Source organism: Lissotriton helveticus, chromosome 3_1, assembly GCF_964261635.1.
Source record: "Lissotriton helveticus chromosome 3_1, aLisHel1.1, whole genome shotgun sequence".
In the NCBI taxonomy this organism is placed as follows: Eukaryota; Metazoa; Chordata; class Amphibia; order Caudata; family Salamandridae; genus Lissotriton; species Lissotriton helveticus.
In genome coordinates this window covers 1,049,244,434-1,049,821,149 of record NC_136061.1, presented here as the reverse complement: position 1 = coordinate 1,049,821,149, position 576,716 = coordinate 1,049,244,434, and the positions used below count along the sequence as shown (strand labels likewise).

The window sequence follows — 576,716 nt, the reverse complement described above, 5'->3', positions numbered from 1 at the left end:
AATCCATTCAGCCGTTCGGGCTAAAAGTGAGGCCAACCGCCCTATGGAAATTAACATTGGAAAAACACGTTTTGGGACCCCCCTTTTTTCTCGGCCCCCCCTTGACGAACCCCCCCCAAATTTTCAGGGGCTGCTCAGAAACAAAATGTTCCATTTTCCTGAACATTTCAGCCAATTCCGTCCACAAACGCCAAAGTTATTAGACATAGAATTTTCAAAAATCCCATAGGGAAAAAATCCTAACTGTAGGTCGCCAGTAGGTAATATATATATATATATATATATATATATATATATATATATATATATATATATATATATATATATATATATATATATTTTTTTTTGGCACGCAGGTTCCACCATCCGCCGCTCCACTCGACCACGGGTGCCTCTCTCGCACGGTGGATGCGTTCGTATTTCCCAACGATGAAACCCACAATTCTGGGTTTTTCTCCAATGAGAGCACTCCAAGTCAGTACAGCGTAGGTTCGTCACGTTCTTTTATTCAACAGAAAACCTCCACAAATCAATCCACAAACGCGTTTCGGCGTTGCCGCCTTCGTCAGTGTAGATTGACACTGTTATTTTAGATTGTATTTAAAACATCGACCATTGACGATTCAGGTCACATGTTCTCAGCAAAAATCAACATAAACATAGAGGACGGTACATCAGGTAATTAATTCATTACTTTCACGGCGGCCATCTTAACACGGTAATTAACTCATTTGAATATGTACAATTATTACTGCCATATGTACATTCTCTTTACAATCAGGCACCAATTCATTACAAAGATGATACCCATGCCGTTTGTACCTGGTATATGGTTTTCACAACCCACTCTTGGTGAAAATCATGACGGTGTTCACAATCAAATGGGTCACCAAACATTCGAACCGCAGTTCATTAAAGTGTTGACAATCTAGCCCTGAATGGGCATAACGATACACTTGCAATCATAAAAAATCCTTATTGCAATTATCACTGTGGTTCAATACCAAAATAAGACATGCTCAATAATAATAAAAACTACTCTTCTGGTGACTACAGTTTAGACTTCTCTGTCTATATCAAGGAAACTATGTACAGATCTATTATTCCAGGTTGTTCAGCAAGAAATGTTTTTTTGAGCATGCGTAGAATGTTGAAGCATGAAGAAGAGACGGCGTTAACTTGTCTGGTCATCGAGAGTGAGGAGTCCAGGATGATGCCTAAGTTCCGTGCGTGGTCCGTCGGTATGGGGGCTTTTCCTAGGGCCGTTGGCCACCAAGAGTCGTCCCAGGCGGAAGGGGATGAGCCTAGGATGAGGACTTCCGTTTTGTCCGAGTTCAGTTTTAGACGGCTGTGTTTCATCCACTCGGCTACTTCTTTCATCCCTTCGTGTAGGTTGTTTTTGGCGATGGTTGGGTCTTTGGTGAGTGAAAGGATCAGCTGAGTGTCATCAGCGTAGGAGATGATGTTGAGGTTGTGTTGACGTGCGATGGTTGCGAGGGGGCTCATGTAGACGTTGAAGAGGGTGGGGCTGAGTGATGATCCTTGCGGGACGCCGCAGATGACTTCGGTGGCCTCTGACTTAAAAGGGGGGAGGCGGACTCTCTGAGTTCTTCCAGCGAGGAATGAAATGATCCAGTCCAATGCTTTTCCTTGAATTCCGATGTTTCTGAGGCGTTGTATAAGGGTGCTATGGCAGACTGTGTCGAAGGCCGCGGAGAGGTCAAGGAGGATAAGGGCGACTGTGTCTCCGTTGTCCAGTAGTGTTCGAATGTCATCTGTTGCTGCGATGAGGGCGGTCTCGGTGCTGTGCTTGGCTCGGAAGCCAGACTGTGAGGAGTCGAGTGATTTGTTAGTTTCGAGGAAGGTGGTGAGCTGATTGTTAATGGCTTTCTCAATGACTTTGGCAGGGAATGGGAGGAGCGAGATGGGGCGGTAGTTTTTGAGTTCGTTGGGGTCAGCTGTGGGTTTCTTCAGAAGGGCGCTGAGTTCGGCGTGTTTCCAGCTATCTGGGAATGTGGTGGAGTTTAGGGAGTAGTTGATGACATCTCGGAGATGGGGCGCGATAATGGAGTCTGCTTTGTTGAAGATGTGATGGGGACATGGGTCTGTAGGGGATCCTGAGTGGATGGAATTCATCAGGCGAATGGTCTCTTCTGTGGTGATTGGGTTCCATTCGAGAAGGATATTCGGAGGGGGTGACGGTTCGGAGGTGAGTGGGGTGGATTGGTTTACAGGTGTGTTATCAAAGCTGTTATGGATGTCAGTGATTTTGTTATGAAAGAATGAGGCAAGGGAGTCGCAGAGGGCTTGAGAGGGGGTGATGTCGTTAGAGCTGGCGGTGGGGTTGGTGAATTCTTTGATGATGTTGAAAAGTTCCTTGCTGTTGTGGGCGTTGTTGTCTAGTCGGTCTTTGAGTGCTGATTTCTTGGCTGTCCGTATTAGTTGGTGGTGTTTGCGGGTGGCGTTTTTGAAGGCGGCTTGGGTGATAGCGTTTGGGTCTGTTTTCCAAGTTTTCTCAAGGGAGCGACAGAGCTTCTTGGATTTCTTAAGTTCGTCGTTGAACCAGGGGGCGTTCTTGCTACCTTGCTTGGTTTGATGTTTTTTCAAGGGTGCTAATTTGTCGGCGGTTTGGGTTAACCATTGTGTGAGGTTGATGGCGGCTTGGTTAGGGTTCGTTGAATAGGCAGGGGGTTTTTGAAGAAGCGATGTGGAGATCTGGTCGATGGTGATTTTGTTCCAATTTCTTCGCAGAGTTGGTTGAGGGTGGTTGTGGGTCGAGGTCTTATTGTAGATAAAGTGGATACAGCTGTGGTCCGTCCAGTGGAGGGGTGTGGTATGAGTGAAGGAGATATGCTTGCTGGAAGTGAAGATAGGGTCGAGTGTGTGTCCTGCATAGTGTGTGGGGGTGTTAACAAGTTGTTTGAGTCCGAGATTGGCGAGATTAGAGCGCTAACTAGATAGAAACTAGAGCGCTAACAGTCTTACTTATGACAAAAAATATGGCACACCAGAAGCCATCTTGATTGGAATGAAGTGGTAAGTCTGAAAACATGTAATTTAAAAAGGAACGAAATGAGGGGGTTCATTTTGCCATAGAAAGTATGATTAGTGCTTCAGAAAGAAAAATAAAGGGCACATTTTGAGTGACTTCTCAAATCCTCTTCTATTTCATTAAAAAAATTCTGACATACAGACTGAAACATGCACTTTGAATACCAGCAGCAGACTTCCCTGGTGAGCAGTAGCTTTACTACAGTGATCTAATGAGCAACTAGAGTGCTAACATTCAGAATTTATGGCAAATGTGTGACACATCTGAATGCCTTCTTGATGGAACCAAAGTAAACAAGCATTGAAAATGCAATAGATCTTGCCCTCGTTTAAGTTAAAGCAATTCTGTTTGTAATGAGGTGGCTTTTTAGCTTTGCTTTTATTAGTGTTTTTCAAACTTTCATGTAAATAACATGCATATGTATGCATATATGTATATGTATGCCTGCATTGATATTTGTATTTATATAGATATGCAGATTATATATGTTTATATATGTATGTATATATATATACACATACATATATATAAATGCATATGCATATATATGCATATATATATGTGTATATGTGTGCATGTAGAGAGAGGTAGAGAGGTGGAGGTAGAGAGGTAGAGGTAGAGAGGTAGAGGTAGAGAGGTAGAGACTAGTAGAGAGAGGTAGAGAGGTAGAGAGTAGAGAGTGAGTAATAGAGAGTAGAGAGTGAGTAGTAGAGAGTAGTAGAGAGCAGTAGAGAGAGTAGCAGAGAGTGAGTAGTAGAGAGTAGTAGAGTGAGTAGTAGAGAGTGAGTAGTAGAGAGTAGTAGAGAGTAAGTAGTAGAGTGAGTTGTAGAGAGCAGTTGGAGTGAGTAGTAGAGAGTAGTAGAGAGTGAGTAGTAGAGAGTAGTAGAGAGTGAGTAGTAGAGAGTGAGTAGCAGAGAGAGAGAATAGTAGAGTGAGTAGTAGAGAGTAGTAGAGCGAGAGTAGTAGAAAGTGAGTAGTAAAGTGAGTAGTAGAGAGTGAGTAGTAGAGAGAGAGTAGTAGAGAGTGAGTAGTAGAGAGAGAGAGTAGTAGAGAGTGAGTTGTAGAGAGTAGAGAGTAGTAGAGAGTGAGTAGTAGAGAGTAGTAGATAGTGAGTAGTAGGGAGTGAGTAGTAGAGAGAGTAGTAGAGAGTAGTAGATTAGTAGAGAATGAGTAGTAGAGAGTGAGTATTAGAGAGTAGTGGAGTAGTAGAGAGTAGTGGAGAATATTCCAAAGTGTGGCACAGCACCACTTGCACAACAAGTCCAATCAAATCATATTACTTAGAGTCCTTATTGAAGCGCTGAATCTTGGTGTATATTCAAATGCTTTTTTTTTCCTTAAGTTTATGTACCACAGCCAGCCGACACGTTTCGTTCTGTACAACAGAACTTCTTCAGGGCGTTCTTATTTCCTTCAAGTTATGTCGGTATCCTGTTGTCATATAACTAGATATTTCTTCCAAATGTTAGACGAGACATAAGTACATTCTTATTCAAAGTGACTAGGTATCAATTTTACCCACACAGTTCGGGCAGACTTGAGTAATTTATAGCATCCTCAAAGTCAGTCTTTCAAAAATTCCAAAGTATAGGACCTGATAATCCAAATGTTTCTCATGAAAAGTAATTTTCAATCATTCGGAATATCGCGATTTAAAACAAATGTGGGGCCTGGGGGTCCTTGTGGGACCCCCTGAGCAGGCCTAGGCGGCCAGGGTGCTTCTACCCTGCTCCCTTTGCATGTTTTGCACCTTTGTTTCACTGCTTTCTTGTGCCTTCATTCTACCGAGGCACAAGATGGCTGCCAACACTTCCTGGTTTGGAGTGTTGACAGACAGTGGCAGCCAATCAGCATACCTTCCCGAGAAAGCTGCATGCTCATTGGCTGTCAACACTTCTAACCAGGAAGTGTTGGCATCCATCTTGTGCTCGACAGACAAAGGCAAAAGAAAGCAAAAAAACAAACGTGAAGAACACAAAAAGGGGGCAGGGTAGATACACCCTGACACCCTAGGCCTGCCCAGGTGGTCCCACAAGGACAAAAAAGGACCAATTTTTTTTTTTTTAAAACCTGGTCTGTTTTTACACAATTACCCCACGGGGGACCAAATCGCGGGGGCATAGTGATAAAGAAGTGTGGGGGTCCACAATCCCCCCCACACTTCCCCGGGGACTGCCGCCCCCGGGGCAAAGCAACGCATCCCCTTGGCGCATACTGGAGGCTCCTGGTGGGCTAGTTCGCCCCCAGGGACCCCCAGTATGCAAGGGGAATTAGTTCCCCCTCTGTAAACACGCCCGGGGCCTGCGTTGCAGAGAGATGTAAAAAAGGGTGTGGCCTCATTACACCTCTCTGCAATGCAGCCCCCTAACTTATACTGAAGGCTCCTGGTGGGCTAGTTGGCCCCCAAGGACCCCCAGTATGCAAGGGGAATTAGTTCCTCCTCTGCAAATGCGCCAGGGGTTGCGCTGCAGAGTGTTGTAAAAAGGGGGCGTGCCCTCTGAACACTTGCCTGCAAAAATGTAGTAAATCAGTATAAAAAAAACACAAATTAATACATTTAAAAATTGTCATTTAAAAAAACGTTGAAATGCAATGAAAAAACCATAGGTTTCAGGCCTTATATAGTTAGGAATTAGCATTTAAAAAACGTTGCATATTCAATTAAAAAACCATAGGTTTCAGGCCTTATATAGTTAGGAATTAGCATTTAAAAAACCTTGCAAATTCACTGAAAAAACCATAGGTTTCAGGCATTATATAGTTAGGAATTAGCATTTAAAAAACCTTGCAAATTCACTGAAAAAACCAAAGGTTTCAGGCCTTATATAGTTAGGAATTAGCATTTAAAAAACCTTGCAAATTCACTGAAAAAACCATAGGTTTAAGGCCTTATATAGTTAGGAATTAGCTTTTAAAAAACCTTTGAAATTCACTAAAAAAACTATAAGTTTTAGGGGTGTTATAGTTAGCTGGACATTTCACTCATACAAAACCATTGAAATTGCTCCTATATAGTTAGTTGTACTAACTATATTTCGCGCACCCGCAATCCACTGCTGATGATGTCACATATTACATCATTCATGACATGGTCAGTGACATCACTGATGACATCTCAAATGACATTCAGTGAATATATAGATATATACACATACACATATATATATATTGATATATATATGTATATATATATATATCCACAAACAAAGCGCTCCTTCCGGGAAGGCGGACCCTTGGGAGGTGGTGTGTAACGCTGGCGCAGAAACCAGCAATCAATACAGATTACGTAAGCAAATATTCACGCACTCAGGAAACCAAGTAGATCGATACTAACTTGATTTATTCCTTCATAAATCGATACGTGACTCGTTTCGGCAGTCCTGCTATCTTTATCACACCATGGTATCGATCTGCTTGGTTTCCTGAGTGCGTGAATATTTGCTTACGTAGTCTGGATATATATATATATATATATTTCAACAGAATTCCCCACCTCGAGGGAAACAATGGAGTCGCAATTCAAACAGAGTCCAGAAATCCACTACGGTTGTGTTTCTTTAGATGGTTTATTCATCCATGGGGTCAAAGCAAAATAACCAACGCGTTTCGACAGCGTCCGCTGTCTTGATCACGGTCAGTTTGTGTGGGTGTGCTCACATACTTTAAAGTATTCAAACATTTCCTGAAACCTGGGTCACGCCCCTTAATGGGTGTGTTTAAACAGTCATCATCGATTTCAATATATGAAACAGATTGGCATTATGGGACATGTAGTTGCTTGTAACCAACCACAATTTTAACAATTAAAGCAATTGTTTGTATGACCGATTCCCATAATATTGTGATGTGTGTTTTGCGGAAATACATGAATTTGATGAATTAGAGTGTCATAATTCTGCAAACAAATACCGCCCTCCAGTGGGCCAATTTGTATCAATGTGGCAAATGTGATACATGTGAGCATAAAATGTCCAAAGTGAGGGAATGTGAAGTGAATGGAAATTAATTAATGAAAAATAATAATGTTAAAAATTGAGTGTTATAATAATGTGACATGATAAGAGGAGTATTAAGCAGGAACACACTATTTACACTTAAGTTATACTTTAAAGTTCTTTAGAGATGTATGTACAATTCTTCCGATTGATTAAGACCAAGTGGAGTCATTGTTCTGAATGCCAGTATGTGTCTGGACTCTTTACGTCGTAACAGTTTTTCATTATGGCCCCCCTGTCAGATAAGGCCATGGTTTCCAGTCCCCAAAACCGTAGTTGTTTCCAGTCTCCATCATGGTGGGCCTCCATGTGTTTTGCCACCGCGTTGTTCCTGTACTTGTGAACGGTTGCGCGCACATGTTCTAGAATGCGTTTTTTTAACTCACAAATGGTGCTGCCGATGTATCGCAGTTTGCATGGGCATTCGATCATGTATATGGTGTATTTACTGTTGCAAGTTATGCATTCTCTGACTTTCCAAATCTTTTTGTTTGGCATGGTTAATTCCGTCGTTGGTTTTGCAATGTAACATACTTTGCAGTTATAACATTTGACGAAGCCCCTAGTTTGTAGCCATTGTTTCTTTTTAGTGTTTTTTTTAAAGTGACTATCGACCAGTTGATCCTGTAGATTTTTGGCCCTTCTGTATGTAATTGTCGGATGTTTGCCCATTTTTTGGCCCATGGTTTGATCAAGTTGTAGGATTTTCCAGTTCTTTCTCAGTATTTGATTTATTTGTTTAGATTCCAGACTATAGTCCAAAATTAATCTGATCGGCTCCTCCTCTGTGGTGGTTTTGTCCTGTTTCTTTTTCAGGCATTCTAGTCTTCTTGTCTGATTTGCCCTCTCTCAACAGTGTTGGGAGAGGGCAAATCAGACAACAAGACTAGAATGCCTGAAAAAGAAACAGGACAAAACCACCACAGAGGAGGAGCCGATCAGATTAATTTTGGACTATAGTCTGGAATCTAAACAAATAAATCAAATACTGAGAAAGAACTGGAAAATCCTACAACTTGATCAAACCATGGGCCAAAAAATGGGCAAACATCCGACAATTACTAACAGAAAGTTCCAGAACAATAAAACACTTGTGTTGGGAGAGGGCAAATCAGACAACAAGACTAGAATGCCTGAAAAAGAAACAGGACAAAACCACCACAGAGGAGGAGCCGATCAGATTAATTTTGGACTATAGTCTGGAATCTAAACAAATAAATCAAATACTGAGAAAGAACTGGAAAATCCTACAAATTGATCAAACCATGGGCCAAAAAATGGGCAAACATCCGACAATTACATACAGAAGGGCCAAAAATCTACAGGATCAACGGGTCCATAGTCACTTTCAAAAAAACACTAAAAAGAAACAATGGCTACAAACTAGGGGCTTCGTCAAATGTTATAACTGCAAAGTATGTGACATTGCAAAACCAACGACGGAATTAACCATGCCAAACAAAAAGATTTGGAAAATCAGAGAATGCATAACTTGCAACAGTAAATACACCATATACATGATCGAATGCCCATGCAAACTGCGATACATCGGCAGCACCATTTGTGAGTTAAAAAAACGCATTCTAGAACATGTGCGCGCAACCGTTCACAAGGACAGGAACAACGCGGTGGCAAAACACATGGAGGCCCACCATGATGGAGACTGGAAACAACTACGGTTTTGGGGACTGGAAACCATGGCCTTATCTGACAGGGGGGGGCCATAATGAAAAACTGTTACGACGTAAAGAGTCCAGACACATACTGGCATTCAGAACAATGACTCCACTTGGCCTTAATCAATCGGTAGAATTGTACATACATCTCTAAAGAACTTTAACGTATAACTTAAGTGTAAATAGTGTGTTCCTGCTTATTACTCCTCTTATCATGTCACATTAATATCACTCAATTTTTAACATTATTATTTTTCATTAATTAATTTCCATTCACTTCACATTCCCTCACTTTGGACATTTTATGCTCACATGTATCACATCTGCCACATTGATACAAATTGGCCCACTGGAGGGCGGTATTTGTTTGCAGAATTATGACACTCAAATTCATCAAATTCATGTATTTCCGCAAAACACACATCACGATATTATGGGAATCGGTCATACAAACAATTGCTTTAATTGTTAAAATTGTGGTTGGTTACAAGCAACTACATGTCCCATAATGCCAATCTGTTTCATATATTGAAATCGATGATGACTGTTTAAACACACCCATTAAGGGGCGTGACCCAGGTTTCAGGAAATGTTTGAATACTTTAAAATATGTGAGCACACCCACACAAACTGACCGTGATCAAGACAGCGGACGCTGTCGAAACGCGTTGGTTATTTTGCTTTGACCCCATGGATGAATAAACCATCTAAAGAAACACAACCGTAGTGGATTTCTGGACTCTGTTTGAATTGCGACTCCATTGTTTCCCTCGAGGTGGGGAATTCTGTTGAAATATATAGCAGTTGGGCTCAACTGCAGGAGCGACGCGACCACACACAGCAGCGCCCACACGGGAAAGGAGAGAGCCATATGGTAGAGGATATATATATATTTATATATATGTATATATGTACCCTTATTACTTGCCACAGGCAAATAAATACCAAAGCAACACAATCTAAATAGACAAAATCTACCATTTTTCAAATACACTCAGTCACCGAATGAAAAATAACCTACAATCTGCTTCAGCTGATAATAAGAAACAACCATATTATGTGTCAACCATAGCCCAATCAGTCATTTGTATGTCTCTAACCAAATCTATTAGTCTGTCCTGAATACCTAAAATGGCCGCCCATGCATCACGTGATGCATGAAGCAGGCGTGCCCTACAAGAATTTAGCCCTTAATTTATATCTGTACTATTTAATAATGTGCCTAATACTTCCTGTCCAGTGAACCCAAACTCAGTGGGATCCAACATGCGGCAGTGGAAAGCTTCGGGCCCCTTGGCAGAAGCTCGGGACCTCGGTGTTACCCGAGCATTAGCTGTGCGACTCTGCGATAGCCTACATTTGTCGGGCTGCCCGCGACAATTTGGCAAGGTGCTCCGGTCCTCAGACCTCGCCTGGCCCCAGCCGTGCACATGCTATCCTACTCTGCAACAGGCACATGTGCCTCCTAACGCAGCCCCCAACAGGAGACCAACGGCCTGAATGCCGCTACAGATTCTGCTACAATCAATGGTGATTACTTCACAACCTTATAAACAGTCTATAACCAAATAAATATAATTTAACCACACTTGATGTTTTTATCAAACTGTAACTAACATTTATTACTGAAAACTTCCTATTTATATTCATACACTCCAAATACAATTTATTAAATATAATAATTATTACATGTTCTCAAACCTTATTCAAAAAGAATTTCATCTTTTCTAGTCAAAAAGTTGGTACAATCAACCAATTACCATACATCAGATTACATTGCAAACATATACTTATCTGCATGTAGCGTAGCAAAAAAAGAAGGAAGATGGCTGGGAGTTCAATTGTTTTATTGTTCTGGAACTTTCTGTTAGTGTTATAGGTTTTTTAAAGGGGCTGCTGAGTGCTGGCCACAATGTTAGCCTCCGGTCTTGCCATAAAATCAAACTTTCAGGACCAATTCTATTGCTTCATCAGGCTGCATCATATAGTGGCTCAATACACAAGTAAGTACATCATGCATGAGGCATACCTTGGAGACCCTGAGGTAAACGTCAAAGCGCAGATGCGCCATATTTCTTCATCTGCAATCATTGTTAAAAAACTGTATTTTGTATCTGCCATTTACGTGATAAGTGATGCTCTGTCTGACTAAAACTGAAGCATGTCATCAGCAGAACTACATTTCAGAAATCTAGCAGGACTGATAACTTACATTTCTGCAAACTAATGACTGGAAAATAGCTTTAGGGTCATATTTTCCATTTAACATTTTTTGATGCCTCCTGAATATGCTGAGATGATTGACTACAAACTGGAATAGGAGAAATGAAAGGATTCTATAGATGGAAACAACTTCAGAGTGCCTGCGGTGAGGTGAGATTGGGTGACAGTATGGCAGACTAGGGTCATACATACATCGTCTGAGAGCAAACAAGGGGGGAAATTCGCCACAGCATTTATGAGTACGGAAACTTGTACTACAGGATTTCTCTTGTAGATACTCTTGTATGCCTTTGTGAATTGACTCCAAAGCATACAACTCCCTATTAGTCAAAGTGCAGAGGGCCCAGTCCTTACTGTTTGTACTGACTGTATATGATCATAACCCGAATCTTCCCATTTTATTTCCATTTAAGAGACTTTAGGCCAATTCACAAAGGCATGAAAGTGTACATAAAAAAACGTAAATTACTACAGGGTCCATATTATACATTGTGCCCCGGGGGTGCAACAGGCTTATGCGTCTGCTTTGAGCACCCTTGGGCACAATATTAAAGAAGAGGCCGTTGGCATTTGTGCGTCCCCTTCTGTAATACAGATAGTGCTGGCGCACATGTTGGGTCAACACTTTCATCAGAGGGCGTTCCCTCATTTGCATCGGGGCGTGGCCTAATGCAAATGAAGCAATCACTTTGCTTCTGTGCCCGCGCCATATTACCGACATGGGTGCAGAGTGAACCATGCCTTTAACAGGTGTACTGAAAGTGTGCCATAAAAAGGTGGCACACTTTCAGTGTGCCTCCTGAAGGCAACCCTCTAGGGGGGAGAAACGTGGTCCCATGGAACCCTCAGCCATCCCCCTGCAGGCGGGTACAGTCACCAACTGCACCCGCCTTCAAAGGGATATCTAATCCCCTTTAAAAATGCAGGCAGGTTGCCACCTGCACAGTGAAACACGGGGCAGCTTTTAAACAGCTGCTTCGTATTTCTGTTTAATGCGCTGTCCTGGGGGCAATGAATGTAGCGCATTCATTCTAATAAGGCACACTTCCTTTGTTTGTGCAAGACGCACCTTTTGAAAGGTGTACTGTGGGGCAACCAAGAAAAGTGTGTTGTGTTTGTAATACAGCCCCAGGAGTACTGTTAAGTACTCAACAAGGTCTTTATGGATATCAAAGTAGTCTTTTGACCGGTGAAACCGAATTTGAACAGCCAGGAAGATAAAGACAGTTGGCAGGTACAAAACTGATGCGCAAAATATTATCAGTAAAAGTAAAAATACAATTTTTCCATCTGTGGTGTAATCTTCTTTGATACAGGTACTCGCAGTTTATTTAAATAATGTAATATTAAGTCTAATGATTCATAATAACTATTATTATTAATATTTAGCAGCTATTACCTGGCACATGCTGGCAGACACCAGACACAGTCGATCAATCTATAGATGATTAGAGCTTGGCGTCTTCCATGTTGCCTGGACAGATCTACTGCATTCCACCTACAATCTATTCATCTGAATTGTCTGATGCACACATTGTGATCCATGACACTACAGAGCATAGGAGTGACAATGTCTGGCCGTGTACTATATGAGTGTATAAATGATGGCTGGATCGTTACAGGCCCAGGCAGATCACTGCCTTCAAATTTTCTGTAATTGATCAATGATAAACAAAGACTGGAACTGACTGATTAATTAATGTTGACAATCTGGTGTTCATTGCTCAGCACCTCTCACAATACACAAAATTATGGCCCTGATTAGATGTTCAGAGGTAAATTCAGAGCCCTATACTGACAAGTGTTTGCACAGGGATCTGAATTATGAGATGTGAAATAAGGGTATTTACCGGGTGTGGTGGCTACCGCAACCTACTTCACGCAGCTCGTAATCAGGGCCACGGTGGTAGACATGTGGCCAGTAACCACTGGGCAAACCCATGCTGCAGCACATAACTGAGTTATACAGTGAAATCTGATGGTATGTGTGGCTCTTATTCTCAAACGTTCATGGTGAACATTGGATCACTTCTAAAGGCGCAATGGCTTAATGAACATTTATCAATAAACTTGATTTTAAATGTATTAGTAAATAAGAACACAGAACTATCTCAGGAATATTTCTGAATTTGATGAATATGATTAGACGTATCAACTATTCAATGGCAAAATCAATTGGTCGTCCCTATATCATTTCGTAAACAGTGGAAGTGATAAACAATGCTGGCTTTGAGTTACACACAAGAGTGCTTCTTTTGCTTGATAAGCTTGTGTGAGCTTATCCTGGAAGCTTTATTATTGTACTTATAGGTTTGTTGGCTTAGAACTATGTTTATTGTGTTCAGTCTGGTGAGTTCTGACGTGTTAGTCTTTCTTGGTGCAGGTGCATGTATGTTTTAAGGCTAGTAGTTATTTCTACAGGTTCCCACAACTATATACTCAGCCAAGTATTATTGAATGAATACATCAATTAATAACATTTCTAAAGCACATTGCTACCCCAGAAAGAGGATCATGCCTCTGAGGATGAGCCTAAACATTTAGGGCCAGATGTATCAAGACAATGTGCATTCGCAAACGGTGCGAGTCGGTAGATTTGACCAGTTGTGAATGCAAAATAGGCTTTCCACATGCATGAAATGCATTTACAGTTCAATTTTAGGGATTCACAATTTTTGTGATTCCCTAAAAATTGCAACTCCATATAGGGAATCGCAGGTAGCAATTCGCAAATAGGTAAACGCTAAATCTATGTAAGAAGCATTTGCAAATTGCAAATAATCACACAATGGAGATGTTGCATGTGAAATTAAACACCAACTGATATCAGGTGTAATCAGGTATAACCTATATAAACAGGCCCAGGGTGCATCTATATTTCCCACAATGGCCGCTCTCTATGTTATGACGAGGAGGATGAAGATCCTGGCAGGTTTGCAAAGAAGGAGGAGACAGGAGTGCATTTTTAGAATGTGCATTATCATGTTTGATCAAAACAGAAACTCTTTGATCAATACAGACTAAATACTGCCCTATTTTAGATTTAATTTCTGAACTTTTTATTTATTTTATTTTATTTTATTAAATGCAATTTTATATAGCGCGAACTTTACCCGAAGGTGCCAGAGCGCTTTATATAAGAACCAGTTTCAAAATATAAGGACTTAGGATTATGTGCGTTACATAAAAGATACAGACAGAAAAAATTGCAAATGTACAAGTTGTAAAGTCATACAAGGAAGAGAGTCACTCAAGGAAGCGATACAAATGGATAAACTCTAAGCGTCACATAGGAATGGTAGAGAGTACAGTGGTCTACAGCATGTTCTAGTGATTAGAGTTATCTCTATATACATATACATACAAAAAGTAGATTTTGATGTGAGTAGGGAGGGTGGGAGGGATACAGGGGTATGGAGAAAAGGCAAATCAGAAACATTTGAGGATCGTCAAGGGGGAAACGAGGGAAAAGGGTACAGGCCAAGGAAACAGACAAGATGGCGGGCCCGGGTCAGGAGAAAAAAGCGGCCGAGAGCAGCAGCAAATTGGCGGCCAGGACAAAAGAAAAAAGTAAAGAAGTCCATGAGAGTAACCCAGTGAGCATGACCCAAAGTGCCAGGAGAAGTCCGGGGGGTACATAGTTGAAGCAAATCAAAGTCAGGAAGGGAGAGGAGGTGTGTGGGCTTGGGTCCACTGGATCAACGCCGAAGACCATCAGACGGTCGTGGCTCCAGCATCCCCATACCTGGGAGAAGTTCACTGGGGTCCCCAAAGTCGATGAAGAGGCGAGGCAAAATCCAGGAAGATAGCCTGCATGGGGAGGCATCGGGCTGGCAGGCAGCCAGTGAGGGCACATCAACAAAGACGTCTTGCTGTCCCGGGAGGAGGGGAGAACACGCCTCACAGTCGCCCCACATCATCTGGAGACATATGGAGGAGCCGGAGCAACACCGAAGCTGGATGGGCACAGGAGGAGGGCAAGCTCTTCAGACGATGCTTTGGCAGCAGCTGATCGCGGGCTTGTAAGTCTGTCCAGGGAGTCGTTGGCGCCAAGGTCCCCAAGGCGCTGCCATTTCGGAGTCAGGCAAGCGAGCCGCGGGGCAGAGCAGACTGGAGCGCATCTCTGAGGAGAGCAGCGAGGGCGCACCCGTTCGTCACCGTGGGACCCGGCTCACCTCTAGTGCTGATATAAAATGGGAGGCCAGGCCAAGGTCTTCAGGTGGCATCCTCCGCTTGCACCAAAGGATCCAGTGATCAAGGCCGCCCGGCAGCCACCATTTTGCCTCACGGGTACGGGATCCTTCCGAGGTCGCGCCCGAGACGATCCCGCATCTAATGGAGCAGGGAGGCGCTCTCCAGCGGTGCAGTACACCTTCTGCTGCAGAAAGGGGCTGGATTCAGCCCCCGCGACTATGGGCAACCGTCAAATTAAGCTGCTACTCAGCGCATGAACCAGGAGCCAAGACAGATTACGACCGCTCGGCTCCCGTGCCACACCCACTTCACCCACAACTGCACGCCACACTTGCAGGATCAATGCAATTCCAACCCATGTGCAGGTGTTATGTTCCCGGCACCTCTTAGTCTCAGGAAGCTATCAGGGTGGGATAGCTGCAGCAGGATGGTTTTCCCAAAGTGCACTTTCAACCTTTTTCCATGAATCTATGAATGCAATGCTCACGAAAATCAATGATTAGATCGAATTTCCAAACATAGCATAGGAATTGCAGCTTACTAAATTAAATTTTTACCAGTTAGCACAATTCCCACGACATTGGCTGCATTGATGGGACACATGTTACAATATGTCCATCTGCAAATTAATGCAGCATCAGAAATCATAAAAGTACCCAGTCATTGAACATTCAAGTGATAGCAATGCATCATACATGATAACTGATAAAGTGGCAGATTTCCTGGTAGTACACATGATTTCTTCATATTTCGCCGTAGTGGAATTTACACATGACTTCTTGTGGTGAGTTTGGAGAAGGATATCTACTAGGTAAATCTTCTTATTACTGTTCAGTATATAGTTGAGTTGTATTCCTATTTGTCAGTAAATCATTATTTGAAATTGTCATTGTAGGAGAAATTAATGGGGGAAAAGCATACCGTATATATACCATATTATGCAGATTTCAGAGCGTTAAACACCAAAATGTGCATGTTATTCCCCAGTAACTCATAATAGATGTAATTTATCGCACCCAATAAATAACGCACCCGTGGTATTGTTAGTTAGCAGGGGCCCGATGTAGGTCACCAAATACCGGTCGGTAACGGCCGAATTCGGCCGTTACCAACCGGTATTTGGTGATTGAGATGTAGGAGGCAATATTTTGCACAATCTGTAAATTTACCGAATCGGTAAATTTACCGAATCTGTAAAATACCGAATCGGTAATTTTACTGATTCGGTAAATTCCAGTTGTAGGTAGCACTGTTTACAGTGCTACAGGCCTTCAGAATTCGGTATTTTACCACCCAATCCTATTGGGTGATAAAATACCGAATACAGGTGTACATGCACATCTGTGCATGTACACCTGTGCCATGTGACAGACAGACATGCCCTTAGAGCATGTCTGTGTGCCACATGGCACACATGCCTGTATTTGGGGTGCTAGAGGGTGTCAAAGTGACACCCCTGCACCCTTGCTGCAATCGGTATTTACCGAATCGGTAAATACCGATTCGGTAATGCCCATTGATTCCTATGGGCTTCAATGCCCATAGGAATCAATGGGCATTACCGAATCTGTATTTACAGAATCGGTAAATACCGAATCTCAACGATTCGGTATTTACCGATTCTGAAATACCTACATCCCCCCCTCCATTTTACCACTTCGTAAATACCGAATCGGTATGATTCAGTATTTAAGAAGTGGTAAAATTCAATTACCTACATCGGGCCCCAGATGTGATAAATAGCACCTAAACTTGTGATCAGGCTCTTAGAGTTACATTACGCTAAAGTTTGTTAAATCTTTTCACACGATTAATGGCAATAGTTTCACTGCTAAAATTTAGCTAAATTGGTAGACATATTTTGTCAAGCTTTTGTACATTAGGTCCATTTAAATATCTTTGGGTCTGTGAGGTGCTGCTCTACATTGATTTCTTAGGTCTGGCGTTAGCCAAGGCCTTTTGATTTTACTACTATTTACTTATTTCTTACGGTTTTAGGCCCTCCCTCTTTATTCTTTGCTCTATTGCTGTTGCATTCACCCACTACAGCATACAGCAAAAAGCAGTGAGCTAGCCCACTCCAGCCATTGGCTGACTTCACTGTGAGTGCCAGCATTGTACCCTTTCACAAGGGGCACATCCTCACACAAAGTACATCCAATAAGTGCCAAGAACTTCAGTAACAACATGTGCTTTTCAACACCAAAAATCATTTGTGCTTTCAGCCAATATATTTTTTTAGATTAACAAGGGCCCGTCAGCTTCATGCACAAAGCAGTTTGGCCAAACCCATGACAAATCGAAATATGCATTGACAAAGTCAAAGCATGGTGGCCAATGGCACATATACTGGCTTTGCCATTGCCTGTTTTACTTGAACCAGTGGAGGTCACTAAACCATTGAAGACAAATTCTTAAACCCAAATAGTTTGAGGAACGATGGAGGGCATTTCATCTGGTACAAGCATATGTCTACTAAACACATAGCATGTGCATATTGGCCCCCACAGACCATCAGCCCAGGCAAGTTATTGGCTACCCTGCCAGATAGATGTATGTAATAGGCTAGAATGGCCCTTAATTATCATTAATATTCTGGTCGAAGAGTATCCAGACTCTCAATTTAGGAACAAGAGCACAGGGGAGTGATGAAGGTAAATGAACAGAAGTTCTGGGGTGATCACATGTTTTTGGAAACACCTTACTTGATGATGACAATATTAGCAGTGCTAAATATTGCATTTCCAATGGTACTTTTCTGGGGACCTTGCAGTGACCTAGAGCGGTTTTTGTCCTACATTTTATTTTCGTGTTTTCAACTGCAATCTTTTTTATGTTAAGCACCAATAGCCTTATCAGGTCCTATGCCATCCGAGCTTTCCGAAAAGATCTGCATGTTGCCTTCATAAGAAAGACTGTATCCTGGTCTCACAAAGCAGAAGTTGGGCTAAAGTGGTGGTGTCAGTCTCATTTCATTTCCCCCTCTTTCTTAACACTTTCCAAGTCTCTGACTTGGTGATGCCACAAACTGCGTGCCCTGAATCACAGCTCCCAACCCCTCTACAAAGCCTCCATCTGAATCACTTCTATTTCTACACTTTCTAATGCACCCACAAAGCACTGTAATTGGATTCTTCTTGGAAAAACAAGTGCACTTTCCGCGTAGTAACTCTAAAAGATCTTTGAAGTCGGAGGAGTGTTGGCACACTGCTATTTGAGCAGTGCAAAACAGAGAAAGATAATTATAATAACAGGATATTAGTATTATTTTATTTTTCTATGCGGGATTCCGGGCGGGACTGGACTCTGTGACACCGGAGCAGTGGAGGAGTGTTGTGCACTCCTCTTAAGTGCACATTGGGGATTTGGGGGGCAGCCGACCAGCGGGAGGCTTGCCCCCACTTGGTTTTTGGGGCTGGTAGGAGGGGAGGGGGACCCAGGACCAGGACGGACAAGAAGGGCTGTTGGGCTGTTTTTGGGCTGGGGGTGGGCAGTTGGGCTATGTTTGGGCTGGGGGGTGGTTATAGCAGGAAGACGTGACAGTGACCCAGCAGCCGGAGGAAAGCGTTGGGGCATGTGTTTTTGCCTTGTTTTGGGCCGGGCTCCGTGGTTTGGGTCTCGGTGGCGTCGCGGTAGTTAGCGGTGGCTAGTGTCAGGATTGTTGTGGAGGACGTGGATAAAATGGCAGGTTTGAGCGATCCCCGGGTCCGGGAGGCAATGAGGCTGCTAGGGGAGGCGAACCGCATGGATCTGGTGTGGCCCGACCTCCAGGTAAGGACGTCGCGGCGCGCTGCCAACGGCACCGCGGCAGTGGTATTCGCCTGTGGGCCTCCGCGGTCACGACCGCGGAGGGCCCCGGGAAGTGGGAGGGGCGGGCGGGAGGGGGAGGACGGCGAGGCAAGGCCGCGAGGCGCGGGTCGGCACTGAAGAGTGCAAAGGGGGCTGGAGTACTCCAGGGACGCCCTACCTTGGACTTTGTGGGCGGAGCAGGGGGCGGGGGGGCTGGGGGAGACGGCGGTGCAGTCCAGGACAGGGGTCAGGGGTTCATGAGGTGCGCGGGGGGAGGCGCCAGGAGTGGGGGGTGAAGGCCAGGGAGCAGGCACAGGGAGGGCTTGGGGAGGGGTGCAGGGGTGTTACAGGAGCAGGAGGGTGGGGGGGGGGCAGGTCAGCAGGCAGGGGGTGGGGTCACCCCTATTGATAGAAGAGTTGGACATGGAAGAGGTGGGGGGTGGGGAAGGGAGGGAGGAGGGTGTGGACAGGGGGGAGGGGGGCAAGGGGGTGCGGAGAGTGAGCTGGACTGGGGGTCCTCGTCCGGGGAGGGGTCGAGCGGGGTGGGCCCAAGCATGTCTCCGGGGAGGGGGAGGGGTGGTGGGGAGCAGGAGGGGCCAGGCGCCGAGGGGAGGGGCGGGGGTGCGGAGGTGGCGGGGGGCACTCGGTTGGCGGGTGGGGACGGGGAGGCGACGGGGAGTGGGGGGATGGTTTGGGGGGTAGGGACAGGTTGAGGGTCTGGGGGGTGGGTGGGTGGCACGGGACCGCAGTGGCTGGAATGGGGGAGGGGTGGGGCAGGGGGCCAGGGGGGTGGGGCGGAGCTGGGGGCGCCTTGCGCGGAATGGGGATTATCTGCGCGGTGGGGCCGAGGGGCGCTGCGGGGTTGGGACGGGGCAGCGCGTGGGGAGGGGCAGGAAGGGCCTTTTTTCCCCGGCATGCTAGACTCCACCTTTTTTCATTGGCAGGACATGTTGTCGAGGGGCTCGGGTGAGCAGCATGCGGCTCCGTTCCACCAAGGGGATGGGCCGGCTCTGCCTTGTACAGGCGGTCGCGCTCCAACATGGGACATGGCATGGGACGACGTCGGGCGGCGACAGGAGGAGTCAACGCCAGCCCCCCGAAGGGTCACATCGGCCGCCGGGGGCAGGGGGGTGCATGCAGCTCCTGTTAATTTGTCTGTTGGTTCGAGTGCAGTAGGGGGCGAGTGCGTGGATCTGGTGGATCTGATGCAGGTGTGCAGGGAGGAGGCGGGGTTGAGCCGACTGGAGTCCAGTGGGGACGGCCGGGGGCTACAGGATGTGGGGGATGGTGAGTCTGAAGAGGAGGGGGAGATACGGGAGGGGGGATCTAGTAATGTTGTTGGCAGTGTGTTGCAGGTCCGGCCACAGCAGGACGCGCCCAGGGTGACAGCCACCTCAGCTCCACTGGTTAGGCGGCGGGATCCAGCTCGGATGCCGACCATGACGCCAGGTAAGGTTGGAGACGGAGTGGGGAGTGGTGCGGGCAAGAGGCGCTGTGTGCAGGTGTTGGTGGGGATGGATACTTGGGGGGATGTTGAGGGACGGCTGGTGAAAGGTCGGTATGTGAAAGACACGGGAGTGAGAACGGGTGGCGCAGCACCGGCAAGCGCCGGCAAGTCGTGCGTTTGCGGGACGGAGTCGGGTGGAGCGGTGGCGGGGGCGGCCGTGGCGGGGGGTAAGGAGAGTTGCGTGGTGGCGATGCGGAAGCTTCCATACATGGGGGTAATAAAGCCGCTGGGGGCGCACTTGTCGCTGGCGACGAGGGAGAAGATCTGGAAAGGGGAGTACATTGACATTCTGAAGATGTTGCATAGGGAACTTACTTCGAAGGAGGGGTCCAAGGAGAAAGAGCAGGAGTTGGTGCGGCGCCCCAAGGTCCCATTGACAATCGACAATTGGTCGGCGGCTTTTCTAATATACGCCAGCGTATATTGTGAAAAATTCCCGGATCGGTCCATCGTGCTATTCAAGTACATGGATGTGGTGCGGAGGGCGCAGGTGACATATGGGGGTACGCCTGGTCCCACTATGACGAGGAGTTCCAGGCGCAAATGGCGGCCGACCCGGAGGCAAAGTGGGGGGAGCTGGATTCGGACCTGTATAAGCAGACGATGGGTGGCGCCAAGTTTGGTCGCACCGTCTATACGGCCAGCGGTTTGCCGCTCGCGCCAGCCCCCTTTTCGGCCCACCCCACCCGTGGGGGGTGGGTCAGGGGGAGCCCATAGGTCAGAGCACGATCGGGGCCTGCTGGGACTTCAATAAGGGGGCGTGTGGCCAGCAGGCGGAGACACCTGGTGGTACGCTGCTGGGGTGTCACGGGGCCGCCAGGACAGCAGCCCGCACAAGGCGGAGTGCAGGGCGGGGGGGGCACAGAGCGGGGGAGGGGAGGTGGCCGGGGGGGTCTGGGGCTTTGGAAAAAGGCGTGTACGCCGGTTAGAGTGGTGCAGATGGAGCCATGGCTGGTGGAGTACCCGCGGGCGGACGACGCAGCCGTGTTGCAAAGCGGTTTTCACGATGGTTTTTGCCTGGGCTATGAGGGCCCGCGGATTGCGCGCTGGGCGGACAATCTGAAATTGGTACAGGCTCACATGGCTGGCATTGTGAAGGAGAAGCTGTTCAAGGAGGTCAAGGAGGGCCGTATGGTGGGTCCATTTACGGAGCCGCCGCTGCCGGGGTTGATTATTTCCCCGATAGGGGTGGTGCCCAAAAAGGAGCCGGGGTAATTCCGACTGATTCAACACTTGTCATGGGTGGCGGGTGGGTCAGTCAACGATTTTATCGCGTCGGATTTGGCGTCGGTGTCCTACTCCTCTGTGGATGTGGCACGGAAGCTCATGTCAAGGGTGGGGCGGGACGCGATGATGGCAAAGTGTGACATTAAGTCGGCGTTCCGCTTGCTCCAGGTACACCCGGAGGACCACCAGTTACTGGGGATCCAGTTTGATGGTGGCTTTTTTGTGGACAAGGCGCTGCCGATGGGGTGTTCCATCTCCTGCGTGCTTTTTGAGCGCTTCAGTTCCTTTTTGCAGTGGGCTTTTTCCAGGCGCACAGGCTCTGAGATGGTGACGCACTACCTGGATGACTTCTTCCTGGTGGGGCGACCCGGTGCGACGAACTGCCAGCAGTTGCTGGACAGTATGGTGGGGATGATGGAGGAATTTAGGGTTCCCCTAGCGCCGGCGAAGACACACGGTCCCAGTACGGTGTTGTCCTTTCTCGGTATAGAGCTCGACTCAGCGGCCATGGAAGCACGCCTGCCGGAGGACAAGCGGTCGGTGATGTTGGCGTTGGTGGGCGACATGTTAGGAAAACAGAAGGTGTTGGTTCGGGAGGTGCCACTTCTCCTGGGACATCTTAACTTTGCATGTCGCGTAGTGCGTGCGGGTTGTACCTTCTGTCGGCTGCTCGGGTTGGCGCTGTCGGGCTTGAGGCTGCCCCATCACCACGGAACGGTTCAATGGTGTCCCGATGGCGCCGTCGGAGCATTGGGAGTGGGACGTGACGCTGTACTCCGATGCGGCGGGTGTCGGCGGTTTTGGGACGGGAGATGGTGCGCGGAGCAATGGCCGACACATTGCAGGCAGGGGGGCGGAGCATTGCGTTCCGTTGTTGGTGGCGGTCTCGGTGTGGGCGGCTGAGTTGGCGCACAAGCAGGTGTTGTTCCGGGTGGACAACATGTCGGTGGTACATGTGGTGAACAGGCAGTCGGCTCGGGACCCCCAGGTGTTGAAGCTGATGAGAGTTTTTGTACTGCGCTGTATGGAGAATGACATTATGTTTCATGCGGGCCACGTGCCGGGAGTGGACAATGACATTGCGGATGCCTTGTCTCGTTCACAGTGGCAGAGGTTCCATGGGCTAGCCGCCGGCGGCGGAGACGGCCAAGACGCCGGTCCTGGGGGTGCTCTGGTCAGTGGGAGACACCGGGTCGTTCAGCTGGTGAGTGCATCGGTGGCGGCGTCCACGTGAAAGGCGTATGCACAGGCGTGGGAGAAGTTTCGGTGCTCTGGTGCGGTAAGGCGGGGGATCACTGGGGGCGGGAGGAGCAGGTGGTGCGATTCATGTTGAGCTTGATGGACAGATGATTGTCGCGGGTCACGATCGCAGGCAAGCTGGCGGCGGTGGCGTTCATGGGGAAGTTGTGGTGGGGGTATCCACCGTCGGCGGTGAGTTGGGGACCTGTTTACTGGAAGGGTGGGCGAGGTAGAGGGGAGTGGGCGTGGCTCAGCGTCGGCCGATCACTGGAGGTTTGTTGGTGGATTTGATTGCTGCGATCCCGTCGGTGTGTCGCAACGGAGAGGAGACGGTTTTGTTTTCCACGCTCATGTCCTGGCTGTTTTATGGTGCTTTTCGGGTGTCCGAGCTGGTGGGTGTGAAAGGAGTTGAGGTCTACGGTGGGAGGACGTGGAGATGCGGGCCCGTGAAGTGGCGGTGCGCTTGCGATGCTCGAAGACGGATCAAAGGGGGGTGGGGACGTGGGTGGTGTTGGGACCGGGGGGTCGGGAGGAGGTGTGTCCGGCGATGTGGGGTCGCAGACTGGCAGCGGGTCGACGTGCGACGGATGGTGAGGTCTTCAGTTGGAAAGAAGGCGGTAGGGTGATGGTGGCCCAGGCTTTGTGGGTTCTGCGGCACGCCCTACGGCATATGGGTGAGGACCCGAAGGCACTTGGGACGCATTCCTTTCGGATCGGGGAGGCGACGGAGGCAGCGCGATGTGGGTGGGGGACGGAGGAGATCAAGCAGCTGGGGCGATGGAAGTCCGACTATTACAGGCGTTATGTCAGAATGCGGGGGTAGCAGGGACGGTCTAAAATCTATGTTTCGCCCTCTTACATGTGTGTCTTTGCAGGTGCTGTTGCGGTGCCGGAGGTGGCGCTTCTGAACATTTACATTGTGGGATAAACATTTGTCAAGCGGGCTGAGAGGGCTGAATGGGACAACCAACGGACGCTCAACTTGGAATTGGATGACAGATTGTTTAGGTGTCATTGGCGGGGAAAGGGAGGAATGCGTTGGCATGAGTTGATGCCCTTGCTGAATACTGTGGTCAGGGGGGGTGTGCCCGGATGTGGTAGTTATACATCTGGGTGAAAATGGCCTAGTGCAATGTAAAGGTTTGGCACTGGTTAAACAGATGAAACAGGATTTGTTAGAGATTAAGAGACAATGGTCAGGTTGTCATCTGATTTGGTCGGATTTTATCCCCAGAAGGTGTTGGAGGGGAGCTGAGCGCCCGGGAGCTATTGACAGGACAAGGAGAAAGATCAACAGGGAGATGAAGGATTTCTGTGCCAGGGAGGGGATAGGCAGGATGGAGCATCCTGAACTTTGGTACGGGCGGTGTATTTCTTTCGGGAGGATGGGGTTCATCTCTCACGGTATGGGATGGAGCTATACATAGTGCAGTTGAAGGAGGCACTGGAATGGGCGTTGGGGGTGAGCAGGTACCAGAGGAGGCTGGAGTCCTAGGGGGGTCGAAAGACGCTAATGTGGCTTTCGAGTGGTGCTCCTACTAAAAAGGGGGTAGTTGGGGGTATTGGAAGAGGCCTGGGTTGGTTTTGGTAGGCGGTGGGGGACACTGAGGGTTTTTTCAGTTGTAGGCAGGGGGGTAGGTTGCAGACGGGATGTCATATTGATGTGTATGAGTTTGGAAATGTTGGGGATCCATTTAGGGGTGGTGGGGGGGTTGTTAGGCATTCACTTATTTAGTGAGACATAGTTTTGTGCGGCGCAGGCCAAGGTTGGGGTTAGGCAGGGTGCACCTGATTCCAATAAAGCGGCCTTTATCACATCATTTCTGTGTCTGTGGTCAGTGCCCCCCCTCCTACTGGTGGGCCCCAATCGGGATTTGGGGGGCAGCCGACCAGCGGGAGGCTTGCCCCCACGGGGTATTTGGGGCCGGTAGGAGGGGAGGGGGACCCATACCAGGACGGACAGGAAGGGCTGTTGGGCTGTTTTTGGGCGGGGGGTGGGCAGTTGGGCTATGTTTGGGCTGTCTTTGGGCTGGGGGGTGGTTATAGCAGGAAGACGTATGTCACTGTCCAGCATTTTGTGGGACAGTGACCCAGCAGCTGCAGGAAAGCATTGGGGCACGTGTTTTTGCCCGCCCACCCGCACAGTAAAAAGTGGGGTTTTCAATGGGAGGGGGGTTCACCGGAGGGATTGTAATCTTGGTGGATGTTTTCTTGGATGATGGTGCACAGGTGGTTGAGGGAGTAGGGAACAGCTGTGTTGTCGCTGGATCAGGTGCTGGTGTTCTGCCTTTTTTCATTGGCGCTTCTCCTACTAAAAAGGGGGTAGGTGGGGGTATTGGAAGAGGCCTGGGTTGGTTTTGGTAGGCGGTGGGGGACACTGAGGTTTTTTGCAGTTGTAGGCAGGGGGGTAGGTTGCAGACGGGATGTCATATTGATGTGTATGAATTTGGAAATGTTGGGGATCCATTTAGGGGTGGTGGGGGGGTTGTTAGGCATTCACTTATTTAGTGAGACATAGTTTTGTGTGGCGCAGGCCAAGGTTGGGGTTAGGCAGGGTGCACCTGATTCCAATAAAGCGGTCTTTATCACATAATTCCTGTGTCTGTGGTCAGTGCCCCCCCCTCCTACTGGTGGGCCCCAAGACGATTTGGGCGGCCCTCTAGGGGCGGGAGATGCGTGCGGCGATGCAGCAGAAAAGGTACGTTTATTCATTTATTTAATCCACCCTCCCACCCACCTCCCCCATTCCGAGGCAGCCGCCACTGTTGAAGTACTTGCTCATTGGCTGTCCATCATCCCAGCATTGAGGTGATGTTTGATTTGTCTTTCACTGTCTAGGTTTGGGTGAGGGAATGATGGTGTCCACACCTCTCAGCATCCAGCACCGCTGCCAATAGTCACTCTTTGATTGTATCTGTGGGCCTAATTTAGAGTTTTCTGAACAGGGACATCCACCGCAAACATCACTGAGTGCACTGTGTGGCAAAGCCTTGGTCCACCTGCTTGCTTTTGAGTCAAGAAGACCTTCAGTTTTCTGACTGCAGTACCCCGGCTGGCTCCTCTGTCAGAAATCTTACTCCAACGGCCCTATAGATTAGGGGTTACCGGAGTAAGGGCATGAAACTGACCTCCCTACTTAGAGTGGACGATCTGATGTCCTTTTTTCTGTCCATCACCACCAGGTAAAAACTGTCTGTCTCAAACAGAAAAACAATGACCCTCAAACCCAGGGTGAATGCACCAGGGTGTGGGGCCATTCGTTTTTTCAGAAACAACCGTCTGCTTTGGGCCTAAAAGACAGTACCTTCACAGGAGCCACCAGCCGGTGGTGAACTCAGGATGTGGCAGTCTTCCCGCCCATCAGGTAGGCAGACGTATTGTCTTCAACACTTTACAGCACTCCTCAGGCTTTCCGCTGGGCTCGCGCTATGCAAATGCTACATACATGTAGCACATGCTGCCCCTTGTCTCCCCAGCTCTAACTATTTGCCCAAAAAATGAAATATCCCAAGCGTTCACTCTGCATCTTTATTTTTGTACTTGAGATTTTGTTTGCACAACTCTTCCCACTGTCTACATTTCATCATAGGCAGACTGATAGACTGTTGGAGCCTAGCAGGATTCGAAACTCTACACTTCAGGCTACACAGAAACATACACGTGCAGTAGTCCACTGAGCTACCCTGACAGATGTACAGAAACACGTGGTGCAGGAATCACCCCTGCTACAAATCATGAACGTCCAGGCTTGACTGATGCTCGCATATTTCATTTACCTTTGATGTAGACATCTGAGAGCTATACTTACTATTTTCACACATAACGACCATTATAATCTGCTTGGAGCCTGTAGTCTGGCTTTATCAGGCCTTGACAATACTGCCATAAAAGCTTCCCTGCGGTGAAGCTGGGGAGATAGTATTCATTTGTGAACGCTTCAGGATTCGATGCAGTTCCTGGTGAAAGTTTTACAAAAGTACTTGTACATCCACCTCCGGTGTCCTCCCGGATTAAGCAGATAAGATTTCGGATTCTTTGTTTATCATTTCAGTTCTACAGGTAGAGGTGCCCCAGGGTCGAGGGTGATTATAGCATGTAGACATCTGGGAACATGCAGTGCAGTGAAAATAACTGTGGAAGGCAATTTACCACACTGGCTTGTATTTGTGGCTAAACGCATCATGAATCCCTCTCATTCAAAAAACATTCCTCGTTGTCTGGTTATTATTGGTGTTTTTCTTTTATTTGTAATTGTGGGAGTAATCAATGTATGCAGACTTTCATTGAATAAAATATATGTAGATTAAAAATGTCTCGCATAATATATCTAGAAGTCCCATTGCACGACCACTTCATAATAAATTAGATTGTCTTAGAAATATATAGCCTTCTGTGTATCCTTACTGAATACGACTATCAAATTGATCTCATGTTCTGGTAAGCTTTTTCTGAGTGGCCATGATCTGAATAGCATTTTAATGTTCACACTAACGTATTTTATGCATCTTGACTAGACAGCGTGAGTACTGTATAAATGATAGAGGACTTTCAAAGACTAAAAATAATGTCCTGCGCCCTCATTTTCGAAAAGGGATAATTGGCATTTCTATAAAAAAGGAAAAAAAAAAAAAAGGCAGAAACTTTTCGGAGGGAGCAGGACACAGTAAATATACTTGAGAAGCACATAACTTGCACACATAATTGCAATTCCTCACAGATTGGATTAAAAGGGCTTTAAGTGGGATGAAGAACTGGGGAGGGGGGGTCGCTGAAAGAGGTGGGCCTCTATAATTAACTGTGTGGCTTAAACGTATATAATAAAATTAATGTAGCTGCCACCCTACCCACACATTTGCATAGAATCACAACTGCAACCGGAATAAGTAACCATTATTCTGTGTGCGTTGCAGAGAGGCCAAGGATTGCATGACCACATATTATGAACACCTTTTTGCCCAAGAGACACTGAGAGAAAGACACTGCCTTCAACCACAGCTCAATTGTGCCCGTTATAAACACCTGGATGCAACTCGATTCAAATTATGCACTAGACAAGAGTAATATGCTGTCTGAAAAAAATAACACAACATCCTGGCAAAAAGATTATGTAAAGCATGTGAAATATAAGCAGAAACGACATGGATTTCTTTATCGTTTTTTTACACTCTAAAATCAAAAATCGGTCAGTGTTCTTGCATGAAAGTTAGGGACATGAATATAGGGCACGAAAGGGGGCAGTTTCAATAACGTTTTAAATTACTACCGGGTCTGAGACCCTGAAGGACCTGTCCCACTTAAAGCCCTGATTGTAGGGACTAATATAATGAAGTAAATTCTTTATTGGTGGAACTTTGTATGAAAGATCCATTCTGGTAATCTAGTTTAACTCACAATGAATCAAGACTCCTCTGTCTTTGCAAATCTATTCAGTAATACAAGCATGAACGGACTTGCTAATACCAAATCTACTTGAAAAGTTTTCTATAAAAGATGCATGTACATTGGTGTCAAAATGTACTAAAGCTCGAAGAAATTCAGCTGTGATCTGCTGAACCTCAATATACTTTGCTTTTGTATCCCTCCGTTTTGAATTCAGCCAATACTTTAGCCTTCTTTAGTATTCCAGAACTCAATTTCCCAATTCACAAAGCATTTTAGGTCGAGCCTGGGCAGTGCATGCTATGCTTTGCGAGCCCTGCTGTATTGGAGTATGTACTGAAAGCCCTGCCCACGTTCCTATTTGTCATTGGCTTGTGTCATTGTCCTGCGTAAATGCTGGCTTCTGATTCGTTAATAGGCCTGTTAGACCCTCCTTAGTACCACATTGTCTTAATTTGTAACCTCCCATGAGGAGTGGCCCTTTTACTTCGGTTGTTACACGGTGGTCTTCTTTAGTCTGTAAACACTATTTTCTTTAATGAGTTTCTCTTAATGCAGGAGGGTCTCTCATGCGCAGTTCTGACTATCGGCTTGTTTAACTCGTAGCAAACAGAAAACTCTTCAGGGGCCATGGGAGACAGAAGGGGGCAACTCAGCGATGCATTTAGGGAGGTCAAAGGTGCGTGATGTAAATTTCGCAAGATCAGGCATGTTTGTTTTCTGAAAGAACATCTATGTTGAATATGAAAGCAATAGTTGTTGCATTTGCGAGAGAGGTTAAGCTATTGGCATTGTAAATGACAATGCCTTTTATTTATGTTTTAAAAACCAAATCATATCTAAAAGGCATAGTCAGTTACAATGGCAATAGTTCAAAGTCATGAGTACTTGTGACTTATGTTCGAAAAAGATTAAAACTCTTCGTACAAAAGTTTGACCTAACTCAGACAATGAGGATTTTCATGGCACTGTATGCAGAGATGTCACTTGTGAGTGTGATGTCTCAGGAAAATTCCATATGTCACTCTTGGATTGAATCATATACTTTTCAAGTAGTTAACTTCTGAATCTTGCTATGTTATTTTTTCTCAAAACAATTCGGGAAATCAGATGTACATTTTGGATTCTAATTTTTTATTATTTAGGGAGCATATCCTAGCACATTCCCCTAACTAAACATGTTTTCGATTTAATTTCTATTTGATTTTAATGTTTCATTTTTGTTCATAAACATGTTAATTAATGGAAGATTCTGGTAATCCCATACCCTTTAAATTACCCTTTCCTGCTCTCTTTCAAACTTTACCCTTCAATAATGTTGTATTCTACCCTCATTTAAACTTTAACCTTAAAATGTAATCCGATCCTATCTCCTGTCCTTATTTTTATTTCCAATATTTTTTCTCCCGGCAGCATTACCCTAAACATTTTGTATTACAGTTATAATACAGACATAAACGCGTCACCAAAAAGTATGCAGATGTGTCCACATTCCTAAGGTATTCCTACAAGGTCATTGCAGTGAGGTTATCTTCCAAACAATGTTACTTTTTCGGCTGATCATAAACATTTGTTATGCCTTCCTATTATTATCTGTTTGAACAAAGCATAGTAGTTCAGAAGGTATGCAAATATTCATGTACCTGTATTATTTTTCCAGGTTGGGTGCCGGAGGGGGGCCTTTACATAAAAAAAATGTTTTCTGTGTAAAATCAAATATTATTTTAAATATAAATATAATAAATAAGCAGAAACCACAAAAGGTTTACATATTGTAATTTTCTCTCATATACTTCTGGGAATCAGGTAAGCCTAATCGGATTTGCAACTTTTTAATAACCAGTTTGTATTGTTCTTACCTGTGGCTAATTAATCACAACACCACAAAGCAATAAATCCAGGACCTATATAAGTTCCATGGCAAGTTCCGCTAACTCCCACCATGAGTCGATCCTGTCCTCCACCAGCTAGGTTACCCCCTTCGACAATACTTATATAGGTACTGAAGCAGTGTGAGATGGGATTTGCACTGCGCAAATTGTTGGTGCAAATTCAAGTACAGGCTGCACTGAAGTGGATAGGCCTTTGTCTCAAACTGAGGCTTAACATCGACTCATCAAGAGTACATCAATGACACTGAAGCTCATTTTTGGACCCACAGGGACAACAGAGTTTAGTAGATTTGCAAACCATGAAGGTTTATTAGCAGATTAGCAAAGTTACAAACCGTAATCTTTGAAATTACTCGTAAATAAATAATCCCCTTATGAAAGCATTATTTAGTATAATTCAAAGTGAGTCAAATTAGTAAAAACAAAGGTAAGTTATTTAAAGATTGTTATATGCAAAATGAATAAGATTCGGTTTCTCCTTAAGGTAAATTCCCTAATGCTAAACTGAGGATTCAATAGAGTTTAGGGAAAATTAAGCAGCAGGTGTCAGCAAGTAAAGTCTCTAAAGACAGAACTAAACGAACAGTCAATTGGGGAAAATGGGAAGGGATTTGCTCAAAAGTTTAACTCTGTGAGCAAGGACAAAGGCAAGTAACAAGTCTCTAGAGCATGAAAAGAGGCATTTGCTTACAAGCACAAGAAAGTGGGAATGCATATCTGAACCTAGCAAGCTCAGCAATTCGCAATCAAAACATACAACTTCTCAGCAAACGGTAACACTACCCATGATTCCCAGGAAAAGGCGTCCAATCAGGCTTGAATGTTCTTCGATAAGGAAACTTCGCTTGCCTACTCAGCCACAACACAAAGAAGCTTACAGCTGCATAACCTTCAGGAGATATCTGGCAAAGGATGATACTTTGCAGTCAGCCTGTCCCCAGCACAGGTGTAGCATACTCGTTATTCAACTTTCAGTGAAACTCACAAGGGTAAACAATTCTTACAGAAAGTAAAACAAATCCAATAATTTACTAAATTTGAGCTACTGCAGCTCAGTTCCTGGAATGAGAGAATCACAACAACCAAAATTCACTTTAAATGTTAACATGAGTTGTTTAACCTGAGACCTACATTAACTGTGACTAACTTAACATGAAATCACTTCATCTATAGTTAACTGTAACATGGAAATCACATTTTGCATATATGCATATATAATGTGCATTAGTACATGTGTTAAGCAAAACAAAAACTAGGGACAGAGCATCATCAATTCCTCCCTCAAATGGTTTAGAGAGCCATCCCACAAAATAGTAATTCAAATGCCAGTTCTTGACTTCTGCTGCTCACGTCCTCCTCTAAGTCTTTTAGCTCATCATAGATATGATACTTCAGCTCCACAAGCTGTACTTCTCTCTTTCATTTTCTCTCGTTTACCTGCCGGTTCTCCTCCCTCACAAGTTAATCCCCTTCTTCCAGTTATCATTCTAATCCACACTATACAAAGAACAAGGCATATAGGCAAGATTGCAATAATTAATATGGGGACAAAAAAGTCCCCAGTAAGCCACTGCCAATGCCACCAAGCCATCTACCATTTGCAGAAAAAAAAATCGAATTACCTCCCAGGCACCTGTTGCTTCCAACTCTGTCAATTCTTTTGAAACTCCAGTACCTTTATTTACAAACGTATTAATTGCTTGCTCTAATCAGGCACATACATGCAGCACTGCTGAACAAGTGACATGAGACGACTCCGCCCTCCTTTGTGAGTAAGATATCTAAAGCAAGCCTATTCTAAAGAACTGTTACTCCCAGGGCCACTAATTCTTTATTGATAGCGGTCAATGCACCAACTGTGTTGCTGGTGAAATGGTCAACCAAAGTAGAGAGCTTTCAAAACGTTACTACTACAGATGGATTCATGGTGCCAAAGACGTCACCTACTATTTGTAAAGCACTGCACTTAGCACTCCGATAAGGCATAACTCCCTTATCATCTATATTATCTACATGATACACCTTAGGAAACACTAAAGGTAGATAGCAGCTGCCTACCCAATTTGCCCAATTTGCAGGGGGCTTAAAGTAAGCATTTTTCCCACACACATAATATTCTACCAAACCTTCAAATCTCTATAAGCATTCACTCCAACCCATCATCTGAGGATTTCCAATCTATTCCTTTCCACTCATAAAACAATGTTTCGTCTCGTTGTTGCCAATCTAAACTTAATTTGGGATGTATCTCAGCCTCCCTTCATTTATCTTCTTCCTTTTCCCACTCACTTTAAGGTTCACACTTTCTATAGTATTCAGCTTCCATCCTCCTATGATGAAACTATTCAATACAATTCTTCTCAGATGTATTCATCTTACATGTTGTCCCTTCTTTCTGAGCAAAGGAAATATCAATCTTTGTGGGAGAGCTCAGGAAATGCCATATCGTAGCTTTTAGACCTGACATCCTTGGTGTGGTATTCCCTGAAACGTTTTGCTTTCACTCCACCAGTTAGCAGAATTCGTATTTGTTGGTTTTAAGACTTTGTGAACATTACCACTGATAACCAGTGCTAAAGTGCTTGCGCTCCCTACAACATGGTAAAACTGGACTATTCCTAATTGGCACATTGAATGTACTTGTAAGGCCTTACTAAAGTGGTACCACATGTACCCAGGGCCTGCAAATTAAATTACCAAAGGGCCTGGGGCACTCATTTTGCCACCCACCAAAGCAGACTTTTAAAGCATGTCTCTGGCCTGCTACTGCAGCCTGTAATGCAGGTTTAAGCTACCATTTTAACCTGCCAATATAAACCTTTTGCCAAGTCTAAACCTTCCTTTTTAATACATGTAAGCCACTCATATAATAGGCCCTAAAGGTTGATAGGTCAGGGTGCCTTGTGTTTAAAAAGTAGGGCAAGTGCACTGAGGTTTTACAAGTCTTTTTAGTGAAAAACTGCTAAAATTGTTTTATACTACTTTAGGGTCTATTTCTCCCATTGAGTAACACTGGGTTACCTTATTATATTTAAAACATGATACTTTTTTATTAGGAGCAGACAGGAATATGGCGTTTACACTCAAATAAACTGTCATTTAAAATCCTCTGTAAAGGTAAAGTCGGATTTTATTATATCAAAATTCTGAAAATGTAAATTTTAGAAAGTTGCAATTTTCTTGTTCAAGTATTTTGTGCCTTCTATCAGTGTCCTGGGTCACATTAATGTAAATGGCTCCCCTATTATGATTTTTGCATTCCTCCAAGACAATGACACAAAAAGGGGATAGGTGTGGGTAGGATGGGCTTCCTGCCAGGATGTCTGAGGGTAGAGGTATACTGTAGTGTAGTTCCTATATTCCCAATAGGCTCTGCGCATTGGAATAATATATCCTATAGATTAGACGTAGCACTGAGGTTGACTAGGTCTCTATCGAATATACTAAACTTAATAGTGAGTGCCAGCTAGTCCAGAGGTCACTAGAAACGTTCTCGAATTCACAAGAAGGGATTCGTTTCTGACAACCGCATAAACATGACAACTTTGTTTCCCAAGAATAAGAAATATATCTCTAGCATCGCGGAAATAATAGATAAGTATTTCACGCATGCTTCGTTTCAACAGAGTTGCAGAGAAATAGAGAGATGGGTGTTTTCAATAAAAAGGTTTATTGAACATGCAAGAGAAGTGAACTGCTACAATCGTTAAGCAGACTGCAAAGTATAGTGCATACAGCGAGAATAGTATTATAAAATAATACTGTAAAAGCATTGTATGGTTTCTAAGCCATATAAAAATACATACATAAATAACATTGACTAAAATACTAAACTGGTGCTTCTAAATGCGCCTACCCCAATGTACCTAACCTAAGTCTAGTACGCGGGAAGAAGTAAGTATTGTGTAGCATAGGTTTAGTTGTTTTTGCCAAGAATCTACCAAAGGTTTCTCTAGGTTCGAATCAGCTCCATACCTTGGTTTAGAATGAAGGGTGTCTGGTATCTCTGTCTCAGGACTCGATTTCCCAACACCCCCCGCAAGGAGAGCCCGGAAACACTGGAGCTGGATTCTCGGCAAGAGAAGGGCAGTCTCTTGATCAGTGCGTCAGCTGGAGGGTCGGCTTCCTTCGGCACTTGCTGTAGCGAGCTGCGTCGGGCAAGTAGATAGTCGAACTGCTCCGCACCACCGTAGTTTGCCATAGCAAGTGAATGTATATTTATACCTTGAAGGTGTTTAGGAATGCCATAGATTGACGTAAAGTCGGGCATAATAACGTCAGGAAAGAACCCCTAAGGAATAAGTGTTCTTTGTAAAGTACATGAGTTCTTGGACAAATCAATATTCAAGCAAGGGGAAGTTCCTTAACTGCTTAAGCCTATTTTCCAAGAAATCAGTGTGACGTTTGGTACGGGTGGAAGTAGCCATGCCTTTATTTAGTCTGCATGGGCTATGTCTAAATAGGGGATTGATTTCTATGACTATATAAGGGTAACGTGAATTGTACCTATATAAGGTCATGAATCTGGAGAATTCACTCGGAGCCTAAAACGCCACACAACACCCACACCACTTTATTATGTACAACATTACTAAGTTTTAAACACATTAAACATATCTAAACGATGTGTTAAAACCCACCCAAAATACATAAAGATGCATTGGTACTGTTTGTACACGAAAAGCATTTATGCTGTATGCATTTAAAGCATTGTTTCATTCAAAGCATTAAGATGACATTTGAAAATGCTATCCAAATGAATCATGAAAATACATTTATGAAATGGCTCTTAAATACAGAAGAAAAAGTCGAGACCATTCCATGGCAGATTAAATAAACTGTTTGAACAAGGACAAGGTCAGATATTGTCTCTTGGAAGTTTTTCAAAGAATTCTAGTTCTCTATGAATAGTTCTACTATGAGCAGATTACCTTGTGCCAAAAAATGAAAAAATACAAGTTTGGAAAAACAAAAGCTTGATCATAGAAAAAAAGGAGTTCCAAAGTTAGAAACTTGTTTTGAAAAATGAAGGTCGAATTCAGAGTCTCTCAGAACACTGTGTGCCAATTCAAAAGTCAGTGTTATTGTTTGGAGAAAACATCAAATCTTCTAAGTCTGAAAAGAATTTGTCTACCATTGTAGGTGAAAGTTGGATTACCTCGTTAAGAAGACTAATTGCACAAAGATGCGAAGCATCGCCGTCAGCGTTGGTCACGTTAGCAATGTTCGAATTGGATGGTACCTGTGTGCCGCTTTCCTCTCGTACCTCACCGTCAGCATTTTGCATCTGTGAGATCTCAATGAATGCCGTCATCAGAATTGATAGCCGCTGGGGACACCACTGCGCATGGGCCTTTACCGGGTCCAGCAAAGCATCAACATCCGTTGGCATGACTGATTGGAGTGTGAGACAGATGTTTAAAATGTATTCTTCTCCACATAGCAGGCATCGTAGAACAGGTAAGATGCAATCTTGCCAGATTGGTCTGAATGACATAAACCATGTGGTATGTAATTCTCTTAAACGAGTTAATCCCAAAATGTGGACTATGCGCTCACGACACTTCATCGCCAGAAGAGTGTTCTCCTAGGTGAACTGGGTATCGCTTGTGATTTGGCTTGCCATATCGAAGCAAAAGGAGCAAAAATAGTATCCCCGCTGCAAGTCCCAAGAGGCAGTCCGCCAAACACAGAGTGCACGAAGTTTTGGAAAAATTCCAGGGACTGCTTCAAAAGGTGCTAACAGTCCCGAAAAAATCGTCTTAAATACATGTACAATACCACTTGTATCAGATATGTTTAAGATACGACCTAACATTTCTGAGAAATGTGCAGGTCAGTTTGTAGTTAATAGGGTGTACATCTCTGCAGAAGTCCTTGTGACTTGCAGATCATAGGTTTCTTTGGCCGAGGTCAATGCCACAGTTTTTTGTAAAAGAATGGCTTTCATTCTGCTCAAAGTATCAATTCGTATAGAAGAAATGTTCAGTGAAGGCCATAACGGCGACTCCTGGTCTGCCTTAGTTTTTGGAAACAATACTTGCATACAGCAAGTGACCCTGGCTAACACATTTACGAGATATGCTAAACCTGGCAACATGCCACAGCAGCTGGGATCATTCAACATGATGTAACTTCCATTAGAAAGTTTCCTAAAAATTCGATCAATCACTGCAGCTGGTGAACCTTGCAGGTGGCAGGATAAATTGTTAGAGGAACCATCGCAGGCCCCGTGTAAGTTTATACCCTGACATAGGAGAGAAACGCTTAGTGCGTTTTCACAATTATTGCCACTAAGAAACACTTATTTCCCCCCACTCCAACATCTGTGTGTGTAAGGTAATTCCCAGGATGTCTTGATGTATGTTTTACCCAACCTTTCATATAGGCCTGTTGGTATATGTTTTAAGCAATACTGAAAATGGAAAATTGTAACAGGCAGAGTGATTGTACCGTGTATTATCCATTCAATGGCTGGTTTTTCAGCGACTGTAAATAGCAATCTTTCCAGTTTTTCAATGCTCAGCACCGTATAGTCTGCTCCCCTCTGTGCCAATTTGATTTGTTTATCTGTGAGATTAAATTCAGAAAACAGTGACGTTGTGTTGATTAAACACTAAGGCACATAGCCTGAACAAAGGTTTTGTAACGTCCAGCCTAATAGCATGATAGATCGTAATTGCGGCTGACCATGTTGCAACATGACCAAGTCCTGTTCCATTATGTCTATGGCAGAGGATACTATGCTGTCCAAACAATATATCCTGGATGACAGAATCGTTAACCAATTGTCAACTTCAGAGAGAGATTTCTCTAAATTAATACGATCAATTTCTCGTATTCGTTCTGCAGTCTCTGCTTGCGTAATCTTCCATGCTTCATTATACATGGCATAGATACCGGCATATATAAAACGTTTATGACGCGTTTTTTTAGGTCCTTCTAAGAAGTCCCTCAGGTCAGCACCATCTTTAAATGAAGATAAGTGTTGTTTTACATCCTTCAGTGTAGACTTGTGTAGCCACTCAAGGCACAGTTTCCCTACACTGTATGATGTTACTATCCCTGGATGCTGTCCTTGAACATATCTTGGATCTGACCGAGTGTATGTGAACCCTGGTGTCTTATTCAGGAATCTATCTTGACAGTTGTTTGTGTCTGTGGGCCAGATTAACCATTTTTTCCAATCAGGATTTGTTCTGTTGTGAAGCAAAATAGTATGTATGTCGACCTCCCCCTCTGAAGTGTTACTGCTATCAGGTGTAGGTGTAGGTATGGACGGTTTGTTTAAATCTTTTATCTTGGCTAACCCAAGACAAAATGTCTGCTGAACAGTGTCATTCAAAAACATTATTTGCTCTGGGATGATGCAGGCTCTAAATAAAGCTTCTAATCCCTGCACTTGCCAGTCTTTTTTGCTCCAGACAGTTTTTGTCTCAATGGTGTCTTTCCAAAAGTCAAAACCTAATGTAGACAGCTGAGCATAAAAGGCCGCAGAATAAATTTGCTTTGTATTTGTCAACATACTTCTCATTCCTGTCCTATTAACATTTTTAAAGTAAAATGATTCTGGATTTGAAACAATATACCCTGAAAAGTATGGAAATTTGTCATAAAATGTTTTTGAGCTACCCTTTGGTGACGTTGGACAATGTTCCCATTGGTTATAAGTAAATACATTTCTAGGACTTGCAGATTTGTGCAAGAAATGATGACCATAGTGATTATAACAATACATTTGTTCATAATTTGATGAACCTTCTAAGTATTCATGATTTGTAAACTTTGCAGACATTTCTAAGTCTGACATCATATTATTAACAGTCTCAAAGTCCCAATCATCAGAAAAAGTACTAGATGAAACAAAGTCACTCAAGGAAATCTTGACTTGGTGCGGAATCTTCAACAGCTCTGCTGGACCAAGAATGTCATATTCAGTTCTGTCCCAAGCTATACGACCTGGTATAGGAACGGCTGTGATGTTCACTGATGACAAGTCTCTTTGTTCACAATGAGATGATTTGTGTAGCTTGAGGAGTAAGTTGATGTTCTTACTTGCTCTGTCCTTTTTAACATATCTTCCATTTATCAGCATTCCCAAAGTAAATACAAGAGTCAACCAAAGTAAAAAGTACACCCAACACAATCCAAAGTTCAATCCATGGTGAAACCAGAGAAGTCTTTTCCAGTTGATGAAAAAGTTCTATTGCTTGTTCCCTGAAAGTTCTTTTTACTGTTGTTGTTTCAGGTTCGCTGGGATCCTCGGAAAACGTATCAAAGTTAATGAAATAGCCAGAGGCAGTTCGGTCAATTGTTGGGATTGCATCAGGATTTGGTGAAATTGCTGGAAGCACTTGATCACTTGTTACATTTGTATAGTCAGTTGCTATTTCATTGTAGACATGCGTTTCTTGACTAACTGTTATTTGGGTCTCAAGAGGTACAAGGTCCATGGCTTTGTTGCATAGTCCTTCTTTTCGCACTGCAGACTATTCAAAGGTGATGAGGCTCTCAGTTTGAACCTCTTGGATAGTAGCCAGATTCGGGCGTCTGCTACATTTTTGGAGTCCACTTGGCCTACTACTTATGATCAGCCACATGATGTGGTTTGACCAGGTCGATGAACCCGTACCTGTTCTCCTTTTTACCAGCAAGGGCCAGCAGTAATACGGTTCTTGATCCGTGGATGGCTAGGACAGGTACTGGTTGTCTGTAAGAAGGCCCAAATTCCTTCTTGTCTGCCATCTTTTCTCTGACTAGATCCCCAATCTTTGGAATCCAGACAGGTCTTGCTGGGATGGATGGTTTCTCTTCAGGGGTTGTTGGCTTCAGGAGTACGTTACTTTCTCTGAATCTTATTTCATTGAAGTCCTGCAAAATAGCCAAACGATCTTTGATATCAAAGGGTTTTTGTTCTACCACTGAAGTGTGACAATCGAGGTCCTGCACAATCATTCTAGTTCCAAAGAGGATTTCCAATGGAGTGATATCCCCTAGAGAACTTCTTGGCAGATTGCTAAGACTACATTAGACACTTATTAGATGTTTGACCCACCCGTCACTCGAGCCTAGTTCCCTAGCTGTTATAGATTGCTTTATGTCCCGGTGTTTTCTCTCCACTACCGAATTTCCCTCAGGATGGAATGGACTAGAATACCGCAATGCAACGCCCATATTGGCCATGGCCTCCTTGTAAGCTCGAGAGCTAAACGCAGGACCCTGGTCAGAATGTAGCGTGCCGACTGCGTATGTGCCGAAAAAGACCTTGCAAATCTTTTATAACAGTTCAAGCGTCAGCCGAGCGCTGAGGCCACATCCAAATGAACCTTGAGCATGAATCCACTGTGACCATTATATATTTGTAGTTACCATCCCTCTGTAAGGGACCGCAGTGATCCAGGTAAACGCATGCTAATGGTTTATCTGAAATTAACAAGAGCATCTGCACAGGACGTTTCACAGTAGAGACTTTCATTTTTTGGAAGATTTCACATTCCAAAACATAGTTTCTGGTCTGTTTCCTCATGCGCGGCCACCAGTATCTTTGTTTTAATAATGACACTGTGGCGGAAACACCTGCGTGTGCAGAGGCAAGCCCTTCATGCGCTGTTAAGATAAGTCCTAATCTATGTTCCATGTTTGGAATTACTCTATCCCCCACTCCAGGGATTCAAGCAAAAGGAACATTATTTGCATCAGTTATGTATGAGTATTTGAGTGGAAAGCCTTTTGGTAATGTTTTACCTCTGTCTTTGCTTGAAGCATTGACGGCTTGCATTATTTCGCCATCTATTTTCGTTTTTGAACGAGTGATTGCAGCTACGGAAGCCGTTTTCACAGCTGCCTTCGCGGCTTCATCAGCCAATGAATTCCCTGCAACTATGCGTTGATGACTCAGTGTATGTATCACGTGAGCCTTTTTTAGTTCTTGTCGTAACTGAACTACTTGTTCCCAAAGCAACTTATGCTTGATTGTGCCACCTTTTGCATCTTTGAAAACGTTTTCAACCCAGTTCTGCAAGTATTCATTGTAAGATTGAACACAGTAATACGAATTGCACACTATGAGTGTGGGGAATTCGCGATCAGTATTTTCAAGAACCATCTTGAATGCTTTTAGTTCAGCTGGCTGAGCTGTACAATCTCCTAGAGATTGAGTTTTAGTGAACATTGGTCGGAATTTGCCATTTCGCCAACGACCTTGAATGATCGTGCACGCAGCACTACAAGCTTGTTTACCCCCAATAGCGGGCTGTGCTGATCCGTCTGTATAAATTATACATTCATACAGTTCTAGAAGCAGAATCTCAGTAGGTAGACGACCAGAGGACATTCTTGTTCATATTGTAGAAATTCTTGTGTTTTCAAATAAGGGTCGAAAACTTATTCAACGTCTATTGCAGCAAGAGAATTAACACATTGTATCCATCTCGGATGTAAAGCTTTTGCATTCGGAATGCTCGCTTTTGTCACTGCCTCTAAGGCAGGTACAGGAGTAACAACCATTATGCGCTTACGCTGTGCGAGGGCTCTGTCTTTTGCTACTGCAGTTTGAACAGCTGTCAGAATTTTTTCTGTAGAAGTGAATTTCATTTTAGCCTGTGTGTACAAATGTGATTTGTAAGCTATTGGTACTTTTTCTCCTTCATTAAAGGTTAAGTAAGTGAATCCGCATATTCCTGGGATGATTCGGATCACTAAGTTGCGTACGTTTAAGCGTGTTTGCAAATGTTTTGTTGCCAACATGTCCGTTTGGACTGAACGTAACATTTCTGTGTGTTTTGGGTCCAATTAACTGTTTTGAAATCTGGTTTGATTAATTCGTAGAGAAGTTTAACCCTTTCTGCGTAATTTAGAATTTAAGTTCTTCCGAAATTTAGGAAACCTAGAATCAACTGTACGTTTTTAAGCGTTTTTGGACGTTGGAGCAGCGCACATTTCTCTAGAAAGTTTGCTGCCAGGCTTTTGCCTTCACTTGATAACTCATATTCTAGGAAAAGGATGTTTAAATGGGCAATTCTCCCTTTCTTGAAATGGAATGTATAACCTTTAGAGGCAAATCCCAAAATAATGGTGTTCACTCTGTTCAAGGGCCTATCCAAGTCATCGTCTGTTAGATAAATGTCATCGACATATGATAATGCCTCATCATCATAGATTTGTAGTAACTCTGTTACTCTGGCTGAAAATAACCTTGGACTATTCTTAAATCCCTGGGGGAGATGACAGAATTGACGCTGTGTCCCCATGATTGAGAAAGCGGTCAAATACCTACTTTCATGTGCAATGTTTTGACAGAAGAAACCGTTAGAAATATCTAATGTGGTTTTATATTTTTTACGCACAATGTTATTCATTAGTGCTGCACTGTGTGCATTTTGTACTGCAAAAGTTTGGCAACAAGAGTTTAAATGTCTGTAATCCAAAACTAGACGATATGTATTGTCTGGTTTGGAAACAGGAAACAAAGGATTGTTCATGGACGAGGTGCATGTTTCAATCACCCCTTGGTATTCAAGTTGATCTAATATCTCCTTGACCTGTTTTTTAGCTTCTTGCTTAACTGGTTACTGCCTTTGTGCAGTTGGTTGAGTTTTTAACTGGATTTTATGTTGAGGAGAATCCTCATCCCATCCTACATGATTTTTATATAATGCAGGAGCCTGGGCAACTGCCCATTTCCCGGCATAGGTATTTTTTTAATGAATTGGAATATGGTTGGAGAAAGCTGGCATAATTATGTTTTCGCCATGTGGGCACTCCCTGACAAATTCAGGTGGCCAGTCTTGTTCAGCTAAAAGAATGTCATAACCCTGAGAGAGCTTCTCCCAAAAGAGTGCTCTTATTTTTCAAGATATGTCCCCCTCCATCCAGAGTGTTACTTCATATAACTTATGTGGGACACTAACCCTGGTATCTGCAGTTTCAGTTTGGATGTACTCATTCAAGTCCACTGCCTCCAGATGATCCTTCAAGTTCTTGCGAACTATGGTGACTTCTGCTACACTGTCCAACATCGTTTGAGCCCATTCCCCGTTCTTGAGTTGTGTCCTCAAGATCCTCGGCATGTCTGATTTTTAGACCTGCTAACTTCCTTTTGGTGAATTGAGTTTTCTTATTTTTTGGAACGTGCTGGTCGTCTTTGGACTTCACGCGTTCTTCCTTTTGTTCTGATCGTCCTCTTCTTTCGGATTTCTGTGAGGAAGTCTGAAAGGTACGAGAGGAACGTGTATCAGTATCTTGATATCTATCAGGTTTTCTCAAATTATCCCTATTCCTGAGGTGATACCTCCTTTCAGAGGGCTTCTTTTGAGGAGATCTACCTCGGGATTGAGAACGCTTCTCTTTAGAAGTTTGTTTAGTGTTCTCACTCTTCTTTTTGGGAGGAGTAGGAGTGTTTTTAATAAAGACCTTTTCAGGACTTTCAGTCAGTTGGGGTTTCACTGGTTTGCCACCCAAACTGTCTCTTCCTAGTTCTTCATAGGATTTTTCAATTATTCTGCCCAGTTCATATGGTTGCTCAGTTTCACCAAATTCTCTTACCTTTTGGCGGATCACCACGGATACCGCTTCATCTTTAATATTAGCTAATAATATTGTTGAGACCTGTTTGAAATCTTTCAGTAGTTCCATACCTAGATTTAAAGCAGGCTCTGCCCCGTATTCATTTTGAATCTGTTTCAGGACATCAGGTATTACCGCCATAGATGGAACACCATGTGTTTTGGTGTAGATTGCAGCAAAGACTGGACCCCAAGTGTCGCAGTCCTCCAGGTGTGGTGCGATCCCCATTGGTAAACAGATTGTTAGAATCCTGTGTTTCTCATGAGGGGTAGTATCAGGAAATACTGCATTGATTTGAGTAATTTTTTTAGCTATCCAGAATGGAATTTGTTCCAGTTTTTCGGGTAATTTACCAATGACTGATTGTATAGTCTGTGGTGTAATTGTAATTGTATTGCCCTGGTAAGGGGTGTGTTGCGGAATCCTTATTGCTGTTTCGGTTGTGAGAGTCCGGTTGACATATTGGACCAATTGTCTGTGAATTTTAATGAGCTCTTTTAGTTGAACTAATAGTTCTATATCTCTCATATGTTCGATAGCAGGATGAGCTGTATGGCTGGCTAATACCAGCCATGTTGCTCCTGGTCTACCTAGTGGACCGAGCCTGGTAATGTGATGTGTATGTTTTAGGGCGCCTTTAAACCAGTGGTATGTTAGTGGAATTTCAATATTCTCTAAACGAATGTATTCCTCTGGGGCTTCATCTTCTTTGTAGAAGTGAAACACTTTTGTTCTTGGATTTGCTTCAGGGAAGACTATCCATGAATAGAATACCTCTGTCTGATGATATTCATGTGCCTCTATCACAAAAACTACCCTACCACCTCTTCATGATAGGCCATTTCTTAAAAGTTTCATAGTGATGGCTTTCCTTAAAGTTTCTGAAAGGCTTATAGCATCCGCGTCGGTCTCTTGGAGACCTGTAAAGTTTAAAGCTTGTACGGCATTGCTGCCTGTCGCTTCACCGTTCTCAGTGTCGCTATCCGGCATTTTTGTTTAATGAAAGTTTGCAAAGCAAGTTTCAAGGAAACAAAGATAAGGTGCACAATATTTTGGAACACTGTATCCTTAAACGTTGAAATAAACCAAAAACGAATACATAGGATTTTCGTCCTACTCAGCTATGGCGGATATTTATCCCTTTACCCACTCCAGACGTCTATTGGAGTATTTTACGGGAAAAGGGGTCTCTGAGAAAAGCACGACTGAGTTACTTCTAGCGTTAAATTAGTGCCTTACCAAACATTGGGCGCCATGTAGTGCAGTTCCTATATTCCAATAGGCTCTGCGCATTGGAATAATATATCCTATAGATTAGACGTAGTACTGAGGTCAACCAGGTCTCTATCGAATATACTAAACTTAATAGTGAGTGCAAGCAAGCTCAGAGGTCACTAGAAACTTTCTCGAATTCACAAGAAGGGATTTGTTTCTGACAACCGCATAAACATGTCAACTTTGTTTCCCAAGAATAAGAAATATATCACTAGAGTTGCGTAAACAATGGATAAGTATTTCACTTAGTCAATCGTGCATGCTTAGTTTCAACAGAGTTGCAGGGAAATAGAGAGACGGGCGTTTTTAATAAAAAGGTTTATTGAACAGTCTTCTTTCTCATGCAAGAGAAGTGAACTGCTACAATCGGTAAGCAAACTGCAAAGTATAATGCGTACAGCGAGAATAGTATTATAAAATAATACTGTAAAAGCATTGTATGGTTTCTAAGCCATATAAAAATACATACATAAATAACATTTGACTAAAGTACTCAACTGGTGCTTCTAAATACGCCTACCCCAATGTACCTAACCTAAGTCTAGTACGTGGGAAGAAGTAAGTATTGTGTAGCATAGGTTTAGTTGTTTTTGCCAAGAATCTACCAAAGGTTTCTCGATTTCCCAACAACCCGCAAGGGGAGCTTGGAAACACTGGTGCTGGATTCTCGGCGAGAGAAAGGCAGTCTCTTGATTAGTGCGTCAGCTGGAGGGTAGGCTTCCTTCCGCACTTGCTGTTGCGAGCTGCGTCAGGCAAGTAGATAGTAGAACTGCTCCGCACCACGGTAGTTTGCCATAGCAAGTGGATCTGGGTTCGAGTCTCGGTAACGACGCCAAAACTTCCTGTGATTCTGGGCAAATCACTTAATCTCCCCGTGCCTAAAATTAATGTGTGTCCGTCCCGTAACTGGTGCTCTGTAAAGAGCTCTGATACCTGATTCGGTTCGGGTCTAGCTAGCGCTATATAAAACTCTGCAAAAAAAAAAGGTGTTTAGGAATGCCATAGATTGACGTAAAGTCGGGCATAATAACATCAGGAAAGAACCCCTTGGGAATAGTTGTTCTTTGCAAAGTACACAAGTTCTTGGACAAATCAATATTCAAGCAAGTTTAAGTTCCCTAACTGCTTAAGCCGATTTTCCAAGAAATCATTGTGACGTTTGGTACGGGTGGAAGTAGCCATGCCTGTATTTGGTCTGCATGGGTTATGTCTAAATAAGGGATTGAGTTCTATGCCTATATAAGGGCAATGTGAATTGTACCTTTATAAGGGCATGAATCGGTAGAATTCACTCGGAGCCTAAAACGGCACACAACAATACCTTGCCCCACTTACACTTCAAATGGCTTTCTTTCAGAACACACAAAGGAACCTGACAGTACTCTTTTGTCATCACAGACTTCTTGAAGCTTGACAGGGGAAGGAAATAACATTCCAGAACTAGATGTGGGGGTAATATAGGGAGGTGCTTAACTTTAAAGGCTGGCTCCAGGTTTAAATATCGGACCTCTACAGCCTCTCTTCACTATACTCTTGGAACTGTGGACATTCTAGAAGAAAGACCCAAGGAGGACTACTCGCTCCTGGAGGACCATCCTACTGCTTGAGAACTGCCTTGCTCTCTGAGAAGGAGGATTGGACCTCCCCTTTTTCTCACAGGCTAACCTGAGTGACTTCAAGGGTCAGTTGGCTGACCTCCTGTCTGAGCTACAGGGCACAACATCTCCGGAGGCCCCCTGCAACTGCCCAGCTAACCTGCTGCACTGGACCTGCCTGGACCTGCAACTAGACCTGCCTAAGCCCTACTGGCCTCTGCTGGAGTGAGTTCCTGATCCCAAGAGGTGCCTACCCAGGTCCATAGTTGAGCTTGCCCTAAGATGAAAGGGGAAATCCTGAAGTTTTGGGCTCTTTGCGATCGGGAACGGGTCCATTTGCACTCAGACTCTGCCGCCTGCAACAACAGTCAACACAAAGCTCTAGTAAACCTGACTGCACTACAGAAACCAGCAACAATGACCGGCAATGTGAGATTTGCACTTTGCACTACCTTGACAGCCTGAGGTGACTGCCAACACAATGCTCTAACAATCACCGCCTGTGAGGGCCAACCAGATCTTTGCATTACAGCGACCACAGTCCAGAACGATAGGCCAGCTCTCTGTGCCACTGTGATTACCATCCACGATGCTCTGTCTGCTCCTCGTGGCCTCCTCCACCGCTAACAGAATTTTTCGTGCCAGACTTTGAGATGATAACTTTTTCAGAGGGACTAACATGATTCCTGTATCCAGTCCTCGCTACATCGCAAACGGCCTAAACTTGTGAAGTTCCACCGGTTTAGCATGACCAGAGGACTACGAATGCCGCTTTGTGCTTTTAGGGGCTAATTCTACCTAAAACTTTACAATTGAATATCTCCGGTTCTACTTTTTGGATTTTTGTTGTTCTTGTATCATTTGATTTATCAAAATATACTTTATGTTTCTAAATTGGTTTGTGATTTTTCTTGTGGTGTGTTTATTTCTGTTTGTGTAATATATACATACTTTACATTTTGCCTCTAAGTTAAGCCTGACTATTTTTTGCCAAGGCTCCAAAGAGCTAAGTACCTGCTAATTTAGTGACTTTGGTGGTTCACCCTGACAAAGATTGTGGCTGTGTCCTAAGTAGGGCTTCTACCCCCTCATCCAATAACTCAATTTCTTACAGTGTCCATATACCAAGAATTATAATGGGGATTCAGATGTTTTCACAAAGTCACCTGCTAAAGGGCGGAATAAAAATTCGAAAAAGTAATACTCAAAGCAACCCTGATGATAAAGTAGATTAAGGATTATACTACAAGACAAAGGGTATATGAGGGGTAAGCAACGGTAGGTCACTCCGTCTGCAGTATATGCAGGCTAGTAAATGCAGATATAACAATCTTGTGCATGATTGACATTGGAGTATTCATGCAATAGGTTTAATGCACCATTATTGGTATACTTCCCTTGGTAATATCTCCATATAAAATCTTCATATTAATTCCATACTGATCATCTAAGTGAGTTGCATTAGTCTTAGCTATGGCAGAAGCATGCTAAATAGGAGAATTTAAGCCAACCAATATAGCAATGATGAAATTAACCAAGAAACCTGCCATGATGGTTATTATCACTCTACATTTGCTTAATGAATTCAACACTGTGGTTTCTCTAGACTCAAGATTCAAGGAAAACAAAAATAGAAAAGCAAATCAAATTCTATTTATCGTCTCCTACTTGTGCCAATTGGCAAAATGTTGATTAGTTCAAAGATTGAATATATGTTTGATTATCTTCAGAAGTTATCCCTAATCCTGCACCATTTTCTTCGAAAATGACTACTCTTCTATTGGAGCCTGGGCCCTAAGAAGTTTCACAAGTTTTCAGAAAAGTTCAGTTGGTTTATAACCCTTTACTTGGATTGAATAAAGAAATCCAGCCCTATTTATGGAGGCTTTTCAAGTACTTTTGTTGGTCTCATGTGTTCTCGAGTCAAGCCCACTCTCAGCAAAGCATATCTGTTCAGGAGCAGAGTACTTTCGACCAAGCACTTGTGTTTTGTTTGATCTCCTGATTTCTGGCTGTTCATCCTTACTGTCACTTTGCTCACTTTTCTCTGGTTGTTTATTGATGGTCTCTGGGATGCCCTCCGCTGTCAGAACAGCTTTCTTTTTCTCACCCTTCTTTAACCACCTTTCATTTCTTCGCCCCCTTCTAGCTGCACTGCATGGCCCTTCTTTGGACTGAAAGGTATCATTCACAGTCTCTTCAGCTTGGTTCACTGTGGCCACTTTAGGCTCATTCACCACAGGCTTAGCAATTGCTTGCACACTTTGGCTCTGGGACACTTGGGCACACCCCCCCCTCTGATCATTCAGGTTGCTCCTGGAGTTTGACTCTGCAAATCATTGGTTGTGGTCACCACTTCTTTGACAGCTTGTCTGACTTTTAAGGTGTGAGAAGCACCTACCCAGTTCGGAAGACCACTACACTTCACAGTGTTTTTTCATCGGGATGACTTGAAAAGGGGCACAGCAGTGGGGCACCAGACATGGCTAACTGACATGTTTCTTCACCAGGACCTGTCTAAAGGACTAAAGTCATAGCACTGTTCTTTGCTCGGAAGGTGGGCCACGGCTTCAAACACAACTGAGACTGAACACACTAAATCAGCCAGTCTCTTGCAGTAGTCTAAAACCATATAATTTGTAATATTCTCATTCACAGCTGCAGGCACAGCAGGAATTTTCATGGCTTTCCTCATAAGAACTTAGGGGCATATTACCAAGCATAAGCGATAATTATCGCTAAGCTTGGTTAGAGGCAATAATTTTATCGCCGTGCTTCGCCTATTTTTATCGCTTAGAAACCTTGCAATTATCAAGGTTTATCTCCTAAGCAATAAAAATCGGCCGAAATGCATGAATATTGCTGTACCGAGCTAATGCTCTTAGCCATGTTATCCACCTACCATTGGATAACATGGCTAAGAACTGCTCAGGGCAGGCGTTAGCTTTTGGAGATAATCGCGCTTAGCGCGATTATTTCCAAAAGTAGGTAATAGGAGATAGCGATGTTAGCGACTGTTTCCAGTCGCTGACATCTTGGCACGCCCACTTTGCATGTTACTAGCGATAAATATCGCTAACATGCAAAGTGGGCCCCAAGATTATCGCTATCACCTACTAGCTGTCGCTAACTGGTGTTAGCGACAGCTAGGTAATGGGGCGATAAAATTATCGCCGCTTTAGCGGGAAAAATTCCCGCTAAAACGGCGATAAGGCCCTTGGTAATATGCTCCTTAATGTGAGAAAAGTCCTTTCCTCAGATCGGAAGAGCTTCAAAGACTCATCAGCACAAATGGAAGGGCATCCAGCCACTTAAGGGATGTAAACGCAAACACTTTGGCAAATTGGGACTTCAACATTGCATTAATCTGCTCAACAATACCTGATACTTCGGGCCGCTCTCTACAATAAAGTCTCTGATTCAATCACAGGGCTATACACAGCATGTGTATAATCTTGTTGTTAAATGATTCCCATGATCTGACTCCAAAGAAACCCAGAAGGCTGTACCTATGGACCAACTCCCTCAACAGTTCGGCCACAGTGAGGCTGTCATTTCTCCTATTTGTGCACACTTGTGACGGCGCGTCTGCTATACCCAACCTCACGCTTCCAGACGACTACTTTATGTCGACCCTTAATAGAGATGCGAGAGGTGGAGGCATCGCTGTAATTTACAAAAAGCAATTCTCTTGCTCATTCACCACGGAAGAACTTCCCGGCTGTGAATGTGCCCGCTTCAAAATAACAAACAGCCCTCACTTTGCCCTGTCAGGCCTTTACATCTATCGTCCACCTGGACCCGCCCCGAAATTTATTGAAGCTCTTCTTGAGGAAGCAAACTCCTTAGTGACTAAATCTGCCAATTTTACAATACTAGGTGACCTCAATCTTCATTTCGATCTGCCCAATGACTCCACTATCAAAAATCTTCTTGCTGACTTCTCTGCCTTACAACTTAACTCCCTAATCCAAGCTCCAACGCACTCAGCTGGGCACACTCTTGATCCGGTTTTTACAAACATCCAGGAGGTTAAGACAGGGGTGCCCATCCCGATGGGATGGACAGACCACTATCTCATTAAACTGACTATACATATAGCGTACAAAACCGAACCAACTCGCCGTCTAAAAAGACCATGGCACAAATTATCCACCAGTGACCTTCACGTCACCCTTGGTGAATTCCATTGCGAGGCCAACCAGGACATTAATATGACCTATGGCGCTTTCCGAGACTGGATTACTGGAGGACTCGACGCTCTCATCCCAGCCAAATGGACCAAAGGGCGCAGCTCACCTTCTAATCCATGGTACAACACCACCCTTAAAACCATGCGTAAAGACTGTAAAAAAGCCGAACGTCTCTGGAGAAGGGAATACAACAATGGAGATAAAATCATCTATCTATCCAAACAAAAACGTTATCATAAAGCCATCTGCGCCGCACGCGCCACCTTCTACGCAGACAAAATCATCTCGAGCCCTAACCCTGCCAAAACTGTCTTCAAACTGGTTCAAGAACTGCAGAGCAGCAGATCTCCTTCCCCCAGCGTCTCCTCCGCACAACAGTGTGAGGACCTCGCTACTTTTTTTGTGGAGAAAGTCCAAAATATCTACAGATCCTTCCCTCAGTTCCCCCTCAATTCTATCAGTCTCACTGATTCCATCTCTAATTGTTCCATTTTGACTCACATCCCAGAAATCTCTTATAACAATCTCACCAAACTTTGCAGGAAAGTTAAATCCGGCTCCCCTGCAGACCCCATGAGTCCTACTCAGTTTTTAGACTCACTCAACTTTTTCCTGCCTTCCCTGGCCTCCATACTGAATCTTTCCTTTTCCTCAGCTTGTGTCCCGACAGCCTGGAAACAAGTATGGGTGTCACCTATCATCAAGAAACCCACCCTAGATCCATCGAAACCGGAAAATTTCCGACCCATCTCACTGCTTCCATGGCTGTCCAAACTTGCAGAGGCCCACGCTAACAACGTCCTATCCCAACACATGGAACAAAATAACATCCTGGACCCTTCTCAAAATGGGTTCAGAGCAGGTCATAGCACGGAGTCTGCTCTCCTGGCTACAAACGAACACCTTCGGACGATTTTAGATTCCGGTCAGAGCGCTGCGCTGATTCTTCTCGACCTCAGCGCAGCCTTTGATACGGTATCCCACAACATCCTTCTCAATCGTCTCGAGACAGTAGGGGTCTCCGGCCTCGCTCTAAAAATTTTTGTTCCTTCCTTAAGGACAGATCCTTCCGGGTGTCTGCCTCCCCATTCCTATCTAAACCCCATCCCATTGCACAAGGAGTTCCGCAGGGCTCTGCACTGAGCCCATCCCTTTTTAATCTGTACGTACAGCCACTTGCAGCAGTGGCCAGAGAGTGGGACCTGATGCTGGTGTCATATGCTGACGACACACAGCTGGCCATCACTCTCACGGAAGGCCCTTTCATCTCGGTCTCAAAATTCCGAGACGGTCTTGCTGCTGTTGCACAATGGATGATGGACAACTGCCTGCAGCTTAACGCGGGAAAAACGGAAGTGCTGCTCCTTGGTAAAAACACCAGCCACTGGAATGAGCACTGGTGGCCTTCGTCTCTAGGGACTATTCCACCTCCCAAATCCCTAGTCAAAAATCTAGGAGTCTGGATGGATGCCTCACTCAGCTATCTGACCCACACCAAAAAAGTGGCTGCCACCTGTGTTGGCTTGCTGAGGAGCCTTGGCCCCATACTTGGCTTTTTTGATGCTAAGGTCCGCCAAATCATTATCCAAGCGACAATCCTCTCTCGCTTGGACTACGCAAATGTTTTCCTCCTGGGCGCCAATAAAGGAGAGATAGCACGATTGCAATGCGTGCAAAATTCTGCGGCAAGAGCCGTAGTCGGCCTTCCCCGCAGATGCTCGGCTAGAGCTACTATTCGCAAACTGCACTGGCTACCCGTCGACTCCAGAATTCAGTTCAAAGCCCTCATTATGACCTTCAAAATCCTTAAACTCGGAAGCCCAACTCTGTTACGACCCCTCCTCTCTCCTTACGTACCACGACGTAACTTGCGATCCTCAAACCAACACCTACTGAGCGTTCCCCGCACAAAGCTCTGCCGCATTGGCGGTCGTTCCTTTAGGGTTCTGGGAGCCAAGCTTTGGAACGCCCTGCCCCAAAATATCCGTTCCTTAGAAAGCCTACCCACCTTCCGAAAGGCCATTAAGACTCACCTGTTCCCCCCTCTCTAGGTTTTCCTTTTCTCCCCTTCTTCTTATTCTTAGGCTAGGGTCTGTGGTTTTTTCTCCCGCGCCGGGACGCCTCTTCGCTGGGGCAGCTGTTTTGCGCTTTACCAAAACCTATAACATAACATAACATAACTTCCACCTACTGTGAGAAAATATACATCACTACTAAGGTGTAGAGAAGCTCATTGCACACAGGCATCCCAACCAAATCTAGTTGGTGCTATTGATGGGACCACCTGATCCCCCTATATGACTCATTGTTACTACGGTCCTTCTGTCCACAGTTAACTGGTGACACATTGGTGACATAGGTTCTCAGACATTATATGGAAAAAGGTATTAAACCAGTGCATCCTAAACAAGCTCAAAATTGCATCTCTCCCTATATGAGTTGGGCCATAAAAATGTGTGGCTACATGGGACATAATAGCATCCAGCAAGACTGGTCTCCCATCTGTTGAAACCCAAATCTCATCCTGATTCGTCACACCCCCTGCTCTGCCCCACCCATTCTGTTCACTTTCTAGGACTTCATCCTGTAGACATTTGAACTTTTCCCATGCATCAGCAAGTCAACAAGATGCTCCTATAAACATCATTTTGTGATTCATTAGAACAGTTTCCATTCAGTGTGCAAGACCCACAAGTGCAATATATGGCGTCAAGTGTTACAAATTCACATCTACTCTTGCGTGCAGCACATTTTACTACAGCTATTGCAAAGAATCAAAAAGATCCATAACATTATTTCCATTTTTAGTAGTGAAGCCTGAGGAAGTCATGAGACCCATCTGGGATCACAACTGTCAGAAATCACGGAGTACACCAAACCTGTATTGACTACGAGTGTAAATGGTGACTCTCAAATGGTTCGAGACACAACCGGCTCGAGTAGGAGCAATCAGTTCAGCCACATTTGCTGAAAGTACATGGCCCAAATAGGAGGCTTCCTCTACACCTTCTATGGTGCAGACGGCATAGGCAGCTATCAGAACTCCTCGTCTATCTCTTAAACAAGGGCATACAGAAACATCGCACAGTCAGGCTCTTTTGGAGGGACGTCTTAGATAGTGGATCTTGACTTGGTACTCAATTCTGTAGCATCCAGACAGTCATGGTCAATCCTACTGTCATACTCATCATTCACAGGTAAAGGAAACAGTGAGATAAAGTTGAGGCATGCTGTCCAGGTAGATTATATCCACTCAAATTAAATGAGTTGTTAATTAATCTATGAAATAACATTTTAAATAAGACCCACAGACACATTGTTCTTCTTGCACAGAGTTGAGACAGGAGCACGCACGCAGAGTGATGTTGTCCACAGTGAGAATAACCTGCTTGTTGTATGTAAACCTACTATTTGTCATGTGTTGAATTTGAGTGCATGTGAGCAAGATCTCAATAGCATGGGGAACCATAACTGTAAGAGGGTAGCCCATAACTATAAACCCACAATGCTGAATGCTGACACCAACTGCGGTCACCATCTTTAGTCAACTGGGCAATTCTGTGGTTACTGAGCCAGAAGTGGCAGAAAAATAAGTGACTGGGTGTTTAGAATTGTCAAGGGTCTGTGTAAGCACCGATTGGGAGTGCCCATGCTTAGAGTTATAAATAAAGCCCTTTGCATAGTCAGATATTCCTAGAGCCAGTGTGCAGCATAGACTTTCTCTCAGCTCGAGGACTCGTTCATTGTTTGTCCCCTGGTAGTGGATCAGACACATCTTTGCGTGTCAGACTCTGTATTGACTTTGCCTCTGAGGAAAAGTTGTGATTCCACTGGTGACAGTAGTCCACCATTCCCAGATATAGTGACGTCTCTTTGCATTGTGAGAAGATTCATTTTCAGTATGATAGAGATTTTCTCAAGACACCTTTCTAGCTACTTTTGGAATATGGTATCCTATATACAGGGCTTCCTTCTGACAATATTACAATTTGGTGGTGGAAACTTTATGTCCATCCTCAGCTAAATGATTCAACAGGCCAGTGGTGTCTTATGTGCAAGCATCTTTTATTTTCAACTCCACCAGTAGGTGGTCGATGTACTAAACCAGGATTTAGTTCCACTGCAACTGTCAGGTCTTCAGATTCTTTTTTAGTATTTGATTGAAGTACGAGTGGCTTTTGGTATACCCTTGTGGAATTGGCTGTCCTTAAGAAACAGAAAGTGATCAGGTCAATGATCATGAATCACTTAGATCGCAGGTTATTTCAAAAAGTATCACAGCAGGATTTGGTACCACAGGACAACATGGGATTGCAATATTATTGACCTTTCGGAGGTCCTGCACTATTCTCCATCTTTTATTTGGTTTCTGAAAACCCATTATTAGAGAATTACAGGGGCTCCCTGGTATCCCCTTTAAGATACCTTGCTCTAGCATAGACTCAATTACGGCAGTAAGTCCAGCCATCACCTCTGGTGAGAGGTTTTATTGGGACATTTGAGGGTACTCTGTATTCTGTTTAATTGTTATTCTCAGAGGTTCAAGCATTTTATAGAAGATTTTTCTATGGAATTTTAGCATCATATCAATATATTTAATTGCTCTATTTTTATCTGTAGTGTATTGCAATTTTGTATTTAAAATGCCTTTTTATGCTATATCAGTATAGTAAAATAAAGAATATTGATTGATTGATTTTTATTGTCAAAGGTTCAACATCATTGACCAGGCCAATATCTTTGCCAGTATAATCCCTGACTTCCCCCTTCTCTGATTCCTTCAAGTCAGGGGGTAGATTTTTTCTTTTGTCAAAACCCGTAATATTCCAATGGCTGACTTTTGTGTGCTCAGTTTAAAGACTATATCTTCAGTGTGTGTCTGATGCTTAACACCATCCATTATACACTAGATCACACAAGTTAATTTGCAGAGAAGATTCCATGCCCAATGGATTAATTGCAGTACAAAAGGGGGTGGTGATGGACGAAGTATCTGAATCAATCAAACACTCACACCCAGTCAAAATATCTGGGTTTAATCCATCACCGTTCTTTAGCCCACTCTGCCACCCCAGTTCAGACACGGCTATATGCAATTCAGTCTGACCCTGTGCCTCATGGGAACAGACCAGCCCGAACTGCCAAGCCATGTCTTCCCTGGACCGGAAACAAGCTTCCGAGGACCGGTTTCTGGCTTTCCAGCCGTCTTCAGCCCGGCTTGCTTGAATCCAGTGGCAAAGTGAGCAAGGGACTCACGTCTGAGCATACCCTGCCACACATATGGCGGCCAAAAGCAGTACAAAAGGGGGTGGTGATGGACGGAGTATCTGAATCAATCAAACACTCACACCCAGTCAAAATATCTGGGTTTAATCCATCACCGTTCTTTAGCCCACTCTGCCACCCCAGTTCAGACACGGCTATATGCAAATCAGTCTGACCCTGTGCCTCATGGGAACAGTCCAGCCCGAACTGCCAAGCCATGTCTTCCCTGGACCGGAAACAAGCTTCCGAGGACCGGTTTCTGGCATTCCAGCCGTCTTCAGCCAGTGGATTAATTGGGCTCGAATTACATACTACACACTGATGGTTCTTTTCAAGGAGACCTATCTTCTGAGAGACTTTAGCTGAAACAGGATTCAAAATGTTCTTGTTTGAAATGCCTACAACTTGGACTTGTTTTCCTGAAATGGGTAGGTTTGGGACCATTGCTGTTCCCACAGTAGAGTAGGTAGCACTGGTGTCAATCAAAAACAACATGGGGTGGCCATTGGGCTCTCCATCTACATATGGGATAATCGTGTTAACCTCAAAGATTGTACCAAGCATGCAATCTTCCTCCCCTCTCAGGCACTCTTCTTTGTAATTGATCAGAACTTGGGTCTCTGAATCTATAGAAGATTAGAAACTGTTGTAAACTGTCAGAACATTTGAAGGGGTTTTGCTGAAACCTTGGGCCATTCAAATTGTGTTGCATTAATTGGACCTGTTTTTTTTTTTTTACACATAAACAAGGGAACCCAGAAGGTATAGTATAGGGACCTTGGGCAGTAGCATATTTTATAAAACAGTGGTCCCTATTTTAGAAACGAAATAGTCTGTGAGGACAGACAAAACAATTTTCATACACTTGATAGGTGAAATGACTTTTGTCCAGCCGGACAAGAATTTTTATTTTTATTTGATTTGGAACGATAATTATGAAAATGGAAGAACCATTTAGTATCAAGTGGGCACAGCCGTGACCCATACAATACAAGACAAGACAACAAAACAATAGTGGCCAAGAGGGCAAAGCAAAAATTGCATCTGTATACTATTAATCAGTTGTTACAGATTTTAAATTTCATTATAACACTCCACTGCAAATGATAATATTTCAGTCATATATTGCATTTGGGGGTTCAGAGGTCGACGACGTTTCGATGCCGTATTTTAATCTAGGGCATCATCATCAGGACAGGAAATGACAGTTGTTGTCTTAACCATTATATTTAAACTAAGCCTTTAGTCACAGTACTGTACATAAAACATTTACATTTATAAATGGGAAGAAAAGGGAAAAAGAAATATAAAGAGTATTTTGTCAGTTTTAGGCATGTTAAATTACTATACAAATCTCATAACCATTGTGAGGGTTTTGTGAGGATAAAAAGGGACGGCGGGTGCACTGTGAAAACGCTAATAGCATGCAACATGGTTTGGTGGAAAGTGATGGTCCAGGCTTGTTGAAAGTTATATTTCTCTCATAGCGAGAGTGCTTATGCCAATTCTTATAAGGTCGTCAACCAAGACTCCAATGGCCTGCTTTTTGAACAAATCGCTTTTAATCATGCCTTGAGGATGTAAAACAAAACAACGGCGATTGATTTGCATGCTGTGGCTTATTATCATACTACGGGCGTGTGAAAACGCGTGGGCAGATTGAGCGGCGCTTGCGAAGCATGCTTCGGGTGGGCAGGTTACCTAGGTGGAGGCTTAATGTGGCCGTATTCCGTGACGAGGTCGGTCAAACTGTGTTTTTGGAATCTCTGAAGAGAAAAACAATTTTTGGTTTGAGCTTGGTGAGCATAACGTTTTTTAGCCGCAGTGAAAGAAGCATGAGAATATTTACCGGGTAGCAAGGCACACTGTTGACCCTGCCAGGATAGGGAGGAGAGCCCAATGGCTCGAATAAAGGTCTGCTCAATGGCGTCTAGAAGGAAAATAATAGCAATATGGAATCAATAAAATTAGAGCGTCTGGGTTCCTGACACTAGCGTAGGGGATGGGGATGAAGAGGAGACACTTACTTGTTCACCTTTCAGACCGAGCAGCAATGGCAATCAATCGGTGAGTGACTGGCCTGCACTGAAGGCTAATAAGCCAAATGGTCCGTGGAAATGGAGAAGGGACTACCCATAGTGCAGAGGTGTATCGAGTGCTGGTAACCATGGTGGCCATTTTGTAATGGCTAAAGTGGTGAATCTTAGTGCAGGTGCTCGTGGTGACATTTCAAAGGAAGGCGCAAGTGATACCATTGGGGCACAAATTGCAGATCAGCGATCATAAATTAAAACATTAGTACTGGATTGAGAGCGACGCGTAATCTTCAGATCATAAAATAAAACTATGTAATTAACCATTACAATAAAGAAGTCCAGTCTTCCTGACGGTTGAGCCCATTTCTAATGCTATCACATTTCAAAATCCTACGAAGTTCCTCTTTGTTGAGCAAATTTGCAATGTCTGCCCCTCTAGGGGGTGGTTTAATGATTGTCACTACTGTCCAGAGAATGTCCTTTTCAGTGTGGCCCATTTCGGCAAAATGTTCAACCAAGGGTGCATTTGGTGTTTGACATCGGATCCTGCTGCGGTGTTGTCCTATTCTCAGTTTCACCTTTTGGCTTGTTTGGCCTATATAGATAAGCATGCAGGGGCATAAGATAGCATACACCAGATTGGTAGAATTACAGTTTGAAAAACATTTCCGTGCATATTTTATGGTCTTATATTAAAAAAACTGGCCTTCAATTGTAAAATCACAGCAGACACAGTTCCCACATTTTTTGTGTCCTGTAAGTGGGGGAAGGTTCCATGCATCATTTAGAGTTGTTTTCAATTGTTGGTGAGGAAGAGCTGCCCTCACCAAATGATCTTTAATATTTTTTGCCCTTTTAAAGGCGAACATGGGGCGCTCTATTGTTAATGTGCCGGCATTCAGCACCGACCAATGTTTAAGCACACTCTTTCTGATTTGATTAGACATTGGCGAGAAAGTGGTGACGCAAATTAATTTTTCTTCGTCTGTTTTTTGTCTGGGCTCTAGGAGGGTTTCTCTTGGGCAGTACCAGGCTCTTTTCAAGGAACGGCGCACTAGTTTGCGCGGGTAGCCTCTGCTTCTAAGTTTGTTACTGAGTATCTTTGCCTCAGTAAAGTAGTCTTCCTTAAAATAACAGTTGCGTCTAATGCGCAGAAACTGCGAGAATGGTAAGGAGTCTTGCAGCGCTCCTGGGTGATTACTGTTGTAGTCTAGCAAAGTATTGCGCTCAGTGGGCTTGCGATGCAATGAGGACGTGAGACGGCCCTCAGAATGTTTAATTACTAAGTCCAGAAAGGGGATTGATTCTTTGTTGGAGGACAAGGTGTACTTCAGACCACCACTGTTGTTATTTAGCCAATGTTGAAAGCCAACAAGGTTGTCGGCGGATTCATTCCACACTAAATAAATGTCGTCGATATACCTTTTCCAAAGGCTAATGCCATTCAGAAAAGGGTTCGATGTGTCCAGAATGCTGCTGGTCTCGAGATGGTCCATGTACAGTATGGCCAGGTTTGGGGCAAAAATAGCTCCCATGGAGGTACCCCTAACCTGGCCATAGAACTGTCCGTCAAAAAGGAAAAAGTTTTTGGTTAGACAAATTTCCAACAGTTGGAGAATAAATATAGATGGAACATTGTGGGGGCGCATACGTTTTTCAAGAACCTTTTCAATCACACGTAGAGACTCAAATTGCGGGATGTTAGTGTATAATGATTCCACATCCAGCGTGCACATAGTGCTGGATGTGGGATCAAACGGGTAATCTTCTATAAGATTTATCATTACCATACTGTCCCTGATATAACAGATTGTATCTGGGACAAATGGTTTAATGAAAAAATCTATATAGTGCCCGAGTGGCTCAAGCACTGAGCCACAGCCCAAAACAATGGGGCGACCCGGGGGTGATATGGGATTCTTATGGATCTTGGGTAAGCAGTATATAACAGGTGTCCTCGGAGATTTTGTATTAAGAAACTCATACTCTTTTTTTGACAGGAAGCCTAATTCACAGGCTTCTGTAGTTACTTTGTTAATCAGTTCCTGAATTTCACTGGTGGGGTTGCGAGGCAGTTTGCAATAGTGTTCCCTGTTATTAAGTTGGCGTAGGATTTCACTTTTGTAGATTTCAATGTCCTGAATTACAATTCCGCCCCCTTTGTCCGCGGGTTTTATCACCAAGGACTGATTAGTTTTGAGGGTGGTTATAGCTTTTCTCTCCTCTAGGGAGATATTGTAAGGCATGAAGGACCTTTTTGTTTCTAGAGTAGTTAGGTCTTTGAGGACAAGTCTTTCGAAAGTTAATATCTCCGGTGGAATCATACCGGCTGACGGACTGAATTTAGATGGTGGCTTGAAAGGAGTATTGGGAGATTTAGGTAAGGCAGGATTGAGAATGAAAAAACTTTTTAACCTAATTTTTCTGAAAAACCTTAGAAGTTCGGTTTGTATGTCCTGAAAATTTGGACGTACTGTTGGGACAAATGAAAGTCCTTTACTCAGCAGTGAGACTTCATTGCTTGATAAGTTATGATCTGTGAGATTGAAAATAGGGAGGAGACCACTTTCTAGTATATTAGTATTGTTACTGGAGGTTTGATCAAGAGTCGTTACCACCGGTAGTGCTGGCGGCGTGTGAATCGCTCTCCGTGGGGGTTCGATGGTTTGGACCATGGTTGTTGTTGTTTGCCCCTGCCTCTTGGTTGGCCACGTCCTCCTTCTAAAAAATTCCGGTTAGAAGGTCCCGGGCTGTCGCTTTGATCGGACTGTCCCGAGGAGTCAGCAGAACTATCAGTGAATCCTACGTGTTGCTGTCTTTTATTGTACCTGCCCTAAGGTCTCTGGTTTGGGGGACCGTTGTACGGACGATTAGTATAGAAATCTTTAGCTAAGTATGGGTAAGCTCTTTCTTCACTGAAATTCTTTATGTCTTTCTTAACTTTGATTGTTTTTTTATTTAACTCTATTTTATGGAAGTCTTCAATAGTTTTGTTGATTTGTTCGAGGAGTTTATTGGATTCAGAGCTGGTATTGGCGTCTTTTATCTGTTTTTCTAGGTCGGTTATTTCAATATTTAGTGTTTGGAGTTCTTCGGTAGCAATATCAACACCTAGCACCATCCAATGCCTATAGCAAGTGGTGCTAATATAGCTAAAGCCGTTTAGGTATTTAGGGTTGTTGGTGAAGACCCCTGGTACGTTACGTACCTGTAAACCTAAGGGGATGGTATTAGATCTAAGGTAGTCTGTAAGTAATCTGATCATTAAGGTTAGCCGTCCCTTTTTATCCTCACAAAACCCTCACAATGGTTATGAGATTTGTATAGTAATTTAACATGCCTAAAACTGACAAAATACTCTTTATATTTCTTTTTCCCTTTTCTTCCCATTTATAAATGTAAATGTTTTATGTACAGTATTGTGACTAAAGGCTTAGTTTAAATATAATGGTTAAGACAACAACTGTCATTTCCTGTCCTGATGATGATGCCCTAGATTAAAATACGGCATCGAAACGTCGTCGACCTCTGAACCCCCAAATGCAATATATGACTGAAATATTATCATTTGCAGTGGAGTGTTATAATGAAATTTAAAATCTGTAACAACTGATTAATAGTATACAGATGCAATTTTTGCTTTGCCCTCTTGGCCACTATTGTTTTGTTGTCTTGTCTTGTCTTGTATTGTATGGGTCACGGCTGTGCCCACTTGATACTAAATGGTTCTTCCATTTTCATAATTATCGTTCCAAATCAAATAAAAATAAAAATTCTTGTCCGGCTGGACAAAAGTCATTTCACCTATCAAGTGTATGAAAATTGTTTTGTCTGTCCTCACAGACTATTTCGTTTCTAAAATAGGGACCTCTGTTTTATAAAATATATTAATTGGACCTGGGGCGTGTTAGGGTTCTGAGGTCTTTGTAGTTGCACATTTTGAACCAGAAACACATTCAAATGTGGCATTTTACTCAAATTTCATTACATTTGGATGTGTCCACCATTTCCATTTCCAATGGCCACCTGGTTATAATAATGAGACAGAGTAGTCTTTTTCAACATGACTATGTCCATCCCTGAATTCGGGTCAGCTGTTATACCTCGCCCTCTACCCTGTGGGACACCATTCACATTTTGCATCCTATGGCCATCTCCCTGATGTCCAACTCCCTGCTTTCCAGTACCATTCTGAAACTCTTTCTGTGCTGATTTATTTTGAGCCAACGTAAAATCATCCTTGAGTCTCTTCTGTCTCACATACAAATCCATACTTTGTATATCGCAGAATTTCATCATACAGCTTCGACTGCCAACAAATCATTTTCAGTTTCTTACTTTTTTGGATCAACAAGAAGATCAGCAGGCTCAGAAGGGATGTGAATCTTGATAAAATACAAACACCCAATTATAAAGTAAGTAAGTACATAGAAATATTAAAATCATCAAAGCAATTCGCCTGGGCCTCTGCTTACCAAACTCCTAGATGGAATATGGTGTTCTAAGCCCCACACCAGTCAGGATTTAACTGTCGAACACCAGCTCACCAAGGAGAGGTGGTATTTTCAGATGGAGCATAAATAAACAGAACAAGGAGCAAACAACAATAATGCTGCCTAACACCGCTAACATGAGAAATCTGAAACAAAAAGATAACAAGCAAAGTGAGGGAAGTAGAAAACAAACTAGCCAGAATGGGAAGCCATACAACAAAACTGAAAGTTGTCAGACAGCATTTGCATGCATACATAAGGCTTAAATACTCCTGATGCCTAGTTTGCCCCATAAATAGACCCCAAAGTGAGAACACAAACGGGTTAGCAATAGTTCTTCTATCTAATTTTCATTGCCTTGTCTTCCACCGCTTCCAACCAACATTGTAACCAAATCTACTGTTATGTGCAAGTGTAACTGAGACATGTGGTCTGCTCTGTCTTTTTGCTCAAGCTTTCTCATCACTTTTCACTTGTCAGTATGTTGCTGATTCATCATTCAATTTGATAAAACATCTCCAAGTATAACCTTCTTCATACCAGGGCTGAAGGGGGCCCTTAGCTAATCCTTCATCTCTTTTTTCCATGTTTTCTGCTATCACCTTAATTCAATTGTTATTCCACATCAATCGGCTTACTTGGTTTTCCAAATGTTCCTAGAAGTGTTGGATTTGCTCCTCCATTTCTTTCATGAATCCCAAATTCTCTGCTTCATCATCTAAAGTCACTCCCATTTCTCATACCATGTGTACCATAACCAGGAGGTTTTTTTAATATAATAGCAAGGGATCTAAGATTTAATCATGCTCATTTACAATTTCTGCCCTGAGAGCCTGAGATCTCTTGTCATTGGAGCTTTGTCTTTATCTAACTGCCTCTTCCTTGAACATGTCACCAGGCCCTTGGAATCTGAGGTCCTTGACTCATCCTGATTTCTAGTGGTCTTGGTAGGTCCTTCATGGGACACAGACTGTTATAGTTTGTTCTTTGTTTTTCTTCCCTTTGCTTGATGGTGACATTGGCCAAGATTCAAGAGCAAAAGATCCCAACGTCTTCAAGTCATTGAGACATGCATTGGCTGTCTCTTGTTATTCCATCTCATGGCAAATAAAGTGTCTCTTGTTGTTAAGGGAAAGGAAGTAGTCAGAAGCTGCCAAGAAGAGGTGGAGGAGTTTAAGCAGAGCCTGCTTAGAAGCCAGTGAAGAGGAGATTTGATGTTCTAAGTCTAACAAAATAATGTACTTTTTTAATAGGGCTTTTGGATATATTGCTCTGAGTACAGGGTATGCATCAGAGAGTAAGGATTCTGCAGAGGAAGACGTACAAGGCTGGCAACAATAAACTGTTTTTTGCCAGAGATAATTTGTCAAAACCTTTAGTGCGACACACACAGGTAAGAAACAATTACTAAAACGTCTGCTGATGATCTGACACTCTGCTGCAGTGCACTACTAGAGGGAGTGACTTGTGTGGTTCCTTTGCTTTTAATCTAATTAGTTATGCATAGTTGGCACAGAATGCAATTATTACACGCAGTACAGTGCAAGGGTCGGACTGGGTCAAAAATTGGCCTGGGCACCTCATTAAAAGAAACAGATAACTAAAAAAGTGGCCCACATTTACAAATCAGGCCAGTTTTGGACTTGTAAAGACAACCGGTATGGATATTTTACAAGATATGGGTGACTGCATGCAATGTTGGTGGTAATATCAGGGAAATAAAAAGAGAAAACATGTGCAATTGCCCATAAAAGCGGCCTGCAAACTGCTAAAAAATTGGCCCATACACATTGACCTGTCAGATAGGCCAGTTAGACACATGTACAGTGCCAATAATCTCCGCCTGACTTTCTATTGATGTTTGTTATGCTTATGCTTTACTGTACCCTGTCCATTTACTGTATGTCTCTGGCCTTTCCATCCGTTTTCATTGTTTCTAAATAGTTGCGGTAGTCTGCAGACAGCATTATGCTGAATTCCTCTTTCTTTGTGGCTCAGGTTTCAGTGTTGTCAAGACTTGTTAGCTCCACTTCTTAACCACTTCCAAAATAGGAACATTCGTCAGCAACAACTTCAAGAATTTTCGAAGCTGGGCTCACTCATTCAAGACTGAAATAAAGAATGACTACAACATGTTTCATTCCAGACAAAAAGAAAATTATAGAGGAAAGGTGTTTTTAATACTAACTGATAAAAACTAGAGGATTGATGCGGCAAAGCCAAAAATAGTTGACAAAAAGCAGGATGTCACATAATGAAGTGCAAGGTCCACAGTATCAGAGACTGATATAACCTGCCTTTATGAAGAAATGCTTTGTGTCATTGTCAGGCCTCAGCTTTCCTTTGCCATGGTTTTGTTTGAAAACCCCTCTACATTGTCCGGTACTCTTTGTATTGGATTACCTCAAATCACATATTTGAGAAATTGGGTTGTTGATTTGGGGGAGGGGATTTGGCCCTTCTCAAGCAACAGCCACATTCCTTGTCAGGGTGAACCACAAAAGTCACTAAATTAACCTGGGCTTAACCCTCCAGTTGTTTGGCACAAAAGCAGTCAGACTTAACCTAGATGCAATGAGTAAAGCATTTATGTAGCACTCAAACAGTAATAAAGTGAAAACACAACAGAAGAAATATCCAATACTAACTAGAGTAAAATATAATAAATTATTTGACACCAAAATAACAAAAATCCAATCAGTATAACCGGAGAAATGTGGTTTTCAAGATTTAAGTTAAGTATAGCTTCTAAAAGCACAAAGCGCCACTCGCGGTTACCTGGTTGTTCGAGACTGGGTGAAAGTCACAATCTCAGGCCAACCACGATGGAGCGTGGGCCATATACAAGAACCAGGTTAGTTCCACTGAAAGAGTTACCTTCTAAAGTCTCGCACAAAGAGCCCAGTTTGCGATGGAGGAGACTACGAGGAGTAGGGAGAGAGCGTCGTGGGTGATCCTCGCTGTAGCACGAAGTGCAGATCTTGCATTGCCGTCATTGCTGGTGGTTGGTGTGGTGCGAGGAGTCGGGTTCACCGGAGCTTTGTGTTTGCAGTCGATAGGATGGCAAGATCTTGCCGTGAATGGACCCGTGTGTGGTCACGAAGAACCCAAAACCACAGAATGTCTTCCTTTCTTCAAGGAGGAACTCAACTAATGCCACACCAAGAGTCCAGGACCCGAGGGGCACCTTTTGGGGACCAGGAACTCACTCCAACAGAGGTCTCAGGCTGTTCGGGCTGCAGGGCCAGGCAGAAGGTCAGCTGGGCAGATGTAGAAGGACTCTGTAGCTTGTTATGTCCCTGTAGCTCAGAAAAGGAGGTCAGTCAGTTGACTTTTGGAGTCACTTCAGCGTGGGATGAAGGGTACAGTTCCAGGCTTCCTTCTCAGCAAGCAGGGTAGGCCTCAAGGAGCAGGGCAGCAGGACGTCCTTCTTCTGTAGTAGCCACAGATCCAGGAGTGTACTAAAGAGTGGATTTGAGAGTCCCCTTTTAATTCCTGGTGCCTACTTTGAAGTGGGAGAAGCTTCTAGAATTTTCCCCCTGAAGAGTTGTCTGGAATTTCTTGCCTCCCTGCCCATGACCCAGTCTGTCTAAAGGCACAAAAGGCTACTGTGAAGTCTTTTGTGTATGACCTGTACCAGTGCCGTTGATGTGCAAGTGTGGAAGGTGACAACTCCACTCTCCATTAAGCCAGGGTGGCCCATCCTACCAGCACGCAGATCCTCTACTGTGATGCCATCTGAGAGGAATACGCATCGGCCAACTGCCAACTTTACCAGGTCATGTGACCCAGGAAACAGACTGCAGGAACCAAATGCCTAGGACAAGGAAATGGCAACTTTCTAAAAGGGGCATTTTAAGAATTGTGACTTAAAATCAGACTTTACCAGCAAAGAGGATTCTATTTATTTCTTTTCTTTTTTGTGCTTTTCCTTAGCAAGGTAAAGAGGATTTTAAATTACAATTCCTCAGACAACAAACACAACTTTGCTATCTGCTCCAAATCAAAAGTAATTATTTATTAAATGCAATAGGGTAACCTAAAGTTATCCTACTGGAGAGTTAAGCCTTGCAGTAGTGAAAAATGAGTTTAGGATATTTTTACTACCAGGACATATAAAACTAAAAATTACATGTCCAACCTTTTTAATACAATGCACCCTTTGGCTACGGGCTGTTTAGGGACTACCCTATAGGTGACTTAGATGTATTAAATAGAAAGGGATAGTCCTGGCAAAGGTTATTTTGCCAGGTTGAAATGGCAGGCCTAACCCATTTAAAAAGGCTAGTTAAGTGGGTGGCACAATAAGTGCTGCAGGCCCCCTAGTGACATTTAATTTACAGGTCCTCAGTACAGATACTATCACTTTAGTAGGGACTTACAAGTCAATTAAATGTGCCAATTGGGGGTAAGCCAACTTTACCATGTTTAAAGGAGAGAACAAAAGCACTGTAGCATGGGTTTCAGTGGTAAAGTGCACAGAGTCCTAAAGCCAACAAGCATGGGGTTAGAAAACAGGAGGATTGAAGGCAATAGGTTTAGGGTGACCCTGCAAAGTGGGCCAAGTCAAGAACATAGGACACCAAAGTCAATTGAGGGAGTAACAACCTTAATTTTTGCCAGAATGGTCTACTGTACCTGAAGCTCGTCTCCTTGTATTGTTTTGTATTGAATTGTACCTCATTTGTGTATTGTTTTATACCCTGCTGTGGGGTGCGAAAGCAAAATCTCCTACTGGTAGTATCCTGCCTTGTGGAAGTGCTTTATTTTGAGGCTATTGGACTTGCTGTGACTACTGTAGTCTGTATTGAATGAAAAGTGATTGCAAATGTATCCACACATCCCTGTGAAGCATATTTGTGTTAGGCAAGCCCCCATGTTAATCTTTTGGGTCTGGGAGATAAGAAGATGAGGGCAGGGAGAGGACAGCGATCTGCCTGGATGCCTGCCCTTCTCTCCTCATGGGCTTTCCGCCAGTCCAAAATCTAGCTTCTCTTCTCTCATTCATTCCCAGCTTCTGGTAAGATGATCATGGGACGAGTATGTACTACCCTCCTTGGACATGTCAATTACAAATATATGACACTCTCCTATCATTTTCTATATGTACCTGATCTCCATGTTCGGCATGCTCACATGTTTTGGCATTTCCTTCCAGTTATACTAAAGCAACAACCAAAGGCTTCCATTAGGTTTATGGTATACAAGATCATTTTCCCTGTCCACGCTGAGGTTTGGATGTCTTTGAAATGTTGTTCGTAAGCAGTGGCATTACACTCAATGGTTAAAAGCTAACACTGTCATGCCAACCTCAAGGAACATGATTCAATTCTCATGCTCTTTGCCTGTCATCTCCCTTCTTCAGCCACCCAGCAGCTGTCAGTTAGAATTCCTTTACAGTCTACTTGGGTAATGAGCTAAGTATGCCCATACAAGGGAATGCAGCCAATAGAGGACCCTTTTTCCAAAAGGTGAAAGCTGCGAAAAACTCTTTCATACGTTACCTCATAGCTATATACGAAAGCTGTTGGCACAGTGGGTAATGGCAAACTTAGCTACACCACTGCTTTTTCTGCTGGTCTCTCAAGATGACTGCTAAATAAACTTCTCAAAGTACACAACACTGCAACATGCTGAATGACTGGATTGATGAAAAGAGACTGTGACTCCCCAGTCCATCAGCATCTGCACTGGATCTAAAAGAAGACCAAAACAAAATTCCCTCGGGTTTAAGCATGGCAGGTCTTTTGTACAATCCCAGAGGACATCTAAGTGTCCATTCCATTCCACATTATATTGCACCTGGGCAGTGTCTTCTTCACAGCTCCTTGTTAACAGGATTCTACTTCTGTGATCAGAAAAATTCTTTCTCTAGTTACCTTTGCTGCTGAGTTCAACCACACTGTAAGACACTTCTACCTCTGGTTCTTGGGGAGGGTCCTCTCCGTGTAGTCTACGCTTCAGGTTGGTCCAGCAGTGGCAGATTTAACCCCCTCTTCATCCTGATTCTCTTGTGGATCATCTGTCCGAAGTGGACTCGATGAGAAATCCCACACGTGGGTCACCCATGGTCAAAGCAGCATGCCCACACCATCCTCAATTCTACGTATTCATTGACTCAAAACAGAATCCACTCATAAAGAAATACTGTGTAATGGATTTTTATCATCCACAAATTCATACTGAATTGGATACGTCACCCAAGATGATCCATCTTTTCTATAGGTCACAAGATCACCTTGAGCGATGTATCCAATTTAATGCAAATTTGTAAAGTATATATTAAGTAAGTGTATCTGTACATCATCTCCTTCTAGGCATGATGAATTGTTTGTGGAACAACCCACATAATGAAACGTGTTGGCTGGACATTTTCAATTGAGACAAAAATATTATGTGAAATACTGAAGAACTTGTTCTGAGTTTGGAGACAATTTTAAGGGAAAATATGTGGATAATAAATTTGAAAGTTTATTGGTGTGTTGACTTCAGTTTGGATATCAGACACACATGCTGGCTCTGCTTAAAGGCTCTTCGGGTAGCAGGCTCCCTATAAGGGAAGGGTTGCATAGTACGATAGTCTTTGCTACCCAAGTTTGTTCTCTTAGTGTTTTTTTAGTTCTTTGTAGCACAATTGTGTTGTCACATCCCTACACACTACAGGTACTTTTAAAAAGAACAAAGTAAATTAAAAGAATGAAGCACTAGCTTAATGCCCTGATCATTTCACCTACTATAAAGCACTACTTTAGGTGCCAACAAAATATTATTTTTCTTCCTGAAAATTAGGGGAAGCTGCATACAATGTGAGTACTTTATGAATGGCTAAGTGTCAGGAGATGATCAATCAAAGTCCCCGATGCTAGCCAGGTCAGCAAGAAGGAAAAAAGACCTGCTAGTTGATTGTCACACAGAAAGACCTAAAACAACAGAAGGCTAAGAGAAAGAGTTGAGCTGGGATGAAAGAAGTCTGGGGCTGAGAAGGAGGGGGTGGTAGTACAACCTGAGTGAAAGAATCAGTCAGCAATACCCTCCCAGTCAACAGGATAGGGCAAGTACTTCCAGTTGACAAGTAGCAGCAGTGGGTGTCTCACTAGCTGATGTGTTGTAAAGATCCCACTCTATTCAGTTCGTTCACCATTAGCATTTTCTGCACCTTTGTTATTTACTCCTTCCAACTTTGTGTTTCCTATATGTAGGTGTTGAGGCTCTGTTTGTATCACTAAGGCATCTGGTGATTCCACCATGTCACACACTGACCTGCCTCTATTGCTCCCGAATTTGGTAAAGGTCTCCTTGTCCTGCCTGGGTTTTGTTAACTGTCACTATCTGGAACATAGTGGTAAGTTCTTGCACTGCTTGAGATAAGTGCTTTGTGATTTTCCTCATAATCCAATGATTATTCTCGGATTCCTCAAAAATTCCACCCTTCTACTGCGGGTTGTTACATTGATGACTTGTAAAGAATTGCCCTCTATTATTAATCCAGCAGACGAAGATGTGCAGCTGTATTTTGTCTTCTTTCTCTCTCGAATCTTTTGCCCCATGTTCTCCCTGCTAAATTCCTAAGAGTTCAATTGCCTGCCCTCATAGAGAGGAGTTTGGTGGAATGTCATCAGAACCTGCCTAATGCTTGGCTGAGTCCTGACCCTAATGCTAGTGCTATGTGTGAAATAAATATCTTGCAACATCACTCTTTGAGGTACCCATCAATCTGAATCTAGTCTGTCGTTTCTAAGCAGTTAGCGGAATAAAGCACACACTTGTATGATATGACTTACCTTTTAGAGGAAATAGATACTCAGGCCCAATGCAATGGACGTCCTTTTAAACATTGCCCCATTAACTTCGAGATACTGTGAGTACACTACCAAGTCCAGTCTTCGTTGAGGCGCCTACGTCTATTGTAAATACCTTTGCAAATACAGCTTAATGCACTTCTTTTATCCTTCTCACTCAGAGTATCTGAATTTTATTTGGGTTTCTTGGGAATGTATACTCCCTCATACAATATTATACATCCATAGCCAACACACATTTTGAGGCTCAAAAACTGACACTTCCTTGTGGCCCAAAAATCATGTTTCTCTAAATAATGATTATGATTAACTCATAGCACCACTTTCTGTATACCTTTTGATTACAGAGTATGGAATTGCCTTGTTAACTCGCAAGCTGTGCTGCCCTGGTACTTCTAACACCTACTCCCAGCCAGGCCACAACTCTAAAAAGAACTGTCATGTCGTGTTTAAGACACTGGCTTCCTATAATTCCCAATCAGGACTAGCAAAAGCATCTAGATACAGTTTACCATATCCTTTTCAGGTTGTAAAACATGCAGTGTGTTAACTCAGAGAAGAGTCTACACACTGGAGGCTGGGAACATACAGAGGCAAGATGGCATCGGCGTGGACAGTCGCTGACTGAGCGCTCTCTGCTCTCCTGGACCCCTGCGTGAGAGACCGAGAAACCGAGCGAGAATGGGGAGATAAACCTGCCGGTCTGATCGTTATGAGATAACTCATAACTTGTGGAAAGGAAAAAATAATCTATTGAAAGGGACTGCAAAAGGATCTGCGGAAAAGACTGTAGCTGACCCAGCTAACCCTAGGCCTTTTTTATTATGGATTCTCAGTCGCGCATCCGTGCAGATACCTTCGGATACCGCTGACACTCTCGGATAACGCCAGCTGGTGTTCTTTACAAGGGTGGTCTGTGAGAAAGCTTCGCTGGAGAGAAACCTGCGGAATTTCAAAAGAAGCTCAAAGGACACAGATGGCTGCCCTTTACCCCCCGCCCCTGCCCTAACTCCGTTTCGTGTTTTGGAGCTATCAATCGCCGACTCGGCGATCAGCCTGCTGGATCCTGGTGCTGAGGTGAAAGGCAGAAGGTGAGGAGCGGGGCGCATTGTGTGGTGGCAATATTATTTGACTGTCAATGTTTCTCAGGGCAGGGCAGCATAAGTAGTATAAGCTGAGTAATCGGAAAAAAGGGATCTCTACCAACGGCCCATTAACCAGCGGGACGCCTTCAATCGTGTGTAGTTAATCGGCATTAATCGGCATTCAGAGACTCTAACCTTCAGCTTCAAAGAGCGCTGAGATTAAAGAGCGCTGAAAAGAAAAATAAGAAAATAAGAGAAAGCCGAGGGAGGGTGTCCTGCTGAGGTCGCCACTTTTGATCTGTTACATACACAATTTACACGCAGGAGCTAAACAATAAGGTGTAGCTGTGGGTGATAGACATTAAATTGTTGTAGCGCTAATTACAATGCAACAACCCTTTTTTTTTGCTTTCAGCTTTGCTCTGCCAGTTCTATCAGGGGTGCAAGGAGGCTTTTGTACCCGTTCTGAATTTGTCACCAATCATCTGTCACCTGTGCTAAAGATTGCGTAGGACATTTTTGACATTTTGGAGGGGAGGGGGGGGAAACCTGGATTTTTCTTAAAAAAAAAAAAAAAAGCCCAACACACTACAAAGCGAGAGGGGCCTCGGCGGAAAACCCAAGAGCGCTACCCTCGGTGCCTAAATATCCCTACACGACAGCAGTTGGCGGAGGGAGAGATAAAAATCTCTATATCGTGCTCCTTGAATATCGCAACTAAACTTAAGGTGTCCCTCAAGTGCTTTCAATCTGACAGGCACCAGTTGCAAATAAAACGAAATCTTGAAAGTAATATCATTAGACTCATTCCTCTGTGCCAATTGAAACACAATCGAAATGCACAAGAACGCGCATCACATTGAGTCTTTTGAGTGTAGTAGAAGAATTGACAAAACTGGCTAACTCAGGGCGTGGACTAGTCGCATTGCAACCAGCTCAAATACCCCATACAATATCAATTGAGCAGAACAAAAAAAACGAATCTAACAAGCAGATTATAGGGAAAGAAGAAACAGTGAAAATGCAGGAAATGGGCACAGAAAAAGTGGAGAGTATTCAGTGTGATCAGATGGAATCACGTGATCTAATTGCAGTGCCTGATCTACCCGATCCACCTATGCCACCTATGCTCCGATCAAACACCCTGGGTGTCATGAGTACCCAATGTATTGAAGAATCTGAACCTGACGAGCAGGTACATGAGGCACATGAGGCACAAGAATCAGATAATGCCCAATTACTAAAGCCATTACAGCCATTGCAGCAACGACGAGAGACTAGAGGAGCTAAAGCAAGGGAAGCAAAAAATAAGGATCAAGGACAAGCCAAAGGAAAAGATAGAGAAAAAGATAACGAAAAGGAGAAGGACAGAGGAAATAAAAAGGGTCCAGAAAAAGAGAAAAATAAAGACAAAGACAAGGACAAAGATGTCATCCAGAGCTGCAGTGAGCAACAGGGAGACTATGATAAATCTAAAAAGGAGAAGAAGAGTGATAAATATACAGTTAAAGGTAATGGCATAGAAATAGAGAAAAGGAAAGATAAAGTCAAGGAGAGAAACAAGAAGAAGGATAAGGAGAGGGAGAAAGACATTGAAGCCACTGAAGAGCTGGAATTAATGGCAAAAAAAGCAAAACGGTTACAAACCATCAAGGATTTGAAAGCAAATGCAAAAGCAACCTCTACGGGACAACCAACTACTTCGCAGCCTAGTGTATTAAACATCTTTAGCCCACTGCCCAAAGCTGGGGCAAATAAAGGGCCAAGTCAAGGGCTAGTGGTTCTGGATTCAATGATAAAGAACGGGACAACCCAAAAACTTGCTCAGGGGATGAACCCTCATGTAACATCGAATCCTCCAACGGACAAACTGCCTTCGCCAGAAACTGATTCACACTCAGATGAATCTGAAGCAGATATATACGAAACTGGCATATCAACTTCTAGTGAGGCAAGCAATGTAAACAAGGAACAAGACCAAGAAGTATCAACCCAGGAAATATCAGGTTGTTCAGGCACAAGGAACATAAGCAATCTTGGGCAAGGAAATACACCAAGGGGGAAAAAACTAGAGAAAAGAAGAATAAGGAATAAAAGATTAAATAAAAGTACCTATGAAGAAACAACCGATCAAGGAAGTAACCCAGAATCCATCAATCCCCGAAAAATCCCAAAACCCAAAAATTAATTAAAGGGGGAAAAAATACTGGCTCAAGAAAGCGAGGAGGATCCAACTGGGGACATCTCTCAATATGATGAAGAAATAGGAGAAGTGGCCGAGCCATCACTAAAAGATATATTAAGCTCAATAAAAAGACTGCATAAAGATGTTAAAATGGAAACCCAAAAGCAGCATTCAGCCATACAACTATTGCAAGGCGCTGTAAATAAGGTGGGAAGTACATGTATAGAGATATCTGAAAGAATGGTGTCAGTTGAATCACGAACTAACCATCTTGAGAACGATGTTACTTATCTTCAAAAGCAGGACAAAAAAAACAAGAAGGAATCATACAGGATCTACTGATAAAGGTCGAGGAACAAGAGAATAGATCAAGACGAAACAATCTGCGCTTCCTGGGGCTCGCAGAAGGCGTTGAAGTAAACGACCCCAGGGGGTATGTAATTAAACTTCTTGAATCAGCTCTCCCTGAACTTCAAACCTGGGAACTAGAGAGAGAAGTACAACGCGCTCATCGGTTCCCCCTCACTCAGTCTAAGAAACCACAGAATCAACCTAAATTTCCAAGGGCAATGCTGGTGTTCTTTGGAAACTTTCTACTTCGTGATACCATCTACGACTTAGCTCGTCCCACGAGTAAGAGAGAATATAACGGCTCCACATTCTTTGTGAGACCAGATTTTGCCCACGCTACCGTTGAAAGGAGGTGGAGGCTGAGACAGCTATTTTCTCCCTTTGAGCAAATTGGCGCTAAAGTTTTTTTACAGAACCCTGCCCGACTGAAAGTAATTTTTAGGGGAGCAACTCGCAGTTTCACCAGCGAAATACAGGCCAAAAATTACCTTAAAGAAATTTCAGAGACTGCAAAAGATAATACCGGAAAATGACCAAGAACTAAATTTTCTCTTAGGATGTGGACTGGATAATAAGTTTCAATTCTTCTCAATATTGGGTATAGAACCTTTTTTTTAATTTTTATTTTTTTTTCCTCATAGACTCTCTCCCAATCTAACCATAATATTCACGCGGGGCTGGGGGGGGGAGCGCACTGAGGCGTACTGGTCAATGGACGCCCACACCTGGATCCGGCTGGACCCAGGATGCCTCAAGGGGAGAGGGGAGGGGGACGGGCACAGGACAGAATACAGGGAAAAGGACTGGGACATATCAAAACAAGGAAATTACACAAAAGGAACTCAGGATACATGTAAGGGAAAGAAGGACTGCATATAAGTTTAAAGAGTTAATTTTGGCTAGACTAATCAGCTGGATCTGGCAAAAACTAGTTGAAAACCTAAAGGCAAAGACAATGGCACTAGCAGCAAAGATGGTATCGAGGGTAGAAAATACATTTTATCTCTTTGGTTTAAAAGGCTCAGGAATAATAAAGATTAAGGATGAGCTCAAAAGTTAAGGTGTTAACAATGAATGTATGTGGGCTGAATGATAGGCTGAAAAGGCAAAAGGTAGCTCTATTAATTAAAAACACCCAGGCAGAATTTATGTTTACAAGAGACACACATAGAAGGCAATAAGCCTTTCTTGTTGGAACAATTGGGGCTGCGCGTGCTGGTATATTCAAAACATGGGGCAAAGGTCAGGGGAGTGGCCATACTAACTAAACTACCTAACGTTAGCACTAGGAAGAAATTAGAAGATCCTTGCGGCAGGTGGGCCCTGATTGAGTGTCTGATTGGAGAAGACTGGATTACTTTAGGGTCCGTCTATGGGTCAACGGAGTATGACCCTGAAGTATTCGAGTTCCTAGATATAGAACTGGCTACCTGGGCACCAAGAGTGATCCTCGCAGGAGACTTCAACATCGACGGGGCATCAGGTTTGGGACTGAATAATAGAGGCCTATACCAAGGAAGGAAAAAGAGGATGTGTAGAGCAATCCGAAGTATGGCCAGTAACAACGCCTTTATAGATGTCTGGGAAGAGCTTAAAGCGGGCGAGGACGGCTTCACTTACTACTCGGCCCCCCCATAGGAAGTGCGTCCGTCTGGATTACTTCTTCAACTCCAGGTTACCCTCAAATACCCTCACGATAGTGAGGCTACCCCGTATTCTGTCTGATCACAACCCTCTATTATTGACAATAACGGGCAGTGGGCTTAAAAGACAGGTTAAATCATGGACATTTGAAAGAGAACTCCTGACGGATATAGACTACATTACACACATGCACGTTTGGATAAAGAGCTTCTGGGATATCAATAGAGGGAGTACTAATCCAGGAAATGATTGGGATACCTTTAAAGCCCGGGTGCGAGGTGAAACACTGAGCTTTAGTCTAGCCAATTAGAAAAAGGAGAAAGCCAAGGTATATCGGGTAAACAGCGACCTGTTGAAAGCAGAGCAGAGACTTGAACAGGCTATTACTGAGGGGCGGGAGCTGGAACAATATTTAATGAAGACCATGATGGCTAAAGCAGAAGCAGAAGAGAGTATAGCAATAAAATCAGCTAAGATGTACAATGCTAAGAGAGAGCAATGCTATGAATATAGTGAAAGGGTAGGGCGGACATTTGCAACACGCACGAGACAGAGGATGGCAAAAGGGGAAATTAAAGAGATAAGAGACAGCGGGGGTAATATGGTTTCAGATAGGGAAGGTATCCTCGAGGTCTTTAGGGAGTTCTATTGCAAGCTTTATGAGGAGGAGCAGGACAGGGATCCTGCCGATATTCAGAGGTACCTGCAAGACCTACCAATTGAAACCCTACAGGAGATAGATAGGGACTCTCTCGAGACCTGCTTAGAGGCAGAAGAAATTAAGGAGGCTATGCTCAGTTTGCCTTCTGGCAAGGCTGCCGGGCCGGATTTGATACCCGGGGAATTCTACAAAGTGTTTTTTGCATCAATTATCTCAGAGCTAGTTAAGACACTTAGAGAGGCACAGTTGGGGCATTCTATACCAGCCAGCTGGGCAGGGGCAGATATTGTTGTAATCCTTAAAAAAGGGAAACCCCCCGCAGAGCCCGGATCATACCGCCCGATTACACTGATTAATGCTGACCTAAAAATCTTCTCTAAAACATTAGCGAACAGACTTGCTAGGGTAACAGAGCAATTAGTAAGCATTAATCAGCATGGCTTTATTCCACATAGAGGAACTACACTCCATGTTAGAAAAATGATCACGCTATTTGATGTAAAAGGGGCGGAGGAGAAACCTATGGCAGCTATGTTACTAGATGCCGAAAAGGCCTTCGACCGCGTGGCATGGGAATTTCTGTGGGCAGTGCTAAGGAAAGGGAGAATTGGAGAAGGATTTATAAAATCGATACAATCATTGTATGTAGGACCAACGGCGTGTGTAAGGGTGAACTACCCCATTTATAATTACACGGGGCACACGACAGGGGTGCCCATGCTCACCCCTGCTCTTTGCACTTTACATAGACCCACTAATTAAGAAACTGGAGCTAAATGATGGAATTAGGCCGCTAGATACTAAGATGGGACTAATTAAGGTTCTAGCATACGCAGATGATATCGCGATTATCACACCCTCACCAGCAGAGGCCATCAGTAAAATAGAACAGGAGGCGGAGCAATTCGGGCAGGTCGCGGGGTATGCACTAAATAAAACTAAGACACAAATTATAAAGAACACATACGCAACATGCACAGATTCACGGGTGGTGGCTGAGGGGGTTTACTTAGGAATAACTATCACTGCTGACCTGGGTAATTTAGTGGACTTAAATACTTCCCCTATCATCGCGAAAGCGAAGACGGATTTGGATAGGATACATAACTTGCATATGTCCATAGTTGGCAGGGTAAACTATATCAAAATGAATCTCCTCCCGAAATTTCTATATATTTTTAGAACTATACCTCTATTTTTTAACCCACTTTTGTTTAGTAGAATAGAGCTCATAATAAACCGGGTTATTTGGTCACAGAGTAAAACAAGAAGGGCACTAACATTTATGGCATTACCAAGAGAGAGGGGGGGGGTGGGCACTACCGGATCTGAGACTTTATTACTGGGCAGCAGTGCTGCAGCAAATAACGGGCATCATTGGTGCAGCCGAGATGGAAGGAGAATTCTATACCGGCTCGTTAGAGATATACGGTTTGATTTTAGGTGAGGAGGCACAGAATGTATTCCTGAGATACACTGAACCGAGCTACTTTAAGAGGACCAGATTCAAGACCCTGGAGGCAGCTTATAAGGTGTGGAAGGCGTTTAAAAAGAGCTTTGGACTGGGTAGATACCATGCATATACTAGGTTAGGGAACAACCCCACATTACCCCCAGAGATTTTTGCTGATACTGTTTTCAAGGAATGGGGACGGTTAGGAGTGAAAAGAATGGGGGATTTGATAGGCCCGCTAGGAGTGCGCCAATTCTCAGAGATACAGAGAAAATTTGGGCTCAGTACAAGGACGTTTTTTAAATATTTACAGATAAGAAGCTTATTGGCTGGAAAGAGAGGAGGACCTCTAGGATTTGGAGACAATACAATATTACAAGTAATAGAAGGGGGACACGGCTGTATGATAAAAAGGTTCTATGCTGAACTTATAGCACACAGGGGAGATGACCTGGGTAAATTTTAAGCAAAATGGATTGATGCGCTAGGGATTACGGAGGGGATCTTTGAGAAGTCATTGCAGATGGGACAGGGGGTTCTCCGCTCTTCTTCATTGCAAGCCCAGCACTATAAGACCTTGTACAAGCTATACTACACCCCAGCCAGAATTGCACAGTGGGGGGGCACACAAGGGATAACATGCCTAAGATTTGATAGCCAGGAGGGAGACATAGTCCACATGTTCGGCGAATGCCCCAACCTGGTCCCTCTGATAAAAGAAATCGAAGGGTTTTTAGATCGATCGCTGAATTGTAAGTCAACGATGACATCCGAAGTAATATTAATGGGACTGGACGGGACTGGAGAGCAATCACAGTTTGAGAACTTTTTGTTTGTAGCCATGGCAGTATTTCGTCTATGCATAGCTTCAGCATGGCGAGATAAGCACCCCCCCACTATGCAGCAATGGTTGGCCAGGCTTTTACATATATACAACATGGAAAAAGCGTTATACGCCAGAAAAGGGAAGAAGGGCAGATCCCTCGGTCTGCAGATCTGGAAACCAATAACAGATTGGAAGAATAGGGTGGCAGGAAACATAGAATTTCCATAGGGCCTCAAGTCGGGTGTGTAATGAAAATCAGGAATACTAATCAAGCTGTAGCCATGGGGTTATGTTTAGTTGTTTGCCCTACTTGTTTTTTTCTTTTCTTCTTTCCAGCTGTTTTGATTGATGTTCTAGCTTACCCAGTATAATTTGAAAGGCAGAGTTCTTGTAACCTGAGATATAGAAATGTTGTGGAAAAAATCAAAATTTGATTGTATTTTTTTTGTTGCATTTTTCATGTCCTGTGCTGGGGCGGAAGGGGGGAGGAGTTAGGGGAATAAACGTTGTAAAAAAATTTCGTATAAAAATATTTTTTTTTTTAAAAAGGAGGCTGTGAACATACTCTCTATAAGGGTTTACAGTTACCCTAATATTACCCCATGTGAGAGTAAGCTTTTACAGTTTGAAGAACTCTGCAGTGGTGGCTGGCACAGGTAGGAGTGGTAGGGCGGTCGGGCGGGGCGTCTTGGGGGGGGCTGAAAGTCAACAGATAACAGGTTATTCAAAATTAAATAAAAAATAAATAAAACCAATTACCTTGGGCTCAAATCCGGCGAGCGCAAGGTATGTGGTTTTATTTATTTATTTAATTAATTTTAACTAACCCTTTGTCTGTCAACTGCCACCCCGCCCCCTCCCACCACTCTTACCTGTGACGGCTGCTACTGGAATTCTGATCCTGTATTACACACAGCTTACCTCGCGAATTGGCTGGTTTGCTTGAACTTCTCCAGCTGCCTCCTGGCTGCAGCCACACCACTCAGTTCTGCCCTTCCAGGAGCCTCCTCAAAGTTCCAAACTCAATCACAGAGTGAAGGGCAGCTTGTTCCAAGTGAAAAGATAGCTGCACCTTGATTTCTGTCACCTGATGTAACCACACCCATCACTGATGAAACCTTTTATAGATACTTGGCATGGTGGCAATCTGATACCATCTCTTTTTACATGTTTGCCTTGAAGAAAACCTTTCCCTAGGAGCATGTGTCTGCAGACAGTTGTTAGTTTCTGAGTTTCTGTAGAAGTTGAGAGTTATTGCTAGCCCTCAAGCTGATAACTGAGTGAGTGTGCCCCAGGGAATGGAGGGACATGTGTCTATGGCAACAGAGAGGAGGGCACCCGATGTGTACCTCTTTAGAGTCTGCTGTGAGTAACAGTGCATGCTAGTAGCTGGCTGGGTCGCTGCCATCATGAAGTATCTCCGTGTTTTTGAAGTGAGGATGTTTGGCCCTTTGTGTACTAAGAACATGAGGGCATGGAATGGTGAAGCTACCCTAGTGTATGGTGACCAAAGTTCCATTACAGAGGGCGATGCCCACAACATGCCCCTTTCCTGTGGGATTTATTACAAGTCGCAAAATGCACATTCTGAGTTGGTAAGACATTTACGATATGCAATGTGCCTTTTATACACTGCAAACTGTATTTTTGCTCCCACAAACCTCTGAATTTGCAAATTGCAGGCTTTGTGATGACAAAAATGTTTTATACATCATGCCCTTCATTCCCAATGTTTTAAAGTTGAGATTGCTGTACACTGGAGATAAAATTACCACTGCTCCTAGGGTAAGTTTCTGACTGACTGGGCAGCACTTACACCCCTCTGTGCTTCCCTCCATTCCTGTGAGTTCTCCTTTGTTTCTGCTTTTGACGCGGTTGTGGAGCAACTGGTCCGTAAGGACCACTTACACTGACTGCAAGTCAGAAGACTCTATGTGTGCCCAGAGATTAAGGTGACCCTCCATTGGCCTTCAAAATTCTAGACTTGAGAGGGTAAACCAGGAAATCCAGCAGCAGGCTATGGAGGATCCTAACATCATTGTGATATGTGATGCTTACTGCATCTTCTTCTGAAATGAGTTCAGAGGCTCAGCAGACAGGGCCCCTTTCCCATTATTTATTTTCTCTCTGACTTACCATGTTCTTGAACATCAGGGGCCCTATTATGTACAGGGCTCACTTTCCTGTTTGGGGCCTGACACACCTTAACACATGGGTGCACCAAGTGCAAAAAGGGAAAGTGTGCCTATTACATAGAATGTGGTGCCCCAGGGCAGCAGCGAACTCACTCTGCCCTGGTAAAGCGCATTCATGTGAAAAACGGAGCGGCTGCTTTAAAGTCGCTCCATGTTTTCACAGTGCAGGCGCCATACGCCTACACTTTTAAAGGGGATTAGAGATCCCCTTGCAGGCGGGTACAGTTATTGACTGCACCCACCTGCAAGGGGATGTCTAGGGAGGGTCCATGGGACCCCCTTTCCCCCTCCAGAGGGCTGCTCTCAGGGGGCACACTCACAGTGTGCCACCTTGTGGGTGGCGTACTGTCAGTGTACCTCCTGACAGCTTCTTTGCCTCTTCACCCGCTTCTGTAATAGGCCGTGGGCACAGAGGCAAAGGGATTCTCTTATTTGCTTGGGGCACGCCCCCATGCAAATGACGGAACGCCCCCTGAAGTTAGTGCTTTATGTGCGCCTGCGCTATCGGTATCCCAGAAGGGGCCACACAAGCGTCTGCTGCCCCTTCTGTAATGCCAAAGAACCCCGGGGCATGCACATCGGGCACAAACGCCTGTTGCACCTCCCCGGGCACTTCTTTATGTAATACGGCCCCGGGTGCATTGGTTTTGCATTAGCAATTGTGAACATTGCAATATGGGCTCATGGGAGATAGTTTGTAATCAATAAACAAGACAAGAGTGTTCCAAGGTAGTAACGAACCACCATTTAGGAGCAAATAAACGCCTTCACTTAAGGTGTTAAGGAAAGCCCTCACTCACCACCTAGTGATGACATGCTTCATCATCGGGCCCCACAAAAAAGACCTAGCGTCTCTTTTGTGTGCTTCAACGCCAGATCTACTGCGGAGCGGGTTGGTGGGTTAAGGCAGTGTTGTGCAAAGAAAATTAAGTGAGTGGTGAGAGGTTAAAAAGGAGTCAGTAATGTATCAAAAATGACTTTATTATGACGATCACTAAGGACTTAAAGATAAAATTATGTGTAGGAAATTCGTCCACAATTAATTAAGTGGTAGTTTCCTAAAATCAGTCAACATGTTTCAGCCACGAAACTGTATGAATTTACCTGGCATTCATCAGGACTCGGTGTGAAATAAAACCCTGGCGGTATGGACTCTCTAAGGCCCACGCTTACCTAGGCGCGTGAAAGTGAAAAATACAGAGTGAAAAAAGTGCAAACAAAATTAGGAAGAAAAATTGTCTTCCTAATTACTCCTGGTTTAGGAGGCTTCCGAACTTTCGGTTTCTACACTTTTAAGGTGTAAAGGATTCACACCATGGGTCACAGGAGGGGGGTGGGAACGTAATTGGCACACCGCCCTTGACGCTCGGCACCTGTTGTATACCTGCAGCGACCCTCCACTGGACCCCGAAGATGTTGACTGATTTTAGGAAACTACCACTTAATTATTTGTGGACGAATTAGGTGGTGAGTGAGGGCTTTCCTTAACGCCTTAAGTGAAGGCGTTTATTTGCTCCTAAATGGTGGTTCGTTACTACCTTGGAACACTCTTGTCTTGTTTATTGATTTATACTGGGGTGTAAGAGTGTCCCACTAGTCTCCCTGCCTCTCTTCTTGTTTTGAGATAGTTTGTAATCACCAGCTCAGAGCAAATATCAGGATACTCAAGGGAAAGAACTGGTGTAGAGATGTCTCATGTTTAAAAGAGGTCGCCAATAAAATATTGTAACCCACTAAAACATGAAACAATAACATAAGAAAGTGTGACATTAAGAAGTGTGACAATAATTTGAAATTCAGTCCGTGCCTTATTGGTGGATACTGATTCTCTGTTAACAGCGAGCAGTGAGTTGAACCAGAATTAAATACCCTAACAACCAAGGGAGTAGTTTGATATGACATTTAAAAATCTCCAGGTTGTGTCCATAATATTTAGAGTGGAGAAGGGGTAAACTCTGTAGTATATGATTTTCATGCGTCTATGGCATATTAATATCGAGTAGCATTATTAAAGGAACAATGAGGATTGATGAGCTGTAATCAACAATGCTTAATTATTATAATACTTTTTGGTTCTTTTAATCACCACAGCTATATGGTATTTCTTAACTGTCTTGTTACTGGGTGTGTATCTGTACCTACCTGCCTTTCCTTTAAGTGTCTTCAAGACAGCACGTAAAACTTTTAGATGCATAGATAATTATGTTGAATAATATTTCTCAGGTAAATTTACTGAAATTAGCAATTAAAGGAAAAATGTTGCTTCGAGGACATACTATTGTCTTCCAAAATAATGGTGACGCACAAATAGAGCAGCAAAAATATTGAGGTACTAAATATTGGGTTTACATACTTACAATGTAAACTACAAAAATTTAATCTACAAAATATCGTGGAGATAAAGATCCAAATTATATGGGTAAGTGCATATATTTACAAATATTTAAAAGTATAATGAAAAATCATTAATGTCATTCTATATATATTCATACATACATATATAAATATATAGATAGCTAGATATACATATATATATATATATAGTAAAATAATTTGAAAATAAAGTAACAATAGGTCATATTTTTAAGCATAATGCTTAAAATATATTTTAAAAAAGAAATAAATATATAACTAAATACAAATAATTTTCTGCGAAACTAAAAAATATTCATAATTAAAACACTTTAAAAACAAAATGAATGTAATTAGCATTCATAAAAAATGAAAACTATTTAAAATGATAAAATACACTTAAATGATTAAAATAACATTTAAAAACACATTATTACAATTAGTAAATAAAGCATAAGCTTTAAATGACATTCGAAATGTATTGTAAAACAAAATCAGAAAGATATATTTTATCAACAAAAAGATAACAACAGAAGAAAAAATGTAAAACATCAACAAAGCAAAAATACAACAATTAATAAAAATAGATACATCTCCAACAAAAAGTTAAAATATCTTCTAAAATCGCTAGAGGTAGAGCTCTCAAATGCCGCGGCTATCCTCCCGACCCAACATATGCCGACAAACGCGGCCCCTATGACAACAGAGAGTATTAAGGCAAAAAATAAAGCGAACTGGGACACTTTTGAATTATATGACCAGGTCGAGATCGCCAAAACACTTTCGGAAATCAGACCGAACAACCACTATCATGACCCTTTACCGGCAAAGTGTGTAAGAGAAATCAGCCACATCCTGGTCCCAATCTGGACCAAAATAATAAACGCGTCACTTGCACAAGGGATCCTCCCAGACTGCCTAAAATCAGGACAAGTAGTGCCAATAATAAAAAAAACGACAGCAGACACAACAGATCCGAATAACTATCGTCCAGTAACCAACATCCCTTTATTGGCCAAACTTATTGAGAAATGCGTGCAGAGCCAATTGAATCAACACATCACCAAGTTCTCCTTACTAGACGAATGCCAATCAGGTTTCAGAGCAGGGCATAGCACGGAAACAGCGATCCTGCACATTGTCGATGACGCGCTACAAGCCCTAGACCAAAAGCAAGCTTGCCTACTGATTCTTTTAGACCTATCAGCTGCATTTGACACGGTAAATCATGAAGCATTACTGTCCAGACTACAGGACAGGATGGGATTGTCCGGAAATGTGCTGAAATGGTTCAATTCTTTCCTAAGCAACAGAACACAACGATTCCTGGTTAACCAAGCAATCTCACCCTCATGTCCTAATACAATTGGGGTCCCGCAAGGCTCAACGCTATCCCCAGATCTATTCAACCTATATGTCGAACCTCTTACAGACATTCTACGGAAATCACAGATTTCCTACCACATGTATGCAGACGACACGCAAATATACCTGAAGATTGCCAATCTTGAGGACATTGACATAATGAATGAGACACTAAAGATGGCTCTGGAATGGTTAACCTCTAATCATCTGAAACTAAATGCCCATTAAAACAGAATTCTTGCTAATTTCACCACCAAGGAGCAACTCTGAAATAAAGGAATGGACTAAACTGCTGACGGCACTAAACTGCACCCCAACGCCAGTCAACTCAGCTAAATCACTAGGAATTACGTTAGATGAAAATCTCGACATGAAAGCCCACATTAATTCAATGGCGAAAAGTGCCCGCTTCCACCTGAGTTACTTAAGAAAATTAAAACCATTCATCTCGGAAGCAGATTTAAAATGGCTATTCAATCTCTAGTTATATCAAGGATCGAATATGGTTGCTCCACATTAGCCGGCCTACCAAAAACATCCACAGCACCACTAAAAGCCTGTCTCAACGCAGCGGCAAGACTCATCACTGGGTCTAGGAAATTTGATCATATATCTCCTCACTTGAAAGCACTAAATTGGCTACCTTATGAGGCTAGAATTCAAATGAAGATAGCATGCATTACCCACAAAGCGGTGCACTATAACACACCAAGATATCTAGCCAAGAAAATCAAGCTATCGGGAGGAAACAGACCAACCAGAAGTGCCAAGGAGCTATTGTTGCGGCCAGCCATCTTCCGAAAGAAAAAGTCTTATGACCGATCTTTCTCTGGAGCTGCCCCTAGAGTCTGGAACTCTCTCCCTCCAAGTATCAGGAAGATTCAAAATACTGTTCAATTCAAACGGGAATTGAAAAGCCATATGTTGAAGAAATACCTTGATTAGGGAAGCGAACGGAACTCTAGGACGAATATTCCTATTCAGATGAAGGGCGGCCATCTTCATGATCAATATCATTGATAAGTGACTGACTCCACCCACAAGCCTGAACTGAACTTTGTCCTCACTGCCATCACCTTACTAGATGAACCGATAACTGTTCCATAGCAGAAAACTATATAACCTCTACCTCTTCTTTTTATCGATATAGATAGGGATATAAGCTAAGACTTATCCACCTTTTATTGCTAATTGCACATGCGTTTGGAATATATATATTTATGCACCCCCTCATAGCCATAAGTTCTTCTACCTCATATCTGTTTTGTTTCATAATTGTTATTGTACTGCCAATTTGTAACCGACCTCAATGTTAAGCGCTCTGATACCCTTGGGTCTTGTTCGCGCTATATAAAACACTATAATAAATAAATAAATAAATGCTACATCCAAAGTAACAAACATAACAAAATAAAAATAAACATCAAACAAAATTAAGCTTCAGGGAAACAAAAATGAAATTAAAAACATATACAAATTAAACCAAAAACTAAAAAGAGTTTGTCACTCAGCGGGGGGCAAGATGGCCGCCGAAGCGCTGTAGGAGTAAGTCGCACTCCGACCCCTCTCCGACCTAAGACTAGTCCCAGGCAGAAGATGGACTTGTGAAAAGCAGGATGCAATTTATCTTTTGTTGGACAAAGGGCCAGCAAGGAGGAGACAACAGATCGAATTCGAAGAAGTGCAACAGTGTGTTTTGCAGTCTCGCGCACATTTTTCGAAAAGTGAAGACACTGTCTGCTTCGCTGTTTAAAGCATTTCAGGAGGAGATGGCGTTCCGAGGAAAAGACAAACAGCAGCAGCCCATACCCAGCGGGTTAAATAAAGACGCATGCCAGAAAGAAGCCGGGAGATCGGGCACCATCCCGAAAACTAAAATGCCACCTCCTGCTAAGCGCTCGACTCCCACTGTATCTACAGCGACCAAAGCCCAACAGCGCAAGCTGGAGAGAGCCAGTGAGAAGGAGAAAGAGCTCAAGCAGGGCAAAGACACACGAAGCGGCAGCAGTAATCAATCGGCGCGGGACCTCTCAGATAAGAAGAAGAGTGAGAAAGACCCCACTTACCGGCAGCCTTCCGTATCAGAAGTCTTCAGTGTCAAAACAGCTCTGGGGTCAGGATCTGTCATGGAAAATCCGCCGAGCACGGCAACCCGGCCGTCCGATAGATCAGGCAGCAACGTCCTCGAGGACGTATCTGGAAGCGTCGCCAGGCAACCGGTATACACAGAACTCACGCTTCCTGCGGAGCTCCCGATCGCGAGTATGACGGACAGCGCTGGGCGAGAGCTGGAACAGGGGTGTCAAGACGAGTGGAGTGATGCCGAGAGAAAGGTGAGAGAGGCTGCTGGCGGGGCAGAGGTACTGAATGCTGGTCAAATGCTAGACGCCCTCAGAGAGGTGGAGGCAGAGATGATCGAGGAGCAAGCCCAACTACAAGGAGATAAAGCTACAAAGAGGGGGGGTGGAGCGAGCCCTAGACCACAGAAAGAACAGGCAGAGGCGGACTTCACGGAGGGAGCCGAGGGGGACAGGTTCTTCTCGGTCCCTGAAGAGTCTGAATCAACGATAGCAAGCAGCGACGAGGAGAGAGACACTTCAGATTTGAGCTTGAGTTCTGGAGACAGTGGCGGCTCCAGGGGTAGAGGTACTCAAAAAAGGCGCAAGATGGCATTCAGAAGGACAGGTTCCCCCCTAAGTACATATAAGAACACACATAAGAAACTGCTATGGGACTATTCTGCTACCTCTAAGATGTATAAAGAGGATGGTCAAGAAGTTCAAAGTGAAGGAGGTAAATTGGATATAATGTTTGCCACACTAAAACAGATGCAAACAGAAGCTAGAGCTGAAAGCCGGAGAGCTAGGCACGATACCAAAAAAATCCAAGCGTCAATCAGGAAAATAAATAAAAAATTTGAGGAAGTTGAGGAGAAGAGAGAACTGGTAGACTAGAGGATGAAGTTACAGACTGGCAGACATCTCGAGAGGAGCAGACAAAGATCGTGGAGGATTTACAATGGAAGGTGGAGGATTTGGAAAACCGCCAGAGGCGTAACAACGCCAGACTCCTTGGCATTGAGGAAGGTGTGGAGGGGCAAGACCCCAGAGGTTTCGTTATCAAGCTGCTAAAAGGGGCCTTCCCGGAGGTGCCACGGCATTGGGAGCAAGAAGTACAGAGAGCCCATAGGTTCCCGCTCACAGTAAAGAAAAGGCGAGAAGGGGGTACGGACGCACTTCCAAGGGCCATGTTAGTATTCTTTGGAATTATTTTAGCAAGACAAGAACTGATGGAGAAAGCTAGACCTGACTCTAGGAAGACTGTTGAAGGAATAACATTTTTCGCTAGACCAGACTTCTGTCATGTAACAGTTGAGAGGCGATGGAGACTCAGACAATTGATTGCAGCATTTCAGGGTCAAGGGGCAGAGGCTTACTTAATGTTCCCGGCAAAACTAAAAGTCATCTCCGCAGGCCGAACAAGAATGTTCTTCTCAGAGATTAAAGCAGGGGAATTCTTGGCAGAATTAACAGAACAAGGGGGAGCTAGGAAGAAGTAAAAAGGAAATTACAAAGAGAGAAAAAAGAGAAGGTTCATGGGAGAAATAATCAGCTTAATGAGCCTGGTAGTTAGGAATAACAATGAGTGGAGGAGTGTTGAGGGGAGGAGAGGGGGGCGACACTACAACGCTCAGTGGTCACGCATAGGTCAGGAGTGACCTATTTGTCGCAGGGGGGGGTGGGTCAGCAGAATGGGAGGGGGGGGAAGGAAAGGGGGGGTGGGGGGGGCAATGGCACTGGTGATGGTTGGTGTAGCAATACAGTACAGATTTGTAAAATATAGAAGGGAGAGAGAAAATGGGTGGATAACATTTGAAGAGATGGTAAAAGTAAAAAATGAGTAATGGCAGTCAGGATAATCACGATTAACATTTGTGGTCTAAATAACGGAGAGAAAAGACAAAAACTAACTGCACTGCTACGATTCTGGAGAATTGACATAATTTGTCTACAGGAAACGCATGTAGCTGCCAAAGACAAGTTTATGCTGGATCAAATGGGATTTGAGGTTCTTGCTTATACAGGACAGGAAGGGAGAAGTAAGGGAGTGGCAGTCTTGGCTAGGAAAGGCATTGTAAAAATTACAAAGAAAAAGGAGGACCGGGATGGGAGATGGGTGATACTAGATATGGAAACTATGGCAGGAAGATTTACACTTACTTCAGTGTATGGGTCAAATGATGATGAACCTGAATTAATTGAGTTTATGGATGGAGAATTAGCATTGTGGCCAGAACCTGTGATATGCTGTGGGGATTTTAACATTAATGGTTTGAATGGTCTAACTGATAAGGGTGGGGGAAGATACCGAGGGAGGAAAAAAAAGACATACAAAGCTGTACAAAATCTTGTCCGACATAATGCGCTGGTGGACATGTGGGCGGAAAAAAACCCAATAGGTACAGGAAGTACTTTCTACTCAGCCCCACATAAAACAATTGCCAGACTGGATTACTTCTTTATATCTAGCTCACTTGTAGGAGGAGCCATAATAGAACGACTTCCCAGAATAGTGTCAGACCATAATCCGCTGGTCCTAAATATGTCAGTGCCTAAAAGTAAGGACAGGTCAATGACCACATGGACATTTGAACGGGGGTTGCTGAAGGAGAAGGAATACATTACAAGAATGCAAGATTGGATAACACAATTCTGGGACATGAATAGGTATTCGGCTTCAGCGGATATGGTATGGGATAGTTTTAAAGCAGGAGTGAGGGAGGAGACACTAAGTTATACACTATTAAGAAGAAAGAGGGAAAAGGAGAAGATGGAAGAGGAGATCAGAGCTCTGGTGGAACTAGAAGAGGGCCTAGTGGATGCAGTAGGTAGACAAGAACCTATTGAGCAGATTCTGCTGGCTTTGGAAGTACAGAAGGCAGAAGCAGGCACTACATTGGCGCAGAAAACAGCAGGGAATTATCTAGCAAAAAAAGAAAAATGCTATGAATTTAATGAGAGGGTGGGACACCTCCTGGCAATTAGGACCAGGCAAACACTAGCAGCAGGGGAGATAAAAGAAATCAAGGATAGCACAGGGACAACTGTTAATAAGGTAGAGGAGGTACAGGAGGTGTTTAGAAGGTTTTACGAGGTCTTATACGAACAAGACACAAATAACGCAAATCTAGAGACAGAAACTATGGAATATTTGTCACAAGTATCACAGGTAGGGTTAAGCATAGAGGAGAGGGATAAGTTAGATGGGCAGCTAACTGTCCAGGAGGTAAGGGATGCGGCATTCAGTCTCTCCTCTGGCAAAGCAACAGGACAAGACCAGATACCTGCAGAGTTCTACAAGACCTTTTGGGATGTGTTAGCTAAGGACATGTGGGCAATCTGTTGTTTGGCACAGGGGGGAAGAATAGTCCCACAATCTTGGGCCGGCGCGGATATCATAGTGATACTCAAAAAAGACAAACCTCCAACGGAACCGGGCTCATATAGGCCAATAACGCTGCTAAATGCGGATGCAAAGATATTTTCTAAATCACTAGCTAACAGGCTGAGCAAGGTTATAGAGGGGGTGGTATCTCCAGCGCAACATGGCTTTATACCTGGCAAAGGGACTACCCAACATACTAGGCAGATGATTACCATCTTAGATGCAGCGGAGGCTGCAGGAGACCCTGTCGCGGCTATTTTTTTGGATGCCGAGAAGGCTTTTGACAGGGTCTCCTGGGCTTATCTATGGAAAGCCATGAAATGGGCAGGTATAGGCAAAGGTTATATAACAGCAATCCAGGCACTCTATAAACAACCCTTAGCCAGGATAAGAATTAATAAATCATACTCAAAGGCTGTACAGATTAGACGAGGGACTAGGCAGGGTTGCCCGTCTCACCTTTATTATGTGCCTTATATCTGGACCCGTTTCTAAGAAGGCTCACACATAATAACAGGATCCCCCCAGTTATACTGCACGAGAAGGATTACAAACTATTCGCTTACGCAGATGACGTGGCTATTACAACACCAGCACCGGAGGGGGCTCTGATTGAAATAGAACAGGAGGCAAGGAAGTTCGGCGAGGTCTCAGGGTATCTAATAAATAGAGGAAAGACACAAGTAGTACGGAATAGATATACAACATTTGAAGACACAAGAGTAGTTTCAGAAGCAATGTACTTGGGAGTCAGGGTGACCGCGGACTTAGAGAAACTAGTAGAGATTAACATGGAACCACTGCTAGGGAAGGTTAAAAGAAATATGGAAAGAGTCAATAATCTACATTTGACACTAATGGGCCGTATCAATTTTATTAAAATGGTCACTTTCCCAAAATTTTTATATTTTTTTAGAGCAATTCCCTTATATTTTGATGGCACATGGTTTAATAGAATAGAAACAACAGTGAATAGATTAATCTGGGCACAGGGGAAGACACGTCGGGCGTATCGATTTTTGACACTATCAAGAGAGAAGGGAGGTTGGGGGGCACCGGATTTTAGATTTTATTATTGGGCGGCAGCTCTCCAATATTCTAAGGGGTTATTAGGAGGAAGTGACCAACAGGGTGAGAGAGCATGCCCAGCGAATGTTTACGAAGCAATTTTGGGAAAGGCGGCAGAGAACGCCTTAGTAACAACAGTGGATTTTGCCTATTTTAAACATACGAGGTTTAAGACTCTGAGCGCGGTATATAAAATATGGAGGGCAATTAAAAAAAAGTTAGGATTGGGAAGGTATAATAGATACCTGAGGCTGTACACGAATAACGAGCTACCTGCAGAGATCTTTAGGGATGCAGTCATGAAAGAGTGGGACGGCAGGGGGATCAAGAAATTAGGAGACTTATTGGATGTAAAAGGAGGGTTCTTATTGTTCCAAGATATCCAATACAAATTTAAAATATCTGGGAATAGTTTCTTTAAATATTTACAAGTGAGGAGCTACTTTCATACAAAACGGGGGGGACAGCAGGACTGACAAACTGTAGGATAATGGACTACTAGGGGAGCAGTCTACAGTGTTCGATTAGACAATTGTACGCAGAACTACAGGAATATAAAACAGATTATAGAGCGAAATATGGCAATAAATGGATGGAACAAATAAGGGCTCATCCTGAAGCTCTTCAAGCCTCATTAGACCTAGGCCGATCTGTCCTGTGCTCAGCAACGCTACAAACCCAACACTACAAAACAGTTTATTCGCTATATCATACACCCGCTAGAATTGCCCAGTGGGGGGGAAGTACTGGAATAACGTGTCCACGTTGCAACTCAACAAGCGCCAATATTACTCATATGTTTTCACAATGTCCACAACTTTACACTCTAAAATTGGCAATAGAGGAATTTTTGGAGAGATCTCTGGGGTTAAAGTCTAAATTAACAGATGAGCTGATAATATTAGGTATTAGTATAGGAGATAATAATGTATATCCAGAATTTATGTTTATGGTTACAGCAGTTTTTAGGATCATTATTGCAAAAGACTGGATGGATAAATCGGCACCGACATTCCAGACATGGATAGCAAGGCTACTCTCCACATATAATCTGGAGAAAGCTATCTATGATAGGAAAGGCAGAAGGGCAAGGGCATTGGGTGGTAGGATTTGGTTACCCATTGAGCAATGGAAGAATAGGAAGAATTAAAAGTACATGAGGTCTGTTTTTTTTTTTTTTTTCTTTTTTTCTTTTCTCTGTGTTTTCGTTCTTCTTTCTCCCTGAAGATTGTCGATGTATAACTTTGTAAAATCAAATCTGTACTGGAAAAAAAAAATTGTATTGGACTCATCAGAAAAATTGTGGGGAAAATTGAATAAAAATATTTAACAAAAAAAAAAACAAATTAAACCAAAAACATATATAAAATAAAATTAACTTTCCTAATTCACCCCCAATTTTTTTTTTAATGTTACATGTTGAAAAATTGAATTTACTACTCCCTCTTCAACCTAAAAAACAGCTGGGAAACTATTGCACTTCAGAAGGATAAACTGTACTATTACCATTCTAACCTAAGTGTTGGACTTATGGAGTGTCAATCAGATCAACTATTCCCACTCCACCCTAAGCAACAGTAGGGAAAGCGTTGTACTTTGGAGGGGTTCGATTTATTATTCCCACTTCAACCTGATTAACAGTAGGGAAAGCATTGGACCTTGGAGGGATCAGATTTATGATTCTTATTCCAGCCTATTTAACAGTAGGTAAAATTCTGGATTTTGGGGAGGGGGTGGTCAGATATACTATTCCAACTCCAACCTAAACAACTGTGGAAAAAATGTTGAAACAATAAATAAAAATTATTATAAAATATATTTAAATAAGAATACCAGTATAAATTAATAAAAAATGTCTTAAAATCAAAAATAAAATTTAAATTTTAAAAAGCAATTTCCATAAACAACTAATCACTCTACACAAGTACATTAAACAATATCTAAAAAGTTACTTATTACAAATATTTCCAATAAAATGACTTCAATCCCTTACTCTACTTCAATCCCTGCAGTTCACAATGAAAGGTGAAATGATACAAAACAATTATATAAACCACACAGAAAATTCAAGAACATAATAAATTACAATAAAAACACTTACCGCCCTACTTTTTTGTAAAACAGATTTTAATGGTTTGCATCTTCTTCCAACAGTTATCTCTAATACATTAATCTTCTCTTCGAGTACTTGTCATAGACACAACAGTTGTTATAATCCCACCCCACAATGCCCACCCACCACCATCTGTCATGTCCCTCGTCTACATAACACATGTCGGAGTTATAATGAAAAGGAAATCATCGCAGAGTGATCCTTTCTGGAGATCCATCAAATTGTTCTTCCGGTGGTGTCCTATCGGATCATCAAACTTAACAATCTTTGCTTGAGGAAAGTCAGCCATCTAAAAAGAAGTCATCTCCAGGGAGTGTCTGATGATGCACCTGGAGACGGAGGTTCTAGGTTTGTAACACAGTCTACCAGCACTTCACAGGCCCTGGCCATATCTACTGATCTTGGGCCACATCTAGTTTCTCAGAGCAGAACTTCCCCTTCATAGCCCTCCCACTGTTCCAGTTCTCTCCATCATACCACCACCCAGGCTCCCCCTGAGGTCTTCCAATTCCTTTTAATTTACAGTTTTGCAAGAATAAAAGCTAGGTTCTGAAACATACTTGTGCCTTTGGTTTTAGCAATGGGTGGAAACGAGCTTAATAATCAGTTTTCTGGAGTGCATGGGCCTCCTTCTGAATGACCTCAGCAACTACCCTAGTGACTTTCTCCCAGTAGGTAGAAAGCATGGGACTATACTAGAACATGTGTATAAATTCCACTCCCTCTCCACATCTTGGACACTTCGCATCAGTGGTATTTAAATATCTATTGATTTGGCTGGGGGAGAGGTGTGCCCTATGTATAACATAGAAATATTAAACCAGGTGTTTCTTGATATTTTAGGTACTCTCTCCTAGATACCTGCCCAATCCTCTTTGGGTATGGGATTCCCCATAGAGGCAGCACCGCATCTCCCCTTATCATCCTATAAAGGCAGGTTATGGCTTTAAGGGTCCCTGATGATGCAAGCATATAATGACAGCTCTTGTGGTGTAAAGATTCAGACATGCCAGCACCCCAGTGTTTATGTATTGCCACTGTCAAGGCACCATGAAGCAGAAACTGTCCCTAATTGTGAAAAATACATAAAGTATGTATTTTAATATCTTTCCATGCATGCTCCTCCACGAACCCAACAAACTGCCAATAGTTAAGTAATGTAAAATAAACTGAACAACAACACATTAACAATATTACCAAAATAATATAACAAATTCTAAAAAATTACAAAATTAAACATTAGAATAACATAAAACATACAAAATCGTAAAGCGTTACGAAATATTAACACAATTGATTTTAATTACAATTATAATTAAAAAAACGAGGTTAAAGATTAGAACAAGATATTTTACCTGCAATGTTCTTAACCACAATATTCTTGCCAGCAAAATATTTTTTGACGCTGATTACATCTGGCGATATTTGTGAACCAATATTAACATTGTGCACCATATTGTTGCAAGCTGATCGGCCCCATTCCTCATATACAATGAGTGAATATGTTGTAGAAACAGACATCTCAAATCTCCCATGAGGCCACTTGACCATGGAGTAAAGGGGACAGCAGTACCTGCTCATAACAAACTTGTGCTAAGATCACCATCAAGTACACAATTGACACTACCAAGTAGATTTAGGAACTGTAGACTAATCAATACATAACACGACTTTAAGTGAGCTTGAAATTCATCCACCAAAGAGTACTGGTGTCATCATTAAACCACAGGAAAATAATGAGGCATGTCACATTAAAATAATGGTTCCTTTAATAAACCATCATCTCAAATGTACCCAGTCCATTCAATTGGACAATTGGTTATTCTGACTGAACAAAAAAAGGTGAATTTGTTTAAGAACAAATCAAACAATTGGCAGGATCCAGTGATCTGGATAGAATTCTGCCTGTCCTCTCAGAGAAGTCCTCCAGTGGAAGTGATAGCTGTGCCAGCTATGCCTTGAAATTATTAAGCTATCACAAACGTTGCTGTATGAGAAGGAGTCATTGAAAGAACTTTAAAACAAAACTTGATGTTATGTGTATTTCTGAAAAGAAAAACAACTAGACACGAAATGCCCCAAGAAGGAAAAAATGTCATATGAGTGGGAAAAACGGAGAAATTATTAAATCAATATGAGGGCAGAGCAACGATGTACCTGCTCAACCCAAAGCCTGGTACTAACTGATAAGCAGAGTCACCAACGAAAACCGTGAAAATGTTGGACGTGAAGGCTAAATATATTCTGGTGGCATGCATGATAACACACTCATACATATTCATTATTGCATTACACAGTGAAAGAAAATGGGCACTGAAAGCCAGTGTATGTATCAGACCTGGAGGTAAAATTGCGGATCTGATGCATAACAAAGTTAACAAATGCATGAAGTTACCAAGTCCATGGGGAGCAGGCACAACTGTTACTATTTGAATAAAGTAGAACAAAGGTACCGAACAGTATTGTAAAAGATGAAAGCATGAACACTTATAGGCACTTGTTTTGGGACTGATGGATAGCTAAAGAAAGACGGATAGAGATAAAAGTTAGGATGAATCTGGTTACACGACCTCTAAATCCACCAACTCTGAGAGTACCATTCTTCATTAAGTGGAGAGTCTACAGAATGGGGATGAGTCACAACGTTCTAGATTGCTAAATGTGTAACGGTAAAATGATTGCTCTGTGTCATGGAAAAACAATGCCAGCCTGAAGGTGGAGCCAGGGCAGAATGATGTCATTATACAAGCTCCTCTGAAGTGATGTTGTATATAATGAACAACGATGAAACTCTTCAAAAAAATCTGGTAAACTTACATGGAAAACTATTATATTAATACACAAAACCAACTAATTTGCATCTGATTTAGCTTTGCATTGCTGATTTGTCCCAATGGGACCCTGATTCCTCATGTGGTCCCCCGTTCGCATCTCCCTTCAATGCAAATAGTGTTGGGTTTAAGTAAGTAATGGTAGGGTGAATAGGTGCCAAATTTAGAGCTTTGACTTTTCCTATCTAATTAGGCCTATGTGTTTGTGCTGGTGTATCTGTAAATAAATATGTAGACAAACGATGTATAAATAGATACTTCATAATCATTTTAATAGATGTTATAAGCAGTGGCGGTTGGCATGGCTCGCAGGTGGGGAAGCAGGTGCAGGGGCGGATGCAGGGGGTTGCGATTGCGGGAGGGAGGGAGGGAGGGAGAAAATTTAAAAAATCACTTACCTTGCCTCCGCTTGGTCCCATGTCTCCACTCCTGCTTTCCTGCCTCTGACTTTAGGAACTGGATGCAGGCAGGCAGGCTCTCTCCCCAAAGTCAATCACAATGCTGCAATACAGTGTTGTGATTGGTCTCAGCACGGTGACATAGTGCTCAGCCAGGGGCTGGAGGGGTGGGAAATTTCTCCATGTAGGCTGTAATGCAGCCTGATGGAGAAATGGGAAAGTGTGCATAACTGGTTTGGATGGCCCAAGAGGGCCGACCAAACAGTCATTAATCACTTACGAGTGGGCAAACCACTCATATCTGCTGCAGAGAAGCCCGACCACCCGCCCGCCTGCAAAGCAGCACAAACATAAAATGTTAATAACTAAACGTTATTCTCATTTTATGATTTTGCGTCTCACACTGCTAGAAAGCAGTGGGCCGATGCTCCTCCACCATAGCGGAGGAGCCACCACTGGTTATAAGTGTAGTCTTTTTTAAAATTAGGGCCTATGAATACGTTTGCAAACATTCCAATTCATCCGCAAACTAGGATTTGCACCCTAAACAGGAGTTCAATCATTGTCAGCAAACATGCATTGCCAAGACTTTTCCTGAACGCATTTCACCAATGAAAACCTGGTAAAATTCATCCTTGGAGAAGAGTTTTGAATTGATGAAAGTATGTGTAAATGAGTGTGCAAACAGCGATTTCTATGATTATCCTGCACCCCCTGAGTATATATCACAAGTTCAACTGATCCCTCTTACAGGCTAGAACTAACATTCCTGAAATCCATGGCCAGTCAGGGCCTGCAATACTGTTTACAGGTGAGGAGGCTATGATTGCCCACACAGAGGTTTCTCTGGGCAAGCTTCTTTTCAGAAAATTCAACTTTGAATTGATCAAAACAGGTCCAGGTTCTTGAGCAAGGAACGGACCGAATACATTCACAATTCCGCACGAAAAGGGCAGGGTTATAATCGACCGGGCGGAAAAGGGTTTATTATGGTGGCAGTGTCTGCTAGACACTGCCATCCATATTACCATGCGCAATTTGTTTGCGGGAGGCCGTTGCGGGTCCCCAGGGTATTGGGGGGTGCACATGGGGGGTACTTATGGTACCCCCCTGCATAGTCATGGACATGGCGGCAGGCCGGGACCACCGCACCACTGGCGGACGGTCCCAGCACCTCTAGGGTGGCGGGCGGACTTTCGTCCGCCCGCCATCCTAATGGGCCCTCAAGTGTCTTGGCGCACACCAGGCCTAAAAATGTTGGCTGCATCCACCGTCTGTGCCCTCATTGGACACTGCACAAAGAGGCTTATTTACCACTCAGATACTTGAAAATGAGCTAAACTTTATGATCACTAAGGACAAAATTTCCGTTTGTGCTATAAAAGTGGGGTCTTTTCTATCGACCTTAGTTAAAGCATAAGCTGGATCCAGAAGCAGTCACCTGGACATATAAAGGGTTCGCTAAACAGCTCTGCAGTTAATATATTGATATCTCCAGTATAGCGGCGGCACTTGAACAAAATGGAATCAGAGATCATGAATTTGCTTGTGGGCAATGCCTGTGGAGCAACGGAAAACAGGTACAGAGGCCGAGCCAGTGGAAGTAAGTTCCCAGTGTCCAAAGACATCAGAATTGTGTTGCCTTTGCAACTGAGCTAGAAGAAAAGTCGGGGAGACCATGATAAATCATTTCCCCTGTAATGCAAATAGAAGATGTTTTATGAGGGAAAGACAAATTAGGCAAGTTCCCGTGTTTAAATAAAAAAAATGTTGGGCAAAATGCCAACCTGCTCATTAGAATTCCCATGTTTTTGACTTGCTTCACCAATGTCGGACTGACAATGAGTGAGTCCACTGGTCAGATCCCCATGGGTTGGGCATCACATTTAGCACCATCAAACAAAATCTCAGTTTTTGAGCTGTATCTCTGCCATTACGTATGTCTAGTACTTGTGTCCTGGTGTATCCTGCCCCCAGTTGAATGACTGACTCCATGGTCCTTTATGAAAGTCGGGACATTTCATGATCTACAGCAACACGCAATTGTCATTTTGCATTGCATAGTTTTACAATATTGTTTATGTTTTATGGGACTTCTTTGCAGATGTGTACATTTTGCACAGCACTAAACTGGGATGCGCGTTATTCAATCACACTCAAGCAGCCAGCTACACGGAGGAATTCCCTTAACAAAGGTAAAAAATGCACATTTTTTGGAAGTGACTAAAGCGAGGAAAACCTATCTTTTCCGCGGCCTGGAGGCTTTTTCCAAGAGTCGTGTCTGGGTCTGGCCTTTCCAGGCCCCCGGAGAAGCAGATGGCGGCTGGTAAAACCCCTCTCAGGTACATGGTAGAGGCCTGCCACTCACCCCTCCCCGCGAGTATCTATCATCATCAATATACCAAGCGTGGCGAAGCCCTGGTGTCCCCGGGCGCGCTCAATGAAAAACCAGAGGGGCGGAAGGAAATAGGACGCCATTATGCATTCTTCTCATACTTTAAACACTCATAATAATAGCAGCCTCCTTTTCACCCAAGATGTATCATGGGCTTTATGTGTCCAATTACCCCCAAATCACCCAAATCTGTAACCTAGTAAGAGCTCATTCTGATTACTTCCACGTGTTCAGATAGAAAATTACATAAAACAAGAGTCTTTAAATCTATGCACATGTACTAATGTTTTAGTAAGTGCACGGCTCCGTTTCCCCTCATCATATACACTCAGGAAAATATGTAGTAGTATGCAGATGAAATGCCTTCAGTGTATGAGAAATACACCGTGTATACTATAGTGGGTTGGGGGATAAGTGATGAGAATTGATTTATTTCCACTTATCCACTCAACCCTCTTTGCTAGTATTTGAATGCATTCCCCTTCTCTCTCCTACTTTCCACATGTTCACATCTTCATCCACCCATCTCTCTCGTCCTATTGTGCACTTCAGGTCTCAATGCGCCCTGAAGCGGCCGTAGTATGTCATGTTGGAACTGTGCACTGTACTGAGACTAAATAAATGCCACACAAAAGTGAATTTACTAAACCCCAGAGTACATGCAGGCAAGATTAACCCAAGCCTGTGGATATACTGAACTGAAACTCAATCTATGCATTTCATTGTCTCATTAATACGGAGATTTTAATGTAAATGTTATTGCTACTGATGACGTCATTTGAGACAGATGGTAGCACTGTTTTGTTAATATTGTATCTTGAAAGCAAAGAGTGATGGGTCGGACTCTGCCACTGTGCAGCTTGTTCTCAATCAAAAGTTTCAATGAAGAATATGGATAGATTTCTTATTTTTTTTAAACCTATATTGTTACTAAGTGGCAGAAGGTTAAATTGTATACAATGTTTATATAACGCTTTCTACTCCTGACCAGGCAGGCACTACAGTGCTCTGTGGATAAGTAGGACGCTATTCTGTGGAGCCCCAAGTTAGATTGTAGTGTGAGCTATAAGTGTTGCAGTTAGTCGAATATTATGCAGCATTATAGAGATGATGTGCTGATTAGTGGCATGCAATGGAACTACAGTTTGCTTAGTACACAACGATAATAGCATTTTGAATGTTCAATGGTAGAACATTCCAAGGACAATATGCATTTGGAGGTGGAGAATCCATTACCTATAAAGGGAAGGAGAAACACGTATTTAGACTAAGGTAAGCTGCTCAACAAGTAAAAGGGGCATGTACAAGAAATTTGCAGACCCCCCAAAAAGGTATTGTGTAGATATATCATACATGCCAACAGGCAGTTACAGGCGGAGACTCCCAATTGTTAAAGCCAAAAATGGCTTTAGTTTTGCTGTTTCATGCATTAAATTCAGGGCGTAGCCACGAGGGCGAGTCAGGCATTTGAGGGCCAGACCAGCCCATATTAATCTTTGCTCCGCTGCCCAAATGCCCAAGGCCGCTAACACAGTATATTATCTTCAATCAATCAATCAATCAATCAATCAGTTATTTGTAAAGCGCGCTACATACCCATGACGGTCCCAAGGCGCAGGGGGAGGGGTTGCTGCTACTGCTCGAAGAGCTAGATCTTGGGAAGTCTTCTGAAGACGAGTAGGTCTTGGGTCTGCCGTAGGTGGGTGGGAAGGGTGTTCCAGGTTTTGGCGGTGAGGTGGGAGAAGGATCTGCCACCGGAGGTCGTTCGTTGAATGCGGGGGACAGCGGCAAGGGCGAGGCTGGCGGAGCGGAGCTGGCGGGTGGGGGTGTAGAAGCTGAGTCTGCTGTTCGGGTAGGCTGGTCCGGCATTGTGGTGTGCTTTGTGTGCGTGGGTGAGGAGCTTGAAGGTGATCCTCTTGTCTACGGTGAGCCAATGTAGGTCTCTCAGGTGGGGGGTGATGTGGCTGCAGCGGGGGATGTTCAGAATCAGTCGAGTGGAAGCGCTTTGGATGTGTTGTAATCAACCCCGGTGCTTGGCTGGGATTCCTGCGTAGAGTGCGTTGCCGTAGTCCAGTCTGTTGGTGACGAGGGCCTGTGTCACCGTTTTTCTTGTTTCGGTCGGGATCCACTTGTAGATCCTGCGGAGCAGGAGGAGGGTGTTGTAGCAGGAGGAGGAGACGGCGCTGACCTGCTTTGACATGGAGAGGGAAGAGTCGAGGACGAATCCGAGGTTGCGTGTGTGGTCGGTGGGTGTCGGTGCTGCTCCGAGCGTGGTCGGCCACCAGGAGTTGTCCCAGGCTGAGGGGGTGGGTCCGAGGATGAGGATCTCAGTCTTGTACGAGTTCAGCTTCAGGCGGCTGCTCTTCATCCAGTCGGCGACGGCCTTCATTCCCTCGTGGAGGTTGGTTTTGGTGGTGTGCGGGTCCTTGGTGAGGGAGCGGATGAGCTGGGTGTCCTCGGCGTAGGAGATTATGCTGATGTTGTGCCGGCAGACCACTTGTGCGAGGGGTGCCATGTAGACGTTGAACAGGGTTAGGCTGAGGGATGAGCCCTGGGGGAAGCCGCAGATGATGTCGGTGGCATCGGAGTGGAAGGGTGGGAGGCGGACGCTCTGGGTTCTGCCGGAGAGGAAGGACGTGGTCCAGGCGAGGGTCTTCTCTTGTATTCCAGCTTCTTGGAGGTGTGTTTTTAGGGTACGGTGGCAGACCGTGTCGAAGGCTGCTGACAGGTCCAGGAGTATGAGTGCTGATGTTTCGCGGTTGTCTAGTTGGCACCTGATTGTCCTCTGTGGCGGCGATGAGGGCTGTCTCGGTGCTGTGGTTTCATCTGAAACCGGACTGGGACGGGTCTAGGATGTTGTTGTCTTCGAGGTGGCGGGCCAACTGTGCGTTGACGATTTTCTCAATGACCTTTGCCGGGAACGGGAGCAGGGAGATGGGCCGGAAATTCTTGAGGTACTTGGGGTCCGCCTTGGGCTTCTTGAGGAGGGCGTTGATCTCGGCATGCTTCCAGCTTTCTCGGAATGTAGCTGTCTTGAAGGAGATGTTGATGACCTTCTATAGTTGGGGTGCGATGGTTGCGTCTGCTTTGTTGAATACGTGGTGTGGGCACGGGTCTGACGGTGATCCTGAGTGGATGGAGTTCATGACGTTGCGAGTCTCGTCATCGTTGATGTTGGACCAGGAGGTCAGACGGATAGCGCGGGTGGGGTTCGCAGGTGGGGTGGAGTCAGGCGTAGTCGGGCGGTCGTAGTGCTGAAGCTGTTGTGGATGTTGGTGATCTTGCAGTTTATCTAAACTCAGTTTATCTAAACAAATTGCATTCACGATTGAATTCATGCAGTCTTTTCATCCAAAAAATATAATGGAGTTCAGAAGGTGAATGAGGAATAAAAATACCTTTTTATCTTGTTACATTTGCTGCTGTTAAAAGAGAGAGGTTAAATGTGAGGCTATGTATTGTCACAAATCGTTACTTATTCTCTTAATGTAGAAATGCTGTTTCCTTTCTTTTCTCAGACTACAAAGTGAGAGGATTTTGTAAAGTAAACTATGTGACAATCTCGCTTTGGTGCAGGCAAAGCCACTGAAATTATATGGCAGCGGAAGGGCCAAATTATGAGGGAAAGGTGATTAGGTTATGCAGCAAGAAAACACAAATCATGTGGTTCAAAGCGTAAACTTTTGCAACAGCATTACTTCATTATTTTGCCACTTCTTCACGTTAGTACTGTCTGAGCAAATGTTCACTTCATTAGTACTAGGGGCATATCCACATACAGCTATAAGTAACTGAAAGGTGATAAATAAACCTTTGTGAAGGACCTTCCATTGTGCAGCAGTATGCATTGCAGCGTTTTTTATACCTTTTGATCAGTTTTGAGCAATAAACAAAAAGAATGTCGTTAAATTCTGCAGATTATGCAACAGATAATGGATTATGTGGTAAATGCTTCAAATTCATAATTATGCCGACAATATAGCAGCTACAAAATCAGATAATTCCAGTGGCCCTGTGTACCGGGAGTGTGAAAAGAAAGACTAGTGTGATGTCAATTTGTTTCGAATCGCTCAGAAAATCGCTTGGAGCCAGACCACAAATACTGCTCTCATCTACTCGCTCTGTTGGAGCTTCACCAGCGAGGAATCTACAGCTTGCCGCTCCCGCTGCGCGGGAGCCGCTGCGTGCAGTTTTGCCCCACCTGACTAAAATCAACCATCTGTTCGGCTGCCGCGGTGCTGAGAGGCTGCAGGGGTGTAGCGCTGCAGGGACTCACTGTTCCAGGAGTCCCTGCGAGACCTGACGCCATCCGGTCTGCGCCCCCTGCCTGCCCCGCCCACGGCCGCCCTCACAAGTATAAACACAGTGCAAGGTCCGTCTCGCGGGACGCCGGGCGAAGCCCGGGCAAAGGGCGGGCCGTCTGTGGCCGTCCGGGGACGTACAAGGACGGGACGGGCCACCCTATTAATATTTACACCCACTCATGTCAGGTACTGGGGAACTGTGTGACAATTAACAAATCTGACCGCCATAGCGGTAAGTGTAATAACAAGGTCCCTGTGACTGATACAAAAGGTCAGGGTGATTTGCACTGATGCATATATATTAAACGCATAAAATTCACTGGAGGACGCACTATTGTTTATATTTATCAGGCCTATTCCAGGAAAGCCTAATGGGATTCAAGAAATTAAGATCTCGTACTATATTTATGAAGCGAATGGGCACTGAAGAAGCAGTCAGGAAATCCTCTGCCAAAGCAGTGAAACAAGGCCGGTTAACCGGGACTCCAGCAATTAGTAATTACTTTTCTGCCTTATCATTAAACAGGGAACTATCTACCTATCTCCCGGAAATGGAAAAAAACTCGTATCCTATCGAAAATAAGGATGAAAAAATGCTTCACTCTTTGAACCATCAATCCACTGACAATTTAAGTGTATTCGCTCTGGAACCTAACCAAAGGATAAATTGCTCATTACAGGAATTACAATCCCTGGAGTGTGATCCGATCCACTTAACATCTTCAACTCCAATAAAACGGCTAGAGAGTCCAGATCGTACTGATGTAACTCACGGTTCCAACCAAAAGTCAGTGGACCGTATACCTGAAATACAGTTAAACTTTGATAAACCTTCAAACAGTACTGAGAAAAAACTACCAGATCTAGACCTTGCACTTGACTCCTCACTGGACCCGTTTTTTCCTAAACATGTCAACAACACAAACTCTGAAAATCCAATGTCAAAGGCTCTTTTTTCATTACAGGAAATTTTGGAATCAGTCCTTTCTTTTCTGGGACACATCCTGGAAAATTCGGATCAAACCTTAGACGTACAAATTGGTATATTAAAGTTCTTAGTGGAGGAGAAAAAGAAAAAAGAATTAGCCGAAGCAGTGAATAAACAACAAAACTCTGACACGATGCAACCGCAAAAGAATAACATAACTAAAATTAATGAAAGCATCCAGATACAAACAAAATGTGATGCTAGTACTCAAACATCAAAAACAGAAAAAATTGGAAAACAAACAAAGGAAAATCTGGATACCCGGAAAGATATAACTATATTCTCCCTAAAGAAACTCTTTAAAGAAGATCCTCCAAAAAACGTAAAACAGTATGCTATTTTTTCTAACTCCACTAAAAAAATGGATCGGCATAAATCCGTTCTCGATAAAGAAGAGCAGGAAAATAGCATTAAACACAATCCTGACGCTGAAAAAGGCGAGACAAACCATCTAATAACAGAAATTCAAGATGAAGGGAAGAAAAAAAGGAGAAAAAAGCCAATAAGAAGAATTCATAAAAAGAAAACTCGTAAGCTCAAGTTTCAAAAACCTACTACACCTCGAAAAATCTATGAGAGGCAAGATGAAATTCCTATTACAATTCCTAAAATGGACAAAAAAGAGGAAACCAGTGACAGAAATAACTCACGTAATGTTCAAATCCTGAATCCAAGAGCTAACGAATATCTACCGTCCACATTATTCTCTGAAACAGGGTACAGAAATAAAAGGATAGGAGAAGATGATGATAAGAAATACCCAAGCGGGGACACAAAAGAGTCTAATCTTTTACAATTCGAAGAACTCTTTCCTACTGATAATGTACCACTCAATCGTGGAAGGATAATAAATCTTCTCCAACAAATACTACCTCTGTAATCCTTGACCAGCAAAGAAATAGATCTGGTGATCTTTCCCAAAAAAGAAAATAATAAAATAGCGACGGTATCTTTTTGGTCATCAGTCCTACCCGGGATTATTCTTAGAGAAAAGGAGATACTTCACAAATGTGGTTACGATGTAATTGCAATATTTGATCTGGAAGAGAATAAACCTAACAGAAGGTCCAGCGGTCCTCTTCGGCCAAACCTGAGCAGGCACAAAAACACTCTAGTATCAGAAAACCTAAGGTCGATTCATACAGGGAAGGACTTCCTGAAAATCCTTGTGAACAATGGTGACAGGGTAGTCTGGTGCAAAGACTTGGAAGTGGAAGAGTCTGATAAAACTATACAATCTTGGGCCTGGGTATCAGAGACATTAAACAGCAATAAAATCACTAACGGCCAAAAACCTACTGTTTAACAAAGGCTTGAAGATTACCTCGTGGAATATGGCTGGGAAATCTAAAAACAAGATGACTGAAGCGACTATAAATCAACCAGATATCTTGATATTACAAGAAACGTGGGCAACTAAATCTTTCCACCATAAAGGTTACTACGTTTATGATATTCCGGCAAAAGCAACGAACCGAGGCCACGCAAAGGGTGGCTTGGCAATTTTACTCAGGGATGAATATTTATGGGACCAAAGGATTGTTGAGACTAATTCCGATAATCTTCAATGCATTAAAGTAACACTAAAAACACACATCTCGGCCCCACCAACGGCTATTCTGCTTTTCAATGTCTATGCCCCACCTGGCTCAAACCAAGACGCACTATTTGATGATATAATGGATAGAATATCTCAGTTAATAGAAGATCGATCATACTTGTCATATCTAATCATGGGCGATCTTAACGGAACAATTTCCAACTGTGAAATTAGAAAGTGGATAAATCTATATAAAGAAGAGTCTCTAGAAATATCCTCTCCAAAATTTCCCAAAGGAATTAACTCGGATAAAAGAGGTAAACTACTTTTATCATTTCTTCCAAATCTAAATGGAATGATATTGAATGGCAATATAAAGGGAGATATACCGGCTTCGTACACCAGACGAGGAAATGGAACCTTTTCAATCATCGATTACATAATAAGTGGCATGGAACTACATGAGACAATTGTGTATCTGCATTCTAACTTCATAGAAGAGAGCGACCACGCATTACTACATATATCCACTCAATGGATGGCTAATTACTCCTCTACAAGCCAGATCACATTTCACAATAGCACTATTCTGATAAATGTCGATCAGAGGCGAATATTTTGGACTTCGTCAGCTTTGGCCAATATAACCGCTCTGATTACAAACACTCAACTGTTAACAAAAATAAACTCAGAAGACCCTATAATAAACTTTGAATGCATTATCAATAAACTCAAACGCGCTCTTCTAGACAAATTACAACGGGACTCATCAATAAATAATAACAAGAATAATAAAAATAAAAATAAAAATCTGAATACACCAACTGCTAAAATACTCAATAAACTTGTACGTGCACAATACTTGAGCTATTCGCCATCAACTGAGGCAGAAATAAATAAACTAAAAAACCAACTAAGAAGAGAGAAGCACAGTCTCAAAAGAACGCTGCAAGACAAAAACTGGGTCGACATCCAAATAGCTGCCAAAAAATACAATCAGAGAGAATATTGGTCTCTAATCGCTAAAATAACTGGAACGAAAAAGAAAGTTCAAACTATACCAGTCTCTCCCTATGACTGGGAAATTTACCTGAATGAACTTTATAAAGCAAATCCAATCAAGCAAGACGAAAAGGACGCCGATAGCACCATGGGGAAAAATAATTCCCAGATCACACTTACCTCAGCATTCTCTATAGCAATGCATATTCGTAAAGCGAAAAGTACTGGTGCTTCCGGCCCTGACCAAATACCCATCATGGTCTTGCAAGCAGACCCCAACGAGTGGAGTAAGATGCTATAGCCCCTTTTTAACTATATCTTCACAACTAGGAAAATACCAAAGTCATGGCAAGGGAGCACCATTATTCCTATTCATAAAAAGGGGAACAAAAACATCGCCGGAGATTACCGACAAATAGCACTGATGGATGCTACAGGGAAAATTTTTGCCGCAGAGGTATTAGATCGATTAAAAGACTGGGCCTTCTCGTCAGGCTTAATTCCCATGTTTCAAGCTGGTTTTAGACCGAACTATTCTGTCATTGACAACATTTCCACACTGCAAACCATCTTTGATAAATATATAGTGCGGAAATCCCAGATTGTATATGCAGCATTCATTGATTACTCTACTGCCTTCGATCGTGTCGATAGACCAACTCTATGGAAAAAACTAAGGAGTCTAGGAATACCAGAACAACTGCTGCAGATCATAATCAATCTCCATACTAACACATGGTGTAAAGTACAAATGGGGTGTGAAAAAGGTCTGACTAGAACAATTAAAACTGCAAATGGACTCAAACAAGGGTGCCTTTTAGCTCCAATATTATTCTCTCTATATCTTAGCGACTTACCACATCAACTACAACAAGGCTCAAGTCTGCCTCCAAAGATTGCTGCACAAAGTATACATGCCCTACTTTATGCCGACGACATTGTGTTGCTGGACCTCACGCCATTTGGATTACAAAAGCTCCTAGATATCCTCCATAAATACTCAAAGGACAATTTCCTAATTCCCAACATATCTAAGACAAAAGTAGTTTCTTTCTCTGGCAAAAAACAAAGTGCTAAGTACTGTTGGAGGCTCGGCGGAGAAAAGGTTGAAGAAGTTGACGATTATACCTACCTTCGCAGGATATTTTCAAAGAATTTAAAAAACACAAAGCAAATAAATAACCTAAAAAGGAAGTCAGAACTACATGCTGGAGCCCTCTCAAGACTATACTCTGTTAGAGGGAACAGGCACTTCTCTTCACTGCTAAAAATATACAGAGTAAAAATCCCCCCAGTTTTATCTTACGCAACGGAGCACATCCCTATAAAACAATGGGCATATATGGACGAAAAAGAAGGGAAAATCCTGAAAAAAATCTTGAAGGTCTCACAATCTACACCTGTCCAAGCTCTAAGATTAGAACTTTCACTTACAAGTTCCTATGCAGTAGCCGTTGCTAATGTCATTAGATGGGCGTATAATCTTCTTCATGCAAAAAAAGAATCATTACGCTCTTTGCAAAAAGTTGAGACTTTCGAATTAGATGCCTCAAAACATACATTCTATCAGAATATGACTACGGTATTTCAAATTGCTAAACTCAGTCCGGATGTTTTGCTTACCTGGTCAACCCTGCAATTGAAACATTTTTTTAAATGCTTTACTCCTAAACTGAGTTTTGAACTTGACTACGCTCATTGCATCAAATTATCTACCTATAAACTCTTTGCTGAATCATTGGAGTACAAGCAGGGACAGCCATACATAATGTTTTCCCTCACACATGGCGCAAGGAGGGCAATCACAATGTTGCGATTAGGGATCCTACCAGTGTTAACGTTTACATCAAGATGGTCACCTGGAGGATCCGCACTTTGTACTCTATGCCAAGGGGGTGACCAGAACATTGAGCATCTCATGTTTGTATGCCCTAGCACTAAAGTAGTAAAAGCTCGGACAAGATATCTAGATCCTATATACCGCAAATCTAGAATTTCAACAGTAAAAGATCTAATACTGGTGTGTAAGCATCCACCAAATGAACTTGTATGTTATAACTTCTATACATTTTTAAAATCGTTTTTAACACTGTATTAATTTGTAATGAATTATTTTTGTAAATTGTTTTACATAATATTTGTGGTCCTCAGTTGAGTACCGAAACAAATAAAAAACTTTTGACTTGACTTGACTTGACTTACGCAAAGCATGTAAATACCTGTAAATTATTTGTACAAATACCACAACATGCATCAACAGTTATGAAAGCACAATAAAAACACATTTTGTTTTGTAATTCTCAAGTTTGATTGAAACAAAGATTTTAATAGGATCAAAGCAAATCTTGGTGATGCAAAAATGATAAATATTGTATAGTATTGGGGTTTTTCATTATATTTACCCAACCCCTCACTGAGCATACCTTTTGGCTGTGCCCAGAAGGGAGTTGGAGAAAGCCCTGGACCAGGGCCTGGCCTAACCCCCACAAGCCGCCGAACCTTAGCTAAGGCCAGGTGCAGCGCTGAGGAGGTCGCAGGCCCACTAACGCATGGGTAGCCATCCTCTCACCACACATTGTGTGGGGTTTGGGCACAGGGCATGCTTTTTTTCCCAGTCTTGCGGTACTCCCAAAAGTGGGGGGCATGTGAGCCCTACGAGAATACAGCAGGAGGCCTAGCTCCTTTTGTTATACTTTGACCAAGTGTGGGGGTTCTCACAAGGTCGGGGGCAAGGTACCCTTACCATGCCCTCTATATCTTATTTTATATTTGTTTTCAGGACAGGGGTAAGAGTACTCAAGTCCTGTAATGGTAGGAGCAACAATTCTCTCAATGTTGCAGCCAATCTATAAGATCTCTAGATACTGCATGTCTGAAAACGCCCTCTCAGCCAATCAGAGCGTTCCATTTTTTTATTTGCCATCCTACAGGACTCCAGCGGGACCAACCATTCAGACATCTCTAGGTATTGAAGCATTTGTGTATCACTTACTACCCCGATGTGTAGCACTGAAGCGCAGATGTACATGGGCAACACGCTAAGCCATACAGGGTGGTGTGTGGTTGGAAGGGTGGTGTCTTTGTTTTGTGATCCTATATGAGAAGTGTTTCCATGCTCTGAGTGATGACTAGGGGTGGGCGTAGTTCGCGAAGTAGCGCTACGTGTAGCTACGCAAAGTGCACTTCACACTACGCGAGCTACTGCATAGTAGCATGTTCGCACTGTGCAAGATGTCGTTTTCAATGATTGCACAGTGTGGACAAGCATCCGGCACTGTGCAATCATTGAAAACGGCATCTTGCACAGTGCGAGCTGTACTTTTCTGCTGCTCGAGTAGATTTTTACTCGAGCTGCAGCTTTCTCAACGCGGACTGGTAGTTTCTCATCGCGAGCGGTCGCGAGCATGCGCGACCACTCGCAATGAGAAACCTGACCTCCCCGCATTGAGAATCTTGCCGGGAGGTTTATTTTCCATGCTCGCGATCGGCCTCTTGATGTTGCTGATCGCGAACAAGGAAAAAGTCTTGTGAGGATGTCATTTTGCTTGCTCGCGGTCGCCAACTTGGCGTTGAGGACCACGAGCAAGAAAAAAATTACCGCTGCACTATGCTACGCATGTTTGCACTGTGCTACATGCAGTTCGCGTAGCGTAGTGCTTTGCCCAGGGTTAGTGATGACCACTGAGATGTGGTTATCATGTTATGGGATGCAGCGTGTAGCAGTGTGGTGGATGATATTGTGTGAGAGACACGTGTTGTTTATAGTTTTGCGGTGTGATGTCAGCTTTGAACGGCTTCGCAGGTCGTTTTACTTTATTTATTCTAATTATAGTCTGTTTACCTAGTTTCTTCATTCGATTGTGCAATCAGAAATTTTGTGTGTAGTTGTGGGCCTAAACCGGCATGGCTCTATGAAGAGGGAAGTGGAAATATCTTTTGGGCTGTGCATTGCTACTATCATCTCACATCTGAGTGTCATTGTGAAATATGAAGAAGCTGCCATAGCATATAGATATTGTGACCTGCAATCATGGCTAGAATAAAGCCCTCATTAACCTACAGTATGTGGCAGATCTCTTCACTTATGCCTTGCCTGTTCAATTAATAATGGCTGGTTTATTGGCTGCACAGTACTGGTGATAAACAATCCTCAAAGCACAAATGTCTAATGAGAAGATAAGAGGTGTAAGTTACAGTTGGCTGCTGACCGCTGAGTGTTATGGTATTAGTATTAGAATTGTTATATATGACATTTCATACCTATATAATACCCTTGTGAACCATAGGTCAGCCTTTCTTAACTGACCCACCAATCAAAAATAGTTTGCTGGCTCGGTTGTTTACAATTGCTGGATTGTAAACTGAAGATTGTGCTTTTAGGGCTCTTTTGCTGGAATGTGTGGTGGAGTAGTTGTCTTTGAAATAGCCATGTTTTGATTGTCTTCTGAAGTGTATGCCACTGGATGCTTTGAATGCTGGCTAGTAGAGAGTTACAGAGCTCGGTGGCTTGTACTGAGAAAACAGTGCCTCCTACAGATTTCTTTTGGTAAGGTAGTATGATGAAGTAGTGCAAGCCAAAATCGCAGTGTCCTGTTTTGTTTGAACTGCTTGAATTTAGCTTGTAGGTATAGACACTCTCCGGACAATGTAAAGTGCCATCACCATTCTTGATATAGGTTGCCAGGGGAGTGATTGCAAGATTGGAGTTATGTTCTCTCAGGTGAATGTGGAGAAGAATTCTTGCAGGAGCATTTTGGACAAGCTGTATTTTGTATATGATGAATGCAGGAACACCAAGATTTATCCAACCATGGAAATTACGAGTGTGAGGATGGCTTACAGTTTATGTTTTTATTGAAGGTAAGGTAGGATTCACTGTAGTGTTTTCATTATATAAAAAGTATTATGTTTGGTGTAGTTAATGTGTGGTATCAAACATAAGTCTGAATCCATAATTACCACCATCGGTTTCTGACTTTTCTTGATATTGTTGGAGTTGCCTCATGTTCCTTATGCTATACAGTGGTAGACTGGTATTCTTGCAATTGTCCACAGGTCATGATATCTGTCTTTGTGGTATTTAAATTTAGATCGTTATTCGTCGTCCATGTGTTTATGTCCCAAAGGCAGTCATCAAGTCTTAAATTGTAGAGGTCTTCCAGATCATCCATTTTTTAAAATTATTTGGGTGTCATCTGCATAGGTCTGACCCAAATCATTTGTGACATGTGAGGTTGAATGATTTAATCAGGTTTGTTAAGGGGGTTAGGTAAAAATAATAGAGGGGATGTGATGGACTGCCATGAAGAAACACTGCCAACTTTCACCATGGGTACGCATCTTAAGTTGCCTTTCCTTTAACACAGTAACCTTTTACACGATTTTGCATGCATGACATTGCTGGATTTGTTTCTCTGAATTTATTTTGCTTACGTATTCCACTTCGCGAGATCATTATAATGGCTCTTTGAACACCACATACAAAACCACGGCACACATTGGGCAAATTACATCCTATTTTTAATCTCTGGGGTAACACGGCTGTCTGTACACCAAAAGAATGCTGGAATGCCTGAGAACTCACAAGGATGCTTTTCATTATAAATAAACAAGCATTTCTGGGTTTAGGCAGAAGAGCAATTTGCTGTCATTGGCGAGGTCTCTACTTACTGAAGCTTCAGTCCAGTACCTTGCTGGTATCTCTGCGAAGGGTGTCCTGCTTATGACCACAAAGGGGACTTACATTCTTTCCTTTCAGGTAACAGGGTTTGGATCATCCAGTACAGGGATTCTTCGCCAGAACACACATGCACGCCCAAGACACTTAGGTTAAGCGATGCATAGTAGGAGTACGACAGATTTCTATATTGTTTTATATGCCTGCCTATGTACATTGTCTTAGCATGATGGTGGAAGTTTTTATTCTGTTCATTGTCTTAGTACTTCTAATAACTTTAAATTGCTAATGTCTATTGATCATTGCAGTACATATATTTTATAAAACAATCATGATGGTTCAGTAAACATTGAAAACATCACACTGTCTATTACTTGTATATTTCTCTGAGAAGAAGAGAGCGCGAGTGACTGAGCAAAAGGGTTCTAGATCTGTTACCGCGATCCCTGGGTGATCAGGGTTGTCATGTTCAGTCATTTCCAGAACCATTTTCTACCCAGCTATGTCTAGGGCTACTTATAGTGGCACTGTGTGCTACACAGCCTATAGGATAACATATCCTGAGGGGGTGCATGGAATCAATCTAGCACCATCCCAATAGTTATGCTGTCCACAAACCTGAGGTCCCTACCGTAGGGTGGAAACTACACAACAGGACCACTGAGGGACGTCACAGTGTTTTGTGTGGGAAGCTAATGTGAGAGGTGGTAACAACACTAGTTCGAGTCATAGCTGAGAAGCCAATAATTTAATGGCCATTAGTTGAACTCCCTTCTAACCTTTCACCTATGGTATGTCAAACAAAAATTTGCTGTGTGAAAAGATTGTACAACTGTAAAAGACATTGAGTGATATTGTTCTTAAGCCTGCAACATTCATGATGTTTACTATTCCTGATACATAAGTGGTTGTCACAACCTAGGCCAACAAGCCATTCAGCAGCATTGTCCAATCAAGAAAGACTTACATTTGACTGACATGTTATAGCCTACACTGGCCCATGGCGAAATATAATTGGTGAGGTAATGCATTTGTTCTAGAGATCTTTATTTTGTATGCAGGAGCCAGATAGGTTGTTAGGTTAAAGTGCCAGCTAAAGAGGGCTGCAAATACTCTAAGTAGCAGTAGTGTGAATCTGAAATGACCAACACAGCCTTCCATTTCACAAAGGGCTGCTATAAAAGACTATCTGTCTTTCTTTCAAAACTGGTTTAATATATAGATAAGAAAAAACACAAAAGAGGAAGGGTTTTTAACTGAACTTGTCCTAGTCCCCTATATATTACAACACTCAACAAAGAAGGAACAGTTCTGTACTTAGAATTACTGCTTCATAGAAACATCAAGATTACAGGGAAAATAAATCTTTTTATTAAAAGAACCCTCACCCACCAACCTAGTTGGTGGCATGCTTCATCATTGGGTTCCCACCTGGGACACCTAGTGCCTCCAAGTTTTCAAAGAAAGATAGATAGTCTTCTACAGAACTGTTCCTTCTTTGTTAATATATAGATAACCCTGCCACAGTCAACACGCTGAGGATTCATTTCCTTAAACCAAATATTGTTTGAACCCTTAATTAGGACATCTGAGGCTGAAAGCTTTTGCATTGTGACCTCACTAGACATCGCTGCAGAACATCAACTAACATATTCAGATTTTTATATATTGCAGTATAAGATATGCGTAGTATGAATCTGCTTTTTGAAATGTATTGACTCTTGGCTATGTTTTAATGTTATTTATGAGGAAACAACTAGGACGGACCTGTCTAACAGTTTGTCCGACACTGCAGTGTCCAGCACCGCAAGGTTTTGTTATACGAACCCTCACACACCAACCTAATTGGTGTCATGCTTCATCATCGGATTCTCAGCTGAGTAGCCGAATGCTACTTAGCTGTGCTGTGACACCTGATTACAGTGGAGCTGGAGTTTTTTTGAGTGAGAGTGTGATGAAGTGGTGTATTAAAAATACCTCTGGGTCTCTACCTGATAATTACTTTATTCCAGAGTCTCTTTTAGTTATCCACTCGTTTTTTATTATACCCTGGACCACTGGGAATAAAGTGATTGTATCACAGAGAAGAATCCATGATGCAAACCGTGAAGACATCACTCACAGCTTTAGAGGCAATGCTGCATCCTGCCCATCAATGGCTCCTCTAACTGGAGGGCTGTATGTCTATACAATGCGGTGTTTACACCGCACTACCATTACAACGCTGGTTTTACAACGCAAGTCGTTACCACGACTTGCGCTGTAGGGTGCTGGACTTAGGAATAGTCAAATTTACCATTCCAACACCAGCCTACGTACAGTAGGGAAGGTGTTGGAATAGTAAATCTACTATTCCTTAGCCTAGAGCGCCCTCAAGCGCAAGTCGTGGTAACGACTTGCGTTGTAAAACCAGCGTTGTAATGGTAGTGGGGTGTAAACACCGCGTCGTAATGGATGTTCCCCATCCTTGACCATGCCTACCTGTCTTGCTGGTCGATGTCTAACGAAAGACTTCTTTTGAACAACATCTTTCGCACAACCAGCCTAGAACTATGAGGGGTTTATGCCAAATTCAGAGCATACTTCAAGTTTTGACTGGTTGCTTTTCGTCAAATGTAAGTGAACTATTCATCTTTTGTAACAACCATATAATGAAATTTAATGTGGGGCCTTTCTAGATTCTTCTGCAAAATGACATCTACGTTCTATTTATTTTTCACCATTGTTGTATCCCCATATGTTTAAAATACCCTGTTCGCCAGTAATCTCCTAAAATGTTCTTGATGGATATTCTCCAAGCTCCCTGTAAAGTTATTTTAAATTAGTGGCGAGTTAAATTAAAACTTCACTTATGAAGTTGGGCATAATCATGAACCTTCACACTTCATGAGGAAGATGATGTTTGCTAACTTTACGTGAAGTAAGGTTTATCCTTTTGGACCGCCAAGGTGTGATGATCTACTGATGCAGAATATCCCAGGTAGGACTTCTTCCAGCAAAAACATTTTTTGGTGTGGAGGCTGGACATATCCCAGACAGGACATAATCCAACAAGAAATGTTGAGTGCGAAGGCTGCACATCCCCCACCTGAGGCCGAGGTTTGGGAGGGAGGGCTCTGAGCTGAGGCTTATGGTTTGTTTTTAAAAAGGACTTCATAAGCTTTGCATTTCACAAAGATTGAGTAGTTTAGAAAATACAAAAACTGTTACTATTTTACATTGATAGGATTTCAAGTTGGATTGTGGAAAGTTGATTGAGAAAATGGTTGACTGGTTGACTGGGATGTGAGCCCTGGTCAAGCAGCAACCACAATCCTTGTCAGGGTGGGGCATAAGCAGCCCCAAATTAACCTTTGCTCAGCCCCTGGTAGCTTGGCACCGAGCAACCAGTCTTAACTTAAAGGCAATGTGTAAAGTATTTGTGCAACACTTCAAACAATAATAAAGTGAAAGTACCACACAAAAAGGATCCCACACCAAGTTAGAAATACAGAGTACAATTTAATATATAAAACAAGACCACAATGACAATTCAATAAAAGCACAAGACACCAACCACGGCTAGCTGGTCATGCTGGACCGGTTCCCGATGGAACACTGGTCGGTCCCACTGAAGATTGACCTTTTCAAGTTTTGCGCAAAGAGTCCTTCTTGCATAGGAGAGGGCCGGGCGGAGCAAGGAGAGCATCTCGGGAGGCTGTTGGAGAGGAGCGAAAAGCAGAACGGGTATCGAGGATGGACGGACTGGAGCTTCACCTTGGGAGTCAGTCTGGGAGGTAAATGCTGCAGTGTGAAGAGATAGGATTGCAATAGCTTGCACTGATTCTTAGTGCAAACTGGCTCATTCGAGGTCGTGAAGACCCCAAAAGTTTATTTGTGAGCCACACCAAAGGTCCAGGACCTGAGAGGCACCACTTGAGGGTCAGGAACATGCTGCAGTTGGATTGAGGAGCTATTTGGGAAGCCTTTTATGTGCGTGAGGCTCAGATCAGGAGGCTAGTAGAATAGATCTTGGGGTCACTCTGGGTTCAAGATGAAGTTGCAGGTCCAGTTCTTCTTCCCCAGGCAAGAATGCAACAAGCAACAGAGCAGGGCAGTAGTTCCTTTAGAGAAGTCAAGCAGAGTGGCAGTCCGTGTAGAGCAGAGCAGAGCTTCTTGCTGGCAGAGTATCCACAGGTCAAGAAGTGTACTGAAGAATTTGTGTCTCAGTATCCCTTTTTATACCCCATTGTCCTGGTTCTGGAAGGTGGGAGACGTTTCCAGACAGTGGCTTTGAAGTGCATGGAGGTTCATGCCTCCCCTGCCCCCCAGCTCCAAGCTGACTGCAGTGACAGTGCAGAGTTGTTAGGCCCTTTGTGTGAAGGCAGAGCACATGCTATTCAGTTGTAAGTGGGGCTGAGTTCAGCTACACCCCCATCCTGCCAGCAGATAGCCCATTTAAGTGCACCTAACCCCTCTATTATGTAGCTGTCTGGGAGGAATTTGCAAAGTCCGTCAGTTACTCCCAGTTATGGGACCCAGACTAGGCTATAGGCTCAAAAGGGATAAGGCAGAAAAATGCCAACTTTCTAAAAGACAAATATTTTTTGCTCTCCCCCATCTCGGAAACAGCTCCCCTAAAAGCACCACTGGTGGTCCCAAATGGGATTGGTACTCAAAAGTTGGTTGGTTTGTGAATCACATTTGTAGCTCCAGTACAGTTAATTAAATCATGAAAGTTGCATCAATGAAGCTTGTAGATTTTATTGTGAATTATCAACTGCTCTATGCTTTGTAAAATTATTCATAGCATTCCATGGATAAACTAATTGTATTGATACATACCTATGCATTGCAGGCCATGACCTTCTTCTGGAGTTCTAAATTCAAGAAAACCAGAAATAGACTGAATGTAATACATTGCTAATCAAATACAGGATCTCTGAAATTTCACATATAGCAACAAGGAAGTTTATCAAACAGTCATATAAATAATCTTATGATGCACATTGTTATGTACATTCATGTCACTGTTGTATTTAAAAGGGGACATTGGTACATCATTACAACATGAGGGCAATAGCATGTTTTTGGCATAAATGTAATCATGAACGTGAATATAAATCATACATTTGATGGAATCATCTGGTGGAAATATGTGTGCGACCTAAAACTGTCCATTTAAACTGTTTAGGCGATTTATCTGGGCCTGACTGATGGAATGAACAACATATACACAAGCGTAAAAAGACAATTAATCGCTGTGAAGACACAGATAAAATCTCTTGCAAAAAGACGTGTGTAAACCTGTGTGTGAAACTGTGTACCAGGATAATGTATTGTGGTAAAAAAACATTTATACTGAATGCACACATGAATCTATTGGCCTGCACCCTGTGCTTATTTCTGGTGAAAATGTAGGCTGTGATTGAATTTGCAAGTCTGACAAATATATTTATGTTTAATCAGTAATGAAAAACAGTGTGTGAGCATTTGAAGTGAAAGATAGCGGTAAATCGCATTCCGGGAGGATACATGTGTTTATTAATAAAACCATGCGGCTAACAGTCTCTGCATCTATGCAGTATATATTTGTTAATTGATAAAATCAGCTAGTACAGCAGTAATGGTTCACCGACTCAAAATTAGAAAACTTAAATGTGCTGTAAAAAACAGTTTATCCATAAAATACTCTGCTAATCTGTGCTGATGTGTCTCACAGCTCATTGAAAAAACACTTGGCTGAAAGGCTTGTCTGAGCATATGTTGAATGCACAATGGAACTTGATGGGTTAATGCAAGCTCCCATAAACGCATCAACTGTGTTTGGGTGGCCCCCTAAACTTCTAGTGACAGTTGTACCAAATAAGACTATATAGACATCATTAAAGCTAATATTAACTAATGTAAATGAATCTTCTGCCTGGGGCAAAATGCAGGCATCTAGACGATACGTCACATGAGGATGAAACAATTCCTAAATAGTACCTGTGATAATCATGAGTTACTCAGCTGACGGCCTATGCAGGCATGTATTAAACTGGTTCCCGTAAAAATGCAGGTTATAATCGGGTAATCCTGATAAACTTCTGGGGCCCTCTTGTGTATAGGGTTTCATTTCCCTGTTTGTGCCCAGCGCAACTTAAAACAGGTATGCCCGGTGCAAACAGGGAAAGTGTGCCCTATTACATAAAATGCCCTGCCGCCAGGGAAGCCATGGATATTCAGGTGAAAAAGAGTCTTTGAAGCAGCTACTCCGTGTTTCACTCTGCAGGCGGCAACCCATTTGCACTTTTAAATGGAATTAGACATCCTGCAAGGGGATGTCTTGGGGGTCTCTAGCACCCCATTTCCCTTTCCAGAGGGCTGCTATCAGGGGGCACACTGACAGTGTGCCACCTTTTAGGTGGCGCACTATCAGTGCACCCCTGACAGCTTCTTTGCCTCAGCACCCATGTCTATAATACGGCACGGGTGCAGAGGCAACTGGACCCCCTCATTTGCATGGGGCCAAGCACCCATGCAAATGACAGAACATCCTCTTGAGAAGCGCTGCTGCTGTATGTGCGCCAGCACTTTCAGTCTTAAAGAAAGGGCCACACAAGCTTTTGCAGCCCTTTCTGTAATACCAAAGTAGCATTTATATAATTACTATCAAAAACCTGACTTTACCATTAAATAGGGCTCTTCGCCGCAATTCCAAAGACACCAAACATGAAACCTATTCCAGATCCCAATTGGAAATTATAACCTATTAAATATAATAAGGAATCCCCAATGTTATCTTATGGGAGGGGTAGGTTTTACAGGAATAAAAAAGTAATTTAGGAGTGTTTCACTACTAGGGCATGTAAAAGTTAAATGTACATGTCCAACCTTTTAATTACAGAGCACCCTGCCCTATAAGATTCCTAGTAATTAACAACAAGGGGTGGTGATGGACAGAGTCTCTGAATTAAGCAGAAAACTCTCACCCAGTCAAGAGATCAGGGCTAGATCCAACACCGTTTTTTAGCTCACTGCATCATCCCAGTTTCAGAACCTGGCTGTATGCAAATTAGTCTGTTCCTGTCCCAGTGCATGATGGGCACAGGGCAAACCAAACTACAAAGCCAATTCTTACACTGGAAAGGAAACAAGCTACCGGGGACCGGTTTCTGGCATTTCAGCCTCTTCGGCCCAGCTTGCTTGAATCCTGATGGTGCAGTGAGCAAGGGACTCATGTCTGAGCATACCCTTCCACGCTTAGGGTGGACAAAATAATTAACAACAAGGGGTGGTGATGGACAGAGTCTCTGAATTAAGCAGAAAACTCTCACCCAGTCAAGAGATCAGGGCTAGATCCAACACCGTTTTTTAGCTCACTGCATCATCCCAGTTTCAGAACCTGGCTGTATGCAAATTAGTCTGTTCCTGTCCCAGTGCATGATGGGCACAGGGCAAACCAAACTACAAAGCCAATTCTTACACTGGAAAGGAAACAAGCTACCGGGGACCGGTTTCTGGCATTTCAGCCTCTTCGGCCCGGCTTGCTTGAATCCTGATGGTGCAGTGAGCAAGGGACTCATGTCTGAGCATACCCTTCCACGCTTAGGGTGGACAAAATAATTAACAACAAGGGGTGGTGATGGACAGAGTCTCTGAATTAAGCAGAAAACTCTCACCCAGTCAAGAGATCAGGGCTAGATCCAACACCGTTTTTTAGCTCACTGCATCATCCCAGTTTCAGAACCTGGCTGTATGCAAATTAGTCTGTTCCTGTCCCAGTGCATGATGGGCACAGGGCAAACCAAACTACAAAGCCAATTCTTACACTGGAAAGGAAACAAGCTACCGGGGACCGGTTTCTGGCATTTCAGCCTCTTCGGCCCGGCTTGCTTGAATCCTGATGGTGCAGTGAGCAAGGGACTCATGTCTGAGCATACCCTTCCACGCTTAGGGTGGACAAAATAATTAACAACAAGGGGTGGTGAGGGACAGAGTCTCTGAATTAAGCAGAAAACTCTCACCCAGTCAAGAGATCAGGGCTAGATCCAACAGCGTTTTTTAGCTCACTGCATCATCCCAGTTTCAGAACCTGGCTGTATGCAAATTAGTCTGTTCCTGTCCCAGTGCATGATGGGCACAGGGCAAACCAAACTACAAAGCCAATTCTTACACTGGAAAGGAAACAAGCTACCGGGGACCGGTTTCTGGCATTTCAGCCTCTTCGGCCCGGCTTGCTTGAATCCTGATGGTGCAGTGAGCAAGGGACTCATGTCTGAGCATACCCTTCCACGCTTAGGGTGGACAAAATAATTAACAACAAGGGGTGGTGATGGACAGAGTCTCTGAATTAAGCAGAAAACTCTCACCCAGTCAAGAGATCAGGGCTAGATCCAACACCGTTTTTTAGCTCACTGCATCATCCCAGTTTCAGAACCTGGCTGTATGCAAATTAGTCTGTTCCTGTCCCAGTGCATGATGGGCACAGGGCAAACCAAACTACAAAGCCAATTCTTACACTGGAAAGGAAACAAGCTACCGGGGACCGGTTTCTGGCATTTCAGCCTCTTCGGCCCGGCTTGCTTGAATCCTGATGGTGCAGTGAGCAAGGGACTCATGTCTGAGCATACCCTTCCACGCTTAGGGTGGACAAAATAATTAACAACAAGGGGTGGTGATGGACAGAGTCTCTGAATTAAGCAGAAAACTCTCACCCAGTCAAGAGATCAGGGCTAGATCCAACACCGTTTTTTAGCTCACTGCATCATCCCAGTTTCAGAACCTGGCTGTATGCAAATTAGTCTGTTCCTGTCCCAGTGCATGATGGGCACAGGGCAAACCAAACTACAAAGCCAATTCTTACACTGGAAAGGAAACAAGCTACCGGGGACCGGTTTCTGGCATTTCAGCCTCTTCGGCCCGGCTTGCTTGAATCCTGATGGTGCAGTGAGCAAGGGACTCATGTCTGAGCATACCCTTCCACGCTTAGGGTGGACAAAATAATTAACAACAAGGGGTGGTGATGGACAGAGTCTCTGAATTAAGCAGAAAACTCTCACCCAGTCAAGAGATCAGGGCTAGATCCAACAGCGTTTTTTAGCTCACTGCATCATCCCAGTTTCAGAACCTGGCTGTATGCAAATTAGTCTGTTCCTGTCCCAGTGCATGATGGGCACAGGGCAAACCAAACTACAAAGCCAATTCTTACACTGGAAAGGAAACAAGCTACCGGGGACCGGTTTCTGGCATTTCAGCCGCTTCGGCCCGGCTTGCTTGAATCCTGATGGTGCAGTGAGCAAGGGACTCATGTCTGAGCATACCCTTCCACGCTTAGGGTGGACAAAATAATTAACAACAAGGGGTGGTGATGGACAGAGTCTCTGAATTAAGCAGAAAACTCTCACCCAGTCAAGAGATCAGGGCTAGATCCAACACCGTTTTTTAGCTCACTGCATCATCCCAGTTTCAGAACCTGGCTGTATGCAAATTAGTCTGTTCCTGTCCCAGTGCATGATGGGCACAGGGCAAACCAAACTACAAAGCCAATTCTTACACTGGAAAGGAAACAAGCTACCGGGGACCGGTTTCTGGCATTTCAGCCTCTTCGGCCCGGCTTGCTTGAATCCTGATGGTGCAGTGAGCAAGGGACTCATGTCTGAGCATACCCTTCCACGCTTAGGGTGGACAAAATAATTAACAACAAGGGGTGGTGATGGACAGAGTCTCTGAATTAAGCAGAAAACTCTCACCCAGTCAAGAGATCAGGGCTAGATCCAACACCGTTTTTTAGCTCACTGCATCATCCCAGTTTCAGAACCTGGCTGTATGCAAATTAGTCTGTTCCTGTCCCAGTGCATGATGGGCACAGGGCAAACCAAACTACAAAGCCAATTCTTACACTGGAAAGGAAACAAGCTACCGGGGACCGGTTTCTGGCATTTCAGCCTCTTCGGCCCGGCTTGCTTGAATCCTGATGGTGCAGTGAGCAAGGGACTCATGTCTGAGCATACCCTTCCACGCTTAGGGTGGACAAAATAATTAACAACAAGGGGTGGTGATGGACAGAGTCTCTGAATTAAGCAGAAAACTCTCACCCAGTCAAGAGATCAGGGCTAGATCCAACACCGTTTTTTAGCTCACTGCATCATCCCAGTTTCAGAACCTGGCTGTATGCAAATTAGTCTGTTCCTGTCCCAGTGCATGATGGGCACAGGGCAAACCAAACTACAAAGCCAATTCTTACACTGGAAAGGAAACAAGCTACCGGGGACCGGTTTCTGGCATTTCAGCCTCTTCGGCCCGGCTTGCTTGAATCCTGATGGTGCAGTGAGCAAGGGACTCATGTCTGAGCATACCCTTCCACGCTTAGGGTGGACAAAATAATTAACAACAAGGGGTGGTGATGGACAGAGTCTCTGAATTAAGCAGAAAACTCTCACACAGTCAAGAGATCAGGGCTAGATCCAACACCGTTTTTTAGCTCACTGCATCATCCCAGTTTCAGAACCTGGCTGTATGCAAATTAGTCTGTTCCTGTCCCAGTGCATGATGGGCACAGGGCAAACCAAACTACAAAGCCAATTCTTACACTGGAAAGGAAACAAGCTACCGGGGACCGGTTTCTGGCATTTCAGCCTCTTCGGCCCGGCTTGCTTGAATCCTGATGGTGCAGTGAGCAAGGGACTCATGTCTGAGCATACCCTTCCACGCTTAGGGTGGACAAAATAATTAACAACAAGGGGTGGTGATGGACAGAGTCTCTGAATTAAGCAGAAAACTCTCACCCAGTCAAGAGATCAGGGCTAGATCCAACACCGTTTTTTAGCTCACTGCATCATCCCAGTTTCAGAACCTGGCTGTATGCAAATTAGTCTGTTCCTGTCCCAGTGCATGATGGGCACAGGGCAAACCAAACTACAAAGCCAATTCTTACACTGGAAAGGAAACAAGCTACCGGGGACCGGTTTCTGGCATTTCAGCCTCTTCGGCCCGGCTTGCTTGAATCCTGATGGTGCAGTGAGCAAGGGACTCATGTATAAGATTCCTAGGGCCTACCTTAGGGGTGACATATATGATAAAAGGAGAGTTTAAGGCTGGGCAAGGGGTTTAAAAAGCCAAGTGGAGAAGGCAGTTTGCAGTGTCAGAACAGGGGCCATTGTTCCCTTAAGGGTACCCACGCACACACCTGTTCTATCCCAAACGATCAGTGTCCTGTGTGAAGTCCGCACACACTTTCACTGCACATCATCCATCATCCCTAGGCTAGTGAAGCACTTGGGAATCTTATCAGCACAACCCTACCAAAAGCAGATTTCTAAATGCGCCCCTCAGGATACAGTCCTTTAAGGATACCCACACAAGAGACACTTCAAAAATGCTGAACGTCTCAGAACACTTACTTGCTTATGCTTAGACTGTGAAATCTGCCACCATGGGGGCCTTGATCGGACATTCGCCGCAGAAAGAAGGGACAATAGCTGGCATGGAAAAACTGCATGCAAGTACTTGTATATGTGTGCATAGTTTACGTGTTTGTGTGTCTGTGTGCACTTTAATATGCATTGGTAAGTATGTGACATGTGTGTTTGTATCCTTGAGTACATGTATATGACTGCACGTGTGTGTGGTATGTCTGCATGTAAGCACATGTATTTTAGCATATGTCTGTATTTGAGAACGTATGTGCATCTGCATGCGTTTTTTCCTGTGTGTGCAAAAGCAGCCTATAAAAATTCCTTGAGAGCAGTGGCAAAGATATAGGGCAGATGAGTAGACCACCGCGGAAGAGGAAAACACGAGCGGCAGGTAAGCTTTGCTCTTCCTTGGCAGACTGTGGGTTGAAAGAGGGTGACAAGTTGAGCAGCAAATGGTTCCTGTACTTGCCACTTGCTGCATTCCTTGTTAAGAAAATTAGGAGCATGGCTGCAGGGCTTGTAAAGAAGATTGTGTAGCTAATTTAATTCGTGATCATTTGTTACGGGGGCTGGTTTTGTAGCAGTACGGCAGTTCTGAAAGCACCTGCTGCAGAGTTCCTTGTATATTTCATATTTTTAGGCAATAATAAAAGTGTCAAGATAACTCTGGTGATTAATGTGCCTGCTAGAGAGAGATTGGAGTCTTGTCTAGTGACAGTTTTAACTCAACTAAGGTAGCACAGAGGGTTAATATGCCTGCTGCAAAGGATGAACACCATGCAGATCACAGAACAGTATTATATGTGCATAGCTTAGTGGGTTACTGCATTTGTCACAGAGACCCTTTTGTTACTGTGCAGTTCACAAGCTACGATCCTAATCTAGCACAGTGAACTATGAAGTGTCATCAAAAAGCAGCATGCACACTCTACAAGGTACTTACAAGTACCTTACACATGCCAGTTGGGTATGAGCCAATGTAACCTTGTTTTAGGGAAAGAGACAAGCACTTTCGCACTGGTTAGCAGTGGTAAAGTGCAGCGTTCTAAGGCCAAAAATAGAGGAGGGTAAAAGGTTTGGGGAGACCCTGCAGAGAGGGCCAGGTCCAAAAGTGCTTTAAAATGAACCTTAAATAAATTCACATATTCCTTTACATAGAATCCCACTGTGTGCACCCTGAATATCGAAACCAGAATATTGATGGCACAAAATATCAAGGACAGAATATCGAATCCAAAATATCAACAGGTAAGTATAGATTTTCTAAACTTTACTCCACACGTATGTGCCTATGCATAAAAAAATATATATATATCTATATTTTCAAGGTATGGAGATGTGGAGTTAGGAATAATAAATCTATACTTGCCTATAAGCACTACACTTTCGATATTCTGTCCTCGATATCCTTGTACCACGACATTCGGGGGGGGGTCAAAATTTAGTAGTACAACTAGTATTTGGGGAAAAATGCACCTATGCACACCACTTTAATGTTTGGTAATAAATGAGGGCTATGTCCTCCTAAAAATATACTTCTGGCTATGGGCCTGTTAGAATTGCCTCTGTTTCAATGTTAGTCAATGGGGAAAATACATTCCCTTGATTTTGTTTGTTACTATCTCCCTCTTTTCCTCTTCTAGATCTCTTGTGGCAGAGGGTACTCCTGCTATGCATTTTGATAGGGTAGGTTGTATGAGAAAGGTGTATAAGTAGAATGTGGTAAATAAATAAATAATACCCTATTTTTGAATGCATAAATGAATAACAGGTAGCTCAATAAATAAGAGTCAAAATTCGAGGTACTAGGAGTTTTGCAGGTTTATTACAGCATAAAGGACAGGAACAGGACAACCTGCATAGGAATAGGATGGCAGGGCCCAGCAGCGCTGCTGGTGTCAGGATCGGGACAAGGGGAACGGATGACTTTTTTAATAACAGTGCATGAGCATATATACATAACGCAAACTCATAGCATTACAGTGCAATAGGCGTAGCAGTGGGTGGAGCAGAAGGTATGACGCGTAGCAGTCGCGAAAGATAAGGGGGAAAAGAGGTGTAACAGGGCGTATACATAGACATGTGATGCAAACGTAACAGAATATGTCATGAATGGGGCGGAAACCATGGAGGGGGCTACCTGAGGAGCCGGGACCTCTAACCTGATGGTGCGCGCAAACTTGCAATGACGTGTTACTGGGAGAAGCTGGGGGCTATGAACTCTGTGCTAGGAGCAGAGACTGAAGTCTGGAGAGTCAGGGCGACATGTACCTAAGCAGTATCTAGTATCTGATGTTTAGAGAACATGTTGATATAAACTAGAAGTCAGGAGGGGAAAGGCTAACTTGATTCTAAGACTGGACCATGCATTATTCTACATGTAGTGCGTGATGAAGAATACTAAATGACCATTAAATACAGTATTTCTCTTACATGGAGCCGAGAAGGCTAGACAATGACGGAAACTATTGATGCAGTTCAGTAGCTTAGGAATGCAGAGAAGGAGGACTGAACTGATAACTGGAATCATAACATACTTTTGGCAGACTCAGAGGCAGAGCCAGCTGAACCGGGCACTGCGAGGCAGGAAGTAAGTGAAGGGTCGAGGATACAGGTGGGGGCTGGATCGCTCCTCAGCGAGGCTTCAGGAGACAGGAACTGAATCTGGTGTCCGGGCCCTCTTTGAGGCCTAGAGACGGGGACTTTACAATGAAATAACGTGCACACTGGGAAACGTGGCAACGTAGCTTTACATAGGCCTGATATTCGTAGTATTCACGAGGACTGGAAACTAGCATACTAGAGGTGGACACAACTATAATTGCGTCAGGAATCGAACATGGGGAGTACATATGCATATTTAATCATGCACACATAACATATGATGGATGACACGTAGGGACACAGAACATGGCAAAATTTACTTTTCCACATTCCCTCCTTGTCACTACGTTTCCATCAGGAAACATCAATATTCATGATACCATCTATCATTTCATACAGTATCATTTGCTCGTCTCGAATTATCCTGGAACGGGATTTAGAACGGGGCTTGGGACTAGGAATACAAGAGGTAGCACAAATGCCGCAAATCGCAGGGCCACATTGTATACAGAGACAGCAGCTGAATATGATCGCTACTGCAATACCTAGAAAGGACAAGACTTTCCATCCCCAGGCGGAAATTATATTCCAGAACCATGTCCAGGTGCCTGGATCTTGGTGTATCAGATGGGCAATTTTATGGAGTCTGGTTATAGCTGAATAAACAGACGGCGCGTTATTTGGAATGAAAATGCAGCAACTAGATCCGATGACTCTACAGGCCCCGCCCCTATCGGCCAGTATGACGTCAAGGACGAGACGATTCTGTAAAACGACAAATCTCATAGCAGATTGCTCTTCAGTTAAATTACCTAGAGCAGAGGCAGTCTCATTTACTACAGCTTCGAGGGTTCTGGTTAACCTACGGATTAGCTTACTATTCTGGATAGGTCCTATAAAGAAAAAGAAACCTCTATTGAAATCTGTATACTGTTCTAGAGCAGTTTCAGTATAATCGACAATTGGGGACTCCCTTCTATGTCTAATGTGTACTAGATGTGCATTCCTGTGATAATCAGATGGGGCTAGAAAAACAGGTGGCAGTAGGAAGGCAATGTAACAGGTTCCCTCCCAATCGAGGGGCAGACGAACATATGCAGTTTGACCACAAATAAAATAAGAATGACGTGAAGCTTTGAAAATGGATTTCCCACTGTCACTATACTTGACAATGGTAGTACAATCACTATGTCCTACATGTGTGGAACCATTATTTCGGACACATAATTCGCCTTTAACTGGTAGTACTGAAATAGCAGGTAAGTCTGGAGTAGTATCAGACTGAACATTCAGGACCATGAAATTCGACGAATAATTACCTAAATTATACACTTCATTTTCTAGATCTAAACCTGTTCTGTGGGGGAGACCTTGCTTGTCTGGAAAACATGTACTGTTAAGAAAAGACATATCTGTTGAGGATGATGTTAACGTGGACCATGCTCCACACGAACCATTATGTGAAAATGGATAAGGAAAAAGTGGCAGAACTCCATTCGGGGTCTGGAAAGGGGGGAGTCGACCACACACCCAACAATTAGTGGCATTGCTGGTCTGGTGTGAGTAATGTAACATGCGGATAAATGAGTTATTTCGCATAGCGAGTCGATAAGAGAGTTCATGAGGAGGCAGATCACTAAACATATGCTCTACTGTAGCATTAGCAGACTTATTTACATGAAGAACTGGGAAATACAGGAAAAATGCATAACTGGTGCAGGAAATCATAATGCTGAGAAATAAAATGAAACTTAGAAAAACGATACATTGGATTGAGTTTTGACTGACTCTCTCACTATGGGGGTCTATTTTATACATGTCAGAAACAGTCTAACCGTTTCACCTAGGGGAGGACTTAGACAATCAAACTGACTGACTTATTTTACTAGACCGGAGTTTGAGTTTATACTCCTGTTGCGGAGTTTTCTCTAACAGGGGAGGGGTTGTAGCAATGTCTTTTGCGGGACAGTCCTTGAGAACAATATTTTGGCAATCCTTCAAATCCTGGGAAATGTTCTTTAAGACGGGTTTCAGTCCATTAAATTGTTTTATATGAGAAAGGTGCACCCAGCCTTTGCGTCCTTCCAACTTCACGGCTGTACGGGTGGTGAGGAGGACCTGTCGGGGCTCTTTCCAACGAGGCTCCAGCGGACTTGTTCTGTCAAAATTGCGGACCATCACCATGGATCCTGGAACGATTTCATGCGGTGCCACCTCGGTATTGTCTGGAAATGCAGCGGCAACCTGTGAACGACATGAGTTGAGGGCAGACATCAAGGAAGCTAGGTAATCTGTCAGCATATTACTTGAAACATCGGTAATACTTCGGGGTCTAGGAGTACCCCACATGTTAGGGGGGCGGCCGAAAACGACCTCGTACGGGGACAGACCTGATCTGGAATGTGCGACCATGCGCATATAAAATAAAGCGACTGGCAGAGCTACTAGCCAGTCCACACCTTTCTCTTTGCATACTTTGGCGATTCGGATTTTCAGAGTCTGATTATGTCTCTCTACGAGACCGGCTGCTTCAGGATGGCGTACACAATGGAACTTCCACTGGTACCCTAACAGAAGGGAAACATGCTTCATGAGTTCAGATGAGAATGGCTGGCCGTTGTCAGAATATACGACTCTAGGGAGTCCATAACGAGGGAAGAACTCACGAACCAACTGCTTGGCAGTGGTCGCGGCTGTGTAATCTGGGACTGGATATGCTTCTGTCCACCTGGACAAAGCGCATACAACTACAAGGACATACTTGAAACCTCGACATCGCTCCATCTGAATATAATCCATCTGGAGGACTTCAAAAGGGTGGTCAGGAGGTTGGAATCCACCTTGTTCCACCGGGACACTTTTACCTGGATTAAACTGACAACATATCATACAGGTACGGACTTTCTGCTTGGCTGCAGCTCGTAAATGCTTGTTGAACCAAATGTTCTGGATACTGTCTAACATGGCTTTTTCTCCTAGATGTGCTGGACTATGTGCGGTATTGATAATGACTTGAACCATAGAGTCGGGGAGAAACCATGTGGCTCTACCCTTCGTTAACCATCCTTGATCTGTCTGGACCCCTCCTTGTTCGGACCATTTCTTGATTTCTTCGGGAGTAGCATGTAACTGTATGTCTATGACATCTTGTGTAGGGTCCTTAACTGTCATACATGTAGTCGGATCTGGAGTATGTGTCATGTTAACTGGAATGTCTGGAGTCTGTGCTGTAAGCTTGGCTGTGCGATCTGCTAGATCATTACCTTGGGAAATAATGTCAGTAACTTTCGCATGTGCTTTGCACTTCATGATAGCAATAGATGTCGGTAAGTGTATGGCATCTAACAGAGCTTGAATAAGGAGACCATGCTGAATCTTGGTTCCATGAGAAGTCATGAAACCTCTCTCCTGCCAGAGCACTCCGAAGTCGTGTACAACTCCAAATGCGTAGCGTGAATCTGTGTAAACATTAACTTTCAAGTTCTTGGCGTGTATGCAGGCTTGGGTCAGAGCAACTAGCTCTGCTGCTTGAGCAGACAGGGTGTCAATGCGGTGGGTCTCAATAACTTCAGTGTCAGTAGTCACTGCATACGCGGCGACTAGTTCTCCTGTACTTGTTCTCATACATGAACCATCCACATAAAGTGTCAGGTCGGGATCTGGTAACGGAATATCTGTCAGATCTTGTCTTGGCTTTGTCGTAATGTTAACTACTTCCACACAGTCATGTGTGGCAGAATTCGGAGTAACTGACGGTAACAGTGTAGCAGGATTTAAAACGTTGCAGCGTCTGATTTCTATGTGTGGCTGGAACAGTGTCAATTCATAACCAGTTAAACGTGCAATTGTCAAGTGCTGAGTCTGTGTTCGGTTTAAAAGAACTTCCACGGAATGTGGAACTTGTACTGTCAAGGTATGTCCTAAGACTATGGAATCACTTTGTCTGATAGCTAGGGCTGCGGCTGCAACTGACTTGAGGCACGCAGGCAGAGCCTGGGCTACAGGATCTAATGTGCTCGAAAAATAAGCACAGGGCTTGTATTGTCCTGCTTGATCTTGTGTGAGAACAGATAATGCTGTACCTTCACGTTCTGTGACGAAAAGTGTAAAAGGCTTACTGTAGTTCGGTGTCGCTAGAACTGGAGCTTGGCATAGGGCTTTCTTTAACTCATTGAAATTAAGTGTATGTTCAGATGTCCAAGGGAGAACAGTCGATACGGCTGCCTCCTGTGTCGTTAACTGTATCAGTGGTTTGGCTAGAAATGCATACTGAGGAATCCATTGTCTGCAATAAGAAGTAAGGCCGATAAAAGCACGTACCTCCTTCTGGGTCTTGGGCTGAGGAAGACTCGCTATTAACTGGATACGGTCTGGTGTCAACTGCCTACCCCTCTTGGACAGTAAGTGTCCTAAGTATACCACTTGCTGGACACAGAATTGAAGCTTAGAAGGGGACACCTTGTGCCCCATCTCGGCCAGGAAATACAAGACTGTAAGGGATGCTCGCTCGCAAGCACGTTCAGAACGGGCTGTGATCAGTAGATCATCGACATACTGGAGCAGGGCAGTGTCAGTTGGCATGTGAATGTTGTCTAGTTGTCTTTTAAGTGCTTGACTGTAAATACTAGGACTTTCTGTGAAACCTTGAGGAGCTCGTGTAAACATATAGCTCCTTCCATTTAAACAAAATCCGAAAAGGAACTGGCTGTCTGGATGAATAGGAACACTAAAAAACGCGTTCTTGAGGTCAATTACAGTAAAGAACGTGGCTTCGAAATCAATGGCTGTCAATAGGGAAGAGATATCTGGGACAACTGGGTACTGAGGAACAATACATTTATTAAGTTCTCGTAGGTCAATCACTAATCGATATACTGGGGGTGCATTAGGATCAGTACGTTTCATAACTGGAATGATCGGAGAATTACATACATTGGAGTCAGTTTCTACAACCACTCCTTGAGCCATGAGCTCGTCAATAATTTTGGATAAGGCTGCTACAGCCTCAGGTGGCAATCTGTACTGCCTGATTCGTGGTAACACTACACCTGGCTTGAGAGTCACACGATAGGGTGTGATTTGCATATAACCAACATCAGTTGGACCTTGTGCCCATAGATGCTGCGGGACATTAGACAGTCTTGAATCAAAATCTCGTAATACATAGTGACCCTTAAAGTCACGTAGGAACAATCGTATTCCCTCTGGGGAACAGCATATAACTGCACCTAACTCTTTCAGTGTTTTAATGCCTAATAGATTTTCTGGACATGACTTAGTAAGTAACAGATCAGTAGTACGGGACAATGGACCTACTTCTAGAGTAACTGGCTTTGATATCTCATTTACGATAGGCTTTCCTGAAAATCCAAGGGAAACATTTCTTGAGCCTGAGAGCGGAGCCCCTGGAACTTCGGCGTGACTGATGGTGGTCCTACTTGCCCCTGTATCAATCAGAAACTTTCTGTCTTTCCCTAATACTTGACTGTGAACATAGGGACCTTCTTGATCTACAGGTATCTCGATGAGAGGCAAGCCTACCTCCCTCTCTAGGCTGTTTCATGAATACTGCTGGTACTCTGGATACTCAGACTGTGCATACTGGTACATCTGCTGTGTAACGTGCTGTGTTGCAGCGATGGGCTGCGGTGCTGTAACTGTCTGTGGTGCATTCTGTGGCTGAGGAATCTGTGAAACTTGTTCTTGTCTAGGCGGACGTGGTCTTTCTTTAGTCTTACCGGTAGCTATGTTGTGTTTCAGAACTGCACACTCATTTATAAAATGACCTGGTTGTTTACAATAATTGCAGTTCCCTTTAACGGGAGCTGCAGGATGACTGGCTTGATTTGGACCCCTCTTCTGACTGTCTTGAGGAACAGATTGTGCAACTAGTACTTTCATTTTCGTGTCTTTCATACGTTTTCTCTCGTGTTCTTGCTCTTCCCTGATTCTATTCTGGTGGTATTGGAGCATTTGTAACATCTGGGACGGGGTATTAGCTTGCCAGGTACTTTCGACTTTCAAAACTCGATTTTTAATTGATGGACTTGAATTCTCGACTAATTTAGTAACAAAAAGGTGAGGGTATGACTCACTACTTGTCTTGAGGCCACTGTTGATGCTGAAACATTTTTCAAATCTAGAATAAAAATCACTAATATCTTCGTCTTGTTTCTGTTTACAGGCTGAGATTGCATCCCAGTCTTCTTTTCTAGTTGTCAATAATCTGGGTAAAACTTGTATTAATAATTCCGGTAATTCTTTACATTTATCTCCAAGACCGGTACCTGGTACTCGTACCTTGTCTTCAGCTTCTAGAACTGCCCAATCGATCTTTTTCTCTCCCACCTCCCATTCTTTTTCCTTGAGCTTTTCATACACCCCTGCGGGCAGCAGAACTTTTAACATTTTAATTATATCCGGATACGTGTATTCTCCCATACGGAGCATGTCTTTTAATTCTCTATGGAACCCTGCTGGATCTTTTGTCATGACAGGGAATTAATTTCTTCATCTCAAGAAGTTCCATCTTTGTGATCGGAGTGTATACAAACACTCGTTGCATTTCGCCACCCGTTCCTCTAACTGGGTGGACTTCTCGTAACGGATTCTGTCTGTCTATGTAAAATGGTTTACTTTCTGGGGGTGAGACATGAACAAAATGCGGGTTCAGAAACGTTCTATATTTGTGGCGCTGTTCTAGAATGACACTAATTAAATCGGTACCTAGACCTCTCCATCTATACTGGAGTAACTCGTTCAGGATATCGTGTAACGGGCCTGGATCAGAATGTTGACCCTCATACAGAGTAATGAGGTGCTGGATCATATACATACCCACCAGTCGTTGTTCGGCTGGGGGCAGTTTCAGAAACATTTGTGCCACTATTTCGTCTGGAAAAGTGGTAGAATCAGTAATCCATCGGACTGCTGATCGGGCTATTTCTTGTTCATGCATAGTACTTAACTCACTGTAACCGATTCGTGATTTCAGAATGTGATCGGTAGCTTGAAACACTTGTTCTAGAGAACCTTGTTCTGATGCTGGATGATGGAAAATAGACTTGTGTTCTAGGCGTAAGTGGCGATCTGGAAATCTAGGTTTTCCTACATACGCTATTCTGTCGGGATTCTCGTCTTCTACCTCTTCAGTATCAGAGTTACTTTCTTTCTCGCTTACTTGTGCCGCCTTACGCTGTTCGTGTAACTTTATTATTTCTCTACGGATTTTCTTGTACATACTCTCCATAGCACCGACGGTCTTGTGCTTACCCTCGGCTGTATTATCACTCCACCTTGTCAGGGTTCTCATTTCGGCTTGATCTTTAGACGGGTAATCTTGTTCTCTTATTAGACAATTGATCAGAAACTTTAATATCATGAGCTGGATCTCGGCTTTCCTTTGAGACATGGCCTCGCTAATACTTTCTGGATCATCCCCTGTACGGATGAAACGATATATTCTGTCTAGATCTTCTTTCATATTCGGTAAGGTGACTAGATATTCGGCTACCTTTCTTACGCGGAATGAATATAGAACCATATTATCCTCGCCTGGGACTGGATCATAGCAGCATTCGGCAAGGGATTTTCTTATTTCTGCTACAGTCTGATGTCTGGGCGTACGCTGTGACGCTTGTGCATGTAATTCGGCTGTCGTTAAACGATTACGTGGCGGCGGGGTTTGAGGAGGACCTCCTCCTGCGGCCCCTAAACTAGAGTCGTCTACTGAGGCTCTTCGTCCTGGCAGAGTTGGAAATGGAAATGTAGGCTGGACTTGTATGGCAGGCTGGACCGGGGGTACCGTAACAGGTACTCCGGTGTCTGGAGGAGCGGGAAGTGCCTGATTTACGGGGACTGGCGGAGCGCGAACAGGATTTGCATATTCTGGGACTGTGTCGTCCAAATAGGACGAAATAAAAATATCAGCTGCAGTCTGTTTGTGACGTAGCTTGGTCGGAACTAATGGTGGCGGGAAATTACTGGATGCCTCTGGGGTCGCTTTTGGCAAGCCCTCGGCAAGAAGAGGATACATACCCCTAATAAGGGCATGCCTCTGTCTGTCTGACTGTTCGGCTTTGACTTGTTCACCTATCTCGATTAATTCTTTTTCTTGTGCTCGTTCTAAGGATTCTCTACTTAATTCTGACTTTCTGATTTCTTTTTCGGTTCTTTTATGAGATTCTTTGCGCCATAACTCAATGGCATCTTTCTGTGACTGTCTGGCTTTCTTTTTCCATAATGCTTCTTCTACTCTCATGATGCACTCGGCATCCCATGTACCCGATACGGGCCATCTATACTTTTCTTCTAACTGTTTGGTATACTCTACCCATAAATCTAGATATAATATGGCACTTATGCCATGCTTCTGATACATAAAATGACCTGGACTGTCCCTAGGCGGAACTGGAACTGCTGCTTCCAGCAGACCCTTTCTAGTTTTTAACTGACGCAACTTCGAAAAGAGTGGCATGACTGGACTGTAATCTAGACACAATACAATACACAATGAACACGATACTTATTCCCCATTCATACCACGACATTAAAATACATGAAAAACATTTAGAAATAACAGTTCGAACAGAATACTACCTGGAATACGGAACACAGAATACATGAATTTTCTCGAGAACAGAACTGACTAGAACAGGAACTAGATGCACTGCTGAAACAGTACGAAACTTACCGGTCTCATAAAGAGACACGTCAGGACCCGCATCCACAGAAGTGGACACTTCGTTTGTGGGTCTGTGTACCACCAACCCACAGACCAGAGTCAATTAGATTGACCCTGTCTAGATACCACCCCAGTAACGGTACTCACCGGGCAGCAAAAACGGAAGGCCTCGGACTGGACTGGACTGCTACGACGACGGACGACGAACTTCGGACTTCAGTTACGGGTGGGCCTCCGGATACCTCGGACCTTGGACTCTTGGCTTGGGCTCTGGTCGGGACTCGCCGCGTTCCTCCACCGTCTCGTTTGGATGCTGGACCGCCTCCTCCGTCTCCTCCGTGGGCCTGAGGGATACTTGAAGCAGAAATATCTGCCGGTGCGCAGAAGAGTTCCGTCACGACTGCAGAGGGTCAGGGGGTCGGCGTGGCTTCACCGACGCGTGGGGAAAGGGCAAGTCCCTATTCGGGCGCCATTATGTGGTAAATAAATAAATAATACCCTATTTTTGAATGCATAAATGAATAACAGGTAGCTCAATAAATAAGAGTCAAAATTCGAGGTAGTAGGAGTTTTGCAGGTTTATTACAGCATAAAGGACAGGAACAGGACAACCTGCATAGGAATAGGATGGCTGGTGTCAGGATCGGGACAAGGGGAACGGATGACTTTTTTAATAACAGTGCATGAGCATATATACATAACGCAAACTCATAGCATTACAGTGCAATAGGCGTAGCAGTGGGTGGAGCAGAAGGTATGACGCGTAGCAGTCGCGAAAGATAAGGGGGAAAAGAGGTGTAACAGGGCGTATACATAGACATGTGATGCAAACGTAACAGAATATGTCATGAATGGGGCGGAAACCATGGAGGGGGCTACCTGAGGAGCCGGGACCTCTAACCTGATGGTGCGCGCAAACTTGCAATGACGTGTTACTGGGAGAAGCTGGGGGCTATGAACTCTGTGCTAGGAGCAGAGACTGAAGTCTGGAGAGTCAGGGCGACATGTACCTAAGCAGTATCTAGTATCTGATGTTTAGAGAACATGTTGATATAAACTAGAAGTCAGGAGGGGAAAGGCTAACTTGATTCTAAGACTGGACCATGCATTATTCTACATGTAGTGCGTGATGAAGAATACTAAATGACCATTAAATACAGTATTTCTCTTACATGGAGCCGAGAAGGCTAGACAATGACGGAAACTATTGATGCAGTTCAGTAGCTTAGGAATGCAGAGAAGGAGGACTGAACTGATAACTGGAATCATAACATACTTTTGGCAGACTCAGAGGCAGAGCCAGCTGAACCGGGCACTGCGAGGCAGGAAGTAAGTGAAGGGTCGAGGATACAGGTGGGGGCTGGATCGCTCCTCAGCGAGGCTTCAGGAGACAGGAACTGAATCTGGTGTCCGGGCCCTCTTTGAGGCCTAGAGACGGGGACTTTACAATGAAATAACGTGCACACTGGGAAACGTGGCAACGTAGCTTTACATAGGCCTGATATTCGTAGTATTCACGAGGACTGGAAACTAGCATACTAGAGGTGGACACAACTATAATTGCGTCAGGAATCGAACATGGGGAGTACATATGCATATTTAATCATGCACACATAACATATGATGGATGACACGTAGGGACACAGAACATGGCAAAATTTACTTTTCCACAAGAATTATACAATTACATAATAAAGTTATAATTGTTGTACTGTTTTTTCTTTACCATTCTTGTAATGCTGGTTACAATGATATTTCAAAAAATGTTTGAAAAGCCAATTACTATCTTCTTTGTGTTTAGCTTGGGCATGCAAAAGAAAACAACGATTAGATCTGTTACCTCAATTTTCTTGGGGGATATGAGTGGTCATCTATGAGGTTGCAGATACCATCTGGTACACTGGTATGGTTAGGGGTTCAGATGGGGCACTGCGAACTAGCTAGGAAACAAAATCGCCGACATACACAACAGCTTTGAAAACCAGTCCGGAGACCAGTCCGCTCCACCCACCTCCGAACTAAAACCCCCCTCCAACAACCTTTGGCGCCTGGAACCCAATCACCACTGAAGACACCATCCGCCTGATGAACTCCATCCACTCAGGATCGCCAACCGACCCATGTCCCCACCACATCTTCAATAAAGCAGACTCCATCATCGCACCCCATCTCCGAGATGTCATCAACTGCTCCCTCAACTCCGCCACCTTCCCGGAAAGCTGGAAATATGCCGAACTTAGCGCCCTTCTGAAGAAACCCACAGCAGACCCCACTGAACTTAAGAACTACCGCCCCATCTCGCTCCTCCCATTCCCTGCCAAAGTCATTGAGAAAGCCGTCAACAGTCAGCTCGCCGCCTTTCTCGAATCCAACAAATCCCTCGACCCCTCACAGTCAGGCTTCCGAGCCAAACACAGCACCGAAACCGCCCTCATCGCATCAACAGACGACATTCGAACACTACTGGACAACGGAGAAACAGCTGCCCTCATCCTACTTGACCTCTCCACAGGCTTCGACACAGTCTGTCATAGCACCCTCATACATCGTCTCAACAACGTAGGAATACAAGAGAAAGCATTGGACTGGATCATCTCGTTCCTCGCCGGAAGAACCCAGAGTGTCCGCCTTCCCCCTTTTAGATCAGAGGCCACCGAAGTCATCTGCGGCGTACCACAAGGATCATCACTCAGTCCCACCCTCTTCAACGTATACACGAGTCCCCTTGCATCCATCGCCCGCCAACACAACCTCAACATCATCTCCTACGCAGACGACACCCAGCTGATCTTCTCCCTCACCAAAGACCCAAACACCGCCAAAACCAACCTACACGAAGGGATGAAAGAAGTAGCCGAGTGGATGAAGAACAGCCGTTTAAAACTGAACTCGGACAAAACGGAAGTCCTCACCTTAGGATCATCCCCCTCCGCCTGGGATGACTCATGGTGGCCACCGGCCCTGGGAACATCATCATGCTTCAACATCCTACGTATGCTCAAAAAAACCTTCCGCTGGATCCCCATCGAAACAAGAAAGACGGTCACCCACCACTGGTCACAAGCCGACTGGACTACGGAAACACCCTTTACGCCGGAACCACAGCTAAACTACAGAAAAAACTCCAACGCATCCAAAACGCCTCAGCCAGACTCATACTAGACATCCCCCGCCAAGATCACATTTCCGGTCACCTGAAAGACCTCCACTGGCTCCCCGTCAACAAGAGAATAACATTCCGTCTCCTCACCCACGCACACAAAGCCCTCTACGACCTAGGACCCGAATGCCTCAACACGCGCCTGTCCTTTTACACCCCCACCCGACAACTACGATCGTCCAATCAAGCCCTCGCCGCAATTCCGCGCATCCACAGATCAACCATGGGGGGTAGATCCTTCTCCTTCTTAGCGGCCACAACTTGGAATTCTCTCCCCGCCCACCTCCGCCTTACACAGAACCACCTCTCCTTCAGAAAACAACTAAAAACGTGGATATTCGATAAGTAAAGTACCCCTCCCTCCCTCAAGCGCCTTGAGACCCTCTGGGTGAGTAGTGCGCTATACAAATTTCCGAACGTGAACTTGAACTATTCTGAGGATATGGGTGGATTCTGTCCCTATATTCTGACGTTTATGTTGTCCGGATACGCAGTCCTACTTAATTCGAAGGAACCGTATGACATAGAGATCTCCACCACCAGCTGGACATCACCACTACCAGGGTGAACAACTCCAAATGAAACTGAATAGGAAAATAGCCTACACCTGTGATGCACCTGAGACCCATCCATACAGCAAGCATATAAATACAAACCTCACCCTAAGTTCCAACTTGTTCCCCTCCGACTGTCTTACAACCAGGACTCTACACTCCATGATGCAGCCCGTGCCACTAAAGTGGATGATGAACTTCAATGAGGAGTAGACTGGTCTTTTAGCAAATTTTATGGCAAATCATTACAGGCAACTACATTGCCTGTCTCTATACAACCTCAATGGGGTGGGGAAGGCAGCCATGTGGCAAGAAGTCACATACGCAGTTAATACTTTGGGGGAAGTTGCACACAATGTTGAAGACAATAAAATAAATGGCCGCATAAAAGTAGGTGGGGGAAAAGGAAGTTCTCTAATATTCAGATGGCAAGGACAATTCCTGAAGTTGTACCTGAATCTCGCCTCTGCTCTCCCCCCACCCCCCAATGAGGTGCATGTCTTCTCTACAATTCTCTGTGGCCTGCTTAATGGCCTGTTTCCACTAACCCCAAGATTAGGCCAAGAAAAAATTCTACACCTCTCTATTCCAACTAGATCTCCTACTATTTTGTGTTATCCACACGCTACATAGATAGGCACTTATCAAACACGGATGTATGACATTACAACGCATGCTTTTACATCGCATGCCTTTACAACGCTGTTTTTACAACGCATGCCTTTACAACGCATATTGCTTTGGGGCGCTGGATAGTGAATAGTTTAATTTACGATTCCAACTCCAGTCCCCGTGGAGAGTTGGGAAGGTGTTGGATAGTAAATTAAACCTATTCCCTATCCTAGAGCGCCCCCCAGCGCAATGCGTTGTATTGGTTTGCGTTGTAAAAGTTGTGTCGTAAAGGCACTGCGTGGTAAAAGTTGCGTTGTAAAAGATGTTCCCCATCAAACACACATCTCTCATACACAGGCACCAAAACCCCAAATCTCAAGATTGAGTACTGTTTATAATAATCTGAACACATTCTTAATTTCCCTTATAAAGTCTCCATTATAAGTAATTAGTTTGTCACAGCAGGGGCAAAAGTAGTTCCGTTCCTGGGAGAGTGACACATGGGCCTGTCTCTAAACAAGTCCATAGAGCAAACAGACGTATGCTATTATGCTATACATCAGTACAAAAGTATGTTCAATTTGTATTTACCAGTAGCTGTAAAATAACAATGCAGATAATTTCTTGGATTATATTAAGCTGCATCCTTTTATTCAACTGCAACTTAGATTATTAGGTAATAGAGATAATACATTGACTTACATTTCTTAGCTTACTGTACTTTTAAGGTGCTCCCATCAATCACCTTCCATCTCATCTACTTCTGCTCCTAGTGCAGTATCACCATGTGCACTTGCCAAAGACAGCAGACACATGGTAGAAAGTTGTAAGTCTACTTCCTGCTCTTTGGTTTCGGTTTAAACATAGTTCCCTCTATGTATGTGTTAGGATGTGTATTTCTCCTATCAAGGTAATGCAACGTGGACAACAAGGTCATCATAAATTAATAATAGATCTACTGGACAAACTGACAGGCTACGTGTCCATATATCATGATCAACATATGCAACCATATTGTTCCTCACTTCATGTGAAGAGATATGCTGATGCCTTCTGTCATACATCTGTATAACCAATCACGCCCTCGCTTAACTCAAATATTGAATGTTATTCTTTATCACTGTACCTAACTCGCTGACATGCCACTGCAGTGTCAGCCCAATAATATCAATTTAATCCTACTTGTTAACATGCAGGAGAGAAAAATTTGGTGTTGATGTTCTGTGTATCCAACATGTCACTGTACCTTCATAATACTAGTATTTGGATGTCTCATTAATCTGTACATCCATCCCTTTTCAGTTGTAGTGAGACATCAGCCTCACCTGCTCACCCTGCAACCAATATCACATATGGCATTGGGGGACATCATGGCAGCAGCAACTCAGCCTTCAACTATTTATCCATCAAGTAAGTTTATAAACAATCTATTTACACTACAGTATGGTATAATTAACAATTTCTCAGAATCATTTCAATTTTTTTTCCATTATATACCATTTGACCTTTTGATATTTCAAAGTATGGTTCTTGCCTCATGTACATTTATATGTATTGAGATCATTTGTGTCAACTATCATTATTCTTTTTGTTTCATATTCATATGGTTCAACTTTTATATCACTCTTCGCTGCATCAGATGGATCACGAGAGGCATTACCCCTACTCTTATCAAAGACACTAGTGAAGCAGCCGTTGTTTCAAGGGGTCCATCTAGAAAACAAGCATCCTGGGCAGTAGCATGTGATGTTCCAATGCATAAATTCCATGTATGGATAAATCATTATCTTCTTATTTTTAAGTATGCCATCATGTGCCAAAATTGAAGTGTGACTTTTGTTAAAAAATCTAGTGTGAAAAAAGTCTGGTGAAATATTTTTCAACACATTATTGTATAAAATGTTCCCTCTTCATCTTGCAGGTTCCGGGGACCCTGATCCTGACAATGATGTTGCACCATCCACAGCAGAGAATGTTAGACAATCCCAGGAGAAACCCCTACCCTCCTCCAAGCAGCTTTCATGACGGCCACCTCTACAGAGAAAAGGAGGAGGATGAGGAGGACATTGTTGTTCCCACACAGAAACCCTCATCAAAGATCACCTCTTGGCCGGCCAGTAGTCTCTCTCTAAGGGCTCTCCTGAGGATTCTTAGTCCCCAGCCACCAGCTATGCAGCCACGGATGCTTGTCCTGGTTATGCAGGATGTCCCTCCACCTATCCCTCAACCTAGGGATACCTAAACTGAATCCCCAGCATACTTTTTTCAGGTAGGTGCAACTCTGGTCATTTCTCAATCATTTGAGTGAGAAGACACCCCTGATGAGGAAGACTCTCTCCCAATCCAGCGTTACAGCCTTCACATGCCAACCCTCTTTGTGATGACAAAAGGAGAAGAAGGACAGAGCTGAATTGATGTACAGTGCATCGTTTAGAAATTCAAATGTATTCAAGGAATCTATAGTCCTGCATTGGTGTATCATATTTATGTGTTATATTTATTTTTCAATGCGTGGATTCTATAGTCAGAATCACAGAATCTGGGGGACAGCCAACACGTGTTTCGCCCCTTACTTGGTGGCAGGTCTGGTGCTTTCTCAAGGCTGATAGTTATATTGATGTATGAGGTGGATAAAATATTTATCAAATTATATCATGAGGAACGCAAATGTAATGGAATAACACAATACAATGTTTCAAACCCTGGGTGCCACTTTGATGCATTCGGATGTATGTTATTAATACGATGTACTATTATTATTATTATTATTCATTTTTGTAAAGCGCGTAGTCACCAAGAGGTATCCCAGCGCTGGTAGACCCTGTCTCCTAAGTGCGAAAGGACGGGGGGGGAAATAAGAAAAGGGGGGGAGATAAGAAGGGGCAGAACAGTCAGGAATGTGGCAAAAGTGACTCATTGGGGAAAAAGATAAGTTTTAAGCAACTTCCTAAAGCGGAGATATTGCGGTTCTAGTCGCAGGTCATGGGGAAGCAGGTTCCAGAGACGTGCAGTGTGGACCGCGAAACGTCTTCCTCCAGAGCGGGCTTTCTTGTGCCTGGGGGTCGTGATAAGGTTTTCCGTGACCGAACGGAGGGGTCTTGTGGGTTTGTAGGGTATAATGAATTTCCTGAGGACAAGGGGGCCTTGATTTCGTAGTAATTTGTGAGCCAGGCATAGAGCCTTAAATTTGACCCGCTCCCTTATCGGTAGCCAATGGAGGAGTTTTAGGGCCGGTTTAGCCGAAGCTCTGGCAGGGGTGTTTGTGAGAATCCGCGCCGCCATGTTCTGGATTCTCTGGAGCTTGTTCAGCGTTGCTTCGGGGGCGCCCAGATAGATCACATTGCTGTAATCCAGCCTTGAGAGTATTAGCCCTTGGATAAGCAGTTTTTGGGATTTAAGCGGTAGTAGGGGCAGGACTTTCCTCAGTGATTTCAGAAGCCCGAAGCAGATCCCTGCTACTGTCTTTGCTTGTGTAGTGAACGTGAGGTTTTTGTCAAGCCACACACCAAGACTTTTTACTTCATCTTTTGGAGCAGGGGGGGGGGGCCATACAGGCTGGCCAGATGTTGGAGGAGAGTGTGAGTCCTTTCGGGCCAAGGAGCAGAACCTCAGTTTTTGTCCCGTTTAATTTCAGGGCCGAGCTGTTCATCCAGCCGTGGACCTGCGTGAGGCAGTTGAGTAAGTCAGCTGAGTGTTGTCTAGGGTGGGATAGCGACACCACTAATTGAGTGTCGTCCGCGTAGCTTACTACGCTCACTCCGAACGGGGTGATAACCTCCTCCAATGTGGACATGTAGATATTGAATAATGTTGGGCTCAGGGAGGAGCCCTGAGGCACCCCACATTGGAGGGGAATTTCGGAGGAGCGAGCGTTTTTCTCCCAGATCTGATAGTTCCGTTGGGTCAGAAAAGATGATAGCCAGGAGAGTGCCAGGCCATCTACACCAACTCTCTTGAGTCTTCTGATGAGAAGTTGGTGGTTAACGGTATCAAAGGCCGCACTTAGGTCGAGGAGGATCACTGCCACTGACCCCCTTCGTCCAGTAGTGTTCTGGCCTCCTCCACCGCCGCCAGGAGGGCGATGTCGGTGCCCTGCCTCGGGCGGAAGCCCGTCTGGGAACTGTTTAGTTTGTTATTGTCCTCCAGGAACTGGGAAAGTTTCCTGTTAACCAGCTTTTCAACAATCTTGCTGATTCCTGGGAGTAGGGAGATGGGCCTATAGTTGGCTAGATTTTCGGGGTCGAGGGAAGGTTTTTTTAATAGAGCTTTTACGACCGCTGTCTTCCAGCTCGGTGGTACAACAGCCTGTTGGAATGAGGCGTTGATCAACTGGGTCAGAGAGGGAATAACCGTGGGGGCTACCTCCTTGAGGATCCAAAGTGGGGCGGGGTCCCTGGGGGATCCGCTCTTTATGGTTTGTAGCGTGCTGCCTACTTCTTCGACCGTGACTTGGCCCCAAGAGGAAAGGCAGCTGGGTATTGAGGAGTGTGGGAGGTCATTTTCTTCGCAATGATCGGCAGTGGGGATTGTATCCAGTATTTTTTGGATTTTTTCATGGAAAAAGTTGGCCAGTTGTTGGCATTTTTCCTGGTCGGCTCTGGGGTCTGTGGAGTGTCTCGGTCCCGGATCTGGGGTTTTGAGGAGTTCTTTAAGGATAACGTAAGATTCCTTGCTTGAGCTTGCCGCTTTCTCTATTCTTTCCTGGAAAAAGGAGCTTTTGGTTTTCCGAATCATGGTTTTATACCTCGAGAGAGAATTCATATAGGCCTCTTTGTTTGGTAGCGTTTTATTTTTCCTCCAAGAACGCTCCGTTCTCTTACATTCTTGGCGCAGTGCTTTGAGCTCTGGGGTGTACCATGATGTAGGCGATACTCTTTTGGGGTGTTTAAAAGAAGTAGTTTTGGGGAGGAGGGTATTGAGAGAGGAAGTGATCCATTCGTTGAACTGCGTGTCAGCCGTGGCAGGATCAGTGGAAAGCTCGGGGCGGGACTCTGCAAGGGTAGTGGCCCATTCCCTAGGTAAGAGTTTCTTCCACCTCCTATCAGAGACCTGGATCTTAGTAGTTTGAACGGTGGTGGTGGGTATTTCCCAGAAAATAGGTACCAGAAGATGGTCTGTCCATGGAAGGGTCTGGGGTGGCCTGGTGGTAATGGTGGCTACATTGGTAAGGACGGGGTCCAGTAGGTGTCCCCTGTCATGGGTGGGCTCGCTGTTGACCAGTCGAATGTTGAGTGTCAGTAGGTCTTGAAGGAGGTCCGAGGCTATTCGATCGGTAGGGTCCATAAAGTGAAAGTTCAGGTCCCCTACGATCAGAAAGTTGGAAACTGAGGATGCTAGTTGTGAGGCGGATTCAATAGCAGCATTGAGGAAGTTCCCAGGGACTCCTGGGGGGCGGTATATCAGAAGCCCTGACAGGGAGTTGGTGGGTGAGGTTTGGATGGCGAATTGACAGCTTTCGCAGTCCTCGATGTTAGCGTTGGAGATTCTACAGGTCAGTTGTTCCCTGAATATTATGGCTACCCCTCCTCCCCTGCCTTTGGGTCTGTGTAGGGCTTGGCAGAGGTACCCTGGGGGGAGGGCCGTGACAATGTCTGAGTCGGAACTATCAGATAGCCATGTTTCCGTTAGAAATAATAGATCGAGGTTATGGTCTTGGATCATTAAATGCGTTTCAAGCGCATGTTTGGAGAGGGAGCGGCAGTTAAGAAGTCCCATCCGTAGTCCGAGGTCTGCTGAGCCCATGGGGGTAGGGTTGCAGCGCTTGCAATTAAAGAAGGGCTTACCGTCGGTGTGAGTATGGTAGCAGGCCAGGGTTTCCTTAGGTTGGAGCGCGCGGAGCATGTCTCCGGTGTACTCCCGCCGCTTATGGGGGACATCCGGCAGAGTCTCTGGGCCTGGGTCCGGCTGGGCCCGGGCGGGCCCAGACGGGCTTGCCTTTGGCGCGCCTTCGGCGCGCTGACGGCGCGCCCGCTGCGCCCGTCCGCTGCGCTGCCTGAATTGACACATAATTTATGGTAGGGGGCTGAGCGATGGAGGGGTGGGCGTGGCCACTGGAGGTGGGCGTGACCGTTTGCTCCTCGCGGCCGGTGATGGCGGCGAGCGAGCGGAGTTCTGTCCTGACGGTGCCAAGATCGACCGTCTGGAGGACGCAAGGTCAGTGCTGGGGGGGAGTGCGCTGTGCAATTTTAAAAACAAGTTATCACAATTTTTTTTAAAAGTTTCAGATAGAAATCATGCAAGGGTTCACTCCCGGCTTTCCGCCTCAGGAGACTCGAGATCAATGCGGCTCTAGTGTTCAGAGCGGGCTATTTGTAGTCTAGTGAGGGGTGGGCGTGGCCACTGGAGGTGGGCGTGACCGTTTGCTCCTCGCGGCCGGTGATGGCGGCGAGCGAGCGGAGTTCTGTCCTGACGGTGCCAAGATCGACCGTCTGGAGGACGCAAGGTCAGTGCTGGGGGGGAGTGCGCTGTGCAATTTTAAAAACAAGTTATCACAATTTTTTAAAAAGTTTCAGATAGAAATCATGCAAGGGTTCACTCCCGGCTTTCCGCCTCAGGAGACTCGAGATCAATGCGGCTCTAGTGTTCAGAGCGGGCTATTTGTAGTCTAGTGAGGGGTGGGCGTGGCCACTGGAGGTGGGCGTGACCGTTTGCTCCTCGCGGCTGGTGATGGCGGCGAGCGAGCGGAGTTCTGTCCTGACGGTGCCAAGATCGACCGTCTGAAGGACGTAAGGTCAGTGCTGGGGGGGAGTGCGCTGTGCAATTTTAAAAACAAGTTATCACAATTTTTTTTAAAAGTTTCAGATAGAAATCATGCAAGGGTTCACTCCCGGCTTTCCGCCTCAGGAGACTCGAGATCAATCCAATGCCAATATCCTCATACTTATGCATTTGCTAACATCATGCTGTTCTACTTGTCTATGACCCTATTGTTGGGTGACTACACATGCACTTGTATAAAAACTTGTGTCAAAATATGATGCACTCATCCAGGAATATAGATTCCTTGAATAAGTTTGAAATCCTAAAGGACGCACTATATATCAATTTAGCTCTGTCCTTCAATTCCTTGTGAACCATATGTTTCTAGGTTGGGGGTTTCCCATTTTCTAAGGACGTCTGAACGCCCTAATTTCACCCATTGATCAACGACAGGTGCACTTTCTGATTGGCTGAGGCGAGGTCCCAGCCAAGCAGAACGTACCACTCCCGTCAGGGGTGGGTGATTGCACTCACTGTATAACCTGCGCTCACCTTTGGGTAGCTTGGCACTAAGCAGTCAGGCTTATTATAGAGGCAATGTTTTTTTAAAATTTTATTTATTTACGAAGTTTTGTATAGCGCTAGCCTGACCGGAGGTTATCGGAGCGCTTCACAGCAATTGCATAGCAAGACATGCGAGAGCATAACATATTGCAATAAAGCGAGAAAAAGAGAGCAGAACAAATAGCAAAACAGTGAGACAGTCTGGGTGGGAGTCGTAGTAAAGGGGATGTTGAGTGGGTCCATTACAAGGACTTGTTATCCCACAGCCGGGAGAGGTAAAGTGTCATTTTCAGCACTCCGATTGATCCTATCTGATCGCTGGAGATCGATCGAGGAAACGGATTTTGAGCTGACTTTTGAATTTAGCGAAGGAGGGAATAGTTCTGATGTGGGGGAGATAGAGTTCCATATTTTGGGCGCATTGCCAGCGAAGGATCTGGCCGCATTTTTGTGTTTTCGAGGTTTTAGCAGGATAAGCAGTAAGGTATTGTAGCTTCTGAGGTTCCTGTTCTGACCTGCTTTTTTTAGCTTAGACGCCAGATATTGAAGTTTGTCTGTGTGGAGGGCTTTGTGGGTGAGGCAGGCCGTTCTGAAGTTCGCCCGCATTTCTATGGGTAGCCACTTGAGTTCTTTGAGGGCAGGAGAGATGTGGTCAAATTTCTTTAATCCCGTTACCATTCTGGCAGCCATATTGAGGGTTGTTTTTAGCGGAGCAAGGTGTGTTTTCGCAATTCCAGAGAGGACTGCGTTTCCATAGTCCAGTCTTGACAGCACCAATGCTTGAATGGCTTGTTTGAGCTCGTTGGGTGGAATGAAAGGTTTTATTTTGTTTAGTAGCTTCGGATTAAGGAAGGCGCTCTTAGCCAAAATCTTAATGTGTTTGGTCATGTCCAGTTTTGAGTCTCGCGTGATGCCTAATGATTTGACAGAATCAGCCAGGGAGAGGTTCCCGTTGAGCGCATCGATCTCCTTTAGCCACTCAACCACTTGAGGGTTCTCTTCTTTGTTCGAGATGAGGAGTAGTTCTGTTTTGTCCGGGTTCAGTTTTAAATGGTTGCTTGATAGCCAACGTTGAGCATCTCTTAGTGTGTAAAGCATTGGCACAGCGCTCTCATACAATAAATACACTGTGTGTCACAAAAGAGACTTCACACATGTTGTATGTAAATAAAGTTTGTATTCAACACAACAGGAACATCATGTATTTCTGAGCATAAATCACATTTGGGAATGTCACTAGCAATACTAGGCCCAACCGTGTTAAAATAACATCAGCAATATGTACACTTGGGAAAGATCCTACCTTATGCCCAGCATCCTTATGCGGTGTGAAACATTGTCATAACGAGGTCATTATTATAATTCAATACTACACTGTTAAAGGGTGCACCCCAGATCACAAAGATATTAGAAATGTCTACACACAGGTAATTACAACACATTTGAATGGTACCATGGGCCAAGGCCGCAAGGGTAAAAACCAATGTCAAACGTAGTATCCTTTTGGCAGGGAATCAATTTGTAAAGCAACACCAATGTGCAGTGTAATTAAAATCAGGCAGTCACTCCCACACTCTCACTAACCACCGATACCCGGTGCCACGGATCTCAGGCTGATTGCGGCCGCAGTCACACTTAGACACGGTAACAGGGAAGAAGGTGGGGCTAGGTAGCAGGGCTTATTAGGTATGTGGACCAGAAGCGGGCTGAGGACGATAGTCGTTCAATCAAAGGGTTCCACGCTGTGTCTTCAAGCACAAGCTCACTTCTGCGAAGCACGGGGGTCACACAGTCTCTTGACCCCGCTTCTGATCGCTCTTCGAAGCAATCCTAAGCCCAGTCAATCAATTTACCACCCAGGCCCAATCCGGGCAAACACTGCCCGGTAACACGAAGCTGTTGGGATGGATGAGGGGAGGGCAGTTGGTCCTCCGCACGGAGGGCACAAAAGGAACAATCAATGATTGGTGGATGAAGCAGGGGAGCTTTTTGGAAGAAGGAGGCACTCCGTCAAACACACTTTGATCAAAGTAGCACCCAGGCAATCCGGGCACCACCCTTGAAATGAGGCATCCCATCTGGTGAGCATTGATACGAGTCGCACCAGACATTTCCAGTCACACACAATGAAGAGTTGCAAACTCAGTACCTCCCTGGAAATGAGGCACAGTGATCTGAGTTCCAGCAGACAATTCCGGTCACACACAAAGAAGAGTTGCAAATTTTGAACCTCTCTGGAAATGAGGCACAATGTCTGGTGGGCGTTGATGCGTGTCACACCAGACAATTTCAGTCACGCACAACGAAAAGTTGAAAAATCAGTACCTCCCTGGAAATAAAGCACATTTTCTGGTGAGATTGCATATGGGTCGAACCAGAAAATTCTGGTCATACACAACAAAGATTTGCAAATTCAGCACCTCCCAGGAAATGAGGCATAATGTCTGGTGCACGATAATATTGGTCGCACCAGACAATTCCAGTCACACACACAGGAGCAAGTTCAGCAGTCCTGCACAAGGTAGAATGAGTCACTAGTATGGGCAGGCCCTCACCTCTGAGGGACACTGCAAGCAATGAGCATGCAGTAAGAATGTCGCACGAGAGGGATGGGGCACAATCGACGAAGCGGGCCATGCAGGGTTCGGCAACCAGTGAGGTAGGTCTTTGATGTCCCTGAAACCTCCACAAAAGAACAGGGGGTAAGCCAACAAACCCATGGAGAGCACACTTCAGGATGCCACATAGCGGCAGGAAGTCAGCCCAGGCAAGCCACTATTCAGGAAGGGTGTACGGTCCAATGGACGTAATGCTCCTTGCGCACAACAGATTCCTCTGGCAGTGTGCACCACTCAGTTCCAGTATCTCCGGTCCCACATCCCCACAAGTGTCTCTCAACCCTGCTGAAGCATGGCACCAGTAGTTATACTGTAGTGTGCCTTTGAAGTTGGGGATGGTTCAGAGGGTTTCCCTTTGAAACACAGATGTCTTCCATGAATTTCAGTCCTGTCTGCCGTGGGACCGTGGAATGCAGATCTTAATCTTTAGTGGGGCCATGATCTGGCTTCTCAGAGGCCAAATGTCAAAACCTCTTCCTCCAATCTATCCAGCCAGGCCCTCAAACGGTAGCAGTCTGTCTTTCCAGTTGCATGCTCAATGTTTATAGCTGTCTCTACGGAATGCACAGATGTGTTCCCCACTTCTAGTGAGGACTGGAGTCAAACTACAAGGCACACAAAGAGCTTTACAGCAGAGAAATGCCCACTTTCTAAAAGTGCAGTACCAACAAATGATAGACGGAATGCTGAATAAATCAAACATTCACCACCAGTCAAGAGATCTGGAGCTGAGGAGCAGGGTCAAGACTCATTTACATATGACTGGGTCCAATCTAGGGTGGCATAGTTAGCAAAAGAACAATGGATTTAACCCAGAACTCTTAACTGGGGGTGCATGTTTGATTTATTCTGCATTTTGTCCATGATTTGTTGCCCATTTTTCACCCTAAGTGGGATGGGGATGCCCAGACAGGGGTCCTTTGCTCGCTGTGCTACTGGATTCAAGCTAGCCTGGCTGATGAGTGTGATACCCCGAAACAGGTCCCAGGATGCATGTTTTCCAGTCCAGGGAGGGCCCGGTTTGGCAGTTCGAGCTAGACTCTACCCATGAGGAGCAGGGTCAAGACTGGTCTGCATATGGCTGGGTCCAAACTGGGGTGGCATAGTGAGCAAAAAAACTAATGAATTTAACCAAAATCTCTTGACTGGGGGTGAATATTTAATGTATTCAGCATTCTGTCCATCATTTTTGCCACAGCAGTTTACGCCCTATGTGGGATGGGTATGCCCAGACATGGGTCCCTTGCACGCTGTGCCATTGAATTCAAGTTAGCCTGGCTGATGAGGGGTGATTCCCCAAATCCGGTCCCAGGATGCTTTCTTGCAGTCCAGGGAGGACCCAGCTAGGCAGTTCGGGCTGGACTGTTCCCGTGAGGAGCAGGGTCAAGACTGATTTGCATATGGCTGGGTCCAAACTGGGGTGGCGTAGTGAGCAAAAGAACAATGGATTTAACCCAGATCTCTTGACTGGGGGGGACTGTTTAATTTATTCAGAATTCCATCCATCATTTGTTGCTGCAGAATTTTACGCCCTAGGTGGGTTGGGTATTTCCATATGTGGGTCCCTTGCTCGGTGTGCATCTGGATTCAAGCTAGCCTGGCTGATGAGGGGTGATACCCTAAAACTGGTCCCAGGACTCTTGTTTCCGGTCCAGGGAAGACCCAGCTTGGCAGTTCAGGCTGGACTGTTACCATTTGGAGCAGGGTCATGACTGATTTGCATACGGTCCAAACTCGTGTGGCATAGTGAGCAAAAGAACGAAGAATTTAGCCCAACACTCTTTACTGGGGGTGAATATTTGATTTATTCAGCATTCCATCCATCATTTTTTTCTGCAGCATTATTCGCCCTAATTGGGATAGGTTTGCCCAGACGTGGGTCCCTTGCTCGCTGTGCCACTGGATTCAAGCTATCCTGGCTGATGAGGGGTGATACCCTAAAACCAGTCCCAGGATGCTTGCTTCTGGTCCATGGAGGACCCGGCTTGGCAGTGCCGGCTGGGCAGTTCCCATGAGGAGCAGGGTCAAGATTGATTTGCATATGGCTGGGTCCAATCTGAGGTAGTGTAGTGAGCAAAAGAATGATGGATTTAACCCAGATCTCTTGACTGGGGTAAATGTTTGATTTATAGAGCATTCTGTCCATCATTTGTTGCCTCAGCACTTTCTAGGAGTGACATTTCTAAGCTAATAATGACAACTCCCTTTAGACCACAGGAGAGGTTTTGTCACGGTGAACCCAATGACAGTAAACACTATGAGACTGCTCCACCGTAAGCCACTATTGCAACTGTAAGTAATTTCAACCATTCCCCCATGTTAACCTATGGAAAGAGCAAACCTCATAGGTAGTGAAACCACACATGGGTATTCTTCACTTGCCACATGCGTACCTGCTGTGCCTTTCACCTACCACTTGCTTCACCCCTTAAGACTTACCCCAGGGTTGCCCTAGTGGTAGTGAAAGGTCCCCTCAAAATTGGTCAGTGGTTTAGAAAGGCCAACCTGAGTATAAGTGCAATAGCGCACACACAGGCCTGCAATGGCAGGCTTGACACTTGTTTAAAAACATCAGGTTAGCACCACTTCCTAAAGTGTGTAGGAAGGGCACGCGATCTTTCGCACTGCATTTACAGTGGGACAGTGCCAAGAGCCCTACGGCCACTAAAAGAGAATCAGCAAAATCCTGGTGTTGTACCATGGGAAGAGCCGACCTCCTAGGTAGAGAAAACCCACATGGGGGTTCTTCATTACCTGAGCAGGGAACACCCATGTGTACCAACCCTGCCTTTTGCCTACCACTTGGTCCATTCCTCAGGGCTTACCCTAGGGGTGCTCTAGTGGTAGTGGTAGGCCCACTCAGGGTTGGTCAATGAGTAAGAAATACCAACCTGAGCATAGGCGCAACTCCGCACCCACAGGCCTACAATGGCAGACATGATACATGTTTGAAAGGCTATTGTGGTGGGTGACATTAGCCTGTGCAGTACCTGTCCTGGGTATGTGGTGTACCTTTTTACAGAATTCTCACAGGCACAACAACTAACCAATCAAGTAAGCACCACTTTCCAGCATGGGTAGGAAGGGCACACACGCTTTCACATTGTATTACAGTGGAAAAACACCCAGTGTCCTAAGGCCATGAAAAGAGATTCAGCAAAAACCAGGAGAAAAAAAGCTAAAGGTTTTAGGGAAATCCCCTAAGAAGGGCCATGTCCAACAACAGGCATCTCCTGGGAGAACCACACCTGCTCTCTCTATGTACTTAGTACGAGTTCCAGGTACCTACGCCTCATCCTTGGGGGTTACAATTATCGTTAGGAAGTACATTGAGAAGACCTGCACATTCAACCTATGGCAAGCAGCCAAGAAAGAAGAGCAACCCACATAGATGAGATTTTCGCTGCAAACCTGAATCCCAAATCACACATGGCAAACGTGCACTCATCCTCTGCCCATAGCACCTTCCAAGCATTAGAAAAGGCACTTAAAAAAGAAACGTCCAAATCGTGGGAGTCGGAATCACTAAGGAAGTATCTTGAAACAGACAGAATCCCACTGGAATTATGCATACTGATTTTTCCACCCATTTATACAACTAATCCCAAACACATCCAAAGATAGGAATGCAACCTTAAGGGGGCCATTAAAAATATGTGCAAATAACTCATTGACATCTTGGATGAAGAATATGATAAATCCAGACAAGAAGTGGATGATCTTACCAAGCATACTGAGGAAGACAATTGGGGTGTTATCACCAAAAAGAACTACGAGATTCTAAATAACATATTGATGAATTCAAAGAGGATATATTCAAAAGGAAAAACTGTAAATTCCATCAAATTGAGTATCAATTAGGAAGGGTATATACATTTGCCAAACAATACGACTCAGCACCCAAAACCACGACAAGAACCAAACATCTCATACACCAACTGGAACAGATTTCTAGCTCTGACATCCGTCTAGGACCAAATGCATCACTATGCACGGTTAATTTTTTAGAGGAGGTTCAGTGACAGCGGTTAGCTATACAGACACCAAATGTCCAAAATACAAAAATCCCCCTAGACTCTCTGCCAAACAGAAAAGCCACCCTACCAACACCAGGGGAGACAACATGAGCAAGAAGAAGGGAATTGGAGAAAGCCCCCTCAATGTCAACAGCCTAGTCGTTAACCTGTCAAACACTACTCTATCACAAACTGAAATAAACAGCCCTGGACATAACGAAAACACAAATTGATCTATTGAAATTCAAATTTAAATATTTCTTCTATGATAAATCTCAAAGACCCCCTATACATTCAAGAACCGACCTGACCTCCATACCCCTGCAAGATCTTGACGATATAAATATTCTGACTAATCTATCAGAAATTGGAACCAATTATATCTCTCTTATGGACATAGCAGCAGATCTAGGCATTGATACTAGTGCCATAAAAACCATGACCATGAGGACTAAATCCATAATTTGCCTCCAACTAACACCTGAAAACAGCATAGATACATTCCAACACGTAGTCTCTCTTGATAAGTTTCAAGAATACAAGAAGTATACAAGAAAAGCAAGATTCCTGCCACATAACATTCCCCCACATGAACGTACAGCTATAAGGTCACTGAAACAATGCCAGGATGTTATTAACAAAGAGGCAGATAATGGGGGGAAAGTGGTCATACTTCACATTGATGATTACCTCCTTGAAGCCACACGTCAACATTCAGATACAGTTATCAGGTCCTCGACCATGATCCAACTACTGAAATGCAAGCACAGATCAAGGCACTTCTAGCTGTCTGGCACACACAGGACCTTCTGAATGATGATGAGAAGAACTACTTGTACATCAAACATCCTACCATGCCAACATTCTACCTACTACCAACAATTCATACAAAATGAATCTCACCACTGGGAAGACCAATCATTGGAGAAATGTACTCAGTCTGCTCCAGAATGGACGAATACATCGTTAAACACCTACAGCAGTTTATGAAAGATCTCCCATTCTATATCCTGGACACAATGATATCCTAATAAAACTACAGAACAGGATTTCATCCTAGTTACCATTGACATCGTCAGTCTATATACAGTGATCAAACACACAGATGGCATCGAAGCAATCCAACGTGCACTCTGGAGAATCCCAGCTAACTTCTTGGAATCTAACCGGATTATACTGGACATGCTCACCTTCTGTCTAACACAGAACATTTTCAGCTTCAACAAAAAATACTTTGGCCAGCACAAATTTCCTACCACTCAACATTCCACTCAGCCTCCCAAGTAAAATTATACCTCACTTGTGTGGGTTGTGTAGGTGCTGGTTGGGCTAGGGCCCAAATTCCACAGCAAGGCACATTGCAAAAAAAGGGTACGTTTTTTGTGGAAAAATGTGATGTGTCCACGTTGTGTTTTGGAGCGTTTCCTGTTGCAGCCTCTAGGCCGACCCACACAAGTGAGATACCATTTTTATCGAAAGACTTGTGGGAATGCTAGGTGGGTGGAAGTTTGTTGTTCACTGCAGATTCCAGAACTTCCCATTACAGAAAGGTGAGACAAATGTGAATTTTTGACCAAATTTTGAGGTTTGCAAAGGATTCTCGGTAACAGAACCTGGTGAGAGTCACAGGAGGAAGTCGCCTCATACTGCATTTCAGAACTGTATACTTGTCTGGGATCCATTATTGGTTTCACACCCCTTTCTACAACTAACTGGAAATAGGTTAAAATCAAAAATTAAATAGGAAAAATAGGCCCAGTAAAATGCCAAAACTGTTTAGAAAAGTTTGGCATTCTGACAAAAGTCTGCCTGTTCCTGAAAGCTGGGAAGATTGTGATTTAAGCATCACAAACCCTTTGTTGATGCCATTTGCAGGGAAAAAAACAGACACAGCACTTTTTCCCATTTTTCCCAAATAAAACGTTGCATATTCTGGTTAATTTCTCATTCCCCTCAAGGGGAATCCTCAAACCGTGGGTACCTTTAGAATCCTCAGGAATTTGTTCCTTTTTTTAATGTAATATTTACTTATCTGTAACTGTATACTAGAGCTGATGTGTATATTTCTGATGTGATACTATGATATATGGTACTTGTCTGGTACAGGTTTCCCCCTGATTTTAATTTGTACTTTTTATCTTCTGTTTTTTATCAATAAATCGATTTATATTTTTGTAACTTTGTCAGTCAATGTAATTTCGTGGGAGTCGTATGGTAAATTTTTCTCAAGTGTGATGAGGTATGAATGGTGAGCCTAGATTAACTAGGTGTGTAAGACAGAGATGATTGGTCAATAACAAGTTGTTACAAAATCCAAAGGATACTTCCCTATTTCTACTGTATAGTGTCCTAATCCTTTTGGTTTTAAGGGGCTCCTCTTTGTTTCTATTGGTGTTGTAAGAAAAGACACAAATTTGGCATGGGTACCTTATGTGGACAAAAAGTTACAGGGCCTAGACGTACATACCCAAATAGTCAAAAAAAGGCTTAACACTGTTTATTTTTTGGGGGGGGGGCAGCCTAGCAGCTAATGGGTTAACGTTTGTACGTTTGTTATTTACATGCAAAATTATGAAACTACTTCTATTTTGTATACTTACATATGTGTTCTGTTTAGATGTTTCTTGCTGTTTTGCAGCATTGTTGTTGGTGGTGTTCTAATGGGGAGCAGGTGCTTTCTTTTCTGTTGAATGAAAAAAATATCAGCTTCATTTTAAATGTTAATTTGTTGGTAGTTTGTAGAGGCTGAGGTCGTTAGGTCTATTTTTACTCACTATTTGGGTGAGTTTATATGTTTTATTAATTTATGTATACTTACTTTAGTATATCTTTTTGCTGGTTTGTAATCATTGTGTTTTTTTCTGGCAGTTTATCACTTTTCCAAGTCGTAGTATTCTTTTTTAGGAAGCACAAGTAAAGGGTTAGAAGTTGAAGAGTATTTTTTAAATTATTTTCTATTTAAAATTTTTAATGCATGAATGCATTTACAACGAATTTCGTTGTAAATGTATGCGTGGTAAAAGCATATAAAATGTAATGCCATGCGTTATAATGGCATTGCGGAGTCATGGTACTTTCGTAATGAAAGTATGCGGAGTGATGGTATGCGGAAAGAAAGTTGCAGAATAATGGGTGTTTACCCTCCCCCGGTAAGTACATTGGTTGCACAGTGGCTCACATCTCCAGCAACATACTCATATTTTTTCACCACCCATTTGAAAAATGCACAGGTCTCTCTCATTGATGGCCAGCACCAACATACACTTTTAGACACACCTCCCGCCACAAGTTCTAGAATTGCGAACTTTAGAGCTGGGGAGCTCCTTTCGAATCTCGGCATCAGCTCAACATCCTTGATTCCAGGCAAATCGCTTTCTCTCCCCGTGCCTACCACAAATGAATGTGTTCTTCTGTAATGTAAATTGTGCTCATGCCATGTTGTCGAGTTCGCGCGATATAATATGGCAAGGAAAAATAAAGTAAGGAAACTCGAGTTCACACACTACTGAACGCGCACTCTTAAGTGCATCAGCAGTGCACTGTGAATCGCAGCGTTTCACAGGCCTGTCACAGATAAGAAATGCTATCAAAACGAAAGCCTACAAAACAATATACTACTGGCCGGCAGCAATTCATACCCGGACAACGTCCAGACGGGCTGCTAGTAGCATTATAAAAGGCTCTTACCCATTGGCGTGCAATTAGGCCTGGAAAAGGACGGCCACCAATTCTAGGAGCATCCCCCTTGCTGTTTCCTAAACTATCAGGAAGGTTTCAAACATACAGTGAAAAAAGGAGTGGAGCAAACAAGCAACCCTGTTCCAAACCATTCTTGGTTGGAATTATGGAGGACAGGCCCCGATCCTCACCCAGTAGAACCTGACACCAACTGGAAGAATGAAGAGCAATAACTAATGTAAGAAACATTTTCGGGATACCTAACTTCATCGATTTCTTCGATAATGTTGGGTGATCTACCCTATCGAAACCTGTGAAGAAGGCTATGAATGCAGCATATACATTAAGCCCATAAATAGGAGGGACTTTTCTACTATAAGCTTCAGCATGAAAAATTATCAAGCATACAATGTTTCTTCCTAAAGCCTGGTTGTTCAGTAGGAAGAATCAATTCATCTTCAACCCACTGAGTAAGGCAATAAGGTGTTCCAAGATGCTCTTCGAAAATATTTTCCCTACCACATAAAGCAGGGCAATTTGGCGGTAATTAAAGGGAGGTTTCTAGGGCCATTTTTGTGTAGTGGTATTAGGATACTTGCAGACCAGGAAGGAGGGGTTGCTCCATGTTGATGGCAATAAGCAACAAGTATTTGCAATGTAATAGGTTTCGCATTAATAAACGTAGGGCTATTGGCATTGCAAATGCTAATGTTTGTTTATATTTTTGGGGTAAAAAAAATCGCAACAGTAGCATAAGAATTAAAGCATATTCCACAATGCAAGGAAAGGATACAGTATAACAGGCGGTTATAAGGTGTCACTGTGTAGTTGTAAAGGGACCTCTATTAACCACATAGGATACTGCACCCTTAATGCAATTATAAAGAGAAACATTTCAGCTGAGCATACGTTTCCATTTGTTTTTTATTTGAAGTGAGATTTTGCTAGCTTGCATTTTAAATAAGCGCCATTTAAATAAACAACAATGGTGCATTTGTTAAACGCAAGCTAACAAAAATCTCACTTCTAATACAAATAAATGGAAACCTATGCTGAGCTGCAATATTTCTCTTTATAATTGCATTAAGAGGGCAGTACCTTTTGTGGCTAATAAAGGGCCTTTACAACTCCACAGGGACACCTAGTAACAGCCTGTGGTACTGGATCCTTTCCTTGCTGAGTGGAATTTTTTGTATTACTTATGCTACTGCCTCCTCTCTGCCGTTCTTAAAAGAAGCAGGGGTTCTGATTAGAGAAAGGGCAATCATTGGAATAATTGGTGTTTATTAGGCACAATGATAGGCGAGCAAAATGCACACACAAAAACACATATAAAATGGGATCAGGCAAGGGCCAGCACAACCAGACACTCAGCTGACCTCAATGTGTTTCTCAACTCATTTTTTGCGCACGCAGTCAATTAACAATTTATTTGGAGGAAATGATAAAATGTACATCTTCTTCAACAGTCCTTTCATCAGCACAGCTTTTGCATAAAACACATTTTCGTCTCTGCTTTTTGTGAGGGTAAAGCTGTTCGGAATTTTTCTTCCTGCCCGCCTGTGTCAATAGCAAGGAGCCATATTCAAAGGCATTAATTTTTTTTGCTAGAAAGGAGCCCGGAATTATGATAAATTTCCTGAATCGTTAATTTATCCCCCACTGAAGATAAAAGAGAAACCATCCACAAAGGAAAGGTGCTTGCAGAGAAACCATCTACAAAGGAAATGGGCTGGCTCTTATTGCCAGCCACCTACTGTAAATACATCTCCAGTCTAAAGTACCTTCCAAGCATGAAAAACGCTGCACTTTCTGTTCAAACCCTTCCGAAATATTGCTCATTCCACAGATAAAAAGTAGGCGATATAAAGGCAAAACACTACTATTTATCAAAATCACCCTTGTGACTGTTTTTTAAGATCCGTTTTTACATTTACAGATCGAAGCATGTACAGAATGCCTATATTCCCGGCAACCATTGAAGTACAATGTTCAAGCAAAACATGTAGATAGCAGTGTGAAATGTGGCAAAATATTTAACTTGTCAGATAGCCTAGGACGTAGCCTCTGCCGTGTGGGGGGACATTCTTCTGTACATAAAGAGGAGCTTCAATAAAGATAAAAAAGTTCTCTGAAACAGGAAATAATAAGGCAAGCAAAAGTACACTGTATACTATACCGGTGCTCCTGAGCCTTAGAAGGAAGTGAGCTCTCTGCTGTGGGAGCGAGACAGGAGGGAGGATAGAAGAACGACGCTGGAATGGACCAATCCCGGGAATAACGTGATTTTACCCATTACAGCAGGTCTTGCAGACAGCACATGCGCACTAATGTTCAACATAAAAAGCGGTGCGAGGAATGTGGTCCATCGAGAAGCCTCTTAATAAGGGTAATGGCGATCTCATCGGGCCCCATTGCCCCAGAAGATCTCATTCCCACAATCATAACCTCAATTTCTTTCATAGTAGGAGCACTGCATACTGAAGAAGAAGAGCACAAGTCAGGCGAAGGAATAGGTTACAAGCCTGCACCAGCATTACATGAATATAATTTGCCGAGGTAAACCCTCCATTCCACTTCCTTTATTGGAATTGGGAGGGATTATATTCTTGAACCTCAAAAGTTAGAGATAATCTCCTAAAATATATTAACATGACTAAATCAGCTTCTTTTAACTGAAATCAATTATGGTCGTCCATCTCTTTCTTGTGGGACAATTTCAATCTCTGTCTTCTTCTTTTCAGGAGATTGATTAATTTTCTTTGTTCTGCAGAGAAGAAAACAAATTACCTCCTCACTGATTTATTTATCTTCCTATTTAAGGGAATGACAGGGTTTAAATATGGTCTCCTTAATGAAACTGGTAGGGTCCTACAATGTTCATACTTGAGTAGTGGGTCGGCACACCATGTACCCCCTGCATGCATTCCAATGTACAGGGGAAACAGGAGGCCCTGGAAGGACCCCTTTGCTTCCTCATTGCCAGCCTTTTTTATGGCAGGCTCACCACCATGAAAAGGCTGGCAGTGGGGAAACTCAGAATATGCTTGGAAGTGCCGCAGCGGCATTGCTAGGCATATTGCTGCCCCAGACCACCGCACCACCGCCAGGGATCGTGGTTCCTTGGAGGTTGCATTAACTTTGAATTGGAAGGGTGCACAGCTATTATATTTCCTTTTCAGTACGTTTTTAGTTCATATTTTTTAGGTTCTCCGCAGGTGGCGTCATAACCCCTCAGACGCCCTATTGATCAAACATATGAGTGATTCCAGTGGTTCACTGGAACCATCCCTGATGGAACTCAAAATTCTCCTCCCTAATCACAAGAGGATTCCAACGCAATTTTATCGTTCGTAAATAAATTTCAAATATTTATTTTTTGGTATTTTCAAAGTTCATCTTATTGTTTCATTGTGTTTTCAACATATAAGGCATTATCAATATTGCTTCATATCCAATGCATTTCGGGCATTCGTATTGCCCTTCATCAGGGAATGATACTGTTAACAAAAAAAACGTAAAGACATGATCATACTTCACTATTATACATCACTATATCACATTAGTAATGTTTCTGGTTCAGTAAATGGTATGTACATAGTAACAACCAAACTATCTGGTCTAATGTCTAAAGAGGAACTCACGAAAACCTTGGAGGAAATACAAACCCAAATGGACAAACACACCAGGGATATCAATGAGAGAAAAATCCGGAAATATAAGAGGGATATCGTCTTGGAGAAGTATATACCTGGGCAGAGGTATACGCTCGCAAACAAGCAAGTAAACCATACACATCCAATACGGAAACTTCCTCATCAGACAGTGACACTACACAAAGAGCTAGACGAGCACCTCAACTAACCAAACAAACGGAACGACCAACCACCAGTGGACCCCAACCAGTAATAAGACCTGATACTGAACAAGCTGAGCAACCGACCGTCAACATACAAGCAGAGTCAAATCCTTTTTTAGAACAAGGCCAATCTCAAAAAGGCGACCCAGGCGAGGACAGACCAAAAGAAAAAGAGAAGGAAAAAGAACCACCAACCACGAGGAGCACAACAGGAATGAACAAAGACAAGAAGAAGAAACCACAGAACAACTAGTTATAAACATCAGCAATTACCCACTGAATACACATGAGAAACATCTGTTACAAAAGGGAGCATCCTTTGAGCCAACTTCCAATACAGACAATTTAGAGCTGGAAGTCAGTTTTTTCAAACTAATGAGAAAAGTACGCCTACGTCATTTCTTTGATAATGTCTTACCAAAACCTACAACACAGGAAACAGACCAATTACAGGGACTAAGACCACCAAGTTCCTTCCAGGCACCCATCAGTCATAAAACTTTAGATATTTTCGAGAAAATGGTTAAGCAGGATCTCTCAAATATAAAACATCACCAACGTGGCAAACGGAACATCACACAAAAGGACTTAGATACCATGAGGAAACTGTCAACCAGAGAAGAGATTATCTGCACCAAAGCTGATAAAGGAGGTGCCATAGTTATAATGAACCGTACTATGTACGAAGAAAAAGTGTATGAACACATCATGGATACTAACACATACATGAGACTAGACAGTAATCCAAATATGGAATTCATGCAAAATCTCAATACAATCATTGAGAAAGCATACGAAATGGGTACCATTAATGACAAAACAAAAAAGTTCCTCATTAAAGAAAATCCAAAAAGTCCAACGTTACGAATGATACCTAAGATTCACAAAAACTTAACCAACCCTCCTTTACGATCCATTGTATCTACTCGGGGTAGCCTGCATGAACCAATAGGACAACTACTGGATAAATATTTACAACCATCAGTCAAAGGCATGAAGACATAAATAAAGGACACAACCGACTTTCTCTTGAAATTGGAAGCAATTAACATAGAACCGAATGAACAACTGGTTCTATGTACGGCAGATGTACATTCCCTATACACGGTTATACCGCACTCTCTAGGCATTGAGGCCATCGAAAAAGCCCTAATGAACACAGATTTGGATGTTGCTTTTCAGACATTTTCGATGGAATTAATGATCTTCTCATTATACCAAAGTTACTTCAGGTATAAGGATACATGGTACCAGCAACTCGTGGGCACTGCCATGGGCAATTCGGCAGCACCAGTATATGCGCATTTATTTATGAAGGACTACGAAGAGACACATATACTATCCAAAACCAAATGGCGAGACAACCTTAAACTGTTTATAAGGTACATTGACGACATATTCATTGTTTGGAAAAGTTCAAAGGAAGATTTACAAACAGCTCTGACTGAATTCAATAACGTGGATGAAAGAATACAATTATCATGGGAAATATCTAACACAACAGTGACATTCTTGGATGTCAGAGTCAATTTTACCAATGAAGGATTTGAAACGGATCTTTTTGTTAAAAGCACTGACAGGAACAACATGTTGCACTATACTAGCTTTCACGAACAAAATCTCAAGAGATACCTTCCGTTTTCACAAATGGCAAGAGTCAAAAGGATCACATCAGATCACACCAAGAGTGAACAGAGGATCCAAGAAATTGGTACAAAATTCAGAAAAAGAGGTTACCCTGAACAAACTATAGAGGAATCCAGAATCAAGATAACTCAAGTGGACCGAAAAAAACTCTTACAACCAAGCAACAGAAAAGAGCAAACTAGAATAGTAGCAGTATCGAAATTTTCTACGTCAAGTAACAAATAAAAACAAATAATATTAAAACATTGGCGTATGTTAACCTTGGAACCAGACTTTAACAACATTTTTAAACAGCCTCCAATGTTTGCTTTCACCAGAGCAAAAAACATGGGTGAAATGATTCAACCTCAAATAAAAACAACAGAAATTTTCAAGGGCACCAAAGCATGTCTAAACTATGGTAATTGCAACAGTATTATAAAGGGAAGTAAAATCAACCACCCCATGAGGGGCCAGGAAATTAAACTCAGAGTGAATGCAACGTGCGACACGTCAAATGTCATATATGCATTGAAATGCCCATGTGGGAAACTTTACGTTGGAAAGACAGAACGTCGCATTAAAACCAGACTCACAGAACATAAATCCAACATTCGACTAAAAAACACTAAATCTTCAGTGGCTATGCATTTCGTGGAAGAAAAGCATAATTTTTCGCAACTCAAATTCATGATTTTGGAATGTGTAATAAAAACAGAAGGAAGAGACAATACTAAACACCTCTTACAGAGATAGTCTTTCTTCAGTTACAGCTCACCACGTGATCGGGATACACCTTTAAACTAACAAACACAATGGCGAACACTTTTCGGAGTGGCGTCCTTAAACCGGAGACACATGCTAAGAGGCTGCTGTGAGGCCGCTGATCTATAAATACAAGGTTAGTGAACGATAGGCGAACATCGCAGCAGACAGTTGCACTAATGCTGATTTATACGCGAATCCACGCGTGTTGATACCTCGATCTTTCCATATCATTTTTTACAGCACACAACGATTAGAATCAAAAGCAGGCATGTGAGTCTCAGATTCAATACCATTTTTGTTTTTATTCATAATGGATAATACCTGATATACATACCATTTACTGAACAAGAAACATTACTAATGTGATATAGTGATGTATAATAGTGAAGTATGATCATGTCTTTACGTTTTTTTTGTTAACAGTATCATTCCCTGATGAAGGGCAATACGAATGCCCGAAATGCATTGGATATGAAGCAATATTGATATTGCCTTATATGTTGAAAACACAATGAAGCAATAAGATGAACTTTGAAAATACCAAAAAATTAATATTTGAAATGTATTTAAGAACAATAAAATTGCGTTGGAATCCTCTTGTGATTAGGGAGGAGAATTTTGAGTTCCCTCAGGGATGGTTCCAGTGAACCACTGGAATCACTCATATCCTTGGAGGTTGCGGCAGTCCCAAAATAATCTAACTGCAGTACTTGTAATACGGCGGGTGAACCACTGTTGTGGAATTTCTCGATCTACACCACACCTCTACCATGGGTTTGGCGGTCCATCGTCAGGCCCTATGTAGTTGCTACAGGCACCAATAAGGCCCGATATGCACTCTTCATCCCTTCCATTGCAGTTTTCTAAGTTAAGTCGGTGTCTGGGTGTGATGCATCTGTGCCTTAGTCATCGAACACCAATCATCATCATTGGCACATGATGTTGCCATGCTTGCCAACAATTCAGGCTTGAGTGCCCCATCTGTGCAATCAGGCATTGGAGGTGAGGTTTGAGTATATCAAAGATATTTTTCTATGACACCGTGAATGGCAATATGTGCATTGTTGTAACAATGTTCTGCAGCTGTGCTAGGCAGCATAAAGGAAGTCAGGAGAGCGTAGGAGAAAAAAACACATCATGATACCCCAGTGCTACAAAGAGTCACATGTTGACAATTATACAATGATTATGCTGTTAATACGGAAACAAAGTGAGTCATACAAAGACGTTAAAGTGAAAAGAGCTTCTTCTAATGCAATCTAATGCACCTAACACTCGTGGAAAGTGTTCAGCCTGAAAAAAACATGCAATCACTCCTGTATGGTTTATGGGGTATAGCTTTAGTAATGTGCTCACTCCAGGATGGCTTTAAATACTTGGTACAAGCATCGTGACTGGCTGTGCTACTGGGAAGCGGCAAGGATCCTGTTTCCAAAAATGAAGGGCACAGGCACTCACAAATGGCGGCCAAGATCCAAAAGGTGGGCGATTCCAACTTCTTTTCCTGCTCACCATTTCATGGGCTGCTTCGTCTGGGAAATGGAAGCTTCCAACTACCTCCTCATATAACATTCCATATAGAGGGGCTCTTCAAAACGATTTCCACTTCCTCCTACTATTAACATCTTCCTCCTCAAGGAAGGCCCTCCTGGACCCTGAATGTGGCTAAACCTGGCATCTTTGTTAGGTCTGAACGTAGTGTGATCAGTTGAAAACTGATAACATCCCTTAGGGCACTCTCTTTGGCTGTGAAATCCTCCTCTGTAGTTCAAAAAACAAACTTGGATGGATCTGAGAAATTTATTGTCCTTATGTTAAGTATAATCACATTATTTTCAAAAGGTCAATAAAGTTTTTGTTGAAAATACATTTTTGAATCCATTTCATACGTAATTAAATCCGCTCCAATGCATTTCGGGTCATACCCTTCGTCGGGGAGCATCTAACAAAAAACGACATATGTTGTTCTAAATATATTACCACATATAAGAACATTAACTTTGATTCTTAACAAACAATATGAACATGAACCCTCAAAGCGGAACTTAATGAGCGTTTTTTATACTATAAACAATTTATCCATGTTCAAAGTTGTAAATAATAAATAAATCATGTTCAAAGGGTCACACAGTCCATGAGTATAACTAGGTCTGTAAAAACAATTCAAGCTGTTAAAGTAACTGATGAAAGGGTACTAACACATTGTAAATCACGTAGTGCGTGAAGTTAAAAAACGCTGTGCATTGAGTTAAGAAACACGCTGTAAAGCGTTTAAATAGCGGTAATGTGCAAGGTTAATTATCATGCATTTGAGACGGCTCGTCACAATCAGCGGCGAGCGGTCCTGTAAGCTAACGGTTACTTACTCGCAAATTCAATCAGCTAACAGCATGGTCGGCGTGTTCTATAGCTCATAGGAGTTTAGATCGCTAGCGGTCTTCCCTGTCGGGTTTCAATGACGAAACCAGGAAGTGATACAGTCACATGGGCGTTTGGTCATACTCAAAGAAATAGGACTATGGTTAATCGCGCGAGTGTAATTCAAACAAAGACATGATATATATATACAAAAATCACATTTTCCAATGATGAACCTACGTTATAACATGATAATAATAACGTACAAATAAAAGTAAAATTGAAAATTAAAACTTATGTCATGTGGTATTCAAATTAAGGGCCAATCGGAATGTCAGAATAGAGCTGCCCATAACATATGGGTTAAAGTGATTCATAAGTAGCATGCGAACTCAATGCGTTCATTGAGTCCATATGGTTTAATTGAGTTCAATCTGTAAATCCAATAATTTTCCCGTTGTAACAATGTCCTGTTGTTGTCTCTTCCTTCTATTTTGTCAACGGTTTCTAACACCATAAATTTTAGTTGCGAGATGTTATGGTTCTTTTCTAAAAAGTGACTTGCTACTGATGATTTAAGGTTTTTGGTTCTGATGTTGGATTTATGTTCGTTGAGACGAGTCTTAAGTTTACGTTCAGTTTTCCCAACGTATACCATGCCGCAGGGGCATTTCAATAGATATATGAGATTGTTGGTATCACAAGTTGCTGTTACTCTCAATGGTATATCATGTCCTTTCATTGGATGTGTTACCTTTGTTCCTGGAATGATATTATGGCAATTGTTGCAATTGTTACAAGGTCTTGTTCCTCTCGAAGCGACTTGATTTGGCTTGGGTTGTTTTAAGATTTCCCCTAGGTTTCTTCCTCTTGTATATGCAAATAAAGGCTGTGACTTGAACATATCTTGAAAATCTGGTTCCACTTGTAACATTGGCCAATGTTTTAGTATAATGGTTTTGAACATCAAGCTTACATTGGAATATTTTGATACAATGGCCATCCGGTCGTTATCAGTTTTGACTCTATGTTGTTTTAACAACTCCATACTTTGAATTTCATGTACCTGATTCTTCGCTGTGTTCAATATTTGCTCTGAGTAGCCTCTTTCCCTGAAATGATCGACCATTTCCTCAATCCTGTTATTAGCTACATCTGGATCAGATGTGATGCGTTTCACTCTGAGTAACTGTGATTTAGGCAAATGTCTTTTTAAAGGTGGTTGGTGGAAACTTGTATAATGCAATAAATTATTGCGGCCTGTAGGTTTTCGAAAAATGTCAGTTATAATTTGATTATTCTTCAAGGTGATTTGTGTATCCAAAAAAGTAATAGTTTGAGAATCTATTGTCCAGGTAAATTGGATTCGTTGGTTGACTGAGTTTAAGTTGATTAAGGCTTGTTCCAAACTTTCTTTGGTGTCCTTCCAAAGGAAGCACAGATCATCAATGTAACGTACATACATTTTCAGGTGATTGTTCCAAACTGGGTTGGTCCAGATGTTGTCATGTTCAAATTCACCCATGAAGGTGTTAGCGTATATTGGAGCTGCGCTATTTCCCATACTGGTACCTACGAGTTGCAAGAGCCAATCATCATCATGTCTGAAGTAGCTATGGTACAAGATAAACAAGGTTAGTTCCATCAGGAACAATTTCATTGATTCTTCCACTTCCACTTCCAATTTCAATATTGCTTATTCCATGGCTTCAATGCCAGCCTGATGAGGAATTGAGGTGTATAACGAGCTAACGTCTGCCGTACACAACCATAATTGTTCGTTAGGTTCAATTTTGATATCTTGTAGCTTACACAGAAAGTCTGTGGTGTCTCGAATGTAACTGGTAAGAGATTGTACCATAGGTTGTAAGTGTGGGTCCAAATATTGACCTATAGGCTGATGAATGCTTCGCAAGTAGACACTATCGGTCGTATTGGAGGATCCATAAGATTTTTGTGTATCTTAGGAACTGCATATATCGTGGGGCTTCTCGGGTTGGTCTTGATTAGAAAATTTCTTGTTTTCTGGTTGATGGCACCTAGAGTTAGTGCTTTATCCACAATATTCTTCAAGATGGTCATATATTGTGTCTTAGGATTTCCTGGTAATCGCATGTAGGTCAGTTCATCAGATAGATGGTCTCTGAGTTTCTGTTGATACATACTTGAGTTCATAATGACAAGGGCTCCGCCCTTGTCTGCTTTAGTACAAATGATGTCTTTGTTGTTAGCTATATTTTGCAATCTATCCCGATCCTTTTGAGTCATGTTTTTGAAGGTACTTCTTTTAAAATTGATAGATTGTATATCTTTTTTCACCAATTGTTCAAACAGATCAATACTTTTGTGACTCACTGGTGCTTGAAAAGAACTGGAGGTTTTTAGACCCATCAGTGGGTCTGGTTCCCTTATTCCTTGTGGTGGTGAGATATTGGTAAAGAAGTGACGTAACCTTAATTTTCTGGTAAGTTTGAATGTGCTAATTTCCAATTCCAGCAAATCTGACTTCGTTGTGGGCACAAATGATGTGCCCTTCTGTAGTAATTTCATTTCGTGTTCGGAAAATGTATAATTGGAAATGTTTATGACTAGGTTACAGTTGGTTTTTTCTTGTTGTCTTTCTTTAGTTGTGTAACACTCCTTGTCTGTGGTGGTCCTTTTTGTTTGACTCCTCCTGGATCGTCTGGTACTACGACCTGGTCTAAAAAATCAGTGTTCAATGAACCTGTAGATGTACTTGGAGTTTGTGCATTTTTCTCCATTGGTCGTGATACTTGTGTTCTATTGGATAATTGTAATCCATGTCTCCTTTGTTGGTTTGTTTCGCTGTCAGAGGATGATGTTTCTGTGTTTTGGATGTATGGGCGGTTTCTTCTTTTTTGTGCGTACACCTCCGCCCAGGTGTAAACTTCACCCAATTTATAATCCAGAGTGTCACGTCGGAATTTCCTTGTTTTACGGTCATTGATGTCATTAGTATGTTTTTCTAATTGGATTTTCATATCTGCAATAAACGTGTCCAATTCTTCTGTTGTCATATTTTTACTGAGTTCCTCTGTTGTATCTGATATTTCTTTTTCCAGCTCAATGAGTATATTCGACAGTTCCTCGATGATAAGTAGGATTAAGTCCAGGCTACATTTATTCAGTATAGCGTACCAACGGTCTTGAAAAGTCTTAGAATTTTTACATAACGATGGTTTGAGTGCGATTCGTAGGCCTCGGGGAATGCGCTGTGACCTATGATATTTCACTAAAGTATTAGCATGCAACTTTTGGTTGATTTTACGTTTCGACAAATATAGTAATTGTTTAATGCTCTGTTCTTTATTCCTGGCCGTGGGTGTCTTTGATATGTCGTCTTGAATTAAGGCATATATTCTATCTGCTTCCTCCTTTGCAAATGCAAAAGTTTCTGCTCTTGCTTCCGTGGTGCGTGCTATATCTTCATATTCCATTCTTTAATTGAATTCTATTTGGGTGCCACAGGTCTTATAGGTGAGATAAATGTTGATATACTGCAAAGGTTTTTGTTGGCCTGTGCACAACCTTAGTTGAATCAAATTCAGAGAAATTTTATACAAATTTGAATGGGTGCTCCTATGGTGTCGCCCTCCACCCTTGGGCGAGGAGTGTAACAATCTGAACGTAGTGTGATCAGTTGAAAACGGATAACATCCCTTAGGGCACTCTCTTTGGCGGTGAAATCCTCCTCTGTAGTTCAAAAACCAAACTTGGATGGATTTGAGAAATTTATTGTCCTTACGTTAAGTATAATCACATTATTTTCAAAGGTCAATAAAGTTTTTGTTGAAAATACATTTTTGAATCCATTTCATACGTAATTAAATCCGCTCCAATGCATTTCGGGTCATACCCTTCGTCGGGGAGCATCTAAACAAAAAACGACATTTGTTGTTCTAAATATATTACCACATATAAGAACATTAACTTTGATTCTTAACAAACAATATGAACATGAACCCTCAAAGCGGAACTTAATGAGCGCTTTTTATACCATAAACAATGTATCCATGTTCAAAGTTGTAAGTAATAAATAAATCATGTTCAAAGGGTCACACAGTCCATGAGTATAACTAGGTCTGTAAAAACAATTTATGCTGTTAAAGTAACTGATGAAAGGGTACTAACACATTGTAAATCACGTAGTGCGTGAAGTTAAAAAACGCTGTGCATTGAGTTAAGAAACACGCTGTAAAGCGTTTAAATAGCGGTAATGTGCAAGGTTAATTATCATGCATTTGAGACGGCTCGTCACAATCAGCGGCGAGCGGTCCTGTAAGCTAACGGTTACTTACTCGCGAATTCAATCAGCTAACAGCATGGTCGGCGTGTTCTATAGCTCGTAGGAGTTTAGATCGCTAGCGGTCTTCCCTGTCGGGTTTCAATGACGAAACCAGGAAGTGATACAGTCACGTGGGCGTTTGGTCATACTCAAAGAAATAGGACTATGGTTAATCGCGCGAGTGTAATTCAAACAATGACATGATATATATATACAAAAATCACATTTTCCAATGATGAACCTACGTTATAACATGATAATAATAACGTACAAATAAAAGTAAAATTGAAAATTAAAACTTATGTCATGTGGTATTCAAATTAAGGGCCAATCGGAATGTCAGAATAGAGCTGCCCATAACATATGGGTTAAAGTGACTCATAAGCTTCCACTACCTCTTCATATAACATTCCATATAGAGGGGCTCTTCAAAACGATTTCCACTTCCTCCTACTATTAACATCTTCCTCCTCAAGGAAGGCCCTCCTGGACCCTGAATGTGGCTAAACCTGGCATCTTTGTTTGGTCCACATTCTATGGCTTTCTTGTCAGTAACACCTCAGTGACTCAAAGCAACTTTCAATTTTACAATGGATTGTGCACTCCTTGGTCCTATCTCTGTTGCATTAAAGACCTAAAGTGAGTCCATGTTTTTTAAATAATTGAACCCTTTTCACTCACAAAGTTCTATTTTAGGCAGCTTAGCAAACGGCCACAATTCTGGGTTACATTTGAATTTCATTGGCAATGTAGTAATGAAAACATTTGTTTAATGTAGATAAATGTGAATAATTATTAAGTTTCATAGTGTATCTTGCAAAGCTTAAGCTCATATGTTGGTGCCCGAACCATTACTCATCATCCAGAACATAGAGTGCATGTATGTCAGTTCTGACTACAGCTAGCATGTATTTTAATCTATGCAACGCCTATGTTCTTCTGACATGACATGTTGATATCCATACACTGCTCAGTTTCCACCATGCCTGCCGTGCTACATACCACGATCCAATTAACGCTGGTCACGTAAAACTTAAGACTTCATGAGATATCAAATTACTTACCTCTGCCATGCTCTATTGATGCAGCTGAATGTGAAATTACAAGTTGTATTATTTTTCCTATGTGGTAGAAGTTGCTCCAGAACAAATGTAATCTTACAATTGAAATAAGACTAGTTATACTTACCATATATAAGTAGCACGAGTATTATGAATACATTACGAATGTATGATGTTAAAACGCATACATTTACAATGCATGCCTTTACAACGCAGTTTTTACAACGCAACATCCTTTTCAACGCACTTCCTTACATCGCATGACACTACATTGCATTTTTAGAAACTACCTTTACAACGCATTCCATTACATCGCATTATACCTTCACAACGCATACCATTACATTGCATTTAAGTATTGGATAGTGTAGGGGTAACAATTACTTTTCTAACTCCAGGGGGTGCAACAGTAGGGTAAGTGTTGGATAGTGTAAGGGTAAAAATTACTATTCTAACTCCAGGGGGTGCAACAGTAGGGTAAGTGTTGGATAGTGTAAGGGTAAAAATGACTATTCTAACTCCAAGGGGCACAACAGTAGGGTAAGTGTTGGATAGTGTAGGGGTAAAAATTACTATTCTAACTCCAGGGGGTGCAACAGTAGCGTAAGTTTTGGATATTGTGTGGGTACTACGCGTTTAAATGCTATGTGTTGTAAAGGTATGCGTTGTAATGCCTGCGTTGTAGCGACATGCGAAGTAGTGTCATGCGGTGTAGTGTCATGCGTTGTAATGCATGCGTTGAAGTGACATGCGTTGTAAAGGATGTTGCGATGTAATGACTGCGTTGTAAGTGTAGTGCGATGTAAATTATGTTTCCCTACATTAATGTTTTTTTTTTTTTACAATATAGATAAATATATTGAAACCTAACCCGTGTATTAAGGGTAGCATTGCCAATATATAATTCATTTATTTTACCATTAGAAAGCTCGTGTTAATATCTATGTTAAGATGACATATAAGTAAGAAATTACCTAGGCCTTTTATGTAAACAACTATTTTAATTTTGAATATACAAAACATGTCGGTAAATTTCTTTGCTTTAAACGTAACATGAATATAATATTGTTATTTCACAGTAAACACGAATATGTTGAAATAGTAGTATAGAATCTCTGTTGAGGCATTTTATGTCACAGGTATATTGTTTCCCTGTGCAGTCACCGCGCCCTGGTTTGGTATGTCCGATTTTCTTTCACATTCCTTCCTGAACAAAGGGACAGCACTCCCCTTCTCTTCCACCTCAGAGGTGACAGTGTAACTAGATACCTGGATTTCAGTGTGTATTTCAGATCCCCCCCCCACCCCTCAGTACTGTCTCCCTCCCCACCACTGTGGTTCTATCCTCCTGCTTCACTTGGGTATGCATGTACCAGGAGGTACTATGACGTGTGCTGACCTCTGGGCTGCAAACATCCTTTCATATAGATATGTGAGTGATTCCACACTAGGGCAACTACGCCGGAATGTTGACCAACCTCCTCATGCTTATGTGTTTGTATGATTTATACGCAGGATTTTACTGCCTATAAATTCTGAAGCACCCATTGCTGTTAATATGACTTCTATATTGCCTTGCATGGCACTGACTTGTCTACAGATGCCCTGGCTGTTCCCTAATGTGTGAGTGGATGTTGGCAGCCTCCAAAAGGAGTGCCCATGCACTATGTGGAACACTCCATTCTCAGACTCAACATGTTTGGTACTGGAAATATTGAATAGCTCATGTGCTATATTTTGTGATGAGAGATGGAACCCCCCTTCTTCTTCACTGATTCCGCTCTGACTGCCTAGCTGAGCTCTCTTGCATTAGGAGTGTACTGGTTCCCCTGTGTCTGTCCTACTCTGGAGGTCTGTTGACTGTAAAAAGATGTTCCCATCGATGTTTCTTCTTCAGTGACCTAACCGTATAAATAGCTGGAAAAACATATTGTAATTGTAATTGCATTTATATAGCACTTACTACCCCTGTCGAGGCATCAAAGTGCTTTTTCGGCGAGTAGCACGCTATTCCGGAACCCATAAAGGATTAGTGGCGAATTAGTGTAGGGAAATATTAATTTAATTTGACCGGTGGACAGGTTAGTATTTTATTTCGATTGAAAAGGATAGGGATAGAGGAGGGGTGGGTTTGCATATACATAGCTCTTGCTACCCCATATGATGTGTTGAAGTGTTTTTCGGCGGGTAGCAGGCTACTCCGGAGCCCAAACAGGATTAGTGGTGAAATCAGCATAGTGGAACATGAAATTAATTTGAGGTGTGGACATGCAAGTTTGTTATTTGTGTTGAAAAAGGATAGTGGAGGGATAGAAAAGGGAAGGGTTTGAGTTTAAATAGCGCTTGCTACCCATAATGAGGTGTTGAAGCGCTTTCGGCGGATAGCCATCTACTCCGGAACCCAAAAAGGATTAGTGATGAATTAGTATAGGGAAATGAAAGATTAATTTGAGCGGTGGACATGTTAGTCTGTTATATGGATTGAAAAAGGATTGCAGAGGGATAGAAGAGGGAAGCGTTTGCATTTATAAAGTGCTTGCTACCCCGACGAGGTGTCAACACACTTTTTGGCAGGTAGCAAGCTACTCTGGAACCCAATCAGGATTAGTGGGGAATTATTATAGGGAAATATGAAATTAATATGAGTGGTGGACATGTTAGTCTGTTATTTGGATTGAAAAGGATAGTGGAGGGATAGAAGAGGGAAGGATTTAGATTTTTTTTTAGCTAATAGCAGTAGGTTTGGGATGAGTAAAGGGGAGGTGGAGGGGGAAGAGTCAGAGGGGAGGATTTAGAAATGTTTTTTTGGGAGATCTGAATGGTAAAAGAGTTAGGAGGTGATGCAAGGAGGGATAGAGGAGGGAAAAGTCTAGAAAGGGTTATTTTGGGTGTCATAGTAGTAGAATGGGGTTTGAGATGAGTGAGAGAGAGAAGTAGAGGATATATTGAGAGAGGTATAGGGTGAAAAATAGGTAAGTCTAGAAAGGGCTATTTTGAGGATCATAGTAGTAGAATTGGATTTGGGGTGAGTGAGATAGTGGAGATAGAGGGTGAGAAATAGGGTAGTGCAGTGCTTCATTTGTACCGGTGCTTTCCAGTGCTCAGCACGGCACTTATTTTACCGGGCCAGGTCTATACAATGTTTCTCTGAGTCCTGGCCCAGTAATTATTAAAAATAAATTCCTGCTTTCCTTAAGTGGCTGCCTGGTATGTCCTCCGAAGTCCGACCCTGGTCCAGGCATATCAAAAGAGCGTCGGCATCACGTTAGTGATGTCACGTCGCGCCTGATTTTCACGGAACACATTGGTTTATTTCCGGCCGTTGGAGAGTGGCTGAGGGCGGGCTGTTGGCTGAGTTGGAGGCGGCAAGGCAGGTTGGAAGTGTGCAGGACTGCCAATAAATGTTTTACTTTATTACAAAGTCCAGCAGAAGTGAATGTGTACGAGCTTCCGCTATCAATACAGGCATCATTTTAATTGATATATTTTACTTGCTTCAAAAAAAGCGCCTCTCCAAAAATAAGTACCCGGCATTAAGGCACGTTCCTTTACTCTCCTGTCTCCCGTGCTGACTGAGGGCCTGCGCTTCAGATTTATTACCTTATAAAATCTGGACGACGGGGCGTGGCTTGGACGCCACAGCAAGATGGCGGACCCGGCGTGAGCTCCGCAAGTCGGTGGGGCTCTCCTTCAGATTCCTGCCGTTTCTGCACCGCGTTTTGCACTATAAAGGACGGATACCGCAACCGGAACATGCGGTGAGCCGATAGGCAGCATTTCCATCTACTGTACATCGCTGGAGCGATAGTTCCCGTCTTTGACGCGGTCTCCTCAGAACGGGTGCGGCCTCGTCCTGTGGTAAGCCTTTTACCGCCTGCACAACTTCGATGGAAATAATAATGCTGTACTCCACATGGCTTCATATGTCCTTCTAGCAACGTTATTTTCTTAACCCTCACTATTCTTTTTATGCCCTTGCTTTCCTGAACAGTGCATTTTACCGCTACTCCTCTGGCGTTTCTTTGATTTTCACGCCCTTTTCTCTCAACGCCTCCTGTTTGTACCTGCAGTCTTTCCAGACTCTTTTTCCTCTATTTTATTGCCTCCTGCTCCCTTCTGCATTGCCTACCGCTGACCATGCTCATTGCAACTTCCTTCTGCTGTGCCTCTTGAATTGAAGGATTTCCCTCTCATCTGCTGGATTATGCTGGATAATTTTCGTCACCTTATCTTTTGATGCCAACTCCTCTTCGATTGGGAATGTGTGCGGCCGCTTTTCTTTTAAGCCGCTGAGCACATGTTTTCCTTCTTTTGCGCAGTGCAACCCTATTGAGTATTGCTACACGTTGGGTTCTTTTGTGTTGCTACACCTTCTTCTCTACTTTTGGTGTATTTTCTCCACCATTTACAATGGCTAATGACTCTCACTCATTTCGCTCCTCTGTCACCGGTACCAAGCCAAAGAGACAGAAAAATGCTCCTCCTTCCCCTATCCACGCTTCTCCTAACCCAGTCTTGGACTCAATCCTGGATGAAGTCCGTGGTCTTCAACCTTTTATGTCTTCAACTAACGAGAAATTGAAGCAAATGGAGGAGAGATGGATAACTATAGAAGGCAAGGTGCTGGAACTCGAACAGCGTGTCAGTAATATTCAAGATGTCTCTACTAAAATACCGATGCTTGAGCAGGAAATTCACAGGCTGAAACTGCACACGGAGGACCTTGAAAATAGAAATCGTAGAAATAACCTACGCCTTTATGGCCTGCCGGAAAATGTCGAGAGGCCTAATATGGTTGTGTTTCTACAAAAATTTCTGCCAGAGCTCTTAGGTCTTTCGCCCTCCTCTCCTCCTCTAAACATTCAAAGAGCACACCGATTGGGTCGACCCGCTACTAATTCTACTAGACCTAGAGGCATCATCATGTTATTCCTGGAATTCACAGAACTAATGTCTGTCCTGAAAGCTGCTAAGCTTAAACGTCATCTTATTTGGTCGGGACATACCATCTACATCTCACAGGATGTTTCCAATGCAACAAATGCTCGCCGTAAGGAGTTCCTAGAGTTACGCCCTCAAATGAGGCATCTTCACCTTCAGTATGGCATCCTACATCCTACATCCGTGCCTATGCAAGATTACTCATGATGGGCGCTCACGTACTTTTGATGATCCTGTCAAACTAAAGTTATTCTTACAAAGCTTTCCTTCCACAGGAATGGATACAAGTGTTTAAGTGTTTTCTTTTTCTTTCTCTCCCTCTCTTACTTGTTTCTCACCCCTACTTAGACATCTTCCTGGTATTCCATTAACCATTCCTTCTTTTCAATCTTCTTGTTTGCTGTCTTCCTTCTAATTTCAACCTTTTCTCCTGGCTTATTCCTACTTGAGTTGCTCTTTTTTTTCCTTTTGTGTATGTTATATATTTCTTTTTTTTCTCTTTCTCTCTTTCTCTATGCCAGAGGTCTGCCTTGCCTTTCGTTGCTCCGTCTTCTTTGTTTTTTCGGTATTTTACAGATCTGGCTTTATTGCCCTGATCTGTTTCTTCCCTTATCCTTTCCTACTTTCTCCATGCTCTTTTCTTCTTCTTTCTTTGCTTCTTACTTCATTCTCTCTTCATTCTCTCTTCTTGGTCATTCTGTTTCTCTCTTTCTTCTTCATTCATACTGATACTTTTATCGGAGTTCAAATGGTATGCTTATGTAGTTTCTCTTGCTGATTTACCCTTTTGTAACATTTTTGTTTGCTGTGTTTTACTTTGTAGTCTCCTTTCTGAAGTGTCTTCCCTTCATCTGTTTTGCATCCCTCCAATCCTCCATTATGTGTAATCTTGTCTCGTGGAATGTTCGTGGTCTTGGAAACCCTGTCAAACGTCAAAAGGTATTGTCCCATTTATCTAAACTTCAATTGCAAATTGTGTTTCTTCAAGAGACTCATTGTTCTGATGTGGAGTCGTTAAAGTTAAAGCGACATTGGGTGGGTCAAATAGTTTTTTCCCCTGCTTCTAATAAGAAAGGTGGTGTTGCTATATTATTCCATAAAGCTTTATCAGTTCACATTATTTCTACTGAACCTGATGACGATGGACGATGGGTGATGGCTAAGATTGTAATCCAGAACAAGACGTTGGTTCTATTGAATGTTTATGGCCCTGTCCGCCCAGATCCCAAATTTTGGTCAGATATTAAAATTCTTCTATCCTCTATCGATTGCCCTAATATTGTTGTGGCCGGGGATTTTAACCAATGGTTGGATCCTTACTCCGAAAGGCTGTCCACATGTAAATTCCAACCTCACAAAACTCATAAATCATTCCAATCGGCCATTGCCTCTCATCCATTTTATGATGTATGGAAAACTTGTAATCCCGATTCTTTTGAATATACTTTTTTATCCAATATACATCATACCAGATCTAGAATTGACTACATTTTAGTTAGTAAATCCCTACTCCCCTCAATTCAGAAATCGGAAATTGGCTCCATTTTTATATCAGAACACGCATCAAAAATGTTAGGGGTACGCTGATAGGTATCAGGGCTCGTATGAATAAAGAATTAAATTAAGGGGTACGCTGATAGGTATCAGGGCTCGTATGAATAAAGAATTAAATTCTGAACTAGACTCTTTAGAGAAAACAATCAAGCAGCTAGAGTTACAGCACTCCCTTGATCTGAATAATAAAGCTACCATCGACCGTTTAACTAATCTGAAATACAAATACAACGCCACCCTTAGTAAAAGGGCAGGAGTATGGATTAATAAATTCAAGGCCTTAAGGCTATGTGCGGGTAACAAACCAGGGAAACTCCTCGCTTCCTATCTTAAACACAAAAGGGAGCAATTCCATATAGCATCTATTAGGGACCAATCCAATACCACCAAAACCAAACAGAGGGACATTCTCCACACATTCCAGTCCTTTTACGAGGATCTTTACAAGAATAACAACCAATTCAACATGGAAGAATGTAACAATGATCTAAACTCAATCCAACTCCCACGCTTATCCGACCCTGACAAAGCAAAACTTGGGGCACCATTGACCATATCAGAAATTTCGAACGCCGTTAAAACATTGAAAAACAATAAATCTCCGGGGCCTGATGGCTTCACGGCCAATTTTTATAAGACCTTTGAGGAACAACTTAACCCACGTCTCCTCAAATTGTTCCAATCCTTTTCAACATCAAAAAAAACCACCCCCACAATGAGTGAAGCAACAATAATAGTGATACCTAAGGAGGGTAAGGACCCTTTACTCCCTAAGAACTATAGGCCGATATCCCTCATAAACCTGGACTGCAAGATCTATGCGAAAGCCTTAGCAGGCAGACTAAACGCCGTTCTACCATCCTTAATAAATAACTCACAGGTGGGGTTCCTGAAACACCGCCTTTCTAACGACAACACGAGACTCCTTTGCCATGTTCTGGAGAAGTCAAAAATATCGAATGCCCCCGCAGTAGCAATCACCCTGGACGCGGAGAAGGCGTTTGATAGGGTGTCGTGGCCCTTCCTCCGTCAATGCATGCACATATTCAACATGGGTAACACTTTTATCGACATGGCCATGTCATTGTATGCCTCCCCTTCGGCAAGAATTGCCATTAACAGTTCGCTTTCAGAACCATTCCATCTTGAACAAGGAACCAGACAGGGTTGTCCCTTATCCCCCGCTCTATTCCTTCTAGCACTGGAACCTCTCCTCCACGACATACAACAGAATGCAGATATTAGTGGCATCACCTTCGGAGATAAAAGTATTAAAATTGCTGCTTACGCAGACGATATCCTGATAGTCACTGAGAATCCTGAAACCTCTATAGCCGCACTGATGAACTCAATAGAATCCTACGCTAAGCAGTCAGGCTATAAACTGAATTGCGATAAATCTGAGGTAAAAAATGTATTCACTAATAAGGAATCTTTAGGTACATCAGGATTAGTCTGGCAAAACAATCACATTAAATACCTAGGTATAGAATTTGGAAGTTCCATATTAGAGACCCTCCAACACAATGAAAAACTCACTCAACTAGACGGATGGTCGCCCCGATTCATCACTTGGTGGGCAGACTAGAGACCATCAAGATGATGATTGCACCACTAGTAAATTACCTGATTACCATGCTCCCCTTGATGCTATCCCAAGACTTTCATAATAAGTTGGACAAAATAAATAAACAATTTCATTTGGAAAGGGAAAAAAGCACGTATCAGCCTGCAAAAACTGAGATTAGATAAATCCATCGGTGGAGTCAATCTCCCAGATTTTAAGAGATATCAAATTGCCTTTTAGCGAAACAGGGATCCTATTGGCTGTCCCCCCCAGTGGACTATACACCGGTGTGGCTGGACATCGAAAAAGCGCTCCTGGATGGCATGCCCTCCATCTCAATCTTATCAATGAATGCGAATCAACTCCTGTGCTCTAAACCCATATTCACTAACACCAAAATAGCTTTACTAAGAATAGATAAACTGCTAGAATCATCGATAAGAAAATCTAGGTGGGAGGTGATTTGGAAAAAACCCTCAATCACTTACAAAAGTAAACCATTATTCAACCCAACCTGGATTGAGAAAGGAATTATTTTCCCCCACCAACTCTATGATAATGGCTACCCTCTGCCCTTTACAAAAATCCAATCGAACTTTGGGATAGATAGTTCCGACTTTTACATACTCCTTAACATCAAAACTGCTCTTACAAAGGCGGGATTGACACCCAAACAACCGGCTCTTCCATCATTCCTCTCCTCCCTAAATAAAATCGGCCACCAGGTCTCTAGGCTGTACAAATTGTTGAGCCCACTTTCATCCATGCTAAATACCAAAACAACACAGTTCTGGTCGTCAATCGCCTCCTTCTCCATCTCAGAGCTGGAGTGGTCCGCGGCGTGGAAATCTTGCACGAGCCATAAAATTAGCCCTACATTATCACAAGCCAAATTCTGGCTCATGCATAAAGTCTTCTGGACACCGTCCCGCCTATACGCACACAAACTCAGCCCTGACGCATTTTGCTGGAACTGCAAGAGGGCTGAAGGAGACCTGGACCACCTCATCCTCCAATGCGACTGCGTCGCAACGTTCTGGGATAAGGTATTTGACTTCATCCACAAAGTATTTAATATATCACCTGCCAAAGAACTCCCCTATCTTGTTTTCGGATTTACAAAGGAGACCCAAATCCCAGAAATTGACAGGGCCCTCCTAGACCTCCTCCTCACGGCGGCCGTGAAAGTCATTCTAAACAACTGGAAAAACACAAAAAAGGCAAGCTTTGCCTGTTGGCTAAACTGGGTGATTAACCTACGAGGGGCTGATAACATCTCTTTACAAAACACACCAGGACGCCCTTCGCAAAGGAAACTTTGGAACTCACTGGATATATACTTCAAAACCCATAAACCTCCATGATTACCCATACCCTGTACTGCTTTGCCGTATCGTGGTGTCTCATCTTACTTCTCACATCTATCTTATATCGTGTATTTTCCCCCTTTCCACTTACACCTATCCTTTGCTCTCTCTCTCTATTCTGCTCTTCTTCCTCCTATCTACTTCATTTCCTTTCATTCCCTATTGAATTCTGTCATCTCAGGTGGCCGGCATAGAAAGGCTTCACGGCTGATTGCCACAATTCCATAGAGACCGTCTCCATCGCCATGAACACCACCGAGGGACCTATAGCCTTTCTATGCGGATATTCCCGCTATATCCTCTTTGAATACTGTATAATGACACGTACTGATTATATGTACATTGCTACTTCTGATTTGTATGCTACTAATCCCTGAAATTTCCAATAAATACAATTTTGAAATTAAAAAAAAAATGTACCACCTTCATTAATGAATTTTTTGCTTTTAACATTCCCTCGGATACTTCTATTTCTAATACTTGGGATGCTTTCAAGGCTGCCTTATGTAGTTTTGTCATATCCTTTGTCTCAAATAAGAAAAGAGTTGCTAAAGCTAAATATGAGGCTCAATTGCAAACCATTAAACAACTGGAACACACTTATTTTACCTCTAAAGATCCCACTGCCCTTAATGCCCTAATTGCTGCAAAAACAGAACTTAATAAACTGGCTACCATTGAAGCCTGCAACGTTTTGCTTAAAATAAAATCTAAGTATCACGGGGGTCAAAACAAAGCAGGCAAGATGTTGGCTAATTACCTGAAAATTAAATCTGATTGCAAAACCATTGGTCCAATACTTAATGAATCCACCAATAAAATAGTGTCAACTGATGAAGATATTGCGGAGGTGTTCCATGACTATTATCGATCCCTTTACTCAGATGACACTTTTCCCTCTACTCAGTACCTTGATTCTTTTTTCTCAGGTCTTCCCTCCCCTCCTTCCCTCCCTGATGAATTTGATACCTTGGAGCAAGACATTACCCTTCAAGAAGGTATTAATGCCATTCATGCTTTGAAAAGATCTAAAGCTCCTGGACCTGACTGCCTTCCTGTTGAATTTTATTCTGCTTTTTACTCGATTTTTGCCCCTAAACTTTTACAGCTCTTCAACTCCTTTATTGCCAAAGCCTCTGGGTCCTTCATGGACGCGTTAATCATTATTATCCCCAAACCAGATAAGGACCACTCTTATTGTAAACATTTCCGCCCTATATCCTTAATTAACTATGATTGCAACTTTTTTGCCAAGATCCTCGCCTCCCGCCTTGACAATATTATTCCCCTTTTAATTAAAACGGACCAGGTTTGCTTTGTAAAGGGTAGGCTAGCATCGGACAATGCACGTATGTTTGCTAACATTATTTCCCTTAGTAAGAAATGTAACAACCACCTTGCTGCTCTTCCTTTGGATGCAGAAAAAGCATTTGATTGAATTAATTGGCAATTTATGTTTCAGACCCTCCAATGGTTTGGTTTTGGGCCCTCTTTTATTTCCTATGTTAAATTATTATATTCCCGTCCCTGTGCCAGTATTTTTGTCAATAATCAATTTTCCAGATACTTCTCTTTATCTCGTGGTACAAGGCAAGGTTGCCCCCTCTCTCCCTTACTATTTATCCTATGTCTTGAACCCTTCCTGGAACGTATCCGCAATAATCCCATGATTACTGGATTTAAAATTTCCTCTGTTGACACAAAAAGTTCTGCATATGCAGATGATATCTTAGTATACACGTCCAATCCTGTTGATTCTTTGCCACATTTTATGAATGAAGTCCGACTTTATTCCTCTATCTCTGGCTATAAACTCAATTTATCCAAAACTGAGGTTCTGCCCTTAAACTCTGTTTGCTCCCAATTTATGTTCAGTGATACTGAATGTACCTGGTGCCCTTCCAAAATGAGATATTTGGGTATTTGGTTTTCTTCAACCCTCACTGACACTCTCAAATTTACTTTTAATAATTTGGTTCAGAAACTACAAGCCCTTCTCCTCCTGTGGTCCCCACTTTTTCTTTCCTGGTGGGGCAGGCTGGACACTATAAAAATGATGATTACTCCTCATGTGTTGTATACAGTCTCTATGCTTCCCATTAAAATTCCCAATGTGTATTTTTCCCGCATAAATTCTATATGTATAAAATTCCTTTGGAATAATAAACATCCTCGCATTGCTTTGCCTAAACTTACTCGTCCTAAATCTGAAGGTGGTGTTAGATTCCCTCATTTTAAAGTTTACCATTCTGCTTTTTTACTTAAACAATCGTTTTCACTAGCTTATGATTTTTTAAACATGCCAGTTCCCAAATGGGTTCTTTTTGAGCGTTCACTTTTGAAGGATTTTCCTTTCAAACATGTTGCTTTTATGTCCAACTGTTCCTGTTTATCCCAATACCCTATTTTGAAATATTCACAGACTCTCATCTCCAATACCTTCTCTAAAGATGTAAACCCCTTGCATTGTTTTTTATCTTCCATTATTTGGTACAATAAATTTCTCAAATATAAGGGTAAATCTTTTTACTACAAGTACTAGAAGGAAAAGAATGTATGTTTTGTTTATCAATTCCTCCATAATTTTGATATTCTTCCCTTCCAAGATTTGCACCTCCGTTACCAACTACCTGACGCTCTTTTTGGTGAATACACTATAATTGCTACAGCTATTCAATCCCACTTAGCTACTTTCTCACTTCCCACTGACTTTCCCTGCTTTACCCCCTTGACCCCTTTATATCCTTTATTCTCTACCCACAGACCTAAGGTGGCTCTTATTTATACTATATTGCTATCTCCTACTCAAATTCGTCCTAAATCTACTATTGAAGTTATTTGGGAAAATGATTTATCTGTTTCTTTTTCTATTGCTACGTGGGAGAAACTTTGGTCCAAGTTATTTAAAGTTCCTGCAGCTGCACGTGTAATTCAATCTTTATATTTTGTCTATTATAGAGTGGTTATTACTCCTGTTAGCATTTGTAAATTTTCTCCTAATTCCTCTCCCCTATGTTGGTCTTGTTCTAGTGCATCAGGAACATTAATTCATTTATTATATGATTGTGCCGCTGTTTCTTCCTTTTGGAATTCAGTTTGGAAAGTTTGCATGTCAATTTTTAAGTTCAACACTGCTATATCATTTATACATGTCTTTTTAGGATCCTTATCACCTGATATAGATATAGCATCATCTGAATCTAAACTGTTTGACCTTTTTATTGCTCTAGCTTTTAAGGTTATTCTATCGTCATGGAAAGATAATTCTAAATTATCATTATCCATGTGGTGGAATTTTATTTGTGATGAACATAGGATTGCCACTGTTTCTTCTTCCTCCATCCCTCAAAAAATAAAATCTGATCTTTTCTGGCTCCCCTTTGTTTCCTATCTTTCCTCTACTACTCTAACTAACTGAGACTTATCCGCTTTTTTCTTCTCTCTTCTCTCTTCCCTTTTTTTCTTTTTTTTTTTCTTTTTTTTTTCTTCTTTCTTTCTCTTCTTTCTTCCTTTTTCTCTCTCTCCCTTTTCCTGTCCCATTCCCTGCCCATCCCTTTTGATATATTTACTAGTTTACTCCTATGCCTGCTTATATTTCTTTATTCATGTTCATAATGTTTACATTTCATGGCATGTACTCTGTTTTTCTTTGTAAAAATCTTCAATAAAACTTTATTAAACAAAAAAAAAAAATCTGGACGACGGTTGCCAGAGGCTGCTTTGCTTGAGTTTCGTTATGGTTTGGATTTGCTGGCATTTGGCAGGATTCCATGGAAAGGAAATACTTCTTAGATTTATTTTGCCTTTCAGAAATTAAAAAAGAGCGCATAGCATGCAATTCTAATAGCACTGACCTAGAGCTGTCTGTAATGGTGCATACGAAGTGCTCATGGTGGCTCACTACTAACTATGGTGTGCACGTACTGTTCTGCACTCATTAGTCCAAGTCAGTTTTTGTTGGTCGGTGCCTAAAATGTTTTTTGGGTGGCTTACAAATGTTGTAAACTTATTTCTAATGTGACAAAAAACAACCTAGGCAACTAAAGATATGGAGGACAATGATTAATGTGAAGGGACACAAGCTGGCAATTATTCTGAAAGTACAATTTTATTCTCCAATTTAAAAACACAATAAACAGTGACAAAGAACAAATGTAAAAATATGTTAAGCAAGAAATTGTAATACAATGAAAATTTCATAAATCTGACATAGTGCATAAAATTAATTTATACAATGACTAATACATAATAAAAAACAAAAAGAGACAAAATATAATCAAATATTAAGAAAAGAGTGGCCTAATGGTTCTCTACGCGCGTTTCGGCGACCAGCGCCTTCTTCTGGAGTTGCCACGTGATATTCTAAAAATAAAAAAAGTTATACAAAAAATACAATTATTTACAACTAATGATATGACAAATTAAAAGCAACTGTACTTATCATCAACAATACAGCCATAGTGTGAACCCTTTCATTTTACTAAATAACTAAATAACATAGTGCATTTAGTAGACCTATTTTGCCTTTGTTCATTTCCCTACTCATTCAGTTCCTTTCGGTGGAATAATGGTTAGTTATAAGGGTATTTACTATTCTCTATTATACATGCAAGGTGGTTACAGGAAGTTAACAGCCTAATTCTGTATTTCCTAAGACATATCAGTCATTACGGTTAGAACAGATAAATAAATACTTACACGTAATTGTGCACTGCGATTAATACGGTGCGGCTGATGTGACGTATCGTATTGTTGTCTTTATAAAACTTCAAGGCAGTCTTTGATAAAGCTTAGAAGAGATTTCAAAAATTATAATTAATTCTCTTCAAATGGGCACATATTTCTTTTTAGAGGCTTTAGAAAGTCACACCTTACCATGATTATTTATTTAAAACTATAGATTAGAGAATTGGACCCATCAGGCTCATATTTTAACTTGCCTATTGGAGAGATTAAAGATAGACAAGGCATATATCTATGTCAATACGTATTAGGGGTATAGTCAACCTAACTTACCCTCAATTTATGCGTCAAAGTACATTTATTTTTTCTTTTTCCAAAAGGATGTAGTTGGTGGCGTTTTAATGACGCTGAGTGATGGCTCCCGAATGTAGTTTAGATCAAATATAGTATATTGAAGGACCTCCCTACCTAAAAGAGGGGATATTAGAGATAACTATGAGACAAACCTGTATTTGAGACAGGAATGCATTAAGGTCATGCAATATTTCAAAGTTGGACTTACTCGACATTCGACGACAGGGCTCCTTCACTCATTTGGAGAGATATGCAGACATGCAGACTGGCGTCTTGGTTTATATTCAATAAAATATTTTAAAAGATCTCCCTGCCTAGGAAAATAACAGACAAATTTTCGAGTTAAGATATACTGTTACGTTCTGGCGGTCAATTCACTATGAGGCCAAACAGGGAAGAATCAGGCGAGTCCATTATAACTTACCCAGCAAAAGCCAGCAGAGCTCCTTAAATCCTTTAAAAAGATGCGACAAATTCGCGTTTTGTTCAGAGCGATGGATGACTCTTGGCAAGTGCACACATTGGTGACTGATTTTATATCTATAAGAGAGATTCCTGCCTGTAAACAAATATACATATAAGATAGGACTTATTTTTATTCCCTATTGATGTTTTAAGTTAAGGGGCAAGGCGGGTCAAATTTGACTTACCCAGTGATAAGGAGCAGGCTCTTTTATTCACTCGCACTGCAAGGATTCGCGTTTTGATAGGATGACGTATCGTCAATAGTAAATGTTTTAAAAGATCTCCCTGCCTATAGGGAAACACACAGAGGATGGTTTTAGGAAAAAAGAGGATATATTTTTATATTCTTTTAGAGTTAAGCTAGTCAATGGCCAGGGACGATCTGTCAAGACTTACCCGAGGATAAACGGCAGGGCTCCTTGATTCCCTCGAGATACTGCGCAGGTTACGTCCTGTGTCTCGACCGGTGGAGATGGTAGATGAGGTTTCTCCGTGGGTCTCTCGCTTTTATATTGGTATTTTTAATTCAAATCACCTTCAGCTGGAGGGATGTTTGTTTTGCGAGAGGGAGAAGTGGGACTACCATTGCTAAAAGGCTAGAGATAGATGACGGACTAGCTAATTTCTGTTATTTTAGAGCGATCCATGGCATCCATTACTAAAAGGTGCACGGATCTCGACTGAAGATAATTAATGTACTGACTAGCTTATATTGTGTGTCCCAATCTTTCGCAATAATGCGCTATTGACTAAATTTATGCCAAATCGGCTGATCCCTGCTAGAAAATGCAGTAGGACTGATATAAGGGGAATTGAAAAATGGTATTATTTGACACACGAGAGAGAAGTGGGACTACCGTCACTGAAAGGCTAAAGATAGAGGACGGACTAGCTCACTTCTATTGTTTCGATTGATCCATGGCGTCCATTACTAAGAGGTGCAAGGATCGCGACTGAACATAATTAATGGACTAGCTAACTTTTGTTGTGGATCCTGATCTTTCGTGGCACTATTATCTGAGTTTATACCCCATGGATTGGTCCGTGGTATAAAATGGAGAGGGACTAATAAAAAGAGAATGGTATTGTTTAACACAAAGTTGTTGGTGTGTTTACAATTGTTGGTCAAAGATATATATTTCTAGTGATTCAGATTTCATTTCCAATTTAGGATTGAACTCTGAAGCAACTAGAAGGCCAAAAAGGGGGAGGAGGGGGAAAAAAAACAGCCATTGCACAGACATAATTGTTTCTATTTATATACAAAAAGTGTCTGTTCTGTCTACAATATTTGCCCCTTTCGTTTAGTTGAAATGAGCAACAATCTAATTGTCAAAACTTTCATTTCTGGCAAGCGAACTAGACTTTCCTGATGGTGACAATAAAGATGGGTGGTCAATGTATTAATGAATGGCATGTTCCCATGGGATTTCACTGTTCAATCCCTGACTGAAACAGTTAAAAACAAAAATCCAAAAGACTTCTCTCTTTTTCCTGATTGCAGTGCCGCCATTGGAATCCGGGGTATGTATCTTCTCTAAGATTCTCCACTTGAAGTCTTCTACACTATGCATTGTATTACAATTTCTTGCTTAACATATTTTTACATTTGTTCTTTGTCACTGTTTATTGTGTTTTTAAATTGGAGAATAAAATTGTACTTTCAGAATAATTGCCAGCTTGTGTCCCTTCACATTAATCATTGTCCTCCATATCTTTAGTTGCCTAGGTTGTTTTTTGTCACATGAGATTTTTACCCTGACCTAGGAACTACATTATCTATGTCTTCAGGGGGTCCTTGTTAAATATACGTTGTTTTTTCCCACAGCTTGTCTGTGCAGGGCTATTCCTTAGAAGGATTGATATTTATTTAAATACTGCTTGTTCATTTCCTTATTCACTTTTCTTCCTTGATTCCTTACCCTGCCATACCATTAAGATGGCCCTTCAAAAAACGTTTGGTTTCACTGATGAAGAATATGAACTACTAGTAGGGACATCATCTTCATTTACTCATACCTCTAGGGACTCAAATCCCAATAATAATGATTTGAAAAATCTACTAGAGTTAAAGAAAAAATTAAAAAGGATTGAAGCCCACGGTGAATTCATGTTAGCCTATTTACGGCTTGGCATCATCCCGATGGGCCTGAGAGTAAGAAACATTCCTGGCCTCTTTGTCCATCATAAAGCTTTCCTAGATAAATGGAGCAGGATTGCTAGTAGATGTTCTAGGGATCTAATGATGTTAATTGTCGAAACATCAAAAGAAATAGCGGCAGAAGTTAGGTCTGAAATTGAAGACTTAGAAGACAAAATCAAGAAAATAGGGGACGTAGAAGAGTCTATAAAAAAGATAGAAGACTGTAACAAAGAACTAGAATCATTTTCCAGTTATCTGGAGAAAAGAAAAAATGATAAACTATTAAAAGACAAACGTTACGCCACTATCGAAAATACATACCCCTATTTAAAACTGGATTTTTATAAGCAAAACCATTACGCAACAGAAGCAGGTGAACATCCTCCACAGCAACGTGTAAATACATTCTCTGAAACCTCAGACTCTGATAACGAAACCAATTCTGATTATTATGAATCAGATCCTAACTACAACCAAAATCAGAATAGAGGCATCAGAAGACAGCCTTTTTTAGGGAATCGAGGGAGAGGCCGGGGCCGTCCCAGAGTGCATTTCCAAAGTCAGCCGAGAGGGAATTATCAACCTCAACACCACCACCAACAGGAACAATCGCAATTTGTGCGAGAAACAAGGAGCAGACAGTATTGGAAACCAGGAATGTGATTCCAATTTTCAATTTGGCACATTTTGAACTAGATGAACACAGCACAAAATTACTGTCGAAAGGACTCTCTTATGTCCCACATTCTACACTCAATCTTTTTGAGTTGTACAGTGATATTATCTCCTTTTTCCGCAAAATTCGACTTAAAAAGTTTTTTGCTTTGAACGATACTGAGGAGGAAGTAAACTCTATCATTAAACCCCTCGGCTTACCATCCACTTTCAGTCCCTCCCTTGAACAATTGGGACCTGAAGTTGCAACGTTTGAGTTGGTGGTTTTAAAGAAACTAGATCAAGCCTTAAAATTCATCCCTAAACCAATTTATAATCTAGGAAGAGAAGAACATGAGGCCCTAATATCTTTTTCAACAAATAAAGCCCTTACAATCAAAGGATGCGATAAGGGAGGAGGCATTGTCATTTTAGACACTTCTCAATATGAGAATAACATGCTCCTGATGCTTAATGATCCTACCTTCTATGCACCCGTCAGAACACACTCAACAATAAACTTATCTAAAAAAATCATGTCACTGACTAAATCAGCACTAGAGAATGGATTCATTACCACAAAAGAGTTTGACTTTTTAAACCACAATCAAGGGAAAATAGCATGTGTATACGGTCTCCCTAAGATACACAAAAATGTTCTAAATCCGCCCTATCGTCCTATTGTCTCAACTATAGGTACAGCAACTGAACCCTTATCCAAGTTTGTTGATAACTATTTACGTCCATATATACCAAAAATTAAATCCTACATAAGAGACACTGGAGACATGATACAGAAAACAGAAGGACTCAGCTTCAATTCAAACACTGACCTGTTAGTAACTATGGATGTTGAGTCCTTATATAGTAATATCCCGCTGGCGGAAGCAATGAAAACGACAGGATGGTTCATTGATCTCCATGACATACCTTGTCCCAAAACTTTTTTATTGGATTGCCTAGAAATAGTTCTAACGGAAAATATATTTCAATTTGGAAATAACATCTATCGCCAAACAAAGGGGGTAAGCATGGGGGCTTCGGTAGCCCCTTCAATAGCAAATATATTTATGGCAGCATTCGAAAAGGAATTCATCCAAAACGAAGTGGCCCCCTTCTTCGAATCTATCTCCCATTGGTCCAGATATATTGACGACATCTTTTTTGTCTGGACCGATGGGAGAGAGACCCTGGATGAGTTTATTTTATGGATCAATGCGGCAAATCCCAATCTAAAATTTACTTCACACATCAGTAATGAAAAAGTGGAGTTCCTAGATATTGAGATATTGAACAATGCAGGAATTCTAATAACTGACCTACATGTAAAACCGACAGCCAGAAATACGTTGCTCCATTACCAGAGTTTCCATCCATCAACACAGAAAGACAGTATCCCGTTCTCCCAGTTCTTAAGGGTCAGACGTAATTGTACGAATCTGGCAGATTTTGACCGACAAGCTATGATAATGAGATCAAAATTCATAGAAAGAGGGTACCCTCACCGACTAGTGAGGCACTCCTACAAAAGAGCTCGGTTCTACGACCGTGATTGTCTGTTAAGAACGAAGTCAACGCAACAAAAGGACCAAATAGTGTGTATAACCAAACACTCGACGGTCAATGCGAAAGTGAAGCACGTAATCAATTCCAACTGGCATATTTTAAACAGCATCTGCCCAAATGAACAGAAATTGGCCAAACCCCTTTTTGCCCATAAAAGAAATAAAAATATCAAAGAATATATAGTCCATTCTCGTTTCAAATCTACCCTAGTTGAAGAGAATTGGACACAACGATCAATTCTAAACAACAATCCTGTGAGAGGAACCTTTCCTTGCTCCTCATGCACATCCTGTAATAATATCCTAAGAGGAGAGGAATTCACCCACAATGGCCATACAACAAAAGCCAAAGAAATGTGGAATTGCAGAACAACCAATGTGATATACTTTCTGCAATGTCCTTGCCTCTTAGGATATGTAGGGGAAACGTCACGGATGATTCAAACCCGTCTTAATGAGCATCGTTCCGCCATAAGAACAAAAAGGACTACTTCACCGATGGTGAAACATTTCCTAGAAAAAGGACATAGTGTAGAAGACTTCAAGTGGAGAATCTTAGAGAAGATACATACCCCGGATTCCAATGGCGGCACTGCAATCAGGAAAAAGAGAGAAGTCTTTTGGATTTTTGTTTTTAACTGTTTCAGTCAGGGATTGAACAGTGAAATCCCATGGGAACATGCCATTCATTAATACATTGACCACCCATCTTTATTGTCACCATCAGGAAAGTCTAGTTCGCTTGCCAGAAATGAAAGTTTTGACAATTAGATTGTTGCTCATTTCAACTAAACGAAAGGGGCAAATATTGTAGACAGAACAGACACTTTTTGTATATAAATAGAAACAATTATGTCTGTGCAATGGCTGTTTTTTTTCCCCCTCCTCCCCCTTTTTGGCCTTCTAGTTGCTTCAGAGTTCAATCCTAAATTGGAAATGAAATCTGAATCACTAGAAATATATATCTTTGACCAACAATTGTAAACACACCAACAACTTTGTGTTAAACAATACCATTCTCTTTTTATTAGTCCCTCTCCATTTTATACCACGGACCAATCCATGGGGTATAAACTCAGATAATAGTGCCACGAAAGATCAGGATCCACAACAAAAGTTAGCTAGTCCATTAATTATGTTCAGTCGCGATCCTTGCACCTCTTAGTAATGGACGCCATGGATCAATCGAAACAATAGAAGTGAGCTAGTCCGTCCTCTATCTTTAGCCTTTCAGTGACGGTAGTCCCACTTCTCTCTCGTGTGTCAAATAATACCATTTTTCAATTCCCCTTATATCAGTCCTACTGCATTTTCTAGCAGGGATCAGCCGATTTGGCATAAATTTAGTCAATAGCGCATTATTGCGAAAGATTGGGACACACAATATAAGCTAGTCAGTACATTAATTATCTTCAGTCGAGATCCGTGCACCTTTTAGTAATGGATGCCATGGATCGCTCTAAAATAACAGAAATTAGCTAGTCCGTCATCTATCTCTAGCCTTTTAGCAATGGTAGTCCCACTTCTCCCTCTCGCAAAACAAACATCCCTCCAGCTGAAGGTGATTTGAATTAAAAATACCAATATAAAAGCGAGAGACCCACGGAGAAACCTCATCTACCATCTCCACCGGTCGAGACACAGGACGTAACCTGCGCAGTATCTCGAGGGAATCAAGGAGCCCTGCCGTTTATCCTCGGGTAAGTCTTGACAGATCGTCCCTGGCCACTGACTAGCTTAACTCTAAAAGAATATAAAAATATATCCTCTTTTTTCCTAAAACCATCCTCTGTGTGTTTCCCTATAGGCAGGGAGATCTTTTAAAACATTTACTATTGACGATACGTCATCCTATCAAAACGCGAATCCTTGCAGTGCGAGTGAATAAAAGAGCCTGCTCCTTATCACTGGGTAAGTCAAATTTGACCCGCCTTGCCCCTTAACTTAAAACATCAATAGGGAATAAAAATAAGTCCTATCTTATATGTATATTTGTTTACAGGCAGGAATCTCTCTTATAGATATAAAATCAGTCACCAATGTGTGCACTTGCCAAGAGTCATCCATCGCTCTGAACAAAACGCGAATTTGTCGCATCTTTTTAAAGGATTTAAGGAGCTCTGCTGGCTTTTGCTGGGTAAGTTATAATGGACTCGCCTGATTCTTCCCTGTTTGGCCTCATAGTGAATTGACCGCCAGAACGTAACAGTATATCTTAACTCGAAAATTTGTCTGTTATTTTCCTAGGCAGGGAGATCTTTTAAAATATTTTATTGAATATAAACCAAGACGCCAGTCTGCATGTCTGCATATCTCTCCAAATGAGTGAAGGAGCCCTGTCGTCGAATGTCGAGTAAGTCCAACTTTGAAATATTGCATGACCTTAATGCATTCCTGTCTCAAATACAGGTTTGTCTCATAGTTATCTCTAATATCCCCTCTTTTAGGTAGGGAGGTCCTTCAATATACTATATTTGATCTAAACTACATTCGGGAGCCATCACTCAGCGTCATTAAAACGCCACCAACTACATCCTTTTGGAAAAAGAAAAAATAAATGTACTTTGACGCATAAATTGAGGGTAAGTTAGGTTGACTATACCCCTAATACGTATTGACATAGATATATGCCTTGTCTATCTTTAATCTCTCCAATAGGCAAGTTAAAATATGAGCCTGATGGGTCCAATTCTCTAATCTATAGTTTTAAATAAATAATCATGGTAAGGTGTGACTTTCTAAAGCCTCTAAAAAGAAATATGTGCCCATTTGAAGAGAATTAATTATAATTTTTGAAATCTCTTCTAAGCTTTATCGAAGACTGCCTTGAAGTTTTATAAAGACAACAATACGATACGTCACATCAGCCGCACCGTATTAATCGCAGTGCACAATTACGTGTAAGTATTTATTTATCTGTTCTAACCGTAATGACTGATATGTCTTAGGAAATACAGAATTAGGCTGTTAACTTCCTGTAACCACCTTGCATGTATAATAGAGAATAGTAAATACCCTTATAACTAACCATTATTCCACCGAAAGGAACTGAATGAGTAGGGAAATGAACAAAGGCAAAATAGGTCTACTAAATGCACTATGTTATTTAGTTATTTAGTAAAATGAAAGGGTTCACACTATGGCTGTATTGTTGATGATAAGTACAGTTGCTTTTAATTTGTCATATCATTAGTTGTAAATAATTGTATTTTTTGTATAACTTTTTTTATTTTTAGAATATCACGTGGCAACTCCAGAAGAAGGCGCTGGTCGCCGAAACGCGCGTAGAGAACCATTAGGCCACTCTTTTCTTAATATTTGATTATATTTAGTCTCTTTTTGTTTTTTATTATGTATTAGTCATTGTATAAATTAATTTTATGCACTATGTCAGATTTATGAAATTTTCATTGTATTACAATTTCTTGCTTAACATATTTTTACATTTGTTCTTTGTCACTGTTTATTGTGTTTTTAAATTGGAGAATAAAATTGTACTTTCAGAATAATTGCCAGCTTGTGTCCCTTCACATTAATCATTGTCCTCCATATCTTTAGTTGCCTAGGTTGTTTTTTGTCACATGAGATTTTTACCCTGACCTAGGAACTACATTATCTATGTCTTCAGGGGTCCTTGTTAAATATACGTTGTGTAAACTTATTTCTATGCCTTTAGGCTATGTTTATCCAAACAAAGATGATCGAATGCACACCATTCTAATTCCTTTATTCTGTGCTACTTAAAACTAATTTGACTCTTGCGTGCAGCTTGGGCTTGCGTGCTCTGCCCCTGTAACACGCATGTATGATATCAACAAAACTGGAATGTTTGTATACTGTAATTATAGCTGCCTCGTCGATCGTTTGTCCACAGAAAAGTTTAAGCAGAATAAACAACATTATGTTGCATGTAAGGTGATTTGGTAACATCACTTCCACAAATGGTAATTCACGTTTAGAGTTATGGACTAACAGACTGTCATTGCTGATCACCGTTGCCTGTATAAAAATGCTTTTTCATCAACAAATGATCAGTGCTATGTAGACATCTAAAATGAAAAATGTTATGTTATATAACAAAAAAAATTGGAAATCGTAGCTAATAGAAAGTTGTTGGAAGAGTGGGCCATAGGATTTGATGGGGCTGGAAATTTTGAATACACAGGTTCTTGAATGTATAGTTAGAAGCCAGGGGTTAATTAGTAGGTGTAGGTAGGTTCACAAAGGGGTAGGATGTAGTGATTTATGGGACTTGTATTTTACTTGAGAGCACGTGGACCTGAACGGGAAGGAAGAAGCATTTGGTTAATCAGCAGGGTAATAGTAGGGTGCGGTCATGCCAAGTGAGCCATCAGCACACCAATTGGTGGGGCCTCATCATCTGGGTTTTGTAACCGCGAATGGTGTCCATAAAACAACACCTCAATTAATTCAATGAGGGTTGTAAAGTTTGGATCATCAGACGCAAAAGACATAAACCATCACACAGATGATGGGTGTTATAAAGAGCTGATAGGAAAAAATTGCAGTGCCCAAACAATAATGTGAAAAAGTTAAAAATACCTGTCGTGATGACTAAAGAGCAATTTTATTAGGGGTGACCATCAGGACGGTATGTTTAAAAGCAGAGTGGGTATAGTATTTTGAAAAGAATATTACTAACCATCAAGAATGTACAGTGGTCAACATGTTTCAGCCCTTACGGGCTTTCGTCAGGACCTATGGAGTTCACTACTGCAATTATGTGAAAAAATGAAAGAAGACCTACCAATGGTATGGTCGCTTCAATCCCAGCGCTCTCCTGTGTAATCAGAAAACATGGAAAAGAGAAAACAAAAATACAAGACAGTTTGTACCCAGTGTTCTCTTAAATTTTATACGGAATCTCAGTATGAACAGGCTGATTTGACAATCACTGTCAATATTGGATTGGAATCATGCATTGGTTACTCACCCATAAATGTAGGGAGGAACAGCCTCACCTCTCCTGGCACTCGCTCAGGAAGAAAGAGGCCACGCTCTGAATAAACAAGAAAAACATTTTGCAATTCGCCATATTTAAATGCGATATATACCTTTTTGTGTGGAGCTGACAGCCAGAAACTACCAGCAAACATGGCAGGGAAAAGCTGCACATAGGGAAATGAAAAGTGACTCCTCACTAAACCCCTATGAAAAAATGACAAGCCCTGTAGCCAGATTCTTTATATATGAGAAGTCCTTGTGAAACAAGGGACTAGTACAAAGGAGCAGGACTTTACAGTGAAAGATGTGCATTACTATACTGGAAAAACCAGGAGCCAATTAAACAAATTCATTGAGACAACACAAAACAACTCACTGAAAGAATGGAGGAGCGCAGAGTTGCTCAAGGCATCTATCTTTGGGAATCCGGACAAGTCTATTTCTACACAGCTGGTAATGTTATTTAGAAAAAACTTGTATATTTTTCAAAACTATAGGTTATTAAAAAGAAACCATTATTATCAAGCTACTGATGTTAACATAAAAGCAATGAAGCACACTCGCAGCGCTCACCCACCTGTCCGTCGTTACCTCGGTCGTGTAACTGAGCCGAGGGGAAGGTGGTGAGGCTGCCTGAGCGTGCGTGTGAAAAGAGACTAAAGCGGACCTGAATGGCAGCTGTCTGCCGAGGTGCTGCATTCTGATTGGACAAAGCAGAAAACCTTCTACCAATGGAAAAACGGCAACGCGAGGACTGTGTGCCTTGCAGGTTTGCCGTTTCAGAAAATGTCAGCGCTGCCTTGATTGGTAGTCTGGGCCGGATGCCTATAGTTTTGAAAAATATACAAGTTTTTTCTAAATAACATTACCAGCTGTGTAGAAATAGAAATAGACTTGTCCGGATTAGTATATAGTATAGTAATGCACATCTTTCACTGTAAAGTCCTGCTCCTTTGTACTAGTCCCTTGTTTCACAAGGACTTCTCATATATAAAGAATCTGGCTACAGGGCTTGTCATTTTTTCATAGGGGTTTAGTGAGGAGTCACTTTTCATTTCCCTATGTGCAGCTTTTCCCTGCCATGTTTGCTGGTAGTTTCTGGCTGTCAGCTCCACACAAAAAGGTATATATCGCATTTAAATATGGCGAATTGCAAAATGTTTTTCTTGTTTATTCAGAGCGTGGCCTCTTTCTTCCTGAGCGAGTGCCAGGAGAGGTGAGGCTGTTCCTCCCTACATTTATGGGTGAGTAACCAATGCATGATTCCAATCCAATATTGACAGTGATTGTCAAATCAGCCTGTTCATACTGAGATTCCGTATAAAATTTAAGAGAACACTGGGTACAAACTGTCTTGTATTTTTGTTTTCTCTTTTCCATGTTTTCTGATTACACAGGAGAGCGCTGGGATTGAAGCGACCATACCATTGGTAGGTCTTCTTTCATTTTTTCACATAATTGCAGTAGTGAACTCCATAGGTCCTGACGAAAGCCCGTAAGGGCTGAAACATGTTGACCACTGTACATTCTTGATGGTTAGTAATATTCTTTTCAAAATACTATACCCACTCTGCTTTTAAACATACCGTCCTGATGGTCACCCCTAATAAAATTGCTCTTTAGTCATCACGACAGGTATTTTTAACTTTTTCACATTATTGTTTGGGCACTGCAATTTTTTCCTATCAGCTCTTTATAACACCCATCATCTGTGTGATGGTTTATGTCTTTTGCGTCTGATGATCCAAACTTTACAACCCTCATTGAATTAATTGAGGTGTTGTTTTATGGACACCATTCGCGGTTACAAAACCCAGATGATGAGGCCCCACCAATTGGTGTGCTGATGGGTTTCTTCACTCACGATCTGTGACTGTTTGGATAGCTCTCTTGTGTTCCTCATAGATAATCATTTGGTATCTACTACTCTGAATTTTCCATAATAAGGTTTTCCTATTATGACAGTGCATTAGACCTACCGTATCTTCCGTGTTTTTTGATAATTGAGTTGGGGGACAAGATACTAGTAGGTCTTTAATATTTTTCCCCTAGGACCCTCCTCACTTTTCTGTTTGTTTTGTTTTTTATGCCAAGTGAGCTACAAAGGGGAGGATCACATGATAGATGCAAATTGAGCACTTTCAACCAGAAGATGTGGAAAGCAGTTGGAGTTGATGCACTGTGAAATGGAGAATGCAGGTACACAAGAAAGCTCAGTTCATTTTGGTTGTGGCTGTCTGTTATTACTATAGAGTCTGTTTTTAATCAGTTGATTGTGAACACAATGGATGTGATCTCACTGCTCAAGTACTCAGTCATGGTGCATGAGTACATGGATGTAGAAGATAGAAGGACGGCACTCTTTGGAAGAGTTTCTAAATATGTTTTTATGGGCACATTTTGGATGAGTATAAACATGTTCCTAGGTGGGGATAATGAAAGGGTGTCTTGGACAGCACAGCTGTGCATTGATGAGACACGCCAAGAATGATACAGCCTTGCCACCCCTCAATTATACATATTGAATTATTCTATATTTAATAAAGCAGTGGTGTACTCTTTTCTTGCTCTTCCCCCAGTATCTTCCTCCCATTCACCCCTTACCCGTTCCCTTCTCTCCATTCTTCTTTCACTTTCTGCCCTACATACAAGTTTCCTCTTAATCGCCACCTCCCCTCATTAACGACTTTTCATTTTTCACCTTCTCATCTTTTCCTTCCACTTTCTTTTCATACACTCCCCGCTGTCTGCTCTTCTTCCCTTTTCCTTCCTTCTTTTTTTCATTCTCATCATGTTCCACTCCAGTCTTGTACTTCCTATCTCTGCTTTCCTCACTTCTCTTCACATTCTTTGTTTACCGTATATATTTTTGCCTTCACACCTCTCCTCCTTCCTCATCCTCCCTTTTATGTTTTTCCTTCTTTCTCATTTCTTTATATCCACTCCAGGAATCTGTGTTTGTTCTCAGGGTTATAAATTTAAATCTTGGTGCGGCAACTCAGTCTTTCATATATCTGAGGTCGATAAAATGTGTGCCAGTGAGCTGGATAACAAGATTTTATATTCAGTGTTAAGGCCCATTTTGGTGAATATGTTGTATGTTAAAGACACCAATGTATTTCAATCTTTTGTTTTTCAATTTCTATGCAATATTACACTGTTATTATCCTCTCTCCTTGACCCAGTACCTTTCATACTCTTATTCATTCCCTTTATCTCCTTTCTTTCCTTCGTCTAATCTTATTCTTTTCCCTTTTTCTTCCTCAGCACCTCCAGCCATGCCTCCTATACCCTTTTGCTTCCTTACACCCTCATTCCATTCTTGCTTCCTTACATCCTATTACATTCTTGCTTCCTTACACCCTATTCCATTCTTACTTCCTTATACCCTCATTCATTCCCCATACTTCCTCCCTGGATGCATTTAATCCTTCTTCCTCCATTCTTTCCTTACTCTTTTTCCTGCTCCATCCTTCACCTCTTCTTTAAATTCTTCCTTTCTCAACCATTCCTTATGTTTATCTTGCTCCTTTCCTTTCTTCTTTCTTTTCATCCATCACACATAATTTACTTCCTTTCTCCCTCTATTCCTTCATTTCCTCCTTTCTCATTCTTTTCTTATTCTCTCCTTCTTTCATCCATTGCTCATATATATCATCACTCCAGTACTCCCCTTCCTGCCTGCATTTGCTGCTGCCTTCTTCAATGTATTCCTTCCTTCACCCTTCCTTTCTTTTAAACAGCACAGTAGAAGCACATTCTCTTTAATTTGCAAAGGTACCTCTAAATCCTCTAATGGCCGGTCCTGAAGCTGCATTTTGAGATTTACACACATTCTCCAATTTTAGTTCACTTTTAAGTTGTTGTCATAGACTTCCCATATGTTACATTATGTTAAGTTATATTTGAGTTGTAGAAAAACTAATCACCCAAGAGGGTACCCAGTCACTTGGGCAGGTGTTTTGGTCCCCGAGGTGCTTATGTGAAGAGCCAGGTCTTCAGCTTCTTGCTGAACTCAAGATGTGAGGAGGGGGCTATGGTGTGTTGTAGCTTTTGGATGTGGGTGGAACCGATAAAGGAAGTGGGTGGAGCCTCTGGTGGAAGTGGGTGGAGCCGGTAAAGTGGGTGTGGCCTCCTACAAATATTTGCGCACCTGCACTTAATATTTTACAAATTAAGCACTGGGGTAGTGCATTGGAAAGAGTAGTAGAATGAAGTTTGAAATGAATCAGAGGTAGAGGAGATATTGCGAAAGGGTGAGATATAGGGTAGTGTATTAGAGATGCTGAATTGGAAGCAAGGTGATAAATATAAAGATACATAAGCCCATTGAAGGTATATATGTTTAAGGAAGGTAATATATGTAGATTTAAGTTGTTTTTAATAAACTCAGAGCTAATGAATATCTATAAATTTAAAAACATATTTGTTAAACACATTTATTAAAAAAAATACACATTTGCAGGTACACATCTATAGTCCAAATAAATACTTATATACAGAGGGATATGATGTATATTTATGTTTGAGTATGCTGGTTATGTTGGGAACAGCCAACTCTTGAGTAGTCTTCTGAAGATAACGTGGTTATCCGTGGATCTTATGTTTGGGGGTAAAGAGTCCACTGCTGTCCAGTGTGTGTACTCTGATTCTGAGAGTATGGCACAAAAGTGTACCCACGGCCAGTAAGTTAACCCATGTTTTCTTTGAGCTTGATATTCCTGCTGTATTTTTTACTCTGGCACTGTGTTTCTGTTTTATGTATTTCTTCTAATATAAATTTTTGATGCATTTACAATGTACTGCATTGCAACGGTTTATAATAATCAAGCAATAAAGATTACTTACTTGCGTGATTTTGTTGCTGTAGTTTTGACTCTGTACACTGGAATACTACAGTCCAGGCAAAAAGGGATATTTCCCATGAACTGCCTCCAGGAGGAAGAGCGTGGACCCTGCCCAGGTCCCCATCTCCTGAGCTAACAATGCCAGCATGGGAACCTGAGCTAACAATGCCTGCATTATCTCTCCCTGACTGTAAGTCATGAAGGAGGCAGCATAGGAGGTGGATGTAATAGCAAAATTAGATGCAGAGTATATATGTTTAGCTACTACTTCCGTTTTTTCCCGCTGACAACTACAAGAGTAGCATCCTCTGACATAATGGACCCTAGAGGGGAGGGTCCTGCCATCAAAGAATCTACCTTCACCACTGAAAGATATTGCTCCTGAAATTGCACTTAAAGATATTGATCGGATAGAAAGTGAGGATACAGTAGCTGATCTACATCTTTCCATTGTTTAATTAATTATTCTTAATCGCACTAAGCAAAGGAAGGTAATCAGACAGGCACATAGGAGAATTGCTGGTCTGGACCCCTACCTCACAGCTCAGCTGAAGAAGAAGAGTAAGATTCTCCCACCACCAACACCCAGAATACAACATCTCCCCACAACATAGAGCAGAAAAGAGGAAATGTTGCTAACCTTCCTTCTGAACCGTGCCCAACAAACTGTTAATACGGCGCTGAAAGAAAAAAGACGGGGGAGGACCAGATGGGGGTTACTACGGAGCTAGACCACTAAAGACCCTTTGCTCTTTTTAAAATCTCTAGAAAAACAGGTATAGAATCCAAAGCAAGTAGTAGTGAAAACACGGGCAGACCGGAGTGGGCAGCAGACAATTAAATCATATTTAACACAAAATATATCTATTACCTAAGAAGGCAGGCAGGCCTACCCCAGATGAGACAAAAGGAACAGGACGCCTTGCTGCAAAAATCCCTTTTTTTATGTCTTCAGCAGGTGTGGATTCTGAGTTAGGGACCTCATGCAACTTTCCTAACCGTGATATGCAACAAAATGTAGTCAGGCTCCTTTCTTTTCTATTTTTTCTATTCCAAGTCTTACCCTTCCCAATGACCAGAACCTTGAGTGGAGAAGGGGAGATGTTTTTATCCTTTCCCTGAATCTTGACCAGACAAACATGCACCATGCAGCAGAAAGACAAGAGAGTGGGACGGCAGGGAGTGATCAACTATGGAGCAAGACAGCTAAAATAAAACCTAGTTCTCCTTTAAAGTCTGTAGAAAAAAATGATGGAACACCAATTAGATGTACCCCACTACATCAGCTAAAGCTCAGCCAAACTGGGAAGCAGGTAATTAAATAATACTTTATGTGCAATGTATCACTTACCAAAAGAGACAAATATTCCTGTGCCGGATAAGACGAAAAGAACAGCATCCTGGTCACTTTTTTATGTCTTGAGAACGAGGTGGATCCTGAGTTAGGGCCTAATGCAAAATGTACTTTAAAATATGAGAGAGTAAACGATGTCTACATGGACCACAAGGTAATGAGGGCAATAGTAAGATCGACTGCTGTGACTTTCTCTAGCACTTGCATTAACAGTTTAGTAAGGATCAGGCTCTGTTTTGCCTATTTCCTGACTACATTTATTTGCTTACTTAATTATGAAATACCTAGTAGAAACAATAGAACTTGATCTGAGAATTTTACATGGGGGTGTCTCCTAAACCATATTAGAACTTTGGAATATGGAGCACTCCATTGAATACAATGGAGTGTTCCGGGCATCTACGAGTAGGTAGAAGCCCGCAGAGCAACATCCCAATGTTGTTTTTGTTCACAGCTGCTGCCCTGAGCAAAGACCTTTCTGAGCCAGAGGGGATTTAAACCCCCTCTTGCTCCGAGAGGCCTTTGTTTTTCGTAATTAGAACATTATGCCCTCTAGGGGCAGAATGTTCTAATAGCCTTAGAACCCTCCTAGAAGGATCTACTGGACATTAAAGGCCCACTCCTTTGTTTTTTTTCAGTTTAATAAAGTTTTTATTTTGTTTAAGAAAAATAGTACAGCAAAATATAACAGCATGACATAGAACAGAACCAATATGAGATAATCATGAAGGAAAAGTGGAGATGAAAAAAGGTTCAGATAAAATATGAAATGGAAGAAAATAGTAGAGAGAAAGAAAGATAAGAAAAGAAAAGAGAAAAAGAGGAAGAGAGAGAAAAAGGAGGGAAAGGTTAGGGAGGGGGATAAGAGGATAAGAAGGTAGAGAAAGATAGCCAGGTAAGATCAGATTTAATTTTTAAGGCGACAGAGGAAGAAGAAGCAATTGCAATTCTGTGCTCATCACATACAAAATTCCACCATGTATGCACAGACAATTTAGAGTTATCCTTCCAGCAGGACAAAATTACTTTGAAAGCAGTTGCAATGAGAAGATCAAACAATTTAGCGTTATACGAATGTAAGTCCAAAACATCAGATAGGGAACCAAAAAAAATATGCAATGATGAGAATGGTTCAGAAAAATGAAAAATACGCATGCAATAATTCCAAACTGAGCTCCAAAAAATAAAAACAGAGGGGCAATCAAACAAAAGATGTTTGAGTGTGCCTGGGTGAGAAGAACATGACCAACAAAGGGGGGATGAAGAAGGGGAGAATTTTGTTATGCTTACGGGGGTAATAAGAGCTCTATGGTAAAGAAAAAAAAGTGACTGAGTAATACGGGCTGAAATCGAAGTCTTAAACAGTTTAGACCATAAGCGATCCCAAACATCAACAGATAACGAGAAAGATAAATCAGTTTCCCAAACAGTTTCAGTAATGGTTTTAGGCCTAAGGCCAACCTTATCTAATAACAGTTTATAAATTAGAGCAGCTTTAGGGATTTGGTGAGAAAACATAGGATATAGAGGAGTGGAAGGAGTAAAGGAAGGAAGAAGATCAAAAGTAGGAAAGGTAGATAAGTGAGATAGAATGGCAGAAGAAATAATGTCAAATTCTTTGCGAAAATGTGCAGGTAAATCAAACATAGTTTGCATTACATCAAATGAAATAATGGATGAATCAGAGAAAAATTGGTATACAAACATAATATCCTTTTCTTTCCAATACTTGAAATAGAAAGATTTACCCTTGTACTTAAGATATTTGTTATACCATACGCTAGAAGAAAGAAAAGTTTGTAAGGGGGACAAGTCTTTCGAGAATACATTGTGCAGTAGAGTATGGGAGTATTTCAGTACAGGGTGTGTAGACAAAAATGAACCATTTGACATGAAAAGAGATTGTTGGAAGGTAAAATCTTTTAACAAGGACCTTTCAACAATAATCCATCGGGGTAGGGGGGTATCAGTAAAATCGAACGCCAAAGAGAAGGCTTGTTTTATTAAAAAGGCAGAATGGTATGATTGGAAATCAGGAAAGCGAACCCCACCTTCAGATTTTGGGCGTATAAGTTTATGTAAGGCAATACGAGGTCTTTTATTATTCCACAGAAATTTGGAGCAGATGGAGTTCAGCCGATTGAAATACAATTTAGGGATTTTCACAGGAAGCATGGATATAGTGTATAAAATATGTGGGGAAATCATCATTTTGATGGTGTCTAAACGACCCCACCATGAAAGGAAAAGAGGAGACCACAACTGAAGGAGCGATTGAATTTTTTGAGTAAGGGAGGTAAAGGTCAGTTTGAGTGTGTCACTTAAGGTAGAGGAAAACCAAATACCCAAGTATTTGATCTTGGAGGGACACCATGCAAAATCAGTTGATGCAAACATATATTGGTAACAAGATGAGTTGAGGGGTAGGACCTCCGTTTTAGAAAGATTAAGTTTATAACCAGAAACAGAGGAGTATAAGCGGACTTCTTCTAAAAATGGAGGAAGGGAAGAGACAGGGTTAGCCATGTAGACCAGGACATCATCAGCATATGCTGAAATTTTTGTCTCAATCGATGACTGTTTGAACCCTTGAATTAGGGGGTTAGAGCGGATTTTGATGAGGAAGGGCTCAAGACAAAGAATAAAAAGTAAAGGGGAAAGAGGACAGCCTTGTCTCGTTCCTCTGGGTAAGGGGAAACATTTTGAGAATTGATTATTAACAAAAACACTAGCACGGGGAGCAGAATAAAGTAATGTAACTAAGGAAATGAAGTGGGAACCAAATCCAAACCATTGTAATGCTTTAAACATGAATTTCCAATTAATTCGATCAAACGCTTTCTCAGCGTCAAGGGATAGGGCAGCTAGAGGGGCTTTGAATTGTTTACTGTGGGAGATAATATTGGCAAAAACACGAGCATTATCAGCTGCAAGTCTACCTTTTACAAAGCCAACTTGATAGAGGAATAAGGGATTCGAGGCGGGCCGCTAAAATTTTGGCAAAAATTTTACAATCGTAGTTAATAAGGGAGATGGGACGATAGTTTTTACACAGGGAGTGGTCTTTGTCAGGTTTGGGGATTATGATTATAAGGGCGTCCAAAAATGAGCCAGAAGCTTTAGCATTTGCAATAAAGAAGTTAAATAGTTGTAAAAGATGGGGGACAAAAATAGAATGCATGTTGGCATAAAATTCAATAGGGAGACCATCTGGACCAGGGGCTTTCGCTTTCTTGAGGGAAGTAATTGCCTTGAGAATTTCCTGAGGGGTAATTTCAGATTCTAGTTGATGAAATTCGGTAGGAAGAGATGGGGAGGGGGGAGGTCTTTGAAGAAGCGGGAAAGGTCATCATCATCAGGGTGCGTATCATCAGTATACAGGAGTTTATAGTAGTTATGAAATACTTGTGCAATATCCTCATCAGAAGAAACCGTTGTGTTGGTTACTTCATTGAGAATAGTGCCAATTGATTTTCGCTCAGATTTGATTTTGAGATAGTTTGCTAGCATTTTTCCCGCTTTATTCTGACCCCCATGAAATTTAGATTTAACCTTCAAGAGGGTGTTGCAAGCTTCAACTGTGGCAATTTGATTGAGTTCAGATTTGGCTTTGATAAGTTGGAGGAGAGCGTCAGGGTTCTTGGACGAAAAGTAAGAGTGTTCTAGGGTCTTAATGTTGGAGATTTGAGCGGTGTATTTGTCACGGTTGAGTTTCTTTTTCCTAGATACATAAGAAATCGTGAAACCACGTAAAGCAGCTTTAAAAGCATCCCAATTATTTGAAACTGACGTTTCTTGGGGTAAATTGAGGAAGAAGTATTCAGAAATGAAACCTTTAACTTGAGACATAAATACAGAATCAGATAGAAGGAAAGTGTTAAATTTCCATCGATTGAAAGAGGAGGAGGTTTGGGCCAGGTCAAAAGTGGCATAAACAGGTGCATGGTCCGAGAGAAAAATAGAACCAATTTCGGACTTCTGAATCGCAGGGAGAAGGGATTTGCTGACTAGAATATAATCAATCCTGGACCTGGTGTGGTGAACATTAGAGTAGAATGTATATTCGAGTGAATTTGGATTACAAGTTTTCCACACATCAAAAAGGGGACGAGAAGCAATGGCTGATTGGAAGGATTTATGTGTCTTATCAGGCTGGAATTTGGAGGAAGATAGTCTATCTGAAAAGGGATCTAGCCATTGATTAAGGTCACCAGCTACGACAATGTTAGGACAGTCAATGGAGGAGATGAGGATTTTGACATCAGTCCAAAATTTAGGGTCTGGACGGACAGGACCATAGATATTGAGGAGCACCATAGTTTTGTTTTGTATAGTCACTTTTGACATAACCCAACGACCTTCATCATCCGATTGAGAAGATAGAATTTGAACATCCAAACCTTTACGAAATAATATAGCTACACCACCTTTTTTATCAATAGCAGGAGAAAATACAACTTGGCCCACCCATGCCCTCTTAAGTTTCAACGATTCGACATCTGTACAATGAGTTTCTTGGAGAAAAGCAATCTGAGCATTTAACTTGGATAAGTGGGACAATACCTTTTGACGTTTAACAGGGTTGCCGAGACCACGAACATTCCACGTTACAAAGTTACACATGATGGAAGGCTAGGGAGGAGGGTAACAACTGGGTCCAATACACTGCAGGTAAGGAACTACAAGGAGAGACAATGGAGACAAACATGTTAGAAATGAGAGTCAAATACGAAATATAAAGAAAGGCAATACAAATCGGGTAAATATAGATAGACAATAGGTGCGGAAGCATCACATTCATGAGGAAAAGAGAAGAGGAGCAATGAAGAGTACTGGAGTTAGCAATAAGAAAGGAAATAAGTGATACAAAGAAGAGAACGGAACATAAATGAGCAAGGAATAAACATGAATGGCCTGTGAAAAGAAGAGGAAAAAGAAAGGAAAGAAAAAGAAGGAAATAGATAAGAAACAGATCAAGGCAAAGATGCCAGATCTGAGAGAAAAGAGAATATCTAGATAGTAGGAGCATGGAGACGCCAACGCGGGCGCCTACCCTACAGAGCGAGGAAAACGCGGGAAGATAGATAAGATAGAATCAACAAGAGTAAATTCGTAGCAAGTATTGACAAGAAAGAGACCGGGACAAGGCCACAACAGTAGTCAAGACAAAAGAGAAGTGAATGCATAAAATAGAAAAGAAATATTTTCAGTCATTAGTGTCCATCGTGGAAGTAGAGACGGTTTGGAGATACTCTCGAAGCTTCCGTGGATCATCAAAGGTACGAGAACGACCATTGTGGGTTATTTTGCAGAGGCAAGGATGTAAGATTCCATATTGAATGCTCAATTCCCTCATACGTGGACGCAGATTGAGGAACTCCTTGCGACGCGCATTCGTAGCATTCGATAAATCCTGGGCTATGAAGATGGTGTGGCCCGACCAAATGAGGCGACGTTTTGTTCTTGCAGCTTGAAGAACAGTCATCAATTCAGTGAATTCAAGAAAAAGCAGGATAATACCTCTAGGTTTGGCCGGGTTAGACGTTGGACGACCCAGACGATGAGCACGCTGTATGTTCAGAGGGGTAGATTCTGGTTGGAGTTCCAAAAGTTCATAGAGGAATTTGCGGATGAAGGCCACCATGTCGCCCTGCCCAAAGGACTCCGGAACACCATAAATACGGAGGTTATTCCTCCTGTTACGATTTTCAAGGTCCTCTGTGTGAAGTTTCAACTGCTGTATCTCCTTTTCAAGAATAGGAATTTTCGTAGAGACATCCTGGACGTCACTGATGCGTTGTTCAAGTTGCAAGACTTTGTTTTCCATGACGACCCATCTTTCTTCTATCTGCTTAAGCTTCTCATTAGTTGCCACCATGAAAGGTTGTAAGCCACGAACCTCTTCTAGAATAGAATCCAGCACGGGGTTCTGAGATGTGCGAATTGGAGATGGAGGGTCATTCTTAAGGCGTTTCGGTGTGGTACCGGTGACAGATGATCTCGCATGGCCTGCGTTCTGAGACATGATGCCAACAGAGGTGCAAACTATGAGGACCGCAGGGAAGGAAGGCACACCGCAATAGTCAAAATGTTGAGACCCTATATGTAGAGGTACAGGAAGTACTGGAAGAGGTCATATAAGAGGTAACACGGAGCAACGAAGAAGCAGTAGCTCAAACCCACATGACAGGCGTCGAAATATAGTAAAAATTAATTCAATGCGCAGCCAAAAAACCATCCAGGAATATGGTATCAGAGAAACAGCAAGGCGTCCATGAAATATGGGACCCAATGGAATTATTAAATGTTCCACGCAAATTAACAGCAGAGGAGAGGAAGGTATGGAGCACAGCGCAGGGAGCACCACAAAATGGCCGCCGAGAAGAATTAGTAGTAGAATTAGCAGTGCTGAGGTGAACTTTGGCGCCAAAAGTCAGGAAAATGTACTAGTAGCATGCTGTGCATAATTTGGCACATACCTTGTCAGAACATGAGCAATGTTGCAGAAGATTGGTTGTTATGGCGGTAGAAATGCCATAAAACGGGACGCGAGCGCGACGGCACAAAATGGCGGCCGCCCGCGTCCCGTAGTAGCCAGAGAAGATGCAGCGGTGAAAAGTGATGAAAGCGGCAGTTACGAGCGCCGCTGCTGCTCGCAGTACACGGGGACCATGTTCCGCCGTATAGAAATGCCGTTTGCCGGTCTCCGTTTGCAGGGAAAATACGGAGAAAGCAGTCGGGAATCCCGCGTCGTCACAGAGCTCAGCAGGGCAGCGCCATCACACGCCGGCGCGTAAGCCACACCCCCCCCACTCCTTTGTTAAAGGCCCACGTCTTCGGTGCGGGCCTTTAACGCTGGAGTGAGCCTTTAATGGCTGGTAGAGCCCGCTAGGTCAGACTTTAATGCTATAATATGTCGATAAACAAGTCCAAATGTTAAATTCCTCTATATTGCATATTTTTCACCCTAAACTAAATGCATCAATAACCACCTACGGTCCAACCACTACAAGTCTAATTTCTAAATTTCAGCCGCAGAAATGAGTTTCAAATTATCGACCATCTTTCTTCCCCAGTTTCCTATTCAGATTACTAACAAGTTAAAGGTAAAAAGTGGACTGCAGCATATATTGTGCCACCACTAAAGTGACAATACAAAGTATGCCTCCAGGCATGTCCCAGCAGTCTGATATGCAGTTTTAAAACTGTGAATTCAACCTGTCAAAATAAACCTCTTGCTAGGCCTAAACCTTCCTTTCATGTTTTACATGTCCTAGAAGTGAAAAACATGCCAAGTTGTTATCCACCGTGGCAAGTCTGGCTCCTCGTAGGAAAATACTGGGTTACATTATAACACCCTATAATGCTTAACTTAAGTTTGGGGGTAGCTAGAAAAATGATGTATGGACTAATTTGAATAGTAATTTAAAATGCAACTGTCAAGGTTAATTTTATGGTATTATGTTGAAAATGACACTTTTGGAAGGTTGACATTTTCTGTCTGAGGCAAATGTGGCTTTCTGCCAGTGTTCTTGTCACCCTGGAGCTGAGCAGCTCACTGATTAGGTGTTAAGAAGACAGTGGGAGAGTGGTTGACCTTCCCCTTACAGGATGGCCATCTGGGCTGTGCACAGGAACTGAATCTTTACTTCCAAGGAGCCTGTCCTTAACAGGCAGATGAAGCTAACACCTGGGACTGCTTCCTTTATTGTTCTGCTAGCCAGCCATGCACCAATCTCAATGGCAAAGGATCTGCTGCCAGAACTGGTTTTGAGTGACCACGGAGGCGGGGTTTATTATTTTCCTAACTAAACCTCTAGGGTAGGCACAAGATCTCTGAACAGTAGAAGAAAGGTTTTGCCGTGTTGGATTTAGGTGGAGAGAGGCACTCTGGGATTGTTTGCTGTGGGGCACACAGAAACAGCTACAACCGTGTTTGAGGTTACTGCTGGGAACTTTTACCCTATTGGTTGGGGGCTAGGAGTCATCCCAACCACAAGATAGTGCCACACATAAATGTGGCATTCCTAACTACCTTCTTCAGAACACTGCTGGACCTGTGGAAGATGGAAGGACTGTGCCTGCTGTTGTGACCTATGAGGGCTGGACCTGCTACCACTTGTAACCAGGACAAAGAAGTGGACTTCAAAGATAAGTTGGCTGACCTGTCAAGCTACTTTGCCAGAAAACCTGCCAGAAGCCCACTTTCCTCAAGAGCCAAGCTGGCCAGTTCTAACCGGACCTCCCTGGAACCCTGCTGGTGTGTTCTGTTAGAAAGAGTTCTGACCCCCAAGTGCTGTTGCTGAAGTCCTGGAACCCTTGGGTGGTGTTTGAATGTACTCCTCCTGCCTAAACTTCAAACGATGTGACTTACAAACTTTTTGCTAACTTTCTGACTGGAGAACAAAGGGAGGCGAGAATCGCCATCAAGCCGATGCCATCGACATCGAATTGCCGATCGGATCCAAATTGCTGATCTGCCCTGCTGATCTGACTTCCAGATAAGTTTCTTAGTCTGAACGTAGAGGACTTCACTGAGAGAAATGCCGAATGGAAGTCAATTGATGTGAAGACCTTCCTGGGCACAAACTTCGGACTTCACCCACTTTCCCATCTTTGTTGACAACCGCGACAGGACTCTGCTATTCAGCAACCCACCATTCTCAAACTCCGACCAGGATCTAGCTTACCCCACCGATAATTTGTCAACAACAACCATTTCTCCAGAATAATTTCTACATTCGAGTGTAAATCTTTGACTGGGACCTATATGGCCTTGTATGCGACCTGTGCTCCATTGCGGTCGTCCACAAATCTTACCCATGTCCCTAACTATTATGACAAGTTGCTCCCAGTTAGGGATTCGTGATTTTTGGCGCTAAGGAGACGGTGGCAGTGTCTCCAACCCGCTTGCCGGTTTGCCTCGCTTCTCAAGATTTAAAAAAAACGATTGTGAGACTGATGGTACTTTTATAAGGAAATTGTATTGCAACTTTTAAACTGTGTATAATTTTTTTTAATTGAACCGCATTCCCCGCACTCACTTTGCAGCAACACCTGCCTCCAGCCACGCTCGTGTGCCCCACAGTTGTTCATAGCGCTGGTTGCCGCCTCCCACCTCCCATGGTAGAAAGGGGGTGGTAGGCATTAGACGCACTTCCGGTCCCACTAGGAGCGGTTAGCGCTCTAGTGGTTCCACACAGGGCTATATAGGCAGAGCGCCGGAGGAGCTCGCTGCGGGAAGGAGACGGTGGCAGTGTCTCCAACCCGCTTGCCGGTTTGCCTCGCTTCTCAAGATTTAAAAAAAAACGATCGTGAGACTGATGGTACTTTTATAAGGAAATTGTATTGCAACTTTTAAACTGTGTATAATTTTTTTAAATTGAACCGCATTCCCCGCACTCACTTTGCAGCAACACCTGCCTCCAGCCACGCTCGTGTGCCCCACAGTTGTTCATAGCGCTGGTTGCCGCCTCCCACCTCCCATGGTAGAAAGGGGGTGGTAGGCATTAGACGCACTTCCGGTCCCACTAGGAGCGGTTAGCGCTCTAGTGGTTCCACACAGGGCTATATAGGCAGAGCGCCGGAGGAGCTCGCTGCGGGAAGGAGACGGTGGCAGTGTCTCCAACCCGCTTGCCAGTTTGCCTCGCTTCTCAAGATTTTAAAAAAACGATTGTGAGACTGATGGTACTTTTATAAGGAAATTGTATTGCAACTTTTAAACTGTGTATAATTTTTTTTAATTGAACCGCATTCCCCGCACTCACTTTGCAGCAACACCTGCCTCCAGCCACGCTCGTGTGCCCCACAGTTGTTCATAGCGCTGGTTGCCGCCTCCCACCTCCCATGGTAGAAAGGGGGTGGTAGGCATTAGACGCACTTCCGGTCCCACTAGGAGCGGTTAGCGCTCTAGTGGTTCCACACAGGGCTATATAGGCAGAGCGCCGGAGGAGCTCGCTGCGGGAAGGAGACGGTGGCAGTGTCTCCAACCCGCTTGCCGGTTTGCCTCGCTTCTCAAGATTTAAAAAAAACGATCGTGAGACTGATGGTACTTTTATAAGGAAATTGTATTGCAACTTTTAAACTGTGTATAATTGTTTTAAATTGAACCGCATTCCCCGCACTCACTTTGCAGCAACACCTGCCTCCAGCCATGCTCGTGTGCCCCACAGTTTTTCATAGCGCTGGTTGCCGCCTCCCACCTCCCATGGTAGAAAGGGGGTGGTAGGCATTAGACGCACTTCCGGTCCCACTAGGAGAGGTTAGCGCTCTAGTGGTTCCACATAGGGCTATATAGGCAGAGCGCCGGAGGAGCTCGCTGCGGGAAGGAGACGGTGGCAGTGTCTCCAACCCGCTTGCCGGTTTGCCTCGCTTCTCAAGATTTTAAAAAAACGATTGTGAGACTGGTGGTACTTTTATAAGGAAATTGTATTGCAACTTTTAAACTGTGTATAATTTTTTTAAATTGAACCGCATTCCCCGCACTCACTTTGCAGCAACACCTGCCTCCAGCCACGCTTGTGTGCCCCACAGTTGTTCATAGCGCTGGTTGCCGCCTCCCACCTCCCATGGTAGAAAGGGGGTGGTAGGCATTAGACGCACTTCCGGTCCCACTAGGAGCGGTTAGCGCTCTAGTGGTTCCACACAGGGCTATATAGGCAGAGCGCCGGAGGAGCTCGCTGCGGGAAGGAGACGGTGGCAGTGTCTCCAACCCGCTTGCCGGTTTGCCTCGCTTCTCAAGATTTAAAAAAAACGATTGTGAGACTGATGGTACTTTTATAAGGAAATTGTATTGCAACTTTTAAACTGTGTATAATTTTTTTTAATTGAACCGCATTCCCCGCACTCACTTTGCAGCAACACCTGCCTCCAGCCACGCTCGTGTGCCCCACAGTTGTTCATAGCGCTGGTTGCCGCCTCCCACCTCCCATGGTAGAAAGGGGGTGGTAGGCATTAGACGCACTTCCGGTCCCACTAGGAGCGGTTAGCGCTCTAGTGGTTCCACACAGGGCTATATAGGCAGAGCGCCGGAGGAGCTCGCTGCGGGAAGGAGACGGTGGCAGTGTCTCCAACCCGCTTGCCGGTTTGCCTCGCTTCTCAAGATTTAAAAAAAAACGATCGTGAGACTGATGGTACTTTTATAAGGAAATTGTATTGCAACTTTTAAACTGTGTATAATTTTTTTAAATTGAACCGCATTCCCCGCACTCACTTTGCAGCAACACCTGCCTCCAGCCACGCTTGTGTGCCCCACAGTTTTTCATAGCGCTGGTTGCCGCCTCCCACCTCCCATGGTAGAAAGGGGTTGGTAGGCATTAGACGCACTTCCGGTCCCACTAGGAGAGGTTAGCGCTCTAGTGGTTCCACACAGGGCTATATAGGCAGAGCGCCGGAGGAGCTCGCTGCGGGAAGGAGACGGTGGCAGTGTCTCCAACCCGCTTGCTGGTTTGCCTCGCTTCTCAAGATTTTAAAAAAAAACGATCGTGAGACTGATGGTACTTTTATAAGGAAATTGTATTGCAACTTTTAAACTGTGTATAATTTTTTTAAATTGAACCGCATTCCCCGCACTCACTTTGCAGCAACACCTGCCTCCAGCCACGCTTGTGTGCCCCACAGTTGTTCATAGCGCTGGTTGCCGCCTCCCACCTCCCATGGTAGAAAGGGGGTGGTAGGCATTAGACGCACTTCCGGTCCCACTGGGAGCGGTTAGCGCTCTAGTGGTTCCACACAGGGCTATATAGGCAGAGCGCCGGAGGAGCTCGCTGCGGGAAGGAGACGGTGGCAGTGTCTCCAACCCGCTTGCCGGTTTGCCTCGCTTCTCAAGATTTAAAAAAAACGATCGTGAGACTGATGGTACTTTTATAAGGAAATTGTATTGCAACTTTTAAACTGTGTATAATTTTTTTAAATTGAACCGCATTCCCCGCACTCACTTTGCAGCAACACCTGCCTCCAGCCACGCTCGTGTGCCCCACAGTTGTTCATAGCGCTGGTTGCCGCCTCCCACCTCCCATGGTAGAAAGGGGGTGGTAGGCATTAGACGCACTTCCGGTCCCACTGGGAGCGGTTAGCGCTCTAGTGGTTCCACACAGGGCTATATAGGCAGAGCGCCGGAGGAGCTCGCTGCGGGAAGGAGACGGTGGCAGTGTCTCCAACCCGCTTGCCGGTTTGCCTCGCTTCTCAAGATTTAAAAAAAACGATCGTGAGACTGATGGTACTTTTATAAGGAAATTGTATTGCAACTTTTAAACTGTGTATAATTTTTTTAAATTGAACCGCATTCCCCGCACTCACTTTGCAGCAACACCTGCCTCCAGCCACGCTCGTGTGCCCCACAGTTGTTCATAGCGCTGGTTGCCGCCTCCCACCTCCCATGGTAGAAAGGGGGTGGTAGGCATTAGACGAACTTCCGGTCCCACTAGGAGCGGTTAGCGCTCTAGTGGTTCCACACAGGGCTATATAGGCAGAGCGCCGGAGGAGCTCGCTGCGGGAAGGAGACGGTGGCAGTGTCTCCAACCCGCTTGCCGTTTTGCCTCGCTTCTCAAGATTTAAAAAAAATGATCGTGAGACTGATGGTACTTTTATAAGGAAATTGTATTGCAACTTTAAAATTGTGTATAATTTTTTTTAATTGAACCGCATTCCCCGCACTCACTTTGCAGCAACACCTGCCTCCAGCCACGCTCGTGTGCCCCACAGTTGTTCATAGCGCTGGTTGCCGCCTCCCACCTCCCATGGTAGAAAGGGGGTGGTAGGCATTAGACGCACTTCCGGTCCCACTAGGAGCGGTTAGCGCTCTAGTGGTTCCACACAGGGCTATATAGCCCTCGCGCCTCTCTGAGCGTGCAGCCTAAGACCCGCCAAAGAGCTGCCCGTCTGTGCCCGTCCGTGACTGGACGGGGCCAGGGGCATTCCACTCTGCCCCCTACATCATGGACAGGTCTACGACTGCCCCCAATAGAAGGTATTCAGCGCATGCCCTCTTTGCTTTACAACCCCAGGACACACACAGATGTACTAACAGACTGTCAGTCTGCCCTGAAGGGCCTTTTTCATGCTTAAAATGTGGTTTTCAAGCTACTTACTGTAACATCATAGTCGGGAGCCCTAACAATGATAAAGACACTCCAAAAGGCTGGAAAAGCTTTTTACTTAATGTAAGGTCCCTCCCAAAGCATCATATGCAACTTTGGGACTCTATACATAGTATTATGCCTGAAATCTGTTTCATAACTGAAACATGGCTCAAACCCCACACTATTCCAACTATCACCTTGGGAATACCTATGGGGTATACAATTCTCCGCCAAGATCGACTGGAGAAAATAGGAGGCGGGATCGCCATTGTTTATAAAGATAGCCTGAATATTAGGGTTTTAGAACAGGTAATGTTACCCACTATGGAAATAATTATTTTTCATCTAAAAGTTAGCCCTAAGGTACACTGGAAAGGAGCACTAGTGTATCGACCGCCAGGACCGAATGCTGGGTTTTCCCTAGCTTTGACTGAACTTCTAGCTCCCCACATGAAAACGAATGAAAATGTTATCCTACTTGGAGATTTTAACTTTCATACTGATGTTGCTGATCACCCTGATACTATTGCACTTTTAACAGATCTTGCCCTGCTGGGCCTTCATCTTCGTAATAACGGCCCCACTCATACTGGTGGCCATACTCTGGACTTAATTTTTACCACCCTTCCCAATGTTTTCTGTCATCCCCCTAAATGCATCTACTGGTCAGACCACAAAATGTTAGAATTTTCTTTCCTCCACTTACCCGAATCTACCAATCACCTTATCATGCAAGCCATTAAACGCAGACCATGGCACAAAGTTACTCCTGATAGGTTCACTCAAGTCTGGAAACAGCCAGTCCTTACAAGCTCGGATGACATTGAGAAAGCTCTTTTAAAATTTGACTTCTCACTGATGGAAGCCATTAACACTCTGGCTCCTCAGAAAGTAGTCAAGCAACCTACCATAGCTAAAAGGGAAGCATGGTATACTGAGGCCCTCAAAATAGAAAAACAAGGGTGCAGGAAATTGGAGAAACTATGGAGACGGTCACATAAGGAGGAAGACAAAGATCGTTACTTAACAGCTATGACCACCTACTATAAAAATATCAAAAGAGCAAGGAAAGTCAATCTTTCCTCCCAAATAACAGAGGCAGGTAATTCCACCCGTGAGCTATTTAAAATCATACAGACTTTTACCAACCCTGTAATATGTGAGAGCCCGGATGTTTTTACTCAAGACCTCTGTAATAACATCTCCCAGTTCTTCGAAGAAAAAATTGAGGGGATATATAGGAAAATTACGAAAGTCACAGGTCCTTTCGAGATTATGGCCCCTGAGACACTCCCCACAAAGACCCCTGATAAAATGCTCCATGTAATCCCAGAAGTTACCTTAAAAGACCTGACCACTCTTATTGGTAATATGAAGACTGGTTCCCCTACTGATCTGATCCCTGCAAAAATGATTTCCCCTTTAGTGGAATCATTAGGCCCCACCATTCAGAAGCTTATAAATCTTTCCTTTGCCGAGGGACAACTTCCACAACCCTGGAAAGAAGCGGTAGTGAACCCCATACGGAAAAACACCACCCTTCCCTGGTCAGATCTCTCCAACCTCCGCCCTATCTCCCTTCTCCCTTTCATTAGCAAACTGGCTGAGAAACACGTTAATACCATCCTTTCCAAATTTATCGAGGCGACAGGGGGCCTGGACCAATCATAATCTGGGTTCAGGCCCAACCACAGCACTGAATCGGCCCTCTTCTCTGTGACTGATAAGATCAAAATGTCACAGGATAGAGGAGGCTCCGTGATATTAGTGTTGTTGGACCTGTCTGCGGCCTTTGATACCGTGTCCCACAACATCCTTCTCAGCCGCTTGCAGGGAGTAGGGATTGGAGGCTTAGCACTATCTTGGCTGGAGAGTTTCCTTTCCGGGAGATCGCAATCTGTCAGCTTGGGCCCGTATCGTTCCACCTCGAAGGCGCTCACAAAGGGGGTGCCACAAGGCTCATGTCTCAGCCCTACATTGTTTAATGTATATGTGGCCCCCCTTGCTGAGATTGTGCGGAAGTATGGGTTCATACCAGTTTCCTACGCTGATGACACCCAGCTCCTCTACCCTTTCAGCTCCCTTGGCCCTACAGTCAAGGAAAATTTTGCTGGGGGTATGAGGGCAGTGTCACATTGGATGGCCGCAAATTGCCTCCAATGCAACGTTGCAAAAACAGAGGTTATGCTCTTCGGCAAGGCGAGCCTCCTCTGGTCTCCTGAATGGTGGCCACTGGACTTAGGCCCTGTTCCCACATCTAAGCCTCATGTTAAAAATCTAGGGGTTAAGATTGACCAAAAATTGACCCTTAAGGAGCATACCAATCACATTGCTGGATTATGCTTCTATACCATTGGCCTCCTAAGACGAGTATTTCCATATCTTCCTGATACTTACAGGAAGATACTCGTGCAGGCCCTGGTAACTAGCCGCCTGGACTACTGCAACGGCCTGCTGACGCTAGCAAATGCTGATGCGGTAGGTCGTTTAAAGATAGTCCAGAATACGGCGGCTAGGCTGGTCATGGGTGCGCCGGCCAGGACTCCCTCTAAGCCTTTGTTGGTAGAGCTACACTGGCTCCCTATACGGCAGCGCATTAGTTTCAAAATATGCTGCACGGTCCACAAATGCTTATATGGGGACAGTCCTAAATATCTCTCTCAATCTCTTAAACTGTACCAACCTAGCCGGTCACTTCGTTCAAGTAATCAAGCACTCTTGAAACCCCCTACAACAAAAAGAGCTAGGCAGGGAGACCGAGCATTTTCATCGGTTGGTCCTGCTCTATGGAACAAACTTCCCATAGAAATGAGGATGAACACCAACCACCTATCCTTTAGAAAGGCCCTGAAAACATTCCTTTTCCAGGAGGCATTTCAGCCCCTTTAAATGCACTTTATAGACTACGATAACCTTTGGCTGGCAAAGCGCGGAGATACCCTTATGGGATTTATTCCAGCGCGATACAAGAAATTAAATAAAATAAATAAAACGTTTAATTCAAATTTTAAAAATCCTATTTCCGGTTTCCCTTATTAGATTTTTGTTGTGTTAGTGTTATTTTGTTCATTAAAATATTAACTATTTTTATAAATTGGAGTTTGATTTTTATTGTATTTTCTCGAGGTAAGCCCGTCTGCTCTGTGTCATACCTACCGGGGGTTGACTTCAGGGTTAAATTAAAGAAACCTCTATTGGACCTAACAAGAATGGTGTCATTATTATTTGTGGTGGGCTACAATCCATCCCAATTAATAATCCACTTTCACACACAGCTCATATCTCAGCGAAGCAGAATAGATGTGCTGGGCATCTGAGCAGTATCTTCCCCGGCTGGAGAGCTCGGTATTTCTTGCTTGGACCTGTTTGCATTGACGAAGAGCTCTCTCCTGTCTCAGTTTAGTTCTATGATTCAGTTTTTGTGGGCTTGGGTAATTGATGCCTTATCTCCTAATTTTCCCACAAGTCTCCTTATTACTTTCCCCACGGTTCCTCTTCTAGATCATACACAAGAGGTTATAAGGTCTTCTTTTTTTAAGTTTGAGTTTATTGAAAAAATAAAAGATCAGAAACGGAAGGTGAAGAAACAGAAAAAATTATAAGCCATTAGATTACATAGATTACACAATAATAAGAACTGTGTTGTAGTCATGGAATATAAATAGATAAATAAAAGGCATTCATAAGCTTATAGAAGAGAACAAAGCAATCATAATAATTTACAAAACAGAATAAATTCAGCAATATATTAGATACACAATAAGTAACAATCAATAATGAATATTAGGAAAAAAGGCAATGGGAGAATCAAGGTGGTTTTCGTACTTCAACAGTACTAGGATCAGGGGTGGTGACTGTAGGAGCAGAAGAGGAGAGATAATTTACCAATGGAAGCCAAATTAGGTCTCTTTTAATTGCCAGGGAAATGGGGGGAACAAAATTAGTGTCTAAACAATGATGAAAACAGACTGCATTCCACCAGGAACGGAAAGTGACATTAGTGGCTCATTTCCAATTTGAGGTAATAAGATGAAAGGCAACATCTATCAAAAGGTCAAGGAGTAAATAATGTTGATGAGATTGGGGAAGGTCGGGAGACAGGGAAACTAGAAAAATGTGAGAAGGAGAAAAGGGGATTTGAAAGTGGAATATCTTTTGGATTTGGAGCCAGACTAGATTCCAAAACTGGAATATGGGAGGACAATCAAATAGCATATGTTTTAAATCTGCAGAAGGACAAGGACATGACCAGCAAGTAGAGGTAGTGTCTGGGGAAAAAGTTGATAAGTTTCGTGGAGTAAATAAAATTCTATTATAAATAAAGTAAAGAGTTTGGGTGGTATTAGCAGCTCTAGAGGTCCTATGAATCTTAGACCAAATGTTATCCCAGAAGGGAATCGGCCAATCTTGAGATAAATCAGTCTCCCAGGCAAGCTCAATTTTAGTTTTGGATCTATCCGCAAGGAAACGAAAAGAGTTATAAAGAAAGGAGGCAGAGGGAGAGGAATCTATTACCGAGGATATGGATCTATGAGCTATTGGGATGTCATTGGAAAGCGGTAACGATTGAAGATATTGAATGAGAATAGGGTACAACAAATTATACTGTGAGCGAGAATAGGGGGGTAGAGAGAATTGGGATTGAAGGTCCGAAAAAGACAGGGGAGTGTTATGAGAGAGAAGTTGGGAGATCCAGCGTATGTCATGAGAATGCCAGGTTTTCCAGAAAAAAAGTACGATCACGAATTTTAAGCCTTTTGTTATACCAGATAGGTTGTTCATGTGTCGAAGGAAGTGAAGGGTAAGATGAAGATAGAAAAGGAAGAAGAAGTTTATAAGAATGAGAAATGATAGGATTATGAAGACGAGTCAAGTTGGACGTAAAAGATAAAATTTCACGAATGTCAAAAGGGGAAATAAAAGAAGATTCTATTTTTAGCCAAAGAGGAGGATGGAAAGGGAGATCAGTTGAGAGCCAACGAGAAGATTGTTTCAGAAAGAAAGCATGGTGATAAGATTTAAAATCAGGGAAGCGAACACCAGCCTGAATTTTGTCTTTCCGTAGGGAGGCAATAGCGATACGAGAGCGTTTACTGTTCCATAAAAATGTCAATAAAATGGAATCAACCTTTTTAAAATAATAATCTGGAATACGTTTTGGAATCATAGAAATAGTATATAATAGGAGAGGGGGAAAGCATCATTTTTATAGAGCTCAAACGGCCCCACCAAGACAAAAAGAGTGGATTCCAACGGGTGATGGCCGCATCTAGCTTCTTAGAAATATATTCAAAATGTATTTTAAGAGTGTCGGATAAGAGGGGAGCGAACCAAACGCCTAAGTATTTTATCTTAATAGGCTGCCATAAGAAACCAGAATGGACGAAAATATGTTTTTGGCATAGAGAATTTAAAGGGAGAATTTCACATTTGTCAGCATTAAGACGATAACCAGACACCGCGGAGAAAGAGGAAACTTGTTGAAGGAAAGAAGGAAGAGAAGAGAGAGGATCAGAGCAGTAGAAAAGGATATCGTCAGCATACACCGAAAGTTTAACCTGTTGAGAACCAAAGTGGAAGCCAGAAATGGTATCATCTTGGCGGATTTTAGTGAGAAAGGGTTCCAAAGCTAAAACAAACAATAACGGAGATAATGGGCAACCTTGTCGTACACCTTTTGGAGAGCAAAATAGTCCGAAACCATACCGTTAACAAAGATGGAGGCTTGGGGGTTAGAGTAGAGTAAGGAGATAATAGAAATGAATTTGGGAGGGAATCCTGCCTAGGTGAGAGCTCGAAACATGTAATCCCAACTAATCCTATCGAATGCTTTCTCTGCATCCAGGGAAATAGCAGCTATAGGAAGATCTAGAGAGGATGCTTTACTAAGAATGTTAAAGAAGACTCGAGAATTATCGGAGGATAGACGGCTTTTTACAAAGCCCGATTGTTCAGGGCCGATTGATTCGGGTAAAAAAGGGTCCATCCGAAGAGCTAAAATTTTGGCAAGAAGTTTGTAATCCATATTGACCAAAGAGATGGGATGGTAATTCTTACAAAAGGAGTGATCTTTATCGTCTTTAGGGATTAAGCATATTAAAGCCTGTTGAAAGGAGCCGCTCGATAGACCAGCATCAAGAAAGGATTGAAATAGAGATAAAAGTTTTGGTAAGAGAAGAAAGGCAAAGTGACTGTAAAATTTGATAGTAAACCCGTCTGGGCCAGGGGCTTTACCGTGACGTAGTTTCGAGACAGCATGAGAAATTTCAATAAGCGTGATATCAAGATCCAAAGGACCAAAATCTACATGAGAGGAAGGAGAGGAAGGAATAGATTGGAAATAGGAAAGGAGATCCGCTGGGGTAGGAACATGTTCCGGGGTATAGAGAGTTTTGTAACAATTTACAAATTCTGTGAGAATATCTTTATCTTTAAACCGAGATTCGCCAGAGGAAGTCTTAATTAATTAAATTTTGGTACGTTCTTTCCTAATTTTCAAATAATTAGCAAGTATCTTCCCCATTTTATTTTGACCACCGTAATAATGAGAATTACATTTCAGTAGAAGATTAGAAGCAGCATTTGTGGTAAATTTATTAAAAGAAATTTTGGCTTCAATAAGTTCTTTAAGGGAGGATTCAGAGTTAGAGGAGTGGTAAGCAAGTTCAAGTGTTTTGATATCAGCAAGTAGCTGAGAAGATTTGGCTTCTCTAAGCTTTTTCCCCCGCGACACAAAATTCATGATAAAACCCCTAGAGGCTGCTTTAAAAGAATCCCAAACCATAACAAAAGGGGAGTCAGGAGATTGGTTAAGTAGAAAAAATTCAGTGGCAAACGTAGTAAATTCAGTACAAAAAGTGGAATCGAGAAGTAAAGTGTTGTTAAATCTCCATCTGTCAGAATGAGGGGAAAAGGGAAGGAGATCAATGTCAGCTAGGACGGGAGCATGGTCTGAAATTAAAATGGAACCAATGTCAGAGCGGATGGCATGTTGAGTCAGTGATTTACTAAGGAAGATGTAATCAATACGGGACTGTGAATGATGAGATGGAGAGTAAAAACGATATTCTCTGAGGTCAGGATTACATAACCTCCATATATCTACTAATGCATTGTTCTGAACAGCTTTGGTAAACTGGGAGTGCATCTTAGACGGTGAGAACTTAACTTTCGAGTGACGATCAAGGAAAGGGTCAGAAATTTGATTGCAGTCACCACCAAAAATGATGTAATCATCAGTAAGTGAGGCTAATTTATCAGAAATGGAAAGGCCAGAAGGATTTATCAATACCAGTGGGAGCATAAACATTGAAAATCACAAGAGGGATATTGTCTATAAGTAATTTAACAAGTACCCAGCGACCATTAGTATCACATTCATGAGAAACTGAAGAAACAAAGAAAAACCAAAGGAAATGATGGACGGAGCGTTGGCAATACAAGCACTCACCACCAGTCAACTGATCTGGGTTTAATCCATCACCGTTCTTTAGCCCACTCTGCCACCCCAGTTCAGACATGGCCATATGCAAATCAGTCTGACCCTGTGCCTCATGGGAACAGTCCAGCCCGAACTGCCAAGCCATGCCTTCCCTGGACCGGAAACAAGCTACAGAGGACCGGTTTCTGGCATTTCAGCCTTCTTCAGCCCGGCTTGCTTGAATCCAGTGGCAAAGTGAGCAAGGGACTCACGTCTGAGCATACCCTGCCAACTTATGGCGAACAAAGAAAAACCAAAGGAAGTGATGGACGGAGCGTTGACAATACAAGCACTCACCACCAGTCAACTGATCTGGGTTTAATCCATCACCGTTCTTTAGCCTACTCTGCCACCCCAGTTCAGACATGGCCATATGCAAATCAGTCTGACCCTGTGCCTCATGGGAACAGTCCAGACCGAACTGCCAAGCCATGCCTTCCCTGGACCGGAAACAAGCTACAGAGGACCGGTTTCTGGCATTTCAGCCTTCTTCAGCCCGGCTTGCTTGAATCCAGTGGCAAAGTGAGCAAGGGACTCACGTCTGAGCATACCCTGCCAACTTATGGCAAACAAAGAAAAACCAAAGGAAATGATGGACGGAGCGTTGACAATACAAGCACTCACCACCAGTCAACTGATCTGGGTTTAATCCATCACCGTTCTTTAGCCAACGCTCCATCCATCACCACCTTTGGTTTTTCTTTGTTCGCCCTAAGTTGGCAGGGTATGCTCAGACGTGAGTCCCTTGCTCACTTTGCCACTGGAGTCAAGCAAGCCCGGCTGAAGACGGCTGTAATGCCAGAAACCGGTCCTAGGTAGCTTGTTTCCGGTCCAGGGAAGGCATGGCTTGGCAGTTCGGGCTGGACTGTTCCCATGAGGCACAGGGTCAGACTGATTTGCATATGGCCATGTCTGAACTGGGGTGGCGGAGTGAGCTAAAGAACGGTGATGGATTAAACCCAGATCCGTTGACTGGGGGTGAGTGTTTGTATTGTCAACGCTCCGCCCATCACCACCTTTGGTTTTTCTTTGTTCGCCCTAAGTTGGCAGGGTATGCTCAGACGTGAGTCCCTTGCTCACTTTGCCATTGGAGTCAAGCAAGCCCGGCTGAAGACGGCTGTAATGCCAGAAACCGGTCCTGGGAAGCTTGATTCCGGTCCAGGGAAGACATGGCTTGGCAGTTCGGGCTGGACTGTTCCCATGAGGCACAGGGTCAGACTGATTTGTATATGGCCATGTCTGAACTGGGGTGGCGGAGTGAGCTAAAGAACGGTGATGGATTAAACCCAGATCAGTTGACTGGGGGTGAGTGTTTGTATTGTCAACGCTCCGTCCATCACCACCTTTGGTTTTTCTTTGTTTGCCCTAAGTTGGCAGGGTATGGTCAGACGTGAGTCCCTTGCTCACTTTGCCACTGGAGTCAAGCAAGCCCGGCTGAAGACGGCTGTAATGCCAGAAACCGGTCCTGGGAAGCTTGATTCCGGTCCAGGGAAGACATGGCTTGGCAGTTCGGGCTGGACTGTTCCCATGAGGCACAGGGTCAGACTGATTTGCATATGGCCATGTCTGAACTGGGGTGGCAGAGTGAGCTAAAGAACGGTGATGGATTAAACCCAGATCAGTTGACTGGGGGTGAGTGTTTGTATTGTCAACGCTCCGTCCATCACGACCTTTGGTTTTTCTTTGTTCGCCCTAAGTTGGCAGGGTATGCTCAGACGTGAGTCCCTTGCTCACTTTGCCACTGGAGTCAAGCAAGCCCGGCTGAAGACAGCTGTAATGCCAGAAACCGGTCCTGGGAAGCTTGATTCCGGTCATGGGAAGACATGGCTTGGCAGTTCGGGCTGGACTGTTCCCATGAGGCACAGGGTCAGACTGATTTGCATATGGCCATGTCTGAACTGGGGTGGCAGAGTGAGCTAAAGAACGGTGATGGATTAAACCCCAGTTGACTGGGGGAGAGTGTTTGTATTGTCAACGCTCCGTCCATCACCACCTTTGTTTTTGTTTTTTGTTTTTTTTTGTTTTTTTTAAACTGAAGAAACATTCAACTTTTTATGGAACAAAACCAAAACTCTATTTTTCTTATCTACATTAGGAGAAAAGAATACATGACCCACCCAGCAACGTTTAAGCTTCAAAGCCTCTATCTCTGAGAGGTGGGATTCCTGTAGAAGGGCAACATCAGTTTTAAGTCTGGCGAGATGGGACAACACCCGTTGCCTTTTAATCGGGTTATTCAATACTTTAACATTCCAAGTAGTAACACGGAAGGTAAAACCAACAAACGGTAACTAGCAATAATATGCTCACTAAGTTCAAAGAGAAAAAAGGATAAAGAACATTGCAAAATCAATGATGAAAGGGAAGAAGAAGCGAAGAGAAGTAAAGAAAGAAAGGAAAGAGGAGAGAAAGACAAAAGAAAGAGAGAGGAAGGAGAAAAGAGAAAGAGGGGAAAAAGTCTGCGAGGAGAGAGAGAAAGAATAGAAATAGGTAAAAAACAAGAAGACAGTACATGTCCGAAAAAGACGACTGAAGAACATACTTACAAACACAAAAACGCAAAACGAGAACGAGGGTGGTGGCATCAAAAGATGACGGCGACAACATCAAGAGCGGACATCAGGCCTCCGCTTCCAGAAATGCAAAAGGCAGCATACAGAAAACAATGGGATGCATCGGGGTAGTAAGGAAGAGGAAATATCTGTAAATAGGAGAGAAATAAGATGATGATTATGATGAGTGTGGAAAAGAGGGAGAACATGAAGTCAGAATAATTCTAAACAGAGGATAAATATAAAAGGATGAGACAACATCAAAAAGTGACACAACGAGATGAGAACAGAATCAGCATAACCAAAGTATCATCGGGTCCAATTAAACATGTCTGGAGGTGTCCATATTGTCTGCTCCATGGCGATGAAGGAATTCTTGTAGAGCTGCAGGATCTTCAAACGTGGTAGTTTTATCTTTGTAAGTAACCTTGAAAAGACACGGATGAAGTAGTCCATATCTGGCATTAAGAGCTCTCAGCTGTGGACGCATGTCCAGAAATTTCTTCCGACGGTCAGCAGTGGCCTTGGAAACATCTTGTGACAGGAAAAGACGATGACCTTCCCATGTAATTTGTTTCTTGAGTTTGGCGGCTGAAAGAACTTGCAGGAGATCTATGTATTGTAGAAACAGCATGATAACTCCTCTTGGTTTAGTAGAAACTTTAGGACCAAGGCGGTGAGCTCTCTGTATATTGATAGAAGATAGGGCTGGTGCGTCCAAAATTTTCGAAGGGAAAGATTGGAAAAAAGTAGTAGGGTTAGACCCTTCCGTAAGTTCGGGAAGTCCGTAATGGCAAAGGTTATTCCTACGATTCCTGTTTACCAAATCCTCTGTCTGCCTTTTGAGCTGTAGTATTTCAGGCTCCATTGAAGGTATATGAGAGCAGGAGGATTGAAGGGAATCCATTGATTGTTCCTAGATTAGAACACGTGAATCCAAGGATGACCACTTGTCATGCATAGTCTGTAAAGTCTTAGTGGTTGCTTCCATAAAGGGTTTGAGAGCTCGCAATTCCTCCAAAATAAGATCCATAGATGAAGAAGATGAGGCATTCACAGGAGAAGGAGGATCTTTTTTGAGGCGCTTAGTAGAAGCTGAAGTTGATGGTATTTTGCTACCTTTGTGGGATTTGGGAATAGCGCCAGGCAACGTGTCACGTTTTGACATTGTGCTTTCTTCCATATACTGAAGAGGAGAATCTGAATAGGAACAAGCAGGCACCTTAGTAGCTGTAGAGAGCTTCAAATTGCAAAGTTTCCCCATGAAAGGGCCCAATGAATTAATTGAAAAGAAAGCATTGGCTACCAATGGTTATGCAGTGTAATCACAGGTATATAGACATGAGAAGGAAGGAGAAATGAGACTGAGGGAACATGGACACAATGGCAGGAGACCAATTATGACAGGAAGTCCATTGGAAAAAAAAAAGAGTTACAAGTCCATGAAATCCACTGAGGCAGAAGAGGAAAGCTCAAACACCAAGAAAACACTGCAGGAAAATCATCCAGAGGTCAGGGATATGAAGTGATATAAAAGCGGCATCTTCGCGCTACATTGAGAAACATCGCGTTCTGCAGAAGACAAAATGGCGGCCGGAATCAACAGACCCGGGTCGCGGCAGAGATCAACAAAAATAGCAGCACTTAATAGGTGTTGAAGACGCTGGGCTCACCTCATCACCAGGGAGCATGCCAGCATTATGTAGAAAAGTGCCCAGGTCTTCGTAGGAGGTTAGAAAAATGTTGAAGTTAATGCGCGATTTGAGTGCAAAATGGCGGCTGGGGCTGTGAGACCCGAGTCGCAGCAGGAATTTGCCGAAAATGCACAAAGAGCCGATATAATGAGGGCGCTGGGCTCACCTCATGATCCGAACAGCAGCGGTGCGTCCATTGGGGCGTAGGGGCGTAGCCCCACTAAGCCCCATGGACCCACCGCGTCGTCACATCGTCACTATAATAAAATAAAAATATAGAATGATCGCGCTACCCGCCGGCCGGGAGACACGTCACGTGACCCGACTTTTCCGGAGTGCGCAGGGGGCTGGGCCTGCTGCAGCTTGAGTGACAGTCCACTCAGCTGCAGCAGTCCTGCGCAAGTGAATTTTAGGGCAGAAACTTGCCCGCGCATGCGCAGATACTTTCCTGCTGAAGTTCCCCTTAGAGAAAGGACCAGGGGCGGGCCGCAGCCCCCGGGGTTGCAAAGGGTCGACCGGGTGAGCAGTCATGGTGCCCTCCTAGCCAATCCTGGCGCTGCATGCAGCGCCAGGATTGGCTGGTCCAGTGGTCCACGTGTGCAGGCCAATCATCGGGAAGCCCGCCGCTGTGACGTTGTGACTGTGACTGACTTCGATATCGAATGACTCCCGCCTCAAGTCACCGACCGTCAAGGTACAGGTGAGGTCTCTCCCACCCGCTGGCATCCCGGCTCCCAGGCTCTCCCAGCAGTGTCTGCCACTAGCCCTGGTCTACACGGGCCCGGCTCTCGGCTCTGCGGCATGGGGCAGTAGTTGCTGGTTGAAGCAGATCCCGGAGAGAGCCCCCCCTGCCCCCTGCTTCCCGGTGCCATGCCCATGACCCCCAGGGCCCCCTGGCGGGAGTGCGGCTGGCTGCTGCAGGGCTTCCTGGCACTATCTCTGGCGCTGCACCTCGTCACCCTCGGGGGCTACCTCCAGCTGCGGGCAGAGCTGCGACGGGAGCTGAGCAGCGGGGGCCAGCACAGCAGCCCCTCAGCAGCGGGACCCTGGCGCCGCCGTCAGGTGAGTTCCTGCAGCCACCTCTCTCTCACTCTCACACACACGCACGCACGCACACACTGTCTCATACAGAGCAAAAAAGTCTAAACTGGACAATTTCTTAAGCTTATTGGAAGTGCGGCCATATACAGTAGGAACCGATCTAGTCCACTGTTGGAGCATTTATAATTTTCTTTGTGCATTTTTTAAATTCGTTTTTAGGAAGAAGTTTAGTTAAATTGTTTTAAGTTTGCACTTTACCCAGTGTCACAGTGTGTATGCTGGGCTTTCTGACTATAAAGCCTGACAAAGAATCTTCTCTGCTGAGAAAGAAAGGCCCAGAACTCCAAAGAAATGTTCCTTGTCTTTTGAACGCGATACTGTTTCTCTATGTGTGAGTTGATCAATTTGATCATTTGAGTGGGAAACAGAGCTCTCTTGATTTTGAATGCAAGAGCCATCTCAGTAGCAGGTGAACGCGGGCTCCCAAGACAGTTCTTTCCGATTTCCCAAAGAGAGAGCTTAATCACAGAATAACCCGGTGATGTCACATTTCTTGCTTTATGATGTACTAAAATGTTGAGTGTCTCTGATTTTGGTGATGCCCCTTTTTTGTGACTGTTGGGTTGACACACATTCTAAGGGTAGCTGTTACTGGTGAGTTAAGGGTAAGAAGCTTCCCCCGTCACGTAACCTGTTTTCCGTATATAATAGCAAGCAGGTCCACACCGCCAGGCTCGGCCTAAAACTAAGAATAAGTCTCAGTGTCCCATCAGGGCATGCCCTCCTTGAACTACCTACAAAGGATGCCTGACCACCCACACATGGCCAGAAAAAGATCCATTCTACACAGTCAGTCATGGGCCTATACTTTCGCACAGAGCACAAAAAGAAGCATGAATGCACACTCACCCAACCCATTGAATAGCAGTGGACAACAGAAAGGAAAAATGTCAGCAGCCACTATAGCAGACTCCAAATCACCCAGAGTTTTTCATGAACAAATTCGCCCATACTTACTCCATCGCCCATAGGATGCCCTTATATTTGCCTTTGTGAACCTCCCTGAGCTGGGCACTTTAGAATTGTACCCAACATGTCTTAAGCCTGCAGCAACTTGCTGACACCTGTCCTACAGATCGTGTTGATTGGCAAACCCTTGAACAGGGAAAAAGCACAGGTGTGCCATGTGTCAGCCATCTGCAAATTAATTGTTGCCTCAGCTAGCAAGTGACCAGCAGATGTGTAACTGTCTCTTCGGTAGGGAAGTGGCGACTCCTCATCTCTCTGCAAGTTCACCAAACAACCTGAAATGGAAGCTCCCTTCTCAATAAAACACGGTGGCTTGCTTCTGTTTGCATAATTATTCCCAAATCGCTAGGCATGGCCTCTGTTTTGACTATTTGAATATTCCCACCGCTCTCAAGAAGGCTTCTTATAAATAAAGATTGTGATGAGAGGATTTAATAATGTATCACAGCATATTCATATTCAATGATGCACATTGGAGAAATAAATATTTCCACAATAGTATGCCTCCCTGTGTCATATGCATGCATGTGGGTCACATGTGTCTAAGCTGTCAAGGTCTTCGGTCCTTAATGAGAGAAATGTGTGAGCTTGAGGCCTGGGGAGGATGGAGTGGGAGGATGTTTTAAATCTGATGATTTTGAGTGGCACTTCATTGAACCTTGAAGACAGGTAGGTTAGCAAGGAGCACACCTGTCTCCAAGAGGTGCTGAAAGGTCTTAGCTAACCACGCAATACTTGGAGTACTAGCCATCCTGTTTTTTTAAGGAAAGGATTTTTCATTTTACAACCGTAGATTAGCAATGGTTCCAATTTCGTAGATGTGCTGAAGGATTTATCCTTAGCGAACACACAAACATGTTATGTAAGACAATTTCAGAACCCCTTTCAAGCAGGGGTACTGGGCCCAACCCTGGGGTGGAGGTCAATTACTACTGATGTCCCAGGGTTCGATTTATTATGGATTGTCGTGAGAAGTGAGTCATGACTCGTGTCTTCTTAGCACACCACAAGACTGTAGCCCCTTTATCCTCCCCAGTGTGCAGTGTGATCATACAGTAAATATTTTGTTTCCAAATGTCTTTTTCAGGTATTATTCTACTGTACTATTGCTCAAGTACTTTTGTCTATGAGTGTTCTGCTCTGTTTCCCTATATCTGTGTTTTGCTCCTTGGAAATTCCCCTACCGCCTTATGGCTAGGTTCTTGCTATATAAATACCACGTATACATAAATAAATAAAATGATAAATTAGCACACACTTTCTAGTCCTAATCCGCCACCTCCTCCAGTTTATATGCTATACTGGGCGCTGAAAATCTTGGTGGACGTATCTGCTGCTAGCAAAATATCTTTAAACTAGGGCAATTTTTCCTGTGATTACATATTCTACGGCTAGAAATGGAGGATGGTTCGCCTCCTGTAGTAGGGCGCGAACTGATGCATTATTTGCATTTTCCAGGAGAAGTCGTGCTGTTTTTTGCTAATGAAGGGTGGGGAAATGGGAATAGGGAATTCAGATATGTTCTTAATATTCATCCCACCGACCTTTTTCAAACTCCCCGTAGCCCCTCCCCCAACACACACACAAAAAGCCATAGTGGTGAGAAAATAATAACCGAAGGAAAATGAGCAAAATTGCACTGACTCCTCTGATTAAAGCTGCTACATTCACAGCCTCACACCTAATCCCGTTGCGAACAAGTGAAGATTAGAATGTCACTCTGTGCAGACAACTCATTTCTACAGCAGGTTACGGTAGATTTCCCAGCTGTCAATCACGCGCTCACACCATAACACACACACTTCCCCTCTTACACACACACATGCACCCACTGCGCGCTTTCCCGCCCTTTTCAAATTGTCACCTTCACAATGTTGTACCAGCAATTTCCGCAGCAAGAAGTGCACACGACACTAAGTCATGGAATCTTCGGCAGCACGAGGTGGAATTAACATGTTTCAACAAGAGTGCATGTTTTCCCTAGACATTAAGCTTTTCATTTAGAGGTTTACTTTTCAGTAATCAGGAAACTGCAGTGACATTGTATTTCCATAGAAGTAATCTGCAGAAACGACGTTTCACTGATCTTTGCGTTTTTCCACATTAATAAGTATGCAGTTTACATCCACAGTTTGCTGGTTCTAATAGGCCTATATTTAATGTGTTATTATGTGGTATATGGGCCTCCCTACTGTGCTTCTTTCCTCCCTCTCTGCGCTCCGTTTTACACTCTCTCATGACCGTTTGCTTCTCCCCTGCCCGCTCTCATTGCTCGCTCCCACTTTTACTTTTCCTCCTCCACTATACATTGCTCTTTTTCCCTACTGGTTTACTTGCCTCCTCCTGGTGCACTCTGTGTTGCATCCCCCCACCCTCGCCTCCCATGTCGCTCGCTACCATCCCTGTGCCTTTCTGTTGCTTCTCCCAACTCCGCCTTGATTGCGCCCTGCCCTCTGAGTTACTTCCACCACCACCTCCACGTTCCATGTTTCTCTCTGTCTCTCCCCATTAGATTGCTTCCATTGCCGCACATTTCCGTGTTGGTTCTCCCCACCCATGACTCCCATTACGTTTCCCCGTGCCCTCTTGATGCTTCCCCTACCTCCAGCCACTACGATTGTGCCACACCCCTCCTATTACTTTCACCCCCCCATGCTACATGTTACTCTCGCCTTTCTCTCAGTTAGAGTGCTTCTCTCCCGCGCCCTCTGTGTTGCTTCCTTCCCTCCGTGCCTCCCATTACGCTGATCATACAACTGTGGAACTTGTGTTGCGTTTTATTTTGCCATGTTTTTATTCATGTATGGTTGGACTCTGAGGCGCATGCCAGTTTTGAGTGGCGGTTCCTTTGTTGAATGCATTTGTTAATTTTTTCCTGATGAAAAGTGTTTGTATTATAGGTATGCTTAGTCAGTGATTCAAAGCAGCTTGTAACCAATAGGTAACCAATATAAGCCTGGGGAGATGTGGGTGTGTGACTTGGCCGACACATAACGTCACAGACTGTCGTGTTGTGTAAATCAAGTGTCCTGTTCAACGATCACATACAGGAATTTCGGGGGTATAGCACAACTGGTAAGAATGAGCCAGGAACAGGCCGTCTGGACATTCAGGGTTACTGATTTAGTTTTAGACAATGGCGTTTGAGTAGCTAACATGAAGAAATCACTATGGCTACCTCAGGGATTCAAATGGAAAGTTTGTGGGCTGTTTCCTGTTATACAGTACAGAGGTGAAGTCAGTGTGAATTCCATGAAGTGGTTGAGATGGCGTGGGCTAGGGAGAAGCAGTAGCTTAATTTTAATTTTCATGTCAGCAATTTTCTACGCCTTGCCGTCTTCTGGGTTACTGTGTTACACGCACCCTGTTCCTGGAAGCCTGGCATCAGCCTCACATCCTGTCCTGTCGGAACCTAAATACACTTAAACACTATTATGTTAATGTTAAAGCACTTTAATCTGACTAAAGAGCACACAATGGCTGCCACAGTGCCACCATATTTGTGTGGGCCCGCTGCTTCCATCTTTCCCTTAGCCTGTAAGACTACACTGCTTCAGAGTTGGCCTTGCTACAATATTTATGGTTTTGCGGTTTTGCTGGTGGGATGTGCTCACTTTTGGGGTACATCCAAGATGTAAACAAAGACGGACTGTAAAAACTGGCTGCAAGTACTTAGGCCTCGGCTCAAACAGCCTGACAGCAAGCTCCCTGCAGGAACACAATCTGCATGAGTGTGTGTGTGTGTGTGTGTGTGTGTGTGTGTGAGTGTGTGTGTCTGTGTGTGTATGCTAGATCCTTTATTTGCCTTTTCAAAAGAATAGGCATGTGTGGTAGCGAGCTGGCACCTTATGTAGTGACTGTGGAGATTGGAATCTATCTAGATATGTGTGTGTGTGTGTGTGGGGGGGGTGGTGTCTGTGTGAGTGTGTGTGTGGATTGATGTGTGGGTGTGTGTGTGAGTCTGTATGTGGAAGCGTGTCTCTGTGTGTGGGCGTGTGTTTGTAATGTAATAACTGCACTTTCACAATTGCTTTATTAACCTTCCTGCTTTCTCAAATTTGCTTAAAAAAAAAAACGATTTTCTTCTCTTTTTAAAAAAAATTCCGAACCCCCCCTTATGGGCAGAAAGGCACAAAAAACGAGTGGGACAGAGGGCAGAAGGGCACAAAAACGAGTGGAACAGGGGGCAGAAAGGTGCAAAAAACAAGTGGGACAGAGGGCTTTGTAAAGGCTGTCTCCCAACTGCTGTGCAACTTCTTCTACTCTTAGAGCTGTGATTTTCATGCAAGTCTTATAGTCTGAATTCAGCAGCGTAATAGGACGGAATGTATGAAGCTCTGTGGTTATACTGTATAAGCAGCTACCTATGTTATGCCATCTATATATGTAATAACTGCACTTTCACAATTGCTTTATTAACCTTCCTGCTTTCTCAAATTTGCTTGGAAAATGCACGATTTTTCTTCTCTTTTTTCAAAATTTTCTTGGGGGGGGATATCCCCCCAATCCCCCCTTAAGGGGTTCGCGCTCGCTCGCTACGGTGCTGCATGCAAATCACCTTGCGCCCCACCACTTTCAAATCTCACCCACCGCCCCTGGATCCGAAGTCCATAACAGCGTCGGAAGACAGGAAGCTGCTAGTAAATCCGCCGAATGAGGAAAAAACGCAGAGGCCGATGTCGGAGCTCCGACGCTACGCCGCCATCCTGGCTAACGCGCAAGCCACGCCCCCTATAAGGTCTTCTGATTACGCCTCATTGGCCGATAAGAGCTTGATTTCCTCCTCTCCTCAAGTTATCGATCTTTCCTACATGGATTTTTCTCACTAACTCCTCTTTCCTTCAGATACCTCTTCTTCCAGAGTCAGTTTCTATTTGGCTTTTATTGGGGGTCTGGGCCTTCAGAGGGTAGGATTTAAAGCTCACGGCTGTTTTGACAAAGTAGCTCTTTGTATTCTGCACTAAAGTGAATGCCTATCACTGCGGGACTTTGAACCATGGTGTTCCTCTAATCTTTTTCAAGCCAGTTTTTGCTCTCAGCTCCACAGGAGTCGGTTCCTTTCGGCTGTGGTACTTTCTACCCGGTGTAGTCAAGGGTCCGCAAACACAGCTTTTAGGGAATCAGAACTCCAGGCTACAGATCCTCTAGCATTCAAACTACTATCTCAGTACTTACCATGGATATATAGAAAGCTCTTTTGAAAGCCCCTTTTGAACATCTGGAAACAGTAGACCTAAAGTTCTTGTCTACCAAAGTCTTTTCCTAGTAGCAATCTCCTCTGGATTTCTTCCTCTTTTCATTTGAACAGGTGGTACATGGGTTAAGGTGTTCTTTTCATGGTTGTGGTGGAGATGGGAAGGCTGAGGGGTAGCGGCAGAGTGGTTTCGGTGAGAGCCAGGCAGAGCGTTTGCTGGTTCCTCACTGTTCGGAAAGATGGCATGTACCTACAGTGCCTGCAGCACCGCACAAGCTCCTGGGTTCAGCATCTCCAGTCCCGGAATTACCAGATTCCATATTTTCAATCCTGATAATCGACCCGGAAATATTGGGCTTCACAGTCCCAGAAGTGTACCCTCTCATGAATACCACCCTGAGGCCTATGATACAGTTAGTGCATTGGTTGTAGTTTGAGTGGAAAGCTAATGAATTGTAAAGATCTAACCATCATGTACATATTTTACGTTTTAGGATAATATAGCAGCATAGCATGAGAAAATGTAATGCACAAGTAGCTGTTGACCTATGCGAGGGGAAATGTGTTACAACATATTTATTATTGCTGTCCACAATGCGAAAAATGGGTATACCCCCTATATAATGGTATATCTAACTCTTGCTTCTTTTAGCATACATCCTGATTACCCAATGGCTCTACTTAACTTATACAGGTGTGTTCCATTTTTTCCTCCAATTTATTTTAATATCCATTCAGTTTAGTGACAAATAGATGCCTTTTTGTACCCCTTAAAAATACAATCATTCCCTAAGTACTAACAAAAAGATGTGCAGAACACAGACAGATAGCCATTGCGGGCCCATAATTTACCAAAGAAAGACAGTGCTTACAATTGGTGTGTGGGTGTGTGTTTGCGTGCGTGTGTGTGGCTGCTTTCTCTACTTCCAGCCGGGGTCGTCCCACTACGTTTTCTTTGCAGGGCCTCCTATTTTTTGGAATCTGTTGTTTCCCCTTCTGAAAGGGTGGTCCCGCCTCCGTTTATAAAGGACAGCCTGGTGGGTGAGCGGTGCAGAACCCTGGAGAGAGAGGAGGAGGCTGTATTGTAACATGGGAAGCTTTCCCCGGGCATCTAACAACAGCCTTCACTCGGCACGTCTGCCCTCCTCGCACTGAAGCCCGCCACAGACATTCCGAGGCACTGGGACCACAGCTCCGAGGTACTGTAGGGGCGCGAACATGTCTCACTCTGCCCTCAGCTTGGGGGGAGCTTTGGAGAGGACATTTCTGGGAGCATTAGTGTCTTTCTTTGATTTTAGCACAATGCTGTTTCAATCTTAAAAACGCGTAGAGTTCACAATCAAGGTGTTCAGATAAATACAAGTTTTAAGTGAGTATTTTTAGATTGAATTTTAATTTGTTGTAGTTTAGTTGTGGGGATTCTCGTTTAATCATTTTGCTGCATGTTGTGATTATCTAGTTGTGTGATTGAGCTATGAATATATGTATATATTGTATGGTTTTGAAGTGTCTGTGAACTGAAGGTTAACGTTATAAGTAGATTCACTAAATAAGATGTTAAAAATCACAATGCATTCTTTCTTGAGTACAAATGCTATTAGGTAAATGTGGCGTGAGCATTGAAAGGATTTATCAAAGCATCCAGGTGGTTTTAATTGTTTGGAATGTCTGCTCATCGGGTCAACTCTGCAATCACACCCCGTGTCCCTGTCATTTAAAGAACAAGTAAACTGTATATGGAACTGTAGAATTATGGAGTGCCTATTCACGATCAATCAAATATATCCATGAGCAAGCAATTTGATGGGACCACCCTAAGCCAAAAACTTCCTCTCAGCTGCCCAGTTTAATTGTAGAAGCCACACAAAAGGGTCATGGGGGCCATGACTGGAATTAATGCCATTGTGTAAGGGACCAAGCTGGTCTGCTTGCGCCATTGAAACACGAAAAAAGCAACATCCGGGAATAGGAGTGAAGGAGAAGTCAAACTTCCCCAGGAAAACCTGTTATTAATGTAAGTGAGTAGACAGGGTGTGCTAAGGCTATAGAAAAAGAGGGCGGATATCTCTAAGCAGGTGACGCATTTGATACTGATTATTGTCAGGTATATATCTAAAAAATAGTTTGGTTTCCTGATACGTGGTATATAGTGTTGGTTTTGATGAATTGTAGTGCTTCCTCCTCTGTCCTGCCTTTTTTTTCTTGGCTCAGTGAAATAATGCCCCCTCCCCCTATCAACCACCCCCTTCCAGTTAAAAGGGTGCGGAGACTGTAAGGAGAGTTGGGGTTAGAAGAGTGAGCTGATGCACCCCCGCCACACCCCACCTCTCCAGCCCCAAGCAGCTAGAATGACGTGGGGCCAGTAAGGAGGGCTGGGGTTAGCAGAGCAGCTGTCACTGGAGGCTAACTTTGATCAAAGTGGTAGAGTGCCCCGGAGCCCGCTCTTTATTCAAAAATGTGCTTCATTCGAGTCGGCGCAGGTGTCTGCCTCTGGAGGGTGAACTACGGGGCATCCTAGGCACGCACAGTCGTCCCGCGTGAAAGCCATGTTCAGTGTGGAAGAAGCTGGGCCTTGAAAGGCCACCGCGTCCACGACTGTGACTATGTCTGAATCCCACATAAGCGACCCTCGTCGATTGCGGCGGTTAATAGTTTAGCTTCAGAAGCAAAATACGATGTGGCCCTTTCAGCGAAGTCCCTCGTCACCTGAGAGGACCTAAAGAGAGCAAAAGTTAGAAATATATGCATTAAGGCTTCATGAAATAAAAGTACGTGTGCGGTAGATTTAGCAGCAAACTGGCAAATGGCAGTATGTTGTGCTGTGGTTTCCTTTTGCTCTTCACCTGTGCCTTAAATGTGCTAAAGAGCATGATTCTAAGTGCCACATCCGCGCAGGAGGGCAGGGTAGGCCAAGGTGCTGCGGCTGCCCTGAGGGTGGTTTTCATGCCTTTGACTTCCCTACAACTCGGGCCCGACATGGGACATAGGACAGGAAAGCAAGAAATCGTGCCAGTTTTCGCGCCATACGTCTCCTGTTCCTGTCATTCCCCTGATCTTTTGTCCCGTGCACAATAAGGAGGTGTGCGGTTATGGGTCTCTTCTTGCATTTAAAATATTATGGGCACGTGGGCGGGCCAGCCAGAGACTATGCAAGATGGTGCCCCTCTGCCTACGCATAATGTGTTGAATGCCCCCTGAGACTATAAATCACATGTATTCATCATAGGCTGCACCCCCTGTTCCGGTATTTAAAATATATATTAATGTAAGCGGCGGAGAAAATTGGAAGTACCGTACTTATTTGTTATTCACCCTCCGCTTTTAGTGACGCAGTACGGCAGCTGAATATGACGCATACGTCAATTTGCTGATGAACTGCGATATGCGGGCTGCTATGAATGAGCACCTGCAGCGTTGCGCTGACGCAAATGTATGTTTCATCCAGATATAGCAGAAGCGTGAGCTGCCAACTAAAATCTGGGCCACCACTAACGGAAATAAAAAGACGCTAAATATGCATAGATCGATTGCTTGGTAGATTGATTGATTGTTTTAAGGAATTTATAATGTGTGTAAATACCCAGGAAAATGGCGTTCTTGTGCTAGATTAAAGCGGCAGTATGTCAGCTCTTACTCTCACTAACTACTCAGGCCCCTACATTTCTCTCACCCCTGTATTTACTCTGTCACCCCTTTCTCTCTTGCTTCTGGCGCTAACTATTTTACAAAAAAATGACTGTTCCATTTTTGAGTTTATGAGCAAGGACACCTGTGTTGCTGACCATGAATTACATATCCTGCATGCTCCTTCGTGCTCGTCACATTGCCCCCTTTGCTTGAGCAAATAAATGTGCATCCCTCTTATTGGCTGGTCTTTCACTCATAGTACAGAAATTATCACTCTACAGATCCAGGGGGTTGCCAATGATAAAATATGTATGTTCAATTTCTTCGAGTTTACACAGGTCTTTACTTTAAGTGGGATGAAAAAACTGGGGGTGGGGGGTCTCTCAAAAGGGCGTGGCCAATTTAATTAAGGGCGTGGCTTAAAACGCCCAAACTAAAAATCTGTGCTTAGCATAGTGTGCCGCCTGACTGGTATTTTATATGTTTCTGTCATTGCATCTAGTTTTATGATATAACAAATAACATTATGCCTACCTAAGCCAGGACTATTGGCTTTGTCAGTGGTTTTTAGTTGGGTGAGATAAATAAGCAACAATTATGGCTTTGCTGTATATAATATTGAAAATGCTTCAGTTCTGAAACTATAAGACTGTGAAAGAACTAAAAAGAGCCTCTTGGAAGTTACATCTAAAGCAGAGAAGAGTGGTACTGCTGCAAAGTTAAGATTTTTTCCACCAAGGGTGAGGGCAGAAATGGAGAGCCCAACCAGGACCAGTCACAGCGCCTGCTTTTAAGAACTGCTGGTACTGAGCACTGGGAGGACCCGGCCCACCTAAATCCGAGAGTTTACATCAATTTATCTTCAACACTTGTGAGGGAACCCAGAAGTGATTCTTCTGTTGCACCTGGTGTGGGGGCTCTCATATAAGAGAGGTTTGAGGGAGGACCCCCGTGATTAATTTGAGCCGATGGTTGCTGGTGATGTCACCAGCACTTATTTTTGGGGACTAGCGCCTATTTTATCTCATCAGATATTTCCCAAGAGCAAGAAAGGGGCACAAAGGGGAAAGTAGGAGGAAGAGAAAGATGGAAAAACAATCACCAAGGAAAAACACAGGAACCTTAGAAAAAGACCAGAAAGTGTCTGGTAGTCATTAAAGAGGTCTGAGATGGATTCAGGAGTACCCAGCCTTGGTATTCGGCTCGCCGTTGCCGGACGCGGGCTTCTGAGCAGAGCTTGAGGTGCCACACGTATTCTACAACAAACTAACCCCTGGGGGACCCTACCTGCGGTGAGGAGTCGAGAGTGGAAGGAGATTGCCTATGGATAAAGCTCCGCAGGCAGCAGTGCCCATGTCGGCTCTGGAGGGCATGGACGCAGAAGAACCAGGGCCTGTGCCTTCCAACTCAGATTGCTTGAGTCTTACAGTCTAGTCTCTCGAATGACTTCCATGGGAGTTGGCAGGCAATGTGGTTCTCTCCTCCTTCTTCTCCCTGAGGAGCCCGTGTTTCATATCCACTGGAATGCTCACGATGGGGCAACATCTAGGAGATTAAACCCTCCGGCCCCCACCACCATCTTGCCACCTTTAGTAGAAGGTGTGCTGTGCCACCGAGAGTTTACCTCTTGAAGTTTACCGCACCCAAGCTATTGCAATCAGTGCTTTAAATGGGCAGGTACTGTCCGGTACTGAGTACCTGCACTTCTTTTATTTGAAAGGGAGAGCACCTGCACTTCTCTGCACTCAGCACCCATTTGATGGGAGAGTACTGGCACTTGTCAGGAGCAAGCAAGTACTCTGAAGAGTGAGTGCAAACACTTCTATATTTCCATTATTACACTGATTACAGTACTAGGAATCCCAAACAGCTGTCTGTGCACATGTGCCTTGTCCTGCAGCACCCCAGCTATTTCAGTACTACGACTTACAAACAGCACTCTATATGGACCCCTGAATCAGGACCCCAGCTGTCAGGAGTACAGCAGGTGCAGTGGCACCGGGGTCCAGGGTTCTGAGGGCCCCAATGCATCAACAAGACCTGCTTTTTTCCTTCTCGAGCTCGTGGCCGAGGGCCAGTTTCCATTCTTGTTTTAAGGCCCATTACACCCATGCAGCCATTTCCTTAATAGAGAACGCTCAACAGCTCAGCTGTCGTACCTCAGTCTTGTCCCGCAGCCTCTACAGCTACTTCAGTACTAGGAACTACAGATAGCCAGCACTGCCTGTGATCCTCCTACTTGCTTTCACAGGCATTCCAAACACGTATCCGCTTTTGTCCCGGTACTATCTGGCTGTGTCCAGAGGGCATTCATTCTCTTTTCTGCACAAACGTTTCGAGCAGAAGAGGCTGAGTGTAAAAAAATAATTAACATTGACTTTCTGCCCTTCTGCCCATGTGAAACTAAGGCCTCCTCACTTAGTTTCAAAGTACTGAACATTATTTATATATGATTGAATTGGAATAGCGCCTACTTCCCCTACCTGACGAGGCGCTTATTCCACCAAGTATTCGAACACAAGCTGCACTACTCCTTTTAATGTTCCTATTGGGGACAAACGCCTCAAGTACAGCCTGCAATAGTTCGTGTTTGGGAGTTAAACATAAAAAGAGATGGGGTTTGCTGCTACAGTGATGAGGTAAATGTGGACAAGCAGGATCTCATACCGGGGCAAGACGCTGATTGATTAGTCAACGAACACAACCTGCATGCAGTAACAGGCCTGTAAAGCGAGAAAAAGTAAGAGCGAAAATGCCTAACCTCGGATGAAAGAATCAGCCGATGTAGAACAGAAAGGACACACTGCATGGGAGAGGGCAAGTACAACTCAAGAGAATCAGGAAGAGCACACACAGCATGGGGCAATGGAATCATCCAGATAGAACGCAAGAGAATTAGATTCAGCTAATGGCAAATAGAAGAGAAATAGAATGTGCTGGTGTATAACAAAGAACCACTGGAACCAGCCAATGAAGAACAACATGGAAAGAGAGAATCAACTAGGGTAAACACTGTTGAACAAGTTAAAAAACTAAACAAAAGAAAATATCTGTACTGTTAGACATGGATGTCATATGTTTTTGTGGGGCCCGCGTCAAAACATTCATGCAGGGCCCCATATACGATGATGTCCTGTTTCTACTTTGACAAAAGCTATATCCTCTAGAGAAAGTGCACCTGGTGTAATCCAGCAGCATATCAGTCATTAAACAGAGAAGGCTTGATTGAAAACCTATAAATAAAATTAGACGTATAAGCACAAGACCCTGAAGCTTTGGGGTCCTCGGGATATTGCTTCTGCTGTCCCCCCCATCTCATGGCCCTGCTTCTGTAAAGAAAATACAAAATTCTGAATAGTTACTAAGACACCCATTTCAAGTAGTGTAGAGTGATATTGTTGGAAGGATTTCACTGATAGTACTACTCAGCATGATCAGATGGGGTATCACAGTGAAGTTTTACCACACCCAATAATATTGTGAGCACCGAGCCAGCCTTCCTTCACCTATCTGAGATCATTACAGTAACTTTGGATGAAGTCAAAGGCACTGTCCTTATTTAGCTTGATTTATCTGCCAGATTTAATACCGTCTCCCATCCAATTCTTCTACAGCAGATAGCGGTGTTAGGTATCCCAGCCCTGGAATTGGATAAAATCTTTCTTGGAGGAAAGAGAGCAGGCTATCTGGCTGGCTCCCTACAAGTCATCTAGTAAGCAGTTCACGTTTGGGGTGTCACAGGGCTCGTCGCTTAGGCCCACATTACTTAATATCTTTTTGGCACCTCTTGCCAAACTTCTTGAGTCGCTCAGTGGGATTGCTATCTTCTAGGTGGATAATACCCAACTATTCCTTATATTTGGTTTCCACCATGACACACATATTTTCCATTGTTTATTCATTTCTGTTAAATGTGTTGAATTGACTACAAGAAAGCTACTTACAATTTAACGCATGTAAAACCGAGATTCTTCTTTTTGGGCAAGTAAGTCACAAGGAGGTGTATGACTGTCAGCCAGAGGATTTTCCACTCCCCCCCACCAGTTTCTGTAACTAAGAACCTTAGAATCAGGATTGACGATAAGTTATCTTTTAACTCTCAGATCCTTTCTGTAGCTGGCACCCGTTTTGCCTTGCTGTGTTCAATTAGAAATGTCTTGGATTTGTTACACTAACACTCGACAGGACAGTTGTCCACACATTAATAACTGTCAGATTGGACTGTAGGGAACATATTGTACTTGGATATCCCTGATAAATGGATTAAAAGACTGCAAACAGCACACAAAGCGGCAGCATGCCTTAATCTGGCATTCACAGATGGGAGTCAGTCACTAGACAGCTGTATGAAATATGAATTACACTGGCTCCCTATTAGGCAGAGGATCCTCTTCAAGGCATTGTTTTTTCGCTTTTAGCCTTCTTTAAACAGGGACCACAGAATTTGATAAACAGGATCCATCATTATCATCCAACCCGCCACCTAGGACCCTGCCGGTGCTCCAAGTTAGAGTGCTACATTTTCGAAAAGTCGAATGTGGGGACCAATCTTTATCAATGCTGTATTGCAAGGAATAGAATTTGCTGCCCCACGCTTTTAAGAGCATCTCTCAGGAACACTTGTTCAGGAAGGCACTAAAGACCTTCTCTTTGCCTTGGTCTAAAATGATGTAGCAAGTTGACCTCTGGATGTCTTAAGTGCCGGGACCCTCTATTCAATGAGCCGAGCACTTTATAAATTTCCTCATTGATTCATTGTGCCCAGTACTAACACTTGCTTTCCTAGTCACAAATTCCACCTTACAGTAGGTGGAATTTTTGAGCTAAAAGGGCTCAGACTTTTGGAAAAACCTGCAGTACATAGCTTAGTATTACCAGGTTCAAAATGGAATTTCCCATTCTGGACCTCATACTATTATTAGGTTGTGATCGGGTTTTTAATACCACCCAATCATGGTATTAATGGGATTGATATTACCACCCAATTTTGTCATTGGATTCGTAACGAGGCTCTAAGCATGTTGCACACTCATATTGTTTATGTACAGAACGTGAACTGCGAGTTCACAGTACATTTTGAAACTTATTTCTATTGCTGCGATTGAAATGAGCACGTATTTTAGAGCAACTGATCCATACATCAGCTTTTCTTTTTCAAGAGAGTTGCTTGTGCGAGTTGCAAGGAGCACGCATGGCCTATGATCATAGCAAGATTAATCTACTATATCTCCAGCCCCAGTATATCTGCAACTTCAGAAACCAGGGTAGTAGAAGTGTGTCTGCATGGTCCCTCAAGGATGCATACCTTGCATTGCAATGTGGTTAAAGGTCAGACCTATTAGTCACACCTGGATCCTGACCAGAGTCTAGCAGGCAATCTACCTGTGGAAACAAAGCTGAGGGTTTGCATGCGGAATTCTTGCACTGACTGATGAAAGACACAATTGCTTCATTTTGGATCTTACCATTCTTGTTTGAGTTACTCAAAGTGCATGTCGTAGGGTCGGCCATTGATCGGCGTGCTCCTTGTATTATGGAGAGAGAATACCCCACCTTTGCAGATTGGTCTGGGTCACATCCGGCCAGGGTTGCATTTTCAACTGATGTGTTCAATCATCCACTTTCTAACTTTTGTTGTGCTTCATAAGGGCATCCAATTAAGTTATATTTTTATAAACCCATATTTGAGAAAATACACATACTGTGAGAGAAGCATAAAACAACACAGGCACACACATCTTACATAACAATGCATTGTACAGATGCAGCTTTTAAAGAGAGAGTCCATTCTTATTAAGTCCCTCTTTGCAAACTTTGGCAAGTTAAGGACAACTTTCCCAAATTAGACTTTACTCTGGTCTCTTAAGATGCAGCCATTCTGCAAATTAATCATTGTGGCAGTGGAATATATTGGATAAAGGGTGCAAAGTGGGTTTCGACTTCGATTGAATTTAGCAAAGAATACCAGATCAGATCCTCAGAATGTTAACAGCTCAAGTATTCAATTGTTTAAGTACAAACATGCAGGGTTGAGGAACCATGTGTATTTCTGTAGCATTACTGATACTTTAACTTCACCTTTTTACAGAAAAGAGAGATTTAAAAACTAATTTAATCCAAACATTTATATCCAAATGAGAACCATCAATGGTTATCCTGCAATTATTTCCAGGTACTTGTAGAACAATTTTGATGTTTAATTGCAAATGATGGCTGCAATTATAAAGATGGAGAATCTGAAAGTGGTAACTATGGGCCTCCTAATAAACATGTTTGTGGACCTTGCACTAGATCTTAAATTTGGTCCTAGCAAACAATACATTTGCAAATAAAATATATTTCCTAAAAATTCCCTGCCATCTGGACAGCCACATTTTGCACCAGATAGAGCTTATAGATGCCCTTCTATAAAAGACTATTATACAGTACATTACCATGGTCCAATAAAGAGTCACCAGGGTTTCTAATTACTATTGACTGCCATGCCATGGGGATCAATAGCAAGACACTCTTACATTTCCCCTGTTTAAAATTGCCAGACCTAGAGACCATACTTATGTGAGAGAGGGAAGTGGAGGAGAATCTGTTCCGCTTGTTCCAAATTCAATGAAAAACATTTATTCTTGGGACAGAGTGTGATTTGTCAAATATAAGGCTGGTAAAGGTCAGTCGAATCCCTAATGCTTCTAATGGTATGAGGTTATATTGATGATCTTAGTTTTTCCTTCATGTAGCAGCAACCAGTTCTACATCAACACTTTCTCACAAACATTTTTATTAGGGTTGCATAGTTAACGACAGGTCCATCAATGGTGAAATATTGCCGACCATTGTCTGCATGAGACTGCAGCTATATTCTTGGATCCCTGAAAAAGGCAATCACCAAAGTTAAATGGATGTTAAACATAGCAGGTCAGGGGATATCTTTGGCTGGTTCGAAAATTACACCCAAGCAAAGAGTTCTTTGCTATCCCTGCTCTTCCTGCCTCATGGCCAAAATTTACAGTGCACTTTTCCAGGGTTTTTCCTTGGACTGAATCAATAGAAGAGAGCCAGAATGTAAATACTGTGTCAGAAGCTGCAGGCAGGGTAAACAAGATGACTAAGGGTGCTTTCCCTTCGCTCTCATGTTTTATGATCTTATCCCACATCTGTAGCAACACTGACTTCATCCTTTAATTGTGGAGCAGACCAGATTGGCCAATGTGTGACAGACTAAACTGACCCTAGCTGTTCACAGACTATAATTGGTAGTTCTCCATTTTTTCAGATCATGGCTACTACACAACAATTTGGCTGAGCTATTTTAAACTTAAATGCTTTCGTTCATGGCTCAAACTCATCTAGAGAATGAAGGCTTCAGACTTTAGCATGACATTTCTAAGATGTCTTTCAGAGTTTCTCAGTCTTCTGCAAGAATAAAAAGTGTTGCACACTTTAATGGAAATGTGTTTGGGAGATCTCCTCCCTTATTTGGAATACACCGTCAAAGAATAAACTAAGATAAATTCAAAGAAGAAAAACAGGTAATGGAATAGGCCTATTGTGTAGATGTTCCTTGGTAAGATATTTATTAGGCGTTCCCTTGATCATGTTGGGGTCATGGTGAAACGTCTGAAATGACTGCCCTGACTAACAATTAAGGCTAATTTGACATTCCTTGTTAATTCTAAACACACACATAGACAGCATATGACTGCCCTGACTAACAATTAAGGCTAATTTGACATTCCTTGTTAATTCTAAACACACACATAGACAGCATATAGATAAGTACATACAGTCTTTGTCTAGGTGGCCTTCTCAAATCCGGATCATCTACTATTTGTTATTATTAAAAAATCTGTCTTCTCCATTGAAAGAAGAATTCTTATCTTCATAATTGGTGTAGCCAAGGAATGTTGAACATGTTGTTGTAAGCCAGAAACATATTTAATCAATATCTCTCTCTATTGTTTTCTGTTTAGGAGAAACATGCCTTCCATTGTGTGGTGGCTCGTCTTCTTATTAGAGTGCCAGACACATTTTGCGCAGAACTTCAGTGAAGACAAAAAAAATGGAGCTAGAAGATTTAAACCTAAGGCACTTATATCAAATGCTGTGGACAAATATCCCCTTCTCAGTAATCTAGGTAAATGTATGGAATTTCTGTAAGGCTTGCCTGTAATCCCAAAGACTTCATGAAATTTGCATTTATAGTATTGCAATGAATGCATGTGGTAGTTAACACACTAGAAATCAAAATATTCTGCCAAACAGGATCAATCACAAAAGCAAATATTAGTCAATTGCGCTTAATATCATGTTTGTGTGTGGGTAATGGCCACAGATTTAAGTTTACCAGTGTTTGGGCATGGTTTCGTATTATCTAATCAAGTCTCTTCATTGATAATTTTATTCCAGATGAAGACTGTATCCTAGAACTGACATTTGCACTGGACAGTTCAGAAAGTGCTGGTGCCTACAAAAAAGAAAAACAGTTTGTGTCAGACACAGTGGATTGGCTAAAAGGAATGCAACTGCCATCTAAGCGCAATTTCAGCTGGAGGATGGCTTTGATCCAGTACAGTAGCACTGTCTTGACGGAGCAATCTTTCCGAGACTGGAAAGGCCCAGACAATTTCAAAGAACGCATTGCTCCCATCTCCTACATCGGCCATGGGACCTACACAACCTATGCGATAACCAACCTCACGCAACTGTACATGACGGAAGGGACCCAAAACAGCGTGAAGGTGGCCATTGTACTGACTGATGGGAGGGATCACCCAAGGAATCCGGACATCTCGACCGCCAGCATCAATGCCAAAAACAATGGCATCAAATTCTTTATGGTAGGACTGTCCCATGTGGCAGAGGAAAGATCGAATGCAGAGAAGCTTCATCGGCTGGCGAGTGCCCCATCCACCAGATTTGTGTATAACCTGAAAGATGAAAAAATTGTGGAGAAAATCCTCAAGGAAGTGGTATGTATCAGTCAGATTCTGTAAAAGCCATAAAACTGTCACTAGGCATTGCTTCACACGTTAGCGAGAAGTTAGGAAAAATGTAACATTGCATGTAACTTTTTCACAGGTTTCAGCTTCATTGTGAAAATGTAGTCTTCTTCTTCATTATTATCATCATCATATGATCCATTTGTTTTAGGACAAAAATAAATTTACACCTAGTAATTGCTCAAACCAAAACACTAAAAGGAAGAGCACTTAATTAGTCAGACGAGTGATATATTTGGTGAGACCACTTTAGATGTTGCAAATAGTTTCTTTAACACCCTGTAGCTTTAAAGTCTCTATTTTGTTGTCAATGTGTTACAATCTCACATAGCAAACACATTTAGGTGTTGGATGGTGGTAATGAGTACCTCGAAACCCTGCTGTTTGTCTCCTGAAGTCTTTTTAATAGGCAAAGGCAACATTATATAATCTTTCTGAGTGACTATATATCGAAAATATATGCTGATTTCCTTCTGAGCCTATGGTGAACTCAGTAATGGGATCCTGTGTTTTTTTAGCAGCAAAAAAAACCACTCTTAATGTCATCTCAAAATATCACAAATAAACCTAAATCAAGTTGATATATTAATGCACCAATATATTTTTTTCAAAATTAACATGTTTTGTAGCTCTTTCTGAACAGATTTGAAATTACTGATGCAACCCAAATCATGGTTGCAGTCACGAATTGAACCAAGATTTGGTTCACATTACCACAATATACTTAACAATGCAGTTTGGTTTTTGCCATTCCAAGATCTTAGCAGTAAATACATTAGACAGAGCGACACAGACGCATAACCTGCTATAACCTGTATGTACAGATCTCAGGAAGAGTGTGTATACGGGTTATCTACAGCACTGAGAGACACCAATGAAAATTGTAATATGAGTGCATTGCAGGAATTGATGAAGGTATCAGACTGATGAGAACTTGTCTATCCAGGACAGCACTGGATCTGAATACAATGGTTGCCCGATGGCCTCAGTGTAATGGGGCCTGAGCAATTATGGTCTTCTTTATAGAATAACGTCTGTTAACAAAATAAAGACTGGTCATAGGACAAACAAGTCCAGGTGTATGCTGAGACCTCCATCAAAACAAAGCTTCCATTGCCCCAAATGATGCACTGCCCAAGTGGATGCCAATCTTGCACTCATCTAGGTACCAAAACCCTTGCTTCAGTCAAGGCGACAATCTGGATATAGCACATTTTATTCAATTTATTTTGAGGTACTGAGATTAAAGATTTCGTTTCTTTTTTGCTCGAAGGTGCCTAGGACTCCACCATTATATCAGGTCTGCTCTTTTAACTTGGTGAAAACACTTTGACCTTAATTAGAATTTAAGAGACATTCTTAACATTTAATGGCATGGAATGTATTCATTATTAAGTGCTCTACATTTTAATAGAATATGGAATGTCCTTCCGGCCCCAATCAAAGGCTTCAGCCAAAGATGTCAACGTTTGTCACAGCCATGAAGCAACACTTGATATATGGTAGCTTGTGTGAACATTGCTCTTGCATAACTTTCGGTTACATTGATTTCACCCATGGTAGCATTATTATAGTATTTATAATAGATAGATAACTTTATCTTTAATATTAAAGTGTCCTAAACTTTAAATACAAGTCATTTTATTTTTCCTTTCCTGCCCTTTTTTGGGAGGGGGGGCAAAGCTCCTCATACATAGCGGAGGAGCTGCTGCTGCATTTATTGAAAAAACACATTTTAAAAAGGGCACACTAAAAATTCTGAATTTCATTTCAGACGTTTTACCTTCATGGTCTTGTTCTAAATACATCAGAATACTTTGTATGCATTTTTATTTTCTAAAGATCCTCTCAACTACAGGGGTCATTGCGCAGTGCTGGTTGGGCCGCTGCCCAACCAACAGGCCCTTACAGGTTCAGTTACTTAGCCACAGTGTTGACACAAATAATCACAGCATTGTAGATGCTAATGTGGAATCACATGCATGAAAGCATGAGTCCTAATAGTGTGCACACTGAGAGTAGAACCAATTTCAGAGAGATAAAAGTACAATGTCCTTAGGACTGCAACTGTTCAAACATGTAAGACATTGGGTAGCATTGTCACTGAAAATCAGAAACTTCAAGACACATGCTCCCTTATATCCTAAACTACTACAGATTGATAGCTTGTAAAACACTAAATGTAAAGAAGGTCACAGGGATCAGACTACAAAATACAGATAATAAATGTGAAGGCTTGTACAGCCCATTGTATTCCCCATATGGGTCCCTCAACATAATCCTGCTGACAAGCTGGGGTTTTACTTCCCTTTCAGGTGTTTTTAGAGAAGCTTTAGGCCTCTTATAATATAATATAATATAATATAATATAATATAATATAATATAATATAATATAATATATTATAATATAATATAATATAATATGATATGATTGCTTAAGAAAGATATCTACCATGAAACTTGAGAAAATGTATTGATCAGATATATCATTTATTTCTCTTTCTTGGCAAATCCTGTAACTCACAGTAGATTCATAATTTTCATACAGGAAACCATATGATGTCAATAATATGGATAGTGGCTGGAAAGGCCACACTACTGGCTGAAGATACACGGTTAACTAGCCCTTGTCGAAAGCAACGGGATGAAGATCCACAATTAGCTGTATGTGGTGTCTAGCCTATTTCCATTCGCCAGTGCAGCAGGTTTCAAGGATTATTGGTACCTTATCACCGAGGTCCTTGATGCTAAGGGGCCTACATTTTTGGAGAGTGCTGACAATCCCCTTTTCTTTTTAAGAGATCAGGAACAGACAGGCCTTTTATTTCACAGAGCATTTCCCTGCTGGACTGAGCTCTGGGAGGCAGGTTTTGAAAGCCCAGGGCCACTCCTGGTGCTTCCATCACTTTCCTCAGCTCGCCACGGTCAATTACAACAGACAAAGAGAAGCTACAAGAGAGAGAAAGAGAGGGAGGAAGGGGGACGCTAGCGAGAAAGCGATCAGAGAGAGAGGAGAGATGGAGAGAGAATGGATGGATGGAAAGAGAGACACTGTGCAAGGAGAGGAAGGGAGTAGGGATGGTTAGACCATTTTAGCCGGGCTGCTTATGGTTGCCCAGTTCGGCCCAGGAACTGATTGAATCCCAAGCAGTGAAATAGGCACTTCCACAATTCTCTGATAGAGGAGACTTTATAATGTAGCGACCTCTTCATCTCTGTCTACCAGCATATGTTCTGCAGTGCTGCACTGCAAAATATCAGTTCCTGCTTCACCTTTCAGGCATGAACTCTAGACCGAGGGCGTGGAATACCAGACGCTCCACCATTCCTCTCTCCAGCTGCTTATACACAGTACAGTGCTCTTCTCCAATCTCATGGAAACCCCTAAGGCACCCTTCACATGCTCAGTGAGGGACTGTCAAATCCAAGATACAGCAAATCTACTACCTTAGTGTGGTAAAGTTTATCCTGAAAATTAGCATGAAGGGAGGTGGCGAGAAGATGCTCGGAGGACTGTTAGGTGGTTGACTCTGTACCACTTTGATTTATGTGGTACATTTTAGCATAATAAACCAATTATTTCATAAACCACCGCCTTCGTCTGCACAAAGCTACAACCAAACCCCCTTTCTATTGGCCCTGCTCCATCTGACCTGTAGACACTGCACGTGGTCCCCATAAAAAGAGGTCTAATTATATTCTCTGGTGATATAAAGAGATGGATCAGCAGTGGAAGAGTCTAACAGCAGTGTCAAGAAAAAAGACATTACATTAAATATATTTTCCCTCCACGTTATATGTTTAGACAACCCAAATGTAAATCATTAGGTGTACAAGCAGATTGAATTCTTAGTAAAAAGTCAAATTGGTATATCATCGAGAAAGGATTGGCTCTCCGGGGTGAATCCTCAAAGTTACTCTGTTACCATTGTGGTAAATAAATAAATAATACCTCTATTTTTGAATGAATATATGAATAACAGATAGCTCAATAAATAAGAGTCAAGATTCGAGGTAGTAGGAGTTTGCAGGTTTAATACAGCATAAAGGACAGGAACAGGACAACCTGCACGGACAAGATCTGGGATGGCTAGCTAGCACAACTTTAATAACAGTGCACAAGTATATATACTAAAACAATTGCATTACAGTGAATTACAGTAGGCGGAGCAGTGGGTGTGGTCAATAGCAGTCGCGAAAGATAAGGGTGAAAGTGGGTGTAACAAGAGGCGTATACATGGACATGTGATGTAAACGTAACAGAGTATGTCATAAATGGGGCGGAAACATGGAGGGGGCTACCTAAGGAGCCGGGACCTCTAACCTAATGGTGCGCGCAAACTGACAATGACGTGTTACTAGGAGAAGCTGGGGGCTATGAACTCTGTGCTAGGAGCAGAGACTGAAGTCTGGAGAGTCAGGGCGACATGTACCTAAACCCTATCTAGTATCTAATGTTTAGAGGACATGTTGATATAAACTAAGAGTCAGGAGGGGAGAGGCTAACAGACTCTAAGACTGGTGCATGCATTATTCTACATGTAGTGCGTGATGAAGAATATTAAATGACCATTAATACAGTATTTCTCTTACATGGAGACGTAAAGGCTAGACAATGACGGAAACTATTGATGCGATTCAGTAGCTTAGGAATGCAGAGAAGGAGGGCTGGACTGATAACTAGAATCATAACATACTCTTGGCAGACTAACAGGCAGAGCCAGGCCGAGCCGGGCACTGCGAGGCAGGAAGTAAGTGAAGGGTCGAGGATACAGGTGGGGGCTGTATCGCTCCTCAGCGAGGGTTCAGGAGACAGAAGCTGAATCTGGTGTCCGGGCCCTTTTGAGGCCTAGAAACGGGGACTTTATAATGAAATAACGTGCACACTGAGAAACGTGGCAACGTAACTTTACATAGGCCTAATACTCGTAGCTTTCACGAGAACTGGAAACTGGCATATTAGAGATGGACACAACTGTAATTGCGTCTTTAATCAAACATGGGGGATACATATGCATATTAATCATGCACACATAACATAAGATGGGGAACACGTAGGGACACAGAACATGGCAAAATTTACTTTTCCACATTCCCTCCTTGTCACTACGTTTCCATCAGGAAACATCAATATTCATGATACCATCTATCATTTCATACAGTATCATTTGTTCGTCTCGAATTTTCTTGGAACGGGATTTAGAACGGGACTTGGGACTAGGAATACAAGAGGTAGCACAAATGCCGCAAATCGCAGGGCCACATTGTAAACAAAGGCAGCAACTGAATATGATCGCTACTGCAATACCTAGAAATGACAATACTTTCCATCCCCAGGCGGAAATTATATTCCAGAACCAACCGGACCATGTCCAGGTGCCTGGATCTTGGTGTAACATATGGGCAATTTTATGGAGTCTGGTTATAGCTGAATAAACAGACGGCGCGTTATTAGGAATGAAAATGCAGCAACTAGATCCGATGACTCTACAGGCCCCGCCCCTATCGGCCAGTATGACGTCAAGGACGAGACGATTCTGGAGCACGACAATTCTCATAAAGGATTGTTCTTCGGTTAAGTTACTTAGAGCAGAAGTAGTCTCAATCACTACTGCTTCGAGGGTTCTGGTTAATCTACGTATCAGTTTACTATTCACGACAGTACCTAAATAAGGGAAGACACCTTTATTGATATCTATGTATTGCTCTAGAGCAGTTTCAGTATAATCGACAATCGGGAGGTCTCTCTTGTGTCTAGTATGTACTAGGTGGGAATTCCTATGATAGTCAGGTGGGGCTAGAAAAACTGGTGGCAGTAGGAAGGCAATATAACAGGTTCCCTCCCAATCGAGGGGCAGACGGACATATGCGGTCTGACCACAAACAAAATAAGAATGACGTGAAGCTTTGAAAATAGATTTCCTACTGTCACTATACTTGACAATAGTAGTACAATCACTATGGCCTACATGTACGGAACCATTCTTTCGGACACATAATTCGCCTTTAACTGGTAATACTGATATAGCAGGTAAGTCTGGAGTAGTATCAGACTGAACATTCAGGACCATAAAATTCGAAGAATAATTACCCAAATTATAAACTTCATTTTCTAGATCTAACCCTGTTCTGTGGGGAAGACCTTGCTTGTCTGGGAAACATGTACTGTTAAGAAAAGACATATCTGTTGAGGATGACGTTAACGTGGACCATGCTCCACACGAACCATTATGTGAAAATGGATAAGGAAAGAGTGGCAGAACTCCCTTCGGTGTCTGGAAAGGGGGGAGTCGACCACACACCCAACAATTAGTGGCATTGCTGGTCTGGTGTGAATAATGTAACATGCGGACAAAGGAATTATTTCGCATAGCGAGACGATAAGAGAGTTCATGAGGAGGTAGATCACTAAACGTGTGCTCTACTGTAGCATTAGTAGACTTATTTACATGAGACACTGGAAAATACAAATAAAATGCATAACATGTGCAGGTAATCATAAGGCTGAGATATAGCAGAAAACATAAAATAATAGTGCAACTTTTAGAGTTCTCACTAACTCTCTCTCTGTGGGGGTCTATTATATACATGTCAGAAACCGGTCTAACCGTTTCACCTAGGGGAGGACTTAGACAATCAAACTGGCTGACTTATTTTACTAGACCTTAATTTTTTCTTATACTCCTGTTGCGGAGTTTTCTCTAACAGGGAGGGTTCAGTATCATTGTCTTTTGCGGGACAGTCCTTAAGAATAGTACTTTGGCAATCCTTAAAATCCTCGGAAATGTTCTTGGTAACAGGTTTTAGTCCAAAAAATCTTTTCACATGAGACAGGTGGACCCAGCCCTTCCTGCCTTCCAGCTTGACGGCAGTACGGGTGGCCAGGAGGACCTGTTTGGGTTCTTTCCAGCGGGGCTCCAGCGGACTTGAACGATCAAAGTTCCTCACAAGAACCATGCATCCGGGAACGATTTCATGCGGTGCCACCTCGGTATTGTCTGGAAATGCGGCAGCAACCTGTGAACGACAAGAGTTGAGGGCAGACATCAAGGAAGCTAGGTAATCTGTCAGCATATTACTTGAAACATCGGTAATACTTCGGGGTCTAGGTGTACCCCACATGTTAGGGGGGCGGCTGAATACGACCTCATACGGGGACAGACCTGATCTGGAATGTGCGACCATGCGCATATAAAACAGAGCAACTGGCAGAGCTACTAGCCAGTCTACGCCTTTCTCTTTACATATTTTGGCGATGCGGATTTTCAGGGTCTGATTATGTCTCTCTACGAGACCGGCTGCTTCAGGATGGCGTACACAATGGAACTTCCACTGGTACCCTAACAAAAGGGAAATATGTTTCATAAGCTCAGATGAGAATGGCTGGCCGTTATCAGAATATACGACTCTAGGGAGTCCATAACGGGGGAAGAATTCACGAACCAACTGCTTGGCAGTGGTCGCGGCTGTGTAATCTGGAACTGGATATGCTTCTGTCCACCTGGACAAAGCGCATACAACTACAAAGACATACTTGAAACCTCGACATTGCTCCATCTGAATATAATCCATTTGGAGGACTTCAAAAGGGTGGTCAGGAGGCTGGAATCCACCTTGTTCCACCGGGACACTTTTACCTGGATTGAACTGGCAACATATCATACAGGTACGGACTTTTTGCTTGGCTGCAGCTCGTAAATGCTTGTTGAACCAAATGTTCTGGATACTGTCTAACATAGCTTTTTCTCCTAAATGTGCTGGACTATGTGCGGTATTGATAATGACTTGAACCATGGAGTCGGGGAGAAACCATGTGGCTTTTCCCTCCGTTACCCATCCTTGATCTGTCTGGACCCCTCCTTGTTCGGACCATTTCTTGATTTCATCGGGAGTAGCATGTAACTGGATATCTATGACATCTTGAGTAGGGTCCTTAACTGTCATACAGGTAGTCGGTTCTGGAGTATGTGTCTGTGTCGGATTAACTGGAATGTCTGGAGTCTGTGCTGTAAGCTTGGCTGTGCGATCTGCTAGATCATTACCTTGAGAAATAGTGTCTGTAACTTTCGTATGTGCTTTGCATTTCATGATAGCGATAGCTGTCGGTAAATGTATGGCATCTAACAGAGCTTGAATGAGGAGACCATGCTGAATCTTGGTTCCATGAGAAGTCATGAAACCTCTCTCCTGCCAGAGCACTCCAAAGTCGTGTACGACTCCAAATGCGTAGCGTGAATCTGTGTAAACATTGACTTTCAGGTTCTTGGCGTGTATGCAGGCTTGGGTCAGAGCAACTAGCTCTGCTGCTTGAGCAGACAGGGTGTCAATACGGTGTGTTTCTATAACTTCAGTGTCAGTAGTCACTGCATACGCGGCTACTAGTTCTCCTGTACTTGTTCTCATACATGAACCATCCACATAAAGTGTCAGGTCGGGATCTGGTAATGGAATATCTGTCAGATCTTGTCTTGGCTTAGTCATAGTATTAACTACTTCCACACAGTCGTGTGTGGCAGGATTCGAATTAACTGATGGTAACAGTGTAGCAGGATTTAGAACGTTGCAGCGTCTGATTTCTATGTGTGGCTGGAACAGTGTCAATTCATAACCTGTTAAACGTGCAATTGTCAAGTGCTGAGTCTGTGTTCGGTTTAAAAGAACTTCCACAGAGTGTGGAACTTGTACTGTCAAGGAATGTCCTAATACTATGGAATCACTTTGTCTGATAGCTAGTGCTGTGGCTGCAACTGACTTGAGGCACGCAGGCAGAGCCTGGGCTACAGGATCTAGTGTGCTCGAGAAATAAGCACAGGGCTTGTACTGTCCTGCTTGATCTTGTGTGAGAACAGATAATGCTGTACCTTCCCGTTCTGTGACGAAAAGTGTAAAAGGCTTACTGTAGTTCGGTGTAGCTAGAACTGGAGCTTGGCATAAAGCTTTCTTTAACTCATTGAAACTAAGTGTATGTTCAGATGTCCAAGGGAGGACAGTCGATACGGCTGCCTCCTGTGTCGTTAGCTGTATCAGTGGCTTGGCTAGAAATGCATACTGAGGAATCCATTGTCTGCAATAAGAAGTAAGGCCGATAAAAGCACGTACCTCCTTCTGGGTCTTGGGCTGAGTAAGACTCACTATTAACTGGATACGGTCAGGTGTCAACTGCCTACCCCTCTTGGACAGTAAGTGGCCTAAGTAGATCACTTGCTGGACACAGAATTGAAGCTTCGAAGGGGACACCTTGTGCCCCATCTCGGCAAGGAAATACAGGACTGTAAGTGATGCTCGCTCGCAAGCACGTTCAGAACGGGCTGTGATCAGTAGATCATCGACATACTGGAGCAGGGCAGTGTCAGTTGGCATGTGAATGTTGTCTAGTTGTCTCTTAAGTGCTTGACTGTAAATACTAGGACTTTCTGTGAAACCTTGAGGAGCGCGTGTGAACATATAGCTCCTTCCATTTAAACAAAATCCGAAAAGAAACTGGCTGTCTGGATGAATGGGGACACTGAAAAACGCGTTCTTGAGGTCTATGACTGTAAAAAATGAAGCTTCGGAATCAATGGCTGTCAATAGGGAAGAAATATCTGGGACAACTGGGTACTGAGGAATAATACATTTATTAAGTTCTCGAAGGTCAATCACTAATCGATATACTGGGGGTGCATTTGGATCAGTACGTTTCATGACTGGAATGATCGGAGAATTACATACATTGGAGTCAGTTTCTACAACTACTCCTTGAGCGATGAGCTCGTCAATAATTTTGGATAAGGCTGTTACAGCCTCAGGTGGCAATCTGTACTGTCTGATTCGTGGTAACACTACACCTGGCTTGAGAGTCACACGATGGGGTGTGATTTGCATATAACCTACATCAGTTGGACCTTGCGCCCATAGATGCTGCGGAACATTGGACAATCTCGGATCAAAATCTCGTAATATATAGTGACCCTTGAAGTCACGTAAAAACAGTCGTATTCCTTCTGGGGAGCAGCAAATAACTGCACCTAATTATTTCAGTGTTTTAATACCTAACAGATTTTCTGGACATGACTTCGTAAGTAATAGATCAGTAGTGCGGGACAATGGACCTACTTCTAGAGTAACTGGCTTAGATATTTCGTTTACAATAGGCTTTCCTGAAAATCCAAGGGAAACATTTCTAGAGCCTGAGAGCGGAGCCCCTGGAACTTCGGCGTGACTAATGGTGGTCCTACTTGCCCCTGTATCAATCAGAAACTTTCTGTCTTTCCCTAGTACTTGACTATGAACATAGGGACCTTCTTGATCTACAGGAATCTCGATGAGAGGCAAGCCTACCTCCCTCTCTAGGCTGTTTCATGAATATGGCTGATACTCTGGATACTCGGACTGTGCATACTGGTACATCTGCTGTGTAACATGCTGTGTTGCAGCTATAGGCTGCGGTGCTGGAACTGTCTGTTGTGCATTCTGTGACTGAGAAGTCTGTGAAACTTGTTCTTGTCTAGGCGGACGTGGTCTTTCTTTAGTCTTACCAGTAGCTATGTTGTGTTTCAGAACTGCACACTCGCTTATATAATGACCTGGCTGTTTACAATAATTGCAGGTCCCTTTAACGGGAACGGCAGGATGACTGGCTTGATTCGTACCCCTCTTCTGACTGTCTTGTGGAACAGATTGTGCAACTAGTACTTTCATTTTCGTGTCTTTCATACGTTTCCTTTCATGATCTTGCTCTTCTCTGATTCTATTCTGGTGATACTGAAGCATCTGTAACATTTGGGACGGGGTACTAGCTTGCCAGGTACTTTCGACTTTCAAAACTCGATTCTTAACTTGTGGACTTGAATTCTCGACTAATTTAGTAACAAAAAGATGAGGGTATGACTCGCTACTTGTCTTGAGGCCACTGTTTATGATAAAACATTTCTCAAATCTAGAATAAAAATCACTAGTGTCTTCGTCTTGTTTCTGTTTACATGCTGAGATTGCATCCCAGTCTTCCTTTTTAGTGGCTAATAATCTTGGCAAAACTTGTATCAACAGTTCTGGTAATTCTTTACATTTCTCTCCAAGACCGGTACCTGGTACTCGTATCTTATCTTCAGCTTCTAGAACTGCCCAATCGATCTTTTTCTCTCCCACCTCCCATTCTTTTTCCTTGGGTTTTTCATATACCCCTGCGGGCAACAGGACCTTTAGCATTTTAATTATATCTGGATACGTGTATTCTCCCATACGGAGCATGTCTTTTAATTCTCGGTGGAACCCTGCTGGATCTTTGTCATGACAGGGAATTAATTTCTTCATCTCTAAGAGTTCCATCTTTGTAATCGGGGTGTAAACAAACACTCGTTGCATTTCACCATCTGTTGTCCTGACTGGGTGTACTTCTCGTAACGGATTCTGTCTGTCTATGTAAAAGGGTTTACTTTCTGGAGGTGAGACATGAACAAAATGCGGGTTCAAAAACATACTATATTTGTGGCGCTGTTCTAGAATGACACTAATTAAATCGGTACCTAGACCTTTCCATCTATACTGGAGTAACTCGTTCAGGACATCGTGTAACGGACCTGGATCAGAGTGTTGACCCTCATACAGAGTAATGAGGTGCTGGATCATATACATACCCACCAGTCGTTGCTCGGCTGGGGGCAGTTTCAGAAACATTTGTGCCACTATTTCGTCTGGAAAAGTGGTAGAATCAGTAATCCATCGGACTGCTGATCGGGCTAGTTCTTGTTCATGCATAGTACTTAACTCACTATAACCGATTCGTGATTTCAGAATGTGATCGGTAGCTTGAAATACTTGTTCTAGAGAACCTTGTTCTGGTGCTGGGTGATGAAAAACTGTCTTGTGTTCTAGGCGTAAATGGTGATCGGAAAGTCTAGTTCTACCTACATACGCTATTCTGGCGGGATTCTCGTCCTCTACCTCTTCAGTAGAAGAGTCATTCTCCTTCTCGCTTACTTGTGCTTCTTTGCGTTTCTCGTGTAACCTTATTATTTCTTTACGAATTCTCTTGTACATACTCTCTATACTACTGATAGTTCTGTGTTTACCCTCGGCTATATTATCACTCCACCTTGTTAGGATTCTCATTTCGGCCGGATCTTTGGTCGGATAATCTTGTTCTCTTATTAAACAATTAATCAGAAACTTTAATAACATGAGCTGGATCTCAGCTTTCCTTTGAGACATGGCTTCACCAATACTTTCTGGATCATCCCCTGTACGGATGAAACGATATATTCTGTCTAGATCTTCTTTCATATTCGGTAGGGTATCCAAATACCCGGTCACCCGTCTTACACGGATGGAATATATAACTGTACTATCATCACCTGCAACTGGATCATAGCGGCATTCAGTAAGAGCTCGTCGGATATCTGCAACGGACTTGTATTTGGGCGTACGCTGTAACGCACATTCATGTAACTCGACTAACGTTACTCGTTGGTGTGGTGGCGGGGTACCAGGAGGACCTCCTCCTGCGGCCCCTAAACTGGTATCATCGACTGATACTCTTCGTGCTGGCAGAGTGGGAAATTGTAATGTAGGCTGGACCGGGGGTACCGTAGCAGGTACTCCGGTGTCTGGAGGAGCAGGAATGGCATGATTTACAGGGACTGGCGGAACAGGATTTGCATATTCTGGGACTGTGTCGTCCAAGTAGGACGAAATAAAAATATCAGCTGCGGTCGGTTTGTGACGTAGCTTGATCGGAACTAAGGGTGGCGGAAAATTACTGGATGCCTCCGGGGTTGCTTTTGGCAAGCCCTCGGCAAGAAGAGGGTACATACCCTTAATGAGGGCATGCCTCTGTCTGTCTGACTGTTCGGTTTTGACTCGTTCACCTATCTCGATTAATTCCCTTTCTTGGGCTCGTTCTAAGGATTCTCTACTTAATTCTGACTTTCTGATTTCTTTTTCGGTTCTCTTATGAGATTCTTTGCGCCATAACTCGATGGCATCTTTCTGTGACTGTCTGGCTTTCTTTTTCCATAATGCTTCTTCTACTCGCATGATGCACTCGGCATCCCACGTACCTGATACGGGCCATCTATACTTTTCCTCTAACTGTTTGGTATACTCTACCCATAAATCTAGATATAATATGGCACTTATGCCATGCTTTTGATACATAAAATGACCTGGACTGTCCCTAGGCGGGACAGGAACTGCTGCTTCTAGCAGACCTTTTCTGGTTTTTAACTGACGTAATTTCGAGAATAAAGGCATGACTGAACTGTAATCTAGACACAATACGTAATTATAATACACAATGAACACGATAATTACTCCACATTCATACCACGACATTACAATACATGAAAAACATTTAATATAACAGTTCGAACAGAATACTACCTGGAATACTGAAAACAGAATACATGAATTTTCTCGAGAAACAGAACTGACTAGAACAGAAACTAGATGCACTGCTAAAACAGTACGAAACTCACCGGTCTCATAAAGAGACACGTCAGGACCCGCATCCACCGAAGTGGACACTTCGTTTTGGGATCTGTGTACCACCAAACCCCACGGACCAGAGACAATAAGATTGACCCTGTCTAGATACTACCCCAGTAACGGTACTCACCGGGCAGCAAGAACGGAAGGCCTCGGACTGGACTGGACTGCTTCGACGCCGGACGGACGAACTTCGGACTTCTGTTACGGGTGGGCCTCCGGATACCTCGGACCTTGGACTCTCGGCTTGGGCTCTGGTCGGGACTCGCCGCGTTCCTCCACCGCCTCGTCTGGATGCTGGACCGCCACCTCCGTCTCCTCCGTGGGCCTGAGGGATACTTGGAGCAGAAATATCTGCACGTGGCCGGTATGGTTCCGTCACGGCTGCAGAGGGTCAGGGGGCCGGCGTGGCTTCACCGGCGCGTGGGGAAAGGGCAAGTCCCTATTCGGGCGCCATTATGTGGTAAATAAATAAATAATACCTCTATTTTTGAATGAATAACAGATAGCTCAATAAATAAGAGTCAAGTTTCGAGGTAGTAGGAGTTTGCAGGTTTAATACAGCATAAAGGACAGGAACAGGACAACCTGCACGGACAAGATCTGGGATGGCTAGCTAGCACAACTTTAATAACAGTGCACAAGTATATATACTAAAACAATTGCATTACAGTGAATTACAGTAGGCGGAGCAGTGGGTGTGGTCAATAGCAGTCGCGAAAGATAAGGGTGAAAGTGGGTGTAACAAGAGGCGTATACATGGACATGTGATGTAAACGTATGTCATAAATGGGGCGGAAACATGGAGGGGGCTACCTAAGGAGCCGGGACCTCTAACCTAATGGTGCGCGCAAACTGACAATGACTTGTTACTAGGAGAAGCTGGGGGCTATGAACTCTGTGCTAGGAGCAGAGACTGAAGTCTGGAGAGTCAGGGCGACATGTACCTAAACCCTATCTAGTATCTAATGTTTAGAGGACATGTTGATATAAACTAAGAGTCAGGAGGGGAGAGGCTAACAGACTCTAAGACTGCATGCATTATTCTACATGTAGTGCGTGATGAAGAATATTAAATGACCATTAATACAGTATTTCTCTTACATGGAGACGTAAAGGCTAGACAATGACGGAAACTATTGATGCGATTCAGTAGCTTAGGAATGTAGAGAAGGAGGGCTGGACTGATAACTAGAATCATAACATACTCTTGGCAGACTAACAGGCAGAGCCAGGCCGAGCCGGGCACTGCGAGGCAGGAAGTAAGTGAAGGGTCGAGGATACAGGTGGGGGCTGTATCGCTCCTCAGCGAGGGTTCAGGAGACAGAAGCTGAATCTGGTGTCCGGGCCCTTTTGAGGCCTAGAAACGGGGACTTTATAATGAAATAACGTGCACACTGAGAAACGTGGCAACGTAACTTTACATAGGCCTAATACTCGTAGCTTTCACGAGAACTGGAAACTGGCATATTAGAGATGGACACAACTGTAATTGCGTCTTTAATCAAACATGGGGGATACATATGCATATTAATCATGCACACATAACATAAGATGGGGAACACGTAGGGACACAGAACATGGCAAAATTTACTTTTCCACACCATGGCCATTCTCCTACTGCTTCAGGGGTCTTAAGGATATTTTTCTCAGTGTCAGATATTTTATCACAACATTTGCAGAATGTTGTTTTTTAATTGGTAAAGTGATGTTGCTAGCCCTGGATGCATTGGCGCTCTAGCAGGCACCTGAGAACATCTTTTGGTGTCAATCAGAAGAGATACAGCCTGCTGACATTCTTTCCAAAATGATATTACATCAACTTTTTGAAGCACAGACTAGATATTACAGTACATTTTTCGGCTCAAAATGTACATGTGCCTTTTCCAAGCACGTGGCCATAAATAATGCTCTATACCACCAGTTGTAGGTGACTACTCATATTTCACCCTTGGTTGCCTCCCTCCACTCCTGAGATGACAAGTTTACTAGTAGCCGGTTCAAAATTTACGATCCGCTGAGTGACTCCACTTGGCATGATATCCACAGGGTAATTGCCTTTTTTCTTATAACAGGCAATAAATTACATCAGCATGCAGGCGAGGCACGTACTCAGTCCGCTTTTTTTTAACACTGACAAACACAGAAACAGTGAACGGATACTTTTTAACCATTTGACTCCCTGCCAAAATTGTTTGCATGCATATTCATTTTGTTTGATACTTTAACATTGGAAATGCAAGGCCAAAAACAGTGAGCATTTCCCAGAGGAATCTCTCTGATAGCTATGTAGTATGACTTTGCACCATAGCACTAAAACACTAATGGATCTTAGCAATAGCATAAAGCCTTTATTTTAAATTGCAGTCACTTCTAGTGCAGGAGTGCAGGTATCATTTGTTCTGATGTAGGAAGTGCAGGGATACTCAGTGCATCTTCCATAGATACCGTCTGCATTCTATCTGTGGCAAGGCCTTGTTTTTAAATTGCTCCTTCAAGTAGACATATAGAATTCGGTCAACTATAAACTTGACCCGATTGTTTGTTGAGGCCACAACGGGGCCCAAAAAAAAAAATTGGTGTTCAACACCTGGCGCATGGATCTCCCACAGCCAGTACCAATGAAAATCATGACCACTACTCTTTCAAATGATAACCCTGGGCTGTACATGCTTGCAGACTGGACATGCCTCATTCCAAATTGTGACCTAGAGGTGTGCTTATGAGCTTATTTTGTATGTATATTTTGATATGATACAAGAGTGTTTCTTGCAATGATGGCAGAGTGGTCATGCAGTGATGTGATTTTTATGACTGATATGAGGGACATGGAAGATGGCTTGCAGCCGGGTTCAGATCTCACGTTAGGGCTATGGGAATTCCAGAATCTAGGTCCTTGTACACATATGTACATATGGTGGTTCATTGAATGAGTGGGCATAAAGCAGAGAAGCCTTAAGTTGGGACCCACCACAAGACACCCTTTCTATTACTCTCCAGGAATCTCTTTAAAATCATCTGTGGAATTTTTCTTCCATGCCCAAATACCAAGGTGAAATGTGTTTTGAAAAACACAGAAAACAGTCAAAATTTTAGCTAACTATGTCAGTGGCATTTATCATGTTTGGACTAATCCATAAGGTAACGGCGTTTCGAAATACACAATTCCTCAGAGTATTGGAAGCCAGGTTTTTGTGGTGTAGGGAAAACATCCGTTTCGTTATCTTTTTCTTATCATGGGCTAATTGCACCTTCACCACATGTTAGTTTTGGTTTAGTACTGCACTCATACAGTATTTAAAATGATTTATATCAGAACAGTGACTAAGTACTGCAGTGCTTAATAGCTCTACTATACAGCAATCACTCTAAATAGAATTAAATTGTGGTTCAGCATCCATTCGTAAAATCTATTTTGCACACAACTTCCACAAATTCCAAAACAATCCAAAACAGATTATATACTGTAAACCACATGCCTGACGTGTTGAGTACCTGGACATAACTCAAAGCAAAAGTTATGGGGTTTTGTGGTGTTAATGCCGGTGTTATAATAACATCTTTTGTTGTCTGAGTGGTGAAGTGTGCAGACGGTGTAATTCCAAAACGTTCACAAGGTATTATTATTTTACATGAAAGTGAACTAGCTCTGTTCATGAACACTTGTACCTTATGCTTGCTTGTACTAGTGCACTGCAGGTGAAGACCTGGAAAGGAATTTGAAATATCACTAAAATGGTCATATTTTAGCTCAAGTTCCATTGGTGTTTTGCACCGACCCAGGTGTTATGGTATTGTTTTAGAAAGACAGAATAAATTCATGCCTATGACCCTGGCTGCCTATATTTTAGACAGGATGTGCTAAAGAAACGAGAAATAAATTACAAGCATTTCAGGGCTTAAAGGAAACGTGTGTTGAAACTTGAACTTAAGGGACAGAAGAATTTGAAACATTTGAAGGGCAATATTTAAGTAGGAAGTTCGAAAAGAGTAGAGATGTCAGACAATCTGTAATACTGTCTTACATTATATGTTTTTGAATGTCGAAGTTAATTCACTTTTAAGGCAAAAATTGAAGAACTCTACACGGGCTGCTTTTAATTCTACAGTTAAGGGAACTAGACAGCAATGTATACCACCTGGTTAAAAATTGCTTCGAGACCTATGTAACCTGCGTGATAGAGAAATATTAATATCATGTCTTGGTGTCACCATATGTGGCCGGTCATTAGTCGTCAGTCATAGTTCCTCCTCAATATAACCAGAACCAGAGGGAATACTATCAGTAAGTTCCTCAACATTGTTAGAAAACATTTGCACAGAGTGTATCCACAGGTGTCAAGAGTGTTTGCAAAGTGCCGAGCTAATTTAATCACAGATTATTTTGAACAAGTTCTAGTAAAAATTCACAGTGTCCACTGATTTGCATGTCCATAAATTTAAGACTGAATATCACTTTCTGTCTTTGCTTATATCAGATGGTCCTTCTTCTATGGTTGTATGTTTTTTAAACCTGGTTTTCCCTTCCAATGGTCCATGAGTCTAGGCCTAGCAGTAAACCATTATCCTTTGTCAGGTTTTGAACCAGCAACAACATATTATTTCTGTAAACTTCTCTAACTGATTCTCCAGGTCGCTCTTTCACAACACTGCTTGCGTGATGTAGCAAACTTGTTTGGCCTACTTCTGTCAAACGGAGACCTCCATACTCTCACCTGTCATCCTCAGTCTATACATGGAGCTGCTGGGTGCTCTACCCACAGATGAAAGCATCAAGGTTTACCAAGATGCTGATGGTGTACGACTCTACACGATAGTATCCTCTGCTTAAGACATCCAACACCTCCAGCATGCCTGAACATCAAGTCCTAGGGGTCCAGCACCTACCTGAAGCTCAATCCAACAAAGACAGAATAACCAAGAACAGCAAACATGAAACAGTTAAAACCTGTTTTTATGACATGAACTTTGATGGCTTTGAACCCCTACTTTCACCATATGACAAGTGACTTAGATCACCCTGAATACCAACCTCACCATCAAGGAATACATTGCTAAAAAACAAAGACGGCAACTTTTGAACTCCTATTCAAGTCCTTGTACACTTGCATCTGGATGATGGTAACGATCTGCTCCATGAACTCCACACTGGCACCCCTTAAGGGCATCATACACACGATATCATTTATATTCCAGGCCCTGAAGAAATATGATTCCATCACCACAATCCTATGGAACTTTATTGCTGGCCACACCATGTTTAAAACCAGTTGCATTGTTTACAAAGGCATCACAAACAGTACATTACTATTTCTGATGGTTTTGGGCACACCCACATCCAGGACATCCTAAAACTTTAGACTAGGAAGTGTGAAAGATAAAAAAACAAGGCAGCAGGCCTTTTTCCATTTAAACAGTCAGGATGTAGAACAATTCATCAGAAATGCCACAATGCTGCTCCTGTTTTGGAAAGAGTTGAAGATACCTGTAGACCTCTCCATTTCAACCACACATTGGTTGGGATAGCATTGCCACTTATGACAGACCTCCTTAGGGTACTTTCTGATCTCCATAAGGTGTTAGTACTTCTTCCGTGAAAGGTGATTACTAGAAGTGTCATAAAATCATTCGCGATTTTATAAGTTTAGAATCTGTATGCTGGGATAACAGCTTTTAAAATATTAATGTTGTTTTACCCATTTAATATTCAAGACTATATAAATAGAGAAGCATTTCTGAAAAACGTTTTAATCATTGAGATGAATAAATCTACTTTCCCCTCACTAAATTCTCATAAGCATATGTCAAGACATATGCTAGCAAGGGTGACAAGGGCCATATTGCAAGCTGAGTAAATAGCCCCCACTCCCATTTGGGTAGTTAGAGGGCCTCCTCACAACCTGGGCCCCAGCATCTTTGCTCCTGCTGCACTAATTATACCTATGCTCCTCATCTTCAGAAGGCTTCCTTTTCCATGTTATAGTTTAAAGTTATCTATCAGTGTTTACCAGGAAAGGGGCAATGCGGGTTGTCATAGATTACTCTCCAGCACAGGTGAGATTAGGAAAAATGCATGTGTGACCTACCCTAGCCTAGGTGCCTGAGCGCAGTTGATCTGTAGATGTTTCCACCCAAGACGGGTGGCTTACAGACTTTTTTTTAGTTCAAAAAAAGTTATTAGAATTTGAGGTAGTAAATAAATAGTTAAACATAATAAAAAGTGATACAGGTGATGAGTATCAATAAAGAATAATATATCATGGAGGCTAAGTTACAAATAATTAATTGGGTAAATTGCATATAAGTATTGTAGAAACCAAAGAACTTCTGTGTAGCATCTCCTTAATCAAGAGATTTGTTTTATTTCTGTGGCCAGAGAAAAATGTGGTTAATACTTACAGGGCTCCTGACCAGTCTCTTGTAACTGCTTCTGGGAGCACAAATAGGCTGGTGCTGTTGGAATTGTTGTCCGTAGATTTCTTAATGAACATTCTTTAGTAGATCACCTGTTAGAACATTGGAAAGTTGAAAGCTCCATTGAAGACAATGGAGTGGCTCCAAGCAAAAGTATTTGGACTGAACGATCCGAAGGTGGACTAAGTCTTATTTCAATATGGTGAATATTTGAATAGGCTATCCAGCACTTCACAACACCTACAACAACTACCAGTACTACCTGCCGTTTGACAATTTATGTTTTATGATTTCCATGTTGATACTCAGATAACTCTACCTGGGGCCGTATGTGGTAATTGCGCATTTTAATTGTTTGTGCCGAGCGCACCTTTATAAAGGTACGCCGGGCGCATACACTGAAAATGCGCCCCATTACCATAAATACGCCATCACCAGGGCAGCCAAACTCAAGGCTGCCCTAGGGGAAGTGCATTCCTGTAAAACACGGAGTGGCTGCTTTACAGCTGCTCTGTGTTTTCACAGTGCAGGGGGCAACCCAGCTGCACTTTTGAAGAGGATTAGAGATCCGCTTGCAGATGGGTGCAGTCAGTGATTGTACCGCCTTTGCAAGGGGATGTCTGGGGGGTACATGGGACCCCCTTTTCCCCCTCCAGAGAGCGGCCATCAGGGGGCACACTGACAGTACGCCACCTTTTAGATGGCGCACTCTCAGTGTGCCTCCTGAGGGCTTCTTTGCCTCTGCGCCCATGTCAGCTCAGAGGCAAAGGAATTTCATCATTTGCATGGGGCATGCCCCCATGTAAATGAAGGAATGCCCCCTTGAAGATAATACAGGCACTTTATGAGCGCCAGCACTATTGCTATTGCAGAAGGGGCCACTTCTGTAATACCAAAGTGCCACGGGGCGCGCAAAGCAGGCACAAACGCCTTGCTAGGGCTCAAGCTAAGAGGTACATATTCTTCTGTTGCATCATTTTCAATTTACACAGTTTCAAGGAAAGACACCATGTCTGCATGCAGGGTGGATGGATCAAAACAAGGAATACATGAAAGCAACATGTGTAAAATGAAAAACACCCAAATACACCATCCTCTCAAAACCACATTAGGCCCATTTATAGACATAGTACCGGAAGATAGAGGAGAATATAAAGCATTTATGTCAATTCAGTAGAAGTTCTGTAGCAATTAAGGGGTGTGGACAAACTCATAAGAAGAAAAGCAGGAAGTTGGTGTATGCTGAAGATCTGTGTATATAACTGTGTGTCGGGAGAGAGGAGCAACCTATGCATTTACTGGATGATTGACATTCAGAATTTGAAGGCATAGTCAGTTACAGCATAACCTACTTTCCAAATTACTTGGAATGTAGACGTGGCCCAATCATGCAATTACAAAGAGCAAGCAGGCTGGACTCTAAAACACTCACCTCCGGCTATATTCCAAATCTAGAACAATATGTTCCTACTTTCTGAACCACACTCACTCAGTAAGTGGCATACCACAAAGTGATTGGGTCCCCTAGAGAATATGAAGTCTTCAATCTCTCACAGATTTTCATTGGGTTTGGACTGAATAGGAACCTCCGATGGACTAGGGCCCTCCACGAGGCCGCAGGGCTACACGAGCCTGCATTACGCCAATGCATGTAATAAAATCCCTAAAGACTGAGGAGAAAATGACATCGGTGGATCACAGATTGTTTAATCATTTATGTAGGGCTGGGCAAAAATGTCAATTACACCAACACAATTCATGTAATTTTTGGCATTTCGCGTCACACTTTTTAAATGAAAATAAGTCAAGATATGCAATTAGTCCATGTGCTATAGTTGGAGTTTGTTCAGTAAAAATCCCATTGTCGGAGCACCAGAACAAAGCAAATGGACAGAAGTTGAGTAGCTCTTTTTTTGTGGCACCTAACATATTTGCACTTTTTCAGTGGAAAGTTCATCCTCGTGTTTAAAATTGACCTGAGGATGCCTTTCACGCTAAAATATAATGCAAAACACCACATTGGCATTTTGTGTAATTTCTCCAAAATTTCTCCTAATTACACAAAGGAAATTCCGAGATGTTCACACACCCCTAAAATTATGCAGCATCGGCAGGAGGAAGGTAGCTCTTTATGTGAGACTCACCGTGAAGAGTCTTGACATTTGATATGGTCGTTTATAACTTTAGCTTCTGAGAGACAAAGATGTAGGTACATATCAAAACTGTGAGGCAGGAACACATAGCATTACGAAGCCACCGAAAGGACAAGCACTCCTCCTTGGTTTTACTCATATAACAGCCACCATCAGAAATATAAATGCTACTCTCATTTATGAAATCGGTGCATTACATTCATAGTTATTTGCTCAGCAAAATGTTCAGATTATATTTATATATTTGGCACATACAGTTTTCTTTATCTGGGCTCGATGGAGCAAAGGTTATCTTACTCTACACCACTTCCCCTCTGGAATTCCTTCCCATTACTAGCTCAAGGGTAACAAGTCATTGTGTATACACAGTCCAAGGTTGAACCAAGATAATTGGTATATGAAACCTGTCTGCAAAGGTGTGGGTCCCATAATCAATCATACATAGAATGCATATCATCATGATAGTTTTAATGTATGGGAGAAAAAACACTTCTTTAGCACAAAAAGATTCAATTTCATCTTTGAAAGAAATTATTAAGTCACCCGGACTCTAGAGAGTCACACGAAAAACAAAGAATCAATTCCATTAAAACAATATTAACTGAGGGAACGTGTATACACAAAGTAAAGAGAGCGAGGGTGTCCATTATACCAAGTATAACTAATTTAACATATTAGATTAAATAAAATCAGACATTAAAAGTAAGACCGTTGAAGGACCCAGCCTAAAGTCATCATTGGCAATATAAGACATACACATATAGTAGTAATGATGTGTACTTCTTTGAAACAACCAGAAAGGTGGTGCTTAATGAATCAGCGATATACAGATATTTGATGGATAATACGTCTAGAGAAGGTTTTCAGAAGTTTCATGTCAGTGGTATCACTGATGTCATTGGGTGTGTGAAAAATCAGTATGGGGCCACATCTCACGTTCTAGGGCGGATTATCTATTTGTGAGTTCCTAAATGACTGATAACATAATAATTACAGATATAGGTGATATTTTAATCTCTGACAATCCACCATTTTAGTGGTGTTAGATTATGCAGTGGTTAATCACAAATCTCTGTTTATCGAACAGCCAAAACTGTTGTATTGGCAAAGTGTTTAAAACCGCCCTACAGATATTTCTGTGTTAATTATTTGTGAAACATGAAAAGCGTCTGTAAAGGTGGGGAGTGAGTGAGATAATTTAGATAGCATGTGACTATGGAGCTGACTTCATTGCAGTATGTAGGCCATTGGGCAGAGATGGAGCACAACTTTCCTTTGAAAATGTATTCTGGCAATTTGAGGTGGTGGCTTCCTTTTGCAGAAACCATGAAATCAAATTCCTTTAATGAGGACCGATACCATAAGCCTTCTACTTTAATAGCAGAAGAGAATCTATTGGAAAGGACTTTGAGTATAATTTTACTAGAGAATGTAAGACTCCTGAAGGGGACTTTAACATATTTTTATTGTTTGCGTTACATGGGTTCTCCGCTGTGTATGCTCTTAAGAATGAAGCACAGCACCTTAATTCTAATATGGAAATTGTGAGTAGTCATTTAAGGGTTGACTATGTAGGTGAGGTGGTGAGGTGTGATTAAATTTCAATATGCAGTAAGCACATTGAGTGGCTACTTGTGGATCGTTTGCCGCAGGAAGGCTAGCATAATGTGAGTTTGCATGTTCTAATCTAGTGTTCATTATGGCTCCAGTGAAGATTACTTATCTTGTCCTATGGAAAAATAGAATTATATGTGCAAGGAGATGCATAATGTGGAAGGAGGTTTAGCAGCAGGGTTAATTTGGTGCTTGAGAATTATCAGGTTGTGCCTTGGTATATGTCCACATTCCTAGTGGAATCTTTGGCTAGGGTACAGCTGGCTACAAAGTGGGCTAGACAACAATAAAGAGAGAGATCTTTGGGTAGGGTCGACCATTCTCATAAACTCAATTTCCTATAGATTCAGTTGCAGCCAGGCTATTGGCCATGCACACTAGGTAGCCAAAAGCTACCTTAAGGATTACAAAATGTATTGCTAAAATCGAGATAGGCCTACAGAGACACATGGGCCTGGGAACCAAACTTTCGGATGAGTATTTCTTGGTGACTTGTGAATCAAATGTCTTGATGAATATGTATAATAGACAGCAGAAAGTTAGGATACTATAATGTGCAACTTTCAGTGTACTTGCATACAATCCATTGGTGTGCAAAAGTGTCATAGATCGAGGCGAGAATGAAGCTCAATGGAGTTCAGTGGCCGACTAAAAAAATATGTTTCAGGTGGCACAGCTAATAATAAAAGCCTATCAGTTGAGCTCTAATTATGGCTTAGACAAAGGAATACAACAGAACGCCAAAGTAGTGGAGTGTATGATCATGTTGCTGATTATGACCAGTCCACACAAAAGAATAAGTGAGGGTACGGACTCACCTACCCCAAACCCCCTGTCAATACTTAGTACACCAGAAGGAGTAGGGAATAATAAAAATGTTTATATTTCATGTTGGCACGTGATGTGTGTGCTACTACTGACCTCACACACACAAATGTGTGATATGCTTCATCATAGGGCTGCTTACAATACACCGCGGCATAGCCACGCACGTGGTGGCGCAATAGGGTGCGAGTCATTAATAGTGATTTTTAGAGAATCGCTATTAAGGGTTCGCAAAATGCTATGTAGATAGGAATCGCAATAATATTTGCCAATCCGAAGTATTCCTTAATTGCGAATCGCAAATTCCAATCCGCAATTGAGGAAAACATTCCCATTCATTCCTAGGGGCCTAGAGGCCCATAGGAATGAATGGGAAGACATTCACAATTTCAAGGGTGCAAGGCTGTCATAAGGACACCCTGTAGCACCCCTGAAATATGTATGTGTGCAAGTATGGCGCACACACATGCCCTAAAGGATGTATGTGCGTCACATGGCACTTTGAAAAATGGCAAAAAGGGAATTTTTCAAAGAAATCGCAAATTATCCCCAACTTCAAGTTGGTGGTAATTTGCTTTTTACATCGCATTTAAGGAATCGCAATTTGCGATTCCCTATTTTGCGAGGGACCTTTATGATGATACATCCCAAAAGGCTTTTTCCCATTTACAAACGGGCCGATTCTGAGAATCTTCCCGTTTCTGAATGGGAAAAGGGCTTAATACATCTGGCCCTCTGTGCATAGTGATTTGTCTACACATAAATGCACTCCAGAGTATCATCCATTCCCCATGGTAGATCAATAGTGCCTCACTCTCCTAGTTTCACATGTGTATGTGAAAACTTGAGGTACAATTACCTAAACAGGTATATAATCTTATCTACAATTAAAATATCAGTGTTTGCATACATCCTGCTATAGTTCAAACAGTCACATCCACTGCCCAATAGGGGTCCAGTGCATGTCTACTCACCTAGTTTAACCCTATTTTGAGTTAGAACTGGAGAGACCCCCTCTAGTCACACTCTTAATTGCAGGAAAGAGAAATCACAGGGAGAGAGGTTGTCATGTTAGTAATCACAAAATGGCAAGATACAGTACAGGAAAATAGTAAGAAGAGGCCGTAAATATTGACCATCAGTCTCCTCATAATGCACCCAAAGTATATGTAAGAATATCTTTCGAGGCGTAAAGAACTATTCTAGTAGTGGTAGTGACTCATCGTAGTCATAACAGTGACTGCTATCGGGGGCATTAGGTCCTGGTCTGCCGTGCAGCATGCTAATCTGTGATCGACCAAGGGCGACGGCACCAAGTCAAAGGTAGGACGGTGAGCAGTGATCACCCTGAGACATGAAGCCGATCGCAGTGGTCAGCCGAAGTGGGCCATGCATGATTAGACAGACCGGCATGGTCAGAGAAAATTCCAATCGCATTGCCCCCACAGTAGCTCTAAAGTAAGGCAAAAAATATATGGCGGCAAAAGGAACGAAACTGTTTGTGCCCCCATAACTACCCCCCACTCCTTACTACTCCAAGGGTGGTGCTCCTCCAAAGCTGCTCGCCTTCATCCGCCATGTAGAATTGTGGTGGTGAAGGAGAGCACCAGACGTTTTATCCAGATTCACATTGTTCCGGTCACGTGTAACGTGAGGGACGCGTGATGACTTGAGCTGGTGTCCCCAACTTTAAAATGTCCCTTCTTTGAGGGACTCTCTCCTCAAATTGGATCCATATAATTTGTCTATCCTGTTGCAAAATACCCTCTTTGTGAACAATAATTCTCCTTTAAACGAAGTGCGAACTTGAAAGATATGTTAGTACATACCAGAGGTTTCTCACCATCTAGGAGACTGTTGGCATCAGGTCAGCTACCTCCAGTACAAGGCCATTCCAGGTGTGGCTCCTGCAACGTATGCCACCTCACAACAACCTCACAACAACACTAAATCCATTGATGTGGGACTTACCTAACCTTGGGAACAGAGGTCCCAGACAAATTATGGCTCAGACAAAGGAATGCAAGAGAACGCCAAGGTAGTAGAGTGTATGATTATGTTGCTGATTATGACCACACATCCTCAGGAACCTTTATTAACTCCCACTACCCACGTTAAACCAAAATAGATGCTCATCTTTCATAAAAACCATACACTCCCTTAAATCTGAATACATAGCTAACAAACTCTCCTTCAAATGACGCTGAATGTTCTAAAACCTAGAAAAGGAAATAACAGCCAAGACTGACCCAGCACACAACTTTATCATGGTATTGACCCCTAAAATTATCCATAACCTTCCCTCCACCTCAAGGAATCAGCAATGTAACTACGGAATTATAACAAGAAAATCTCCTCAAATTCTGTAAAATGTATACATTGTTGTAATAATTGTATTTAATGGCACACGCCTGTTATCCTTAAACTCTTGATGCAACTGGATGCCCTCTACTTTTTTTAAATGTCATGAGGTAGGTATGTATGCAGCAAAGCATAATCTGCTGTTCCCTTGACCCAGGTTTTCTCAAAATAAATACACCAAATAAATATAGTCTTTCCTGTTTTTCCAGCTGCAGTGACAGTCATTAATATTGAAAGCCTTATCTGAGAAAGGAGTTGAACTAGTGTTCCAACCCTCTTGGGTGGGTATTCAAGCTTTCTTTATGGATATTTAACTTTGGGCAGACAGTCAATACCAAAAATCAAATCTACAGAACCGTAAATTAGGTATAAATGTAATGATATTTGTAATACAATTTCATAAAATTACATTGACGCAAAAAAAACAGAGCAAACACATTTTGCACAGTTATAGTGGTTGCATTGTAGGCAAAGTAGCAAATAGGCGTTTTACCAGTCCAATTGGAATTAAGATTCGTGCTGTAGAGTAAAAAAGGCAACATATTACTAAACCATTGCCAGAAAATATTTGGCACGTGTAGGACAAGTTGTATTAAACTAAATATTGCTCATTAAAATAATATTTGTTAAAAAAAGAAACTATGATGTTCTGTGTTTTCTACTTCTTTTATCAAAAATTGAACACACTGATTTTGTGTCAAACTCAGTCCAATCTTTCACATTTCCATGAAATTATCTCACGTCATTGTGTACTCTGTTGCAGAACTAAACGTAGGTGAACATCCTGTTAGTTGCATTACCAATCACAATAATCAACCATAAGGGAACACAAGGTTGTTTTTATGAAACCACTGCAAAAAAACATAACATAATACTATTCTTAACTTAAATAAGCCCCAATTTCATCAAGATTGACATGATCTTCTCAACCTTGAAAAGTGAACTCAAGGCCATAATATTTTCTTTTATCCCCACTCCCAATCACCTAAATTTCCTTCACCTCACTGTAAGTATATCAAACAAAAGCAACGTGTGGAACCCTGTAACCTTTTGTAAATTCTGTAGTACCTGTAAGTTCTCTGGGGCAATTGTGATAACATTTACATCTCTGTAATATGATGCCCAGTAACTCCTGCAGCACCACACAGATTTTTGCAAATGTCTATTCCTGTCTCTGGAAATTGCATGCAGTGCATATACTGATTTCCTTATAAGGTGGTTGGCTGCCTCACGTGGAAAATACTGTACTATACAAATGTGTGTTAATAAGTGGTTTCAATCTAAACTAATATGTATGCAATATGTTGTGGATATCTGGAATGCAGTGTATGTGAATACAATTGAGGGTTAACAAACAGGCCATGGAATCACAATGTAATTGTAAAGCACTAAAGCATTTCTCAGCTGCTTGTAGAGAAGAATAGTAAGGTCAAACAGAAGTAATGATTCTATGAAATATCATATAAGTAGGTTCACATTTGGAATACTTAATAAATGCACACACACATATGGTTATTTAAAAATATATATAAATAATTGTAAAAGTGATCTACCACAATAAAAGAATGACTTATTGTGGTGACTAGAATGGAGGCAATGCTGTAAGGCTAGAAACACTATTTGGGCTAGATATTACAAACAATTGTCTAATGAACAGAGCAGTTAACTAGTGGAATATTCACTAGTTTGACCAAAGTTGCCTGCACGCGGTATGAGGCAATACATAGTTACCTTCATAAATGATGCATATGTTATTATAGTAAGTTCCTTCACCTGTAACAGAGACTTGATGCTGTGATGCATTGGCTTTTTCCAACAATTGTTTTCTTTTCTATAGCCCAACATAAACATCAGTTTTCCTTATCACTGACTTCCTGCATATTTCAGTGGGAAACACAATAAGGCAGCTTTTAGGCCCCTATGTTTAGAGTACACTTTCTCTCAATCTTCAAAACAATCTCAACACAAATTTCCGCAATCTCGTTTGAGCTTCCATTTTCTCTGATGACTTGTAATGGATGGATTCACTGTAGGTAAATAGATGTAATCACAGCACTCAGTGTCTATCTATTGGCCTGTGCTCCATTAAATAGAAGCATTATTCTTCATTAAAGTTTATATAAGAAATGTTCAACAAAGAGGTATATTGTCATAAAATATATTACATGTTAAGAGTTTATTATAATTTATCAGAAGGGCAGGTTCACAACTGGCTGCTGAATGATGGTGCAATTGGAATGTAGAAATGATCACCTACTAAACCTGTTCTGGCACAAAGATGCAATGCTATTAGCGTGTAGCACTTCGTTGAGACATGCTATCAGTAGGGTTTATACTTCTATTTCAAGATTTTGGAATAAATATATATAAGCTGGAATTGTAAGATAGGGAGAGTGTAGTATGCTGTTTAATTGAAATGTAGGTATGAGAATACAAAAAATTAAAAACCAAAGTATTAAACGGTTTTTTGAGAAGTGCCATTGATGAGAAATCCCAATTATGAGAAAAACAAAGGAAACGTGATGAGTTGTAAGATAATAAAAGGTGAAAGGTTGTGGTATGGTTTTTAAAATGGCAACCATAACCCTAAAAACAAGGAACACAGAAGGCAGACTCATTCAAAATGAAAACGAAAAACGCCTAGGAAACAGAGCAGGGATTTGGAAAGAGTACACCTGGTAAAGAGGCAGGGAGGAGGAAGCCTTGACCCAGTTAATCTGAAAATCAAAGATAGGAGAATAAAGATTTGGCGAGGGAGACAAAAGAGGGATGCAAATAAACATGATGGATTGGCAGGCATAGTGAAAGGGATTTAGAGGATCCATCCTCCAAAAAGTGAAAGTGAAAAGAAAGAGGAGAGGAGTTGGAAGGAGGGGGGTGGGGGCGTGAAAAATATTTGGATTTCTTTATCAGAAATTGAGACTGTCTCCTATTTTGAAATTTTCAATCAAACAGCTCTGGTAAAATGAGTTCTCACAACTGGTATGTTACACATCCATATTTCTGAAGTATCACATGGAGCTAAGGTAGAGCTCTAGTTTTTTTGGTTATTTCTAATGTCTTCGGCACGACAAAGGCTAGGATAAATATTGTCCAAGCAGATGCAGTACCAAATAGATACAATGAGCCTTATGCAAAGATATATCTGAAACATGCAGGTCAGAGATTTTGGCAGAACCAACTCTGTTCTACATTTGACTGAGGTCAGTGTAGTGAGAACCGATTTAGATGTTACCAATGTATGCCATTTATAGTGTTACAAAATAGCTAAATCTTTGCAAGCAAGCACTACATAAAATCATGTAAATTTTATTATTAATTCTATGTGACATTTGTGTACTTCATGCAAGGGTTTAATTCAAAATAGTTCTACTTTTGAACGGGAACCATGAAAGGCTCAGACACTCCTAGTCACAATTGAACATATATTTGAAGCCCATTTCTGACTTTATTTTAGAGTATATTTCAGGAGCACTACGTGGAAATTGCTACTGCTGCAGCTTTCCATGAGTAGTTTTATGTGCTGCAGACATCGGTATCTGTGCCAAAGCTCATGTCAATACAACTTCCAACATAGACCATACAGATGATGGCTTTGGGTTGTCACACGTTCACAATTGCTTTGTTTGGGTAAACCTTCTTCAGACATTGGCTCGATGGGGAATGCAGCACATTTTACTATGAGCCCAATGCATATCTCAGATGTTTACTTTTGTCCGTGTTTACATAAACGATTGTTTTAAAAAGTAGTCCCTCTCGAACATCCCACCTATTGTAGCATCTCTTTCTCCCCGTGAAGCAGCTGTAGGGAGTTACTCAGAGGTTATGTGCTGCCTCTGACATTTACTTCTCTCAGGACTAACCCTCTAACCCTCTGCCAAGCTTCTCCTGTGAACAGCCCATGTGGCAAACCACATTAGATGTGGAGAGGAACCCCCTTCACCTAAAATGGCCGACCACCACTTCAATGGGATGTATGACGGTACAACGCGTACCGTTACAACGCGTACTGTTACGACGCAGGTTTTACAACGCAAGTCGTAACAACGACTTGCGTTGGGGGGGTGCTGGACAGTGAATAGTTTAATTTACTATTCCAACTCCAGTCCCCGTGGATAGTAGGGAAGGTGTTGGATAGTAAATGAAACTATTCCCTATCCTAGAGCGCCCTCCAGCGAAAGTCGTTGTAACGACTTTCGTTATAAATCCTGCATTGTAACGGTACCGCGTTGTAACGGTTCCGTTATAAAGGATGTTCCCCCTTCAATGTCATAGCGAAATGGGAATCTTTGAAGAGGTAATTCTCCGTCTTTGTTTGGTCATACTGGTCGCAGACATCTCTCATGCCAGGGACGACAGTGCTGTTGCAGGAGCTGGCACGTCCGGTGAGGCTGCTCAAAGATATGCTGCTGCTGCTGCCGTCTGCTCAGAGGTTGGAAGGAACCCTAAACCTGCAGCTTAGCACGTCTACGGCAATTTTAAGGGTGGCATGCAAGCCGCACTTTGGATGGTGCTGTTATCATTCAGAACATACGTCAGCTGGACAGGTAGCCGACAGTGTCCTGGGTTTTGATTGGTCTTAGCAAGGGAGTAGCAATTTCCTGAAGAGATGTACTACAGCACTTAGTTCAGTGCTCATCACAAAGTGAGCCCCTGTGAACTTGAAAAACAGATTCAGTAGAATAAAAGGTGCAAAATTGCTGTGATAGTTATGCAATGGTAAACTTTGCATAACTGATATAATTCAATATTTATAGCACTAGTCAAAAGTACACTTACTCTTCAGAGTCAGCTACAATCACTCCTTTACTTCCAGGGTCTTCTTTATCCTTTGCTAAGAACAGTCATGCAATATCAAGAGGGTATTTACAGTTTTCTGGATGTAAGCATCTGCCAAAAAGTGGCGGATGTCCCTCATCGGCCCCATTTAAAGTGAACACATGAGTTCAGCACCCACCAAACTCTCGTCCCAGAAATCTTTAGCGAAGGAGGACAGCTATTCTTATTTTCTGTTTCAAAGCTCATACTGTTCTTGTCATTTTAGCTCCCCTGTCTCATAATTAATTGAATCCTTGGAGGACAGGCAGTTTGACTGAGAAACTTCCACACTGAGTAGAAGACGACAATCAGGATTAGAAGCGTGTAGAGCAGGTTGAAAGAAATGTTCAGAGATCCTGCAAAGACAATCATACCTGCACAAAAAAACAGACCCCTAACATCATCCATGCACAGAGAGCAAGAACAGAGACCCTGAGTCAGCAATCACCCAAGAACATATCCATCCACCCACACCCAGTCATTCACCCATAATCCCACACCCATCATTCATGCAACCACTCACTCTTCCATACAGCTATCCAATTACACCCATCTATTTATCCAGCTACCCACCCACCGTTGCTTGTAATCACAGCCATCCAAACATTTATTCATCCTTGTATACAAACTTGCAGACAGCGATCCATCTGTGCACTCAACCAACATCCACCTATGTCTGCATGTGTGCGGTCTGTGTATGTGTCTGCATCTGTGTGTTAACTGTGCTCCTGGATATTTTTTGAGAGATAAAATGTGTTTTTTGTTTTGCATTCATGCCACACAAAAACACATGGCCACTACCTCAAACAAATTCACACGCAGCTAAAAGAAGACAGGCCTATTGGATTTAAGGTGCTTGTTTGCACAATTGTGTTACTCCGTGGTGCATTTTTAGTTCCATAGAAAAAACCTTTAACACACCCCCAACAACTTAGAGCTGCTTCATCCCATTCCCACCTTGGAGTGGCCTTTACAGAATTGAATCTTTAACTGCATCTACGGTAGAAATATGCCTCCCAAAGATTTGTGAATTCCCACAAAGCTGCATTTACTTAAACAGGCATCCCTTTGCATTGTCCACAACTCACCCTTTGCAGTACTTACGCTCATAGGTAATACGACATCATATACCTGCAAATTACGTGAGAGCAATTCCGAGTCTAGGTCCAAAGTGTGCGAATAAGAACATTTGTGCACCTACCTTTGCATAAGGAGTGCAAACACCCGTAAAGTGTGTCAAAGAGGGCCATGATGCGCCTAGGTTTATCTTAGGAGTGCAGACACCCTTTGTGAGTTTGGCCCTTAGTTTACAGTGAAATCATGAATTTAGCACTCGCTTTCTCTGTGCTGTGGACTGCCCAAAGTGCAGTTTGTTTACATTCCTGATCCCTTTCAACATTATACACAGTCTAAAATACAAGCTCAACAGAAATCGAAGTATGTGTCTCAGAACAAGGCAAGGCCTAAGTCTTTTTGGCACCTCTCAGTTGTCCATGTTTATGACTCATATCTTTCTGTGAAATCCTGTAAGGACACTCAAGCACAGCCACCAAAAGTTTCCCAAATTGAAATGCAGAATACCTAACATAAGCTCTTGCTCAAGCCATTACAATCTAGTTGCCATCCCATGCATTTATTATAGGCTGGCCAATCATCAAATTAAAATGTAAGGAGAATGTCATCAGGTGGTATTGCCTATGCATTTGACTCCCATGGTTACAAAAGGAATCAATATCATTCAGCAATTGGACTCTGTGGCGGCGACTGTCCTGATAGCATGATTACTCTTCAACATACAGATTGTCTGGTGAACTATTTATATGAATTGTATGTTGTATCATGACTGTACCCAAGAGCTCTACCCCAGATCGGCTACATAGATGATGGCTATTTTCTACTGCTTACTTGTTTTTGGAAAACTAATAAAATATTTTTAATCTGTCATTTAGCCATTAGTACATTCTTGTAATGTCTGTTTCCTCTTCTCTCTTACAGGTCGAACTTGCAGAAGAAGGGGTATGTATTGTAGTTGTTTATATTTAATATGCAGTTTGGGGTAAATTGGATAGATAGAGTATACACCTATTTACTAATCTGGACACTCCAAGGACTTACCTAAAGCAGTCGTGAATGATTTCTTAAAGTATCTATGCAGCTACATTGCAAGTCATGCACAACCCTATCTGCCTTTGACTTGACCACCTCCAGAGTATTTGTATTATATATTTAACCAATACCTTGACATCATCAATTTGTTTATACTTTTACCTGGTATGTTTTCCCCAATCCTCTCTCCATATTCCTTGCAAGGGGCCTTAACCTTTACTAGAACCTTTCCTTCATCCTACCTGAATGTCCAACCTTTACCTTAACCCTAAACCCAAAGCTATCCTTTACCATGGCCTTAAAGCTACCAATTGGAACAATTCCACCCTAAGCATATATTACCTTAATTCTAAACCTTTCACTTTTATCTTCACCCTTACTCTTTCCCTAAACCTATTCCCTCCTGTTATTTTTACCCATACCCTTGCCACAACCCTAAATCAACTTACCTTCCTTAAAGTATTTCAGTCACAGTAATGGCAATGACAAGGAAATGAGGTTGAGGCGAATGTGATTGACTAGGCAAAATAATTTAAATAAACCTAATAAGGGGTAATGGAAATGAGGTCATGGAGCACCCTTCCAGGATAGCTCTTTAATGCATGTTATTCTCTGCTTAGTTAAGGCTGCCACGTGTGTGATTATTGCCATAGGTTTTAAAAAGTGCATGTGTGCATTTTAAACTTACATTGTCAGCCAATTTTCTCACTGACACCAAATGAAAACCCCCTGGGGAAGCCCCATCCTCACCAGATTAGTCAACCTGTCATTTGTTTCAGGGATGTGCCTCTTGCGACCTTAGCCATGTTTATGGTATTAGTGGGTACCGCATGATCATTTATAAATTCTCTTTTTATCAGTGTCCCAAAGTGACGGTTTGCCACTGTGACAAAGGAGAAAGAGGCCACCCTGGACCTGCAGTGAGTACCCTTTTAATAAGTTATCTTTGTTTCTGTACATTCGGGAGGTAGAAAATGGTAGGAGATGAAAGATTACTGTACTGACATTTTTGTCTACATGAACTATGAACATGAATACAATTATTGTTAATAATGGAACTTTAGGTGGAATAATTTTGATATGCCTGTGCTTTTTAAATGACCTCTATCATTTTGTCACTTCTCTGATTTGTAGTCAGTGCCCCTAGTCAAAAAAACTGCAAACGTATTACCTTCCATTGTTTCAGTAACGTGAAGAAGCAATTCACAAGCTAGCAAACATAGTCAATCCCTTTGTACCAGATATATCAGCAACCTGCAGTCCTATTACTATAAACAATTCACAGACATAACAGGTTGGCCCCAAGTTCCTTGTTTTCCAGCAATCGGAGGTTATGCTAGGGCGTTGGCATCCCCTCAGAAAGGAATAACCGTAGTTGTTGACAGCCCATCATTGTCCTCATATTTTGCTTCACTTTGTAAATAGTTGTTCCAGTTGACAATTTTATGGGTCAGTTTTAACAAAACCTTAGTGTGTTATGCTCAGGGGTTTTAAACTGTTTACTATGCAAACAAAGATGCATGTAGATCCTGATTATTAGCTTATGTGTTACCAAATTTCCTTAGGTCTGTGGCTTCATGTAGTTTTTTCATGCAAACTGGAAATGTTTGCCTGCAAGCGCTAATTGCACTGAAAATTGAAGTGTTGTTTTCTCTTGATTTAAATTTAAAACAACTTTGCTCAATAATTTCAAATTTTTGGGATGTTGGTAATCTTTTTTCTTCTCATAACAACTTAAATGAGTGAGAATGTCCAGAATTTAATGTGAAAAACAACATGCAAAAAACTTTGCAAACTACAAGTAGTAATCTCTACTGTTTGTGAGAATAATATTTGCACAACCCATTTGTAGGGTGAAACCTTCCCCTGCACTCTGCACTACTAGCTAGGATAAAATGAGGTATTTATATGAGCTTTAGTAGTAACACCAAAGAAAGATCAGCATGACCTTTTTTAGGCTAAGTATTAGTACAAGCACATTCAATCTGTACGTCATATTGTCTGTCCCACACACACATTCGCTCCCATTTTATGTGATCAACTTGGCTGTTATTGCTGCTTTCATAGTTATCCTAAGTTGCTGAGTATTTGTTTAGCTCCGTGTTAGACTTGGTATATTTTGGCGTGTTTCCCCTGAGTTTTTGCTTTCTGACCTGCACACTTTTCTCACTGCTGATCAGTGGTACAGTGCAAGTGCTCCTGTGGTAAATTATGTTATAGATTGGTGTTACCATGATTGGATATTTGAATTACTTGTTAGTCCCTAGTAAAGTGCACTGAGTGTGCCAGGGCCTGTGAACCAAATGCTACTAGTGGGCCTGCAGCACTGATAGTGCCACCCACGTGAGTAGTCCTGAAAAGGTAACTCAGACCCGCAATTGTGGAGCCTGCGTGCAATTTGTAACTGCCATGTTGACTTGGCCAGTTCGCACACTTGCCAGTCCCTCACCTTCCATTTTCTTACATGTCTGCCACCCCTAAGGTAGGCCCTAGGTAACCCTGTTTGCCGGGTGTAGTGTATGTGAAAGGTAGGACATGCCCTGGTGTGTATGGCATGTCCTGATAGCGAATTACGGCCAATTTCGTTTTTCGCTATTGTAAGGCTAACTGTTCCCCATAGGACAGAATGGGGAGTTTGTTTAATACATCTTATAAACATAACTGGCCACGGGAATTAGGTAGGAAAATAAACTTTAGTATGCCTGAACTAAGAATCTAAAGATTCATCTTTTAGTGAAGGTAATTTTTACATTCTGTGTTTGAAAATACCACTTTTAGAAAGTAGGTATTTTCTTGCTCAGTCGTCCTGTGTGCCTCTGCTGGAATGTGGATTGCCTGTCTGGGGTTTGGATGACAGAAGGCTGGGGAGCAGGAGTGACTCAAGATAGTCTAGGCTCCAGATAGTCTAGGTGGGTCAGAAAAGGGCTGAATAGGCCTGGGCTGCAATTGGGGAAGGGGAAGGAGATTTCATTTAATCTCAGAGGGCCTGGTCTGCCATCTCCGCCTCCTGCCAGGAAGTCACACCAGAGAAGGCAGAACTAGTTCTGGCTGGGCTCAGACACTCTCTGTCTAAGAGATCACAGGATTCTAGATTATAAATATTGGGGTCCAGACACCTGAACTTTAGAACTCTTTTGGACTAAGAAGACTGCCAATAAGAAGGGCCGGAGAAGCTGTGAGGAGGAACTACCACTTTGCTGTGTGCTTTGCTGTGTTGGCCTGCAGTGGCTGCTTCCGTCTTGGGCAGTGAAAGGACTAAACTGAACTTTCTGCAATCTACTTTGTGAGTTTCTCCAAGGGCTTGAGGTAGAGCTTTCCCCCTGTACAAGAAGTCTCAGGAACAGTAAAGACTTCAAGCTCTTCTGCCCTCAGCACTGGGGACTATGTGTTTGTGCTGCAGCAGAACAAAAGCAACCCGAGGACGTCTACGACACCGCTGCCGACTCCGTGTCCTGAAGGCACCACAGAGGGCACCGCAACAACGCCGCACCATGACCTTGGTCTCACCCACGAAGCCTGCTGACGCCGCCACCGAGCTGCTACCGAGCTGACACCTTGGTATCCCCGATGACGATCCTCCAAGTCGAAATCTACGACGCTGCTTGCAGCGTGGTTCGAGGGCAACACCCGTAAAGTTACACAACGCACCGCCCTCATCCCGCACCGCAGCCTTGGCCTACCGATGCCAGCGCCATTGACTCCAGTTCGTCAGCCGATGACAGCGCTACAGCATCGATGACAACGCTGCTTGCACCTCAAACTACCAGCACCGCGGCGAGCACCACATTCACCTTGCACTGCGACCCTGGTCTCACCGACGACGCCATCTGACGCGGCCACCGAGCCGCTGCTCTCACCACGACCTAAGGGCACCCAACGCCGCACCACTTCCCTTCGCACTGCAGCACCCGATGCTTGCCGACGCCCGCGCTCCTGACTAAATCAGAGAGGAGATCTATCTGCAACGTGTGTGACTTCGAGGGCCCCGATGACTCCTGTACCGACCTCCAGAACGGACGCCTGTGGACGCCGTGCTTTCGGAAGCTCAACAAGAGGTCGCCGACGCCCTGCATTTCTAAAAAGTACAGTTTGCCTGTCTTCCCAACACCCTAGCTGGCCCAAAGAGCCAAAACTGTTTGGATCTTTTTGTTCACGATGCCGTAATAGCCCCGTACGGAGCTATCGACATCAAGGAGCTGTTTTTCAAGCATATTTTGATAACCGAAGATTTTTAAGTACTGTATTCTGGATTTTTTTTCATCGTTTTTGGTCTTGTCTTAGGTATATAAAAATATTGGATATTTTTCTAAACTGGTGTGGTGTCCTTTTGTAGTGCTTACACTGTATTACTGTTGGTTAGGTGCAAATGCTTTACACACTGCCTGTAAGATAAGCCTGACTGCTCGTGCCAAGCTACCAAGGGTGTGAGTAGGGGGTATTTTAGGAGTGCAACTCCCTTATACTGACTAGAGTGGTGGTTTCTGCCTGGCTTTGGCACATGCCCTAGCCTACCAAAAATCCCATTTCTGTCAGTATTTACCCGTACCGCTTGCCACTTTGTGCAGACATCTGTTTGTTGTTGTGATCCACTCATCGGAGGTTCTCAAATCAGGGATTTTCTTTCTGAACTACATTGGTGTGGGTGTGTGGACTGGGGATGTAGGTTATATTTAACTAAACATTTCATAATAGATGGGAGCATATCATGTGGCCTTTCAATCTAACTCCTATAAATATCAAGCATGTAGTAGGTTGTTGCTGTATGGTGGTTCACAGTGGGAGTTTGGGTCCGGAGGACTCCATATAACCTATGTCCACTATGGCAGCATTGTTGTGGAGCGGCAATAGGTTTCATGCCCTTCTTGATAACATGTAGTTGTGGGTCAGAGTCTTTCTAGAGCAATGTTTATGGATCTTTACCAGGAGTGTATTTTTAAATGGGAGCATGCCACACTGGAATCTTGTCTCTAGGTCTCTTTAAATTGGGCACGTTTTTTAATATGCACTGTTTGTGCTGCTGTCGAGTGCAACCACCATGAGTTGTTGTGTCTAAAACTTCTCATCCCTACTTAGATCATTTGAGGAGCTGCACTGTGCCAATGACTCTTGTACGCATAGCTCCCTTCCCCTTACAAGTTCCCTAGTTCCCTCTTTTCTGTTTCCCCTAGACAGACAGAACTGATAGAAAGTCAGTTTGCTGTCTGTAAACTATACAGGGTAGCCCTGCTGTCAGTGACAGCTGCTGTGTAGCTTTGCTGTCTAAGATAGGTGTGAGATAGCTTCAAAGGCTGCACCAAAGTGGATATCAGCCAGCAAATCAATGGACCAAAGTTGAGGAGTAGCTGAACTCTCTTTGGCAAGTGATGCATAGCACTTGTGACGGTAACAGGTGGATAGTTCTGCTGTGACACATGAGAGATAGCTGTTGTCTCTGTGCTGAGTGAGAAACAAGTCAACTTGAGCCTGAGATGGCTCTACTGTGAGTGGCAGGTGGTCAGGTGAACTGTTGGACCTATTTCTACAAGTGACGGACTATTCCCTGCCCTGTGCTGACGTGTTCCCAGGACTCGTCTCCAGACTGCAAGGAAACACTAGCTTTGCTACTCCCTTTCACTCATCCCACAGGCACAACTCTCACTAATGAACACAATTATAATCAGAGCACAAAGTTGCCCAGAGATTTGAACACTGTGTGAGCTATAGAGAGCTCCAGCTGCTCTTTTCCTTAATGAATTTGGGCTTTTGGGAGGAGAGGGATACCAGAGTTAAAGAGACAAGCAAGCCTTTGGATGTTAGGAGAGAGACCCTGGCATTCTCCAGTCTTAAGACAAATGGCTAAAGTTGCCAGAGGCCTAGCTTTGATAATAGGTTTTCCAGTGTGGCTGCTCCAGTCAGTTGACAGTGATCTAGGCCTGATCAAGGCTGTAACGGACTATGATATTGCCCGAGTATTAGGGATGCAACTGAACATACAGAGCACCAAACTCCACTGTTACAAACCAGGATTTCGGGATTCAGAGAGATACCGACAGCAGCTACCTACCAGTCTCCAGTGCTTGGCCAAAGATGAACGTATGCTGGGAGGCCTACCTGCACACATGCCTTAACTACTTCAGGTCCACTCGCCTCTCCATGTTTTCCAAATCTAGGAAAGACTGCAACTGCACCTTGGTTCCAGAGGCAGATGACCAGATATAAGGAGCATAATCACCTGCCCAGAGTGGCTAGGGAGAGGAAGGAGACTTTATAAAGGACAAAAGAGTGTGAGCAGGGATTGACACTGGCAAGGCTCATTGGATTGTGTGCCATTGCTGTGATCATTTGTTGTCATTCAAAGTCTACTGGGTATTTAGAGGAGTGGCCATCATGGGGTTGAGGATGAGGCATATTGAGTTAAGTCACATACAGGCCCAGAGGTAAGTAACAATTAGAAAAGGAGTCGATGACGGATGTTATGTTATATACAAAAGAGGGTCCGATGGGCTTTTTGACAAGGTCCGGCATATGCGCCCAGAGTCATGAGAAAAACAAGTAATATGCTGTTTCTGATAGATGAAAACAGTGTCAGTTAAAGGGGTCTAGGCTAACTTGACCAAGAGTGATTGAGAGTTGGGAATCCATTTTATTCGAATATAGGGCACTCCTCACACACCCATATGGGTGTCATGCTTCATTATTGGGCTGCTCCTCGTCGGGTCGGAGCTGCAATACCCGACGGGCTCCCAATGAGGGGCACCTTGGCGGAGATCTTTTTTCCAATAGCCGTTTGGTGCCGTGGGGGTGAGGGGCCTAGTGAGTGAGATGGAGGAATGTGTTAGATAAGTGAATTAAAACAGGGTTGGGAGTACAAGCAACAGAACATTTTAATAAGTGGATCTCCTACCCTGAGTAAAAACAAACAAGAGGCGCAGGGCTGGGATTTATGTCTCCGGTGGGGCGCTCTTTTGTGTGAATGGTCAACATGTTTCTCGCCTAATCTATAATCTAAGAGCGATTCGTCAGGACCTAAGAACTAAACGTTACCTATCTTCACCAAGGGTAGTTATGTGGTCAAAAACTCACACTGCTGACCACCCCAACTGCTATTTATGTGAAATACCTGGTAGCACTTGATCTACCTAATGGTACAGGATCTACCCTAATCGGATAGTTAAAAAGCTTCCTCAATCTCTGGCACGTCATACATAAGGGACTTCCTCATGTGGTTTGCGCAATTTGCACCTCGGCCGGTGACCTACCTGCAGCTGCCGGGATTGGAAGGTGCTATGTTATGTCATGTTGTATTATATCATGAGATGCCATGCACAACAATTTAAGTATGTTTTGTTATATGATGTTGGTATCAGCTATCATATTTTGTTACGTAATGTTACTTAATGTTATTTCATGTTTTGTTCAGGAGGGATGCTAAGTTATATTATTTTTTTAACATAAGATTTTATTGAGGAAAAAGAAAAACAGAGTCAAAGAGTTAGTCACATCACCATTACACCTTCATAGGGCGATACAAAAAGCAAACAAAATGTAAATCAGCGCTACATTCGACCCAGGGGTCCAGCACGAGACAGAGCCAGTTCAGTAGTAGGCGAATCACAAAGTTCGCCCCGGTATCTGTTCCAGTGTCCCCACTTTGAGTCCCATTTCTTAGGGCAGCCTCTAATTTTATAAACAGTCTTCTCAGCAATCATGCAGCGGTCCACTTCTGCCACCAAGCCCACCACCATCGGCACTTCCGGGGAGCCCCACTTCATTGCAATGGAGCGTTTAGCAAACAGAAACCCCAGCGCCGTCCACTGAAGTTCGTGGTGTGTCAAATCATTCGCCCCCCACATGTTGAGGACACATTCCCTTGGTGATGGCATAAGAGGCTTACCCAGGGATCTACTCATCTTTTGGACCGTGCCCCCCCCAGAACTGTTGCACCACCGGACAATCCCATAGGATGTGGTAGAAAGTACCAGGCAAGCCACATCCCCTCAAGCACAGTGTATCAGGGCGCCTACCAATTTTGGCCAGGGTGAGAGCGGACATGTAGGCCCTATGCAAAACCTTCAACTGGATCAGCCGGAACCTGTGGCAGATAGCCGATTCCCTAGGGGACATCAGTGCCGAGCGCCAGTCCTCCTCATCCAAGGGACCCAAATCTGCTTCCCATTTGGTCCGTAGTGACTGAAATGGGTCGGGGAGGTTATTACAGAGCTTCCGGTAGGTGCAGGAAATGGCCTTTTCAGGGCTAGGTTTGGACAATAACCTGTCTTCCAGGGGGGAGGTCGCGGGTATGGAGGTAAGATCTGGGACAGCGGCCCTAATAGCGTGTGCAATTTGCAAATAACGGAAGTATTCTGTGTGTGCAAGGGAGTATTTGGCCTGGAGTTCACTAAATGTAAGCAGTGTCCCTTTATGAAGAAGTTCTCCCACCTCCGAAATCCCTATGGTATCCCATTTGTCAAATCCCTGGAGGAAGCACAGGGATTCCAGGCGCTGTGAGGACCAGAGGGGTGTCGCTTTAGTAATCTTGTCCGTCCATCCCAATCGTTAAGTGGCCCTATGCCAGATTGCGACCGTGTGCGCCATAGGTCCTACATATCTGTTTTTAGCCGGTTTACTGTAGAGGGCCCCCAAATACCCCTCTCGCCCAGTTTGACATTTGTCAAGAAGGAAGGCCGGGTTCAGGGGCGAGCCGTGAATCCAGCTGTTGACAGCCACCAGTTGCGACGCCCAGTAATAAAGACGGAGGTTGGGTAGGGCTATCCCTCCGTCGTACCAGCCCAGAAAAAGTCTACAAAGGGCAATACGGGCAGCTCCACCATCCCACAACAAAAGACGCAGCTCACTTTCCACCGCACGAAAATAGGAGTACGGCACCAGGAAGGGGCAATTCTGCAATACGTAGAGGAAGCGCGGGAGTGCTAACATCTTAAACAATGCCGCCCTGCCTGGAAGGGAAAGCGGAAGGGACCGCCAGTGGGCAACGTCGCTGTGGAGTCTACGCAAAGGACCCAACAAATTGCAGTCATAGAATAACTTAGGATCAGGCGTAACATAAATACCGAGGTATTGAAAGCCCTCGGTGGCCACCGCAATGGAAAAACCTCGAGGTAACCGGGTAGGGGCACCATGGAGCATGTACAGCGTGGATTTGGTCCAGTTAATCGAATACCCCGAGTACTTCCCAAAGTTGGTTAGAACATGGAACAAGCTGTTGATAGAGGACTGGGGGGAGGACACATATATGAGAATGTCGTCGGCATACAGGGAAATTTTGTCGGTTATGTCATCAGTCCAGCAGAGGCCTCTGATGGAGACGTCAGTACGGATCCAGTGGGCGAGGGGTTCAAGAGTGAGGGCGAACAACAGCGGAGACAAGGGGCAGCCCTGTCTAGTTCCCCTGTGTAGGGGAAACCGCCGAGACGTGTGGCCGTTGACCCGAACTTGGCCCAGGAGGTCAGTATAGAGGAGCCGCACCCAGCTAATGAAATGGGGCCCAAAACCAAAGCGGAGCAGGACCTCGAAGAGATAGGGCCATTCGATCGAGTCGAATGCCATCGTGGCATCGAGGGATAAGACGGCCGCATCCTGTTGTATAATGGGTTGACGGCTAATGACATTATGGACTCTCCGTGGGTTCAACGCAGTATTGCGACCCGGGAGAAACCGGACTGGTCATCATTTATTAAGGAGGTAAGTACCAAAAGGAGGCGATTCGCCAAGAGTTTAGCCAAGACCTTTGCCTCCGCGCTAATCAATGAGATCGGCCTGTACGAGCCGCAGTCGATGGGTGGTTTATTAGGCTTGAGGATGACCGCGATGGAGGCTAGTCGTTGATCAAGCGGGAGAATGCCGCTGTCGCGGCTCTCCATAAACATATTCAGAAGATGAGGGACAATATCCGGGACCATGCCCTTTAAGAATTCGACGGGAACCCCATCAGGACCCATGGCCTTACCAGAATTGACAGCAAAAAGCGCCGTGGTGAGCTCATCCACCGTGATGTCGGCGTCTAGGGCCTCCCTATCTACGTCCGAGACGACTGGGAGGTGCATCTCATCCAGAAGTTGTCTGGATTCCTCCGATGTGTAACATGTACCAGCAGTGTAGACTTGCTCTAGGTGGTCGGCAAAAGCCTCCGCAATGTCTCGCGGATCAACAATCGATGATCCATCCGGCCCAGTCAGGGACGACACCCAGCGGGACCCTTGTTCTCGTCGCTCCAACCACGCAAGCATCTTACCCGCGCTATCCCCAAATTCATACACCCGATGGCGCGTGTGAAGCAGTCGCGCCTGTGCCTTTTCCTGAGCTAGCGCCTTGTAGGCCAGTTGCTGGGTGCGTAGCCAGCGAGCGGTGTCATCCGAGGGGGTCGCGTTATGAGTCGTCTCAAGACAGATGAGATCAGATTCGGCTTGAAGAATCTGCTTGTCGCGTTTACGTATGTTTCCCATCTTTAGTGCTAGTGCTTCGCCCTTCACTACTGCCAGATACGCCTCCCAAAGTGTGACCGCAGATTCAACAGAGCCGACATTCTCAGCAAAATAAAGGGTAGTACGTTCAGTCAGCTAAGTTATATTATTGAAGGTCATGTGATACTGTTATGTCATGTCAAGTACAGGCATGTGAAGTTATGGATTGAGAAGGTATACTTTGCTGTCTTGTGTTATACTTTTATTTGTTTGCGCGCTTGCTTGGCTTGAAGACTTAGTAAGCTACTCTATCCCCTTGATTTAATGTTCTGCAATGCATTTTATAGGTGTAGTGGTATTAATTTTGTAATGTAGATTGGTGCGGCGGTGTATGGCATGGGATCCTGTGGTGCAACATGGTATGGGTGGGGTGTAAGGTACATTAGATTGAGGGAAGGAATTGTATTTTAAGTTATGCTATGCTATGGTTTGTCAGGGGTGGTATGCACAATTGTGGCAAGCTGTGGCCTGGTATGGCATAGTGTGGTATTTTGTGGTACACTATGGTATGGTGTGGTGTGATATACTACGGAAGGCACAAGTTAGAAGAGCACGTGAGAAAGCCCTGAAAAGAAAGCATAGGCCAGGCACAGGTGAGAAGCCACAGGGAAGATGGTGGGAAAGAACATGTGAGAAGACACAGGTGACAAGGCGCTGAAGAACCGGGTTATTTAGGACCCGGCGGCACCAGGGGCACGCCCAAAGTCTTCGGGTTCACCTGTCTTTGAATACAGAGACACGGGACTCTTCTTGGTGACGTCAAAGATCGATTTTATTGACTGCAGCCAGTAACAGAAGTCCTAGAAATCATCAAGGTATGAGTTCTCAGGAGACTGCTCAAATTTTCAAAGCAAGTCATCCCTTTTTATGCTAAAAATCACATTCCAGACAAATACCTAACATTTACGAACTGTCCAATCACATGTATCCACACCAAAAGTATCGCATGACGGTAAAACCCACTTTTCAATTGTCCGGCCCATGATCAATCATCGGACAAACCCAACATTCTTCTTTAGACAGGCCGAACGAACCCATAATAAAAGAGGCCACAACCCAATCATAAATAGACCATAAAGAAAGGAGCAGAAACAGGTGAGAGTAGGATAAGGCATATTTGTGTGTAGTAAAACTTTACAATGTCCTGCGCTCTGATCTTAGTATTGATCAGCTAGCGGGCAAGAACTGGCTCAGCAAGGTTGGCTTCAGGCAACGAGGTCAGGTCACTTCGGGTCATGTAAAAGTCAGCACAAACCTCAGCTAAAGTACACGGGTCTTAAAAACTCATGCAGCCGCAGTCATCGGCCTATGTGAGGGCAACCACAAAATGGCTGCCTTGCACAAAATGGAAACCAAGGTTCAGAATGGAATCTTCAAATACACTGTGAATCCTTGTGTGTAACATAGCGAAAACACTCGTACTTGCCAAACGTATTAGTTACGGTTCATTATTACCCAAATCGTAACGGAACCATGACATTTAAAACACGGGTTCCGAATTCACGGAACCTCAGACCCTCATTTTGCCCTTACATAGGCAATTACTCAGTCTATATCTGAGTCGATGTCAATTCTCATTAGATCACCAAGGTGCTGTTGAAGCATTATCTTGTTTCTCTGTACATCTCTCGAGACAGGCGGTCTCCTGATACACGTAGTAGCACAAAGGCCACATATGGCAGGACCGCACTGTACACACAGACAACATGAGAAAAGAACCGCTAGAGCTGCACCAATGATCATCAGAATCTTCCATCCCCAAACGGATAACAGTCCCCAGAACCATCCAGTTAACGACCAATCTCCTTCGTCCACATGTATGGACTCGGAGATCTTATGTTACTTGGAAATGGCCTTGTATACTGCCGGAGCATTATCTGGGATAAAAACGCAGCAACTCGATTGGATCACTTTACATACTCCACCTCGATCTGCAAGTATGACGTCTAAAACCATACGATTCTGTAACGTCATAAGGCGATCCGCTTGAAGCTCAGCTGTCAAATTACTAAGGGCACCGGCAGTTTCGTTTATGGTGGATTCAACCACTCTTGTTAATTGTCGTAAGCCTCTACTGTTAGCCATAGGTCCCCAAAACGGTAAGAAACCCTTAAAGAAGTCTCCCACTTCCTGTCCAGCAGTATCTTCCCGACTGAAGACACCTCTAACAACTCTTGTTTTGTGGTAATCTGCAGCAGCAGTATACGTAGGAGGCAACAAGTATCCAACATAACACGTTCCTGAAAAATCAGGGGGCAACCATGTATATGCTCGGTTGTAACAAACAAAATACGTGCCCTTAGCTGCCAAAAACGGCGTGTAAGATTGAGACGTAAAAACATACGTCTTAGTACAAACACTCTTCCCCAGCTGAGCTTTCGGATTTTTGCCATTACCTTGCAGACAAAAATGACCTCGGTGGGGTACGACCGTTATCGGAGGTGACCTCTTTCATTTCTGCTTTTCACTCAGACTAACACTGTATCTGGTCGTGTTCCATCCAACATAAGCCGATAACTCTTCCTTGGGAATAGTCCTGTAGGTATTGATATCTCTGCTCATATTCATAACTCCCTTCACCAAGGCTTGATTACTCAAGTTATCTCTCATGGAATGCAGAGGATAGACTTCCAGGGCATAAATGAACATCGTCTGAAAAGCCCATAATGACCCATTCTGACTAAACGGTAAGATCAGATAGGGAACAACTCTATCTGTAGTATGTGGCATAAGACCACACACCCAACAATTAGTGGTGTTCACCACCCACTGATGTTGATGCAGTAACTGTACGAATGTATTATGTACAAATTCTGACCTTCTAATCTGCTCGTGTTCCGGTAAGATATGGAAAGAATGCAAAGAAGTAGTAGTAATCAGAAAATATTTGCTATACATTATTGTACATAGTTTCATCTTAAAGTTCATTTTCTCCGCAGCTCTCTCGGTCTCAAAAAACTCCATCCTCTAACCGGGCTGTTCACGGCGGTTGGTTTTCTTCTGCTTAGGAGTGCTTCTGTCAGTCCAGGGAACGCCCTAAGACCAACCAGAACCGTCGACCTTGTGTCTGCACGGCTGCAATCCCAAGTCTTTACACCGCGACCCTACAGCTGAACCCGGATGGCGGTTGCAAAAAGGGAAAAAAAGATCAAAACAGTTTCTTGGCTGAGAGAGTGCAGTTATTTGTCCATTATTTCTAGGTCGCAAATTATAACGGGTTTTTGCCAGGCTCTGTCTGGTTTAGGAATAACAGTTCAGGCTCGGTGGGGTCCAATCTTAAAGATGAAGGCACAGCTGCTTGTAGGACATCATCATCTTCTTTCTCACTCCCTCTCCATACCAACTCAGCATCGCTGAACGGTGTGACCTTCGGCAACCTTTCAGTCTCGGTGTCTGCAATACCTTCGAGGACCCACTGGTCATACGGCAGAGGTAAAGGTACCCTCTTACAGTGTACACCGTGGATCCAATTCTTCTTCCCAAAAACTCTTACAGATGTTCTTGTAGAAAGCAGCACTTGGTGAGGGCCCATCCAGCGGGGCTGGTCGTTCTTGGTCCGTTGAAAATTTTTCACGAGGACCCAGTCACCAGGATTGATGGTGTGACCTGGGTCCACAGAGGCTGATGGCAGGTTATCGTGAACCTGTTGATGCAAGACACACAATTTAGCCGTTAGGTCATACAAATAGTCCACCAACACAGGATAGTCAATATCACAAAATTTTGTTGGTCTCGGCACTCCCCACACATTTGCCGGTCGACCAAAAACAATCTCATATGGACTAAGTCCGATTCGGGAATGCACTGTAGTTCTAGTTGACAAAAGTGCCAACGGCAAAGCATCGGGCCATTGGAGACCAGAACTCGCCTGAATTTTGGCTATCTTTAGCTTCAAAGTGCCATTGTAACATTCCACTAATCCAGCTGATTGGGGATGATTTGCAGCATGAAATTTTTGTCTTATGCCCAAACCCTCACACACTCTCTTCATGATCTTCCCCACGAACTCACTTCCGTTATCACTCCACACCATCCTTGGCAACCCAAACCTAGGGAAATATTCTTTGAGCAAGACTTTAGCTGTGGACGAGGCAGTATTATCTTTTAGGGGGTATGCCTCTACCCATCTAGAAAAGGCGCAAACAACTACAAGGACGTATTTCAAGTTGTTGCATCTTTCCATGTGGATAAAATCCAATTGCAGAACCTCGAACGGATACGTCGGAGGCGCAAAGTGACCAGCTGGAGTTGGAGTTCCCTTACCAGGATTATACATCAGACACACCATACAATTCTATTTTTTTTTTTTTTTTTTTTTAAAAACCTTTATTCATATTAGATAGTTACAGTCATAGCACACCAACCGTGCGGTCGAGCATAGGAACAGAGGCATAATCAATAAACAATGGAAAACAGGAGCAATACGGAAGTACACCTCGTAAGTCAATGCTGTAACTCAGGAGATCCAAGTACCAACACGGCCACAGGGTTAGGGAAGGTTTGTTTTTTTTAAATGAAAGAAAGTCAGGATATGATGCCACACAATGAGAGCCCATCAAGGCCGAGGTTAAACATGAGAAAAAGGATATTCGCAGCAGGAGCAACATAAGCAGGACATTATGTCAGGATGCAGACACAGGATATGCATTCAACATACACGTCCCCACCTAAAAGAATACCCGCCCGCCATGCAGTGAAACAACATAAAACATACACCAAACGCACGGCGAGTTACCTCCAGGCAGACCCGCGAAAAGGAGAGAAAAAGGAAGAAAGGGAAGAGAAGAACAAAAAACAAAAGGAACATTCAAGGCCATAGAACAGAAAAAGTGAACAAAAAACAACAACCCCCCACCCTGCACCTCTGCATACGGCCACGGCCTACCCCCCTAGCAGCGTGCCTGTCGCCCCATATGTTAACCCAAAATATAGAGAAGAGAGATAAAGAGAAAGAAAAGAGACAATATTCCACACAAGAGAAAGAGAAACAAAGAAGAAAGGGGAAAAGAGAAGAAAATCAAAACCCCACGAAAGGGGAAGGTAGAAACAGGGAGGGACCCCAATACAGGCCCCCGGCCCCCCCCCCCCCCCCGCCGCCCCCCGTCATCATAGTATTACCAGGATGGACAATATGCATCAAAAAGCAACAGGATCAGAGTCAGGATTACGGCCCAGCCCCTCAAACTACCCAAGCAAGATGGAAAGTCCCCCACGATGACACACGGAACGGAACGCCATTGATGCACAGGAATCACGCCGTCCCGAGCAGAAGTATGTCACAAATATCAGGAGGCGGAAGAAGGCAATTAAATCGCATCGAATGGGCAGACCAGAGCGGAACAGAACAGGAAGCCTTACAAAGTTCCAGGTAATTGCGTCATCAAAGTGAAGCCGCCGCCATTTTATCTGCATACGATCCGGTGAACAATGCGTAGAATAACAAGGACGGCCATTTTGTAGCGTCCGGCACCCACCGTGAGACTCCTCGCCAGGATACGAGAACCTCTCCTTCGCTGCCAATAAAGTCAAAATAAAGTCCCAGCATAGTGTCTGCAGAATACGGCGGAGCCGGAGCCACACAAAAAATGTCACACAACCAGGAGATCAGCGGCAGGTTGTTGTCCCCAGTCCGGTGATAACGGGCTCACCCCTGTAGCAATCCAGAACCAGGCATGCCCTTCTAGTGCACGGGAGGCATGAGATCCCACTCCCGTCCGTCGATTGGGCGCGTTGCCAACGCCATATGTAGAAACACCTCCATGCAACAATGCTCACAAAAGGGACCCCCAATAGAAGCCTCAGCGACCGGTGTCAGGGCCGCCCGCCCCAGGAGCAGAGAAAAGGGGGATGGCAAAAACAGCTCCAAAACAGTAGCGTCCAATAGAGGCATCGCCCCCACTTAGTGGTGCAGGAGCACAGACGGTCCCCCCCCCACAATCAGGATAAGGCAACAGCGGTACCGCTCCGCAACCAGCTCCGAGGAACTGCGATGCGGGGTAGAGGCAGCGCGTCGCATGCCAAGCCGAGTCCCAAAAGAGCAGCAAGAAGCCAGCCGCAAATAACCAATTCCATCGGGGGGGGGACGGACCAAAGAACAGCATACGTCATGTCCTTATGCTCCACAGGCCACATTAACGCCAAGTCCTTGGGGGCGGGCCGACCAGCATAGTGGGTCACCGGTACCTTCTGGGTCCGCGCGGCCGTTGTTGTAGCACTTCCAGGCGGCAGTAAAATCACTCGGGGTCCCGGCTGCCCGTCTCGAGCAGGCCATAATCACGGAGGTCCGTAGCTTCGCCTCCCGAGCACGGAGAGCACTCGGAGTCGGGCGTGTCCACTGAGCGCACCATCCGACACACGGGGGCACCGGAGCTGTGCGGGGCGGGCGACGGGATCAGGCGGGGGGAGAGGAGAGCCGGCGGAGCCGGGAACCCGAGCGACCATCTTGGCCGCCGGTCCGGCTCCGCCCCCGTTCTGACCCACCATACAATTCTTGACCACATTCTCCGCACATTTGGGAATCCCACCATTCTCCCACACTGGAGCCAACAACTTACAAATTCCTTTCGCACTAATGTGAGACAACCCATGTGCCATCGTAACCACCGCAAGCACATATGCATCCGGCAACATCCATCTTTGGTGTTCTGATAACTCAACCCAACAACCAGTCAAATCCAATCTACCCGTAGTTTCTCTCCACACGCTCTTTTCTTTTTCAGTAGCTTCAGCCTGGATTGATTTCACATTCTCAATCGTATCTTCACACATTCCAGCTGCACCAAATCCATCTCGCAGGGCCGTCAACGTACATTCGACTCATCACATTTCTCGCTGTTTCTTTCGCAACTTCATCCGCAAACGCATTACCACGACCAACATCATCTGTAACCTTCCGGTGAGCACTACACTTCACAATCGCAACTTGCTTCGGCAAAGTAAGTGACTCAAGAAGCTCATTCACCAACTGCCCATGTTGGATCTTAGTCCCATGCGATGTGAGAAATCCTCTTTCTTTCCACAAGTGTCCAAAACTGTGTGCCACACCAAACGCGTACTGACTATCGGTATACACATTCACTCTCTTTCCCTCAGATAAAACACACGCTCTCGTTAATGCAATATATTCTGCTGCTTGCGCCGAATTATAGCTCACTCGTGCAGTTTCAACAATTGTACATAATGTCGTCACGGCATATGCCGCAGTCGTATCGCCATTTGGGAGCTTGTAGCATGACCCATCAACCCATAGCGTACCATCAGGATCCGAAAGAGGAGTATCTTTCAAATCGATTCTCCCCTTCGTTTCCTCCTCTGTCCTAAGAAAACAATCATGCTGTTCCTGACCATCTGTGTCCACAGAAATCGGCAGCAATGTCGCTGGATTCAATACATTACACCGCTTGATGTGCGCATGACTAGCCAAAAGTGTCAACTCATAGCCCGACAACCTCGCACTAGTAAGGTGCTGAGTCTTGGTTCTATTTAATAAAGTATCCACTGCATGTGGAACCATCACGACCAACGTGTTATCCATCACCAATCCAGCAGACCGTCCGATAGAAACAGCCGCTGCCGCTGTAGCTCTTAAGCAACTTGGCAACGCTCTAGCTACCTGATCTAAAGTCGACGAGAAATACGCACATGGACGCTGCTTATCACCGAATTGTTGAGTCAAAACTGACAATGCACAACCCTCTCTCTCGTGGACGTAGAGTGTAAAAGGCTTACTGTAGTCAGGAGTACCCAACACTGGAGCAGAACACAACGCATCACGCAACTCAGAAAAACTTTTCTGACAATCGTCAGACCAAGGAAGAGGGTTCGGTATATCCTTACAAGTCAATGGCAACAGAGGTTTTGCCAACAAAGAAAAGTTCGGAATCCACTGTCTACAATACGACGTGATACCCAGAAAAGCACGTACCTCTCTCTGCGTACTTGGCTCAGTCATTTGAGCAATCGCTTGAATTCGTTCTGGGGTCAACCTTCTTCCCTCCTTCGACAAGAGATGACCTAAGTAGGTCACTTCTTGGCGACAATACTGCAACTTTGAAGGTGACACTTTATGATGCAAGTTAGACAAATGTCGCAACAAAGAAATAGTAGCTTCTTTACAAGTTTCCTCATCATCAGCAGCCACTAATAAATCGTCAACATACTGAATAAGACCAGTACCAGCAGGCAACACAAGAGTATCAAGCTGAGTTTTCAAAGCCGGGCTATAAATGGAAGGACTTTCGCAATAGCCTTGAGGAGCGCGCTTAAACCGGAAGCTTCGGCCTCCTAAAGAGAAGCCAAAAATATCTCTACTCTCTTCGGCAATTGGAATACTGAAGAAAGCATTCTTCAGATCTATAACCGAAAACCAGGCAGCTGAAGCAGGAATCATAGTCAGCAAAGCAGTAATGTCCGGAACAACAGGAAACTGTGGCACGACAATCTTATTAACCTCTCGAAGGTCGATCACAAACCTGTAGACAGGGGGCTGAGAAGAGTCAGTGCGCTTCAGGACAGGCAAGACGGGACTGTTACACACATTACCTCTCGTTTCTTCAATCACACCTTTCTCAATCAAATCATAAATGATTGCTAAAAGCACTCTTTCACCATCGCTAGAAATCCTATATTGGGGAATGCGTGGCAATTTTTTTGGATTTTTTTTTTTTGATTTGAAGACCTTTATTTGCATCATTAGGATAAACATGTGCGGGCCTACAACCAATCCGGCCGGCCACAAGTCAAAGACGATCAAGAATCAAAATAAGCGACACAAGGCCAGTTGGCAGGCAAGCAAACATAATTAAACAATGCTAGAAATGGGATAAGCGGCAATAACGGCCCAATATCAGGATCAATGAGGTCTATTTTATGATAAGGGGACAAGGCTCATGGCTGACTCACAAATACGGGATAACCCAGAAACAGGAATACACCCATGCCAAAACGAGAGGAGGGGGGGGGATTGGGGGGGGAGGAGGATGTAAGGGCACGAGTCGACCGTAGCACAAAACAAACGCAAAATATAGTGGAGAAGCATACAAGTGCTACCAAGATCTCATGTCCCCCACCCAATAACACGCTAACAGAGGCAAGGGGAGCGGATAAACTGTACGAACCGAACCCACTTCTCTCAATACGAGCCTGGGAAAAAGGGGGAGGGGGGAAGGGGGGGGAAAAGGGGATAGGGGAAGGGAAAGGGGGAAAAATAGGGGGGAAACAAAGGGGAGGAAACCAAAAAGGGACAGAAAAGGGGGGAAAGGAAGGAGAAAGAGCAAAATAAAAGAAATATAAAAAGAGAGACACAATCGTGCAAGATGGGCGCCACCCCGGGCCAGGCAACCCGCGGCTAATAGTACAGAAGAAAGTGGAGAGCTGGCGAAAAGAAGGGTATGGCAGTCACGACGAAGCATCGAAACCGATAAAAGTGGCATAGCAACAGACCCCAACCCACTCATGCCTGAGAAGCGAGGACAGAAGCGGCACCGCTATAAAGGGATAGAAAAGGGCCATAGAACCAAAAGAAAACATCTGAAAGACCCCGCCCACCCGTCCCACCCCGCACCCCTGCAGAAGGCTACGGCCTACCCTCCAAACAGCGTGCCTGTCGCCCTAATCCGAAACCCGAAAGATAGTGAAAAAAGAAAGTAGAGGAAGAAGACAAAAAGAGGAGGAGAGGAAATACGAAACAAAAATAAAATGGGAGGGAGGAGCCAGAGGATATGAGCAAACACATTCGGCTACGACCCTCCCCCGACCAACGAATGAATAAGTATCAAGTCAATACTACACCTTCACATACAGCAAAAACCACAGGGAGGGGGAGGAGGAAGAGATTGTAACGTTTCACCGTGTCGGGAGTACAAACATCAGTGCAACGGGCAGGTAAACCAGCAAACTATCATGTCGTGCAACTCACCCCCAACCCTTCCTAACCACGAAACCAACCCAATAAAGGATAATGTGGAGCGGACCACCCAACACAAAATAATCGTAATGTTGTCCAGAGTCACGGCAGTGATATAAATCAGGGAGAGCCTTCGTACGGAGGGAATACAAAAAGTCAATAAAGCAAGTCAATTGTAGCAGCAACGACAGGGCAAGCAAAGGCAAGCCGGAGTCCAGGTGCGCAATTCGACAATACAAAGGTACCCCTCCAGGACAAAAGTTCGAATCCAACGAAGCAGGAGCAAACAGCGGCCCACCATAAGTCCCAGGTACCCGGGAAGGAGCAGATCTCCGCGTCGTGTGGAAGTCCTCTAAATCCAGGCGGTGAGGAAGCAGAGGGTCAAAAGTCACCGGCCCATCAAGCGGCCGAAGAACAGCAACAGCAACTCCTGGCGCAGCCGAAGGGGGCGAAGCAATGGCGGCATCAGGACGATAGGGGTGCATGAAAGAGCGGCGGCCCAAAATGGCGGCGAGCCGCATGGGGTCGGTAGAGGCACCGGGGGCCAAGACAGCGTACAATGACATCAAGGCGTCCAGGACATCTCCGGGCGTGGGCGCTCGAGTACACACCCAGGCCTCCGCACAATCCGGCCGGTAAGGAGCGTCGGTGCAGAGCGGAGCACCCCCCGCGTTGTCGGTAGCCATCTTGTGAGTTTCGCCGCCCCACACTCCACCGTGGGCCCCCAAACAGTTCCCAAATGTAGGACTTTACAGACCTCCGGAGGCTCCCAACAACGGCCTCACCGGCACAGGATGGGCGAGCGCCCGATGGGGGGGGGGGTCCCCTCCGAACAGTGGCAGGCCCCACAGGCGAGAGCCAGGCGCGGGGTTCAGGGCCGCCGGACAGGACAAAGGCGAAGGGACCCCTTCACACGGTCAGCCCCCAACACATCTCGTCCCCCTCCAGCCGCACGGCCCAGTCATCGGGGCCGGTTCAGGATCTCCGGGGCACACGCACAACGGTTCCCACCAGTGGCTCACTCTCGCGGCCGGGGCCGGCAATCTCTTCTCCGCCGGTCGGGTCCCGCAGGCGAGGTCCCGGTCTCGAGTGCCCGGAGGCCCCAATCTCACCGAGGGCACAGCTGCGGACCCACAGCACACAGGAACCTCCGGACCAGACGGTGAGTAAGAGTGGGTCTTTAAATTTCAAATTCTGTATTGAAGTATCGTCGCAGTGCAGGATATATTGCAGGATAGTTGAGGTTAGCTGGAGGGCCGACGGAGCCGAGCTAAAAGGCGGCCATTACGTCCTCGAGCTAGGCTCCTCGGAATGCGTGGCAATTTAACATTTGCTTTAAGCGTTACAACATAAGGTGGAAACTCCAAAAGACCCACATCATTAGGACCAGTAGCCCAAAGAGTATCAGGGAGAGAACGCAATTCCGGTGGAAGCCGATCTTTAGACAAATACATCGGAGAAATCACTTTCTTACCCAATGTAAGCTGTACTCCCGAAGGAGAACAATGCAATGTTGCATTCAACCTTTTCAAAAAATCTAAACCCAACAAATTCTCACCACAACCTGTCGTTAAAATGAGAGGTGCTTCCAATTCACAAGGCCCTATAGAAAGAGACAAGGGACTAGAAACTGGATTACGAACTGGGGCGCCAGAGAATCCTACCGAAGCGTTCGTTAAGCCAGACAAAGGTGCACCAGGGAGTTTAGAGTGCATGATAGAACTCCTTGCTGCACTGGTATCCAAAAGAAAAGGCGCTACCACACCTGATGTAACTACTGCAACATAAGGCCCACTCTGATCTACTGGAACCGACACTACTCCCTCTCTTTGTCCATGGCTGTCCTAGCAATCATTATAGTCAGCACCCTCACTCTCGACATAATAGTCATCAGTATAGTACTGAGTCGACTGACCAGACGCAATGTTCTGTTGATCAAAACAATTCATAGAATTCTGTGGGGAAAAGGAACGTTCGTTCTGAGGAAACGCACCACGTCCTCTTCCCCTAGACACTTGCTGGAAACCACCACGACCTCTCGGGCCGGTATACCACTCGCGCGCTGTCGTAAAACAGGACACTCATTTTTATAATGACCTTCCTCCCTACAATACGCACACTGATTCAAGCCCAAAGGTGGTCTTGGAGGAAAGTACCCAGCCTTCTGTTGCGGTCTCTGAAACGATGGAGGTTGCTGAAACTGTGGGCGTTGCTGTAACTCTTGCTGATTTGAGCGAGGCGGATACGCCTGCTGCAAAAGAACCTTTGTCTTTAAGTCTTTCGTCTTTTTCTCTACTCTGTCTTTCTCGTCCTTAGCCCTATTCTCATAGTACTGTGCAGTCGCCAATATCTGGGCCGACGAGGAAACAGCCCAAGAACTCTCAGAATCTTTCAACTTATTACACAGTTCAGGAAGCAAGTTAAAGAGAAACTTATCTACGAACAATCTTTGTCTACCTTCCGTACTCATATCTTGACCACTGTGATCTATAAATGTCTCTTCAAACCTAGTGAAGAAATCAGATACACTTTCGTCCTTCTTCTGCTTACATGCTGCTAACTTGTCCCAATGTACTCGTAACGCTGGCATCATTTTTTTCATAAGATTTATAATTCTGCTGGGTAGATCTGCCACTAGAGCCTCAGGCTTAGAACCACCAACTTGTCTAGCGTCCGCAGCAGCAATATTGAGCCATGAGTCACCTAATTCAATCGCATGATCCTCATGACGAATCTTTGCCCACAGAGGTTGAGGTACTACGTTACCGAACATCATATCTATGTCGGCTAAATTCATGATGCATGTGTCAACTGTCTGGGACAATTCTTTGTAATAGCCAGCTGGATTCTTACGGGGATCAGGTAAAGACTGTTTAAGGGACAAAACTTCTACTCTCTTCCATGGCACATGCACCCATACTCTCTGGAAATATGCTGGTATAGCTGGGGGAACATTATTCGCACCAGCAGCTACCGCCTCGCGCCATACTGGGGGAACTTCTCTCATCGGATACTGTCTCACTTTCGTCCTAACTGCGGAATCAGGCTCAAACAATGGCTGAGACGGAAACTCGCTCCGAAACGCGAGTATCGTCGCAACTGCATTCTCGACGCCGGGACCCACTATCGTCCCTTTCGCAAACTCAGACTGGACATTTAGCAAACTGGGACTGAACCCAAATCATTATCTTCCCACTCCTCACGGAGGAAAGTACACATTACATCAAACACATATCTTTGCTTGGGTGCTTCCCACTGCAGGAAGACATCCATAACTGACTCCAAATTATACCTCGAAACATTCAAAATCCACCTGCGAAACAGGAGATCCAACACTGTCCGCTCTTCGGGACCAGGTAACTGACTACGCAGTTGTTTACGCGCAGAAACGGGGGTCATACTCAACGACCCAAAGAAAGGAGACAAGAGACCAGTAACAGTGTCAGTCATCCGTTGTCGAGCAGAAGGAGAAGCCCTCATAAGGACAGGAGACAAAGTATTTTGAGGCAAAGTAGCAGAAGTCAAAGGTAAAGGAGAGTAAGGCAAAGAAGGTCCAGGCAAAACTGATAGCAAAGTTTGCGGCCCCAGAGGAGGCGGGCCGTAGGAGGAAGGACCAGCTGAAGAGGAGCCGGTGGGTGAGCAGGACCAGGAGGTGGAACAATTGGAGATGGAAGAGGTGGCGTAGCGTTCTGTGCATAAGGGGGTGGTAATCTCAATAGATGCGACATTAAAGGGTCCTTTTCAGGGTCCTTTGTCGCTTTCTCAAGAAGAGGTGGCAATGCTGGATAACATTTTCAATAGCCATATTATGTTGCCTATCTAATACCTCAAAAGCTCTATCTTCTTCATCGTCTTTAAACTGCTTGGCAGCTTGCATTATCGACAACCCCTTTTCTCTCTTATCTCTTTTAGCTTGTTTGATTTCTCTTTGTTTGGCTTCTTTACGCCAAAGGCGAAAGGAGTCAAACATTGCCGGCCGGGCTTTCTTTCTGAACAATTTTGTTCTAAATTATCTGAAAATCTCAGTATCAAAACTACCATATTGGGGCCATCGTAAAACCCCATCTTTTCTAGTATAGCGGACCCACACTTCATTAAACGTAATGGGACCCACGCCGTGTTTAGAATAGAGTTCATAAGTCGGAGTTCCAACTGGAGGTATCGGACATGAATCCTCCAATCGAGAATCCCTGTTACAACCACAACAAAATATCCTCCTAATTTTGCTAAGACTAGGCATCTTCCCTCACTAATCTAGCTTCAAACTTCAAGGGATTATCTACAATGATAGTCTCGTAAAAATACGAGTCCCTCGGCTTTGGAAATTGCAATACCCAAATCAAAGACCCAAAAACTAAGTATTCAAAGAACCAAAAACAAAGAACTGGGAGCGACCCACGTATACTTAACTAAGGTATCAGTCACGTCACCAGAAGACCCGTTTATCGTCTCGCCTTACAAAGCTGCACAAAGGGGGGTCCAAGACAGGGCGACAGTCAGGGCAGCGGTCCTTCGTAGCCGTCTAGAAGGCGGGAAACCTCGCAGCAAAGACCTTCAGTCCATGTTTGACATACCGGGGTCGATGGAGTGGGGGCCCTTCTTCCGGAATTTCCTCACGAAGCTCCTCACGATCTTCAGGCTTGGACCGGTACCGCTTGATGTCGCCCTACGTTGGGCGCCAACTGAAGAACCGGGTGATTTAGGACCCGGCGGCGCCAGGGGCACGCCCAAAGTCTTCGGGTTCACCTGTCTTAGAATACAGAGACACGGGACTCTTCTTGGTGACGTCAAAGATCGATTTTATTGACTGCAGCCAGTAACAGAAGTCCTAGAAATCATCACGGTATGAGTTCTCAGGAGACTGCTCAAATTTTCAAAGCAAGTCATCCCTTTTTATGCTAAAAATCACATTCCAGACAAATACCTAACATTTACGAACCGTCCAATCACATGTATCCACATCAAAAGTATCGCATGACGGTAAAACCCACTTTTCAATTGTCCGGCCTATGATCAATCATCGGACAAACCCAACATTCTTCTTTAGACAAGCCGAACGAACCGATAATAAAAGAGGCCACAACCCAATCATAAATAGACCATAAAGAAAGGAGCAGAAACAGGTGAGAATAGGATAAGGCATATTTGTGTGTAGTAAAACTTTACGATGTCCTGCGCTCTGATCTTAGTATTGATCAGCTAGCGGGCAAGAACTGGCTCAGCAAGGTTGGCTTCAGGCAACGAGGTCAGTTCACTTCGGGTCATGTAAAAGTCAGCACAAACCTCAGTTAAAGGACACGGGTCTTAAAGACTCATGCAGCCGCAGTCATCGGCCTGTGTGAGGGCAACCACAAAATGGCTGCCTTGCACAAAATGGAAACCAAGGTTCAGAACGGAATCTTCAAATACACTGTGAATCCTTGTGAGTAACATGGCGAAAACACTCATACTTGCCAAACTTATTAGTTACGGTTCATTGTTACCCAAATCGTAACGGAACAATGACATTTAAAACACGGGTTCAGAATTCACAGAACCTCAGCGCAGGCAAGAAGCAGCAGATGAGAAAACACAGGTTAAACTGTACATGTGAGATGACATGTACAAGAAGGTGACAAAATCAAACGTAGAAAGGTACAAGAGAGAAGTCACAAATAAGATGCTGCAGATAATTGGTCTACAGGATACTAAACATGCCTTCCGCCAATGTGTGCTGCTAAATTTAAAAGAAGTAGAGCCATATTGTTCCCAAGAACGCTGACAGACAGAAGGAGGATGGAGGATGCATTTGTAAAAATCTGTTTAAATCCTGACTTGGGCTTTAATATAGCACTGTGAAACCCTTTGGCGGGAACCTGTATCTATCTCTTGTATTTTGCAGAAGATGAAATGCAAACTAAGGGGGCTGATTACGATGGAGGATTTTCTGCATCCTCCGGGCCGGCGGAAGCCACCGCCGGCCCGGAGTATGCGGAAAATCCTCTGCGGACCCACCAAAGACCCACCGCCACATTAGGATGGCTGGTGAGTCCTGGTTTCAGTCCGCCGCTTTTCCGCCGCGGTTGGCTTACAACCGCGGCGGAAAAGGCCTTATATGGTGGCGGTGTCTCTCAGACACCGCCAGACATCTTAGGATGGCTGAGAAATTATGCTTTTCCATGGCGGCTTCTCCGCCGAGGAAAAGCATGCGGTTCTTCACCTCGGGGGCCCGTAGCGGGCCCCCTGGGTGAAGGAGGGGTGGGGGGTGCACATGGGGGGTACCTATGGTACCCCCCTGCATTTGTATGCAGAAATCGGCAGGCACCGCGCGGTGCCTGCCGCTTTCTGCATACAAATGCAATGTATGCATTTGTAACATTGCGGCAGGTGCAGCTTGAAGCCGCACCAGCCGCAATGTTACAAATAGAGGATGTGACCGCCAGGGTGGCGGTTACATCCTAATTGGACAGGAGGGAACTCCGCATGCCCATGCGGAGGTTCCCTCCTCCTCGGTGATCGCAGACGGACTCAAGTCCGTCCGCGATCATAATGGGCCCCTAAGTATGGAACAGGATTTTATCTGGTCTAAAATAGAATGATTTTCACATTTTCACATATGAAAGTACTCAAAATCTAATAAAATATAATCATCTGAAGCATCTGTTGGATTCTTGGATGCCTAGACCAGGCAGGCGCTGCCGTGTGTTTTTTAAGACAAGCCTATCAGCCAGCACAGGCCGTCTGTATGTAAAAGACATATTGAGGGCATACCAAGAAATTACAGGGGCTTAAAGCCCACCCACTGCTTAGCATTGGTTGGCTTTACTGTATCTATCATTTGCTTGCTTCTTATTTGATGGATTTCCTTGCCCTTCATGTGTATGTACCTTCCTTGGAGCATAGCCTCTTTACCATTCTCTTGACTGGCCTACTTGTGTCCTACTTGCACTACTTACTTTTAGGAAATAGTGTTTCAATTTTGGTTAAGCAATCCATCTGAGTGCATGTGTTTTCCAGCCCTTTTCCTCTTGTGTTTCTCTCCTCTCCAAAATACCCCTCGCCGCTGTGCTCTAACTCTCTCTAATGGCTGCTCACTCTCTCAGCTATGTTGCCATGTGCCTCACCAACCAAATCCCCTTCCCAGCACTCTGTTTTGCTGCCTCACTGGTATGCTTCTCCTCGCCCCCATGTTACTCATTCCCTTGTGACCCTACTACTCCCTGCTGCTTTTCCGCAACCTGTCCCCCACCGCTCCACCGTTGCCCCACCTCTGCTGTTCTTTTTTTAACAGATTTTTTAATACAGATTTTTTTAGAGGCCTAGACAGTAAATTGCTGCCAGATTTCCTCATAAGCTCTTTCGCATACTTACCATTTCTTTTTCTTTATTCTCCAATCTAAGTGGTACCATGTTAGATGGGTCAGCAAAAAAGAAAGGAAAATGGTGCCTAGGAGAATTCTTTAGGCCTGTGCCTGCAAAAAACAAGACCGCCAACAGCAGCAGAGTTGTCAAGCCATTTTAGGTTGAGCCTGGCAGCGTATGCACTGCGGCAAGGCATGGAGCAGTGGAGTATGGACTTGACGCCCCACTCATATTTTGAATTGGCTTTTGTCACTTCATAAGCGCTGACTTGCGATTTATTATTAGGCTTGTTAGCCCCCCCCCCTTGGTACCCCGTTGTCTGCATTTGTTACCTCCCATAACGACTGGACCGTTTACTTGTCTTATTACACTGTCTGCTTTATCTTGAATGTGAGCACTATTTTAATAAATGATTTGGCCCTATTCCACCCACTAACTCGCAGCACACCGCACACTTTCATTTTATTTACTATTGGCAGGCGTGTGATTTTTTTATTTATTTATTTTAGCAGCGCAGTCTGCTTTAACTATAGCAGCCACGCTTACTTATTTATTCATTTACTTACCTTTTTTTTGTTTACTAGCGCCCATGCGGCGCTTTCACATTCGTGAAGGCGGCGCGCCTTTCTTCAGACAAGCCGCGTCTAAAGAAAGGTGCACAGCCGACATTAAAGTGAAAGCACAGCTGGGGCGCTTTTACCCCCCCCCCAAAAAATGTGTTTGTCAACTTGACAAACAGATGCTTTTTATTTATCAGCAATGTCGTAAAACATAGGTAAAAAAACATCAGCAAAGCCTGTAGGGCTCAAAGGCATGACCTATTGGCTTTGCCAATGTTTGTTTCATTTTACAGGTGATTTAAGGAGGGCATCATTTTAGCACTTCTTTAAGGTCTACGACTAGACATTGTGGAAGCACTGGATATAAGGATTTTTTTTTTATCATTGCGGCAATCATGTAAGTGGTTTAAGAATCCACCAGTCTTCTGGCCCTGAAGGCATACATCTGTGGAATCGTATTTTTTTCTAATTAGACGAAACACGCCTTCACGCCCAAGTTTTTTTTTTGTTGTTTGCCTTGGGGCTCCGAACAAACAGCTCTGCAAACTAAAAAGTGTTACTTTACTTATTAATGCGACTACATTAATATGCATATTCACATATTCTTAAAACAAAAATAGGGCTCATATGACTTCAGTAATTTATTTAAATCTCTTGGTATTCTTTCATGGGCTCCTCAGCAGACTGATCCCAAAAATGACGCAATCCACGGCAGTGCGGCAGGTAAGGTATGTGGGCCGGGGCGTCAACGTCTCCTGACTTCAGACCGTTGACGTGCAGACGCAGAGTGCCCTCTTTAATGTATGCAACCGCAGTGAAGCCACCGGCAGCCGGCGCGCGCTTCTGGGTTAGAATGCTGGCACGCACCTCTGAGGAGCTGTCAGGTGCGCGTGATGGACGGCCATGCTGTCAGAAAGCAGGCGTGCCCCGGGGGCATTCCTTGCATTCTCAGAACAGTAATACCAGGGCTGTCACGACTGCACTGCAATCATTCTAATGGGCAGGAAGGCAAGGGACCCTGAAACTACAGGCGTTCACAGACTGATGAAAGATGGACTAGTTTATCGACAGGTCTCATAAGCACGTGAACAGTTCGTAAATGTGTAAAATGCTGTATTAATAGAAGAAACAATATTCTGACTTTGTGTTCCAACCTACGTGTTTTAGGGCAAAAAGGGGCGTCCAGGAGATGACGGGCTTCCTGGTCAAAAGGGCTTGAAGGTAAGACGTTTTGGATAAACTTTCGACAAACGTTGATGATAACGCAACCTTTTCTGATGTCCTGTGCAAAGTTGAACCCAAAATACCATGAGACATAACTCGTGGTAGGGGTTTCAAAAAAGGGCAAATCCATTTCATACCGTTTTGCTTTTTCACGGTGTAAATGTAGCAAATAGAATTTGACGTTAGTTTTGCACTAGGGCAAAAATAAGACAAACTGATTTTGCTCTATTTCTGTTGTGTTTAAATAGTCAATATAAAAGATGCAATGCATTGTTCTCACTTTTTTAAATGTATAAGGATGGCATTGAGTGGCTCATTATTACTGACCTGTATTTGTTGGTGCTTTTTACACACCCTGGCATGTCCGATACCAAAGAATGCAGAATAACCACAGATTACAGGTGGCACCCTGCGGTTCTCCTGAGAAATAAAGAATTATCATTGAAATTGGCAATTCACGGTCCAATTTTTCAGAAGTTCCTCATTTTAATCCAAAGGGTCGCTAGGAGATTTCAGATGCTTTGAGCAACCGGAATCACCAGCTGAAACAACATGGATCCATTGGGCCCCTACAGATCTTGTCATTCCAATGGGGCCATTGACGCCATCCCCATCGGAAATACCAGCCTATTGGTAATTAGGGTCAGAGTTTGATGTAAAATATGTTGTATCATCACCATATAGAGCAAGCAACAAAATGATGCACGGTGGGTTTTATTCATATGCATGATTTATATACAATAGGGTCAGATGTACTAAAAACAAAAAGTGGTCACAAAAAGAGAACCACACTTTTGCGAATCGATTACAAATTTTCCGACCAACCTATATGCTAGTTGGTTGATTTTCAAAATAAGGAATTTGACTAGGTTGCAAACCAACCTGCCTCCTTAATATTCATGAGGCAGGCCACACATTTCTATTCACTCTGATTGACCACATTCATTGGGATAGTGGCCTACAAGGATCAACTGACCACCATGACTGTGATTCTGTTTACATAGAGGAAACTTTTTTTTCAAGAGTCTTCATTTTCCTTAAAGTAAAAAAAAGGACTGTCTTTAAGCAATAGTTTTCTTTTTTCAAAAAGTTTCATTGCGAGTAATCAGTGGTCCTGGCTGGTCTTCCTGGAAAGTTTTTCAACACTCACAAAGGGGAAAAGGTTTATAGGGTATGCCTACTATTTAGCAAATGGGTGACCATCTCAACTTGGGGGTTGGTAAATTTTCAAAGGTTTGCCACTGGAACTACAGTTGCAAATCATTGATACATCTCATACCATAGGGTATGCCTACTATTTAGCAAATGGGTGACCATCTCAACTTGGGGGTTGGTAAATTTTCAAAGGTTTGCCACTGGAACTACAGTTGCAAATCATTGATACATCTCATACCGAATCTCTATTTGAAAGGGGCTTTACAACATCCCCTTTCAAATATTTGGTTTGCAGTCGTAAACTCGTTTTAGGAGTTGGTAAAAATGTACTCACTCCTAAAATGTGCCCAGTATTGTTTTGCGGTGGCAAGCAGCAATTCAGAATGTTTGCACCTTAAAAACGTTTAGTACATCTGGCCCACGGCCCTTTGTCAGTATTATGGTGCCATGCCATTTGAATGTTCTCTGCAGTCATGAGTTCGAAGATCAACATTGTTAATAATAGAACTTTTTTTGTTTATCCATAGGGGGAGACAGGCTTGAATGGAATACCTGGTAGAGATGGAGCTGAGGTAAGTCAACCCCAAGATACTTCCGTGCCCTCTGCCACTGGCGCGGTTTGCAAGCAGTATTTGTATCACTCTGCTTTTTGGAGCGGATGCTACCTCGTTCAGGTCGTTAAAAATCTTTTCAGCAGCCCTGGTCCTAGACACTTGCCTAGCTCCATATGTGTTGTGCCGGTAAAGCAAAAAAATAAATAAAATGAAGGCATTGAAACTGATTCAGCACAGACAAGTACCTCGCTCTGATCATAGACACACAGTAACTGCTTAACTAAATCACAGCATGCACTACAAATAGCATTAAGAAAACCTTTTTACTTTGTGTAAGAAACAATGTAAAAAATATAAACCTGTTGCACTTCATAACAAAATTACAAAAGGGGTAAAAAAAGAAATGCAGCATGAGAGGGCGAAAGAGAACGATGGAATTCCTATGAGTTAACAGCTTGAACAAACACTTTGAGGTTCTGTCTAAGTGGCGGTATGTTTGCTATATATACAGCATTGAAAATGGGACCTACAGGATCACCAAAAAAACATAATGACCCATGACTCTTAATCCGAGGAAAATCTACTGTTTTTTAATGCATCGATGGCCACGCTCAACAGTAATTTGAAGGTAAAAATGTATCATGCACAAATAATCATGTGTCGTCCAATCCGCCTCAAAGATCTCTGTAATACCCCATAAAAATACTTTTTGTACGGATGTATGACGTTACAACGCATACTTTTACAATGCCTACCTTTACAACGCGGTTTTTACCACGCATACCATTACAACGTATAGCGCTTTGGGGTGCTGGATAGTGAATAGTTTAATTTACTATTCCAACTCCAGTCCCCGTGGATAGTAGGGAAGGTTATTGGATAGTAAATTAACCTATTCCCTATCCTAGAGCGCCCCCCAGAGCAATGCGTTGTAATAGTTTGCGTTGTAATGGTAGGTCGTTGTAAAAGTTTAGTTTGTAAAGGTTGTATACCTTTTTGTACATATGTGGCCACTGTTTCTTAGCAATTGGAGACTATTCAGGCATCCCTGCGCATCTACATGGGCATCTGTCAAAAGCATCTCCATATTAGTTCTAAAAGTCTGTTTCTCCATACGCATCACTGTGGCAGCTTCCGAAGGGTGCACTGTTTGGAGAATACACTGTACAAATCCCTGAAATTGGATACATCTGGCCCAAAATGCATAAAATACCATTTTTATTTTGAGGAATCAGATAATTGTAAGCTTTGTAATGATGACTTTAAGGGTGTTGAGCAACCTCTCGCTACTATGGCATAATGTGAAGCTGATTTGGGATCAGTTGTATTTTTTGAGGGGTAATATAGTATGTTTTCAAAACTCTACCTACATACAATAACTTGAGGAAGGACCCTTCTAGCACTCTTGCGGTGCCCTAGTTAAAAAAAGTAGGCTGGTTCATTTTTGGAGGTCCAAAATAAAAAGAATCAATTTGGTGAAACTGAATACCAAACGCCCACCCGAAGCTCTACTCTTCTGGCTGGTGTAGCCATTAAAAGATTGAGCAAACCCATGGTGGTTTCATTGGCTGTGTGCTATTGTTCCTTGTTGCCTCCATCTTTCTTAGAGTCCCGCCTTTGTGTGTTTTTCTCCACCTTTATTTATTAATACTTTAATTTGTATACTTAGTTTGTAGGCTGTAGGCACAGTTGCACTAAATGTCTTGTCCAAATGAAATGGCTCCTAAATGTTACAAATGGCACACCTGAAGCAAAATAGTATTGTTAAGAAGACATTCCACCTTGATCTATCTATCTATCTATCTATCTATCTATCTATCTATCTATCTATCTATCTGTCTATCGTCTATCTATCTGTTATTGTCTTGAATAATTTATTAGCATATCTCTCTGTCTTGGGTATTTCTTTAGAAGTCGAGGGATTACATTCCGGACTGATTTAGAAATGAATCAAAAACATATTGAAACTTGCTGTCAGTTAGTGCCTTTCAAACTTTAGATGATCCTGACAAAAACGGAAAACATAGATGCTCCAAAAGTCTCAGTCTGTGATTAGAATGCAGCCGGCCTATAAACGGAAAATACCTTAAACCAATCATCTATTGTTGTTTTTTTTTTTAAATCCCACCTCCTCAAAATGTCGGCTGAGGGTACATTTCACAAATGATGCTAGTGTTCACTTATTTACAGGTGTTTCAGTATTATAGGCACAAACCTGCCCACGACTGATTTCTTATGGTAGATATGCATTTTATTTAGTAGTATGAAGTGCTACCTAGACATACTCTACCAGAACCTTGGAGACAGGTTGACTGTACAAGTGACTGTTCTGTGGTTTATACAGCAAATGTCACTAAATGAGTGACCTAAGTACTGGATCTCTTGTGGTTTCTGAATGCCATTGAGACGTGACTATTGTTGCTCTGTCCATAATTAGTTTGCAATGTATACCTTTGCATAGCATTACCCTAACAAGATGGGGTACAACCAGCTTGACCTAACAACGCTTAGGTTTCCATGAATACAGCTAACTATGTGGAAGCATAGGCATCTTCCTAGGATCTGCAAACAAAGAGCGTTGTGACAGGCTTTATGCACTGTTCACAATCTTTAATTTTGGTTCTGACGTCCAAGCAATTGAATGTTAGTTACTTGGTACCATAAGAATTAAAAGTTAAGGAAAATGCAAACTATGGATCCCGGGTTTTGCTATAAAATCTTCTGAGGCAGGATTCTTTTAAAAGTAACTGTTCTTGCATATACTAACTGAGATATATCACTGTAATACACATCCGATGCCTTTCATAAGGCATGTATTTACAGGTATTGTGATTCATATTGTGCGAGTTTCAGAGCAATGGTGCAAAAGAATAGAGGATGATTTGGGATCTTCTATAAAATCGGAAAACAAAAACAGAAAAGCATAGTGCCAGCAGAACTACATGCATGTTTTCTGTTGTTTATTATAAATGTATACTTCCACAGTTAGTTAGGAAATAAAACATTGGAAAAAGAATAAACCAGACACCTGGAAAATGTTGGGTACAAAAAAATTTAAGTGCAGTTGGCTGCTATACACCAGTATTATCTGTAGTGCTCTCGAATAGGTCAACTTGGAATCGTCATATGTATCTAGAGAATAAGGCCCTAAATGGTGCACACTTTTGACATCTTCCACTGTCCTTGGAAGTCAAGTGGATACAAATTTTGCCCGGGTGAAGAGAAGACATTCTGAATCAGTAACTAGATACATAAATCTCATTTGAAAGAGTGTATAGGGCATGGGTACTCATAGTACGGCCCGCGGGCCAGGGGCGGCCCGGCAAGCCTTCCCTGGCGGCCCGCGGACCTTTCAGACATCATACCTGAGTTTTTGTTTTTTTATTAAAGGCCGTCTGCAACCAGAGTTCATTCGAATCAGAGACTCTGCTGCCTGTGGGGGCGGGCGATTTCCGCCGTAGTCAGAGTGGGGCTGCAGGGGCGCTGAGAGGTGAAAATAGCCTCATTAACATGCTAATGGTCTTCTAAAGACCTGTGAAATGCTTTGATGCGGCTGTGTGAGCGTGCCTGGAAGCTGTCACAGCCCGGGAGGGGAGGGCACACAGGCAGGGTCACCCTTTTGACCATGTCAGAGGAGTGGAGCACTGCGCAGTTCTTGACGCCTTTGGCCCTGTCAGTGCTCAGATTACCTAATCGGACAGAATCCCTCAGCGAATTAAACACTCACGATTGAGACATGCAGTGATCTGCAGGTCACAAATTCGAATCCTCGCAAGGCTGGCTGGGACTTGTAGCCTTCTGGTGTCGTTCAATGCAGTTCTGTGACTTTAAGAAATAGAAACATCTTTTAATCACAGCACTTACAAAGAATAGATGTGTGGCTTGATGTGCTGTATACAGGTCTTTCAAAGACCATTTGCATGTTAATGAGGCTATTTTCACCTCTCAGGCCCCTGCAGCCCCACTCTGACTACGGCGGAAATCGCCCGCCCCACAGGCAGCAGTGTCTCTGAGTCGAGCTCTGGTTGCAGAAAGACTTTAAAAAAAAGGGAGGGAGACAGAGGGAGGGAGGGAAAGCGAGGGAGAGAGGGAGAGCGAGGGGGGAGGGAGAGCGAGGGAGGGAAGGAGAGCGAGGGAGGGAAGGAGAGCGAGGGAGGGAGGGAGAGGGAGGGAGGGAAGGAGAGCGAGGGAGGGGAGCGAGGGAGGGAGGGAGAGGGAGGGAGGGAAGGAGAGCGAGGGAGGGGAGCGAGGGAGGGAAGGAGAGCGAGGGAGGGAGGGAGAGGGAGGGAAGGAGAGCGAGGGAGGGAAGGAGAGCGAGGGAGGGAGGGAGAGGGAGGGAAGGAGAGCGAGGGAGGGGAGCAAGGGAGGGAAGGAGAGCGAGGGAGGGAAGGAGAGGGAGGGAGAGGGAGGGAGGGAAGGAGAGCGAGGGAGGGAGGGAGAGCGAGGGAGGGAAGGAGAGCGAGGGAGGGAGGGAAGGAGAGGGAGGGAGGGAGAGGGAGGGAAGGAGAGCGAGGGAGGGAGGGAAAGGAAGGCAGACAGAGGGAGGGAGGTAAAGAGAGGGCGAGAGAGAGCGAGGGAGGGGGAGGGAGGGGGAGGGAGGGAGACAGAGAGAGGGAGGGAGACAGAGGGAGGGAGACATAGGGAGGGAGACATAGGGAGGGAGTGAGAGAGTAAGAGTGAGTGAGACAGAGGGAGAGATGGAGAGATGGAGACAGAGGGAGAGGTGGAGAGATGGAGACAGAGGGAGAGGTGGAGAGATGGAGACAGAGGGAGAGATGGAGAGATGGAGACAGAGGGAGAGAGGGAGACAGAGGGAGGGAGTGAAAGAGTAAGAGTGAGTGAGACAGAGGGAGAGATGGAGAGATGGAGACAGAGGGAGAGATGGAGACAGAGGGAGAGATGGAGACAGAGGGAGTGAGAGAGTGAGAGGGAGTGAGAGAGTGAGGGAGTGAGAGAGTGAGAGGGAGACAGAGAGTGAGAGGGAGACAGAGAGTCAGAGGGAGACAGAGAGTCAGAGGGAGACAGAGAGTCAGAGGGAGACAGAGAGTCAGAGGGAGACAGAGAGTCAGAGGGAGACAGAGAGTCAGAGGGCGAGGGAGAGGGAGAGGGAGAGGGAGAGAGAGAGGGAGAGAGAGAGAGAGATGTGTGTGTGCCGGGTCTGGTGGCTCAGTGGACGAAGGCATCCGCTGCAGGGACCTATGATCAACCTCATGGTCACAGTTTTTTTGTTGTTCTAGCCCCGCCCCTTCCCCACTGACCCCGCCCCCACCGGTGCGGCCCTCGGACACAAACCACACTGTAAATTTGGCCCCCGAGAGAAAGTTTGTGAGTACCCATGGTATAGGGGATACATAGGCTGGTGAAAGCATGCCACACCACACCACACCACATCCACCACACCCAAGACCAAACTGCTGATGAAATGTAACTCATGCACAGATACACCTACCTGACACAGAGATCTCTGGGATTATATTAAAGCCATTTCACAACGGGATAGGGAAGGTAAAAACCTCGTGTAACATAGAGGTGCTGATAAAGGAGTTTATGTACAAGGAACATTTTTTTCTTGAGTGGATAAAAAAAACACTAAAAAGCCACATGTACAAATGCACTTTTACTCTTGTAAATTTGCCAGCTACTAGAAAATCTGTTTGAGTAACTTTGCGTAAGCAGTATGCCCGAAAATCAACAATTGTGGTGGCAAAACCTGGGGGAAAAGATTTCAAAAATTTTCAACCAGGCCTTTGTGAATTAGGCTCTCCATTGCTATGGTCACTACTATGAAGTGTTCCATTCCAGTCTTTGAACATTATGAGAATTCTTTATAATTTCAGAAAGGGAAGTGCAGTATTACCCGTTTGATATGGCTTTCTAAAATATTGTCTTTTACTCTATTTTATCTAGGGGAAGCCTGGATACAAAGGAGAACAGGTATGTTTATAATTCACATATTATTCTTCTGTATGTTCAAATCTTCGATTCACAAAGATTTTGCTGTGATTTTCGGTTCTAGTACTCCTTATTTCTCATGAATTCCATAAATAAGCAACGCGTTATCTCAGAATGAAACTTTCAGTACTACAACAATAGGTCACATCTACTAATAGAAACATCTTTGTGAATCAGTTCTTTCATTTGTAATATTCAGATATGATTCTGCAATATTATAAGCAATACACGTTTTCTAGCAGCTTGACTTACTATTCACATATCGAGCAATTTCTGAAAATCAATTAAATGTTTTCCTTCTTTCTTAAGGGCGACAGAGGTGAATGTGGGACTCCTGGAATCAAAGGCGACAGGGTATGTTAAGCTTTTTCTGTGCTCAGTGGGGTGATTATCGTTTCACTTATTTCACTGTCCTGCAATACATTATTAATATATTTGTATAATCTCCTCACTACATAAAGTTGTTGAAATATATCAGTCAAAGGAATGACTGGTCTTGCAGTACAAAAGAGCCATGATTGGCCAGACCAAATATAGCAAACTATCCAATCAGCGTTTGTCTATTGCTTTTCAGAATGAGTGATAAACCACATACATAAAAATCCAGGGGTTGAAGAGGACCGTTGAAGGAGCCAAGTGGGGGCGGCAATGTTGAGCTTGAAGTATCTCGAAGAACCCCAATAAATCAATCAATAAAATACTTTGTGGGTAGGCATTTTAAGAGGAGCCTGAAGGCTAGGAAAGCGGAAGGAGAAGCAGAAGTAATTCAGAGGATAATGACCAGTCACTATAATTAGTACAGGGCTAGTCTCTATTGAATGATTTGGACTTAGTAGCAAGTAATATTTCTCTTACTGAACTTAGACTGTTGTCATCACCTCAGCGTACCCTGCTTAAAGGAGGGGGTTTGTTAAGAGAAGGTTTAAATATGGATTTGGGCAGAAAGGAATTTTGCCATTTTGTCACCCCCTCAGTGACATTTTGTTACCCCCCCTCAAGGATGACAACTGGGGTGGCCCGCACCCACCACACACCCCCCTTCCTTCGCCACTGACCCTGCTAAATTGATCACAACTCTAGTTTTCCCTCTCTGAGTGTCCTAGCCTGCGAGAAATAACTTCAGAAGATATAAAAACAGGTAGGATTTGTTTCAATAAAGATGGTAAAAGGTGATAAACTATTACTCTTCCCAAAAAATGTAAAGACGGCTCGGATAAAAGCAAAAGATGAGATGCTGAAGGAACTAGTACACATACATGTAGTAGAAATGAAAGGTCTTTTGGGTGGTACATTTTTGATACACCATGTCGGGTTGAGCCCAACCCAAGCTGTATTGTATTCCTAAAACAGCAACAATGGACAGTTGGTTTAAGAATAATAATGAAGATATCATTCAAGTGACCTTCCCACAAGTGGATCATAAAAGGGACTGTATGCCTAAAAGAGAGGATATTTGTCTTGGGAATCGGTATGATTGCCTGTCAGATCTCTTACCTCTTAGCCTTAAAGATAACGGGGGAAGGAGCGACCTCGATTGGGAGAATGTCACTTCGCACAGCCTATTGGCTCTCTCTTGGAATATAGGGTGTTTTAGGAAATTATCATCCTTGCAAACATTTAAAGAATTAGTGGGAACATATGAAATCATTCCATTACACAAAATGTGGCTGTGTGAAGAGCCTGCACAGATTGATGAGTTTTTCCTGATCTCTAAGAAGGCTGAGAAGCTGGGCCCGGGCTGCCCTTTGGGGGGCTGTTGACTTAATATCTGTAAAAATGGCAAAAAAGTAACAGCATTAAAAATGGAGGATAAATGGATTTTACCTTGATTAGTCCACCTGTTTAAAAATGACATGCAAAATAGCCCTTATAATTGTCAATAATGTGTATATTTGTCCCTCAAATACGAATGAGTATGGGACCCAACTAACGCTTTTGAAAGAGGACTTTGAAAGTTTAAGTGCAAATCATGCATTTCTGGTAGTTCTATTTTTGGGTGATTTTAAACACAACCTAGATCCTCGGAACGGTGGCTCATTACATAAAGACATGTTCACTGCCTCAAAAATGAGCCTAGCAAAGAACGTACACACAGCTTGGGATGCTATACTACAGTAATTTTTAGTATTAATTGGGCTGTTTAGAGAAAATGGACGATTCTGAACAGATCATCCGGCAAGACAAACTTTCAAATACGGAATCCAGGGGTATATTTTCATTTACGCATGGCTCTTTTTTTACAAAATTTTGAGGTTTAGAGTCTGCCCTTTTTTCAGAAATCTGGGGGGGGGTTATTTTCAAAGATTTTGCAGTAACAGCTTAAAGACTGGGCAGAAACCAATAATATAATCCCTCATGAGCAAGGGGGTTTTACAGGTAAAAAGTAGGGAAAAGCAGGGTGATTCCCCATCGGAGGGCGACTGCTAAATCAGGAAATACAAGGACACTTCTAGTAGTGCTTTGACTCCTGCCTTAGACATCTATAGGGCATGCACCATGGCGGGGGACACATATGGGGCAGAGCTTTGGGGATGTGCAGAAGTATCTGTACTCACACATATGGAAAACAATTTCATGAGATCATTGTTGGACTCGGTCTCTCAATAGCCTGAACTGATCATGTTGTACTTCTAACCTACTGAGTCTGTCTGTGGACAAAGCCGGAACTGGCTCCGTACAGAGAAGGCCTGGTGAAATTAATTGATATTGACCAATATGTACATATCCTGTGGCTGCACAAAATCAAATACCTGAGCAAATCTATTAGGATGGGGGAAGTGTAAAACTACCCAACTCCTCTCAAAAAAGGCACTTTTACCCACCGGATGATCACTTTCTGGGACTACATGTTGCAGGGAATATGGAGCGAATAAAAATAGGGTAACCTTACTGAAAAAAATCTATTGTTCAAATGTTACTATAGCTCTGAACCGTATTTGGACAGGATCTCCCTTCCCCAAGCTAAAAGCCTTTACATAAAGTTTAGATTTGGTACCCTGCCTTTGGCCTCCTTTACCAGCAAATGAGATAAAAGCGAGTCTGTTTCCCCAAACTGTCCGTTCTGCCCGAGGTTCCCAGAGTCACATGATCATGTTATCTTTTTTTAACCAGTGTATGCTCTACCTCGAAGGAGGTGGATTATTCTGGTATGTAAGCTTTTGGTCACCGACCATTTTTGGTAAGCGAGTAGAACTCGTTGATCCAATGCAAATGGATATATTGTGTTTGCTGCCTCTATGTTACCTACAGTGGGCATGGAAATTCTCAACAACTAATTTGACAAGGAGAGAAAGGGACAGGCCCTACAAAGCTTGCAGGGCAGTGCAGCCATCGGAACGATGTGCATGTAAAGTATTCATCTATTTCATTCTGGATCCCTTGGCCCTAGCAGCAATTGGAAAGCATTGTAACACGCATCCTACGACCCCCATCATTTATAACACTGTTTTAACTGGTTGTACATTGTATTTTATATGTTTAACTATTTAAATTATTTATGTGTATGCTGCTTCTATGGTTTGTAAAATCCGAAATATAGACTATTGATTGATTGAAAAAATGCCATGAGATCAGTAGCCATAGACGACAAGGTAAAATGTACATGTGGTCGGAATATAAAGTTTGGTTGTGTACATGTTTTATTAACTTTTTAAAGGTTTTTTTAAGGTTTTTATCAACACGCAAAAAGTTTTAGAAACCAATTTTTCTCAAATATGGGATCTTTGTGGTAAACTAGCAGCTGAGTTCTGGACAGAAATTAAATATTTGGATGTGACATGTGCAATTAGAAGGTTTTTTAATTGCAGTTTAGGAAATTTTAAAAGGATATTTGTGTAGCTAAATGAGTACATGGTATTTTAAGGTGATGAATGAGTAGTTCTCAATCGCATTATTGTATGTATTAATGGCTTATTGTTTTCTTTGTTTTAAATACCTCCGGTTTCAACTAAACATAATTTGACAGACAGTACCCCGATGTTAGTTGATTTAGCAAGAATTTTAGTGGCATGAAATCCCAGTTCATAAAGCACTCGAATTCCATACCACAGACAAAATGCTGAAACCGACAGGTTCATCTAATTAAGCATTTCAGACAATTGCTCACATAGAAGAGAATGTAAAGTAAATAGTGAAATAGGGGAAAGGGTATGGAGGCAATAGAGGAAGTAAAGATAGGCAGAGAGAAGAAATAAAACAGGAAGAGAAAAGCAATTCACTGTCAACATTGGAATGCTCCATAAGGGAAACAACATTGGGTTCTTTTATTAAATAACAGATCATTTAAACATGACTTTTATTTAACCGTTAAAGTATTCAGAGTTAGTTCTTGAGGTGTATATGTACATGCTCAGCAGACAGTCAATCATTTTCAAATCAAGATACAGTATCTGCATAGCAATATATGGCTCACTTCTGTATACTGTTCTGCTTCAAATACAGAGTAACTTGTGACCTGTTCCATATAATGATAGTGTATTGTGCATGCAACCAATCTGTAAATCAAAAAATAGTAATATTCTGTGTTTGTGTTTCTGACTTATCACTTTAGGGCCCGGAAGGTCCTGCTGGCCAAAGAGGACCACGCGGAATACAGGTAACACTTGCACTACATGTTGGTGACTCTAGGAAAGGGTGCAGGTTTAATTTACTTTCCTAAAATACTATATGTACAAGTGGTCAAATGCACCCACAAGCAGACTTGACAGATTGGGTTCACATCAGACTGACTGACTGCATGGCACACTAGCCTGTGGGGTCAGAGCTCAATTTTATATATTTTTTTTAATGGGTTAATATAGCACAGACCGGGCCAATTTCGACATCAGAATATCCTTGAGGGTGATAGTGTGCTTTAGAAATGCACACAACAGAGGGCTTCCACATGGAGGAAGACTGGAAAACAAGAGAGGAAATTAGAAGATGAACTATAAGAGGAAAAAGAGAGCAGAATCCTGTATGTAATGCTTTGTAGGGATTTGGGAGTTAGAGAGTCTCACCATTTCTACCTATTCAAAGGAAAATTTACCAAAGGAAAATCAACATGAGTTCAAAGTGTACATTGATTAAACAAGTTTGGAGTTCGGTCCTTGGAGATTGACACTAGATCAGTAGACATTTGAGTTCCTTTATGAATGCAGAGTTGGGTGGATTTTCCAGTATCGCATGCAGGAAGGTGTTCCATTATGCAGGAGCCTTTTTTTTTATAAAAGGCGCTTGCTTTAAAGTTCTTGACTTTTTAAAAGCAGGAGTTTCATGCCAGAGGATGTTGGCTCTTCTGATGCTGGCGAACGTCCTGAGATGGACGGTATTCTGGCAAAATACTTTGGTGTTCTTTTATGGATAACTTTGGGCACTGTGCAGGCTAATTTCAAGAAGCTTCTAGCTTCCTTTAGGCACCATTTTAGACTAGGATTGGTGTGATTTCTTCTGAGCTCTAAGTCCTGGAAACTAATCAGTCTGCAACATGAAGTGCTGCTTTTAACAGTGCCTGGTGGAGACAGGAGATCCGTACCAGTAATTCATTACGTAATAAGTTCTTGATAGGTGAAGTGATTGCACTACTTTTTAAAAATCTTCAGCCTGGATAAGGAGTGCTATTTGAAATAGAACTTCACTAGCAAGAGCAATAATATTGGCTTACAGATTGAGGTTCTTGTAAAGCGTGAATCCCAGGGATTTTGTGAATTTGACAATGCATAGATTGCAGCCAAGTTACATCAATACCTACAGGACTGTGAGGTTCTGAACCAGAGAGATTAGGTATTTTGTTGCTGTCTCCTTCATATAAAGTTGTATGGCATTGACATAGAAATGATATGAGATATTAAATTACATTCGTAGAGAGCTGAGGGTTTTCGTGTAAAGATTACAAAAAGTAAAAATGAGTATTTATCCTTGTGGAACATTTTGATGTAGGCTGGAGGGGCTAGAGAGAGAGATGGCAAGTTTAATTTGTTGGGAACAATTTTCTGGACATGAGGAGAAACAACTTAGAAAAGAACCTTTGAAGCCCTTCTATTTTTCCAGAAACGTTATCAGTGATGAGTGATTTACTCTATTGAAGTCTGCTGACAGGTGTAAAAGTATGAGGTGGACATATTTTCCTTCAGCTACAAAGTTTAGACCATCACCTGTGATTTTCAAAATAGCACATTCTGTTCTGCAGCCAGATCTGAAGCACAACAAAACTCCTCAAGGAGCTTGTTTTCATTGCTAAATTATTTTAGCAGCATTACTGCATAGTGTTCTCAAGCTTTTGCTTGGAAAGTGATGGTGTACATGGATCGGAAGTTGTTTTTATTTTTGTTTTTGGTAACTGTGAAACCTGCCCCACTTTCAGGCAGTCGGAAACACTTCCTTGGCTCAATGAGGCATTTATGATGGTATCGAATTCTGAAAATGTGAAATAGGTCTAATGTCTTCCATGCATTTGACTAAGTCATTTTTGAAGCGTTGTGTGAGTTAGTAATGACAGAACCCTTTTGGCTTCTGATGGACTCTGTAGAACTGTGATGTAAGCATTAGAGTGTAGTGAAGTGAATGCAGGTTTAAAATGTTAAGTTTGCGGTTACACACAGAAGAATAAAGACGTGTTATACTAATATCCGTGTGTGGCGTGGTCATTAGCGGGTACCCATCCTGGGGAGGATGCTACAACTGGCAACGAGATAGGGGATAGATCTACAGTGCTGTCCCACAGAGTTTGCCATGTTCTAGCAGTTTGCTTGTGTGTGCCACGTGTGCATCAGTAGAAGTGCTGGATCGATGCTTGGTCTATGTAGAGTCAAAATGCAACTCCATCCTGTGTAAAGCATTTGAAGTTAAGGAAAGCTTCACTGAGAAGTCTACACATTGTTGACTAAGAACCTGCTAGGAAGGTCATTACAAATGGCACCACGCTACTACGTAACCTTAAGCCATACATCATACAATGTGATAAAGCTGAAGACGGAGACAACCAGGTTTTGTAAGAGCAGCAAATAGCGACAGCAAATTGCAAGATAATGCTGCGAACAAAAGCACTGCAAGGCAAAGAACAACCAGGTTTCAGACAGTACAAAGAAATGCTTATAAACAAAGCAATTCAAATTAAAGAAACGGTCACCTGCTTACCAGCACTGAGTAAAGATAGTCATTGTACCACAGAGGTAGTGGAGTAGCCCCAGAAGAAGTTTCTGGGGTTGTGTTTGAGGAGATGTCCATACCTGAAGCAACATGCCATCAAAGCTGCTGGGTAGCGGCTAAGAACAACTCCAGAGATCTCCAGAAAAGTGAAGGGTTCCCATGGAGACCAAGAGTAAGGTCACAGTTCCATCGACTGGCCAGAACAGCATTGGGCCTTAGAGATGGTATGAATGAAGCCATTCCTAGTGGACAGCCGACAGTGTTGGGGAGACCTCCACTCTCAGTGTCAGCCAATCACACAAATGGTTATAATGCGTCTGCCTTCCTAAAACCACCACCACCATTCAATACCACCAAAAAGCTAAATATTGGTGACAGGTGGACTGCTTGGATAGAGACATTTTACGATTTTGTTGATGTGCTAGAAGAAACAGATAACAAGAAGATTATCGAATACTTTAAGAATCTAGCTGATGAGGTATAAATGAAGGCAAAAAAGAAAATGCCTGGAGTTGACTAAATTACATACAGTCCAATCAAAGAAGTCTTGCATCTCAAGCTCAAGCCAATGCCGAATGTAGATTACAAAAAGCAATTTTTTTTGTCAAGAGTGACAGAAAGATGGTGAAACCATTGATTAATTTGTTGAGAGACTGGATACGCTCATCAAACACTGTAAGTTCAATGAATTCAATAATGAGAAAGCTATACGCCTCACAGTTATTGGCTGATTCCTGTCAGATTCATTCAGATGATAAATGCTGAGAGAAACTCTTACTCTGGAGTGAGTTCTCATGGCTGCCAGAGCTGTAGAGCATGCCGATCAACAAGCTGCTAACATGTAGGCCAGAGGTGGCCAGAGTGAGTCAATCATGGAGTTAAAAAGTAAGCCAAAGCACAAGGCGGAGGGACGAGTGATGTCTCCTCGGAAGAAGAAGTTGTGCTTCAGGTGTGGATTTTTGTTTCCACATGAAGGAAAATGTACCGCCATTTGACAGGTTTGCAAGGGCTGTGGGCAGGGCTGGACTAGCCGTAGCGGCTATCAGACATTTCCCCAGAGGGCCACCATGGTGGGGGCCGGTTTTGGCCCCCGGGGGGGTACTTTTGTTACCGGGGTCGGCAATATTGCCCCCCTGTAACAAAATAGGACAAAACTGGCCCGTCACCTTGCAAACCGTTACAAAATGGTTCTCCTTCCCACAGCCACCTGCACCCCCCTTAAGGCCCCCCCCCCTACATCAGTTGGAATTCCAAGAGAGATGCAGGGACATTACTCCCTTTTTAACACATATCGGTGTATTACGATACAAAAGACTAAGTTTTGGTGTGTCACCAGCTGCAGAGTAGTTTCAAGATGTAATTCGAGGTATCATACAGTCTAACATGAATGTGTTTAATTATAGTGATGAAATATTGGTTTTCGGAGTTACACAGAAGGAGCAATATAAAGCTCTCAAGCAAGTGCGTGTTTTATTTGTGGATGGAGGTTTGACTTTGAATGTCACAAATGGCAGTTCCATAAGACAAAGCTAAAATTCTTTGGCCATATTGTTTCTGATGGGGGCATGACACCTGACCCAGCTAAAGTGCAAGCGTTGTCGACTGCCTGACCCCCAAAAGATGTTTGCGTGTTAAGTTCATTCTTTGACCATGGCCGGCTACTGCTCTAGATATATATATGACACTTTGCCACCATAAGTGCTCCGTTGAGAAGCTTGACAAAAAGGAATGTTTCATTTCACTGGTCACATGAATGCGAGCAAAGCTTCAAGAAGATTAAACAAGCTATTGAGAATGCTACTGACATAGCATACTTTAATCCAAAGCTTCATACAGAGGCTGTTGTTGATGCTAGCCCAGTCGGGTTAGACACAATCCTTGCACAGGACAGTGGACACCCTGATGCTCAAAGGCATATTGTGGCATCTGCAAGCAGAAGTTTTGTCCCAAACTGAATGTGCTTATTCACAACCTGAGAAAAGAAAGTTTAGCAGTGGTTTTGGCTTATGAACATTTCCACTTATTCTTATGTGTAAAGCCATTCAGCATATTTGGCAATCTAAAGGCCAAGATGCCTCCTCGCATTCAATGTTTGGGTCTACAATTACAAGAATACAACTACACAATTGTGCACCATCCAGGGAAAGATCAAAACCCTGCTGACTACTTCTCACAAGTGCCCATACAGTGCCATGGTACCTCTTCTAAGACAGCTGAAGACTACAGAAATGTCATTGTGAAATCCAGCACACCTATAGCCATTTCGTTAAAACAAATTGTCACTACCAAGATAGTGAGATGCAATAAATGGAAGACATTATTGCACATCAGCTTTGGAACCAGCACACTCGGCCTCTTAACAGTGACAGTGAATCCCAGAAGTTTGAAAATGCCAAAGACAAACTGTCTGTTACTCAAGAAGGCATTATCCTAAGAGGTTCGAGAATTGTCATTTCAGAGAGTCTGCAACAGAAGATAATTGAAGAGGCCCATGAAGGACATCATGGAATTGTTGCCACAAAAATAGCTGTCCGAAACTGAGTCTGGTTTCCCCATCTCGATGATAGTTGAAAGAGAATTGAAGGAATGTCATCTATACAACTGCCGTTAATCGAAAACTACTCAACACACCTTAAATATGTCAGAGTTGCCAAAGCATGCAAGAATTGCCATTTACTTGTTCAGTCCTCTTGACAATGGACATCACCTGATTGTCAGCCGCGGCCGGTAGTAGGTGTAACTGCAGGGCGGTGACGTGGGGAGAGGAAGGGGCAGGGTGGGGGGTAGTAATGTATGGATTACGGACTTTAACAGGTAAGTAAACATATAAATAAATAAAACAAATTTTGTTGTGGGCACTGCATCACCAAATGCGATGCAGTGCGCGTAACGAAATTCGTTTTATTTATTTATATGTTTACTTACCTGTTAAAGTCTGTAATCCATACATTACTACCCCCCCACCCTGCCCCTCCCCCTCCACACGTCACCGCCCTGCAGTTACACCTACTACCGGCCGCGGCTGCTGATTGTGATTGTTGATGAATAGTCCTGCTTTCCATTGATAGAAGATCTCTCATCCATCACTCAAGAAAGAGTCATTGAGAGGGTAGATGGCAACTTCGCGACATGCAGTGTTTCTGCGATCCTAAAATCTGACCACAGCCCACCTTTCAACAGTTAAGAATTCAGAGACTTTCTCAGTCTTCTTAAGGTGAAGCATCAGAAGAGCACACCTCTTCCGCCACATGCCAAAGGCCTTGTCAAATGTTTAATGAGTACAATCAAGAAAGCTGTTCAGCGTGCTATATTGGTAAAGCTCGACCTTAAAACTGTTTTAAATTCTAATCTTCGAGCTTACCGTTCAACCCCTCAATCACCCACAGGTGAAGCCCTGCAACCTTGATGTTCAGGAGAGCCATGATGACTAAGTTACCACTTTGGGCCAACAGAAGATCAAGTACGGAGGAAGAAAACTCTATACAGTGCCGGCTTTAGGACAGTGCGACCGGTGCAGCCGCTTTGAGAGCTGACCTGTGGAGGTGTGGTGATTTCAGGGGGGAGGTGCTCTGTTTAGCAGTAACTTATGATTAAAAAGATATTAGGGGCACTTTTGCCCGATGGTCATGAGGGAATCCAAGTAGGGGGTCAGGAGGGGGCGCCAACAATGATTGTCGCACTGGTTGCCAACAGCGCTGAACCCGGCCCTCCCTCTATAAGAGACTTAAATTGTAAAAGAAAAATGAAGGCCTGTGCATATACGTACCCACATGCAGAGGACATTGCATCCACTAGAGGAGATCAAGTGCTTGTCCTTAGGCCTAGAAAATGGAGCTCTGAAGCTCCCTTGGATGCTGAACCATTTCATATTGTGATCGACAAAGAACACATGGTGACTGCCCAATGTCTTGGGAAGTCTATTAAGTGAGATTTCTCGCAATTTCGACACGTGGCTCATCGCTTGTCAGACGCTTATGTCAATAGAGGGACTGGGTCTAAATGGACAATTGGAGAACCACAGATTGCTTTTGTTCCTCCATCACCAATGCAGATCATTGATTGCCTGTCCCCAGTTTCAAAAGACATTGTTGGGATGTGTGATCAGAGCACCACGAAGACTCATTGAGGTGTTATGATTGGAAAAACTTGTAAAAATGTAAACTTTTTATTTTTAACAGAGGGTGAGATGAAGTGATGTGTGAGTTAGTAATGAAGGAACCCTTTTGGCTCCTGAGGGACTCTGTATAACTGTTACGTAAGCATTAGAGCGAAGTAAAATAAATGCAGGTTTAGAATGGTGAGTTCGCGGTTACACGCATAAGGATAAAGACGTGCTATAATAAGCTAACAGTTGTTTTGGAGAGTTCATATATTCTTGTTAGGTGACCTATTGTGAGACTAAAATATCGTTTTTATTTTGTCATTGAAGAAAAGGGAGACTTTCTCAAAGCTTTCAATGTACTCCGGAGATCCACTGTGGTCAGTGGGTTTGTGGATTTCTGATGATGCTGAATAATTCCTTCAGACAGTTTTCAGTCCAGTTTATCTCATTTCTAATTAATCCCTTTTTAGCTTCTATAATATGTTGGTTTTAGAATGAGCTCTGGCTTAAGGACAAGGCATACTAGCCATACTATTGTAGGGCTTCATTCGGTGCCTGTCAAAAGTGCCTTTAAGTTCCACTTTGCAGAACAGTCTAGGATTGGATGCTCTCGCACTCTGTGGTTTTCAGGTCTCATATTGAGTCTATCTGTCTGGCCATCTTTCAATTTGCTTGCCCTAAGTTCTTATCATGTAATCATCATTCTGCATCCTAGTACCTCCTCTTTAGTCACTGGCATTTTGTGCCTCTCTTGGTTTATTTAATTCATTCTCCCTAGTCCTGTACAGCTTACAAATAATTGTACCCTCATGAAACTGTCTTAACACAACATCAATTTGTTCACAAACATTTTATGCAGCAGTTGATGTTCATAATTTTTCTGCTCACAGTTTAATAGTATTCAAAAATGTCTGTAAATTAATTTGAAGAAAAGTGCTGTATAAATCAAATCTGAAATATCAAAATCCCTAGCAAAGTTAACTTCATGGCAGAATGCACGGAATAGTAGTAAATGACTCCAAACCACGCTAACTTTCTTGAAGCCGATATGTAGTTAAGAGCTCCACTCAGAATGAAACCCACGGAAGATTGCATTTCAGTCTATCAATGGTGATATTTAATTATAAATTCAGGTTTCAGAAAATTCTGCTACAGTAGATCATACTGAATGTTTAGATCCTTAAACAATTGCTAATATGCTGTAGATAACAACAATTACATTTTCACACAGGGTACACTGGGGCCGCCAGGAGATCAAGGACAAGAAGGGCCACCTGGAACAAAAGTAAGTACATTGCTGATATTGTCTGTTTACTTGTTGTTGAACACCAAACCCTCTCCTCCAGTCCAGTGTTGACAACCTAAGCAGTTGTAATTATTTGTGGCTGCTCTCTGCCACCATTCAAAAAATAAAAGAGGCCCCCTATTGTTTAAGGTCTGGGACCAGGGAGAAAGTAAGCAGAAATGTGTGGCAAGGTCCCTACATGAGTCACAAGAGTGATCTCTACTAGCACTACGTACCTTGTTGTTCTAAACAATACCAATCACACAGATGTTATGACCTACGTTGGTGTATGTAAGAATTAAAATTTCACCAGAATAGAAACACTCAATATTGTCAACTAGCTATATATGTCATATACATATTAATACATAGAAACAATAAAAATTAATACAGACCACACTAAAAATAATTGATACGTGAATAATAAGAAAAAGAAAATGGGAGATATGCTGTGCAAGTTGGTACAAAATTTATTTAGACATATTATCGATTTTGTTATTGTCACTGGTTAACACATCACTTAATATAAGTACATTCAAATATCACTTTATAAAAACATCAAAAAACACAATCGTTAAAAATGTTCATCAGAACAAAGGTCGACGCAGCGTTTCGGTTGTGGGTTTGAATAAAAACCTTCTTCAGGACCAGTTCTACGAAAAAACAGACAATTAATATTTTATCTCTGCCACCACCCACATACTTTTTAGGATTCACTCAACGGGAGGTAGTTTAAGGGAATGCCTGCACACCCTCTGTGTACCACACAGCTTTCAACATGTCATCAGCTCCAACCCTTTCTGTGTTCAGCTACAGTACAGGATGGAATGATTACCTCATCCTGAGCACCACACCGGTTCTTCATTGGTAATGTTAAGTTACTACCTACTTACCCGCCAAATGGTTTCAAAGCCCTAGTCATTCTTATTATTAAGACTGACATCCTCATCACAAAGGTCAGGAATTACATTTGTGAAATTGTTAGTGTGTTTTGAATGAGGTAAGTTGTTGTTTTGATCAAACAGAGTCCAGGGTATAATATGTCTAGTCAACAACTTTTTAATAAGTAAACATTGAGTGGCAAATCATCCTTTCCACCTAAATAATGCAATGCAAATTATTGTGCTCACCCATGGACCACTGAAGCACGAGGTCCCTAATATTTCTAATATCATTGGTATGGACCTCTCTAGACAGGTGACCTGCTGCCCGAATCCAGAAAAGCAAAGTGCATCTTAAGGATCCAGAACTCAAAACAAAATTCGATGTGTCTTCACTCTGTTGAACTGCAAATAAAGTGTAATAAGAAATATAACTTGAGGCAGAAAGAAAAGAGATCAATAGTTAGGGGTGGAAGAAGTATCAGTAGGCCTTGCAATAAGAATGCTGCAAAAACTAGTGAGGATTCTAAGAACAAAAAACTTCTGAAACACATTTCCTAGCCCTGTGAACATCTGTCCTTACTATTATATCTCTTATTTCCCTTCTTCTTCTTACTTAACAAAAATGCCCATGGACTGTTCATAGCACAAACGCAGGACACATTTTGGGCCTCTGCTATTAGTTTCATATGCACTTCTTCTTATGTTCATTGACCATCCATGTCTATCTATCCATGGCAAGCATTTGACCAGGATATTCCTCAGCATCCAAGTAACTGCCCATAGGATTGCTTTAATCAAAATTGGGATTTGTGATGGTCGAGGCCTATAAATTCGAGCAACCCAATACCTTTTTGTTCATTCTTAACCAGAATCACTGATCCACTAATAAATACCTCTGTTGAATTGGCAAACTTTAGATGATCTCATGGCACACTCAGATTGACAGGAGTAAGAGGCCCGTGCACTGGAACACTCACCTTAAGATCTGAGATCAGAGACAAACTGGACTGTCTATAGCAGTGGGTCTTAACCTTTTGACTTGTGTGGACCCCCATTGAATCCCTACTAGAAGGTGGGTACCCTGGCTATACAATTTTAAAGATTTAAACCTCAGATCAATACACAAAAGTACAAAATAGACAGAAGAAAACAAAATCAAGTGTGCATCAAAAATCTAAAAATATTTTCAAAGTGTTGTTTTATTTCTGAAAGATAAAGCAATACACTAGAATCTAGCATAGCCTTTTTGTATCCTAATGCATGCTCTCTTTTTGTCAAAGCATATCAATGCTTCAATAGACACCACCAACCGTCCAAATTGGATTCCTTTCGCTTTACTTGCATTGCTCACAGAAGTCCTGATAAATATACTACCTTCATTTTTAGCCTCCAATTTTAAATTCCTTTCTTCACCTGATATTAGCACTTAATTATGTATACCGTTGCAGGCCTCCTGAGTCCTCAAGGGGCTTGGGGACCTCAAGTTGAGAACCACTTCTCTATAAGGAAAACATTTGATATCTACCTATAAAGACAAACTATTTAAAGGACTGGTGCATGAAGTGGTGTGTCTGCTGCCTTTAGGTTAAGCCACCACAAGTTTTTGTTTGGTTTTACTAGTATCTAGAACAAAGGTCTTATTCAATTGCGGCTGCAAATTGAGGCGTCCATTATTAAATACATGCTCAATTCAAAACTAATATGAAACTAAAGTCACTAAGGACCCTTCCTGACATATCTTAAAACAAAGTAGGAGATGCTCACCAAAGGGAGTTATGGGGAAGTAAAACATTGAAAGGATGAGAAGCTAACAGTCAAGGTATGTTAAATACATCCCATGTTTGTGTCCCAAACTGAATGAGATGCACTTGTGATTAACCAACATCCTTAGGAGATTTCAGACTTCAGCTATAAATATCCTTCTTTTAGCATGGCACAAAGGGCCAGATGTAGGTCGGTCGGTAACAGCCGAAAATCGGTATTTTAACACACAATCCAATTGGGTGTTAAAATACTGAATTCAGGTGTGCATGCACATGTGTGCATGCACACCTAGCCATGTGACAGACAGACATGCCCTTAGGGCATGTCTGTGTCCCACATCGCGCATATGCCTATTTTTGGGGTGCCAGAGGGTGTCAAAGTGACACCCCCTGCACCCTTGCCAAATTCGGTATTTACCGATTCTGTAATTACAGAATCGGTATTGCCCATTGATTCCTATGGGCTTCAAGGCCCATAGGAATCAATGGGCAATACCGATTCTGTAATTACAGAATCTGTAAATACCGAATTCTAAAGATTCGGTATTTCAACATCTGGAAATATCTACATCTCCCCCCTTCATATTTACCGACTCTTAAATACTGAATCGGTAAAATTCGGTATTTAAGAGTCGGTAAATATGAATTACCTACATCTGGCCCTAAATTATTACAGTATTCTAAGCTTCTGTTAACAACATTTATGGTGAAAAGTTGGCATTCCTCATAAAAATATTCAGTGACCCTAAATTCTGCCTATGCCTTGCTATAGGTGGAATAGTGAAATGACTCAAGGGGGGTGTGTATCCTGAATATCAACACCAGAATATCAGTGTTACACAATATTGAGGACAGTATATTGAAAATAAAATATTGCCATGTAAGTAAGTCTAGATTTTCTATACCTGATTCCACATATATGTACCTTGATGATATATTACCTACTGGCGATAGCCAGTAGGTATATATAGTTAGGATTTTTTTCCTATGGGATTTTTGAAAATTCTATGTCGAATAACTTTGGCGTTTGAGGACAGAATTGGCTGAAATTTTTAGGAAAATGGAACATTTTGTTTCTGAGCAGCCCCTGAAAATTTGGGGGAGTTTCGTCAAGGGGGGGCCGAGAAAAAAGGGGGGTCCCAAAACGTGTTTTTCCCATGCAATTTTCCATAGGGCGGTTGGCCTCACTTTTAGCCTGAACGGCTGAATGGATTTACACCAAACTTGGCAAAATTGTAGGGACTGGTAGCCCGATGTGCCTTTGCTATGTCTCAAGATATAGGCTCCAGTGGTTTTTACGAAAATTAACTTTGAAAAATATATATTGGGCTACATTGGGCTATATATATGTTGGAGCCCAAATGTAGCCCAAAGATGGCCACCAGAGACAAAAAAAAACAAATGTAGCCCAAATATCAGCCAGATGTAGCCCAACTATAGCCCAATGACAGAATGTCCCAGAGTGTTCTAAAGAACAACTAGAGTGCTAACAGTCCTACTTATTACAAAGGTATGGCACACCTGAAGCCATCTTGATTGGAATAAAGTGGTAACTCTTAAAACATTTAATTTAAAAAGGAACAAAATGAGGGGGTTCATTTTGCCATAGAAAGTATGATTAGCGAATATATGACGAAATCCCGCATACCATCAGTCTGCAAAAAAATTTCCCCCCCCGTACTATTAGGCCAAAAAATAAAATAACGAAAACCTTTAGAACGAATATGCCTTTAGCATACACTAAACAACTAAACTACCCTAAACCCTAAAACACTACCCCCAGCATGACCCTACACTACACAAACAGTACAACACTACCCTAAACCCTAAAACACTACCCCCAGCATGACCCTACACTACACAAACACTACAACACTACCCTAAACCCTAAAACACTACCCCCAGCATGACCCTACACTACGCAAACACTACAACACTACCCAAAACCCTAAAACACTACACCCCAGCATGACCCTACACTACGCAAACACTACAACACTACCCTAAACCCTAAAACACTACCCCCAGCATGACCGTACACTACACAAACACTACAACACAACCCTAAACCCTAAAACACTGCCCCCAGCATGACCCTACACTACGCAAACACTACAACACAACCCTAAACCCTAAAACACTACCCCCAGCATGACCCTACACTACGCAAACACTACCCTAAACCCTAAAACACTACCCCCAGCATGACCCTACACTACGCAAACACTACAACACTACCCAAAACCCTAAAACACTACACCCCAGCATGACCCTACACTACGCAAACACTACAACACTACCCTAAACCCTAAAACACTACCCCCAGCATGACCCTACACTACGCAAACACTACAACACTACCCAAAACCCTAAAACACTACACCCCAGCATGACCCTACACTACGCAAACACTACCCTAAACCCTAAAACACTACCCCCAGCATGACCCTACACTACGCAAACACTACAACACTACCCTAAACCCTAAAACACTACCCCCAGCATGACCCTACACTACGCAAACACTACAACACTACCCTAAACCCTAAAACACTACCCCCAGCATGACCCTACACTACGCAAACACTACAACACTACCCTAAACCCTAAAACACTACCCCCAGCATAACCCTACACTACGCAAACACTACAACACTACCCTAAACCCTAAAACACTACCCCCAGCATGACCCTACACTACGCAAACACTACAACACTACCCAAAACCCTAAAACACTACCCCCAGCATGACCCTACACTACGCAAACACTACAACACTACCCAAAACCCTAAAACACTACCCCCCAGCATGACCCTACACTACGCAAACACTACAACACTACCCAAAACCCTAAAACACTACCCCCAGCATGACCCTACACTACGCAAACACTACAACACTACCCAAAACCCTAAAACACTACCCCCAGCATGACCCTACACTACGCAAACACTACAACACTACCCAAAACCCTAAAACACTACACCCCAGCATGACCCTACACTACGCAAACACTACAACACTACCCAAAACCCTAAAACACTACACCCCAGCATGACCCTACACTACGCAAACACTACAACACTACCCAAAACCCTAAAACACTACCCCCAGCATGACCCTACACTACGCAAACACTACAACACTACCCTAAACCCTAAAATACTACACCCCAGCATGACCCTACACTACGCAAACACTACAACACTACCCAAAACCCTAAAACACTACCCCCAGCATGACCCTACACTACGCAAACACTACAACACTACCCTAAACCCTAAAACACTACCCCCAGCATGACCCTACACTACGCAAACACTACAACACAACCCTAAACCCTAAAACACTACCCCCAGCATGACCCTACACTAAACAACCACCACAACTCTACACTACACTAACACAACACTACACTACACAACACTACACTACACTACACAATCACTAACCCACGAAAAAATTAACACAAACCCACTTACCTCTCTCGTCATCGTGGTTTTCACAACGCAAATGCATTTACCATACATGCCTTTAAAACGTAATTCTTTGTAAAAGGCATGCGCGATAAATGCACATGCGTTTTGAAAAAATGCGGGATAATGGTATGCGAGGGCAATGACCTTGCGGGATAATGGTATGCGGACTGAAAGTCTGCGGGATAAAAAATGCGGGAAAATGGCTGCAAACCATGATTAGCAGCAGACTTCCCTGGTGAGCACTAGCTTTACTACAGTGATCTAATGAGCAAATAGAGTGCTAACATTCAGAATTTATGGCAAATGTGTGACACATCTGAATGCCTTCTTGATAGAACCAAAGTAAACAAGCATTGAAAATGCAATAGATCTCGCCCTCGTTTAAGTTAAAGCCATTCTGTTTGTAATGAGGTGGCTTTTTAGCTTTGCTTTTATTAGTGTTTTTAAAACTTTCATGTAAATAACATGCATATGTATGCATATATGTATATGTATGCATGCATTTATATTTATATAGATATGCAGATTATATATGTTTATATATGTATATTACCTACTGGCGATAGCCAGTGGGTATATATAGTTAGGATTTTTTCTCTATGGGATTTCTGAAAATTCTATGTCTAATAACTTTGGCGTTTGTGGACGGAATTGGCTGAAATGTTCAGGAAAATGGCACATTTTGTTTCTGAGCAGCCCCTGAAAATTTGCGGGGGTTTCGTCAAGGGGGGGCCGAGAAAAAAGGGGGGTCCCAAAACGCGATTTTCCCATTCATTTTTCCATAGGGCGGTTGGACTCACTTTTAGCTCGAACGGCTGAATAGATTTACATGAAACTTGGCAAAATTGTAGATATGGTTTGCCCGACGTGCCTTTGCTATGTCTCAATATATGTGCTCCAGTGGATTTTGAGAAATTAACGTTTAAAAAAATATATATATCTGTGACAGCGCTCCGGTTAGCGCCCCGGTTCGCGTACCTGACGCGTAACGGAACTTCGCGAAGCTGATTGGCTCTCCGGTGTCTGTCAACATTCTAAACAGTCCGGAGCGGCCGCCATCTTGTCTTTCGGTACGATCGAGAGACAAGATGTGGTGAAAAACGAAGGGGGAAATGAAGGAAAGGGGGCAAGGTAGACCACTCCTGACCCCCTAGGATTGATGAGGGGGATATTAAAGTGCCCCGCGGGGCAAAAAATAATTTTATTTTTTTTTGCGATTTTACGCCGTAGAGGCGTGTCCCGGTACGCGAACCGGGCAGCTCACCGGGCAGCTCACCGGGCAGCTAACCGGGCAGCTAACCGGCAGCGTAGCTGTCAACATTGTAAACAGTCCGGAGCGGCCGCCATCTTGTCTCTCGGTAGGTTCGAGAGACAAGATGTGGTGAAAAAAGAAGGGGGAAATGAAGGAAAGGGGGCAAGGTAAACCCCTCCTGACCCCCTAGGATTGATTAGGTGGATATTAAAGTCCCCCGCGATTTTTCGCGGTAGAGATGCTTCCCGGTACGCGAACCGGGCAGCTAACCGGCAGCGTAACGGGAGTCCGCCATCTTGTGTTTTGGAGCGTCCGATTCGCGTACCGGGTAGCGTCCCGGTAAGCGTAACAAGGGGAAAACCAAGAGAAACAGTAAAAAAAAAATTAAGGGAATAGATTTCCAGCAAACTTGGCAAAATTGTAGGGACTGTTTGTTTGATGTGCCTTTGCAAGGCCTCAAGATATGTGCACGTGTGGATTTTGTCTAATTAAGGTTAAAAAAAATATATATATCTGTAAGCGTGCTCCGGCACGCTTACGTTACGGGATTTGTTTGCGCTGCAGAGCCGATACGTCACGGTTATGCGACGCGTCATGAGGCGTCTCACGTGGCTACGTGATACGTCACGTAATAAAGAATATATTTTACAGCTATAGATATTAGCTTTTAAAAAACCAATGAAATTCACTGAAAAAACCATAGGTTATAGACCATATATAGTTAGGAATTTGCATTTACAAAACCTTGAAAATTCACTGAAAAAACCATAGGTTAGAGACCATATATAGTTAGCTGGACATTTTATTGACATAAAACCAATGAAATTCCATATATAGTTAGTTGCACTAACTATATATCGCGCACCCGCAATCCACTGCTGATGATGTCACATATTACATCATTCATGACATGGTCAGTGACATCACTGATGACATCACTGATGACATCTCAAATGACATCACTGATGACATCACTGATGACATCTCAAATGACATCACTGATGACATCATGACACACCAATACCAGTTACTACATACGCACTCACTGATTCCTACGTCTACACACACATTCACTCATTCACCCATACATTCACTCATACATACAGTCACTCATTATTACAACACTATCATATGCACTCATACACCTATGCAGACACTCACACACTGCCACTCATCCATGGAGTTACTCACACACCTAGTCAGTCCTGTAAAGAATCAATCACACTTCCATTTCCTCATCTATACAGTTAAACACAGAACACCATACTTCAGTGACATCACTGATGACATCACTGATGACATCTCAAATGACATCACTGATGACATCTCAAATGACATCACTGATGACATCATGACACACCAATACCAGTTACTACATACGCACTCACTGATTCCTACGTCTACACACACATTCACTCATTCACCCATACAATCACTCATACATACAGTCACTCATTATTACAACACTATCATATGCACTCATACACCTAGTCAGTCCTGTGAAGAATCAATCACACTTCGATTTCCTCATCTATACAGTTAAACACAGAACACCATACTTTTCACACATATACTAACACATACTTACTCTCTTATACAATCACTGATACAAGTACACATTGATATGCACAGAGTCACACACCTCCCAGCCAGCCACACACACACTCAGTCTTCCATACATCCACTCATTCTTCAATATGTAAAACATATTTAAACTTTACAAAAACACAGAGACACTAGATGATGTCATCAGTGATGTCATTTGAGATGTCATCAGTGATGTCATCAGTGATGTCATTTGAGATGTCATCAGTGATGTCATCAGTGATGTCACTGACCATGTCATGAATGATGTAATATGTGACATCATCAGCAGTGGATTGCGGGTGCGCGATATATAGTTAGTGCAACTAACTATATATGGAATTTCATTGGTTTTATGTCAATAAAATGTCCAGCTAACTATATATGGTCTCTAACCTATGGTTTTTTCAGTGAATATATATATATATATATATATATATATATATATATATATATATCTTCAACGCATGTAGATGTGGAGACAGGAATAGTGCATCTATACTTCCCTAGAGGCATTGCCTTTTGATATTCTGTCCTCGATATTCTTGTACCACAATATTCTGGGGGTCGATATTCAGTAGTACAAACCTCAAGGGGGTAAACGTCGTGAAGGATTATGGGTAAACAGGTTTTATTTTTTACTAGTGGACAAACCAATGAATACTTTATCCTTTTTGTGGTCACCCAAGAATGACTTGTGCTTTATTGTTCATTGTACAAGAGACACAGGAGAAGCGCTTAGAAAAGTTTTATTGTCTTTTATTTCTTCACGTTCTAGTTTCCTTGTTGAGGAGACAATGGGGGCAGTAAAAGTAAACTTTTTACGTTGTGCATGTCTATTATGTCCATGGCATGGCTAGTGAGTGTATGCTGTTGCTTGGCAGCAGCACCTGCATTTCAGCATTCACTATTGAAAGTGGTGCAGTGTTGGGTCGCTGTTTGACCACATCTAGAGATTTTCTATCAGCGGATGTGCTAGTGTAAAGAGGATGGATTTAGATTAATCTCTGTGGAAAGGAAATGTTTATGTTCCTGTACTCCTCGAATTGAATTTCTGTGTTTGTTTAGTTTGAAAATTTTATTTTTTCCTGTCACACATATGTATTTGACTCCTCCCAGGTCCATAATTCGTTTTACGATCTGACAATTACATGCTGTTTTCACAAGCATTATTTTTCTTTTTAAGGGCGAACGAGGACTTGCGGGCCCACCAGGATTGACTGGGGAAACGGGCACAGGGTTTCCCGGCCCAAAGGTAAGAATAACAAATACATGTAGAAGATTTCAGAGATTAAAGGTGACAGACTGTATCTATAAAAACGAAGAGGGAGAAGTGTAAAGCTCTGCTTACTTGCCTTTCACACAGTTAGACAGGTTTTAGGTATGTCCCTTTCTCCTAAAAAGACAGCTGGAAGTCTTAACATTTCATCAAACAAGCTTTATACAAAAGATTACATATAATTATGGCTGCCACCGGCAAAAGGTAGGAAATCCCTTTACCTACATAAATCAGTATGAAAAAATTAAGCATCTACTCCTACACACGCTATCCTTGATTCATAGAAGCATCAACAATTATTCGCTGAAATATGAGGGGAAGCGGAAGTGATGAGATGCACGCTTTGGACGCCCTCATGACATCACATTGTTAGACCCGTCCCCGCGCTTAGCCAATCACCAACGTCCTATATATTGCTGAGGTGCAGGTGGAAGGACACAAAATAAACAAGGTTAGATCCAAATTCTAGCTTCTTGACTAGGCCCAGGGGAAAGTTTTGCATAATTTCTGGCATTTCGTGTTACACATTTTATGAACATTTTCCCAAATTACGCCATTACAATACATTGTATAATTTAGGCTGTAACTTCCTATCCTGGGATTACGGGAACAAAGCGAATGAACAGAACATGAGCAGCTGTTGCTCGCAGGACTTATGTTTTTGCATATTAGGACACATACACCTTTTGGACACCAGGATGCATTTTACACTAAAATATCACGCCAACAGCTGCATTTCCAATTTGCGTAATTTTGCATAATGTTTTCGAAATTTCACAAATTACTCGAAAGATAATTAGGCATATTTCCGACACCCCTTCTTGGCAACCGAAACTAGCAGAACCAATGTCAGTGAAACTAAAATGCAAGCCAGTAGTAATAGCTACGAATTCTGGTAAAACTTCCCAGGAACTAAATTATAATACTGCAAGTTATGCGTCAATTAAGCAAACATGAAGCAAACAGTATTTATAAAAGTGGGCATCCTATGGGGAGAGCCTAAGAAGTGGCGAGTGAAATATGTTGCAATTTTGGCTTCCTTTCTCACAGTTAAAATGGTTTTGTTTACTCTCAGCTTGGGGCTACATGTAGCTATTTTGCGTTCACAAACAGGCCGATTCACAGAATGGGTCCGTTTATGAATGCAAAAAAGGCTTTTCCCATGTATCATACCCTATTACGCGATTAGATAACCTGTTACCGAATCGCAAAATGGGTTTGCGATTCGGTATTTCTAATTGGCATGTGTAGGGCATCCCTTCCAAATACCGAATCGCAGAGGTATGTAGGAATGTTTTGTGACCATGAATGCGGTTGTAAAACATTAGCATATTACCACCAACTTCAAGATGGTGGTAACCCATTTGGAAATGCGAAGGTGTCCGCATGAGACCCCTTTACCTTACCTTTGAGAATGGTGGTGAAAATGTTTTTCAAGAGGCCACTGCCTGCTCTTACAAAATTAAAAGAAGACTTTTCATTTTATTCTTTTAAACACACCCCGTTTTATTTAAGGAAAACGGGCTGCTTTAAAAAAAAAAAAGATTGCTTTATTGAAAAGCAATCACAGACATGGTGGTCTGCTGACCCTAGAGGCCACCATCACTGTGATTTTAGCGATTCCTAGGGTCTCGCTAATTGTGATCTACTTTATTAATATTAATGAGGTAGGCCAATTTGCGACCCCCTAACAATCTTTAAATGAAACTCTGAGTTTCATACATTTGGAATAACAATTACCTAATTGCGATTCACAGAATCATGTGATACAAGGGGCCCTTAACTCGTTGCGTGCTTATAACAGAACCCCGCCATCATGAATCAGGGGCGGCGTGTGCTCATGATGGCGTGGTTCCGTCATGCGGCTGCCGCTCCGCCCACGAGGCATTAATTCCCCACCTGTGCTGGCGAATTAATGAACAGGCGGGGCCATGACGGAACCACGCCGTCATGAGCACACGCCACCCGTGACTCATGACGGCGTGGTTCCGTCATGAGCACCGCAGCGCCGCGCTCACCCCCTAGCCCCCCCACGCCGCAAGGAAATTCACGCCACTGCAAAGGGGGTTAAAGATGAAAGCTTTACCTTATAAGCTGTGCAGAAAGTGTGGAGAAGTATACAGTCACATTTTCATGCATACATGAATTAAATTAAACAACAACTAAAAACATGCACCGTTTTGTATAAAAAGGACATGACTTAAAGGCCTTAATTTACTAAAGTCTGTGCAGGCACTCACGGGACATGGTTTAGCACTACTTAATCAGCACTTTAAAGTGGTAACTAAATTGATGCTACTGTTTGCTTTCCAATGCATTATCTGAACTCCCACACAAAGCTGTAGGAAATGGGGACCTAAATATAATTTTACTGACTTTTCAACACATTTTCTTTGTCACCCATATATTTCTCCCTTTTTCACTTTCAAATACAACATCTTGTTGTTTGGTGATAGTCATCAACCTGTATTTAATGTATTTGTATATATGTATGTGTGCATGCATGTGGTATTTCTAAAGTGCAAACCTAGCCAAAAGGCAGTGAGGAACTGTACAGGGTCTAAGACAAGCATAAAGATACCAAGTGATAGAAGAGGTAGTTTTTATTAAAGAGATGTGTCTTTAACTCTTCCTAGATTGGAGAACCGTTGGGGCGGTCCTGATGGATAGAGGGATGTTCTTCCAGATCCTAGGTGCACCGGGGAAAAAAGCCTGCTGTCTTGGTTTTTTTATACACTTCTCAGTCTGCAGTCTGATGGTGTACCGGCTGTGGGTGTGATGAGAATCATCACAGATGAACTTGTTTGCAAGATAAGCAGGGGAGATAGTTATGAAGGTTTTGTAAATGATGCAGCTGGTTTTGATGATGGTGCAGGCTAACTAGAGAAGCCAAGGGAGATACATCAGGATGGGGATGATGTGATCACATTTCTTCAAGTCATGAGTGAAACTGGCTGTGGTGAGTAGGGTGCCCTTAAAGGATGCCAGTGTGAGGTCTAGGAGTCCATGGGGCCCGGTGTTATCGCTACCCAGATGCCGAAGTTCGACGACCTGAACATTTGTTCTGAAGTCGCTTTCTGGAAGAAATTGTTTCACTTTCTTCAGAAGAGAGAGTTGATACCAGGCATTTTTGGGGGGAATATGTTTTTTGACGGTGAGGCTGGTGTCCAGGATGCAGCCAAGAGACCTGCTATTCACTGAACGTTGGGCTTCAAAGCTATCCAGGTTTATGTCATTGAGTCTGGTTTGTACTGCCTCTTGTTTAATGTTCTTTGCAAATAACATGAGTTCTGAATTGGTAGAGTTAAGCTTCGGGTACACGCTGGACATCCAGGTCTGGATGATGTTATGGCAGTATTTGAGGCATTGGATGTCTGAAGCAGAGGAGACTTTCAAGCAGAATTGTGTATCATCAGCATATTGGTGAATCTTGATGCTGCTATCTGTGGGTAGAGTATCAATCAGCTCCACGTAGAAGTTAAAGATGAGAGGGTTAGTATTGCACCCTTTGACTCCACAGGTGAAAGGGATCTTTTGGGCCCTCGTGGTACCTTTGTGATCAACCTGAATTCAGTTGGAAAGGTAGGAGGAGAACCAGTGAAGGACTTGGATGGTAAAACCCATTTGGGACTCCAGGGTGCATATTAAGGAAGGATGGTCGACTTTGTTGAAGGCAGCTGAGAGGTACAGTAATGTCAGGAAGCGGGGCCATCTTCATCTGTAATCAGCAGGGCATCATTGTTGATGTATTTATGGTAGTGGTCTCTGTGCAGCAGCATGATCTAAAGCCAGAATGGTAGTCATTTATTTATTTATTTTTATTTATTTATTTATTTACGATTCTTGTAGAGCGCACAGCTACCCCCGTCGGGGGTGTCCCGGCGCTAAAACAGTCAGCAGAAAGAAGAAGGGCCAGTCTAAATAGAAGAGAATAGCCAAGTTTTCAAGCGTCCACGGAACAGTGATTCAGAAGGAGCAAATCTGAGTTCTAAGGGAAGGCTGTTCCAATGTTTTGCCGCAAGGACAGCAAAGGCTCTGCCACCCATTCGGGCGCGGCGGAAGCGTGGCACCACCATAAGCCGAAGACTGTTAGAACGTAGGTCTCTTACTGAGTGAGATAATGTCAATCTCTTTCTCAAGTATTCAGGTCCGGACCCGTTCAGAGCACGGAACGCAAGAGTGAGAATTTTAAACTTAATGCGGCAGGCTATAGGAAGCCAATGGAGCTGTTTGCGAAACATTGAAATAGGGTGTCGGAAAGGGATATTGCCAATTAGTCTTGCTGCCGCGTTTTGGACTACTTGAAGGCGTTCAATTTGGTACAATGGGGCCCCCGCATACAGACTGTTGGCGTAATCCAAATGAGAGGTTATTAAGGCCTGGGTAACTGTTCTGCGCGCGTCCATTGGCAGAAATGGAAAGATTTTTCTCATCATTTTTAATTTCCCAAAGCAGGCGGCAGTAACTTTATTAATTTGTGGGCTGCAGGAGAGCGTATCATCAAACTGGAATCCCAGATTTCGAGCAGAATGCACCGGAATTGGGGGGGGGTTGAGGACCGTAGGCCACCACAGTGAGGGGGGTATTTTCATTTTTTGATTAAAAAACAGGACTTCCGTCTTGTCAGTGTTGAGACGGAGATGGTTCAGGGCCATCCAAGAGCAGATCTCGCCCAAACAGTGGCGGAAACTAGAGAGGCTGGAGTCAGAGTGATCTCTAAAAGAGAATATCAGCTGAGTATCATCAGCATAAGAAATCACTCTGACTCCACATGCCTCCACTACCCTGGCCAACGGTGCAAGGTAGACATTAAAAAATAAAGGACTCAAGGCCGAGCACTGCGGGACTCCACAAGTTAGAGGTTTACACTCCGATTTAAAAGGTCTGAGAAGAACCCGCTGAGATCGACCCTGAAGGAAAGAGGTCATGCAGGAGATTGTTAGCCTTAATGGGATCTTGGAGTTGAACATAGACTGCTTTATCAATGATCTTGCATCTGAATGGTAGTTGAGTGATGGGCTGGAAGTTGGCAAGGTCATCAGTTTAAGCTTAGGTTTATTTGGGAGTGGGAGGATCTGGCCTGTCTTGTGAGCATCTGCAAAAAATTCCTTGAGTGAGGGAGACATTGACACTGGTGAATAGAGACGAGAGAACATCCCCGTAGAGAACTTTGATAAAGGACAAACAATATATATTTTTCATAAGAACTGGCTTTGAGGGAGTTGAGTATGTTGGTGAGATCTGCAAGAGATAGACCTTTGAAGGCTGACCATTGTATGATTAAATGGGAAGTGGTGGTTGTATTTTTTCACTGAAGAAGAGGTCGATGGCATTGACATTTATATATGGAGAGAAATAGTTTTTCCAGCAGGGGGTTGATGAAGTGCTTGACTATCTTGAAAACTGTCCTGCTTCTGTTGGTGGCTTCTTTGATGGTGTTGGTATACTTTCCTTTGGCTGATGTATTGTGCAGTCTGCATGTTAGGTGAACAGACTTCAGTATCATGTGGTCATTGAGAGTTCTGTTTTTCTTCAATTTTCTTTTCTGTCCGCAGATGGATCATTACTGTAAGCAAAGTCTTTAGAGTACAAGAGTGCTGAATGCCTTTGCGTGCACTTGTCTGTTTTAACTGGAGCATGGAGGTTCACACAATTTGTTTTAAAAGTCTTGGAGTTATTGAGAAGCGCGTCGGCATCAGATGTGGACTTGAATGAGTGATGAGTTAAAGTATTAGGTTTTCAACGGAAAAGTCTTTAAAGAATCTAAAGGTTTAGTTTTCTTTTTTGGTTTGACCATGGTTTATCAGTAGGACACTGAGCAAGGAGTTAGCGATGGCTAAGTGGTCAGTCCAGTTGATGGGGAATAGGTGGTTTGCATTGGATTGTTGATGATACTGAGAAGAAAATGTTGATGATGTTGCCTTTGAAGTGTGTTGGTTGTGTGACACGCTCTTCTGGGTTAAGTGTGTTGATGAGGTTGGGAAGGGTGTTTCATGTGCTTTTGAGTTTGTGTTGTCTAGGAAGTTGATGTCACCCAAGTGAGTGGTGTGGCCCAGTCAAGATTGTGAAGACAGCTATAGAATTCTTAATCTTTAACTTACATTTGAATTATCTATGTGAAGCATTTAAAGTCAGTAAGAATCATAACCATAAAACTTGCCTTTTTATTTTCAGGGAGACATTGGTTTGCCAGGAAGACCAGGCCCAAATGGACCACCTGGAATTGGGGAACCTGGACTGCCAGTAAGTTTGTACACACAGCAATGTTAACATTGCCTCAGCAAGATTTATACCCATTTTAGTGCCGGTATTTTGCTAGCGGTGTTGCAGTAATCACAGCTTGGATTCCTAGCTATGCCAATGAATATCTGTGTGTCAGGACATTCTTTAAAATTTTCATGTGCCTCTCTTTATCCAGCTGTATTGCTATTATCCAAAAAGCTTCCTTGCTATTGATGCTTTCTGACAATTGCTGAAATGGTATTTGGCTAAACAAATGTCGGGAGACACAAATATCGTAAAAAAACTATTGTGACACAGGAATATTGTGGTGCAAAAATATTGTTGTTACAAATACTCCTGGCCATACATCGCCCTATTCGCAATCTAAGATCCTCTGGTGCGATGTTGTTTAAAACTCCCCGTATTCTTAGGGCCAGAATGGGCGGCCGCTCATTTAGGCACTTAGCCCCTAAATACTGGAATGCTCTACCTCTGAACATGAGAATGGAGCCATCTGAATTAGGATTCCGGAGGAAATTAAAAACACTCCTCTTCCCCACTTTATAATCCTGGTTTCTCAGGCCCTAGGTAGAATTTATCAGTAATTAGCGCGGGGACTCACTGTTCTATGTGTAGCCAGGCGCTTTATAAATGCTAAAAATCAAATCAAAAATCAAATCAATCATTTTTTTAGGTAAGTAATATCGTTTCAAAGAAAATTGTTGTTTCTCCAATGAGTAGCTCGTGAGCTACTAGTAGCTCTCCAGCTACCTGTGAGTAACACTCCTGTGTACTGCTCTGCATACTACGTTACTAGCTTTTATTTGGCTAAATTAATAAATGCACACCAAAATAAAAAAAGTGTGTCTTTTCAGAAATCATAAGGTGATGTTTGGAGAAAAAAGCTTTTACTTGGCCGGAAATATTTGTAACAAAATTGAAAGTGTGCATTCAAGACGAAAATGTGTGCACTGTCAGGAATCATAAGATAATTAGAGGAGAATGCTGGAATTTCCAATTTTTTATAGCTAATATATAAATAATTCATGTAGTGATGGAGAGCCTTAATATGTATAATATTACCTTGGTGGCACGAGAATAACAACTACAGTAGCAGGCATTCCAGATTGACAATATCTGTTTTTCACATTGCTACTGGCAACCTTGCCTGAGGCACCGAGGTAATCATTGCTGGTAATCTAACATAGCGTGGCTACTAATGTAATCTTGTATGGTGTGTTCACTATTGCAAAACTAATAATATTCATAGCTCAGGATAATTTTTGTTGCACTTAAGTAGCTCTTGGTACAGAAAACGTTGGAGAGCCCTGTTGTACAACATGTTGTTCTTCTATTACTGTAACGTGTTATAGTTCATATATTGATTTTATAAGTTACTATTGTTTGTGTAATTGTTATTCATTTTTGTAATATAGTTTATTTTAAGTGATTTAGAATTGTTAATGTAATTGATAATAGAATTGAATGTATCATACAGGGTTGTTGGGTTTGTATGGGGATAGGGTGGGAATTTAATGAAGTAAAATCTAATTATTAATTAATTATTGATTTTAAATTAATTATGTGATTGGTATTAATTATGTAAATTATGTAATACTGATTTGGTTTGTAGGGTATTGGGTGGGAAGTTAAGTAATAATTAACAATTGATTATTTTAATAATAAGTATTTAGTTCATTATTAATTATGTAAATTGCCTAATAATGATTCATTTTTGTTATGTTTTAGGTGTGGACTGCTGGGTTTGTAGGGGTGTATGGTGGGAAGTCAATTAAGTAATAATACATTAATTGTTAATTATTTACCTGCTTATCAATTATGTAAATTGTGCTATACTTATTTATTTGAGTTACATTTTAGTTGTGGGATGCTGGGTTTGTAGGGGTCTGAGGTAGGAATATAATTAGGTAATAATTAGTTAACAATTAATTATTATTGTTAAGTATTTAATTTATTTTAAAAATGTAAGTTATGGAATAGAATTTCTTTTCAGAATATTTTAGGTACAGACTGCTAGGTTTGTAAGAGTACAGAGTGGGAAGTTAATTGTTAATGGAATAACAAATATTTATCAATTGTTACTTTTTTTAAAGTATTTATGTAAATTGTTTAATTCTTTTAGCTTTTTTATTATATACATATTGATATACATATATATATATATATTTAATGCTAATTAATATTGTTTTATTAAGAGTATTATTTTTTCTACATTCATGCAGTAACTCATACATGTAAGGTTTTTGAAGTGAAGTATTTGACCTTCTCATGGATAGAGTGCAGTAGGAATAGTAAAATTAACATCTTTACAATTCATCACCTTCCCTACTTTTACACTGTTTGGAGGGGGCATGGTAAATGTCCCTTTCCAAAGTCCAACACTTTCCCTACTATTGTGCTGGCTAAAGTAGGAATATTAAATGTTACCCCTCCTAAATCCAACACTTTCCCCACTGTTGCAGAGACTGGAGTAGAAATATAAAATGTCACCCCTCCCAAATTTAACACTGTCCCTACTGTTGCAGAGACTGGTGTGGGAATAGTTTATTATATCCCTCCAAAGTCCAACACTTTCCCTACTGTTGCCCTGCATGGAGTAAAAATAGTAAATGTTACCCCTCCAAAATCCAACGCTTTTCCTACTGTTGCACAAACTCAGGGGCATAACACGGCCCACCACACCCGCGGTGCGGGGGGGCCCCCAACCTACAGGGGGCCCCTCGGCACAGCACTTCAGCAGGAGAGCTCCTGATAGAGCCCAGAGGGGGCCCCTCCATATACCTTGCAGGAGGGCCCCCTCAAGTTTCATTACGCCAGTGACTGGAATGCGAATTGTACATTTTTCCCCTCTAAAGTCTAACACTTTCCCTACTATTGAGCTGTTTGCAGTGGGAAGAGTAACTTTCACCCCTTTGAAATTCAACACCTTCCCCACTGTTGCACAGAGTGGGGTGGGAATAGTACATTTTATGCATCCAAATTCTTACACTTTCCCTACTATTGCACTGTTTGGAGTGGGAATAGTAAATTTTACCCCTCCAAATTCCTACACTATTGTGCTGTTTGGAGTGGGGATAGTACATTCCCCTTTCCCCAAAGTCCAACACTTTCTCTGCTGTTGCTCAGACTGGAGTGGTAGTAGTACATTCACCCCTTAATCACTATCCCTATTATTGTGGTAACTGGAGCAGGAATAGAAATTCTAACCTCTATGAAGTCCAACACTTGCCCTACTGTTGCATAAACTAGAGCGGAAATAGTATATTTAATATTATTAGACTATAATAGTTCTCATAATAGTGGGTGAATAGATTTTATACATTAATTGTTAATTAGTTTTAAATTCTATTATTTCTCTTAATTTTTAAATGTATTTTAATGTTCATAGTTTTTTGTACATTTGGTTTTTGGATTTTTCAATTTTTAATATTGTATTTATTGTCTACATTAATTGTTATAATTTGTCTTATTCAATTGTTTATATTTTTATGGTTTTATTGTGTATATTTGCTGTATACACATATCAATATAAAAACACACACACATATATATATATATAGTAACATAATTAACAAAAATATTATTTTACGTGCATTCATATTTGAAATATATTGCTATATATATGTATACATATATATATTTGTATTAATAAAGTTAATATATAAAAAAATAATATATTGGATGATAAATATTGAATTAAATATATACATATGTATGTGTATTCATGTTTATAAATTTGAAATATAAGAAAATTAATATAATGTAAAATAAATGTTACACTATCAAAAAAATTGTATAAATATAAACAAATATATATATCTGTGTGTTTATAGAAGTATATATTTATATTGGTAAACAATACTTTTAATACGATATGTATGTCAAAAGTTATTGTTTACTTTGATAATGTGTCAGTAATCCTGTTGAAATACTAACAATTTTCTCTCTATTGGTGACTTTTTTCCTCTTCCTCTCCACTCAGCGTATATTTTCATGTTAACATTGATTATTCTTCAGGGCTTTCCCATACATAAATATTTTTAATCACAAAATAAGGTAAGCAGACTTTTTCTTGGTTGCAGATAACTGAGCATCCTTCAGTTGCCTAGACAATGCTGCCAGTCCCGAGAACATTTTTGATAACGTTGGCATCTTCAACCTTTTCTGGCCTGCATGTTACCTGCGCCATCTTTTTTTGATAGTGTATCCCTTTCCTTTGCTTTTGGCCTAACCCATATTATATAACTTATGTATATAACTTATGTTAATCAGCATTTCTGCTTTGTGCATGCTGGCTCTTTCTACCTCTCATGCCAACAAGCACTGCTTATCACGTCCTTGCAAAGTGCATCAGGAGAGAGCAGGAGAGAAAGAGAGTCAGAGCTCACAGGAAATCATTGCCATGATCGGAAATTATGATACATAAGGATATTATGGAGATTAGATACCTAGTGGCATCATATTGTTTTCAGCACTGCCACCATGATCACAAGAGATGCAAGAGTTCCTAGGGATCTATGTAATAATAAGCAAGAGGATGGCGTGACTGTCCCTATGACCAAGTGGTCCAGAGTGGGACTGAATTCCTGTCACCATACACATGCAGCTGAAGAGTGTACCCCAGTGCTCTGCAGGTGTGTTGGAGTGGTAAATATACAATTCTGAGTCTGCTGCTTAGAAGAGAGGGCAGATAGTAGAAGTATCAGCGTCTACCACTGCAGGATACCGATTTAGATTGGGCAGGTCCCACGCTTCCATGGATTGCTGGAAGCAAACCTTAGAAGAAGCTGCCTGATGATCCACTTAACTAGAAGGGAGTACATTACCAATAACAAGACCATCATAATTAGTATAAAATACTATCCAAGGTATGACCCGCCATATCGGTGGGGGATTTTACCAACTGGGAAAATCCAAATTCCTCATTTAGGGCCAGGTGTAGGTAGCCAAATACCGGTCGGTAACGGCCGAATTCGGCCGTTACCGACCAGTATTTGGCTTTTGAGATGTAGGTGGGTAGTTATTTACAGAATCTGTATATTTACCGATTCGGTAAATTTACCACTTCGGTATTTTACCGAATCGGTAAACATACCGATTCTGTAAATCCATATGTAGGTGACACTCCTAAGAGTGCCACAGGCCCTTAAGAGTCGGTATTTTACCACCCAATCCTATTGGGTGGTAAAATACCGAATTCAGGTGTGCATGCACATCTGTGCATGCACACCTGTGCAATGTGACACACAGACATGCCCTTAGGGCATGTATGTGTGCCACATGTCACACTAGCCTGTACTTGGGGTGCTAGAGGGTGTCAAAGTGACACCCCCTGCACCCTTGCAGGATTCGGTATTTACCGATTCTGTAAATACCGATTCTGTATTTCCCATTGATTCCTATGGGCTTCAAGACCCATAGGAATCAATGGGAAATACAGAATCGGTATTTACAGAATCGGTAAATACCGACTCTTACAGATTCGGTAATTTTTTACCTACATCTGCCTCCTTCCAATTTACCGACTCTTAAATACCGATTCGGTATGAGTCAGTATTTAAGAGTCGGTAAATCGGAATTACCTACATCTGGCCCATAGTCAAGTAATGAGGTTTTTACAAGAGGGATCTTCAAAATGGAAGTTAAAATCATCAAGAATAATCAAATTGGTTTGAACAAGAAACACCACGCCGTGGGGATACTGAGCTTTTGGGCCAGATGGATGACTCAGCAAAAGACCAGAGAACGTGGTATTTACAGAAAGTTGAGCTTTAAAAGAACCACCTCTACAAGGGGACATTGAGTTTGTAATCACTGATTCTAGTGTACAGGCGAAAGAGTCCCTCAATATAACCGCCAGACCAGTCCCCCTATGGCCCTGACCGTCTAGTCTATATATGACATATCACGACAGGACCATGGCTACCAAATCAGATCGAGAGTCTTCTCTGGACTATGTTTCTCTAACAAATAGACAGTCCAAAACCAAAGACTGGACTAAATCGTGAGTTTCAACTTTAGGTTTAATAAGTGAGCAAGCGTTTATTAAGGCACAAGAGATCTTTCTATGTTCATCAAGGTCCTTGTGTGTGGCCTCAGATTCTCCCCTCTCGTCCAGAAAAGGCATCCTAGGAGAATCCAGTGCTTTAGAATGGAAATCACAATTAGGGCAATGATAGCTCATTTTATTATCTAAATTCAGCTTCATACAACCTCCCTTCATTCCTTTGAGGCAAAGATCCAGTTACTGTGCTCGTGAATATTGTCTCACCATAGGAGCCAAAGGTTTGGACTCCAAACTATCAGCATCCCTGGCTCCTGGCATCAGGCGCGGACTGGCGCAGACTTGGGACGGACGCATAGGCAAGCCAGATTTAGAGCCCAGCCTCAAAGGGTGTGTGGCTTATGCTGGAGAATGAGCCCATAGAAATGGGGGGGGGACCAATAAATGACCTGGAGTCATTCAAACTTCTACCCATTAGTGGAGGCTCACCTTCACTGTAAATATACTGGCAAAGTAAATTGAACTAAAGTAATCATGGGAAAGTAACACATAAAATCGATAACATAGTCTAAAAGTACCTGCAATGGTACCACAAGTATGGTGCTGCTAGTAGAAGCCAGGAAACTCCAAAACTCAGCACATCCGCCATGCAAGGAACAAAATGTGGGATAAGCGCCACGACTTTATGTGGCGCCGCGGCCAGGGCGACTGACGCTGGAATCTGGGGACCACGGTTCGATCCCCGGCTCCGGCGGCAGGTCAGCCCAGCACCATGTGACTCTGGGCAATAGCTCGCTTAATCTTCCCGACGGCCCCCCAGCGCCTAGAGACCCTTACGGGTGATTGTGCGCTTTACAAATGTGGACTTTACTTAGCAAGAACAAATAAGGAAAGTACAGGGAGGCCCAATTCAACAGGGCCACTCTAACTTCAGGTGAGAGGCACCACATGGCAGGGTGGGCGTGCCGACATGCCATATTTAAAGCCCTGCCTCAAAGGAGGAGTGGCTTAAGATGAAGAATGCACCTGTAGAAATGGGGGTACGACAAATAAATGTACTGGAGTCCAGCAACTCCTACCCATTAGTGGAAGCTCCCCTTCACTGTGAATATACGGGCAACGTACCTTTAAAGTAATGATGGGGAAATAACACATAAAATCAATAAAATAGTCTAAATGTTTTGTGCAATGGCATCGCAAGTATGGCACTGCTAATAGGAGCCAGGCACCTGCAAAACGTGGCGCCTGCATCATACAAATAACAAAATACGAGATAAGTAACACCTTAGCAAGAACAAATGGGGAATGTACAGGGAGACCCAACCCAACAGGACCTTTGCAACTTCAAGTGAGAAGCACCAAATAGCCATAAAGCATAAACATAAGCATACATTATCTAGTTATGTATGACACTTTAATAGCTTGTGTGCCTCTGAAAGTTCAACCATGGGCACCTGGATAAATAAAATGATCACATTTGCATGCAGGCACCTTTTTTTGTGGAAGCGCACCACTTCTGCCCAATCACAACAATCCTGGGTCCCAACATGTGGGTGGAGCCAAACCCCTCTCTGGTGATGCTCACATAATTGTCTCGTGAAAGCTGCACTGTTAAGCCAGACAGGGGCTTAACACAGGCCCCCGCAGCCCCTGTGGTGCGGGGGGGGGGGGGGGCAAGCTCCAGGGGGCCCCCTTGGCACTGCACTCTGGCAGGAAAGCTACTGAAAGAGCCAGGAGGGGGCCCCTTGACGTACCGTGCAGGGAGGCCCCCTCAAGTTTCGTTACGCCAGTGAAGCCAGACCATGAAAAGCTGGTATTGGGAGTCGCATTAGGTAAGATTTCTGTATCTTGTATGAGCCTGTAAGAACTGTCTAACCTCAGCAACAGTAATCTAATGTTACCTCTCAAATGGGATCAACAAGTGTCACAGTTCTTCAAGATGTAGGGTGGCTCAGCCTCCTTTTAAAAGAGTTGTACTTTGGATTTCATTGGTATGGCTTATTCTCTGAAATTCCCTGGTGGCTGGTGAAGGGCTGTGTATAACCACCCCAGTAGAATGACACTGAGGACAGTGATTGCTTGTTCCCTCTCTAGTGAACCAGGGATTCAATGATACTTGTGATATATTAAGCCTGAATTTAAAGATGTCAGTGCTACACACGCCTTTCCGATATGCAACACGTGTAATGACTTGCTTAGAACTGCATATATATTTCGTGTTTCTGTCAAAGCGGAGATGTCGACTTATTAAAACTATGCCACTTCAGCACCTAAATTCCGTCTGAAAGGCAGTGGACAAGGTGCATGTGTGTGTTTTTTTATTGGCCAAGAGATTTCAGAAAAAAGGGTAGGACTTGAGGGGGGAAGTTCACAGGGAAGACATATGACAAGTTATTGAATTGTTAGATCAGAGCACAGAAAGCGTTAGCTTTTTCAGTGAGATGGTAAGGTCTATACATCCAGAGAGAGAGAGAGAGACAGCCGTTGGTTGTCCCATCTGTAAATCACGTACTCGGTCATTGGTTGATTGTAATTTTCATTCATGGGTATGGTTTTTAATCATTGCACTGGCGTGCAGTCATTGCATTAATGCAACTATCTGCAAACAGACGAGCTTAAAATGTGATTGCCTCTTTTGCTTCTGACTCTGTCCTAATTCTGTATGTAAAGGCATAGCGAGAGCAGAAGCGACAGTAGCACGGCCACGTACTCGGCTGTGAGCAGCTAGGGGTAGGCACAGGCCTGGGCAGGTCAGCATTGAGAAGCATCATTACAGCCTATCAGTGTTAGGTTGAGAGTTGTGGCACAACAGAGAGGTGACATTTTGACCTTGTTAGGACAATGTTAGGAAGTTGGGTGTGTGTCTCTCTGTGTCAGGCTGAAGGGGAGGGCACATAAGGCACCCATGGGAGCTTAGGATCTGCTAGGAAGTAGCAGCACCAGTGTCACTGGGGTTCTTCTGGCTTGGAGCATGTGGTGCACTTCGAACCCCTGCAAAAGTAATTGATTATGGATCTGGGAATTTGGCAGGTTATTTGCATACCTTAGGTATGAAGACCAAAACATCCAAAGAATGGGTCTGTGAGTCGCCAGGAGGCATCATTTGTCAGGTGGGTAATCAGCCTCAAATCAAGGAGCAGAGTCGGATGCCTGAAGACTCCTATGAGTTCTCAAGGACACCGACGTGATGATGTCAACTTAGGGCCAGTCATGACACATTAGTCCCCTAAATGTTAGGATATGGCAGACTGAGGCAATGCGGCCAAGGAGCTCTTGTGAGTCATCGGGAGGTTTATTGTGTCAGTGTCTCATATGTAATGTCATGCTTGTAGCAAGGGGTTCTTGTTTAGGGGCTTACACCCCTACCTTGTTTTGCCAGGTAGCTTAGCATGTGCCCTGAAACCAGCTGAGAGTCTGGATTTTCCCTATGGCAGGAGAGGCCGCATTCCTTTGTATTTCCAGTGTCCATGGAGGTCCTAGGCTGACAGAAACCATTCATCCCATCCATCGGCCTCTTGGACAATGAGGAATCGCTAAGCATCCCTGCCTAATATTTACTTGGCAATTTTGTGGGCAGGGAATCCACCAGACACAGTTGGCAGATTGTACTTCAGCACAGCCTCTAACCTGTGCAGCCTGGGGCTTGGCCAGATGATGGTGGGAGGGGTCAGTAACTCTCTCCTGCCAAAATCTAAATCAGGCGGCATCTAGACCATCGTAGGGCAGTGACAGACATCAGTACAGCACTAGAACCACCACCATGTTAATGTCAAGGGCAGTGAGTCCCAGAGTTTCTCTTGGAACTTTGAGTTGGTGGACAATCACAGCACGTGTAAGATAAAAAGAGCCTAGGATTCTAACCGAAATCTAAAATAGAGCACTAGGGGCCCGATGTAGATAAATCCCATTTACCGATTTTGAAATACCGAATCCTACCGATTCGGTATTCAAAAATCGGTAAATGGGATGTAGGTCCCAACATCTGGATTAGTTACCGAATCCTTAACAATTCTTTAATTACCGATTCGGTAAATACCGAATCGGTAATGCCCATTCATTCCTATGGGCTTTGAAGCCCATAGGAATGATTAGGCATTACCGATTCGGTATTTACCGAATCGGTAATTAAAGAATTCACAAGGGTTCAGGGGGTGTCACTTTGACACCCTCTAGCACCCCCAAAACGGGCATGTGTGCAATGTGGCACACAGACATGCCCTAAGGGCACGTCTGTCTGTCACATGGAACATGTGTACATGCACAGATGTGCATGTACACAGGAATCGGTTTTTTACCATGGATTTGTATTCCATGGTAAAATACCGATTCTGTAGGCCATGTGCTGATGGAACATTGGCTACCTACATTGCATTTTCGGTAGTTCTACCGAATCGTCATCATTACCGAATCGGTAAATATTACCGATTGGGTAACTTTACCGATTCGGAAATGATAACGATTCGGTAAAATTACCGAAAATGTTCCCCTACATCTCGATAGCCCTTTACCGATCGGAAACGGCCGAAAATCGGTATTTTCGGCCGATTCCGATCGGTAAAGGGCTACCTACATCGGGCCCTAAATATTTTTCATGCTGTGAGTCTTTTAATTGCAAATGAAAGTTCATCCCTTGAAGACATTGGCAAGCAATAACGTGACATCTTCATGAGAGTCAGGTGTTAAATTTGCTCATTCAAACAGATCTGTTGTGAAATGTCCCACTTTCAAGCCATAGCACAAATGGGTACGGGTATGGCTCTCTCTGTTGAATAGTCAGCCATGGCAAGTGTGTGTTCGTCAAGTAGTGTGCACACACTGCCTAGCACTGCTCCTACATGCAGGCCACTTCCCCCTTAAAGAATGATCGCAGGCTTCGACAGCAAGGGTGTGTTCGTCAAGTAGTGTGCACACACTGCCTAGCACTCCTCCTACATGCAGGCCACCTCCCCCTTAAAGAATGATCGCAGGCTTCGACAGCAAGGGTGTGTTCGTCAAGTAGTGTGCACACACTGCCTAGCACTGCTCCTACATGCAGGCCACTTCCCCCTTAAAGAATGATCGCAGGCTTCGACAGCAAGGGTGTGTTCGTCAAGTAGTGTGCACACACTGCCTAGCACTGCTCCTACATGCAGGCCACCTCCCCCTTAAAGAATGATCGCAGGCTTCGACAGCAAGGGTGTGTTCGTCAAGTAGTGTGCACACACTGCCTAGCACTGCTCCTACATGCAGGCCACCTCCCCCTTAAAGAATGATCAAAGGCTTAGAGAGCAAGGGTCAGATGTACCAAAATGTTCTGCAGTCAAGGGTCCAATTCAGAATATCGGGCAGTTCCCAACCGTAAAATGGCCTGTTGGTGTGTAACAAACACAAATTGCTACTTGGTAGCATGTTACCAAATAGCAGTTTGTGTTTGTGACTACATAGTTTTTTCCTTCCACATACCTATTTGAAATGGAATGTACTTATGTTTTGCAGCTGAAGTCCTGTCGCAAAACATTAATACATTACATACTACACAACGTAACTCATTCACACATGGGAAGAGGCCCCCAATGGGTCCCTTACCCTTTGCCAGTGTCGACAAAAACATTTAAAGGAGTATGCAGTGTCCATTAGTACTTAATTCATTTTCAAGCGCCATATCGAATCGTAACCCTCTACTACACACGTCAGTATTTTGTTAACTGACCCATTAGTACATAGGTCAGTTCACAAAATACTACACTGGTCGTAAAATTACTGTTTGCAGATTGCGACTAGTATTTTGCAATCAGTTCTTAGTACATCTGGCCCTGTTCTAACATCTTCCAAAAGGTCTATCATATCAAACACAGTCGAAAATCTTTTTTTAAGAATTCTGAAAGCCAGCATCTTTCCCAAGAGGCATGAAGGTAGGAATGAAATGAAAATGATTAAGACCAGAATAGATTAATAAAATTTCATATATTAAGCAAATAGGAAGACATTTAGGGTTTGACTAAGCTGGATGAATGCTGTAAACCGACTCTATGTAGAGTCAAAAGAACCGCAGAGTTACCACTGGTGAAGAATCCCTTTTCCTGGCAGCATGAGCCCCACAAATGTATACAAAGATATCATGTTTGTCTCCACTTTGCTAGAGGAGCTCTTGGCTTGAAGTTTTCACCCTCAAATATGTAAGTTACACCTGGGGCCTCATAGTCCATTGACAAAAGGATACCAAGCATTCTTGCAGGATAAACATTGTAAAGCTCAAGGCAACCTAAACCTCAGATGACATAGAGATGGTGTGGTTCTCAAGATCAGCCACGTCGATCCCTCAATGTTGACGCTGGAATCTGCGATCCTGTAAGTTTAGTATACAAGATTGTAAAGTCTTTTTTGCTCTGCCCAGGGCTCCAGGACACACCAAGTAGAGCTGTCAAGATTCCCAGGTCCATGCATGACTAGCTCACCTGGAATAAGATTTTTAAATCAAGTCTACAAGTCCCACAACAGAAAGCAAAAACCTGGGCTGTATGAGCCTACTAATGGATGGGCTCATGAAACCTGAGAGCTCTTATCAAGAATCGGTATTCCTCAAATATTGTGTATGCTGATCATACAATTTGTATTACAAAACATAATTGGTAAATTATTTTATTTTATAGCCCACCTGCACTTCACAGCTCTGATAAACCTTTGATCTTTCTATCACTGCCTTCCCTCTGTATCGAAAGCAAGGACTACTCTTTTCCAGTATTCTAATAGGACATTTCTCTACTTGTGAAGGGATGAGATTGTGACAATTATTGCACACTTCTATGTTACAGAAAACACATTCAATACGTGGTGTCAAAATTCTGTAATAATGATCAATATTGGAAATTGTGATCAATTTTAAGGCGACATAAACAATGTAATATCAACAGTGAAACGACAGACCGTATTTTCTTCAAATAAGTAAGTTTAGTTCGCTGCAAGTTATTCTTTTTCATTTTTCTTAGTTTTAGTATTTCAGTATTGTTTTAGGCAGGTTATAGCACAGTGCCAACATGATGAATTTCAGGACGTCGGTGAAAATAAAGATTTACAGTGCATCGTTCATTTCGTAATCTTGACTTTTGTTCCTTGTAATTTACAGGGATCTCCAGGACAACAAGGAGTTCAGGGAGAGCGCGGGCCTCCAGGGGAAGGACTGCAAGGACTGAAGGTGAGATATGTGGGGAAAGCAGGGCAGGACAAGCCAGACCCATCACAAGCGAGCAGCACCTCATCAGGGCATCGCACTGCCACTACTAAATCTGTTCATATATTACAAAAGGGGGCTTATAGCCTCACTTAGAGTTTGGCAGAGGGGATACTCCCTCAAAGTATGACAGGTATCCCATCTTTTGTATTATATGTTCCATAGGCTAAAATGCACTTGTAATACGGGGGCAGGATATTTGCCACAATTGTGATGGAGTTCCTGGTCCAGCAAACTCTAAATAAGGGGAAACATCCTTTACAACGCAACTTTTACCACGCAGTGCCTTTATGACGCAACTTTTACAACGCAAACCATTACAACGCATTGCGCTGGGGGGCGCTCTAGGATAGGGAATAGGTTTAATTTACTATCCAACACCTTCCCTACTATCCACGGGGACTGGAGTTGGAATAGTAAATTAAACTATTCACTATCCAGCACCCCAAAGCACTATGCGTTGTAAAGGCATGCGTTGTAAAAACAGCGTTGTAAAGGCATGCGATGTAAAAGCATGCGTTGTAATGTCATACATCCCAACATAAGGGACTCGGCCCGCTTTTGTGAAATTTTTTCAATAAGTTTCAACATAACAAGGGAACCAAAGAGTTGTCTGGGACCTGTAATAGAAAACAATTTCCCCCTAGACATATTAATGCAACAGTGCTCCCAACCAAAAGGTTATTTATTCCAAACAATAATCAAGGAAATGTTTCTTTATAAAAACACTGTGTAAAGGTGCAGTGGGTGTGAGTGAAAAAACGAGCATGGTGCTCTCTCATCATGATACACAGATGTGACAGTAGTGATCAAAAGTACATATCTAAAAAAAGGGATAGTACACCCCATCTTAGCTAATCACCAATATAGATAAGGGTCCGTAATTTCAGTTGACAATTCAATCCTTGAGGAGACAACAGGATCATCATCAGGACTCTAGATATAACTGAGCCCGAGGGCATGCTGAAATAAAGAAAAGATACAGTAAGAAAACAAGAAATACTGTGTAAGGTACGAAAAGCATATCTAGAAAGGTACTCACAGTAAAAATGGACCTTGCAAAAGACTGAAAGAAAATAGAAAAGGGGGAGACATGAACCTCATAAGCAAAAAGTCAAATTATTAATGATTCAATTTTCTCCCTAGGGATCGAAACATCGACTGAAATCGCGGACCCTTACCTATATTGTTGATTAGCCAAGAACAGGCTGTGCTATTTTTCTTTTTAGATATGCACTTTTGATCACTATTGTTACATGTGTGTATCACCGATGAGAGAGCACCAAACACGTTTTTTTCTCTCACACCCACTGTGCCATTATGCAATGATTTTATGATGAAACATTTTCTTCATTATTGTTTGGAATAAATAACCATTCGGTTGGGAGCATTGTTGCATTCATATTTCTAGTGGCCAATGTTTAGTTTTGCCATATTTTCAATAACTTTAGGTGACACTGGGTGTCAACATAAAACCAGAGAAGGGCCTAGCATCACGTTTGTCATCTGAGCCTTACAAAAGCTTCTGACAATTCTGGACAACTGTGACCAGGGGTGTAGCTCAGGGCTAGCATCCCAAGGGCCTCACTCAGCAAAGGTCTTTGTAAATCTGTGTGACAGCCAGCCTAAGTAAAACATTTACAGACAACAAATTCTGCAGTAGAGCCACATTATTTTACATTATATTACTGACTTATACTGTTTTCAAGCAATCTTTAAATGTAGGTTTCGATCTGATCAGCAGGTCAGTCACGTATATGAGTGTCGCATTATGATGAGGCAAAAACAGTATCAGTGCATGGTGTATGTAAGGCGATTCAGGACAAAATACTTTTAATCAAAGAAAAATTTACGTTATTTCGTCCATGAACCTGTAGAAAAAATCTCACAAGCCAATGTACCCTGCAGCAAGTGTACGTGAACTATGACTCATAAGCGGCCAAGTGATTTAAAAGCCAGGCCTAAAAACTCATGCGCAGTATTTGGTAATGCAGATGCTGAACCCAGTTCCACCATGTGCACATTGTATGATCTGTGTCATCCATTTTGCCAGAAATGTTTTGTACTTTTTTGCTGCACAACAATTAATTGTTCACTTTAGTTCTTCACTTTAATACTTCTGAAAATGTATTTACATTTTTGTGGCTTGTGTTGAATGAATTTTTAGCAGCATGGCAATATTACAATACCTTAAAATATTATTATAATGTTAGAATTGTATTATAATTCCTTAGAATATTACAATTAAATTGCCCATGCTGAAGGCGATTGTGACAGCAGTACCAAGGGCTAAAAGTAGCAATATGTTGTAGCGGGAGTGCAATGATGTGCCAACATTTCTTTATGACGAGCAATGATTATATGTTCACTGCAGGGCCGGACTGGCTGTAGGGGGCACCAGGTGTTTTCCCGGTGGCCCAGAGGGGTGGGTTGTTTTTTTTAGAGCTAGGGGCTGGTTTTGTTACTTGGTTTTACAATATAAGCCCCTGGTAACGGCGTCTCACTAGCACCAACCCTCTTTTCCCCATCCGGGGCCGGTCCAGCTCTATTGCCAGCGCTGGTATGTGTGCCCAGTCCAGCCTGGTTTACTGGTTCAAGTATGCATGTAAGTTGCTAATGTTTTTGGGATTCTGCAAGGGTCAGCACAAACGAGGTAATTAGCTGTCAGAAGATGAAACAGATAATTAATCAAATAATAGAAGAGCAAAGAACACCATCAACATGAAGTTAAAAATATCCCCCTTTTGGGACTTGTAATCCTCCGAAACTGATGTGGCCACCATCACAGCTCCGATGGGTGGAAGGAACTTCATCTTTTACACACCAAGATGATGTTTGGAAAACAATAAGGAGTGGTGTGGTAAGTACTGTTATGGGGCTACAAATTCAAAGATTTGATTTGATTGGTGGATTTGTATAGCGCACGAATGCCCGGAGGCATCTAGGCACTGTGCGGAGGAGTCTGCTGGATCTTAGGATATAAGGTGGACTTAATTAGAGAATAGCCAGGTTTTTAGCGATTTTCTAAAAGAGAGTAATGATGGGCTATTTTTGATCTCTATCGGAAGCGAATTCCAAAGTTTCACTGTGTCCAGTGCAAAGCTCCTTCCTCCCCAGCAAGCTTTCTTGTATGTAGGAGTCTGGAGGAGTTTTTATTGGGCTGAGCATAGATTTATGGTTGACTGGTACCAGGTGAGATTTTGTTTCAGGAACGCGGGTCCGGTTCCGTGCAGAACTTTGCACGCTATACAAAGGGATTTGAAATCGGTCCTCTTTTTTACGGGGAGCCAGTGGAGTTTTCTTAGGCCTTGTGATATAGACTGGAATTTGGGTATATCCAGCAGCAGTCTGGCGGCTGCATTCTGTGCCCGCTGGAGTTTGAGCATGTATTGTTTTTGGAGTCCTACGTATAATGCGTTTCCATAGTCGAGCCTAGCCAGGGCTAGAGCTGTTACAAGAGTTTTTACCGCATCACGAGGGATGAAGGTGCGCACTTGCCTGATTAACTTTAGTGTTAGGAAGACCAAAGAGGAAACCTTGCTGACTTGATATTGAAAGATAAGTCTGTCATCAAACATGACACCCAGGTTCCCCACCTTATGGACTGGGGCCGGAAGTATTCCCATCCCGGGAGGCCATCAGTTCTTTGCCCAGAAAGAGGTATCCGATCCTAGCAGAAGAACCTCAGTTTTGCTTCTGTTAACACCTTCACTGCTAAGGCAATTCCCCCCCTGTGCTGAAATTTACATGATCCCATTGTTCATAACGAGCTCAGCTCGTCATCAGCACAGGAGCAGTGTACTGCATGACGAGCTGAGCTCGTCATGAGCATCGAAGGGGTTAAGCGTCTTTGGGGAAGACAGATTTTCCAGCAATCAATGGAGCATACCTGTCCTATGTCTATGAGAGTAGCCTCTTACAGAGCAAATCAGTAGTGTGTGAAGGCCATTCCACCTAGAAAACAATTCTGGGGTCTTTAGTAGTGAAAGGTGGTGCAATGGCATAATTTCACTAAAAACTATTAAGTGTCCCCGAGTAAGTGAGCGAGTGAGTTCACTCAGCTCAACACTTAGAAGTAACACAAAAATGGTGGAAAATTTCATAGTTTACAAATATACTGGCAGAGAAAATGTAGGTTAGATGATCTTGTTTGGCCTAATCTATTTACAGAAGGTGTCTGAATAGAAAGGGGGATATCTGTCTACAGTGCTTGTCCTCCTTTAGTTGAATGACTGTCTCAGTAAAGCTGTTTTGAGAAGTTTCTGGATCTACATTAGTTGGCTTCTGCTCTGAAGGATGATTTGAAGTCATTCCACACAGCCCTTGGACTCCAAAGGATCTGGCTCCATGTTTCTTAAGTTTGAATCTAGTTTTTGCAAAAGTTTATAACTTTGAATATTTCAGAGTTTTTTTTGCTGCTCATTGTGTATTGCAAGCTTCTGTAAATATTCAGAGCATTTTTTTTCAGTTGGCTTTTGTGCATTGTACAAAGTATTTTAGATGTTCTCCTTTCTTCAGCCAGTAATCGATAGATGGATTATAATCCAGGTCATATATGTTCATAATATGTTTAGCAACTTTGTATAAATATTTGTTCACCAAGACATTACTCTATTGCTATAACACTTCCTTGGACAGTAAACAATTCCTCTCAGGCGTTGTTTTACATTCTTTTCACATATACCTTTCATCCTTCATGGCATGGTAGCTTACAATTTCTACTATAATTACTTTTCAGGTAAAATCCAGTACCTGTGTGCTTTCAGATGAACGAGATATTTCGCACAGGGCTGAGCATCATTTAACATCTTGCATGAAAGCTGGGCTGCCACGCAAGAAGCAAAGCCTTGTCGCTTGGTTCTCAACTTCAAGTTTAGACCCAAGATTTTTTGAGAGTCCTTTATAAATGATACTCCAATAATCCAAATGGGCCATTACCAATGATCTCCAAATTTCTATTCGGTGGGCTATCTGAAGGAATGGAGGCACCTTTCTGAGAATAAAGAGTTGGAAGTTAGTATTTTTGGCCATAAATGTAGTGTTCATAGGACAGGTTAGAGTAAAAAAATGATACAGACGTGTTTCCTCTTGTTAGTTGGTGTCACAGCCGATCCCACTGGTAATAACTACTTTATTGGGGTTGATTTATCACAGGTGTTGCCCAATACCAAAATCTTAGTTTTGGAGTCTCTGATGCACAGGAAGTTTTTTTATTCAAATTAAGACACCTTAATTATAGGTAATTCAATTTTCAAGCTACGACTGCTTCTAAGAATTATTATATTTAATAGAAAGAAAGGTTATTTATTCATTGACTGAGTCTGAGCAATTTTATTATGTAAGAAAACGCAGATACAGCCTTATCAAGTCCAAGACATTTTTTTATTTTTTTCTCTGACATCTGGTAAGAAAATTGTAACTGTAGTGGCTCATGCAAAAATATTTCAGTCAAACATTAGAATCCACCAGTTCTATCTACCACTAAGTACAAACCCAAAACACATATATGTTCATAATAACAGTAGATGCCTGGAAAATGTATGCAAAAACCCAATTTGATTGCATAACTATTCTTACAGTAAAGATCTTTGTTTCTCAAAGTAATGTACCTGCACCCTTGAAGTCATTTGGGCTTGTGTGCTTTCCTTTTTGTTCTGTGAATGGCCATGACCCCTAAAATGTTTTGATATGGCCAATTAATAAACTCAAACAGAGTAATCACATCTGTCACACAAAACGACTGCTTTCTGGTGTTGAAAGGAAGCCACACAGCTCTACAGGTTGCCTAACTATTCTCTCTTTTTCTGATTGAGTACAGAGATCAGTTGTATGTGGGTAAGCTGCAGTAAAACCTACTGCTGTAACCAGGGGCCTTTCACTAAGCTACTGGTTATCTTCAACTAGCCTCGCTGGCTTAAGGCGATTCTCCCAGCAAGGAGGCATCAAATGTGCAGCTGTCAAAGAAATAGCACACCAGTGCATACAATGCTGAGGCAAAGAGAGAACTAGGGTCTGCCAAGTCCCCTTGGCTGCCTGAGATCTCCCAAGCCTGACTTCAAAGGTGATTAGTGGTGATAGACTACCTCAGTCCAATACCTCTTGAAAGTAATGTTAATACTTGCATCAGTCTATTAAACATCCTACTCATTCCGCTCATAGATCCAATCTACCACCCCTCAGCACTTGTTGTCTGTAAATTTGTGTTTGGCCCTGTTCAGCGCTCCGCTGCCTTTAACCTAGGTTCACTCCAACAAATAACACATACATATACCATACAAATTGACATACGTGCATACGTTCTCCTCCAACTCCTCAAGAGATTATTTCATGCTGAATATCTACCCTACTAGAGAGGGCCTAATGAATGCTTCCTTGAGGGATAGAGGTTTTTATTCCAGATAATGTGAGGCTATAAAAAACCTGTGGGGCACCACCCCTCAAAGAACTTGCGTGTTCCTTTACTAAAAGAGCAAAAGTTTGAAATGCCCAACCCGTCCCTGACTCTGTCTCTTCCGAATATGGAAGAGTGGATCTTTTCCTTGATTTGAGGAAGCCTGATCCCATGTTACGTTTAGGAATTGATGGTCATCCTGAGAGGAAATCTCAAAGTCAGAGATTCTATTTGGTCTCTCTTTAGTTCTGATGACTCCCATCAGGTGTCAAGGTCCAAATAATGATCCTTTATCTCTAACTGGCCAGTCAGATACTCAGAGGATTAGACTTTCTGTTCTACAGGCCAGTCCACCACTGGGCTACTTTGCACTACTTTGTGTTAAAGGGGTGTTCCAGGGGTCAAACTTGGGCAACCACCCTTGGTTTTTGACGCAAACCCCTATCTACTAACATCGTTGGACAGGACTTTGCCAGTCACACAGGCAGGCGGAAAGTAGAAGAAATATTTTGTTACTCCTTTTATTTCACACATTGCGTGCTACTCCGTACAGCATGCATCTAATGTGTGAAATGTTTTAAAACATTGTCCAGGCATAGGATTTTGTACTGGAAGTATCCCTTTCAGTACAAAACCTATATTAGGCGGCATACACTGTGGTGTAAAGGTGTGTTACGCTAGGTAGCCTGTTTTGCACCCTAGTAGGGAAAGGGGGCAGTGGCAGCCCATATTCAGTAACATGGCTATGGACTGCTCTCTTTAACCAGTGTAATGCACCCTCTTTGGCTTCTGCTCTGCGTTGCACTATGTTTTTCCAATTCTGTCCCTTAGTGACCTTTCTGCCAATGAGTCTTTTACTATATTTCACACAAACACAACACAAAAGACAAAATCGTTTTGTTTCAAAGATAGTACTTGTGGATTGTCATTGAACTTACAAAATAGTTCCATCTTCTTTCTTCAACCGAGGTTGAATGCTGCCTCTGCTGAAATAAAAACTCCCCAGTCTAATATAAAAATAGTCTCAATAATGTATTCGGGTCATACTACGACGTTGACATTACAAACTCAATGTCCCATATTGGTGAAAGGTCCCTGGTTGGAAGGTTTATGTGTATTCTATCTTGTATCATGATTCAATTGGACCAGAAATTGCCAGCTGAAAAGCATCCTTCAGGTTGTAATTAGAAACAAGATAATCAGCACTTTTAACACATAGGTCGTCATATCTTAATAGTTATTGTCTGCCACAACTATAGTGTAGGCTTGACTTTTAGGCCAAGGTCGCACTTGGCATGCTGTATTTCAGTTAATTTTTGAAGAGTCAAATGATATTTAACTCCCTCCTGAACAGAGGTGGTGTGAAGCGTTCTGTTCAGATGCCTAAAGTGCCAGCAACAGATTGTAATGACGAATGATGTGATTTACAGAGCAGTTTGTTCTGTGTTTGGCATTGGGCAGTAGCAGTGTGTCATGGGCCCTAGTGCATGGAAGGAAATGGGCCATCGGGCTACTGTTTGAGTTAAAACCAAATACAGCATAAATCAGGATTCAGTAGGCTCCTCAGGCCTCCAGGCCCCAGCAACACTGCACCTGCTTCATCAATGGAAGCCCCCACCCACAGCATTGGGCTCAATAGTCACTTGTCTGCTTTATACTCAGTTTAACATTTTGCAGCTGAATGAAGGGCACGGGTTAAAGAGGCATGGCATGGTGGTCTATGCCAGGCGAGGGCATGGAAATGGACTGTCCCTCTTTACACGGATAAGCAATCTATATAAGGTTTTTTATGTCCGTCTGATGGTAGCAGGTATTAAAATAGTGTAAATCATTAAAGAGGATTCATTTGAAATATCGTGTTATTTGGAAATAAACACGTTCTTTAACAGTGCTTCAGTTAAAATACATCTCCTGCAGAACTTTCGGACCATCCAACCTGTTGCATCCTTAATATAGTGTTGCATCTTCCCTGTGCATCTAAATACATCTCGAATCACGGGATTTCAAAACAAACTACACTCGGCGAACTAATTATATATATATACAGTAAACAAATCTAAAAATTAAATTGCAAATTTCCCAAAAATCACCTTGCGTTATTGTGAGCAACTGATGATAGAGCTTGTGTGTGCAGCCAGTGATAAGCCTGAGTTAACAGCCAATGACATAGTTTGTGTGAGACGCTAATGATTGGGCCTAAAAGAGCAGTCAAGGGTAGGGAATGTGTGAGCTACAAATAACAGGATTTTTGTGAACAGGCATTGGTGGCTTGATGCAGCAATAAGAGACATCTTTGAATATGTTAGAATTCCTACCCAGAACACGTGTTTTAGTTACACAGCCGCCAGGTAACTCTCTGGGGTCTTCTAGATCAGAGTTTCTGGAGGGAACGCTCATGATCTGCTGTCCTCCAACTGACATATCCATTTCCAGGCTTGTGTCACAATGTAAGTGGTCCCGCAATGCCTCAAATGTAATACTACTTGTAGGGATTGAGTAGCCTGCGTCTGTATAAACTCACTTTAGGCAAAAACTGATCTCTTAACAGTGCTAGTGGCACTTCTTGGGTTTCCATTGAACACAACCAACGCTACCCTCCTAGATATCATGTTAGAATCAGACAGACAGCATACATCTCAGTTGTAGGTGTTTTGCGTGTACAAGCTATGCCAGTTCTCCTGGAGCAAACGTCTAAGTGGTTTTATAGGATTAGTCAGGTTTAGGTGGATTAGGCAGGTAAAAGTCCCTTCTGTTTAGCACTTAGTGCCTTCCTGACATAAAAAGTAGGATTATATACCTGATGAGGTCAAAGGCAGTTTCAACAGGTATTTAAATGGGGCTCTTTGGTCAGATTATGGAGATTTCTTAAATCCACCTAAAGCTTCGCCTCTGGAGCCGTCAAGAAACAGCAGAGGAAGCCGAATTACAGACACTGAAACGTAGGGAAATGGCAGGTACATGTCTCCATCTGAAAGCCACATCAATTTATGCTGTTGATAAATTAAAGAGCATCCTGCTCACTAAGTGATAATTCAGGGCAGTGAAACACTCCCCTGCTTGAAGTTGCAGGAGGGTCAGCAGGGAGATCAACCGGGCTGGGAGTTTGTTAGCTACTGATATGGTAAAACAGTGCATGACATATTTTTGCACTGAATATATTGTGATTGCAAACTGAAGCAACAATGTCTGAGATTTCTATTGGCGCATTTTGCAAAACCTGTTGAAGGTCTTCTGCTCAAACTGTCCGACGTCTTGGTAGCCTTCTTGATTGGTGTCAATGGTAGGATATCACCTCCATGTTAGAGATTGCTTTAATATTGGTTGATAACTGTGAATGAATGAACGATGAGAGTTGTAAAGCGCACGGCTACTCCAAGAAGTGTCTCAGCGCTACTGCCGACTGTACTGTCTAGGATGGCATAACTGTGGCATTGAACTAAGAAGAGAAACAACATCAAGTGCATGAATATGTGCTTCCTCCAGCCTCAGGTAATGCATGATAGTGGCAACTTGGATGGTGTTATGTCCACTACCTCTTAATGCTCACCGGAAAACCATTAACTGTCTTTATTGTATGAGCTTAGACCAGATGCAAAAATGGCTAGATAAATAGATGTTGAAACTATAAACTAGGAGGCCAAATTATCACTATAGCAACAAAGAATGAAAGGCCTGAGCCTTGAGACATGTGTCCCATTGTGAGGATATAAAAAGAAGAAGCATATTGGACTCTTAGACACTGTTCTTAAAATCCAAGACACTTTACGCCAGATGTTGTCATCTGCAAACTGTGCCGCTGGGGTCTAAATGATGGTGGGGCTCTTCTCAGCAAAGTAGTTCGTATGGGTACTAAAGAGATAAAAGATAAAAAGATGCCTGCATTTAACACATTCGCATAAAAGTCGGGCACGGATATGCTACATTAGAATATTGTATCAAAAGTTGAACAAGTTGCAACTTGTCAGTGTAAGTGACACTGCAGTAGAATAGAATTCACGGAACCAACATCTGGAGTGAATAAAGAAACAAGTCATCTAAATTAAACCATAGCTTGCAAAACACTACACCAGACTGATGGTTGGAAGTACCAGCTCCACACTGTTAGTGTCACTGCTCAAACCCTGCCTTTGAAGGAGTACTCATACTGCATGCCTAAAAAATATTTATTAGGAAAATCTTCCCACGTAGCAGTAACAATTGAGACCCATTAACGCTCATGCTTCTTCAACATTTGGAGTATCAAATAAATGAGATACTGGCAAATCCAGGCTTGCATTCCCTTTTCGTAGATTGTCCATTGCGTCGTCAAATTTCCTAGGAAGAAATTAGGCATCCAACTCGCAAGTTCTGGCTCTGCATGTGTCAGCCTACTTTTAAGGACACTTCTGGAGCAGCGGTCATGCGGCCTGAACATTCCTTGAGATAGTCTTACATTTGCCTTCACAGCAAGGAACCAATCGCCACAAACTGCAGCACATCAGCCATCTGCATAGGTATTACGCCGGCGGGACTGTAGAAAAATCTTAGTGAGGAGCTGAATTCTAAATATTCTCTGATTGGAATTTCTTCTCACAAAGCAACCCATTAAGACTCTTATCATTATAGAAAATGTAGGTAAAAATCAACATAAGAGTTGGCTTAGCAGTATGCTCCACAATGCATTAGATGGAGGAATCTAAGACTGGGGCTAATATCTAATCTTACCTTACCCCTGAGGATGTCAAAACTTCAGTGGCCTTACATAATATTTTACGAAAAGTCCCTTATTACATTTGCTGCAGAAACGCAGGTCTTGCCGTTACCATTGGTTCTTAGGTGGTATTCAATTTACTCAGTTAACCCTAAGGCCCTTGCTGTCCGTTACGTGGAGTGGTATCCAGGGCCGGACTGGCTACCGGGCAGTTGTGTGTCCTGCCGAGCAGGGGGATGATTTCGTTGATGGGGACCTGTGTGTGCAAACCGAAATTCGTTTTGCTTTTTTTATTTCAAAGCGCACGCACGTCCCCATCAACGAAATAAGCCCACACCACAGAGAAATTAGCCCCCAGTTCGGCAGCACACACAACTGCCCGGTAGCCAGTCCGGCCCTGGTGGTATCTTCAAAGGAGATAACACTTGAAGGATTCTGGGTTTTACAGTGTGTGGAAGCAACCCCGTTGAAACCAAATGTGTTTCCACGCACATGTTCCTCCTTCTGAATACACCCAGACAGGGCTGGCTTTAGAGCTGGTGGTCCCTTGTGCGACAGTTTTTGTTGACGTACCCCATGACCTTCTTCTCCACGGATTCCCTCAATACCACCCTTCAACAGTGCCTCTCACACCTCCAAAACTACTCTCTTATATATTTTTAATTTGCTTCAGAGCGCCACTCATACCAGTGTAGGGTGTCAGAGCACTTTACATCACACACACATTATACAGCGGACAATGAATCATACATATATAAATCAGTCAGGTAATGTTACATAAGGCAATCAGGGTTACAAGTTGTAGGAATCCCATGCCATCCGTACTGGTGGGCATTATATTTTAAGTGTTTGGTCTGGAGAAGCCCAAACTAGGGATTTAAAGCGTACAGCAGTGGTTGGGTTAGCTTTACTAATAAGAATGTATTTCTACCCCTACAAACCCTTTCTTGCATCATTCTTGCATCATTAGGATAATGAAAGATTGAGGACAAAACATACAATTCTAACCTAAACCATGCAGTTTTCATGCAGCTGTTTGTTGACAGTTCATAGGTCAGTGTGCTGTAGTAGATTTGTAACTTATGAAGGGCAAGTACCAAAAGGATCACTGTGACAAAGGCAGTTACTCACTGAGCTATTCACATAAAATACAGTTCTGTGATCTGTACCGTAAACGTTCTTTGTAGCAGATATATTAGCCGTCTGCGCTACTTTATGATGAGTCAAAACTGCCACTAGACAAAACTATGATATTTCTCCAGCAGGACCATTAATCACCAGAGTTATCTATCTTGGAATATTTGTTGTTGCCTGAAAACTGCTGGACACACAAGAAGCTCTGCAGCAGGGGGTTTTAATCCCATAAAATATTTCTAAGAACATTACCCTGCCTCCTCCCCCAGAACTTAGCGCCAGGTGCGGCTGCACCAGACGTACAGCCCTGAACTCAGAAACTCACAATGGCTGTTATCAGGTGTGGAGATACTGGCCAGACACCATACCACCGGCACCGCTACCTACTCCTTCCGTTAACGGCCAGCTCATATTGTCCCCTTAGTGCTACTCAATATCAAATCTAGACTGAGTAAACAGAATATAATTTTACAATATTTGTGATATATTGTGGCCAATTTCAGTGAAACTCAGTCTTGTAAATGATCACAAACACGCAATGGATCATACTGAGGCACAATCCCGATGATGTGATAACTCGCAAAATACAAACCTGTACAACTGAGCAAATTATACGGCTTCTCCTTAGATGCTGTGATGATGTTAGATGTCCTTAAAATACCATTGTCACATAAAACCTTTTTTCAAAAAATAATTACACAATTGCTTTTGCTGGTGTGTGTACCCAATATGTGCATTGTTAAAAAAAAAGTCATTGTGATTACCCCTAGAAGCGTTCACATTTCCTACTTTTGTTAGAATTGCAAAGCGATTGCTAATATGATATCCTTTAGAAAAGGGTTCTTTAAAGTACAGAACTGGCTACAGAATTTGCCTGCCCTAAAACTAAAGCAGAGCCGGGCGTGCTCGAACAGATCGGTCCTCTCTTCTCTAATCCCTTCTAACAGCATTGCCAAGTGGTGTCGGCGGCCCGAGCCCAGGGGCTCTCCCCGGTGTCAAGGCAGCTGGCTCGGATAGCCTGGAGCAGCGGCTATCCGTGCTTCACGTGCAGCTGTTTGCTAAGTGCACCGTGGTTTGTGCTCAGAGGGGTTCATGGCATCTGCAAGCAAAGAATCCCTTTAGGAACTGAAAAATGTCAAAATGTGCACCGCAGACTAAAGAAATATGGAAGACAGTAAACAAACATTTAGTTTGGGGCACAATGTATTTTGCTTTCATATACAAACATGTATACACAAATGACTTCAGGTAATAAGAGCGAATTCAATGCCCAGTAGTAACAGAAAGTGGTCATTGAGCTGATTGAATTACGGAGGTCCTAAACACATGTTCTCAAAACAATTGTCCTTATTCAATCAGAAGTTCTGATACAAAGCTTTCGCGGATTACTATGTGCATTTTGAAGAAATGAAGAGGAGAAAGGGACAGTTATATATATGCAAATCCCTCCTAGTATAGTTGGTGTTTTGTAATTATTGTGCTTGTGTCCTCTTAGACAATGGTGGAGAAAGGTGGCAGAAGGGTGAACAGCAGTGGGAGGGAGGGGTGTTAAACTCCCACAGTTAACGTCCTTTTAAATTCTTCTAGAGTGGGGCCTTAGTTCCATCTCTCCCTTGTCTTACTACAAAGATCCTTCCTCAGGCGGTACCTCTTTTAGGATTTATTCTTATGCATTAGTGGGCCGCCTCCTGAATGAGACATAAGGAAACTTTGCAGACTTTGGAAACAGACTTAAGAGATAAACAATGTTATTACTTACAAAAGATGCAGTAGTACCTGGGGGAGTGCAATCCCAATAAGGGCCTGGGGTTTGTTGCCTTGTGACAAGCAAGTCAGAACTCACTTGTATTAGTAAAAAGACAGCACTAGTCACCTGTAATAACTTATTACGGGTGGCTAGTGCATCACAATGTGCCTGCTCCGCTGAAATGGAGAATCTGCAACCTCCTGCTTTCGCCCACAGGCCGAAAGTGAGAAGAGGCTAGGTATTGTATAAGCATGAACAAAGAAGAAAACCCTGGCGACATTTATGACCACGAGATGTGCAGTTCAATGCAAAGCGATTCAGAAAAGGGGGTGGTGATGAACAGAGTGTCTGAATTAAGCAGACCACTCTTACCCAGTCCAAAGATCAGGGCTTGATCCATCACCGTTATTTATCTCACTGCCCCATCCCAGCTCAGAACCTGGCTATATGCAAATTAGTCTGTCCCTGGCCCAGTGCATCATGGGAACAGGGCAGACCAAACTACCAAGCCAATTCTTCACCAGAAAGGAGACAAGCTACCGGGGACCGGTTTCTGGCATTTCAGCCTCTTCGGCCGTCATGCACTGGGACAGGAACAGACTAATTTGCATATAGCCAAGTTCTGAGCTGGGATGGTGCAGTGAGCTAAAAAACGGTGATGGATCAAGCCCTGATCTTTGGACTGGGTAAGAGTGGTCTGCTTAATTCAGGCACTCTGTTCATCACCACCCCCTTTTCTGAATCGTTCAATGCAAAGCAGCACAGATGCATGACCCAGCTGCACTTATTTGTTCCCTAAAATGGCATATTTGCATTTGACACTGCTGGACTATGGTTTCCAGTTCTAACCCAATTTAAAGGTCAGATGTGATGGTGAAGGGTGTTTTTCTGTTTCCCAGCTCTGATAAGACAGGTTGCTTAAAAATAACCCAGCGAGCGTGTAAACATGGGAATAAAGCGAGAAACGAAGGGGTTCTTTCATTTCAATCTCATAAATAGGTATGTAGACACTAATGGCAACCAATCGCAATAACTTCAATTTTCTATGTGGCATTTTGTTCCGAAATGCTAGATTTCAAGATTTCAGCCGTACCAGATAGATGTTATTAGTAAATCTGTCCGCTATGCATCTAAGCTCTAAGGAAATTTATAATGGGTACTTGCATACCGCATTGGAAAGGTGTGCGCATTTAGAGTTTACATGCTCCGTTTTTTAGATTTTTTTTAATCTATATATACTATATCATGAATAGTGTATTATAAGAAATAAAATACCTCAGGATTTTCATAATGAGAACTCTGCAAGTAATTTCCAAGTTCCATCGCCTTACAAAGGTAGTTGAGCTACAGCCATGGCATCCATATGCCCGTGGGAAACCTTGGTGACGTGCAACATCCATCTGGGAGCCTTGTAATTATAATATATAACTAGACTGGTCCAAATCTTCATGTTTCATAGTCTATGACACCTGCATATTCTGTGCTATGGCCACTTGAGTTAATCTTAACCTCGACCTCAAATGAAGCCATTGCTTTAAGGTGAATATAGGAAAAAGGTGGGATTTCTCAACTTGTCATATTGATCTTGCTGGAATTCTTCCCTCAAGTGTGCTAGCTGGTGGCCATTTTCACTTGATTTGGAACGCTCCGGTAGAAAAGGCCGCAATTTCATCAGGCGTACAGTACATATGTTCAAGGCTCCACATCAGCCACTAGAATACAATTAGCTAATCACAGGTTGTAAACTAGCTTCAGCATTATTCTCGAAGTTCTGATGCCAGATTTACATGTATGAGTTAATAATGGGAAGTTTGGGGAGCTGCATTACATACCATGGGCTTATTAAAATGACTAATTTCATGTATCGTCCAAATCAAAATCCCATATATAAACTGGTGAAATATTCTATGAACTGAACGTTAGAAACTCCATTACAAAGTTACAACATCCCTTTTCATTAGACTGTACTATGAATTACAGAAAAATTGGACCACAAGCTCAGTGAGCTACCGAGTAAATGATGGAGGATAATACTTTTGATAATTAATTTTACGGGGACGTCTTTTATGTAGAATTCCATTCCATTGCTAGAGTTAGGGTTATGTGTATATTATTGGTCCCATTTTATACAAGCGCAAACAGAAAGAGCTAAAAAAAAGATGGAATTGAATGTTAACCATAACTTTCTTTGCTATTCCACTGAGTCTAGTTGGGTGGAGAAAGTATGCCATGACGTGATTCATAAGATCACTGAACCATGAGAACTCCAGCTGAACCTCACATGTGAATTCATATATAACCACTATGTATCAGGAGTTGCTTATGTTCCCATGCAAGGGGGAAGGGCCGAGAAATTCAGGTGCTTCTTTGGGGCCGATAAAGAACTGATTTGCATGCTGTTGGTTCCCTTCTTCATTGGGATTGATGAAAGAGTACAAGAGCCACCCTGAGGAAATTACAGAGGTTAAAGAATACTGTCTGAAGCAGTTTCATCTGCCCCTTGGTTTGTTCCCTCTATATTTTTGTGTCTGTTGTACCCCTCCCTCGGCCCCAGTGAGCATGGTTGCAGCCATCCACAATCCTCATACATTTAAGGCTGCCAGGAACATTCTGTAATATAATATAGCCATAGAGCCCAATGTAGTGGACTCTACCTGCCATTAGAAGCCCGCTCCAGGATTAAAGCGTTAAAGGCTCGAGCCAAAGGCGTTTATTGGCCAGTACAGCCTGTACGGAGGGCTCTAAGGCCATTAGAATATTCTATCCCTAGAGGACAGAAGGTTCAAATTTGTAAAACAAAGGCCTCCTGGAGCGTGAGGGGGGTGAAATCCCCTCGGGCTCCATTAGGGCTTTGTTATACATTGGAATATTGATGCCACGAACTTCTACCGGCCATTAGAAGCCCAGAGCACTCCATTGTTTTCAATGGAGCACTCAATATTCCAATGTTCTAATCTGTATTAGAAGCAGTGTCATGCTGGTCACGTGCACTTACCCATAAGAATCTCACAGCAGTGGCAACCCTTGACAGTGGCTAACTGGAAGAGGTAAAATCCTTGACAGCAACTGTTCAATCAAGGCCAGTCTTATGCAGCTCCTTCAACCACTACACGTTTTTGACTCAACCGGTGAGGTCACGTATCACCATGAGGAGGCCAGCTCAGTATTGAGCACAACAGTTCCATGGTATTCTTGAAGTCACATTACCAAAACTTTTCAATAATGCAAATAACACGATAAATCTGCTTTTGTAATAAGGAGCAAAGCAAACATATTTGGGTCCTGGCCATAGCAGATAAAGATTTTGCGCTACAGTAAAAATTGGCAAAATGGGCCATGGAACCATTGTGAAACCTTTAAAACGCATGTATGGCTTCTAAATAGGTGTTTTTTGTGTAATATAGGTTTTAAGAAAGAAAGTAAACTTATTTCCCACAAGCTGCTACTTGTGTAAAAAAGATGCTATAGATTGGTTTTGCTTCCAACTTAGTCACATTTGTCAGATTTCAAATGTAGAAAAATATTTGTCTCTATTTCCTATTATGCGAACTCACCAGAAATAGTATCAACAATTTTTTGCCATGTTTAGCTGAATTTACGTAACGTTTTGCTTGTTTCATTACTGTACAAGTAGAAAATATAGTGTATGGAGAGTGGTCTCGCTTTTTTCACCCGTTCAAACTGTGTTCTGCTCCAGGTCTTTCCAAGTTTATAATAAGTTTTACCCTTTTCCCTCCAGGAAAAATATACAAGGGCCGTCCCTTCTGCCTGACATTTAATGCCAAAGTTCCATCTGTTTTTACTATGGGTTATTTCAAGCTCTGTGATGCTGGATTTCTCTTTCTATAAAGCCGAGAAAAGCCGAATAAAAGAAATACAATTCGCTTTCTGGTTGTGGGTGTAAAGAGTTTGGGCCTGAAATGAAATCATCAAGTTAAAATTCACAATTTCATACATACAACACAATTGACAGACATGTCTGTTTTAAATAAAACGCATATCCAATTTTCAGTAAGTGTTTGAGTTTAAGGAGTAACTCCCAGACTGAAAACCGGCCTCAAAACAGAAATGTGTGGAACAAAAGTAAACTTGGCAAATGTTTTTGTTTTTTTACAAAGTCTTTAACTAAGTTCGCGTCCTTCAAAAATCTAAAACATTCAATGAAAGAAAAAGTGACAAGTCTTGCCCAGGAAGGAATTCAAAAACACTTTAGAAGAGTTAATTTTAGAGTGAACTAGCTGCCAAGTGTGCGGTAGATAGTATGCAAAAGTAGAAAAGTGGTTGAACTAAATGATGTATTCGAAGGAATTCGGTAAGTAAGCTTCAATGTGTGACGTGCCCTTTGGCACAGAACTGTGTTGTGTTATGTCACTTTGATTCACATCACACTTTCAAAAGTGACATTTAAAGCAGTGAATGATCGGCCATCAGAGCTGTTAACACTCTCTGACATTTTCTCCTCCAGGGGGACCGTGGATTTGAAGGACCCAGGGGGGCTCGTGGGCAGCCCGGCATTGGCATTCAAGGTGAAAAGGTGAGCAGTAAACATGTCACTGGATTGACTTGATTGACAAGGGGCGAGAGAGTAGGGATTGTTATGAGTTACAAAAGGTGCAGTGAAGCAGAAAAGATCCTCAGAGATTTACGATCAAGGCCTAGTAGTAGTGAATTTGGCGAGCCGCTTTATAGGCAATAAACCAGCTATGTCTATTGTTGCTTTCTGGTGTTCTTCGGGATAGAATTGTATTGACTGTGTGGGAACAAAATGGGATCCAAAACAAGGCCTAAAACTACAGTATGAAGCTTTTCCCTGTGTAGTGCTAAGCACTTGTCCCTTTAGTCACTTCCCTCATCAAGCCATTCTCTTTCTTGTTGTCACACAGGGTGAATTTGGGCCTCCAGGCTTGCCTGGCCCTATTGGGTTGCCTGGCATTGGGATCCAAGGAGAGAAGGTAAGACTCTTAAAATGGGGTGAAGCCTTTTATCGGCAAGTCAGAAGTTCTTGTTTTGAAACTGATCTATACTGCTTCTCTTGTCCAGGGCGTCCAAGGACCTCAAGGACCGCCAGGTTTAAGGGGTCCCGCAGGGGAAGGGCTGACTGGATCAAAGGTAAGAAACAGCAAGAACGCAGCTGCAACCAAGATTCTATAGGGCCCTTGTTATGTTTTAAGGCACTTTAAATATCAAACCGTGACGGTGCGTGAGGAATACGAATAATATGTACCTCAAACGGATAACACGGCCTTGGAAATACAGCTATACATTAGTATTATTTCATGTAAGAGTATCCAACCACATTGTCTTTGGCAAATGTCACGCTTACAGGCCGAGCATAGTACAGTAGCCTGGAAAAGGGATGTAGGCAATGAATTTTAGGGTCTTGGGAGTGTTACCATTATGAGTGAAAAATTGAAAGAATTTTGTGTGGAAGAGGAGAGGGATAATACAAGATCTAAAGTAGAATCATCACATCATCTGAGCTAGAAGTTTTCAGGCTTACCATCGGGCCATGGTAGTGCTATTTGAAATGCCCCAAAGGCTTGGTGAAACAAATGCATCTTCAGGGCTTTCATGTGTTACAAGACCTCAGTTTCAATGCAGGTGGGTAGAGGGAATGAGATCCAGAGTGAGGAGTCTTGTATGGATAAACTGCTACTCCCAAAGTTTTTGGATCTTGCTGAGTGGACTGAGAGTTCATTTTGGGAAGTTGAACTTAGATATCTGCCCAGCCTGTATGCTGTGAACTTGTTTGAGATGTAAGATGGCTTCCCGTCAATTAGATTCATGCAGGTATGACCTGTGTAAATAATCATGAAATGCAGAGTATATCACACTAGCTAGTTATTGGGTGTAGTAAACTCTGCACAAACTGGATTATCCACCCCGCGCAAACAGGGGTTTGCTTATGGGTACGGATTTTCAAATAAACTTGTAATGAGGCCCTAGAGTGGTACAACTATAGTGCACATTGGCATCCAGCTAAAATCAATAAGCAATTGATCTCACTTGCCAAATCACCTTCCAATTCTACCAAGACACCCATCCCAAGCAATAGTTTAGAGAACAAGGGGACCTGGGGATTATCGCTGTCAGTCTGAATGAACTAAGAGTTAATAAGGACCCTGAATACTGCTGTTGCACACAGCTGCACATGAGCATTTTGTCAGAGTCTAGCAAAAAGCATACCTCTGGTTCATATATGTCACATGCTTTTAGTGGGAGGTGAATATGTTGTTTGCACAAGAAGAGTGCCTTATCATCATCATCTTTATTCGGTCATATTAAAAAATAACCATAAAAGCACATACAAATCTGCCTTGTTGATGACAGCTGACTTTTGTCCTTCATCGAAAGGGCCTTGAAGCGCACTGAGCCCATGCTGGCCCTATGCACGGTTCTGAATTAGGGCTGCCAACCACACACACCTCAGGAGTTCTATACAGTTGCCCACTTTACTTGCATCAATCTGCAGATGGCACAAGTACATACACACAACTGGTGCACACTCATTACTGAATAAAAATATACCCACTTTCCAGCCCTTTGCAGAAACAAAAAACGTTATTTGCACATTTGAGAATGTGCATCTGTTAATACTAACCTACCAGTGTGGTTAGTGAATGCAAGCATATTTGTGAGCCCATCAATAAAGCATCTGTGCACTTGCAACCACGATTTGCAGGTGATCAAACACTACCACAGCGAGCAAATCCTTTACCACAAAAAATAATCATTCGAATGGAACCACACACTTAAAAAAGTTTACCTCTTCCACTCTGTTGTTGTTAAAACTGTTAGATAAAATACCAGCGCCAGCATGAAGCATCCTGGTTTGAATGTGATTTGTCATTTTGTCTTCTCTAGGGTGAGCAAGGTTTACCAGGAGAAGGTGGTGCTCCAGGAGAGAGAGGAATTGGGGATCCTGGTGCAAAGGTACAGTATACTGCAAGGCAGTCTTTCGTCCTCCGCTACAGCACCCCCTAAGTAGTTTATACAGTGATATAAAGATGGATTTTGAAAGTGAGTGGCGGTAGGGAAGGGTGGTTGGAGTATAAACAAACACAACACATACAGCCCCATAAAAATATGCACAAAAGAGTCACATGGAGTCACATAGAATGGCAGGCACTCTCTGGTACTTGACGGCAAGGTTGTGCATTATCATTCTGAATATAGGGTTTCAACTCTTTCATTCCCTATACACACTTCACTCAGCAGTTCCTATATACACTTCAACCAACATATATGTAGGAAACATACAAGAACTCCCAAGTTTGACACCAAAGAACTACACTTGAAGGTTCACCACAAAATAATGATTGTAATTGGATTTATATAGCGCTTTCTACCGCAGTTGAGGCGTAGAAGTACTTTACGGCGAGTAGCACACTATTGCGAAACCCAAGATTAGTGGCTGATCTAGTGGTTATTGTTGGTTATTGCGATTAATCATGGGCTCTCAAAAAATTGCATGCATTTAATCCAGTTACTTTGTGAAATATTAATACCAGGTAGGCAGCGTCGGATTGGTAACGCAGGCACTCGGGCAATGCCCGAGGGGCCAGTGTCCTAGTTCCAGCTGTGGGCTGCTTTTTTGAGCAGTCTGGGGGGCTGATTTGGGCAGTGTCGCTGTTGTTGGGATACAGCCAGCGGCCCATTGGGTGTCTGAGTGTCCTTTTATGGGGGCAGATGGGTGCTCATTACCTCCCGTTTAGCAACAGGCAGAGATGTCACTCCCTTTCTCTCGCTAGGTTGGCCAAATAATGTGACGTACTAAGCAGGGCAGGGGGCCTGAGCAGAAGTGGCCTCAATTGTTTTCAGGTGTGTTTCGCCAGTGTAAACTAATCCATGCATTTTTTTTTACCTCCCATCCCCCTTTTTTTAATAAAATTGTGCCTAAGCAGTGTTTAGAAGAAAGGAAATATGCAAATGTGGGACATTTGTTTTTTATGTGCCCGGGCCGATTTTATATTCCAATTCAACCCTGCAGGTAGGTGTAGTCAATAGGGGGCTATGTGGTTTCAGGTGAATGGTTGTTGAGATAGATGGGCTGGCAGAGATTAGGTAATTTTAGATTACAGGGGTAGGGGTTTAAAGAAGAGAGGTTGTGATCTATGAGATGAGGTAGCAGCCAATTGCAGAATTTTCAATAAGAAGGATTGAGGCAGACAGGCATGAGACTGAGAGAAAGCTATTCCCAGAAACAATAGGTATTTACAGAATAGAAGGTAAGAAGAGGGTCACACAGAATGGAAGGTAAGAAGAGGGTCACTCTGAAGAAAGGAGTGAATCAAGTGGGAGTAAGTCAAAGTCAATTTTCCATGCATAATTTCTGTGATTTTCAGAGGTTCTGTGTTAGCAAGCAACCGAAGAATGAAAAACATTAAAAGGAAACAACATTATACCTAGTGCTCCATATCCGGGGCAGACAGCTTAAACATGTGATTCTAAGAATGGACATCATTTGCATACTAAGAATCCTAGCCTGTTGTATCCAAAGCCTAGGACAGCACTTTTAAACATAGTCTGGAGTATCCTAACCTTGGTACAGGGTATGTAACTAACTAAAAAAGAGTTATTTGGCACTGCCTGAGAATGTCTCGCCAATGTTGAATCACATTTATGCCCTGTAGTGACATCTAAATCTGTTCAAGTGTATGTTGTGCATGTTTGTGTGACTATTAGTACATGCATTACATGTATAAGCAAGTAGAGGTATAAATGCCCTTGGGTTAAATTTTGGATGCCCTGGGCTTGTGTGTGTACACAAGCTGGAGGTGAAATCTTTCCCCAGACAGTGGAAGCGTATCAGAATGCAGGAGGGAGGAGACCCTCCAGTAAAGTGAGGACAAAGGAGACAAGGCTCCAATAGAAATTGGATTAGGTCCTTCCTTTAGCTCTAACACTTGGTAGATGGTGGTAGTGAAGGAGACTGCAGTCTGTTGTTCAGAGTGAGATGGGTCCTTTTGTGGGACCAGCCTTTTCTCTCTTTCCTGATCACAGTCTTTGTGGCTGTCATAGCCTGGTGCAGATAGATCACACCTCTTTGTGCCTTTGTTGTGGCTGCTCTAGGTTGGAGACTACCCTGCAGTGAGGAGCATCAACCCAAACAAAGGCTGTGTCTACAGAACTGCATAAAGCGGTACTTGAAAAGGAAGCCACCCCAAACCAAGATTCCTGCTAGCTCCTCTTGTTGTGATCCTTTTAAAATCCCTGTTTCCATCACACCTGAGAACAACAAAATCTGCTTGTTTCTTACTCCCTTAACCCCTGAGTGTGTACAACTCGCCCAGGGGAAGAGCCAACCCCTCCACTATTCCCTGGGTGGAGGGATTGGCTCTTCTTTCACGGCGTGTTACCACATCACCATCATGTCCCTGGGTTCCAGCCGCACTGCCATGAGTAAGATTGTAGTGTTAAAAATTATAGCCAAATAAGCTTACTTATTTCAAGCTACAGATGCAGCTATTTCATCAACAATTAGTGTAGATTTGGAAGAAAAATAAATTAGTAACACTTATTTAAAAATAGACAATTGCATCTTTCCATGTGGCTGCACTTAGGCTGCATTGCTGATTCCACCAGGAGATATTGGGTAAACGTTCGAACAAACTCATGTTACTCACGTCTGAATGATTGCAGAAGAAAACAAAAGGCAGCTTTTATCTGTTGAAAGTCTGCATCTAACCACAAAACATGTTCTTACTGAAGCTGCCGGAGGGCTGCATTCAATCCGCAGTGTGGGGCGGGGGACACTCATGGTGGTTGGGGTGCGTTATCCGTTCATGTTTTGCAGGCTCCCTGTGATGTGCGTGCAATCATTTGTTGGCGAAGGGAAAACTGCAAATGAGGGGTGTGCAACCTTATGCAAGGGGACCCTGTTAGGAGCCACAACTCTTCCCCAAATGTCCAACAGAGACTGGAGAAAGCACTCAGAATCAGGGAACCAGGAAGGGCCGCTGGCAATCACCCAAAATCACTTACAGGGTGTGAAGTGCCTGGCCGCAAGGGTGGGTGTCCAAGTGACCAGAAGGACAGGGGGCAACCAGCAGCACAAATAGTGAATCTGAGCAGATCATTCTGTCATGAGATAGCTATTCTAGTCCATATCCATTGGAAGGATACAACTTAATGTGAGCTAAGACGAGAACAGGAGATAACCTACTTACATGAATGAATGTAACACCATGCCAGTTCTACATATAATTCCATTAGTGTTGGTGTAGGGTCATTCTGGGGCACAGTAAGACATCTTTCCTTTAACCACATCGATGCTATGCATTTTCCCCTCCTGTGCTGAGATTTACTTATTCCCATGTTTCATGACGAGCTGGGCTCGTCATGAGCGTGCGAGGAGGCTACCTCATGACGAGCCCAGCTCGTCATGAGCGTGGAAGGGGTTAAAGTTGAGTTTTTTGGATAATCTAGGAGAAAAAATAATAAATCAAATATCTTGTTATGGATCACTTTATTTGATATGCTTGTTGTTTTAATTTGCATAGGAATGGAAGTGTATTTACCACCCATTTCTAATAAAAAATAGAAATAGGTGCTATGTAGCAATGCTAAGGCAAAAAATAAATGTAGCTCTACAGCTGGGATGGACATTAGACAGAGGTCAGGAGATTCTCATCTCCTGGGGACTTTACATTTTTGCAAATTGAGTAGACAGAGATGATAAAAGCTGCATGTGGTAGTGCTCAGTGACCAATGACAAAGACATAGGGCCCGATTCTGATGCGGTTAGGAAATCTTCCCTATCAAATCGGTTTGGAAATGGTTTCTGACCGACTTGGATCAGGAGAGTCCAACCGTCCGAGTATGATGCATCCGGATGCTTCCAGGTACGATTTGGTTGGACTTCTATGGGAGCCTCCGTTCCTCCCCGCATCGTAATCTGTCCCTCGGTCATCAAAACACGTTCCTGAACCGATTAGGAAGGAGCAAATGCCGTTAGGAGATCTTCCTAACCGCATCGTAATCAGGCCCTAGGTAGGAATGCTTTCCTAACCGCATCAGAATCAGGCCCATAGTGTGAAAATGAGGAAAACATTATGAAGAAACCCGTAAAACCTAGTTAGGAGTAGGATTACGGTTACAGCTCTGAAGCATTCTTGTTATGTTAAGGTTTATGTCTTTCATTAGTAGAACTTTTAGGCGGATGGCAGTATTAAGGTTATAAATTAGGGAAGGTTAAAGAGTAGCGTTAGATTTAGGGTTAAGATTGTTAGCAAGAATTATCTACATTCTGGTATAACTATAAATTCAATGTTTTGTTTATTTTATTTTAATTTTGGAGTTGTATATAGTGCAAACTCGACCCCAAGGTATAAGAGCACTTTATAGAGCACCAGTTGCGTTACAGACAGACACATTCATTTTGTTAGGCACAGGTAGATTAAGTGATTTGCCCCGAATCACAGGATGTTGTTTGTCCCTGCCGAGGCTTGAGCCCGGTTCCCCAGCTTCGAGGTTGACTGCTCAAGCAGCAAGGCCACATCCTCTCCCCAATATGCATCTTTTTTAATTGTGTTTTTCATGATCCTGTCTTCATGAATGTATTTATTCATTTTTATGTTGTTCACTATCACATAAATTCAACAATAATGCTTCATTGTGTGATTAAGAAATATGCTGCTATTGGACAAATCAGATGAACAAACCCATCCCCGTTTATACAAATCTGCAGATGCAAACGCACACTCGACTTTACTGTATATATTTTGCTCAAGCCAGATCTGTTCCAGTGCAAATAGTTTTTAGTTGGTGCAGCTTTTTAAATGTACCCCATAGTCTCTTCTAGATGAAAACAATTGTCTTAAATTGAAAAGAATGACACTATTGAGTTGCAAAAACATCTTTTTATGGTTTTTCTTTGTTTTAGGGTGAACCTGGCGCTGCAGGACTGGCCGGCCTTCCTGGTCTCCCAGGAGAAGATGGCGCCCCAGGACAAAAGGTTTATTAATAACTCAATTAAATTCCAGCCTAAAATTAAATTGAATTTTCCAAATGACTGGTGGAGATTCTGCCAACAACTTCAAATTATGTGAAAGGAGTAGTGTATGAAGAGTAAATATTAAGAGATTTTCTGACCACCCTTGCATACCTTATCTACATGCACTGTACCCTGATTTTAATGTTCCATTTTGTGAGAAAAGACAAATTCATCAAAAATGTTTTAGTCCTTCAAGCCTTGTCTTTACACCTACCATAGGAGAAAAAAATGATGAGTGGTATTATGTGAGGGCTTTCATGAAAATATGTAAAAAGTGTCTCATTTTGAAACTTTGGTACCAACTTGCTAGTTCCACTTTAAGAGACTTTTACCAATTTACCAGGTGCAAGATAGCTTGCCCTGTTCAGTAGGAAATGTATACTGTCACCCTCCATTTAGGTTGAGTTAGAACTAGGGTTTCAGCATGCATTATCTGACTTACTGAAATGGAATTTGAAGTCTTGATTTTATAGCGATACATTTATTATTTTCTTTCTCTTTCATTCGTGTCTACCCTCGCCAACCCTCCCAACCAAAACCCTCCCCCACACAATACTGAAATATTTTGATCCAATATGGCAGCGAGGATCTTCATGGTGGAGGCCTTTAACGGCTGGATTCAACACACCACCCCTGTTAACCTACAATACAACTGGAGGATTGGACCACCGCCTTAGAGGCGCGGAAAAGCACAGTGATGGCTTTGGTTCACCGCACTCCTTGATTGGCTACAGCTGGAACCGCATAGTGAAGGAGTCTTGAGGAAGCCAAGGGAGAAGCGAACCATCAGACAATTTGTGCAGATACCAGCTTATGATTCATATAACTATTTGTAAGAAGAAAAGGAGAAAAGTGGAGCCTTTATCGACACCAAATCTTTCTCAGAGTTCAGAAACCTGTGGGAAACAGCAATGAAAAGTTTCTGGAGAGGGCACTAACATGCCCTTATTCACTAGGGGCAGATGAGAGTTTTCAGATTTACACTTGCGGCTACCATCACGTTTGGCCACTGCCTCTTACTTCTTTAAGCGATCCAACCACTCAAACTATTTTCTCCTCCTCTTCTGTAAATGTTAGGATGTTGCAGTCTGCCACAGGTGGAAGTCCATCACCAGCAAGTGGTTTGATTAGCCAGCATGGTGCATGACTAACAGAAAACATATGAATGACACTGACACAGGCGCCCGGGCCGATTTTATTTTTATTTTCAAGCCCACCATGAAAAATAAAGCACTGTCAGGTGACCAGTGTCACAGATAAAGGTGTAACTAACAGCTCTATTAAGTAACACCTCCTTCTCTTCTTAGGTTATGCCTGTTGGATGCTTTCACCATACTTTCCTTCTTAAACAAGCCTAAATTACAGATGTCTTCAGAAACAGTGCTAAGTAGATGGACTTAACTTAGTAAAAACTCCTACGACTATTTTCAGAGTGTGCGCACTTCATAAATGCATGTAAAGTATTTATTATTTGACAGTTGGAACCTAGCTGCGACTGGCACGACTGAGGTTGGGTTTCTCACTCTGCATTAATAAATGCTTTACCTACAAGGAGTGTCACCCGTTTACTACACTGGGCCCAAAGATTTCTTAGCACACCTCAGCAGTGTGCTCCCCTTCCAAGTGCTGGGAGCTTTGATCATGCTTCTGTTTGGGCCGTGGAAGAGCCGCGTTCGGGGTAGTCCGACTCCCAGATCGTTGAGTATGTTCACAAAGTAGGCATTGGAGGGCAGTGTACTGTCCCGCTTTGGTGGCCGTCAGAGGCCTAGCAGGGCATACGCTCTTGCGCGGGGGCTGGCTGCGCAGCGGCAAGGACACACGATGACACCAGTGTCCTGGTCGGAAGTGATGTGCCAGAGCGCGCGCCCTTCTTTTATTGTACGCCGTAGGCCACGCCTGGCCTGCGGATGTAGGGGTGCGTGTGCGTGAGTAGACTAGACCGCTCACGGATATTACATCCCTATCCAACTATACAATTGTTTTTTTTTCTTCAAACAGATAAGGAAAACAGATTCAGTCTTATAACATGTTAGACGAAACGCCTGGGTACTTGCGTGTCCCTTGATGACAGGCTCAGGGTCTCAGCAGACAGACATAGTCCTTCAGTTTCTGGCTCGGTGGAGGGTTGGGCCTCAGATTGTATCTTCGGGCGTTGCCCCTGCCACCTTCACTGGTCTGATAAGTGTCTCTGGTTGCAGCCGCCAGTGTTTGGGGAGCTGCCGCGGAGTCGTGCTCTTCCGCTTGACATTCTGGGGAGTTGGTGTTCTCTTCGCTAGCTGTCGCCTCCCCGTTTGGTTGGATATCCTCTCCTGCTGTCTCCGATCGCTGCCTGGATTCCTGCGGGAGGGCCTTGAACCACGAAGTGTTTCGCGATACTTCCTCTTCTCCTCTTTTGGCCGTGATCATGGTGCCTTTTGTGGATGTGACTGTCCACGTGCCCGGTTCATAGCGGGTTTGGAACTTCCCTCCGGGACGTCTGTTCCGGATAATCACTCGGGTCCCTGGGCTTAGGCTCCTAGGATGGGCCCTCCTGTGCATGCTGACACGTTGGTTCCCTTGTCGTCTCCGTGACTGGACTTCTTCAGTGTCAGCCGCGGGTGGTGTCCACCCCGGGGCAGTTGGAAGGAGGTCTCTCCGTGGTCCTTGGAACATAAGGGTCCATGGGCTCCTTTGCGTTGCGCAGTGGGGTGTGCCCCTGTACTCCCGCAGGAATTCATGTAGCCTTTGCTCAGGATCGGCTTGTTCCACTAAGGCGATTCGGAACACTTTATTAAGGGTCTGCATAAACCTCTCCACGTCTCCGTTTGCCTGTGGCCACTGAGGTGTAATGCGGTGATGTTGAATCCCTCTGGTCGTAAGGAATGTGGCGAATTCCGCCCCTTGGAAGGGCGGTCCATTGTCGCTCCGTATCTCCGAAGGTTAGCCAAACATAGAAAAGATCTTTTCCATCGCCGGTCCTACATGAGCAAACGCCGTGGATATGACCCTCTCCACTACGGGATACTTGGAGTATGAGTCAATGGCTACCAAGGTGTGTCCTTCTCCTGGGAAACTTCCAAAATCTATGCTGACCTTGGTCCAGGGGGATGTGCAGGCATCTTCTGTGATTATTGGCACGGGTCTCTCCAGGTCGCATGTCAGCTGACAGGCCATGCAGCTTTTTACATATTCTTCCACCCTAGTTTCCAGATCTGGAAACCATACCTTTTCTCGCATGCGCGCCTTCATTTTAGTCGAACCTTGATGCCCTCCATGGGCCAGTTGTATCGCCCGGTGTCTCAGGCTGTGGGGTATGACCAGTCGTGACCCTCTCAGCAATGCTCCATCATCCGTGGCACTCAGCTCGTGCCGTATCCGCTAGAATTTGGTGAGTGATTCTTTGTCTTCCGCGACCCAGGAAGTGGGCGGGCGTAGGTATTCAGCCCACGATCCATCTTGGACTGCCTGGATCGTTCTCCGGTATACGTTATCGGTGGTCGCGGCTTCTTTTATTTCTTCTATGGTCATACTGTTCGGGCATGATGTGAGGGCTACCCACTGAGCATACTCCTCACAGTCATCCTCCGTCGGTTCAGGTTCCTGTTGCGAGGGGTGGCGTGACAGATAGTCCGCGGGATTTTTGGCCCCCGGGCGATAGGTGACTTCCATCTCATACGATTGTAGTTGTATCACCCAACGTTCAATGCGAGGTGGCGGATGGGGGGCAGTTCCTTTGAAGAGGGACACCAGTGGTTGGTGGTCCGTGACCATTACAAACGGGTGGCCTTGTAAGTATAGGTGGAAATGGCCGCAGGCCCACTTGATAGCGAGAGCCTCCCTCTCGATTTGGGCGTACCTGGTCTCCGTCGGGGTTAAGGCCTTGCTGGCAAAAGCTAACGCCGTCCACTGGCCGGGCTCATGTTCTTGGGTCAGGACGGCGCCGAGACCCACCGGGCTGGCATCCACGATCACCTCCGTACGCTTCTTGGGGTCGAAGTAGGAGAGTGTGGCCTTCTCCAGGAGCGCGTCCTTGATCCCCCGGAATGCTTCGTCTTCTCTCGGGCCCCACTGCCACGGGACATCTGTCTTGGTTAGCGCTCGTAGCGGCTCACTCCGAGTGGCCAGGCCCGGTATGAATCGGCCACAGTAAGTGGCCATACCGAGGAAGCTTCTCACCTCCGTCGGGGATTTTGGCGCGAGAGTGTCTTTGATGGCCTTGGATTTCTTCGGGTCAATCTGAATGCCCTCCTGATTGAACACATAGCCAAAGAATTCTATCGAGGGCTGAAAGAATTGGCATTTCTCTTTGTGGAGTGTTGCTCCGTGGGTGCTTAGTCTCTTTAGGACATCCCTCAGGTGCTTGTGGTGTTCCGATGCTGTGGCAGAGTGTATCAGGATGTCATCGCTGACATTGATGACCCCCGGTAGTCCTGAGAGGAGTTCACGGTGTTTTGGAACACTTCCGCCGCTGACGAAATGCCGAAGTTCAGCCGTTTATAACGTCGGAGCCCCAGGTGGGTGCTAAAGGTGGTAATGAAACGACTCTCCTCCGCTAGGGGCAATTGATGGTATCCGGCGTTTAGGTCTATCTTCGAGAACCACTTCGACCCATTTACGTCAGCGACGATGTCATCCATGGTTGGAGTTAGATGTCTCTCTCTTCGGATCGCGGCGTTTGGTAGTCGCATGTCGATACACAAGTGGATAGCGCCTGGTTGCTTGGGTTTTTCTACAATCACCATGGGTGATACCCATGGGGTGGGCCCCGTGACCTTTTCGATGACACCCAGAGTTTCTAGTTTTTCCAGTTCCTTCTCCACTAGTGGGCATAGGTGGAAAGGTATCCGGCGGTGTCGCAAGGCGGTAGGAGTGACTGATTTATCAATGTGCCGCTTGACAGGCTCGCATTTGATGCAGCCCAGACCCTTGAACAGTTCAGGGAATCGTGCCAACAGTTCATCCACCTGATGCGCTCTTATCCGATTAGCGAAGGCTATAAGTTTCAAATCTTCTGCTGTGTGACTACTGATCAATGTATCGGCCTCTCGGTTGATGATATGGATCGTTGCCATTACCTGTGACTCATCAGCCTGAATTGGTATTGTCATTTTACCCTTTAGGGGTAAGGGTGTGTCTGCTCCATAAGCAAAGATTCTGGTCTTGGATGGTACTATCTCGGGCCGTGGGCGTAGTTTGTTGAACGGTGGCGCCGGTATCAATTATGGCCTTGACCTCATTTCCCGCCATCTGCAGGACGCACGTGGGCTGTGGCCGTCGTCGTTGTTTGAGCTCTCGTGCGAATGAGACGATATATGCCTCCTCATCTTCCGACTCTGAGTCGTCGTATACTGTAGGTAGGTGTTTCTCTGCTCTGGCTGGTGTTGTGTCGTTCAATGATAGTTGGCGGACGGCTTTCGTGGGCGTCCGTGACTTTCGGAAGGGTTTTGACGTGTTTCTTTTGCGGCACACTGAAGCAAAATGGTTTGGTATTCTACAGTTTGCGCATGTCTTCCCCTGGGCCGGGCAGTCCTTGGCCGCGTGGGGTTCATGCCCACAATACCCACATCGCGTTCGAGGTGGATCCCTCAGATATTCTTTTTGCGATGGTCCCCGTGGTTGGGGTCGTACTGCATCCGCCCGCTCAACTTTGATGGTCTCTGTCTTGACATGTGGCTGGTGTAGTGCCTGTTCCATGGCGGAGGCTCTGACGCTCGAGAGTTCATGAGATCTTGCAAGAATTAAGATGTCTTCCAGCGTTATACCCGGTTTGCGTAGGATCGCCCCTCTAAGCGTTTTGTCTCGGCATCCTTGGATGATCTGCCATCTTATGGCCTTTGGTTTGTCTTCGTCGGTGGAGCTAGCCAGCTCCCTGACACGAGCATGGAACTGGTCCATCGTCTCACCTTCCCTTTGACGTGCTTGTCCCAATTTGAAGACCTCGAAGTCAACGTTCAGTTGGGGGTCAAAATGGCCGTTCAAAGCAGTGACCGCTGCGTCATAATCATCTCCTGTATTGGGCAGGTGTTTAAACAGTCTAAATATTTCGTCGCCCGCATAGTGTAGCAGAAGCGACCGTTTCACAGCTTTGTCAGTCTCCCTCGTTACGACAAAATAATTCTCCAACCTTTCCAGCCATATTTTCCATCTAGGGGAGGCCGTAGACGGGTCTACCGCTTCGCTGAACGGTGGTAACACCCCTGTAGCGGCATGCTGGAATGGGATGTTGATAACAGGCGCCGGCGCGTCTGCATCCGTCATGGCGGTAGTATAACTGGGCGGTATCAGTGGGTCCCTCTTGACTATTCCTATCCCCTGCGCAGGTTCTGCGACGCCACGTGGCAGCTGCGTAGCTCACCTCAGGTCCGTCGCGATATCCGTAGGCCTCAGGGCGCCTCGTGATAGGCACGCTGCAGGACGTGTTCCCTCCCGGGCAATGACAGGCCCGGACGGCGTGTGGACGTGGCGCGCCGGCTGGAGTCCACCCTGCTGCCGGTCACTGTGAGAAAGCACTCTGGGGCGCAGTTGGCAAGTCCTCCCCTGAAGCCCACAGCACCCAATCACTGTGGAAGTCTTTCTGGGCGTTTTTCAAGCGTCTCACGCGCAATGCGTGAGACAATGCGGGGTACCGCGTCGATCCTCGAGTCACGCGTGATGCGTGAGGAATAGCCGGGGAGTCGCAGAAGACGGGCCAGCTTCGCGTCCGTCTGCACCGCTTGTTGCACCCCGCCTCACGGGTGATTCCGTGGCCCAGGCGGACCCTCCGCAATTCTCCAGGGGGTGGTCTGGCCCAAAGGCAGGGGCCCAGACAGGCACGCAGGCCCCAGAGACAACAGGAGCACCCAGCAGCAGATGCGCGGTAGGCACCGCGGGGCGGAGCAGGACGCCCCGAAAGGGCACAGGTGAGCGAGCGAGGGTTGGGCCCCCTCCGCTCGTCGCCTATGTACTGTCCCGCTTTGGTGGCCGTCAGAGGCCTAGCAGGGCATACGCTCTTGCGCGGGGGCTGGCTGCGCAGCGGGAAGGACACACGATGACACCAGTGTCCTGGTCGGAAGTGACGTGCCCGAGCGCGCGCCCTTCTTTTATTGTACGCCGCAGGCCACGCCTGGCCTGCGGATGTAGGGGTGCGTGTGCGTGAGTAGACTAGACCGCTCACGGATATTACAGGCAGCATTGTGTTTGTGGGTTTGCATATTTCAAGAGAGAGATTTTGTCACTTAACAGCATTTAAAAACGGGAAGAGTTCTGCTTGTGCACGTTCGTCCCTGTTGAGCATAATGCAAAGCAGGAAGGCTGACAAGAAGGAACACAATTTGGATCTGCATTCTAATGAAGGGGAGGAAGTATAGCAGATTTCATGCACGGAGTTGCAGTCTCTTTTCCAGGAGGGGACCCTAGTCCAGCTGGGAGGCCAGTCAGTCCTAAAACTGGAGAGAATTGACTGCCGTGTGGCAGGTACTTTTAGCATTTGCTCCCCAGTTACTAGTCACAATGTTGTAGTAGGGACTGACAATCAAGTCACATGTTGCTATCTGACTCGTCAGGGTGGAACAAAGAGTGAGACATTGCATCTGATAGATGCCTTCCTCGCTGACATACCACCTTTTTCTCAGGGAATTTGCATGGATATGTGCCAAGTTCGGGACTCCTTGGTTGGATCTTTTTGCGTCATTACATTATGCGATGCTTCCGCACTTTTGCTCAGAGACATGGTCTCCTCAAGTGCAGGCAATCGATGCTCTCTCAGTCCCTTGGTCCCCGGGAATTCTTTATGCTTTCCCACAAATTCCCCCCTCCTCCCAAAGGAGCTTCAGAAGATTTGGGAGGAGAGGAGGAGAGTGATTCTGATTGCACCCTTTTAGCTGTGCTGGCCCTGGTTCCCTCTTCTGATGGATCTATCCAAAAGCCAATATGTTAATCTCTCCATACATCCATCTACTCTCCATTTCCCAGTTCTCCCAGTAGTTCATCTCCAACACCTCCAGTTGGCAGCCTGGAATGTGCGAGGGTAGATCTTGAGTTAGTGGGGCGGTTTGGATTGGTAGACCTTGATATTGAAGCATCCTGCAAACATTCAACCCTGAAGTCTTATAACAAACATTGGGGTACATTTCAAAATTGGTGTTCTACCAAGGTATGGATCATCTATCCATAGATACCTTTCTAATTCTGAATTTGTTGAGGGATGGAGTCGCGCATGGGCTCTCACATTCTATGCTTTCTGCTCAGTGGGCGCCGATTAAAGCTCTTAACATTCATGGCAATTTCTCAGAATTCTCTCTTATTTTCATGTCTCCTGAAGAGTTTCAGATATAGGAAGCTGCTGGTTGCTGCTCTGGTTCCTTCATGAGATCTCACCATAGTCCTGAAGGGTTTACAGCTTGCTCCTTTTGAACCTTTAGACATGTCCCTTTTCCCTTGGTTGTCTTCTAAAATTTATTTTTTGCTTGCAATTACCGTAGCGATACAGTTAGGTGAATTGTTTTCATTCCTCAATTTAAGTGTCTTCCTAGATAGAGTGGTCTTTAAGCTCAATCCTGCTATTGATCCAAAGGTTCATTCCCCTTTCATTTGAGTCAGGAAGTGGTGCTACTCATTTTTCCTTCTGACACGGAGGGTGTTCCTTCCACATTACATATGAAGCACACATTATCTGTCCAGCTGGCCAGGACCCAAGATTTTCAGAAGGCAAAGTTTCTGTTTGTCTCGTATGTACAGTCAACACAGGTAGCAAGGTCTCCACTCAAACTATAAGCAGATAGGTTTATCAGGCTATATCGCAGGCAGCCACATCAGCTGGAGAGATTCCCCCTACTGATATCCGGGGAAGGCCCACACCAACAGTAGCTGCATCATAGAAAAAGGCAGGTGGAGCATCCCTTCATGGAATTTGTAGGAAGGCAACATGGTCGGCAGGCATTACGGATTGGATTTATCAGCAGGTTCATTCAGTGCTACTGTGTTGAAAAAGGCAATGATGTCATTGTTGTCTTATTGACATTTTTTTTAGCATCTTATGTGTTGGTGTGCTTGACTGAAATGAGGAGATGAGAGGGTAATGACCCTAGTACTTACTGTTAATCTTCATTACTGCAATTTGGAGTCCTCTTCCTCCCGGTCCAAAACCCATCGTTTCCGCCCATTCCACACGTCTACTTTATCTTGTAGATGGTAATTCACAGGAAGACCAGTGGGTGGGAGGAGCATTTCTTCTAGAAACGGAAGTAGAAGACAGCCTCAAGCAGTCTGAATCATAGCGTAGCTAGAGCCTCTGTCGGAGGTGGAGTCACCTCACAAGAAAGAACTGGGGCGAGGAGGACTCCAGATTGATGAAGATTTATGGTAAGTAAAAGGGTCATCAATGCGAGTATTCCTCCAAAGCGTTGCAGATGATTATATTATGCCCAGAATCCATGGTTGTCCCAAAGAGTGTTAGGTTATGTCCATGAAGAATCTCTGAAAATGGGAACAATAATATCCGCAGGGACTGCACTTACAGCAGTAAACATTTAGTGCACTCCTTCAAGTAACAGCAAGGGAGAGGGCAATTAGGAACTTAAAATGGCAGCCGGATATTCTGAAAACGGTGACGTACCAAAAGAAGACATATCTAGATGTCGGTGAACACGTTGGCTTTGCAGGACTGCATTTGACATGAGTGATTCTACTTTTCCTAAACAACATACCGTGTTGCAAGAAATGTAGAGTTATTTTTTCTTCTTCTGTTCATAGGGAGAGCCGGGGCTCCCAGGTTTCCGAGGCCCTGAAGGTTCACCAGGAATTGGAATACAGGGGGAAAAGGTAAGCCATTTTTGTGATGATAATAATAATGATAAAAATGTGTGGCACCATGCACATGGGTTATTCCAAATCATGCATAGGTGGCAGATTATTGGATTAGCACTCTTCGCTGCCAGACTAGACCTAGCAGTTGCACTTTATAGAAAGACCAGGAGGCAGCGAAACCCGATGGTCATTTCAAAGGGACAGAATCAGGGGATCCTCTCAAGACATAATAGATATACTTCTTCTTCATCTCTTTCTTCTTCTTTGTCTTGTAATAATATTAATGATGATGATGATAATAATAAATAATCATTCTCACAATAATAATATTAATAATAATAATATTACAACAAATGTATGCACCATCATTATTAACCCTTTCACCGCAACGGAAATTCCTCCGCGGTGCGGCACCTTTGATGAGTGGGCGGGGTCGCGTCGGCCAACGGACGTGCGCAGCACTATGGAGGTAGTGCGCACGCCGGCCTTTGTCCAACAGAAGCACGAGGGGTTAACAATAGGACCACATAATGAAAAGTTCTTTTCCAAAACGATGATGCAGACAATGATAATGAAAACAATAACAACAAAACAACAACAATAAAAATAATAATATTTTAATTATAATAATACTAATACTCATTTAAACACAGGATAACATTGTGAGTCATTCATATATTACATCAATACGCCAAGGAAGCTAGAAAGAGTGTTGATCTTTTGTTGGAGCAGAATAACTGCCAAAGCCTGCCTATGTCATGGGAGCAGGGCAGGGCACTACCATTTTAGCCAATAATGCAGAGGAGATTTTCTTTTCAAATATTAGACTGTTGTTTTCCTAATCCCCTTGAACTCTATTTAATGTACTCGATTGTATACATACATTTAATTTGACAACACAATCCCCCACCTAAGAGTGGTGTAAGTGTGCAAAAGGCAGATTTGCGGCCAGAATGTATAAATCTTCGTTCATTTGCATCGCCAGAATTTACATATTTTTAAGGCAGCACATTGCTCATAGTACTGTGGAAAATCTAGTAATGGTGACCGTAGATGTGGGAGATGGACACGTAAAATGTTCAGACGTGAGTCCCTTGTGCACTTCGCCACTGGATTCAAGCAAGCCTGGCTGAAGACGGCTGTATTGCCAGAAACAGGTCCTGGGAAGCTTGAATCTGGTCCAGGTAAGGCATGGCTTGGCAGTTTGGCTGGACTGTTCCCATGAGGCACAGGGTCAGACTGATTTGCATATGGCCATGTCTGAACTGTGGTGGCAGAGTGGGCTAAAGAACGGTGATGGATTAAACCCAGATCTGTTGACTTGGTGTGAGTGTTTGATTGGTTCCGATGCTCCGTCCATTACCACCCCTCTTTGTACCGCTTTGTTCGCCATAAGTTGGCAGGGTATGCTCAGACGTGAGTCCCTTGCTCACTTTGCCACTGGATTCAAGCAAGCCTGGCTGAAGACGGCTGTAATACCAGAAACCGGTCCTGGAAAGCTTGAATCCGGTCCAGGGAAGGCATGGCTTGGCAGTTCGGGCTGGACTGTTCCCATGAGGCACAGGGTCAGACTGATTTGCATATGTCCATGTCTGAACTGGGGTGGCAGAGTGGGCTAAAGAACGGTGATGGAGTAAACCCAGATCTGTTGACTGGGTGTGAGTGTTTGATTGGTTCAGATGCTCAGTCCATCACCACCCCCTTTTGTACCGCAGGTAACTCACAAAGGCATAATTTTGCTGTAGTCAGACACATCCTCTATGAATAGTCTCACGCTGAAAAAGTTGCACCTAGGAAGACGTCTTTTTCTCCAGGGTGGAATATGGTGTGAATTGCCCTAATATTTTACACAAGAAAAAGGCTAGTGCAATATTACATACAAAGGCAAATGAAGACCATTTTTTTTGCTATATTCCATCTGGAGCCGCTCCTCACAGATTAGACGCATGCAAGAAAAAAGTGTTTGTGTTGTTTATTGGATGAGTTACAAGCCAACGAAAATGTTTCTAGTGACTGTAATAATTAAAGGCGGATCAGTATCTCATGATAGCTGAGATGCTAATGATTATTAATAAATTGACATCCATAACCTTAGTAGGCATTTTCTGTGGAAAGCTAATCACATGAAGTGGAGAGGTTGATGAAGAACAACAAATCCAACTTGCTCGCCATGCTCAGGTGGTACATTCCTCCTGATCCAGTCCCGCAGACATAGGACATGATGATCATAGAGACTACTGGTGCCAATAGAAATGGCCAAGCCAAAAATGCGGTCACTTTATTTGTCCCAAAGAGATATTCTTTCTTTGAACTGAGCTGGCCGTCCATTGCTCTGGCTTAGACACCTGCGAGCCGGCTCTGTCTGAGACAGCCACTTACATCCCTTTTGATATCGATGTACACTTCTGTGGCTCGAGTTGCTAGGTTAATTGAAAATCAATAATAAATCATTTACATTATGCTTTTACAGCATACGCGTCGTGGCCGTGTTAAAGAAGGAGATAGCCACAAAATAAACAAGCATTGGCAAAGCCAGTAAATCTTGCTTGCATTTTGAAACCTGACTAAAACATTAAAAACGTCTGCAGCACAGAAAAAAACGTTAAAAAGAATGCTTGGGTGAATACAAAAAAAAGATTGTTTTTGTATACAGTGCAACTATGAAACAAAGAATGTAATGAGTGATGATTGATTATATTTTTGAGATGTAATATAGCCCTACATGGTTGTAGTCTGGAGTATAGTGTACTCAATATCAAGTTCCAAGAATATTTTGATCAAAATATTGAAAGCCATAATATCAAGAAAATAAGTGCATATACATAAGTTAAAATGTACTATTAACTCTACATCTAAATACGTTTAAGATACACATACATACGCATATATATATATATATATATATGTATATATGAATGAATGAATGAATACCTTCTTCTATAGCGCATGGCTACTCTTGAGCATCCCAGCGCTGTAAGACCAAGGGAACAGGAAGACACTATTGAAACAAGTGTGTCTTTAAACGCTTCCTGAAAGCGAGATGATTAGACTCATGCCTGATGTTATCTGGGAGTGCGTTCCATTCTTTAGCTGCATGCACAGAGAGCCGGCGGCCACCCATCCGCGCCAGCTTTATCCTGGGAACTACCAACAAGTTCCGCTGGTTGGATCTCAGAGATCTCACTGATCGATGGCGACAGAAGAGAGGATCCAGAATCTGCGGTCCAGCGCCATAGATGGACTTATGCGCCAAGCACAATGTTTTGAAAGTAATCCTTCCCTTGATGGGTAGCCAGTGGAGATGTTGAAGTGCGGCTTTCGCTGAGCATCTTTTGGGGACTTTCATGAGCAGCCGAGCGGCACAGTTCTGCACCGATTGCAGAATTTTTATGGTGCCGACTGGAGCTCCCATATAGACGGCGTTTGCATAATCCAGCCGCGACAAGATCAGCGACTGGACCAGCAATCGTCTGGCTTCGAATGGCAGGAGGTCTAGGACTTTTTTTAAGACTCTCAACAGCCCGTAGCAGGTTGCAGCTACCTTTTTAGCCTGATAGTGAAAACCAAGGGAGGAATCTAGCCAGATCCCCAGGCTTTTTATGTGAGTCTTGGGTGCTGGGGGGGGTCCCAGGCAGTGAGGCCACCAAGGGTCCAAATTAATTGGGGCTTTGTAGCCCAGAAGCATAATGTCAGTTTTAGTCCCATTTAGCTTCAAACAGGAGGAGGTCATCCATTCCAGAACCTTGGTGAGACACGGGGTCAGATTATTGATCCCCTGATTTAGGGCATCGTTCCTCACCAAGGATACAACCAGCTGCGTGTCATCGGCGTAGGTAACAAGTTGGATTCCCCAGGGAAGAACCACCTCAGCCAAAGGTCTCATATAGATATTAAATAGAGTGGGGCTGAGGGAAGATCCCTGGGGAACGCCATGATTCAATTGCAGCTGGCTGGATGACACCTCTCCCTCAAAGACGGAAAAGCTTCTTTCTGATAGAAAAGAATGGAACCATTTGATGGCCACTCCGGAGACCCCTGTGAGACGCAGCCGATGCAGCAAGAGAGAATGGTTTACAGTATCGAAGGCTGCGCTGAGGTCCAACAGGACCACCGCAGCACATCCTCCTGCATCAACAATGCCCCTAACTGCCTCCACTACCGCCACCAGAGCTGTCTCTGTACCTTGTTTTGCTCTGAACCCTGTCTGGGTGGAGTATAATCCATCCGTGGATTCAATAAAGGACGAGAGAACCTGGTTGACATGTTTTTCAGCTATTTTGCTGATGGTAGGTAGAAGAGAAATGGGCCTGTAATTGGCCAGGTCTTCAGGATCCAAGCTAGGTTTTTTTAGCAAGGCTCTGACCTTAGCCTTCTTCCAATTGGGGGGCACAACACCAGAGGCCAAAGATGCATTAATGACCTGCCTTATCACAGGGCACACTGTCCCTGCTACCTGTTTCAGAACTGCCGGAGGTGCAGCATCTAACGGGGAGCCTGATTTAAGATTAGCAAGGAGACTTTCTACTCCATCCAGATCCAGAGGTGGGAGGACTTTAAGATCTGCAACTGGATTAGGGTCTACTTCCTGGTCCCCCCTTTGTCCGCTCTCCCAATTATCTGGGGAATCTATCACTGGTGCAAAGCCGGAGTAGATATTCGACACCTTGGATTCGAAGAAGATAGCTAACTCCTCACAGTGTTTCTGTGGGTTCAAAACAGGGCTAATAGTCCTGGATGTATTGACTAGGGATTGAAAGATTTTAAAAATTTCCCTAGGGGTGTTAGCTGCTTCCGCAATTTTGCTCTGGTAGTAGGCGGCCTGTGTTGTTTTTAATAGGTTTTTGTATGATCTCAGGGATGACCTGTATTTGTTTTTCGCGGCGACTGCGTAGTTCTTTCTCCACTTCCTTTCCGCACGTTTGCACAGTTGTTTGTGTTCCTTAAGTTCCTTGGTGTACCAGGGTTGTTTGTTGGGGCCCTCTCTGTGCAATAGATCTTTTTTGGGCAGAATAGGGTCTAGTGTGGAGTTGATCCAATGCTCAAAGGCTTCATTGGCAACAACCGGATCCTCATGGGGGGCGGGCGGGCAGCTTTTCAGGGCTGCCTCCCAGTTTTTAGCGGGTAATCTATCTAGACATCTAGACATTTATATGTATATATATATATACATATATATATACATATATATACATATATATATATATATATATATATATATATATATATATATATATATATATATATATATATATATATATATATATATGTATTGCCACAAAGATTGCTCTCTCGGGTGTGCCACCTGCGAGGAGATAAGCACACAGCTCCCACCGGTAGCAGATTTCCAGTCTCTCACACGCCTCTCTCTTAACTGCCATACGCGTTTCGGGCGGCTTGGCGCCCTTGATCACTGGCTGGCCATGAATCACAGAAGGCTTTAGTTGCTTGCACTAATTTATTCAAATTGATAGTTCCTCAGAGGCTCTCAAGCACAGTGTGTGCTATTTCCGGTTCAATCCCAATTTAATCGATGCCAGATTCCACGCCCACCGATGGGCTGCTCAGCTTAGGAACTGTGGGGCATTCTGGGCGCTGAAGTCCCAAAATAATCTGTGCACCAATTTACTGCTGGTAATATTCAAAGCCCGCTAATGGGCCTCTACAGGCAAGTGCTGTCCTCAATCCTAGGCGGTGTTTCCTATGTTGCGGCTCGATAAATAGCGGCCCCAGGGCCCGCTCCTTCCCAGGGTGGTGCGTGCTCAGCAGCGGAGCACACCGCAAAATATCAAAGCTCCCAGTTTTGCCCAAAGCAATGAGCCCGCACTCCAACTCCGTCATAAAGCACAGCTTTTATTCAGGTATGAAAAGCAGTTTGCCTGCAGATTCCATTAGCAGCTGTGTCATATAGATATGACAGCGGGGCACAGATTATTCCGGGACTTCAGCGGCCCAGAATGCCCCGCAGTTCCTCAGCTGAGCAGCCCATCGGTGGGCGTGGAATCTGACATTGATTAAATTGGGACTAAACGGGAAATAGCACACACTGTGCTTTAGAGCCTCTGAGAAAGAAGGGGAAACCTTTGAAACGCGGCAGGCTATATCTCTATGACACAGCTGCTAATGGAATCTGCAGGCCAACTGCTTTTCATACCTGAATAAAAGTTGTGCTTTATGACGGAGTTGGAGTGCGGGCTCATTGCTTTGGGCAATATATATATGATGTGAACAAGGGCTTTGTAAGCCCGAAACGCGTCTTGCCCTCTTGCCCCACACCTTTCCTGCAATTAAAAGACCTGTGAATTTTCAGCTGTGGTCCGTCTCCTGCTTGCCTCGCTGTTCCGGTTCTTGCGCTTGAGCTGCAGTGGCGTTGTCTGGAGTTTGCGCATATATATATATATATATATACATATATATATATTCACTGAAAAAAACATAGGTTTCACACCAGTTATAGTTAGGAATTAGCATTTAAAAAACCTATTAAATTCACTGAAAAAACCATAGGTTTCACACCAGTTATAGTTAGGTGGAAATTTTACTCGCATAAAACCATTGAAATTCCCACGTTAACTCACTATAACTTGCGCGTGCAATGCACTGCTGATGACGTCACATATTACATCACTCATGACATGGTCAGTGACATCACTCATGACATCACTGATGACATCTCAAATGACATCACTGATGACATCATCCAGTGAATGTGTATCTTTCTGAAAAATAAATATTTTTTATATATGTATATGGAAGAATAAATGGATAAATAAATGTCTAAATGGATGTTTTTTTGTGTAAAATTGATTGGTTAACTGACTTATTAAATGTATCTTAGTGAATACATATATTAGCGAGTAATGTTTAAATATTTAAATATCTGTATCTGTGTCTCACTTTGTGTATAAGTGGCTGCATGGGTTAGTGAGTAGCTACATGAGTGTGTATATGTGTTATTAGTTGTTTTTTTGAGTATCTGTATCAGTGTCTGTATGGTTCGGTGGGGGATATTACTTAGAGCACAGATGCATGAATGAGTGACTCACTATTTGTATGTATTTTGAAGACAGCATGTGTGCAAGACTGTATGGGTGGATGATTGTGTGTATGGGTGGGTTAGTGAGTATGTGTTTTTATAATTGATTGTTTAAGAGAGTAAATATGTTTCCGTTTCTGTAGAAGTATGTGTAGTGGTGTGTATGTAGCAGTATAATCAAGTAAATGGTTTTTTGATAGTTTATTTGCATGTGTGAATTTGTGTGTGAGTAACTATATGGATGAGTATTAGTGTGTAACAGGATGTATAGGTGTATGAGTACATATGATGAGTAAGTACATGCATGAGTGACTATATAGAACTGTTGGTGAATGAGTGGATGTGTATGTAGATGTTGGAATTACCAAATAAGTTGTTGTAATTGGTATTGGTTTCTCCTTTTTTAAGAAAATGTTAGTTTCTATTTTTAAATGTGTGTGTCAAAGGTTATTTTATGCTGATAGGAGGTCTGCCACTTTGTCACAAGCATGTTGTCATCAGTAATGTCATTTGAGATGTCATCAGTGATGTCATGAGTGATGTCACTGACCATGTCATGAGTGATGTAATATGTGACGTCATCAGCAGTGCATTGCACGCGCAAGTTATAGTGAGTCCAACTAACTGAAACACGGCAGTTTCCGTGATTAAAATGTTCAAATGCCTCGTTGCGCCAGACGCGTTTCTGGAAAGATTTCCCTTTCTCAATGGCTAGGCACTCAGGGAACACAGAGGGCAAGGTTTGCGCTGCACTTCCTGCTAGTTTTTTCAATCTTTGCCGCAGTGGGCGTGGCTTGAGTGCATTATGGTAGTTGAAGTACAATGTTTATCAACCTTTCGTAGGTGCCTCCTGTAACGTTCCTCAGTAAGTATACCTTTAGTAGATTCCCCGGTAACATTCGTGCAGGTATTCAGCCTTCTGTAGCAGTGTCCAAATGTCACACGCAACTCCGTAGGCGCCACTGACTTTCATCAGCGCCCTGGACTTGTACAGGTAACAATGGGGTTTTCCGTGACCGAGGCAGGCCACTAATATATCCAAATGCAAAGGCCAAAACATTGGAAAGCCTCACGTTGCATGTTTGAAAGACTTCTTTAATGACACCATGCTGAAACCAAACACGGCAGCTTCCGTGATTAAAATGTTCAAATGCCTCGTTGCGCCAGACGTCTTTCAAACATGAAACGTGAGGCTTTCCAATGTTTTGGCTTTTGCATTATATACATATACATATATACATAAATTCGGAGTTGCATAATGTACTATCATTTTAAGACAATGACGAAGATACAACCCTACATGATTCACTCATTTTTTGAGTTGATAATAGCAATGCAATGCTTTGTCTCTCTCTTCACTTGCATTACATATATAGATGGATATGTTAACATGTAATGATAAGGGACACTAGCCGATCCACGGCTTGATTTGTGTTTATATGAAAAACAATTGAATAATATCACATCACTGTGGTTCTTAAGGTGTGATTGCCCATCTGTGGGCTTTATTGCATTCAATTCTGTGTGTATAGCTGAGTTACATGATAGAATATGTCACTCTAAGATGGCGCTCACCTTAAACAACGTGATGACAGTCCCTTGTCCATGTCTATTACCATTTGAATGCTTTATTAACATGTCGGTAACAAATAGTGTTGAATACACACTGACGAAGGCAGCACGCCGAAACGCGTCTGTGTGAGCCCTTTCCGCGAAAAATAAAAACTAGCGTGATTGGCATAACTCCCTCTCGAGTGCTGTTTGTCTTCTTCATTATTTGAGGAGGAGTTGGAGCGTTATATATATATATATATATATATATATATATATATATATATATGTGTGTTTAATCAAATGCCCGTGAGCTTAGGGCAGCACGCAACAGTATATATATATATCCCATTTTACCCATCAGAATATACAGGCCTTGGCCGATCTCCCTGTAAGCACGGGAGCAGCTATTCTTGAGATAGAAATTAGTGCAACATTGGACCTACTGGCCCCCCGAACTAAAACCTAAGCCACTGCAAAGACCATCTACGGGGAAGTGGTACACACCACAACTCAAATCACTCAAAAGAAAGTGTCAACATTTGGAACATCAATGGAGACTGTCAAAAAAGATTCAGATAGTCTAAGGTATAAATCCGAACTTAAATCCTACAACCACGCTATAAAAAAAATGCAAAAAAGACCTATTATGCACATCGAATTAACGATAACTGCAATGCAGCAAAAGAGCTATATAAAATAGTTAAAGAGCTTAGCAAACCAGCTGGCATGTCTCAAATTTTTATCCGAAAAGATGCACAAAGTTCCCCTAGGGAGTAGTATTAGTATAGTGGAGTGGTATTGCTTACTCTCTCCGAGTGTGGTTGTATGTGAAAGTTAGGGACAGGTATCCCTTGTCGGAACTAGGGATGCCTCACACAACAGGCTGGTTTAACGGCTGTTGTCATATCACCAGCAAATTGTCTCGTGTCATCATCGGCTTCCTGCTCCTACGTCAAGCCGGCGCTGCAATGCCTGACAGGTAGCACTTAGTGCTACACTTTTGTGGAGATGTTTTGTTCCTGGCCGTTGATTGAGTGAGTGTGAGGGGCCTAAGTGATTAAGTAGTGAGCGTGAGGTGAGGTAAGTTAAAAAGGTTAGTGTAGTCTACTCTGGTCAGTTTATTCATGTAGCTAACTACCTTGTTAAAATGAGAGGGGTATAGGGACTCAACCAGGCTATGGGTGGGGGACCCGTTCAACCCTCGTCAGTGATCAGGTCTCAAATTGTACCTCCATCAGTGGAAGCTTGCGAAAAAATAAGCAACTTCTTTTTGGACAAAATTAGTAAGATCTAGTCTACCTTTAGTCCCACTACAAAAACCGACATAACTAGTTGGAACTTTCAGACCCCGCACCCGGAAGCCCCATCAGAAATTTGCTATTTCACTCCCCTTACAGAAATTGAGGTTTTAAAGGCAATGGGCGAAGTAAAATCTGGTTCCCCCCTAGATCCCTGCCACCACTTTATTTTTTGCTCAGGCTGCCTCCATCCTCTGTCCATATGTTACCCAGCTGTTTAACAACTCTCTTAAAACTGCCACCTTCCCTGATAACTGGAAACAGGCCATAGTCATCCCCCTGATGAAAAAGGCTGGATCAGATGTTCTCAACCTCGAGAACTGTCGCCCAATCTCCCAACTTCCTTATCTCTCCAAAGTTTTGGAGAGATTGGTAAATCGGCAACTATCAAACTACCTGGAAACAAACACACTATTGGATCCTTCACAGACGGGCTTCAGGGCTACCAAAAGCACGGAGGCTACGCTGCTGGCAGTGCTGGACAACATTAGATAGTGCACTGATCAAGGTGGAGAAGTCGCCTTGATATTGTTGGACCTGTCGGCAGCGTTCAACAGGGTCTCACACAATAGAATGCTGGAAATCCTTTATGATAAAGGAATTCATTCCAACGCTCTGAAATGGTTCAGCTCATTCCTAAGCAACAAACGCAATCAGTTCGCCTGGGCCAATTTCAATCTCAATCCAGCACCATTAGCTGTGGTGTCCCGCAGGGGGCATCGCTAAGCCCCACTCTATTCAATGCCTATGTCTCATCTTTGGCCAAAATCAGTAGGAAGTGGGGAATTGGCATATGCTCCTATGCTGATGACACGCAGCTGATAGTAGTGTTGGAAGAAAGGCCTGAGGTTACTAAACTCAAGCAACATAACTGCCTGACAGAGATGGCCCAATGGATGCACGAACACTGCTTAAAGCTAAATGCGGGGAAATTAGATATCTTGCTTTTCGGAGGCGCCAGGTAATCCTGGGACGCCACGTGGTGGTCACAAACACTTGGCACTGCCCCAACTCCCAAACAATGCGCAAGAAACTTGGGTATCATTATCGATGACACCTTATCCATGAAGGACCATGTGCGGATCCTTTGTGGCAAAGGTTTTGCGATGCTGAAACTAATAGCAAGACTTTTCCCTTGGATACCGCTGGACTGCAGGAGATCAGTCATGCAGGCCCTGCTGATAAGTCAGATTGATTATAGGAACGCATTATTTGTGGGCATGACCGACCTCCTGTTCACGAGGCTACAAGTACTCCAAAACGCCGCTGCCAAACTTGTCTGCAACAAAAGCAGGCTGGGCTCAGCTTCAATGTGCATGAGGAAATTGCATTGGTTACCTATGCGTCAACTAGCAGTATTTACATTTCTCAGTCATGCACCTAAAGCATTGTACCGAAGTGGCCCTAAAATACTCCAGGACAAAATTGAGTTCTATATTCCCTCAAGGAGCCTGCGTTCATTACATCAAGTGCTGGCCAGAACAAAGCGTATCAAGAAAGTCAGGACTGGAGGGCAATCCTTCTCATATTTGGCAGCCAAGAAGTTGAACGAACTGCCTCTGGATCTACGGCTCACATCCAACTATCTATCATTCTGGAAAAAACTAAAAACCCATTTGTTCCCTAAATTTTAAGACTCACCTGTGTTCGCTCCCCCTAGCAGCCTAACCAATCTACTCGCTACTAGCGCCTTGATATCCTTTGGGATGAGTGTTGCGCTCTATAAATAAATAAATATATATATATATATATATATATATATATATATATATATAATATATATATATATATATATACACACACACACACACATATATATATATATTAGCATCTCCTCTCCTCCCAACCCTCTGGCAGTACATAGACACATGATTGGCTAGTGCGTTGAATATAGTCAGGATGCTGCGACCTCGGTGTATAGGCTTAAAATGCATTCATGCAGCCATGATTCCATATCACCTGAGTTCTCATCCTGCTTAAATAGTGTAAATTTGGTGTATATATATTTATTGTGTATATGCTTGTACATTCGTGTTTTTATACATATATTTATATATGAATAACTCATAGTCTACATATATTTTTCTACATCTGATTTTAACATGATATTGCAAATCAAGTATATTACTGATATCTACTACTATGACGTTGGTTTACAAAACACTATTTGCACTTTATTGACGTGTTGCACATTGCCAATTTTGCACTGCATTTTGTATCCTTTAAAATTTTGGACTATCCAGTGGTTCTTTTAGTGTATTGCTTATAACGACAAATATGGCATTAGCACTTTATTTACTGTTGTTTGCACATTTCCACACAGGCTTGCATCCGGGATTATCCCGAGATGAACTGTGCATTGATATGTTGTCTATGTCTATGAGAGATTATTCATTTTACACGTGGCCATGTTTCACCAATGGGTGTACATCCAAATTAGCACTAGCACTTTAAAAATTGCCTCCTCCCGAGCATGCGTCATGTGATCAAGGCCTCTGTGAAGGCCGAAACGTCATGCTGAGGAGTGCCGTCTCCCCGACGAAATAAAATACACTGCTCACCTGCACTTGGGTCTCCTCTCTTCTTCTGCGCTGCGGTATCCAGGATTGGGCTCCAGGCGAGAGTGGCAGGGACTGTTTCATATATATATATATATATATATATATATATATATATATATATATATATATATATATATATTCTCCAGTATTAGGGGTGTCTTTCATAGATTCACATGCTTGAATATTCCCCGTCGTCGAAGTGGGAGTCCCACGGTACATAAAAAATAGCAATATTGCTAATATAACATAAATGATAATATCATAGAATAATAAAAATAGAGATAATACACTGTAAAACCTCTAAATGGTAACTTCCATAGGAAGACATTACAAGAGAAAAAACCCATTTGTAACATATCAGTGTCATTATGTTGGTCCAAACTGCAGCCAATCAGGCTCAAGCACCCTCTAGAACCTTCTCCTCAGAAGCTCAAGCCCTCAGATTTTCTACCGCACGTCGTGTGAAGGGAGTCTCCCCGAGCTCTGCTCAGTTTTCTTCAAAGTTTGTCTCTTCAACTTATTTCTTCCAGAATGTCAAGTAAGAAGTCTTTGTTTAGAGCTTGCTCTTCATGTGGGAAACTACGGTTGTTTGAGAAGGACCCCCACCAAAAGTGTATTTACTGCCTGTACCCTGACCACAAGGTGGATGAATGTAAATTCTGTAGAGCTCTTCCTTCTAAGACTCTCAGAGACAGGGAAGGTCGTCTTCTTATATGGTTGAAGCGCCTCCAAGATAAAGAAGATGTTCTGTCAGACGCAGTAAGTCTTCAGTCAGGCTGTTCCACTGTTCCTTCCAAGCGTGGGAGTGTTCAAGACTTGCCTTCTCCTTTTCTTCAGAAAAAGAAAAAGCTGGCTTTGCCTGTGGCACAATCTTCAAGTTCTATGCCTTCTGTGTCAACGCCCACGAGACCTGGCTCTCAGGCGTCGTGTCCAGGCTCTATCAGTATTCTGACAGTCTTGACTCCCAGGTCGTCGACGGGCTCGTCGACGACCGTTCCGTCCACAAGATTGGCTTTGCTGTCTTCGTCGACGACCTCTGTGACGACGACGTCTGCTTCCTCGTCGTCGACGACGGTGATGTCGACGTCCTCGACGTCGACGAGAGCTCCTACGATCCCGTCGACGATCCCTATTGTCTCGTCGGCGACGAAGTTGCCGTCGACGAAGAAAACCTCTTCGACGTCGAAGGATTCATCGTCGACGAAGGTCCCGTCGACGTCAGCCTCTCCGTCGACCACCCCGTCGACGTCGGCATCGTCGACTAAGAAGGCAACGATGGTTCCGACGACGAGAGCCCCGTCGACGTCGAGTGCTCCGTCGACCAGCTCCACGACGACGGCGTCGTCGTCGAAGAAGGCGACGCCGGTTCCATCGACGAAGGTACCGTCGACGAAGGTACCGTCGACGACGATGCCGTCGACGAAAGTATCGTCGGCGAAGATACCGTCGACGAAGACACCGTCGACGAGGCTGCCGTCTCCTCAGATCCCAGCAAAGAAGGCTCCGTCGACGCACGTTCCGTCGACGACGATACCGTCGACGACGAATCCCTCAGTGGGCCCTACCTCGTCGACGATGGCGATTTCCTCAGCGGCATGTTCAGGATCCTCGTCAGGATTGGGTTCTTTTGCCACCATGCCTCTGGTACCACTGCCTTCCTTGACCTCTGGCAGGGATTCTTCTCTGCAGTTGCCACCTCCTGATCTCCAATTACCCTCACCTTTGATGGCAACTGATCACGAGACTGGATCTATAGGGGACGATGATGACGATGAAGCTCACAGTCCATCGGAGTTAATCATAAAATGTCAAGACTCCAGTTCTGACCAGGAGGAGGTGGAGGAAGTGGTCCAACCGGATGACCAATTTGTCCAGTTTCCTATTGCATCTTTCCCAGTTTCTTTGTTTTCAAACCTCCAGCATATGCTGGATGACTACAACCGAAGGTTTCCGCCTACCCCTCAGGGTACTCCAAGCCACGCTCCTGCGGAGGACTCCGGCCCTGCCACCCATCCGCAGTCTTTGGAGCAGCCTGTTTTACCAGAGCTTCCCCGCCCTCACCCCCCTCTTATTCCGCAACCTGGTGCGCACGGGGTGGATGAGTCGGACAGTGAAGAAGGGGAATTACACCAGGATACTGACGATGAGCAGGATCCAGAGATGGCGGATTACGACGACTATCGGATACAGACACCTTCTCCGCAACAGCCAGAGGCAGGTGATTCGCCTTCCATTGATACAGCAAGCTTCCATGTGCTGATGAATAAAGCGGCGGACCGCTTTAAATTGCCGAGAGAACAGCGGCAAGAAGATTGCTTTCTCTACGATTTCAAAAACAAACCATACAAACAAATTCACACCATACCAATCATAGAATTTGTATGGAAAGAAGGGATGAGAATTATGCATTCTCCTAACTCCTTGCCGGCACAAGTCCCTCGCCTGGAAAGGAAGTACAAGGCTCCTGCAGGTTCACCTGCGTGTTTGCTGTCGCATCCCAAACCAGACTCGGTTGTCACACAGGCGGCACAGCGACGATCCCGTAATCCGGCGACTCCTCTCACTACTCCACCTGATAGAGAGGGTCGACGTTTGGACGCCATTGGGAAGAAATTTTCCACCATGTCCTCTACGTCTGTACGCGCTGCAAATGCATTGGCCATTCTAGGTCGTTTCGACAGGCAAATGTGGTCTGACATTTCCGCATTCGTTTCACTAATTCCAGAAGCGTCCAGAGCGGAAGCCCAGCAAGTTCTCCAGGATGGCATGAGGGCGTCAGAGGAAATGATTGACTGTGCGATTGATGTGGCGAGTACGGGATTTCGCATCCTCGCCAGTGCTGCGGCTCTCCGCCGCCAAGGCTGGCTTAAATCCACTTCTTTCCGGCAAGAAGTCCAGTCGAAGATACTCGACATGCCCTATGACGGTGAATCTCTTTTTGGCGCTCACATTGACGAGGCGCTTGAGTCAATTAAAAAGGACACCGATACAGCAAAATCGCTAGTCTCTTTACAATTTAAGAAGCAGCCCTTTCGTGGCGCCCGTGGAAGAGGTTCGTCTTCCACAACTTTTCGAGGAGGACACACTCAGTACCGCCAATTCAACCAAGGCAATCAACGTTACTCCTCCCAGCAGTCTACTCGCCAAAATCAGTCAAGACCCTATAAAGGAAAACCTACTTATAGGGGTGCCAACAACAAACGCCAGTGACTCTCATGTCACACAAGGAGTTGGAGGGAGAATCTCGCAGTTTTATTCCCAATGGTCTCTGATAACATCGGACCAATGGGTATTGGACATTGTTCGCAAGGGTCATGCCTTGGAGTACACAGAGATTCCTCCTCATTCTCCGCCATCAGGCCCGCCACCTCCCCATTTTCTAGAATTGCAACATCAAGTTCGTCTTCTCATACTAAAAGGTGCAGTCGAAGTGGTTCCTATATCACAACAAGGGACAGGTTTCTACTCACGTTTTTTCCTCATTGCCAAGAAGACGGGAGAGTGGCGGCCTATACTGGATTTGAGAGCGCTCAATTTCTTTCTGAAACAGCAGTCTTTCCGCATGCTCACATTGTCAGAAGTCTTGCGGCTTCTCTGCAGCGGAGATTTTCTGTCCACGATAGATCTGCAAGACGCCTATTTTCATGTGCCGATTCTGCAACAACATCGCCAATTTCTGAGGTTCAAGGTGGGCACTGTCCATTACCAATTCAAGGTGCTGCCTTTCGGCCTGCGTTCGGCGCCTCGTGTTTTCACGAAGGTCCTGGCCCCAGTCATGGCTTATCTACGTCTTCAAGGAGTGCAGATTTTTCCTTATCTGGACGATTGCCTCCTGAAATCTCCGTCTCCTCTTCAGCTGGCTCACGACACAAGTCTCTGCCTGCGGACTTTCGAGTCACTGGGGTTGACCATCAACGTGGACAAGTCACACTTAACACCATCACAAAGGAGGAACTTCCTGGGTGCCATTCTCGACACGGAATTATCAAAAGCCTTCGTTTCCCAAGAACGACAGGTGAAAATAGTACGTCTGGTCACCCTCATCCGTTCAAAACAGTCAGTTTCTGTGCGCATGTTGAAGTCCTTTCTTGGGATGGCGTCGTCCTGCATCGCTCTACTCCCGAACTGCAGGCTCCGCACTCGCCCTATTCAGGAGGAACTAGACCTGCAATGGCGCCAAGTGTCAGGATCCTTCAACGATCTAGTGAGAGTCTCGTCTCGCATGAAAGACAGTCTCCTTTGGTGGAGAGAACCATCCAACCTAAACGAAGGAGTTTCCTTTCTGGCCCTTCCTCCGGATCTAACACTGACCACAGATGCATCCATGGAGGGTTGGGGAGCTCATCTCCTAGACCTTTCAATCAAAGGAAAGTGGACTCCGTCACAACGAACATGGCATATCAACAGATTGGAGCTGCTGGCGATCTTCCTTGCTCTCAGATCTTTTCTGCCAGTAGTGCAAGGAGAGTCCGTGCTGGTTCAAACGGACAACACAACCAGCATGCACTACATGAACAAACAGGGCGGCACAAGATCTCAGCCCTTGTCTCGGCTAGCTCAGAAGATCTGGAACTGGGCTCTTCGTCATCGAATCTCCCTGACGGCGGTCCATCTGCCGGGGGTTTCAAACATCCTAGCGGATTCGTTGAGCAGGTCCACATCATCGACCCACGAGTGGGAGCTTCATCAACAAACTCTGGACATGGTGTTCCGCCGATGGGGTCGTCCCCTGATGGACCTTTTTGCCACTCCACTGAATCGGAAGTGCCCCGCCTTTGCGAGCTGGCATCCTCATCCGGGGTCCAGCGGCAACGCCCTTCTCATGGACTGGAGCGGCCTGTTCGCCTATGCATTTCCTCCCATACCATTGGTGCCGAGGACGTTGTGGAAGATGCGCAGGCAACCCTGCCACTTGATACTGATCGCACCCCGTTGGCCCAGACAGGCTTGGTTCTCAGAACTTCTTCTGTTGTCCCAATGCACGCCCATTCGTCTACATCCACGTCCAGATCTTCTGTCAATGGACGAGGGCCAAGTCTGCCATCCAGACCCGACCACTCTTCAGTTATGGGCATGGAACCTGAATACCTCGAATTCGCGAACTTAGATATGCCCCAGGAATGCAGAGAGATTCTGGCTTCTGCTAGAGCTTCCTCAACTGTTCAAACGTACAAACTAAAGTGGAAACGGTTTTGCCATTGGTGCGCAGAAGCAAATGTCCATCCACTCACTTCTGCCCCGGAACAGCTGTTGCCTTTCTTTCTAAGCCTTGCTCAGTCTGGCCTCTCTCATGCCACCTTGAGGGTCTTTCTGGCAGCTATTTCACGTTTCAGACATGATGGCTCAACCTCTCTTTGCTCATCCAGAATTATCCGACAATTCTTTAAAGGTCTCTTCAGGAAGTTTCCTCCTATCAGACGCCCGCCTCCGGCATGGCAGCTCAACGTGGTATTGTCACAGCTCATGAAGCCTCCTTTTGAGCCAATCCACAGAGCAGACAACAAATTTCTTTCCTGGAAGGTCGTTTTGCTTTTGGCCCTAACATCTTCTCGCCGTGTGAGCGATCTTCATGCTTTCACAATCAAGCCTCCTTATTTGCAATTCAAAGCCGATGGAGTATCTCTTCGTACCAATCCCTCTTTTTTGCCAAAAGTGCCTACAGATTTCCATCTGAACGAACCTGTCTTCTTGAAGACTTTCTTCCCGAATCCACAGTCACCGGCAGAACAACGCCTTCATTCCTTAGACATCAGCCGTTGTCTAAAGTTTTACATTTCAAGAACTGCCCCTTTCCGCAAATCAGATCAACTTTTTGTAGCATATGGAAGAATGCGAAGGGGACATTCAGTGACAAAACAAACACTTGCAAGATGGCTCTCAGCAGCCATATCCTACTGTCACCAACAAGCTGGCAAGCCTTTACAGTGTCCTGTGAAGGCACATTCGACGAGAGCGATGGCGTCTTCCACCGCCTTGTTTGCCGGAGTGCCTCTACACCAGATTTGCCGGGCGGCAACGTGGTCGAATAGGCACACCTTTACCAGACATTACTGTTTGGATTCCATCAACGAGGCGGATACCGCAGTGGGGCAAGCAGTGCTTCGCCATCTCTTTAAATAAGGTGAGCCTCTGTTCCCTCCTCCTTTTTCTTCTGTGATTGCTATATGCTTTTAAGCTATGTGTTTACTTCTTGTGAAGATGCTTGCAATCCCAGTGCTAAGGAGTTACTGCTATCTATTCTATTCAAGCATGTGAATCTATGAAAGACACCCCTAATACTGGAGAAGAACTATCGTTACTTACCTGTAAACAGGTGGTTCTCCAGTATTGGTGTCTTTCATAGATTCACATGCGACCCACCCTTCCTCCCCTCAGAGGCTCTCTTCTCCTCATACGCTATTATTACTAGTGCTACGAAAATCTGAGGGCTTGAGCTTCTGAGGAGAAGGTTCTAGAGGGTGCTTGAGCCTGATTGGCTGCAGTTTGGACCAACATAATGACACTGATATGTTACAAATGGGTTTTTTCTCTTGTAATGTCTTCCTATGGAAGTTACCATTTAGAGGTTTTACAGTGTATTATCTCTATTTTTATTATTCTATGATATTATCATTTATGTTATATTAGCAATATTGCTATTTTTTATGTACCGTGGGACTCCCACTTCGACGACGGGGAATATTCAAGCATGTGAATCTATGAAAGACACCAATACTGGAGAACCACCTGTTTACAGGTAAGTAACGATAGTTCATATATATATATATATATACAAAAGGTATGTGGATTTAAGTATGAAAATCTATTCTTCACTATATATGTCCACCTGTCAATATTTTTTTCCTCAATATTTTGGTCATAAGATTCTTATAACCTGATACTCAGTACCCAATATTCTATACCTACGCCTCATGCATTACTATGCAAGCACGCCATATGAGATGCAGAGACACACCAAACACACAATGGGATGCAGTTACCGAAAAATACTACTTAAGGGAGCACCAAAGCCCACTCTGTGTATATTTGAAAGAATTGCTAGCAGCTGCGCTCTCAAGGGAGACTCAAAAACGAAGGACATTTGACTGTATCTGTCTGTATCCAGGGCCGGATTGGCCATAGCGGGCACCGAGCAATCCCCCGGTGCGCCGCATGGGTGGGGGCTGGATTTGGCCCCCTGGGGGCCGTTTTTGTTACAGGGCTGTTTTTGCAGCATAGCTGCAAAATCGGCCCAGTACCAAAATCAGCCCAAAACCGGCCCCGGCGAAGAGCTCGGCAGCACATCCAACCCCCCGAGTGGGGAAGGGGTGCCATCCGAGCACTTTGCCAGGGCCGGTAGTGGTTCCCAGTCTGACCTGTCTGTATCATGTGACTATATTGCTGATTATAGTTCAGTATATTTCAGTTGATAGGGTGAACTAACATGACGTGGTTTCAGAGTTGTTTGAGGCACCAAAGAAATCACCAATACATAATAAATAAACACACAAACACATTGCAAGCTGAAAGGATGCGCGGGATAGGGAATGTACCTGGAAAGAGGCTTTTGTCAATGAGATATCAGTGTAATGGTGATAGCAAAGCTGAATCAAGTGACACAAGCCACCTTGGTGACAAACACTTGTGAGTCTGGAAACGAGAGCAACACAATTGTGCATTTTCTGATGGTTTGTCTGGCATACATACATACTTCGTATTGGCACAGGGAACCTTCATATTACCTTTACAGTTTGCAATTCCAAAACTAGCACTTTATGTATTTGCATTGTTACGGCTTGGCCTAGGGCACACCATTGATACAACGTGAAACGTTTGGCATACATTCTTTCAAGAAATTGACATGTTGGCAGAAAGTAGATTGATTCATCAGATATCGTTGTGTTGTCAAAAAATTGCTCCATATTGTCCATTGCTGTAAGTTGGACAGATTCATGCTTCAATTTTCAAATTCACCCTTAACCGCTCGGAACTTGGCAGACATATTAAGGAAGGTCTTGGAGCCATGGAAGACCCATAGCCATCACTTTAGAGTGTGCATGGAGCAACCATTGGCTGAACGCTGAGTACTAGGCAAGGCACGTGGCACTACCCACTGTGTGGCACATCTGGCATTCTCTGCCGCTATACTCTCTCCGATTCTTCCCTGCTTAGTGCTGCAGTTGGACTTTGCCTTTCTATCAGCAGTTCCTTCACTGGTTGCCCTCCTCTGAGGGCCCCTACAGATCCCTATCTACCTCCCATGAGTGAATCCTTGAATCTGATCTATCCGTCAAGTGTGTACCCCCTCCAGTGACTTCTCTTCAAGCGAGGATTTAACACAACCGTTATCCTTATTATGAGAGTCCTCAGCAGCACCTCTTCCTTCTTGTAAACACTCCTCCAGGTCCTCTCTCACTGTGAATGTCCTCGTTGGCCCACTTCCTTCCTGTAAGCGCCCCCTTCTTGTGCAACAACTCCTCACTAATGCTGGTCCTCCGCAATTCCTTTCTCTTCCTGTGTGTCCTGCTGCAGCCTCCCTCTCTCCCCATGCACACCCTCCAGCACATTATCTCACCCCTGTGAGACTCTGTGCAGTTACTCCCTCCCTCCTGTTGGGGCTCCCTGCATCCTCCCTCTCTGTAAGGGGAATGCCCTCCTCCACTCCTTGAACACTAAGCAGCTCCTCTCGTTGTAACATTACAGCGGTGAGGACCACCTACTTCCCCACGGAGCAGGTGCTTAACCCATTTTATTATTGCAATACCTCTGCCTTCATGTTTTGATGCCTTGAGTAGTTTGAATTTAAATGTAAATTTCAGTTCTTTCACATTGAGTTGTAATTTAACTCTTTTAGGGTGGGATCAAATAGAAGTACCTCTGTTCAAAAATCCTACGACTGTTCATTCGGGGTAAATATATTGTGTTGCACTGTCTGCAACACTGCCTTCATAAATGTGGATGAGGGTCTAGTGGCTGCAAAATAAAATAAGGTTATCATCTCTAGGCCTGAAATGTAGGAGACTTATAGGGTTGAGATGACAATCTAGTGTAGCTTGGTAAAAACCTTTTCTCAACGAGCCTAATCACTTTTCATTAGCAATGCTTATTTTCCTTATCTGTCTGTCTTTTGCCCATCTGGAATGCATTCTCCTCTGGTGTGAGTTCAATATTGCCCGGAAGGCTGCCTAACTCTTCTCTCTTCTGCTCTTGCAGGGTGACCAGGGCCAAAGAGGTATCCGTGGATTACCAGGACCCCCTGGATCATCTGGTCCAGCAGGGCCAAAGGTAATTTTGTAATTCATTTTGTATAATGTGTTTCTGGTCCCACATGACAATGTAGACTGAATATAATCGCATGTACCTACTCTTGGAAGGTAGGCAATGTAATGTATACTGTTATATGAAGGATGGTTTGTGAAATGAGTTATAAAATGTTGTATTCTACAGAGAGAAATGTAGTACAGTATCCTTAAAAGAAAGAAATGTAAATTCATTAAGAACCTGAAGGACTCAATGGAAGTGCTTGGTGTTGTGGAGTCTCTTTACACACAATACCTTCACATCACCATTGGTTCATATGGAAAGGCCATTAAGATATGTGTCTGCTGTGCCAGTCCACTGTTACCAAACTTCTGTACACTACCAAGTTTAACTATTTGATGTAGGCACTTACTTTTTAGTGATATTGGGATATTTCTTTAACTATCAGAGGGGCTGGTGTCTCATTGACCTGAATAGCATCAAACAGTCTATTTAGAGACCTTAGCCCCGCCTACAGTGAGTTTTGAGGGATTTAGCCACATCCACAGTCAAATATCGGGGTGAGCCCTATTGGGAGGGTCAGTGGTGTAACAAAGGCCTACGGAACTCCTGAGTGCAGGGGGGCCCCTCAGCACAGTACACTAACCGGACAAAATCTGAGTGAATCGCAAGGGTGCCCTTCATGTACTTAGCAGGGGGGCCCCAGTGAATTTCCTTACACCCCTGGCGAGGGTGAAAATAAACGATGGACTGACAGAATGGTCTTCTACAAAACATGCATCCAACACTAGCTGCTAGGGAAGTGATGCATTATGGGAGCCAACTTATTGGGGCTAGCCCCCTGTCCACAATGAGTTTTGGGGCTTTAGCATCGCCCACAGTCAGTTACTTTGTGTTATGATCAAAGTAACACTCACTGGGAAAAGGATCCTTCAAGTCAAGGTTCATATAGGAAACAGATTATGCCAGTTTCTGCCTCCTGATTGGTCGCTATCTCATGCACTATCTTGATTCTTGATGTATGGCTCTGCTGGTCAGTTGTCTGGTTAATACGAAATGGTCTACTAACCTGGAGTTTTGATGGACTTAACGATGGCAAAGCTGCGTTGAGCAGCCCCACACCTCACAAGAATACTATACGCACATCACCACTTTTTTAAATGAAGGCATCAGAGCAACCACGGCAAATAAACTAAAGAAAGCAATAATAAACACGCTTGAACTAGGCACAAAATGAACAATTTGTAAAAACTTTGGAGCCAATTCACAAAAGCATTTAGGTGCACAGGAAGTAGCCCTACAACAGTACTCTTTTACACACTCTTACATGCCTTGGTGAATCGGGCCCGAAACGTCCAACTCCATGTTAGTTAAAACATAATGAGGTCGCCGTACTATTGCCTCTATTTATGAATATTGCCATTTTAGTCCCATCGTATTCTCATTGTACAATTCTGGGTGCAAATTCAGACAGGCATGCAAGATATTAGAATGTGAATTTCGTGAATAGGCCCCGCAGTGTTCACCTGCCAACTGCTCTCTGATCCATGCAGAGGCAGGCTTCCTTTTTTTATAACATGAAATCACACGTCATGTTTTTGAGAGCCAGGGACTGGACAGACCAGTTGGGACATAGGAAGAAACCCCAGTAAGCTGCTTTCAAACCTCATGGCCCTAAAACCAGCGCAGTTCAAGGCGCTTGCTAGCTTTAATGTAGCAAAGAAGTCATTCTTGCAGACTCTGTGCTAGACCCTGAAAAGAGAGTTGGTCTTATATGCTGAGTTCACCTGACTGTTGCAATATCAGTTTGGTATTAAAACATTTTTAGGGGTGTCCTTAGCTTCCCTAAGCCCATCCCCAAGCTGACGACCGGCCCAATTTGCCTCTCTCTGTTAGGGTATTCATTGCTCGCACCTTTATCTTGGCCAAGGTTGTCACTGTGCAGACGTGTATACATAAAATGGACAGACACAGACAGGTGAAGCCCTTTACACACATTCTCGAATGAGTATAGACACCTTGTTCATTGTATATGATTTAATTTAAACGTATATCCTGAGGAGCATTTGTCAGAATTACAGGATATACTTGGGTCACTTTGATGCCAACTTGTTAGGACCAGTTCATTGAAACATAGAGTGGTGGCAGGGTTAGTTTACTCTTCTGGGTGGAGAAATATTGTTATTTTCTGTAGTTAGTCTGAGTTTTAAAGCATTATCTTTTTCTGTTCTTAGGGTGAATCTGGTATCTCTGGACGCCTCGGAATGCCGGGTCCACCTGGTCGTTCCATCGTTGGGCCTAAGGTAAGTCATTAGTGGATACACATTTGCAAAAAAACATTTTTTAATTGACTTTTCCTTGTTAGTGAACATGGTCCTTAAAAATATTGCTTTTACTGGGTGACTCTGGACACTGAGGAATTTGGCATTATAATGCAACTAAACTTAAAATGGTGCAGCGAATGCTAACTTAAGACGCACAATACATAAACAGCACAGCTAAAGCATTTTCATAACAAGACTTGGGAGCAAGCACAGTCACATCTCCCTGTTGGTGAAGCGTGCATTGTATCCCTGACTTACTCCTGCTGACCCCAGTCTAGAAAAAGGTCAATGGAAATAACAAAGGAGTTATGAACACATCCGCCCAGGTCCTTTGGAGCAAGCACCATCACATCTTGCTGCTGGTAAAGCGTGCATCATATCCATGACTTACTCCTGCTAACCTGGGTCTACAAAAGGGTAGATGGAAACAATCTCCCCGACGGCCCCTTCCACCTTAAAACCCTTAAGGGAGTGATATGTTCGAGCTTTACAAATATGGATTTAAGTGAATTCCGATGGCATGGAACCAAGCACCCAAAGGCGGGACAGATGTACACTATTCACCAACCAGAGCAAAGGAATTTCGAAAGCAGCGACGGCTCCTCCGCAATGGCGGAGGAGCATCACCCCACTGCCTGGCTCAGAACCAGCAAATGAAAAATAAAACAATGTTCTAGCATTGTTTTATTTTTCATTTGCTGGCTCTGAGCCAGCGCTGTAGGGAGGGTCAGGGCCGAAGCATGGGAGAGGGAAGGAAGAGTGCTATGTGCACTGTCTAAGTGTGCATATGTGTTTGGGCAGCCATCTCAGGTCGGCGAAAACGCACCGGCACACTTAGGTTTCTCCAGCCCAGCTGCATTGAACAGCTGGGTTGGAGAAACCCCACAAACTCCTTGGTCTGAGCGGAGCGTCTTTTCAGTCCATTCAGGCCAATCCCCGCGCTGATCTGCAGCATGGTGATTGGATGGGAGTCTGTACCAGAGAGTGCTGGGACCAGGAAGAGAAGAGGAAGCACGACGCAGGAGGCGACCTGCGGCTTCTGGCAAGTTCTTTAAAAATATATATATTATTCTTAACACCCCATGTGTGCCACCTCCCGCGTTCCCTCCACCCGCCCCACCACCCTTCATTTGTGGCGACTGCCACTGTTCGAAAGGCAGGCCGAACAACCAACCAAAAGCACTGGTTGTGTTGAATAGACTGAATACAGCATGCCTCGCAATCAGGGCATGCGTGCTGCCTAGCTCGAACTAATAATAACTATGTCTGGACACCATTTAGTGATTGGAAGAAGTCACAACTTTTGAGCCATCGCCTTAGTGGCTAGCACACACAGGCAGAGAGATACAAGTAGTTGTGTACATCCTCACGCTGCAGCAGGAACCAGCAAGAAGCTGATTGATGGCCAGGCATTCTTATCTCACAGTTATGGGCAGAAGCAGTAGCATTGCTTACAGGTTACCAAGGGTTGAAACTGAAATGTATATGCCCCCCTTGGGACACCTCTGACCAACGTATGTGCTTCTGAATGAATTGGCTATTTATTATTGATCAGTGGTAAAGATCTCAAGAGTCGCAGGTCCAACAGTAAGTAGCCCATTCAGTGCAAGATGTTTCCTTGCATCCAGTTCTAATTAAGTAATGGGATGAAGAGGGCTATACATCCTAGAATGTGAAGGAAAACACCTGAAATAGACGAGCTACTCACGAATGGACTTGGGAAAATTGTGAGGACTGTTAATTGCTGTGTGATGTTGCTTCTTGTAAAGTCGTTACGAGTTTGAGAAAAGGATGGTAGAGAAATTCTGCCAATAAAGGTGGATTTATTTGCAGTTTTCAAATGAGCATCAGAGACAAGTACATTAACCATAGTACATGTTTGGAATAACTACCTATGTGAACGCACGTTTGTGAAGTGATATTTTATGTCAGTGCATGTATTTCACAAGATATGCTCGGGTTTTACTATTTCATGATTGGGTAGCAACACTGCACGTGGCCTCAAAAGGGTCAGAAAAATATCTCTTAAAACAGGTCCTGTCCAGCAGTCAGCGAGTGTGAACTAATTTGGATGAGCCAGAGACTGCTATGAAATATTTAAGTATTGTAATGGATGCGTGAAATCAAGGGACAAGGGAAAGGGTCAGCCTGTTGAGGCGGGGGTGTCCTCTGCTTGCTGTACATTTGCGTTCCCCTGAGCTGAGTGCCCACCTGCGAATTTCTGGAATCCTGTTGTTTGGTTTTGGCTCCAGTCTCACGCTGATCAAGTATGTGCACAAATACCCAGGCCTGTCCCTTGGCATGTGTGAGGTCCTGGACCAGTTTGGGATCTGGACTGGCACACAAAGTGTGTCCTCTTTGTTTGACAGTGAACTGATGTTCCTGTCATGGTTCTAGCCTGAGAACCTGTGGTAGCAGCATGCTGTGTTTTGTGAATCAATAGTTATGACCAGACCTTTTAATCTGTGTCATAGGAGTGAAGGTATTCTGGCCCACTCATGTAAAGTCTTACTGCTATATAATTCAGGTCCTAGCACTAACATCCCATGGCATGCTTGCATGTATGTATATGTGTGGCCTGAGTGTTGCATACATTTTGTGTATGAGTGAATCAGAGTATTGGAAGTCTGGGTTCCCATTTTGAAAGTCCTTTGACTGTTCATGTACAAAAGATGGAGGTGAGGTGGTTTTGTATGTATTCCCGCCCATCCTGAAGCTGGAGGAAGGTGACCTAGATGCATATGTGGGGAACTATGAGACAGGGCAACCTTTAGAAATTCGACCTGGTCCTTTTGCTGCAAGAGCTGCAGATGAGTCTCCCTGAGCACTGCCATTTGATACACAGTGAAGGTGAAGGGAGGGACAGCAGTCTGTCTTTCAGAGTGTGTATGGTCCTTCAAGGGAGAGGTCACTCTTTTGTCTCTTTTCGTGATCATTGTTCACTGTGGCCGTTGAAAGCCATGTGCAGATAGCTAACACCTTGTTGTGCCTCTGTTGTTGGTGCTTCAAACTGGACACAACCTAGCTGAGAGAACCATCATTCTATAGAAAGGCTGAGTCTTGAAGACAGCCTGGGAGGATCACATAAAAGAGGAACCAGCCTGAGAGTGTAGACAGATAATTTACATCTCCTGCCATCTATACCTGTATGAAAGTTAGAGCCGTAGTCCCACTTGTTTTTCCAATTCTTGATACTATTTGACCAAGGAAGTCTGTGTTCTGCAAAGTGCCCTGAGGAATGCTGTGTGACCAGAGCTGGCGTCTATTTGACAGCCAGCTTCCCAGAGGTGAGGGATCATCACCTTGCGTCTCACCTGGAGGGAAGAGCTGTACCTCTGTCCTGAAGAGCCTGGAGGCTGATCTGCCTGAGAAGAAGAGGGAAGGAGAGTGCCGACCCTGCCGGAGGTGCTGACTACCAGAGTGAGAAGACGCAGGTGACCCCAGAGTTAAGGCCACCCAGAAAGCTCCAGAGAGCGATGGACATGCTCGCAGATTGAAGCATGGACTCTCTTGCCAGAAGAGTCTGCACAGTGGAACTGATAAAGTAAGAACAAGCACACCGCACCTCTCTGACCCTGAAAATGGCCTAGACTGTGCCACTGTCCTGAAGAATGCCTGAGCAAACTGCAATACCTTGAACCTGCACAGTTGTGCTTAAAGCAGGCTAAGCCTCTGCAAGTCAGGAAGTATAGCGAAAGCAAACTACCCTCTCCTAATGACTGGCTGGACCTGTGATGGACCTAGCCGCTGTACTATTGCGGTTAGTGGTGTTGGAGCTGCACCACACTGAGAAGTTCCTTTGGCTGCCCTGTGACTTCTCACCCCGACTCACCCTGCACCCGGAGGAGGGCCTGCAAAGGACTTGAGACAGACTACAATGCCAGTGCCTGCCCTCCAGCCAGACTCCGGATAGCAGTCTCTGCAGCGGCTGCATCCACAGATGGCACTCACAGCTGGCACTTCATGCCCCTAGAGGAGGTGGAGGGGCCAGATGTATACTGCTGAGAGTCAAGGACTCCTATTGCTTAGATTAACATACTCGGTCTAAGAATATAAAACTGAGCACACAAACTCTGAATGAGAAGGGTAGGACTCCATCTGTTCCTAAAACCTGGGGTGCGTGCCATATCTTACACTGAGGTAGAGGATAGTCGAGTGAAGGGAAACCTAAACCCTGAAGATAGTAGCCTGTGGATATTCGTACCTGCATATTGTAATTGTAATATTTCGTTTTTGAGGGTGTTAGAATGCTTTTTTGATAAAAGGCAAGCCCTGGGATGGACAATCAATTACTGTGCTACTAGGTGGTTGTTGTATTCTGACCTTGATGCACCCCTAGATGACCTCCTTGAGAAGCCTGTAAATGCCCACCATTGCTGCCACTGAGAGTCAAGTGCTGAAGGGGTTGTGCTTCCCTCGGTTCACGGAGCCAGTTGTAGGATGCGTCCTAGACCTCAGAGGCAAATGACCCCAGCCTCCAAGGATGAGGCCCAGTAGCCCTGTTTGCTTCATGGTCCCCGAGAGGAGTCTAACATAGCCCAAAAGAGGGGCTTAGTAAAGTCTGTATCGGTCTTCATACAGACAAGGACAATGGTGCTCTTACACATTGTTTGATAACAAAAGGCAAACATAATTGTGGTCCAGGGGGGCATCACACCCATCATGGATCCCTCTGCCTGCTGTACCACTCCTAGGCCCACAATGGTTATTTGGGAAATTTAAAAAAACTCAGATTAAACAGCTGGTGTCCCTGAAAAACATGTCTGTTACACTGATAGTTGTTATGACTGTTAACTACAAAACTTGGCAATGTTTACTTGTACATGTGTAGAAATGGTCCGCACTTGAGGCTGAAGAGCATGGTAAGCATATGCCGTCTTAATTAACAGTACAAAGCGTTACCCAGAGTCAGGCAGCATTTTCAAAATGCTAGATACGTCCTTTAGACGCTTTCAACATATGCTGATACGTCTGTTTCCAAATTACAGGGTGACGTTGGCCCAGCTGGTCCTTCCGGCCCGATCGGCGAACAAGGAGTTGGAATTCCTGGCCCTAAGGTAAGCTGAAGCCTGAATAATATCATTGATCTCAACCCCAGAGACATGTAAAAGGTACAGTGGCACTAATTCAAGCACTGAAAATAATGCACAATTAGGGTACCATGGGCTCCTCGCACCACCGGGCCCTAATGCCGCCACACCTGATGCACTCATAAGAGAGACACCCCAGCTAAGCCCATAATGTACATTCTCCTTACTCACCACTTTCAACGGTAAAACTTCTGGGGTGTTTCGGTCTCAGTGGTATTTCCTGAGCAGCAAGGTGTATTTTTAACATCAAGCATAGCAGCCAACATGTCAACCATGGATTTTCACCTGCATTACAGAAGGGTCGAATTGACACCCGCCAGTAGGTGAACACAAGTTCTGGAAAGAGATTTCAGGGGGGACTGTTTATTTACCTGTGGCCACCAGAGCTGATAGTGTTCGATTGGAGTTCTTACAATAGAGATGACTGGAATATGGTAGCAGGTCTTAAGATCAATATTAGTTAAATGAAGGGATGAGGTGGGTTAATGTGGCACTAAAGACCTAGGAGCCGGATGGTGCAGCCTAGGGTGGTGGAAGAATGTATCTAAATGTGTCTCCTCTTTGTTAATCCTGTCCACTACAAATGTGCTTGGAAATAGGTTACTATGTTGTATCAGTACAGCATCTGAAAATGAATGCCATCGGGCGCAAAATAGAATGGATTTTATCGTGGGGTTTAGTATGGGCGAGAATAAGCAGTCTATATTTAAAGTACCAACTATATCATTTAAATATCTCGTTTTGCAAGATGCAACCAGATGTTAAAAGTGTAAAAATATCACCCACAGTGATAGTCACACAATCAAGCCCAGAGACATTCACCTGATGTGTTACACGGTCATCGGCTGTGGGTCTGACTAATAAAAAGGCAGAATATGACGTTTTTATTTTTAAAACATTTAAAACATTTCTAAATCAATGGCCACATACTGCATCTGCGTCATCATCTTTGTATACCGTTTCAGTGCTGCTTTGGGCTCTCCTGGATGTCACCCATGGAAGATATGGACGGAAAACTGCACATGCTCTTAACATTGGGCCAGCATTTTTAAAACACCATTCAAAGAACAACCATCTAACGATTTTGGTGTTATTTTCTGTGACAAAAAGAGGTGTACTTATGTTTTCTAAGTGCGGGTCGTTCTCTTATCTAGTTAATTTTCTCCTTCGATGGCATAATATGTTTGTAAACAATATTTAGGGCACAACATGTAAGCCAGACAATATTTCTGTATCTGATATTTTGGCATACAACTGTTAAAAAGGGTAGAAGTAAGTTACCAAGTGCACAGAATAGGCTGATAACTAACATTGATTCGCGGCTCAAATTGTGACTTGGAGCATGTGACGTTTGAACATGCCAACTTCCAAAATGACACTTAACGCCTTAAGTAGAGTTTGGCACACGACTGCCATATTATAAGTGCATTATAATCTATGAAACTTGTATAAAGGCAGTGGGCTATCCACCACATTTTGATGGTATATCCTGTCTTCCAAACTCTAAATAAGACCCATAAGTTCTTTCCTTAATGCAAAAAGCAAAGAATAGACTGTTTTGAGCAGTGACTATGGTCAATATGTTGGAGATGTACTCTAACTCTACATGGTGACTGTCAAATGTATCATCCATATTGGAATGGTGGTATCTGTACAATGTGTACCCAGAGCAGAAAAAAAGTGAATTTTTGTAAGAGGTACAAAAAGGACTCAAATACTGCAGCAATCTGATTGTCAATAAATGTTCTATACCTTCCATAACCCTGGGAATGGGAAGATACCTCCCCATGGCATTCTCAAAACAGTAATCTGATTAGCAAGGAGCAAAACAAATGTTTTTAATCTTTGTAAAAGTCAGGCAGTCGTTCTAAGGTGACAAATGAAGAAGCAGGAAATGTAATGGTTAGATGATTACATTTCAAATTACGATTTAATTATTATGATGTCATTTCCTCAGCATGTATAACAGTGCCTTCCTTCACTTCCCTTGGCCAACTGTAGCACTCCACACCTGAATTGAAACCAACCCTCAGTAGCATTATATCTCTTAGCAGCGATAACTCTTTCTGGGCAACCAAACTGCACTTGCGACTCTCATGGGCCCAGAAGAGACTTGTGTAACTTTTGAGTGTCAGTTCCTGGTCTCCTAGGCTGCAAGGGGGCGAGGATTGATGATCCGTGATCTCTGCTACCAACTCACCATGCAGGCTACTTCAGCTTTTGTGGCCCTGTGCTGTGAACAGGAAGTCAGCCAACTGACTGTTGGAGGGGAGGGCAATTTCTCAACGAGCAGGATACAACAGGCATAGTCCTTTACTTCGCTAGCCTAAGGAGCAGCAGAAGAAATCCAACTTTGATGCAGCCTCTTATTTGCCGGTTCCAGGGCTAGCACTGCAGTCCTTCTTAGTTTCTCTACTCCAGTCAAGCGAGATCAGAGTACTTGGGGTCAGGGGTGCCTCTTTCATTCTCAGAAAGTGCCCTTAGGGGAGGTTGCGGCTCAACTGCCAATGTTTTTCCTGGATTCCTACTGCCTGATGACAATTTCCTGTGAAGTGTGCCATCTCACTATCTGAGTGCTCTATTCTGCCCACTCACAATATGTTAGGACCTCTCTAGGTGTGTGGAGTTTGGTAGCTCACCCGAGAGTAGCTCACCCACGGATAACATCTTATCTTCAGAAAACTACTCAAGAATTGGCTCTTTCCCACATAACCATCCTACGCAAAATGAAATATACAGCATATCCGTCTGTATAGAAACAGTTATTTGTACTATAGATATGTACCTATATATGTGTGTTGCTTTTATAAACGTGTAGAATAATTGTTAAAAAATATAGATATCCATTAGTTCTGCTAAACAGATGTACATATTACTGATAGTTATACTATTCTCTGTTTTTTAACATGCATATAAGTGACTGCATCATTAAGTAAATCTTTTATCATAACTATTTATCTACAATTGCTTCACTATAGATTTGCAAAATATATATATATACTAACATATCCACCACTAAAAGTACTTTCATATTTCATTCAAGTACACTATTGCATTCTCTCTCAAGGAGTACTAGTTTGACCTTATTGTCGCAGGTTTAAATCAGAGCATGTCTACTCAGCATTTCATCTTTCTAGGATTAAAATAATGAGTCCCATTTAGTTGTGTATTAGCAAACATGATGATATTCAGCACCCATTTGTCACAAGGGGTTTGTTTACAAGTACGTACAAATCTAGCAGTGACCAGGCACTTGTGAAAAAAGGGCAGATTCCTACTATGGCCTAGCACACCAGGCCCACTCTGTTCAGACCCATCTCAAAACTAATAGTCTCTAAACCACAAGGTGAAGGTTCACCGGATACAGAAGATATGTTACATGTACTCTCCGCGATTAACAGATTTTAGACAACTGAAGTTCTTGTTTTATTCGTACAACATTTTCTGTAGTCAGATGTACCTTTCTGTTTGTTCATTGATTATTAAAGAATTTCTGAAACATGTAAGGGTTATTTCTCTTCTATTGGCAGGGTGACCGCGGGAATCCGGGACCTCAAGGAACATTTGGACCCAAAGGAGACGGTTATCCCGGCCTTCCGGTGAGCACAGTGTATTGTTTACTATTTGTGTTGATTCCCATGATTTATCTTTGGCAAATATTTTTCTTTGACATGCTTCATTCATGACGGTAAAAGATATGTGACCGCTCTCTTGTGGCAATTTAAATAGTATTTAATAGATGCAGGGACTTGTGTCATGGCAGAAAAAGCATTTAAAATCTTTGTTTTCCAAGCTGTTTTGGTGATATGTAAAGGCGTGCATTTTGCTGGTCACAACAGTGGGGGTATTTGAGTTTACCAAATGACCCGAGTCTTGAATGATTGCTGTTTCTGTCTTTCTATTAACAGGGTATGCCAGGTCTATCAGGACCACCTGGAGAGCCAGGCCCAGAAGGGATTGGATTACCAGGCCCTAAGGTGAGACGCTGTAAATTAACTCTTACCCAACCCAATACAAAGAGTAATGTATTTTGATTAATATTTAGGCCCTCTTCTTAATTTCCCGCAGTATATTTGCCCAGAGGAGGGGGGGGGGGCACATTACCTCCCCCTATATTTTTTCACTCAGGATTCCGAGGAATGAGGCATAACGTTTCCGTTTTACCCAATTAAAAAATCCCATATTTTCACTTGTCCCGTGCTGCAAATCTCAGAATAGGAATAGTTTTCGCAAGGTAAAATTCAACACGTGTTACCTGGTGAAATTAGGTGCAGACACCCATTTGCATTCGATTGAATATTACCACCACCTCTGATGATGGCCTTATTGACTTTTATTTCAATGACTGTCATTGGTTTCTAACACTAACATTTGTGGAAAAAAGGTTGTGTGGTGGTACAATTTCGATAGCCGACGCTTCCGTAAAGTGAAGGACTATCGCAACCTAGTGTTAGAGCCAAATTAGCAAAAGAAGTTCTTGAAGTGGCCTTTCGAGAGCGCAAGAGGAGTGTTCCAGAAAGCTAAATTCCTCGGAATTTAATCAAAAACCTTCTGTTGTAAATGTACCATATGTTGTTAAAATATGCAACAAAACAATAGCAAATGTAAGAATACTAATACGCAGCTAATATTTTTTTCAGTTTGATCATACTAATTTAACCCAAAGTACATATAGGGCAGTCGGTTGTTTTAGCCATGGCTGGTGTGACAGGACTAATTTAATGTCATCGTGTAGAGCAAGACAATATGAGTAATTTACAATTGGTGGGAAGAGGGGGGGGGGCTATTGAAAAATCGAAACCCTGACTGTTTCTCAAAACCCTCATGCAGTGTCAGAGGACACGTGAATGCAAGAAAAAGGAGTAGGGCTCTCAGGGTGGATAGTTCACTCTATTTGCAAGAACACAGGTCTACTGATTCATATTAAGCAATACAATATTTGGTCTGGACACACAATACATTTTGTGCACCGAAGTGTCATTTATATAGATGAATGATTTATATTTACCTAGTATTTGAACATCCTGGTTCAACTAAGCAGATTTTCTGACAGCAAATTGCACTTAATATAGAGAAAGATCTGTGGTATGGCAGATATTCCATGGTTAGAAACGTAGGGTTTGGTGAAAACACATTGGGCTTCCAAGGTGAGAGGCAAAGGTGTGGCCATTCGGAAGGCAGTAAACAATTAGAACTTTGTGAGCACTCACATACATTTTGCATGGCTATTGACACCCTAAAGGTGCACCTTCGTCTACAAAATATACTAGGAAAGGTGTTTTTTAGAATGGAATATAACATTGTCTTTTTACATGGGGGTGCAAAGGAAGAGGCTTTACCAGGTCTACATTTTGAAAAAAGTTTACAGGTGCTGATCTGTATGTTAGCTTCTTTTTTCCCAGATTACCTGTACAGTAGAAGTTTAGAAGTATACATGAAAATCCACAATTAGAGTAATTTCCTGCTGTTCTGGGGAGTTCAAAGTGAACAAATCTGTAATTTTCAGTAAAAGCCGGACAGACTGATCTAGTTGCGCCTGTACTACGGTGCGGAACGGGGTGCTTTTACCAAAAATTACGGATTTGCTCACTTCGAAGTAAGTATACTAGACTCACTCCCAGTCTAAAGCGTGTGGGATGGAATTATCACCACAAGGAAAGTTGCTACCAATGACATTGAAGCCTTGAGAAAGTTGTGGGACGATTTCCCAATTTGTGCGACAAAACACGTGTTGGCTGATCAGAAAGAAAAGAATAAAAGAAAAAGAAGATTTCTGAAACTGTGTTTATAATTTGTGTATACTCACATTGGTATTTAATATTACTCTACAGAGGTGTGCTGAGGATTTTGTGAATGTCTGCGTTATAATGACACGGTCCTTCTAATCCCGCATTGTAAAGGCGTGCGTGCTAAACGCATGCAGGATAACGTCATACAACCCTGCGCATACGACTGAGGCAGCTGTGCTCTTATGCTAGACAAATTGGTTTGGCGTTTTCAATATACTGATAAAGCCACTCCACCCTCCTGAACTTCTGAACCTCTGAACTTCCATTCCAGGGTCCAGCCCATTGTCTTATCACACTGGCTGGAGGAAACACACTCCTATTTGGCATCTCACAGCAAACAAACCTTTTCTTCATACAGAGGCTCACCTAAGGTCTCCTCAGCCTTTAAAGACACACATTGGTTCCTTCTCTCTGCTAGAATTGACTTCAAACTTTGTCGTTTGAAGAACTCTACTCAGTATACTCAACTACCTTGCTGTTAAACAGAATGCCCATTACCATTCGACCTCCTAGGATTACCCTCCAGGAATCCAATGGACTCCAAATTGATTCCTGTGTATTTCATGTTGCTCATAGAAACAAGCCCTCTATGCACATGGACAATGGGCTCTAAAAAACTGTTTGCACCTCAAATGTCTTCCTCCATTGGTGCAATTTAGGAACAATATAAAACCCCACCTCTTCATGGCGCTATCCTGCACCAATTCAACCCACTATGATGCCATCCTTCTATGGTTGTATACTGTTCTGACAACTCTTCAATAGTTGTACACTCTTCTGACCTTAAACGAATTGGGCAGATGTGAGGTATCTGGCAAAAAATGTCAGTTGTCTGCACTTGCATTAAGAGTGCATTGATGTCAAAGGCACTATAAATATAGCGGCCAGGAGATCAGGCAATTTTTGGCGAATGTTCCACTGCACCAACTCCGAAATAAGGGCCTTAATGCTCAAATTGCAAAATCCACCTCTAGCTCTGTAAAATCCCATGTCGGCTACATATCCAGTTACTATACGCAGTACATGGCTGCTGTTCTGGTCTAGGTTTGCTTGTTATAATTACCACAATCAGTTATAAAGGAAACAGTCAGTTAGTTGCACCTGGCTGCTTGTGTAGCTTTTAAAACAGCCTTCACACTGATTCATTAGGGCAAAGAATCTCACGTGAAGGCTGCCCTACCCTTTTTTTAAACACATTTTTTACAACCTTTTGGGTGAGGAACCATCTTGAAAAGTTCCCTCCAATCAATGCAGCCACCATTTGTAGCAACACCTGTCATTTCTCTGCAGTAGCCATTTACAGCTGCAGAAAATACTGTTAAAGACCACTTATACCTACAAACTGCTGTTTCTGAAATAACTCAGCCCACTGTTAACCAGCAAGGCTTCTTCAGAAATGCCAGATGAGATGGATATAAGTCCAGAAATAGAAAACAAAATCAGTTGCACCAGATCTAGCAGCGATGACAATGAAGAACCTTATTTGACCCCATAGAAGTTACCCCAGACATCAGTGACCGATTGCAAATGTTTTTGTCTCAGAGAGCAAAGAAACGAAAAAGGAAAATAAAATGGTAGAGTCTAATCAGTCCTACATTGGCCATTAGTACTGCTTGTGAGTGAACTACAGCTGAAGAACTTATAGGCTTTGCTAGAGAAGCTACAGGCGTTCCTCCAGAGACTGTGGAGAACAGCAGTGACCCTACTAGGTTGCTGAGGAGCCAATGGAACAAGATTAACCCATTTTAATGGCTTTCCAAGCAATATTTCCAATTTCACTCTGTATGTATGCTGTACAGCATCTGCTACATGCTGTGCAAAATGGGCAAAAGAAAAAAAAGGTGCAAGAATAATTGGTGAGAAGAAAAAAATGAAAAAGAAGTATCACAAAAGCACCTCTCTTTAAAGGCAGAAGGGCTGGCTGCAATTTGCTGCCTGGTTTTCCCCAAGAAAAATTAAATGCCAGGTGAAAAAAAGCTGGGCATGGTGGACAACAGAGGAACGGGAAGCTACGAGAAGTGGGTGGGTGAAGTGGAAAAGCAGATCACAAGGGAGACCAACACTGTGGAGAGAAGCAAAAGATCTAGGAAGCAAAACAGAGCACAAGGAGGAAGGGAGTGTGGTAGGGAAGAAGTTAAAAACGACTCGAGAGAGAGTGCTTGCAACACCAGGGAGACAGCAACACAGAGCGCAAGGAGAGAAACACTCGAGGGAGAGATCTGGAAAACACATGCAATCTCATGGAGTGATTGAGCAAAATGAAAAAAGTGAAGCTAGAAGCTAGCCCGTCCAAGAGATGGTAAAAAGACTATGCTCCAGGGGAGGGATAAACACATGATGGACACGTTCGGACAAGGAAAGCTATCCAATAAGGATTAAGCATCAAGCAAATGAGAGTGACAATGAAGGCAACCGATGATAAGCAATAGGAAGGCTGTAAGCCCCTGCAAGTTCTTGGTACACCCACATGAGGTGTTTTGCTGAATCCAATACAATACACGCATACATTACTACAAACAACACAACCACCCTTTGGCAAGAAAGCCCTCTGTTAGAGATTACACCACCTTTCATCCTTTTAAGGGGCATAGGAAACTATTCCCGTTCCTCCAAACTTCATCTATTAAGTGAGAAGGGGACGGTAGAGGGAGAATAAGAGGTGCATATATATGCCGGGTTTAAAAAACATTCTAAAGGAGGTTAAATGAGCAGAGGCCTAGAGCTTGTGTGCTTTAGTGCTTTGGCAAAACCTTAACCTGCTTGAGACTAATCTTAGTTTATCAAGGTTGCAGATACTTAAAGATCTCAAACTTTGACAAAATTGTGTGTAGGAGTTATACTGATCAGTTCAGTGGTTGAGCACCTATTAACAATCACATGGTTAAATGCTGCTGGATACAAGTGTGGCTTTCGCCCTGTGGAGGTCAGAAATAATACCATTAAGTTGGACAATAAAAGCACCTACATTTTCTGTATCAGGTGACGCATTTATTTGTGATGAACACTACCTAACTGGTTATTATCCTCATCAACACGTAGAAAAATATAGTGCCAACGTTATGTCAACTAGTAATAATCTGATCTTAAAATGAGATTTCCACAACAAGTCAACTTTTTGCCAATCAAGTGTGAGTGCTGTACATGATCAGGATGCACACCCTGGACATGTATGATCCACTTGGATCTTTCCTTGGTTTCTAACAGCTTTGGAATTTAAACTCTGCACTCGTTGAAGGTCATTAATAAGAGAAAACAACATTTAGATCTTCTGTTCGCCAAAGTGTTTTTGCATGGATAAAAGATGGGTATCATTTACACACAGAGACTCTAAACGAAAATAGCTTGCTGATTTGGTTTGATTTTTCAATCTTCGAGTGAACTGGTGACACTTACAACGAAGTACACGTTGATGAAATTGAGTTTGGTGGCTGTAAGGGACATGTGATGTAAATCTTTACTAAAAGTCCTCACCAAGTGGTCAGATCCAAAAACGTATCCCACCGATTAGTATTAATAAAAGATGTTATTCATTCCCTCTGCCTCCACAATGGCATATTAACGATCCATGTGATGTTTCTATTATTATCGCTTTTTAGGGTGATCAAGGTGTAAAAGGACCTTTAGGGCTCCCAGGTCCACCAGGCGAGGGCCTTCCAGGACCAAAGGTGAGTCGATATTGTTTTTACTTTATCTTGATGCAGAACGCCTATGCAAGACAATTTGTGATGTGGTTTGTGAATGGGAACAGTGCATGTGATGTTATGTTATATTTAAGCACATGCCTACTTGAAATGTTCCGGCACTTGCTCCAGAAGTAAACTGCACACAGATTAGAAGCTAAAAAAGCGACGTTTTTCATTTTTTCTTAAAAAGCAGTGGGTCCTGAATGCCCCGGAATGCCAAAGGTAGCATGTTCCAGGCCAAGCTGGCTTTTGGATCAAAGGAACTCCCGCCGAGCCTTTGGCGATTGAACCTGGGGGTCTGTATTAATAGCTGGTCGGACGAGCGAAGCTGTCTACTAGGTTTATAAAAAACAAATCTCTTCTGAAGATAAATGGGGCCTACACCATAAAGGGCCCGATGTGAGATGGACAGCATTTTGAATTTGAGCCGAGATTCAACTGGGAGCCAATGCAAGTTATGCAGGTGGATACGAACACTATGTCTAGATGATAGACCCAATAGCAGTCTGGCTGCCGAATTTTGGTCTACTTGCAATTTACTTGCAAGACAGCACCTTAGTCTCTTGGAGATTATATGAACATACCTACTTATGATCATTTTGAGTGTTGTGGGATTCTGAAAAATGTACAAAGATGATCTTCATTTCAACTCGCTCCCCCAACCAAGGGAAGAAAATGCATATGCAATTTTCCTGCCACTTAGCCAGTTTATAATGATACTTCTTTTAAAGATTTGTTTGGTGCAAAACACCAATGTTACTTGATAAGTATCAAAAAAGGTAATATGCTTTTCTTTCAGCCACATCACTCAATTAAATAATATTTTGCCTCTCCAAGGATTTATCTTTACCTCCTTAACACACAAGTGAGATTGTTATGTTATGTTATTCATTGTTTGTTAAGCGCGCAGCTACTCGCTAGAGCATCCCAGCGCTCAGCAGAGCCATAAATCAGTCAATTGTCTGAGTGTTATAGGCAACCCATTCCAAAGGCGGGCCACCTGCACTTGAAAAGAACGGCCCCTTCTGCGAGAGCGGGCAAATTTGGGCACCGTCATCAGATGTTGTTGTGACGATCTTAAGTTTCTACCGGGAGTATAGAAGGTCACCCGTTTCCTAATGTAATAGGCTCCTGTGCCATGAAGCGCTTTAAAGGCCAACACAAGTGAATTCTGCTACGAATAGGAAGTTCTTTAGATAGAGAGAAATCCGTACTCTAGGACCCAACATAAGAATGGGTCTGGCTGCCACATTTTGGATGACCTGAAGTTTGTTCAGAAGACAATCCGGGCGGCCTAAATATAGGACATTTACATAGTCCAATCTCGAAGTGATGAGGGCTTGGACCACAGTTCTTCTGTGGGGGAGCGATAGGAGGGGAAGAAATCTCCGGAGCATTTTCAGGATGCCGTAGCAGGTGCCTGCTACAAATTAAACTTGGGTTTTCATATCAAGAGAATCATCCATCTTTACCCCTAGATTTCTCAAAAGGGTTATGTTATCCTATGCTATGCTTTGCTATGCTATGCTATGCTATGTTAAGGTACCTCTATGCTAGCAGGTGGTGGTTATTAATTAGGTATTGAAGAGAGTTCTAAATTTATGCAGTTTGGAATGAGAAGCTCAGACTGCTCTGCCTGACTCATGTGTTACACGGTGCACAGTGGGAGAATTTATAAAGTAGAAATTTGTTATGTACAAGGTGTAATATTAAAAGGTGCTACATATGAAGGGCCAAGTGAGATTTTGAATAGACAGTGTTTGTTGAAGGTAATACATTAAAGCTGTTTTGAAGAAGGTGATGTTAGGTACATGGTATCAGGTAATAGATGTTGGTGAAATTAAGGTGGCGAAATGCAAATGTGGTTTTATGGTAGACTACTCTCAGGCCAACATACCGGGTGGCCTAGAAGTTGCTCAGAATGCACTCCAGTAACCATCTAGGATGAACCGAACACAATGTACAGAAATGGCGTTATAACAGTTCTATTGGGCCTGGACATCACATGCAACATGATTCAGCATAAAATGAACTCTCCTGTATGTGATCTCCTCCCACCTGTTCAATAGATCAAGCATCATCTCTGCCTCCATCTAACATCACCCGCTGGTAGCATAAGAGCAGGAAAAACTGTAAGCATCAATCACTGTCTCTCGGGTCTCCAGTGTCTCAGTCCTCTACACAATTTGATTAAATTCTTCAATTTTACATGCTGCAAGCATGCAGATGACATTCAGATTATCCAGATTATCCTCCAACGTAAAAACCTAAATCGTCTAGACAGACCAGAACAAGACCCCTATCTTCATGTCATTGACTGATGACTGCTCACTAACCACCGCAAGTTTAACTAATAAACAAGGAGATCTTAACACGTAGAAGTTATGACCGCTACCTTCACCCATCCACCTAACCATGGGTACTTGGAGGACCACCTCCAACATTGATAAAAGTGAGAAACATGGGAGTGAGCATGGATGCCAATCTATCTGTGGCCGGAAAAGTACATAAGAAACACTGTTTACATCAGGTGTGCACCAAATGTTGTTACAATTGGGATTTCCAAACAAGCTTAATTCAACTTCTTCTCTCATTATGTCTCATCCGACTAAGACTGGCAGTATTATATCTATTCACAAGGATTCCTCGTCTGATCCCCTGTGACAACACTGGAGCTGTAGTGTCGGCAGCGCAAGCACATACCACCAAGTGTAGTCTCACCTGTATAATGCAACCCCCTCCATGTATGGTAGTTGTCTCCACACTTCACACACACTTCCTAACACTCATGCATGTTTGCAGACCCACACTTGCGGTGACATGGGCTGTGCTTTATTAGCAATACACCCACAGCATGAAAACAAAACCGTCAATAGGCCATAATGCACTCACACACTCTTTCCCCTTACGTTCACATATCCTATTGCTTCAGCATCTTATAGCTCACTCCTTTTCTCGCTAACCTCATCCTTAAGCAGAGAGACAAGTCATAATAAACGCACAACTCGAGTCCTCACACACAACATTAAAACACAGACCACATTGGGCTACGCAACAAACACACACTCAAACAACCATACCAGTGCCATTGAATCCTGTGCCACTCGCCTGCTTATCCACTCTTACGCTGTATCAGGTTCCTGAAGCCCTTTATAAACACAAATAAAATACAATGCAACACCTAGAAGATGGCAGAGAGAAGAACTTGAGGTGTGTTGTCTCTGCTGAGAAATGACGGGTTGTTGTAAGTATTGTTTGGCATCTAGCGGGGGTCGTGTTTAAGACAGTTTTATTTACTCTTCTGCTTCAGTGCAGAAAGCTGTGAACCGGAGGCTGTGTGTGAGAAACTTCTAGAAGTTGATTGTATATTTATTGAAGTGTTCCTTAGTTGTGAAATACACTCATCACGTGGCTAGCCTCTTCTGTTAGACTGGAGGTTTTCAAGGTTGCTGATAACTGACAAGGATAGGACAAAAGTGAGCTGGCACCTACTTCAAAACACTCAACTAGAACATCAGTGGCTCACAATGAGTCACACACACACACTATTTACTGTAATAGAGCATGGGTTACCATTTCAGTCTAATCATTGTCTTATTAACAGGGAATACACTACAAATATCTCATGTCTGTATTTCTCTGTGTTCTTCTGCAAGGTATGTATGTGATTACTTTGTTAGTTCATGTACTAACGTTTGAGTAAAATACCAGTGTATATTCATAACAAATTAATACAGCACTTGGCGTGGTTAAATTGTATTTTTGCAGTATCTGGAGGACATCTTTCTTTCGCTCACATACAACTCACAACAAAATCCCAAAATGAAACGTATACTTAACATTCAACGTGCGTTACCAGAAATCGTTGCAATGAAAGTAAATGTTTAATGTTATCAATGAAATATTTACTAAGGGTTCAGTAGGTGCACTCTGTTCTACGCTTCCGACTGAGGGTTGAGGTGTAAGATCAGTGAGTATTTTGTCTCTTGACAGTATGACGGCGTGAACATGTGTCCCTGCAGAATACAATTCAAAATGGCAGGAAAAAGGAAATGGCAGTGTTCATGAGTCATGAGAAAGGGAGTAGACGATGAAGAACCTACAGTATGACTGTGACAGTCCACATTGTGAAGAGAGGGCTTGCTTTGTGGTCTTTATTCTGCATCAAACTCACATTGGTGGTGCAGTTTTTTGTCCCATTGCTTTGCCAACTGTGAGAAAGCAGTGAGTCATGTTCCATGGAACAGGGAGCCCCACTTTCAGTCCTACCAAGTATCACGCATCAGACGTGACTCTAAAGCATTTCAGTGTGGTGTTCCGCATCACCGCATTGAAATGCATTGTCATGCATTTTAATGCCACTGACTGCACTCTGCTGACAGCACCGGCTAAAACTGGCAACGTAACGCCAGGGTGCTAGCAGGCACGCCGCGCATCTGACACCTGTGTGCACCGGCTGCTGCTCAACTCCCAGCAGACTTGCCAGCAGAGACACTTAATTAAAGATCCGATCGTGCTCTGGGTGAGTCTGACAGTGCTACAATGTTACAATGTGCCAGGCATCAGGAGGCTGCTGCCTCTGCCTGCATAATTGAAACAAAATTCCTGAGCGGGGTCTGGCCTCTCAGTCGCTGCGTTAGCTGTGGTGCCAGCACTGTGTGGGGGAATCATGACCTTACGACCTTTACAGGAAGGAAGTGAAGTCGGTCAGAAGCGGCAGCGGGTGACTCGATGCGGACCACCGAGTTAACTTGCAAGACTCCGCGCTGTGCTGAGTGCGCTGTATTACCCAGCAGGCGTTGCTGGAGTTCCAAGGGGCCGGTAGCTGTGCAGGTCAGTGTGTACTGCTTTAGTTTGTTTTGGCTGTCTGCAGGCCTAGTTGGGTCTTGTGCACAGGAAGGTAATTTCACCGATGTTACACTAAAGTGGCGGCTGTTTGGGGGCACTTTGAATGGTTGTGCATTTTGTTTTATTTGCTGCGCTACAAGTTTAAATGCACAATCGCCATCACCCGCACCTTGCAAAACATAATTTGAGCGTATGCTATGGCAGGTGGCAGCTTTCACACCCCAGCGGTCGGAGGGTGCAGGCTGCGAGGGCAACTGACCTACCTGTACTTTAAATGGTGCAGGGCACCGTCACATGGCGGGCGGCCGCCCTCAGAATGAGCGGGTGGCACAGTATCGCAGACAGTTTCTGCTCTCATCGCGCGTTGACTTATGCCCTGATTTACTACCGTGATCTGAAGACCCCGTCACCCATGACCAGTCCGCCGCCAAGCTGATGGTGCCTCAACAGACACTGAAGCCTGTGGCGCTCCAGTGAGTGCAGCAGAACTGAGGCCATGATAAAAAATTCATGGCCTGCGCCAGTCCTCGACTCGAGGCCTGGACCGCGCCCTCTGCTCACGGTGCAGGAGGAAGTCATGGCAGCTGGCTGGATCGTACCGTGACATCACTGCAATGTTCCCCACGCCACAAGTAAGTGTGTCACACTGACTACCTTTTAAGTAGCAAGCAGTCGGTTGTGCCAGACAATAGTTGCTTGATTTACGGTCTCACTCCGACTCGCCGCTCGGCTTTGAAAGATACCAGCTCCTCTTCATCGGGTGCGTGCTGCTCACAAATATTACTGGCTTACTGTTGTACTTAGCGATTGTTTCACTAATGGACATTCTTACTGTATAACCTACTTCTTTTGTTAATGTTGGAATTCTAGCATTGTAACTGTTTATAATCATCCTAAAAAATTACATAAATGTGCGCTATATAAAAATACACATATATAAATAAAACATGTATTCCCTCCTTCTTCCCCCACCCCCCATTCCTAAGCCTCCATTTCTGTGACGTCAGCCCATCTCCTGTATTAGAGGCGCAATCCTGCTGGAGGGCGGCTAGAGTACCACAGGGGAAGCCTGAAACGTTTCACTATCTCAGTCGTGTTTTGTCTGCAGAGCAGAAGGGGACTTCCTTTACACCCGAGTATTTCCACAGGCAGCCAGGGCCCATAGGAACTGCTGGAGCTAAGTAAGGGCAGAGGCAGCGAGGGCTTCCAGGCAGGCTCACTGTTAGAACTGAGTTTAGGTACAAGACTGATAGCAAATAAACAGAAAAAGCTAAGAGAAACAACCACAGGCAGGGCTGTATCTGCATATATTACAATGTCAAAATAACTTCAAAATTGTTATCCAGAACTGTAGTGTTACTTTTTAAATAAAAAAGATTATGTTTTATTTGATTATTGTATTTAAGATCGCTTCTCTGCTTATAACATTCTAGTTATTAGTTGCCATATATGACTAAGCAAAACGTTTGCATTCTTGCACCTGTGCATGTAGAGTACTCAGAAGTGCTATGCCTGTGAAGGGAGATTATTCTAAGTATATGCTATTTTAATAGCACAAACCAAGACAAGTGGAGTGATGTTCAGAGTCAAAGGTATGAGTACAGTCAGTGAGTGATGGAAGAGGTATCTGGGTTCCGTGAGGAGACATGTAATATTACTGCATTGTGCTGTCCTGCTCTTTAAAAAGGTGTGTCTACAACTCTTTCCTAAGTTGGAGCAGTGTTGAGGCAGTCCTGATGGATACAGGAATGTTTTTCCAGATACTTCATGCATAGATGGAGAAAGTCATGTCCCTGTTTTATCACTCTTTAGAGTTTTTGGTCACCACCCTTTTAGCTGAACTATGCGTGTTTGAAAACATGATCCTAAAGTCAATCTCATTGCTCAAATAGATGTAATTTCTAATATTTATATGTTTCCCTCATCTTCATGGCTTGATTTTGCGCGCGAGGAAGTGTCACTCATAGTCGGCGAAATGTCCCTCATAAAATCCACTGAAATTATGAAAATGTCACACATAGCAATCTGAAACCTTGGCAGCTATGCAGAAGTATACTAGCTAAAAGGTTAATTTTTTTTCCAGGGCACTCTTGGAAGATCAGGACCACCAGGTCCTGCTGGACCCCCAGGCGAAGGAATTCAGGGACCCAAGGTAAATACAAATGAGCAACTTTAAATTAATCAATTTGCAAAATAGTTCCCTGCTACCTCTTCATTGCAGGCAAGAAAAGGCTAAAAATGCGTTACATTCCATATTTCTTTCGTGAAATGTTGCATAATTGCATGAAAATTTACCAAAATTACACAAAATTTAGTTTGTCAGTATTTGAAGTGACTTTTGTAAGCAAGCACACACTTATCCTAAAAAATGCATTTAAGACGCCAGCACAAGACTACTCCACCAGAAAATATTTTTCTTTGAGACACTTTCTGAGAACCACTCTCCCCGCCGGAATCGCACAAGACTTAGTTTTGGGAGTTACGGTCTTGCTTAAAAAGAGTTACGGAAAGCTTGAACAAGACAGAAGTTTGAGAATTTTAGAATGAAGCAAAATTTGGGAATTTCACAAGCTTGTTCAGTGTAAATAAAACATTCTGCTGAGGCCTTTAATAAATATCATTGTTAGCAATTATTAATGTGTTTCTTACTAAAAATGGTAGTGTTTCCTAAAAAGCAGCCATTGTATTTTAAACACATTGCCATAGCCAGAACTGCACCAGATAATTGAACCTACATTTTAATCTTTTTGATGCAATTATTTCACAGGGTGAGCAAGGAATACAGGGGAGGCTGGGACCTCGAGGACCTCCAGGCGAGGGACTTACAGGGCCAAAGGTAAGTGAACTATCATTGTAAAAGGTTTTAAGCTTTTTCTTGTTTCTCAAATATCAATCCATTATCAATGACAATCGACTGAGGATCATGTAGTTGAGCTGATTCCTACCAATGAATGTCACAAGCAGTCACACTACAAGATTAGTGTCTTGTCCTTCCTCCTGTTCTTGGACCTAAATTGATAGGCAAATTCTTTTCTGGAATTTATCTGTGGGTGTGATGAACCGGAAGTCATTCGCCTGGCAAATGCAGGTCAGTGAAATATAAAAGCACCTGCGCATAGAAAGTCCAATAAAAAATCCACACCTCCTGTCTATATATTGTGGTCCATAGTGGTGTATATTTTGTAATTTATACATTTTTGAGAAGCAGTTTAAGAACAGGTGCATTGTTTTGATCTAGTTAGACTACAATCCACGTTTCCCAGTGACACCTTTTGGTCAGTTTTCCAGAGGACGGCCATGCATCTGTCCTGAAAGTGCTACATTGGGTTGTTATTGATAAGTCCAAAAGAGGTACCTTTCAGTAGCACAGCTTTTCAATACACACTCAACAATGTGCTTACATGAATAGAGTGGTGGAAAGGAAAATCCAGAGGAAGTAATGAAGCGATGATGTGAAGCCACCAGCACTGTCTAGAGAGGTTCCTGTGTAGCCTATATTCTTACCTGCAAGCTGTTGTGAAGTGTTCCTCAACAACCAGCACACTTTCTAATGTAAAGCATAGCAATGTGTTTTTACCAACGAAACTGTATGGAACAGACTATGATCCAAGAGCTCACCATGCAAGAAGACAAACACTCAAAAGGCATACGAATTCATTACATATTGTCAAATAAAATACTTATGATAAATTGTAAGCATAGAGTCAATCTATACACGCACAAATGATTTCATGAACATTAGCTTTCAGCCACCCTCCCTGACGACATTTGGGAACAATATTCCATAGTTTTAGCACTAGAATCTGAAGTCATTTTCTACCCATATGCTCTTAACGTGTGAATTGACTTTGATAAAAAGGAATAAAGTGTATGTTTAATAACTTTTTCTAAATTATTTTCAGGGAGATCGCGGGTCATCAGGGGAAAAAGGAAAGAAAGGAGAAAGAGGCGATGTGGGTGATTCTGGCAATCCAGGAGACTCGGTGAGTAGACCGGGGTTTCAAAATACAGTAGCATTTTCTTAAGAAGGAATGGCCAATAATGGCTTCAACGAGGGAAGACTTATTGACTCCACCTTTGGCAAGCCAACATAAATCCATCTTGGCTCATTTCTCTGTTTCACCCGGTCTTATTAATATTTTTAGTATTATTATTCCTTCCAATGATTATTTATTTATTTCAGAACAAATACTCAATTAGCCACACTCCTAGTAGTCATCATGACAGAGCATGTTTATATTGTGAAGTTAAGACTAAACATATTCAACACTCACAAAAGTGAGCATGTACCCAGATGAAACCTACACTAAGAAACAGAGAAAGTAAATAGACACACAGAAAAAAGTCAACATAAATACATAGATCACCATTACATCTAGTTAGTACACCTCCATAGCTTCAGAATACATGTAGCATAAAGAAGTACAAGTATATATATATATTTTGCCATCCACAAGATAATCTCTTCTTTTACACTTGTGCACATCCCTGGAAGGAAATTACTATATCGGAAAGCAACAAACATTACTGCGGAGGATGGAAATTTCACAAATATGGTAATTAGAGGTTTTTGTGGTGGCTTCCAGCACCTACTGTGTCTAAGGAGACAGAAATATAAAACGTTTGCCCGGTAACAAGGGTAGGGTATAATATGAGGGGGTAGTACCCAGAAATAGTCCCGGGGACCTGGGTTAGTTACGTATAATAATGAGGGGGTCCCAGGGAATGAAAAACAAACAATATAACTCAATATACAAACACAGTCACATAGACATTAAATCCACTCTTCATGTTTTAATCACAGAGGAGGTGTATGACAATTAATGACAAAAATCACGTAATTGTGAAAATGGCGGAGCGAGGCCCCAAGGAGGGGGAAGGGGGGGGGGCGGTGTTTTTGTGATAGTGTGAGGATATAGTGATAAGGACAGGGTAAGGTGAGCGAACAATCAATATTTCAAATAGCAATAACGAATGGTTACATATAATGTACAAAAAAGAAACACAAGTACTTTAGATATCAAATTAAATAGTATCATACTCCACATAGTACAGTATATGAACAGTGAGGCCATGGAGTTGACAAATTAGAAAGAATGTTTGTCGACGTTTCGACCCTCTTATTTATGCAGGTCCTATTCAATCCTTGCAGCGGGGTCTTCTTCAGGACTGGGGGGATGGGGCGGACCACCTAATACAATGTATATAATTTAAGGTGTTATTATGCTCATTGAGTAAAGAATTAAATCATAATTACTCAAGCGGAAAGCAGCACACGAAGTAGTTTAAAAATGGAGGGAACATGCACGTATGTGGTGATCCTAATTAGTACGGTGACCCCTAAGCCAGGAGTACCTGAAAACGTTATGGTTTGGCCACACCGCGAGTGATAGCGTGAGCCATGGGCGCTAAACTACGATATTAAGCGTCATATGAAGTAGAGTAACGCACCGTTAATGGTGATCAGGGAGATAAGTGATCCGTTACCAAGTGGGTTGACATGTCAGATTCGGACTGATTATCTTACACCGAGAATATGCCATGCAGATCAGGATTATTACATAGCTTGATACAGTATTCACTTTGAGAGAAGTAATTGCGGGGACATCCTGGTTGATGTTCCTATAAAGATTAGGAATAAATATACAAACATTGGTCCAAAAAATCACTTGCTACCAGCGAAAGTAGCCATACTCGTGGCAGCAGGCAAGTGAGTCAAAAATACAAATAAAAGAACCGGGAGGTACTCACCCCGTCAGTTCGAAACAATCGATCAAAGTTTAGGGCATTCGTCAGGAGTCTATGTGGTGACAGAAAAGAAGAGTAATGTATTTTAGCGGGCAGTGCTCACAAAATCGCTTAGCCAAAAGCTAACGGCGAGACAGAACACACGCTTACCGAGGGCTGAATGAATCAGGCACAGAGTCCGCTCGAAACCGCAATGGCGTTCCAGAGCCTGTCGAGTCATTAAGTTACTATGGAAACGTGCTCACGTGTCTCCCACAGTGGCACGAAAAGCAACGAAGGACTGGCTTGTTGTTAGCCGGTTGCTAGGAGACAATTCGCTGGAAAACTACTGAACTCGAGTAGTATTCGGAAAGTGACGAACAAAGGGTCCTTGTGAATGGGAGAAGAAAAAATCAAAAATCAAGCCGCATTGCCCGCCAGCTGGGTGTAGACCAAATTGAACATTAAAGTTCAAAAATGCATGCGTGTCATGTTAGTTGGTTCGAAGCCTGTTACATATGTTTATAACTGATTATTGTAAACATGAAGTCAGGACAAATTAAAATAATAAGCAATCAATTGGCATTCGGCGTACCTCACACATGCGGGTAAAGGCCGATAAAACAGTAATTCATAAAGCTCGAATAAAATAAATCAGACACAATAAAATGAAACAAGCATCTGAGATTCACTGGTAAGGGCACCCAATAGATTACTGGCATATCCCTCAATTGCGAGAATCCGCCATACACAGAGTGTTCTTAATGACATTTACCATGTTTAGAGAGCGCATACACCAGTATAGGAAGTTCAAGTTAATACCGCACATACGCTGGCGTACCTCTTACATAAGGGTAAAGGCCACAGTATAGCACGTTTGACAGGATTATATGCTCAAGACAGAGTGGCCAGCTGGGAGAAAGAGCTATCGTGCTCATTAAGCCCCTTATCAATGGAGTTGAAAAAGAACATCCATTTCAACTCCCGGGTGTTCAGGATACTAGAGATGTTCCCACCCCGGGGTCCCAGTGTTGCTCTTTCTATTACTACCCATCTGAGACTTTCAGGTTGGTGCGATGATGTAGTGAAATGTTCAACCAGAGGAGCCCCCTGTACCTCACACCTGATTCTACTCATGTGTTGGAGAATTCGCATTTTTATTTTCTGCTGAGTTTGACCAATGTATATTTGGTGACATGGGCATAGTATAGCATAAATGACGTTAGTTGAGTTACAGTTCGTCTGTGCCTTCAATTTAATTTTCAGATGTCCATGCTGGAATTCCTTTCCTTGGATCGTGGTCTCACAAGCCTTACAGTTCCCGCACTTCGAATGACCGGTGACCGGTGGCAAGTTCCACAGACTAGCTATCGTGGGGTCTTGGGGTGTCGGTAACAGGGATCTGATCACAACATCCTTCACACTCCTAGCTTTTTTAAAAGCGTGCAAGGGTACCGACGGTTGGTCAATGTCGTCCGCTACCAACTGCCAGTGGTGGTTTATTATCTTCTTAATTTGGTTACTTTTCGTGTTAAAGGTGGTAACACATACAATCCTATTCTCCTGTAAGGTTCTGTTGGTGTTGGGTGATAGCAGTTCCTCACGAGGATAGAACCAAGCCCTCTTCTTTGACTTCTTGACTAGACGTCGCGGGTACCCTCGTGCCAACAATCGGTTGGTGAGTTCCTCGGATTCAATCTGGTAATGTTCGCGGTCCGAGCAGTTCCTGCGTATTCGCAGAAATTGCCCGAAGGGCAAGTTGTCCCGGAGGGCTCTAGGATGGTGGCTGTCGTAATTCAACAGAGAATTCCTCTCTGCTGGTTTGCGGTAGAGTTTCGTAAACAGGGCCCCTGTATCCTCGTAGATAGTCAGATCTAAAAAATTGATCCTGTGCTGGTCGGATTCTATTGTAAACTTCAAGAAGTCTGATTGAAGATTGAGCCAGCTGAAAAAGGACAACAGATCTTCCAAATTACCGTTCCAAATCATAAGAATGTCATCAATATACCGCATCCATAGCCCAAGGCGGTCTCTGAATGGGTTAACTGAATTCAATATGGTGTCCTCTTCGAATGCGGCCATATATAATATGGCTACATCCGGCGCAAAGGGAGCCCCCATCGCTACACCCGATGTCTGGATGTAAAATTTGTTCTTAAAAATGAAGAAATTTTTGGTCATTGCAATACGGAGAAGTGATATAATAAACTCCGTGGGCACTTGGACAGGTGCCGGACGTCGGTCTAGGCAGCGTTTAATCACATTCAAAGCTTCTTGTTGCGGAATCGAAGTATAAAGTGACACCACATCACAAGTTGCCAATCGTTGGATCTCTGGGTTGAAGGGAGAATTTTCAACGAGGTTTATCGTGTGCATAGTATCACGCAGGTAAGTAGGGGTAGATTCCGCCAGAGGTTTTAGAAAGAAGTCGATGTACTTGCCTAAGGGTTCTAATATGGAGCCACATCCGGATACAATCGGCCTTCCAGGGGGATTGGTCATGCTTTTGTGGATCTTAGGGAGCGTATAGATGGTCGCTAGCCGAGGGTGTTTCTGGTTCAGAAAGTTAAATTCTTGTTCAGACAAAAAACCAAGGTCGAGTCCGGCTTTGGTGATTTCCAGGATCTCAAGTGCGATTGACTTTGAAGGGTCTGCTCGTAGAGGTTGGTAGCTGACTCCGTCATTAAGTTGGCGCAGAACCTCTGATTCATACGCGGCCAAGTCCTGGACTACAATGGCCCCACCCTTGTCCGCTGGTTTGATGACAATTTTATCATTATTGGCCAGTGATTGTAGGGCCGCCTTCTCTGCTTTACTTGTATTGTATCTTACAAACGTTTTCGTCCCAAGAAGTAGTTGGACATCCCGCCATACCACTTCCTCAAATGCCAAAATCTTGTGAGACATGGTACTGTTGTAGGGGACAAAAGTAGAAGGAGGTCTGAGGCCAGTGACTGACGGTTGAATACTCTGTTGTGAGTTCCGAAAAAAGTATTTAAGCCTCACCTTGCGAAAAAACTGGTAAAGTTCTGCCCGAATGGTGAAGTCATTGGGATTGTTCGTAGGGACGTATGATAGTCCTTTGTTCAGAGCTTTAGTTTCATTGTCACTCAAAATTTGTTCAGAGATATTAACAACAGGGCTGTCTTGTGTAGAGGGGGCGCCGCCCAGCAACTTTAATCCACGAGGCTCGTTGGTATCGTTCACCATCTGTACGTCTTGTTTCTGGTAACACGTTCCCCGTGCTGGTCTGCTTGGAATTGGACTTGTTTTTGTGGTTGCCCACGACCTCCATCCCAGCTGCCTGTGTTGGGTTGAAACCCACGTTGGTTGCCTCTGGGCCAATTGTTGCCCCGACCACGGGGGGGACGCCATGACCATTGGCGTTGGCTTAAAAAAGGACTGGATTGGTGATATTGTTGCTGTTGCCCGTAGTCTGGACAGTTATATTGGTTGCTAGGGCCCGGTTGTTCGTGTTCTCCTTCTGAGCTATAGGAGGAATCCGAGAATGTCTGGTAGTTGCGCCTTCCTCTATAGGATCCTCGCCCACGGTTAGTGAAACGGCCCTGACCGTCCTGGCGGAAGTAATCCTCCTGGAGGTAAGGGTAGGTCTTCCTTTTGTCGTACAGTCTGATATCACGGGCTAATTTTTCAAGTTTGCGGTTTTGTGTTGTTAAATCAAAATCCTTGAGAGTTGCTTCAAGGTTGTTGAGGGTTTCTTTTGCGTTCGCAAAGTTGGCATCGGCTGCTATCTCAGCCTTAAGAGTCTTAATTTCGGCACTGATAATCTGAACTTGGTCAGCTGCTGTTTCCACCCCCAAGACCATCCAGTGTCGAGAACAATTGTTGGCGACGTGGCTGAATCCTTCTTTAAATTTCGGGACTTCTATGAAGATGGCAGGTTCGATCTTAATCTGGAGCCCCACCGGAATGATGTTTTCTTTAAGATAACGTGTCAGAAGGTGACCATGCCATCTGGTACGGACCAACTTCTTTTCAAGTCGTTCCAAACGAGAAATTTTGTCCTTGAGTGTGAAGTCTATAGTTGGGATATCGTTGGAGACAAAGAAGTTGTTTGGGTTGTCCAACAACTTGTCTATATATTCTTCAGAGTATGATAAAAGTTCCCTTTCGACCATTGTGTGCTGCGTCCAGCCTAGTTGGACTCAAGAAAGAACCTCGCAGACTAGTGTCTGCTCGAAGTAGGGTATAATATGAGGGGGTAGTACCCAGAAATAGTCCCGGGGACCTGGGTTAGTTACGTATAATAATGAGGGGGTCCCAGGGAATGAAAAACAAACAATATAACTCAATATACAAACACAGTCACATAGACATTAAATCCACTCTTCATGTTTTAATCACAGAGGAGGTGTATGACAATTAATGACAAAAATCACGTAATTGTGAAAATGGCGGAGCGAGGCCCCAAGGAGGGGGAAGGGGGGGGGGCGGTGTTTTTGTGATAGTGTGAGGATATAGTGATAAGGACAGGGTAAGGTGAGCGAACAATCAATATTTCAAATAGCAATAACGAATGGTTACATATAATGTACAAAAAAGAAACACAAGTACTTTAGATATCAAATTAAATAGTATCATACTCCACATAGTACAGTATATGAACAGTGAGGCCATGGAGTTGACAAATTAGAAAGAATGTTTGTCGACGTTTCGACCCTCTTATTTATGCAGGTCCTATTCAATCCTTGCAGCGGGGTCTTCTTCAGGACTGGGGGGATGGGGCGGACCACCTAATACAATGTATATAATTTAAGGTGTTATTATGCTCATTGAGTAAAGAATTAAATCATAATTACTCAAGCGGAAAGCAGCACACGAAGTAGTTTAAAAATGGAGGGAACATGCACGTATGTGGTGATCCTAATTAGTACGGTGACCCCTAAGCCAGGAGTACCTGAAAACATTATGGTTTGGCCACACCGCGAGTGATAGCGTGAGCCATGGGCGCTAAACTACGATATTAAGCGTCATATGAAGTAGAGTAACGCACCGTTAATGGTGATCAGGGAGATAAGTGATCCGTTACCAAGTGGGTTGACATGTCAGATTCGGACTGATTATCTTACACCGAGAATATGCCATGCAGATCAGGATTATTACATAGCTTGATACAGTATTCACTTTGAGAGAAGTAATTGCGGGGACATCCTGGTTGATGTTCCTATAAAGATTAGGAATAAATATACAAACATTGGTCCAAAAAATCACTTGCTACCAGCGAAAGTAGCCATACTCGTGGCAGCAGGCAAGTGAGTCAAAAATACAAATAAAAGAACCGGGAGGTACTCACCCCGTCAGTTCGAAACAATCGATCAAAGTTTAGGGCATTCGTCAGGAGTCTATGTGGTGACAGAAAAGAAGAGTAATGTATTTTAGCGGGCAGTGCTCACAAAATCGCTTAGCCAAAAGCTAACGGCGAGACAGAACACACGCTTACCGAGGGCTGAATGAATCAGGCACAGAGTCCGCTCGAAACCGCAATGGCGTTCCAGAGCCTGTCGAGTCATTAAGTTACTATGGAAACGTGCTCACGTGTCTCCCACAGTGGCACGAAAAGCAACGAAGGACTGGCTTGTTGTTAGCCGGTTGCTAGGAGACAATTCGCTGGAAAACTACTGAACTCGAGTAGTATTCGGAAAGTGACGAACAAAGGGTCCTTGTGAATGGGAGAAGAAAAAATCAAAAATCAAGCCGCATTGCCCGCCAGCTGGGTGTAGACCAAATTGAACATTAAAGTTCAAAAATGCATGCGTGTCATGTTAGTTGGTTCGAAGCCTGTTACATATGTTTATAACTGATTATTGTAAACATGAAGTCAGGACAAATTAAAATAATAAGCAATCAATTGGCATTCGGCGTACCTCACACATGCGGGTAAAGGCCGATAAAACAGTAATTCATAAAGCTCGAATAAAATAAATCAGACACAATAAAATGAAACAAGCATCTGAGATTCACTGGTAAGGGCACCCAATAGATTACTGGCATATCCCTCAATTGCGAGAATCCGCCATACACAGAGTGTTCTTAATGACATTTACCATGTTTAGAGAGCGCATACACCAGTATAGGAAGTTCAAGTTAATACCGCACATACGCTGGCGTATCTCTTACATAAGGGTAAAGGCCACAGTATAGCACGTTTGACAGGATTATATGCTCAAGACAGAGTGGCCAGCTGGGAGAAAGAGCTATCGTGCTCATTAAGCCCCTTATCAATGGAGTTGAAAAAGAACATCCATTTCAACTCCCGGGTGTTCAGGATACTAGAGATGTTCCCACCCCGGGGTCCCAGTGTTGCTCTTTCTATTACTACCCATCTGAGACTTTCAGGTTGGTGCGATGATGTAGTGAAATGTTCAACCAGAGGAGCCCCCTGTACCTCACACCTGATTCTACTCATGTGTTGGAGAATTCGCATTTTTATTTTCTGCTGAGTTTGACCAATGTATATTTGGTGACATGGGCATAGTATAGCATAAATGACGTTAGTTGAGTTACAGTTCGTCTGTGCCTTCAATTTAATTTTCAGATGTCCATGCTGGAATTCCTTTCCTTGGATCGTGGTCTCACAAGCCTTACAGTTCCCGCACTTCGAATGACCGGTGACCGGTGGCAAGTTCCACAGACTAGCTATCGTGGGGTCTTGGGGTGTCGGTAACAGGGATCTGATCACAACATCCTTCACACTCCTAGCCCCTCATATTATACCCTACTTCGAGCAGACACTAGTCTGCGAGGTTCTTTCTTGAGTCCAACTAGGCTGGACGCAGCACACAATGGTCGAAAGGGAACTTTTATCATACTCTGAAGAATATATAGACAAGTTGTTGGACAACCCAAACAACTTCTTTGTCTCCAACGATATCCCAACTATAGACTTCACACTCAAGGACAAAATTTCTCGTTTGGAACGACTTGAAAAGAAGTTGGTCCGTACCAGATGGCATGGTCACCTTCTGACACGTTATCTTAAAGAAAACATCATTCCGGTGGGGCTCCAGATTAAGATCGAACCTGCCATCTTCATAGAAGTCCCGAAATTTAAAGAAGGATTCAGCCACGTCGCCAACAATTGTTCTCGACACTGGATGGTCTTGGGGGTGGAAACAGCAGCTGACCAAGTTCAGATTATCAGTGCCGAAATTAAGACTCTTAAGGCTGAGATAGCAGCCGATGCCAACTTTGCGAACGCAAAAGAAACCCTCAACAACCTTGAAGCAACTCTCAAGGATTTTGATTTAACAACACAAAACCGCAAACTTGAAAAATTAGCCCGTGATATCAGACTGTACGACAAAAGGAAGACCTACCCTTACCTCCAGGAGGATTACTTCCGCCAGGACGGTCAGGGCCGTTTCACTAACCGTGGGCGAGGATCCTATAGAGGAAGGCGCAACTACCAGACATTCTCGGATTCCTCCTATAGCTCAGAAGGAGAACACGAACAACCGGGCCCTAGCAACCAATATAACTGTCCAGACTACGGGCAACAGCAACAATATCACCAATCCAGTCCTTTTTTAGGCCAACGCCAATGGTCATGGCGTCCCCCCCGTGGTCGGGGCAACAATTGGCCCAGAGGCAACCAACGTGGGTTTCAACCCAACACAGGCAGCTGGGATGGAGGTCGTGGGCAACCACAAAAACAAGTCCAATTCCAAGCAGACCAGCACGGGGAACGTGTTACCAGAAACAAGACGTACAGATGGTGAACGATACCAACGAGCCTCGTGGATTAAAGTTGCTGGGCGGCGCCCCCTCTACACAAGACAGCCCTGTTGTTAATATCTCTGAACAAATTTTGAGTGACAATGAAACTAAAGCTCTGAACAAAGGACTATCATACGTCCCTACGAACAATCCCAATGACTTCACCATTCGGGCAGAACTTTACCAGTTTTTTCGCAAGGTGAGGCTTAAATACTTTTTTCGGAACTCACAACAGAGTATTCAACCGTCAGTCACTGGCCTCAGACCTCCTTCTACTTTTGTCCCCTACAACAGTACCATGTCTCACAAGATTTTGGCATTTGAGGAAGTGGTATGGCGGGATGTCCAACTACTTCTTGGGACGAAAACGTTTGTAAGATACAATACAAGTAAAGCAGAGAAGGCGGCCCTACAATCACTGGCCAATAATGATAAAATTGTCATCAAACCAGCGGACAAGGGTGGGGCCATTGTAGTCCAGGACTTGGCCGCGTATGAATCAGAGGTTCTGCGCCAACTTAATGACGGAGTCAGCTACCAACCTCTACGAGCAGACCCTTCAAAGTCAATCGCACTTGAGATCCTGGAAATCACCAAAGCCGGACTCGACCTTGGTTTTTTGTCTGAACAAGAATTTAACTTTCTGAACCAGAAACACCCTCGGCTAGCGACCATCTATACGCTCCCTAAGATCCACAAAAGCATGACCAATCCCCCTGGAAGGCCGATTGTATCCGGATGTGGCTCCATATTAGAACCCTTAGGCAAGTACATCGACTTCTTTCTAAAACCTCTGGCGGAATCTACCCCTACTTACCTGCGTGATACTATGCACACGATAAACCTCGTTGAAAATTCTCCCTTCAACCCAGAGATCCAACGATTGGCAACTTGTGATGTGGTGTCACTTTATACTTCGATTCCGCAACAAGAAGCTTTGAATGTGATTAAACGCTGCCTAGACCGACGTCCGGCACCTGTCCAAGTGCCCACGGAGTTTATTATATCACTTCTCCGTATTGCAATGACCAAAAATTTCTTCATTTTTAAGAACAAATTTTACATCCAGACATCGGGTGTAGCGATGGGGGCTCCCTTTGCGCCGGATGTAGCCATATTATATATGGCCGCATTCGAAGAGGACACCATATTGAATTCAGTTAACCCATTCAGAGACCGCCTTGGGCTATGGATGCGGTATATTGATGACATTCTTATGATTTGGAACGGTAATTTGGAAGATCTGTTGTCCTTTTTCAGCTGGCTCAATCTTCAATCAGACTTCTTGAAGTTTACAATAGAATCCGACCAGCACAGGATCAATTTTTTAGATCTGACTATCTACGAGGATACAGGGGCCCTGTTTACGAAACTCTACCGCAAACCAGCAGAGAGGAATTCTCTGTTGAATTACGACAGCCACCATCCTAGAGCCCTCCGGGACAACTTGCCCTTCGGGCAATTTCTGCGAATACGCAGGAACTGCTCGGACCGCGAACATTACCAGATTGAATCCGAGGAACTCACCAACCGATTGTTGGCACGAGGGTACCCGCGACGTCTAGTCAAGAAGTCAAAGAAGAGGGCTTGGTTCTATCCTCGTGAGGAACTGCTATCACCCAACACCAACAGAACCTTACAGGAGAATAGGATTGTATGTGTTACCACCTTTAACACGAAAAGTAACCAAATTAAGAAGATAATAAACCACCACTGGCAGTTGGTAGCGGACGACATTGACCAACCGTCGGTACCCTTGCACGCTTTTAAAAAAGCTAGGAGTGTGAAGGATGTTGTGATCAGATCCCTGTTACCGACACCCCAAGACCCCACGATAGCTAGTCTGTGGAACTTGCCACCGGTCACCGGTCATTCGAAGTGCGGGAACTGTAAGGCTTGTGAGACCACGATCCAAGGAAAGGAATTCCAGCATGGACATCTGAAAATTAAATTGAAGGCACAGACGAACTGTAACTCAACTAACGTCATTTATGCTATACTATGCCCATGTCACCAAATATACATTGGTCAAACTCAGCAGAAAATAAAAATGCGAATTCTCCAACACATGAGTAGAATCAGGTGTGAGGTACAGGGGGCTCCTCTGGTTGAACATTTCACTACATCATCGCACCAACCTGAAAGTCTCAGATGGGTAGTAATAGAAAGAGCAACACTGGGACCCCGGGGTGGGAACATCTCTAGTATCCTGAACACCCGGGAGTTGAAATGGATGTTCTTTTTCAACTCCATTGATAAGGGGCTTAATGAGCACGATAGCTCTTTCTCCCAGCTGGCCACTCTGTCTTGAGCATATAATCCTGTCAAACGTGCTATACTGTGGCCTTTACCCTTATGTAAGAGGTACGCCAGCGTATGTGCGGTATTAACTTGAACTTCCTATACTGGTGTATGCGCTCTCTAAACATGGTAAATGTCATTAAGAACACTCTGTGTATGGCGGATTCTCGCAATTGAGGGATATGCCAGTAATCTATTGGGTGCCCTTACCAGTGAATCTCAGATGCTTGTTTCATTTTATTGTGTCTGATTTTTTTTATTCGAGCTTTATGAATTACTGTTTTATCGGCCTTTACCCGCATGTGTGAGGTACGCCGAATGCCAATTGATTGCTTATTATTTTAATTTGTCCTGACTTCATGTTTACAATAATCAGTTATAAACATATGTAACAGGCTTCGAACCAACTAACATGACACGCATGCATTTTTGAACTTTAATGTTCAATTTGGTCTACACCCAGCTGGCGGGCAATGCGGCTTGATTTTTGATTTTTTCTTCTCCCATTCACAAGGACCCTTTGTTCGTCACTTTCCGAATACTACTCGAGTTCAGTAGTTTTCCAGCGAATTGTCTCCTAGCAACCGGCTAACAACAAGCCAGTCCTTCGTTGCTTTTCGTGCCACTGTGGGAGACACGTGAGCACGTTTCCATAGTAACTTAATGACTCGACAGGCTCTGGAACGCCATTGCGGTTTCGAGCGGACTCTGTGCCTGATTCATTCAGCCCTCGGTAAGCGTGTGTTCTGTCTCGCCGTTAGCTTTTGGCTAAGCGATTTTGTGAGCACTGCCCGCTAAAATACATTACTCTTCTTTTCTGTCACCACATAGACTCCTGACGAATGCCCTAAACTTTGATCGATTGTTTCGAACTGACGGGGTGAGTACCTCCCGGTTCTTTTATTTGTATTTTTGACTCACTTGCCTGCTGCCACGAGTATGGCTACTTTCGCTGGTAGCAAGTGATTTTTTGGACCAATGTTTGTATATTTATTCCTAATCTTTATAGGAACATCAACCAGGATGTCCCCGCAATTACTTCTCTCAAAGTGAATACTGTATCAAGCTATGTAATAATCCTGATCTGCATGGCATATTCTCGGTGTAAGATAATCAGTCCGAATCTGACATGTCAACCCACTTGGTAACGGATCACTTATCTCCCTGATCACCATTAACGGTGCGTTACTCTACTTCATATGACGCTTAATATCGTAGTTTAGCGCCCATGGCTCACGCTATCACTCGCGGTGTGGCCAAACCATAACGTTTTCAGGTACTCCTGGCTTAGGGGTCACCGTACTAATTAGGATCACCACATACGTGCATGTTCCCTCCATTTTTAAACTACTTCGTGTGCTGCTTTCCGCTTGAGTAATTATGATTTAATTCTTTACTCAATGAGCATAATAACACCTTAAATTATATACATTGTATTAGGTGGTCCGCCCCATCCCCCCAGTCCTGAAGAAGACCCCGCTGCAAGGATTGAATAGGACCTGCATAAATAAGAGGGTCGAAACGTCGACAAACATTCTTTCTAATTTGTCAACTCCATGGCCTCACTGTTCATATACTGTACTATGTGGAGTATGATACTATTTAATTTGATATCTAAAGTACTTGTGTTTCTTTTTTGTACATTATATGTAACCATTCGTTATTGCTATTTGAAATATTGATTGTTCGCTCACCTTACCCTGTCCTTATCACTATATCCTCACACTATCACAAAAACACCGCCCCCCCCCCTTCCCCCTCCTTGGGGCCTCGCTCCGCCATTTTCACAATTACGTGATTTTTGTCATTAATTGTCATACACCTCCTCTGTGATTAAAACATGAAGAGTGGATTTAATGTCTATGTGACTGTGTTTGTATATTGAGTTATATTGTTTGTTTTTCATTCCCTGGGACCCCCTCATTATTATACGGTAACAAGGGTAGCCATGCAGTCAAGTTTTCGGCATACTGTATTTATGTGTGGCATCTCTTGAAAAGACCATATTTAGGCTCTTTCTGTAGTTATCGAGGATAACATTGCTGCATCGACTCGATATGGAGTGCTGAGTTGGCAACATCCCAAGTCCAGATCTAAAGCAGATAGAAGCCCAGAGTTTAACTGGCTAAAAAGGACAGAAAATGTAAAGGTGTGAAGCAACATAGAAGTGTTGAGTACAAATCCATGGTCTCTGCCTCATAAAACGAGTGTAAAGGGCCTGCATACTTGAATGTTGCTTTCAAGTGCTGTACTAGTTGTCAACTGAAGGATACTGAAGACAGGGAAGATGGACTGACAGAGAAAGGACTAGCTATCCACTAAATGACTCCTGCACACTAATGTACTGAAGGTTTTGTTGAAGGACAGATAGTCTGGCATGCTGAAGAACTGGGATTTCAAGTACCCAGCGGCGCCAGGGACACGCCCAAAGTCCTCTGGGTTCCCTTGCCTTGGTATACAGAGACACGGAATACTTCTAGGTGGCGTCAGAGATCAAATTTATTAGCTGCAGCTAGTAGCAGAAATCCCAGCAATACCACACGGTGTACAACTCAAGAAACTGCTCAATTTTACTAAGGCGAGACATCCCTATTTATACACAAAAAAGGTACATTTAAAATGCACGCCCCTGCACCAAAATCCAACCAATAGAAAATACATGACATCACACAGCATCATATAGTAAAGCTCATTTTACAGTGTCCCAACCCACAAGTTAATATTTAGGCATATTTAAATAATAATCTGGAAGGCCCGGACAAACCCTTAATTGAAAGCGTAACCCATGAAATGAAGAAACAGTAAAGAAAAGTAGTTTCAGATAATGTGCAAGATAACAGAAACGTAAAGAAACTTAAAAGTTACCAAATGTCTTGAATGGTGATTGGGAAAGTGGATAACGATCTTACAGGGAAATTGGCTTGGCAGGGTCAATTCCAGGTGAAAGGCCAGCTTCTGAAATTAACTCCAGCGCACGAAGGAAACCTTAGTTAATGTGCACATGACCCACAAAAGGTCAGACTGCTTTGTTCGCAGACTAACTTCTGAGGCCTACGTAAAAGGCAACACCAGATGGCAGTCACGACGCATGGCAAAAACCTATGTTTAGAAAAGAAAGCCGTGCACTTTAAAAGCACGCAAAATCACAGAACCTCAGACCCTCCTTTTGCCATTACGTAGGCAATAGCCTAAACTCATGTCAATCTGAATCTAGGTCTATATCTATTCTCATCAGGTCATCAAGGTGTTGCTGTAACATCATCTTATTATCCTTCACTTCTCTCGGGACTGGTCTTCTCACACAGATCGTAGCACAAAGACTACAAATGGCGGAACCACACTGGATGCATAAACAACACGAGAAAAGGATAGCTAACGCCATACCAAGGAACATCAGAATCCTCCATCCCCATTTGGACAACAATTCCCATAACCATCCCATCAACGACCAGTCTCCTTCGTCCACATGAATAGACTCAGAGATCTTATGTAGTCTAGAGATGGCTTGGTACACTGTCGGGGCATTATCTGGTATGAAAACGCAGCAACTAGATCTAATCAATTTGCATACCCCACCTCTATCTGCAAGTATAATATTTAAAACAAAACGGTTCTGTAATGTCATAAGGCGATCCGCTTGAAGTTCAGCTGTAATATTACTAAGGGCACCTGCAGTCTCATTTATAGTGGCCTCAACCACTCTCGTAAGCTGACGAATATTCCTACTATTAGCCATAGGACCCCAAAAGGGTAGGAAACCCTTAAAGAAGTCTCCAGCTTCTTGTGCGACAGTATCTTTCGCATCGATTACACCTCTACCATATCTTGTCTTATGGTAATCGGAAACAGCAGTGTATGTAGGGGGAAGCAGAAATGCCACGTAACATGTGCCGGAAAAATCAGATGGCAACCATGTGTATGCTCTATCGTGACAAACAAAATACGTGCCTTTAGCTGGCACGAACGGAGGAGATTTCTGGGACGTATAAACGTATGTGTGAACGCACACACTCTTACCAAGCTGAGCTCTCGGATTCTGACCATTACCTTGCAAACAAAGATGACCTCGGTGGGGTACAATCCAAATAGGAGTAGACCTTCGCTGCCTTTCTTTCTCCGTCAAGCTAACACTATATGTCGTCTTATTCCAACCGACATATGCTCGTACCTCATCTTTAGGGATAGCATTATACGCGTCAATATCTCTAATCATATCGACTATTCCCCGTATCAAAGCATTCTTGCTCACGTTATCGTTAACAGAACGCACTTGAGAGGCTTCGTTCGCATAGATAAACATCGATTGGAGTGCCCAAACTGACCCATTAGGTGAAAAAGGCAAAACCAAATATGGCATTCCCTTGTCTGTAGTATGTGGCATAAGACCACACACCCAACAATTCGTGGTATTTATGACTAGCTGATGCTGATGCAACATCTGTATAAACAAATTATTCACAAATGATCTTCTTGTCTGTTCATGTTCAGGTAACGTATGAAACTCATGTGGAGATGCAGTAGAAAAAGAAAGAGAAGGTTGGGAGGTAGATGTAAGCGGCAATTGTGTGACATAGAAAATCCAACCCACACAAGCTAACGTAATATTCACAAGCATAAGGAAACACATTATTAAAAAACATTTGCTATGAACCAATGTACACATTTTCATTTTGAAACCACTTTTCTCAACACCTTTCTCAGACCCAAAAGACTCCATCCTCTAACCGTGCTGTTCGCGGCGGTTGGGTGTTCCGTGCTAAGGAATGCGTCTGTCAGTCCATGGAACGCCCTGAGACCAACCAGAACCTCGACCTTGTGTCTTCGGCTTACACTCCCAAGTCTTTACACCGCGACCTTACAGCTGAGTCCGGATGGTGACTCAAAAAAGGAAAAAGCAAAAAAAAAGTTTCTTGATCTGACAAGGTGTAATTCACTATATAAAAAATTTCCAGTTTCAACTTTATTTGTCCATATGTACAGTCTTTCGCGGTCTTAGATCGTAGCGTTCTTTATTAGGTACAGTTGGATCCTTAAATAAAAGTTCCGGATTGGTGGTGTCAATCTTTAGATGAGGAGGCACAGCAGCTTGCAGAACATCATCATCCTCGCGTTCTGACCGTGTCCATGTCAAATGAGCATCACTAAATGGAACAAATCTAAGAGTTTTTTCACGTACAGAATCGGCTATACCTCCCCTCACCCACTATGGTAAGGGCAATGGAACTTTTTTACAGTGGGTGGCATGCACCCAGTTCTTCTTGCCAGCTACTCTAACAGCAGTTCGAGTCACTAACAAAACTAAATGCGGTCCAGTCCACCTCGGCTCCAAATTCTTTGCTCGTTGAAAATTCTTCGTGAGAATATAATCACCGGGTTGGATTGTGTGTCCTGGATCCGCAGTTGCTGTCGGTAGACTGTCATAGACCTGTTGGTGGAGAACACGTAATTTAGCAGTCAAGTCATGTAAGTAATCCACCAACATAGGGTACTCAATACTGCTGTATTCTTTAGGACGAGGCACACCCCAAACATTTGCAGGACGACCAAACACAATTTCATACGGACTAAGTCCCACTCGTGAATGCACAGTCGTCCTTGTTGACAAAAGAGTCAACGGCAAGGCATCCGGCCATGTAAGACCAGTGCTCGCCTGTACCTTAGCTAATTTCAGCTTCAAGGTACCATTGTAACATTCAACAAGTCCAGCAGACTGGGGGTGATTCGCTGCATGGAACTTTTGATTTATTCCCAATCCAGCACACACTTTCTTCATGATTTGACCCACAAATTCACTCCCATTGTCCGACCATACAATTCTCGGCAAACCATACCTAGGGAAGTACTCTCTCAGAAAAACCTTGGCTGTAGACAAGGCAGTATTATCTTTTAGGGGGTAGGCCTCTATCCACCTGGAAAAGGCACAAACAACCACAAGGACATACTTCAAATTATTGCATCTCTCCATGTGAATGTAGTCTAACTGTATCACTTCAAACGGATACGTTGGAGGAGCAAAATGACCAGCTGGAGTTGGAGTTCCCTTACCAGGATTATACTTCAGACAAATCATACAATGTTTCACCACGTTCTCTGCACATTTCGGAATTCCAGCATTCTGCCAAACTGGAGCCAACAACTTGCATATTCCCTTCGAACTTATGTGAGCCATTCCATGAGCCATTGTAACCACTGGGAGCACATACGCATCAGGCAACAACCATCGCTGGTGTTCTGACAACTCAACTCAACAACCTGTCGAATCCAACATACCCGTAGGTTCTCTCCAAACACTCACTTTTTTCTCAGTCACTTCAGCCTGAATCGTTTTCACACTTTCTATTGTGTCTTCACACATTCCACCAGCCATAAACCAATTAGCTGGGCCTGCAACATACATACGGCTCATCATGTCTTTTGCCGTTTCCTTCGCAACTTCATCTGCAAACGCATTCCCTCGACCAACATCGTCCACACCTTTCTTATGCGCACTACACTTCACAATTGCAATCTGCTTTGGGAGAGTGAGAGATTCCAAAAGTTCATTCACCAACTGCCCATGCAGTATTTTTGTCCCATGTGAAGTAAGGAACCCACGCTCTCTCCACAAACGCCCAAAACTATGGGCAACACCAAATGCATACTGACTATCGGTGTAAACATTCACTCGCTTTCCTTCTGACAACACGCACGCTCTAGTCAGTGCAATCAACTCTGCTGCTTGGGCAGAATTCTGTGGTATGCGTGCTGTCTCAACAACTGTATGTAAAGTTGTAATAGCATACGCTTCAGTCATTTCACCATTCGGAAGCTTAAAACACAAACCATCTACCCATAGGGTACCATCAACATCCGTAAGGGGAGTATTCCTTAGATCGACTCTAGCTTTCGTTTCTTCCTCTGTACGAAGAAAACAATCATGCTGTTCCTGAGGAACCGTCTCTGTAGAGATCGGTAACAACGTAGCTGGATTCAGCACATTACATCGTTTAATGTGAACATGACTAGCCAACAATGTCAACTCGTAACCTGACAGACGTGCACAATTAAGGTGCTGTGTCTTAGTCCTGTTCAATAAGGTATCCACTGCATGTGGGACCATCACAATCAATGTATTGTCCAATATCAAACCAGCAGACTGTCGAATAGAAACAGCCGCTGCAGCTGTAGCTCTCAGACAACTCGGCAACGCCTTAGCAACCGGGTCTAACGTTGCTGAAAAACGTTTCTGACATTCGTCAGACCAAGGAAGAGGATGCGGAGTATCTTTCAGAGTCAATGCCAACAGAGGTTTCGCTAGCAAGGAAAAATTGGGGATCCACTGTCTACAATATGATGTAACACCTAAAAAGGCACGCACTTCTCTCTGTGTGGATGGTACATTCATTTGCGCAATCGCTTGAATTTGTTCTGGGGTCAATCTCCTTCCCTCCTTCGATAAGAGATGACCTAAGTAGGTCACTTCTTGGCGACAATATTGCAACTTTGAAGGTGACACTTTATGATGAAGGTCAGACAAATACCGCAACAAAGAAAGAGTAGCCTCTTTGCAAATCTTTTCATCATCAGCAGTAACCAACAAATCATCGACGTACTGAATAAGAGTAGCACCAACAGGTAACACAAAACCGTTAAGCTGAGTTTTCAACGCTTGACTATAGATGGAGGGACTTTCACAATAACCTTGGGGAGCTCTCTTAAACCGGAAGCTTTGGCCTCCTAATGAGAAGCCAAAAATATCCCTACTCTCCTCAGCAATAGGAATACTGAAGAAAGCATTCTTCAAATCTATGACAGAAAACCAAGCTGCCGAAGCAGGAATCAAAGTCAACAAAGCAGTGATATCAGGTACCACAGGAAACTGTGGCACTGCTATCTTATTGACCTCTCGAAGGTCGATCACAAACCTGTACACAGGTGGCTGAGAAACATCAGTACGTTTAAGAACAGGCAAAACAGGACTGTTACACACATTACCTCTCATTTCCTCAACTACACCCTTCTCAACCAGGTCATAGACAATCGCTAAAAGAGCTCTCTCACCATCGCTCGAAATCTTGTATTGGGGAATACGAGGTAGCCTAGCATTTGACTTAAGGGTGACAACATAAGGTGGAATCTGCAAAAGACCAACATCATTTGGACCTGTAGCCCAAAGTGTATCAGGAAGCGAACGCAATTCCAGTGGCAAACAATCCTTAGACAAATACATTGGAGAAATCACTTTCTTACCAAGGGTAAGTTGTACTCCCGAAGGAGAACAATGCAATGCTGCATACAATCTTTTCAGCAAGTCCAAACCCAACAGATTCTCACCACAACCAGTCGTTAAAATAAGTGGAGCTTCCAATTCACAAGGGCCAATGGTAAGGGACAAAGGACTAGAAACCGGATTACGAACTGGGGCGCCTGAAAATCCTACTGAAACATTGGTCAAGCCAGACAAAGGTGCGCCAGGAAGTTTAGAGTGCATAATAGAACACTTCATCGCACCAGTATCCAAAAGAAAAGGTTCTACCACACCTGATGTAATCACTTCAACATAAGGTCCACTCTGGTCTACTGGAACTGACACTACTCCCTCTCTTTGTCCTTGGCTGTCCTAGTTATCATTATAACCAGAACTCTCACCTACGACATAGTAATCCTCAACATAATACTTGGCAGACTGACCACTCGGAACATTCTGTCTGTCAAAATAATTCGCAGAATTCTGTAGGGAAGAGGAACGCTCATTCTGAGGGATCACACCATGTCCCCTACCCCTAGGGGCTTGCTGAAAACTACCACAACCTCTCTGACCAGATACACCATTTGCACGCTGTAAAAAGCCGGGCAACTATTCTTGTAATGACCTTCCTCTCTGCAATAAGCACACTGATTAGGGCCAGGAAAGAATCGCTGAACATAAGGCTCAGGCTTCTGTAACAATCTCTGAAATTGTGGAGGTTGCTGAAACTGAGTCTGATTCTGACGAGGCGGATAAGCTTGCTGCAAAAGAACTTTCGTCTTTAACTCTTTAGTTTTCTTCTCCACTTTATCCTTCTCATCTTTATCCATATTCTCGTAATATTGTGCAGTAGCCAATATTTGGGCCGACGAAGAGACAGCCCATGAACTCTCAGAGTCCTTTAACTTATTCGAAAGTTCGGGAAGCAAATTAAAGACAAATGTATCCACAAACAACCTTTGACCACCCTCCGTACTCATATCCTGACCACTATGATCAATAAACGTCTCTTCAAACCTAGTGAAGAAATCAGATACACTCTCGTCTCTCTTCTGCTTACATGCTGCTAACTTATCCCAATTTACTCGTAAAGCAGGCATCATCGTTTTCATCAGATTAATAATTCTACCTGGTAATTCTGAAACTAGAGGTTCAGGTTTAGCACCTCCCTCCTGTCTACCATCTGCGGCAACAATATTCGCCCAGGTATCACCTAATTCAGCAGCATGATTCTCATGACGAATCTTCGCCCACAAAGGTTGGGGGACTACATTACCCATCAACATATCGATGTCAGCTAAATTCATAATACACGCTTCAACTGTCTGGGACAACTCCTTGTAATAACCAGCAGGATTCTTACGAGGGTCAGGTAAGGTCTGCTTAAGAGCCAAGACCTCTGATCTCTTCCAAGGAACATGTACCCATATTCGCTGAAAATGCGGCAGAATAACTGGATTAGAGTTTGGGTCCCCTTCCTTCCAAATTGGGGGAACTTCTCTCATTGGATACTGTCTCGCTTTTCTTCTAACAGAGGAATCAGGTTCGTACAATGTCTGAGGCGGAAGGCTAGACCTAAAAGCCAGTATCGTCTCTACGGCGTCTGTAATATCAGATTCTACTATCATCCCTTTAGCAAAATCCGACTGAACATCAAGTAGTTCCTGCGGGATCAAACCCAAATCATTATCTTCCCATTCCTGAGGCAAAAACATACACATCACATTAAAAACATACCTTTGCTTAGGCGGCTCCCACTGAAAGAAAACATCCATAACCGCTGGCAAACTATACCTTGAGGCATTTATAATCCATTTACGAGCCAACAAATCCAACACAGCCCGTTCCTCAGAACCAGGAAGCTGACTACGACTCTGCTTACGCTCCGAAACAGAGGTCATATTCAGTGACCCAAACAATGGTAACAACAAATTAGAAACCGTTTCTGTCATTCGTTTTTGAACAGAAGGAGAAGAAGCAGACATAAGAACAGGAGAATAAGTATTTTGAGGCAAAGAAGGTGTAGGGACAAGAACAGTAGAAATCGAAGATGCAGAAGCAGAAGGCAAAGGAGTTTGAGGCAAAGCTGGTAGCAAGGCTGGCGACCCTAGAATGGGTTGCGCAGGAGGAGGCAAAACCATCTGTGGAGCACCGGGTGGCTGAACAACAGCAGGAGGTTGAACAACAAAGGGTGGAACAACCGGGGGTAATAGAGGCACAGGAGCACCCTGCACATAGGGAGGTGGCAATCTCAGTAAATGAGAGATCAAAGGATCTTTTTCAAGGTCTTCAATCACTTTTGGAGGAGAAGACGGCAAGGCCGGATAACATTTATCTATGGCCATACAACGCTGTCTATCTAAAACTTCACTCGCACGCTCTCTCCATCTTCCTTAAACTGTCTAGCAGCTTGTAGTACTGACATATTCTTATCTTTCCTATCTCTCTTTGCTTGTTTATTTCTCTCTGTTTGGCTTCCTTACGCCAAAGGCGGAACGAGTCAAACATTGCCGGCCGGGCTTTCTTCTTAAATAGCTTAACTTCTAGATTGTCTAAAATCTCTGTTTCAAAACTACCATGTGGGGGCCATTGCAAAACACCATCCTTTTTAGTGTAGTGGACCCATACTTCATTATAAGTAATAGGGCCCACTCCGTGTTTAGAATAGAGCTCATAAGTCGGAGTTCCAACCGGAGGTATCGGACATGAATCCTCCAATCGGGAATCCCTGTTACTACCACAAACAAACCAATTACCAAATTTACCAAGACCAGGCATCTTGCTCACTAGTCTGGTTTCAAACTTCAAAGGGAATCAAAAAATGATACACTCGTAAATATACAAGCCCTTCGGCTTTGGGTACTGCAGCAACCAAATCAAAACCGAGGAACCAGACAAAGTCTTGGGAGCGACCCACTTATACTTAACCAAATATCTGTCACGCCACCAGAAGACCGTCTATCGTCTCGCTTTACAAACATCAATCGGAGGGTCCAAGACAAGGCGACAGTCAGGGCAGCAGTCCTTCGTAGCCGTTGGAAAGCGAGAAGCCTCGCAGAAAAGACCTTCGGTCCACGTCGACATGCAGGGGTCGATGAAGTGGGGGCCCTCCTCCAGAGTTTCCTCACGTGGCTCCCCGCAATCTTCGGGCTTGGACCGGTACCACTGAAGTCGTCCCACGTTGGCCGCGCCAACTGAAGAACTGGGATTTCAAGTACCCAGCGGCGCCAGGGACACGCCCAAAGTCCTCTGGGTTCCATTGCCTTGGTATACAGAGACACGGAATACTTCTAGGTGGAGTCAGAGATCAAATTTATTAGCTGCAGCTAGTAGCAGAAATCCCAGCAATACCACACGGTGTACAACTCAAGAAACTGCTCAATTTTACTAAGGCGACACATGCCTATTTATACACAAAAAGGTACATTTAAAATGCACGCCCCTGCACCGAAATTCAACCAATAGAAAATACATGACATCACACAGCATCATATAGTAAAGCTCATTTTACAGTGTCCCAACCCACAAGTTAATATTTAGGCATATCTAAATAATAATCTGGAAGGCCCAGACAAACCCTTAATTGAAAGCGTAACCCATGAAATGAAGAAACAGTAAAGAAAAGTAGTTTCAGATAATGTGCAAGATAACAGAAACGTAAAGAAACTTAAAAGTTAACAAATGTCTTGAATGGTGATTGGCAAAGTGGATAACGATCTTGCAGGGAAATTGGCTTGGCAGGGTCAATTCCAGGTGAAAGGCCAGCTTCTGAAATTAACTCCAGCGCACGAAGGAAACCTTAGTTAATGTACACATGACCCACAAAAGGTCAGACTGCTTTGCTCGCAGACTAACTTCTGAGGCCTACGTAAAAGGCAACACCAGATGGCAGTCACGACGCATGGCAAAAATCCATGTTTAGAAAAGAAAGTTGTGCACTTTAAAAGCATGCAAAATCACAGAACCTCAATGCTTACTAATTCTAAAAAGAGTGGGTACAAGTGCTGAGCTTTTTTTGTAAATTTTATTGAAATTATTGCTGATAAAATGTATGGTCGGGAGATAGGACTTACTGACCACTGGGCTTTGCATGGGTTGTAAATTGTTCAAGAAGATTATTCATATTATGCCTGATTTCCATGCAGATTGGTGCACCTTGCAGAGTTTATTGAATGTAATCTTGTTTTCTAGGGGAGGTCAATGCACATTTCGCAAGATTGGTGGCATATATATTCCTATGCAAACTATTACAATTTAGCAGATAGCTTAATTGGCAACACTTTGAGGCTTTTATTTGACCTTTTGAGGTGGATCAAGGTGCAATTGTTTATACAACCCTCGAAAGGGGTCTGCGAATGACTAATCAAATAGTTCTTTTGTTGAGTATTAACAAGAAGTTTCATATTCTTTGTTTGCTTTGGGTTAAAAAACATCCCTTTTATAACCTCTTTCATATAGAACAATTGTGAGGTCTTGGTCAGAAATAGCACCTTGATTATTGACTGATTTATACTGGATGGAGAGATAAACATAGGACGAATGAAAGAGTTGGTGTTAATAGGTGTGGTGCTATGGATGAAAGTTTTCAATCCATGTACAACGAAATTAATGGTTTTCCAAAATGACTGCATATGTGGTAAACACTTATTATGTTCAGCTGGGTGCATGTGGATGCATGTGAGATATATTTTATGCATTAAAAGGTATTTGGTTTCAATGGGGCAGAATGCAATTAGGGGTCTGGCTTGTGAATGAGGATTTGAAGAGAATCCAGGTGGACATAAAAAAGTAGCTTTCAATGTTGTCTAGATCTTCATTTGCGTTGCTTTGGAATCAGAATGATTATAGCATGTTTGAAGGAAGAAAAGACGACCTTCTGGATGAAAAAGCACATTATGTTGATTGTGTTACTAAAGAACACTTAGTCATATGAATGGGTGGGAGAATGTGCTGGGATCTTCTGGGAAGTAGGGGTGAAAGAGATGTTAAGATATTATTTACAGCAATGTGAGCTGCAGATGAGAGTTTGATCAAAGGCAAGAAGTCAATTATTTTAATAATTTCATAAATCTAGGGAGAAATAAATAGTTGCAGTTTAACACACAGTAGAGTTTGAAAATAAAAGTAGCAAGAGGATTATGTTAGATAAATGCCTTCAAATGGATTGAAGATGGAAAAGGTCAGATTGATGCTATGCATCCAGTTGCTGAGTGTTTGTGGGCAAAAAGGCAAGGCAATGCAGAGACTGGAGGAGTTTCTTTTTTCGTCAAGCTGGTTCAATAGGTGAGAGTTGTTGATAAACATGTAAAAACAAACTCATAGAGATGATGAAAAAAGAAAGGAGTTAAAGGTATATTTTCAAATGTGTAAGTGAGAAAAAGAGAGTCAAAGGGTTCACTGATGGTCAGTGAATAGAATGTAGAGGACTATTGACTCAGCTGAGACGGAAAGTGAGACTGTTTCGAACCTGTCTACGATCCCTAACTGCTGCACAGTTGATGGCCAATGGTGTGAAAAGCTGCTAAGAAATGTAAGAGGACTAGTACATAAACACCACCTGAAGCCGATACAGATCATCAGAGGACAATATTGATGCTTCTTTCAGGAGTAAGAGAAGATGACAGCTTTACTCTGCTCCATATCTAGGCTATACACAAAGAGGTAACCCTACTTGCAGCCCAAGAAAAATAAATGATATCTAGAAATGTTACAGAAATATTATTTTTCTATAGCAGGGCGTTAGAGGTTTTGAAGGGTACCATGTATAGAAAAATATGAGACCAGTGATTTGGTAGATGAACTCTAATTAATCAAATTAATGGGAAATTAGTGAAACAGTGGTAGTTAATTAGTGCACTTAGATAACTGTAAATTGAATGTAGTCATCTTTTTAAAAAAACAATCAATCATCTTTACAGGGCAAGCAAGGACCGAAAGGAGAGGCGGGTTTGACGGTGAGTGACTGCTTGTAGTTTTTTAAACACTGTTACTATAGTCAAATGTAGACAGAACTTTGATGTCTGAAATTACAGATACAGTCATTAAATAGCACTGGCTATAAGACGATACACTATTGCCCCAGAATTTGAATTCAGTCAGATGTACAAAATGTCCCAGAAACAGATCATTTAATGTATTCCCTTTTTCAATAAATTCTTCAGCATAACATCCTTAAACTGCCCTAGCATTAAGAGATGGCGGTATGGAAAGATCATGCCATTGAATTAGAACAAGTATTGGCAACCAATAGGTTAACCTGCATTTTGATTCTTGAAACGTTAAGAAAAAGCCTGCTCCAATTAAATACAACACAAAAAAGATGTATATGGTGCAGCTAGGAGATAAATAATTTAATGTGTGATGATTCAATGTACCTGTTAGATGTGAAATAGTCCCTCATGCATTGTAAAGCAAGCACTCCAAAGATGGAGGAAGGATACACAAAACAACCAAATAACATCAGGTTAGAGGGAAAGACTCCTAAGGGTGGAGCTAAAGCCCACTCTATAGATATTTGAACTCATTGGTAACAATAGAATTTGCAGACGGCTGTGCCATCTTGCCTGACCCACAAAAGGTCTTATACCCATACTGATTTTTGTAAAAACACCTCAGAGTCTTTAATTGACTCCATAAACCATTATTATAGTAGATGTGACTGCAGCACCTCGTTATTCATGGAATCTCAAAAGTACATGAATAATCCTCTGTCGAGATGTAAATGTATTAAAGAGATCCAAGAAATCACAAACATTTCTCCAGGGGGAAATACAGGCATTTGGATACAACCACATAGACAGCAGCCACCAAGGAAATTAATACACACCTGCTTTTCTTAGTAAAATCTCTGCACGTCTTCTTTTCCTAAGTAGCAGGAGAAGGTTATAAGGGGGGCTTTTATAAAGCAAATAAACCGGTGGTGCAGGTGCAACTAGAGTTAATTATACATGTGAACAGTGGATTAGGGAGGGGGCAGTAGATACATTGCAGGCATTATTGAGATCAGTAATCATTTCATTTGTAATTTTGGGGAATTTTAATGCCCTCATCACTTTGAATCTGTAACAGCAATAGTTCTAAGAAGGCAGTTTATTTGCTATCACTCATCTGTTGCAGCTTTTATCTGTTATTAATCCCTCAGTTAGAAAAAACTTTGGGGAATAATTCAATAGCTCGATAACACCCAAAACTTTGATTAGGAATGTAGGAGACAAAATCGAAAGCAAGCAGACATATGATTATATGTATTCTCATTTTCACAGAGAGAAGACATCATTAAACTGATTAAAGAGATCTGTGGTAAGTTTGTGTGATGGTCCCTTTATTTTATGCGTTCAGATGTATCTCAAGGCTGTAGAGTTCCAAAATCTAGGACATTGTGTTTTAATATTCCTCATGTATCAAGTGGGCGGATAGGAATAACTTGATCCAGCAGACAGAGGTGTTCAGAAATGCTTGATTTCAGTACCAGGAATTAGGAGATTACTTGTGCCGTCATACCATAAAGAATTGTTTTTTCAGATGTATCTCCTTGCTTGGGGTACAGGTATATGAGGACCTTCCTGTGTGACCACACCCTTTCTTTAAGTGCCACCCATGCTGGGCCAGGTGGGATGGCCATATGAGAAACGGGGAACTTAAAGTGTGCTGTCATAGATGGAGACCTTCTCATACCTCCCATCCCTAACGTGTTGCTTGAATGAGCTACATTGAGATCTTTTATGGCCTTATATACTGTTTGCTGCTGTAGTGAAATAATGTTCCTAGGTATTGTATCTCGCAGTATTCTTAGTTTCTCATCCGAATCATTTGTAAAGCCTTGGCCATTTACTCACTAGGTGCTCTAGAATGAATTGTTTGGGCCCATCATTAAATGCAAATTGTTTGGGGAGAAACACAAAACCTTCCTTGGGGAGGGTGAAGCTTACTTGCTACACTTACTCGCTTGGTGCAATGTAACTATGATAATAACACTTTTCCAGCGCTGCTTTAGGCTCCCTGGTCCTGCATCCACAACTTGGGTATTTTGATAGAATACCACCTAAGAATGGATTTGAGGCAGGAGTAGGGTGTGCCACTTACAAATGTATTGATTTTTCCCACTGGAGTGATCCTAAAGCAGTGCTTAATTTGTAAAATAATAGGTGCCAGGGCTCTGACCAGGAGGCCACTGCAGCTTGCAGCTTGCACCGCCGATTGCCCTTGTCATTGCTGCCAAAACAACTACCAACCATCTCTCTCACATGTAAATGAAACAGTTCAGATTATTTCAGGTCACCAAAGCTAAATGAATGACTGGGGAGGTAGGTATTAGCAATTTTAGTGTATATTGTATTCTTAAACAACTGTTTTTCTGCTCATCTCTAAATTAGATGAGCAGCGCCACCATCTGGTAGAATGTTCTTACTATGGGGTTGACAATTAGGTGCCAGTGCCGAGCACCGGAAACCAATTAAGTGCCGGTGCTGAGCACCGGAAAGCACCGACTCAAATGAAGCACTGTCTTAAAGATTTGTCATTCCTTTATTTTTTGCAAAGGTCAAATTTTGGCAGCTGCTTGTAAGTTAAGGAACAGTTCATAGAGGCCAATTTAAGAATTAGCATAAGCACATACCTCACTTGTGCTAAAAATGCTGGTCCCTTATCCACCCAGGGAATTTATTTCAAGGTTCACTCATCAATTCTCAGAATGGTGATTCCTTCCACAATCAGAGATTGTGATTGCCCCAAAGAAGGTTTCTCGTGTGAATCCTACTCAGAAATCTCGAAGGCCCACCTTTGTCTGGTAAGGGCTCCTACTCCTAAGAGATTGTACTCTCACTTGGCCAGGAGATCCACTTCAGAATGGATGTGTACAGTAAATAGCTATTACAATTCTTTTTATAAACTGGATGAATAACTTTTCCATAATGTCATAAGCAATGAAGACAGTGATAGTGCATAAAGCACTTGCTGCTAGTTATGTTTACAGTATTAACAATAACAAGCTGTATTGCTAGTTTCACTTAGCTTTTCACCCTTCTAATGTAGAAAACTGTTTGCCTTTGGGTCAAGGTAATAATTTCAACTGTTACATTACAGTGGTTTAAAGCTGGAGGTCTTCAGCCATGAGCACCACATTCCTGCTATATTTGTATAAGTATATGACTTATTGTTCCAGGGAATTCAATAGTTGACACACAGCATGCTGAGATATAGGCTTTTATTCCCAGTTAATGAATAATGTAAGAATTTGTATGAGCTTATACCCCACTACAATATACAAAACAGGGTTACGTTTGATGGGAAAGTGAGAAATGTATGCACAAGTGCTCATTGATTAAGTAACTATTAACATCCATTTGTCATTGCTCCTGCAGGTTGTGGTGTCAAGTGCAAGGAAATACCCATGGAGCTTGTGTTTGTCATTGACAGCTCTGAAAGTGTGGGACCAGAAAACTTTGAGATTGTAAAAGACTTTGTGACAGCTCTGGTGGAAAGAGTGACTGTAGGGAGAAACTCCACCAGAGTTGGCCTTGTGCTGTACAGTGCAGAAGTGCAGATAGAATTTGGGCTGAACAGGTATGCCACTCAAGAAGAAGTGAAGCAGGCCATAAGAAAGATGCAGTATATGGGAGAAGGGACATACACGGCAACTGCCATCCACAATGCCAACAAGAAAGCATTCTTTGGTGCCAGGACTGGTGTAAGGAAGGTGGCCATAGTTCTGACAGATGGACAAACGGACAAGAGAGAGACAATAAAGCTTGACATGGCCGTACGGGAGGCGCATGCAGCCAACATTGAGATGTACGCTATTGGAATCGTGAACACGTCAGACCCCACGCAAGCTGAATTTCTGCGAGAGTTGAATTTGATAGCATCTGATCCTGACCAGGAGCACATGTATCTGATCGACGACTTCAACACTCTTCCTGGTAAGTCATAGGTCATTTTTACACAGATTTAAAAAATTCATCAAAACAAAAAAACAGATAAATCAGCAAACTGTTTTCAATTCTGTCATGGGAGCAAATTGCTCTTTCAACAAAACAGATCTGTTTTTAAGAAGAGGAACTTCCTTAGAATTCACAAACTGAGGAAGAAACAGAAATGTCATATTATGCTAATTTCTACAAAGAAAAGCTTAAAGGAAAAACCACTAAATTAACGAAAATAGATTTCTGAAATGTATTGCCAATAAGGCTTTTTGTCAGAATATACTGAAAATACATTGTGTATTTTTTTAGAAGGAGTAGTTTTTAATAATTACTCCAAATCATGGAATGCCCATCTTCACCTTTATCAGTAAGGTGTGTATTTTATGTATTACAGCTCATTATTAATGGCACAGGTTTTCATTTGCAATCTTACCTCAAGCAAGACTGGGGGAGAGCAAGATTATCATGGAATATGAGACTGACAGGAGGCAATCTGGTAAACAACATGTCCCCCAATATCTGTAGAGTTTACACAGACTTTGAGTCACTGGCAGTGCATCTCACCATTTTGGGATGACATGTTCATTGAGCCATTGGCAACACATCTTGCCATCTGTAGGGATTACTCGTTTATCAAGAACTGGCAGCACAACTTTTCATTTTTAGGGTTTATGTATTCAAAGAGCCATTGGCAGCACATATTTACTTCTGTAGGGATTGCACCAGAAAATGAGTAGCACACAGAGATGGGTTCTTCCAGGATTGGCCTATCCTCAAAGCCTTGGTGAGAAGTAATGGACCAAGCATCTTATCCATGTCGCAGAACAGATTTTGGACCTAACATTCCGAAGGATAAGTGCAGAACTCTGCATACATGCTAGATTAACATGATGCCAGGGCCCAATAAAAGTTAGCATACCAGCTCCACATGCAGTATGAAATTCACAGCAGAGTGCATGCACATTACTATGTAAGAGGGTGGTGATGGACGGAGCATCTGAATCAATCAAACACTCACATACCATGTAAGAGACATTCCCAACCCAAGATGATGAGTGTTGAATTAAAAAAATAGAAGATCGCAAGTAAAGGTAGTTTAATAGTGCCTTAGAAGAGAGAGGGATCCAAAGTACAGTATCAGGGTAACAGTGCTTGAAACGCAAAGACCTAAATATCTTAGCTTCAGAAAATGGGCATTAACTTTACAGTATCATATAAATCCATTGGTGAACAGCATAGGCGGAGGGAAGAGAGGGCGGATGGCGGAGAACCCATCAACCATCTGGGCTCAAAAATCAAGTGGATAATCATAAGCTATGAAAATGATTAAGTGGAAGAAAATTGCTGAGGGGATAACAACCAACTGGCTTGTCTGTGGTACACATGCACCTAACTCCCCAAACCATTTTTGCTATGCAGGCTATACTCCAGAGCTTTGCTCTGCAACCTGGAGCAACCAGTGAAATAGTTGAAAGAATGACAGACCTTACCAGTCTAATCCACTAAATAATTGTGCTGAGGTGGACTTGCAGATGGCCTGTTGCAACCTTCTCCAAAGCCTCTGCCAAGAAAGGACTTTAACTAGTAACAGAGTCTGTGTAGTGGCCAACCTTTTAGTAATTGCACCACCAACACTTTTTTAAGGCGTAAACGCATTGTTTGTAAAAGTAGGTTTTAAGAAATGTTGAAATGGCAGGGGCAAAAAGTACTGATTCTTTCCACAACATGTATAACAGGCATAGCTCACTTGGATATGTAGAACTAGGTACTATTCATTGTAGATACTGTTGTGTTGCCCACTGCGCTTCATAGACATGCAAAGTTCCTCATGAACACAGACACTTCATGATAGTTTGTCCCTACAGAGACAACAAAGGACCTGCAATCATCTGAATAGTGCCAATCGAAATGATGCGTCTAATTTACTGATAAGTCTATATACTATTGAAGTATCTTCATTTTTGGGTCTGGCTGAGAATGCAACTCTCTGCAAGGTGTGTCTATACTATATGCATAGAAAAGGCTTTGGTTCTACCTAGTGGAATATTAGTCACTCACTTCATGTAATTGGATATTTAGTGTATCATTCCACCTTCCAGGAAGAGTTAACATTAGAATGCATGAGGTGCTATTTTACATCTGAAAAGTGCACTCAATAATCAAGCTTTTTGTTAATTCTTTACTTTTATTTTTTACACAGAAAATAATCATTTTTTTCGAAAGGTTTTCCCAACATTTAAGTTTTACTTTGTTGAGCAGCACTTATGCATGCAACACATGTAAATATAATTTATGAATGCTTCTGTTCATATGCGTTGACATGCTAAAATCAGGCCGTTTTGTCTTTGCCAGTGCTTATCTTTAATGTAGAGAAAATCTAGTTCACAATGATTTCCTTTGCTGCTAATGGTCTTTTGGATGCATAGCACAATTAGCCATTTAGTGAAAGACCTTTGAAGTAAGAATAATATTTAGTCAGCACATTGAGATATGTAATATGACCACAGTAAGTACAGTCCACGTTGCCCACGTATCACTAAAACAGAATACAGGTAAAATAAAAACACTCTATGTGTCTACCCTATATCTGCTTTTCCTGGTGGTGTGTTGTGATAAGAACACTAGGACCCAGAAGCACGGAAATTGAACAGGAAGTGAGGCAAGAAAAAGCAATGGTCTAATGCAGGGCGTCATAGGGTCCAGGACAGAAAGGTTGGCGTTAAGCTCCTCAAAATTGAGAGAAATCATGTGCCAGAGACAATGAGTCATGTTCATAATAGAACAAACAATGCATGCAGCAATAAACTGTATTTAGGCAGTGGGAAGTGTAAATGGCGACTGCAGAATGCAAACTTCCTACTTCTTGACAGAGGCGTTCTTGATCTACAAAATGTTGCGAGATGGGTCAAGGGGGGCACTGGTAAATAACTCTGTAGTAAAGATCAGTGCTCCAGTCAACCCTTCATTTCCCTTACAGAAACCCCCAACTCTGTGGAGGACAGACATGTGAAGTATCAGCTGTTCAATGATAGGCGAATCTACCTCCCCACTCGGGTGTCTTATGTTGTTCATATCCTCTCAGTCAAAAGATTAGTACAATTAACGACGCCCACAGGATTCTCTTGGCACATTGGGGCTCTAACAAAATTCCATACTACAGACAATGGCTCCACCAACTTTGGACTATATTAGGCTTGGAACGGTTGTCAATGCCAGCTAGCATAGACCCCTCAACTTATGCGAAAATATGGTCCCCATTTATCAATATTCTGTCTAAGGAATTCAAAGAGCTGTCCTGCCCGGCATACCTCTGCATCCTCAAGTTAGTGCTGTCTGCTTAGAGTGGTTCCAGGACACCATAGTGTGGCTGCCCTGTAGCGAGATGGTCTTCACCGTTTTTTTTATTGGTTTTTTTACACATATTCTGTCGGGCTTCCTCGGAAGGAGGGGGTGGAAGGGGTGGGGGTTCTCTGTTTAAATGTGTTAGCCTTTTGTTAATTTGTTTGTAATCATTTGAGCAAAGACCATGTTGCTACTACACACAGCAAATCGTAGGCCTCGGAATTGCTATTCCCCACTGGGTACATTGAATAACCTTGGCAAGTTTCGCTCTTTGAAGTTTCCACCTACGTGGCTGGCCCATTTGGGTTGTAGGTGACATGCTGTGTATCTCTCCTCACCCAGAAGCTCCTCAGTTAACGCCTCAGGTACAGTTTGATATTATGCATTCGACCTCTTTTGCCGGCCAAGATGGAGTTGTTTGCTTTTTGCTATGTGACTTACCTGCTTCATTTTTTATTCTAATAAAAAGATTGAATCCTGAAAGATTAGTACAAATACGTTCATGAAATTAGTTGTCTGCCTTTTGTACAACTTGTCATGCGCCTAAACAATATTTTGTGATATTTATTTTTTAAGCTTTGCAGTCAAAATTGGTTCACCAGTTTTGTGAAGATGAAAACGGAGCCCTGATTTTTAATCGAATTGGGAACGGCATGCTTCCCAATGCAGTGCCTTTACCGCCAGGAGGACAGATTCCAGTGCTTCCCATTGTTCCTAAACTAAGTGACAATATTGTGCCGTTACCCGTAGCCCCAGAAGTGCCAGGAAGAACCGAAATCTTTGTCAATCCTGTCCGACCAGTAATTCCGGTATGATCAATTGCTTTCTGGCATATAAATTAACTCAGAATTGTCATTATTTGCTGTGAGAAAATGTATACTTTGATTGTATGAAACAGTTTTATTTACAATTGACTTAAGTATGTACGAAGTGCTTATAGAAGTAGATTGGTATTTTAAAATACAAACTTACTTGAGAAGTAGTGCAGTGCTTTTCAAAAGAATGGGGATTATTCTAAATCGTGTACAAAGGAGAACACGTGGAGCGGATTGGGCCAAGGTATTGGATCAGATGAGTACCAGAGATGGTAGGTATTGAATACGTCCACAATATAATTTCTGCTGGTAAATCGCTATTAGAAATCAAATGATGGTGTGTTAAGTGGCGGCTGGTGACATTTGAAAGTGGTGCTCCTTAAAATTATTGGCGTACTGCACTGTGGCGAGCTAGCGTAGTGAACGAGCCCGAACAATCTACAGGGGTTCGGGGGGCGGGGGGGATTCTCCTCCCGAGACAATTTGGAAAAAAGAGTGGACAAATGGTGCATTTTCAAGCAAATTTGAGAAAGCAGGAAGGTTGATAAAGCAATTTTGAAAGTGCAATTATTACATTAATAAAGAGATGTCATAGAACAACATAGGAAGCTATATAAAACTGCAAAAAAGGCCCTACTGTCCCATTCAAAGTACAATAGTGCTGGAGTGCTATACTGCCTCATTCAAAGCACAGTGACGCTTGAGTGTGATACTGTCCCATTCAACACACAGTAGCACTGGAATGCCCTAGAGTCCCAATCAAAGTCCACTAGCACCAGAGCTCTCAACTGTCCCATTCAAAGCACATTAGCCATGGAGAGCGCTACTGTCCCACTGAAAGTACAGTTGCACTGATGAGAAGCGCCTTACTTTCCTATTTAAATCATAGTAGCGCTGGAAAACTCATCTGTTCTACTCAAATCATTATAACCCTGGAGTGCGCTTCCACCCTATTCGAAGCACAGTTACACTGAAGTCCTCTACTGTTCAATTCAAAATACAGCAACCCTGGCGTGTCCTACTATCTCCTTCAAAATACTGTAGCTCTGGGGTGCCCTACTATCCCTCCGAAAGTACAACTGCACTGGTGAGAATTGCCCAACGGTTCCATTTAAAGCAAAGCAGCACTGGAGTGCCGAACTGCCCCACTGAAAGTACAAAAGCACTAATGAGAAATGCCCTTCTGTCTCATGCAAAGCTCTGTAGCGCTGGAAAGCCCTTCAGTTCTTTTCAAAGCACAGTAACGCAGGTGTGCACTAATTTCACATTCAAAGCCCACTACCCTGATAAAGGAGCTCAAACCCCTACAATGTGCTCTAGCGCTCTACAGATAGCTGCATTTTCTTTTTTTATTTAAATGCCATTACTATAGCAGTGCTACGGATGCCTGTTTTCATTATGAGAGGGCCTTCTGTCATTCCATATTTAACATGTGGACCACAATTACAAGGTAGGTTCCTAGCAGCACTCGTTGGCAATGAAGATGGCAGCTTCATTGAAAGGAAGAGTTTTCCATATAGCATTGCTGAAAATGTATATCACGGTTCATCTGAATTAACACGTGGTTTGAGGTACGAAAAGGAGATGGAGTTAGTTTTACCTAAAAAGTGGCAGTGTAACAGCAAGATTGTTATTAGTAGCAACTGTGCTGTTAATAGGCCTTCATGTTACTTTCACTTTTGAGATGAGTTAGGGTGAGAAGCTTCCAGAAGTATTGTTTTGTATAATTTACCCATAGTAAGTAAAATAATTGCGCATGACCTACATTATGAGATTACTTTTAGGAGATATTTAAAAGACGAAATAGTAAATAAAAATAATTCCACCTCAGGTCACACACACACACAACATTCTAATTTGTTAAAAGTACATTTGTCATCCAGGAGGTTGCACCGACTACACGTGGATCTGGAAGGCAGCCTGACAGAGCCGGCCCTCATCCAGTCTAATCTCTATAGCAGATTGCCTCACCCAGACTGAGAAATACACATGGGGACATCTGCGAGCTGGCCATTGACACGATTGGCGAAGCTCAGCGAGGACCACCTTAAGTGAGCAGCCAAAGCTGAAATTACACATGACCTCCATGCCCATACCAAACACAACCCTGCTCTGCCCTTACTGCTACAGTGATAATAACTCCGATACATGGTGGGGCATATTTCTGAACAAAAAATAAATTCCATTAATGGAATTTATAGCCCAAACACATTCCCCTACACTGGACATTCTAGGGTATCATATAATCTCATACATATAATGAAACGATTAATCCCAACATTTCCAGAAGCCCGTCAGACTGGGGTCTGCTATTACACTTGTTAGAGAAATCAACCCCTAAACCTCTTATAACTCGTATTTATACTATAACATACTGCGCTGCGCAACTTCAGAACCAGAGGGTTAAGCCTGCACACTGTGGTCCATAGACATAAGTAATGAAAACACTGACAAATAATGATCCTTTTGCTGTGTGATTGCTAAAGAAAGTTCTTTGAATGGGAAATAGACGATAGACTTATTTATTATAAATACCAGCACAGGATGTACTATATTCCCGTAAGCATGTTGAAGTGCCGCATATTGGCAGGGTCTAAATGCAGCGGATGTGCTGCCTCTGGATCAGATAGATTTCTTGCACTTGGCGTGCTCCTGCCCAACATCTGCAACATCTCGATCTCAGGTAATTCACACGCTAGAGCTAGTGATAGATAAAATAATTCCTATGTCTCCCATGATGGCACTGCTGGGTGTAGCCTTGATACGGTCGGAGGCGGGTGGCCTTGAAGTGGGGTGGCAGGGGGGCACCCAAATTTCAAAGCTAGCCAAAGGACATGATAATGTGCAGCGAACTGGCGGATCTCTATGCCGACACGTTACCGCCTACTTTTAGGTTGACAGACTTAAGGGGCCTTCTCCGTGACTACGTGGCTAGCTTGGACACGATTGGAAAATCAAGTTAAAAAAACTGGCATGCCGCCTTATGTAAGTGAAATGAGAGAGCACCTCTGTACAGCGTGACAGCTAGTCTGTAAGGATATTGGGGTTCTCTACAACACCCAGACTGCGGGGTGCTAGTTGATGGGGATGCTTATTCTACATAATGCGTAATTGTGTACACAACAAACTGCAATTCCAGTGTGCTGACATGTGCTGTAATGTAGTTGAGCAACTGTCCGTTATGGTTGTAAAAGCGAAAATTCAATCTAAAAAATGTAGCATCAATCAGAGCACCGAGGACCAACATTAGACAACTGGGCACAATAAGACTATGGAACCAAGGGGAAATCGAGCCACACTGCTGCCGGGAAACCTACCTGCCAGACGCTCTTCTGCCTTCCTGCACCTGGGTCCCTGATGCTGTAGGTCTCGCCGCCGCCGCGTTCTCCATTCCTCGTGGCTGGTGGCGGCTGGAGACTACAGCTCCCAGAGGGCAGTGCGACCACTTCCGGCCACTTCCTGCCGCTGCGCGCCTGGAGGCGCTACTTTAGCAGGACGCTCCCTCGGTGGAGCGGGGAAATCGAGCCACACTGCTGCCGGGAAACCTACCTGCCAGACGCTCTTCTGCCTTCCTGCCCCTGGGTCCCTGACGCTGTAGGTCTCGCCGCCGCCGCGTTCTCCATTTCTCGCGGCTGGTGGCGGCTGGAGACTACAGCTCCCAGAGGGCAGTGCGACCACTTCCGGCCACTTCCTGCCGCTGCGCGCCTGGAGGCGCTACTTTAGCAGGACGCTCCCTCGGTGGAGCGGGGAAATCGAGCCACACTGCTGCCGGGAAACCTACCTGCCAGACGCTCTTCTGCCTTCCTGCCCCTGGGTCCCTGACGCTGTAGGTCTCGCCGCCGCCGCGTTCTCCATTCCTCGCGGCTGGTGGCGGCTGGAGACTACAGCTCCCAGAGGGCAGTGCGACCACTTCCGGCCACTTCCTGCCGCTGCGCGCCTGGAGGCGCTACTTTAGCAGGACGCTCCCTCGGTGGAGCGGGGAAATCGAGCCACACTGCTGCCGGGAAACCTACCTGCCAGACGCTCTTCTGCCTTCCTGCCCCTGGGTCCCTGACGCTGTAGGTCTCGCCGCCGCCGCGTTCTCCATTCCTCGCGGCTGGTGGCGGCTGGAGACTACAGCTCCCAGAGGGCAGTGCGACCACTTCCGGCCACTTCCTGCCGCTGCGCGCCTGGAGGCGCTACTTTAGCAGGACGCTCCCTCGGTGGAGCGGGGAAATCGAGCCACACTGCTGCCGGGAAACCTACCTGCCAGACGCTCTTCTGCCTTCCTGCCCCTGGGTCCCTGACGCTGTAGGTCTCGCCGCCGCCGCGTTCTCCATTCCTCGCGGCTGGTGGCGGCTGGAGACTACAGCTCCCAGAGGGCAGTGCGACCACTTCCGGCCACTTCCTGCCGCTGCGCGCCTGGAGGCGCTACTTTAGCAGGACGCTCCCTCCGCGTCGCGGGACGCGCGCGGGCAGCAGCGCCGGGCTAAGCCCGGGCAAAGGGCGGGCCCTCTGAGGTCATCAGTGGTCGGGCGGGCCACCCCACAAGCATCTCCTTCGTAAGGTTTGCCTCTTATCAGGTAAATAGAATGGGTGATCGCACGGACATAAGTAACTCTGCTGATGCCCCCATCCAGGAAATAGATACTTCATTTTCAATATTAACTTCTTTTGAGACATTAATTGATACCGCGTTCAATGAAATTGTCGAAACTGAAAGAAGGTTTTCTATGGGCCCTATGAACACTAATCAACCACACGCCACGAGTTGCCTAAAAGTCAACACTCACATTAATCCGGAGGTTAGAGTGGTTAAACCATCACATTCTGTTGTCACTGTGCCCACTGTTCTGGACGATGAAAATACCGTTATATACACAGCCCCAGAAATAGCCCCTGACTCTACATTAGAACCTACATCTGCGGAGGCTATCAACAAGGTATCTGATAATGCTGCTGCTAAGAGAAAGAGGGCTCCTGTGAAATTATCTCACAATAAAAGGAAGCAGCCATTAAGGAGTGTAAACCAACCAACACCACAAAGTATGTGGACTAGGGAGAAGAAACAGAAATTAAATCAACGAATTGTATCTGCCCAGGATCAATCTCATCTGGGTGATGTTGTAGTCATAAATAACGAAGATTCAAATTGTATGTCTTGTTCAACCCAGACTGAGTTCCCCAATGTAAACAACACAAATGGTCATTACTCTAAATCAGAGGGGAATCTTATTGAGACCATCGCAGATACTATTTTTAAACAGCTCGAAGGTCAAATTAATAAACAATTTAATAATATTTTTAAAAGACTTGACAGACTGGAAAACCTAATTAAAAATGATGATGCCAAAAGAAAAGGTACAGTGAGCTTGGATAAAATAAGAGTAGAACGTTTGTTAAAGGACCTGGAATCCACCACTCGTGTTCTTACTAGGGGGGACCAGGTCATTAATAGGGATAAGGAACCACAGGTTGCTACCCATTTATCACCATCTATTACATCTGCGGTTATCCAATGTAACAGCACAAGAGGTGGCAACCAGTCTGTTCCCTCAACTAAATCCTCTTTGCTTCCAAGTATCGCTACCAGTGTTTCTGACAAATCCTCCGTTTCCCCTATTGTTGTAACTGGCTCATCCACAGCAATTAACAATAGTATTTCACCGGCAGGCATTACCACAATGCAGAAAGCCGCCCCAGATCCCAGCCAGCGCTATAATAAGATCACACATGAAGACACTAGGCCTATTAAACACCAAGGGCCTGCCTTACACCTTCCACCTGAGGCTTGTCCTTATGTTTTAGTTCTGGCTGGTATCCCATCCCTTAGGGAAGGCCAAGGAGAATCGTGGGTCCAACTGCACAATAAGTGTATAGACTGGCTAGCAAAGCATAAGGGGGTGGGCTATGACATTTCTAAAGAGATTCTGTCCACAAGACGAGTAACCTGGGTCGGTCCTCTACTCAAAAACATTAATGGGGACTGCATTGTAATTAACTTTAGAAACCCGGGAACTGCAAAATTTCTGTTGAACAGAACCTCTGCTCGACACGGCCCATCTACTGTGGTGAAACCCCTACCGTTAAATTATTTCTACCGTCCCCCACACAAAATGATGCAGCCCCCACCGGTTTTCCCCTTACACAATAGGTTTGCAATATTTCAGGATTTGGAATCTTTGGATTGACTGCCTCCCACTACCACTGAACCGATTCCTGTGTGTTCGGTTATCGATCGGTCAGTGGAAACATTTCCTGAGGTGCCTCTGTCGACATCTAACACCTTTTTATCTGGTATATCATGTGAACAACAAGGGCTCATTACATTAACATCCGTTCCAGTTTCTGAACAGGGCCCTTGCTCTAGGCCAGATAATATTTTAAAAATTCTTAGTTGGAATATTGCCGGGCTGAAGGCAAAGATGGAAATTACCTCTTGGAAAGATTGGGTTAACTGTCATGACATATTAATGTTCCAAGAAACCTGGTGCACAGTTGATTTGTTATTTGAGGGGTATACCTGCCATAATAAGATCGTTCCAGTTCCTCCGTTTGGTCGTCCTAGCGGTGGATTATCAATCTGGATAAAGATTACTGCGGAAGTCAAAGTTGAGAACCTGCTAACAAATTGCACTAGTTTTATGGCATTATCGTATACTCAGAGGACAAGACTATGTTTAATCAACTTTTATAATAATGACTTTTTGTCCCTACCAAACCCCAATTTTATTCTTTTGTTTGATTTTATTGATGAAATTATGGATGGTCAGAAATTTGGGAAATTTGATGGTATCTGCCTAGGAGGGGACTTTAATGCCCATATACATTCAAGAAACCTCCCTTGTAAAAGAGGAACAGAACTATCAAATTTTCTAACAACTAGAGACCTTGTAAATTGTATGGAACATGTAGGTATGGAGGATAGTACCGCCCCATTTTCCACTTTTATTGGTCATGGGGGTGGTACTACAATTGATTATGTTTTTGTTTCACCTCCTGTCGCTAATGCTCTAATAAGGGCTGAAGTTGTATGTAAAATTTATAGCGACCATTACCCAATTGTTATTCACCTATTACTTTTGAGGGGTAAGTGCATACGAAAAGAAATAGGTGCTAAAAACTTGAAGGTTGCAACTGATAAATTGAGGGTAATTTGGAAGGGCGTGGATAACCGGGGAATCCTAGCTGAAATTATTAAAAAATATCCAGTTTTGATCGAAAATTGTCTCACCATTGATGACCATGGGGTTAACATAATTACGTTATTTTCTGAACTCTGTTCCGTAATAAAAGGTGAGATCTCCAGACCAGCTTCTAGTAAAGCTGTGGAAACACCTAGATGGTTCGATGCCCTCTGTTCCAAAGCAAACAGGAACTTGAGAGCTGCCCTTAAAGCTGAACCAAGGGACCTACCACAAATAAGATTGCTCAGAACAGAGTACAAACGTACCCTACGAACTAGATCAAATGAACTGCTTAAATCCCACTGGGGCTCCCTGGCACGCTCAGCCGAATTGAAAGATACCACAGGGTTTTGGAAAGAGGTAAAGGAGATAAGATCTATAGGCTCTAATCTAACGGAGATTAACTGTAACATCACTGGCCTTGTCTGGATGGAACATTTTGCAAAAATTTATGCAACTCCAGATACTCCTCCTTTGACTCTATTACCCTTAAACCCACTTAATATTTCTGTATCTGAGGTTGAGGATGCAATATTAGAAAGCGCTGGAAATAAAGCGCCCGGCCCTGACGGCCTCTCAATTGACCAGTTGAAGTGTGAGCCCGTTTTTTGGGCTCCACTGCTATGTAATGTTTTTAATAATTTAACAAATGGGCAAATTCCAGAAACATGGTCCTGCAGCACAATCGTTCCAATTTTCAAAAAGGGTGACAGACTGGACCCGGGGTGTTACCGCCCCATTTCATTAATTGATAATACTTTGAAAGTTCTGGGGCGGATCATATTTAAAAGGATTAGAACTTGGGCTGACGAGAATAAGATCTTACATCCCAGTCAGCTTGGCTTCCGTAGTGGCGTTGGAACGGTGGAACAATGCCTAAACCTGAATCTGATTATGGCGAAATATAACATTGCCAAGAAATCCCCTCTATATTTTGGATTCATGGATTTGAGTTCCGCTTTTGATTTTGTTAACCGTTCCCGCCTTTGGTCCACCCTTCTTGAGTATGGTTTAGACGATTATTTGGTCCACTTTTTAGCTTTTTTACACCGTGACTTAAAAGCACGTGTGCGCATAAATCAATCTGGCGAAGTTTCTGATGACATTAGTATCGGTAGGGGGGTCAGACAAGGGTGTGTGCTGGCCCCCCTCCTGTTTATCTTGTATATTAATAATTTAAGCGGCGCCCTGAGTATTTTAACAAAAGATGTACCTCATGTAAATGGAGTCCCAATACCTACCCTTCTTTATGCTGACGATGCGGTCCTGATGGGCCGCACCCCGAAGGCACTCCGCATTTTAATTTCCGGATTTGTTCTTTTTATGGCCGATTTAGGCTTGACAACTAATTTTAAAAAATCATTAATCATGAGCTGCGGTCCTAAGAATTATAAAATTGCCGAGATCAAATCAGGGTCAAATGTTTTGAAAAGTACCAGTACCTTCCCATATCTGGGGTTGTTGTTCTCAAACACTGGTACATGGCATGCACATGTATCTTATGCTAGGAATAAGTTGGGCAAGGCTATAAATTGTGTCACTTCTTTGAGACAACCCAACTATGCTGACGTAATCACACCACTGGTTAAGATCTATCAAACTCAATGTATGCCAACTGGTACCTATGGCGCCGAGGTCTGGGGCTACACAAAATGCTCCCACATTCAAATGGAAGAAAACCGGTTTTGCCGGAAGGTGCTCGGCGGGGTTATCTGTTCCCCTAACTATGTATGCCACAATGAGTTAAATATTTCATACATAGAAGATTTTGTAAGATCGAGACCTGTACTCTTCTGGCTAAAGCTATGGAATAACCCGGCTGCCATTTTGACCCGTGAAATAATTTTAGATTGTCTAAAATGCGATAGGGCAAACTGCATACCATGGTTAAAAGCGGTAAAAGATTGCCTTGAAAGTGTAGGGCAGGGTTCTCTGTTTTCCACACCGAGTTTAATAAACCGCTCCCATAAGACTATTATTCTTAGGGCACTGTATGATTTGTATAGAGGAGAACGTGAAGGGAAGAACTCGACTAAATGCACTGTTATTAAATATATGGGCTATTCGGAACCACACATTAAACATCCTGGTCCACCATATAGGTATTTACGTCTGCAACTTAGTAGGTGGAACAGGGGTTTACTGTTTCGTTTCCGAGACGGAAGTATAGTAAACTTACTGAACTTCCCTTTGGGTTACAATAAACATTTAGAGAGTTTGAACTGTCACTGTAACCCCAGCCTGAAACAGAGTCTTATGCATTTCCTGTTCTTTTGCGGTTTCTATAAAAAGCTCTCCGCTCATTATTTAATGCCCTACTGTAGGAAACATGAACTGACCAATTTTAAACTGGCATTAAGGTCATTTTTATTATTGGGATCGGATGAAGTTATATTCAGGGTGAGCTGCTTCCTTAAAGCAGCTGTCAGATTACGAGCCACTTTATTTACCGATGTATAATTATCGCACATTGCACTTTTTCCTATGTATTTTAATAAAATTTTAAAAACTGTATATTCTTCTTTTATAAAGATTGTTTTATGTGGACACAATGATAATGCTGCTACTACCCATCCATTTCTTAAACCATGTTGATTAGATTGTATCTTTTTAATCGTGTATTTTTAAATTGTGTATGTAGATGTTTTTATAAAAGGGACAATTCGCGTGTAAATATGAAATTGAAATTTGACTATGTCTAATCGCTTCTAGACTTGTTTTCCAGATGTCATTATGTACTGCAAAGTTTTATTGTATTTTGTTTGTACTTTTATGGATGTTTTTATTCCGAATAAAGATCTTTTGACTTGACTTGACTATGGAACCAACGACTCCGAGTCATCTGGGATTTAATTGCGTATGGACGGAGGTCGGGCTACAAATGAATTGGAACAAATCATTACTAGTTCCCCTCACGGACGCCACGAGGCACCCGAAGCTCGAATTCTCCTGGAGCAGCCCGAGTTTAAGAAACACTCGACTCGGCCTACTGCAAATATTGTTTCCGAGCAGGCAATTGCAACCCTAATTTTCTCACCGCAGTAGTAATCTGACACCGAGAGAACTGCGTGGTGCACAATAACAATTATGCAGGCCTCTCACAAATCTACTATAGTTTCTTCAGCAATTATTATGAGTAATCTTATCCGCATGTGCTCTATTTTCTACTTGAGTTTATTACAAATTCTAAGCATTTCATTGGAGAAGGAATCCACCTCAAAAAACTTAAAATATAAGAGGGAACTGAATCAACATTGTATTTTAAAAATGCAAAACATTTAGGTCCTATGGCAACCCGCATGTAAATTAGCAAATCGTGTTCAGTGCCCCTAGTGGCGCTCAACGAACCAAGCACTTTTGCACATACCATGCTGCATTTTAAACAGGGTATTTTCCTCAGGCCGTATGCTAATTTATACTTATGTAAGTAAACAGACATAGCAAACATAGATCAGGGATTCTGAAGAGCTCAAGGCACTGACCGCCTCAGCACCACTAAAGTAGTAAAACGTTAAACGCATAACCCGCAGTAAAGCTCAGCAAACAGATATAGTAATCAGATGCTAACAACGCCAATACATTTAAGGACCTAAGCACTTTAGCATTGATTAACCAGTAAGTGGTCTATGCACGCAGCACTTTATCTTCGCACAAGTTGCACTTACATAAAGCACACATTCTAACTGGCTTCAAAGCATAGAAAACCGAGATCTGTGACTTATTGAGGTTCAAGACAACACACCTCACAAGCACTAAAGTTGTATGAAGATGAATGTAAAAAGCACTTTAGTATCAGTCAAGTTGGGCGCTCTCTACTAATACAACACTTCCCATTGTTTGGTATTACACACACAACCTCATTTACCTCAGTAGTCTGGACTCTCGGTCGACATCTCTCTGATTCTTACTCCTGGATTCTGCCTCCCACAAACTGCTCTCCAGCCTGAACAAGTGGAAGCTGTCATGAATGATAGATTTTGCTCATCTTGGCCTGGCAAGCGAGTTCCTGCCATATCAGATGCTAGGATAGGGTTGGAGACGAGCCCGCCCCCTCTATCCTGCCAGCTGATAGGATATCGGGATGAAGAGTGACAAGCCCCACCGAAGCCTCGTTAGCAGACATGCTGCACTGCCCGAGGCAAGTGCTTCATGTCTGCTATGTACTGTGAATGTGCGAGGTGGGCTGAAGAATCCTCCGCCTGACTGCGGTGCCCATTTGTTGCTGGCACAATGTTGCACTTTATTTTGAAAACACAATCTTTTTCCTGCAAAGTGTAACATCATGACAGCAAGTAATTGGAGACGAGGCAGGCTTGTGCCATTTGTTAGCAGGGCGACGCCCCTGCACCCTCTATGGGCGAGCTGCCACTGGGTGGGTTAGCCTCCATGCCCAAATTTAGACACTAGCAAATGTCCTCCCAGACCACCAGGTCAGGAGAGTTCCTGACGTCTGAACCCTCGTGAAGCACTACCCACCACATTTTGGGATTTCTGTCTACCTGGCAAGGATCTCACTACCTACAGTGCATTCAGTGATGAGCTCTGTGTTTAATATTATGTAGAGCAGCATTCTGAGCCAGCACCTTTGTTTTAAATACTTGAATATATTTATGATTCTTACAAACTCGCAAAGTCAGTGTCTGTGCAAAACAAAAAATCCATGGCCCTGGCAGGAAGAGTACTTTCACACTGGAGTTGGGTGCTACTCTAAGTTGCCTGGTGGATCCGGGCAGGGTAAACCACTGAAAGTCACACTGCCATAAAGATCATGGGATGACCATCACTGTGACGAGGAGGACCAGTAGCAGAGGAGCTTCCAGGTCAGGGGTTTCTACTGGCGAAGTCAGCTAAGACACCGCTGTTGGAAACCCTGTAGTTCCACCACCTCTAAATGGGGTGGGGGGGGAAACCAGCAATTTAGAGGCTTTCTTTGTTTTTGGGGCAGATGTGCCATATCTGACAACCTCTAAATGAGGCCCTTTATCTTTTCGGTGCTACACTGAAGATCTGTAGATGTAATTTGTACCAGGGAAAGTGATGAACGGCTGCTTAACATTTTGGAAGCCATTTTCTCAATTGAAGACAACAGTATCAACCAACAGTTAAGCTGACATCGGAAGACAATAGACTCAAACTGAAGCGGGCAAAACACAGATAGTATTGCTTGAGCCATCATATTTGCTTGGCGCCCAGAATTTTTTTTTTTTATGGCATGCAGCCATTTTTTAAACTATAATCTCCAGTTGTAGTTTTGTCATGGTCATTTGAATTCCAGATGCAGCCTTTGCTCCCCTGCTGGTGCAGGGGTGAGTACTTTATTTTTCAGCTGTGTCGGTTAGTATATATATTCCTGTTTAACCCCTTTTATGAGATGGGTTAATAGGTATAGTTCTTGTGAGCTCTCGGTCTTTCTATACATGGATCTAACAGTTTACTAGAGTCCCAAGCTCAAAAGTGGTGTGGAACTTACAGTTAGACTGAAGCTCTCCTTTACACCAAGCCAGAAAAGGCAAAGACCCTATTAATGAGCTGTTAGGGACTTCTCCTGGGAGCAAACCCTTCACTGGTTTCCAGATGCACGACTTATTAATGTCAGGGGTTTCTACTTTATGTAGAATTGGCATCTATCCTTTTGTCAGACAGGTCAAATGATCTATCATGGAAGAGCATTTTGTAACGCAATATTATGTTTACATAGACATGGTATTCTACTTAGCTCAGCCAGAGTTAATATACGAAGACACAGTGCAAGACCTTGGTTCAACCCAATGTTACCTTTTGCTAATTAATATTTATAACGCAGAATGGCCTTTTGATGTTAAGGAATTCTCTGCTCTTCCCAAGGGAGCCTTAAAAAATCAGTTTAAAGGAAGACTGTGGTAAATTCTCAGACCATGTAGCTCCTCCTATTTCTTAAAGACTCCAAAACCAAAACGTTCCATGGCCTCGTTGCCATGATAGGTGTCATTGAGCGACACTGTGTATGCCGCTATGTAACTTTGCATAGTTACATAATGTCCATAGATTTGCTCTGAGCAGAATATATTTAAGAACGTTTTTCATTGAGACACCTCGTAGCAACGTTTACGCTTTCCATATATGCCACAAAATCCCTTCTATTTGGGAACAAATCCAAATTTGCAGAGGAGTAAAATGGCATGCCCTACTGCGCCAACTTGCCTTTCACAGTTTTCCATTTGAGCACTGCAGATTGTCTTTGTTCTGGGGCAAAGATGGATTCATGGCACAACACTGCCTCTGATCCAGCGTGTAGGCATGATATATCTGGACTGGAACTTCTCGATCAGACCTTTGGTGGACCGTTGATAACTAGTTTCTCTTAGACATGAATACTAGTTTTACGTTTTTGAACAATGGGGATTTAAATTCTCTGCAGGAGCTCCCTAACAATGCAGTGACCTTCAGTAATGTATGGACACTCCATCCTTTGACACTGCTTTTGCAGATTACTAAAGTAATTGATTCTCGATTACTTTTTATCATCAGCATCAAGAACCAATTTACCAATTGTGTAGAAAATGTATCAAGAGTGGTAGGATCTGCCTTTGAATGGATTAAATCCTTTCTTGAAAACAGGAGTTTTCAAATGCATTGTCCTCCATTCAAATCCTCCCCCAGGAAGCTGAGACATGGGGTTCCACAGGGCTCCAGTTTGAGCCCTACCTTGTTCAATCTCTATATGGAACCCCTGGCCCACATTGTGCAATCTTTCGGAGTGGATATTGTCACGTATGCTGACGATACCCAACTCATGATTAAACTCACGCACAATCAGGAAGATGCCACCAATTTCTCCAACTGCCTTCTGTCAGTAGCAGGTTGGATGAATAACAACTGCCTACGCCTTAACGGCGACAAAACTGAGCTTTTAGTCATCGGTAAATCCTTTTGTGACTGGTCACCTGAGTGGTGGCCAACTGAACTGGGCGCAATTCCTTCTCAATCGGAATCAGTCAGGAACCTCGGAGTTATGCTTGATGCTGATCTCTCTTTTAAACACCAGGTCAGCAAAGTCATGGGTAGATGCTACAGCATACTCAAAACTCTTCGCAAAATCCTCGACCTTCTTCCCATCAACGCTAGGAGAAGACTCATCCACGCATTAGTCACACCTCATCTTGACTACGGTAATGCCCTGCTCTTAGGTTTAAGTAAGAAAGGCTTACCCCAACTGCAGTGTGTACAAAACGCTGCTGCACGCCTGGTTCTCAATCTGCCCCGCAGAGCATCTGGGAAGTTGGCTCTGTCAAGACTTCACTGGCTCCCCATCAGGGAGCGTATTAAGTTCAAAGCGCTTTGCTTTGCCCACCGCATTGCCCAAGGAAAGGGCCCAAGATACCTGCAAAAGCTCCTTACCGTCCATCGCCCCATCCGGAACCTGAGATCGGCCGGAGCAAATCTGTTTAAACTCCCTCGCATTCGCAAGGCCAGGATGGGAGGCCGTTCCTTTAGGTTTTTGGCAAGTAAACACTGGAATGAACTGCCCATAGATCTTCGTATGGAGCCCTCAGAAACAAGATTCCGTTCAAAACTTAAAACCCATCTTTTCCCTGCCAACTACAACTAGTGTTTCTAGCTTAATTTTCCCCCTCCCTCCGGTCTTCTGCCTTCTAGGGTCTTACAGCAATTTATAGCGCGGGAACACACTGTTTTAGTGTAACCAGGCGCTCTAGAAATGGCTATATTATTATTATTATTAATTCATAAATAATTAAAAACATAAAGGCCAAAAGCATAACATTTTAAGCCCACTAATAATTCGAATTAATAGCATGAGACCTTGTTACCCATTTATAAGTGAGTCGAATAGGGATTCAAAACTTAGTAAAATGTATCATCATTGGAATGTTGTAATAAGAGCCTCTAGGTGCGAGTGATGTGAAAACTAGAATAAGAAATTAGTAACATATATGCAGTCATAAAGGTCAAGGGGTTCACCATGAAAATACATGATACAGAGTTAATGTACTCATTTTAATCTGCCTCTCCATAAAGCATTCGTAATGATGTCATGTTTTGGACACTGGCCATTTGTTAGCGACAGAGAGGTCAAGACTTGTTTTACCTTTCACTGCAGGATCTTCCTAGAGTATCTCAGTCATGGACTTACCGGCAAGACCTTCTCCTTTGACATAGTTACTTTAGTGTAGTACGAGAGGTGAGTGTAGTGTAGAAACATGAATTAAGAGTCTACTTGACTAGGTGTTCCTCTTCTTCACTACTCTGGAACTATTGTAGCTGTCCAACACAGAGCTTATGACTGGGATTAGAAAATATTATTAATAAGATATACATCCTGATAACAGTATTCCATCCAAACAGTGAAACAGCAGTGCAGTCAGTCTGACTGGATTTACAATGTGGCTAACAACATAGCACTACACTTTGTGCAGAGATGCGCTGTATTGTACTGTGACTCATTGAAAATGCTGGAGTCTCCACTCAATGCTAGTAAGGTGTGTAATGCACCCCTGACTTATATTAGTATCATCATATACTACTACTCACAAATCAGAAGAAGACCTTATCAGACCATTTTCCAATTCTTATTGGGCCCGGAAAGCTGGAGATGTAGCACCGTTGCTGCAGGCAACCAGTGGCCTGAACCTCTGGTACCCACGGATAGACCCGGCTGCACACACTTTTCTTGTCCTGCTCTAGTGCGTCTAAATTGTACTGCAAATGTCCTGCCAATAGAAGCTGTTTGTTTCAAAATTACTTCCGTCAGTCGGCAATATAGAACATTTGCATCTCAGAATATTATATACATATAGTTTGTTTGATGTAAATTCTGTGTCCTAGAACGCGTTTACAAAAATATCGTCCCATTTGGTGCAGATTTTCATTTAATAGGGTGATATTTTTGTAGATTATTTAGGACACTATATTTATGTCAAACAATATTCTGAAAGTGATATTCTGGAACCAAACCTACATAATACAATGCAGCCAATTCTGGCAGCTGCATCTCATGAAATAGTAGGTGACCACTGTACCAGGGGTGTGCTTGGTCTTAGGTGAGTACGACTGGTGACTGGAACAATGGAAACGTGATTGTGAAGCTGCAAGATCTTGTGGATGTGTTTTGCTGAGAAAAGGCTCTCTATACCTAGGCCATATTATATTTTATTATTTCAAAGAAGGATTGACATGTTGACTATTTCTTGAACATGCCAATAGTTTCATAAACTATATGTTTGAGTTAGGACTGCAGTGGTGGTTTTGTGAATGGATCCTAGATCTTATATTAGTTGCATTGGATCTTCTATGCAAAAACAGCTGAGATTAAAAGATCATAATTTTTCCAGATCAAGGAATCTACTGAGTTCATTTATGACGAGGATGACTATGATGAAGAGGAGGAGCTGGCACCACCAGTCATTCCTGTCGTCATAAATAAAGGTAAAAGATGTTTGTTCTTTGTTGTGGTACTTTTATAAAATATGGCAACGTGTTAAAAAACCACCTCAGGGCACTTTGGAGGGTGGGCTAAGGCAGTGGTAGTGGTATGGTGGAAAACAGTTGTTGGTGAAGGATAAGGACGATCTGTGTCAATGTTGAATGAGATAATAATGATGCATTAAAAGAAAGAGCACACTATAGATTCTTCAGTATACATTGGATAGTGGTATGCGTGACTCATACTACATGTAAGACTAGCAGGTCTTTTGTGACAGAGGAATATGTAAAAGCATGGACCATGACCTGGTATACTACTGAGGCGATAATAACAAAAGTGTTTCCTTTGGAAAGAATTTGAAGGCTAATACTGATCCCTATATATCCTGCTTGACACCAAGCTCACACACGTAACGTTCAAACTAACATCGCTCATAGAGGGAACAGTATAACTACACGTCCAGACCCATTACTTGTAAGTCATCAAAAATTGTTTCATAAAAATATATCACTTTATTCAGTAATTTTATCCAGTACTGTAACAATTAGAACCACATCATGCTGCAGTTAGGAGGAAACGAGGACCTCTTGGGTACGTGGAATTAAAGGGCATGCGCCTCTGTCTTTCCTATTCAAGTCCTAGTTTAAAATGTGCCAAATATCTTCCAACAGTCTGTGAAGGACCCAGAATGTAGGTAGATATAGCAGGATAGAATTAGTTTTGGTCAAGGGCGTCGTTAGCCATGATCTGGTGCTTTATATGGTTAGTTTATCATGAAGGGGATGGATAAGAGAATTGTTTATTGAGGCAATTAGTGCAGCTCATAGATTGTCAGTTGCACCGTCGGCGATCCCTTTCATAATTAGGGCTTTTTAGCCTGTGAGCCATCTTCATGGGTGCCTTCTGGCATCTTCCGATTTCGAATTTGATGACAAACTAACCATATAAAGCACCAGATCAGGGCTAAAGACACCCTTGACCCAAACTAATTCTATCCTGCTATATCTACATTCTGGACCCTTGAATTCCATGTACCCGAGAGGTCCTCTTTTCCTCATAACAGCAGCAGGAGGTGGTTCTAATTGTTCCAGTACTTAACCAGAAGATTTGTGAGAGTTACAAAAAGCTCAGTCTTGATAAAGATGGCCATATAAAGTTTCCATCGAAACGCGTCAACGCTTTACCAAAGGAACACAATCTGAGAAGAGACGAGTACTCAATATTTACATGGTATCGGGTCGCAGCCTTAAAATCAAGTAATCACGAATGTGGGACAATTAATGACACAGTCCTTTTGTCTGTTATATGTACTCTCCCTCTCCCTTTTTAAAGTGTTACATGTTTTTAATATGAATTTGTATGCAATTGATGTTTTTATTATGGAAATGATGTCATGATCAAAAAAAAGTATTGATTACAAATACATTACAAAGCGTATGCCCTTTTTTAAAAACAAATTATACACCTGGATAAAATTGATGAATAAAGTGATATATTTTTATGAAACAACTTTTGTTGACTTACAAGTGATGGGGTTGGGTGTGTAGTTATACTGTTCCCTCTATGAGCGATGTTAGTTTGAATGTTTGTGAGCTTGGTGTTTAGCAGGACATACAGTGAGCAGTATTAACCTTAGAATTCTTTCCAAAGGAAACACTTTTGTTATTATGACTGTACAGAACCCTATTCCTTTGGTATAAGGGATACTTCTCCGTTGTTTACAGTTCTACAGAGGCTACATGCTAATGTTTAGCAAATTTTTAGCTGAATCAGGACTGCAAGGAAATAACTGGGCAACTCTGAAGCATACCTGAAGCATTTCTAATCCATACGAAATTAAATCAAGGTATGTTTTTTCCTTTCCTTTCTTTACAGAAATAATAATATCACCCCCATCCTCTTCTTCAACATCAACGGGGTCTTCAACTTCCGTTGTATCTCTCAGGCCTATACCAGGTACCAGTCTATATTAACTTCAATTACATTTAATTAATATTGTTGTACTGGTTGGCCAAAAAGTGGGTAAAATTATCCCAGCATGCTGCTACTGTGACACTTATCATATCGTGAAAAGCTGCAACAATGTATTTTTTCACCATGACTATAATGATTGAAGTAACACATTAACCATCTGAAAAAGGGACACTGAACGTGCATTAAACCTACGCAGTTTCAGTTGCCCAAATAATAATTAGGCATGAACTTTATTTCGGATGCTCAGCAACAGACAGGGTGTTGTTGGTGGTGGGAGTAGAGCTACGATTATTAAAAATCTTTTACAATATATCTCCATCATACAATAATACCTAGGTGTGGCCCAATCAACCATGGGAGTCATTTGTAAATTGGTAACTTGCTTTTTGTGGTGCTCTGGAATTTGAAAGATGGAGAGAAAGCAGCGAGGAACTTGTTAGTATGATCTACTTGTGGAATGGTCTTCACCATACTATTAATATAGTGGATTATCTTCCAGCGTTCGTGTTTCCTTCAGAAACGTTTGAGGATTTCCCATTACCACTCAGCACTGAGACAGGCTTTGAATCTCTGCTGGCAATCATACCGCGATGCAGGAAAGAGGCCAAGGTCTAGATTGTAAGCAAGGACTCAGAGACCTACAAAGATAAACAGGCTTAAATAAAAATCAAGTGCATTCATCTTGGTGACAATGGCCTGAGTATAACGTGATCCTAAGAGAAAGAACAGTAAAGTTAAGCACATAATTAATGTAAAGGCTCTGTATAGATTCAATTACAAAAGTAACAACAAAATAAGTAAAATGGAACAAAAATGAAGAAAATCAGTTCTAGCTATCAAAGGTAGTGGAAAAAACAAAAACTATTCAATAGTAGATAATGTGAAAATCAAAAAACATATAGGACTATAAAATGTGGTAAACTAAGACCTGGGGGGCATTTAAGCCCAACTGCCAGCACATGCTTTCAGCTTGAATTTAGTGGTTTACCGCAGTCAAAGTTTTTATATTTGGAGATTTTTTTCCAGTGTGTGAAGCCCAAAGACTATGTATGATGCAGACTTCGGGATATCTAGGGTGAAGTTAGTTGGAAGTTTTAGGCACCTTTGTCCTGGTGAATTCTCTGGAGGTCAATTCTTTTTCCACTTTTCTAATCCCACGGGGCCTTTTGATCCCATTGAGTTTGTACAATTTCTGATGGGTTTGCATGGTTGCTCCTATCACCTGATGGAGGATTTTTGCGACATCTAAAATCTAATGCAGATTTCTCGCACCAGCATTTTGAGAAAACTGTTTAAACGTCCAAGATTGGATCCACTGACTACACCTCATTGTCCCATAGTTTTATTTGGATCCCCACAAACCATCTCTCAAGACTTTCCAGAACCAATTGGTCAACTGCGATTTTTCCAGTGAGGCACTGGTTCAGTACTTTCTGCAGCCTACAACCACAGGGATAAGTTATATTGACATGAGCAAGCTTGTGTGGCTGAACGTCAGCCCTTTTTCTTCAGAGGGTGATTAGTGGTCACCAGTCACTGGAGCACGCTTTGGGACAAGACATCAAGATGGAGTGGGAGACTGTGTCCCATAGTTCTTCTTTGAGGCTGTGTTTCTGACAAAAATATATATTCAATCCAGCTCTGTGCTGCAGAAGGCTGAAACTAAAAAGGGGCCATTGTTGTATGTTTTGACCATAGCACCCCAGCCAGCTATGAAACCCCTCCAGGAGAAAATACCAGAGGGATAGACAGACTGAACAGTCTAACCCTCAAATAGCAGAGTGAATGGGACCTCTGTTAGTTGAAAATGGTAGCTCAGAGTTCCAAGAATATGTAGTTCCCTAATTTAGCCAGGGTAAAAGAGTGTCCAAGCAAGGATCTACATGGTGGATTGGTATTATAAGAGGTCAAATGATCCAATCAGTGCAGGTGGCTAAGTAGATCACGGTCAGACGTTTGGTCCAACTGCACAGGTGTGATGTATACAACCTACTGAGAGAGAACTGTTCTCTCTTTAGGCCGTACACCACCATTTTGTATCCATGGACTTCAGAGAGACGTAACAGCAACCCTGAAAAAAAGAAGCAGTGCATTTAACAACACAGTGCTGCCTTAAGAGAATGGCAGGCACTTTGGACCAAAGGACCTATGATTCACAATCTTTGTCTTTAAAAAAGAAAATGTAGAAATGCCAGTGGTCCATTTTTACAGTAATATCAGGTACTGTGTGCTGTTTTGTCTTTAGGGGAATGGGATTCAAGAACGCTGCCTTGTTTACGTTATGTCAAGCTTACAGTCCCTTCCGGACTCATAATGTAAAAATTAGAGAAGTATGGAAGTTTAGAAGTAGCACAACTTAACTCAATTTAATTCATTTTTAGGTCTCGCCTAATCAGGGTGCAAGCGCTGCTTAGGAGTGACATCTTGTAATCGGTCAGCACTTTTTGGAAAACTAGTGCATGTACTGCACTGTTTCCAATGAGCGCTCGTGCATGTACGGCATCCACTTTGCGGGAGCGAGCATCTTCGCCATCTGTTTCCAATTATCATGCCCGTGCTGCGCTTGTTAATTGGAAACAGATGGCACTGCAAGGTAGATGCTGTACATGCACGAGTGCTTTTACTGTCTTTATCCACCTGGCCTGCACTTTTAAATGCACACCAGAAGAAATTGGCAGCCCTATTCACAAACATTTTCTCTAATTTTGGAAAGACTGGAGTTAGAAGGGCATGCCTCTAATTCAGAAGGATGTCTCGCCCACCTCGGCGTTGCCAGCCCCGTTCCACTCAGTCCAAAGTGCGCGCCGCTTTAACTTTTGAGGCTGCGGGTCGCGCTTGTTATTAGCATGTCATTCACCAGATTGACCGCTGAACTTTACCAAACCTTTGAGTCTAAAGAATATGTCTCTTAATCTCATTCCCAAATGTCCTGTCCTCCAGGTGAGCAGAGCTGGCGCCCACAATCTTCAAAGCACAATGCCACGCAGAATTTTCTTGCGTAACACTAAAATCAAATTCTAAACTTAAATGCTGAATTATTCTGTGAAAGGAAAACGTCCCGTGTCTAGCAAGCAACTGGACGGTACCTAAGCTTGCGCTTTACGAGCTGGAATATGAAAACGTATGGAATGCAAAAGGGACAGTCTTGGGGTGCAAAGGTTACCAAACAAATCGGTTCCGTGATGTCAGGCAGCACACGGGGACCGAGGACACCAGGGCTGCAGCCTGCAAAGCGTGCCTTTCATAAGATACCGCCCTCTTCCGTAACATCTGCGTTCCATGCAAAACATATGGGGAGTTTGCATTGAAGAAAAACGCCACCGTGGAGGGGGTGTTACGACAGTACCCACCGCTATAGTTTGTATACCCAGTCCGGACGGTGTTCTCTGGTATATATCCTCACAAGCAGCGGGTCCGAGTTGGTTAGGAAGTGGCAAGTACAATTCATGAACTTCTATTCGTTGGTTTCTGGACTTGCCCTTCCCAGCCTCTGAATGTCCCTGAAATGCTAACCGGAAGTGAGATAATCAATTGTTCGCACGCTATGTATGTTCGGTCTGAAGCTCATACCTTTTAAAAAAACGTCCAAAAGACATTTCCATGCAACGTTAAGATAGGTGCGTTATTGTTGTTACCAATGAGGTCTGCAATAGTTCTCATAGTGCTATGTGTCCCCCGAAGGGCGCGGGCTTCGGAGCTTCTGGAGCAACTCCATTGGCTTCCGATCGCCAAGAGAGTCACTTTCAAGATTCTGACTCTGGCTTTCAAGGCCCTTCATCGAATTGGCCCAAACTATCTTTGTAAGCGGATCGCCTTCTATGTCCCTAGAAGAACTCTCAGGTCTGCCTATGAGGCCAAAGCCGTGGTTCCTTCCATCAGGTGCACTCGAATCGGAGGTCGCTCCTTTCGTTACCTTGCACCGCGTTGCTGGAACGATCTCCCTCGATCTTTAAGATTGGCTACCAACTTGCTAGCCTTCAGAAAGGAGCTAAAGACCTGGCTCTTCTCCCTGTAAATTCCGTCCCTTCTTGGAGCACTGTTATGCTGTAAACTTTTCCTTGTTTCTCTCTTCGCCAAAGCGCCGGGACACTCCTTGGAGTAGCCGCGCGCTATAGAAGAGCCAATTTAACATGTGTCTGTAGCGCCTCAAGCCTGCTTGTTACATATTAACTTTTCAACTTCCGCAATTTGGTTTGATTACTTCAGTCTTTGACCCAGCCCGTGCATACGGTTGGCACATTTACTGCTTTTCAAAGGACATTAATTATTCTTCGGGTGTGGATAAGTGAGAGTCACAAAACAATTCTTTAACCATGATCTTGGCCTGAGAACAAAGCGTTAAGATAAACCCTTTTAAACTGGTGCAGGCTGTTGATCTAAGGCGTTAACTAAATACACATTTGCTCCACCTGTGTGCTTGCTGCGCGTTCCTAAGTAGAAACTCTCTTTTACATAATAGAACCGAATTCTTCAAGTAACACAATGTGTAATAGTTTATTGATAGCCCTTTTCCAGGTGAAATATGTGGAGAGGCCATTTTCAAATTGATGTAAGTGCCCCATTCCTTTGCCGGACTCAATCCAAATCACAGTTTGCAATTTAAGAAATATAGGGCCAGATGTAGGAAGGCTATTACCGGTCAGTAACGGCCGAAATTCACGAATTTCGGCCGTTACCGACCGGTTCATAAATGGGGGTGGTGATGGACAGAGTATCTGAATTAAGCAGAACACTCCTACCCAGTCAAAAGATCAGGGCTTGATCCATCACCGTTTTTTAGCTCACTGCACCATCCCAGTTCAGAACCTGGCTACATGCAAATTAGTCTGTCCCTGGCCCAGTGCATCATGGGAACAGGGCAGACCAAACTACCAAGCCAATTCTTTACTGGAAAGGAAACAAGCTTCCGGGGACCGGTTTCTGGCATTACAGCCGTCTTCGGCCCGGCTTGCTTGAATCCTGATGGTGCAGTGAGCAAGGGACTCACATCTGAGCATACCCTTCCACGCTTGTGGTGGCCAAAACGATTCATAAAGGGGGGTGGTGATGGACAGAGTATCTGAATTAAGCAGAACACTCCTACCCAGTCAAAAGATCAGGGCTTGATCCATCACCGTTTTTTAGCTCACTGCACCATCCCAGTTCAGAACCTGGCTACATGCAAATTAGTCTGTCCCTGGCCCAGTGCATCATGGGAACAGGGCAGACCAAACTACCAAGCCAATTCTTTACTGGAAAGGAAACAAGCTTCCGGGGACCGGTTTCTGGCATTACAGCCGTCTTCGGCCCGGCTTGCTTGAATCCTGATGGTGCAGTGAGCAAGGGACTCACATCTGAGCATACCCTTCCACGCTTGTGGTGGCCAAAACGATTCATAAAGGGGGGTGGTGATGGACAGAGTATCTGAATTAAGCAGAACACTCCTACCCAGTCAAAAGATCAGGGCTTGATCCATCACCGTTTTTTAGCTCACTGCACCATCCCAGTTCAGAACCTGGCTACATGCAAATTAGTCTGTCCCTGGCCCAGTGCATCATGGGAACAGGGCAGACCAAACTACCAAGCCAATTCTTTACTGGAAAGGAAACAAGCTTCCGGGGACCGGTTTCTGGCATTACAGCCGTCTTCGGCCCGGCTTGCTTGAATCCTGATGGTGCAGTGAGCAAGGGACTCACATCTGAGCATACCCTTCCACGCTTGTGGTGGCCAAAACGATTCATAAAGGGGGGTGGTGATGGACAGAGTATCTGAATTAAGCAGAACACTCCTACCCAGTCAAAAGATCAGGGCTTGATCCATCACCGTTCTTTAGCTCACTGCACCATCCCAGTTCAGAACCTGGCTACATGCAAATTAGTCTGTCCCTGGCCCAGTGCATCATGGGAACAGGGCAGACCAAACTACCAAGCCAATTCTTTACTGGAAAGGAAACAAGCTTCCGGGGACCGGTTTCTGGCATTACAGCCGTCTTCGGCCCGGCTTGCTTGAATCCTGATGGTGCAGTGAGCAAGGGACTCACATCTGAGCATACCCTTCCACGCTTGTGGTGGCCAAAACGATTCATAAAGGGGGGTGGTGATGGACAGAGTATCTGAATTAAGCAGAACACTCCTACCCAGTCAAAAGATCAGGGCTTGATCCATCACCGTTTTTTAGCTCACTGCACCATCCCAGTTCAGAACCTGGCTACATGCAAATTAGTCTGTCCCTGGCCCAGTGCATCATGGGAACAGGGCAGACCAAACTACCAAGCCAATTCTTTACTGGAAAGGAAACAAGCTTCCGGGGACCGGTTTCTGGCATTACAGCCGTCTTCGGCCCGGCTTGCTTGAATCCTGATGGTGCAGTGAGCAAGGGACTCACATCTGAGCATACCCTTCCACGCTTGTGGTGGCCAAAACGATTCATAAAGGGGGGTGGTGATGGACAGAGTATCTGAATTAAGCAGAACACTCCTACCCAGTCAAAAGATCAGGGCTTGATCCATCACCGTTTTTTAGCTCACTGCACCATCCCAGTTCAGAACCTGGCTACATGCAAATTAGTCTGTCCCTGGCCCAGTGCATCATGGGAACAGGGCAGACCAAACTACCAAGCCAATTCTTTACTGGAAAGGAAACAAGCTTCCGGGGACCGGTTTCTGGCATTACAGCCGTCTTCGGCCCGGCTTGCTTGAATCCTGATGGTGCAGTGAGCAAGGGACTCACATCTGAGCATACCCTTCCACGCTTGTGGTGGCCAAAACGATTCATAAAGGGGGGTGGTGATGGACAGAGTATCTGAATTAAGCAGAACACTCCTACCCAGTCAAAAGATCAGGGCTTGATCCATCACCGTTTTTTAGCTCACTGCACCATCCCAGTTCAGAACCTGGCTACATGCAAATTAGTCTGTCCCTGGCCCAGTGCATCATGGGAACAGGGCAGACCAAACTACCAAGCCAATTCTTTACTGGAAAGGAAACAAGCTTCCGGGGACCGGTTTCTGGCATTCCAGCTTGTCTCCTTTCTGGTGAAGAATTGGCTTGGTAGTTTGGTCTGCCCTGTTCCCATGATGCACTGGGCCAGGGACAGACTAATTTGCATATAGCCAGGTTCTGAGCTGGGATGGGGCAGTGAGCTAAATAACGGTGATGGATCAAGCCCTGATCTTTGGACTGGGTAAGAGTGGTCTGCTTAATTCAGACACTCTGTTCATCACCACCCCCTTTTCTGAATCGTTTTTGGCCACTATAGGTGTGGCAGGGTATACTCAGACATGAGTCCCTTGCTCACTGCTCCATCAGGATTCAAGCAAGCCGGGCCGACGAGGCTGAAATGCCAGAAACCGGTCCCCGGTAGCTTGTCTCCTTTCTGGTGAAGAATTGGCTTGGTAGTTTGGTCTGCCCTGTTCCCATGATGCACTGGGCCAGGGACAGACTAATTTGCATATAGCCAGGTTCTGAGCTGGGATGGGGCAGTGAGCTAAATAACGGTGATGGATCAAGCGCTGATCTTTGGACTGGGTAAGAGTGGTCTGCTTAATTCAGACACTCTGTTCATCACTACCCCCTTTTCTGAACCGACCGGTAATAGGCTTTTCTGATTTAGGGGCCGAAATTAAGGATTCGGTAATTTACCGTATCGGTAATTTAAGGAATCGGTAAATTACCCATTTCTTAAATACCGATTCGGTAAATTACCGAATTCCTAATGTAGGGAGCACTTAAATGAGTGCCTATCCCTTATTAGGATTCGTTATTTACCACCAACTACAAGTTGGTGGTAAAAAAAAAACAAAAAGCTATTTTATGCAAATTGCTTCAGTGCCATGTTGCAGACATACATGCCCTTAGGGCATGCATGTCTACAACATGTGCACCCATACACAATTGAGGGGTGCAACAGGGTGTCAAAGTGACACCCTGCCTCCCTTCAATGTTTTCCTCCTTTTACCGAATCGGTATTTACCGATTCGGTAAAAGGGGGGAATGGGCCTCCAGGCCCATAGGAATGAATGTCAATTACCGAATCGGTAAATACCGATTCGGTAAATACCAAATCCTAACGATTCGGTAATTTTTACGGAATGATTTGCTACATAGCATTTACCGATTTAAAAATACCGAATCGGTAAAATTCGGTATTTTCGAATCGGTAAATGCTATTTACCTACATCTGGCCCATAGTGTTAATCAAAATGATCACACATGTGAATGCATCCTTAAACACCCTTGACATAAATTCTTACTCATTGAACAAAAAGTAGACAATGCTGATGCAGCATGGACCTCACAAATGTCTCCTCTAATAACTCATAAATATGCACGTTGGCAGTCCTTTGTACCTCCAACCATGTGGTCCCTAAAAGCCACATCCTATTAAAAAGAGAAATACACCCCTCCTTCATCAAAATAATTTTCTGCTGTCTTACTCCCCACATTTTCAACTTTGTCAATTGTTATTTCTGGTTAGGTACCTTCCGTTTCTCATTACAAACTTGCTGACTCTTCATGCTCCTAAAAAAGGCAACCATAATCCTGTCAAACTAGCTAACACCCTCCAAAAACAAACACAAATGTGTACTCCTGCGTTTAATAAAAGGCGGCGCCTTCTTCTGGAGGTAATGGTGCCCCAATTCCCCCCCAACCCACTTGCATATGAGTTTTGTGGATATTACACTAATCAAGCCATAGGGGTAGCCAATAGCTAGGTTAACAACAAAAAGTTGGTGTCATAAACGGTCCATCAACTCAACTCAGGAGCTATGGCAAGTTTTCAGGATATCCAAATAAAATACAATTAAATACATTGAGCCTGTACGGAAGGACTACATATTATCAACTGGCATCTTAAAAATCTGGCCTGGATCCAGTCCTCCAGGACAAGAATAGGACAACTCTGCATAAATCATGGATATAATTAGTGTAAATGTTATCCACTCAATATCTTATTCCCTCCCCAGTGGTGTATTTCACCACTCCATGCGTGTGAGTGAGGTGGTGACAATGTGCCGCACAAAGCGCTACAAAACCACTGCGAACAAATTCAAAAAACGCCGCCAAGTTTAACGCAATAACAAGAAACAATGCCGAAGTCTGCAAATTACTGGAAGTCTTACATCAAGAAAGCCTTTGACAGAATCCCTGCTATTTGACAGGAAAATCCAGTCTGTGGCAATCACTTTTTTTTGCAGAACTGCTTGTTTGCCCCTTAGCAAAACGAGCAATGGCATAGCCAATAGGTCTCGCTTTAGGGACCTTATAAGTATTTAGTTACGCGGCACAATATCCTTGGTGCAGCAACATCAACTGTTGCATGGCTAAACACTTATAAGGTTCCAAAGGCGAGACCTATTGGCTATGCCAATGCTTGTTACATCTTGCCTGGGTAGTCTCTTCGAGACATGCTGTATCCACTGTGGGTTTACAGCCCACACATTGCTTTTGATCCTTTTCTACGTGTTTCCTCAGCCCACCCATTGCTTTTGATTTTTATTTTCGCATGTCCTTCCCAAAAGCTTGTTTTTATGTGAGTAATCTGCGGTTTTTGTCCCTCCTTGTCACTTGCTCCCTCCTACGGAGAAGGGGCCTATTACTGGTATCCTTTCACTTGGGTCTCTTTCAGTTCGTGTATGCGCACAATTCTTTTAGTTTCTTTCAGCCCCTGTTTTGGGAAGGTTCCCTTTTGTTTCTTTGTAATGTTGATGCTCTAGTTCCATTTCTGTAAACAGCCCTGTAAATCTTGACATCCCTTCTGTAACACTGCATATGAACTTCCCTAATTTTTCGGAATACATATTTTTTTTATGCAAAGACATTATTTGTTTGTTTAATGTGCTTGTTTGTCCACGGGAAGCTGTGCATGTTGAGCCTCCCACAAGACTCAACCCTGGTTCTCCAGCTTCAAAGACAACTCTCCAGCCCTTACACCACATCCTTTACCTTTATCCCTGCACTCCATCTTAGTGCATGTGTTTAAACTTAGCTGCCTCTTTTTAAATTTGTTATTTTACACTTTAATATAGTGCGAACTGGAACCGAAGGTATCTGAGTGCTTTACATGAGGAGCCAGTTGCATTACACACAGACACATTCATTTTTAGGTACATAGCGATTAAGTGATTTGCCTAGAATCAAAGGATGTCGTCCTGCCAAGACTCGAACCTGCTTTGATGACAAGGGTATGTGTGTGTGCAGGGGCAGGAGGGAGGGGGCCTGTATTGTTGATAGTGGGAGCAGACGCTGCTTCAGCCATGGCGAAAACACCAATCTTATGCATAATCATTTTTGCGCTCTACAGTTTTGCCAGCCCAAAATTTGAATTTAGTGCAAATGTAAATCATGCGATGGCTGCGCAAACTTGCACGTAGCAGCAATTACTACTTGCTTCTTCACTTCAAAGCATCATGGCGTTCTTCTAATAAAGGTTGTTTTATCAATAGCCATTTTCTTACGCTTTGACAATGAACATGTTCACTTTGTTCTGGTAACATGCTGCCGTTTGAAAACTCACTATGAAAATGCAATTACTAGGTTTTTCCTGCAAGCGTGTCTTCACATGCTGGTAAATATAAAATGCCATGCTTGCTGCGAATTGAACACAATTCCCCTAAGGAGGGCTCCCCCATAATTTCGGCTTGACCTGGTCTTTCTAACACCAACCAGGTACATCATGGCGATTAGCTATCAATTTGCACAACAGCGAGACACTTAGAGCTTCCAAGGGGTGGGTTCACGCACACTCTAAACATTTCCATCAATTACCATGACACTGGGATAACTATCAAGTCTAGACAGATAGTTATGGCAAATCAAAGCTGCCTCACCATAGAGTTAGGAATGCGAGCACTTACAAAGTGAATAGTTTTCAGTTTTGTATGCTTGTATTGTGAGGGGCTAGCATGCCACCATTATAGAAAGAAATCTCCTGTAGTCTCTGATAACTCATGCACTACTGCGGGAAAATTACGATTTACAGGGGCTTGCTGCTCAGGTTCGAAGGTAGATGGAGTAACGACATTATTAGTACAGGTGGGTGGAATTTGTATAGTCGCGCTAGGCATAGCTCCACGAAACGGTAAAAAATCTCTGCAAGCACACAGAGTTCCGTGAACACGCGGAATTGCTTGTTCCGCCCATTCGCAATGCTTTTTTCCTGTTCGTGAACGCGTGCTCTGGGGAAATATCTTGCAAACATGCATTTTGAAAGCGCGAACAAGCAAAAAATTCCCCGAAGTCGCGGATCGCGGAATTTTTGGCAATTCCACATTCTCCGCGAAACGCGAAATTCCGCAAATTCTGCAAATTCCGCAAGCAGAACGGAATTTACTGCCCAGGCCTAATTATTAGCAGCTTTTTTATTTATTTTTGGCATGTGTTGAATTTAAACGCAATCATCAGGAGATTTAGTTATGCACAAACGTTTTTGTCCTTATTTAAAGTTTTCCAAATAATTAGTTATTTGTACTAACATGCCCTGCAACATTCCAGCTCCATTCTGAGTAAAAGCTGCAGTGTAACAATTGCCTTTTGTAGTGCCTGACATTATTACGACTCATAATATGGCCTTAAGAACTTACCTAAAACTTACTGATATAACAGCACATTATGTTGTGAACACCATCTTTAAAAGCATTGCCATTTTATTTACATATTTCCCTGGTTAGCATAAGCGCTGTACCAGAGTCATTCATTCATAATGACCGAGAGACCCAGTTAGATAGCAGCATACACTGCAATAAAAAAATTATATTTAAGAGTAAGAAAGCAAAAAGATGTTACATAGGCAAAACCTATTAGCTTTGCCAATGCTTGTGTTTCTTTGTAGTGTTGATGCTCCTAGCGCCGTTTCAGTAGAGAGCCCTGTAAATCTTGTCCCTATCGCGTCATGTTTGTATTTTCTGAGGGGGCCTGTTTGGTCCACCCACCGCCTCCCTCATCGCTGCTTGGCCCCTCCATCGTCTGCCGCTCTCTCTGTCTCCTCCCCTCTTAGTCCCGCGTTTAGCTTCCCGGTCCCTCGTTACATCAGCTTCCAGTAGAGAGATACATGCACACAGGAGACCGCATAATGACTACCACACGCTGCTGGGATGTTCACAAACATCCATTTTTCAATGGAAGCTTGTGCTGCGGACCTTTTCCCTCCCCCGCACAAGCTTCCATTGAAAAATTGATGCTTGCGATCGCCCTATGGGCGGTCGCATCCTAATCCTGAGGTCGGAACCGCCGACCTATGGTCGGTCGGTTCCAAACCGCAACAGTTCCCGACATTTGTGTTTGATTTAATAGGCTATAACGTTGCTCCATATATACGAATCTAGGCCACATATAGGGTACACATGACAACTGACTTGCCTCCTAGTTCACTAATGGAATTTTTTGCCCGGCTGAGCATGGGGGGAGGGGGGGTGCATGAATGTTTCTAAGTTCATGTTTAAAAACTATCACTTTTACATTTAACAGGTGACTGTCAATTCAGTGATATAATTTGACGTACTAAATTGAAAACTTCCAGCATGCTATATATAGTCCTGTGGCCAGGTTCTGGCTCGGGTCTCCCTGTTTATTTGTTGTCTTGCACACTCTATGCTAAGTGTTGTCATTTTCTTTTCAGTGTCTGCCCACGACCCACGCTGTCTGCTAACGTTAGACCAGGGGCCGTGCCGGACGTACATAATTAAATGGTACTATGACAAGCAGGCCAATGCGTGTGCGCAGTTTTGGTACGGTGGATGCAATGGAAACGCGAATCGCTTTGATACAGAAGACGAATGTAAAAAGACGTGTGTGCTGTTTGCAGGAGGTAAGGCTTTTATACATTACATACATTCCCTTGTATTCCTGTCCTAGATATTTCCCAAGCTTTCCTCCCTAAAATGTTGCATCCTAGTTAAAATACCCAGGGAAAAGCCACTGTTAAGTTTCAAAACTGTTACACTCTTTTTTCTTATCAAAGTACTAATCAAATCTAGCCATCACCAAAGGAAACGGCGTCACTTTTGACTCCCGTGAATAAAAAGAACTAACATTTTTCGTCAGTACCTCACAGGGATTAGGGCGTCTCTCAGACTGTCACAAAAAGTAGATGTAAATGAGGGTAGTGAAGTGTGCCTTGGACACACGCATGTAATCTCTTAGCCGAGGACAAACAAGCCTTTTGCTTTACCTTCTGCACTTTTTTGAGCTGATAATAAATAAAACAAGAAAGCTACAAACTAAGGAGACGGGGTGATCCCCAAATACTGTAATATCCCTCCCCCCCCCCAAAAAAAAATGTGACTGACTAATTATACAGCAAAAAATAAAAATTGTCTCTCCTTTGACCACATTTTCCCATATCTTGTCGTACTTTGAGATGCAGATTCTATTTCATATACACCAAAATATATAGTAGGGAACATCGTATTTATCCGGAATGAGCTTTGCATTGTGTTACCAGTAATCTTGACACAATGTGTTGGCGCGCAGATTCTAGTTTGGGGGACAATATTAATGTTACCTTGTTTTGAGTTGCTGCGTTGTCAGAAAACCCTGTCGGGCGCAGATGCCTTCTAACATCACATGTACAGAATTCTCCACACATCAAGTCTAAGACCTCAAATTAAGCCTATGTTTGCAGCCGCCAACCTGCTGGTGTGTGGAAGTAAACATTTCTGTGAGGGTGTGGCGGTCATTAGTACAGCAGGAAGAGTGGGACTGTGGCACACAAATCTGAGGACATTGGCCCTACTGCACCCTAGTTATTGATGTTTTCATTTACTTTACTTATTTAATAATTAATATTTTTTTAACAAAAAAACTTCAAAGAAATACATGCATTTAATAAACAAAGGTAATCAAAAAAATGTTTTACCGTGAACTATTCCTAACTTCCCAGTTAGCAAGTGAATGAAACGACCCACCATCTGATGACCTCATTAGAATGTTCGACATTATCTTTACAATTAAAAAAGATCAAAACCTGAACCTTGAAACAATTATAGATTGACACTACTAAGGAAGTGCAGTCTGATAAATAATTACTAAGCTGAAGCATGCACAGGTCAAGCTTCTTGGCCTATTGCTTTCAAGGTTAATTTGCTCCAGTTCGTACAACAATTTCTTTCTACACACTCCTTTTGTACTTACTAAGTCTTACAAATACAGCAGTAATACCAAGCAGCAGTAAATACGCTACTACACAATATCAGTGCTTCCTATAAAATGCATGAGGAATAACTCACAGTAACGTGTTCTCTCTATTATCAATATCATCAATCCTCTCCCTTGAGGTAACCAGTAACGTGGTTACCACAAAGCACAGTTGTAATTCTGCTACAGTCACCACGAAAGATAACATTGTATGGTAGCCCAATTACTGTACACTTTTACCACTCTGTTGATCTACTGCTGCCCTGTAGAGGAGGGGTTAGTAGTTAGCTTCGCTCTTTCACTGGTGGAGAATGATTGTGTCTTCCCTTTGGCTCCTAATTGCACTAGCCCTTTATATCATCATTTTAGGATTCAGTTTCGCTTTCTCTCTTGCCAATCAGGAGGATAAAAGTGTGTGCACTCAAATCCCAGGTTTCTTCCAGATATATTGTGCAGCTGAAAAGGTTCAGTGTGCGCTGTGCAGAATTCTGCTCACCACTTGCAGTTTGGCTTTTCTGTGAGGCTGGCCAAACTTTTCATCCTCCTGACGCTGACAAAAGAGTAGTGTTGAGCTGGGTATCGCAAACAACGGCTATACCAGTGCCGCTAGCCCCCAAGTATGAGAGCTGTATGTATACCAAAAATATACCAAAATAAATGAATGTATTAAAATCTATCTACGATATTTACTGGCAAACATACAAAGCTCAATGTGTTGGTAACATTTCTTTCTAATATGGTACAATTCTTTATATATAAACTATCAATACATATTATGATCGACATTAAACACTATGTATGCTTAAAATGTGAATTTCTACAGTGGCTCCATATACACAGAAAAATCAAAAGAAATATGCAAAGAAGTTATCCATCAATGCCTCTCTCCTGTAGCTCTCCTTTGCTCATGACAGTGAGAACCCATACTTATCATAATCCCTCGATCCCCATAGTAAATGTAATGCCCTCAAATCAAGCTTCCAGGTAAGCACCCAAGAAATGAATCGGTCATTCGAAACACTCTCCCAAGAGAAGACATTTGAACATTTGGTTATCTAAAACTGTAATCATCATACGGATAGCATAAAATAATAGCAAATAAAATATCCCAAAACAGATATAAAACAGATGATCGAATCTTATATTAGGTCTGAGTGGAACAGCAGTAAAGCCACTCCCGGTTAGAATCGCTGACAGCAAGACGCCTGAACTTCTTCGGAGTAAAAATATTGGGTTGCACGTACACGTGCACAACCGGGGTTGATCATTTGCTGAAGTTATCCTCTACACGTAATAGTGACGATTGAGAGGATTCCCGTCTTTGACTTGTACTGGCGTCAGGACCTACACTCTCCAACTATTAGATCGCACTTGAATTTGGATATACTACTATGTTACCCTGAATTTTGGATTTACTGCTGTTCCCCCCAGACCTAATATACCCTTACCAGGTTGGAATTATCACCGGCTTTGGGATTCCACTGATCTTGAACTCAGCCACAGAGCCCTGAAGAGTCGTAGAACACTGTTTCTCTGATGAAACACGTGTCTGCTGGCTGTGTGTTGTGCTTGATGACCAATTAAAGAAAGAAGACAAAGACTTCATCGTTGGATTATTTGCTTTTGCTTTTGAACAATATGCACATTGTGTTTTGCTATATTGTAGGAAAGCGCAGGTCCGGTGCTATTGGTACTTGTGTGTGGGTTCTCCTGCACAGATTAAGGGGTTTTGAGGGTCTCCGCTTCCCTGTCAGCACCATATCAAATTTGTGTCCAATCTAATATCTTACGTAAATACTAGCTGAGTGCCACCACTTCCTGTCTACTAAAACCCTGTTCACTGTAGCCAGATGATCGAATCTTCTCGTCATGCCCAATTCAAATCTTCCTAACACTTTTCTTGATAGCTGATTCTTATCTGCAGTAGCCATTCCCTAGTTACTACTGGTGTAATACTATAGAAAGTCTGTTTTTCCATAATGAAATTGGTAACTCTCTGATATTTTCTCTACAGATAACTGATGAGGATTCGACAGTACTTTGAACACAGGAGGAGCCCTTTAATTTGTTTTGCAAAATTGAAGGATTTTAAACAGTGTGTGCTTTGCATATGATGTTACTGTATATAGGGGTACTTAACTGAAAACTGTACATTATGCCTTACTTTGTGAATAAACACTTCTCAGGGTTTAATATCTCAACTTTGATATGTGTAAACTGTCCTTCGGAAGGGGGGCGGAGAATTGAGAGAGAAAAACAAATATGACTATGGATACCTCTTGTAAAGATGTAATTGAGACTCCTCACTTGCATGGTCTAGCAAGGGATGTGACTTTAAATCTCTACTCAGTGCTCAACAAAAATGTGCATTTAGCTGTTAACCGAAGAATAGCACTGTTAATAGAGGTGAGTAATGCTCTTAGGGACATAAATATGTTATTCCCCATTGTAAATCCTCTCCTTAGTGAATTCCTTCACTGCACTGTTTTTCCCCCGGACCTTGAAACAATCTGATTTCAATTAAAAAACAAAGTGAAGGTATCCTAATTAACTTTTGGTACCGGTGCATCAAATGGTCAGGGTGCCATGATGGTAGAGACATTTCCAGGTAGTTTAATTCCACCAGCTTTTGGCACAGTAGCAGAATATGCCAGATTTTTTCCTTTTTCGGAAATTCCTCCCCATTCAATCATAGTTAGAGAATGTGGTCAAACAATACAGAATTGTGATGCCTTATCTCCCAATGAAAGTTTGTGTTGCTTGTCTAATTTATATGCGTCAGGTTACTTGGATTCGACACCGCACCATGATGACAGCAAGCATTTCCATCAGTCTTTTGGAAATGCATTACTTTATATTGCACGACTGTGTATCTGCAATACTGTATATGATGTATGTAGTTTTTTTTATATAAATTCTATTGTATACTGCTTTCTTTCGATGTATTAAAATACGTTTGGTTTGTACCTGGTTTAATTGCTTCCTAAAATTCAAGACGTGAATGCACAAGCAAACACAAGTATGCTATGATCAGTGCTTAATTTGTGAAAGGATAAGTGCCGGTGCCCAAAGCTATGCTCTGCAGCCCGCTGCGGGCAAGAGTACACTGAATACCCAGGCTGCATAATCTGAATCCACAGCCTGCCTCTTTAATCAACTGCCAGACAATACGAACCCTTTTATCTCACTCTTGCAGGTTCCTACTTTCTCCCTTTGTGATGGTTTTTCCATCTTTCATTTTCTTTCCCCTGTGTGCATTTTTCCCTATCTTACTCCTGCGAAATGTCAGATGAGGAAAATTAAGTGCCCAAAAATAGGTGCCGGTAAGTTTTACCAGCAACAATTAAGCACTGGAAATTGTATTTAACCCTAATTGCTACACAGAATTTAGTAAACATGTAAACATACACATAATTGACCCAAAATATTTCCTATGCAATTTTCAAAGCAACACACGCTGATTCTGGCTTCATTAGGGCATTTACTTAAAGGATTAGTCCTCAGTATCGGACACATGCACCCATTCAGAGGCTCATGGACTCACTCACCCACTCACAGGCCCACTCAGAGACTCACAACTTCTCACAGACACACTCAGGCATTCGCGCACCCACTCAGAGACTAATGCACCAATTCACAAATGCACTGAGACACTCATGCCCTCATTCGTAGACTGACACAGACATTCATGGAGTCACTCGCAAACCCATTCAGCCACTCTCACACCTACTCACAGACCCATGAGACACTCATGGATCCACTCACTCATGCACCCCCTCACAGACCCAATCAGGCACTTACACACCCCGTAAGTCACTTATGCAGCCACTCCCAGACCATAAAGACACACACATCCACTCTGTTGAGATACTCACACACTCCCTCACTCAGCCACTGAGACACTCATGCACTTACTCACAGACTTTCTCTAAAAGATTACAGATTTTAGTTATGGGGTACAAAATTAAAAACCTTAGAAATTCACTTAAAAAACAAAGGTTAAAGAGACGTTATAGTTAGAAAACGATTCAAAAAGGGGGGGTGGTGATGGACAGAGTATCTGAATTAAGCAGAACACTCCTACCCAGTCAAAAGATCAGGGCTTGATCCATCACCGTTCTGCTTAATTCAGATAGTCTGTCCATCACCACCCCCCTTTTTGAATCATTTTGGCCACCACAAGTGTGGAAGGGTATGCTCAGATGTGAGTCCCTTGCTCACTGCACCATCAGTATTCAAGCAAGCCGGGCCGAAGACGGCTGTAATGCCAGAAACCAGTCCCCGGAAGCTTGTTTCCTTTCCAGTAAAGAATTGGCTTGGTAGTTTGGTCTGCCCTGTTCCCATGATGCACTGGGCCAGGGACAGACTAATTTCCATGTAGCCAGGTTCTGAACTGGGATGGTGCAGTGAGCTAAAAAACGGTGATGGATCAAGCCCTGATCTTTTGACTGGGTAGGAGTTCTCTGCTTAATTCAGATACTCTGTCCATCACCACCACCCTTTTTGAATCGTTTTGGCCACCAGAAGTGTGGAAGGGTATGCTCAGATGTGAGTCCCTTGCTCACTGCACCATCAGGATTCAAGCAAGCCGGGCCGAAGACGGCTGTAATGCCAGAAACCGGTCCCCGGAAGCTTGTTTCCTTTCCAGTAAACAATTGGCTTGGTAGTTTGGTCTGCCCTGTTCCCATGATGCACTGGGCCAGGGACAGACTAATTTGCATGTAGCCAGGTTCTGAACTGGGATGGTGCAGTGAGCTAAAAAACGGTGATGGATCAAGCCCTGATCTTTTGACTGGGTAGGAGTGTTCTGCTTAATTCAGATACTCTGTCCATCACCACCCCCCTTTTTGAATCGTTTTGGCCACCACAAGTGTGGAAGGGTATGCTCAGATGTGAGTCCCTTGCTCACTGCACCATCAGGATTCAAGCAAGCCGGGCCGAAGACGGCTGCAATGCCAGAAACCGGTCCCCGGAAGCTTGTTTCCTTTCCAGTAAAGAATTGGCTTGGTAGTTTGGTCTGCCCTGTTCCCATGATGCACTGGGCCAGGGACAGACTAATTTGCATGTAGCCAGGTTCTGAACTGGGATGGTGCAGTGAGCTAAAAAACGGTGATGGATCAAGCCCTGATCTTTTGACTGGGTAGGAGTGTTCTGCTTAATTCAGATACTCTGTCCATCACCACCCCCCCTTTTTGAATCGTTTTCTAACTACTACTACTACTTTTCTGAATAGTTAGAAAACAACATTAAAAAAAGCCTTAGAAATTCACAGAGAAAAAGGTTACCGGGACTTTATAGTTGGGAAATAGAATTTTTTTTATACTTGGAAAATTCACTGAAAAAAACAAAGGTTACACACACGTTATAGTTAGGCTCAGATTTTACTCATACAAAACCAGTGAAATTCAGCAGTTATAGTTAGCTGGGCTAACTATACCTTATGCCCCCACAATGCACCACTTTTGATCTCACATATTGCATCACTCATAACATTCTCAGTGACATCACTCATGACATCTCAACTTACATTTTTGCAAATCACAAAATTCTGGAGGGTCTTTACAAGAAGCCACACTCTGATTTAAGATTTGCTTATTTGCTTTGACTTTGCAGCACAAAGCTATGAGGAGGATTGTGTATCGTATGCACTCTTTCAAAACATGCGGCTCCTCTCCCATATAAGGTGTTTGGTATGACACTGACTACATAATCACAAATGTTATATCATATTCAGAAGAATGTTATTCTATTAAGGACATAGAGGCGGAGATAACCTTGCCCGTTTGTGTACCTATGTGCAATTTACCTTCCCAGTTCATTGGATCAGAGGGAGAGTGTGTTATATATTTTTTTGCGTTTGTCTGGAAGTGCATTTATTATGAATCTGTGGTAATTTCATTATGTGTTTACATATTTAGCAAATTTACTGTTGCAAGATAGTCAAGTGTTGCAGATTGTTTAGAATACACTTTAAAATTGTATATGCATTTTACTAATATGGTCGGCACCCTTACAACAGTCAAGTATTGCGATGATCATCACACCCGACCTCAAAACTCTTCCTTCATAGCATCAAACCTAAGACAACACACTTCCATCCACACAGTGTAGCATGCTACCCATATAGGCAAGCACTTCAGCGTCTGCGTAGTATAATGTAGAATGGTGTGTGTAATAAATAATAGTCTTTCATGTTCCTAGATTTTATATTGGTGGGTTGGGAAATTGGGGCAGTCAAGGAGCCAATCTGGGTCCAGATGGAGTGTGCTGTGGACCAGAGGTTGTTCTAAGATAAAGTAAGCACTACTTCTTTAGATAAGTGCAAAACGCATTTCTTTAGAACTTGAGGGCAAGCTTAGAAACCCATGTTGCTAAATATTTCCTGTGATTTTAGTTTGATGCCTTCTGTGGATCATCAGTGATGGTTTACAAAATCATGGATTGTCAGTTTTGGTCATCACTGTGTTTGCTGGTGAAACATTTCATGTGTGTTTACCTGCTTATTTCTCGTCACACTTGGATTGTTCTTGTCGCTTCTTTGAGAGCTGCCTTGTCCATTGCTCTTTATAGTCTCGCAAATGCAGGAGCTCTCTGTATTGTTCAGAGTTTTCAGCCATGCATTTTGGAAACTGCTTGCAGGTTTGTGATATTGGAATGGTCTCTTTCTTGAGTTGCACTGTGGTGATGACCGTGCCCAGCACTGTCATCACGCCAGATCACGCCATGTGACCCTTATGTACCGCCATCTTCAAATAACTGTTTCCTGCATTCTACATGAGCGAGTGTTTGTGTTATTTAACTTAAGCAACATGTTCGCATGTTATGATTGTTCACTTAGTGGTCAAGTGGTGATCCAGTAAAAAAAGAATGTTTCCTACTGCCACTAGTTTACTATGTCAACCACTGCTCCACTCAATGTGAATCTCAGCATACCAAAGGAGCTTCTGTCAGTGCCTGGTGAACCCTCTGTTAAATGAGTAAAATGGAAAGAATATTTCCTTAACTATATCACAACCCTTGGGGATAACGTCAGTGCATTATCTGCTGAAAGGAAAAAAAGAACTTTAATACAATGCATGGGCTTTGAAGAACTCCACATTTATAACCAGTAAGAGAAAGTGGAGAGGAATTCCGGTGACAAAGTTTTCAAGAATGCCATTTTAGACTTAGATGAGCAATTTTTTCCCCTTCTGTTTGTCTTGCTGTGATGAGACATACTTTTGTCCAACGGAAGCATGAGAAGTGAAACAACTGAAGACTATATAGACCAGCCCTCCAACCATTGCATTGGCTCCCTATTGAGAAACTCATAACATCCAAGGCCCTATACATTGCTCACAAGCTCAAATAGTCAGCCAGACCTCGTGTTTTGCAACATCTTATCACATCATACAAAGCCCCAGGAGCAATGAGATCGAACAATCTCTCTGTGCTGGCAGTGCCCAAAATCAAGAGAGCAAGAGGAGGTGGTCAGTAATTTGGATACCTCATTGACAAACTTTGGAATTCCCTTCCTGAACACCTTAGGTCCAACAAAAATCTCCTAAATTCAGGAAACAACTAAAACCCCATCCCTTCATACGCTTCAGCTTATCCTACATAGTATGTTACCACTTCCTGTTAGCGCCAGGAAGCCCGTTCTTGGCTATCTGCTGCGCTTTAGAAAATCAATTAACATAACATGACATTTGGTAACTTATACGACAAACTAATTTGCGATCAAATTTTTATGTATGCAACAAATAAAGGCATTCAAGAAAGGTTATAGGTGGGGGAGATTTCAATTTGAATGCTATAATGGCTTTAGTCAAGAAATCAGAACCCTCTGAGTATTGCACAAAAGCTACTTTGTCTTAAGAGCAAAAAGAAAGTTCTAGTTCTGTGGATATATTTTCTGATGGAAAAATCATGACACAAAAAACGTTTGGCAGGGAGATGATCAAAGAAGGGAATGATGCCCAAAAATGCATCACATTCAACCATGGAACCATTTTAACCATAGTGTGTTATCATTGTGGAAGCAGTTCGCACTCTCTTAAATATGACAGATGTCTAGCCAAATGTTTAGAGTGTGGCATTGTTGGTCAATCTGTGAGAGTACGTAAAAGAAATCTATGAAAAAAAGTAATGTAGCATGTGTTTCATAAAGCAAAACCTGGCTTTTGGCCAGATGATACCTTGGAACATGTCAATTTAAAGCATGACTTTAAAAAAAGAGTTGTGTTAAACATCAAGGGTAGTGAAAGTAACAAAACACTGTGCAAGCATTGTTACTTGGGGTTTCTTTACAGGTGGCTGCACACTCTAGCTCACATTATACTATTTTTGCACAAGCTGTCAGAGAGAATATATTGTACCAGTTTGCCATTTATTTGGAAGCTCCTGATAATAATCCAGATAGTTATACTGGTGACAAAACTGAAATGTTTGGTTTTAGACAACCAATATTCAAATTCAAGAACAGACGTGCCATGTGTAAGCTATATATACACCTAAGGAGTTTTGGGGTTGAAGGATTAAAGAGCCTCGGATATTATCTTAGATCCTAACAGTCCAGAACTCTTCTAGTTGTGTGTGATGGTGGAATACCAGAGATTGAGTTTTAAAGAACAACCCACTGTTTTTAGTGGGGAAAATTGGTAAATCAATAACTTTTCCTCACTAAATCAGACTTAGCTGTGCCTGAAATATACAAAATGTGCAGTATTCCTTTTATTTTTAGGGATGAATTAAAAAGGGACCTGGAGAAATTACAACAAGCTCATATTATTGAGCCCATTGAGTCGTCTGAGTGGATTTCTCCTTTTGTAGTAGCCGGACGTGCAAATAGAAAAGTCTGCTTGAGTGTTGATTAAAGATGTTCGAATGACATCAATTTCCCTTACCTAGAATTGATGAGATGCTTTCTATCATCAGAAATGTCAAGTGGTTTTCCAACTTAGGTTTCTCATCGGCATATCACCAACTATCTCTAACCCCCTATGGTAGACATCTCACTCTATTGTGTACACCTTTCAGGTGTTTCCAGTTCCGCCATATGCCTTTTGTACTCTAGCGCACTGTTGCAGTGTTTTAAAGGCTTATGACAGGGATTTTTGGGTGATATGCAAGGTGTGGCATTTTTTCAAAATGACATTTTAATAATGGAACATAACAAAAAAGATCATGATGAGGTTTTAAGAAATGTATTCAAAATCCTGAAAAAAGACGGTTGAACGGGAGAAAATATCAAGTGTAAATTTGCTGAAATAAAAGTTTCTCATCTTAGTCATGAGAGAAGTGATTGTTATATTAAACCAAAGGAAGAATTCCTTGAAGCCGTAGTTAAAGCTCCTTCATCTTAATCTATAGATGATCCTAGATCTATTTTGGGTTCGGCAGAGTTTTATTCAAAGTTTGTGGAGAATTCTTTTAGTATAACTCAAGCAAAGCATGTTCTTCTGAAAGGCAAATTTACAAATTTGAGTGGTCTGCGATTGTCAGAAGTCCTTTGTCGAAATTAAGTCTGCAATTAGATAGGCTCCCGCTTTTACAAGGTATTGACCCATTAGCCATTACTACTGTAACCACTGATGCTAGTGGCAAAGGTTTAGTTACTGTACTGAAGTAAAAAAAAAAACATACTTGGCAATGAAGTGATTATTGCATTGGCTTCCTAATCTCTTTCACCCACAGAGGAAAAGTATTCTTATTGAGATGGAAACTTTAGTTTTTATGTGAGCTTTGGAGCATTTCCAAAAGATTTTATGGGATATGAAGTTTGTTCTAAAATCTGAACATAAGCCTTTAACGAAATTGTTGACCACAAAAGGACTATTCAGAGCTTCTGCCTGAATTTCTAGGCTTTCTATGCGTTTGCAGGATTTCATGTATGATACTTAGTACATTCCAAGGGTAAAGATTACTGCTGATTTTTTTTAGCAGAACGTCCCTACCCATTACAGAGGGTGATGTGAGAAAGTAGTTAATAGTTGGAAAAGTGTCAAGGGTGATTTTTTGAGTGATTTGAGGGTGTTTTGGGAAGTGAGTGACAAATTGAGTGTGGATGGACTATTCATTTTCAGGGGTGAAAAGGCTATTCCCCCCACTAATTTTAGAGAAAAATCAATGCTGTTTATAATGAGGGGCATTCACGAATAACTGGTGCTAAGCACAAGGTTTTGGCTTTGTATTGATGGCCCAAGGTTGATTTGGAGACTGGGAGGTTTGTAAGGTGTAAAGTGAGAACGCTGATAAGTCACAAAAAACATCAAATCCACATATGCATTCATTAGGTTGTCCCAAATTGAGATGCCATGATGTAGTATTGGACATTATGGGACCCATTATGTGTCATGATGACTGTAACAAGTACATCATTGTATTATTTGAAATGTTATCAAGATGGATTTAATTGAGTTTAATGCTCAAAGTTGACCCTAAAAATGTGATTAGATTTCTGTATGAGGTATTTTTTAGAGAAGTGTTCCCTGCATCTGTGGTGACTGACAATAGAGTTCAGTTTAAATCTGAGAACATGACACATTGCTTGAAATTTGCTGCTACTGAACAGAAGTTCACTGCAGTTTATTAACCCAGTGGTAATGTTGCTGACAGAGCTAAAAAAAAGTAAATAAAGGTATTGTACAACTTGCCAATATTGGTAAAAAAGAAACTGGAATGTGGAGTTCAAGAGAATACGTTGGGCTTACAGAGTAACCCCTCACAATTCTATTGGCTAGAGTCCATTTGTCTAGAGTGGGCGATTCCGTACCTCAAGGTCAATTCCTGGATTGAGGAAAAGAGGTAGATTGGTGAAATGGAATGTCGAATGTGGAAGAGGTGAGGGATCCCATTTCAGCATCCCAGAATAAGAACAAGATGAATTTTGATGCTAAATTTAGGGGTCAATTAGGATGGCAGATGGACAAAGTCCGTCCGCCATCCTGGCGGAGGACAGGACCGTCCGCCACAGGGGCAGAGGTCCCATGCCTCGAATTAGGGTGCACCCGCCACAGTGGCGGGTGCCTCCCGCATTTTTAACATTGCGGCGGCGGTGCTGAAAGCACCGCCCGCCGCAATGCTAAAAATGCATGTTGTGCATTTCAAAGCACAACATGACAGGCACCGCACGGTGCCTGCCATGTTGTATTTTGAAACGCCAATGTGCACACCCCACCCCCCTTCACCCTGGGGGCCCGCAACGGGCCCCCAAAGCAAACACTGTATACCTTTTTGTGGTGGCATTGCCGCCACGGAAATTGCAAAAACAACAAGTGATGGACTGAATGTGGATCAATGTCACACACTCCCCCAGTCAAAAGATCTGGGCCCAAATCCATCGTTTTTTTGCACTCCACACCACCCTGGGTTAGACAATGGCGATATGCAAATCAGCTCTGACCCTGTTGCCCCATGGGAACAGTCCAGTCCGAACTACAAAAGCCATGTCCTTCCCAGAACGGAATCAAGCATCCGAGGACCGGACCGGTTTCGAGGTAACACCTCTCTTCAGCCCGGCTAGCTTGACTCCAAGTGGTGTGGAGTGCCTGGGACCCACGTCTGGGCATCCCCAGCGCACTTAGGGCGGCAATTGCAAAAACAACAAGTGATGGACTGAATGTGGATCAATGTCACACACTCCCCCAGTCAAAAGATCTGGGCCCAAATCCATCGTTTTTTTGTACTCCACACCACCCTGGGTTAGACAATGGCGATATGCAAATCAGCTCTGACCCTGTTGCCCCATGGGAACAGTCCAGTCCGAACTACAAAAGCCATGTCCTTCCCAGAACGGAATCAAGCATCCGAGGACCGGACCGGTTTCGAGGTAACACCTCTCTTCAGCCCGGCTAGCTTGACTCCAAGTGGTGTGGAGTGCCTGGGACCCACGTCTGGGCATCCCCAGCACACTTAGGGCGGCAATTGCAAAAACAACAAGTGATGGACTGAATGTGGATCAATGTCACACACTCCCCCAGTCAAAAGATCTGGGCCCAAATCCATCGTTTTTTTGCACTCCACACCACCCTGGGTTAGACAATGGCGATATGCAAATCAGCTCTGACCCTGTTGCCCCATGGGAACAGTCCAGTCCGAACTACAAAAGCCATGTCCTTCCCAGAATGGAATCAAGCATCCGAGGACCGGACCTGGCTTTTGTAGTTCGGACTGGACTGTTCCCATGGGGCACAGGGTCAGCGCTGATTTGCATATCGCCATTGTCTAACCCAGGGTGGTGTGGAGTGGAAAAACGATGGATTTGGGCCCAGATCTTTGGACTGGGGTGAATGTGTGACATTGATCCACATTCTGTCCATCACTGTTGTGTTTGCAATTACCGCTCTAAGTGTACTGGGGATGCTCAGACGTGAGTCCCAGGCACTCCACACCACTGGAATCAAGCTAGCCGGGCTGATGAGAGGTGTTACCTCGAAACCGGGCCGGTCCTCGGATGCTTGTTTCCGTTCTGGGAAGGACATGGCTTTTGTAGTTCGGACTGGACTGTTCCCATGGGGCACAGGGTCAGCGCTGATTTGCATATCGCCATTGTCTAACCCAGGGTGGTGTGGAGTGGAAAAACGATGGATTTGGGCCCAGATCTTTGGACTGGGGTGAATGTGTGACATTGATCCACATTCTGTCCATCACTGTTGTGTTTGCAATTACCGCTCTAAGTGTACTGGGGATGCTCAGACGTGAGTCCCAGGCACTCCACACCACTGGAATCAAGCTAGCCGGGCTGATGAGAGGTGTTACCTCGAAACCGGGCCGGTCCTCGGATGCTTGTTTCCGTTCTGGGAAGGACATGGCTTTTGTAGTTCGGACTGGACTGTTCCCATGGGGCACAGGGTCAGCGCTGATTTGCATATCGCCATTGTCTAACCCAGGGTGGTGTGGAGTGGAAAAACGATGGATTTGGGCCCAGATCTTTGGACTGGGGTGAATGTGTGACATTGATCCACATTCTGTCCATCACTGTTGAGTTTGCAATTACCGCTCTAAGTGTACTGGGGATGCTCAGACGTGAGTCCCAGGCACTCCACACCACTGGAATCAAGCTAGCCGGGCTGATGAGAGGTGTTACCTCGAAACCGGGCCGGTCCTCGGATGCTTGTTTCCGTTCTGGGAAGGACATGGCTTTTGTAGTTCGGACTGGACTGTTCCCATGGGGCACAGGGTCAGCGCTGATTTGCATATCGCCATTGTCTAACCCAGGGTGGTGTGGAGTGGAAAAACGATGGATTTGGGCCCAGATCTTTGGACTGGGGTGAATGTGTGACATTGATCCACATTCTGTCCATCACTGTTGTGTTTGCAATTACCGCTCTAAGTGTACTGGGAATGCTCAGACGTGAGTCCCAGGCACTCCACACCACTGGAATCAAGCTAGCCGGGCTGATGAGAGGTGTTACCTCGAAACCGGGCCGGTCCTCGGATGCTTGTTTCCGTTCTGGGAAGGACATGGCTTTTGTAGTTCGGACTGGACTGTTCCCATGGGGCACAGGGTCAGCGCTGATTTGCATATCGCCATTGTCTAACCCAGGGTGGTGTGGAGTGGAAAAACGATGGATTTGGGCCCAGATCTTTGGACTGGGGTGAATGTGTGACATTGATCCACATTCTGTCCATCACTGTTGTGTTTGCAATTGCCACGGAAAGGCATTGCCCACAGCATATCCTAATATGGCTGGCGGTGTCTGATAGACACCGCCACCATATTAGACCTTTTCCGCCGCGGTCGCAAGGCGACCACGGCGGAAAAGCGGCGGACAGTCTTCCCGTCCGCCGCGGCCCCTCCGCCATATTACAATGGAGGGGGGACATTTGCGGACGGGAACGGGTGGCAGACGGATCACCACCGCCTGCATGGTGGTGGCGATCCGTCCGCCATCCTAATCGGTCCCACAGTGTACATGAAATAAAGCTTATAGTGGAACATTGGGTCAAGGTCAAATCTGTCACAAAAGTTGCCAAAGATAAGAAAGCGATCATGGAATTGGGAAAAAAAAATATACAGGAACCCATAAATTATATATATATATTATTTTTATTTATTATTATCTGCAGCAAATGAATTGGCAAAAAGGACATATGTGAAAGTAAATCTGTTCTAGATTACCTAATTGTTCACAAGAGGTAGCATGCTAAAATGTCTTACAGAGCTCAGATATCTGCTTCATGGAACACTGTATGCCCAGCAATTCTGAGGGGATTGTAATACCTCTGTAAGGATAAGACCTGCACTCCTATGAATCTATCGAAATCAGTTATAGGAAACTGTTTTAAACAATGATGGAGCGCCCTGCTATGGGTTGTGCCCACAACCCTGTGAAGTAAACTGCGCTGTCAAGACCTGGAAACATCCAGGTCTGCAAGAAGACCTGGAAACATCCAGGTCTGCAAGGTGCTCTACCGAATGCCCCTAAGGTTTCTGTTTGTGCTATTCAATGTATACTAACTTTATAAATTGAAATAAATACCAGATATCACCAAAATTCAAAGAAACACTCTAAATTAAAAAATGTTGTGTTCATATATTCTGAAAAAGTTTGTTGATTGTTTACTCATGATACTCAAAACATGTTAGAAATAATGATTTCAGCTTTTAACACACAGAATTAATGATAACAAGAAATAATTAAGTTTGTAACAAAAACAACCAAATGCATTTCGGGTTCAACGGAACCCTTCTTCAGGGGTTAGAAATGCAATTATACTTTGAAATGTTTTCTTGTTGACTTTGCGTTCCGAGGTCGGACACTACAATGCAAACGTGTAATCACAAAATTAAACTTTGAATGATACTATGAATAATATGTGGTAGAATTTACACAATTCACTATAAGTAGGATTAGCACATATGAGAAAAGTGAAAAGTGAAGGTAAAAAGAACCCTATTCTGATCCCCGGTGATTTGTGCAGATGAATAAGTTTTAAGTCATACAGGTCCAACCTTTAGTGCATCTACCCACTAACCGTGCACGTCATGATGAAATTAAGCAAATGTGAACCTATGTCAAATAGTTACTTCCGTGTCGGCGTGACTACTGTGAGCAAATTGAGACCACCATGGTGTCAAAAGTGAAATTTACTTCAAACATGAATCTTACCCCGTCAAAGAAGCTGCCACAGTCAGTCGACCCCAAGCCGACTGCAAAATTAAAAATGATATATGCAAAGTCGTTATGGTTTTAATCTAAAGTGCTAGAGCCTGCTAATGAAGCAAACCGACGTTCGCTTACCCTTGACGAGAAAGAGGAATTTCACAGTTGTAATCTGAATTGACTGCCGTTACTAGTGAGTCCCACTGAGATAACAGTCGACTTTGTCGGAAGCGTGTTCTACAGAAAGATTAAATAAAATGAAAAGGAAACAGTTCTCCATAACTACGAAGCCTCTGTTACAGATAATACCAACGCGTGAAACAAGCCTAACAGTGAACGTACCTCGATTCCCGCAACAGTATACACCGTTGCTATCAGCTCCTACACCTCTCGTATTTCCGGAAATAACATCCGGTCTATTGCGTGATCCTGTTTTTGAAGCACGTATTCAAAAAAACTTTATGTGAAAGAGTCTCATGCTCAATGCGAGCATTGCAAAAAAAGCCTCACCGACCGCCCTGTCAAAGACAACAAAACGTGTCCCGTTTTAAATAGCATGTAGTTACCCATCTCTGGGTGGCTGTAATTAAAAAAGGGAAAGCCCGACTCCTGGTGGCTGTGATTAAAAATTTAGGGAGTCTAGTGTGCAATTAGTGCTACGACCATGAAATTAATCGTCCTGTCCCAAAAACCGCTGTGTATGTTAGTATGTATGAAAGAAAAAGATGAGCAGTAGAAATGTGCTAATCCTTTACCAAATTACGTATTAACAGTCTTTCCTCAATGATATACAAATTGGTTACGAGAAAATCCTACAATATATTTACGGGAAACAGAGTAACTCGTATTGATCATTCAAACCCCCTGGATTCATCGTGCCAAGAAATGTTATCCAAAATGTTTCTCTGCGAGAGAGAAGTGTGTGGTGATCTCTGCCTGTGTGAGGTTCTACTTTCTCCAAAACTGTAAACCTGATTTGGGGGATAGTGTGCGACTCCTGTAACCAGTGTGTGGCTAGGCTAGATGACAAATACTTATTGCGTATCGTGCTTTTGTGTTGTATGATTCTTGTTTTGATCTTCCTCGATGTTCTTCCCAAATATACCAATCCGCAGGGACAACGTATGGCATAAATTACTCCTGTGGTATTACAATCTGCATTATGTCTGAGTTTGATATGTTGACCAGTTTTGGGGTGCGCAAAAGTGTTACCTACAATTACATTACTGCATTGGCCACAGTTGTGGCATTTCTTCATACTTCTGTGAGTGCTCTGGCTGGTAGATCGTTTGTTCTTAAGTATCACACGTAAAAAAAATTGGCGAGTATGTGCAAAAATCAGGGTACTTCTGAATAACTGTGCGAAATCCGGTTCATTTGCTATGATGTCCCAACGTTGTCGAATTATCTTTTTTATCATGACTGCCTGTGTAGATTGTTTCATGATAAATACAATACGTTCATTGGTGGATTTCTCTGATTTCTTTAGTAAGCTTGCTCGATCTGATTGTGCTACCTTGTCTACTGCAGTCTCCAGTACTTTGTCCGTATACCCACGTTGTTTGTATTGCTCAAGCTGTGCAATTGGATTGTTCTGACGCAATTCTTTTTATGCGGATTAACTGTGATGTTGGTAAGTGATCTTTTAGTGTTTTAGGATGAGCACTGGTATAGTGCAAAGCGTTATTTACATCTGTTGGTTTGCGAAACACTGTTGTTGAAATCCCTTGAGAGGATTTATGAATTTCAATGTCCAGGAACTGGATGCAATCAGCTTGAATGTTATGTGTAAATTTGATTTCCAGTACAATTTCTTCCAATTTTGTTGTACTCCCCTTTCAAATGATGAGGATATCCTCAATGAATCTTATAAACAGAAGTGTATGATCAGTCCATCTGGAGTCTTTCAGAATGAATTCCTCTTCAAAGCGTGCCATAAAAATATTCGCGTATGCCGGGGCTCCTGGGAAGCCCATCGATGTACCAGTTCTTTGTAGAAAGTGTTCTGTTTTCCAAGAAAAGTAACTATGGTACAGTGAGAAACGTAACAGTTCAAGTAACAGCACGCACAAATTTTGGTCTAAATTTAAGTTTAGCAGTCTCCATTCCATTGCCTCCATCCCCTCCATGTGGGCAATCGATGTATATAATGCTACTACATCTATTGTGCAAAATAATGTTTCTACATCCACCTGGTGACTTAATGCTGCCAATTTCAAAAGACAATCTGTGGTGTCCTTAATGTATGTTGTCCAAGACTGTACTAGTGGTTGCATGTGATGGTCAATAAAGCTTCCAATGGGTTCATGAATTGATCCGCATCCTGCCACGATGGGACGAAACGGGGGGTCAGTGGGATGTTTGTGAATTTTTGGTAGCATGTAAATATGTGGTGTTTGTGGTGTATTGGGTAGTAAATATCTTTTAGTATTCACATTAATGAGTCCATTTGTTTCTGCTCTTATCAAAATCTCTTCTAGAAGTTTACTGAATTCATTTGTTGGATCATGATCAAGTCTGATGTAAGTGTCCGTATCCTGTACGTATTCATTCACTTTTGAGTCGTAAAAGGTGGTGTCCATCATCACGAGGGCACCTCCCTTGTCTGCCGGTTGGAAAGTAATCTCGGTGTCTTGTCTGAGATCATTAAGAATTCTCATTTCTTTTTTAGATAGATTGTTATGTTTGGGTTTGTTGTAAACTATTTTTTCTAAATCCTTTTTAACTAAGGTTTCAAAATTGTCCAATATTTTGTCGGAAATCGGGGATATGAATTTACTCTTAGGTCTGAAGATTTCAGATGGTCGTGTATCCTCTGTGTTGTTTATCGTGGAGAAGAACCACTTTAAACGTAACTTCCTTAGAAACTTAAAAAGGGCTATCTCCGTTTCCAATCCATTTGAAACATAAGTCAGAACAAACAATGTGCCTTTGTTTAGTACGTTCTCCTCTTCTGATGTGAGGGTTCTTTTGGACATGTTTACCACTAGATTACACGTTTGACTATCCGTTGTGGACGTCCGCTTTCGATTGTTTTTTTACGATTAAGTCCCCTTCTGATCCGTTTCTTTCTTTTTTTTTTGTTCCATGGATTTGTCCCGTGGTAGATTCGAAGCGTGGCCTTCTGCTAAAAAAGGTTTATCTCTCCTTGAGGTGCTTTGCTCATGTGAGGTACTTCCTGCCTGGGAGCCATTAGTTGATGCTGGGGCTCTTTGTAATGTTAAGTCCTCATCTTGTACCACACTCTGTGCAGACGAGGTATTCCTCGGATTTTTGGAAAATAATCTTTTTTGTGCGTATGCCTCTGCCCAGGTATAGACTTTGTCCAACTTGTAGTCTATGGTATCTCTTCGAAATTTTCTGATTTTCCGATCGTGTACTTCTTTGGCATGATTGTCAAGCCTTGTCTTTATATCCTCCAGGACTTTACTCCAATCCTCTTCAGGCATATTAGTTGAGAGTTCTTCTTTAAGTTTGTAAATATCCTCCTTCAGGTCATTTAAAATCATGGAAAGTTCTTCTATGATAAGCAATATTAAATCTAGAGAGCACTTGTTTAAGATTGCATACCACTTGGTCATAAACGTTTTGTTGAATTCGAACAACATTGGTTTTATTGCAATTCGCAATCCACGTGGGGGTTCTTTTAACTTTATGGTATTCTATCAACGTGGTCGCATGAAGACGTTGATTAACCTCTCTTCGCATTGTATATTCTAATTGTTTCAGCATTTGAGTGGTAGTGCCCGTCGACATACTGAAAGTCCGAACTTCTTCTATTAATGAATAAATTAAGGTTGAAACAAATGGACTCATTAATGTGAATACTAAAAGATATTTACTACCCAATACACCGCAAACACCACATATTTACATGCTACCAAAAATTCACAAACATCCCACTGACCCCCCGTTTCGTCCCATCGTGGCAGGATGCGGATCGATTCATGAACCCATTGGACGCTTTATTGACCATCACATGCAACCACTAGTACAGTCGTGGACAACATACATTAAGGACACCACAGATTGTCTTTTGAAATTGGCAGCAGTAAGTCACCAGGTGGATGTAGAAACATTATTTTGCACGATAGATGTAGTAGCATTATATATATCGATTGCCCACATGGAGGGAATGGAAGCAATGGAATGGAGACTGCTAAACTCGAATTTAGACCGAGATTTGTGCGTGCTGTTACTTAAACTGTTAAATTTCTCACTGTACCATAGTTACTTTTCTTGGAAAACAGAACACTTTCTACAAAGAACTGGTACATCGATGGGCTTCCCAGGAGCCCCGGTGTACGCGAATACTTTTAAGGTACGCTTTGAAGAGGAATTCATTCTGAAAGACTCCAGATGGATTGATCACATACTTCGGTTTATAAGATTCATTGACGATATCCTCATCATTTGGAAGGGGAGTTAACCAAAATTGGAAGAACTTATACTGGAAATCAACCATAAGAATCCCCGAATCAAATTTACACATAACATTCAAGCTGATTGCATCCAGTTCCTGGACATTGAAATTCATAAATCTTCTCAAGGGATTTCAACAACAGTGTTTCGCAAACCAACAGCTGTAAATAACGCTTTGAACTATACCAGTGCTCATCCTAAAACACTAAAAGATCACTTACCAACATCACAGTTCATCCGCATAAAAAGAATTGTGTCAGAACAATCCAATTGCGACGATTTAATTCAGGCACAGCTTGAGCAATACAAACAACGTGGGTATCCAGACAAAGTACTGGAGACTGCAGTAGACAAGGTAGCACAATCAGATCGAGCAAGCTAAAGAAATCAGAGAAATCCACCAATGAACGTATTGCATTTATCATGAAACAATCTACACAGGTAGTCATGATAAAAAAGATAATTCGACAAAGTTGGGACATAATACAAATGAACCGGATTTCGCACAGTTATTCAGAAGTACCCCGATTTTTGCACATACTCGCCCAAAAAATGTACGTGAGATACTTAAGAACAAACAATCTACCAGCCAGAGCACTCACAGAGGTATGAAGAAATGCCACAACTGTGGCCAATGCAGTAATGTAATTGTAGGTAACACTTTTGCGCACCCCAAAACTGGTCAACATATCAAACTCAGACATAATGCAGATTGCAATACCACAGGAGTAATTTATGCCATACGTTGTCCCTGCGGATTGGTATATTTGGGAAGAACATCGAGGAAGATCAAAACAAGAATCATACAACACAAAATCACGATACGCAATGAGTATTTGTCATCTAGCCTAGCCACACACTGGTTACAGGAGTCACACACTATCCCCCAAATCAGGTTTACAGTTTTGGAGAAAGTAGAACCTCACACAGGCAGAGATCACCACACACTTCTCTCTCGCAGAGAAACATTTTGGATAACATTTCTTGGCACGATAAACCCAGGGGGTTTGAATGATCAATACAAGTTACTCTGTTTCCTGTAAATATGTTGTAGGATTTTCTCATAACCAATTTGAATATGCTTGAGGAAAGACTGTTAATACGTAATTTTGTAAAGGATTAGCACAATTCTACTGCTCATCTTTTTCTTTCATACATACTAACATACACAGCGGTTTTTGGGACAGGACGATTATTTTCATGGTGGTAGCACTAATTGCACACTAGACTCCCTACATTTTTAATCATAGCCATCAGGAGACGGGCTTTCACTTTTTTAATTACAGCCACCCAGAGACGGGTAACTACATGCCATTTAAAACGGGACACGTTTTGTTGTCTTTGACAGGGCGGTCGGTGAGGCTTTTTTTGCAATGTTCGCATTGAGCATGAGACTCTTTCACATAAAGTTTTTTTTAATACGTGCTTCAAAAACGTGATCACGCAATAGACCGGATGTTGTTTCCGGAAATACGAGAGGTGTAGGAGCTGATAGCAACGGTGTACACTCTTGCGGGAACCGAGGTACGTTCACTGTTAGGCTTGTTTCACGCGTTGGTATTATCTGTAACAGAGGCTTCGTAGTTACGGAGAACTGTTTCCTTTTCATTTCATTTCATATTTCTGTAGAACACGCTTCCGACACAGTCGACAGTTATCTCAGTGGCACTCACTAGTAACGGGTGTCAATTCCGATTTCAACTGTGAAATTCCTCTTTCTCGTCAAGGGTAAGCGAATGTCGGTTTGCTTCATTAGCAGGCTCTAGCACTTTAGATTAAAACCATAACGACTTTGGCATATATTATTTTTCATTTTGCAGTCGGCATATGCCCATCTTGGGGTCGACAGACTGTGGCAGCTTCGTTGACGGGGTAAGATTCATGTTTGGAGCCAATTTCCCTTTTGACATCATGGTGGTCTCAGTTTTCTCACAGTAGTCACGCCGACACGGAAGTAACTATTTGACATAGGTTCACATTTGCTTAATTTCATCATGACGTGCACGGTTAGCGGGTATATGCACTAAAGGTTGGACCTGTATGACTTAAAACTTATTCTTCAGCACAAATCACCGGGGATCAGAATAGGGTTCTTTTTACCTTCACTTTTCACTTTTCTCATAGGTGCTAATCCTACTTATAGTGAATTGTGTAAATTCTACCAAATATTATTCATAGTAACATTCAAAGTTTAATTTTGTGATTACACGTTTGCATTGTAGTGTCCGACCTCGGAACGCATAGTCAAGAAGAAAACATTTCAAAGTATAATTGCATTTTTAACCACTCAATAAGGGTTCTGTTGAACCCGAAATGCATTGGGTTGTTTTTGTTACAAACTTAATTATTTCTTGTTATCATTAATTCTGTGTGTTAAAAGCAGAGCACTCACAGAGGTATGAAGAAATGCCACAACTGTGGCCAATGCAGTAATGTAATTGTAGGTAACACTTTTGCGCACCCCAAAACTCGTCAACATATCAAACTCAGACATAATGCAGATTGCAATACCACAGAAGTAATTTATGCCATACTTTGTCCCTGCGGATTGGTATATTTGGGAAGAACATCGAGGAAGATCAAAACAAGAATCATACAACACAAAAGCACGATACGCAATAAGTATTTGTCATCTAGCCTAGCCACACACTGGTTACAGGAGTCGCACACTATCCCCCAAATCAGGTTTACAGTTTTGGAGAAAGTAGAACCTCACACAGGCAGAGATCACCACACACTTCTCTCTCGCAGAGAAACATTTTGGATAACATTTCTTGGCACGATAAACCCAGGGGGTTTGAATGATCAATACGAGTTACTCTGTTTCCTGTAAATATGTTGTAGGATTTTCTCATAACCAATTTGAATATGCTTGAGGAAAGACTGTTAATACGTAATTTTGTAAAGGATTAGCACAATTCTACTGCTCATCTTTTTCTTTCATACATACTAACATACACAGCGGTTTTTGGGACAGGACGATTCATTTCATGGTGGTAGCACTAATTGCACACTAGACTCCCTACATTTTTTATCATAGCCATCAGGAGACGGGCTTTCCCTTTTTTAATTACAGCCACCCAGAGACGGGTAACTACATGCCATTTAAAACGGGACACGTTTTGTTGTCTTTGACAGGGCGGTCGGTGAGGCTTTTTTTGCAATGTTCGCATTGAGCATGAGACTCTTCCACATAAAGTTTTTTTGAATACGTGCTTCAAAAACGTGACCACGCAATAGACCGGATGTTGTTTCCGGAAATACGAGAGGTGTAGGAGCTGATAGCAACGGTGTACACTCTTGCGGGAACCGAGGTACGTTCACTGTTAGGCTTGTTTCACGCGTTGGTATTATCTGTAACAGAGGCTTCGTAGTTACGGAGAACTGTTTCCTTTTCATTTCATTTCATCTTTCTGTAGAACACGCTTCCGACACAGTCGACAGTTATCTCAGTGGCACTCACTAGTAACGGGTGTCAATTCCGATTTCAACTGTGAAATTCCTCTTTCTCGTCAAGGGTAAGCGAATGTCGGTTTGCTTCATTAGCAGGCTCTAGCACTTTAGATTAAAACCATAACGACTTTGGCATATATTATTTTTAATTTTGCAGTCGGCATACGCCCATCTTGGGGTCGAGAGACTGTGGCAGCTTCGTTGACGGGGTAAGATTCATGTTTGGAGCCAATTTCCCTTTTGACATCATGGTGGTCTCAGTTTGCTCACAGTAGTCACGCCGACACGGAAGTAACTATTTGACATAGGTTCACATTTGCTTAATTTCATCATGACGTGCACGGTTAGCGGGTATATGCACTAAAGGTTGGACCTGTATGACTTAAAACTTATTCTTCAGCACAAATCACCGGGGATCAGAATAGGGTTCTTTTTACCTTCACTTTTCACTTTTCTCATAGGTGCTAATCCTACTTATAGTGAATTGTGTAAATTCTACCAAATATTACTCATAGTAACATTCAAAGTTTAATTTTGTGATTACACGTTTGCATTGTAGTGTCCGACCTCGGAACGCAAAGTCAAGAAGAAAACATTTCAAAGTATAATTGCATTTTTAACCCCTGAATAAGGGTTCCGTTGAACCCGAAATGCATTGGGTTGTTTTTGTTACAAACTTAATTATTTCTTGTTATCATTAATTTTGTGTGTTAAAAGCTGAAATCATTGTTTCTAACATGTTTTGAGTATCATGAGTAAACAATCAACAAACTTGTTCAGAATATATGAGCACAACATTTTGGAATTTAGAGTGTTTCTTTGAATTTTGATGAAATCTGGTATTTATTTCAATTTATAAAGTTAGTATACATTGAATAGCACACACAGAAACCTTAGGGGCATTTGGTAGAGCACCTTACAGACCTGGATGTTTCCAGGTCTTGACAGCGCAGTTTACTTCACGGGATTGTAATAGCAGCATTTCTTATTTGTATAATGGCGATAAAATAACTCTAGTGGTTAACACAATTCTGGTAAAGTTCTGTGTTTTGTCAAATAACCGTTATGACTCATATAGTAGCATAGAGGGTTAATGTGCCTGCTGCAAAGCACATGGTGTAGCATGCAAATCAGAGACGTGTATTTTATTATGATAGGGAAGTGGGCTTCTGCTTTTGACTCTTAGATCATTTTATAACTTCGACTTCATACGCTGCAAGCCTTCTAATATAGCACAGTGATCTATTCACCAGCATCAATGAGCTGCATGCTTTTTTTTTCAATCCATTATTATTTTAAGATTGCAAAGAAGGGTTCCTTTGGGAAGTAATAAAAATCTTGTTAGTACAGAACCCCAAATAGTTCATTACATTTTACATCCTGACTTTGTAGTTCTACGGACCATTCACTCTTAACATATAATGTCTACATGTACGGATGATATGTGATTCCTGTACATTGATTGACATACTTGTAGGATGTATTGCGCCTGTGTAATGCAGTGCTCTACTATATGTCGTGTTAAGTGAAATTTATTATTTTTTCCCTCTCCCTTATGCTCCACCCTGTGTGGGGTACACCAGGGCGTATTGTAAGCAGGCCCGATGATGAAGCATGTCACATACCTTGGTATGTGAGTGAGGGCAGTTTTTTCAAATAGAGTGATTTGCCCTATCGGGGCCCTCTCTATTTTTGTTGTGTATACATGCACGTGTATTCTTATGTTACTCACTCTATTCACCCCTCTTGTGTGTATAACTGAGGTCATTGGGGGTCTGGGGTGGTAGAGTTTAAACTAATTTGACCCTCTCCCCTCTTTTGTGATTGAATAATGCAGTGCTCTAACACTCCATACTGGGATAAGCACTACAAAATAAGAAAATAAAAAAAGTAGGTGCCATGTAAATCCATATTTGTGCAATTACTCTTGTAGACAAAGCATGCAGTCTTACAATGCAAGCACTTCTCATACATGAGGGCGTTAACCACAGTTAAAAACCTGTCTCCAATAGTTTCTCTTAGGAATTTATGAAGTGATAACAAGCTGTGAGTCTTTGTTTCCTTCCACTGCTTTGGTGTATAGGTGTTAGGCTCCAGATGGCTCCCAGCTAGGATGAAACTTGAATAAAAGGAGAGCTAATGGTATTTTAAATCAATTCTTTGTTTTGGGCCATGCAGGTTGCTGTTCTGTGCGGAAGACAAACAACAAGGTGCCGGCACTCCTGTATTCTATGTCAGGACCGGATGCTCCGATTATGCTTCTCATTTCTTTACTGTTTATTCACAGAAGCCAATGCAAGAAACGTTTATAAACACTAGATTACCCATGAACACTCTTATGTCACATGACAAACCATAGAGTACAGCCCTATATAAGCTCTGACAAAGATAAGAGTGCCCTCTTTCTTTGCTGCTCCGCAGCCAGTTAAGTGCATTCTCCCTTATAAATGTATTAATTGTATATGGTTAGCTTCTGCTTGCATATTTTGCCTAATTATCAGGTTGATTGTAAGGTATTGTTAGCACCTGTTAACATTGTGACGGTTTAACATTGTATATTAGTATTTGATTAGTGGTTCACTTCATAGCCCACATTTGTTTCCAGTTGAGTGTCGCTCGCTCCTACTAACTCCTGGGAGAAGATTGCCTCCCCGACCGGGCGCCTTGCGCCTGTATTGTTGTCCGGTGGAGTGGGAGAAGGGAGCGGGGATGCACGCTGGTTAGACGCGCAGTCCTCTTTTGTTATTCTCACGAGCACCTCGCATTGCGCATGCATCTTGGCCATTTTAGGTGCTTCCCTCAGATTGGGAAAGCTTAAATAAACGCGGGAGCAGCATTTTACTGCTCGTATATCCTAATTTGCTCGTGTGTGGGTTAAATCTGCTCCCAGTGACGTCCCGCAAGTGTGATCTGCGGGGCTGGATAATTTGCATAGACACTGTGTAGAGTGGGTATTAGCGAGCCCTCTCTCCACCTAATAATAATAATTTAGCTGTTGATTTGGCTTGCTTGGGGTTGCTCCACTCCCCCTTGATTCTTATATATAGCCATATGAATTCGTTCCAGATTGGGTTTATCCCTCATACTTGGGTCTGTACTCCTCCGGTGGTATAGACAGCTGCACTGCAGTGTACCATTATGGCTGAATACTTTTATGAGGAGGACTATTATGAGGAGGTACCCTCTGGGTCCTTGGAACAAGACCTTGTGGAGGCACTTGATGCAGGGGTTCAGAATTCTGTAAATAAAGCACTGGTGAGAGCCATAGCCTTTAAAATGACACCTTTGCGGTTACGCCCAACAGCAGGGCTGGCTGCCCGCTCCTGCCATTCGACCCAGATTCAGTGGGAAAGGTACCAAAAACCCCCATGCTGCCAATTTTGCCAAACTGGCCAAGGCTATGTCAAGTGACCGTGACTATAATGTTCCTCCTCTGAGATGGCGCCTACTGACTCTCAACATGATAATGATGAGGAAACCTCATGCCATACGTCAGATCAAAAGGAGGCCCCTAGACCGTCTAAGCGTTCAAAAAAGGAGCACTACGTGGACATCCCTACCCAGCCCAAGCTCCTCACATTTGAACCGACAGAGATTGTCCACCCCAACTCCACTGTTTAGTTGCCACCTCAGAAGGTGCCGGATTAAGTCCAGGCCCACCTTAGGTAAGCATTCAACAAGGATGTCAAGGCACGGCTGTGTTCCGAGTGCCCACTGCCAGACCTGCCGGTTAAGGTGGCATGAGACCCCAGAGTTAGATCCCTCTATGCTGACATATTTTAAAAAGTATTCTAAAGATCCTAAGAAGGGCATAGACCGGGCATGGTGATTGTACCAAGACAAACTTCTGGGAATGATGGGTCCTTTGCCCAAAATTTTGGATGTGGGATTTAAGGCCGCTATAGTTATCGATCCTGAGGAGCTGGTTGGATGGGCGCAACCGGCGGTTTACCAGTTAGGAAATGCTAAGTCCTTTGCCCAAAATTTTGGACGTGGGATTTAAGGCCAAGGAGTCCACAATGGTTATCGATCCTGAGGAGCTGGTTGGATGGGCGCAACCGGCGGTTTACCAGTTAGGAAATGCTAATAGCGCAATGTCCAGAGAGAGAAGACTGTCTATTCTGCTGAAACTGGCTCCCAAGTTGGCTGAACTTTCTTCTTCAGAGTCTGGTCCCTTAGCTCAGGGCCTTCTATTTGGTCCGCCCTTTCTCAAGGAGCTCACAAAGTTTGTTGCCACATTCAGTGGGCTGGATAAGGCACAGGGATCCCTAAGTCGTGCCTTCTGGACGGTTTTCGGCAGGCCAGGACAATACAGAGGGCGGTCATTCGGCCGAGAGTATAACCAAGGTATCCCACGTGGTCAATACCACCAGCAAAGCGGGGGTTACCAAGACCCCCAACAACAGCAACTCCTCCTTCTATCCAACCCGGTGCTCCAAAAATCTCTTTCGGAGGTGCAGATACGGAGGAAACCAGGGTGAGAACCAGGATGCTGGAAACACAGGTGAGACTGATCCTATGTTCAGAAGTAATGTTGGGGGGCAGGATCCAGTCCTTTCTGCACGTATGGCCCACAATCTGGCAGGATGCTTGGGTTCTATAGGTTGTGCAGGGTTACAAGTTAAAGCTGTACTGCTCCCCCAGCAAGAGTTCCCCCCTCCTAGAGAAGTATTTTTCCCGACAAGAGCAGGACTTCATCTCTGCTGAAATATTATCTCTGCTGAAGAAAGGGGCTATAGTATTCACAGACCCGCACCCAGATGCTTTATCAGCAGCACCTTCTTTTTATTTATTTATTTGTTTAAATTTTGCATTAGAGGTTACCTTTGTATTCTTTTTTTTGTTGAATTTTTTTTATTAAATTCAAAACATACATAAACAAATAAAGAAGACAAAACACAAGGCAGTACATTACAGATGTGTCGCTGCGGCGTCGGGGGAGGGAGTACATTAGCAGTTCAATAGGCAGGGCCATACATTTTGGAAGGGGGGAGGGAGACCAGGAGCAAGCAAGAACACCTAATCAATGTTGGAGGAAACAATAGGTTGGGAGGAAGATAGGTCAGTTTCAAAGTCTGTGGGAGGGGGGTACATATATCGCCACGGTATGTGTTCCACTGATTCCAGATCTTACCCCATTTACGGGGAGTGCCACGGGCAACATAAACTGTCTTCTCTCGAAACATGCACCAATCCATGTTTTGTTGCCACAGCAGAACCGTCGGCGGCCTCTGAGCACCCCACAATTGGGTAATGTCCCTCTTAGCAATCATATTACCCAGGGTCACCCAGCGAAGCTGTGCTCCGCTGTAGTCATTCGGTTCCCAGACATTCAACAAGCATCTCCTCGCCTCAGGCATTGACCGCACACCCGTGACCTCACTCATAACCTCATGCACCCGAGTCCAGTAGCGCATCACGGCAGGACAGTCCCAAATAATATGGAGAAATGTACCCACGAGACCACAGCCACGCCTGCACAGACCATCCACAGAGAATCCCATACACACCAGACGGGGACCAGTCACATACACCCTATGAAGAATTTTGAGCTGCACAAACCGAAGGCGCGCCGGGATCGCCACTTCCTTCGGGGAAGAGATCGCCGCCTGCCAGTCCTCATCATCAAGTTCCAGACCGTCACTGGTCCAGACCTCTCGAAGGTGACAGAGGAGGTCAATCAGCAGCACCTTCTTAGTCGAGAAGAAGGGGGGTGGATCCAGGCTTGTGTTAAACCTCAAGGACTTCAATGGCTGGGTGGTTCAATGGCATTTCAAGATGGAGGGCATCCATCTTCTTCACAATCTTCTCCAAGAAGGAGATTGGATGGTCTGGTTAGACATGAAGGACGCTTACTTGTCCGTCTCCATCTTTGCAGCACATCATCGCTTCCTGCAGTTCTACTGGCAAGGAGTTTTCTACGAATACAAGGTTCTCTCCTTCGGTCTTTCATCGGCACCATGGTGCTTCACAAAACTCCTTCACCCATGTGGTTATCCATCAGTTTGGAAAAAGACTATTATTAAACCCCTAATCAAGAAATCTATCCTTGGTCCGCTAGAATCAAAAAATTATAGACCCATAGCGTGTCTCCCTTTTACATCAAAAATCATTGAAAAGATAATGAACAGGCAATTAGCCCAATTTGTCGACAATAATAATCTGCTCGATGATACTCAATTTGGGTTTAGGAAGGGACATGGGACAGAGGCAGCCCTCATCAAGGCCTCGGACGAGATCAGGATGATCCTGGATAAAGGTGGAGCGGCTGTCCTTATCCTATTGGATCTGTCCGCAGCCTTTGACACTGTCGATCATGCCATCCTGATCGACCGTATCTCCGCCATAGGCATCAAGCAAAAGCCCAGGACTCTACTAACCTCATTTCTTGCAAACCGCACACAGTCTGTTAAGTTGGGTGAATGCCACTCTCCGGTCATCTCCCTCCCATGTGGTGTGCCCCAGGGATCCTCCCTAAGTCCGACCTTATTTAATATCTATATGTCGGACCTTGCCAGGATCATCAAAAGCCATGGGATGGGGTTAACCTCTTATGCCGATGACACCCAAATTGTACTGGCAGTCCACAATGATGGAGTTGAAGTGGCAGCAAATTTTCAAGAGGGGATGCGAGACATCAGTCTTTGGATGTCACGCAACTGCCTGAAATTGAACTCCGATAAAACGGAGGTAATGACATCCGGTAGTTTAGTCCCCAGCTGGTACCCAACGTGGAGGCCAACTGAGATGGGACCCCCCCCCCTCCCGCTTCATGTCACCAAGGTCAGACATCTGGGAGTGATGTTTGATGATAAACTTTCTTTTATCCACCATGCAAATGCGGTGGTGTCTTCATCTTTCTTCACTCTCAAAATGATTAGGAAACTTCTTCCTTTCCTTCCTCTGAGTGCAGGAAAAACCCTTATATGCACACTGGTCTTATCTAAGATTGACTATTGCAATGGCCTGTTTTTAAATGCTCAGGAAAATGTTTTGAAGAAGTTGCAGCTAATTCAAAACTAAGCAGCCAGAATACTGTCAGGTACTCCTAAGTTTAAATCTATTTCCTCGGTAATACGCCAGCTTCACTGGCTGCCGATCAGGAACCAAATCAAATTTAAGACACTCTGTATGGCATACAAGGCAACCCCTAATCTTGGACCTGAGTTCCTAAGAAGATCTTTATGCTGCTATACCCCTAAGAGATTACTGCGCTCCTCCTCATCCCGCCTTTTAACTGTCCCACGCACAAAGAAATCATCATGGGGAGACAGATATTTTTCAGTTGCAACGTCAAAACTGTGAAACACCCTACCCCTTCTTATCAGGACTAGTCCTTCTCTTTTTGCCTTTAGGAAGTCATTAAAAACGTGGCTTTTTAACCAGTAAACATCACCTCAACTGCTCTGCATTATTGTCCTTCAGCGCCGAGACACCTTCGGGTATTTGTGCGCTATATAAATTGCATAAATAAATAAATAAAATACATCAATTGAGAGCTCGGGGAGTTCTTCTAATCATCTATTTAGACGACATCATAATCATGGCACATTCCTCACAACAAGTGGTGACTCATCTTGACTGGTCGATCAACCTATTGCAGAGTCTGGGGTTCATTGTGAACTCAAAGAAGTCGACTCTGACTCCAGCGTAGTCAATAGAGTTTCTAGGATTTCAGATCAATTCCCGTCTCTGCCAGCTACTCCTCCCAGTGCAGAAGGTCAGATCAATAAAGAGAGAGTTGACATTGATTCTGAACAAGCAGATTGTATCATTAAGATCAGTAGCCCGAGTGGTTGGGCTTCTGGCCTCTTCAATACAAGCGACTTTCACCAGTCCCCTTCACTATTGGGAACTTCAAAGACTAAAGCATCTCCATAAAGGCCTCGGTTATGCAGAGCAGATCCCTCTTTCGGAGGAGGCGAGGTTGGAGATGCAGTGGTGGTTAGACCACATGGAGGCTTGGAACGGCAGAGCAATATTTGGTTACACTCCAGAAGTAGTGATCTAGTCGGATGCCAGCCGTTGGGGTTGGGAAGCCCGTTGCGGACAGTTTTCCACTTGTGGTCGTTGGTCCCAGGAGGAGCTCTCGTTACATATCAACTGTCTGGAGCTTCTTGCGGGCTCCTTTGCGATCCAAAGTCTTTCCCCACGGAAGACAGACTGTTGTTTCTTGCTCCGCATGGACAAATTGTCTGCGGTATGGTATGTGAGCAAGCTGGGAGGGACGAGGTCTAGGATTTTTGGCACTTCTGTCTACAGGACAGAATTTTGGTAGAAGCAGAATACCTTCCGGATTACAACAACAATGCAGCAGATTGGCATTACTGGTACCTACAGGATTTCAGCTAGTGGAGACTCCACCCTTGGATTTTCCATGCACTGAACCGCCTTTGGGGCCTTTGTTGGTTGGACTTGTTCGCTTCACGCCTCAACAGACAAATCCCATCCTTTTTCAGCTGGCACCCGAATCGGGATGCCTTTCTCCAGAACTGGCCAACATCTCTGTGCAATGCGTTTCCCCCATTTATTTATATATTTTTTAAAATCTTTTTATTTTCAAAGAAAAACAACATTAAGTGTGGTCACACATAGAGCAGAGCAACATTTCACATTATACATATCAGGAATACACAGGAATTAAAAATCTGGCGAATCAATATCTATCATGGTCTAAGTCCATTTCATATACTACCGTGATCATCAATCAATTAGCTCGTCAACAGTCGTAATCATGGGGGGCTCACATATGTTTCCTCTATATTCATTCCATTTGGACCACACCGCTACCCACTTCCTCAGCCACCCCCAGCCACATATACCGTCTTTTCCTGAACCATGCTCCAGTCCATGTCTTTCTGCCACGCACCGAGTGTTGGTGGTGCGGTGGCCCCCCCACATCCTCGCAATGTTCCTCTTTGCTATCGCCAGGCCTAATGTTGTCCACAGTTTGCCTTTCGCTGGGAGGTCAGAGGGTCCCAAATGTTAAGGAGGCATCTCTTCGCCTCAGGTCGCAATTCCACCCCCCACACTGCCCTCATACAATTAAGCACCCGCGTCCAATAGGCATGTACCTCCCGGCATTCCCACACTATGTGCAGAAAGGTTCCCACCTCCCCACGCCCCCTACGACAGAGTCCTTCGTAGCTGCACCCCATCAAGACTAGCCTGGTGCCAGAGATGTATACTCTGTGCAGGATCTTCAACTGGATCAATCGCAATTTAGCTGATATTGCTATTTCTTTGGGGGGCGCTTGCGCCTCGCGCCATTCTTCATCGTCAATCTCGAGTCCGTCTGCCTCCCACTTCTCTCTAAGGGCTACTAGTGGATCCAGGGTATGATTAATGAGCTTTTTGTATGTGAGCGATATGGCCTTCTCTTGGAGGTGGCCATCCAGTAATCTATCTTCTAATCGTGAGGACTCCGGGAGTTGTGTCCCAGGAGGAATATTGGCCTGTAGTGCATGTTGAACCTGCATGTAACGGAAGTGTTCCTTCCGGGCTAAATCATATGTGTGTTGAAGGGTGTCAAATGTTAGTAATACCTCTGGGCCCCATAAATCCTTGATTCAAGATAACCCTATGAGATCCCAGTTTCTAAATCCTTTTGTGCGGCTAAGAGTGCCTAGCTTCTCTAAAGCCCACAGTGGGGTTGCCTGGGTAAGTCTGCCAGCCCAACCCAGTTTCTTGTGGACTATATGCCACAGCTGGACGGAGTGTTTGGTTCGTCCCGTTAGTCGGTACCTTCCCGGTCTGGAGTAGAGAGCCGCTTCGAAGTTTCCACCTGGAAGAAGCCATTTGTCAATCTCATACCCTGGTTCATTCCCTGCACAATATGTACCTTGATTAATGGCCGACAGATGCGCCGCCCAATAATATTTCTGGATATCTGGGAGTGCTATCCCCCCGTCAAACCAGCCCAACGTGAGGTTCCGGAGGGAGATACAAGGCACCCCAGTCCAGAGAAGGTCTCTCTGGGTTGCTTCAATAACGCCGAAATACTTTTGTGGGACTAGGTCTGAGTGGTTTTGGAGGGCATATAGGAATTGTGGCAGCGCCATCATTTTAAATAGTGCAGCTCGGCCAAGCAGCGATAGCGGGAGATTCTTCCAGACGGCGGCGTCCCTCTGGAGCCGCTGTAAGGGTGGCAAGAGGTTCCGCTCGTATCTTGCGGCACGGTCCTTAGAGATGTATATACCTAGATACGTAAAGCCGTCGCTAACTATTTGGATCGGGCAATCATCCAGTGTCCGTGGGGGGCTCCGTGCAAGAAATAGATGAGAGATTTCCCCCAGTTAATGCTGTAACCGGAGTATTCTCCAAAACTCCGAAAGATATCCAGTGCTGCCGTAAGGGACTCATGCGGCGTCGTAAGGTACAGGAGGATGTCATCCGCATATAGCGAAATCCTGTCCTCCCAACCGTCAGTCCACCGTATCCCCTTCAGAAAGGGGTCTGCCTAACCCATGCTGCCAATGGTTTGAGAGCCAGAGCAAAGAGCAGGGCTGAAAGGGAGCATCCCTGCCTTGTTCCCCTCTCCAATTTGAAAGCCTCTGAGAGTTTGTTGCTGACAACAACTTTAGCCAATGGTTCTGTATACAGGAGTTTCACCCAGCTAACAAAGTTAGGGCCGAACCCCAACTTTCTAAGTACTGCCATCATGTACGACCATTCTAGCGTGTCCAAGGCCAATGCTGCGTCTAAGGACACCACCACTGCATCCATGCGCAACCGGTGGCAGCATCCCAGCACCCCATGGAGACGTCTTAGGTTAAGTGCCGTATTGTGGTGAGGCATAAAGCCCGATTGGTCCGGGTGTACTAGGGTGTGGAGGACCGGTTTGATCCTGTTGGCCAGGACCTTGGCCAGGAGTTTCGGCTCTACATTGAGCAGTGATATCGGTCTATAAGAGGCACAGGACTCTCTGGGTTTCCCCACCTTGGGGATAGCAACGATGGTAGCTATCCGCTGGTCCCGGGGCAGGCTACCTAGCTCCCTACTCTCCTCGAACAACCGTTTCAGGTGCGTACCACGACTTTTAGGTTTGAGCTTGTAGAGCTCAACAGGTAGACCATTGGGCCCAAGATCCTTTCTGGGGCAAATGTCATGAATGGCCTTCACTATCTCTTCCACGGTCAGGGGTGTTTCTAGAGTCTCCTGTTCTTCTGCTGAGAGGGAGGGAAGGATAAAGTTGTCCAAGAAGGCCGCCGACTCTCTTTCCGACTTTTCGGATCTCCTAGTGTTTACCCTTTTATAATGCGATGCAAACTCCTGGACAATCTCGTGTGGTTCCGTAAGAATGGTCCCTGCATCTGTCCTAAGTTCAGCCACCACCTTCTGAGCCTTCAATTGGAGTTGGTGGATCGTGTCAGGGCTCCCATCGCTTTGTGCAGTACCCTCAAGTACCCGCAGATCAGTTTCTAGAGTCAACAATTGTGCCTCACGCAATTGCCGAGAGGGCTTCTCCCCTCAACACCGTCTTGAAGGCCTCCCACAAGACCACCCCCGAATCTACGGTCCTCACATTTTCTTCAAAGTAGCGATCGATCTATTGACTAAGTTTCTTTTTGGTAGCCTCGCCCTTTATATGCGAGGCGGCAATTGGAGCCACACACCCGACCTTCCGGTCGCCAAGTGTTATATGTGCCCAGAGAGGGGAGTGATCTGATATACCTCGCACCAGGTGGGTGACCTCCCGGATCGTCGCTAACTTGGTGCATTGGTGCAAGGAGGTAATCTAGGCGTGAGAAGGTACGGTGTGGACCTGATAGGAAAGTGTATTGTTTTTGTGTCGGGTGCCGAACACCTCCAGAAGGTTGGGAAGCCACCTTTGTCCTGCCCCGATGTCTCTACCTGGCTGCCTATCTATCTGCCCGGAGACAACCGCATTAAAATCGCCACCCACTAGGAGGAGCCCATCCGGGAGGGACAGTAGCATCTCTCCCAGATCATGGTAGGATTCCGTTTGGAGACCCGGTGCAATATAGACCGTCACTAAATTGAGTCTACGACCCACCCATGTCCCTGAAATCACCGCAAAGAGCCCTAGGGGATCTACATCTGTACAGTCCACCACCATGGGAAAGTTGCGGTGCATCAGAATGCCTACCCCTCGGGACCCTGAAGTGAAACCGGCATGCGCCGCCAGGTGTATCCCCATCTATTTAGCGCCTGAGATGTGTTACCCCTCAAGTGTGTCTCTTGCAGTAAGACTACATTCGGGAGGTGTCTCTTCACAAACTGTAGCATAATACTCAGTTTAAGTTTGTCAAACCTCCTTGCCCTAAATATTCTGTTTTATGGGATGTGTCCATTGTCCTGAGGTTCTTGGAGTCATGGCCTTCCAATAAGTATTTATCAAGAAAGTAACTATCTACCAAGTTGACCATGTTGCTGTGTCTGGTTTCATGCAAACGAGTTTCAGATGTCCGGGCTTTAGACTTAGCGGGACGTAGGTTTTCTCCTGAAGGTGTTACCTTTGTCATCACAAAACTAACTAAATGCAATACCTCTTTGGTATCGTACCCAGCTTTTCCAGATAATGCTAAACTATGTGTTGTGCAATGCTTAAAGGAGTATGAGGTAAGTACTGCCTTTCCGCCCATTGACCCCGGCCACCCTGTCAAGATGGGTGCATTGGCTCATGGGCGAAGCAAGAATTAATGTATCTAAATTCGGAACCCACTCGACTCGAGGGACTATGGCATAAAAATCTTTCTCCTTAGGGGTCAGACTTACAGATATTATGAATGAGGCTGACTGGTCAACAGAGACCACTTTTAAATCGTTTTATAATAAACCTACTGTTGATGTGGCTTCTGCGGTGGTGACTAAGCTTTGAACAAGCATAATAGGAGCCTCTGCCCTGACATAGAATTAAAAATGAGCAAACATTTGTGACAAGAATTTCCAATTCTATTAAGGACACGGAGGCGAGGATTAACCCACCCAAGTTAAATGTCTTTGCATTGTATTAATATACTGCATAGGTTTTTGTTCTTATATTCTCCCTTTCTTTTCTAATTGTTATGAGTACTGAATCAGATATTGGGACCGGAGTTACGTTTTTATCCTTTACAATTTCAGGCGTGATGGATTACAACATTGCAACGTCCTCATCCTACAGTTGGTGGCGAGACTATGTCGCCTTTGCTCAAAGAGGTTACCGGACTTCGTTGGTTCAAGTGCAGGATCATGAGTTGAGCCCCGTTGGCCCCCAAGTTGTCTCTTTGTGAGGAGTTTCTTGAGTGATGGCTGGATCTACGTGATCAAGTTCTTGGTTTAACTGACTTAACTGTTGGATTATTACTCAAAGAAAGAGGGCACTGTTACCTTGGTCAGAGCTTATATAGGGCTATACTCTATGGATGGTCATGTGACATGAGAGTGTTCATGGGTAATGTAGTGTTTATAAACTTTTCTCTCATTGGCTGCTGTGAATGAACAGTAAAGAAATGAGAAGCCTCCTCGCCTCCGTGTCCTGAATAGAATTGAAAATTCTTGTCACGAATGTTTGCACATTTTTAATTATGTCCCAAGTTGGAAAATGACAGCCGGACAAATTCTGCACGTTTCCCGGGGTCAGCCAGATCCCAGATCTGGTCCACAAATGGCTGCCAGAATTCGGATCCGGCAGTATCCATTTACTTTCCAGCACTGAGTTAGTCATGAATAACACGGTGGAGTTGGATGGAGGCATTGGCCATATAAGTCGGATCACTCAGGCTAAACAGTATAATGAATGTTTTGATCAAACTACGAATTGTGTTAGGATACCTGCCAGTAATTTCTGGTGATTGAATACCCTGTATATTCACAGTACTAATTACTATGATATGCATATTCAGGATTCAGATATCTTACTATGTTCTTCTGACGTAAGAGCTGTTGAACCAGAAAAAATAAATGATACTCCTTGTATGGGAAAAGAAAAGGTCAAAACAAGCCCTTTTGGAAGAAAGATGAGAAAACCTACAAATGTAGAAGCGTATAATTGTAACTTTTTATTTGTATTCATGATTTTATATATTTTAGTATTCCCTATTTTAACTTTTAAAGAACTATGTGTGTAGTATTATGTAGTAGGAATATTGTTTTAGGAATGTTTTTGCTTAGGGCTCTATTTTGTATCGTTTGGTAAAAAGGGTTTGTGTGGTATTGTGTAGAATGTATGGGTAGTGTTCCATGTTCCTAGGTTTTATGCTGGTGGGTTGGAACGTTAGGGGCAGCCAAAGAGTTGGTCTGGTTCCACAGGGAGTGTGCTATGGACCAGAGGTTGTTTTATAAATACAGATACTCAAAGTGCGGCCCTCCCGACCTCTAAGTGCAGCCCCCTGGTCAACTGCAGCACTGGGCTCCTATTTACTCAACATAGCACTAACATTAAAAATATGATAAATAAATGGAGAAGAATTTATTTAAAGGTTAATTTCTGCTAAATAGAGGAAGCAAATAGGGTATTCTGCACTGCTTAACTTTAGAAACACCTTTATTTATAGAGACATTGTGCAGGAGGCTATTCAAAATTTTAAAGTGTATTTCATTAACATGCAGAAACGTCTCACCTTAGTAAATCAGATTATAATAGTGCATTGAGAATAATTTTTCTTCAAAAGCGATTGTTTTGAAACATGAATTTAGAAACATTCATGCTTCCCCCCTACAGTGGCAACAATGGCAATTGTAAACTAAGAGACTAGTAAGTTGCTATGTTCAACCTTTGAGTGACCAGGGTTGCTAGTATACATGAACAACATAAACACCATAATTTATTACATCAAATAAAGGTTTTGTATGGCGCATATCCCGAAGTCATGTATTACAAGGCCCTCACACATGTAATAATGAAGGGAAAGCAAAATAAAACAACTGGCTGCCATCACACAATTTTGTTAAGTGGGGAATCCAGGATTCATGCCAGGTTTTCTGGTTCCACATTGTGCAATTCAATTCAACCAGTAGATGTGTATAGTTTGCGCCGCCTACACCAAACATTCCCCCTTCTGGCATCAGTGCGGCCCTCTGTCACACCTACGACCAAAATTTTTGACCCCTACAAAATGTTAGCGAGTACCCATGTTTAGAGTGACCAGGCGTCCGGATTTCCCAGGACGGAAAGTGTCCCGGTGTCCCGACACTTTTCCCTAAATTGACAAAATGTCCCGGTTTTTGGGTAGTGCCTGGGTTATTTAAAGAAATGTCCCGGTTTTTAAGGGACGGTCTGGTGAACCTGCACGTTAATCAGTGTTATGCAGGCTCACATTTCCACCCGCCCTCTTAGAAAGGGGGACAGAATTTCACTTCTTTAAACTCTCCTGCTCCACTGATTTGCCTCATTTAAGCAGCATAGCAGGATTTAATGAGGTGTGAATTCAAAATTTGCGAACATTTGTGACAAGAATTGTCAATTCTATTAAGGACACGGAGGCGAGGATTATGCTTCTCATTTTCTTTACTGAAAATTTCTCACTGAAAAAACAAAAAATACAATACCCATGATGACACAGGGTATCACATGATAAACCATAGAGTAACCCCTATATAAGCTGCAGATGAGAATACCATATCCTCTTTCTTTGACAAAATAAATAAACAGTTAAGTCCATGTATAAAAGTCTGACATCTGAGAACCATCTGGAAATGAGATGAAACTTTTCTGGCAGAATAAAAAGCAGCACAAAAAGGCTCCAAACTCTAGACCCGGTCCTGAACCAACGTGACACCTCGACTGGCGTGAGGATGCGAAGAACCTCCATGAACGAAGACCAACGTGCCTTATTTGAGATCAGATCCAGAAATGAGCAAAAGGTAGGGTTGTAATACCTTACTCCCTCATTTTTTTTTTTTTTTTGTAAAACAATTTTTATTGCAGATTCCAATGTAAGCATTACAGTATATTTGCAATTATGTTTGCGCGGGACCCCAGATTCTCACATTACTTCTAGGTAGTATGTACACAGCCTTATAACCCGCATCCCTGAGGCCGGGTGGCGTTCATCGCAATCAGTGCATCCTCTCCACTACTAAGTGTCAGCACGTCTAGTGGTCAACCGCCATCTGCTTTTAACTTTATATCAACAAGTCCCCCCCCCTCCAGCATCTGATCAGTGTGTATTGCGATTCTTGGCATCATTGGGACGCTACCCCTCCCTCCCCCTTCGCACTTCCCTCCCCCCTCCCCTCCGGTGTTCTGTGGTGTCCAGTGCCTGTGTCCGGTAGTAGTATACTGAAGTGTTTTGGTGAGCTACGGAGTTTAGAGTGAATCATTGAGTGTGTGTGTCCGTGGTAGGTGCAAGGGATGGCGCCGCCTCCCCCTGGATCCCTGGGTCTACCGCTTCCCCTTCCTCCTCGCTCTCCACTGCACTGTCCCTGAGTGCTTGGACTAGGATTTCCCATGCCAGTGCCGTTTCCTGAGCTTTCTCGTTGGACCCCCGTCGTGCTAGTTGGTATCTGATTGTGCTCTCTGCCGCTGCCCATTTCCGAAACTCGGTCAGCCATTTCCGGTGTGTCGGCGCCGTCTTTGATTTCCATCCCCTGGTGAGCTCCCTCTTTGCGATAAGTAGTCCCATGTCTATGAATTTGCCCGTCAGTTTGTTTTTGCGTGTGTGTGGAAACCAGTGTAAGAGTGTAGTCGCACTATCGTATTGCAGATCCCTGTCTGTGACCTCGTTCAGGGTGTCGCCTACCTCCCTCCAGAAGTCCTGCAGGTGTGGACAGCCCCTCAACATGTGCAGTAAGTCCGCACCTAATAGCGCACATCTGGGGCACGCTGCGTCCATCGCGCCAAAATATCGTGATATTTTATGCGGGGTAAGGTAGGCCCTATGGAGTATATAGAGGTGTATTAATTGGAAGCGGGCGTTTCTGGTGCTGTTCCTGGTTCTCCGAACCAGTTGAGCCCACGTCGTGTCCGGGATTTCCCTCTGCAGGTCCGTCTCCCATTGGGTTTTTAGACGCGTTAGAGGCTGCAAATTATCCTCGAGTAGCCTGGAGTGCAGACATGTGACCGCCTTGAACGTCCCTGCAGCCATCATCGTGTATTGGCATACTGGCGATGTTGGGGGTTCAAGCAGCCCTTCCCCCCAGTGCGCTTGGATCACGCGTACCACGGCCGCATGCAGTAGGTAGTCTCCCCTCGGGAGGTCGTATTGCTCCTGCAAGGTCTGGTATGGCACGAGCACCCCATCAGTGTATAGGTCCCCCACCATCTGCAGGCCAGCCTCCTCCCAACCTTGGAGGTTCGACCAGTCGCCGCCATGTGGAAACGCTGTCAGCATACCTAGCGGGATTTCAGGCGCATATGGATGGGCAGGACCCGCCCGCCTCTGCATGCGATTCCAGCAGAGCCTCAGCGTCCGTTCTTCCTGGGACAATCCTCTGAGTGTGAGTTTCTTCTGCAAGGTAATATACGCCAGTACGTGGCGGGGGGTGCCTGTGTCCCTCTCCTGTTCCGGGCCCCGGTATACCCTTGCCACCTCCTGCGTGAAAAACTGCAGCTGGGCAGCTAAATAATAGAGCTCAAAGTCCGGGACCGCGAGTCCGCCCTCATTCTTTGGGCGGGTCAGGGTCGCCAGAGCTATCCTCCGCCTGCCAGTGCCCCATAGAAAGGACACTACCTGGGACTTCAGGCGTCGAAAGACACTTCCCGGTATCCACACTGGGAGAGTCCTAAAGAAGTACAATAATCGTGGTAGGGCAATCATTTTAAGCAGAGATACCCGGCCCGTCATGGATAGCGGAAGAGTAGCCCAAAAGGTCATGTTACCTTGTAACGTACGGATACAGCGGCCTACGTTGCCGTCCAGCAGGTTTGCGGGCTCATGGTAGATATGTACCCCTAAATAAGGGAGACAGTCCGGCTCCCAGCGGAGCCTGGGACAGGCCCAGGGGCACCGCTCCGCCCTCCGGAGTGGGAAGAGGCATGTCTTTGCCCAATTTACTCTCAGGCCCGAGACCTCCCCAAATCGTGCTAAAAGGCTCTCCGCCCCCTCCACTGCTTCCTCGGCGTTGTCCAAGAACAACAGGAGGTCGTCCGCGTACAACGAAATGTAGTGGTGGATACCGCCAACTTCCAGCCCCCGGTAATAGTCACCTCTCCTGGCCAGCGCCGCTAATGGTTCCATCGCGAGGGCAAATAACAGGGGAGAGAGCGCACACCCCTGTCTAGTACCCCTATGCACTTCATAGGGATCTGATATCAGCGCCCCTATCCGTACCCTAGCTCCAACCGACGCACCAAATCTGTGCATCACCCTGTACAGGTAGCACCAATCCAGGCTGTCAAAAGCCTTCTCTATGTCGATCGCCATAACCATAGGGGCTCTGGTGAGCGGTGGGGGGTCCGCCACGAGCCGCAGCAACCTGCGGATGTTGTGTGACGTGTTTCTGGTGGGTATGAAGCCCGACTGGTCCTTGTGGATCAGGTCCTGCATGTGGGCCACTAACCTAGCGGCCAGTATAGTACTCAGTATTTTATAATCTGTCGTCAGCATCGACAGTGGTCGGTACGACGCCGGATCAGAGCCGTCCCTACGCGGTTTTAGTAGGGGAATCATGATCGCCTCGCGCATCGAGCGGGGCAACTCCCCTTTCTCCTTCGCCTCATTGTATATGGTTTGGAGTCGTGGTGCCAGGACATCAATATATTTACTATAAAATTCAACTGGTAGCCCATCTACACCCGGTGTTTTATTGCGCGCCATCCTTTTTATGGCCCCTCTAATTTCCGCCAATTCAATCGGGCCCCCGAGGGCTTCTGCTTGGTCCTGCTCGAGGCGTGGCAATTGGATCTCCGATATCAAGGCGTCTATCATCTCGGCTCGATCCACAGTGTCCCTCCCATACAGCTGTTCGTAATACGCCCTAAAACAACGTAATACACCCGGCTGGGTGTTGGATAAAGTGCCATCCGCACTCGTCAGTGAAAGTATCGGAGTGGCGCCCCTGCTGGGGTTAGCCAACCAGGCCAGGAGTGTCCCAGTCTTATCTCCCTCAGCGAGCGCCTTAGTCAGGTATGTTTTATAATCAAAACTACGAAGGCGCTCCACCTCCACTGCCACTGCCTCTCGCGCAGTGCATACCCTGTCCTGCAATTCGGGGCGGTTGGGCCGCTGTTTCTCTACTGCCCGCAGGGCCCGCTCAGCCTTGTCCAGGTCATCCACTAGCGTCCGCCGTGCACCCGCAAATTTCCCTATGCAGTGCCCCCTCACCACCACCTTCAGCGCGTCCCACTCCACGGCCCTGGATGAGGCAGTTCCCTCATTCTCCGCAAAGTATTGGGAGATCCTTTCTTCCAACGCTCCGCTGAACGGTGGGTCGTCCAGCGTATCTGGGCGAAGCCGCCATGTCGGGATCGGTGAGACTTCGTTCATCCAAGCGAGCGTGAGGAGCAAGGGGTTGTGGTCCGATATCGTGCGTGCCAGGTACTCAGTCCGGGCAACCGATGGCATTACCGAGTGCGAGCACAGGAAAGCGTCTATGCGGACATGGAGGTCGTGTATGCCCGAGTAGAAGGAATAATCCCTCTCAGTTGGGTGCTGTGCGCGCCATGCGTCCGTCAGGTCCCACCTCCCCTGCCAGGTAGATCTGTGCTTCGCTAGTCTGTGTACCGGGGATGCTTGCAGTGGTGGGTGCGATCTGTCCAAGGTGGTGTCCTCTATTGAGTTGAAGTCCCCCCCCATCAGCACAGGCCCAGTTAAATAAGAGGCCAACAGCCTGGATAGCCTGGTGAAGTATGAAGCCTGCTCCACGTTCGGCGCATAGGCGCTACAAAGAACAATCTGGCGACCCCTGAGTAAGCCCTCAACCACTACATATCTCCCGTCTGGGTCTATAGTGTGTCTAGTGACCTGGAAGGGAACCCCCGCCCGGATCCAAATTAGTGTCCCCCTGGCAAATGCCGAGTACGTGGTGCAAAACAGGTGACCCCTCCACCGCCTTTGCAAAGCGACCCCCTCTTTTTTAGTTAAATGGGTCTCTTGCAAAAAGGCAATATTGACCCCCCTACGAACAAGGTGGGAATGTATCTTGTGCCTCCTCGTCATTGAATTTAGTCCCCGCACATTCCAGGACACACATTTCAGCGAACCCATATTAGCCATTGCCCCAACTCATTCGATGCAGTCCAAGAACAGTACTCATCCGGACACCAGACACCATCCCGCCCCCCCCCCATCCCCAACGCCCCCCCCCCTTCCCCCCCACCCCAAACCCCACCTCGAGTCACCCCAACTACTCCAGGCCCCCCCACCCCCAGAATAGGACCCAACTGCAAAGTAGTCGCTCCCATCCAAACCGGTGAGCAAACGTGCCCACTAAACTTTGGAGATCGCAGTAAACACCACGGAGGCCTTATGGGCCCTGTGGAACGTGAACTGGCTACTGACCCTTGCCAACCTCGTCCCCATACCCCTCCGCCCCACAGTACTCAATGCGACTCATAAAAGGAAACATCTCACAGTGGTCTGTCCCAGTGTTCGTGGAGGCGTCGCCTTCAGAGTTACAGCTCTCCGCGATCATGGACAGCTGTCAGGGTTCGATGATATCCCCAGAAGTTTGCGGCGTGACCTTCGGGCCCCTGGCGCCATCCAATCCCGACAGGTCAGTGTCCGAGCCCGTAGCCAGGGCCTCCGAGGCCGAGTCCCTTGCCGAGAGTGCCGGCGCCGTTCCCGACACCTCTTGCACCGCCTTTAGTGCCGCCCTCCGTTCTTCCTCCGTTTGCGAGGTCGTCGGCCTCCTGGAGCCCCGGCCGCGGTTACGAAGCCTACGTGATCGTCTGATGGAGTGGTTCTGGCGCTCTTCCTCCGCCCGAAACCGGGCTCCGTCCGTTCCGGCTTTGTAGGTGTCCCACCAAGTCCACGCCTTCGCCGATGTTTCAAAAAACAACGCCTTCTCGTCTACAATCACCAGGAGTTTGGCCGGAAACAGCAGCGAATACTGCAGCCCCTCTGTACGCAGTTCCTTTTTGATAGAGAGGAAGGAGGCACGCTGTCTCTGGGTCTCAAACGTGTAGTCCGGGAATAATGTAACTCTGCTGTTATCCACTTGAAATGGGCCTGCTTCCCTGGCCCGCTGCAGGAGCCAGTCCCTGTCCTTGTAGTGGAGCAATTTGATGATCACTGGGCGGGGCGGCAGGCCCTCACGCGGGGGTCGGGAAGGCACGCGGTGCGCCCGCTCCAAGGTGAAAAAGGGAGACAGGCCCTCCGGGGCAACCACAGTTGTTAACCAGTCGGTCAGGTAGCCCACCATGTCCGTGCCCTCTTTTTTTTCCGGAAGGCCCACCAGACGCACATTATTCCGCCGACTGCGGTTTTCTGCATCCTCTGCTCTCCTCTCCAGGGCCTGTATCCGCTCCATCGCGTCTGTGAGCCGCCCCTCCATTGATTTTTGTGCCGGTACAACATCTTTTAGGGCATCTTCTGATTCCTTGACCCTGTCCACCAGCTTCGCATGGTCCGCCCGCAGAAGCCCCAACCCCGTTGCCACCTGACCAATATCCTGGTGCAGCGCCTCCTTCGTGGCCGCAATGGCGTCAAGTATCCGGTCTTGCATCTGTTGGAGCTCCGTTGGAGGCCGCGATGAGTCGTCTGGCGTTTCCGTGGATGGGCCCCCCTCTCCTTTGGGTCCTTTAGGTTTCCCCATCCTTCACCCACAGAACGGGTCCGGGCCCTCAAGACCGGTCGGGCAGTGACGATGTCCCCGGCAACAGGCGGGCCGGCGGCCCCTCGGCAGCTCCGCTACCGGCCCAACGTCCAGTGGCGCAACGACTCCGCAGGAGAGGTCCGTGGGGATCAGGTCGGGCGCCAGTCTTGGGGATATCACTTCGGAGTCACACAGTGCGCCTCCACTGCCCGAGAGCCAGGGGTCCGCTCCGGGGTCCGCGCAGCAAGCTCCAGCCCTCTCTCCCCACTCAGCTCCTCCTCAGGGCGTCCGCGCCGTGCAGCAGTGGTGGGTCGGAGCCGCCTCCACCCAGAGAAACAAGCAGCCAAGCCCCGACCAGCTCCCCAAACTTTCAGCGTCCTGCAGGCTGGGGGCGCTTCTCCAGAGCATCGGGGTGGGGCAGGTGGTCTCAAGTGGTCTCTCCCAGCCCTCAAGGTCGGAGTGCCGGTAGTCCCAGGTGGGTCTCGCTCAAAGCTCGAGGCCGGGCCGTAGCGTCTCAGGAGGTCTCAGCCGGTCTCTCCCAGCTCTCAAAGTAGGGGCGCCGGCAGTCGCAGGCGGGCCTCCCCCCACAGCTCGAGGTCGGGGCGCGGCGGCCCCAAGCGGTCCCAGGCGGGCCTCCCCAAGGGAAAGGACGTGGTCCCCAGCACACAGGAGTTCTCCGACCCAGTGTCGCCCGGGTCTAGCGCGTTGGTGCGGCGGCCGGATCCGAGCCTCTTCTGGGCTCACTGCCAAAGGTAGCGCCACAGCCCAGACGGGTACAGGGACCTGAATCACCGGCCCCGAGACCCGGTTCCAGAGCAGGCCTCCCGGGCGGGGCCCGGCTGCACCGGGGTCGGCTCCTCGCTATGGGCAATCCGCCAGGGCCAGGGATCGGGCAGCAACCACCGGAGTCGCGGGCCGCAAAGCCGGGGTCTGGATTACTTGCCTCGCAGAAGGGGCGGAGCCTCGCCAAAGCTCCGCTCGCGACCGAGCCGCACACCGCCCTCAGGGTCCGCCGGTACACCGGTCAGCTGCAGCCTCCCCTCGGCAGTCAGACGATGCGCAGCTCTCCTTTCACGGGCAGTAAGAGCCCATAAGCGGACTCGCGGCGTCCTCCCGTTTTCGCAGGTCAGGCAGCCTCCATCTTGCGCTCGGAGGGCTCGGGGGATCTTCGCTCCGCAGTGTCCTTTGCGGGTGTTCCCGCGGTCCGCCACTCCGACCGGGACAGACCTGAGTATTGTCTCCGGGATCGACCCGATTCCCACGGGGATCCCGGGTCCACAACAGGATAAGCGACGGATGATGGGCAGAAGGGTCGGGAGCCTCGTTAGGCTGCGGCCGTCTGCATCGGCTGCTAGCCACGCCCCCATACCTTACTCCCTCATATAGTTCATAAATACATCAGAAAGGGAAGGGAAGAATATAGGAACAAATATGAGGTATGAAATGTACACCAATTCAGACAATGCAAATAATGCAATACAAAAATTCTGGGTGGGATAATCTTCGCCTCGTTGTCCTTTATAGAATTGAAAATTCTTGTCACGTATGTTCGCAAATTTTGAATTCTATGTCAGGACCGAAGCCTCCAATTATGCCTGTTTAAAGCTGAGCCACCACTACACATGCCATCGACAATAGGCTTATAATAAAAAGACTTAAACTTTGTGTCAGTTGACCAATCAGCTGCGTTCATTATATCCATTAAGATGACCCCCATTGAGAAAGCTTTAGAAGCCATAGCTCCACGAGCTGAATGTGCACCAAATTTTGAAACACCTATTCCTGCTTTGCTCATGAGCCAGCGCACCCATCTGGCCAAGGTAGCTGGAGTCACTGTGCGAAAAAGTTTCTGTAAAGCAATTAACAATTGACCTCTCATATCTTGATGAAATTCAGTTGTACTTACCTCATAATCTTTGATACATTGTACCACACATAGTTAAGGATTATTAGGAAAAGCTGGGTAAGCAATAGTAGTGGTATTATACTTAGTGCGTCTAGTAATTACAAAAGTAACACCTTCAGGTGAAAACCTACAACCCACTAGATCTAGCACACGGATATCTAAAACCCGTTTTCAAAACACTAGACAGAGCAGCATAGTCAGTTTTGCAGAAAGCTGTTTTTGTGACAGATACTTATTGGAGGGCTAGGCCTCCAAGAAACGCAAAACAGATGACACACCCCATAACTTTGAATATTTGGGACAAGTGGATTTTACCAACCGGATACCTCTGAGCAGTTTGCATATTAAAGGATGTTCACCAGTCAGTGTGCCATCTACTGACACATGACCTGCTGAGATGGCAGACCGAAAATTATTTACAGTTCTACAGGCAAGGCCTGAAGATGTGATAGAAGCCAGAAAGTCCACAATAAAGGAGACATCTGCTGTAGCGGGATCCACTTCCTGTTGAGAGCACAAACTACACCATAGTTTCCAGACTGAAGAATAGCGCTTGTGTTTGTTGGGTGACCAAGCCTCACTGATAAATCTGGCAGCATCTCGCAAAAGGCCTGGGATCTTCCATCTATCCCTGAAACCCGCTAAGCTTCCAGAAGAAGGTACCCTGATTCTATCACAGGATGCGGGAATTTCAGAGGGTAGAGCAACAGATTCCACTTCTGGGGAAGGGGGAGCGGCACTACACAAAGCATCTCCAGAAGGACTGGGAACCGTGCCTGAGCTCTCCACAGTGGAGTGATTAGAATCAATTCTGACGACTGGTGACATTTGGCTCGTGCAAGAACTCTGGGAATCATCACAAACGGTGGAAAGGCATAACAAAGAGTTGATGGCCAATCCTGAAGAAATGCATCCGTGGCCAGAGCCTCTGGATCCGGACGCCAGCTGTAGAATGCTGGAATCTGCCTGTTGAGATGTGAAGCAAACAGATCTATCTGGCAGGGACCCCAAAGGCGATTCAACGACTGAAAGACCTGATCTTCTGGTTGGGCAAAAGGAGCTGACAACTTTGGGAGTTGATCAGAAAACCCAGATACTCGATTGATTGAGATGGAACCAAGCCCTATTTCTGTGGATTCACAAGAAACCTGAGACACTGCAGAAGATCTATGGTCCATTCCAGATGGGTCATCACAAGAAGAGGATAACGAGCCATGATGAAAATGTCATCCAAGTAAATAATCAGACGAACACCTTGTGCTCTCAACAATTCGGGCCTCAGAAGTTTTGTGAAGCACCAAGGTGCTGACGAGAGGCCAAAGGGAAGGACTTTGTACTTGTACCAAACCCCCTGCCATCGGAATTGGAGAAAGTGCCAATGAGGTTCGTAAATGGGCACAGACAGATACGCATCTTTCAGGTTCAGACAGACCATCCAGTCTCCTTCCAGAAGAAGGTCGCGTAGAAGATGAATCCCCTCTATCGTGAAGTGTTGATATACTACCCATCCATTGAAACCCTTGAGATTTAAATCTAGCCTGGATCCACCCCCCTTCTTCTGTCCTAGGACGATGCTGTTGATGAAGCCTCTGGGGTGACGAGTCAAGAGCACTATGGCCCCCTTTTGAAGGAGAGATTCTATCTCTTTGGAAATGAAGATCTGATCTTGATAGGAAAAATAAATCGGATGTGGAAATAAAACCTGATTGGGGGAATTGTAAAACTCTACCATGTACCCCTGCACTGTGTCCAAGATCCATGCATCTTGCGAGATCTTTTGCCAATTGTGGAGAAAAGATTGTATCCTGCCCCCCAACCTCCCTTCCGAATACGGAATCAACCTCACCTGAAGCTGCAGCATCTTGTTGACCTCCTTGGCTACCATCATATCTGCCTTTTCAAACCTTGGCTCGATGTGTGGGACAGGAGGATGAATTGGAATAATTGGACTCCTGGTATCCTCCACACTGCGATTGGTATTGGCCACCCGGGGCGCCTTGATGGAAACCACGGCCGAACAACCGCCCACTATATCGTCCGGCCCTGCCAAAAACTGGTCGTAAAGCTCGCTTAAGAGACCCCTGCGCTTTGTCTAGGCCACTAAAGGTGGCAACAAACTTTGTCAGCTCTTTAAGAAAAGGGTGATCAAAGAGGAGACCTTGAGCCAAAGGACCGGACTCAGAAGAAGAAAGCTCTGCCAACTTAGGGTCGAGCTTCAGAAGAATGGAGCGGCGGCGCTCACTACACATAGCGCAATTTGTGTTCCCCAACTGACAGATGGCCTGTTGCGTCCAGCCAATGAGTTCCTCCGGGTCAATTGCCATTGAAGATTCTTTCGCACGAATACCCAGCTCCAACATCTTTGTGGGGGGACCCGTTACATCTAAAAGCTTGTCCTGACAAGACCTCCATGCTCGATCAATACCCTTTTTAGGGTCTTTAGAATATTTCTTAAGATAGGTGAGTATGGAGGGATCCACCTCTGGTATGTCTGTCACCTTATCCGCCATGTCTGAACAAGGCCATTCTGAACGAAGCCTCGTCCTAACATCCTTATCAAATGCTTGCCTAACATGGGAGTGAACATAGTCAGCAACCTCAGGAGGCGAAAGCCAAGCTGAGGAATTAGGGTGAACTATTTCTGTTGGATCAAAAGTGAGTATTTAAGAATAGGATGGAGCGTCTACATAATGCTCTTTTCTCCATTTTTCAGCAGGTTTAGGGGACTCTTCCTGCTCAGGATCCTGATCTGAAGAAGTATCGTCATCATCACCATGAGGAGGCTCTGAAGTAGTTGCCTTGTTTGAAGATGTACCATAGTCATGGTCTTTAGCCATGGCGGAGGCCAGCCTGGCACAATCCGGCGCACAGGGATTCTTAGAGCCCTTGCTAGTGCCTACAGAACGACTGCCAGAACCGGGAAGCCAACCCTGCTGCAGGGCCTAAGGACAGAGGTGACACTTCAAGGGCTCAATGGCTCTGACCAAAGCCTTATTAACAGAGTGTTGCACTCCAGTATCTAGAGCCTCAACAAGCTCCTGCTCCATGGACCCAGAGGGTTCTTCATCCAAATAGTCCTCCTTAAAATAGAAATCTGACATAATGTCACAATAAAGTGGCACACCTTCCCACAGGAGGATAGCCCATAATAGAAGACAAGGGCCAAGTTATGCACAGTATAACTGCAAATAATAGCTAAATAAGCTAATCAGGGGAAGTGGATAAATAGCTCCAGGCAAGCCAATGCACAAACGAGAAAAAACAAAAAAAGGCTTTGTGCATAAACAAATTTAAATGTGGAGGGAGGGCTTGCCAACTACCACTCTCGGCAAAGCCTATGCAACAATTATCCAGACCCACTCAAATTTATAAGCAGGGCGTCGCTGGGAGCCAAGACGAGTAAATGGGAAGACAGAAAGTTTAGCTCTGCCCGTGTGCTCGTTTAAACCCGTCAGTAGTGAAATGCGTGAAAAACAGGTAGAGAAAATGGCCGCCGCACATGCACAAAGCAGGCCGATCGTCAAACTAGAAAGAGGACTAAGCGTCAATAAGACGCGCGTCCCCGCTCCCACTCTCCCACTCCACAAAAAGGACTCGCGTACAACCGAGACCCAGTCGGGGAAGAATAAGCGCTCCCAGATAAACCGTATGATGAAATCGAATCAGAGAAACCAAACGCTGTTACAGTGAAGCACAGCATGCGTTTCAAGCAGAAATAATGAAAGAAAACTGAAGTAAACGGACTAATGAAAAAACGCTAGTAAGCGGAAAGGAGCAGATTACCAAATTCGCGCAATGCGGCAAACAATAGGCCAATAGTACAATGTAACAAAAAATACTGAACCTGAAAGCAAAGCATGGTCTGCAAAGCAACAACAGCAAGAATCTTAAATACCAAGACGCGGTACGCGTCAGCAAAACACTGTAAAACATGCAAATAGGAATAAAAGATAAAGCAACTGCAAAGCACTTAACTGGCTGCAGAGCAGCAAAGAAAGAGGATATGATATTATCATCTGCAGCTTATATAGGGGTTACTCTAAGGTTTATCATGTGATACACTGTGTGATCATGGGTATTGTAGTTTTTTGTTTTTCTGTGATCTTATTTGCTGCTGAGAAATTTTCAGTAAAGAAAATGAGAAGCGTAATCAGAGCCTCCGGTCCTGACATAAATCAGGGCTGCAGAGGACTTAGGGCAAGGCAAGGCCCACCAGCAGCTGGACCCTGGAGATCTTCGCAGAACGGGAGGTAATGTGAAAATAATATTTTTTGAAAGAACACAAATATATATATATTTATATATTATAAAATATGTTATATATTTGTATAAAAGTAGCCCAGAGACCTAATAGGACATTTAGTCCTATTTCTATGTCTGTGCCTGTCCCAGTTTTCATTCTGATCCAACTATGGCTTAAACGCCACTTTACTGTCTAAACAGGGTGTATGACATTCTGACCTAAGCCTAGTTCGTACATCTTTTGGTATCTCCCTCCTTGTCAAGTACCTTACGTACTTAGCCACATGCTCCGCAGGAGTCCACTGCGGAAACAGAGGGTGCTGAATTAATAGCGGGTGGAACATTTCTTCCCCTTGTGGATCAACAAAATCACCCGCTTCCAACTTAATTTCCTTTCCATCTACCTTTCTGTTCCTGATAGGCACTTTTTCCACATCTGAATCATCAAAACTAGTACTACTAGTCAACTCCACATCTCCACTTTTAGAGCTTGAATCGCATGCACCAGCACATTGCCTTCTTTTACATGCCTTTATAGCGCCACCTTTTGCCTTTATAGCAGAATCCTTCTGAACCTTACGTTCAAGTTCATTACTCTTCCTTTTCTTTTCCAAATGCTTTTTCTTTTCTGACCTCTTTGCACCCTGACCAGATACTCCTGCTCTAACTTCTACTTCCTCCGTTGTCCAGAAGTTATCTGCGTACCCAGACCTTCTCCTAGAGTATTTCCTTAACATACCTTTCTCTAAACTATTCTCAATCTTTTTATTGATTGACGCAGATATATCTGCAAACATATTCTCCATATAAACTCTCACCCACTCTTCAAATCCTCCCTCTGAACTCTCCATTCTAATTTTCTGGTCTGTACACCACTTCTCAATTTATACATCTATTCTTCATTTAAAATATCCAAATATATTCTCCTTTCTTAAACACCTCAAACTTAACACAAACTACTTTTCTAATCATTCAATGTAAGTACTTTCTAAATAACACACCTCAACTTCCCAATTTAAATAGTAACCTCCAAAAAAACACTTCTCAATAATTCTCTGCATACCGCTATAATTACGACCTCCTCACAAACTCTTGCCCGAAGTCTGTCAGAAACTGACTCGTGTTTTGAGAGACTTCGCTTATTCCCAAAATATGTCTGCCATCTCTTTAATTCTAACATCTTTGCAATTTCCCAATCTTAAGACCTGGCTGCCATATGTTACGTGAGTATGGGGCCCCCACTAGATCATAAATTATTTAGTCCTCTCTCGCGCTTCATAGAACCTGACGCGCGAGAGAAGACAAATGCGCTTGAATGCCGTGTATCAGCGCCAAGACCCATAACAACTGCCTCGCGCCTCCAAGAAACACTCCCAGCTGGAATGCGCTCCAATTTTGAAAACAAACGCCAAATGGTATTTCTCCTCAAAACCTTTCCTTCTAATTTACTTTACCTCCAACAAAAATACACGCTATGCTCTCAAACTAGCGATAAACAGTCCTAAATTCAACAGATTTAAATAAACAATACCTCGTAATTATTTTATAAAAAAACACATTTGAATTTTTTTAAAACACACCACCTTCTTACATCCAAAGATTATAGGAGAAGGTAATCATACAAAAAAGGCATTCATATAATTTTAAAATAATCACATATTATAAAATCTAAACATACTATCTTAATTAACCAGTAAGAAAAGTATGTACGTATCTTGTGCTTGAGCAGCAACAAAAGAGGAAGATGGCTGCCTGTTCTATGACTATGTGCATGTTCTGCGTTCTAGGGTTGCTACTGTGTTTGAGGAGCAATAAAGGTGTTTAGGCCTGTCAAGTATCACGCTTCAGACGTGACTCTAATGCATTTCAGTGTGGTGTTTCGCATTGATGGCGCGAGATTACCAGCTTGGTTTACTCATATCACAACATACTCACCTAGGCCCAAAAAACATATACACAATAAGCCGGTAATCTAATTTTGCCGCTGCCGATCTGGAGTTATTTACCTTATATCCACATATACCTGTACACCATAACTTACCAATTCCTTGTCACTGCAATTTAAAGTTAATTGGGGATTGGATCAGGAAGTTAGAATAATAGGTATAACTAAACAATTTACTTTTATTTTCATGGAATGACCACAGACTCGGGAAAGTTTTAAAATCTTTATCTATGCAATATTTTGTGAGTCAAATACCAATACATACTAATCAACAGTTTCTCAAAAATAAGAATAATTATCAAAGCAAAACTCATTGGAGACTTAGTTAAATTTCTAGACATTGGTACCTGGAAAGGGTGAAGAAGGGAAGACAGCACAAGGACATACCACACGGATTTATATTTACCTAGAATGGTGCGAGGACCAACCCCGGCCAAAGGGCTGGAAAGAAAGGGTTCTCGACTAGACAGGAGCCAACAAGTCAGGACAGGACAGGTATTTTTATTTATTTATTTTGAAAGTTTTATAGAGCGCGAACAAGACCCAAGGGGGTATCAGAGCGCAGTACAGCGTTGTCCTCAGCAATTATACAGAACATAAAGAAGGTAATACATTAGTATCGTTGGTGCGATTTAGTGCTCCAAGTAAAAAAACATCTTACAATCAACAGTTGATGCAGTTAAAGGGGCTAACTAGGATTAGAACAAAAAGAAGGGAAAAATATGTCATAGAACATCAGTGAGAACACACTAACATGATCAGCTCGCTAACGTTCGTTCATTAGCAGTCTTTAAACCAGTTTTTTTTAAGGCAGTAGTGGAAGGATTTGATCTGATCTCTGATTGGCAAAGAGTTCCAAATTCTTGGAGCAAGACCGGAGAACGTACAGTTGTACAATCTTTTCTTTTTGAATCTTGGAGGTTTCAGGAGCAGGGTGGACGTACTTCTGAGGTTCCTGTTGGAGCCCAATAGTTCAAGTTTATTAGTTGATAGTATGGGGTATTGTAGTGCATGGCTTTATGAGTCGGATAGGCTATCTTGAGTCAGATTCTTGCTTCAATAGATAGCCAGTTTAGCTGCAAAAGGTCGGGTGAAATGTGATCAAATGTCCTAGAACCCGTTAAAAGCCATGCCAATGCATTCAATGTAGCTCAGAGAGGGGCCAGGCTAGCTTTGGGAAGTCCTGCGAGGGTCACCAGCCTGTATTCCAATCTAGCCATAATCAGGGTTTGAACCGTCATTCTGAGATCTTCGGGGGTGGGGGGTGGGGGGGGGAGGGGGGGATGGTTTGATTTTCTTCAGTGTGTTGAATTGGAAATTGGCTTCCCTAGTAGTCTCACTGATGAAAGCCTGCATGTTTAAGTGTTTATCCAAGGTGATGCCTAAAGATTTGGCAGAGTCTACAACGTGAGGAGTGCAGTTCAGAGCAGTTAGGTGTTTAATCCAGTCTAGGGTAGGAGCTGAGTGATTAGGAGGGGTGATCAACAGAAATTCCGTTTTGAGAGTATTTAGTAGGAGATGGTTCTGAGCTAGCCATTGTTGAGTTTGGGCAAGTGCAGTGTTTAACATTTTTATGTCCTCTTGCGAGGAAATCTTCAGGTACAATTGTGTGTCATCCCATACATGTGGTATTGGATGTTGGCTCTGTTCAAAATGACCGCAAGACGTTCCATAAATAGGTTGAAGAGAGTGGGCGAGAGCGTAGAACCTTGAGGGGCTCCAATAAGGACAGGGGTACTGGAAGCGAGGGCATGATTAACTTTGATCCTTTGCGTGCGGTTGTGAAGGAAGGAAGAAAACCAGTTTAGGACCGGGCCCGACAATTCCATCCTATGTTGTAGGAGATCAATCAAGTTTTTGTGTTTGATGGTATTGAAGGCTGAGGACAGGTCTAGAAGGATCAGGAGACAAGGGACATTTTAGTTAAATGCTCTCACTGCATCATCAACAATGTGAGTTGGGGGGAGGAGCTTCGTGCGCAACCAAGATGGCCGCGTGAGCTTAGGGCTCCCGAGACCCTCGTAGCCCCCCAAATATATCCTGTCATTTATCCTGACTACTGTGAAGTGCTTCTTGCAGAGGAACCGAAGGAGACATGAAAGCTGAAAACCGCGTCTCGAACGTTCCCCGGAAACCAGAGTTATACGACTGTGGAGTTTTGAGGCCTGTTCCCCTCGGATGACCGGTGATTTCGTTGGCACTGTGCCCGAGTGGTAATGCAACAACATCGGCCTTGGGCACCGGAAGTGACTGGCTCGGCTCCGCTTCTCCTGTTGGTTTCACTTTCGATTTTGCCTGGGATTCGCTTGGGTCCACTCTAGACCACCACAGACCCTTATCGGCGACAAGTGTGCCTTGCCCTGTCGTAACTGCAACAAACCTCCGCTCTCTGCCTTGGCATTTGTCAAGTATTGGCTGATTATTGTGCCACATCGAATGCTGACTGTTTCATAGACACGAGAGCTAGAAGTATGTTATAAGAATTAATAACGAAGGACGTGTTGCTGATCGCACTGCTGGGTTTTTCGCTCACTGTCTTCCCTCAACCGGACGGTGAACATTGATTTGTTTCACGATGGCTGCCAAGCCGGAGGGAGACAAGCGGCAAGCGAAAACCGTTCGAGGGGGAAGGTATACCCAATCTTATAACATGGACCGCTATGCTCAGTCGAAGGGGTCACCGAGTGGACTGAGCAGACCTCAAGAAGGACTCAAAGACACCTGGTCCTGGAACCGGAGCTGACATTGCAAGATGTTATGGCCGCCATTGATGGTGTCAAGTCCACTCTTGGACTAAAGATGGAAACTCTTGCGCATAAGTTGGACACTGTGTCGATTGAAGTGAATCTGATTCGGGCGGACCTCACGAAAACTAGTGAGAGAGTGAAATCTCTGGACATAAAAACTGCCAGTCTCACGACAGATGTCACTGCATTGCAAACGGAAGTCCGAAATTTGATGGCCTCGAATGATCTGGCCCATCGTAAACTGGAGGACTTTGAAGGGCGGGCCCGGAGGAATAATGTACGCATTATTGGTGTACCCGAAAAAGCAGAGGGACAGTCTGCGGACCTCTTTGTTGAAGATTTGGTACTAAAACATCTTCTGCCCAAGGGTCTTGGAAATTTTTTCACTGTTGAAAGAGCACACGAGATTCCCGGTGGCAGGCCTCGAATTGGTGGACCGCCTCGACCTTTGATAGCTAGGATATTTAACTTCAGAGACAGAGATGCAATCCTCCAAGCCTCTAGATCTAAAGGCCCTTTGCAGTACGAAAACTCATCCATCTGTTTTTTTCCGGACTTCACACCAGCAGTCCAAAAGCAGAGAATGAGCTTCATGTCCGCGCGTCTGCGTGTAAAAGGTAGATGTAAAAGGTCAATTTTACACGCAGACGTGCGGACATCTTTCTCCCTTGATACTACGACCACGAGCTTCAAGGCTAGGGATAGCGGATTTGCTTCCCTGTGCCTCCCGATCGCTTATCCGGCGTCGGACTTTCCCAATTCCTTGACTACCGAGATGCTCGGAAAACACCTCTTCCACGCGTCCTCCGTCGCTCACACCTGATCAGGACCGGGTTGGAACTATCACCGGTCCGACGACACAGCTTATATCATCATACCCTACAGCCCTGAAGAGTCACGGGTTTACCCCGGTGTTGACGAAACACGTGTCGGCTGGTTTTTCTTGTGAAACAAATACTGAAATTGATTGAATAAACACCTTACGAGTCAAAGACATTGGAGTTTGATCCTATCCTTTCCATCAAATGAATACCAAACTTAACTGTTGAATATATATGCAGGTTGTGTGCGCTTGACATTGTGTTCAGATTGCTGGAGATTGTTCCATCCGACTCAGCGACAGTATACCTTCCACTCCGGCGCACATGGTAGTCTCTCGCGTATTGATTATAGTTTAGTACCGGCTGCCCAGGCGTCGTATATTGCTGAGGTGAAACATCTGCCTAGAGGGATTTTGGATCACTCGCCGCTTTGGATTAGATTTGAAATGACACCGGGTACTAGTGGTAGGATCGCCCCTATAAATCCTTGGTACTTGCGTAATCCTAAGGTTCGCAAGGAACTTTTGAAAGCGTTGGAAAATAATTTTCATGAAAATGAGGGTTCGGTTTCCTGGTCGGTCTCGTTGTGGGAAGCCTTCAAAACAGTGATTCGAGGTCAAGCCCTGTCCCTGATTTCAGGGGTTAAAAGACAGACGGAGGAAGAGGTGGTTGGGATTGAGTCAGACATAGCCAATATTGAATTGGAACTGGAGCAGGGGACTACCTGTGCTAAACTACATGCCTTGCAACTTAAAAAGCTGGAATACAGGACGTTGGTCACTGATAGTGCGACGGCTATGAGTCGAGAGCAACAGGGACGCATATATGATGTGGGGGATAAAGCGGGTAAATGGATTGCCTGGCTGGACAGGAGGGATGGTGCAGATCGGGTAGTTCCAGAGATTGATAATGAGGAGGGTGATCGTATAACTGATCCACAGGGGATAGTTGATGGTTTTGCGGCATACTTCCGTACTGTGTATACCTCTGTCTCGGACAGGCCGGAGGCGGACTCGTGCCAACTACTTAGGGATATCCAACTTCCCTGTTTGGCTGAAGGGGACCGCGAGTTTATGGACAGTAAGCTTACGGTGGATGAGATTGCTTTAGCGGTGCGCTCCCTCAATTCTGGGAAGGCAATGGGTCCCAATGGTCTACCGATTGAGTTATATAAGCTTCGACCAGACAGGATTGCCCCGTATCTGAAAGATATGTTTTTGGAAGCTCTAGAACGTGGAATCCTACCCCACGATCAGAGAGTGGCCTCGATAGTAGTTATACCGAAGGATGGGAAGCCCAAATCTTGTTGTGCCCCTACAGGCGATATTGTTATTGAATTCGGAACCTAAGCTATTGGCTAAAGTGTTGTCCAATAGGTTAATTAAGGTTATTAGTGAACTGGTACATCCCGATCAGTCTGGCTTTATTCCTCATAGGAACACGGCATTGAATCTGCGCAGATTACATGGAGTCCTCGCTAGGGCACATACCTTAAGAGAACCGGCCGTATTGGCATCACTTGATGCCACTATGGCTTTCGACACGGTGGAGTGGCCATATCTGTGGGCTGTCTTAGCTAAGTTCGGTTTTGGGTCTGAGTTTATTGGTTGGGTTCGACTCCTGTATACCGAGCCTCTGGCTCAAGTTGTTGTGAATAATCAGACCTCTGCGCCATTTTGTCTTGGGCGTGGCACTAGACAGGGATGTCCCCCCTTTTGTTCTCGCTGGCTCTGGAGCCCCTGGTGGCTTGGATCCGTTGGGAGCCCTCAATAAAGGGTATCCGCTGGTCCCCGCAGTTCGAGGATCGAATTTCTTTATATGCCGACGACATATTGCTTTATTTAACTTCGCCCAAGAAATCCCTTAACGTAATATGCGATGTTTTACTCTCTTATGGTCGAAACTCAGGATTGAAAATAAATTGGACAAAGTCTTATTTGTACGTGTTGTGCGGCGAAATCCCCGTTCTCCCTCGTAATTGTCCTATACAGAGAGCTAGTGACGGATTTAAATATCTTGGGATCTATGTCTCATTCGACCCCGCAATTCGATATGATAAGAACCTCCTTCCTCCACTAGCCCGTTTGAAGAGCGACGTGGCGAGCTGGAACAAGCTCCCGCTGTCGCTGTTGGGACGAGCGGCCCTGTTTAAAATGATGTCTTTGCCCCGGTTTTTATATGCCCTACAAAACACTCTGGATGTGGTACCAGCTAGCTACTTCCGAGAGGTGGAGGGATTGCAGCGTAGCTTTTGGAGGGTCGACCACCAATAGCGCTTGCCAAGCTGACGCTCCCATGGTACAACGGGGGAATTGCTCTCCCCGATATTAAACGATACTATTGGGCGTCTCAGTTGGGAGCTATAAACCACGGAACGTATGGGTCCACGGCGGATCCGGGATATGCAATGGATAGATGGCTGCTCCCTGGTGGTAATTACAATAGAGCGCTGTATGCTAGGTCTGTGGAAAAAAGTTTAACAGGCCCGACTAAAGTGGCAGTTCGTATATGGCATGATGTTACCTGTTCATTGGGATGGAAGGACCGTTTGACGATGGCTACCCCTTTGTTTGGTTTGGATAGATTGGGCCGGTTGTGGAACACGAAGGGTTTCGACAGATGGGACTTGATAGGGATTTCTACTGTGGGAGATGTTTGGGTGAAGAAAAAAATGAAGTCGTTTGTGGAACTACAGACTGAATATGAGTTGAATGACAAAGAATATTTTCGTTATGCACAGGTGCGACATGCTCTTAAATCGATAGCCCCCGAGTGGGAAATTATACCAAAGTCATCCCCATTAGAAGACCAAATACTAGATGGGTATCTACCAGAAAGGACCATCTCACTCATTTACAAAAAATTGATAAATTGCAGAACTGATCTATTAGTGGAACTACGGAACAAGTGGACACAGGAGGGTATTGAAATAGATGATGAAGACTGGCAATCTGCGGTCTCGTCCCCTAAGGAAGTCGCGATTCCAGCGAGATTAAGACTTGTCCTATTAAAAATTTTACATAGGGTTTATGTTACCGGTCCTCGTCTGTTTATAATGGGGTTCTCAGACGATGGCTTGTGCAAACGTGGATGTGATCAGGTGGGAACGCTTTTCCATATACTATGGGAATATCGATATATGGTGGATTACTGGAAGAGGGTTCATGCCGTTATGCATGAAGTAACGGGTGTGCAGCTCCTGCCACAAGCTAGGAGATGTTTATTAAATATTTGGGAGCCTACGGACCTGAATTCTGCACAAATTCGATGGGTCACTCTTGGGATCATGATTGCAAAGCGGAATATTGCACAGCTGTGGGGGTCTGCAAGGCCGCCTACGTTGGCCGGATGGAAAGAAAGTATGGATTGGTGTATGTTCCGTGAAAAAACTGTCTACCTGGCTAGGGGTTGCCCTCAAAGATGGAACAGTGTTTGGGGGCCCTGGAACCAATATAGAGGGGATATTTATACACCGCCTGCTATTGTTGAACCTGATGCTCCTCTTTCCCCATGATCCTGGCCCATGAATCTATATGTTATTTGTGCCATACGCTCCTTCCCCCCCCCATCGCTAATATATTTGCACTATATGTATTGCATTGGTAAACGACCCTCCTCTATCATATGCACAGCTGTATTTTATTGATGCCTTGCTTTAATAAAAAAGAAATATAAAAAAAACCAATGTGAGTTGGTGCCGTTTCGGTGTTGTGCCCTGCTCTGAATCCTGACTGATGGGAATCCAGGAGTTGATATTTCTCAATATATGTTTGCATAGCTGCAAGTGAACGCATTTTTCAAGTAATTTTGTTAGAGTCATTCTGCTAGTGATAGGTCGGAAGTTGTTTGGATCTAATAAGTCCGCATTGGATTTCTTGGGAATGGGAGTAACTTGCCCAACTTTTAGGCAGTCTGGAATCTTTCCCTGTAAGAGGGATTCATGAATGATCCTGGACCAAAGAGGGAGAACGGCCGATATTAAATCTTTATAGAGCTTGGCGGGGAGAGGATCACCAAAATGGTTTGAGGGTTTGATGGATGCCATGTTGCGAAGTAACTCAGTGTCGTCTGGTAGGAGAAAACTGCTGCAAGAGGAGTTGTTTTTGAGGTCCAAAGGCGAGTGTATTGTCGTCGGTTCTGCCACCTCTCCTGATCCGGCTGGCAGTATCTTGAATAGGTAACCTCTTCCAAGTGCAATGTCAGCGTTACACCCCTCTCTGATGCTACTCTCGGACCCCACTAGGTGGATCAATTCTTCTCCTTCAGCAAATTCCCGATTCTTCTATCAGAGTGCTTGACCAGCCCTCTGCTCTCGATTCTCCTTTAGCATACGTTGGGTTAGTGACAGGTCTGTGACAAGTTGGACAATCTAACTGACTGAGCCTACTTTAGTTATACCAATTTCCAGGGTATGTACCACCCCCCAATGTTTCAATATTCATGTATTCCCTTCATTTGATTGGACAGTGGGACAGGGAGAGGCCATCACACCAATTAATTGACTTAATTGTTCTATGTTCCCTCCCCTTACTTGGTGTCCCATGCTTTAATATTCCCACCCGCATTTCATTGAATCATAAACAATGTATTCACAATTACCATCGCACTCTAAAGACACGTCTCCTAGAAGCCGGTATCCAAGAGAAGGCCCTTGACTGGAGCACGTCCTTCCTCTCCGGTAGAACCCAGAGCGTTCGCCTCCCGCCCTTCCGATCCGAAGCCACCGACATCATCTGCGGCGTCCCCCAGGGCTCAGCCTGACGCTGTTCAACGTCTACATGGCCCCCCTCGCACAAGTGGCCCGCCAACACGACCTCAACATAATTCCCTATGCCGACGACACCCAGCTTATCCTCTCCCTCACCAAGGACCCGCACACCGCCAAAACCAACCTCCACGAGGTTATTAAGGCCGTCGCCGACTGGATACAGAACAGCCGTCTGAAGCTGAACTCGGACAAGACGGAGGTACTCATCCTCGGACCCACCCCCTCAGCCTGGGTCGACTCCTGGTGGCCGACCACACTGGGAACAGCAGAGACACCCACCGACCATGCACGCAACCTAGGATTCATCCTCGACTCCTCCCTCTCCATGTCTAAACAGGTCAACGCCATCTCCTCCTCCTGCTGCTACAATATCCTCCGCATGCTCCGCAGGATCTACAAGTGGATCCTGACCGAAACAAGAAGAACGGTGACACAGGCCCTCGTCAGCAGCAGACTGGACTACGGCAACGCACTGATAGAGATCGTGGGTCACCCGTCCAACAATTTCATCATATAGTTTTCGGGCCCATAAATTTCAATTCACCATATACATTAATCAGGCGACCTCACAAACCTACTACCAGCAACCCTGATTCCTTCCTATTCAGTTCTAGTGTACCCGACTTACCATCCACCGTTACGGGTACCTATGACCACAATGGATCAGGGAGCTAGCTGTGAAAGAAGGCAGGCAATAATACAAACCCAACGATATAATACTTCTGCATTAAATGATCACAGACAAACTGTAAGTTTTAAAGGCTTTATCTAGAAATCAGTTTCGGAAATCATTAGGTTTACAGTCAAAAGGCAATCGATAATCAAGATAACGAAAATCACATAACTATAGAGAAAAAATATAAGGGCAATCATTTAAAGTTGTAAAAATAGTGAGACAGGGAAATATGCTAAGTAGAATTTAAAATGAAACTCAAGAATAGACATCTATAAATGAACAAACTTATGCACGTACTAGACTTATACTATGGGGATGTGCTTCATGAGAATGATTTGAAAATTAGGAATCCTATACATCTATAGGACGGGTGAAAAGTGGAACACGCTATAATTCTAACATCATTACTTCAAAATTAGATTGCAGGAGAAATTGCAAACCACATTTATAATTCGTAACCAGTATAGAATGGATGTGCTCTAAAAGGTAGGGTAACATAGGAACATGCTATAAAAATAAAATGCAAATGGATTTTCATATAGTAGATTGCGGAAAGCATGGAAAATTTTACGTGTGCAAAGGTATGTCTTTATTAAAGCAAATACAGAAAATAGAAGGTGCAGTATAGAGTTCTCAGCAATATATTTACCTAGAATGGTGTGAAAACCAACCCTGGCCACGGATCAGTCACGGACAGGAAATACCCCAGAAAGGACAGTCATCAATGGGACAGCAGGTGCAGAATGGACACCCCAGGACAGGACAGGAAGACCAGATTAGGATCAGGACAGGACCACCAAGGAACGACCAGCACCCGCAGTTTGGAAGCAACGCCTGCGATCCACCCTCTCTGCAGCTATCAGTCAGAACCCCAATTGGGTTAGCGAACTCCCCAGCAAAGTGCTCCGCCAGCACTTAAGGTTTAGTAAAACCTTTGAGTCTATGGTCAAATTCGGACAGAGTGCTCCGCAGCGCTCTGTATTCAGTCACCTATTGAGTGCGTTGGGTCAGTGACAGGTCAGCTATTCAGACAAGTCGGACAATTTCTCTAGCTAAGCCTAGGCTAGTTATACTGTTTTTGGGTCAGTGTACCACCCCCAATGTTGCAAAGTGTCAGAATCCCCAATTTCGATTGGTCCCAAAGTAGGATAGGTTAACACACCAATCAGAACAAGCTTCTACAAGCCTAAATTAACATTTTATGGAACCGCCTAGCAGGTTTGGGGTTCCCATGAGAGATTTGACAGAATACAATAGAAAATATACAAACGTATCCACTGTAGGACATTTCAGTTTCTCTGGCTGGGTGAAGGTGCATCTTCCCAGGCGCATCTTGGCAGAGTCTTTCACTTGGCACCTTGTCAATGCCACTTTGCCACTTCTGGTCCTGCGCAGTACTGCACTTTAAAAATGGACTCCCAAGCATCCCATCAACCCTCCATGCCGTGGATACATGAAAAAGTAAGCGAGAACAAATTAAAACATAGAAATAAATGAAGGTACCATATACCATGAGTAACTACTTTATATTTCTTACTTATAAAAATATACTATGCAATTACGGGTTAGCGCAACAAACAATAACACGGGAGCATCTGCGCAAGCTTCACCACGTTAATACCCTGACAGCCATTTTAGCTGCATTACGCATGCGCACCCTTTCCCACCAGAACTGCAACTACATCACGTGAGTGTGACTAACGCATGCGCAGTTGAAAATTCTAAAGCGGCGGCCATATTAAGGACAAGGGTTATTTGTATTAATAAAACACATAGGCAAGCATCACTAATATACACGCACATCCAAAATAAAGAATATTAGTAAGACGTACAAGTTGAGTTACATTTTTATATGTTATTCGAGGTTCATGAATTCAAGCAAGTCGCGTAATATGCGAAATCTTGCTTCATCAATCCCCTCTTTGATGATATTTACTATCATCACAAACTAAAGGAACCAGATGCCAACTTTTCTCACACTTTGTTCATCTCCATCTCTTCCAGCATTCGATTCAATTTTTCTTTCACATCTTTGTTAGGGTGAGAATTTTTCACCCTTTTGTAAATCTGATTATTCAGTTTTTCCAATTCAAGTTAATCCACACTTCGTTTCACACCTCTCTTATTTACAGTGTACCTTTTGGTGTGTTTACGACATTTGCAACAGACAAATATAAGGAATAGGATGACACCTATTATGGCAATTGGCATCAGTACTTTAAACAACAAACTTCTTCCTAATTGGGCAAACCAATGTCCTACTGCAGAGAGACCATCAGTGAGTCTTTTCCAGGCACTGTCAACCTCCAGTGGTTTAAGTTCTTTCTCCAAATTTGTAATGTTCCTCACATACCTTTGAATTCCGACACTTTTGTCAGGTATGTAAGTGCAACAATGTTGCATTTTCAACATTCTGCAGACTCCGCCCTCTTTTGCTAATAAGGTGTCAAGCGCAAGTCTGTTCTGCAAAACCATTGATCTGATCGCAACCATTTCGGTATTGACCATCAGGAAACCCCCAGCAGTGTCGGTAGATAACCGATCTACTACTGTGGACAATTTGCAAAGTTTGTTTGAGTTCAGAACCACTCCCACTGCAGGTATTATTGCGCTAAAAATATCTCCTACCATTTCTCCAGCAGTTTCTCTCCTATTGCGTACTAATGGGTTAGTTTCTTCATTGCTTCCAGTGATTTTTCCCACATGGTATATCTTTGGGAAGACAATACCAAAGTAGCAACTTCCGTACCAATGGTCGGGCAATTTGAAGTAAGCCTTGTTCCCACAAATAAAATAGATTCCAGGAAACATAGGCTCTGTCCCTTCTTTGAAACCCCAACCCCCAATTACCTTGTAATTATGTTCGCACTCACTGGAACCGATGAAAACATTGTTATAATAACTAGTCATTTCCCTTTTAAGACAGAGTTTTCCCTTTTTCTCAAAGTCAAGGAGCATAGCAGCAGTAGCTCCACCATCTGAGGTACTTTCTATATTTTCGGCCCATTTAGGAACTTTATGGTTCCTGTCTTTGGCTTTCTTTTGAAAACTCTCTCTTCTTTTCTCTACCATGTCCAAAAACTCCTTTTCCTTTTCATGTGAAGAACCGGTCAGGTTATTTTTATGTGCATCATCTATGTTAATTTTTCCTACTGTTAGAAAATAATCACTCATGAACTTAGCTACGTTTCTAGTTGTCTTTACAGGGTTTAGAGTTCTTTGAACAGGAAGTTCAGAAGAAGTCACGTCATGATTTGAATAGAGATACTGTAAAGGTCCTCTTTTGTAAAATAAGCTAGTCAGTATACTACAGGAAATTCCATAACTCAAGGGCAAATGATGATAAGTCACGCCTTCAGCTACAGAAGTAGGTAGCTTCATGCAGACATAACAGTCGTCTATTTCCATGGTCTCTACATAATGCAATAATAGGTTAGCGAAAACGTTCAAATGAGTCTTGTTCTTAATCTTATTGAAGTGTAATGCTTCCTCATCTGGTGCTTCTAAAGTTAAGTGTCTCCGTTTCAGGCTCAGTGTTTTATCCAAGGTGTCTATTCTTTGTGGTGCATTCTTAGTATGTGTTTCTACCGTGTCGTCAGGTAAGTTATTATTCGGGTACAAACTTGGGTTTTTACTCATCAGGGAAGGAAGGGTTACAGTTAGTCCTATCCAAAGGATCAGTACTATTGCTACACTACATAAACATACTTGGCAGCATGTTTTACAACAACTGCGTCTAGGCCTTCCATTCACACTTGAATCAGACATTTTGCTCAGAAGAAGTTTTCAACCCCTCTTTGTAACTTTGCACAGGTAGCTTACTCTGCGCAACTTCAGGTTAGTTCGTCTTCTTCTTCCGCAGACTGATCAGCAATCGGTTCTCCGTCACTTTCGTCAGTTATATCAAGATCCTCAAATTCTTCCAGAATTAAGTATGTCCATTCGGGATCTTGGTATTTTTCGTTCAGTCTTTTTATTCGATCACTCCTTCTTTTGGAGCTTTCTCCAGTTTGCTCGTTGATACGAGGACTTTTCCTTCTTTCTGCAAGTTTCTCTTCTACTGTTTTTATTCTTAGTCTCAGTCTCTTAATATATCTTGGTTCGATATTTTTCTTTTTCTTGAGTCTTTTAGCTGGCACTGTGATTTGGCTTTCTTCTAATGCTCTTTTATTCTCGTTTGTTTGTGGCACTTCTGCTTCTGTTTCTTCCCTTCCTGTCTGACTAGTTCCAGGTCTTGTATCTATTTCTTCTGCCTGGTTACTAAGCTGGCCTGGTTCAGGTGAATTTTGGTTTTGGCTTTCGAATGTCTCTGTTTCTGTGTCCTGAACACGTTCTTCTAATTCTATCTGATCCTGTTCAAGCACTTCGATCCCTTGATTTTCTTCTGCTCGAACTTTTACACTAGTTCTAGTCTGACCCCTTTCAATTTCAGGAGTTAGTGCAGGTGTGTCGATTACTTGCTCTGTCCCTGTCTGACCTTCCTCTTCGTCCTCAGATTTGACGTGAATCTCAATATTCTGAGGGTCTTCGCCTGTGCCTATCTCGTCCTCTCTATTCCACTCTCTATCTTCGTAGGTTTGCTCTCTTGTTCTGATTGGGTCTTCAGTTAAGTCGATTATGGGTATCCAATCCTCTTGGCTGGTGCTCGGCAGTTCGTCATCAGCTACTTCAGGACCGACGTCTGCAGACCCCTCACCTGGACAACCTTCAGCTCCAGGTTCCTTGTCTGGAATTACCTTCTGTGTATGGCTGGCATGGATCCACTTGGGAACGCCTGCACACTTCACCGCTGTCGTGGTCACCAGTATTATTTGGCGTTTATCTCCCCACCTCGGTGCAAGGCAACTCGAACGAGTATGTTTCTTGATTCTAACCCAGTCGCCAGGAACCAATTTGTGGACTGGAGTTGTTGGATTGGCGACGGCGTCTTTCCCAATCTGGCGAGAGATAGAACGCACTTGGTCACCCAGTTGCTTGCAGTACTCAAGTACCAAATCATCAGTAATGTTTAACAGTTTGTATCCTGGTACCCATGCTTGTCTCATCACTCTTCCCATCAGGATTTCATGCGGGCTCAGGCCTGTTTTTCGGTCTGGAATACTTCTGAGTCCCATCAGAACAAGAGGCAAGACATTTATCCAGTTCAAGCCAGTAGAGTCACACATCTTTGCTAACCTCGATTTTATAGTGCCATTTATTTGCTCTACCACTCCAGAAGCCTCTGGACGATATGCACAGTGCAGTTTTTGGGTGATCTGGAATGCTTTACAGAGCTGATCGATTACCTCATTCTGAAAATGTTTGCCTCTATCTGATTCAATAGTGACTGGAACCCCGAACCTAGGTATCAATTCTCGTAGTAACAATTTGGCTACTGTTATGGCGTCACTCCGTTTGGCAGGGTAGGCTTCCACCCATTTGGAAAATAGGCAGACAATGACAAGGACATATCTTTTTCCCTCACAACGAGTCATGGTGATGAAGTCAATCTGTATTCTCACAAAGGGACCCCCTGATTTCCCAATTTTTCCCAGTTCAACTACTGTCCTCTTGCCAGCGTTGAACTGCTGACATGTTAAGCACCTCTGGCAGAGTGATTCTGCTACCTTCCTGAACTTCGGATTATACCATGTTTGTTGGAAAACCAGAACCATGGCATCCCTACCAGTGTGTGAACCTCCATGTATCAGTCTTGCCATAGACGCAAGCAGATGTCTAGGTAACACAAGCATACCATTTGGGCCCACAATGACACCATCCTCACTTCTGGGTCGACAACCAAGTTTTCTCCACTTTTCTTTCTCTCTCGATGGCACAGCATGCTGCCAATCTCTCACCTCTTCCCAGGTAGGCACTTCTTCAAACACCATAAGTTGGCAGCTGTTTCCAAGTCCCCCCAGTTTAACATTTACAGACATGCGATTTCTGACGCAATGTTTGGCCACTTCATCAGCAAAATTATTTCCCAAAGATACATGGTCAATGCCCTTTTTATGAGCAGCACATTTGACCACTGCCAATTCTTTTGGTAATTGGATTGCCTCCAGTATATCTTGTACAACCCTTCCATTTCGAATGGGAGTACCTGATGAAGTCAGAAATTCTCTTTGTAGCCATAATTGGCCGAAGTCATGCACAACCCCATAACAGTACTGACTGTCAGTATATACTGTTATTCTTTGGTTTTTCCCAATTTTACAAGCTCTTATCAATGCAATCAATTCGGCTACTTGTGCAGACTTCACTCCAAATAAACAGGATGCATCTTTAATGCTGTTTAAAGTGACTACAGCATAAGCAGCACTTAGGCCTACAAGTTCGTGTCTCATACATGAGCCATCCACAAAAAACTCCTCATCGTTTACAGGCAAAGGTGTTTCTTTAATGTCTGGGCGGGGTTTAGTACTGAATTCTGTCAGGTCAATGCATTCATGCTCGTTCTCTCCCTCGGCTTCTACAATCATTGAGTCAGGGAGTAGGGTGGCTGGATTCAGGATATTACACCGAGTAATGACGACATTTGCTGCACCTACGAGAATCCTCTCGTATTTAGTCAGCCGACTAGGGGTGAGGTACTGAGTCTTGGTTCGGGTCAGCAAAATTACAACTGCATGTGGAACATACACAGTTACAGGATGTCCCATAACAATGGATTCACTCTGTTCTAAACTCGTGCAAGTTGCAGCAACTGCTTTCAGACACCCAGGTAATCCAGCAGCCACTGGATCCAAAGTGGCAGAGAAATATGCCACTGGACGTCTAGTCAACCCATGCTCCTGAGTTAAGACTGACAATGCACAGTTGTCTCGTGTGTCACAGAATAGTGCAAACTCTTTGGAATAGTCAGGCATCCCTAAAGCAGGGGCTGTACACAGGCAATCTCGCAGTTTAGTAAATGCTGTTAAACTTTCATCATCCCACTCCACTGGGTCCTTCGCTCCTTTCTTTGTCATATTTATTAAAGGCTTTGCCAGGACTGCAAATCCCACAACCCATTGCCTGCAGTAACCTACCACCCCAAGGAACATTCTGACTTCTTTCTGAGTACGGGG

The 576,716-nt window shown here is 43.4% G+C and overlaps 1 protein-coding gene across 1 annotated transcript; it reads left to right on the top strand.

The window, feature by feature from the left end:
• Window positions 1-233,413: 233,413 nt before the first annotated feature.
• On the top strand, window positions 233,414-510,535 carry LOC144823260 (uncharacterized). The gene is made up of 37 exons (XM_078681614.1): window positions 233,414-233,542; window positions 243,938-244,101; window positions 244,374-244,936; window positions 278,612-278,632; window positions 279,583-279,642; window positions 308,155-308,208; window positions 309,894-309,938; window positions 315,828-315,854; window positions 316,182-316,226; window positions 320,422-320,466; window positions 328,331-328,384; window positions 338,534-338,602; window positions 344,801-344,869; window positions 357,976-358,044; window positions 376,508-376,576; window positions 376,926-376,994; window positions 377,083-377,151; window positions 378,907-378,975; window positions 383,927-383,998; window positions 393,746-393,814; window positions 415,438-415,509; window positions 417,720-417,788; window positions 422,798-422,866; window positions 426,430-426,498; window positions 426,808-426,876; window positions 432,285-432,353; window positions 439,303-439,371; window positions 439,987-440,055; window positions 441,122-441,202; window positions 467,130-467,165; window positions 468,474-468,510; window positions 470,571-471,128; window positions 475,050-475,282; window positions 491,784-491,877; window positions 493,751-493,831; window positions 506,443-506,631; window positions 509,974-510,535. Exons 2-37 carry the CDS (start codon window positions 243,945-243,947, stop codon window positions 509,979-509,981), a joined length of 3,567 nt encoding a protein of 1,188 aa, XP_078537740.1. The 5' UTR covers window positions 233,414-233,542; window positions 243,938-243,944; the 3' UTR covers window positions 509,982-510,535.
• Window positions 510,536-576,716: the final 66,181 nt, after the last annotated feature.

Excerpts from the sequence above, each read along its gene's own strand:
- LOC144823260 (XM_078681614.1), top strand. The coding sequence starts at position 243,945 with ATGCCTTCCATTGTGTGGTGGCTCGTCTTCTTATTAGAGTGCCAGACA. Across the intron at positions 377,152-378,906 it reads AAGGGCTGACTGGATCAAAG|GGTGAGCAAGGTTTACCAGG; the intron begins GTAAGAAACAGC and ends TGTCTTCTCTAG. Across the intron at positions 378,976-383,926 it reads TTGGGGATCCTGGTGCAAAG|GGTGAACCTGGCGCTGCAGG; the intron begins GTACAGTATACT and ends TCTTTGTTTTAG.